This window comes from Hypanus sabinus, chromosome 25, assembly GCF_030144855.1.
Source record: "Hypanus sabinus isolate sHypSab1 chromosome 25, sHypSab1.hap1, whole genome shotgun sequence".
In the NCBI taxonomy this organism is placed as follows: domain Eukaryota; kingdom Metazoa; phylum Chordata; class Chondrichthyes; order Myliobatiformes; family Dasyatidae; genus Hypanus; species Hypanus sabinus.
The window spans coordinates 9,815,655-10,392,370 of NC_082730.1; the positions used below are offsets into that span (position 1 = coordinate 9,815,655).

Consider the following 576,716-nt stretch of genomic DNA (forward strand, 5'->3'; position numbering starts at 1 on the left):
ATTGCACAATAAACACCTTAAACCACTTTTAATAATGTTTACATTGTAAATGCATGCTGTGATTTATGTATTCATGCACATTTTGTTCCATAATCGACATTAACTTCTAACTTATTTTTATATAATTCTTTATTCTTTATCACGTTCCTTGTTGCATGTCACACCAACACACCACAGCAAATTCCTTATACATATAAATGTATATGGCAAATAAAGTTGATCCTCCAGATTTGTTGCTTTGTGGCAGCAGAACTGTTCAAGGCGGAACGTCACCACGAGTCTCCCCGTGACCGCGTGGGTTTACTCCAGGTGCTCTGACAATCCAAAGGTATAAGTTGTGGGCACTCTATGTTGGCACCGGAAGCATAGTGACACGTGTGGGCTTCCCCCAGTACATCCTTAGGTTGTGTTGGTTGTTTATGAAAATGACGCGTTTCACCGTATTTTGCTGCATGTGTGATAAGTAAATTAATCTGAACCTGAGACTGAGGCAGAGAGCGCGTACCGATATCCTGGAGTGGCAAGTAGGAGTGAAGTTAATCCAGACACCAAACCATTCGAAGGTTCATTTTATTATCAAATCATGCATGCAGAATACAACTCAGAGACTTGTCTTCTCCAGGTAGCCATAAAGTACATAAAAATAGTTGAAAAGAGTGCTTCAATCCCCTCCCCCGTGTGAAAAGAAAAAGAATCAAAAGCTCACAAACCCCAAACCCCTCCCTTGCACAAAAACAAACAGGTCACCCAAAACCCCGCCCACCAATGGGCAACAAGAAAGAATGGGTGGGAACATGAAACAAAAATGTCGAACTGAGAGAGGCCAATATGAACTTCAGTCCAATCCATAGACATAGAAACATAGAAAACCTACAGCACAATACAGGCCCTTCGGCCCACTAAGTTGTGCTGAACATGTCCCTACCTTAGAAATTACTAGGCTTACCCATAACCCTCTATTTTTCTAAGCTCCATGTACCTATCTAAGAATCTCTTAAAAGACCCTATCGTATCCGCCTCCACCACCATTGCCAGCAGCCCATTCCATGCACTTACCACTTTCTGAGTAAAAAACTCAGACATCTCCTCTGACACTACTCCCTAGCACCTTAAACCTGCGTCCTCTTGTGGCAACCATTTTAGCTCTGGGAAAAAGCCTCTGGCGATGACCACGATCAATGCCTCTCATCATCTTATACACCTCTATCAGGTCACCTCTCATCCTCCGTCGCTCCAAGGAGAAAAGGCCCAGTTCACTTAATCTATTCTCATAAGGCATGCTCCCCAATCCAGGCAACATCCTTGTAAATCACCTCTGCACCCTTTATATGGCTTCCACATCCTTCCTGTAGTGAGGCAACCAGAACTGAGCACAGTACTCCGAGTAGGTTCTGTCCAGTGTCCTATATAGCTGCAACATTACCTCTCAGCTCTTAAACTCAATCCCACGATTGATGAAGGCCAATACACTATACGCCTTCTTAACCACAGAGTCAACCTGCGCAGCTGCTTTGAGTATCCTATGGACTCAGACCCCAAGATCCCTCTGATCCTCCACACTGCCAAGACTCTTACCGTTAATACTATATTCTGCCATCATATTTGAACCTCAGAGACCTCAGAATTTTGATAACATCTCCGAGAACATCAGCACCCAGTGGCTCCACCAAAGCAAGTGACTCAAACCAGCTGCCCTCTGAGGGGAGCAACGTGAACCAGCTGCCCTCCGAGGGGAAGGAACATGAACCAGCTGCCCTCCGAGGGGAAGAACATGAACCAGCTGCCCCTCTGAGGGGAAGGAACATGAACCAACTGCCCCTCCGAGGGGAGCAACGTGAACCAGCTGCCCCTCCGAGGGGAAGAAACATGAACCAACTGCCCCTCCGAGGGGAGCAACGTGAACCAGCTGCCCCTCCAAGGGGAAGGAACATGAACCAACTGCCCCTCTGAGGGGAAGAACATGAACCAACTGCCTCTCCGAGGGGAAGCAACATGAACCAGTTGCCCCTCCGAGGGGAAGGAACATGAACCAGCTGCCCCTCCGAGGGGAGTGACATGAACCAGCTGCCCCTCCGAGGGGAAGCAACATGAACCAACTGCCCCTCCGAGGGGAAGGAACATGAACTAGTTGCCCCTCCGAGGGAAAGGAACATGAACCAACTGCCCCCCCGAGGGAAAGGAACATGAACAGCTGCCCCTCCGAGGGGAGTGACATGAACCAACTGCCCCTCCGAGGGGAAGGAACATGAACCAACTGCCCCTCCAAGGGGAAGGAACATGAACCAGCTGCCCCTCCGAGGGGAAGCGACATGAACCAGCTGCCCCTCCGAGGGGAAGGAACATGAACCAGCTGCCTCTTTGAAGGCAGCTGTTTCTGGACAACTGGACAACCGGATATGGGTCTTTAACTGTACTTTGCGGAAGAAGAATTGTCTGTGTCAGTATGCTTCGGTGAAGTGCAAAGAGGATGGGAATGGTGATTAGAGAGAAGAATAATAAATGCCGTTTATCTAAATTCAATTTACCTTCAAAAAATAGTCGTTATGAGGATACAAAGAGACTTTGCACTATTACCTGTAATGACCACAGCCATTTTGAAAATTAGGCATCAAATTTTGTTACATAATAAATTCATGAAGCTCCAATTGCAATGTAATGAGTGAGTTGTGACTGAGCATGAATATTTTGTTTCCTGTGAACTTGGAAAATATGAATGCGTTGCCAAGTGTCGGCTGGTATCAAGGAGGAAAGAAGCCTTCAATTATTCATGGCAAGCCTTCACTGTGTATCGATGTGGGTGGCCGTAACCATGTTCAAAATAAAGTCCAGCCCCCTATGCACCACTGGTAAGATTCAAGAATCAAGATTGCTTATCGCCATTCTTCAGGACATAAATGTAAAGGAGAACGAAAGGATTGCTACTGCATATCTGATGCCTGAAAAATCATTCTGAAATATATCAGACAGACCGTACTGGAGCTGCAGTGGAAGTTCTGTTACCGCATGTACAAAGTCACTAGAGAGGCTTGGCTGGTGGGATACTGTTATTTGACAAAATGGGACATGGCAGGCGTCATATGGAGACCCTTTCAGAGGAAGCAGGTCTGCACAACCCAATGCTACACGACACTTTCTGTGCTAAAGATCAAAGGACAATTCCATATTTACAATGCTTCCTTTGAACTAACACAACCTTCACAGCACCCTCTTTGCACCCACACCACACGCACACAGGAATACATTTTAATCGGCATTATCTGGTCCTCCCATCAAATGTGATTCATGGCTCTTAGGAACCCATTGCTCAGAGCTGCATTTTGAATTTAATCTACAGTCTATATTCAGATTCGAAGATGGGTGACTGAGATTAGTTGCTAAAGTTATTTGCTATATGTGCTAACTCCAAAAATGCCTTAACAAGCTCCAGTTGTCAACATCTCAGAGGATCTACCTTGAGCCCAAAATATTGATGCAATCATGAAGTAGGACTGCTGTCAGCTCTGCTTTGTTAGGAGTTTGAGATTTGGTACATCACCAAAGACTCCTGTTAATTTCCATAGATGTATGGTGGAGCGTGGTGTCAAAATGGTTGTTGTGATGCATCCAGTGTGGTAGTGTAATGGGTAGTGCTTGTCGCTCTCACTTTCAGCTTCCACTGCTGGCTAGCAGTCTCACAAAAAGGAGAGCTGAATGTGTAGGTCTGTCCCAGCCAGTACGCAGCCTCTCCAGCAGCAAGCCTCACGTAGTGCCTCCTCAACACACAGAAATTGAATTCCTTTCGGGCTCGGGCTGAACTACGAAGGACAAGGAGGACACCTAGCGCACAGGCCCATCTGCGTGTGGACATGCCCTGTTGCTCGTGAACACAAACCCCAGCTATGGGTAAGTAGCCCCACTGCCTTATGGGCAGCCTCAGGAGAGATGAAGGCTACGGGAGTAAACCCAGACAGCAAATCCGGAGTGGAGCCCCCAAGGCGGCTGGATGGCACTGAACATCCTTCCAGCAGCTCCTGGAGCCAAACCTATTGCTTCACAAGCTTTCCTTTGGACTACACTGTTGAGGCCGAGAGGGGGATCTGGACGACTGGGGGTCTCAGGGAGTCCAGACCTTCCACCCAGGGTTGTGATGATCATCATCACCCATTGCCCTTCGAGACAGACGAATGCCAACCAGGGTGGAGAGCGTTCTGTCTGGGTACATCGTCAGCTGCTACGAAGGCTCCAATGTGCAGGATCGAAAGAAGCTGCGGAGGGTTGTCGACTCTGCCATCCTCACCATGGATGCGACCCACCCCACCACCAAGGATATCTTCAAAGGTGGTGCCTGAAGAAAGCAGCACCCACCACTAAGGATCATCACCAGGCGAGACCTACCCTCTTCTCATTGCTACCATCGGGAGGAGGTACAGGAGCCTGAAGGCCCAAACTCAACATTTCTTGGGAGGAGGTACATCCACACTCAACATTTCTGGAGCAGCTTCTTCCCGTCTGCCATCTGAGGTCTGAATGCTCCATGAGCCCATGTACACTACCTCACCATTTTTTTCTTTTGTTTTTTTGCTCTCTGTTTGCACTAATTTAAGTACGTACAGTACATATTCTTATTGTAATTTGTTGTGTTTTTTATTATTACTATTGCAACTTACTGCAAAACGACACACTTCATGGCATATTAAACCTGATTCTGATTCTGCTTCAGATCAAGTTGGCAAAAATTGTCTGGAGGGGATTGAACACACACACACACACACACACACACACACACACACACACACACACACACACACACACACACACACACACACACACACACACACCACACCCACACACACACACACGCGCGCACACACACAGACACACAGACACACACACCACACACACACAGACACACACACTACACACACAGAACCACACACACACACACACAGACACACACGCACACGCACACACACACCCCACACAGACACACGCACGCACACACACACACACACACAGACACTACACACACAGAGACACACACACCCACACACACAGACACACACGCACACACACACACACACACACAGACACGCACACGCACACAGACACGCGCGCACACACACACATACACACAGACTATACACACACAGACACACACAGACACACACGCACACACACTTGCGTGTGCATGCACACACACACACACGCACACACAGACACACACACCACACACACAGACACACACACGCACACACACAGACACACACACGCACACGCACACGCACACACACACACACTACACACACACACACTACACACACATGCACACACACGCAGACGCGCACACGCACACACACAGACACACATGCACACGCACACACACACACACACACTCACACACACACGCACACACAGACACACGCACACACACCACACACACTACACACACACACCACACACGCACATGCACACATAGTCAGCAACATCAGATTTCTGAATGGTGCATCAACTCAAGAACATTGCCTCGTTATCCTTTTTTGCACTATTGAATTATTTTTGCAATTTGTAGTACTTTTATGTCCTTGCACAACACTGCTGCTGCAAAGTAACAAATTTCACATAATCTGTCAGTGATGATAAATCAGATTTTCATCCTTATTCTGATTCCTCCCAAACTCGGAATGAAGTAGAGCCTCTGGCGTGTTAGCCCCAGGATAGGTCCTAATTGTTATTTATTTGTCTGTTTATTTAATTATTTTATTGAGGTACGGTGCTGAACAGGCCCTTCTGGCACTTCAAGCTGCACCAGCCTAACCCGAGCCTAATCACAGGACAACTTACAATGACCAATTAACCTATCAACTGCTACAACTTTGGACTGTGGGAGGAAACGGGAGCATCTGGGGGAAACCCATGTGGTCACAGTAGGAAAGTACAGTGCTTCCACAATGAGGCCACTGTCAGGTTAGAGAAGCAAAACTTCATATTCTGTCTGGGTAGCCTCCAAGCTGATGGCATGAATCTTGATTCCTTTAACTTCCAGTAGTTTCTTCCCCCCCTTCTCCCTTTGTCCATTCGCCATTCTGGCTCCCTTCACTTTTCCTCACCTCCCTCCGGTGTCCCTCCCTCCTTCCCTTTCTCCCATGGTCCACTCTCCTCCCCTATCGGATTCATCCTTCTTCTTCCCTTCACGTTTTCTACCTCTCACCTCACAGCTTCTCACTTCATCCCCCTCCCATCCACCCACACTTGGTCTCACTCATCATCTGCCAGCTTGTACTCCTTCTCCTCTCCCCCAGCCTCTTGTCCTGGATTCTTCCTCCTTCCTTCCCCATCCTGACGAAGGGTCTCCACCCGAATCATTGACTGTTTATTCCCCTCCACAGATGCTGCCTGACCTGCTGAGTTCCTCTAGCATTTTTAGGGTGTTGTTCTGGATTTCCAGCATCTGCAGAATCCCGTGTGTTTATGGATCATCTAATTCTTTGTGCATCCAAAGCCTCCTTGAGTTCTTTTCCAACGACATCTCTCTCCCCCTTAAAAAAAAGCAGTGATGCATCTTGTCTCTCACATTGAGAATTCCATGTCCCAACAGCATTCTGCATTGAGAAAATTATCTTTTGTTTCTGTCGATTGTCTCGAATGCATGCCCTCTAGTGGAAATCATCCCTTCCTCCGCTCCTTTCAGCAAAATCCCTGACATCACTGACTGGATCACACTGGCTAATTCCGGCGATTCCAAGCCAGAACCGTTGGCATTCAGCCACCAAAGCTATACTACGTCTGGGACTCCCATGCCACACATGATCAGCTGCAGAAGTTTTGCATATTGACAAGATTTCGAAAGGCTGAACTGAAGTGAATCAGTTCTGACACAGAAGCTCGACACCCTGCTAATTTTACGGACTATTCTATGGCTTAGGAGCTTTGAGAAAAGTAAGTAACTTTTCCTTTATTATTTCACTTTAGGTTAATGTGGTTAATTATTTGTTTTATTATTAACTTGACTTTATTATTTTTAAATTTTAGTACTCTTAAAATGAAAGCCACGCCAAGGTAGCATAGGTGTTAGCGCGAGACTATTGCAGTTCAGGGCGTCGGAGTTCGGATTCGATCCTGTAAAGAGCCTCTGTGCGTCCTCCCTGCGGAATGCATGGGTTTTCCCCCAGATGCTTCCACACAGTTTAAAGGCGTGCCGGATGGGTCAGTTGGTCACTGTAAATTGTCCTGTGACTAGGTTGGGGTTAATCGGGGTTGTCGGGGGTTGCTGGGGTGTTGCAGCTCGAAGGCCCAGAAGGGCCTCCCCTGCACTTTATCACTAAATAAATAAAAAGACCTTGTGTGTTTTGATGTTTTGATGTCCATGTGACAAAAAAACTAAAGGTAATATGCTAATTTATTTTTGCTCCAGATTCCAGCATCTGCAGTCTGTTGTGTGTAAACATTAATCCTCTATTATTACTCAGCTCCCTACAGATCACTGATTGCAGAGATGAGAAGGAATTTCTTAACCTGGAGGGTAGTGAATCTGTGGAATTTATTGCCACAAATGGCTGTGGAGACCACGTCATTGGGTATATTTAAGGCAGAGGTTGAGAGGTTCTTCATTAGTCAGGTTGTTAAAGGTTATGGGGAGAAGGCAGGAGAATGGGGTTGAGAGGGATATTAAATCAGCCATAATCGAATGGTGGAGCAGACTCAGTGGGCCGAATTGCTTAATTCTGCTCGCATGTCTTATGGTCTTTGTGGTAAACTATGTGTATACCTGTCTGGACACGCCCCCCCCACCCCCTGCTGACTGCTCCTGTGGCTCCTCCCACAGACCCCCGTATAAAGGCGATTGGAGGCACTGCTCCTCCCTCAGTCTCCAGGATGTCGTGGTCACGTTTGCAGCTAATAAAAGCCTATCTTTTGCCTCCTGTCTCCGAGAGTTATTGATGGTGCATCAGCCTTAAGGTCTAATGTTTTTAAATTATTTTTATTTGCCTTTGTATTGTTTAATATTCAAGTTCAAGTTTATTGTCATGGGCATTCGTACCCAAGGTATAAGTCAATTCGTCCATAAGACCACAAGACATAGAAGCAGAATTAGGCCATTCAGCCCATCAAGTCTGCTCCACCATTCCATCATGGCTGATTCCGGATCTCATTCAATCCCATATATCTGCCTTCTCGCCACATCGTTTGATGCTCCAAGTGATCAGGAAACGATCAACTTCCGCCTTAAATATACACACAACTTGGCCTCCACTACAGTCTGTGACAGACCATTCCACAGATTTACTACCCTCTGGCTAAAAAAAATTCCTCCTTACCTCTGTTCTAAAGGGTCGCCCCTCAATTTTGAGGCTGTGCCCTCTAGTTCTGGATACCCCCGCTGTAGGAAACATCCTCACCACATCCACCCTATCTGGTCCTTTCAACATTCGGTATGTTTCAATGAGATCGCCCCCACCCCAGCATTCTTCTAGTCAAGTTTATTGTCATTTAACTATATACATATATATAGCATATATGACCATATAATGTACATAGAAATGATACAACATTTCTCCGAAGAAGGGTGCAAAGCTCAGTAGTAAGCATAACACACATAACTTATGAAGGTAAGGATAAAATCACAGGTGAATCACACATAAATAACAAACTAAAATGCATTAATATTAGATATTGTAAAATACAGAACAGATTTACCAGTGACACGTCGAATACAATACAGCAGGGAGTTCAGAAGCCTAATGGCCTGGGGAAGAAAACTGTTTCCATCTTGACCGTTCTTGTTTTTATGCATCAGAGTCTGCTGCCTGATGATAAAAAGTCAAAGAGGATGCTGGATGGACGGGTGGGTGGGATCCTCAATAATACTAAGGGTGCTGCATGTGTAGCACTCCTGGTAAATGTCCCTGATGGATGGTAGGGAGACCCCTGTGATCCTTTCAGCTGTTCTCACAGCCCTTTGTAGGGATTTCCAGTCCGATGCCCGGCTGCTCCCACACCAGATGGAGATGCGACTTGTCAGGACGCTCTCAGTGGTGCTCCTGTAAAACGCAGTGAAGATGGGGGTGGGGGGAGCCTCGCTTGCCTCAATCTCCTCAGGAAGTGGAGGCGCTGCTGCGCCTTCTTGTTCAGCGAGGTGATATTAAGGGACAAGGTGAGGTCATCCGTGATGTGAGCTCGCAGGAACATGATGCACTTAACTCTCCCTACGGACGAACCATGTACTCGCAGGTTCATGTACCATTTACGCACATGGTTCATCTGCACCCCCCTGAAGTTTCATAGCATGAAACTTTCATACCACGAAAATTTGCTTTCGCAGCATTAACCACATGACAAATTGAAATTCCATAAATTTAAACTAAAATAAATTCTGCATTATTTTCACAACAGGATAAACAAAAATAAACATAATGATATTAGTGCAAGTTGAGGGAGACATAGGCCAAGGTGTAATTGGGGTTTATCAGGTAGATTCAGGAACGTAATGGCAGTGGAGAAGAAGCTGCTGGTGAACCTTGAAATATGGGTCTTTAGGCTCCCCTATCTCCTGCCTGATGGCAGCATCAAGGAGAAATGTCTCTGAATAGGAAGAGTTATTGAAAAGCCATTAGAAATCACACACAGCTTTTACGTTGAGCAAAACATGGGGCAAAACACTAGCGTAGAAGTTAGCGTAACACTTTACAGCACCAGCGATTGCGATTGCAATCAGGGTTCAATTCCTGCCGCTGCCTGTAGGGAATCTGTACGTTCTCCTCATGACCACTTGGGTTTCCTCCCGGTGCTCCGGTTTCCTCCCACAGTCCAAAGGCGTACAGATGAGGGTGAGTGTGTTGTGGGAACCCTATGTTGACGCCGAAAGCATGGCAACACTTGAGGGCTGCCCCCAGCACATCCTTGGACTGTGTCGGTCTTTGGCGCAAAGGACGCGCTCCACTGTATGCTTCGATGTACGTGTGACAAAAAAAATTAATCAATCCAGACACATTTTTCCAGGGCAGAATTGACTAATATGAGGGGGTATAATTTTAAAGCGATTGGAGAGAAGTGTAGAGGGGGATATCAGAGGTAGGTTTTTTACACAAAGAGTGGAGGATGCGTGGAATGCACTGCCAGGGGTGGTGGCAGAGGCAGGTCCTTTAGGAACATTGAAGACACTCTTAGATAGGCACATGGATGATAGAAAAATGGAAAACTATGTGGGAGGGAAGGGTTGGATTGATTACAGCTGAGTAAACGGCCAGCACAACATCATGGGCCGAAGGGCCTGTATTGTCACATTCTATGTTCCAGATTACAGGCCAGCTTTGTTGTTGACCTTCTCAATTAAGTGATTATTAATTGAACACTACTGCTTTGAAAAGGTTATTTGCATTATCCAATTGGTTACTTGTCTAAATAGAGCAGAGGACCTGAGAAGTGCTGTACTTGACTGGGATTGCACCACATTGTGGGCCGATGGGCCTGAATTGAGCTGCATTATTCTATGTTCTATGTAATTACAATATGAAAGCTTCCTAGTTACATGTATTGATTACTTTTTTTTCCAGTTGCTTTTTGAAAATGAGTTCAATTTGCTTTGGTGGACATGTGAGCAGAGTAGACCTTTACATCATTGTTCTGGTCTAGTGAGTGCAAATTTTTTTCCACTTCAGTTGTTTTGTTTATTTACCTGCCCTCAAAAATAAATAAAATTTTATTTAATATTTAATGACCAGGACTCCCATTTTTTGCCTTGTTTTCCCAAGACCTTAGCTTTGAAGTTGGTCATACCACAAAACTGTGCTCCTAAAGCCATAACCGAGCTGGCCGGTGGTGTAGTGATATCAGCACCGGACAGTGAGGCAGGTGATTCTGGGTTCGAATCCGGCCAGTTCCTTGCACACTTTCTGGCTAGCAACTCGGCCTCGCAATAAAACGGACAAAAAGCTAAAGAAACGGCAAGGCTGCCGCCCGATGCGCCACAAGATGAAGAGGGGAATATCCGTGAACCCATAATCCCCTCCAAGAGGACACAAACTTGTATGGAGGCTTGTGTGCTTCAATGACCCAAAGAGTTATGTTGGCTGGAGTCAGGGCCTTGTGCTTTGGCTTTTGGTACCGTCACCCATGCCAAACAGGTCACAGGGTAGAAGTCAGACTAAGAGTTCAGGGGTTCAGCTCAGGGCTAACAACCCTGACTGGCCAAAAAAAATAATTGTTACTGAAACAGCAATGAACAACCCTTCTATACAAACAGAGATGGAGCACCTTGATTGTTGTCCTGTGGCGACCCATTTCCTAGCGTATCCGAACCGACTCACAATTAGATAGCCTACGGGGGTTTGCGAGCACAGAGCTTTGGAGCCTCTGCGCCATGGGGGGCCGGTTGACAGAGGCTTAAAAGTGAGGCTGAAGTTTTCGAATAAAGTTTTTTCCTTCGACTGCAGTTACCGACTCCGTGTCGTAATTTTAGCGCTGCGTGTAGCACACCGCTACAGTCCTAAACACCAGCGGAGTAACAGGCAGTGAGTAAAGCTATAATCCAGATCATTAACATAGGTAGTGAGAACAATTTCCTTGTTTCCAGAGGAGCAACATTGTTCCCATCAGATCAGTCCTTGAACTTCCCATCTCACTGCTCCCTAAACTACCAATCACTTTAGATTTATCATTATTAATAATGCACTTTATCAAACAACTAAAGGAGCTCTTGGCACAAAAATGTTCAGACAATGGTGTCTTTTTTAGGTGTTAGTAAGTAACACACTGAGTAGTAATATTCTAAAAAATTCTCTCATGTAACTATTTAAATTATGCAATTAATCCCTTTGATTCACTTTCAAACTCCTCCACTTTATTGTCTCTGTTTTTTGTTGTGTATTTAAAATTTCACATATATATTGATGAAGCATGCTTCTTGGTTTAAATAATTCATTATGGGTTATATGTAAAATAGAAGAATCGCCTATGTCAAGATGCTGCCATGTGATACAAGCACGCCTCGCTTGAAGTAAACATGAAGTTACACCCATATTTCAGACTCCCTTGTCTTCCTTTGAATTACTTTAATGCTTTGAAGTCACAAAACATAGCAGTTTTGTCTTTAATAGTGTTTGAATAATTGGAAATGGCCCTGTGGTCTATCACCCGTGATATTTGTGGGTTGTATTTCACTGGCAAAGGACTTCTGCCTATTTTTTTGTTGAGTTTCATTGGTCCTTCTTGTGCTAAATACACTTGGTAAATTGGTGAATTGGTTTATTATTGTCATGTGTACCGAGGTACAGTGAAAAACTTCGCACCCATCCTTGCAAATCATTTCACCACTACAGTGCATTGAGGTAGAACAGGGGGAAACAACAACAGAATGTACAATTAAGTATTACAAAGAACATAGAATATTACAGCACAGTACAAGCCTTTCAATGTTGTGCCAACCTTTTAACCTTCTCTAAGACCAATCAAACCCTTCTCTCCTACGTAGCTCTCCATTTTTCTATCATCCATATGCCTGTGTAAAGAATCTCTTAAATGTCCCATTGCCATCCATACGAGTCATTTCATCACATCGGTACATCGGGGTAGTAAAAGGGACAACAGTGAAAGAATTGTTGGAGAGGGGTGGTGTTGGAGTGGTCTGGCATAGGCTCAGCAGGCTTGGGGAAGAACAGAGTTGGACAAGCGCAGACGCAGGGTCGAAGTAAGTTTCCAGTAAGTTTATTTGGATACTATTGGGGGTTGATGATCTACCAGAAAGAAGTTAGAGCAAGCAGGTCTCCAGCACTGAGTCTGGCTTTATGACTCAGAAGGGAAGGGGGGAGAAGAGGTGAGCCATAGTGATAGCAAGTTCGTTAGTTAGGGGAACAGCTTGTTACCTCCTGGATGCTAGGGTCAGGGACATCTTCAATCGAGTCCACAGCATCCTTAAGTGGGAGGGTGACCAGCACGAGGTCATGGTCCACGTTGGTACCAAAGGCATGGTAGGATGAGTGTTTTAGGTGTTAAGCTAAAGGACAGAATCTGCAGGGTTGCGATCTCAGGTTTGCTACCCGTGCCATGTGCCAGTGAGGCCAGAAATAAGATCATCCAGTTTGACAGGTGGCTAGGGAGATGGTGTAGGCGGGAGGGTTTCAGATTTTTGGATCACTGGGCTCTCTTCCAGGGAAGGTGAGACCTGTACAGAAGAGATGGTTTGCATCTAAACTGGAGGGGGACTGATATCCTAGCAGAAAGGTTTGCTAGCGTTGCACGGGGATTTCAAATTAGAGTTGCAGGAGGATAGGATCAAGTGTGCCAGAACAGATGGTGGAGTGGTTGTGGAGAAAGATGTTGTTGAGCCTACATACAAGGTCAGGAATCAAAAGGTTGAGCATGGTGGGACTAATGGTGCATATATTTCATTGCAAGGAGTACTGAAGGAAAGGTGGATGAGCTTAGGGCATGGATCTATAATGTTGTAGATGGAATTATAAAGTTGTAGCCATTCGTGAATTAGTTGCTGGAGGGGCAGACCTGGTCGAGATACTGAGATTCTGTTGTTTTAGACATGACAAAGTGGGAGGGATTAAAGGAGGAGAGGTGGCATTACTAGTCAGAGAAAATGTCACGGCAGGGCTCAGTCAGGACAGACTGGAGAGCTCGTCTAGTGAGGCTTCATGGGTAGAACTGAGGAATAAGAGAGGTATATAGACCATCCAATAGACCACAGGATTTAGAGGAACAAATTTGCAGAGAGATCGCAGACTGTCACAAGAAACATACTGTTGTGATAGTAGGTGATTTTAACTTCCCATATTTTCACTGGGGCTCCCATGCTTTGAAAGGGTTGGATGGGAAAGTGTTTGTCAAATGTGTACAGGAAAATTCCCTTAAACAGCACACAGTAGTCCCAACTAGAGAGAGTGCAATTCTAGACTTCCTATTGGGGAATGAGACTGGGCAGGTGACAGAAGTTTGTATGGAGGAACACTATACAGCTAGTGATCAGACTGCCATTAGTTTCAAGGCAGTTATGGAAAAGGATAGGTCTGGTTCTCAGGTTGGACCTCTGTTTACACTACCCTGCTATCACGGACACCCTGTGCAATACTACATTCACTTCTTAACTGGATGGTGTGAATGTTCTCCCATTACAGTATAATATTATGGTAATTCTTGCATTACCATTTCATCAGTGTGAACTTGGAAATTGTGTAATCTTTGACTTGTACTTCTTATTTTAAAGTAACTTATTTTTTATTCTTTCTTACTTCTCTTCTAATATTTGTGTAGCTGTGAACTTGTAATGTTACTGTGACACTGTATTGGGATCAATAAAGTATCTATCCATCTAAATTGGAGAAGGGCCAATTTTGATGGAATCTGCAAGAATCTGGTAAGTGTGGATTGGGAACAGGCTGTTTTCTGACAAGGCATACTTGGTAAGTGGGAGGCCTTGAAAAGTGAAATCTTCAGAGTACAGAGTCAAAAAAAAAAGAGATAAGGATAACAGGTTTACAGAACCTTGTTTTTCGAGAGATATTGAGGCCCTGGTTAAGAAAAAGGAGGTGCGTAGCAGGTATAGGCTGGCAGGAACAAATGAGGTACTTGGGGAGTATCAGAAATGAAAGAGGACATCTAAGAAGGAAATCAGGAGGGCTAGAAGGAGACATGAGGTTGCTTTAGTAGAACGTGAAGGAGAATTCTAAGAGATTCCATAGATACATAGATATGTTAAGAGCAAAAGGATAGCAAGGGATAAATTTGGTCCTCTGGAAGATCAGAGTGCTAATTTATGCATGGAGCCAAAAAGATTGGGGGGGGGGGGCAGTTTCTTAAACGGATTTTTTTAAATCTTTATTTACTTGGGAGACAGACACAGAGACTATAGATGTGAGGCAAAGCAGTAGTGAGGTCATAGACCCTATCCTGATTACAGAGGAGGAGGTGCTTGCTGTATTCAGGCAAATTGGAGCGGATAAACCCCCAGGCCCTGACGAGGGTGGGGGGGGGGGGTTCTCATTCCTGTGAAAGGCAAGTGAGGGGTCATAGCTTAGATGTTTAAACTTCTTTAGCCACGGATGAGGTGCTGGAGGATTGAAAGACAGCTAATGTTATTCATTTGTTTAAGAAGGGCTCTGGGAAATTATAGCCCGGTGAGCCTGTCATCAATTGTGGGTAAGTTTTTGGAAATTATTCTAAGAGACTAGATATATAAGTATTTGGACAGGGACTGATTAGGGATAGACAACATGGCTTTGTGTGCGGTAAGTCATGTTTAACCAATCTTGTAGAGTTTTTTGATAAAGTTGCCGAGAAAGTTGATGAAGGCAAGGCAGTGGATGCTGTCTGCATGGAGTTTGGCAAGGCCTTTGACAAGGTCCTGTATGGGAGGTTGGTTGAGACAGTTCAGTCACTTGGCGTTCAAGATGAGGCAGTAAACTGGATTAGACATCGGCCTTGCAGAGAGAGTGGTTGCCTTTCTGCACAGAGGCTGTGAATAGTAATGTGCTGCAGCGATCAGTTCTGGGTCCATTGCTTTTGTCATCTATATCAATGATCTGGATGATATGGTAAACGGGATCGGCAAATTTGCGAATACCAAAATTGGGGGTGTAGTGGTCAGCGAGAAAGACTATAGAAGCTGGCAGTGGGAACTTAAACATGACAGATGGAATTTAATGCAGACAAGTGCAAGGTGCTGCACTTTGGCAGGACCGACCAGTGTAGGTCTTACGCAGCGAATGGTTGGGCTGCAGAAGGATTATGTTATTTTTTTACAATCACTCTAAGTTGATCTGCTGTTTGTTATGCATTTACTTGCATGATGGGATATTGCACTATGAACTGTTGATTAAGTATGTCCTTGTATCCCATCTCAGTCTCAAGTTCTGTTACTCAATAATATACACACATGATGAATGTGTTTACTTCTAATGACCATTTCATGCGTGTCTTTCTTCTCTTAACTGCTTGAGTGGTCTCAGTTGTAAGTGGAACGCTCCCCTGAGAAACACTTGTGGCAGTCGCAGTCTGTGGTGCTGGTGGACTACTTTGCATGCTGGCTGTACCTTTTTTGCATTTCCCAGTGCCTGCCCGCCTATTCACCAGGGCACCACTTGTTATTAGCATTCTTATTTTTTCTCAGCTCAAGCTGGTAAAACCTGAGGCACAGGCATAGCTCAGCCTCAATTTCTCAATTTCTAAGAATTTTCGGACTATTCCAGTGGTATTTAGTAACACAGGTTTATGGAGATGTACAGAAATATTGTTTTGTTAGCCTGATTGTTTAGTGCTATTATGTAGAGACTCTCTTCTTTCTCCTCTTCTCCTTCTCCCTCTTCTTCTTCTTCTTACTTTGTTTTTCTCTCTCTTTTTGCATTTCTTTTGCACATTGGCCATTTGCTTGACTTTGTCATGTGTGGGTTTTCATTGATTCTATCGTGTTTCTTTGTACTTACTATGAACGCCAGCAAGAAAATGAATCTCGTAGTGACATTTATACTTGACAATAAATTTACTTGGAACTTTGAAAACTTTTTTTAGTCTTTATATTTATTGCAATTGTGTATTTTTTCAAATGCATTCCAGTGTTTATCGGTTTATTTATTTCCTCTTTATACCTTTTATCCTCCACTTTATTTTTCTCGGCTACTTCTAAACATGGCAGGGCATTAACTTTAATCTTAAAAGTTTAAGTAGTTCTGCAATGTTTACTCTAAATGTTCTCTCAAAATATTTGTCAAGTATCTTATCTGTCAGCTTCTTTCCAATCTATTAGGCCTTGGCTTGTATTGAGCTCATTGGGATTTCCCTTCTGTTCTGATAATATCGTCAGTTGCTAAGATTGCTATTCCCTCAGTGCTTGCTTACATTGGAAGTAAAGTTCAAAGTACATTTATTGTCAGTGTAAGTTTACCATATACAACCTTGAGATTCATTTCATTTTCAGGAAAATAAAGCAATGCAAAAGAATTCATGAGGACTCATACTCAACAAAGACAGACAAATATCTAATGTGCAAACAGTGTTTAAAAAGTAAGGAATTAGTATTAAGAACATGAGCTGCAGAGTGCCTAAAAGTGAGTCAACAGTCCATGGAGTTAGTTTCACACCGAGGCTCACAACCCAATTCTGGTACAATAAGACAGTCTGCTAAAAGAACTCAGCTGTGGGAGGAGGAAAGTGGGGTGATGGAGCTGATGGAGTTTCAGGATGAAACTCTGCATCAGGACTGAGAGTGTAGAGGGGAAATTGTTCAGTATAAACAGAGAAGGGGGAGTAGTGTGACAGAGGTCAGAGGGGAACTGACGAACTAAGGAGTAGTCAAAGCTGCCCAATGTATCAAGGACACCAGCCTACCTGTCATCAAGGACGTATATACAGAAAAGTGCCAGGAAAAGGCCAGCAATTGATGAAGGATCCCACCCACCTTACTCATGGACTGTTTGTCCCACTCCCATCAGGGAGGAGGCTATGTAGCATCCACACCAGGATCACCAGACTCAAAAACAGTTACTTTCCCCAAGCAGTAAGGCTGATCAACACCTCCACCCACTAACCCACCCCTCCATACCCCAATCATCGCTTCCTGTCAGTCACTTTATGTACAGACTCTCCTGTGCCCAGCGTCACTTTATGGATGCAATCAGTCTATGTAGATAAGCTATCTGAAGTATTTATATTTATTGTGATTTCTTCATTACTGTGTTCTTTATCCTATTGTGTGTGTTCTTTTTTTTATGTTGCATCGGATCCAGAATAACAAATATTTTGTTGTCCTTTACACCTGTGTACTGGGACTGGCTTGAAGGGATCTTGAATTTTGAAGGAGGGGTGAAGAGTTGAAGATCAGGCTGGGTAGCGGAGGAGACAGAAGCTGATCTGCGATGGTTGGAAGTAGGTTAAAAAAAGGTGAGGTGGATCTCCTAGGAGGAGAGGAGGTGGAGAGAGAGAGACAACTTGGGGGTGATAAGCAGGAACACAGAGACTGGCAGTGCTGGATTCTAATAAAAAAAAATTTTTAAAAGCTTTATTTGTCACATTCACATTGAAACATACAGTGAAATGCATCATTTGTGCCAAATCAAATCAGTGAGAATTATGCAGGGCAGCCCACAATGATGCCACGTTTCCAACACCAACTTAGCATGCCCACAGCTTAGTAACTCTAACCTTTAAGTCTTTCGGATTGTGAGAGGAAATCAAAGAACTCCAAGGAAATCCAGGCGGTCATGGAGAAAAGGCACAAACTCCTTACAGATTGGAATCCAATCCCAAATCTAGAGTTGGTGCTGTAGAACATTGCACCAATGGCTACACTACTGCGTCACACATCAGTAAGAAGGGTGACACTGGGGTCATTAGGAGAGAGATGGAAGGCCAATAGAACCAGAACTACATGGGAAAGGGGCTAAAAGTAAATTCTACTCACCCTACATTGGATATTCTAGCCCTGGTCTATGGCACGAGTCAAGAGAGGTTCAGCTTCTTGGACTAGATTATCATACATTGAACTCTCCTCTATCTTCATTGATATAGAAAGAAAAAATAAATTGGAAATATATCTTACAAACATCCCAATGAAACTTCATCTGGCAATGACATTGCTCCTGAATTACTCCTCTTCTTAGCCAGATCCTTTCAATCAAGGAAGATTTCCTTCCACTGCAGTTCTGTGGGTTCCAAGGCCACCCTGGGATCCACAGATGGGTGAAGAGAAATGTGCTTGATGGGGTGGGTGGCAGATGGTGGGCTCCACCATTTTCTTAGGGTTTTTGAAATCAGCAGGACCATCTCAGATCCCAAGGGCAGCGCGGTAGCATAGCAGTTAGTGTATACAGCACCGGCAACCTGAGTTCAGTTCCTGCCGCTGTCTGTAAAGGGTTTGTATGTTCTCCCTGTGACCGTGTGTGTTTTCTCCAGGTGCTCTGACCTCTTCCCACATTCTGAAGACTTACGGGTTGGTACATTTACAGGTCACATGGACCTGTTACCATGCTGTATCTCTAAATAAATTAAGGATGCTTCTCCTCCATCTGATCGCAAGGAGGTCGTGCTGACATCTGTACACTCTATGAAGGTTATGGAGGTTCAGTTTGTCATCAAACTTCTACAAATGTGCTGCTGAAAGTATCCCGATTGATTGCATCATGGTCCAGTATGACAATGTGAATGGACAGGAACATAAGAAGCTGCAGAGAGCCGGACTCTGCCCAGTACGCTCCAGGCACATCCCTCCCCACCATCAGCGGTATCTTCAGGAGGCCCTGTCTCAGGAAGGCAATGCCTATCGCCAAAGATCCCCACCATCCAGGGCCATGCCCGCTTCCCACAGCTACCATCAGACAGGAGGTACAGAAGCCTGAAGTTCCACACCACCATGTTCAGGAACAGTTACTTCCCTTCAACCATTTAGTTCTTGAACAACCCTAATCACGACCTCAGTATGACAACACTACTCGGGCTTATACACCGTACTTTCCAGTCCAAATGAAGGGTCTCATCGCAAATTGTCAGCTGCTTATTCCTCTCCATAGATGAGTTCCTCCAGCATTCTATGTGTGTTGCTCTGATCACTTTGCACTACTATAGCTTTTTAAATTCTAATTATGTTCTTTCTTGTGTGATTTGTGTTTAAGTTATGTTTTACTTGGGAATGCTGTTTATCTGATACTCTGCACCTGTGCTGCTGCTGCAGACAAGTTTTTCATTGTACCTGTGCACACGTGAATTTGTGTCGATGACAATGAAATCAACTTTCTGGTCGCCCACTGCGAACTTGTTTATTATTGTCACTGGTACCAAGATGCAGTGAAAAACTTCTCTTGGTGTGCCATCCAGACAGATCATTTCATCACATCTGTGCAAGGGAAAAGCAAAAACAGAATGTGGGATAACGTGCTGCAGTTACAGGAAGGTGCACAGCAGGCAAACAGTAAGGTGAGAGGCTATAACAAGGTAGATTGTAAGGTGAAGAGTCCACTTCATCATTGTGGTGAACTACATATACCCGTCCGGACATGCTCCCCCACTGCTGAGAGAGTGCGCTACTGCACAGGATGGAAGTGAGCTGCACAGAGTTGTAAACTTAGTCAGCTCCATCATAGGCACCAGCCTCCGTAGTATCCAGGACTTCTTCAAGGAGCTGTCCTCAAAAAGGTGGCATTCAGCATTAAGGACCCCCATCACCCGGGATATGCCCTCCTCTCATTGCTAGCATCAGGAAGGAGGTACAGAAGCCTGAAGGCACACACTCAGCGATTCGGGAACAGCTTCTTCCCCTCTGCCATGAGATTTCTGAATGGACTTTGAACCCATGGACACTACCTCACTACTTTTTTATTTCTATTTTTGCATTACTTATTTAACTATTTAATACATATATACTTACCGTAATTTCACATTTCTTTTCTATTTTCATGTATTGCATTGTACTGCTGCCGCAAAGTTAATAAATTTCACGGTGTATGCCGGTGACATTAAACCTGATTCTGACTGACTTGCTGGGACAGGCATGTCCCTCTCTCACCAGGGTATGAGACGGACTACTCTCAGCCAGGATGAACCCATAGCCTCCACCACACTATTTTCCTCTATTTCTCATTACTTATTTGCGTTATATTTCTTATTGTAACTTATAACAATTTTTATGACTTGCACTACGCTGCTGCCGCAAAACAACACACGATTCTGATTTTGAGAAGTTTGGACAAGTACGTGGATGAGAGAAGCATGGGGGACTATGGTCTGGGTGAGGGTAATGGGATGAAGCTGGCATGGTGTAGATGGACTGAAGGGCGTGTTTCTGCACTGCAGTGCTCTATAACACTATAATGTGTGTATCAGGGAATGGGAGCTTATATAATTAGCTAGTTATCCTGATAACTGATACTTCTGAAAGCAGTATGATTCATCTCCATGGCGTAGGTTAGAATCACATGAGAGGTCACAAGGGTAGAGTGGACAATTTCATCCCTGTGGGTTATTATTGAATGAGTTGAGGTTCTATAAAAACTTCAGCTCTTATGTTATCGATCATTATGATTCAGTTTTGTAACTGGACTTGCTGGAACGTTAATGTTGGCACTTGACAATAAACAGTACAGGCTGTTCCACCCTTTGGTTATTGTTCATCTCTGTACTTTGCGCTGAGGACAGCTGATAAAATGGTGAGATGCTCTGGCTAAGTAATTAGTGGAAGCCTGTTCCTCTTTGTTGAAGGGGTCAAGAGGTATAAAACAATCAATGAGAGAATTAAGAGTGGTGTAAGGACAATCCTCTGTGTGGTGAGTGCAGTGCTCCCTCTAAGATGTGCACGTGTGCATGCGTGCACATCTTTTGCTACCAGCGCACAAAGGAGCTTAAACTGCACACCAAAGGTTGTCACCCTCTACCTCATTGGCATGTTAAGTATATTTCATGATCATACACAATCACATTTCTCCTTTCTGGTTTCTAGATGCGGACGGCATTGACGACGTGGAGTTTACGATGGTTTGTCTGGAGATTTCAGAATTGGCTTACTTATACAGTTTTTATTGAAGAAATTATTCGGTGCGCACATGTTATTGTCATTGGGAAGAGAATCGCACAGCACAAGATACTCGTGCACTCTGGCCATTAGAGGGGACATTGGGTGAGTGGTTGGACTCTGGACCCGCTGTATGGTGTCGGTGTCGGGTGAAGAGGTGGAGGGTAGTGTTGCACAGTTACATCACCAGCAACCCATGACCAGTCCAGCCGCTGTCTATAAGAAGTTTGAATGTTCCTCCTGTGACTGTGTGGCTTTCCTCTGGGAGTTCCAGTATCGGAATCAGGTTTATTATCACTGACATATGTGGTGGGGTGGGGGGGGGGGTACACGGTAGCGTAGTGGTTAGAGTAACACTATTACAGTGCCAGTAACCGGGGTTCAATTCCCATCACTGCTTGTAAGGAGTTTGTACATTCTCCTGGTGACTGTGTGGGTTTCCTCCCACAGTCCAAAGAGGTGTGGGTTAGTGGGTTAGTAGGTCACATGGATGTAATTGGGCAGCCTGGGCTCTTTGGGCCAGAAGGGCCTGGTACAGCGCTGAATCTCTAAATAAATAGTAAAGATGCAGAGGCAGAATCTACTCTGGTCTTCAAGAGGGAATTAGTCAGATTGACAGGTTTACAGGGCTGCCGAGAGAGTGAGAGTCAAGGGATAGAACTATAAAGGAAAAAGAGACTGCAGATGCTGGAAATCTGGAGCGACACACGATGAGAGGTTATATTCTCAGAATATGCAGTACACCACTTAGGACTGAGTTAAGGAGATGTTCATACAGAGGAAGGATATAAAAATTAATTTTATTTGTCACATGTGCATCAATGAATGGAGGGGTGGAGTTACTTCTCTACCAAAGGAGGTGTAAGGTGCTCCTTCCCTCTGGTAGGCTGCAGGTCACCCTGTTTAGCAACCCCCCCCCCCCCCAACCCGATCAGGGTACGGGAAGCCATGGGGGCAGGTGGTGGATGGTCGTTTGAGCAACTGGTGCAGATCACAAGTCCTGGTTATGTGACCACTGACACCAGGCAGACAGTCTCTGAAGAGTATTGATAATGGCTGGGGTCACCCGTCTTGTAAAGACACTGCCCAGAAGAAGGCAAAAGCAAATAGCTTCTGCAGAAAAATTTGCCAAGAACAGTCCTAGACCATTGTCCACCTCCGTCCTGCAACACGGCACATAATGATGATGTCATACGACACGGCACCTGATGATGAAGATGGTGCATGTCTAAACACATAGTGAAATGCTTAATTTGTGTCAAATCAATTCAGCGAGGACGTGCTGGGGGCAGCCGCACAGGTGTTGCCATGCTTCTGGTGCCAACATAGCATGCCCACAACTTATTAACCTTGCCCCCTTCGTCTTCTGGACTGTGGGACCGAAGCACCCGGAGGGAGCCTGCACGTTCACGTGGAGAGAGTACAAACTCCTTACGGTCAGCGGCGGGCGTCGAACCCTGATCTTACTGCTGGGGCTGTGAGGCGATGCGCTAACCACGTTGCTACCAAGCCACCCTTTGGATGGTGGGACGGCTGTGGAGACTCGGTCACTCAGTTCATTCAAAAGGGGATGCGAGGTGGAAGTGCCCGGAAATGGAGCCCAGGAAAAAGACCTGCCACAAATGGAGCAGCATCACAAGATGCACTGTAGGAGTGGATTTAGTCCATTCTTCCCATCGAGTCTGTTCTGCCAATCCACCATGCCTGATTTATTATCCCTCTCAACCTTATTCTTCTTCCTTCTCCCCAAAACCTTTGACACCCTTACTAACCATGAACCTACAAAGCATATCCAATGGCTTGGCTTCCACATCCATCTGTGGCAAAGATTTCCACAGATTCACCAGCATCCAGCTAAAGAAATTCCTCCTCATTTCTGTTCTAAAGGGATGCTCCTGAATTCCTAAAGCTGTGCTCTTCGGTCTTTGACTCACTAATGGAAGCATCTTCTCCACATCCCCTCTAGATGCAGGATTCACGATTCATTTCCAGTATACAGCCATAAAGGAGAACAAAATTATTGCTACTCTGGGTCTGATGCAGTAAAAAAAAACACAACATGTTAAAGACCACCATAACAAAGAAACACGATAAATATAAATAATAAGATAGTTTATATACGTTGGTTGATTGTATGTCTGTAAGGTGACACTAGGTAGAGTAGTGTCTGTACATAACATGACTTCCAGGAGATGATGGTTGGGGGTGTGGAGGGGGGTGAGTTAGTGGGTAGAGGTGTTGATCAGCTTACTGCTTGGGAAAAGTAACTGTTTCTAAGTCTGGTGGTCCTGGCGTGGATGTTACGTAGCCTCCTCCCTGATGGGAGTGGGACAAACCATCCATGGGTGGTAGGGTGGGTGGGATCTTCTGCACTTTCAATATTCAATAGGTTTTAATAAGACCCCCCCAACACCATTCTTCAATTTGCTTAAGTGACCAAATGGCAGGCTCCTGTTGCTTTTCCTTATACACTTCTTTCTTTCCACAGTCCCAGAGTCCAATAACTCAGAGACACATCTTCCTTCCAGTATAATGGTGACAAATTCTTCTATATCTTTCCCATTGTCTCATCCCAAGGAAAGCAGAGCTAGACGCCTCATTCTAAATGTGTTGCAGCCAATATTCTAAACGCATTTAACATCGCCTTCTTGCTTCCGTACTGCACTGCCCAAGCATTGATAAGTACATGAGATTCTGCTGATGCAGGAAACCCAGAGCAACACACATGAAACCGGGGAGGAACTCAGCAGGTCAGGCAGCATCTACATAGGGGAATAAACAGTTGATGTTTCAGACTGAGACCCTTTGTCTGGCATCTCTACTGAGAAACAATTTCAATTGGTACATTTAATGTCAGAGAAATGTATACAATATGCATCCCGAAATTCGTTTTCTTTGCAAACATCCACGAAAACCGATGAGTGCCTCAAAGAATGAATGACAGTTAAATGTTAGAGCCCCAAAGCACCCCCAGCTCCCCACATATAAACAGCTGCAAAGTATTTTTAAAGCAATTTCAGCATTGCTGGGACATTTATAAAGGAATCCTATACTGGATTTACCGGGACTGGAACAAAAGCTGGGAATGTTGAATCCCCTCATGCAACTTCCATGGAAAGAGGATCAGAATGGCTTTTTCCACACTTCTAGTTTCAGGAACAGCTTCCTTCGCCACCTACACAGCAGCAATCCTATTCCAGCAATGGAACACTGCGGTCCACCATTTGCACTACCACAGACCTGACTTGAATTCTGCATTTGCAGCACAGCCGTTACAGCAGTGTAATGGTTAACGCCACGCTATTACAGCTCATAGTGTTTTGGAGTTCAGAGTTAAAATCCCAGCACTGTTCTTGTAAGGAGTCTGTACGTCCTCCCCTTGGAATGCCTGGGCTTTCCCTGGGTCCTCTGGTTTCCTCCCACAGTCCAGAGACGTACCGGGTTGGTTCATTGGTCACTGTAAATTGTCCCGTGATTAGATTAGGGTTAATCGGGTTTGTCGGTGGTTTTTGGGGTGGCGTGGACTGAGGGGGTCTGTACTGCACTGTATTGCTAAATAAATAAATAAATAATAGATGGTGCTTTGTTCAGTCTTGTTCTTCACTCCCTTGTATAATTTATCTACTGTTTATGTATAATTCATGCTCAGTGTGCCATTGGAATCTGTGTGCTTGTGATGCTGCTGCAAGTTGATCTTTTATTGTGCTTACACCTCCGTGCACGGCAAACTCAATGTGAATGCTGCGGACACCTGGTATTATTTCAGCTATTGTGCATCTTAAAAGCTTTTAGTTTTAATTTATTTATTTTAGTATTTATTTTACTTATATGTTTCTGCACTTGCAAAATATCTTACTCCAATTTAATGCTGGGGATACTCAGCAGGACAGGCAGCTTCTATGGAGAGAGGAATAGACAACCTTCCAGGGCAACGACTTTAAATTAAACATTTTCCCATTGAAGGATAGGAATTTAAGATTAATAATTTAATTACTGAATATAAAATGAAATCAGCAGCCCCTTTCCACTCTCCAGCACAAGCCTTCGACCCAAGTGTCTGGATTTGACAAGGTTAAACTTCTCTAACACGAGTCCCAAGATTTTAACTTGTCTTGGTATCGCAAGGCATGCCGGAGACTGTAGTTCGCGGTGCAGCTCTGCGCTATCCAGTTACGCATGAGGACAACGGTAGTAAACTACAAGTTCCAGCCACCCTCACGCAGAGCGCATGCTCAGTCCGCCCTGCGCTTGAACTAATCCTCTTTTCTGCTTCAACCCAACTTGATGCCGGCCCCGGCGGACAGGCTGATCCTATTGGCTGCTTGCGCCAAGAGGCCCACTGTGTTGAGTGCTCATTCGCCAGTCCGCACGTCAATCCACCGCTCCACCCGCTCTCCCACCTTTGGAGTTGTTGGGGGGGGGTGGAGGTGGAAGAGGTAAAATACTGTCACCAAAGGCCGGGAGCGTGCAAATAGCCGGAGCTTTGCAACTGGGAAGGGGAAGCCGGTGCGGGGAAGACGTCGGAGGGGAGGGATAGCGGAGGTAAAGTTGGCCAATGGGGAGGGAAGGGGGCGGGGTAGCAGGGTTGGTTGCACGCGCAGGGCTCCGGCTGCGCTGACTTGCGGCGGTCGGTCGGTCGGTCGGGCGGCGGAGCGAGGGGACGCGGGGCTGACCGGGAGCCTTCGGACACCCGCTGGACACTCGCTCAGACACCCTCCCCACCCCCTCCCGTCCCACCACCAAAACCCCCCGCCCCCCCCAAGCCCTGGTGGGGAAGGAGCCGGGACTCGAACCATCCTTCTGCCACCCCCCCCCCTTAACCCTGGTGGGGAAGGAGCCGGGACTCGAACCATCTATCCGCTACTCCCCTGACCCTGGTGGGGCTCGAACCATCCACACACCCCCACCACCTCTCCTCCGCCTCACCTTCCTCGGACTAATCTGACAGACCGCGGGCTCTCTGCAACCCTGCTTTAATTCCGGATTTCTCCAAGCAAGCTGCCTCCCAGCATTATACCATATTTTTTTATTGCCTGAAAAAATATTGGGGAGGTTTTTTTTCTCCATTTGGTTGGGGATTTTTTTTTAAAAAAGCAATCTTGAGTGCTTTACAACCCCCCCCCCCCTCTCTGTTGCAAGGAATCTCAAGGCATGCGAGTGAAGAGGCAGTCATTATAATACAAAATATCCGTGGCAGAGGAGCCAGAAGTTGTCAGCGAAGGAAAAAATAAATTTTAAAAAGAAGTGGTCGGGGGAGAAAGAGAAGAAGAGGCGACCCGGATCGTTTGGGGGGTAAGTTTGCAACTTGTGTTTTGCTGCATTGACATGTGAAGTAGGTAACTGGCTTGGCTTTGACCGGGTGGGGTTTGTCAGGGTTACTGCTGGTTTGTTTGATTCTCCCCTTGTCGCAGTTGGGGGAAATACCCCCCTCCCCTTGGTTGCAATGCCCTTTTCGAAGGTGGGCTGGCATCCAGAGCGTCGACTTCCCTGATTTTCCTCGAAAAATGGGAACTGACTGCAATTAATTTCTGAAGAGAAACTGAATTTTCTGTGTGTGTGCGTGTTTCGGGAGGAAAATATTTTCAGCAGCTGCGTCTTTTATTTGTAAGAGCAACATTTGGTTAACTGTGTTGCAAAAGTCTCGTCATCTGAATGGAAAAAATGTTCAGCGTAGATCGTTTTTCCCCCCTCTCTCCTTAATGAGGAGCGTGCTTTGTTCAGTAAATTATTTTTTTCTCTTCTTCTGGATTGTTCTTAATGACTGCTGTTTATTATCCTGATCGCTTGCATCTCTGTTTATAGCGGCTCCATTAAGATGCACACCTCTCGACAGGAACGTGTAGGGTTTTTTTTTCCTATCGAGTGTCCTTGACTTTTCTTTCAGGACACTGTGCATTGCAGGATGTCGTGGTCGGTTTGCACACTTAATCTCTGTGTTTGGGAAGGATTAAACATATTGTAGGTGTATCTACACCCAAACCGTAGTGTATTACAGTGCAGGTATATTGAGTGATGGGGAGGGACGTGGGAAGGGGGGGGGGGTTGGGTTCTACATTGCAAAGATGCGTTTTCAAATTGTTCGCCAGAGCTGATAATGAGCGAGTTTCCATCCTCCCTAACTTTTCCGATCACCCCCCCCCCCCCGCATCCAAACAAGGAAATCGTTCAACGCCGGCATTCCCGAATAAATAGAAAGCTTTTTTTCCGAAATGGAGAGAGGGCGACAGAGGAAATAATTGGGATTAATAAACTGGAAGATGGGTTTTCACTTACCTTCCAACCTCACGCTGCAACAGCCCCGGTTCTATCCCGCCACCATACCCTCAAGTTCAGGGAAAAAAGGGGTGAAATCCCCCAAAACCATTCCAGTTATCAGAGATTTTCCTTGATCTCTGTGCAGGAGGCTTGTTTGAGCATTCCTGAGGTGTCACCGCACTCAGAAAGCCCTGTAATCTTCAGCATCCTTCACTGTGGGCAGGACCGTCGGAGGATCTCTAAACACTGATTTTTTGGGGGGCTCTTTAACCCCGTGATGTGGCTGTAAATTCTCTGCACCCTTTTGAGTTTAGGAAGCATTTTTTCCCTGTTGCTCATTGCCATGCTGGAAACGTGACCACTGTAGAGTCGATACTACCCCTTGTACGTGACCAGGATGAAGGAAACTGACGGTGTCTGCAGAGGTGTCCCTACAATCGGTATTAAATGCTGAAATGTGCTTGCTGTATTGGCAACATGGACGGGTAACCTCCACCTCTGGCCGTCTGATGTTGGAAGATTACCCCCATCTTGTGTCCCCCAGGATAAATCTGCAAAGAGGCCAATTCTTAAATTGCTGAATAGGGCATGTTAATGAATTTTTACAATCACAAATAATTTACAATTGTTTGCAATTAGATCCATAATTTCATTGTAGTGTTTCTTTGTATAACCTATTCCAATGTAAAATGCGGAGCTGAATTGAAGTTATTTTGGCTGGATGGACCACTGAATAGTGTTATGTTGCCCACTTCATCTCATGTATGTTCCCTTTAGAACAGAGCTGCGGAGGAATTTCTTTAGCCAGAGGGCAGTGAATCTCTGGAATTCATGGTCACAGACGGCTGTGAAGGCCAAGTCATTGGGTATATTTAAAGTGGGAGTTGATAGGTTCCTGATTAGTAAGGGCGTCGAAGGCTATGTAAAGGCTAAGGCAGGAGAATGGGGTTGAGAGGGATAAGCCAGCCGGGTTCAATTCCCGCCGCTGCCTGTGAGAAGTTTGTACGTTCTCCCAGTTTCATTCGGGTGTCCCAGTTTCCTCCCGCAATCCAGAGACGTACTGGCTGGTAAGTTAATTGGTCATTGTAAATTGTCCCAGGATTAGGCTAGGGTTAAATGAGGGATTGCTCCAAGGGCCAGATGGGCTAATACTGCTCTGTATCTCAATTTTTAAAAATCAGCCACAATGGAATGACTGAGCAGACTCGATGGGCTGAATGGCCAGTTTCTGCTCCTGTGACATATGTTAATGTCAGGATGTGTTCTGTGAAACTGAGCAGAGATGGTGTTCATATAATTGACTTGTATCCAAATATGGTAAATTTAATTTTAAATGTAGGCATAATTAGAAATGCACTATATCAGCCATTTAAAAGCTAGTGTGATAAACAGTGGCATTCCAGCTGCAATTTTCACATTCGTAAAACACTGACCAATTTTAACTGATAGGTTTAAATTTTGTGAGTTGAGAACAAGTCAAAATGGCACGAGGTTCCAAGTTCCAAACATAGCATTGGCTGGCTTCTGTATCAGCGTTACACCTTCATGGGTATTAAATTGTTATAATTTGTGATCCAGCTAAACTTTAGAGTACATTAAAATCTATCTGGAAATTCTTTGTTTCACTTATGGATCAGTTTGGAATCAGTAATTGGACAATGTATTTTTTTTGGGCAATATTTCCTGACATGATCTGCCAGCATAGCCTAATCAATCAATAGTGGGCATCACAGTAGCCCAGTGCTATTACAGCTTGGGAACTCCAGTGTTCGAAGTTGAGTTCTGGCTCCATCTATGAGGAGTTTGTGCATTTTTCATGGGACTTCATGGGTTTCCTCTGGGGGAGTGGGGGAGAGGCATGGTAGCCCAGGTTCAATTCCCACCGCTGTCAATAGACAATAGGTGCAGAAGTAGACCATTCGGCCCCTCGAGTCTGCACTGCCATTCTGAGATCATGGCTGATCATTCACTATCAATACTGCTGTCGTTAAGGCGTTTACACGTTCTCCCCGTTGCAGCATCGGTTTCCTCCCACAGTCCAAAGACCCATTGCTCAGTAGTTTAACTGATCATTGTAACTTGCCCCATGGTTAGGCTAGGGTTAAATTAAGGGTTGCTGGGTGGCGAGGCTCAAAGGACGGTATGGGTCTTCTCTGCGCTGTACTGCCAAGTAAAAAGTGCTTTAATTAGTTGATTTTTAAAATAACGAGGCATGACCTTTGGCTTTTGGAAATGGGAGAATGGAGATTTTAAAGTTAAACTTTTTAAGAGCTTTAATATAACAGCTACCACCTGGGGGACTGCCGTGGATGCCTCTGCCAAATTTGAGATCATAGAGGAAATTTTAGTTTCATTGGAACAGAATGAATCCAGTGTCATTTATATTCATAATGACCAGAAGTATTCAAAATAACCAGTTAATGATCAAAGCACTAAATTATTATAATTGCTTCTTTGCATATGTTACGTGAATGGACAATCAAAAGCAACTTGCTTATCTTAGTAGATCTAAAAACAGAGCTCAATTTAGCAAGGAAACAATTATTCTCTTTTAAAGCAACACATAGGCAAACACCTTGTATTCTGTCTGGGTAGCCTCCAACCTGATGGCACGAACACCGATTTTCAAACTTTTGGTAATTTTTTCCCCCTTTCTCTTTCACCGTTCCCCATTCCTGTTTTTCCCCCTCTCACCTTGTCTCCTCATCTGTCCATCACCTCATTCTGGTACTCCTCCCCCTTTCCTTTCATCCACAGTCTTCTGTCCTCTCCCATCAGCTTTCCCCTTCTCCAGCCCCTTACCTCTTTCAACAACCGACTTCCCAGCTCTTTACCTCACCCCTCCCCACCCTCCCAGTTTCACCTATCACCTACCACCTTTCTCTTTTTCCAGTCTTGACGATGAAGGGTCTAGGCTCAATATCGACTGTTCTTTCTTCTCCATAAGTACTATATGGCCTGCTGTGTTCCTCCAGCATTTAGTATGTGTTGCTTTGGATTCCCAGGATCTGCAGATTTTTTCATGTTTATATTCTCCTTTGGAGCCATTTTTATGGTTTTTCTCCTCCACTTCTCTGTTGCATGCCTTCAGCATCCTTGGTGAAGGTGATCCTCTGTTAGACTTGAGCTTTGTTGGTTAGGCCTACATTAACCTGCTTCCTTAGGTATGTAGTTTTGTCCGGGTTGGGATCCAGCCACCTTTCCCCTGTCTGGGGGATGTGTGCTGACTCCCTGAGGTTCAGCATTAGTGTGAGTGTTCTTCTCCCTGCTTTTGGATTGTTCAAGGATATGGCCATCGCCAATACTTCTTAGCTATCTCGAGTAGTCTCTTCAGCACCTGTGGGTCTGGAGTGACATAAAAACCTCATTGAAACCTACCAAATATTGAAAGGCTTCAGTAGAGTGGACATGGAGAGAATGTCGCCTATAGTGGGGGAGTCTTGGACCAGTGGGCACAGCCTCGGAATAGAGGGGCGTCCCGTTAGAACAGAGATGAGGCATTTCTTAGCCAGAGGGTGGTGAATCTGTGGAATTCGTTTCTTTAAAGTGGAGGTTGATAGAATCCTGGTTTCGTAAGGATGGGAGAAGGCAAGGGAATGTGTTTGAAAGGGATAGTAAATCAGCCATGATCTAATGGGAGAGTAGACTCAATAGGCCGGATGGCCCAATTCTGCTCTAATGTATTTCAGTCTTGTGGGTTGGTGAAGCAGATTTCCTTCTTGGAGGATATTAGTGAACAGGGTTGGTTTTTTTTCGTGAAAATCTGGTAGTTACAATTACTGAGAGGAGCTTTTTAAATTACATTTAATTTATTAAATTTAAATTCCCCAGCTGCCACGGGATGATTGAAGCTTGTCTCTAGGTCAGTGCTTTGGAAGTGGATGTTCAAACATTACAGCGGGACTGTTCCCAGTCTGCATGCATGACACAATGCTCTCACGCTGCAGTACAAGGCTGATGTGTGGCTGAAGTGACTCGCCTGTACATAGTGATCTGTGCTGGTTTGCCTGAGCTATCATGTGCCTTTACCAGTCTTGTCATCCCATTAGTAGGGCTGATTCATTCAGTGAGGAGATCTGACCTAAAATAGAAAAAATTGTGGCATGCGCACAAGCTAAGATGAGCTCTTTAGCTCTATATCATATAATGTATGTTTGTGTATATGTACACACATAAATACATATATGTATGTGTGAATATATGTATACACTTAGTGGCCACTTTATTAGATACACCTGTACACCTTGTTAACGCAACTATCTAATCAGCCAATCATATGGCAGCATAAAAGCATGCAGGCATGGTCAGGAGGCTCAGTTGTTCAGACCCAAACATCAGAACGGGGAAGAAATGTGATCAAAGTGACTTTGACCGTGGAATGATTGTGGGTGAGTGCACTTGCTACTACGAGGAAGAATGTGCTTGGGGAAACTGAAAGGTCTGAAGGTGAATAAGTCACCTGGACCAGATGGATTATGCCCCAGGGTTCTAAAAGAGGTAATTGAAGAAATTGTGGAGGCATTAGTAATGATTGTTCAAGAACCACTAGATTCTGGCATGGTTCCAGAGGACTGGAAAATTGCAAATGTCAGCCCATTCTTTAAGAAGGGAGAGAGGTAGAAGAAAGGATATCACAGGCCAGTTAGCTTCCTCAGTGGCTGAGAAGATATAGGAGGTGATTGTTACTTGGAGATATACGATAAAATAGGCCAAAGCCGGCATGGCTTTTTTAAAAGTAAAATCTTGCCTGATAAATCTGTTGGAATTTTTCTGAGGAAAATACAAGCAGGATAGACAAAGGTGGATGTTTTGTACTTGGATTTTCAGAAGGCCTTTGACAAGGTGCTGCGCATAAGGCTGCTTAACAAGATAAGAGCCCATAGTGTTACTGGTGTTGAATGTCAAGCTGTAGTCGATATAGAGCATCTTGATGACTGCATCTTCACTGTCCAGATGTTCCATGGTTGAGTGAAGAACCAATGAAATGGCACCTTCTGTGCAATTGTTCTGTCGGTAGGCAAATTGGAGAAGAACCCAGTTGCTCCTCGGGCAGGAATTGATGAGTTTATCACCAACCTCTTGAAACACTTCATCCTGTGGATGTAAGTGCTAATGGACGATCATTTTTGAGACCGGTTTCCATGTTCTTTTTGGGTTCCAGTATAATTGAAGCCTACTTGAAGCAGATGGGTACCTCAGATTGCCAAAGTGAGAAGGTAAAATCTTTGAACACTCCAGCCAGTTGATCAGCACGTCTTTAATACTTGCCCAGGTGCCCCAACTTTTCGGGGGGGGGGGGGGGGGTTGCCCTCCTGAAGAATTCTCGCACATTGGCCTCAGGGACTGAAATCACAGGATCATTGGGAACTTTTTTGCAGTTTGTGTTGGTTTCTCCATGTTTTGATAGTCAAAACGAAGGCATCGAGCTCATCCGGAAGTGAAACCCTGTTGTCCCCTGCGTCGCTTAATTTCACTTTGTAAGAGGTAATACGCATTGAAGCCGTGCTGCAACTGGCCTCATTTTGGTCGTGTGTCTTATGGAATGCTTGTGTATTTTGGCTGGTATGGTTGGGGGGGGGGAAGGTGGAGAGAGATGAGGGGGCGAGAACCTGATGTGGAGAGGTGGCTCTTGAATTGATAGTGGAGGTTTGGCAAAAATGATCTGAATGTTTGTGGTGGTTCTGCAGTGGCTGTGGAGCTGTAAGGGTAAGAGGGCCTGAATCATAGTTTCAGAATATTAAATTCTGGGCTCAAACATCTGAAGCGAGGTATTTAACCCACGTTCTTCTGGCTCAGACACAAAGGTGATATGGCTGACACTGGCACCTGGGATTTCCAGGCAGTCTCCCATCCAACTACGAAGCTGCTGACATCAGATGAGATTGGGCATTTTCAGGCTAGTCTGGCCATTAGAATAGAGGTGTCAAAACTCTTTAATGAACAGCACCATTAGGCAAAGATAAAAGATGCCATTATTTTCTTTTGTTTGCAGCTTATACTTGGGTTTTGGGAAATGGCTGTTTAAAATATTTATTCGCGATGCAAAATGTGCCCTAATTTGGTATAAAATGTCGACACAGTGGTCTGGCTTTCTTCTCTTGCACTGTTTAACAAAACATGGCTTAATTATTTAATAAGCTTTACATAAATAATTTGAAAGTATGTTTATTAATATGTCATTGCAAAAGTGTCGGTTTGCGTTGGTATGTCTCTTTAAGAACAGAATAAACTGGCTTTCAACAATGGCCCATTTACAGTGATGGCCACATTTAGGCCCAGTGATGAGTGGTTTATATGAATCTCTGTAACCTTTTGATAGCTCACTCTTGTATTCAGTGTCAAAAAAAAGCGCAGAAACAAAACTCCAGTAAGTTTATCAATAATGAATTATTGTGTTAATTATTTGTCCTTCCTTGTTTGTTACAATGATAAACAGTTGGGATTTATCCTGCTTAGAATTCTGGTTTGGCTTTGCAATGTCAGAGACTTTGTTTTATTTCGGGATACAGCGCGGGACGGGCCCTTCTGCCCCACCAAGCCTTGCCACCCAGCAATCCACTTACTTAATCCAAGCCCAATCACAGGGCAATTTACAATGACCAATTAACCAAGTAAACGATATGCCTTTGGACTGGGAGGAAACCGGAGCACCCGGAGGAAACACGCATGCACACGGGAAGAATGTACAGATTCCTTCTAGACAGCATTGGACTTGAAATCCAATACCCCAAGCTGCAATAGGTTGCACTAACCACTACGCTACGGCAAAGTAAATTTATTATCAAAATACTTGTATGTCACCATCTGTCATCTTGAGATTCGTTTTCTTCCAGGCTTTTACAGGAAAATAAATAATTATAATTTATGAAAACTATACGTAAAAACTGACAAATAACCAAAGTACACCAAAGTATTAACCAAAGTATAACCAAAATAGCCGACAGAACAGTTGCACAGAAGGTGCCATTTCATTGGTTCTTCACTCAACCATGGAACATCTGGACCAAAATAAATAAATAATACTGAGAACATGAGTTGTAGAATCCTTGAAAGTGAGTCCACAGGTTGTGGAATTGGTTCAGCGTTTAGTGGAGCTGTCCTAGGCTTCGAGGGCAACTTCAAAAAGATGTCCTTTTTGTAGATATCTGTGGTGATGCCTCGAAAAGACATAATCTGTCATGAGGTATCTTCACCATTCAGGAATCCCTCTTTTCATTATTAACATCAGGGAAGAGGTCATTATGTGTCGTGTTGTATGAAGTGGTGATCATGGTCTTCCATCTGACTTTAATCTGTGCTTGTAAGGAAGTCCCCCTTCACGCTGTCATTCTTTTTCTTTTCTCTATCCATGTCCATGATTGTTCTTGGCAATTTCTTCTACAGAAGTGGTTTGCCATTGCCTTCTTCTGGGCAGTGTCCTTACAAGATGGGTGACCCCAGCCATTATCAATACTCTTCAGAGATTGTCTGCCTGGTGTCAGTGGTCGCATAACCAGGACTTATGATCTGCACCAGCTGCTCATACGACCGTCCACCACCTGCTTCCATGGCTTCACCTAACCTTGATCAGTTGGGGGTGGGCTAAGCAGGTGCTACACCTCGCCCAAGGGTGACCTGCAGACTAGCAGAGGGAAGGAGTGCCTTACACCTCCTTTGGTAGACACATATCTCCATCCTGTCCAGGAGCCTGCGTATTGAGAAGATGAGTTGCCGAGGCCTTGAAAGTGAACCTGTAGGATATGGAATTAGTTCAGTGTTAAGGTGAGAGAAGATATTCACACTGGTTCAGGCCCCTGATGGTTGTAGGGTATAACCATTCCTCAACTTCATGGTGTGCAACACTGGTCCCTCCTGCCCAGTGGTAGGAGTGAGAAAAGACCATGCTCTTTTTCTCATACCACCATTGTGACCTGCACCAGTGTTAATGGTACTTGCATTGTGCGGGTCGCCGCTGCGCCTTCATTGCTTATTTTATTCCTGTCTTTTTGTGGATATTCTGCCCTATTGAATCTGAAGTCAGAAGACTTGGCAGTTTGAAAAACACTGCAACTGTAATAATCAAAGTTGAGTTTATTGTCATAGGTATCAGTTCATACGTGCATAGATGAACTGAAAACCTTGCTTGCAGCAGTGTCACAGCCTTTTAGGAGTGAACAAGGGAAGCATTCCTTCAGGCAAGGGTTTGGCAGAGATGCAGCAGGTGATGCAAGATTATAGGTTAACTGTGCACTGAGGCCTCCAGTTTCGAAAACTGCATGCATGAATAAAGATTGGTCCATTGAGTTGGATCACCCTTGATCTGGAAGCAGAGGGTACTCGGTGCTTTAATAAAAATTAAAGACTACCTTTGTTTGTCACATGTACGTCACAACATAGAGTGAAATGCATCGTTTGTGTTAATGACCAACATCGTCCGAGGATGGTACTAGGGGCAGCCCATAATTGTTGCCATACTTCTGTTGTCAACATAGCCTGCCCACAGTTTACTAACCCTAGTAAGTTATGTCGTTGGAGCTTGAGAAGAAGCCAGAGCACCCGGAGGAAATCCACATGGTCACAGGGAGAACATAGAAATTCCTTGCAGGCAGGAGCAGGAAATGAGCTCCAGTATTACCGCTGGCGCTGTAGACTGTTGTGTTATTCACTGCGCTACCCTGCTGTCCATAGGATTACTGTATATTGTTCATAATATCCCTAATCAAACAAAGTCAGTGCATTGCATGTTCAAGATCAGGCTTCCAGAAGGAATGAGAGTGGAGATGTGGAAATGTTGTGACCTGTTGCTCCTTCCCGAGGCGTGGCTCTCCTGCTGAAGGGATGGACCAGTTAATTTCAAAGTAAGTTTATCATGAAAGTGCGTATATGCAACCATATACTACCTTGAGATTCTTGTAGGCATTAACAGAAAAATAAAGGATACAATATAATTTATGAGAAACTGTACATAAAGACTGACAAATCAATTGAGATTAGGAGTAGTAGTGTCCTTGAAAGTGAATGTGTAGGTTGTAGAATCAGTTCAAAGTTGAGCTGAGTAAAGTTATCCATGGCTAACATTCAGTGACAATCACTTGTATATCAGCCCTTCTTCCACAGTTAACAAAAGAACTCGAAAGACTGGGCGGACAAAGAATTACTTACAGTCACAAAGTGCTTCCCAGGATCTTGACTCTGTAAGTGCATCTCTTCGAAAATGCTAAATGTCACGGTGCCTGTGCTCCTGGAAGACCTGTGAAAGATGCTGCCGGTGTGTAGGAGTCCCTGAGCTAAGTTCTCACAGCGGGGTCCTGCAACGAGAATGAAAGAATTCTTTAAGATATTGGCCAGAATAATTCTAGAGCCACCTTGCTTTTTGGATTATGGCATGTAGGTCTCTTTCTTCTTTTGCCAGAAACGCCCACATCCTATTATTTATACATTGTTTGTGCTCAGCCTGTTCCATCACAGGGTACTAGCCTCCCAGGCTTTGAGGACAACTTAAAAACAATGTCCCTTTGTAGATATCCTCAGTGATACATCCATCTCGAAGGACCCTCACCATCCAGGACATGCTGTCTTCTCATTGCTGCCATCAGGGAGGGGGTACAGAGGCCTGAAGACCCACACTCAATGGTTTAGGAACAGCTTCTTCCCCTTCACCGTCAGATTTCTGAACAGTCCAAGATTTCATAAAAATATGTCAGTGATAATAAACCTGATTCTGAGATCCAACATTTATTTTCCTTGAATAGTAAAGCTGAGCCATTTTTGGGTCTTGAGTCAGATGGCAGAGGGGACATTCCTTGGAGACAGTATTAAACCAGAAAAGGGTTTCCAGACACTAGGGAGTTTCATCCATTGCACTTTTTTTTTACTCCCGCCATATTGATTTGATTCAACTCATGTGATTAGACTCTAGTTTCTGGCTGTCCAAATGCAGTCCAGTTCAGAATCAGTTTTATTATCAGGGGACCAGCAGAGATGGGTTACAGCCAGTGGGCCTTGTACTCTGGTGAGATAGGGACATGCTCATCGGATTGGGCAGCTGAGATCGGCAGTGAATCCAATGGCCAGGAAGGCAGTTTTGCAACGCTCTGTGGAGATCGAAGGACGTGACTGGGCACAGAAGATGTCAGTTATCCACTGCAACAAAGGACAACCCCAGTTTGTGGTGACTGTTTGTACCACTGGAACCAGACTTCCCAAGGTCAAGAGAGTGGAGCTGCCCCAATGCAATGGCTTTCCCACTTTAAAAACTCCCACATGGGTCTCCAGTCACTGTTGGATATGATGGATAAGTAATTAATTAATTAATGGCTCAGTCTGTCTAAGTAGACAATGGATGCGCCCGGTTCCGGGGCGCAGACCTGGGAGATGAGTATGGAGGTCTTGGGCTGCCCGGACGTCAAGATCCCCCTCTTGGCCTCGCGGATGTGGTCCAAAGGAATGCGAAGCAGTACATTTGGCATCAGCTTGGCTGCAGGAGCTGCTGGGAGGTGATGTGATACGTCATCCAACTACCTTAGGGGCTCCCCTCCGGATTTGTGTAGGGTTTACTCCTTAGCCTTCTCTGGAAGATACCCACAAGGCAGCAGGATCCGTAATGCTGGATAGGGGCCCATAGAGGGTACTGTCTGCCGGAACCAGCTGAGCCCGGGGCTCATGTAAGGCAGGGTCGTCACGCCCTGTAGTAGTGACATTTGGAGCCACCTACAAAAAGATGTAGTGCAGAAAGAGATCAAAAAAAGGTGAAGTAGTATTCGTGGACTGTTCAGAAATCAGATGGCAGAGGGGAGGAAGCTGTTCCTGTATCATTGAGTGTGGGTCTTCAGGCTGTTGTACCTCCTCCCTGATAGCAGAGAAACAAGAACAGGGGTACATGAAGCTTAGAAAAATAGAGGGCCATGTGCTAGGGAAATTCTAGGCAGTTTCTAGAGTAGGTTACATGGTCAGCACAACATTGTGGGCCGAAGGGCTTATAATGTGTTGTAGATTTCTATGTTCTAACAAGGTATGGATGGTAAAGGCCCTTAAAGAATGATGCTGTCACCTTTACGGTGGGGAGGGATGTGGCTACGAGGGAACTGCCTGAGTCTACAACCCTCTGCAGCCTCCAGTGCGGATCCTATGTACTGGGGCTCCCATAGCAGGCTGTGTTGCAGTTAGTCACGATGCTCTTCACCATACACCTGTAGAAATTTGTTACTGTTTGACATATTGAATTTCCTCAAACCCCTAAAGAAATGGCAAATTTCTATAGATGTGCTGTGGAGAGCATGCTAACAGGCTGCAACACTGTCTGGTGTGGGACATTACTGCACAGGGTCGAAATAAACCGTGTAGGGAGTTGTAAGCTCAGTCAGCTCCATCAAGGGCACAGGCCTCTGTGGTATCCAGGACATCTTCAAGGAGCCTTGCCTCAAAAAGGCAGCGTCCATCATTAAGGATCCCCATCACTCAGGATGCGCCCTGTTCTCATTGCTACCATCAGGAAGGAGGTACAGGAGCCTGAAGACTCTTGCTCAATGATTCAGGAACAGCTTCTTACCCTCTGCCATCTGATTTCTGAATGGACATTAAACCCATGAACACCACCTCATAACTTTTTCATTTCTATTTTTGCACTACTTATTTAACTATTTTAAAAATACACACACGCACACTTAATTCAGTTTCCCCCCAATTATTACATATTACATTTTACTGCTGCCGCAAAGACAGAATTTCACAACTTATGCTGGTGACATTAAATCTGTTTATGACTTCTAAAGTAATCAATCTGTGGATGAAATGATCCCACCATGTTATCAATCCTGTGTTAATCTTTAAGTGAGGTTCAGCTGTCCAGCAGATCATTTTTATTTTGGGTTAATCTCACTTACATTCAACCAACCTGACCCTCCATTTCTACCCTTTGAGCCCTGGTGTGAGAATGTAATCTCCCTGAATTAGCAGTGGTCTGCCCATTGACTGTAAAACCTGCATCAGATCTTCCGTTTAAAAGTGAATGCTGTAAATATTGTGCATCAGTGACCCGGTGTTGAAAGATCATCCCCTGAATCATTAGGCAGTTTTTGCCTAATTAGAGCAGTTTTTGCTCTGTACTTCTGGGCGCTGCTGGTTCTGCATCTCATACTTCCTCCATTTGTTCTTTTGGTCTGCCCTCCAGCCCTCGTTCCCCTCCTTGTAGTTACATGCCCTCCAGACAAAGTGGTTGTGGCTGGCAAACATTCTCCACCCTCCTTAAGTAATGTTTGAGTCACTTGCATTCTCTTGCTCCCGTTCTTATCAGGAGAACTCCACCTGCTCTCTCCTTGTCATTTCTTTCTGAGCACAGAGCCACTTCAGCCCACCATGTTCTTTTAACCAACTATAAGATCAACCTAGCCCTTCCCTCCTAACATAGTTCCATTTTTCTATTGTCCACACACCTATCTAAAAGCCTCTTCAATGATTCCAGTGTATCGGCATGGTAGCGTAGTGGGTTAGCTTGACACCATACAGTACTGTCGACTTGGGTTCGATCCCCGCCACTGCCTGTAAAGGGTTTTGAATGTTCTTCCCCGTGACCGCGTGGGTTTCCTTCGAGTAGTCTGGTTTCGTCCCGTGGTCCAAAGACCTAATGGTTGGTAGGTTAATTTGTCATTGTAAATTGTCCCATTGGATTAAATCAGAGGGTGGTTTTGTGGCGTGGCTTGGAAGGCCAGAAGGGCCTAATCAGTGCTGTACCTCAATAAGTAAAACAAAAATTGTGACAACACACACAAAATGCTGGTGGAACACAGCAGGCCAGGCAGCATCTCTAAGGAGAAGCAGTGTTGACATTTCGGGCCGAGACCCTTCATCAGGACAAAAATTGTGTGCTTTTACTGCCACTCCTGGCAGCATGCACCCTGCACTCATCTCTCTGTGTATTTCAGAAATTAACTCTGCCATCCCACCTAAACATTTCCCCAACCAACTTAAAATTACGCCCCTCCTTTCACTGGCTGTCCACCCCATCGGTGCCTTTTATCATCTTGTACACCTCTATCAGATGACTGCTCATTCTCCTTTGCTCCAAAGGGAAAAGCACTAGCTTGCTCAACGTCTTCTCAGAAGACACGTTCTCTAATCCATTTCTCACTTTGTGTTTTTTCTGGTTCCAGTGACACGTTATTGCACTGAAACATTTGACCCTGTTTCTCTCTCTGCAGATGCTGCCTGACCTATTTTTGGCATCTTCAGATTTTGGAAAATTGGTTTATTCTTGTCACATGTACTGAGATGCAGTGAAATGCCTTGTGTACCTTTCTGAACAAGTCAACTCATTACACACTGCACTGAGGTGGTGCGTAGTTAAAACAGTAACATTTTTGAATAAAGTGTGACGTACCACAAAATGCTGGAGGAACTCAGTAGGTCAGGCAGCATCTGTGGCAATAAATAAAAACAGTTGACGTTTTGGGCCGAGACCCTTCTTTAGGACTGAGCCAAATCGAAGGCATTTCGTGCTTAATTAAGCTGATGGTGTTTTATTTTTTTGGCGATGGGAGAGGGTTGGTGAGCAAAGTGGGTTGATGTTGCTTATCTGACGTAACGGGCATTCCCATAAAGTGTGTCAAGATTGAAATCAGTGGAACGATGGATATGCTATTGATAGCAACACTACAGGTTCTGCAGATGCTGGAAATCCAGAGCAACGCGCACAAAATGCAGAGGAACTCAGCAGGTTAGGCAGCATCTGTGGAGAGGTATAAACAGTTGACATTTTAGGTCAAGGCTCTTCATGACTTATCAGAATAAAGTGTGACAGTTACAGAGAAAGTGCAGGCAGACAATAAGGTGCAAGGTCATGACGAGGTAGATTGTGAGGTCAAGAGTCCATCTTTTTGTACTAGGGGACTGTTCAACATTCTTGTATAACAGTGGGATGCAAGCATGGTACGTGCTTTCAGGCTTTTGTATCTTCTGTTTGATGGGAGAGGTGGTGAAGAGAGAATATCTGGGGTGGGTGGGGGTCTTTGATTATGTCAGTTGCTTTATCAAGGCAGAGAGGAGTGTAGACAGACTTTTGAGTGGAGGCTAGGTTTTTGTGATGTGCTATGCTCTGCCTGCAACTCTGCAGTTGTTGTCATGGGCTGATTAGTTCCCATGACCGAGGCATAGCTGGCTTTCCAATGACTGAAGTTTTGTTTGCTTTGAGTTTTCCCAGAGCCTGCTGTCTTCAGTGCATGTCCTTAAGATATAGGAGCAGAATTGGGCCATTTGGCCCATCGAGTCTGCTCGTCATTTCATCATAGCTGATCTATTTGCTTCTCAGCCCCTTCTATCTGTATCCCTTCATGCTCTGACCAATGAAGAATTCATCAAATTCTGCCTTAAATATACCCAATGACTTGACCTCCACAGCTGCCTGTGGCAATGAACTCCATAGATTGACCAGCCTCTGGCTAAAGAAATTCCTCCTCGTCTCTGTTCTAAAAGGATGTCCGTTTATTCTGAGGTTGTGTCCTCTGGTTGTAGATTTCTCCGCTGTAGAAGACCTCTGCTTCAGACCCATTCTATAGCAGTCTTACAACATTTGATAGGTTTCAAAAACTTCACCCCTCATCCTTCCAAATTCCAGTGAGTACAGACCCAGAACCATCAAGTACTCCTTGTATGACAAGCCTTTCAGTCCTGGAATCATTTTTGTGAACCTCCTTTGAACCCACTCCAACTCAATCCTTGCAGAATGCAGGAATGTGATTCTGTATATGGCATGCAATTAAGTTGAAATTTCATCATCTTGAATGTTTTTTTTTCACTGTTTACCTTTAATGTTTTGTGAAGAAAACTGCTGTTTATTTGATATCTGCAGAATGATTCCTTGTTGAGGCAAGCACCGATTTAACTGTCAGTGCTGAACCTTAAACACAGAAGATTCGGCGGATGCTGGAAATCTTGAGCATCATAGAGCTAGGGGAGCTCTGCAGGTCAGGCAGCATCTACGGAGGGGCTAAAACAACTGATATTTCAGTCCAAGACCCTTCATCGGGTCTAGAAAGAATGGGGGGGGGAAGAAGCCAGAATAAGAAGGTGGGGGTGCACAAGCTGGCTGGTGATGGGTGAAACCAGATGGGCGAGGGAGGAGGTGGGAAAGAGAAGCTGGGCGGGAATAGGTGGATTGAGGAAGAAGGAATTTGATAGCAGAGGACAATGGTCCATAGAAGTGTGATTTTAATCTGTGAAAAAGCATGGTTGAGACTGTTGAGGTTACACATTCTAACTCGGTGTACAGCCGAGCTATAAACCAGAGGACACAAGGATTCTGCGGATGCTGGAAACCTTGAGCAACACAGTGCTGGAGGAATGCTAAACCATTCTCGTACACCAGATTCAGTTTCTTAAAGCACTGCTACTTCCACGTCATTAGTCTTGTAATTGTCTATTGATGGGGAACGCAGGAGGGCTGAGGAAGTTTGCATTGCCAGAGGCAATGGATGCTCCAGTGTATATTTGCCAGAAGGGAAATTAAACTATTTTCCTTGGTTTGCAAGTGAAGCCATTACCTTGTGCTTTGCTCTGTGACCATCTCAGTGGTTCTCTGCATTCCAAACTACTTCAAGGTACTGTTAATCCATTAGTATTTTGTTTTTTTTTGAAGCAGTTACAACTCTAGCTGACGTTTTAATCGTCATGGGCAATGTTTGCTGCTGTTAGGAGTGCGGTGTGACAGCACTTTATGCATCTGACGCCTTCATTAATGTTCTTTTTGCTCTCTATTAAGACGCTGTTGGCTGGTATTGCTGGTCTCCAAATTGTGTAAGTTTACCATGAATAACAGCAGCAAAGCCGCAGGCAATAAATACGATAACACATGCAGAGCTTTTGAATTAAGTGAAGGCTTTTGAATTAAGTGAAGGCTTTTGAAATGGTGCTGGGGTCTGTAATGTTGGACACAAAATCTCTGAAATCGTTCTACTTAGAGAGTTGAAGACACAGGGTTTGTGGTAGCAATTTCAGCAAAACTTTCGCAGCAGCTTCACCAAGATGGGCTTGCTTGTGGCTATATTTATTTATTTGCATTTATTTTGTGTGGTTGACCATGGGTACTGCGCCTCTGGTAGTCACTGGGAGTGGCTTCTCCCGGGCGCAAGCCAAGGCAGAGTTGATATGGAGATCCGTCTGTTGCCCATGCAGTGGGATTCCCCCCCCCCCCCCCTTCTCCATGCTGATGACGGGTCCAAAGGAACGACGAAAGTCGGTACCGTTTGGTGCCAGTAGGATTTGCCGTGCCGGTACTGGGTACAGCAGTCATCCGCCTTCGGGACTCCGACTCCGGATTTTTCCTCGGGGATTTACTCCCAAACCCTTTACCGTGAGCGGGTATAGCCGCAAGGCAGCGGAGGTTTGAGATCGGAGTTTTCCCTCTCCTAGATGAGCTGCCAACCATGGTTAGTGAGCCCCATCTGCCCGGAACAACTGGTTTTAAGGCGCCAGTGGCCCGCCTTTACCCCTTCTCTTGTCAGTGAGAACAAATCCTCTGGGCATAAGAACTATGCCACACGAGAAAGCCAGGAGTTGGACTTGGTTGTCAGAGGCTGTTTGAGATGCTCGCATTGGTTTAGCAGTGGGAGCTCGTCCCCGCTACCACCCAGCCTTGCATTTATTTTATTTATTGAGATATAGCATGGAATAGATCCTTCTGGCCCTTCGAATCATGCTGCCTAGCAATCTCCCAATTTAATCCTAGCCTAATCACAGGACAATTTGCAATTCCAATGAACCTACTAAATGGTACGATCAAGCTGACTTTTTTGTTGTCTTTGTGGGTAAATTTCCAATTGGACCCTCCCTACAGATCATCGTAAACCAAACCTCAGGAAAACCTGCAGAGATCGATCTCCCAATCTCTCATCATTTACCTTAAATTTCATTTAGAGATACATCGCAGGACAGCCCATCTGGCCCACCACCCACCAACCCACCTATTTAACCCCAGCCTAGTCAGAGGGCAATTTACAACGACTGCTCAACTACTAACAGGTATATTTAGGACTGTGGGAGGAAACCAGAGCACCTGGAGAAAACCCAAGTGGTCACGGGAAGAACATGCAAACTCCTTACGATCTGTTCTAAGCAGGTGCACTTATTCCAGCCGCTGTCAAGGGCGCCACGGTAGTATAGCGATTAACATGAAGCTACTACAGCTCAGAGCGTCAGAGTTCCGAGTTCAATTCCGGTGCTGTCCGTGAGGAGTTTGCACGTTCTCCCTGTGAACTGTGTGGGTTTCCTCTAGCTACCCCAGTTTCCTCCCACATTCCGATGATGTACCGGTTAGCAGCTTGCTTTATCATTGTAAATTGTCCTGTGATCAGGCTAGGATTAAGTAGGTGGCTCAGCTCGTTGGATTGGAAGGGCCTGTTCTGTGCTGTATATCTAAATTTAAAAATCAACAAAAATACAGTATTCCCTTTAATTTGTTAAAGTCATAGAGGGCAGGAGCAGACCCTTCAGCCCTCATGTCCATGCTGACCATGTATCCACTGACACTCACCTGGGGTCTGAGGACCCCTTGTTTAATGGTATTGGTCAATGGCATAAAAAAGTTTGGAAACCCCTGACTTGCCCTTAACCCATTTTGCCTGTACTAGGGTTTGCTACACCTTTGTGATTCAAGACTCCTTTCAAGACCTGTTCCATAGAGTCGTGGAGCACCACAGCACAGAAACAGGCCAAGCTTACTTCACCCTCCCATCCATGTACCTGCCCAAACTTCCCTTAACTTCCACAACTGAACCCACATCCACCACTTCCACTCTGGCATCCTCTTGAGTAGAGGAATCCCCCCTCCAGTTCCCCATAACTTTTTCACCTTTTATTTTTAACTTCTGACCTCTCTAGCCCTAGTCTTGCTCAACCGCAATGGAAAAGGCTTGCTTGTATTTACCTTATCTATACCCCTCATAATTTTCTGTCAAGTTTCACCTCAAAGTATTTAAGAGTATTTTAACCAAACCTTGTGTCATCTTGTGCCCTGGCATTTTGCATGGAGCCTATGTGTCAGCTTTCATCCAGAAAAGCTCCTTTGCTCCTCTGAGAATGTTTTCTTTTTTGGCTTTTCTTACTGCGAGATTAAATGTTAGCTCCGTTTGCCATATCTTTAATTGTAAGAGATAATTAATAGGTTCCAAGTTTTGCTGTTATCTCTTACTGAGGCACTTCTACACATTTCAAATGGCTGCCTTTCTCTGTACTTCTGGTATCTCTGTGAAATTATGGTGTGACTCTAGGTGTAACGGTTCACGTGGAGGGCAGGCCAGGCAGGAGGTACCTCGTGAAGCAAAAAATAACAGCGGGCTGGAGGCACTCAACAAGTCAAGCAGTATCTGTGGGGGGAGGGAGGAGATAGTTCTTTATTTTATTAATTTTTCCCGTTTGTATTTGCACAGCGTTGTATTCTGGTTGACTGCCCTATTGAGTGTGGTCTTTCACTGATTCTATTATGGTTATTGGATTTTTTCAGTATGCCTGCAAGAAAATGACTCTCTGGGTGTGTACTTTAATAATAAACTTACTTTGAACTTTGAGATGGGGATTGCCGGTGTTTCAGGTTGCGTCTCTGAATCAGGGTGTTGATGCCGAATCGAACCCCAAAGCGCTGACAATCCCTCTTTCTCCCCCCTCCCCCTCACAAATACTGCTTGACTTGCTGAAGTGAGAGAAGGATCACAGCTGTGGGCCTCGTCGGTGCTCAACAGGGAAGATGTGCTCTCCAAAATGATGGCGACCATTAAAATTCTTCACTCAAAAGGGTTATCGATGTATACTGAGAATTGACAGAACATAGACCCCAGAAACAGTCCCTTCAGCCCACCATGTTGTGCGAGCCCTTCAACCTTAGATCAATCTAACTTTGCATAGTAGGGGAATTAAGGGTTATGGGAGGGAAAGGCAGGTAGGTGGAGATGAGTCCATGGCCAGATCAGCTATGATCTTATTGAATGTCAGAGCAGGCTCGACAGGTCAGATGGCGTACTCCAGCTCCTGTTTCTTCAGTTACGTACGTAGCCCTCCATTTTTCTATCCTTGTTCTTAAAGACTAACACCTTGTTCTCAGGCTGCTGCTCTAGAGCCTCCATCCAGGGTTCAGTTTTATATTCAGCGAGTGCATCACTCATCCTTGTAAAAACCCTGAGATTATGGGCAAATGCCATCCAGTCCCTGAGAGAATCCCTTATCCCAGGGGTTCGTCCAGTGAATGTCACTTTGCCTCTTAGGCAACTACATGTATCTATTCAGGGCAGGGAGTTGCTCCAGGACACAAAAAAAAATGTTGGGAAGCCCTGATTTAGAGATACAGCACATCATCAATCCCTTCCAGCCAAACAAACTCATGCCACGCAATTACATCCTCGTTACCAATTAACCTAACCTGTGTGCCTTTGGAATGTGCGAAGAAACCCACTTGGTTACGGGGAGAAGGTACAAACTCCTTACGGACAGCAGTGGAATTGAACGCTGGTCGCTGGTGGTGTAGTAGTGTTATGCTAACTGCATCACCCATATTTCATTTCAATGTACAGTTCGAAACTCGATTGCTACACTACTAGGCAGCCTGTATTTAATTTCAGAATAGAGTTCAATATTTGGTTTGGTCTGTGTAAATCCCTGTGAGGTTTTTATGCGTTATTGCGGAGTGAGTAATACTGTAGGGAAGGGAGCTAATTATTTGAGTGCTTCATTGATTATGGTTTCAAGGTGTCATTGGAAGCAACTTGAGTTTGAATCTCATGACAGGGTACTTTGGAGATATGTCTCTACCAAAGGAGGTGTAAGGCGCTCCTTCCCTCCACTAGCCTGCAGGTCACCCTGGGGCAAGGTGTAGCACCTGCTTAGCCCCCTGTTCAGGGTCACATGAAGCCATGGGAGCAGGTGGTGGACGGTCGTATGAGCAGCCGGTGCAGATCACAAATCCTGGTTATGTGACCACTGACACCAGGCAGACAATCTCTGAAGAGTATTGACAATGGTTGGGGTCACCTGTCTTGTAAAGACACTGCCCAGAAGAAGGCAATGGCAAACCTCTTCTGTAGAAAAATATGCCCTCTTATGTCCTATGACAAAGGACATAATGAGAACATGTTTCAAAGTAAGTAAATAAATTTATTTTCAAAGTCCACATGTCTCCAAGATTAATTGAATGAATGGAAAACTGCACACAAAGACTGACAATTTGTGTGCAAAAGAAGACACAAACTGTGCAAATACAGAAGAAGTGAGTAATTAATACTGAGAATATGAGTTGTAGAGTCCTTGAAAGTAAGTCCAATGGTTACGGAATCAGGTCAGAATTGAGATGAGTGAAGGCATCCACACTGGTTCAGCAGCCTGATGGTTGAAGGGTAACACCTGTTCCTGAACTTGCACCTTCTTCCCAGTGGCAGTACGTATCCAGCAGTGTAATGGTTAATGCAACACTTTACAGTACACACAACACGGCTCCAGCTCCTGCAGCTGCCTGTAAGGAGCTTGCACATTCTCACTGTGATCACATGGGTTTCCTCCAGGTGCTCTGGTTTCCTCCCACACTCTAAAGAGGTACTGGTTGATAGGTTAATTGTTCATTACAAATTGTCCTGTGATTGGGCTAGAGTTAAATCGGGGGGGGGGGGGGGGTTCAAAGGGCCAGAAGGGCCTATTCTGTGCTGCATCTCAATAAATACATAAAACATGAGTTTTAAAGTGCTTAAAAGTGGGAATAAACTGGGGTACAAAGTTACAGGGAGAACATGCAGTCTCACTCATGCGGCACTCTTAAGTCAGCTTCAAACCTGGGTCCCTGAAGCTAAGATTCAGAAGCATTCTCTGCTGCACCATCTTGGCACAAGTGAGTCAGTTTATTATCAAAGAATGTATATGTCACCATATACTACCTTGAGATTTCTTTACTTTCAGACATTTACAGGAAAGTAAAAAAAAATACAGTCGTATTTATCAAAAGCTATGTATAAAGACCAACAAATCATTGCTGTGCAGAAGTCAAATTGTGCAAAGATCCTGAACTCAAGTAATGAAAAGCTACTTTGCTGGTGTATTGACATGTGTACATAGCAGTAACCCAAATAATCCTTCTGTCAGCGGTTTGCATTGACAGTGGAGAAGAGGTGGTCGGTCATCCCTTTGTTGAATGTTCATCTTTCTTTTCTAAGTTGAATTAACAAACTTGAGAGTGAAAGTGACTTGTTCCTGTATTTGCATTTCTCTTCACCGTCACCTGGCACACCGTGTGGGGCAAAATTTGACACTTCTAATGCCTCTACTGCTTGGGTCATTTGGAAAAAGCAAAAGCTGGTTTCAATAACTAGTCACCAGGTTGACGGATTGTTGTATTATTCCAAACTATTCCGTGTAATCTTCACATCAATTCAGCTTTATTGTCATGAGTGCAAGTGCGATGGGGTACAGGTGCAATGAAAACCTTGCAGCAGCATTACAGACATGTAGGTTGAACCAACACACAGAGAATAAATTGTTCTGTACATTTGGGAAGTGGCTACTGTGCAAAAGACAGACCTTGGTGCAAAAACATAATCGCAGACAAATCCATGGTCAACAACCAAATGGGTGAAGTTTCCTGAACCTGGTGGTGTAGAACCTTGGGCTTCTGTACGTCCTGTCCAACGGTAGCTGTGAGAAGGCATGGCCTGGATGGTGGGGATCTTTGAATATTGCTTTCTTGAGGCATCACCCCATGTAGGTGACAAACATGCTTCCCTCTTTCCCAGAAAGGCAGCAAGGAAAAGCCCCAGTAACTATTGACCTTTAAGCCTTGTATCATCCTCACACCAAATGGCATCACATACACCTCATCAGCAACTCAAGTTATTGGTGGCAACTGTTGATAGAAGACACTGGCAAACCTTGAGTCTATTTGGGAGTATGGCAGGCCTGGCACAAATAGCATCATAGGCACTAGCCTTCCCACCAAAAGTGATGTGGCGTCTTTCGTGAAGGGCCCTCAGCACACAGGACATGCCCTCTTCTCATTATTACCATCAGACAGGTCTGAAGACACACTCACACTCACCCCCTCTCCCTTTTAGAAACTGCTTCTAACATCAGATTTCTGAAAGGTCCATGAACAGTACCTCACTATTTTCCTCTCTTTTTGCAATACTAATTTTTGATATATTGTAACTTATTTTTTTTATAATAGATTGCAAAACAACAAATTTCATGCCACAGTATGTGAATGATAATAGACCTGATTCTGATTGCTGCTGTGCCATTTTTACTGGCTGTGTCACCGTCTGGTATGGGGTGGGGAGGGGGGGAACTACTGCACAGGATTGAAGTAAGCTGCAGAGAGTTGTAAGCTTACATCAGTTCCATCATGGGCACCAGCCTCCGTAATATCCAGAATGTCTTCAAGGAGCAATGCCTCAAAAAGGCGGCGTCCACCATTAAGGACCATCACCCAGGTCATGCCCTGTTCTCATTGCTACCTACAGGAGGGAGGTACAGGAGTCTGAAGGCGGACTCTCAGCAATTCAGGAACAGCTTCTTCCCCTCCGATTTCTAAAAGTACATTGAACCCATGAACACTACCTCACTGCTTTTTTATTTCTATCTTTGCCCTAATTTGACTATTTAATATGTATATACACTGAAATTTAGTTTTTTCTCTATTATGTAATGCACTGCTGCAGCAAAGACAAATTTCATGACATATGCCAGTGATATTAAACTCTGATTCTGAATTCTGATTCTAAATATAAGCACAGAACGTTCCAAGCAGGAAAATGAATCTCAGGGTAGTAGATGGCGACATCTATATATTTTGATAAATTTACTTTGAACAATTCTCTACCTGAGCCAGGCAAATTCCACAGAACCTGTCCCCCAAGATAAGTTGCTGCATGAACCAGCAAAGTCTGCATGTTAAAATGGTCTTTTCAGACATCTTGGAACCTACAAGTGGAATGGAAGCAAATGATTCAGCATTGCAAGAACATCTAAGTCAGGAGAGGTGTTTATAACACGTCGTTTACTCAACAGGATGTGATGCTGGTATTGTACAATCACTTCATTGCAGAAATATCCTGGGAACAACTTTCCTAAGTGCAGTGAAGTCTTGTTTAAAAAGAGATGCTGTATCTGAATAATTTACAACTGCAGTTGCCTGGGAAAGTACCATTATTTATAAGATTGTTGTGAGCAAGATTAAGGTTTAATGCTCCTCTCCTGTAATGGGATGTTGGGGGAACATTTTTTGGCATTATATTTTTGTATTAGTAATTTATAGTAATAGGGGTTGTTGTGTTCAGGAATCTGGCAGAGAGGAAGAAACTTTTACTGAATCGTTGAGTGTGGGTCTTCCTACTCCAGTGCCACCTCCCTGTAGTAACGAGAGGAGGGTATGTCCCGGGGTGATTGGAAGGCACCTCCGCTTGAAGATGTCCTTGACGTTGGAGAGGGTTGTGCCCACGATGGAGCTGTCCCTCTGCAGCCTCTTGCGATCCTGTCCATTTGCACCTTTGTACCAGGCGGTGATGCAGCCAGTCGGAATGCTCCGTTTACAGGCATTTGTAGTATAATTGCTGCTGGTAATGGATCTTGACGCTGAATTGCAAGGGACCACTTGTATTCTTGAAAATAAGTTGTGCATTAACTGCAATAAAAGCACCATTATTTAATGGCTAATACGAAGCGGCATGATTTTAAGGTGATTGGAGGAAGGTATACAATTAAGTTTGTTTTTTATACACAGGTAGTCCCCGAGTTACGAACGTCTGACTTACGGACAACTCGTACTTATGAACTGAGGAAGGAAAATGCCATCCACCACTTTAAGTCAGATCGCGACGCCGTCCGCCATTTTAAGTCATTGCCGTTGACACTGTGTTGACTGTTTAACTTTGTATTAGGCTTAAATTTTTCTTAGTAAGGTTCACCCTGATCCCGCCCCAAGTTCCCGAGTTCGATCCAGTGACAGACCGCTCCCGTGCCGGCTTGATGTCGATCCAGTGACCCCTGTACCAACAGTGCCGGGTTGATGTCGAGCTCGCAACTCGACCTCGTAAATAAGGCACTGGCATCTCCGGTTTAAATTCCCACATAGAATATTGTGGAGGATCAAATACCCAAACCCAGCACAGCACCCACTTGTCCCATTTAGCCTGTCTCAGTGCGGTGGTCCTTAAGACCCAGCAGACCTCGGGAGCCGGCACAGCTCGGGACTCGCTGCCCGCAGTGTTTCTGTTCCATTGACGGGAAGCGATCGTGATTGAAAATAAAGTGGAAATAATAAAGCGTTTGGGAAGAGGTGAAACACGTTGTCATTGGAAAAGCGTTCGGCTACAGTCGGTCAACAATCAGAACAATTTTAAAGGGTAACGGATAAAGTGAGAATATTTGAGCATGTGAAAGGCCCTGCCCCGATGGAAGCTACAATTATTACTAAGCAACGCAGTGGTTTAATTATTGAAATACGTACGTTTCTTAAGTGTTTTATATGCATAGAAAGGTAAAATATGTACTATATACTAAGACAAACGTTTGACTAACTGATGCTAAATAATACTGGATGAACTTGTTCTGACTTGCATACAAATCTGACTTAAATACGGACTCAGGAACGGAACTCGTACATAACCTGGGGACTGCCTGTATAGACTGGTGGGTACAAGCTGCCAAGGGTGGTGGTAGAGGCAGATACATTTGGGACATTTATCTTGGATAGGCACACGAATAACAGAAAAATGGGGGTCCATGTGGGAGGGAAGGGTTAGATTGAAAGGTTGGCACAACATGGTGGGCTGAAGGGCCTGTACTGTGCTGTAGGGTTCTGTATGCTATGTTTAAAAAGATTATTAAGCAATTATTTTGTTCTCCTTTACACTTGTGTGCTGGAAATGACATTAAACAATCTTGAATCTCGAGATGTAGTTAGTTTCAGCTGGAGCTTCCACTGCAGACTGGATATTGTGACATGTTCTCCAGCTGAGAGGTAAATTATTAGCTTGGGTAAAGTTTGTCTGATGGAGCCACTCGTGCATTCAACTCTTTACCCCCCCCCCCCCCCCAACCAACACCATCGCATCTTGACTCATTTCACTGCAGATTGTATTCAGATGAGCTTTCATAAACCATTCAAGCAGTTTCACTGCTGGTGCAGGAATGGAGAAGCAATTCTGTGCAGTTTGGGTAACGTGGCTCGAAAGCTGGTGGTTTGTGTGGGGGAGGGAGGGGCAGATTTGGTTCTTAGCAACTTGAATCCGACCCACGTCTGCATCCTCGAGCAGCAGATTCTACATCCTAACTGAAGTTTTATTTCAGAGTTGTATCTTGATGTTGTGTCGTACCCGTACTTAATTTCTCTAAAACATTGCCCCCTCTCGTTTTACCATCGGGAAGGAGGTACAGAAGTTCAGCGATTCAGGAACAGCTTCTGCTCTGCCAACCGATTTCTAAATGGGCATTGAACCCATGAACAGTACCTCACTACTTTTTTAAAATTTGTTTTTTGCACTACTTATCTTAATTTAACTATTTAATGTACATTTATATACTTTAATTCTGTTTTTTCTATATTTATCATGTGTTGTATTACAGAGCTGCTGTAAAGTAAACAAATTTCATGACATATGGTGGTGATATTAAACCTGATTCTGACATTGTGAGTCAAGGCAGTACTGCAGTGTGTTTTAAAGGGGCTGGATTGTCCATACAGACCTGATGTCACACTTCGCAACAGATGCAAGCTAATCCTTTCTGTAAGCTGAGTCAGGGATTTTATCTTGAAGCTTAAAATTTACAAGCAAAAATTAATTTAATTTTAATTTTGTAGTGGCACTGGAGCCGACACCAATCTGATTTGTGCTCTATTTTAACTTGGCCACAATGGTTTCCTCTTCAGAGGTAATGTAGGTTAGATGTATCGATAGATACTTTATTGATCTCAGAGGAAGTTACAGTGTCACAGTAGCATTGCAAGTGCACAGATATACAAATGTTAGAGGTAAGAAATTTTAAAAAAAGTTTCCTCAAATAGTGTTTACAGGAAGGGGTCATCGTTTCCCCAGCTACAGATTGACTCATTATAGAGCCTCATGGCCAAGGGTAAGAATGACCTCATCTAGCACTCTTTGGAGCAGTTTATTACTAAAAGTGCTCCTCTGTTCAGTCAAGGTGGCGTGTAGAGGGTGAGAAACATTGTCCAGGATTTTCTGTAGAATCCTTTGTTTCACCACAGCCTCCAGTGTATCCAGTTTGACTCCTATAATAGAGCCAACCTCTCTAATCAGTTCATTGAGCCTGTTGATTACCCGTGTTGATGCCATTGCCCCACCATATAAAAGATTGTACTGGCAACAACAGACTGGTAGAATGTGTGAAGGAGAGGCCTGCACACTCCAATGAGCCTCTGTCTCCTCAGGAAGTAGAGGCAACTTCGGCCTTCTTGTACACAGCCTCTGTGTTGGTGCTTCACTCAAGTCATCCAGGTGTACCCCCAGGTACTTGTAGGTCCTCCCCACATCCACGTCCTCACCATTAAGTGTAGGAGGGAGCAGTGCAGGCTTAGTCTTTCTGAAGTCCGTCACCATGTCCTTTGTCAAATGGTGCAAGCTGAATCATCTGCAGCTCAACATCAGTAAGACAAAGTCCTCCACCAGGGCCCTCTATTCATCCTCCCATCCTCCCTTTATACACCCAACTATTGCTGAGTCATCAGAGAATTTCTGCACATGACATGACTCAGTGTATACAAGTCTGAAGTATACAGAGTAAATATTGAAGGCTATAATGAAATACAGTGCAACAAGGAAAATCTTTCACGTTTCGTAAACTTTTGCTCACCTGTCATTATTACAAATCCACTGTCAATAAAGGCTTTCTAGATAATTTCACATCCAGATGAAAGGTATGTCTTAATCTTCATTAGATCATCCAGATCAGTGTATTGAGTACAAAAGATGGGATATTATGTTGAAGTAAAATAAGACATTTTTGAGGCCTAATTTGGAGTGCCTACCTGCAGGAAAGATATACACAAGGTTGAAAGATTGCAGAGAAAATTTACAAGTGTGTTGCCAGGTCTGGAGGACCTGAGTGATAAGGAAAGATTGAACAGGTTAGGTCTGTATCCTTTAGAACACAGAAAATTGAGAGGAGATTTGATGGAGGGGTATAGACTGGGTAAATGCAGGCTTTTTCCTATTAAGGTTGGGTGGGATTACAACCTGAGGTTAAGGGTGAAAGGTGAGAAGTTTAAGGGGAACATGAGGGGAAACTTCGTCACTCAGGGTTTTGAGAGTGTGGAATGAGCTACCAGCACGAGTGGTGCATGTAAGCTTGATTTCAACATTTAAGAGAAGTTTGGATAGGTACATAGATAGTAGGGATATGGAGGGCTAAGATCCCGGTGCAAGTCTTTGGGAATAGGCAGCTTAAATGGTTTAGACATGGACTAGATAGGCCAAAGAGCCTGTTTCTATGCTGTACTTCTTTATGACTCCAGGATTCTATAAATGTTCCATTTCCAGTCAAATATGCATTTGATAGAATTCATAAGATTGAATCCACGTTTGCAGTTAGCACTAGAAGCTGGGTTCTAGCTGTGCAGCAACGAAGGCTGTGCACGCATGAGCATTCCAGTTCCTGCGCGGCCGTGCACCGAGCGGCTTAGAGGGAGCAGAGGTGTTCACTGTACATCAATGTGTGGGTGCAATGAGCTATTCAGAATCGGAACCGAGATTGTCTTCGGTGAGCACGTTAGAGCACAAGACATTAAAATTACTATAAATTGCAAAACCAGTGTGAGAGGAGGAAAAATGAGGTGGTGTTCATCTCATTAGTGGGAGAGCAACAAACAAACAATGGGATGTCTGCTGTGAAATGAGGGTCCAGTCATTGAAGACTGAGTTAGTCATGGAGTACTACTACCCAGAAAGTCCCTCTGGCGCTTCCAGTTCATGCTGCAACTATTTCCATAGTCCTATTGACCTGCAGTTGGGTCATAGACCAACATATCTCTCCCCCCCCCCCCCCCCCAAGCCATGCACTTACTCACATTTCCAAGGTGCTTGGAAACTTGAAGAGACCAGTCTATTGGGCAGGGGTTCCTAATCTTTTCTATGCCATTGAAAAATACCATTAAGCAAGGGGTCTGCGGGCCCCAGCTTGGGAAGCCCTGCTGGAGAAATCTGGAGTTAAGCACACAAGACATCAGGACTCATGAAGGGTCTTGACCCAAAAGGTCGACACACACAAAATGCTGCCGGAACTCAGCAGGTCAGGCAGCGTCTGTGGAAATGAACAGACAGTCGACCTTTTGGGCCAAGAGCCTTCATCAGACAGTGTTCCGATGAAGTATCTCAAGCCAAAACATCGACTGTTTATTCGTTTCCATAGATGCTGCCGGACCTGCTGAGGTCCTCCAGCATTTTGTGAGTGTGAGTGGGTGTGTGCGTGCATGCACGTGTGCACTTGTTTGTGTCTTTGTTTCTTTGGATTTCCAGCTGCCTGACCAACTGAGTTCCTTCTACATTTTGTGCAGAAGTTTTTCTTTTTGGAAGGTGATGAATCTCTGGAATACTCTGCCCCTGAGGGCGGTGGAGGTCAGATCATTTAGGTATATTAAAGGTAGGAATAGACCAATGTTCGAGATAAAGAAATTGAAGGCTCTGGGGAACAGGCATGGAAGAGGAGCTCAGCCCGGTGTTGATTGTTTATGATAGGGCAGTTTTGAGTGCGTTATAGCCTGTTCCAGCTGCTGTTTTCTATAAGAGTTTGGGCTGTGTATGGATTCAGAACTGTTGCAAAGTTAACAGGTCTCTGAAGTGAAGTAGCACCCATTCCTTTGTTCAAATTTGATTGTCATTCAGCCATACGTGTATATAGCCAACTGAAACCTCGTTGCTCAGGGGCCAAGGTGCAAAACACAGTACATGCAGTCAGACAGTAAATGTAGTTAGAATAGCACATAGCAATATTAGCACAATTCCCTGCATGGTATGGCCTGTAGATTGATGGTGCATGGGATGTTGTCCTGGAGCCATGTTTCTGCAAGAACAAGCACGCAGCAGTCCCAAATCTCCCGCAGACAAAGGCAATCTAAGCTTGTTTTCCAGTGAGTGAAATTACTCACAAGATCTCCAGTTCAAATACATCTCGCTGCCACTTTTGATCAATTAAAGGTGACTAATAAATGATGGCTTTCTGGTAACACCTACCTCAGATCAGTCGATTTAAAAAATTAAATGAGAACAATGCTTTGTGAGTATGTGTGTACAGTACACAAGTTTTAGGCAATCTATAGCTAGGGTGTGTAAGACCTCTGCACAGTGCTGTATTTGTCATCGTGGAGTGGAGAACGAGTCTGTAAAACTGGTCGGAGCAAAATATGTTGGGAATGGGCTGGCAGAGAAAAGGTGTCAGAGGCGGGGGGGGGGTGGCACAGGTGCCAACATGTCCAGCCCCGACACACCAGGCGAGCTGATTTGATTCCAAACAATTGCTTTATTGATCATTACAGAATGTGTCTCTGATGCTTCCCACTCCCTTCCCCTTTTCCCAATCATGATTTCCCTCTTCCTGACCCCTTCCCACTGTATAAGTCCACAATAGAGACCCATCAGGTTTATCATCACCCACATATGCCATTGAATTTTTTTTTGGAGCAGTAACATAAAGTGACTACAGGACTGTGGAAAAAGCCTTGGGCACCCTAGAGATAGATATAGTTAAAATATGTGCCTAAGACAGTACTGTATATATAAGTTTGGTGCTGAGTACTGTGCCTGTATGAATTGTGTTTTGTAGTGGTTTCTCTATCATTTGGAAAACTGAGTGCTGCCACTTTGTCAATCTCTCATGGTTTACTCTTGGCAACAGCAGACATTTTACCCTTCAGTTTGGACTTGGTGTGGACTCATTGATCAGAAATGGGTTTTGATTTCACTAGTTATGCCATCCATTTTACCAGTCGTGTGCCATCTTGCCTTCAGCGCTGAGGCCCTCCCTGGGAGTTGGAGGCCTGTGAGAGCAAGCAGCAGGGTGGGAAGGGTTTTGTTTTGCTGTTACTGTTGTTGTTGCTTGTGTTGTTCTGAATATCGTGGGAATGCTGTGTTGGTGATGGAGTGTGTGGGGACACTTGCAGACTGCCTCCAGCCCATCCTTAGTCTGTGTGTTAATGCAAATGACTCATTTCACTGTGTTTCAGTGTTCAGTTTGTGATAAATAAATGAATCTGAATTTGAACTCCGTCTGTCTGCAGCTTGATTTATTGCCCCAGTTAATTGAAAGAAAAAATTCCCATGCATTATTTCTAAAAACATTTTTCCTTCCCTTTTTTAAAATAAAAACACACTTAATCGGCTATTTTCCCATGAATAGTTCATCTAAAGAACAGAGCAGGAATGTGATTTAAGTTCAGAGGGATTGTACCATCCGTACCAAAGCAGTCAAAGGGATTGGGACTACATCTAACCCCTTCATCTTTCACTCTACAGTTACACAGTGAGACCTTCTGTACTTTGGGGTTGACGATGGATGTTGTGCCCAGTCTGTGAAATATGCAATCCAGGGCAATGCAATATGGAGAGTAGGCTCTCCCACTCCACACAGCCAATGGGTCCAAAGGACCAATACAGTTTCGCACCAGTGGCATTGTAGGAGTTGCTGGTGTGTGTTGAACTCAATGTAGGACTGCCTGAGAAGATCTAGCTCCAAATTTTTCCTCAAGTTTTACTCCCAAAATCTCACCCATAAGTGGGTATAACCACAAGGCAGTGGAAGTTTGAGATCGGAATTTTCCTTCTAGCTGAGCTGCCAACAACGTCTGACGAGCTCCATCTGCCTAAAGTGCCTGTAGCCCACTCTTGCCCCTTCTGCCAGTAGAAACGGTTCTGCCAGGCTTAGTAGCTGAGCTACATGTGAAGGCAGGTGATGGACTTGGTTGTCAGAGGCTGTTTGAGAAGCGTGTCATTGGGAGCATTTTCTGGGTTGTGGGAAGTCATCCCCTCTACCTCCCCTGGTCACAACAGCCTTAAGGAATCAATTACACGGTGGTTGGAGTATTTATCATCTGCCAAATGTGTTGTAGTTATTTGTCTCGGCTGTCTATTTGCCTAGATCATAGAAAGGATGTGGAGGTATCAGAGAGGGTGCAGAGGAAGTTCACCAGGATGGTGCCTAGATTAGAGAGTACTAGCGATAAAGAGAGTTCAGACAAACTGAGGCTGTTCTGGAGTATTGGAGGCTGATTAAAAACATTTTATAAGAGACTTGGGGTAGACGGTCAGTATCTCCTTAGCATTGTTGAAATACCTCATGCTAGAGGGTATAGGTTTGAGATGAGAGGGGAGATTTTAAAAGGAGATGTGTAGGGCAATTACATTATTCACAGAGTAGTAAATGCCTGGGATGGACTTGATGGTGGTGATTAGGGGCATTTAGATATGCACATAAATGTGGGGAATGGAGAAGTATAGGTCATGTGCGGGGTGACTGTTTAATTTGGTATCACCACTGGCTTGGACACAAGGGCCTGAGCTGTACTATTCAACATGACCTCTCCTATCAAGGAGCTTAAGTAATCCCTACTCGGCTAATCAAATCCTCTTGAACTAAAGAAACTTGGGCCTTGTATCTAAACAAGCATTGGAGAAGGTCCAGAGGAGGATCATGAGAACGATCTTGTGAATGAAAGGGTTAATAGAGCAACATTTTTTGGCTCTGGGCCTGTACTCGGAGGTTAGAAGAGTGAGAGGGCATCTCATTGAGCCCTACTGAATATTGAAAGTCTCAGACAGAGTGGATGTGGCGAGCATATTTCCGATGGTGGGAGAGTGCAAGACCAGAGAGTACAGCCTCCGAATACAACGATGTCCTTATAGAACAGATGAGGGATTTCTTCAGCTGGAAGGTGGTGAATCTGTGGAATTCATTACTACAGGCAACTGGAGGCCATGTCATTGAAATCTATTGAATACTGTAAGACCTAGACAGAGTGGATGTAGGGGGAACATTTCCTACAGTGGGAGAGTCTACACTCAGGGAGCACAGCCTCAGAATATAAGGATATCCCTTAGAACAAAAAAGAGGAGGGATTTTTTAGCCAAAGATTGGTGAATCAGTAGAATTCAGTGCTACAGATGGCTATGGAGGCCAAGTTATTAGGTATATTTAAAATGGAAGTTGATAGGTTCCTGATTAGTAAGGGTGTCAAAAGTTAGGGGGAGAAAGCAGGAGAATGGGGTTGAGAGAGAGAATAAATCAGCCATGATGGAATGGTGGAACAGACTTTATCGTGTCACATTGCCCATTTGTACTCGTATGTCTTAAACCACTCAATGTTTTAGGAACAGCTTCTTCTCTGCCGTCAGCTATCTAGTCCACAAATCCATGAGCACTTAATTTTTTTGCTTGCTTTTTGGACTTTTTATTTCTTATTATAACTTAATGTTTTGCATATTGCACTGTACTGCTGCATCAAAAGAACAGATTGCATGACATACACTCAGTGGCCACTTTATTAAGTACACCTGTACACCTCGCTAATGCAAATATCTAATCAGTGCAGAAAAGCAGAAAGCTTATGGGGTGTTAGCTTTCATAAGTCGAGGGATAGAGTTTGAGTCACAAGGTAATGATGCAGCTCTGTAAAACTCTGGTTAGGCCATACTTGGAGTAGTGTGTCCAGTTCTGGTTGCCTCACTATAGGAAGGATGTGGAAGCATTGGAAAGGGTACAGAAGAGATTTACCAGGATGCTGTCTGGATTAGAGAGTATGCATTATGATCAGAGATTAAGGGAGCTAGGGCTTTATTCTTTGGAAAGAAGGAGGATGAGAGGAGACATGATAGAGGTATATAAGATATTAAGAGGAAGAGATAGAGTGGACAGCCAGCACCTCTTCCCCAGGGCACCACTGCTCAATACAAGAGGACATGGCTTTAAGGTAAGGGGTGGGAAGTTCAAAGGGGATATTAGAGGAAGGTTTTTTACTCAGAGTGGTTGGTGCATGGAATGCACTGCCTGGGTCAGTGGTGGAGGCAGATACACTAGTGAAGTTTAAGAGACTACTAGACAGGTATATGGAGGAATTTAAGGTGGGGGGATATATGAGAGGCAGAGTTTAAGAGTCGGCACAACATTATGGGCCGAAGGGCCCACTATGTTCTATGAATAAAACTGTAACCTATTAAAACTTTTCCGTATAAACTCAGGTCTTCACGTCCCAGAAACATCCTTGTACATTTTCTCTTTACTTTCTCAATCTTATAGATCTCTCTCCCATGGGTGTGATCATTAATCGTCTAGATTTTTATGTGGAGTTGATCAGAATGGCTGTTTCTAGATTAAAAGATGGAGCTTCAACACATTTACCATCTCAAGTGATCTGATTGTTGGGAGATGTGTGTGGCATATATAAAAAAAATCTGGGGAAATTTGCATTCATCTAGTTTTAATGTGAGATGTGGTTGAGATAATCCACCATTAAGCTCAGAAGTGCAGAATGTTCTGTGAGAAGGTTAATTTGTGAATATTCTGTTCTAAGATGTTAGAGCAATTTTTATTTTTATTTTCATGCCACTTCTGAATACAAGTGGTATAAAGTACTTGTCATATTTCTGAGGGGGAAAATATAATCACTATTTTGGATGGCATGTATGCCTGCAGTGTACCTGTTGTTACATGCAGAACTTGGGTGATCAAAGCATGACAAAGTGAACACTGACTTTTTAAAGATAGTCTGAATTTTCTTTTTAATTGGGGTTAGTTATTTTTTAACCAAGACAGCATTTAGTAGTGGGGGCAGTCATGGTTTTTCCCCCTTGTTTGCCTCAGTCTGCATGGGAAAGGTTTTTAATGAGCTGTTGGGTTGGGGTTGGTTTTTGCAATTGACCCGTTAAACATAGGAGTGTAGCGATGTGCTACACGCAGCGCTAAAATTACGACACGGAGTCGGTAACTGCAGTCGAAGGAAAAAACTTTATTCGAAATCCTCAGCCTCACTTTTAAGCCTCCCTCGACCTGCCCCCCTCCCCCCCATGGCGCAGAGGCTCCAAAGCTCTGTGCTCGCAAACCCCCATAGGCTATTTAATTGTGAGCGGGTTCGGATGTGCCAGGAAATGGGTCGCCACAGGGGCATGATTACGTCGTTTCGTCCATTGAGCTAATCATGAGTGATTTATTTTCCCCCTCAAACCCATTCTCCTGCCTTTTCTGTAACCTTTGCCCTTACTAATCAAGAACCCATCAACATCTGCTGTAAATGACTTGGCCATGGCATTGAATTCCATGGATTCGCCACCCTCTGGCTAAAGAAATTCCTCATCTCTGTTCCAAAGGGGCATCCTTCCATTCTGAGGCCGTGCCCTCCGGTGCTTTATACCCCACTATAGGAAGCATCCTCTCTATATCTACTCTACCTAGGCCTTTCAATATTCGGCAGGCTTCAACGAGATTAACACATTTACATCAAAACATGCCGTGAAATTTGTTGTTTGTGTTAACAACCAACACACCTCGGAATGTGCTGAGGGGCAGCCCGGAAGTGTTGCCACGCATTCTGGCAACAGCATAGCACGCCCACAATGCTCGGCAGAACGACACAGAACACAACAAGCAACAAAAACAACAGCAAAACCAGCTCCTTTCCTCCCTCCCACCCTCACTCGCGGGCAGCCCTCCGGCCTCCGGCCATTGGGCTTCAACCTCAGGCTTTCGTTTTCCAGATGAGCTGCGATTTTCAACAGAGCCATGTTATGTTAACCCTTTCATTCTCAGGGTCATTCTCAAAAACCTCTGGACCCTCTCCAATGCCAGCATATCCTTTCCTGTATATGGAGCTAATGAAGGGATGACTGTAACTATTTACTAGTGATGGTGGTGTGTGACTGAGTGAAGCTCACCACGGCAGTGGTGGGGGGGGGTGGGGGGGTGTTCAATATCTTCATTGTTTTGTATCCTCTCAAGATGGGTTACATTCCATAAATCTTAACTATTTTGGCCGTTGAAGCTTAACAGTCCGCTTATCAGTCACACCTGTCTCTTTGATTGCATAGTTGTGTTGTGGTCAGCAGGCAACCTTCATTTCCCAGATGCTAGCTATGTTTATCCTAGGCTGTCTTTTGACTTGTATTTGTAGAAATAACTGTTTGATTCTGTCCACCACTCACACCACTTTGAGTCATGGCACGATGTGAGTGAGTGTTAGCTTCTTCACTTGTTAAAAGACTACAGCATGGTAGAGCTAAACTGCTGGGGTACTCAACCTGGAGTCTACAAATCCCTCGGTTAATGGTATGATTCCATGGCATAGGAAATCCCTGTGCTACATAAACATCAGCCATGGAATGTCAGGGCCTCTGGCAAGGCCAGCTTTTATTGCCTGACTAATTGCCTTGGAAGGAGTGGTTTTAAAGAGTCAACCCTGTTCTGGAATTCCACACCAGCTAGACCAGGGGTCGGCAACCCGCGGCTCCGGAGCCGCATGCGACTCTTTCATCTCTGTGCTGCGGCTCCCCGTGGTTTGTTAGTTTTTGAAATGTAATTCGAAATTTGAAGATTATGGTGATCTTGTACAATCTAAAAACGTTGTGGAGACCCCATTTCCTGGCACATCCGAACCGGCTCACAATTAGCCACCGTTCCGGCTAAGGGAGATAGCCTATGGGGGTTTGTGAGTACGTGTCTTTTGGAGCATCCGCGCCCACGGGGACGGGTTGAGGGAGGCTTTAAAGCAAGGCTGTTTAGTTCGAATAAAGTTACCTTTGACTGCAGTGTCTTTATTTTAGCGCTGCGTGTAGCGCTGCACCGCTACAACGTGTTTTTTATCGCTATTAATATACGTCACCACTGCCAATGCCTGACACCCGCCAGTGCGCGCTTTCTTTTAATTCTTCGATCCAAGGTAGGCTACCTATGGAGTAACCTTCAACCCAACGTCTTTTTTTCGGAGTTCAAAATGTTTTTGTTGCATGCAGAAATGTAATTTTGTTTTCTCTGCAGGAGTTCATCAATTTCATAAATGCAACACATTATAGTTTGTTTATACATAGCATAAAGGCAAAAAAAAACCGTTGTATGCACTGTTATTTCATTTTAAATGTCAAACGGGTTTTGTGGCTCCCAGTATTTTCTTTTCTGTGGGAAATGGGTCCATATTGGCTCTTTCAGTGGTAAACGTTGCCGACCCCTGAGCTAGACCAAATCAGTCTCGATACAGGGACTCACTTTCAAGGACTCTACAACTCATTCTCAGTTTTTTTTATTTAACTTGCAGTTTGTCTTTTGCACATTGGTTGCTTGCCAGTCTTTGTGTATAGTTTTTCATTGATTTCTTTGTTCTACTGTGAATACTTAGACATGAGGTAGTACAGTGTATTCAGGTTAATTGGGCCATTGGTTAATTGGGGGTTGCCACTTATTTGGGACAACTCTTTAACAAAAAAAACTGATCGAGAGTGTAGTTGTGATTCCCTTTGTTTATTTGGGACACCATGCCGCTTGGTTTCTCGCAAGCATCGGTTGCATACACTGCTTAAAGCGAACAGTTTATAAATAGTGTCAGTTGCGTGTGTTTCTGTTCAAAAGCAGTGACTTTTATCACTGTTAGCTGTCGCAAAATAAGTAGTAAGACAATTCAGAACACTTTCCCCATTGCAGTTTCAAACATTCAGGCATGGCATTGAAATGATTTCACTACTTCAAGAAAGAAACTACGAAGAATTTGATGGTATCAACAATCATCGTGAATGTTACTTTGAAAATGAGGATTTGGAGGACACAATCGTTGAAGCATTATATGAAGGCAGTGCATTGCCTGCACATCTCGAGGAGAGCTTCTATCCTGCTGTTATCCAGTGCGATAAGATGGACTCTTGACCTCACAATCTACTTCGTTATGGTATTGCAACTTAATGTCTGCACTGCACTTACTCTAATTATAACGCTTTATTCCGCATTGTTATTGTTTTGCCTTGTACTACCTCATGTAATGAAACAATCTGCATGGATGACATGCAAAACAATTTTTTTTTCCATCCTACTTCAGTACATGTGACAACAATAAACCGATTTCCAATAACACGGTCTGACCAGGTTCAGAGACCAGTGGAGTTAAAACCTGCATGCCACCAAACCCCTCAACACGTGAGGCAGACTACATGTCTGTATGGATTCTTTCTAAGCACTTAACATTTATTAAGTGGCTGAAGAAATAGTGCAAAAAGGGGAATAGTGAGGTTGTGTTCAGGGGTTTGGGTGGCACGGTAGCGTAGTGGTTGGCACAAAGCTTTACAGTACCGGCGACCCGGGTTCAATCCCCACCACTGCCTGTGAGGACTTTGTATATTTTCCCCGTGACGTCATGGGTTTCCTCCCACAGTCCAAAGACCAAATTTAGTAGGTTAATTGATCATTGTAAATTCTCCCATGATTAGGCTGGGCAGCATGTCTCGAGGGACGGGAAGAGCCTACTCCAGGCTATATTTCAATAAATAAACTCCAAATCTGGTTTATTATCACTGAGATTTGCAATTTGGTTGCAGCAGTACAGTGAAATACATAAAATATATACTCTACATTGTATTGAAATTTGATAATTGGTATAGGAATATGAAATTTGGTCAATGTAATGTCAAGTTTATTAGCTTATGCCCAAGTACAGAGAGGCTTATACATTATTATTGTCAAGTCACTTTTATTGTCATTTCGACCATAACTGCTAAGTACAGTACATAGTAAAAATGAGACGTTTTTCAGGACCATGGTGTTACATGACACAGTACAAAAACTAGACTGATCTACGTAAAAAAACAACCACTACACTGGACTAGAGACCTACCTAGGACTGCATAAAGTGCACAATACAGTGCAAGTATTACAATAAATAATAAACTGGACAATAGGGCAAGGTGCCAGTCCAGGCTCTGGGTATTGAGGAGTTTGATGCTTGGGGGAAGAAACTGTTATATAGTCTGGTCGTGAGAGCCCAAATGCTTTGGTGCCTTTTCCCAGATGGCAGGAGGGAGAAGAGTTTGTATGAGGGGTGCGTGAGGTGCTTCATAATGCTCTTTGCTTTGCGGATGCAGCGTATAGTGTAAATGTCTGTGATGGCGGGAAGAGAGACCCCAATGATCTTCTCAGCTCACTATCCGCTGCAGGGTCTTATGATCCGAGATGGTGCAATTTCCGAACCAGGCAGTGATGCAGCTGCTCAGGATACTCTGAATACAACCCCTGTAGAAATGTGATGAGGCTGGGGGGGGTGGTAGATGGACTTTCCTCAGCCTTCGCAGAAAGTAGAGACGCTGCTGGGCTTTCTTTGCTATGGAGCTGGCGTTGAGGGACCAGGTGAGATTCTCCACCAGGTGAACACCAAGAAATTTGGTGCTCTTAACAATCTCTACCGAGGAGCCATCGATGTTCAGCGGGGAGTGGTCGATCTGTGCCTCAAGGTGGAGTGAATGTGCAGTGAAAACTTGTTTTAAAATACCATGCATACAGATCATTTTGTTACAGTGGTGATTTGTGGTAGTACAAGCTGCAGTAGTAACAGAATGCAGAATGAAGTGTTACAGTGCAGAGAATCAGAATCTGGTTTATCAGTGACGTACAGTAGGTCATGAAGTTTTGTGGCAACAGTACAGTGCAATATTTAAAAGCACTATAACTTAGGATAAAATAAAAAAAAATCTAAGTTGTGCAAAATAGTGAGGTAAAGTTCTTGGGTTCATGGGTTGTCTGATGGCGGAGGGGGCGAAGCTGTCCCTAAAATGTTGGGTGGGGGGCCTGTGCCTTCAGGCTCCTGATGGGAGTGTGAAGAGGGCATGTCCTGGATGGTGTGGGTCCTTAATGGTGGGTACCACCTTGAGGCATCATCCTTGAAAGATATCTCTCAGAGGTGGAGAGATTAGTGCCCACGACGGAGCTGGCTCAGCTTTCCTCTCCAGTATTGCACCACGGAAACCTATTCATGTTGGGGGGGGGGGGGGGGGAAGATGCATGAAGAACTCCCCCACCACTGTCTAGAGTGTCGGTTTGCATTTCTGCTCTGCTGGATCATCAGCATAAAGTTGATGCATTTTAATACTTTGATGCTAAAGAGAGAAAAACAGATTCTTCATTGGGGATCTTTCCTCTTCCTGAATTTTACTGGTGCAGTGGGAACTGAAATCATCCGCGATTAAACAGTAATCACTGTTTCCGTAATTATCCTGGTAGATGATCAGCAAAATTGTGTTTGAGTCATTTTGTTATGGAATGTGAAAAAGTAAGTCCTTCCATTGCACAGCTGCTGCTTGGACGGTTTGTAGTAGATTGTTCTGGCAATAGTTTTATTATGGAGGGAGGGATGTTTGTATTTAGGCTTAATGTTAATTTTCGCATCTGGAGATTACTAAGAATACGTCTAAAAGTTTGCCCTTGTCAGACCAAATTTTAGTTTTGAAGTCAGGAAATTAAAATCAGAATTCTTTGTTTGAGTGCCCCTAATGATTCCATGGGAAAGCTGAGTACCAAGTATCTACTTTCTCAGAAGTTGTGCGGATTCAGCATGTCATCTAAAACTTTGAAGATTGCCTATAGGTGCATAGCAGGGAATTATCACGGCATCCTGTGGAAACACCGGTGCCCAAGAAAGGAAAAGTCAACAGAAAGTGGGTGTTGCGCTCCATTCCATCTTGGGCAAAGCTCACCCCGCCATTGTGTGCATCTACACGGAGCGCTGCCGCAAGCAAACAACATCCATCTTCAGCCATCCCCATTGTCCAGGCCATGCTCTCTTCTCACTGTTGCCTTTGGGAAGGAGGCACAGGAACCTTGGGTCCCACACCACCAGGTTCTGGGACAGCTATTGCCCTATAACTTCACTCACCTCAACTCTGAACTGATACCACAATCTATGGAATCACTTCCTAGGACTCTACAACTCACTTTATTTATTTTTGCACATTGGTTGTTTGTTGGTTGTCGTAGTTTTTTATTGATTCTGTTGTTTTTCTCTGTTCTACTGTGAATGCCTGCAAGAAAATGAATCTCAAGGTAGTATATGGTGACATATGCGTACTATAATAAATTTACTTTGAACTTCTAAGCCCTGTTTTCCCTACTCTCTCGCTTCTCTGAAGGCTCTGCCTACTGCAGCGCTGTTCTGCCTTTCGTGTCTTGGTGCTGATGTATCCTGTTGTCCGATGCTTCCATGTTTGTACGCCCTATGCTTTGGGACCTTGGTTCTTGATAATCTAACCAAGAAATTCCTCCGTGTTCATGTACCAAGAAGTGCACTCTCACAGATTTTAGAAGCATGGTGGAGGTCTGAGGCAAGACTGAAGAAGTAATCAGGATGAAACACGTAAATCTCTATAGTTTCAGAACGGGGTTTAACATCACCAGCACATTCTGTGAAATTAATTAACTTTGCAGCAGCAGTACATTGCAATTCATGGTAATGTAGAAGAAAAACCGTAAATTACAGTCAGTGTGTACACGTGTATCAACTAGTTAAGTAATGCAAAAACAGAAATAAAAAGCAGTGAGGTGGTGTTCAAGGGTTCAATGTCTATTCACGAATCAGATGGCAGAGGAGAAGAAGCTGTTCCTGAATCATTGAGTGTGTGTCTTCAGGTTTCTTTACCTCCTCCCTGATGTTAACAGTGAGAACAAGACATGTCCCAGGTGATGGTGGTCCTTAGTGAAGGACGCTGCCTTTTTGAGGCACCACTCCTTGAATATGTCCTGGATACTACAAAGGCTAGTACCCATTATGGAGCTGACTGACTAAACAACTCTCCTTCGATCCTCTGCAGTAGTTGAGATGGCGATGCAGCCAGTCAGAACGCTCTCCATGAAACATCTGTGGAAATTCCAATGAGGGAAGTTTGTAATCAATGGTTGAAGTTAGTTGTTATTCAATATCCCTTCCATTTCTTACCAGATTCCATGATCTTCAGCCCTTTGTCACCTCCCAATTTCTGTCATCAGTTTCCCTCTCCCATCTGGCTGATCTGTCTATCTCTCTACACCTGGAACCACATCACATGCTGGTTCTTGCCCCACACCCACCACGCTTAATTCTTTTTCCTGATTAGCTGGATTGAAAAACTGGAGGTCAGATAAAGGTTCTTAGCCTGAGAAATCCACTTTCCAGTTCAAAGTTCAAAATAAATTCGTTATCAAATATGTTACCATATACTACCTTGAGATTCATTTTCTTGCAGGCTTTCACAGTAGAACAGAAATATAGTAGAGTTGGTGAAAATCTACACACAAAGACTGACAATGTGCAAAAGACAAATTGTGCAAATTAACACTGGGAACGTGAGTTGTAGAGTCCTTGAAAATTAGTTTGGGCAGATTGTGTTATCTATTATTGTGACTTGGATGAAAGTCAGACCCCATTTTATGAGTAATTAATGCAGAAACCAGGTAATTGTAAGGATTCGCAAACTTTTCTTGCAACTGTATGTCACCATATCAAACCCTGAGATTCATTTTCTTGTGGGCATACTCAATAAGTTTTAATAGTATCAATGAGGTAAGTGAAGTTTTCCATGCTGGTTCAGGATGGTTAAAGGGTAATAACTTCCTGTCGGTATAGGACCCAGTGTTCGACAGACACTGCCTGGCCCATTGAGTTCCTCCAACAGGTCATCCTTTGATTCGATCTTGCTTTGACTTCCCTTTTGTTACCGGGACCCTGCTCTGATGCTGATTCTACTCTGGTTGGTGTTCATTATATTCATTCTCAGTACTCGTCTTGAGAAACTTGGTTCTGTAGAATTTCTTGCAAGCTTCAAGTTTTTGATCATGTGTTTGAGCATTGCACTCGTCACCTTGTCTGGTTCGAAAGCACATACCTTACCTTTTTGTGCGCTTGTGGGATGGTGGTTCAGAATCGGATTTAATATCACTGGCATATGTCATGAATTTTGTTATGTGGCAGCAGTACAATGCAATGCATAATAATTTATTTTTTTAATTTATTGACATATAGCGCAAAAGTTGGCCATACCGGCTCCTTGAACCATCCTGCCCAGCAATCCCCCAATTTAATCCTAGCCTAATCATGAGACAATTAGCTTACCAACTGGTAGGTTTTAAAACTCTGGTAGGAAACCAGCGCACCCAGAGGAAAGCCACGTGGTCACAGGGAGAACATACAAACTCTTTACAAGCAGTGGTGGGAATTGAACCCCAGTCACCGGTACTGTGAGGCAATAGACAATGGGTGCAGGAGTAGGCCATTCGGCTCTTCGAGCCAGCACCGCCATTCCATGTGGTCATGGAATGGCGGTGCTAGCTCGAAGCGTTGGAAGCTTTGTGCTAACCACTGTACCACCATATCGCCTCATAAAGCATTGTATGAAAACGGTAAATTACAGTAAGCAGGTAATGTAGATTTTTAAAAAAGTTTAAATAAGTATAAAAATATGGGTTCAATATCCATTCAGAAATATAGTGGCAGAGGGGAAGAAGCTGTTTCTGAATTGTTGAGTGTGTGTCTTCAGGTTCCTGTACCTCAGTGCCAAACTTGAAATGATCTGATTTTCAACAGAAGACTTGAGATAAAGCAGGTGCTACCCAAAAGGTTTATCCAGCATCAAAATCAGATTTATTATGACTGAGGTAAAATTTGTTGTTTTGGGACAGCTGTCCTAAATTGTCAACTGTATATTTCCCTCAATAAATTCTGCTGAACTGCTGAGTTCCTCCCAACATTTTATGTGTTGTCCTGATGTAATTAGAGTTCTCGGAACTCACTTACAAGGCGTCTTCATCTTATGTTCTCTATTTATTTATTATTATTATTATTTTCTATTGTATTTGCAGTTTGTTGTCTTTTGTCATTGGTTGTTGAAAGTGTCCTGTTGGTGACACACAGTGGTCTTTCATAGAATCTATTACATTTCTTGGATTTACTGAGAATACCCACAAATTGTGGCTGTTTGAACTGCTTAGAGGGTGGCACAGTTGTGTAGCGGTTGGCGTATCGCTTTTTACAGCGCCATCAACCTGGCTCAGTTTCGCCGCTGTCTGTAACCGTTCTCCCCGTGACTGCGTGGGCTCCCTCTGGGTGCACCGGTTTCACCCACATTCCAAAGGCGTGCGTGCTAGTGAGGTAATTGGTCACATGGGTGTACTTGAGTGGCGTGGGCTCGTTGGGCCAGAAGGGCTTGCAGGTTTCCCCCGTCATCTGAAGGTAGCGCGTTCCTGTGAAACCATTTGTAAGCCAAAATGTCGTAAAGCGAACAAGCAATTATCATTAATTTATATGTGGAAAATTTTTTGAGCGTTCCCAGACCCGAAAAATAACCTTCCACATCATACCAAATAACACGAACGTATAGTAAAAGGAATTATATAATAAATATACAGCCTATATAAAGTAGATATATTGTATGTACAGTATAATTTCACTTAACAGAATCGGAGAGAGCAAGCCAAAATTGAGTTGGAGAAAAAAATCAGCATGTACACACAACCGCACGTACACGCAACCGCATGTACGCACCTACGGGCGCACACACATGTGCACACAACTGCCCGCACAAGGCTTCACGGTCATGGTAGTCTTTCTCGGGGTAAACACACATATAAAGCGGGCTTCTTTTTATCGTAAAAGCGAAAATCCTCTTTGGTTAGCGAAAACAGGTACCATTGTAGTTCTTTTGTAACAGCGAGCTGTCGTAGAGCAAACGTTCGGAAAAACGGGGGCCACCTGTGTTACCATGGTGATTCTCTATAACTTGTGTACAGCAATCTGTTATTGGTTTATTATTGTCACACGCGCTGAGGTACAGTTAATATAAAACTAACTTTTGCCTGTCATCCATACAGATCATTTCATTACATTGAGATAAAGGGAAAATTAATAGAATGCAAAATAAGGTGCTAGTGCGAGGAAAGTGCAATGCAAGTAGATAATAAGGCCACCACAAGATGGTCTGTGAGGTCAAGAGTCCATCTTGTGGTTCAGTGGGATAGGAGCTATCCTTGTGCCTGGTGGCACATGATATCAGGCTTTCCCTGATGGAAGAGGGGAGGAGAGAATGACGGGTGAGTGCAGTCTTTGATTATGGTGACTGGTTTCTTGAAGCAGCAAGAAGTGTGTGAGGAAGTTGAGTCCTCTGTGACGGCGAGTGCCTAGTCCCTTGTGCGTATGTGGTTCACTGCTTGTCGGAAGCTCGGGAGCCTTAATAGGCCTTTACAGGAATTAAAGCAACTGGCAGATCTGCATCTTGTTTGCAGGGTCATGGGGAAAGTGTGCCCTGGGTTCCAGTGCTGTTTGGATTAAAGGTTGTTTCTGTACAACTTGGAATGCTCTAGTTTGGCATCCTGTCAGTCAGCAGCTCCTGTGTTTTAAACTGTAGTCATGAGGTTCCTGGATCAGCTTCACTCTCCTCGTGGCTGAACTGATTCCGCAGTGTATGGACTCTTTCAGGGATTCCGCACCTCGTGTTCTTTGTATTATTGGTTTACTTATTTTCTGCTCTGTGCTCTGTTTGTCCTTTTTCACATGTTGAACGTTTGCCACTCTTTGTTGTTTATTTTGTGGATTCTATTATTCTTAAATGTATGTCACTATCCTATCTCCTTCCAGCCAGTTCCAGGAGCACACCCTTGTGTGGGCCACTGGGCTCTCTCCCTGCCGCACCTTTCTGTATGTTGGCCACTGGGCCCCTCTGCACCCATTTAAGATTTCTCCCTCTCTCCTTAATTGTATGACTTCTGCTATTAGACATTTCTACCTTGAGAAAAACATTCTGGCTGTATCTATGTGTCTCGTAATTTTACAGCTTTCCTCTCCTTCAAGATCCCTCCTCCAGCCCCTTAGCTTCTCTATCAACTTCCAGCTTCTCACTTCATTCTCTCTCCCGCCCCCCCGCCTCACTCGCCCATCTTCCCCTGCATCTGGTCTCACTTATCACTTGCCATCTTGTACTCCCCCCCCCCCCCCCAACTATCAGATGATGGAGCAGACTTGATGGGGCTGACTGGCCTAATTTTCCTCCTGTATCTCGATGCACATGAGGAGCGTGGTAGCAATATTGTATCTACAACTGCGGCCCATTGACAAGGAAACTTCTGAGTTTAAAAGCCAGTGGTTAGTAACGTGACATTGAATCTACTAGACTTTAGTTCATTAATGCCCTTTGGGAGCAAGCCTTTGGTTTTGGTCCCTTTGACTCCAGAGCCATTAAAATAACCGGCCTGTAAAATAACCAAGCAAGCTGGTCAATTCAAGGGTCATTTAACTTTGTCTGCGCATCCAATTAAAGACAAAACACTCATTCAGATGTGCTGCACACAGGAAAAAACAGATACTCTATTCAATAAGAAGCTTTGTGTCCAATAGTTTTGAATCTATCTTTGTTGGGGAGTGTGAGGCCTCTTGAGGCACTGTTAATGTCTTCACTTAATCTTCCCTTGGAAAATCTATTTCCACATTCGGGCAATGTTCAGAACCTCTTGTCGCATCTGCAGAATCTCTGGTCTTCAAAACACGGTTAGATTAGCACTTAATCCACATCATGGTGATCTGGTTATTGTCACCTTGCTGCTTGTGGACTTTTGTGTTCTGCCATCTCAACAGTCATTGGCTGTTGTCTGCCTTGGTTGGGACTTGGACATTGCAAAGGGATGAGATGTTTCTCCTTTTCTAGTATTGTTGACAAAGTAATTCTGCTGAATTATTGTGGCCGTATTTCCAAAGCTTTCTATGTCTTAATTGCTTTTACCATGTGTCCTCTTCTGCACTTTGTGCTGGTTCCTGACAGTTTGTAATCCAAGAAGTTTAAGATTGAGGCATAATATTTGTTGCTCGTGGTTGTTTTATTGAGTGTTACAAGAACAGAAAGAACAAAGGGAAAAGTGTGGTAAAAGACGGAATGAACTGAGAAAGGAAAGAACAGAGGAAGAGAGACTAAGAAAAGAGCGAACAACCAGACCACTGGCCCGTTGAAGCCAATTAACCAATAAGGTAGCCAGATTCAAATAACACGATAACTGTCACTGAAACCCAAAGGTTTCCAGTTAAAATACAAAGGTAACTACTAAAGAACTTACTGGGAGACACTGTAATCTAGTGGATAGTACAGGTGGCTCAGGTTCAATTCTTGCTGCTGCCCGTGAGGAGTTTGTATGTTCTCCCGGTGGGGCCGTGTTGGTTTCCTCCAGGTTTCTCGGGTTTTCTCCCACAGTACAAAGACATATGGCTTAGTAGATAGATTGGTCATTGTAAGTTGCCCTGTAACTAGGCTAGGGTAAAGTTGGGGTTTGCTGGGCGACGCAGTTCAAAGGGCCTTCAACAAAATTAAAGAAAGTAAAACAATCACACGTATTACCTCACGTGGCAACATGATGTGGACCAGCACAACTCAAACACCTCCACCCACTAACCCACCCCTCCACAACCTCTAACCACCACTACTTATTCTTCCCATGTCATTAGAGACCATCAAAAGATAAATCAACTTCAGCTTCTGTTATTTCAGGTCAGACTCTTGAAATATTTTCTGCCTTTGTTTCTTGTGAGTTTACTTTTGGTCGTAACATTCGCAATACTTTTATCATTCTTCGCCTTTGTAGGCTTCTATGACTCTATGGGTGCTGGTTGACTGGATGGCAGATTAAGAGTTTGGCACAGAGTAGATGGGCTGAAGGGCCTATTTCTGTGCTGTAGTGCTCTGTAACTGTGTTTATCTATCAGGGAGGAGGTGATGTAGTGTCTACACCAGAATCGCAAGACTCAAAAACAGTTACTTTTCCCACAGCAGTAAGGCTGATCAGCACTTTCACCCACTAACCCACCCCACCACCACTACTTTATTTCCTGTCAGTCGCCTGTGTACAGCCTAGCATCAGTTTATGGGTATACAAAAGATGAGTATAAGCTACCTTTATTTAAAGTACCGTGCAGAAGTCTTAGGCACACGTATGTAGCTAAGACTTTTGCACAGTACTGTATTTGTCAAGTGGAGCGGAGAGCGAGTTTGTAAATCTAGTCAGAGCAAAGGATGTTGGGAATGATGAGGTTGGAGTGCCACGGGAAGGGTGTGGGACGGGTGGCAGAGGAGGAGTGCCAGGGACAGGAAGAGGCATGGGTGCAGACACACCCATCACCAGGCAAGGTCGTTTGATTCCAACAATTGGTTTATTGATCATTACGGAATGTCTGTCTGGTGTTTCCCCGCTCCCTCCCCTCTGTCTTCCCCTTTCCTCAGCCATGATTCCCCTCTCCCTGCCTCCATCCCACTCTCAGTCCACAATAGAGACCCCTATCAGAATCAGGCACATCATCACTCAACTAAGATTTTTTTTGTGACAGCAGTATAATACAATACTTAAAATTGCTGCATTGTACAAAGGTCTTGGGCACGCTAGCTATAGTTAGGTAGGTTTCAATGAGATCTCCCCTTATTCTAAACTCCAGTGGGTACATGCCCAGAGTCATCAAACACTCATTTCTGGGATCATTCTTGTAAACCTCCTCTGGAACCTCTACAGTGCCAGCACATCCTTTCTTAGGTAGGGGACCAAAACTGTTCCCAATAATTCAAATCTGACCAATGCCATTTATTGTCGGGTAGTCCCCCCCCCCCGCACATATAAAAAGTACCCACCCAGAGACATAAGATTCTGCCGATGCTTAACCATATCCATCTTGACCCAAGTCAACTACTGAACACCAACGGCGTTCCTGGGTGGAGAATTTCAAAGGTTTTCTCCAGATGAACTCTTGATCTCTCAACCTATCTCATTGTCATTTTGTACTTCATTGCTTGCCAGCACTGCAGTTTGTGTGTAACTGTTTCTGTGTTCTGTTGATGTACTTAGACCCACGTAAAGCAAGCTTTTCACTGTATCCGGGTGCACGTGACAATACTCAATTAGTATCTCAGATTCAATACCTTCTGGGTTATTATCTCAGTCCTGAAATAATGATAAAGATTAGCTTTATTTGTCACATGTGCATCGGATGGTATAGTGAAACGTGTCATTTGCGTCAATGACCAGCGCCGTCTAAGATGAGCTAGGGGTTGCTCTCTCAAGCGCTTCATGCTTCTGACACCAACAGGGCATCTCACTAATCCTAACCCTTATGACCTTGGAATGTGGGGTAAAACCAGATCACCCAGAGTGAAACCCACAGGGTCACAGGGAGATCATACAAACACTCCTTACAGTCCATGGTGGGAATTGAACACCGCTCACTGGCGCTGTGAAATGCTGCGCCAGCTGCTACAGTACCGTGCCACTTCTTGCCAGGAGACCTCTTACTCCTGCGTTCATTCTGTGGCACCTCCCTCCCTTCTGCCTTCCCCTTTCCTCAGATAAAATGCTGTAAATACCCTTTTAACTTCATCCCACCTCTTCCTCCCCACCCACTTACCTGGTTTCACTTAACACCTGCCATCTTTCACTCCTTCCCCTCTCCAACTTATTCTGGCTACTGCCCCCCCCCCCCACCCCCACCAACTTCCTTCCCAGTTATGAGAAAGTCTCGGCCCTAAACATTGGCAGTTTTTTCCCCTCCATAGAAGCTGCCTGACCTGCTAAGCTCAAAGATTCAAAGTACACTTATTATCAAGTATCTATGCAGTAAACAGCCCTAGGCTGCTGCTTCCCACAAACAGACACGAAACACCATGGAACCCTTTCAAAGAAAAGTAATAGACCCTCTCTACCACACGCAAAAAAAAACGTATTGTACAAATGGCAAAAAAAAGCAAGAAACACAGAGTAATAAAACGCAAAATCGAAAGAGTCCAAGAATATTCATTGTCGTTCAATCTAGAGCTGAATGTTTTTTTTACTATCTGCAGGCCACCCTGACCAAAATCGCCCAAAAGAGTAACAAAAAAAAAGGGAACAACCAGAAACCAGGATCCACCATTTTGTGTGTGTTTTACTCTGGACTTCCATCATCTCCTGTGTTTCAGATCAGCCTGCGATGTGATTTAAGTCCAGCTTTTTATATTATTTTTCAGCTGATACGAAGAATAAATGGATTAAATATTACAGGTGGCTGCCTGAGGCGCAGTAACACTTGGGGAATGTGTTCTGTTTTTCCATAAGCAACAGCCTTTGTGATGTATGTGGTTTCCCACAGGAGTTTACAGGGAGTGTTAGAGGAACTGGTGAAATTCAGACACTCAGATTTTTTTCTGTCTCTCATGTGCATCCAGCCTATTTGATATTGAGTGGGATTTGTTTGTCAACAGAATAAAACCTGTATGAATTGGCATGGAAGCCTCTTGTGACATCCTGACATCCTTTGAGCGTGTGTTTTCCAAGTGTTAATGTTCATGTCGTTCCGTGAGGTGACTCACATCGAGCCCTTATGGTGTCATTTCCTGTTTCAAATTACAGATAAAATGCCTAATCTTTTTTTTGTATAAATCTTAAAATTTTGGCTTGCTGGAGGAGTTGTGCCCCTAGTGAGGTTTTTAGCTTGCTTGCCTTTGAGTATACTGAGCTTGTTTCTTCAATAAAAAAAAATAATTTCTGCAAGCCTTGGGAAGAGTGCCGTTTTGCCAAACCAGGTAGAGAACTGATAATCCAGCCACCTGGACTGAAGTCTGTGGGTCCCATATTGATAGTCAGCTGTAGAGTCGTAGTACGGAACCAGGCTGTTTGGCTCAACTGATCCATTTGAAATGAGATTCCCATCTCATCGTCCGGTTTGGCCCATGTAGGCCCCTCCCATCCATGTATTTGTTTTTAATGGTCAATATATCGACCTCATTGGTTGGTCTCTACCAAAGGAGATGTAAGGCGCTCCTTCCCTCGCCACACTACATTCCCCCCCCCCCAAACCCCAAGATTAGGGTCATTTGAAGCCATGGGAGCAGGTGGTGGATGGCCATATGAGCAGCTGGTGCAGATTGCAAGTCCTGGTTATGCTAACACTGACGGAGAGCAGACAATCTCTGAAGTGTATTGATAATGGCCGGGGTCACCCGTCTTGTAAAGACACTGCCCAGAAGAAGGTAATGGCAAACCACTTCCGCAGAAAATCTTGTCAAGAACAATCATGCGACATAGCATGTGATGATAATGACCTGCCTCAGCCACTCCCTCTTGCAGCTTGTTCAATATACCTGGTGGTCAGCAACACCCTCTAAGTATGTGGCACTGAATGTTGAATGTTAATCCTTAGGCTTTATTGAAATGGTGTAGGACAGCTTAAAACATTAAACAGTACAGACCCTTCAGCCATAATGTTCTGACCCTTTAACCTACTTTCAGATCAACCTAACCCTTCCCTCTCACACAGCCCTCTTTTACTTTCATTCCCGTGCCTATCTAAGAGTTTATTAAATGCCTCTATTGTATCTGCCTCTACTAGCACCCTCGGCAGCACATTTCTTGCACCCACCACTCTTGTGTGTAATAAAAACATATCTCAGGAATCCACCCCCCCCCATACTTTGCTCTAAACACTTTAAAAATTATGCCCCCCTCGTAGTAGGCATTGACACCCTCGAGGAAAATACGTCACTGGTTTTCCAGTCTGTCTATGCCTCTGATCATCTCATACACCTCTACCAGGTCTGTTTCGCCCTCCTTCACTCCACAGAGAAAAACCCTCGCTCACTCAACCTATCCTCATAAGACACGCTCTCTAATCCAGGCAGCATCCTGGTCAATCTCCTCAGCACCCTCTCTAAAGCTTCCACATCCTTCCTATAATGAGGCGACCAGAACTGAACACAATATTCCAAGTGTGGCTTACTGAAGGATAATCCTACTCATCCTGCCCCATTGGGGATTCAGTGAGAGCCCTGACCCATTTTTCCTGGCCTTTGAGCTGTATTAACTACTGTCCCTTCTCTCAGCTGCCTGATGTGATGGATTAGTTTCCATGGACAAATTTGACCCACTTGTCTCTGTACTCTTGTGCTGGTCAAAGTAAAATTATTAATACATACAGTACTGTGTAAAAACTTAGGCTCTATATATATATATACACACACACACACACACACACACACACACACACGAGTTTTGCATAGCATGGTAGTAATTTTATGTATTGTATTGCTGCTGCAAAAAAAACAAACTTCATGAACTATGTGAGTGCTGATAAACCTGATTCTGATATGGGCTGTTGGGAATGGGAAGGTGGCAGGGAGAGGGGGAATGGAGAGGAGCTGGAGTGGGAAGCACTAGTGAAGACATTCTGTAATGATGAATAAACCAATTGTTTGGAATCAAGTGACCTTGCCTGGTGTCTCAGGGCTGGGTGTCTGCACCCGTGCCACCCCCTGCTCCAGCACTCCTCCTCTGCCCCCTGTCCCACATCCCCCTTGCAGCCATACACTCGCCATTCCCAACATCTTCCGCCAGATTTACAAACTCACTCTGCGCCATGTTGACAAATACAGTACTGTGCAAAAGTCTCTGGCACTCAAGATATATATTTGTCTTAGACTTTCGCACAGTACTACACAGTCATCAGTCTAACTTTGAGATTCATTTTTTTTCAGATATTTACAGGAAAATAAAGAAATACAATAATTTATTTTCAAAAGATGATATCTACCTGTCAAACAACCAGTGTGCAAAAGATGAATTGTCCAAATGTAAAAATATACAAATAATGCTGAGGGCATGAGTTGTAGTGAATCTGCAGGTGTGGATTGAGTTCAGTATTGAGGTGAGTGAAGTTATCCATGCTGGTGGTAACTGATCCTGTACTTGGGGGTGTGGGACTGTACCTCCTTGCCAGATGGCAGTAGTGAGAAGAGAGCATGGCCAGGGGGTGATGGATGATTTCTGCTTACTCAAAATTTAGTTGTTGTGTAATTCTGGATCACTAATTTTCTTTTAAATTACAACGCGGTTGAATCCTTGATCATTCCACTGTTTGGGACTTGGAGAATTTTCCACTGTATGAAGAGATTATTCTCACTCATGGGATCTGTGTGTCACTGGCTTGGCTGCCACCGTCTGTTCCTGTTGGTCTTGGCAGCAATTCTAGATATTGTGACTATCTGTCACATTGGGTGGGTCTGATCTGGTGGGCTGGCAACTGTCACTGATATTGTCGGAACTTGAGGAGCGCTGGAGAATGAGGGGAGATTTTATTAAGAGTTGGCACAGTGGCATAGCACAATGCTTTATGGTACCAGCAACTGATTCAATTCCCACCACTGACTATAAGAAGTTTACACTTTCTCCCTGTGACCGTGTGGGTTTCGTTTGATTGCTCTGGTTTCCTCCCACAGTCCAAAGGCGTATCATTTGGTGGGTTAATAGGTCATTGTAAATTGTCCCGTGATTAGGCTAGGATTAAATCGGGGGCTTGCTGGTTGGCATGGCTGGAACGGCCTTTTCCACGCTGTATCTCAATAAGTAAATTAATAAAATAAAAATAAATTGCACATCCCTTGAACATTCCTGTTGTATTTAATTTAGAGCTTGCATTTGGTAGCTGTTCAAGATTTGAATGCGGGTGTCTGGATCATGTGTCCCAAGTTCTCCTTTGCCAGTCCTGTAACCACTATGTTTAGGTACCTAGTCACTTTTGTGTTGTGTACCGGTTGAGTTACAGACGTACCAGTTGGTGGATGTGAGGGATGTTTGGTCATCTGCACAACTGTTGTATCCCTCTGCATCTGCCAGTGTTTGTTCTTTGGTTGTCAAGAGTTTAAAGGTTCATTATATTGAGCAGAGTGGGAATATTTACATCTGATATATTAAATTTACAGAAGGCATCATAAAATTACCTTGTGGTTTTTCATTCCTTTTGTCAGCTCAGAAGTGGAATTGGTCCAATTTTTCATATACCGTACTTCCTGCTTGTTACACTGCTGCTGTTTGGAGCAGCAATGAAGGTCCTCCATCTCTGGCGGTGTTCAGGGCTTCCTTCATCATGTCAGTAGCTTCCCCTCGGTTTTCACTACTGTCAGTCGTGCAAGGTCCAAGTGGAGACTCAGGAATACCGTTGCACTCAGATGTAGAAGGATTCTTCATTGTTGTTTCCATAACAGTTTTGTTTGACCAGTCAGGGTGGTTAGTCCTGAGCTGAGCCCCGAACCTGGAGGAGCAATGGACAACTCCTGGTCTGGTCTGGTCTCTACCCTTTGACCTGTTTGGCCTGGGTGACCCTACCAAGAGCCAAAGCATAAAGCCTTGATGTCTGCCAGCCTAGCTGTCCGGGTAATTGAGGCACGCAAGCCTCCAAACCACGACAAGGGTGTGGTCCTCTTGGAGTTTCATCTATTGTGTAAGGAGTCTATTCAGCCCATCGAGCCTATGCTGATTCTCGGAGCAGTTCTATCAGGCCTGCTCCACCATCTATTTTCCTGTAATCTAAGCTTTCTTGCATTCCACCAACTTGTTAATTCATCTGCGGTCGCCTATGCCAGGGCTGACTAGCCTACCCGTGTGTATGGGATGTGGGAGGAAACTGGAATATCCAAAGGGAACCAGTGCATTCGTAGGGAGATCGTGCAGACTCCACACAGACAGTATTGGAGGCCAGAATATAGAACATAGAACAGTACAGCACAGTGTTGGCCCACAATACTGTCCACCCTCTTAACCTACTTCACAATCAATCTAAACCCTTCCCTCCTGAATGTCCCAAACCTCTCCATATCTCTTTCATCCATGACCCTATCTGAGTCTCTTCAATGCCCCTAATGTCTTGGCTTCAACCCTTACCCGGTAGTGCATTCCAGGCACTACAATTTTAAAAAAACACACACAAAACACCTACCTCTAACACAGAGTACACAGTAGATGCTGTGGTCAAATCAACATGTACAAACAAGCTTGATGAACTCAGCAGGTCGGGCAGCATCTGTTGAAATGAGCAGTCAATGAAGAGTCTCAGTCCGAAACGTTGACTACTCATTTCAACGGATGCTGCCCGACCTGCTGAGTTCACCCAGCTTGTTTGTACGTGTTAGCCTACCTCTAACATCTCCCCTAAACTTGTCCCTGGGGTTGTGGATCCCTAAATGTTTGCTTGAGGGGAGTAGTTAGAGGAGGGGGAAGAGTAAACGTCTCCATTTGGGCAAGTTATCCAAAAGTTCTGCTGCAGGGTTTCAGAGTATGTGTATCCTGTATACAACCTTGAGATTGGGTTCCAACCTAAAATGCCCACATTCCTTTTCCTGCCCCCCTTGCCCCTTCCCTCCACAGATGCTGTTCCCCTCATGGTGTTCCTCCAGATTCCAGCATCTGCACTTTTGTGTAACCATGAGTGAATAAAGATAATATTTATAGATCACTTTTCATACAGATGATGTAGTTCAAAGTGCTTTACAATGGGATGAAGTGCAAACATGAAAGACAAAACAATATTAGTTAAAGGCACATTTTTAAATAATTAGGTTTTGAGCTGGCGTTTAAGTGTCGACTGAGTCTGCATCCCTTATGGTTTTAGGCATTGAGTTTCACAGTGTAGGAGCGTAGTTCACAAAGGGAGATTGTTTAAATTTAAGAGACTGATGGGAGAAGACCCAAGAGCTCGAGCAAGACCTTGAAATGGAAGTGATTCTGTGATGTGTTCTGGACCCAGACCAGTAAGAGCTTTAGAAACAAATAAGAGAACTTAATCGATTTTAAAAGATACAGGATGCCAATGTTGAGAAGTTAGGATGGAAGTGATGTGCTCCTTCATCCTGGTTTTAGTTAGAAGCCCAGAAATGGTGTCTCTGAATGAGCTGATCTTTGTCAATAGATTGCTTTAGAAGGCCAGTTTAAAAATAAGTGCATTGTAGCAATCTAGTCTATTTGATGTAAAAGCGTGAATTAGTTTAGAATTAATTAGTGAATTAGTTAAAGTCTAGCAGCAAGTCCTGTAGAATTTTAACCACACTGGACCATGTGTTCATAACAAGAATGTCTTCTCTTCCGGATCGATCAAGATACAATTGCAGATTCAAAATGATTTATTTTACCTGGCTTTTGTATTTCAATCTGCAATATGATTATAAAACTCCTTAACATTAGCAAGTTGGATTTCATAAGCTTGATTTAAATATAACTAATGAATCAGATGGAAACATGCAGTGAAATGCAGTGTTTGCATTAACAATGGAGGATGCGCTGGGGACAGCGTTCAAATGTTGCCATGCATTCCAGTGCCAACATTGAATGCCCACAGAGCTTGGAGTGTTTGCTTGTGGCGTGGCTAGGCATCAGTGAAAGTCATGGCGCAGGCCACCGCGTGGCATGCAAGGGAATTCCTGGAAGTGTGGCTTTCTGCGAACTACATGACGACCATGATCTTACTTGTGAGCCGATGGAGGCAAAATTCCAGACCACACAACCAATCGGCGATGAGAGCTCCTCCCTACATCACCACTGAGTTTCCGTGATGATGACCTATCAGCTGATTAATAAGTATATAAAGGCCAAGCATTCGGAGGGCACACTACAATGAGGTCACCACGTAAGGTGGCAGAACGTTTGTAAATGAACTGCCAAGAACAGAGAACAACCAACCCAACCGTCCATTAGACGTAAGACATGGGAGCAGAATTAGGCCATTCGGCCCATTGAGTCTGCTCTGCCATTCAGTCATAGCTGACCCTTTCTTACACTCCCCAGTCTTCTCCCTGTAACCTTTGGTGCCATGTCCTATCAAGAATCTATCAATCTTTGCCTTAAATACATCCAATGGACCTGGCCTCCATAGCTGCCTGTGATAATAAACTCACCATCCATCTGACTAAAGAAATTTCTCCGCATCTCTGTATTAAATGGACTCCCCTCTGTCCTGAGGCTGTGCTGCCTTGTTCTCGACTTCCCCCACCGTGGGAAACATCCTTTCCACATCTACTCTGTCTGGGCCTTTCAACATTCAAAAGGCTTCATGAGATCCCCCCTCATTCTTCTAAATTCCAGCGAGTAGAGACCCAGAGCTAACAAACGTTCTTTGTATGATGCCCCTTTCATTCCCAGAATCATCCATAACATTCTCTTATGCCTGAGATCCACAATGTCTATAAGACTAGAATTAGGCCATTCATCCCATCGAGTGTACTCTGCCATTCAGTCATCTTTTTTTTCCCTCTAACCCCATCTTCCGACCTTCACTCTGTGCCCCGTAACCCCTTTATCAATCAAGAGCATATTGATCTCTGCCTTAAATACACCAAAGACTTGGCCTCCATTACAACAAATCCCACTGATTCACCACCCTCACACTGAAGTAATAATTCCTTCTTAAACTCCCAGCAAGTACAGGCCCAGAGCCATCAAACGCTCCTCGTATGTTAAAATTCCTTCCCCCACACTCTCCCTGGCAATGCATTCCAGGCACTGATGTTTTGGGCTGAGGTCAGTTCTGTTGCACAGTCGCAATTCAAGACATTGGCCATCCCTCTGCCTCCACAGATGTTGCCAAGTTCCTCCCAACAGTTGGTGGGTTTTTATTTTTTTGCAAAGTTTTCCATGAGTTCAGAGGTTTTTTAAAGTTCTTATGCACGACAGAATTGTATAATCTGCTGTATGGTAACTCTGGCACAGGGAACTGGCTCCCAGTTCTCAGTCGGTTCACTTTTAGCTATCTGATTGCAACCATCAGGCTCCTGTACCAGTGTGGATAATTTCACTCACCACAACTCTGAACTGATTCCACAACCCACAAGCTTGCTTTCAAGGGCTCTATAGCTCAGTATTGATAGAGGGATCAGAATTGGAGAGAGTGAGCTGTTTCAAGTTCCTGGGTGTCAAGATCTCTGAGGACCAAACCTGGTTCCAGCATATTGATGCAGTTATAAAGAACACAGGACAGCGACTGCACTTCATTTGGAGTTTGAAGAGATTTAATGTGTCAAAAAATACATTCAAAAACTTCTGTAGATGTACCATGGAGAGCATTCTGACAGGCTGCATCACCGTCTGGTATGGGGGGGGGGGGGAGGGGGGCTACTGCACAGGACCGAAAGAAGCTGCAGAGGGTTGTAAATTTAGTCAGCTCCCTCTTGGGTACTCAGGACATTTTCCAGGAGCGGTGTCTCAGAAAGGCAGCGTCCATTATTAAGGACCTCCAGCACCCAGGGCATGCCCTTTTCTCACTGTTACCATCAGGTAGGAGGTACAGAAGGCTGAAGGCACACACTCAGCGATTCAGGAACAGCTTCTTCCCCTCTGCCATCCAATTCCTAAATATACATTGAACCCTTGGACATTACCTCACTTTTAATATATATTCTGTTTATACAAGATTTTAAATCTATTCAATAGATTTATACTGTAATGATTTACATATTTTTTTCTTCTATTTTATGTATTATATTGAACTGCTGCTGCTAAGTTTACAAATTCCAGGACACACGCCAGTGATGTTAAACCTGATTCAGATTGCTTATTTGGTGTTGTTCGTCAGTCTTATCCGATAATGACAGAAAACCTGTGCGGGAGAGTTTTTAAAGTGGAAAAGCCACTGCACTGGGTCAGCTTCACTCTCTTGACCTTGGAAGTCCAGTAGTCGTCACAAACTGGTCTTCCTTGGTTAGGGTGAATGACCGAGACTGTTTCTGTGTCTTGTCATGCCCTTCGCTCTGACAGTTGGATCTCACTGTAGATCTCACCTGCCGAAGCTGACTTCACCTGCTAGGACAGGCTTGTCCCCAGCTCACCAGGGTATGGGACCTGCCAGCTACCCTCACCTGGTTTAGCCCGCCTGTCGAAGTGGTGTGGCAACTCTTACATGCACACAGTTACTTGGAGTCACAGGTGAGAGCTGAGTTTGCGGCTGTGACCAAAGGTGAGTGAACTGCCCCAGAATAGACACAACCGGCCCCTTCTCCAGAGGTGCTACACTTTCCTGGACAGTCTCATACACTCCAAAGAAGTGCTGGGGTTGTTGGAGGCTGGATGCAGAGATATTTAAAAGACTCTTAAATAAGGCACATGGGCGTAGGAAAATGGGGGGGGGGGGCTGTGGGATGTGTAGGATGGAAAGGTTACCTATGAATGGAGAGTCACGTTTATTGACAATGAAGCAGAGATTCAGACTCTGGCCTGACCTCTAATTCACCCATACCCCTGTCCCCAAACCCTAACCTGAAATGCAACTCCCCTCTCTTTAGACTCTGGCCTGACCTCTAATTCACCCATTACCCTGTCCCCAAACCCTAACCTGAAATGTAACTCCCTTCTCTATCACCCAAAGCCGTCTTTACAAATCTAAAAGACAATTTAAAAAAAAACACTGGTAAATCTGAGCCATGTCTCAAGAGGCGCCATCTTGGATGTACATGGAAACATACAGTGAAATGTGTTCTTTGCGTTAACGACCAACACAATCTGACGATGTGCTGGGGGGCAAGTGTCACCACACATTCTAGTGCCAACAATGTAGAGCAATGCAACATGTAGCAAGCAACAACAGCAAAATAAATCCTTTTCCCACCCCGTCAGCCATGTATACTTAGACAGGTCTCCAACCCCAGACCAGGCCACTTACAGTCCGCGGCCCCTGACAGACAGATCACAGAGTTAGGTTTAAATGCACTGTGGAGCAGTATTGCACTGTACTGTTCTGCGTTCTTGGAGGGGCTGAAGTTCCTGGGAAACGCTTCTAGAAAAATCCATGTTGTCTGTGGTGCGATATGGACCATTCTGAATGCTGATGGCAAGTTCTCCCACGAGAAGTGCAAGAACAACCAGTTACGTTGTGGTCTCTGTTAAAGCCGTCGGGGTTTGAATGAATGGCTGTCATCCAAATTAAACATACCATTAAATTTTTAGAAAAATCAAAACTTAACGCTTAACTCAAATCCAAAATGCAAATTTGCCTTATTAACTCTTCGCAGCTGTTCTTTTCCATTGAAATGAATGGGCTCTTTGGACGGAGGCCAGCTCTGATCTGGCATGAGTTTGGTAGGCAGATGTTGGCCTAAATTCAAGCTGTGACTTGTATCTAATGCCTCGCTAGTGCCTGCTTCTATCTCTGTAGGTCTTGGCCTGGCTCTGGTAACACATGAGGTTCCAGGCTTCTTGTGACTTACTTACAAGTGACCCTTGGTTGAATCTTCGGGGCTACTGTCCTTGGACAATCTGTCACTTCTTGTTGGAGACGCAACCGTGGGAGCCTGTAACATTGAACTCTGTGACGGCATCGAGCCCCTCGCCCACACCAGGAAGGAGTACGAGCTGGCAGGTGAGAGGTAAACTGTGTTCTATTCAGGAAACAGATACAGAGTCTAAAGAGACGAGGCAAAGCAGGAGTGAGGCCGTGGACTGACTGTATGCAGATTACGGAGGAAGTGGTGTCTTCGGTCTTGAAACAAATTTGTGGATAAATTCCCAGAGCCCTACAGGGTGTTCCCTCAGATCCTGTGAGAGGCAACTGCAGGGGCCCCAGCAAAAATATTTAAAACCTTTAGCCACGGGTAAGGTACCAGAGGATTGGATGAGAGCTTATGTTGTTCTGTTGCTTAAGAAAGGCTCTAAGTATAAACTGGAAAATTATGGGTAACGAGCCTGACATAAGTAGTGGGTAAGCTATTGGAAGTTATTTAAAGCACCGGCTATATAAGTATTTGGATGGCAGGGACTGATGAGGGATAATCAATATGGTTTTATGTTTGTGAAGATCTAAACGATCTTGGAGAGATTTTTGAGGAAGCTACCGGGAAAAGATGATGAAGGCAAGGCAGTGGATGTTATCTACATGGACTTCAGTAAGGCCTTTGACAAGGTCCTGCATGGGAGGTTGGTTAAGAAGATTAATTTATTTCACATTTAAGATGAGGTAGTAAATTGGATTAGACATTGGCTTTGTGGGGGAAACCAGAGACTGGTAGTAGAGGGTTGCCTCTGACTGGAGGCCGGTGACTAGTGGCGTGCTGCAGGGATCGGTGCTGGGTCCATTGTTGTTTGTCACCTGCATCAACAATGATAATGTGGTCAACTGGATCAGCAGATTTGTGGATGACACCAAGATTTGGGAGTGTAGTGGATAGTCAGGAAGACTTCGGAAGGTATGCAGTGGAATCTGGACCAGCTGGATAAAAGGGCTGTAAAATGGCGGATGGAATTTAATGCAGACATATGTGAGGAGTTGCACTTTGGGAAGACAAACCAGGGTAGGTTTTACACAGTGAACGGTGGGGCACAGAGGCATGTGGTAGATCAGAGGGATCTGGGAATACTGATCAGTAATTCCTTGAAAGCGACGTCACAGGTATATAGGGTTATGAAGAAAGCTGTTGGCACAATGGCTTTCAAAAATCAGAGTATTGTGTTGATATTGGTGAGGCCAGAGTTAGAGTATTCTGAGGTGTTGGTGGAAACCCATGCAAGGTATTGATAATAAAGTCCAGCCTTCCACAAAAGCAGTGGCAAACCTTTCAGATTCATTTGGTTATCAGATGTACATTAAAACGTACGGTGAAATGCATCATTTGTGTTATTAACCAAGAGGCTGCATATGTAAGTGTTGCCACACATTCCGCTGGCAACTTGGCATGCCCACCACATTGGTGGAACATGCTAAAGAACAACAATAACAGTTAATCAATCACCTTTCCCCCTTCCCATCCACATACACGCACACAGATAGGTGTCTGTTCCCCAGAACAGGCAGTCTGTCTCTGGTCCTACTGAGGACTACCCAGGCATTGGCCCTTCAACTTCTCCAGTGGACTCGTAAACCCAGAGCTTCAACCATTGGGCCTCGACTTCCGACTGACCTTTGGGCTCTGTTTTTTTTTGGTATAGACCCCAGGACCCGCTGATGATCATGAGTGATGGCCCTGGGTGAGGGCCTGAATGACAGGCCTTGAACTCTGGGCTTGCTAACAGTGGAGTCCTGAACACTACACCTCAATACTGGAACACTAGCTTTGGAACTCAACTTAGGTGCACCTAGTCACTGGGCTCACTACTGAGGTTCGGGTGACTTCAGGTTGAGTGCAGTTTTTTTTGTTGGGATATGGTCATTCCTGAAGGATCAGGAGTGAGACGAGACTGCATGGACCAGGTTACTGTGGGATGGAATGAAGGATGTCCAGCTCAAGAACTAAAACAAAGGTAGTTGAGGTTCAGTGCCCAGGTCATGTCGTCATTTCCTTTCCTTCCCCCCTCAGGTGCTGCTTGACCCGCTGAGTTCCTCTATCAGTGGGGTCCTGATGAAGGGTCTCAGCCCAAAATGTCGTCTGTTTACTCTATTCCGTAGGTGCTGCCTGGCCTGCTGAGTTCCTCCAGCATTTTGTGTGTGCTGTTTGGATTTCCTGTGTCCGGAGATTTTCTCTTGCTTCTGATTGTCCTCCTCCCGAGTTCAGGGTGAGCAACACCTTGCATTTGGTCTGGGTAGCCTCCAGCCTGATGGTGTAAATACCCATTTCTCCTGGTGAACAAAAATTCCCTCCCCATTCCTCTATTCCCCACTCTGACCTCTTAGTACTTCTCACCTACCTGTCCCCTCCTCTTTCCCTTTCTTTTGTCCACTCCTCCCCTATCAGATTCTTCTTCAGCCCTTGACTTCTCCTTCACCTATCACCTTCCAGCTAACCACTTGCCCCCCCCCCCCCTTTAAAGAGGCATCTCACCTCTTCCCCCTCAGTCCGGATGAAGGGTCTCAGCTGGACACTTGGGCTGTTCATTCATTTCCATAGATGCTACCTGACCTGCTGAATTCCTCCAGCATTTTGTGTGTGTGTCTTGTTTTGGATCTCCAGCACCTGCAGATTTTTCTTGTGTCTGCGTTCTCTTGTCTTCATTGGGTGAAGTTTCTTTGGTATGAACTATTTTTTTTAAAAAGCCAAGCTCATTTCCCTCACATAATGTCACACTTCTTAATTATGTGATTGCAGTGATTTCCCAGTGGCAAGTGTGGGACCATAAAGATTGCTGCCTTCTCAAGAGCTCATCACATTGTCTGACTGAGATGTTCCCAATCTTGTGCCTGCTATCTCTGCTTATTGTCGTTCAAAGCTCAGTACCTCAATTGTGCTAACAATGCGAGCAATTGTTTTACATGTTGAGCGGCTTTCAACACTTCTGCTCTTGGAGATAATGGTGTTCAGCATGTGAGAGCTCTCATTTGAGTATGATAGCAGAAGTGAGATTAAGTAAGTGTGGACTGCGAAACGAACTGTCAGGAATAAATCAAATTATAGACCAAAGGGAAAGCAGCGTGTGTGTGTGGACACTTGCATGTTTGCCCAGATGCTCTTGCCCAACAACATCTCCTGGGCATTTCTCTGCTCTGATCTGTCATCCAGGACATGCCCTCTTATTGCTATCATAAGGGAAGAGGGGAAGAGGTAATACAGCCCGAGGGGGATGCACTCACCATTTTAGGAACACTTTCTTCCCCTCTGTAATCAGATTTCTGAAGGCACTGCGGATCAATGAACACTACCTCACTGTTTTATGTCACAATAAGAAATGTATATAAAAATAGTTAAGTTGTAGTAACTTTTGATGTATAACATCTGTACTGATGCTGCAAACCAACAAATTTCACAACATTTCTGTGGAATTTGTTGCCACAGGCAGCTGCGGAGGCCAAGTCATTGGGTCTATTTAAGGCAGAGGTTGATGGTCATTAGTCAGGGCATGAAGAGGTAAGGGGAGAAGGCAGAACATTGAATTTGAGAGGGAGAATGGGTCAGCCATGATGAAATGGTGGAGCAGACTCAAACCAAATTACCGTATTCTGTTCCTATATTTTATGGACTTATCTCTGGCACTGGGACAATAGTGATCTTAAAGTTGGTGCCGAGTACATTCGGGACATTTAAGAGATGGGCACATGGGTGATAGAAAACTGGAGGGCTTTGTGCTAGACTTGATGAGCCAAATAGCTTAATTCTGCTCCTATGGTCTTGTATGTCAATGATAATAAACCTGATTCTGAACCTTGGGGTTGATCCATTTACCTCCGGAGATTTGCATCTTAAAGCCTTTGTTTTCCACGTGACTTAGTTTTGTTCATTTTGACCAGATACCCTTCCTGAATTGAATATCCACCTCATCCGGCCTTTTCTTGCAAATGCCCAAATAGCTGCTGTCTATGTGAAGTTTGCAAGTTTCTCACTCACTGTGACACCCATGTCGGTAAGCTTTGCGGATTGGTGGGCTAATTGTGCACCTTCATGGTAGCGTAATGCTACTGTGGCACCTCCAACTTAGGTCAACTCTGTAAGGAGTTTTTGCGTTCTACCTGGGACTGCATGGGGTTCCTCTGTCCTTCATAAATGGCAGAAAGCTGAAGCAAAGTTAGAATTAGTGACAAACTGGTTAATTGGTCACGTGTGTGTGTGTAATTGGTTGGCAGGGGCTCAGTGGGCTGGAAGGGCCTTTTACCCTGCTACATCCCTAACGAATAAACTACTCCTTGTGCAGGTAAGTGAAAGATGTGGGGAAAATAAATGAGTCGATATAGGGTTAGTCTCGGGGGTGGTTTTTGGGCCAAAGGGCCTTTTTTCCTGTTGTGTCTCTGTGACTCCAACCAATACATCCCTCATCCTAGGAAGCTGATTAAGATGTTTGTCAAGCATATGTTCCCTCGTTTGCACCAAAGTACAGATGTACAAAATAGACAGTGATAAAGTGAACAGCAATCAGATTGTCAGGGGAGAAGATACGAATTCTTTACAAGCAGTGGTGTGAATTGAACTGCAATTGGCGATCGCTGGTACTGTAAAGGATTCCACTAATTATTATGCTACCGCGCTGCTTGTAGCAGGCAGAACATGTGAGAAAGGTTGGCTTGTCTGTCACTGGAGTTGGGGGCTTCAGTAAGAGCTTACTCACCATTGTGGTCTGCAGAGGGATCTCACTGAACTGGAGAATTTCAGGAAAAGTATTTCAAGAGATGAAGGCATCTTGAAGCTTTTGGAGGAAAAGGGCTTTCGCAATGATGTTGCTATTTTTGGAAGGCTAGTAGAACTGGACAGTGCTTGTGGGATAAAAACATGAGAACGAATGTTGCATTCGACATTAAGATGAGGAGCAGAACCTGAAGATATGTACACTCAGTGTCACTCTATTAGGCACACCTGCTGATTAGTACAGATAACTAATCAGCCACTCATGTGGCAGCAACTCAATGCATAAAAGCATGCAGACATGGTCAAGAGGTTCATTTGTTGTTCAGACCAAACATCAGAATGGGGAAGAAACGTGATTAAGTGACTTTGACTGGAATGATTATTGGTGCCAGGTGGGGTGGTTTGTGGATCTTAGAAACTGCTGATCTCTTGGGATTTTCATGGACAGCAGTCTCTAGAGTTTAGAGAGAGTGGTGCGAAAAACAAAAAAAAAATCCACTGTCTCTTGATGAGAACATTTGGAGGAGAATGGCTAGGCTGCTTCAAGCTGAGAGGAAGGTGATAGTAACTCAGATAACTGGTGTGCAGAAGAGAATCTCTGAATGCACAATACATTGAACCTTGATGGGGATGGGTTACAGCAGCAGAAGACCACGGACTTGCACTCAGTGGCCACTTTAGTAGACCCAAGTGGTTCCCAATGAAGAGTAGTTTAGTCATTTTGGTAGGGAGAGTGGAAGAATCTGGAGGTGTGTTTCATGGGCAACATAATTCTGGCCAAGGCCTTTTTCTATCATTGGGACACTAAAAGTAATCCAAGGATATGAGAATTTGATTGGACTAGTGATGTGCATGGGTCTGAAAACGGAGAAGCAGGTCTCCTGGGGAGGAATGACCTTCTCCTGCTTCTATTCCTGTCTTTCGGCAGATTCATAACGTGCTTCTTGTAAGTGGGCTTAGATCATCTGAGCGCAATTTCCCAATTTGCATCCTGTATAAACTTCTTGGGTTTATAGCATTCTAGCCATTACCAAGGCACGTACTCAACAACTCATAGACAGCTTCTTCCCCTCTGCTATCCGATCTCTGAATGGATGTTGAACTCATGAACACTACCTCAATTTTTATTTCTAATTTTACACTACTGATTTAACTATTATTTATATATAATATATACTGTAATTCATTTATTCTTTTATGTATTGCATTTCTCTGCTGCCACCAAGACGACATACTTCACAACATATGCTGGTGATATTAAACGTGATTCTGACACCGCTCAAGTTGTAACGTCTTGCTTAAAGCAAAAATCCATAATCCCATGGGATTGCAACTTTGTGTAGAATTTCAGTATTTTCTTTGGAGAACAGGATAGCTTGTGGATCAAGCTGACTCTTTCTCCTTCTTCCCCGATCTTCTCCCCCCCCACCCCAATTCCAGCATCTTCCCCCTTAACAATCCTGATGAAAGTTCTCAGCCCGAAATGTCAACTGTTTATTAAGTTCCATGGATGCTGCCTGACCTGCATTGTGTATCTGTGTGTGTTGCATCTGCAGAATCTCTTGTTTATATATTTTTATTTGGAGATACAGTGTGGAACAGCCCCTTCCAGCCCACTGAGCTGTACCACCCAACGACCGACTGATTTTATCCTAGCCTAATCACAGGACAGTTCATAGTGACCAATTAACCTACTAACCAAGTACATCTTTGGACTGTGGTAGGAATCAAGGCGAAAACGTACAAACTCCTCACAGACAGTGCAGAATTGACCTTTGAACTGTAATATTGTCACACTAACCTTGACACCCTAACCTTGTCCTAATGCTACTGTGTTTTCTGCCTGATCGTGCTGTAGTACGTAATTGCATCAAGCTGGCCTTTGTGGGTTAACTTCCAGTTGAACCCTGCCGATAGATCATTGTAATCCAAGCCTTAGAAAAATCCAGAGAGGTAATTTAGAAGTTTTAAAGTCAATCCAGTTTTATTAATGTTTCAGGATTCCTGTTGCTTGCTGGAAATGTGCCATCAGCTTGACAGGTTGTAAAGTCTGAAGCTTTGTCCTGTTGTGCAGGAGGTTCTGTTTGCTGTATTGTAGATTCTGGAACAGCTAAGCATTGTAAGATTTAATAACATCATGGGAAAATGCACTGAAGGGTACACAGTGAACGGCAGGGCACTGAGGAATGTGGTCGAACAAAGGGATCTGGCAATGCGGGTACATAATTCATTGAATTATGTCACAGGTAGATAGTCATAAAGAAAGCTTTTGGCACATGTGCCTTCATAAATCAGTGTACTGAGTACAGAAGATGGGACGTTTTGTTGAAGGTGTATAAGATGTTGGTGAGGTCTAATTTGGAGTACTGTATGCAGTTTTGGACACCTACCTACAGGAAAGATGTAAGCAGGGTTGAAAGAGTCCAGGGAAAATTTACAAGGATGTTACCAGGCCTGGAGGACTCTGAAAGATTAGGACAGTATTCTTTAGAATGTGGAAGATTGAGAGGAGATAGAAAAAAAGGATCAGCCCTGATTGAATGGCAGAGCAGACTCAGTGGGCCTAATTCTGCTCCTGTGTCTGATGGCCTTATGGAGATTTGATAGAGCTGTACAAAATTGAGGGGTGTGGATAGGGTAAAAATGAGCAGGCTCTTTCCACTGAAGTTAAATGGAACTACAACCAGAGGTCATGCATTAAGGTGAGGGTTAAGTGGAATATGAGGAGAAACTTCTTCACTCAGAGGGTTGCAAGACTGTGGAATGAGCTGCCAGCACAAGTTGTGCATGCGAGCTTGATTTCAATGTTTAAGAGAAGTTTGGACTGACACATGGACGGTAGGGATATGGAGGGCTATGGTCCCAGTGCAGGTCGATGGGAGTAGGCAGTTTAAATGGTTCAGCATAGATTAGATGGGCTGAAGGGCCTGTTTTTGTGCTGTACTTCTCCATAACTCAAAGGAGGGGGCCTTGGAGATGCTTGTCAGCTGGCTGAGTCTCTGCTGCAGTGGAACAGGTGGTCCCATTCTCTTGGTTCTTCACCCCAAAGTCCAGCAAGTTTGTGCCTGGTCAGTACTTAGTCATGCACCTTTCATCTCAACCCACCTACATTGGCCAAGATACTCAGCTGAACTAGTTCCATTTCCCTGTTTTGCCCATATCCCTCTAAACCAGGGGGTCTATGCCTTGAACCAATACCATTAAGCGAGGGGTCTGTACACCCTGGATGGGATCCCCTGCTCTACACACTCCCATACGTACTCAACAGCTTCACCTCTCCCCTGCCATCAGATTTCTGAACATACAATGAACAAACCCATACTCTTACCTCTCTTTTTCCCTCTCTTTCTGCATTGCTTATTGCAATTTAGAGTTTACTTACCTTATTGCTGTCACAGAACAACAAATTACGTGTCATGTAATATTCCAGATGAGGTCTAAGTTTCACTATAACTTCCTGATGCTTGAACTCAGGGTCTTGACTAATGAGGAAAGCATCCCATACTTTACCACCCTATTGAATTGGATGGCCACTTTTGGGGATGATATTCAGCAGCAAGGAGAAACTCAAAGTTCAAATTAAATTTTATTATTAAAGTACAACCCTGAGATTCATTTTCTTGTGATCATACTCAATAACTATAGAATAATAACCCATAACAGAATCAATGAAAGATTGCTCAACTAGGGCATTCACCCAGAGTGTATAAGATGACAAATTGCAAGTATAAAAAAGTAGTAAAAATAATATGTAAGTAAGCAGTGAAAATTAAGAACATGAGATGAAGAGTACTTGAAAGTGAGTCCATTGATTGTGGGAACTTTTTAATGATGGGGCAAGTGAAGTTATCCCCATTGGTTCATGAGCCTGATGGCTGAGGAGTTGTAACCTGATGGTATGAGTCCTGAGACTCTTGTACCTCCGTTCCTTCCTGATGGCAGCAGTGAGAAGAGAGCATGCCTTGGGTGGTGGGGGGGTCTCTGATGATGGATACAGCCTTCCTGAGCCTGTGTTTCATGTAGATGTGTTTAGTCATGGGGAGGGCTTTACCTGTGATGGACTGGACCTTAAAGCAGGTCAGGCAGCATCTATACAAGGGAATAAGCAGACAACATTTCAGGCTGAAGGCCTTCTTCAGGATATCCTGCCAAAACGTTGACTGTTTATACCCCTGCATTGATGCTGCTTCATTTGCCCAGTTTCTTCATTGTTTTCAGAGTGTTACTCAAGGTTTCTAGCATCTGCAGAATCTCTTGTGTTGACAAGCAAGGGCATGACAGACCAGATGCAGGAAGGTTGCTTTTCTGTTGCTTGAGGAGTCCAAGGCCAGGATAACCAGGCTCAGGGGAAAGTGTAGGCTGCTTAGGTGTGAGATAAGAAGAAATATCTTGTCTCTGGTGGTCACCCCTTGGAATAAGATGTCACAGTACCATTGAGATTGGCACAAACCTATTACAGCTTGGGGTATTCCAAAGTTTGGAGTTCGATTCCAGCGCTATCTCCCCGTGACCGTGTGGGTTTTCTCTGGGTACGCTGGTTTCCTCCCTCAGTCCAAAGGTGAACTGGTTTGTAGGATAATTGGTCATTGTAAATTGTCCTGTGATTGGGCTAGAGTTAAATAAGTGGGTTGGTATTGGCGCGGTTTCATTGGTCCTAAAGGGGCTGTTTTGTGCTGTATCTCTAAACAAAAGTACAATGAAAATAAAATTCGCTACCTACCACCCAGGCCTTTGGCGACTCCAGTGGCGCATTCGTTCTAAACAGTGGTCGGTAGATTTCTGTACATCAACGGCAGGTGGGAACAGAGTTGACAAACTGTGTCAAAGTGGAAGGATAACCATGATTAGCTATGTCACCAAAGATTCGTGCAAATTTCTACAAATATAGAAGTGTACCATGGAGAGTATTCTAACTGGTTGCATCACCATCTGGTACGGAGGGGCCACTGTACAGGATTGGAAAAAGCTGCAGCAAGATGTAGACTCAGCCAGGTCCTCTGTATTGAGGACACCTTCAGAAGGTGATGCCTCAAAAAGGCAGCATCCATTGTGAAGGACTGCCATCACCCAGAGTATACCCTCTTCAAAACTTGTCTTCTTTCATTCCTTTTGTGCTGTGTCATATGACAAAGGTGATAATTGTTGGGACCATGATTGTTCTTGACAAATTTTTCTGCGGAAGTGGTTTGCCATTGTCTTCTTCTGGGCAGTGTCTTTACAAGATGGGTGACCCCAACCATTATCAATACTCTTCAGAGATTGTCTGCCTGGTGTCAGTGGTTGCATAACCAGGACTTGTGATCTGCACCAGCTGCTCCCATGACCCTGATCTGGGGGAGGAGGGGGTGCAGGGGTGGCTAAGCAGGTGCTACATCTTGCCCAAGGGTGGCCTGCCCGCTAGCAGAGGGAAAGGGCATTTTACCCCTCCTTTGGTAGAGACACATTCTCCACCTTGCTACCCAGACTCATAGCTACCACTGCCATTTGGCAGGAGGTACAGGAGCCCGAAGAGAGAGACAGACAGACACACACACACACACCCCCCCCCCCCCACCATTTTAGGGACAGCTTCTTCACCACTGAATGGTCAGTGAACCCATGAACACTTGTTTCACGAGTATTTTGTCCTCTTTTAGCAGTACTTATTTTTAAATATTTTTATTGTGATTTATAATATTTTAAAAGACAACTAATCTCATGATATTTGTCAGTGAGACTGAACCGGATTCTGATTCTGGTCTGTGATGAGGCTGGCTTCAAGTGCCAGATGGTTCTGGGACTGGCTTGGACATGATTAGTTGGGCCAGAGGGCCACTTTGTGTGACCCTGCATAACTCCTCTGAGCTGTGCATCCTTGAACTTCATGCTGGTTTTCTGCCTCACATGTTGTAGCACCTATTGCTTCAGGAAGCCTCCTGAAACGATGAGTATATTTAAAATTTACATATGATGTTATATCCATGGTACCCGTACATAAAGGCTGGTTGCGTAGTGGTTAGCACGATGCTTTACCGTACCAGTGCTTAAATTCCCGCCGCCGTTTGTAAGGAGTTTGTCTGTGCTCCCCATCGGTTTCCTCCTGCAGTCCACAGACGTACCGGTTGGTAGATTAATTGGTCATTGTAAACTGTCCGGTGATTCGGCTGAGGTTAAATTGGGGGTTGCTGAGTGGCATGGCTCGAAGAGCCACAGGAGCTATTCCATGTTGTATCAATAAATAAAAATAAATAAATAAAATAACAATAGTAGAAACTATAAATTATAATAAGAAATAGTTAGAAAAATTGAATTGGATAAGTAATACAAAAAGAGAGAAAAAAATGAGGTAATGATGGCCAATCAGCTGATTGATAAGTAGATAAAGGCCAAGCATTTAGATGACACACCACAATCAACAGTGCACTTGACAATGTTTCCTTGCATAGTGACAAAATGCTTGCAAGTAAATTGCTGAGATCATAGAAGAACTCAACCCAGCCAGAAAAAATAATGAGGTAATGTACATGGATTCATAGTCCATTCAGAGACCTGATGGCAGTCAGGAAGAAGCTGTTTATTCCGATTCTGCCACTGTGATCCTGGAGCATTTGTGTCCGGTAATTCCTCTGATTCTCTGCTCTTCCAAATTTATGTTTCCATAGTTACTCAAGGGTTGCCTTGACTCAGCCTAGTGCAGCTTCCCTGTTTGTTAGCATTCACCTCGGTTCTGTGGCGTTGATTCCTCACTACCTGTTCTGGTCACCTCATTACAGGAAGCATGTGGAGATTTTGGAGAGGGTGCAGAGGAGGTTGACTAGGCTGCTGCCTGGATAGGAGAGCATGTCAAATGAGGATAGGTTGAGCAAGATGGAGCTTTTCTCTTTGGAATGAGGGAGGATATGAGGTGTACAAGATGAGAGCCATTGGTTCTACTAACTGTGGACTCACTTTAAAGGACTCTACAACTCAAATCCTCAATAGTACTTATTTTTCTATCAGTGTATTTTAAAGTTTTTATTTTGCATTTGCACAATTTGATGTATTTTGCACACTGGTTGTTTGTCTTTGTATGTAGTTTCTTGTATTTACTGTGTATGCCTACAAGAAAATGAATCTCAAGGTTGTATATGGTGACATACATGTAGTTCAGTAATAAATTTACTTGAACTGTGAACCTACAGACTCGCTTTCAAGGAACTTCAGCTCAAGTCCCCTATTTATTGTTTATTCAATTATTAAAATCATTTTCTTTTAAATTAGTTTTTGTATTTGCACAGTGTGTTGTCTTTTGCACACTGGCCATTTGACCTGTGCAGTCTTTCATTGATTCTATTGTGTCTCTTTCAACTTGGGATCGAGTGGTCAGCCAAAGACTTGTTTGCCAGGATAGCAGTGACTAATTTTAGGGCATAATTTAAAGGTGATTGGAGGAAAGTATGGGGGGGGGGGGGAATGTCAAAAATAGGTTTTATATAGAGAGTGTGTGGAATGCCCTGCCAGGGGTGATGGTAGAGGCAGATAAAATTAGGGATGTTTTAGATGGGCACGTGGATGATGGAAAAATGGAGGGCTGTGTAGATTGCTCTTAGAGTAGGTTAAAAGGTTGGCGCCACATTGTGGACTGAATGGCCTGTATTGTGTTCTACTTAACCTTTGTTCCCATTTGAAGATTGGGGTTAGCAGTAGGCTGTTGCAGGGAAGAAATGTTCCCTCCATTTCAAAAAAATCCATACACTTCTAGATGGCAGGTGGAGATCTCTACCAAAGGAGGTGTAAGGCTCTCCTCCTCTCCACTAGCCTGCAGATCATCCTTGGGCAAGGTGTAGCACCTGCTTAGCCCCTGATCAGGGTCACTTGAAGCCACGAGAGCAGATGGTCGTTGGTCGTATTGGCAGCTGGTTCAAATCACAAGCCCTGGTTATACGACCACTGACACTGAGCAGACGGTCTCCGAAGAGTATTGATAATGGCTGGGGTCACCCATCTTGTAAAGCGACTGCCCAGAAGAAGTGAATAGCAAACAAGTTCTGTAGAAAAATTTGTCGAGAACAATCGTGGCCGAGACAATGATCACAAGGCAATAGCAAACCCCTTTTGTAGAAAAAAAAATTGCCAAGAATGATCATGGTGTCATGGGACACGGCACATATCAAATGAAACTTCTAGTCCATTCACAAAAAGTTCCATTAGCTGTGCCTCAAACTTGTAATTTTCGCGATCAGATTTATTATCACTAACTTTATGACATGAAATTATTTTGTGGCAGCAGTGCAGTGTGAAGACATAAAGTCACTATAAATGACAGTTTCCCACAAGACATTTCATAAGAGCACAAGTAACAGATGCAGAGTTAGAACACAGAACTGGAGTGACCCTTCAGCTCACATTTCTATGCCAAACACAATGTCAAATTGAACATCTCACTGGGCTCAATCCCAGTGTTTTAAGACTAAATGGTCCCCTAGTATGATGAGATGAACTTTTGATGGAATGTAGAGTGCCAAAAAAACTCTTCACCCCATGCCTGGAAGCTTTCATGTTTTATTGTTTTACACCATTGAATCACAATGGATTTAATTTGGCTTTTTTTTGACACTGATCAACAGAAAAAGACACTTGCATGTCAAAGTGAAAACAAATTTGTCTAAATTTATTACAATTATTAAACACATTAATCGATTGCATAATTACTCACCTCCAAGTCAGTATTTAGTAGATGCGCCTTTGGCAGCAATTACAGCCTTGAGTCTGTGTGGATAGGTCTCTATCAACTTTGTACATCTGGACACTGCAAATTTTCTTCATTTTTCTTTACAGAACTGCTTAAGCTGTGTCACAGACTGCATGGGGATTGTGATTGAACAGGCCTTTGAGTCTAGCCACAAATTCTCAACCGTATTGAGGTCTGAACTCTGACTTGGCCACTCCAGGACATTAACTTTGTTGTTTTTTAAGCCATTCCTATATAGCTTTGGCTTTATGCTTGGGGTCATTGTCTTGCTGAAAACCATATCTCCTCTCGAGTTGCAGTTCTCTTGCAGACTGTGTGAGGTTTTCCTCCAGAATTTCCCCTGTTTTGCTGCATTCATTTTACCTTCTTCCTTCACAAGCCTTCCAGGGCCTGCTGCAGTGAAGTATCCCTGCAGCAAGATGCAGCCACTACCATGCTTCATGGTAGGGATGGTGTGTTTTTGACAAAGTACAGTGTTTGGTTAACGCCAAACACTTTGTTTAGACTGATAGCCAAAAATCTCAATTTTGGTTTCATCAGACCATCGAACCACCTTCCAGCTGACTTCAGAATCTCCCATATGCCTTCAGGCAAACTCTAATCAAGATTTCATGTTTTTTTTCCACAGTGGCTTTCTCTTTGCCACTCTCCCATAAAGCTGTGAAGCACCCGGGCAACTACGGAAGCTTGTAACTCCTCTAGAATTGTCATAGGTCCCTCACTAGTCCCCATCTTGCACAGTCACTCAGTTTTGAGGACGGCCTGCTGTAGGCAGATTTACAGCTGTGTCATATTCTTTCCATTTATTGATGATTGAATTAACTGTACTCCAAGGGATATTCAGTAGCTTGGAAAGGTTCTTGTATCTATCTCCTGACTTGTGCTTTTCAATAACCTTTTGTCTTCATGGCATAGTTTTTGCCCGGATACTGACTCACCAGCAGTTCAGGACCTTCTCGCTACAGGTGCATTTTTACTGCAATCAATGGAAACATGCTGACTGCACACAGGTGATCTCCATTAAACTAATTATGTGACTTCAAAAACCAGTTGGCTGCACCAGTGATGATTTGCTGTGTTATATTAAAGGGGGGGGGGGGTTGAATACGTACACAATCAATTATTTTGTGTTTTATATTTGTAATTAATTTGGCTCACTTTGTAGAAATTTGTTTTCACTTTGACACGAAGGAGACTTTTTCTGTTGATCAATGCCAAAACAAGCCAGATTAAATCCACTATGATTCTGTTGTAAAACAATAAAACATGAAAACTGCCGGGGGGGGGGGGAGAATTTTTAAAAATCTTTTATAGGCACTCTATCTTATCAGGCTCTTGAACTGGGGGGGGGGGGGGATAATGTCACTTGCCCCATCACTGAACTGTTAGCACTCACTTTCAAGGACTCTTCATTTCATGTTCTTGATTTATCATTTATTTATTATTTATTTTAAATTACTTTGAACATTATGGCTTTGCACATTATTGTCTGCCTTCATTGCATTTGACATATTAGGGACATTTAAAAGTCTCATAACTGGGCCCATGGAAGAAAGAAAAATTGAGGACTTTGTGGGAGGGAAGGGTTAGATTGATCTCGGGGTATATTAAAAAGTTGACACTGTTGGGGCCTATTCTGGAGGTGTGATATATAACAAAATTAATTTTAACAGCAGCCAGTCTTCAGATCTGAAGGTGGGTTGTGGATTGAATTTTAAATGCAGCTGTGAACAATGGTCTTCCTGGAGATACATTTTGGAGGTTGATTGACGATCCCTGCTTATGCGTGAATACGACCTAGAGTCGGTGGGAATCAACATTCAATTTGGGTGCAAAGGAGTTATTTGAAAATAATTCGTAATTCAAAGGAAGCATTATAAGTACATTGTAGCTATAGGATTGTCCTGCTGTTACCTTTGATCTTTCGCATATAAAATATCATGTGATATTGGGCCAAACAGGCCTCTTCGAAGAGTGTCTCGTGTTTTTGTTAGTAAACACTGGTATATCCACTAGGTGTGTTTCTGGTGCCTTTGTTCACGCCACAACAAACGCAATATCTTGGGCCAAAAGGCCCGTTGTTATGCTCTGTGTAACATTTTATTCTGAAATCAGGTATTGTTTTGCCTTGTGCTTACTCAGTGCACTGATGTGATGAAATGGTCTGTATGGATAGCATGCAAACAGAAGTTTTCACAATACCTCAGTACATGTGACAAGAATAAACCAGATTACCAACTATTTTCTGCCTGCATCTGATCAATAACCCACCCACTCCCTGTATATTGATGTCAGTTTCTTAGACATTACTGCCATATCTACTCCATCTACCCCACTGTCGCCTCCGCCATTCTGTACGACTATGGCTGTCACATCTCACCATAACTTCCCTGCACTAACACCGGGTCTTTCAGTCTACAAAAGAATCTGCATCTTGAATTTAGCACCCACAGTCCTTCTGGGAAGGAAATTTCTAAGAATCCCTGCCCTTGGCTGAAGAAGTCTCTTCTCAACTCTGACCTGAATGACTGATCCATGGTGCTAGGTGAACCAGCCAAAGGAAACTGTATTAAGTATTTTTTGAATGAAATGAAGGTTCATAATTTGAACTTATGTTTAAGATTGTTAATTCAGATCTGTTGCTGTAGAGAATGTTTCAGGGGATTAAGGAATGTTGTTCACCTGCTTATCTACATTCTAATATTGAATAGAAGATTACAAAAGTTAAGGCCTTGAGGGTTTTCTGTCTGTGTAGATCGGAGATAAATTGGTTGTTTCTGGTAACTGCTTGTGAAATTGTTCGAGGTTAAGTTTTGACAGATGCAATTGGATGTTTGAATTCAGTTGTGCATTTTTGCTAATTACACATGAAATTTATTGTCAAAGTAGATAGATCGAAGTAAACTTATTATCAAAGAGAGGGCACAGTTTTATGGTGCCTGGAAGTAGGTACAGAGGAGATGTCTGGGGTAAGTTTTTTGTGCAGAGAGTGGTGAGTGTGTGGAATGGGCTGCTGGCAATGGTGGTGGAGGTGGATACGATAGGGTCTTTTAAGAGACTCCTCGATAGGTACTTGGAGCTTAGAAAAATAGAGGGCTACGGGTAATCCGAGGTAATTTCTAGGGTAAGTACATGTTTGGCACAGCACTGTGGGCCAAAGGGCCTGTGTTGTGCTTATAAGTTTTCTATGTTTCTATATATATTACCATGTACGACCCTCAGAATAGTTTTCTTGTGGGCATACTCAATAAATCCAATAACCAATGTAAAATCAATGAAAGACTGCACCAAACAGGACAGATGACTTGTGTCACGAAATCTTGAGACTTACTACTTTAAACACTCTCTCTTATAGAAAAACTGCATAAACCCAGGAAATACTCAGCAGGTCAGGCAGCATCTGTGGAGATTTTAAAAAACGGTTTGTTTTATGTCAAGGACCTCTCTTCAGAACTTAATTTTTTTTTCCGTTTGTTGCGGTTTGCCAACTTGGTTTCACTCTCTAGAGTGTTGCCTAACTTGCACTCTCAGTTGTTTCAAGTGCTTCGCCATTTCCCTTGATCTGCAGAGCTGGTCAGGTTAACCAGCCAGTCTGTGGTGTGAAAGGCAGAGGCATGCATTGAGGAAATTACTGTAATGTGATCCATTGAAAGTTTTTTAAAACTGAATATCAGTGTGTATGACTATGTCTGTGTTTGTTATGCTTCTCTCTGTTTCTCTCCCCCCACTCTCCATTACTGTGTATTTTTATCTGTCTCCCTCTCACTGTTTTTGCCTGTGTGTGTGTGTGTCTCTCTCTCTCTCTCTCTCTCTCTCTCTCTCTCCCTCTCTCTCCCTCTCTCCCCCTCTCTCCCCCTCTCTCCCCCTCTCTCCCCCTCTCTCCCCCTCTCTCCCCCTCTCCCCCTCTCTCCCCCTCTCTCCCCCTCTCCCCCCCTCTCTCCCCCTCTCCCCCCCTCTCCCCCCTCTCCCCCCTCTCCCCCCTCTCCCCCCTCTCCCCCCTCTCCCCCCCTCTCCCCCCCTCTCCCCCCCTCTCCCCCCCTCCCCCCCCCTCCCTCCCCCTCTCTCCCCCTCTCTCCCCCTCTCTCCCCCTCTCTCCCCCTCTCTCCCCCTCTCTCCCCCTCTCTCCCCCCCTCTCCCCCCCTCTCCCCCCCTCTCCCCCCCTCTCCCCCCCTCTCCCCCCTCTCCCCCCTCTCCCCCCCTCTCCCCCCCTCTCCCCCCCTCCCCCCCCCTCCCCCCCCCTCCCCCCCTCTCCCCCCCTCTCCCCCCCTCTCCCCCCTCTCTCCCCCTCTCTCCCCCTCTCTCCCCCTCTCTCCCCCTCTCTCCCCCTCTCTCCCCCTCTCTCCCCCCCTCTCCCCCCCTCTCCCCCCCTCTCACCCCCTCTCCCCCATTGTGGCCTAATTGGCTGTGTTCTTGTCTCAGCCTACGAGTCAGGGAGCCCCAGTTCCTGAATTGTCCTCTGGTTGTTACTGCTTTTAGACAAGATGTGGAGACCCTGTCTTCATGCTCAGATGCCCTTGTGTCATTGTTGTGGAGCAGAAACAGACATCTCCCCAGTTTCCCTGACAGAAGATGAGTTTTATTTGTCACAAGTACATAAAACGTACAGTGAAATGTGTTGTATGCACCAACTGCCAGCACAGTCAGAGCATGTGTTGGGGGCAGCCTGCAAGCTTCAGTTCTTCTGGCACCAATGTAGCAGGCCCACAACTTACTAAGCTTGACCTGTATGTCTTTGGATGTGCAGGGAATTCAGAACACCCAGGGTAAACTCACACGGTCACGGGAGAACATACAGAGAGTTATTATCACTGCCTTGAAATTTGTTGTTTTACAGCAGCAGTACACACAAAAAACTAGAAGTTGCAATAGAAATGTAAAAAAGTATAAAAAGAGCAAGATTGTGAGGTACTTTCCATGGGTTCGTGCACCGTTCAGAAATCTGATGACAGAGTGGAAGAGGCTTTTCCTAAAATGGTGAGGGTTTGTCTTCAGGATCCGGTGTCTCCTCTGTGATGGTATTAATGAGAAGAAGGCACGCCCTGGCTGGTGAGGGTCCTCCTTGAGGCATGACCTTTCGACGATGCCACCGATGGATAGAAACTCCTATAGGCAGTGTCAGAAATTGATCCCGGATCGCTGCCTGCCCTAACCTCTGTGGCACCATGTACCGTTGGGAGTTGACTGCTGGCTGCCTTTCCTACATTACTGCGGTGACTGCCTCTTGGTGAAGGGTCCTAGCCCAAAACATCGACTGTTTATTCCTCTCTGGACAATTCCTCCAGCATTTTGTGTCTGTGTGTGTATTGCTCTGGAGTTCCAGCATCTGCAGAATCTCTTCTGATTAGAGCTTTCTGTTGGCTGTAAAGCTCTTTAGGGTGTTCTGTGAAGGAGATGTGACAGTTGCTATGGAAATGCAGGTCTGCCTTAATTACTGGCTGCTCACTAACAGGGGAGGGCAGGAACCATCCTCTCACAGCTGCTTCCTCGCAAACTGTGGCGGGGACTCTTCCGAAATGTTGCCAGAATTCTTAATATTGCTGACAATTTGGAAATCTCTCCCATCTGACTTGATTTACGTCGGAAGGAATGGCAAAATGATGATCAATAAACTGTGGCATCCTGAAAGGCAGTTTATGCATTGCGTCAAATTGAAACTTCCGACGAGTAGTTTGTAGTAACCATGGTGATATGTGAGCAATGCACTGGGTATTTTATCGAATGAATTTGTTTGCATGAGCTCTTGAAAAATGTAGAGCTAACAAACATCGCTTCTGCCTCAAAACTTAGCATCTGTTTGAATCTGAAATATATTTAATTGTTATGTCCCTTGTCACTGCTGCCATTGGACAGGAGGTACAGAAACTTTAGGTCCCACATCACCAGGTGCAGGAACAATTATTACCCTTCAACCATCAGGGTCCTGAACCAGCGTGAATAACTTCACTCAATACTGAACCGATTCTACAACCTACAGACTCACTTTCAAGAACTCTACAACTCATGTTCTCAGTATTAGTTACCTACTTATTATAAGACCGTAAGTTATAGGAACAGAATTAGGCCATTTGGCCCATTGAGTCTGCTCTGCCATTTCATCACATCTGATCCATTTTCCCACTCCGCCCGCCTTCTCTCCATATCCCTTTAAGCCCTGACGAATCAAGAATCTATTATTGTTTTTTAATATATTTCCAGTTTTTTTTGCACACTGGTTGTTTCTCAATCTTTGTGTAGATTTTCATTGATTACTGCTACTGTGAATGTCTGCAAGAAAATTAATCTCAGGGTCATACATGGTGACATCTATTTATTTATCGATGCATTGTGGATCAGACCCTTCTGGCCCTTCGAGCCATGCCGCCCCCAAACCCGATTAACCCTAACCTAACCACGGGAGAGTTTACAATGACCAATTAACCTACCCAGTGTGACTTTGGACTGGGAGGAAACCAGGGGACCTGGGGAAAACTCAGGTGTTCCACAGGGAGGTACAGAGTGCCACCGGAATTGAACTCCAACCTCTGGAATGCACCGAGCTGTAATAGCGTCGCGCTAATCGCTACGCTATGGTGGCGCACACATACGGACTTAGTAACTTTGAGCTTTAAAAGGAATGAGTGCTCGCACACTTGCACATCTGCTTCAGATACGTAGCATAAATCCATCCTGCTTGCCTTTCACCAGTCTGACTGATCTTCCAGTGGAAAAAATGTTCCCCAACGGGCCCCTGTGTCCAAACCTCAGCCTTCCATGTACAGATACACAAGATTCAGTGCCGAGGAAAGGCACACCAGTTGTTCGTTTGAAGAATGAAAATACTACAGCTTGAAAACAACTCTTTGGAGGAAAGAAAAGTTCCTTCACACTGCGGCAGTTCTTGCAGGAAATCCACCCACACCCAGCCACACTGGTACCTCCCAGAATGAGAGAGTTATTCATTAAAGGCCTATTTCAGAGACGTCTGCCACTACTTCTGCTAGGTGTTTTTTTTCCCCTGAACATGTTTAACATTCCATGATGTATCATTCTCAACCCAGTCATCGGCTCTCTGAGCAGTTTTTACTACAACATTGATTGCTGTTGGGCTGAAGTAACCTTAGACTCTTCAGTTGAAGAAAATTGGCCGTGCTTTGTTTTTTAAGCTCAAGTCTCACTTCTGCTTGCGTTGGGATAGTTACATCATAAACTCGGAGCATCACAAGATAGCGGTCCACCTAATCCCAACGGTTAAACTCCTGCCTCGGTTGTTATCCAGTGTAAGTTTTTGCATTTTAAGGTCTCTTTTAAGTAGTAGTTTTTTGATATATATTTGAATGATTAAGGTTACCATATCTGCTAACTTAAGGATACAGGGTGGTCTTTGATCTGTCCCATGCAGCAGAACAAAGCCAAATTTCTGCATTTAATTCAGTTGACAGTCGGTTACATCTCCTTTTAAGTTTCGTGATCAAAAGCTAGTAGACAGCCTTTTCTGTAAAATGTGTATGCGGTGCTGTTCCTATCACAAGACCGTAAGATACAGGAGTACAATTACGCCACTCAGCCCATCGAGTCTGCTCTGCCATTCCGTCACGGCTGATCCTGGATCCCACTCAACCCCATACACCTGCCTTCTCGCCATAACCTTTGATGCCCTGATCAATTTTCACTTTAAATGTACTCACAGACTTGGCCTCCACCACAGTGTGTGGCAGAGCATTCCACAGATTTACTACTCTCTGGCTAAAAAAAAATTTCTCCTAACCTCTGTTCTGAAGGGTCGCCCCTCAATTTTGAGCATCTGCCCTCTAGTTCTGGATATCCCCACCAGAGGAAACATCCTCTCTACATCCACTTTATCTCATCCTTTCAACATTCGGTACATTTCAATGAGATCCCCCCACATTGTTCTAAATTCCAGTGAGTACAGACCCAAAGCTGTGTAATGCTCCTCGAATGTTAACCCCTTCGTTCCCAGAAATCATCCTTGTGAACCTCCTCTGGACTCTCTAATGACAACACATCCTTTCTGAGATACGGGGGCCCAAAACTGCTCTCAATACTCCCAAGTGTCTACTAGTGTCTTGTAAAGGCTCAGCATTATCTCCTTGTTTTTATATTATGTTCCCTTTGAAATGAATGCCAACTTTGCATTTGCCTTCTTTACCACAAATTGACTTGTGAATTAACCTTCTGTGAGGAATCTTAAGCTCTTTTGCACCTCTGATGTCTTGAATTTTCTCCCCATTTAGATAATCTGCACTATTGTTCTTTTAACCAAAATGCATTATCTTACATTTCCCAACACTATTCCGCCTGACACTTTTTTTTGCCCGTTCTTCCATTTTGTGTTAAGTCCTTCTGCAATTACATTGCTTCCTCAGCACCACCTATCTTTGTAAACTTTGTCACAAAGCTATCAATTCCATTATCTAAATCATTGACAATGTGAAAAGTAGTGGTCCCAATACCAGCCCCTGAGGAACACCATTGATCAATGTCAGCCAACCAGAAAAGGCCCCCTTTATTCCTACACGCCGCTTTCTGCCTGCTAACCATTCATCTACCTATGCCAGTATCTTTCCTGTAATGCTATGGGATTTTATCTTGTTAAGCAACCTCGTGTGGCACCTTATCAAATGCCTTCTGAAGATCCAAGTAAGTGACGACCACTGCCTCTCCTTTGTCCACCCTGTTTGTTACTTCCTCGAAGAACTCTAACAGATTTGTCAGGCAAGGTTTCCCTTTACAGAAACCATACTGACTTTGATTTATTTTATCATTAGTCTCCCAAGTAGCCCGAAACATCATCGTTAATAATGGACTCAAACACTTCCCCAACCACTGAGGTTAACTAGCCTTAATTTTCTTTCTTTTGTCTTCCTCCCTTAAGGAGTGGAGTGACATTTGCATTTCTCCAGTCCTCCGGAACCATGCCAGAATCAAGTGATTCTTGAAAGATCACAACCAATGCATCTGCTATCTCTTCAGCAACCTCTTTCCGAACTCTGTGATGTAGTCCATCTGGTCCAGGTGACTTATCCACCTTAAGACCTTTCAGTTTTTGTAATAGCAATGGCTCTCACTCCTGCTCCTTGACACTCACAGACCTCTGGCACACTGCTAGTGTCTTCCACAGGGAAGACTGATCCAACGTACTCATTAAGTTCATCCGCCATTGCTACGTCACCAACATCATTTTCCAGTGGTCTCACTTTCCTTTCACCCTTTATATATAACTGAAAAAACTTTTACTATCCTCCTTTATATTATTGGCCAGTTTGAACTCCTATTTCATCTTTTCCCTTATGGCTATTTTAGTTGCCTTTTGTTGGATTTTAAAAACTAAAAAAAACACTCACTTTTTTCTACATTATATGCCCTTTCTTTGGCCTTTGTGTGGTCCTTTGTCAGCCACAGTTGTCGATCCCTGCCATTTGAGAACAACAGCTTCTGTGGGACATATCTCTAATGCACCTTGTGAACTATTCCCAGAAACTTCAGCCATCTCTGCTCTGTCATCATCCCTGCCAGTATCCTCCTCCAATCCACCTGGGCAAGCTCCTCTCTCATGCCTCTGCAGTTCCTTCTATTCCATTACGATACTGATACACTGACTTGTGCTTCTTCCTCTCAAATGGGTTCAATCATATTATGATCACTGCCTCCTCAGGGTTTTCTGAATTATTACACAACACTCAATGTAAGATAGCCTTTCCCTGGTAGGTTCAATCACAAGCTGCTCTAAAAAGCCATCTCATAGGCATTCAACGAATTCTCTCTCTTGCGATACGACTCCAACTTGATTTTCCAAATCTCCTTGCATGTTGAAGTCCCCCACTACAGTTGTGACCTTACCCTTATTACTTGCCCTTTCCAGCACCCTTTGCAATCTCAGCCCCACATCTTGACTCCTGTTTGAAGGCCTGTATATGATTCCTATAATGGATTTTTTACCCTTGCAGTTTCTTAACTCTACTCACAAAGATATGACCTTCTCTGACCCTGTGTCACCTCTTTCTGAAGGTGTAATTCCATCTCCACACCAGAGCCAGAGCAGAGCAAAGCCACACCACTGTCTGTGCCTTCTTGCCTGTCCTTTTGATGTAAAGCATATCCTTTGATATCCCAACTATGACCTCCTTTCAGCCATGACTCAGTGTTGCCCGCATCATCATACTGACCAGTCTCTAATTGCGCCACCAGTTCACCCACCTTATTCTGAATGTGTGTTTAAACCCAGCACCTTCAGTCCTGCATTCTTCGCCCTTTTGACTCTTTGGTTACTAAATCTAATCCCATAATGTTCTAATCCAGATTTTGTTGACGGTGACTGATATAGCGGCTATTTTTAGGACCAATTACTCTTGCTGTAGCCTCTTAAACTGTGCTGTTCGATGTTGAGTTTTGTGGAGGTATACATCCCTGTTCGGGATCAAGGTAGAAGATTAAGAGAAGGATCATTCGTCTATGTATATGTATATAAGCTAATCTTACAGAGTCATAGAAAAGTACAGCACAGAAACAACTCATTCGGCCCATCTAATCCGTGTCAAACCATTTAAACTGCCTCGTCCCATTGACCACAGCCCTCCAACCACCTCCCATCCATGTCCCTGTCCAAGCTTACCTGAAATGTTGAAATCAAGCTCGCAAGCACCACTTGCTCTGGCAGTTCATTCCACATTCTCTTGTGTATTTATTATGTTTTTAAAATTGTATTATTCATGCTTATTGTGATTTTATGCTGCATTCAAATTTCAAAGTAACTTTATTATCAAAGTACTGTACGTATGTCACCATGTACCCCGAGGTTCATTTTTTGCTGACCTTCTCAGTAGATGCAAAGAAACACAATAAGATCATGAAAAACTATACCCAAAAATAGACAAACAACCGATATGCAATAGAAGACAAACTATTAATACGAGAAAAATCTAACAATAATTAATAAATAATATTAAGAACTTGAGTGTGTGTGTGCGTGCGTGCTGCGTCTGCGAGGCTGAGTCGGGCGGTACTGTGGAAGTCCATAGCGGGGGTACTCCCTTCTGCTGCCGGTGTGGGATAACGAGTCTATCGGGACCCTGAGGACTTGTGGAAACTGTGCGGTGGTTTCTTTCAAAATTATAGTCTTTTAACATCTTTGGACTATTTTTACCATGCCCGTGATGTGTGTGTTTTTTTTAATCAAATTATGTTATTGTTTGCACTGTTATAACTATGTTGTTTTGTGCAGGTCTTGTAGCTTCAGTTTTGGTCTTGTTTTGTCTGGTGGGTTTGGATCTCCTTTCTGGGGAACGTGCTAAGACGGTAGCGCAATATTAATACACAGCAGCCTCTCCAGACTCTGTATTGGGGATTGCCAAACATTATGTGAATTTTCTGGTGTAGTCTATTTTGTCGTGTGCTTTGTTGATATCATTCTGGAGGAACGTTGTCTCATTTTTTAACTGTATTGCATTTGTGGTTTTTAAATGACAGTAAACTGAATCTGAGTTGTTGAGTTCTTGAAACTGAGTCTGTAGTTTGTGGAAGCAGTTCAGAGTTGATGTGAGTGAAGTTATCCACACCAGTTCAGGAACCTGATGGTTGAAGGACAATAAATGTTCCTGAACCTGGTGGTGTGGAACCTAAGGCTCCTCTACTTTCTTCCCGATGGCAGCATCAAGAAGAGAGCCTGGTCTGGATGGTGGGTCCAGTTGTTTTGTTCCCCTTTTACACTTGTCTGTTAATGAATGACAATAAACCATTCTGAATAGTTGAAATCAGTAATGTTTTTGGCAAGCTCTTCTGTTTTATTTTCTAAGTGTTATTGGAGATGAGTTTGGGTCTGGTAGTAGTTAGTGGGTGTAACATTGGCAGTGAGCTACAGCGAGGTTGAACGGTTCTTCCTTCATTATCAGCACACTGGCTCATCACCACTGTGTTGTGTGAACCTCTCCGTGGCCATGGATCATAATGTTTGTCCAGATAATAGCAAGCATTGCCAAATTTGTACAAAAGTTGTTGCTGCTGTTTCACTTATGTCCATAGTTAGGAGTTGAATTATGTTTTGTTGATTTATTTCTTTCTTCAAGATCACTGCTTCTGTTTGATCTGACCATGTAGCATGATACCCTGTACATGGTGCCCAGAGGATAGTTAATTCGTTCCTCATGTGCTGTGTCACATGACATGGGTAGTCATGGTCTTTCCATGACCATGATTGTTCTTGGCAATTTTTTTTTCTACAGGAGAGATTTGCCATTGACTCCTTCTGGGCAGTGTCTTTACAAGACGGGTGACCCCGGCCATTATCAATACTCTCCATAGATTGTCTGCCTGGTGTCAGTGGTTGCATAACCAGGCCTTGTGATGTGCACCAGCTACTCATACAACCATCCACCACCTGCTCCTGTAATTTCACGTGACTCTGATTGGGGGGGTGGGGGTAGCTAAGCAGGTGTCCAGTGGTGACCTGCAGACTCGTGGAGGGAAGGAGCACCTTACACCTCCTTTGGTAGAGACGTGTTGCCACTGTGCCTCTTCAGCACATGTGAGAATAACAAACCGATTTATGGTTGGCTTGCATGCCACGGCCCCGGTTTATAGTTCCAGATTCCCGGGGGGAGTTGGGGGGGGGGCGGCGTTATAAGAATAGCCCTTGCAAGAGACTCGGTCTTTATCCTTTGTCTCCCAGTCTCCGGGGCCTGCTTTAGTCTGGCGTTATGACCAGCACTGAAGGACCACTGGGACAGAGAGTTGTGGACATAGACCGCACCCCCCCTCCCCCAACTTATGAGTTTGGTTAAGTATGCATCTGTAGTATGTTTAATTCTGTAGTTTTACAACTTGGGGAGAATTAATGGATTGCCTTTAAAGTTAGAGGTTGACTGGATATCCAGTATTGTAGTTTTGTGTAGATTTGATGAACACTTGTTTAGCTAGACACCCAGTTTAGAAGTTCACTGTTCATTTATCGATATTTAGTCAATGTGCCCATTGGCAAAATGCATCTTCAGATTCACTTCATGGATCCTCAAATCTGCCTCCACGTTACAGGAGTGTGAAATGACCTTGGTGAGTAGGATTAAGGAGGATCCCATGGCATTTTATACTTGCATTAAAGCCGTGTGGACAGCCAGAGAGAGGGTGGCACCACTCAGTGACTGAGTTCTTCCTGTTGTCTGGGTGTGTGCTTCTCAACATTTCCAGCATGTGCTGAATCTCTTGTTTTGAAGTGAGGAATTTTTGCATGGAGCCAGAGGAGGTCGGGAAAGTCCTAAATGAAGACTAAGCCTTGGTTTTCACCATGGAGATGGTGTCAACATGGGCAATAATGATAACACTGAGGGGTATGTTGAAATTAGAGGGTGTGTGGATATCGAGGAGGAGAAGGTGGTATTGGATCTTCAGAAAAACATCAAAATTAATAGCCTGTAGCTCTCTGAAAGTGGCTGCCCATGTTGATAGGGCGGTAAAGGGGGCATATGGCACCCTTGCCCTTATTATTTGAGCCACTGAGCACTGGAGGTTGAGGGGAGTATATAAAATTGAAACTTCTTTGGGGGGATGTAAATGCAAGCTACCTGGGGCATATTTCAGGTGAGAGATGGAAAGGTTAAAGAGGATGAGAGGTGAATCTTTTTTTTAAGAGTGATAGTTATCCAGAATGCACTGCCAAAGCAGGTGGTTGAAACAAAATTTCAAAGTAAATTTTATTACCAAAGAGCATGCATGTCACCATATACAGCCCTGAGATTCATTTTCTTGTGGGCATACTCAATAAATCTATGGAATAATAACTAACAGAATCAATGAAAGACTCTCCAACTAGGTGTTCAACCAGAGTGGAGAAGATGACAAACTGCGCAAATCCAAATATAAATAAATAGCAACAAATGTCGAGAACATGATATTGAAAGTGAGTCCGTACGCTCTGGGAACAGTGATGGGGCAAGTGAAATTGAGTGAAGTTATCCCTCTGGTTCAAGAGCCTGATGAGGGGTAATAACTGTTCCTGAACCTGGTGATGTGAGTCCTGAGGCTCCTGTATCATCTTCCTGATGGCAACAGCAGGAAGAGAGTATGTCCTGGGTGGTGGGGATCACCGAAGATGGATGCTGCTTTGCCACAACAGCATTTCACGTAGATGTGCTCAGTGGTGGGGAAGAATTTACTGGTGAAGGACTGGGCCAAATCTGCTACTTTTTGCAGGATTTCTGTTCCAGGGCGTTGATGATATGATAGCGGCAAATGAGGCATTTAGATACATGACCTGACAGGGAATAGACTGAGGGATATGGATCATTTACAGGCAGGTGGGGTTGGTTTAATTTAGCATCATGATCCATGCAAACACTGTGGGCCAAATAACCTGTTCCTATGCTGAGTAATTTAGGATTATTATAGTGTTCTTTGAAAGTTATACCAAAGTTTTCTTTTAGAAATTACATCTTTTGGCCAAAAGGGTTCTAATTTTAAAATGGAGTGCTGCTTTAGGTTGAGGTGACATTTTAAGAATAATCTTGAGTTCTGGACACGTCCAAGAGTGATTGTTTTTAAGAATTATTTATTTTCTCGAGAATGTGTCATCGTGTTTAATGCCAACAAGAAGTACACTGCTGGAAGAACCTAGTGGCTCAGTGTTTCGGGATCGGACCCTGCAACCTGCTCGTTCCAAGATGAAGTTTATCTTTGTTTGAGGAGTGTACGCTGAAACATGCGGTGAAATGAATTGTTTGCGCCAGTGACCAATGCAGTCCAGGGTTGTGCTGGGGGGGGCGGGGGCAGCCTGCAAGTGTCACTGTGTGTCCAGCACCAATGTAGCACGTCCACAACTTACTAAACCCTAACCCAGGCGTCTTTGGAATGCGGGAGGAATCCAGAGCTTCCAGAGAAAACCCATTTGGTCATGAGGAGAGAACATGCAGGCATGAGTGGGAATCGAACCTGGGCCACTAGCACTGTAAAAGTGTTATGCTAACTGCTGCTCTACCATGCTGCCCTAAAAAGCCTACAGCGCCCAGTATTCCTGGGTGGTCTCCAATCCAAGTAATAACCGGATTGGAACCTGCTTGGGTACAAAGATCAGATGGGATTAGGTATTTACAGGCTAGTATGGTAACACCAATGATGCCATAGGAGTTCTAAAACGGGTTCTCAACCTGGGATCCATGCATCTCTCGGTTAATAACAGGGATCCTTGGCATAAAAAAGGTTGGGAACCCCTGTTCTAGAAGGATCTTTTTCCTCTACAGTTCATCATCTGCAGGCTCTTGTGTTGCCATTTGTTACCTATCCACCACAGACTTTCAGGAGGTTGAAGGTGAAATACCTATGGGTTAGCATAACTGCCTTGAAACACTGCAGTCCTTTTGGCAAAGATGGTCCCACAGAGAGAGGTGTTTCATGAATTGGACCTATGAAGACAAGGGAATGGTGGTACATCTCCAAGATCTTCATCTCAAGTTCTTGATATTTATTGCTTGCTTGCTTATTTATTTATTTATCATTGTTATTTTTCTCCCCATTTGTGTTTGCACAGTTTGTTGACATTCAGACTGGTTGTTTGTCCGCCCTGTTGGGTGCCGTTTTTCATTGACTCTATTCTGTTACTTTGTGTATGCCTGCAATAAAATGGATCTCAGGGTTGTATATGGTGATAATAAATTTACAATTAAATTTGCAGCAGAGGAGGTTCAGCGAAATCTTGGAAGCTTGGGCAGTGAGTTAGGTTTAGAAATGCAATGATCTGGTATTAGTGGATGAGGCTGATTGGAGTTCTTCACCGCAGTGTTGTTCTGCAGCTTTAGGAAGGCTTTAGTGATCTTGAAAAGTTGAGTTTGCATTTACAGGATCTGTGCCAGCGGTATTATATTAATTTTTGTTCAATGGTTAACACTTCAGTTTAGTTTATATCAGTCTTAATCTGCTTCTCAGTGATTTTTCCCAACACTCTGCTGTCACTATTCCACCCAATATGGTTTTGGTCACCCTGTGTAAACGTATGCAAAATTATTTTCCATGGATATCTGACAAGATAAACCAGTGGGGGTAGAGGGTGGGGAGCAATTATACGAAAATAAGATTTTTTTTTCCATTCTGTGTGCATGACTATTTCTGCAACAACTATTTTAAGCCCTTAAAACCATAAGACTTGGGAGTAGAATTATGCCACTCAGCCCATCAAAACAGGGAATATCCAAACTCTCGTGTACCAGCACGATTTTATTTCTAGGGTGTGGATGTCGTGAACATATTGAATTGCTGTGATTTTCATGCCTATTATTTTCTTCAGTGTCGAATGGTAAGGTAAATGGGGACTATATGGTGGAGTGCGAACATTTTTATTTAACCCCAAACTGCACTGCATGGAAATTGCTTAATTTCTCCTGGAATCCCACAGCACAGAATCAGGCCCTTTGGCCCATCTAGTCCATGCCTACAGCAGTCCATTTGCCCACCGCGAACGCGTTTCTGTGTCAGACAGAATTGATCCTGAGGAAAATTGGGTTTTGTTACAGTCGCAGTCAATTCAGTAATGCGCTCTCAGTTGCAACCTACAATGGCTCTTCCAAATTATGACTGTTCAACACACAAGGGAAATGTATGTACTTTGTTAATAAATTTACTTTGAACCCATGTTGGTCTGATGTTAAAGTAAGGGAACACCTGATAGGATGACTAGCCAGGACACCTCTTGATAATGTGATGAACTTTATATAAGCAAACTGCCTGCAGGTTTTAAAGGGTAAAGGTTAGTCTTACTTGTCACATGTACATTGAAATGTGTTTTTGGTAGCAATGACCAGTGCAGTCCAAGGATGTCCTGGGGCAGCCTGCAGGTGCTGCCATGTTTCCGACACCACACTAGCATAACCCTAATGCGTACACCTTTAGAATGTGGGAGGGAAACCGGAGCACCCAGAGGGAATGCAGGTGGTCACGGGGAGAGCATACAGACTCCTCATAGACAGTGGTGGGAATCGAACCCCGATCCCTGGTGCCGTAAGGCGATTGTGCTCACTGCTGCGGTACTGTACTACAATTTCAGAGATTGTAACTTCTAGAATTCCGTCTGCTCTCCTTTCTGTTTTGCCTGCTCTGCAGGGGGCGTACGCGCCATCTCGCTGCAGCAGGAGGCGATATCTGTCAAGTGCTCTCTTGCTGAGGCTGGTAGAGTCTGTCTCTCTCAGCTCCAGGTTCAACCCTGACCTCTGGTGCTCACTGTGTGGAGTTTGCTTGCTCTCCCTGTGACTGTGTGTGTTTTCCCAGGAGCTGGGAGTTTTCTCCCACCTCCCCAAGACTGTGCTGGGTGGTGGTGTAGTGGCATCTGCACCGGACTTCGAAGTGAATGGTCCCAGGTTCAAATCCAGCCAACTCCTTGCACGCTTCCTGACCATGCTGGGTTGAGCATCAAGCTAGCAACTTGGCCTCGAAAAAGAAACGAAATGCTAACAGAAACATCAAGGTTGCCGCTCGATGCTCGAATACAGAAAGGACCAAAGCACACCAAGGTTGAGAGTGATTTGGTTAATTCAAGTCATAGAGTCATACAGCAAGAAATTGGCCCTGTGGTCTAACTGTTTATTTATTAATAACTATTTTCTATTTTTAATTTATAATAATTTGTATGTATTGTAAGAGATAAGAAATAGGAGCAGGTGTAGGCCAACTGGCCCATCAAGCCTGCTCTGCCATTCGATAAGATCATGGCTGATCTGGTCATGGACTCATCTTCACCTACCTTTCTTTTCTCCATAATCTTTAATTCCTGTATGATGCAAAAATCTGTCCAAGCTTGTCTTAAATATATTTACAGAGGTAGCCTCCACTGCTTTATTGGGCAGAGAATTCCACAAATTCACCACTCCCTGGGAAAAGCAGTTCCTCCTCATCTCCACCCTAAATCTACTCCCCTGAATCTTGAGGCTATGTCCCCGAGTTCTAGTCTCATCTACCAGTGGAAACAACTTTGCTGCCTTTATTGTATCTATCCGTTTCATACTTTTATATGTTTCTATAAGATGATCTCTCATTCTTCTGAATTCCAGCAAGTACAGTCCCAGGTGACTCAATCTCTCCTCATTGTCTCATCTCTGGAATCAACCTTGTGAACCTCCTCTGCATCGCTTCCAAAGCCAGGAAGGAGACCAGAACTGCATGCAGTATTCCAGGTGCGGCTATACCAGTACCCTATACAGTGGCAGCGTAACCTCCCTGGTCTTATATTCAATCCCTCCAGGACTATTAGTCCTAGTCGAACAGTCCTGGTCTTGATGCTCCTAGACCTCCTTCCTGATGGCAGTGGGTTGCGGAATGAGTGGTTGGGATGCTCAGCAATTCTTTGGGCTTTTCACGTACAATGTTCCCAGTAAACCAGTAAATGTCGCAAATGGGGGTGGGATGGGGAGGAAGACCCCCTCCCCCATGATCCTCTCATCGGTTCTTACTATCCTCTGTAGTCCTGCAGTCCCATGCCTTGCAGTTTCTGTACCACACAATATGCAGCCAGACAGTGCACATCCAACGGTGCTGCTGTGTGAAGAGGTGATTGAAATAAAGTGAGAATAAAAATGGGATTGTGTGAGATGGTTACTTGATTGTTGGCAGAGACTGTGGGGGGGGGGAAGGAATAAAGATGTGGACTATTTTCTAAACGGGGAGTAAATTCAGAAATCAGAGGTGCAAAAGGACAGGATTCCCTAAACATTAATTTGCAAGTTGAGTCAGTAGTAGGGAAGGAAAATGCAATGTTAGTACTCATTCCGAGAGGATTCAAATATAAAAACCAAGATGTAATGGTAAGGCTTTATAAGGTATCGGTCAGAGTGCATTTAAAGTATTGCGAGCAGTTTTGGGCTCCTTATCTAAGAAAGGATTTGCTGGCATTGGAGAGAGTCCAGAGGAGGTTTATGAGAATGGTCCCAGGAATGACAGGGTTAACATATCAGGAGCGTTTGATGGTTCTGGCCTGTATTTGTTGGAGTTTAAAAGGATAAGGGGAGAGAATCTCATTGAAACCTATCGATTGTTGAATGGCCTCGATGGAGTGGATATGGAGAGGATGTTTCCTACAGTGGGAGAGTCCAGGACCAGAGGGCACAACCTGAGAAAAGAGTCATCCATTTAGAACAGAGATGAGGAAAAGATTCTTCAGCCAAAGGGTGGTAAATCTGTGGAATTCATTGCCACAGATGGCTGTGGAGGCTAAGTAATTGGGTGTATTTAAAGCAGTAGTTGATAACTTCTTGATTCTTCATGACATCAAAGGTTACAGACAGAAGCAAGTGGATGAGGTTGAGAGGGATAATAAATCAGCCAGAACAGACCTGATGGGCTGAATGGCCTGTTTCTGTGCTGTATGACTCTGACTCTACACCGTACTCCATGGTAGAAATATACTCAGTGTGATCTTGGTGATGAGCCTATCCAATATTCAAAACTTCCCTTGTCCAGAGTTGTATTAATTCCCACACAGGGTGGACGTCACTGGTGTAATGGATTGTGGTGACTCACTACTCTGGTGAAGTGACTCCCACTGTACGATTGAGGAAGGAATTCCTGGGGTTAGACCCAGGTCAGGACAGCTGAAGCCAGAGGCATGTTGCACAAAATGCTGGAGAAACTGAGGCAGCATTCGTGGAGGGGAATAAGTAGCTGATGTTGCAGGCCAAGGCCTTTCCTTCATCAGGGTTAGAGGAAGAATCCAGTACAAGGTGGGCAGAGGGGGGAGGAGTACAAACTGGAAGGTGATGGGTGAGACCAGATGAGGGGGAAGTGGGTAGATGGAAGGGGAGAAAAGTAAACTGGGAGGTGATAGGTGGAAGAGGGAAAGGGCTGAAGAAAGAGGAATCTAATTGGAGAAGAGAGTGGATCACGGGAGAACGGGAAGGAGGAGGGGGATCCCAGAGGGAGGTGAGGGGTGGGGAGGGGAAGAGAAGGGGTGAAAGGGGAGCCAGAATGAAGAAAGGAAATGGAAAGGGGGAAGAGGTGAATTACCGGAAGTTAGAAAATTAAAGTTTATGCCATCAGGTTGGAGGCTACCCAGATGGAATGTGAGATGTTGCTCTTCCAACCTGAGAGTGACCTCATCATGGCAAGTAAGGAGGCCGTGGACCAACATGTCAGAATAGGAAGTTGGACTGAATACTGGGAGTTCCTGCCTTTTGTGTTCATGAGTGGTCCTCAGCCAGCAGCTGATTGTTCTGTGCGTTCTGGGCCCCAGGTTTTAATAAACATAAACTGTTCCCACTAAAGCCAAACTGCACAGGGTGGGAAACACACACGTTCTGGAGCAATCTCGGTGGGTCAGTCAGCATCTACGGGGGGGTCTCGACCCGAAGGATCAACTGTCCATTTCCCTCCCCAGATGCTGCCTGATCTACTGAGTTCCTTCAGCATGCTGCCTGTTCAAAATTTCCAGCATCTGCAGTCTCTTCATGTTCGCATTGAGTGAAGCACTTAATTATAATCTGAAGTTGCAAACACTTGGTTCCACTGGTCGGCGAGCTTTAACATAATTAGTGTCTGGAAAATAAAAAAATTCCCAGCAGAGGAGTTAGAAATTGTTATTTTCTGCAACAAAACATCATTGCATCGAGGCCTTTAGGCACTCTGAACACGAGATTCTGCAGATAGTAGAAATCCAGAGTGACACACACACACAGTGCTGGAGGAACTCAACAGGTCAGGCATACATTGTCAACATTATATGTTGAGACCTTCCGTCAGGACTCCACAGATGAACGGTTCTGACGGAAGGACCTGACCCAAAATGTCGTCCGTTTATTCCTCTCCTTTGATGCTGCCTGACCAGAGTTCCTCCTGCATTTTGAATGTGTAACTTTAGACGCCATAGTTGCTTTGAAGACAAAATTAGTCTTGGATGTTTAAAGCAGAGTGGAGGTAATTGGGGTGGTCATGGGGCATTGGAGGTTGGAAGCTCAGGGATATATTTGGAACAATGACACGATTCTGAACCTTTTGTTATCGATTTTATCTGTCGTTAACATGATGAGAATACATTTTGTTAAGCACAAACAAGACAGAATCTGCACAAATAAAACAAGCAACACACACAAAATGTTGGAGGAACTCAGCAGGCTAGGCAGCATCAACTTACAATTGACCGTTCAGGCCGAGACTCTTCAGCAGATGAGGCACATCTGTGGAGGGAAATGGACAATCAGCGTTTCTGTTTGAGACCCTTCGTTTCTTAACACGCTTTTGTTAAGCATGCCAGTTTATTTTTGCAAACCGCTACTTTATATTCAACGTTTCATCTTTTTTTTAATAGCTGCGCGGACCAAACGTTACCTTGCGCAGGAAATTTTTACGTGGCCTGAAACTTGTGTGGCACTTTAAATAAAATATTATATAGAAGAAAATTCCATGGCAACAAAGGCTATGGATGCGGGGGCATTTCGGCGACTGTGTGGCAGCGCACCCGAGCAGCTTAGAGGGAGCAGTGTTAAAAACGAAGCTAAATCTTTAGTAGAATATGGATTTTTAAATGTGGAAAGCGTGTGTTATTTCTGGGCCTTTTGATGGAATTTGAGCTCTGTTGGGGGTTAATATCAGATGCTTTGTTTGGATCGCGGAGCTTTGCAATCACATTGATTTGGGAGGCAGTTTGTGGAGAGACTCCCATTGCTTCTTGCAATCTGTGTACTGTGATGTGTCAATTTTAATTACAGTGTGTTCCATCTCAGTGCATACAGACATATGCAAATACTAATCTTCAATATAATCAAACTAATTTTTCAGCATCTGGTAAGGGATGCTGACCTTGTCTGCTTTGTGTTAATTTTCCCCTCCCACTGTGACCTCAGTGGCAGTAAATGAGGAGCCCTGTACAGTCTTCAAATAGGCATAAGGTGAAGGAATGCAGACTGCAGTAATCACTTTAAAAAAAAATCTCCATTTGATTTAAAGCTTGCATCATTAACCAGTGTAAATGCAATTTGCATAAAATGTTGAAAGTGTTGCTGTTGGCATTAAAGTGAAATTTGCCAACTCTGTAGTAAGTGTTAAAATGCCACAAGTATTCTTCAGTTCTAAGTAACTTGTTTAGCGTTTAGAGTATTTGTCAAAAAGGGGTTTTTAAAAATTTAATCATTAAACATTGCCAGCAGTTTTTCTTTGTATCCTTGCCCTCCATTGTCATCCAGAAATCAGCATCTGGTTTGGATGAAGGGTCTCCAAAAATGATGTCAACTGTCCGTTTCCCTCCACATGTAAGCCTGATCTGCTGAGCTCTTCCAGTCTGCGTATCCTTGCTCCAGATTCCAACATCTGTGGTCTGTTCTGTCTCCATCTGGTTCAGATGGCAGCTGGTCATACTCAGTCATAAGGCCATAATAAGTGCAGAGAATATAGATACAGAATTAGGCCGTTTGGCCCTCCGAGTCTGCTTCGCCATTTCGTCAGGGCTGCTCCATTATCCCTCTCAGCCCCAGTCTCCTGCCTTCTCCCCATATCCCTTCATGCCCTGACCAATCAAGAATCTATCAATTTCTGCCTTAGATAATACCTGAAGGCTTGGCCTCCATAGCTGCCTGTGGCAACGAATTCCACAGATTCACCACCCTCTGGCGAAAGAAATTCCTCCTCGTCTCCATTCTAAAAGGACACCCCTCTATTCTGAGGTGATGTTCTCTGGTCCTAGATTCTCCCACCTTGGGAAACATCCTCTCCACATCCACTCTATCAAGGCCTTTCAACATTTGATAGGTTTCAATGAGATCACCCCTCATTCTTCTGAATTACAGTGAGAAGAGGCCCAGAGCCATCAAACACTTTTCATTTGACAAGCCTTTCAATCCTGGAATCATTTTCGTGAACCTCCTTTGAACCCTCTCCAGTGTCAATACACCCTTTCTAAGATAAGGAGCCCAAAACTGCTCACAATACTGCAAGTGAGGCCTCAACCGATGCTCTGTAAAGCCCCGACATTATATCCTTGTTTGTATATCATAGAGCACTACAGCACAGAACCAAGCCCTTCCTTCCAACTTTTTAACGCTGACCTGATCTTCTGCCTATTCCCATCGATATGTACCTGGACCACAGCCCTCCATACCCCACCCACAATATACACATTCAAACTCATCTTAGACGTTGCCATTGATCTCACATCCACTGACAGCTCATCCCGTACTCCGTCTGAAAGAAACAGTCCCCTTCAGGTTCCTCTTAGATATTTCACCTTTCACCCCTTAACCCATGACCTCTCATTTTAGTCCTACCCAACCTCAGTGGAAGAACCTGCTTGCACTTGCCATGTCTATACCCCTCATAATGTTGTATACCTCCAACAGATCTCACCTCATTCTCCTGCACTCCGAATAAAGCCCTAATCTATCGAACCTTTCCCTGTAGCTCAGGTCCCTGAGTCCCAGCAAAATCCTTGTAAATTTTCTCTGCATTCTTTCAAGCCTATTGATGATTTTCCTGCAGGTAGGTGAGCGGAACTGCAGACAGTACTCTAGACGCAGCTTCACCAATGCCTTGTACAACTTCAACAAAACATCCCAAGTCCTGTACTCAATACTCTGCTTTATGAAAGTGCTCTTTCATTGATTCCATTATGGGTCTGTTGAATATGCCTGCAAGAAAATGAATCTCAGGGCTGTATATATATGTACTTTGCTAATAAATTTACTTTGAACTGAATGTAAGGCTGACACGTGAGGCAGAGAGGAATGGAGAGATATGGACCATGTGCAGCAGATGTACAGTTAAAATTGGCTTCATGATCATCATGGTCATGTGACCATGATCCACATGGTCATATGACCATGTGGCAACTGGGGCTTCAATATGACCTAAAAGCGTTTGCAGAATACTAGAGTGTTAAAGACAGACTGTGCCACATACATACGGCCACTGATCGAGAACAGAGGATGTATGCACTCAAGCAACACACACAAGATGCTGGAGGAACCCAGCAGGTCTGGCAGCAACAGTGGAAATGAATAAGCAGTCATCCTTTTGGACTGTGAACTCTTATTCAGGGAAGGGAAGGTGGGGGAAGATGCCAGAATAAAAAAAAGGTGGAGAGAGGTGAAGGAGGACCAGTTAGAAGGTGTTAAGTGAAGGCAGGTGAATGGGGAAGGTCAAGGGCTGGAGAGGGAGGAATCTGGCATTAATACTAGGTTAATTGCCTCAACCTAGTATGAATATTTTGGCAGATAATGTAGTCCAGCTGGCCCAGCCCATCCCATTGGTCTTCAGTCAGGTTCTTAACATGAATTTCCATGTGAAAAAGTCTCTCATGAGATTAGTGAGAATTGAAATGGCCTGAAAACCCTCCTATGACGTTTAAAGACTAACAACCCCATTAGGACGGTCATTGCCACAGATGGCTGTGGAGGCCAAGTCACTGGATATATTTAAAGCCGAAGTTGATAGGTTCTTGATTAGTAAGGGCTTCAAAGATTGCTTGGAGAAGTCGAGGGAAGTGGGGTTGAAAGGGATAATCACCCTTGGTCAGAACTGCATAAGCTTGAAAACAATGGTAGTTTTCAACAGGGGAGAAGATAGGGGTGTGGGAGGGGTAGAATAAAGGAAATGTCTCTGTTAGGGTGAGACTGAATGGGTTAAAAGAGCAGTTCGAAGCACACTGATTTTTTTTATTGATTAGATTAACTTGTTTGTCACATTTACATTGAAACATCAAAACATAGTCTTTTGCATCAGCAATTAATACAGCCCATGGATTATACTGGTGGCAGCCCAACAGGTGTCACTTTTTTGTGTAACATGTTGCAAGATAGAACAGCCTCCTTAATATGCAAGATACCTTCAAGGAGCAGTATCTCAGAAAGGCGGCATCCATTATTGAGTACCCCCATCACCCAGGACATGCCCTCTTCTCATTGTTACCATCAGGAAGGGGGCACGCACTCAGTGATTCAGGAGCAGATTCTTCCTCTCTGCCATCATATTTCCGAGTGGACATTGACCCACGAGCACTATCTTTTAAAAAAAATTATTTCTGATGTTTGCATGACTTATTTTAACTTACCTATTTAATGTACATTTGCAATTACTGTAATTCAATTTTTATCTGTATTTATCATGTATTTTACTGCTGCCGCAAAGTTAACAAATTGCACGAAATATGCCAGTGATATGATATTAAATCTGATTCTGATCCCATAGCTTTGCTATTGATCCAAGTTGAGTTTATTGTCATATGTATAAGGCACGGTAAGATATCTGTAGCATCAGAGAGACGCAAATCCACACAACATGTGGAATGTGAACTGTGCACAAGACTATGAAGAAAAACAAGACCTTGGTGCAAAGGAACACAAGTAGGAACAAGACCATGGTACACTTACAGAAACACTACATAAATCTATTTAACCTCCCTCCTTGTTCTACACATCTATGCTACTGAAAAAATCTCAACTTTCCCAGAACCGATGAAGGGCCTTGGATGTGAATCATTAAGAGAAAGAGAAACAATGTCTTGATTTGGAGCACTTCATCAGAATAAGTGCTGATAAAGGATCCCAGACCTGAATCTTATCTGTTTCTGTCTCCACAGATGCTGCCTGATATACTGACTGTTTATAGCATTTTTTGTTTTTGTGTTAAATCTTTTTTGTTATAGTTCCTGCTTGCCCCCTCTGCCCTAGGAGGGTGGTGAATTGTTGACCATTTTCCAATTCTTCCACTCGGCAACTTCATAATGAGGTGCAACATCTGTGCCTGTCACCTAGCAAAGAGAAAAACACGATGGTCCTGTGATCACAAACCAGGCGAGCAGATGGCACGCACAAAGACCTAGCAAAGATCAAACTAGAAGATCTGTATAGGTAAACTTCAGAGTTATAAAACCCACATTTAACACAGTCGAACACGAGCTAAATATGGCTACAATGCATTTGTCTGTTAAGACATCAGTTGACAGATAATAAGACCAGAATATACAGGAGCATATTAAACCCCTCACCAATCAAGGACTTACTCAATGATTTGGCCTCCAGTCTGTGGCAGTGAATACCACCCTCTGGCCTAATAAATTCTTCCTCCTTCTCAATTCTAAAAGGAGTCATCCTTCTGAGGCTGAGCCCTCAGATTCTAGACTCTCCTACCAAGGGAAACATAATTTTTCCTGGCCTTTCAGTATCATAAAAACAAGAGGCTCTGCAGACACTGGAAATCCAAAGTAACACTCACAAATGCTGGAGGAACTCAGCAAGTCAGGCAGCATCTATGAAAAAGAATGAAGAGTCATCAGGACCAGTGGGTTTTAATGAAATCTTCCCCCATCCTTCTGAACTCCGTTGAGTAGACCCAGAGATATCAAACTCTTCTCTTACTTCAAGTCTTTCATCATTCCTGGGACCAATCTTGTGCATCTCCTCTATAAAATTAATGTGTCCATTGGAAAAAAAACATCTTCCATTTACATGGAATGTTTGTGTCTGCTGAGGAGATGTGCGACATACATGTACTCAAGCTACTAAAATGTAAGCCTTCCTGTTGGGAAAAGGGCGCTAATGATGCCAACACATGCTCACTGCACTGGAGGGCCGGAGCAGTGTAGAAAGTGCAGTGGATTCTAACTGTAGGAGGATATCCCATACACAAAAATTAATGAGAAGCAAATAAACATTAATGTGGGATGCAATTTGCTTTAAAGATGATATTTAAGACCATAAGAGATAGGAATAGAATTAGGCCATTCAGCTCATCAAGTTGCTCCACTATTTGTTCATACCTTTTTTATTTTCTCTCTCAAGCTCATTTTCCTGCCTTCTCCCCATAACCTTTGACCTCCTTACTAATCAGGAACCTATCAACCTCCACTTTAAATATAGTTGATGACTTGGCTTCCACAGCTGTCCGTGGCAATGAATTCCACTGATTCACCACCCTCTGGCTAAAGAAATGCCACCTCAAATCTCTCTGCTAACTACTAAAAACATCCTCACAGCCCCAAAAGCGATCTATTCCTTTGTCATTCAGAGCCCACACTGCAAATACTGCATCTCCCCTCCGTCCCAAAACCCCTCTGGCTGACAATCCCAGATTTAAAGTTAACAAGTGTTGTAGAATTAATTGACGTTTGCAGAACAGATTTTACAAAACGTGAATCAACCAGTGCGTAATGTGCATAGAAGTATTTCCTAATTTCACTCCAAATGGCTGACCTTTTTTCATAAGAACAGAAAACACAGGAGCAGAATTAGGTTATTCAACCCATCAGGTCTGCTCTGCCATTCGATTATGGCTAATTTATTTTCCCTCTCAACTTCATTCTCCTGGCTACTTCCCGTAATCTTTGACAGCTGACTAGTCAAGAACCTGTGCTGTAAGTAAACCCACTGACTTTGCCTCCATTGCAGTTTATGGCAATGAGTTTCATAAATTCACCAGCCTCTGGCAAAGGAAATTCCTCCTCATCTCTGTTCTAAAGGGACATACTTCTGTTCTGAGGCTGCACCCTCTGGGTAGAGACAGATAGATTGGGGATGTTTAAGAAACTCTTGGAAAGTCATATAGGTGGTGGGGAAAATGGAGGGACATATAGGAAGGAACAGGTAGATTGACTTTAGAGTGGGTTAAAAGGTCGAGACAAGATCGTGGAATGAAGAGCTTGTACGGTGCTGTAGTGTTCTGTGTTCTAATTGAATGGGTCCACAAGTTAATATGACAAATCACCATGCACTCTTTCCAAGGATAATTCACTCTTGCTAATGTCATGGAACTCCTGTGTTTCTTTAGAGACCGTCACCTCTATCAGCTTGGCATCAATAGCAAGGTTCTCCGTGTTCCTTCTGATAACCGAACAGATGTTGATTTTGGGGTCAGTTTGTCACAGCTTTGTCTACTAATCTACACTCAGTGGCCACTTTATTAGGTGCATTCCTGCAAGAAGCACTGGAATTGGTTTATCATTGTCACATGAACCGAGATACATTGAAAAGCTTGTCTTGCATACTGTTTGCACAGATCAAATCATTATACAGTGCAGTGAGGTAGAAGAAGGGAAAACAATAACAACGTCGAATAAAGCGTGACAGTACCAGGGAAAGTGCAGAATAAGGATCAGGTTTATTAACACCGACATGTGTCATGTAATTTGTTTTGCAGTAGTAACACGTAAATGCAATAAATTGTGCAAGAGGTAGTGGACATGGACTATTCAGAAACCTGAGGATTGAGGGGAAGAAGTTGTTCTCAAAATATTGAGTGGGTGTCTTCAGGCTCTTGTACCTCCTCGCTGATGGTAGTAATGAGGAATAGGCATTTCCTGGATGGCAAGGGTCCTTAATGATGGATGCCTCTCCCTAGAGGTACCACCTGTTGAAGATGTCCTTGATGGTGGGGAGGCGTGCTCATGATGGAGCTGGCTGATGCTACCCCTAAACAATAAGGTGTGAGATCCTATTGATGAAGCAGATAGTGAGATCAAGAGCCCATCTTATCAGACTCGTTCGTTATGTGCTGTGCTGTATGACGTGGGCAATCATGGTCTTTCAATGACCATAGTTGTCCTTGGCAAAGTTTTTTCTGCAGAAGTGGTTTGCCATTGCCTTCTTCTGGGTAGTGTCTTTACAAGACAGATGACTCCAACCATTATAAATCCTCTTCAGAGATTGTCTGCCTGGCGTCAGTGGTCACATAACCAAGACCTGCGATATACACCAGATGCTGATACGACCATCCACTGCCTGCACCAATGGCTTTGCCTTGACCTTGATGGGGGGACTAAGCATTAACCATGTCCAATGGCGAACTGCAGGCTAGAGGAGAGAAGGAGCCTTACGCCTCCTTGGGTAGAGATGTAACTCCATCCCACCAGCCAATCTTATTGTACTATTTAATAGTCTTATAACAGCTGTGCTTGAGCTGGTTTTGCGTGCTTTCAAACTGTTGTATCTTCTGCCCAGTGGATGAGTACACTTGTGTATTTCCATTTTAAATAGCTTATTTATTTTGCAGCCTGTTTACTATTGATCCGATCATTAAAAAAACCATTAGATGTTAATAGTTTTCATGGACCTCTGCTTCAATGACATTCTCCAAGTGTGTTCCCTATCCTTTAGTTTAGTGAAAAAAAATCCTTTACACACCAAATTAAATGCAACCTTTTGTAGTGAGGGCTCATTAAGTAAATATATATTAACCATTGGAGACTGGTACAATTACTTAGGGAATTTTCAACCAAACCTGGGTGGAGCAAATGTACAATAATACATTTTGGAATTAATTTTCTGCATTCCTTGCTGTTTGCTAATTAAGGATCATTTTCTCACTCCATCACTGACTCTGGGTGTAATTGCAGGTCCTATGTTCATCTCCATCCCCAACTGTTTGTTTATTATTATATAGAGATACCATATAGTCCACTGAGTCCACACCACCCTAATACACTCGTGTGACCAACGAGCCTTCTAAACTATCCCTCTTTCCTCTTTTTCCCTTCTCTATCTCTCTCCTCATTCCTCTTTACCCCCCTTTTCCTTTTTTTCTCTATTCGTCCCCCTTTGTTTTTCTCTTCTCTTCCCCTTTTCTCTCTCACCTCCCTTCCCCTCCTCTCTCTCTTCTCTTTCCCTCCCTCTTTCTTTCTCTCTCTCTCTCTCCCTTTTAACCAAGCATTCTGCTGCTATTTAACACATCATATCTTGACCTGATTTCCTTAGCTCTGTACTTCACCCATCTGGGATCCATCTTCTCGGATTCCATGGTCTGCTTTGGAAACATTGAGAATTGGACCCTGCTGGTAATATTCTCTGTGGTGAAGCAAATCTTTAGATCCTTTCACCATCTCATTCACCAGATGAGTTCAACACTTAATTCACAACTCATTTATATTATCCAACTGCGAAAAAATTATCAATAAGATTGAAAGAGTGCAGAGAAAATTTACAATGATGTTACTGGGACTTGAGCCCTTCAGTTATGGGGAAAGTTTGAATGGGTTAAGACTTTATTCCCTGGAGTGAGGAGAATGGAGGGAGGTTTGATTGAGGTGTACAAAATTAAGAGGTATAGACAAGGGTAAATGCAAGCAGACTTTTTCCACTGAGGTTGGATGAGATTAGATCTAGAAATCAAAGGTTAAGAGTGAAAGGTAAGATATTTAAGGGTATCCTGGAGGGGAACTTCAGGAGTGTGTGGAATGTGTCCCTGCAGAAGTAGTGGGTGCAGGTTTGATTGCAATATTTGAAAGAAGTTTGGATAAGTACATGGATGGGGTGGGTATAGGGGGATGGGATGCTTCTGATGCTGAGATTGTCAGTAGTTCCTCTTCTCCCACCATGGATGCTACCCGACCTGCTGAGTTCCTCCAGCAGTTTGTTGGCTACGCCAGAATCAGATGATCTGGGCACACAGGGACAAAATATACATTGCTCTGGCGTTCCGGGAACAGTTCACCAATGAAGGGTCTCATCCTGAAATGCTGCCTCGCCATTGCACAGATGCTGCCTGACCTGCTGAGTTGTTCCAGATTCCAGTATCTCTTGTATCTCTAAAGATGGCTAGATTTCTAGATTTTGTTTAATTTATTGAGATTCAACATGGAACCGACCCTTGCAGCCATCTGAGCCTCAGCGCCCAGCAGTCTCCCCCCCCCCCACCCAATTTAAACCCAGTCTCATCGTGGGACAATTTACAATGACCAATTAACCTACCAACCAGGACGTCTTTGGGAGGAAACCAGAGCATCCAGAGAAAACCCACATGGTTACAGGGAGAACGTACAAGTTCTGTCCAGGCAGTGTTGGGCGTTGAACCCAGGTCGCTGGTACTGTAAAGCATTGTGCTAACCACTGAGCTACCGTGCCACACCATGGAAATCCAAGGACACGGTGACAGCTTAGGACAACAGGTAGAAGAGAGGTTCAAGTTCATGAATGGATAATACACACTTATACATACATCTGTCCATCACTCCCCCCTCTGGAGTTCCCCTTGCTTCACTTTCTCCTATCTTATCAGTATTTCGCTGTCCTCTCCTATCAGAATCTTTCTCCAACCCTTCACCTCCTTCACCGATCACCTGCCAGCTCGTGCTCCTTCCCCGCCTTTTAATTCTGTTGTCACCCCTCTTCCCTTTCTAGTCCCGATGAAGAGTGTCGGCCTGAAACATTGACTGTGTATTCCTCTCTGTAGATCGGGGTCCCATCCTTTCTTATGCCATGGACCCCGGGTTGGGAACCCCTCACAGAGATGCTGCCTGACCTGCTGAGTTCCTACAGCATTTTGTGCAAGTTATTCTGGATTTCCAGCATCTGCAGAATCTCTTGAGTATTTGTATTGGTTCAACCACTCCCTCCTCTCCCTCCCAACATGTGGTTTTAGCTGGCAAGCATTGGGTGTAATTTTGAACAGAATGTTATAGTACTAATGTAAAATTGTACCAAGCTTATTTTGTCAGTCCTTTTGACCAGAATATTCAAGCTTCACTCTGGTTTGAGAATTTTATTTTAAGCCAGCTGTTTTGTTGCCATATTAAAGTTCGAAGTTCCATCCAGGTTTATGAACTTGGATTTTGAATAGTGAGCTTTTTAATTTTAGATTAGACAACTCTAATCTTTAAACGTTCCTTAAAATTAGTCTCTCAAGATTAAGACTGTATAATTGAGTTGAAACCCATTCAGCTGTTTCCAATTTAGGTAATTAAGATCTATGTTTTCGCTTGAAGTTTGCATGAAGAGAAACATGTTAGTGCAGAACTATACTTAGTGATATAATATTGGTATTTTTAACGTAATTGAAGGGCATGCGTAAGATGGTAACGTGCTTATTTTCAAGTCTTTTAATTTGTTTTATTTTAACTAAGCATCATTTTATTCAAAAATAGAATTAGTGTAGGATAAGTTTAAGTGTGGGTTCAGCATGGAGTCAGTGGGCCAAAGGACCTACTTCATTGCTGTATCTCTCTGGCTCAAAGATGCCCAGGTACTAAAGAGGATTTAAGCTCTGGATGCTGGTTCAGTTGTGACTACTAAGAGAAGTTTGAATAGTTTCATGGGTGGGAAGGTTTTGGAGGGACATGGTCCAAGTGTAGGTAAAAAGAACTTGGCAGAAGGTCAGGCCAGAATGGACTGGATGGGCTGAAGGGTCAGTTTCTGTGCCGAAGTCCTCTGACTCTTTGACTTCGATGCTCCGAGCTGTAATCGCGTTGTGCTAATTGCCCACGGTAGCGCTTTGGTCAGAGCGACACTATTACAGCCCGGGACGTTGGAGTTCGGAGTTCAATCCTGGCTTTCTCTGTAAGGAGCTTGTACGTTCCCCTCGTGGAATGCATGTGTTTCATCCGGGTGCTCCGGTTTCCTCTCACAGTCCAAAGATGCACCAGTTAGAGTGATTGGTCGTTGTAGGTTGACCTGTGGTTAGGCTAGGGTTGCTGACAGCACAGCTCGAAGGGCCAGAAGGGCCTGTTCCACATTGTGTCTCCAACTAAACATAGAAATAGCTCTTCGCTGCAAGAAGATGTGAATGAGATTGAAAGAGTACAGAGGGTAAATGCACGCAGGCTTTCCCCACTCAGGCTGGGCAAACTAGAACTAGGGGTCATAGGAAAGGTGAAATACTTGAGGGGAATCAGAGTGAGAGCTTCTTCACACAGGATGCTGTGTGTGTAACAAGCTGCCAGCGGAAGTGATGGATGTGGCTGTTGTGCTCTATGATTCTATGACTCTGGGTCTGGATTCTAGAAAATTAACCACTTCACTTCCGCTCTGACTTGGATCCTAGGTTTACCTAAACTTGCAGGTTCTCATCCCGGTTAGGAACACTGAGCTTATGAACAGCCTGTGCACACGACGGTCTGGGAGACGGTGGCGTGGATTTGTAGGGTGCTGGAGAGCTGGCTATTTGGCCCATCAGATCAATTTTTGGCTGTCAGTAAAGCCTGTCAGTGCCATTCTGCTTACTTCCCTGTAGAGCAGCACAGCAATGTAACACTTAAGATCAAGGTTCGATTCCCATCGCTGCCGTTAAGGACTTTGCACGTTCTTCCCGTGACCACTGCCTTTCCTTGTGGTGCTCCAGTTTCCACTCACATTGTATGCTGTAAGGTTAGTAAGTTCAAAGTAAATGTTTTATCAAAGTATGTACTACCTTGAGATTCATTTTCTTACAAGAATTCAGAGTAGAACAGAAAAAACTTTAGAATTAGTGAAAAACTACTAAGACTGAAAAGCAACCAATGTGCAAAAGAAGACAAACTCACTAGCTTACATAGATGTTTGTCAGAAGTACAAACATAGCATTTTATTCTGCATTCCTGGGTTATTGTTGGAATATTGTGTTTCGCTAGCTGCCTGAATACTGTGAATGACTTAGCATGTTATTGGTTCTGTGACATGTCACAAGCAGCACCCAAAGGGAGTGGCAGCTATGTTTGTTGACATAAGCTGGTGTTCTGTTGACCTGCTGGCTGCGTGCCTCGAGACAGGGGTCAGCAGGATCTGAGGGAAGCCAGTAACAGCTGCAGGTCGCCAGACCTAACTCTCATTGCTGCTGTCTCTATACAAGGCTCAGTCAGTCCTGGCCAGTGAGCTTGTGGCAATTCATTTACTGCAGATGAGTACTGTGTCTCGAGATGGCTCTCTTCATTGTCAATACTTCTCGTTGCCTCTGGAAAATAGCTAACGTAATCTAGACCCTAACCACTCCAGATATTCTTCCTTCTTCACCCCTTTCCGTCGGGCAGAAAAGCCTGAGAAACATAACTCAGAAGATATAAAAAGCTTTGGACTATGTGCCGTCAGGATGGGCTTCTAGCCCACTGTTCAATCGTTCAACAATTATGTTTAATATCAGAGAATGCATATAATATACAACCTGAGATTCTTGTTCTTCACAGACATCCACTAAAGCAGAAGAGTGCCCCAAAGAATGTGTGACAGTAAAAACATTCGAACCCCAAAGCCCCCTCTACTCCCTCCTCCCACGCACAAGGAGCAGCAAAGCATCAAACTTCCCCCCCCTCACTTATTTTAGCAAAAAGCATCAGCACCTTCCACCCCCCCAAGACAGACCATGATCTGCAGTACAACAAAAACTTACCATTCACCCAAGAATTCAATATGCCACAGGCCCTCTCCCCCTCCCTAATGACTGTTATACGAAACTGGGACAAACTCTTACACTAATAATGAACTCTTGGCCTCTCTGTCTACCTCAGCTGACCAGCACTGTACTTGCTCTAAAACTGTAATCTTCCCCATGGGAGACTGGTCCAGAAGGTCTAGTCATTTGGCATTCAGGATGAAGTAGTCAATTGGATTCAACATTCACTGAGAGCAGGGGTTCCCAAACTTTTTGTATGCCGTGGACCCCTACCATTAACCTAGAGGTCCAAAGACCCCTGGCTGAGAGAGGAGAAAGTCAGAGAGTGGTAGTAAGTGCTGTCTCTCTGACTGGAGGCTGTGACTAGTGGTGCACTGGGGATGAATGCAGGCTCTGTTGTTGTTTGTCATCTATATTAATGACTTGGACGATAATTCAGTAAACTGGATCAGCAGACATGAAGATGACACTGAGACTGGGATGCAGTGGACAGCGAGGAAGACCATCAAAGCTTGCAGTGGGATCTGGACCAGCTGGGTTGAAAAGTGGCAGATGGAATTGAATGCAGACAAGTGTGAGGTGTTGCACAGGTGGAAATCCATATATGAGGTTATGCACCTTAGTAGGAAGAATAAAACAATGTATTTTTAAACAGTGATAAACTAATATTAAGAGCGGGAGATGTCTTTGTGTACAGGCTCAGGAGATAAAATGTAAAAGCAAACATAGCCAGCAGTTAGGAAGCTGCATGTCAATTGGTCTTTATAGATCATTGTGGAAAGGATTTTTCCATTAGTAGGGGGAGTCTAGGAGTAGGGGCATAGCCTCAGAATATGGGATGTCCATTTAGAACAGAGATGAAGAGGAGTCCCTTTAGCCAGAGGGTGGTGAATCTGTGGTACTCATTGCCACAGACATCCGTGGAGTCTATGCCATCGGGCATATTAAAGCAGGGGCTGATAGGTTCTTGATTAGTATGAGCACCAAAGGTTACGGGAAGGAGGCAGGAGAATGGTGTTGAGAGGAATAATAAATCAGCCATGATGGAGCAGACACAATGGGCTGAATGGCCTAATTCTGCTTCTTATGGACTTAAGATCTCTATTGCAGTGGGATCAGAGTAAAAAGAGTGAAGAAGTAATTGCTGAAATTTCTGCAGAGCTCTGTCCACATCAGGGAGATTTAGTCTCTGTTGACTTGCCTTGTTTGAATAGATGTTAGGGCTGGGGGTGGGGTGGCTCCAAATGCTGGAAATCTGAAATACAAATGAAGTACACAGCTGGCCAGGCAGCATCTGTGGAGAGAGAAGCAGTTTCTGTTTCAGATTGACAACTAGCAAGCTGCTCTGATTTGCTTTGAAACTTAGATCCGAATAACTTTATTTGTCACGTGTACATCGAAAGGATCAGTGAAGTGCGTCATTTGGATCAGCGACCGACACAGTCCGAGAAGGTGCTGGGGGGCAGCCTGCAGGTTTAGCCCACAACTCACTAACGCTAACGCATGCATCTTTGGAATGTGGGAGGAAACTGGAGCGCCCACAGGAAACCCACGCGGTCACAGGGAGAACATACAAACTCCGGCAGCGTGAATTGAATTTTGATCATTGATCACTACCACTGCACTAGCTTTATTGTAACCACTGCTCTACCATGTCACTCAGAAGAAGTGATTAGCCCTAGTGGATGTCAAACCCACAACCCTGGCATTATTAGTACTGTGCTCTAACTTTAGAACATAAGAAACAAGAGCAGGAATAGGCCATCTGGCCTGTGAGCCTGCTCCTCCACTCAATAAGATCATGGTTCATCTCCGCCTACCTGCCTTTTCCTCATAATCCTTAATTCTCCTACTATGCAAAAAATCTAAGCATCTGTAGCCAGCTACCGACCAATTTAACCAGCCTGCTACCCACTTGGTGTGGATGTCTAGAATGAATTTGACAACTGCTCACCTGGGTCTGGTCATATGTGCATCTGTGAGAAGTTGGTGCAGGGTTCTCAGATAGAAAGGCTGGTGTGAAATATTTGTGTTGCACTAGATAGAAATTGTAGGAAAAAGAATTGACCTTTGTAGAGTTTGTCTGAAATGGCTTAGAAGGAAATGCTTGCATGAAAGCATACCAGAGTGTGGGGGGAGGGATGAATGGGTGACATGCAGAGACTGCTCCCTCCAACGGGAAAGTATAGAACCAAGGGTTGGGGATGGGCTGAATGGTCAGCAACTTTAAATCCCTCGGTCTTCAAGCACTCTTCATCTCATGTTCTCTATATTTATCTATTTTTATTTCTTTCATTTTGTATTTACACAGTTTGTTGCCTCTTGCACCCCGTTTGGGGGTTCAGTCTTTCGCTAATCTTGTTATGGTTGTTATTCTGTGGACTTGTTGAGTATGCCCACAAGGAAATGAGGAAATGAATCTTGAGGTTGGATATGATGACATTTATGTTATTAAAATTTACACTTTGAACTTTATGACTGATGACTAGAAGAATTCCTTCACAGTGCACTGTAAGGCTGAAACAGACTTTGAGCACAAGGAAACTTCAGGTTATTGGGATCGGTTCAGAGTGTAGGCTTGAGGTACAGCCCTAGCCATCAAATTGATGGATGGAGAAGCAGGCTAGACGGGCCAAACAACTTGAGAATGGACCTTCTGCTCTTAATGCTGGGTCAGAATATCTGGAGAAGTCCATTCTGAATTCCTTATTTGGGGGGTGGAGGCAGTATGGTACCATGTCACTGTTACAGTGCCGGCAACCTGAGTTCAGTTCCCGCCTCTGTCAGTACGTTTTGCTCATGACCACGTGGGTTTCCTCTGGGTGCTCCGGTTTCCTCCCACATTCCAAAGGTGTACAGGTTAGTAGTCACCTGGGCAGTGGGGGCTCTCTGGGCTGGAAGGGTTTGTTACTGTATCTCTGAAAATTTATCTGTTCCTCACCCACAGTAGGAGCCAGAGTTGTTTTCTTATAATTATGCTGTCTTAGCAGTTGCCAGTAAATTGTGGGTGTGGTGATTGACTTTTCGTCCCTTTAATTTTTTTTTACAGAATTACTATACTCGCTATATTTAGGTGCCACAGTAGTGTTGTGGTTTACTTATTTCCTGCCAGTTACGCCGTTGGCTGTTTCCCTAACAGTTTTGATTAACCAGTCAAGGTTGTTAGCCCTGAACCTGGAGAACCAGTGGACCACTCTTAGCCTGGCCTCTACCCTTTGACCTGTTTGGCCTGGGTGATCCTATCAAGAGCCAAAGCACAAGGCCCTGACTCCGGCCAACATAGCTGTCCGGGTCATTGAGGCATGCAAGCCTCCAAACCCTACGATAAGGATGAGGTGCTCGTGGAGGAGCGTAGTGGTTGGTACAACACTATCACAGCTCAGGGCGTTCTGGAGTTTGGAGTTCAGAGTTGAATTTTGCGGTCGTTCTGAAAGGGGTCTTTGTACGTCCTCCCTGTGGAATTGAGTTGTCTCCAGGTGCTCCAGTTTCCTCCAATAGTCCAAAGATGTACAGGGTAGGTTGATGGGTGATTGTAAAATTGTCCTGTGATTATGTTAGGGTTAATCAGGGTTGTGGGGTTGCTGGGGTCCGCACTGTATCGTTAAATAAAAATAAATCAAAATTTAGTGCATGTTTAGTGAGTTGTCCTTTTCAGTTTAACTAAATTAAAGATGATGAAATAAAAGTAGCACATTAAGTAGGTGGTTGAGTTCATCTTGAATCAAAATGGAAACTTGGCTCTAACTTTATACCAACCAAAGGAGGGGATAAAATTATAATGGGTGTGTGTGTAAACTTAAAACTAGTCATGAAGTTAAAGCAGTGTTTAGAGAAGAGCATTGAGAACCTGTAATTTTCCTTTCAAGCAGCGTTCCCTCTAATTTTTTTTTACAGCTGTGCAGACCAACAAGTGCTCTGAGCAGGAAATTTTTACGTGGCCTGCCAACTGCGTGGCACTTTATTTACAGGCTATTAATATTTAGAATGAAAATTGAAAAGTCACTTATTTTTTTTAATTTATTAATTGAAGGATATAATAAAATACAGTACAACAATGAAAGTCTTTCAAGTCTTGTGAACTTTTTCTTGCTGCGTCCAATTCCAGCTGCGTGGCAACAAAGGCTATGTGCGCGGGGGCATTTCTGCTACTGCACGGCCGTGCAGCTAAGAGAAAATGTTACATTCAGACTTTACTGTGGTAAAATGGGACAGTTGGCCATTAATCATTATGAGATTTCTTGGCGATTTATATCTCACATCTAAACATACGTGCCTTTGCTGCGTACCGAATTGACTTCCAAAGTGCAAAGTACGCTTGTGAAGTTGAAAGGCAGCAAAGCATAGATTGCTGCTGTCAAGTGACACAAAGTGTGTGGGACAAAACAGATAAGACCATGAGACACAGGACCAAAATCAGGCTATTCGGCCCATCAGATCTGCTCCGCCATTCCATCATGGTTGAACTACTATCCCTCTCAACACCATTCTTCTCCTTTCCCCCGTAACCTTTGACACCCTTACTAATCAAGAACTCATCAACCTCTGCTTTAAATATACCCAATGACTTGGTCTCCATGGCAAAGAATTCCATGGATTCACCACCCTCAGGCTAAAGAAATTCCTCTTCATCTCTGTTCTGCAGGGATGTCCTTGTATTGTGGCCCTAGACTGTCTGTATGGAATTTGTCTGTTCTCCCTGTCACTGTGTGGGTTTCCTCCAAGTGCTCCAGTTTCTTCCCACAGTCCAAGACGTACCGGTTGGTAAGTTAATTGCTCATTGTAAGTTGTCCTGTGATTAGGCTAGGGTTACATCGGGATTGCTGGGTGCATTGGCTTGAAGAGCCTATTCCACAATGCATCTCAATAAATAAATAAATATTAATTAGTAATCCTTAAAGACTGTTTGAATTTAGCATTAAGAGTAGAATATTTGCAAGACCATATCTTGGGAACAGAATTAAGCCATTCTGCCCATCGATTTGCTCTGCTATTCCATCATGGCTGATTTATTATGCCTTTCAACCCCACTCTCCTGCCTTCTCCCTGTAACATTTAATGCCCTGACTAATAAAGAAACTTAACATTATAGATGACACTGCAGAATTGACCATGTTGAGCTTGGAGCTGCATCTAAACCACACTGGGTGAGGGCATCAGATTTCTGTTTCCTGAAAGGGATTAAGTTAACCGGAGAGATTATTTTGCTGTTCATCAGACTAAGGGCATTGTTGATGATTGCTAACTTACTGCTGGTGTCACCGCTAGTGTTTAGAGTAGCAGTGAACGCCCTCCTTCTCTGATATTGTTCAGTACTTCTTTGTCATGTCAGTAGCTTCCCCTTAGTTTTCTCTACTGTCAAGTCCTGGGTAGAGACCCAGGAATACCATCATGTTCAGATGTAAAAAGATTCTTCATTGCTGTTTCTGTAACAATTTAGTTTGACCAGTCAGGGTTGTTAGCCCTGAGCTGAACTCCAGAATCTGGAAGGACAGTGGACAACTCTTCAGTCTGACCTCTACCCATTGACCCGTTTGGCCTGGGTGACCATACCAAGAGCCAAAGCATAAAGCCCTCACTCCGGCCAACATAGCTCTCCGGGTCACTGAGGGATACAAGCCTCCAAATCACGGCAAGGTTGTGGTCCTCTTGGAGGACTGTTGATGAAGCTTGCCTTTTATTCCAGATGCATTTAATTAAATTGACTTAAGTGCTTTTAAATTCATCATACGTAACTTGTGTCTCTTGGTCTTCCAAGTACAGCCTGCAAAGAGTCGACCGTTTCCAAATCCTTTACACTCTTGGCTGCACTAATAAAGCCAACAGGGAGCATTGCCCAGTGGCTAAACATTTTAATTCTGCTTCCCAGTCCCATTCTGACATGTCAGTCCATGGTTTCCTCAACTGCTACGATGAGGCCACACTCAGGTTGAAGGAGCAGCACCTCATATTCCATCCGGGTAGCCTCCAATCTGACAGCATGAACATTGATTTCTCCAACCTCTGGTAATTTCTCCCCGCCCCCTTCCCTCCTTCCCCATTCCTCTTACCCCTTCTCTCCTCAAGACCTCCCTCTGGTGTCCCTCCTCCTTCCCTTTCTTCTGTGGTTCAGACTCCTCTACTGTCAGATTTTGACTTCTGCAGCCCTTTTCCTCTTCCACTTATCAACTCCCAGCTTCACACTTCATCTCCCCTACCCCACCCACAGACCTTCCCCCTCACCTGGTCTCACCTGTCACCTGCCAATTTGTACTTCTTTCCCTCCCTCCCCCCCCCATCTTATTCTGGCTCCTTCACCCCTTCCCTCCCTTTCCGGTCCTGATAAAGGGTCTCAACCCGAAATGTTGAGTGTTTATTCCTCTCCATAGCTGCTGCCTGACCTGCTGAGTTCCTCTAGTGTGTAACTGAGAACTCAAGACTTGTTTCATGATAGTCGCCAGTTTAAAAAGAATGTTCTAGAAATAGAGAAGAATGGACATCTGAGAGCAATTGGCAAGAGGGTAACCTAATCTGCCCGTTCAGATAACTACATCGACTGTAAGAATGAAGGTCAACTAACCGAACACCAAGTTAGCTCCAATTTTGATGCCACCTTCCTGAGGATTTTCTTTTGGGGGGGACATCTTAATGTACCCAATATCTGTCCAGAATTTTTAATACCTTGTAATAACCATGAAGAGTTTCTATATACATTTTAGAGATAGAGTCATAGAAAAGTACAGCACAGAAGCAGGCCTATCGGCCCATCCAGACTGTGCCGAACCATTTAGACTGATAACTCCCGTCGACCTGCACCAGGACCATAGCCCTCCATACCTTTACCATCCAAGTACCTATCCAAACCTCTCTTAAACATAGAAATTGAGCTCTCATGCACCACTTGCGCTGGCAGCTCATTCCACACTCTCACGACCCTCTGAGTGAAGAAGTTTCCCCTCATGTTTCCCTTAAACTTTCCACCTTTCATCTTTAACCCATGACCTCTAGTTGTAGTCCCACCCAAATTCAGTGGGAAAAATCTGCTTGCATTGACCCTATCTGTACCCCTTCATAGTTTTGTGTACCTCTATCAAATCTCCCCTTTTGTGTTGAACATCTTGTGCAGTGCTTGGAATGTAGGTATGGCTGGCTAAACCAGTTTTTATTCTTGACAAATTTAAAACTATGTGATGCAGAATGTCCTCATCAATAATTTTGCAAGAAGCCATGTTATTCCTGTTAATTCAGTGGTTAATTGTTCATTTGCAATCTCACAGCAGAGTTCATGGGGTTGCGGAACACATGTCGGTGGCTGTGTGCGGTGGCGTGAGTTCCCACAGCTCTGTGAACCTTTCCTGCTGGCCTCCATTGCTGCACCTAGTTTCAGTGCCTGACTGTAAAACATATCGATAGCTGTAAGATCAGATTCTATTCCCACTGCTGTCTGTCCGGAGTTTGTCTGTTTTCCCTGGGTTTCCTTGGGATGCTGCCATTTCCTCCCACATTCCAAAGATGTACGGCTTAGAGTTAGTAGCTGGTAGGTTACTAAGCTACTAAATATGCATCTTCAGAAAGGAAGCGAGAAGGATGAGCTTTGTTGTGTGTGCATCGTCACATACGGTGAAATGCCTCAATAGTGTCACGTCAAACTGTCGAAGATGCATACTTAGCAGCTTTGTGAGCAGCCCGCAGAGCATCAGTGTGTATCACCTGCATCTTCTTGAGAAAAAATAATACTGAATCTGCACATAGGAAGTTGAAAATCTGGTTAAGTGGTGCCACAGCAACCACCTCTCACCCAATGTCAGCAAAACCAAACAGCTGAGGAAGAAGCTGGAGGTCCATAAGCCAGTCCTCATTAGGGGACTGGAGGCATAGAGGGTCAGTAGCTTTAAACCCTTTGGTGTTACCATATAGGAAGACCTGTCCAAGGACACTCCAAAGAATAAAGACCTTACTTGTTCAACCTTTCTCTGTAACTTAGGTGCTGAAACCCAGGTAACATTCTTGTAAATCTCCTCTGTACTCTCTCTAATTTGTTGACATCTTTCCTAGAATTCGGTAACCAGAACTGTACACAATACTCCAAATTTGGCCTCTCCAATGCCTTGTACAATTTTAGCATTACATCCCAACTCTTATACTCAATGCTCTGATTTATAAAGGCCAACATACCAAAAACTTTCTTCACCACTCTATCCACATGAGATTCTACCTTCAGGGAACAATGCACCACTATTCCTAGATCACTCTGTTCTTCTGCATTCTTCATTGCCCTACCATTTACCATGTATATCCTATTTTGATTATTCCTACCAAAATGTAGCACCTCACACTTAAGCACATCTTCAAAGAGTGCAGCCACAATAAAGCAGCGTCCATCATCAAGGACCTCCACCATCCAAGTCGTGCTTGCTTCTCTCTCCTGCCATCAGGAAGGAGGTACTGAGGCTTTAGATCCCACACCACCAGGTTCAGGAACAGTTATTACCCTATAAACATCAGGCTCCTGAACCAGCGTGGATAACCTTGCTCACCACAGCACTGAACTAGATAGATAGATAGATAGGAGCTAGATAGATATCTGATGGATAGGGGAATCAAGGGATATGGGAACAAGGCAGGGACTGGGTATTGATAGTGAATGATCAGCCATGATCTCAGAATGGCGGTGCAGACTCGAGGGGCGGAATGGTCTACTTCTGCACCTATTGTCTATCGTCGATTGAACTGATTCCACAACCTACAGACTCATTTTCAAGGATTCTACAACTCATGTTCTTAGTATTATTTATTTACTTTTTTAATTAATTGCACAATTTTTCATCTTTTCATCATTGGCTGTTTATCAGTCTTTAATGTATAGTTCATAAATTCTTTTGTATTTATTTCCCTATAATTGCTTGCATGAAAATGAATCTTAAGATTGCTATGTTAAGATTCGTACTTTGATAATAAATTTACTTCTGAACTTTGAACTTCATTCTTTCATTTTTCCTTCCTGCCCTAACTCATCATTTGGAAAGAAAGATGTTGATTTTTAGTTAGAGTTATTTCAACATCTCCAGGGTCTAAACAATGCCCCAAATTAGTTTCTTGGGCGTTGAAGAACAGCATAATTGTTAATGAAAGCTGACATTTTATATTGGATCCTTCGCTCAAAAGTAGAAGTGGGGATATTGTGTGATAATTAGTACTATTTTAAAAATTGAGCTTCAGGGTATTGCAAGTATGTGATTAAGAGCTTGAAGAATTGTCACAATTTAAGAGAACTCCAGTCGGAAGAATTCAGCGCAGACTTGGTCACTTCTATGTCTTTTGCCAGTCCTTGACCCAGGCAGATATTCCTGTATCTCAGTACATGTGACACTATTTCAATTCCAAGCAACCATTATCCCAATTCCAACAAACATTTTAACCAGAGAAGGAAAAGAAAGACTGTCAGCTGGTATTGACCTCATAAATGATCACGATGTGATTTAGTGGGACAAAAACAAGCTGCCCTCTCATGAGCCAAGTCTGCAGATAAAGATGAAAGACCCAAAACATCAACTTCCCATTTTCCTGCTTAGATGCTTCCCCACTTGCTGAGTTCCTCCAGAATTTAATGGGTGTTGCTCCAAGTCTATGGAGCTTTATTGCATTTGGCTGGGGACGGGAAACGGAGAGAGATTTCAACATACGTTTTTGTGTTAAAATTTGCAGCTCTGCCCTTGGGGGCTTCCAGAAAAGAAGAAAATGCAATCAGTTGTCTTGTTGCTTTTAATATTAAAATTGAGAGTCTGGTTGACTGGAATAATTGACTTTGAGGATTTCATTGTATTCGGGAGACTGAACAAATATTAAATTCAGAATTCAGAATCAGGTTTAATATCACTGGCATCGATCATGATTCTTGCTTTGTGGGAGCAATATAGTGAAATACATAATGAACTATAAATTGCAATAAGAAAATACTGTGTATATTTAAATTAAGTAGTGCAAAAAGAAAAAAAAAATGAAATTGATGCTTTCACTCGTCCTGAAGCATTTCAGCTGTTATGTTAATTCATTTTCTCCTGTTTTATTTCTTCCTATCTTCTGGCAACTGGGCACAGCGATCAAACAGTTAAATTATTATCAGATCAAAGAGAATGAAAGTCTTTAATTCCTTGAGTGGTTGGTCTGTGAGTGTGTTGTCAGTAATGGTAGTGCGATCACTCGAGTTGAGGAGTACGATGTCCTCCCACGGGGTTATCCCCTCAATGGAGAAACACTGGACGTTAATTTGACTAATGTGGTCCTTGACAGCTCAAGATCAGGGACCCATGGTATGGCATCCAGAATGGCTGGGGACCCTTCAATTCTGCAACCTTCCTCCATCTTCACTGCCATTATGATGTGCCATCATCTTCCACCAACTCCACCACTGAGCTCCAGGTTGGATTGGTAGCCCACCCCCACCCCTTTGACCTTACCGTCATGGTTGAACCTACCAAGAGCCAAAGCTCCAGAGAGCCTCTCAGGAAACCACAGGCCTTCCCACCGTGACAAGGTGAACGAACCATCCGTAGACAAGGGTGTTGGTGGCACACTATAATCTATGTTAATAAGTGCTAACATTATCGTAATGTGCTTCCCCGGGAGGACAAAGGTGAATGTTTAGTATGCTTTCAGCGGATGAAAGAAAACAGTGACTGGGTGAGGAAGGTTTGCTAGAATGTGAAGTATTTTTTGAAGGAGTGGCGTGTGCTTAAACTGTACGCGGGGCACTCTTGTTTCGGAGTGGGATTGTTGGGGGTGGTGTGGGGATACTTCGCTGGGTTATCCTGACTGCTCATGTTTCACACAGCATGGCTGACTCATCCTGCTGTGCATTCGTAAACAGACCTCGTTTGGACCTAACGGCAGGCAGACAAAGCCTCTGAGTCTGCGTGAGTGATGGTGCAACTGGAGACGGTGCTATTTAGGGCAAAGTAAATGGCCTTTCCGCCAGTCACGTTATACTAACTCGCGTTGCTCCTAGATGTTCCTGACAGTTAGACGGGGGATTTCTATGTTTTTCATGTTGTAACCTCTGCCGTTTTCAATGGATGAGTGCATTGTGTTAACTTAGGAAAAGTTGTTAAGTGCATTTGTCAAGTTGTAGTGCACACCATTAATTCTTACACTCTCCTGAGTGTGTGTGTGTGTGTGTGTGTGTTTGTCCCGTGACAAACCATGGTACACATGCTGTATCCCTGCCCACATGTAATTGCATTTGTGAATTTTTGTAGTACTATTTAATTTTGGGAACTGTCATGTGGTTTGTTTCGAAGGGGACAAGTTAATTTTCCCCTCTCATTAACCGTTTGTTTGTACACTGAAGGCCATTGGTGTTTGTATGAGGGTTTAAGGTTCAGCAGATTGATATTCAGCGTTAATATCTCGCTGATTTGGAATTTGCTTTTGTGTGTGGGTGTGTGTGTGGTCATAGTACACAGGTTGTGTAGGAACTGTCTCTACGGAAATGAGGCACGGGAGTTTTTTTTAAACTTGCATGGGAGGGTTACTGGAGTTATAATAAGCGGCGAGACAGGTGTCGGCAAAGCTGCAGCGGCAGGCCGGTTCCAGAATCTCCACTGAGTGACTCACCCAGGGTCCCAGTGTGCATTACCATTTGCAGCTACCTTCCCCAGCACTCGTGTGTGAGCTTGCCAATTTGGCCGTGAGGTCCGAGGGGAAAGGAGAGAGCTCCGGCTGGCGTCAGTGGTGCCCATTCCAATACCACCTGTTGGCGAGACTAACCAACTTCTGTTCATGTGTGCCCTTGAAGGATAATTGCAGTTCTGATTACCCAGCAACAGGAAGGATTCAGGATTGTTTATTGCCGTTCTTCAGTGCGCGAGTGTGAAAGAGACAGAAATGATTGTTACTCTGGATTGGGCGCAGCATAAAAATAAGAACCAGAACCAGGTTTAATATCACTGGCATATGTCGCGAAAATTGTTAATTTTGTGGCAGCAGTACAAAACATTACATGATAATGCAGGGACTAGAAACTGTAAATCACAGTAAGCGTATCTGTATGTACGTGTATATACTGTATATAAAATAGCTTATTTAAGTACTTAGTGCAAAAACGGAAATAAAGTAGGGAGGTAGTGTTCATGGGTTCAATGTCCATTCAGAAATCTGATAACAGAGGGGAAGAAGCTGTTCCTGAATCACTGGGTGGTGTGTCTTCAGGCTTCTGTGCCTCCTCCTGGTAATAATGAGAAGAGGGGATGCCCTGGGTGCTGGAGGTCCTTAGTAATGGGCACCACCTTTCTGAGACACTTCCTTGAAGATGTCCTGGATACTATGAACACCAGTGCCATGATGGAGCTGACTGAGTTTACAGCTCTCTGTAGCATTTTTTTTTATCCTCTGCAGTACCCCCCCCCCACACACACACACACACACACACACGCACACACGCGCACGCGCACGCACACGCACACACACACACACGCGCGCGTGCGCGCGCACACGCACACGCACACCCATACGCACACGCACACAGACACACACACACACAGACACACACACACACAGATACACACACACAGACACACACACACAGACACACACACACACAGACACACACACACACACAGACACACACACACACACACACACACACACACACACACACACACACACACACACACACACACACACACACACACACACACACACACACACACACACAGTTTCAGATTTCATGACATGCCGGTGGTATTCAACCTGATTCTGAGAGTGTTCTCCACAGTACATTTGTAGAAATTTTTGAGTCTTTTGATGATGATGATGATTTCCTTCCCAGTCCCAATGAAGGGTCTCGGCCTGACACGTCCTCTCAGTAGACACTGCCTGACCTACTGAGTTCCTCCAGCATTTTGTGTGTGGATCTGGATTTCCAGCACTGGCAGAATCTCTTGTGTTTGTGACTTCTTAAAGGTTTATGAAACCCTGAAGTGCATAGATAAGGTGGACGTTCAGTCTTTTTTGCAGGGTAGGGGATAGGTTTAAGGTGAAAGATTTAAAGGGGTCCTAAAAGACTTCACACAGTGGGTGGAGAGTATGTGTGAGAGAAATTGGAAATCCCGATGTGGGTCCACTGGGGTGGCTGAAGGCCCAATGCCTGCTTGTCCAAGGCTAGAAACAAAAGAAGACACCTTGGGCCTACAGGACTGTGTATGTGTGAGGGTGGGGCTTGTCTTGCTGTTGTTGTTTTGTTGGTGGTTGTGTTCTGTATTGTTCTGTGTTCTTCTGCCGAGTGTTGTGGGCATGGTCACACTTCGGTGTGTTGGTTGTTAACACAAACGGCACATTTCACTGTATGTTTCTATGTGCACGTGATGAATAAACATTAACATTTATAGCATTTAAAAGATGCTCGGACAGGTACATGGATAGGAAAGGTTATGGGGGGGGGGGGGGTCCCAACCTGGGATCCATAGATCCCTCAGTTAATTGTAAGAGTCTGTGGCATAAAAAAGGTTGGGAACCCCAGGTTTAGAAAGATATGGGGTGAACACAAGCTAATGAGTCTGGATTTGGGAGGCTACGGTCAGTATGGATGAGTCAAAGAGCTGATCCCTTGCTCAGTGAATGCCCCATCCTCAATGGATCAGTGTTAATTCTTTGTAGGACATGAATGCTCCAGTTTTTATTTTCAACCCAGTTTGGGATTGAATATAGAATAGTATGGTGCATAATGTTGTATCAACTTTTGTAAATCTACCCCACGATCAAGCCAACACCACTGTCATACATAGCCTGTAGCCCAACATTCATGTCCCTATCCAAGAGTCTTTTAAATGTCCCTAATGTATCTGCCTCTACCACCATCTCTGGCAGTGTGTTCTAGACACTTACCACACTCTATAAAATCAACCTCCCTCGGTCACCTCCTCTAAACTTTCCACCACTCACCTTAAACTAGGGTCTCCCAACATGTTTTTATGCAATGGACCTTTCCCATTAACCAAGGGGTCCTTGGACTCCAAGTCAGGAACCCCTGCCTTAAATAGATGTCCTCTGGTATTAACTACTGCTGCCCTGGGGAGAGAAAAAAACACTGGCTGTCTGCAGTACGTGTCTCTCGTCATCTTGTACACCTCTGTCAAATCGCCTCTTGTCCTCCACTGCTCCAAAGAGAAAAGCCCTTGCTCGCTCAGCCTGTCCTCATGGGACAAAAGACTTGCTTTTAATTTCAGAATCAACTTCATTATCACTGACAATATTATTATTTTGTGGCAGCAGTACATGAAGATCACTATAGGTTACAGTAAGAAAAATGAAACAGTAGTTGATTGGAAAAAGAGAGCAAAAGGTCAGGTAGTGTTCATCAGTTCATGGCCCATTCAGAAATCTAATGACAGAAGGGAGGAATCTGTTTAAATTAGTTAACCTTACTGAGGCCTCTGTTGGTCAGGTTCGACCACTGATGTTGTGTCCTAGCTGTCTACCTGATACACAAGCCAGGGCAGTACAATATGTAAAAATAAATATCGATTTCTCCTTCTGGTAAAAAAAATTCCTTCTCCCTCCCCCTCCCCTCTTCTTCTATTCCCCTCTCTGGCCTCTTTCCTCTTCTTACCTGTCTTTCACCTCCTGTGGATCCCCTTCTTCCTTTTCTCCTATGATCCACTCTCCTCTCCTATCAGATTCCTTCCTCTCCAGCCCTTTACCTTTCCCACCCTCCTGTCTTCACCAGTCACCTTCTGACTACCCTCCTTCCCCTTCCCCCACCTTTTATTCTGGTGTCTTCCCCCTTCCTTTCTGGTCTTGAAGAAGGGTCTTGGCCTGCAAAATTGACTGCTGATTACTTTGCGCGGATGCTGCCTGAACTGCTGAGTTCCTCGGGCATTTTGTGTGTGATCAATATGGAGACCAAACTGTTGCCCGTGTAGCGGCTGATGAATGCAAAGGAACAGGTGATACCGTACACAGTTTGGCACCAGTGGCACCCCAGGAGTTGCCAGTCAGTGTTGAACTCAACGTAGGACTGCCTTAGGGACCCCAGCTCTGGGGCCATGAGTGGGTATAGCTGCAAGACAATGGAGCTGTGAGCTCAGAGATTTCCTTCTCCTGGATAAGCGGCCAGCCACTCCAGGCATCAGGTTTTAAGGCATCAGTAACCAGCCTTTGCCCCTTCTGACAGTAGAAGTGGTTCCACTGGGCTTGGAGGCTAAGCCACATGTGAAGGCTGGACTTGGTTGTCAGAAGCTGTCGGGATGCGTGCAATTAGGAGCATTTAATAGGCAGTGGGAGCTTGTCCTCACTACTCCCCCAATGAAAACAACCTTAATGAATCAGTTAACTTCACTATTCAGCAATTAACCACTAGAATTCCACTGATGAGATTGCTTATTGATCTGTGAGGCTACTTTAAATTCAAAGGTCCAAAGGTCCAATTTAATGTCAGAGAAATGTGTACAATATACATCCTGAAATGCTTTTTCTTTGCAAGACATCCATGTAAACAGAGGAGTGCCCCAAAGAATGGACGACAGTCAAACACAAGAACCCCAAAGTCCACCCCCCCAGCTCCCCTCCTTCCCACGGGTGAGCAGCATCAAGCAACGACCCCGTCTCCAAAATAATATAATAATCATTGTACTTGTACCCGTACCTCGTCATAGTTGTGCGTATGGCGTTAAATGCAATTTCACTAGCTTGGGATATTGTCTTCAGTTTTGGTTGCCTCTTTATAGGAAGAATGTGGAAGCTTTGAAGAGAGCGCAGAGGAGATTTACTAGGATGCTGCCTGTCTTATGAGGAAAGGCTGAGCAAGCTAGGGCTTTTCTCTTTTCTCTTAATAAGAGGTGTACAAGAGGATGAGAGGCATGTCCAGCCAGACATTTTTCCACAGCAGGAAGGGCTAGTACGAGGGGGAAATAATTTGAGGGTGTTTGGAGGAAAGTCAGAGGTAGGTAAGTTCTTTACACAGAGGGTGGTAGGTGTGTTGGAAGATGCTGCAACAGGTGGTGATAGAAGCAAATACATTGGGGACACTTAACAGACTCTTGGACACATGGATGAAAAAAAAATGGAGGTGTATGTGGGAGAAAGTTTAGATTGATCTTAGAGTAGGTTAAAATGTTAGCACAACATCGTGGGCCGAAAGGCCTGTACCGTGCTGTACTCCTCTATGTTCTAACCAGCAGGTTCTTGAACCAAACTTCACAATCCTAACCCTGTTTCAGCAATGGACTACAGCGTCTCCTGCATGACCAAGGATCCCACTCATTTGCACTGATGACTTGGTAGAAGTCCTGGATCTCGGGCAAGGCTCAATCAACGCAGTTTGAGGATTGACTCTGTAGCTCATGTAATGATGTGCTTCTGGTTTCTCGTCGCTCCTCTGGTTGCTATTTTCTGCAGTTTTGTTCGGGGGCAACCTGTAGACAATGTGCCTACCAGGGCAAAGGCAATTCTAGATTTAGTGTTGTGCAATGAACTGGATTTGATCAGGGACCTCGAGGTAAAGGAACCATTAGGAGGTAGTGACCATAACATATATTTTAACCTACAATTTGAGAAGGAGAAGGGAAAATCGGATGTATCAGTATTACAGTTGAACAAAGGGAACTGTGGAGCTATGAGGGAAGAGCTGGCCAAAGTTCAATAGAACAATACCCTAGCAGGGAAGACAGTGGAACAACAATGACAGGTATTTCTGGGAATAATACAGAAGGTGCAGGATCGGTTCATTCCAAAGAGGAAGAAAGATCCTAAGGGGAGTAAGGGGTGGCCGTGGCTGACGAGGGAAGTAAAGGACAGTATAAAAATAAAAGAGAAGAAGTATAACATAGCAAAGATGAGCGGGAAGCCGGAGGACTGGGAAGCTTTTAAAGAGCAACAGAAGATAACAAAAAGGGTAATACGCCAAGAAAAAATGAGGTACGAAGGTAAACTAGCCAAGAATATAAAGGAGGATAGTAAAAGCTTCTTTAGGTATGTGAATAGCAAAAAAATAGTTAAAGACCAAAATTGGGCCATTGAAGACAGAAACAGGTGAATTTATTATGGGGAGCAAGGAAATGGCAGACAAGTTGAACAGGTAATTTGGATCTATCTTCACTAAGGAAGACACAAACAATCTCCCAGATGTAATAGTGGCCAAAGGAACTAGGGTAAAGGATGAACTGAAGGAAATTTATATTAGGCAAGAAACGGTGTTGGATAGACTGTTGAGTCTGAAGGCTGATAAGTCCCCGGGACCTGATGGTCTGCATCCCAGGGTACTTAAAGAGGTGGCCCTAGAAATCATGGACACATTGGTAATCATTTTCCAATGTTCTATAGATTCAGGAACAGTTCCTGCTGATTGGAGGGTGGCTAATGTTGTCCCACTTTTCAAGAAAGGAGGGAGAGAGAAAACAGGGAATTATAGACCGGTTAGCCTGATGTCAGTGGTGGGAAAGATGCTGGAGTCAATTATAAAAGAGGAAATTATGACACATTTGGATAGCAGTAGAAGGATCAGTCCGAGTCAGCATGGATTTATGAAGGGAAAATCATGCTTGACTAATCTTCTGGAGTTTTTTGAGGATGTAACTATGAAAATGGACAAGGGACAGCCAGTGGATGTAGTGTACCTGGACTTCCAGAAAGCTTTTGATAAAGTCCCACATAGGAGATTAGTGGGCAAAATTAGGGCACATGGTATTGGGGGCAGAGTACTGACATGGATTGAAAATTGACTGGCTGACAGGAAACAAAGAGTAGCAATTAACAGGTTCCTTTCGGAATGGCAGGCTGTGACCAGTGGAGTACTGCAAGGTTCGGTGCTGGGACCGCAGCTGTTTACAATATACATTAATGATTTAGATGAAGGGATTAAAAGTAACATTAGCAAATTTGCCGATGACACAAAGCTCGGTGGCAGTGTGAAGTGTCAGGAGGATGTTATGAGAATGCAGGGTGACTTGGACAGGTTGGGTGAGTGGGCAAATGTATGGCAGATGCAGTTGAATGTGGATAAATGTGAGGTTATCCACTTTGGTGGCAAGAACAGGAAGGTAGATTACTATCTAAATGGAGTCAAGTTAGGAAAAGGGGAAGTACAATGAGATCTAGGTGTTCTTGTACATCAGTCAATGAAAGCAAGCATGCAGGTACAGCAGGCAGTGAAGAAAGCTAATGGCATGCTGGCCTTTATAACAAGAGGAATTGAGTGTAGGAGTAAAGAGGTCCTTCTGCAGCTGTACAGGGCCCTGGTGAGACCCCAGCTGGAGTATTGTGTGCAGTTTTGGTCTCCAAATTTGAGGAAGGACATTCTTGCTATTGAGGGAGTGCAGCGTAGGTTCACAAGGTTAATTCCTGGAATGGCGGGACTGTCATATGTTGAAAGTTTGGAGCGACTGGGCTTGTATACACTGGAATTTAGAAGGATGAGAGGGGATCTGATTGAAACATATAAGATTATTAAGGGATTGGACACGCTGGAGGCAGGAAGCATGTTCCTGCTGATGGGTGAGTCCAGAACTAGAGGCCACAGTTTAAGAATAAGGGGTAGGCCATTTAGAACAGAGATGCGGAAAAACTTTTTCACCCAGAGGGTGGTGGATATGTGGAATGCTCTGCCCCAGAAGGCAGTGGAGGCCAAGTCTCTGGATGCATTCAAGAGAGAGTTAGATAGAGCTCTTATAGATAGCAGAGTCAAGGGATATGGGGGGAGGGCAGGAACGGGGTCCTGATTGTGTATGATCAGCCATGATCACAGTGAATGTCGGTGCTGGCTAGAAGGGCTGAATGGCCTACTCCCGCACCTACTGTCTATTGTCTATTGTACCAGATGTGCTAGATTGAACTGAGCTGAGCTGAAATGACTATGCCAGGACTCTCGAGATGACATTTGTGGGTTGATGTTTTACACTCTGTGTTCTCTTGCTTGTTTAGTTTTGTGGGTTGTGGGGGCGAGGGGTGTTTGATGTTTAACTTTGAACAGATTCCGTAGTTTTCATTGTTTTGTGGCTGTCTGTGGGAAGATGAATCTACTGTATACTGTGAGCATACTTTGATGGTAAATGTACTTCGAATATTTGAATTTGCACAATCTTTTTTTCTTAGTCTGCTGTAATTTCAAGAATCATGGAGCACTAGAGAACAGAGACAGGCCCTTCAGCCCATCTAGTCGGATGTGGAATTTGTACCCTTTGCTTTGTTTTTACCCACGTGCCTGTGATGCTGCTGCAAATAAGCTTTACATTGTACCTCCAAGTTAATGTGCCAAACTTGTGCGCCATGTGGTTCTTCCATCCTTCAGTATGATTATGACTAACCTAGTTGTAACCTTCACAACCCTGTGTTTCCCAGTAACTTTTCACCCCCTTATAAAGCATGTGTCTATTCCTGTCTTGAAAGCAGTTGAAGGCTCTGCTTACAGTGCCTCTTTGCAATTGGTCTTTTATTTGTTTGGCAGGGAGATGATGGGTCTTACTGACTTTCTTATTCCAAATACCTATGAAAAGGGAATCAAAGAGTGCAAGAATAATTACAGTACTGTGCAAAAGTCTTAGGTGTTCTCTCACTCTCACACTCTCTCACACACTGTCTCTCTCTCACTCTCACACTCTCTCACTCTCAGTCTTTCACTCTCACTCTCACATACACTCTCTCACTCACACACTCACTCTCACACATACTCTCACTCTCACACACTCTCACTCTCACTCTCACAGACACTCTCACTCTCACACACTCACTCTCACACATTCTCACTCACAGATACTCTCACTCTCACACACTCTCACTCTCACACACTCTCACTCTCACACACTCTCACACTCACTCTCACTCACACTCTCTCACTCTCACACATACTCTCTCACTCACAGATACTCTCACTCTCACACACTCACTCTCACACACTCTCACTCTCACACACTCTCACTCTCACACTCACTCTCACTCACACTCTCTCACTCTCACACATACTCTCTCACTCTCAGACATACTCTCTCACACACTCTCTCACTCACACACACTCTCACACGCTCTCACTCTCACAGACACTCTCTCACTCTCACACATACTCTCTCACACACACTCTTACTCTCACACACTCTCACTCACACGCTCTCACTCTCACTCTCACAGACACTCTCTCACTCACTCTCACACATACTCAATCACACATACTCTCTCACTCACACATACTCTCACTCTCACACACTCTCACTCTCACACACTCTCACTCTCACACACTCTCACTCTCACACACTCTCACTCTCACACACTCACTCACACACTCACTCACTCTCACTCTCACACACTCTCACTCACACACTCACTCTCACTCACACACTCACTCTCACTCACACACTCTCACTCTCTCACACACTCTCTCTCTTTCTGTCTCACTCTCACTCACACAGTCTCTCACTCTCTCTCTCGCTCTCTCTCACTCTCTCTCTCACACACACACACATTCTCAGCTAGGGTGCCTAAGACTTGCACAGTGCTGTATTATTTGTCAACATAGAGTGGACAGCAAGTTTGTAAATCTGGTGGGAGCCTGAGGGTGGTGGAGTGTTGCAGGAGGGATGTGGGACAGGTGGCAGACACGGAGTGCCAGAGGCAGGGGGATGACGCAGATGCAGACACACCTTTCATTACAGTATGTCTCCCTGGTGCTTCCTGCTCCCTCCCCTCTCCATTCCCCTTTTCCCAACCATGATCCCCTTCTCCCTGCCCCCTTCCCACTCTCAGTGCACAGTGGAGACCCATATCAGAATCAGGTTTATCATCACTCTTGAAGAGATTAGTTGTTTTTGCAGCCGCAGTACAGTGCAATGCATAACATTACTACAGTTCTGTGCAGAAGTCTTAGATCCTGAGACCTTTGCACGCCCTCCCCTGTACTTCACTGTAGAAAGCTGCATCTTGCATCAGTGAGTTTTTTTTTTGATGTGCTAGCAGTTTCTAGTTTGCACCTCTGAGGAAATGCTGAAAAAAGGTGAGTTTTGGCAGTGGCAGATTAGTCTTGTCCAGATGGTTCGAGAAGCAGCCGCCTGTGTGCAGGAATAAAGTGGTAAGCAGCGAGCACATCAATTATTTAGCTGCCTGAACTCCTGAGTGTTCAGGTTCAGCGACTCTGTTTTTGTTCTCGTGATGTGCGTATATATAGCTGAATTTTCCGTTCTGGGATTTTGTAGATGTTTCAATCCTGGATTAAAACTCGCTCGGTATGAAGAAAGTGAAACTTGATTTGCTCGCTGCCTGCAGTGGTGGGAAATCAAAGTAAATAATTTGTCATCAAAGTGCCTACTTGTCAACGTATACTACCCAGAGATTCAGCTTCTTGCAGGCATTTATAGGAAAACAAAGAAATATAATAAAAATTTGAAAAATTTCATATCAATGAAAACTAACAAATAACCGCTGTGCAACAGAGGTTGGTTGTTCAAGAAAATTCTAGTCATAGAACATTACAGCACAGAAGTAGGTCCTCCACCTGTCTCGTCCGTGATGAACCATTAATTGACCTCCACCTGGTCTCCATAACCCTCCCATCCATGTGTTTATCCAAATCTGATCGTGGAGGGGAAGGAATTATTGCTAAATTGTGGAGTGAAAGATTTCAAGCTCCTGTATCTTCTCCCTGATGGTAGTAATGAGAAGGTGGTAATGTCCCAATGGTGGGGGTCCTTCATGATGTGACTCGTTTTTTTTAAGTCTGTCGCAAGACACGACAATCACATTCCGAATCAGGTGTAATATCACCAACGTATGTTGTGAGATTTGATGTGCGGTAGCAATAGATTGGCAGAGGCGAAGAAGCTGTTCCTGAAACATTGAGTGTGTGTCTTCAGGTTCACGTGCCTCCTCCCTGTTGGTAGCAATGAGAAGAGGGCAGGTTCTGGGTGATAGGGGTCCTTAATGATGGATGCTGCCTTTTTGAGGCACCACTCAAAAGATGTCCTGGTGCTGTGGAGGCTAGTGCCCATGATGGAGCTGGCAGAGTTTACAACTTACTGCAGCTTACTTCGATACTGTGTAGTGCCTGCCCTGCCCTCCCCCCACTCCCCCCATACCAGACGCTGATGCAGTCAATTACAATGCTTTCTATGGTACATCTGTAGAAACTTACCTGTCTTTGGTGACATACTAAATCTCCTCAAACTCCTAATGAAATATAGCCTCTGCCGTGCTTTCTTTGTAACTGCATCGATATGTTGCACCCAGGTTCGATTCCCAGAGATCTCGACACACTTGAAATTGCGCATTTTTTCCACTTCTGATCCCTCTATGAGGGCTGGTGTGTGTTCCCTCATCTTACCCTTTTTGAAGTTCACAATCAGTTCTTTGGTCTTACTGACGTTGAGTGCAAGGTTGTGGCTGCGAGAGCACTCAACCAGCTGGGTACCTCGCTCCTATACGCCTTCCCGTTGCCATCTGAAATTCTACCAACAATAAATAGTTGTGTCCTCAGCTTAAGCTCTGCCTGGTCTTGAGTGTAGAGGGAGTTGAGCAGTGGGCTTAGCTTGCTTCCTCGAAGTGTGCCAGTGTTGATTGTCAGCAAGGTGACGAAGATTTTTCAGATCCACACAGACTGTGCTCTTCCAGTGCAAAAATGGCAGTAAGTTAGAAAACTAAATAAATAATGCAAAAGAGGAGTGAAGAGATAGTGTTTATAGGTTCATGGACTGTTTAGAAATCAGATTCCTAAATCGTTCAAGTGTGGGTCTTCATGCTCCTGTATCTCCTCCCTGGAGGTAGCAATGAGAAGCGGGGATGTCTCGGATAATGAGTGTCCTTATTGATGGTGGGAAGTATCTGCACACTGCAGTCCTACGTTATTGCAGCCTCTGGTATGAGTAGTAGTGTGGTGGGGCAGTAATACGGCTTTACCAAAGGAGGTGTAACGTGCTCCTTCCCTCCACTAGCCTGCAGGTCAGACTTGGGCAAGGTGTAGCCCCTACTTAGTGCCTACTGCCCCCCTCCACACACTCTGATCAGGGTCATGTGAAGCCATGGGAGGAGGTGGTGGATGGTTGTATGAGCAGCCAGTGCATATCACAAGTCCTGGTTATGTGACCACTGACTCCAGGCAGACAATCTCTGAAGAGTATTGATCATGGCTGGGGTCACCCGTCTGGTAAAGACACTGCCCAGAAGAAGGCAAAGGCAAACCACTCATGTAGAAAAACTTGCCAAGTACAGTCATGGTCATTATCAAATATTTCTTTCTCAGTCTAGAAGTCCTTTTCTAGGTAGTAGCATTACCTCAACTGGCAGCCGCTTGGCAGGTATTAACTTTTTTTCCCAGTGGTAAACCTAGAAAAAAGGGCTTACTTCCCATCCTTGGGAAATGAACCATTTGATGGTCTTCCACAGATACTGTGGCGGCTCATTTCCTAGCGTATGCGAACCGACTCACAATTAGATAGCCTACGGGGGTTTGCGAGCACAGAGCTTTGGAGCCTCTTCGCCATGGGGGCCGGTTGACAGAGGCTTAAAAGTGAGGCTGAAGTTTTCGAATAAAGTTTTTCCTTCGACTGCAGTTACCGACTCCGTGTCGTAATTGTAGCGCAATTGGTGACCCCGACGGTCCAAACGATTTTTGGACCAGAAATGACCGATGCCGCCTCTGTTCATGCGGTTTCGTTGAAACTGCCGGGTTTCTGGACACAGCGCCCGGACCTATGGTTCCAGCAAGCCGAAGCCCAATTCCACGTTCGTGCTGGACGTTGGGGGGAAGGAGGAGGTTTTCACGGTGGACCGCCTCAAGCCGGCCCATGTGGACCTGGCGCAACCGGCCGAGTTTCCGGCGCCTCGGCGCAGAGGCCGACCTCCCAAGCAGGTTCTGGCCCAGGCTGTGGACATTGGGGGGTGTATCGCCGGTTCTGGGGGGGGGTTATGTGGCGGCTCATTTCCTAGCGTATGCGAACCGACTCACAATTAGATAGCCTACGGGGGTTTGCGAGCACAGAGCTTTGGAGCCTCTTCGCCATGGGGGGCCGGTTGACAGAGGCTTAAAAGTGAGGCTGAAGTTTTCGAATAAAGTTTTTCCTTCGACTGCAGTTACCGACTCCGTGTCGTAATTTTAGCGCTGTTTGTAGCACACCGCTACAATACTCTATTTCTGGCTGCCACCACCAACAGGTTACCAGATGCAGTAAACTCAGGTCCTCATTTTAAACTTCTGACTTGGTAATTCCTTGGTCCAGCATCATTTTGTTGCACTTGTGAGTTCGGACAGTCCACACGATCCACATCTACCTAACTGGTCGACAAACTATAATTGTAGTTCATTGAGTTGCTACCATCCAATTAGACTATTTTTCAGCATATTTTTAATTCCCCAGATATTTATTTTCATTAAATTATTGAACTGGTTTTTCCCCTTGGTAGTTAAAAGTTTAGAACAAATTCCTTCTTTCTTGCACCTTAAATATAAAACACCTATTTGTGAAGGAGGGGGAGGGGTTCTGGAACTTGGGGCATATTTTCAGATTTAGGTGTTTCCCATTTAAGGTGCAGGTAAGAAGGAATTTCTTCCAAACTTTAAAAATCTTTGAAAGTCAATTCTCAAGAGAGCTAGAGAGGCGATTAGTGGATATAGTCAACTTTAGGGAACACAGAACACATTGTGTTGACCTTATAGCCTACTCCAAGATCGATCTAGCACTTACCTTCTGCGTACCCTCCATTTTTCTGTCTTCCATGTGCCTATCTTTAAGAGTTTCTTAAGTGTCCCTTACGTATCTGTCTCTACCCCCAACCCTGGCAGGGCATTCCACACATCATCATTCACTGTATAAAGAACTTATCTCTGTATCCCCACTACAATTTCCTCCAGTCACCTTAAAACAGGGGTTCCCAATCTTTTTCATGCTATACACCAAAGCCATAAAGCAAGGGGTTGTGAACCCCAGGTTGGAAACCGCTGCGTTAAAATTATACCCCCTGGTATTAGCCATTTCTGCTCTTAGAAGGAATCTCTGGCTATCCACTTGATCTGTCCTCCTTATCATCTTGTACACCTCCATCAAATCTCCTCTCATCCTTCTCCAATGAGAAAAAGAGGAATCGAGGATTGGGAGAATCGGGCAGGAAAGAAGAGTTGAGGTCAAGGTCAAATTGAAGCCCTGATCTTGGACAGCAGAGCTGGCTCCAAAATTCAAAGTAAATTTATTATCAAAGTACATATATGTCACCATTTATAACCCAGAGACTGTGGACGTAATAAATCTATAGAATAATAACCAGTACAGAATCAAGGAAAGGTCATCTAACTAGGGCATTCAGCCAGTTTGCAGAAGACAACAAACTGTGCAAGTGCAATAAGAAAGAAAGAGTAATAATAAGTACACAAGCAAAAACTATTGAGAACATGAGATGAAGAGCACTTGAAAGTGAGCCCATTGGTTGTGGGAACATTTCAGTGATGAAGTGAGTGACGTTATCAGCTTTGGTTTGAGAGCCTGATGGTTGGGGTATAATAAGTGTTCCTGAACCTGGTGATGTGAGTCCTGAGGCTCCCGTACCACCTTCACGATGACAGCAGTGAGAAGAGAGCATGACCTGGGTGAGGGTCCCTGATGATGGAAGGTGCTTTCCAGTGACAGCATCACACATTCACCCTAGGAATCACGTGTTCAAGTTCTGCTCCTGTTTCAGAATCAGAATCAGGTTTAATATCACTGACATAAACTATGTGGTGAAATTTGTTGTCCTGGGCAATGGGGGTCCTTAATGATGGATGCCTCCTTTTTGAGACATCAACTTTTAAACGTACTCTCGACGCTAGTGCCCGTGACAGAACTTGCTGAAACCACAACTCTCTGCAGCTTTTCTCATGTTTGAAGTACTTAATTCTTGAACCTTATTTTGCCTTTGAACTGTCAGCCTAATTAACATGCCGCCCTCTTCCTCACAGGCGTTCCTCAGAGGCTTCTTGCAGGAGGACATGAAGAACGCGAGACCCGTTGGTCACTGCTAGTCTGCTGCTGCCGTATTATGGACACTCCTACGACATCTGCAGCCGGGGAAGTTGGACTCTGCTGATGTTTCTGTCGCTGCCCAGAAGCCCAAAAGCCGATCCGAAATCTGCAAACGTTGCTTGGAGTGGCTGGTAAGACGGCGGTACCTGGCCTTGGGTATTTCCAATCTTCAGCTTGAGTGAGTTTTAAATTCTGAGAACAAAAATGACTAATAATGCTGCAGGCCACCACCCCGGCAACTCTGTTGCTGAGGGCAACCACGAAGGTGAATTTGGCTGCACGGTTGCAGAACTGCGATCCCTTATGGAACTGCGATCTGGAGAAGCAGTAAATAAAATACATGAAACTTACGGTGATGCCCAGGACATCTGTAGAAGGTTAAAATCTTCTCCAATAGAAGGTAAGAAGAATGTGTCTGTGTCTATGCAACTTTTCTTTCATATACATATCTTTCCTAAATTATTTTCACTTTATCTTTTACCTCAATCAATTTTTTGGCAATTAGTAAACACAAGACATTCTGCATGTTCTGGAAATCCAGAGCAATGCACACACAAAATTCTGGACGAACTCAGTAGGTCAGGCAGCATCTATGGAAATGGTTAAACAACCAATATTTCGGGCTGAGGCACATCGTTAGGAAACTCGACGTTTCAGGGCACAATTCTTCATCACGACCTCCCAGACGAAGGGGCTCGACCCGAAACATAGGTTGTTAATTCATTTCCATAGATGTTGCCTGGCCTGCTGAGTCCCTCCAGTATTTTGTAAATTGCTCAATTTTTTGTCCTTGTGTTTCTGTAACCCAACCAATCCCATATTCCTGGCAATGGAATAAGATACTTCTTTTAATCTCGTTCTATCTTAATTAAGGGATAGATCATATTTTGTGCCAATGTTCCATTTCTCTTTGGGTGGACATTGGAAATATTTCTTTGAATGTTTATTTGATCACAGTATTTTAATGTAATTTTCCCATCTCGTTTGCCGATATCTATATAATTCTCTTGAGTTTAAAGCTATTGGTTTTCACTGAATTACATCTGTCAAACAGCATACATAATTCTGTTGCATTGAATGTGCATATCTTCTGTGGATCCCTTTGTCAGATATCTGTAATTAACCTGCCCTCTTTATGCAAACCAAATCTAAATTATCCTGTTTCCCAGTTGGTTTCACAATATACTGTTACAGGAAGTGATCCAATGTATATTTTGTTAATTCAACCATAAACAATTTTTGCCAATTTGATTTAAATCACAATCAGGTTTATTATCACTGGCAAACATTGTGAAATGAGTTGTTTTGTGGCAGCAGTACATTGCAATACGCAATAATAATAAACTGCAAATTACAATAAGTATGTATGTATATTTATATTTAAGTAGTGCAAAAAGAAAGCAAAAAAAGAAAAGAAATAGTGAGATAGTATATTCATGGCCCATTCTGAAATCTGATGGTGGAGGAGAGTTGGGTGTTAAACTGTTCCTAAAACATTGAATGTGTGTGTCTTCAGGTTCCTGTACCTCATCCTTGATGGCAGCAATGAGAAGGGGGTGTGTCCTGGTTACTGGGGTCCTTAATAATGGATGCCACCTTTCTGAGGCACCCGTTGTTATGATGATTAAAGTCTCCCATGTTAATTGTGCTGCTTTGTTACAACCTTGTCAAACTTCAGTCTGGTCAGTAGGTTGATGGTGAGGGTTACCCTAGAGCTGGTTTGAACAAGCTATTCCCAAAGAATTTGAATGAACAAGGAGGTTCCAACACACGAGACCAATGCTAAACTACAATAACGAATGCCTATCGTTCCATGCCCAGACCACATTTTGGTAAATCTGATCGCTTGCCTGTCCTTCTCCTGCCTCCGTACAGGCAGAGGCTAGGGAGCAAGGCCCCAGAGATAAGGACACAAAGGGGTGGGCACGGGAGGCAGAGAAGTGGCTGTGGAATTGCTTCGAGGTGATGAACTGGGCTGTGTCCAGGGACTCATCTGTGGATCTGAATGAACACACCATAGTTGCCATGGATTTTTCAAAACAGTTGCAGACGACTGTGTCCCAACAAAATCATTCAGAGACTTCCCCAACCAGAAACTCAGGATGAACCCATGAGATCCATAGTCTGTTGAAGACCAGATTAAGTCTGGTGATCAAGAGAGTTACAAGAGGTCCAGGTACGATCTCTGGAAAAACCACATTGCAGGCAAAGTGGCAATTCCGGACTAAACTCGAATCAACGAAGGATGTTCGACAGCTGCGTCGGGGCTTGAATGCCGTCACCTCTTACAAAGCAAAATCAGACAACGCAGGTGACAACTGGGCTTTGGTTCCAGATGAGCTCAATGCCTTCTGTGCTCACTTTGACCATCAGAGCATGGAGGAAAACTCCCACAGCCCCCGATGATCCTGTGATTTCAGTCTCTGAGGACGATGTGCAAGAATTCTTCAGGAGGGTGAAGCTGTGGAGAGCAGAGGGCCCAGATGTAATATCTGCCCAAGCACTAAAGACCTGTGCTGATCAACTGGCTGGAGTGTTCACTGAACTCTTTAACTTCTTGCTTTGGCAGACTGAGGTCCCACCTGCTTCAAGCAGGCTTCAATTATGCTGATGCCTAAGAAGAAAGTGGTGACCTTCCTCAGTGACTAGCCCCCAGTAGCACTTGTATCCACAGTGATGAAATGTTTTGAGAGGTTGATGACGAAACATGTTAACTCCTGCCTGAGAAGTGATTTGAATCCTCTGCAATTTGCAACAGGTTCACAGCAGATGCCATCTCATTGGCTCATCACTCAACCCTGGAATTCTGGACAGCAAAGGTGCACACACCAGGATGCTCTTTATCGACTCCAGCTCAGCATTCAATACCATCATCCCCTCAAAACTAATTAATAAGCTTCATGACCTTGGTTTCAATCCCTCCTTGTACAATCGGATTCTCGGTTTCCTCACTTTCAGGCTCCAGTCAGTTCAGATTGGCAGCAACATCTCCTCCACAATCTCCATCAGCACAGGGGTACCAAATGGCTATGTGTTTGGCCCCCTGCTCTACTTGCTTTACCCCATGAATGTGTGGCTAATCACTGCTCCAACGCCACATTTAAGCTTGCCCAAGTTAACTTTTGTTCAAATTTCAGGAGTTCTTGCCTTATAATGGAATAATTATCCTAAAGGATTAGGTTAATTAGGGGTCATAAGCGGAATTAATTTGGCATAAAATTTTGAGCCAAACAACCTACTCTTGTGCGGTACTGTTCTATGTAATTGTTCAGCTGTCTGGGTAGTTCCGAATCTCGTTTATAATCTCTGTCATATGTTGTGAAATGTGTTGTCTAGTGGCAGCAGTACAGTGCAGCATGTAAAATATACTACAAATTATATTAAGATTTATATAAAAAAGGGAGTAAAATAGTGAGGTATTGTTCATGGGTTCATTGTCCATTCAGAAATCTGATGGCAGAGGGGAAGAAGCTGTTCCTAAAACATTTTGAGTGTGGGTCTTTTGGCTTCTGTAGCTTCTCTCTGATGGTAATAATGAGAAGATGGCATGTCCTGGATGGCGAGGGTATTTAATGATAGATGCCACCTTCCTGAGGGATCACCTATTTAAGATGTCCTTGATGGTGAGGAGGGTTGTGCCCATGATGGAGCTGGCTGATGTTCTAACCCTCTGCAGCCTGTGCCTTGGCCCCTCTGTACCAGATGTTGATGCAACCGGTCAGGATGTTCTCCATGGACATCTGATTATCCCAACATCTCCCACTCTCCTGGTGCCTTCCACCAATAAGTATCATGATCATTTGATCCGTGGCAGCATTGGTTCACAAGGTTAATTCCCAGAATGGCGGGACTGTCATATGTTGAAAGCTTGGAGCGATTGGGCTTGTATACACTGGAATTTAGAAGGATGAGAGGGGATCTGATTGAAACATATAAGATTATTAAGGGATCGGACACACTGGAGGCAGGAAGCATGTTCCCGCTGATGGGTGAGTCCAGAACTAGAGGCCACAGTTTAAGAATAAGGGGTAGGCCATTTAGAACAGAGATGCGGAAAGACTTTTTCACCCAGAGAGTGGTGGATATGTGGAATGCTCTGCCCCAGAAGGCAGTGGAGGCCAAGTCTCTGGATGCATTCAAGAGAGAGTTAGATAGAGCTCTTATAGATAGCGGAGTCAAGGGGTATGGGGAGAGGGCAGGAACGGAGTCCTGATTGTGTATGATCAGCAATGATCACAGTGAATGGCGGTGTTGGCTAGAAGGGCCGAATGGCCTACTCCTGCACCTATTGTCTATTGTCATAGCACCAACCCCTGTGAATTCCCTTCTGACTTGGAAGTGTACAAAGTTCCCAGTAAATTTATTATCAAAGCACATGTATGTCAGCATATACCGTACTACCTTGAGATTCATTTTCTCACAGGCATTCACAGTAGGTAGAAAAAAATACAGTAGAATCAATGGAAAGCTACACACAAATACTGACAAACAGCCAGTGTGCAAAAGAGGACAATGTGCAAATACAAAAATATAGACAGAAAGATAGATAAAAAGATAGCTAGAAAGATAGAACAATAGAAAGAATATGAGTCATAGAGTACTTGAAAGTGAGTCTGTAGGTTATAGAATCAGTTCAGAGTCGAGCTGAGTGGAGTTATCCATGCTGGTTCAGGAACTTGATTACTGAAGGGTAATCACTGTTCCTGAACTTGATGATGTGGGACCTAAGGCTCCTGTACCACCTCGGATCCCTCATCTTCATTGGATCTAAGCCGAGGAGCCCCCTCTCCACCAGCACTGTGGTAGGACCTTCAGGAGGACCATTATCATTCCAGAAGGTTGCTCACCAGCACCTTCGCCAAACAAAGCATTTAGGACAGTAAATGTCAGTGATGTCTGCACTGTGTAAAACAAAAAGTCAATAAATCAAACTGTTATCTTCTCTCAGCCTGAACAGATGTGAACAAGGGCTGTAGGGAGAATAGCAAACTGACCTTGGCAGAGTAAACCACTCAGCTAGCGAGAGTGAAAATGAAAGTACTGTATTATGTGAAGTGTTGAATTGTTATTAATGTAATGAGCAGATATATAATCCTAAATAAAGCAAGGATTGCTTATCGAGGAATTGAGAAAATCAGCTTTAATGCTCATTACATTTTCTGTGATAAAAATTCTGATAATGTGCAACAAATCCGTCAGCATCTGTAGAGAACTGGCAAACATGTTGGTCCTTGAAGAAAAGGTGACATTGGTGGGGAAGAAGATTAGGGTCAGTGAGAAACTGCAAAGAAGGGGTTAAAAGGCCAAGTACTTGTTCTGCTGTTAGTGAGTTGAATTTTCCTGCTTTTGTTAAAAGTTTAATTATTCCTGAAGGGTCAGATGCTAAACTTTAACTTTGAATGAAATCATTCTCAATAGTTTATAGCAGGGTGTCTACAGACTCTTTGCTAAATGGCATTGGTCCATGGCATAAAAAAGGGTTTGGAAGCCCCTGGTTTATGGAGTCATAGAGCTCTACAGCACCAAAGTAGGCTCTTCAGCTTACCTAGAACACACTGAACTGTTATTCTGTGTTATCTCATCAGCAAATCATCCACCACTTGTGCCGATGTCTCGTTCCACACTCACACCACTCTCTGAGTGAAGAAATTCCCCCTGAGGTTCACCTTTCACCCTAAACCTTTGACCTCTACTTCTACCTCGGTGGAAAAAGCCTGTTTGCATTTACTCTGTCGATGCCCCTCGTAATTTTGTATTCCTCTATCAAATCTCCTGTCACTCTCCTACACTCCAGGGAATAAAGTCCTAACCTACTCAACTTTTCCTATAACTCTGATCCTCAAGTTTTGGCTGTTGGTGTATTTGATATTAAAGTAATATTTCAGTAATCTTGTGTATATATATTTGATTAAGCATTCTTCGTTTAAATAATTGTGAGTTACATGTAAGACTATGTTAATTGCATAAATATCATCACGCTAGCTCATGATACGTGCACACCTCGCTTAAAGTAAACACGAAGTAGACTCACATTTCGAACTCCCGTGTCTTCCTTTGAATTAGTTCGATGTTTTGAAGTTACTGAATGTAACACTGGCAACATCCTTATAAATCTTCCCTGCACTCTTTCAGTCTTACTGGAGTCTTTCCTTTGGGCTGATAACATATAGGCTGTGAGTTGATTGGTGTTGAATTTATGGCGTGGTAGCGTTAGATGTTAGCGTAATGCTGTTACAGCACTGGTGATCCGAGTTTATTCCCGCTGCTGTCTGCAAGGAGTTTGCACGTACTTCTAGTGACTGCATGGGTTTCCTCCGGGTGCTCCGATTTCCTTTCACGTTTCAAAGATGCAAAGGTTAATTAGTCACATGGGTGTAATATGGTGGCGTGGGCTCATTGGGCAGGAGGGTGTGTTACATACTGTGTCTCTAAACAAATAAATAAACAAACTCAAGTGGTGATTGAGCCAGTGGAAGGATCCAAAGGTCTGCTTCATGACAGATTACATTCTAACCTATTCAATCTTTCCCTTTAATTTAGTATACTCTGACTTAAGGAGAAGTCGTTCTCCCGTTATTTGAAAAATTCTCAAGAATACTTGACTGTTATATAATTCTCAACATCGTGAAGGATCCCACCCACACTGCTCATGAACTGCTTGCCCCACTCCCATCAGGGAGGAGGCGACAAGCATCCGCACCAGGGGCCTCCAGACTCCAAAACAGTTACTTTCCCCAAGCAGCAAGGCTGATCAACACCTCTGCCCACTAACCTACCCCACCACATCCCCGCCCCTGCCACTACTTTACAGTTTCCTAAGCAACATACACAGAATGCTGGAGGAACTCAGCAGGTCGGGCAGCGTCTGTAGAAATGAATGCACAGTTGATGTTTCGGACCAGGACCTGTCTTCAGGACTGGAAAGGAAAGGGGAAGGTGGCTTTCGTTTCCAGTCAGTCTTCTGGAGAACAGATGCTCTTGTACCTAGTGTCACTTTTATGTACATACAGTCTATGTATATAAGCTATCTTATATTTATTCTGCTTTTTATTATTTTGTTACTCTATCGTATTGTTTTTTTTGTACTGTATTGGATCCAGAGTAACAATTATTTTGCTGTTTGCATTTGTGTACAGGAAATGACATTAAGCGATCTTGAATCTTATTGGGCGCACTCCTTAATGTGTGTGGCAAATTTTCCATCTAAAGTCTTAAACTAACTTTTAAAACACTGCTGTGCTCCAAGCATAAGCCATGTATGCTGTGCTTGGCTAAAGTTGAGATAAGCAGGTCTCTCGGGACCTGCGTTCCAGTGTGTTGTGGTGGTATCTCTGCACTTGCGCCTCGGGCAGAGATACTGCCATTATTTATTTCTCAAAGGTCTTCATTTTTTTGTATTTTTCCACACGGCTTCCTCCCATCTCTCTCTATTATTCACAGCGCTCTGTCTGTCTCTGAAGGATCATAGTTCTGAACAGCATACTTGGGGGGGGGGGGGCGTGCCAGAGGCAGGTTATTTTTACACAGAGAGGTGAGTGCGTGGAAGGCGCTGCAGGGGATGTGCTAGGGGCGGATAGAACATGGAACTGAATCAGAATCAGGTTTATTATCACTGACATGTGTCGTGGCGGCAGCAGCAGCACTGTGCAATGCATAAAATATACTGTAAGTTACAATAAGAAGTAGAGATAATACTTAGTACTGCGAAACAAAACAAAAATATGTTCATGGGTTCATGGACTGTTCAGAAATCTGATTTTTTAAATTGACTTTATTTCTTACATCCTTCACGTACATGAGGAGTAAAAATCTTTATGTTACGTCTCTGTCTAAATGTGCAATGTGCAATCATAGTAATTTATAATAAATAGGACAGTCAATGTAACATAGAGTACACTCAAGTCAGCGTGAATTCATCAGTCTGATGGCCTGGTGGAAGAAGCTGTCCCGGAACCTGTTGGTCCTGGCTTTTATACTGCGGTACCGTTTCCCAGATGGTAGCAGCTGGAATAGATTGTGGTTGGGGGTGACTCGGGTCCCCAATGATCCTCCGGGCCCTGTTTACACACCTGTCCTGAATCTTGGGAAGTTCACAACTACAGATGCGCTGGGCTGTCCGCACCACTCTCTGCAGAGTCCTGTGATTAAGGGAGGTACAGTTCCCATACCCGGCAGTGATGCAGCCAGTCAGGATGCTCTCAATTGTGCCCCTGTAGAAAGTTCTTAGGATTTGGGGGCCCATACCAAACTTCCTCAACCGTCTGAGGTGAAAGAGGTGCTGTTGTGCCTTTTTCACCACAAAGCTGGTGTGAACAGACCAGGTGAGGTCCTCGGTGATGTGGATGCCAAGGAACTTGAAGCTGTTTACCCTCTTAACCTCAGATCCATTGATGACGATAAGGGTTAGCCCGTCTCCATTCCTCCTGTAATCCAAAACCAACTCCTTCTAAACTGGTGAGTTGTGTCTCTAGGCCGTATAGCACAGAACAGGCCCTTAGGCCCATGATGTTGTGCCAGCCCTTTAACCTACTCCAGAGTCAATCCCTCCCTTCTCTCCTACATACCCCTTACAATTTTCTTTCATCCATGTGCCTGTCTAAGAGTCTCTGAAATGTCCCTAATGTGTTTGTCTCTACCACTAAGCTTGGCAGTCCATTCCAAACACCCACCACACTAAAACCCACTTCTGACGCCCCTCTATACTTTCCTCCCAACACCTTATAGCAGGGGTTCCCAACTTTTTCATGCCTTGAACCCCTACCATTAACCGAGGGGTCCATGGACCACAGGTTGGGAACCCCTGCAAGGTATGTCTTCTTTGGGGCATTTAAAAGACTTAGATAGGCATATGGATGAAAGATTGATGCAAGGATATGTGGGAAGGAAGGGTTAGATTGATTTTAGAGTAGGGTAATGGGTCAGCAGAGCTTGGTGGGCTGAATGGCCTGGAGTGTTGTATGTGGTATCTGTACCATTTATGAAATTTAAGTTAATAGTATATACAACATTACAGCCCAATGCAGACTCAATAGTCCACAATGTTGTGCCAATGTTGAATTAATTACATGAGGAACTGGAAGATAATATTAGGAATGTGGCAGTGGAATTGCTTGGTTTTCATTAAACACTCTCTGGTTAACTAAACTAAACCAAATAGGGGTGGGGGGGGGGGGGTGTGCGTGCGTGCACGCACAAAGCTATACAAACTCCTTGTGGCCAGCAGCAGAATTGAACACGGGTTAGGTTAACCGCTAACCGTGCTGCCCAAAGCAGGGGTTGATAGGATCTTGATTAGCAAAGGTGTCAAAGGTTACAGGGAGAAGTCAGGATAATGGGGTTGAGAGGGTTTAAAAAATATCAGACATTATCAGTTGGCGGAACAGACTCTATTGGCCAAATAGCCTAAGTCCTTCTCTGTGTCTTCTGGTCTTTTTGGTCTGGTGCTCGATTGGCCAAGTATTCTAATTTCTACCCCTATGTCTTCTGGTCTCATTGGTCTGGTACTCGATGGGCCAAACAACCTAATTCTTTCCTTATGTCTTCTGATCTTATCGCTTTGGTACTCAATGCGCCAAATAGCCTAATTTGTTTTCCTGTGTCTTCTGGTCTTATCGGTCTGGTTGGTAAATTGGTTGTCATTGTCACATTTAACGCAATACAGTGAAAAACTTCATTTTGCAGGCCATGCAGTCTTTCAGCCCTCTCGGCCTCAGAGCCTAGGCTGCACCACCCCTCCCCTCCTCCTTTCCCGAAGTCGATCTTTGTTTTGATGGCGTTGAGTGTAAGGTGGTTGTTATGGCACAGTGTTACTGTCTCCTTCCTGTCATGGCTGTCAGTCTAGGAGTCTTGGGGTCGTCAGTTCAGTTTCTGTCTTCATGGTAGTGTTCAACATCTCTATGAAATATTGAGCAGGTTGGAGTTAAAACCAGGATAAAGGATAATAAAGATGAGGTGGAATTATCTCATACTTTTAACATTAAAAACCTTTGAATGTATAACACTGAAAATGGCTTTTCTGAGTGTATAATGTGTTTCTAAGTACAAAGCATATGAATACAACAGAGTAGGAGCAAATTTTGATAGTTAATGAGGCATTTTTTAATCACATTTTTCTAATTTACTTCAATCCAAACCCTTAATTTGGGGCATAAAGTGCTGAGTAATTTGCAACAGCTTGCATTTGTGTACAACCTTTTAATGCAGTCAAAGGTCCCAAGGGGCCCAGCTGGTATTATTTAACAGACTTTGACAGCAAATACGTAATGAGGAGCCGTTAGGGCAGATGACTCATGCTTTCGTCGCAAAAGTCAGTGTTAAAGGAGCACCTCTAATGAGGAGCCAGGGAGAGGCAGAGCTTTGGGGCCCAGGAGCAAAGATAGCTTGACATGTTGTATCTCCTGGAGGAGGATGAGGGGGAGAAAGTCAAGTCAGGTCAAGTTTATCGTCATTTAACTATATACAGGTATATGGTAATGGCGAGCTGCTCGTTGGTCTCCCCTCTCACTGTGGGGATGGAGGGCCATGCCATTCTGTCCCTTGTTAGCCAGTTGGAGAGCCTGTACCATGTCGAATAGTTGTCATCGGGCAGGTGCTGGGCTTTCCCATGGCTGGCTTGCTGGGAGGTGGGCGCTGATGATTCCTGCTGGGGTGAGGGGGTGGGGGGAAGGATTGATGCTTTGCTGCTGCTTGCATGTGGAAAGGGGGAGGTAGGTTTTGGGGTTTTAGTGGTTTTTCTTCTATTATTTCTTTGGGCAACACACACACAAAATGCTGGAGGAACTCAGCAAGCCATTCAGCATCGACAGAAAAGAGTACAGTGGACGTATCACAACTGTACTTTTTTTTCCCCCATAGATGCTGCCTGGCCTGCTGAGTTCCTCCAGCATTTTGTGTGTGTGTTGCTCGGATTTCCAGCATCTGCAGGTTTTCTCTTGCTTGTGATTCATTCTTTGGGGTTCGCTTCTGTTTCGTCGATGACTGTGAAGAGTAAGAATTACAGGTTGTATACTGTATACATTCCCTGATATTAAATGGAACCATTGAAGCAGTGAACCATCAAACGAGACGGTGTTTCTTCGAACCAGGGTGTAAAGCACTGTAGTAAGAATGAAATCTACAGATGGATTATGCGCAGATAAACAAGCTAAAGCGCGCAAGTTAAATATTGTAAAGTACAGAACCGATTGTCCAGTCACACTTTAAATGCGATACAGCAGAGAGTTCCGAAGCCTAGTGGCCTGAGGGAAGAAACTGTTTCCCATCCTGACCGTTCTCGTTTTTATGGATTGGTGTCTCGTGCCTGATGGTGGAAAGTCAAAGAGGACGCTGGATGGTTGGGTGGGATCCTTGATAATACTAAGGGCGCTGTGTACACAACGCTCCTGATAAATGTCCCTGATAGATGGTAGGGAAGCCGCTGTGATCCTCTCAGCCATTCTCACAGTCCTTCGTAGGAGCTTCCAGTCCGAGGATCTGCTGCTCCCGCTGCAGATGGAGATACAACTTATCAGGACACTCCCAATGCAGCCGTGGAGGACAGACAGAAAAACAGAACCGCTGAATTGAGGTGCTGACAGATTGCACTAATGGTGTAGGTCAGATCAGTGAGGCGGGGGAGGTGGTGGTGGCACAGTGAAACATAAAATGGACAATATACCACGGTAGCATAGTGGTTAGCATGAAGCAGTTACAACTTGGAGTTCAATTCCGGCACCATCAATAAGGAATTTATTCGTTCTCCCTGTGAAACGTGTGCATTTCCCCCGGGTGCTCTGGGTTCCTCCCAATTCCAAAGACATACTGGTTAATAGGTTAATTGGTCATTGTAAGTTGTCCTGTGCTTAGGCCTGGGTTAAATCGTTGGGTTGCTGGCAGGAAGGGACTGGTCTACACTGTATCTAAGTAAAAAATACAAAACTGTCCTGTCTGCCCATGATGTTGTTCTGACTTTTTCAAAGTTCAAAGTAAATTTATTATCGAGATATGTAAATGTCACCCTATACAATCCTGAGATTTGTTTTCTTGCAGGCATTCACAGTAGAACAAAGAAATACAATAGAATCAATGAAAAACTACACACGAAGACTGGTAAACAGGATTCAAACTGTGCAAATGCAAAATATAATACTAATAAATAATTGAGAACGAGTTGTAGAGGCCTAGATCAGTGCAGCATTCATGGTGGCTGTGCTCGGTAGTAGGGAGGGTTTTTCCTGTGATGGACTGTGATCAGTCTAACCCTTCCCTCCCACATAGCTCTCCATTTTTCTATCATCCATCTACCAAGCTAAGAGTCTCTTAAATGCCCTTGAAGTATCTCTTCCTGTACCCCTCCTGGCAGCACACTCCACACAATTGCCCCTCTCTGTATAAACGAGCCTACCTCTGACATACTTCCCCCCCTCCCCGTACTTTCCTCCTAAAATGATGCCCTCTCATATTGGCCATTTCCACCCTGGGAAAAAGTCTCTACCTGTCCACTCTGTCTTACCATATACACTCTATCAAGTCACTGCTCATCTCCTTCACTCCAAAGAGAAAAATGCCGGCTCACTCAGCCTTTCCCCAATATCCAGACAGCGTCATGGTAAATCTCCTGCGTACCCTCTCTAAAGCTTCCACATTTTATAATGAGGTGAACACAATACTCCAAGTGTGGTCTAATCATAGTTTTATCGAGCTGCAATATTATCTCATGGTTCTTAAACTCAATCTCCTGACTAATAAAGGCCAACACACACCTCCTGCCTTCTAATCACCCTATCAACGTGTATGACAACATTTAGGGATCTATGTACATGGACCCCAAGGTCCCTCTGTACCTCTACACTAAGAACCCTGCCATTGAACCTGTATTCTGCCTTCAAATTTGACCTTATAAGTGATAAACATGAGAAAGTTTGCAGATGATGGAAATCTTGCAACTTGCACAAAATTCTGGAGGAACTCAGCAGGCCAGGCAGCATCTATAGAGAGGAATTGATGTTGCCTGACCTGTTGAGTTCCTTCATCATTTTGTGTGACTGTATAAGTGAACCACTTAACATTCTTCAAGATTGAACTCCATCTGCCACATCTCAGCCCATCTCTCCATCCTGTCACTGTCCTGTTGTAACCTACAACAACCTTCTATGCTCTCCACAACACTACCAAGCTTAAGTCAACTGCAACTTTGCTTACTCATTCAATCATTTATAAAAATTACAAAGAGGAGGGATTTGTGTTTTATATTTGCAATTAATTTAGATTACTTTGTAGAGATTTGTTTTTACTTTAACACAGAAGTGTCTTTTTCTGTTGATCAGAGTCAAAGAAGCCACAAATTAAATCCATTGTGATTCAATGTTGTAAAACAATAAAACATGAAAACTTCCAGTGGGGCTTTTGTAGGCACTGTATATATATTTCTTATTATTATTAATAGTATTTTATGTATTGCACTAACTGCTGCAAAAAATAATTATGACTTAAGTGTTGATAAATCTGATTCTGGTACGAGTCTCTATTCTGGACTGAGAGTGGGAAAGAATGGGGAGACGGGAATGAATCATGGTTGGGAAAAGAGGAAGAGAGGGGAGGGAGCAGGAAGCACCAGAGAGCAGAGAGGCATTCTGTAATGATCGATAAGCCAATTGTTCGGAATCAAATTACCTTGCCTGGTGTCTCAAGCTGGGTGTCTGCACCTGCGCCACCCCCCCCACCCCTGGCACTTCTTCTCTGCCACCTGTCCCACACCCCTCCCGCGGTGCTCCACCCTCGCCATTCCCAACATCCTTTGCTCCTGCCAGATTTACAAACTCGCTCTCTGCTCCGCGTTGACAAATGCTGTACTGAGCAAAAGTCTTAGGCAACCTAGCTATAAATAAGTGCCTGAGGCATTTGCACAGTACTGAAAGTCAGTGTTAATAAGTCCGATTGTATTTGTGTGTAGCTCCATCTTGTGCAGTAGCATTTAATGATTAAGGATTCCTTTATTTTTCAAATGTTTGCCTGGAAACAACTTTTATGTTCAGCAAATTTAATATTTTTAATGTTAAATATTTAATATAGTTAATATTAATTAGTTAATTTTTAAGTATTATCTAATCAGGCTAAATATTTTTAATAATTTTTCTGTGTGCTTTATCGTTCATTATATTTACAAAGAAAATCTTTCTTTTGTTCTCCCTCCCGCCTTTCGCCCATCAGCTATTGCCAATTTTACTTCCTGCTGGAAATGTGATTCCAAGGTAGATGTTTATCGTCGAAGTGACGTTAATTAGATACCGTTCAGTGTCACTTGGGTTCAGTGAAACCAGTGAGACATTAAAGACCGAGCGTTTCTTTTCAGCCGAGAAGAATTAAAGGTTAAAATCAAAAGTTTAGAGTTAGAAGAACTAAAGTTGCAGCTTGCAATTTTAAAGTGATTTAAGCTTAAATTGCTTCTGGTGCTGAGGAGAAAGTAAAGTTCTTATAGCAGATTATTTGCTTATTTATTATGATACATCGCCATGCCGCCCAGCAACCCCCAATTTAACTGTAGCCTATTCATAGGACAATTTACAATGACCAATTAACCTACCAACCGGTACACCTTTGGTCTGTGGGAGGAATCCAGAGGAAGCCCACACGGTCACAGAAAAAATGGATAAACTCCTCACAGACGAGGGTTGGAGTTGAACCTGGCCCACTGGTGCTATGCTTCACCTTTGTCCCTTTGTCAGTATCACAGCAATTAGTCACAGGTCGAAGTCCGACTCTGATCTTGTGTGAAGGAGGAGCCCATGAACTTTCCATTACCAGCGTGGTGCAGCTGGTAGTGTTGCTATCTCGTAGCTTCAGTAAGCCAAGCTCAGACCTGACCTCTGGCACTCTTTGTGCTGTTTGCCAGCTCTCTCTGCAACCTCCATTTCAATCCTGCATCCCAAACATGCTGCACGGTTGCTGTTGTAAATTGTCCTGAAGAAAGGATCTTGACTTGTTTTTTGCCCCTCCGTAGATGCTGCCTGACCTGCTGAGTTCCTCCAGCACATTGTGTGTGTTTTTCTAGATTTCCAGCATCTGCAGTACCCCTTGTGTATTATCCCTAATATATGTAGATGGAAAGTGAATTGAGGGGAATGTGAAGAAGTTACAGGGAAATAAAGTAGGCACATGGGATTGCCCTGAAAACCAGAATTGACTGGATAGACAGAGTGGCCTGCCTTCATGTTGTAAGGAAATGTAAGTCGGAATTTTATTAGGTTGTTTCAAGTGTGTTGGAGGAACAAAGGAATGATTGTAATTTTTGTTCATGTGTATTCATTTCTAAGCAATTACATAGCTGAGTCATAGCTGAAGTGACACCGTAGTGTAGTGGCTATCACACTTTCAGGACAAGCGACCCAGGTTCAGTTCCCACTGTTGCCTGTTTTCCCCACGACTGTGTAGGTTTCTTCCTGGTGCTCCAGTTTCCTCCCGCAGTCCAAAGATGTACCGGTTGGTAGGTTAATTGGTCATTGTAAGTTGCCCTGTGATTAGGCTCAGGTTTTACCAGGAGTTTCTGAGTCTCAGAGGACCTGAAGGGCTTATTCTGTGCCATATCTCAATAAAATAAAATATATTTCATGCCAGGTCAGATTTATTTATCACACGTACATCAAAGCATACAGTGAAATGCATCGTTTGTGTTAACAGCCAACATAACTAAAGGATATGCTGGGCACAGTCTGCAAGTATCGCCACACGTTCCAGCGCTGACATTGTGTGCTCAGAGTGTGCACGGCCTCAGGATAAAGGGACGTCCCGTTAGAGCTGAGAGGAGAAGGAGTTTCTTCAGCCAGAAGATAGTGAATCTGCGGAATTCATTGCCACAGACGGCTGTGGTCATTGGGCGTATTTAAGACAGACATTGTTAGGTTCTTGATTGGTAAAGAGGTTAAAAGTTGCAGGGAGAGGATAGGTGAATGGTGTTGGAAAATGATCACTCATAATTAAATAATGGAACAAAATAGATGGACTGGATGTCCTAATTCTGCTCTTATATCTAAGTGTCCTCTTGGTATTCTCACTCTCACCTAACGCAGATGCCCCCTAACCTCTAGTGGTGGTGGTTAGACATTGTTAACCTGAATGCAGATTTTCCGCAGAGTCCCAGGAATGTCACATGAACCCAGACGCAATTTTTCCTGCTGTAAATAAATTATTAGGTAACATGGTATGGAAGCCTATTTATCCAATGAACACATTTCTGATGAGGCATCTATGAGGAGCAAACTAATACCCTGGCTGATATCTCTGCATCTCTTTACTCTAAAACAAAACCAGTTTGACACATGTTGAAGCCTGCATACTGATTGCCAAACAACTTCACTGTACACCTTGCACGTAATGATGGCTCGTGGTCGTCAATTATTAAGTATTGTTGATTGACTGAGGACTTGGAAGATTAAAACTGGTGTGGAATAGTCATGGGCTTTTTTGTCTAACATATCTCCAAAGGACCTGTTTCAATTTGGATTCTGTCAGATTCCTCTTGTGGGGCAGGGGATGGGGTTTTGTGTCCCATAAAGGCCTTGTCAGCTAATTTCAGAGGTGTACTTCAAGATGTGCAGTGAGATGCATAGTTTGCGTTAGCATGCAACAAAATCTGAGGATTGCCGGGGGCAGCCTGCAGTTGTTGTCACACATTTCAGCGCCAACGTAGCACATCCGCCGTGTTCAGCAGAACGACAGAACAACATCAGGGACGGAAGGGCCTGTACTCTTCTTCTTCTTGTGCCCTCAGCTTCATGGAACATGGGCCTCATCCTCCAAAGAAGATAGGAGTTCATCAATGCTTTTGTAATCCATTGTATCTACTGTACAGCGGATTGGCCCATACAGCTTCACCAGAGAGAACCCTGTTGGCCAGCCTTACCCATTTCCACCTCTCACGACAGGGACGTAGGGTTGGACTTTGAGAGGCAAAGGGCCTGCACTGTTCAGTAATGTTCTATCTCTATATTTTATATACTCAGACATAGAGGTGTACAGCACAGAAACAAACCCTTCGGCCCAATTCACCAACGCCAACCAAGCTAGTCCCCTTTGCCTGCATTTGGTCCTTACCCTTCTGAGCCTCTTCTATCAATTTGCCCATCCAAATGGCAATTATACCCACTTCTACCGCTTCCTCTGGCAGCTCGTTCCATATTTGCTCCACCCTCTGATGCAGATTCAGGCTCAAACTCACATTCATGTATTTAATGATGTGAACATCAAACCATACAGTGAGATGCATCATTTGTGGTAACAACCAACATACCCAAGTGTGTGCTGGGAGCAGCCCGCGAATATCGCCACACATTCTGGCATCAGCATCGCTTGTCCATAATGCCCGGCAGAGCAACTGCGACAAAACAACAGCAGCAAATCCCTTCCCCACCCACCCACAGATTCACAGACAGTCCTCCAAGCCCAGGAGAGACCATCTCCAGGCCTCCACAGAACTAGAATAACAACCAGGCATTCCCAACCCAAAGGTTGTACGTAGATTTATTTGCGCATACTTGCTGAGAATTGGGGCTTTTCCTCATAAAGGGCAATGCTAACTACTCTCCTAAACTTAATTTTCACCTTATACCATTGAAAATTAAAGTTCAAAGTATATTTATTATCAAAGTGCATTCAGCATGCGTCACCAAACAGCACCATGAGATTCATTGTCTTGCGGAAGTGCACAATAAATGCAAGAACCATAATAGAGTCAATGAAAAGCTGCACCCAACAGCATGGACAAACACCCCATGTGTAAAAGACAACAAACCCTGCAAAGACAAAAGAGAAAGAAGAAATAATAATGATAAATCAATAAACAAATATCAAGAACGTGAGACGAAGAGTCCTTGAAAGTGAGCCTCTAGGTTGTGGGAACAGTTCAGTGACGTTATTCCGCTGGTTCAAGAAGCTATTTAACTGTTGCTGAACCTGATGTTGTGAATCCTGAGGCTCCTATACCTCGTTCCTGATGGCAGCAGCAAGAAGAGAGCATGGCCTAGATGGTGGGTGCCCTTGACGATGGGTGCTGCTTTGCTGCAACAGTGTTTCATGTTGATGTGTTCAATAGTGGGAGGACTTTGCCTGTGATGGAGGTCCTTGACCATGGATGCTGCTTTCCTGCGGCAGTGCTCCGTGTAGGTATGCTCAGTGGTGGGGAGGGCTCTTTCTGCGATGGACTGGGCTGTATCCACTACAGTTTAGGTTTCATGAGTTGTGATGAAGATCTTGGCCCAAAATGCTGATTCTTTATTCCTTTCTATGGCTGCTACCTGACCTGATTTCCTCCAGCGTTTTGTGTGTGTTACTCTGGATTCCCAGCATGTGCGGAATCAATTGTAGACTTGATGTTGGTTCTGATTTGGATAGTCCTGTCCGCCAGTGTACTGGTTTGAGTTGTAAGAAGGCACGTGTTCAGCTGACCTCTTGTGACTAACACTCATGGATTACTTATCATGTGTACATCGAAACATGCAGTGAAACGCGTCATTGGCATTAACAATTAACACACCCAAGGATGCCCTGCAGACAGTCTGCGGGTGCCGCTGCGCATTCCAGCGCTCACGCAGTTTGCACACTCTGTCGGCAGCTGGGTTCTGAAGCTGAGCGTGCAGTTTTTCCACTGAGGTTCGGTGAGACTACAACTAGAGGTCATGGGTTAAGGATGAAAGATGAACCGTTTAAGGGGAACATAAGGGCAAACTTTTTCACTCAGAGGGTGAAACAGTGGAATGAGCTGCTGGCGTAAGAGCTCAGTTTTAGTGCGTAAGGGAAGTTTGGATGATGGGCTGAAGGGCCCGTTTCTGTACTGTACTTTTCTATGATTCTATGTCTCTGTCAGCTGGGATACAAAGACCAGCCAGGAATCTCCTCTCCTCTCTGCACTCTGCCCTCCTCTGCAGTATAACTCTGTGTAGTGTTTCCCTGGGCGTAATATTTGGTTGGCCATTCCTATATTGACCTCTGATGGATATTTTCGTGGGAGATGGGGAGGGAATAGTAAAGCACTGCACGGATTGCTGCACAGTGCATGCTGTGACCTGCGAGTTAAGCTTTTAAGATGATTTTCTGAGCTTGACTGGGTTTTTAATCTCAATAATTGATTGAAATCATCTGTGAGCAGGTTAAACTGCCTGTTTCGGGCCAGGGTTCAACCGGGACCTATTGTAATGTGGCAGTTTATAGAATTGCAGTTTGCATTTTCTGTAGAAACTCTTGAGATTAGTTTTATTTGTCTCATACACATCAAAACTTACAGTGAAGCGCTTCTGGTAATAGCATAGCATGGCGACAACCTAACCCGTACCTCTTTGGACTGTGGGGGCAAAGCAGAGCACCCGGAGGAAACCCATGCGGTCATGAGGGGAATGTGCAAACTCCTTACAGAGACCGGTGGGAATTGACCCTGATCGCTGGCGATATAAGAGATTATGCTGACCGCTATGCTGCCATGCCTGCTACTGTCTTCCCAGTATGCTGTCAGTGAAAAAAATATTATTCTTGCCTTTTTTAATTCCCCTCCTGATAGATTGCAATTATCATCACATCTGTGATTGTTCTATTGTCAAATTCAAAAACTGCAAACTGATTTTTGTATTGTCTAGACAGAGTAATGAGTCAGGGCACTGAGTTGGGACGTGATGCCTTAGTTGTACAAGACTACGGTGAGACCGCATTGTGTACAGTTTTGGTCACCCTTTTACAGGAAAGACTTTAAACTGGAAAGAATGCAGAGAAGATTTCAAGATGCTGCCAGGACTTGAGGGCCTGGGCGATTGGCAGAGGTTAGCCAGGCTAGGTTTTATTCTTTCATGTGTAGGATACCGAAGGCTGTTCATGTAGAACAGGGGTTCCCAACCTTTTTTATGCCATGGACCAAAACCATTAAGCAAGGGGTCTGTGGAACCCCTGATATGGAGATGATTGGTAGTCATATACTCTCTCAAGCCTATATTGCCTTCAGATTAAGTCGTGACTATTCCTACAGATAACTAAGATTTGCTTATTTATTGGGATGCAGGGCTTCTGGCCCTTCGAGCTGTGTTGCCCAGCAACCCCCGATTTTAACCCCAGCCTAATCGCGGGAGAAATTACAATCACCAATTAACCTACCAACTGCTATGTCTTTGGACTGTGGGAGGAAACCAGAGCACCCGGAGGAAACCCACGTGATCACGGGGAGAACGTGCCAACTCCTTACAGACAGTGGCAGGAATTGAACCCGGGTCACTGGCACTGTAAAGCCATGTGCTATAACCACAGTGCCACCGTGAGGCCCCAAGCTGTGGGCTTGCCCGCGTTCCTTGCTCCCTTTGTCGGATAGTCAGAAGCGTGTGAACCCAGTCTGCTGATGGTAGCAGCAGGAAGACAAGATTGGAGGGGTCCTTGATGATGGACGCCGCTTTCTTCTGACAGCGGCGCTCCATGTAAATGTACTCCATCATGTGGAGGGCTCTGTCTGTGATGGACTGGGCTGTATCTGTCACTTTCCTTTCTTGGGCGTGGGTATGTCTGGCCTGACTCATAATGCCCACACCCCAGATAATAAGTAGGACTAGCCAGAAGCGATTGGACTCAGGGGTGTGTGGGGAAAATCTAACTAGCAAAATGGAAATACACTTGTGCTAATGGTTCCTGTGGTAATTGCTTCTGCTAATTAAAGGCATTTGTGCTATTGGGTTGCACAGTGGCTGCCAGTTAGTATTTTGCACTGTGCAGCTGTTAGGTCTGGCCTTGCAAGGCATATTGAATTGCAGAGTACATTGTCTTCCTGCAACATGTTTAGCCATATGTATTCCAGGCAGACATGTTGATTACCAGCAATGTACACGCTGTCGGTAGCATTACACTGAAATTAAAGTGGTACTGTCTGTGTACACGGTATGCACGCACTGCATCTGGCCTGAGACCAGGACGCGTGTAGGCTGGAGCTGAAGGTGTTGGAGAAGATGTGGTATCTGTCCATACAGGCTTTACTGAAAGCTTCATCACAAGTTAGAGTAAGCAGCATCCATCACCAAGAGCCCCCACCCCATCATCCAGGGTATGTGTTCTTTAAGATTGAGGATAGTTTATTGTCATCCTTCAGCAAAAGAGAAGGAAGTGATTCCACAATAAGCATAAAGAATGTAATAAGAGACATGTAAATATAAATAAAAATGTATATATAAAAATGTAAAATTAAAAAATTACAATAAAAATGTAAATATAAAGGCAATCCCATAAAACATAATGTACAAGAACCTGTTGTGTACATAGAATTCTTGCTACTACCATTGGACAGGAGGTACAAGGAGCCTTAGGTCCCACACCATCAGGTTCAGGAATAGTTATTGCCCTACAACCATCAGGCTCCTGAGCCGGAGTGGACAACTTCACCCACCTCAACCCTGAACTGATTTCACAACCTGCAGACTCACTTTCAAAGACTCTAAACTCGCGTTCTCGGTATTATTTTTTTATTTATTTATGATGTGCACGATTTGTCTTCTTTCACGCATTGGTTGTTTGTCAGTCTCTGTTATTTATAGTTTTTTTTTTCTGCACCTTCTGCCATCTTCAACGGGATCTTCACCTCCTCCCCGCTTTGCACTTTCCGCAGGGTTCGCTCCCTCTGTGATTCCCTTGTCTATTCGTCCCTCCCCACTAGTTTCCATCCTGGCACTTATCCCTGCAAGTGGAAGAGGTGCTACACCTGCCCATTCACTTCCTCCCTCACCTCCATTCTGGGCCCCAAACAGTCCTTCCAGATGAGGCAACCTGCAAATCTCTTGGGGGTTGTCTACTATATCTGGTGCTCCCAATGTGACCTCCTCCACGTTGGTGAGACCCAATGTAGATTGGGGGACTGTTTGTCGAGCACTTGCACTCCATCTGCAGAAAGTAGGACTTCCTGGTGGCCATCCATTTTAATTCCAACCCCCATTCCCATTCTAACATGTTAGTCCATGGCCTCCTATACTGCCACTGTCAGATTGAAGGAGCAACACCTCACGTTCAATCTGAGTAGCCTCCAACCTGATGGCATGAACATTGATTTCTGCAACTTCTGGTAAATTTTCCCTCTTTGCTTCCTCCTTCAATTCCCTAATCTGCCCTTCCCCCCCCCCCCTTATACTTTCTGTTCTCCTCACCTGCCTATCACCTCCCCCTGGTGCCCCTCTCCTCCCCATTCTCCCATGGTCCACTCTTCTTTCCTATCAGTTTCCTTTTTCTCCAGCTCTTTACCTTTTCAACCTGTAATCTCCCAGCTTTTTATTTCATTCCTTCCCATCCACCTCGTCTTCATGTATCACCAGTCGGTTTGTATTACTTCTTCTCTCCCCCCCCCCCACCTTCTGCCCCCTTCCTATTCAGTTCTGATGAAGGGTCTCAGAACGAAATGTCAACTGTTTATCTCCCCCCCCCCCCCCATAGATGCTGCTAGCTAGTGGCATTAGCGCCAGACTTTGGAGTGTAGGCCAGCCCCCTTGCACGCTTTCCATCCGTGCTGGGTTAAGCATTGAGCTAGAAACTCAGCCTCGTAAAAACAAAGCCTGCTTAAAAAAAAAGCCGTCACAACGCCGTCCCGATGACTCCACTCAGAGTTAAGGGCTTTCTTCTTCCATAGATGCCTCCTGACCTGCTGAATTCCTCCAGCATTTAGTATGGATTTCCAGCATCTGTGGAACCTCTTGTGTTTACAATATTCCAAGTGCTACCTCTCCAGTATCCTGTACAATGTTTGAAATCATCAGTACATTACCCTTGGCTCTGACCTTTTATTGATAAAATAGTGCACACACCCACCACAAATTTAAATACCATTATTAAAGGCTTAAGGAGTGGGTTGTAAAGGGTGAATAGTGCCCTTTAGGTTAAGATTTCTCCTTGCCTATTGACTCAAAGCAAACAGGTCAGATTATTGGCATCCAGTCTGCAAACTGCTTGCTATACTGAATTATTTGAGTAATTAATCAGAACTTTGACTTTTAAATTGGAGATGTGCAAATCTGGCTTGGAGTTAGGCAAATTGAGGTTTGATCTGGAGTAAGTCTACGTCAGCAACATAAAATGGAAGTCATGGTCCTTAAACCAGGGCTTCTGTCGTAAGCTCCATTAAATGTTGCAACTGGTGTGGTCTGAGGCATAAAAAAGGTTGGGTTTATCTAGTCCCAAATGTTTTATCAACAGCCTGCTAGTTTAGAGAGGGTGGTGTTAGCCCAATGGATTGAATTGGGACGGTTGGTGTTGCTGTACCATCAACAGATTTTTATATTGTAGCACTGTATTAATGGGCTGCAAAGTAAATACTGAGTTTGCAATAGGGAGGGCATTATCGTTTTAGTATATTTTACACATTCGTGTCCGTCAGTCTTTATAGCTTTTCATAAATTCTATTTCTTTATTTTCCTGTAAAAACCTGTAAGAAGCTGAATTTCGAGGTAGTATATGGTGACATTTATGAACTTGATAATAAATTGTCTTTGACTATATCAGCAATAATCAAAATTTGAATAAAGGGGAGAAATCAACAATGAAGAAGTGAAATATTGACTATTCAACCAAAGTTTTATAATTCAGATAATCTTAATCGCCCCATCATTGAAATGAGCATAGAGTTGAACAGGTTCAGGAACAATTGCTACCTCTTAGCCATCGGTCTTTGAACCAAAGGGGATAACTTCACTCACCTTCACTTGCCCCATCATTGAAATATTCCCACAACCAATGGACTCACTTTCAAGGACTCTTTATCTCATGTTCTTGATATTTATTACTAATCACTTATTTATGTATTATTATTTCTTCCTTTTAGTATTTGCAGTTTGTTGTCTTTTGCACACTGGCTGAGTGCTCAAGTTAGTGCGACTTTCATTGATTCTATTACGGATTTATTAACTATACCCACAAGAAAATGAATCTCAAGGTTGGATATGGGGCATATATGTAGTTTGATAATAAATTTACTTTGAACTTTGACATTCTGCAAATAAGACCATAAGATATAGGAGCAGATTTAGGCCATTTGGCCCATTGAGTCTGCTCTGCTATTTCATCATGGCTGATCCATTTTCCCTCTTAATTCCAATCTCCTGCCTTCTCCCCGTATCTCTTCATGCCCTGACCAATCAAGAATCTATCAACCACTGTCCTCAATATACATAAAGACTTGGCCTCCAGTCTCTCGGAACCATTCCGGGATCTGGTGATTTATGAAAGATCATTACTAACGCCGCCATTATCTCTTCAGCCACCTGTTTCAGAATAAATACCTTCATACCTTTATGAAGGTATCTACCTTCTGCCTTCAGCGTTCCAAGAACCTTCTCTCTAGTTATGGTAACTTAATGCACTTCATGCCCCCTGACACCTGGAACTTCCACCATACTGCTTGTGTCTTCCACAGTGAAGACTGATTCAAAATATTTATTCAGTTCATCCACTATTTCATTGTCCCCCATTACTACCTCTCCAGTGTCACTTTTCCAGCGGTCCGATATCCACTCTTGCTTCCTCTTTCACACCTTATGTAGCTGAAGAAACTTTTACTTTGTTAATATTATAGGCTAGCTTACTTTTGTATTCCATCTTTACCTTCTTATTGAGTTTTTTTAGTTGCCTTCTGTTGGTGTTTAGAAGCTTCCCAATCCTCGTAACTTCCCGATAATTTTTGCTTTATTATATTCCCTCTCTTTGGCTTTTATGTTGGCTTTGACTTCTCATGTTAATCATGGTTCTGTCATCTTTCCTTTAGAATACTTCTTCCTTTGTGGGATGTATATACCCTGTGCCTTCTGAATTGCTTTTAGAAATTCCAGCTATTGCTGCTTTCTCATCATCCCTGCCACTGTTCTTTTCCAATCAATTCTGGCCAACTCCTCTCTCACGCCTCTGTAATTTCCTTTACTCCACTGTAATACTGATACATCTGACTTCAGCTTCACAAATTTCAGAGTGAAATCGATCATATTGTGATCACTTGCCCTTAAGGGTTCTTTTACCTTGAGCTCTGTGATCAATTCTGGTTCATTACACAGCACTCAATCCAGAATAGCTGATCAACAGATAGTAGCTTAATAACACAAACAATAGAAATTCCTAACTACTGATCTGAGGCAAACAGGATGAGAGATCTTGATCAAGATGTGTGATTGGAGGTGGTCAGCAGGTCGGGCAGCATCTATAGAGAGGAATTAATGTTTCAGGCCAAGATCTTTCATCAGAATCAGCACTATTATCCACCTTTCCTACAACACTCCTTGCATTTAAATGTAGGCCGCTTAGGGCATTAGTTGTACCGTGGTCAACTTTTTGATTCCTGATTTTGTCTGAAGTCTTATCAACATCTGCCTTCACAACCTCTCCACTAACTGTTCTGGCACTCTGCACCCCGCTGCAACTCGAGTTTAAACCCCACCATGCAGCATTAACAAACCTTCCTGCTAGGATATTAGTGTCTCCCCTCCCCCCAAGTTCAGGTGTAAATCGTTTCTTTTGCACTGGTCTCACCTTCCTTGGAAGAGAGCCCAATGATCCAAAAATCTTTTGCCCTCCCTCCTTCACCAATTCCTTAGCCACATATTAAACTGTATAATCTTCCTAATTGTGGTCTCACTAGCACATGACATGGGTATAAATCCTGAGATCATAACCCTGGAGGCCCTACCCTTTAACTTAGTACCTAACTCCTTGAACTCCCTATGCAGAACCTCATTACTCGTCCTACCCATGTCATTGGTACCTACATGGTCCACAACTTCTGGCTGCTCACTCTCTCACCTAAGAATGTTGAGGACTCAATCCGAGATACCCCGGCTGCCAGGAGGCAACATACCATCCAGGAACTTTGTTCTCACCCACAGACTTCCTGTCCGTTCTCATAACTAACAAATCCCTTATCACCACAGCGTGCCTCTTCTCCCCTCCCTTTCCTTTTGAGTCATAGAGGCAGGCTCAGTGCCAGAACCTCAACCACTATGACTTTCCTTTGTTAGGTCATACCCCTGACAGTATCCAAAGTAATAAACTTATTGTTGAGGGAGATGACACAGCGGTTCTCTGCACTGGTTCCCTAACCCCTTTCCCCTTCCTGACTGTCACCCAGTTTGCTGTGCCCTGCACCTTGGGTGTAACTACCTCTCTATCTGTCCCATCTATCACCCCTTCAGCCTCCCGAATGATCCGGAGTTCATCCAGTTCCAGCTCCATCTCCTTAATGCCATTTATTAGAAGCTGCAGCTGGATGCACTTCTCGCAGTTGTAGTGGTCAGCGATACTAGAGGTCTGCGTGCCTTTCCCCATCCGCAAAAGGAGCATTTCACTTTCCTGTCTATCATCCCTACTGTAGATATAAAGAGAAGGGGAGAAAAAAGCGAGCTTTTCTTTGCTTTCTCTGAATGAAGCCTCGAAGAGCTAAAGCCTTAGGATCACCGCTCTGTGTCCACTCGGATGACAGCCTCTGTGCTTGCTCCGACTTATTTTAATTTGCTCTTACTAATCAGTCCCAACCACCCATTGGTCAGTGCCACCCAACGCTCTCTTTTATGCTGCTGTGACCCGCTCCTGCCCTTTATCCTCCGTCAGTAAACCTGATTGAAGTTCCCTCCTCGCCAAACTTGTGATGTTCAGATTGCTCTCATATTCCCCTTAAACTTCTCACCTTTTACCCTCAACCCTTGACCTCTGGTTGTCGACCCACTTAACCTCAGTGGAAAAGCCTGCTCACATTTACCCAGTCTATACCTTTCATAACTTTCTACAGCTCTATCAAATCTCAGATTTTACTGTCATCCATTCTGTTGAGTTGAGCAGCTGTGTACTGGAGTTCAGATTCATTACTCTTAGGATTGTGCCCAAAACGAAAGTAGAGCATTGCTCAGCTCCTGTAGACGGAGAGCTCGTTAAAGCTTGGGGAGAAGGATCATTCATCAAAGCCACTGGAGATAAAGTGCGTTTTAAAATGCGGAATAAAAGAGAGAGAGGCATTGATTCACCAACCTCTTCTGTCTGAGTAATTATTCTATATTTATACTTGCATTACCTTCAGACTACCACTTTCTGTTATTTTCTATGACTACCATCTTTTTAAATGTTTTTAACATTTTATTTAGAGATACAACGCTGAACAGGCCCTTCTGGCCCAACGAACCCAGCAACCCACCAACTTCAAACTAGCCTAATCAAATTCCAAAGTAAATTTCTTATCAAAGTACATATACGAGGGGTGATTGATAAGTTTGTGGCCTCGGGTAGGAGTCGATTTTAGAAAACCTAGCACATTTTTTTTCCGACATAGTCCCCTAGTGTCCACAGCAGGGGTGATTGATAAGTTCATGGCCTAAGGTAGATGAGTTATACAGCTCCAGTTACATGCACATGCAGTTCAACTCTGAGTGATTATGCAGAAAGTTTAAAGTTAATAACTCATCAGGGTGATTGAGAAGTTTGTGGCCTAAAGTAGGAGATGAGTTATTAACTTCAAACTTTCTGCATAATCACTCAAAGAGTTGAACTGTATGTGCATGTAACAAGAGCTGTATAACTCATCTCCTTCCGCCTTGGGCCACGAACTTATCAATCACCCATCTGCAGACACTTTCTGGAGGTCCAAGATCCAAATGCTCCATGACCGCTGTAAATGTAGGAGGGGACTATGTTGGAAAATAAATGTGCTCAGTTTTCTAAAATTGACTCCTTCTACCCCAGGCCACGAACTTATCAATCACCCCTCGTACAGTATGCTACCATATACAACCCTGAGGTTCATGTTCTTGTGGACACACTCTGCAAATCTAGAATAGGAACTATAACAGGACCAATGAAGATCAACCAGAGTGCAGAAGACAACAAACTATGCAAATGAAAATGTAAATAAATAGCAATAAATATCGAGAACATGAAATGAAGAGTCCCTGAAAGTTAGTCCATTGGTTGTGGCAACATTTCAAAGACGGGACAAGTGAAGTTGCGTTTAGTTAACCCCTTTTGTTCACTGATCATGACCTGATGTTGCAAGTCCTGAGGCTTTTGTACTTCCTACCTGATGGCAGCAGTGAGAAGAGAGCATGGCCTGAGTGGTGGGGATCTCTGATGACAGGGTGATTTACAATGGCCAATTAACCTACTAACTGGAACATCTTTGAAATGTGGGAGGAGGTTGGAGCATCCGGAGGAAACCTACACAGTTCACGGGGAGAATGTACAGATACTTTACAGATGGCAGCGGGAATTGAACTCCAAACTCCAGAATGCCCCAAGCTGCAATAATGTTACGCTAACTGCTACACTACCGTAACACATCGGTTACCTTCTATTACATCACCTGCTGTTTACTTTCTACTACTACCACCTTATCTTTTGCTGTACAATCTCATCTGCCTTTCACAATGTTGAGATCTTTGTCTGTATTCCTCACCCTTCTCATTCCCAAATCCTTTCGTCTCTACCTTTCCACAGTTTTGGTGAAAAGTCATTGATCTGAAACTTTCTCACTCTCTCTCACTCACTCACATTCTCTATCTCACTCTCGCTCATACACATTCTCTCTCTCTCTTTCTCTGTCTCCTCCTTTCTCCCTCACTCCCTCCGTTTCTCTCTCTCTCGTTCCCTCCCTCTCCTACCCTCTCCCTCTCTTGCTCCCTCTCTCTCTGTTGTCTCTCCCCCTTCCTCCCTCCCTCTCCCCCACCCACCATCCCCACCTCTCTACCTCCCTCTGCCCCTCTCCTTGTCCCTCCCTCCCTCACTCTTTCTCTTTCCCCTTATACGCTGCCTGACCTCCTGAGAATTTTGAGCATCTGCAATGTTTTGCATTTTTGAGTCCAGCCCATATGCCTTTCGGCTCTCTCAGCTGAATAGAGCATTCCAGTTAAAGATCAGATGAATGTTCAATTACCGTAAGAATGTGGGCATCGTCTGCATTAAATGAATGTGTATTATGCCCTGAATGCCACTTTATTTTATGGCCATCCATGGATATCATTTGAGTTTATTGACTGTTAATCATTTTTGAAATGCCTGCTATAATGTGGAATAGACATATTGGATGAAGTAATTGCAAACAGTGAGCTTTTTACACCATTTCAAGCGTGTAAAATATGCATCATTTGGTTTACCTGCAATTGAACTGCCTCACTTGTATACTCCACACTAATTAGGAGATGGAACTCCTATAATGCATTATTGATCTGTACTTGGGCTGAGAGCTTCAGTCCAATCTGTTGTAGGTGACCCAATAGCAATCTCAGTCCAACATTGGACTGTAATATCAAGTGTGAGATAGAGCAACACGCACAAAATGCTGGAGGAACTCAGCAGGTCAGGGAGCCAATGAACAGTCGACGTTTCAGGCCGAGACTTTTCATCAGGGCTGCAGTCTGTTACTGAGTGTGGAGGGATTCAGTTATCAGGAGAGACTGGACTGGCCAGGGCACTTCCTCCCTGAAATGCAGGAGACTGAGGAGTGATCTGATAGCCATATAAAATGATGAGGGATATAGATAGGATGAATGATCCCAGTCTTTCTCCCAGAGTTTGTTTTGTGCCATGTCGTATGACGTGGAGATCACGGTCTTTCCACGTTCTTGGCAGAAGTGGTTTGCCATTGCCCGTGTCTTTACAAAATGGGCGACGCCTGACCATTATTTATTTATTTATTTATGCAGATACTCAGTGTAGGCCCTCCCAACCCTTCGAGCTGTGCCACCCAACGCTCTCCCAATTTAATCCTACCCTAATCACAGGACAGGTTACAGTGCCCAATTAAGCGACCAGCCGGAGTATCTTTAGGCTGTGGGAGGAAATGGAGCACCCAGAGGAAATCCACACGGTCACGGGGAGAACATACAAACTCCTTACAGGTAGCAGCAGGGATTGAACCCGGGTCACCTGCACTATAAAGACCCGTGCTCACCACTACGTTACCATGCCGCCCTCAGCAGTCTTCAGAGATTGCCTGCCTGGCGTCAGTGGTCGCGTAACAAGCTGCTCATACGACCATCCACCACCTGCTCCCATGGCTTATGTGACCCTGATCGGGGGGAGCTAAGCAGGGGCTACACCTTGCCCCAGGATGGCCTGTAGGCTGGCAGAGGGAAGGAGCACCCTACACCTCCTTTGATAGAGATGTATCTCCACCCTGCCACCCAGAGTAGGGGAGTCTAAAACTAGAGGGCACAGGTTTAAAGTGAGAGTTAAAAGATTGAAATGGGGCCTGAGGGGACAACATTTTCAACACAGAAGGTTGTGGGCATATGGATTAGATCATCTGATCATCAGTTGAGGCAGGAACAGTTACAACATTGTGAGACACAGGTGTACGATTGAGTGAACACACACAGTCTTACAGTTTTTTTCCAAGGGAAGGAGAAATAAAAGCTAGAGGACATAGGTTTAAGGTGAGAGTATTTAAAATGACCTAGGGACAACCTCTTCAGACGGAGAGTGGTGGGCATATGGAGTGAAGTGTAAAGCAGTGGTTGAGGGAGCTACATTTGATATGGTGTAAGGTGGAAGCAGGTTCACGGGTGTGGTGAGTGAGACAGAAGATACTGACTACCAATAAGCATATTAATTGTTTAGTTACAAGCAGTAAAAGATTTGACCAAACATTTAAGTTCCCCCCAAGTTGCACAAACTGTAAAAGTAAATGTTCAACAAACAGATACTCCACTCAGGGTGCGAGTAGGCCTTCTGAGTCCGGAGCACACTTTCCCAATGTTTCTTCAGTACTGGTTGCAGCCTCAGCGTGAACAGCCCCTGGAAGCAAAAGGAAAGAGAGAGAGCCTCCTGCACATGCTATTCTTCTGCCTGAGGTGCTTTAAAGCTGGACACCGGTGCCGCGGCACACAAGATAATCAACGGGAAAGAGCGGCCACGACTTTTAAACTGGCCTATCGGTGACCGACATAGTGGAAGTGCCTTTCAGCCAGCAAGTAAGGCAGCACCCCACATGAAACTTGGATATGAGCGAGAAGGATGTGGGCCAAAGGTGGACAGATGAGGTCTGGCTTGGTGGGGCACCATTGGTGAGTTGGACGGAAGGATCTGTTTCAGTGCTCTATGGCTTTGACTATCTCTGTACGTTACGTTGCAAGACAACAGATGGACTAACGATGTGAGGACGTTTGGGACACTGGCATAAAATCTCAAAGCTTATTATATAAGAGAACATTGCCAAACTGTTTGTAAAATTTCTACCTTGTGACATTTAATGTTGGTACAATAATGACCTTGAGTCATGAAAATTAATGTGTCATTCTGTGCATCACTGACCTAATGCATTCATCTCCATTTCAGATTAAACATGAGCAATCATTTAATAAGAATGGGTCTGATCAGAGTATATTACTCAGACCTTTCTAATCCAACAATTCAGGAAGCATCTGCTGGAGTTTATAACATTTGAAGGGGATTGAATATTGATGACTTGGCTGTAGTCCATTAATCAAATTAACATTGAAGCTATCACAGGAGAGTCCCCAAAATTGAGATAATTCTGAATAAATTATTAAATGATAAATTATAAATAGAAATTGTGCCTGTGACCTCCTTCCATTGAGCAGGTTCGAAGTAAATTTATGATCAAAGTACATATATGTCACCATGTACAACACTGAGATCAGTTTTCTTGTGGGCATACTCAGTACTGCAAATCCAGGAAAGACAATGGAATCAGTGAAAGACCACACCCAAAAGGCTGGATAAATAACCAAACTGCAAGAGACAAAAGAGAAAAAAAATAAACAATATACATCGAAAACATGAGATGAAGAGCTTTTGTAAATGGGTCCATTGGTTGTGGGAACAGTTCAGTGATGGGGTGAGTGAAGTCATCCCCTCTGGTTCAAGAACCTGATGGTTGAGGGTCAGTCAATATCCCTGTACCTGTTGCTGTGAGTCCTGAGGCTCCGGTATCTCCTTCCTGATGGCAGCAGCAGGAAGGAAGCATGTCCTGAGTGGTGGTGGTGGGTGGGTGGGGGGGTCTGAATGGATGTTGCTTTCCTGCGATAATGTTTTGTGTAGATCTGTACATCGGTGGGGAGGGATTTACCTGTGAAGGGCTGGGCCATATCCACTATTTTTGTAGGATTTTCAGATCAAGGGTGTTTCTATTCCAGGCTGTGATACAGCCAGTCACTATACTTTCTACTACACATCCATTGAAGTTCATCAACACTTTAGTTTAGATGTCATGCTGAATCTTCACAAACTCCTAAGGAAGTAGAGGCACTGCTGTGCTTTCTTTATAATTGCACTTGAGTGCTGGGCCCAGGATAGATCCTCTGAAATAATAACACCAAGGAATTTAAAGTTGCTAACCCTCTCCACCTCTGATCTGGCCTTGTGGACCTCTAGTTTCTACCTCCTGAAGTCAATAAGTGTTGCTGAGGTAATTGTGTGACACATGAATATATTTAGTTTTCTAAAACCAGGTAATTTACTGAGCAATGTTATGGCATGGGGCACCATTCAAAAACCCGATGAGCAAAGTAACATTTCCAGGTATTTTACAGTTCACATTCAGATTTATTTATCACATATACATCAAAACGTGCAGTGAAAAGCGTCATTTGCGTTACCAACCAATACATCTCAAAGATGTGCTGGGTGCAGCCCACAAGTGTTGTCACACATTCCACTGCCAGCGTAGCATGTCTGTCATGTCAGCAGAACAACATAGAGTACTTGAACAAAACAGCACACTCAGAAATTCAGTCAGTGGATGAGAAATCTTGAAGCCAATGTCTTCCATCTCAAGCCAAAGCAAAATATGCGTTTGGCTGCAATACCCATTGTGAACTGGACCCAGTTCAGGTGGTTCTTCATCAGCCAGCAAACCAAACATCAGATATGTTTTACGGCTTCCTGTAGTACGCTACATAAATCAGTATCCTGGTGGACACCTTCCTAAGGGCAGACTTGGTCCCCTCCCAGATCTAAAGCTCAGTTCTCTTTTCAGGGAATCCCAAAGAACAGAGACCTTTGCATTGTCCAGCTTGCATCCCTAGAGTCTAACAAGTTCCATAAATCAATTTCAAAAAGTCGGAAGCAGGATCTTTGGTTCGCTGACTTGCCAGTGGATGTCCTGTCTAGACGAGGAAGGAAAGTAATGCTTTGGATTTTTCCCACAGCTTTATGTGTTGACTTGATATATTCCAGGGCTAAGCATGTTACTTCAGCCATCAAATGCCTTGCTCTCGTCACCACTGGGGACAAACACCAACACAGTATTCTGAACTCAGTTCAAAAAATGCACATAATTTTAACATTTTGGAATTAGGATTAATTTATTATTGTCACATACTGAGATACAATGAAAAGTTCTTCATAGGTCAAGAATCCAATTTATCGCAGTAGGGAACTATGTCCTACCCTAGTATAATAGAATTCACCCTGCAGTTTGAGAGGGAGAAGATAAAGTCAGAGGTATCCGTATTACAATGGAGTAAAGGGAATTTCTGAGGCATGAGAGAGGAGCTGGCCAAAGTTGATTGGAAGGGGACACTAGCAGGGATGACAGCAGACCAGCATTGGCCAGAGTTTGTGGGAGCAATTCAGAAGGCACAGGATAGAGACATCCCAAAGAAGAACAAGTATTCTGAAGGGAGGATAAGGCAACCATGACTGACATGAGGAAGTCAAAGACAGCATAAGAGCAAAAGAGAGGGCATACAATAGAGCAAAAATAATTGGGAACAGAGAGGATTGGGAAGCTTTAAAAAAAAACAACAGAAGGCAACTAAAAAAGCCATAAAGAGAAAAAAATGTAATATAAAGGTAAGCTTGCCAAGAAAGTAAAAGAGCATATTAAAAGTTTTTTTTCAGATTTATAAAGAGTGAAAGAGAGATGAGAGTGGATATTAGACTGCTGGCAGATGATGCTGGAGAGGTAGTAATAGGGGATAAAGAAAATGGTGGATGAATTTATTTAGTATTTTGCATCAGTCTTCATGGTGGAAGATACTAGCAGTATGTCAAAAATGTAAGAGTCAGGGTAGAAGTGAGTGTTGTTGCTGTTACTAGGGAGAAAAGTGCTTGGAGAGCTGAAAAGTCTGATTGTAGATAGGTCACCTGGACCAGATGGTCCACGCTCCAGGGTTCTGAAAGAGGTAACTAAAGAGATTGTGGAGGCATTAGTAATGATCTTTAAAGAATCACTATATTCTGTCATGGTTCAGGGGGATTGGAAAATTGCAAATGTCACACCACTCATTAAGAAGGGAGGCCGACAGAAGAAAGGAAATTATAGGCCAGTTAGCCTGACTTCAGTGGTTGGAAAGATGTTAGAGTCTATTATTAAGAATGAGCTTTTGGGGTACTTGGACACACATGACAAAATAGGCCAAAGACAGCATGGTTTCCTTAAGGGGAAATCTTGCCTGACCAATATGTTAGAATTCTTTGAGCAACTAACAGGCAGGATAGACAAAGGAGAGTCAGTGGATGTTGTTTGTTTGGATTTTCAGAAGGTCTTTGGCAAGGTGCCGCACAAGGCTGCTTATCAAGTTAAGAGCCCACGGTATTACAGGAAAGATACTATCATGGTTAGATGATTGGCTAACTGGCAGGAGGCAGAGTGGGAATAAACAGGTTCTATTCTGGTTGGCTACCGGTGATTATTGGTGTTCTGTGGGGGTCGGTGTTGGGACTGCTTCTTTTCACACTACATGTCAATGATTTGGATGATGGAATCGTTGGCTTTCTGGTCAAGTTTGTAGACAGTACACAGATAGGTGGAGAGGCCAGTATTGTTAAGGAAGCAGGGTGTCTGCAGAAGGGCTTAGACAACTAGGGAGGATGGGCCCTGGTCAGACCCCACTTGGAGTACTGTGCTCAGTTCTGGTCGCCTCACTACAGGAAGGATGTGGTAAGGGTGCAGAGGAGATTTACAGCGATGTTGCCTGGATTGGGGAGCATGTCTTATGAGAATAGGCTGAGTGAACTCAGCCTTTTCTCCTTGGAGCAAAGGAGGATGACAGGTGACCTGATAGAGGTACAAGATGATGAGAGGCATTAATCGTGTGGATCGTCAGAGGCTTTTTCCCCAGGGCTGAAATGGTTGCCACAAGAGGACACAGGTTTAAGGTGCTGGAGTGTAGGTACAGAGGAGATGTCAGGGGTAAGTTTTTTTACTCAGAGAGTGGTGAGTGCGTGGAATGGGCTGCCTGCAATGGTGGTGGAGGCGGACACGATAGGGTCTTTTAAGAGGCTTTTAGATAGGTACATGGAACTTAATAAAATAGAGGGCTATAGGTAAGCCTAGTAATTTCTAAGGTGGGTACATGTTCGGCACAGCTTTGTGGGCCAAAGGGCCTGTATTGTGCTGCAGATTTTCTATGTAGAATACAGTGTTGGGAAATGTATGGTCTTGCACTTTGCCAGAGAAAATTTAAAAATCAGTATTGCAAAGGGACTTGGGAGTCCTTGTTCATGATTCCCTAAAGGTTAACTTACATGTTGGACTAGTGGTAAGGAAAGCAAATGCAATGTTAGCATTCATTTCGAGAGGACTGGAATACAAATGCAACGATGTAATACTGATGCTTTATAAGGCATTGGTCACTTGGAGTATTGTGAGCAGCTCATCTAAAAAGATGTGCTGGCATTGGAGAGGGTCCAGAGGAGGTTCACAAGAATGATCCCAAGTAAGAAAGGGTTGACACTTGAGGAACGTTTTGATGATTTTGGGGCTGTACTCGCTGGAGATGAGTAGAATGAGGGGGGAATGCATGAAACATATTGAATACTGATAGGCCTGTGGAGGCCAGGTTATTGGGTGTATTTAAGGTGGAGGTTGATAGGTTCTTGATTAATCAGGGTGTCAAAGGTTACAGGGAGAAAGCAGGAGAATGGGTTGAGAGGAATAATAAATAAGTTATAATGGCATAGCGGAGCACATTCGATGGCTTAATTCTTCTCCTGTGTCTTATGGTCTTGTTTAATAGTGTTATAACAGCAGGGTAGAATCTGTCTTTGAGCCTGATGGTATGCACTTTCAGGCATTTATATCTGATAGAAGAGAGGAGAAGAGAGAATTTTGATGAATAAGTTTGATTTCCATTAAACTTACTGCCTTCGTCATTCATGCTTGTGCCTGAAGAAATTTGTTAATGTTTCAAAGGCTCTGATTTGGAATTACTTAAATTCCCCAGACAATGTGGAATAGCATGACCCTCTGGCCCCGTTACAAGGTGCCCGAGTATGCAATCTTTTTACCGTTGTAATTGAAAAATCTAACTTTAACAACTAATTGCATTACTCAGAAGTTAGCAGGGCAATTAACTCTTCCCAGAACTTGAAAGTTAAGGCTGATTTATATTTGTGCGTACTAGCTACACCGCAGCCTACGCTGTAACCCTGATTTTCACTTATGCGTCGCTCTACGCCGTAGCGAGCACACGTTGGTGTGCACCAAAATGCTAGTTGGCGGTGGGGTTTCTGTGCCACTGTGTTGAGTTTCTTCGTGAGAGACATGGACGAGGAGATGCATTTCAAACATTTCCGCATGTCAGCAGGTAGATTTGACGAATTGGTTCATCTGTTTCACATCGGTGTGCAGACATGGCCGAGAAGAAGCAACCAGAAATGTGTAGGGGGAAATGCGATGCTACCAGGCGGACCAATCACAGTTGTTGCAGTCTGCGTCGCCATGATGCGTGAGTAACTTTTCTGGAGAGGTGCACGTCACCCTATGGCAAAGGGTACGTGGTATCTGTGGCGTCGATGCGATGCCGAAGTATAAATCAGCCTTTACAGCAGCTGCAGTCCTTGCATTTGATGGCAAGGCTTCAGGTGTGCAGTGTTCATTCTTTGGGAAAACTAATACTTGGTCTTCCCGATCTTTACGGAGGAAGATTCTGAAAGGACAGTGATTAAGTTTCATTCACTGAATTTGGAAACAGTTGTTTTTCCATGATCATCAGGCTCCTAAACCAGTGTGGGTAACTTCACTCACCTCAACACTGAACTGATTCCACAACCTACACACTCACTTACAATGGCTTTACAACTTTTGCTCTCAGTTTTTCCTCCCTCCTGCTCCCACGCCGCTCCCTTACTCCCCTTCCCACCCCTCACCCTCCCTCTCTCCACCCCTCATCCTTCCTCTCCCTTCCCTCCTTACCCCTCTTCCCCTCCTTACCTCCCTTCCTATTCCCCTTGCCCCATCTACCCCAAACCCTGTCTCAATCCCCTCTGCCCTCTTGTTCATCCCCTCCCCCTGATCTCATTCCTCCCCCTCGAACCATCCTCCCCTTTCCCCTCTCCTCGCCCCTTAGCCCTCTCTTCCCCCTCCTCCACCTCCCTTTACACCCTCCTCCTCCCCTACCCTCTCCCCTCCTCTCTTTCTCACCCTCTCACCCCTCTCTCCCCTCTCCCCCTCTTTCCCCCTCCCTCTCTCTCCCCTCTCCTCCCTCACCCTCTCTCCATCTCTCTCCCCCCATCCTTCTCTTCCCCCTCGCCCTCCTCCCTTCTCACATCGGTTGTTTGTTAGTCTTTGTGAACAGTCTTCATAAATTCGATTGTATTTCTTTATTTTCTTGTAAATACCATCACAAAATGAATCTCTGGGTAGTACATGGTAATGTATAGTTACCAAGATAATAATTCTGACTTGGGTGTGGGGCGATCTTAATTCTTGTAGCCTTGCTCCTAGTGTTGCTGTTAACGACTGTAATTACAGGTTGCTGTGGTGCTGAACCTCCCACAGCTCAAGTCACTATTTACTGCAAATTCTCATGACATCATCAGTTTGAAGGCTTTGGAATCAGAACTACAGCACAGAAACTTGCCCTTCAACCCATCTAGTTCTTGCCAGCCTGGTCTGGTGCTTAGTCCCATTTGCCTGTAGCTGGACCATAGCCTTCCAAAGCTCTCCCACCCATCTACATATCTGATTTCTTTTCAGTGTTACAACTGAACTCGCACCTACTACTTCTTCTGGCAGCTCATTCCACACTTGCACCACCGTCTCAGTGAAGAGTGAAGTCCTCATATTCCCCTGAAAGAGTTCACCTTTTTTTCTAAATGTGTGGCCTCTAGATCTGGTTTCACCCAATCTTAGTGTAAACGACCAGCAGGAATTCATTCTATCAATGTCCCTCCTAATTTCATATATCCCTATAAGATCTCCCCTCACACTCCTCTGCTCCAGGGAATAAAGTCCTAACTTGTGCAATCTTCCTTTTACTGAAATTCTTGAGCTGGAGTATAGTGGTTGTTTTGATAAGACCAGAACTAGGAGCAGAAATAGGTCATTGAGTCCATCGAGTCTGCTCTGCCATTCCATCGTGGCTGATTTATTATCCCTCTCAACCCCATTCTCCTGCCTTCTCCCATAACCTTTTGAAGACTTGATTAATCAAGAACCCATGAACCTTTTCTTTAATTATACCCAATGACTTGACCACCGCAGCCATCTGTGTCAATGAAGTCCACAGATTCACCTCCCTCTGGCTCGAGAAATTTTTCCTGATTTCTTTTTTAGATGGATGGCCCTCAATTCTGAGGTCTGGAGGGAGTGGATATGGAGAGGATGTCTCCTACAGTAGGAGGTCTAGGAGTAGAGGGCACAACCTCAGGATTGAGGGATGTCCATTTAGAACAGAGATGAGTCTTCAGCCAGAAGCTGGTGAATCTCTGAGGGGGTAGCCTCTGAGTAGAGGGATGACCTTTAGACCAGAATCCATACCCACTCTATCCAAACCTTTCAATATTCAATAGCTGTTAATGAGATCCCTGCACACCTCCCCCCCCCCCCCCATTCTTCTAGACTCCAGCAAGTACAGGCTCTGAGCCATCAAATGCTCCTCATATTTTAACCCTTTCATTCCCAGGATCATTGTCATGAACCTCCTCTGGACTCTCTCTAATGCCAGAGCTTCCTTTCTTAGATAAGGGGGCGCAAAACAGCTCACAATTCTCCAAGTTTGTTATCTTCACAGCGAGCCAAGATCTTAAAATTCTAATTGAAAGTGGATTAAAACATCAGACGATAAGACATAGGGGCAGAATTAGGCCTTTCAGTCCATCGAATCATGGCTGATTTATTATCCTTCAATACCCCATTCTCTTGCCTTCTCCCTGTAACCTTTGACACTTACTAATCAAAAAACTGTCAACCTTAGTTTTGAGTGTACCTGATGACTTGGACTCCACAGCCATCTTTGGCAAGGAATTCCACAGATTCACTACCTCTGGCTAAAGAAATTCCTCCTCATATCTATTCTATATGGACGTCCCTCTACTCTGAGGCTGTGCCCTTTGGTCCTAGGTTCCCTCACTACAGGGAACATTCCCTCCACATCCACTCTGTCTTAGGCTTTTCTATATTCTATAGGTTTCAATAAGATCCCGCCCTCATTCTTCTAAACTTGAACGAGTACAGGTTTATTACATTAGCGAGGTTTCCAGAATTCATTGCCTCAAAAAATTAAGCAGAGCTCAATTAACACGAGAGGTTCTACAGATGCTAGAAATCTAGAGAAAAGTCTTCCTCTTCATCTTCGGTTGTCGCATCGAAATCCGATGACGACGTCCACTCCTTTAACGGTGAGATCTTTGATGACTATGCAGTCCTATCCTGGACCCACAAGCTCTTTTGCAGGTGGGACATGTATATGTGGTAGTGATGGCAACCGTGGCTGCATTTCTTCTGCCTCTCTTCTGTTGTCTTCTGGTTGTACTTTACATCTCCAGAATACGAACCCCGTCCCTGCACAGCTGTCGCCAAGTGATACGGTCAGCGGCAACATCCTCCAGGTCCTCGGGTCTCATCTTGCACTTCCTTAAAGCATTCTTCATCTGATCCTTACAGAGAAATACACACACACAGTGCTGGAGAAGCTCAGCAGGTCAGGCAGCATCTATGGATGTTTCAGGCCAAGACTCTTCACTAAGACTGGAAGGGAAGGGGGAAGAAGGCAGGATAAGAAAGTGAAGTGGGGGAACTTGTGCAAGCTGGCAGTTAATTGGTGAAACCAAGTGGGTGGGGGAGGGGGGATGGTGAGAAGCTGTGAGGGGATAGGTGGAAAAGGCAAAGGGCTGAAGGAGGAGGAATCTGATAGGAGAGGTGAAAGGGGAGGAGGGAGAGGCATCGGAGGATGTTTCTGTGTCTGTCCTATATCGGACAGAAGCAGCAGCCTCTGTGGGAGTGATAGTGCTGTGGTGAGTTCCTTTTTGTTGGCAGCCCCTGGAATCTGACTCCGGACCTGGGCTGTGTAATGAAATGGCATGTTTCTTTGCAGTGACTGTTGCTTTATCCTCCTGTACTGTTTGTTTTTCTGGAAACTCTGGTTTGGAAACCACTGAAATATTTTTTCCATAGCTCTGCAGCAGACCACAGTGAGTTGGAGCTAATAGAATACTGACCCACTCTAAGGTCACTCTAACCCTTCCCTCCTGCACAATCCTCTGTCATTCCATGTGCCTATCTGGCATTTTCTTCAATGCCCCTACAACCACCCCGGAAGGTGTTCCACCCACTTACCGCTCTCTGTATAAAAATATCCATCTCACAACCACCCCAACCCCCCCCCCCCCACAGCTTCCATAAGATATAGGCACATAATTAGGCCATTTGGCCCATCAAGTCTACTCTGCCGTTTCATCATGGCTGATCCATTTTTCCTCTCTCCCCTTCTCCCTGTATCCCTTCATAACCTGACCAATCTCTCAACCTCTGCCTTAAATATACATAAAGATTTGGCCTCCCTAAGTGTCTGTGGCAAAGAATTCCACGGATTCACCACTCTCTGGAAAGAAATTCCTCCTCATATTCCGTTCTAAAAGGATGCCGCTCTATTCTGAGGCTGTGTCCTCTGCTAACAATACTCCAAGTGAGGCCTCACCAATACTTTATAAAGTCTCAACATTACATCCTTGCTTTTATATTCTAGTCCTCTTGAAACGAATGCTAATATTGCATTTGCCTTCCTCACCACAGACTCAACCTGCAAATTTGCCTTTAGGGAATCCTGCACAAGGACTTCCAAGTCCCTTTACACCTCAGTTTTTTTGTATTTTCTCTCCATTTAGAAAATAGTCTTTCATTTTCTCTACCATGCACTTCCCAACACCATATTCCGTTTGCCGTTTCTTTGATCATTCTCCTAATCTGTCCAAGTCCTTCAGAAGCCTCTCTATATTTCCTCAAAAATTCCTAAACCAGGGGTTCCCAACCCAAACCCTTCCGTTAACGGTAGAGGTCCATGGCATAAAAATAGATGGGATCCACTGAGCTAGATGGAGAGGATGTGATAAAATATCAGTGGGCTTGATGGGCCGAATGGCCTAATTCTACTCCTCTGTCTTATGGACTTTGGCTGGAATCTGGGTCATCTGTAGTGATCGTTAGGTCAGTCCTGGTGTTAAGGTGGGAGATTTACGCAGTGTTTTCTCAAGGCCGGCAGAGTAAGGGCGGACTGTGAGATCGCAGTTTAATCCCTGTCGCTGTCTGTAAGTACATTCCCGTTGTGACTGCATTTATTTCCTCCGAGTACTCCGGTTTCCTCCCACATTCCGGAAACGTACAGATTAGGGCTAGTGAATTGTGGGCATGCTGTGTTAGCTCCAGAAGCATGGCAACACTAGAGGGCTACCCTAGCGCATCATCGGACTGTGTTGGCTGTTAACCCAAATGACACATTTCACTGTAAGTTTCAAAGTTTTATGTACATGTGATAAATGAAGCTAATGTTTACAAATCTAGTCTTTAAATGACTCTGCCAAGCATCGGGTTATACATGTAAGGTGTCAAATAAGGATGTGGCCAATAGAAGTATAATCCTTATTGCTCCAGTAAGCACCTAGTGGCCACTTTATTAGGTACACCTGTGCAATCGCTTGTTATTACAAATATCTAGTCAGTCAATCATGCGCCAGCAACTCAGTGCATAAAAACATCCAGACATAGTTAAGAGGTTCAGCTGTGGTTAGAACAAACATCAGAATGGGGAAGAAATATGATCTAAGTGACATTGCCTGTGGAACAATTGTTGGTGCCAGATGGGGTGGTTTGAGTATCTTGGAAACTGCTGATCTCCTGAGATAGTCGCACACAACAGTCTCCAGAGCTTACAGAGAATGGTGCAAGAGAAACAAAAACAAAAATCATCCAGTGAGCGGCAATTCTGGGTGAAAATGCCTTGTCAATGAGAGAGGCCAGAAGAGACTGTCCAGACTGGTTTAAACTGGCAGTAACTCAAATAACCACGTGTTACAACAGCGGTGTGCAAAAGACCATCCCAGTACAGGACAACACGTCTAACCTTGATGTGGATGGGTTACAACTGCAGAAGACCATGAACATACACTCATTGGCAGGTACCTAACAAATTGGCCACTGAATGTTTCTAATTGCCTTGAATGTTTATGTGCAAGCACTAAATTAATTTGATTGAATAATTTGGTTCACTAATGATTCAAGCAGAAACTTTTCAAAATTTTAAATAATTGGTGCCCTTGTGTAGTTCCCCAGAGATTCCATACTTTGCAGATAAAATTGTCAAGAGCATCACGAAGTCTGTGAACGTTTTTGTATCCTTTCTTATTCCTGTGCAGCAACAAGCCATTATAAATTTCTGTTGTCATGGGAATTGAAACCAGGCATTCGAATACTTAATAAAATGTTAAATTGGTAAGTTGTGGAAGCCATCAGTGTTCCTGTACTTAATGAAGAGATATATGGTTTGGGCGGTAAACTGTGTCGAGGGTAATGGGTGGGTCATCACCTTAATGATCACAGGGAGCAGCCAGAAAGGGATGTAGAATCTGCTGTTGGAACTCCTTGCTCACATAATGACTTGTTCTAGATTTGAAAAGATTGGAACTAGTTTATTATTCACAAGCTATGTGTTACAGTGAAATTACTTTGTGTGCCACCCTGACAGATTATTCCATATATAAGTACATCAAGGTACTAAAGAGGAAAACAAAATGCAGAACATAGTGTTATAGTTACAGAGAAAGCACAGTGTAGGTAGGCCATTAATGCCCAAGGGTCATAACGAGATAGATTGTGAGGTCAGGATTACACCTTTTCATTATCCTACCAGGGGAACATTCAATAGTCCAACAGTCTTAAGGTATAGGAGCAGAATTGGGCTCTCCGGCCCATCGAGTCTGCCATTCCATATGGCGTATGTGATACGAGCCTTTCATATGAAGAGCTCTTGATGGCTCTGCGCTTGTATTCACTGGTATTCAGAAGACTGAGGGGTGACCTAATTGAAACGTATTGCATGTTGAAAGGCCTCAAAAGAGTGGATGTGGAGAGGATGTTTCCTATGATGGGGAGTCTAAGATCAGAGAACACAGCCTCAGAATAGAGGAGTGCCCTTTTAGAACAGAGATGAGGAGGAATTTCTATAGACAGAGAGTGGTGGATCTGTGGAATTCGTTGCCACAGGCAGCTGTTGAGGCCAAGTCTTTAGGTATATTTAAGGCTGATAGATTTTTGATTGGTCGTGGCATGAAGGGATATGGGGAGAAGGCAGGAGATTGAGGGTGAGAGGGAAAATGGATCAGCTATGATGAAATGGCGGAGCAGACTCAGTGGGCCAAATGGCCTACTTCTGCTCCTTTAGGTTGTGGAAGCCATCAGTGTTCCTGTACTTAATGAAGAGATATATGGTTTGGGCAGTAAACTGTGTCGAGGGTAATGGGTGGGTCATCACCTTAATGATCGCAGGGAGCAGCCAGAAAGGGATGTAGAACCTGCTGTTGGATCTCCTTGCTCACATGGCTGATTTCCCTCTCAACCTAACTAACGTTTTCTTCGCCCTAACTAATCAGCCTCTGCATTAAATTTACCCAATGACTTGGCCTCCACAGCCACCTGTGATAATGAGTTCCACAGATTCACAACCCTCTACTGAAAGAAATTCCACTTCATCTCTTTTCTCAAGGAACGTCCTATTCTGAGGCTGTGCCCTCTGGTCGTAGACTCGCACAGTGTAGGAAAAATCCTCTCAACATCCACTCTATCTGGGCCTTATAATATTTGATGGGTATAATTCTTCTAAACCCCAGCAAATACAGGCCCAGAGCCATCAAATCTTCCTCATATACCCTTCACATGTGGCTAATCATAGGACAATATTATAATGACTAATTAATCTACTGTTGGACTGTGGGAGGAAACCAGAGCAGCCAGTGGAAACCATGTGGTCACGGGGTAATATAGAAACTCCTTACAGACGGTACTGGAATTGGAACAGTAATCTCCGACGGCTCGAGCTGTAATACTGTCGCACTAACCCCATGTTACCACGGCGCCCTATTACCTAATGAAGTGGCCACTAAGTGTGTGTTCATGGTCTTCTGCTGCTGTAGCCCATCCACTTCAAGGTTTGACATGTTGTGCATTCAGAGATGCTCTTCTGCACACTGCTGTTGTACCGTGTGGCTATTTGAATTACTGTCACCTTTCTGTCAGCTTGAACCAGTCTGGCCATTCTCCTCTGACCTCTCACATTAACAAGCCATTTTCACCTGCAGATTTGCCACTCACTGGATGTTGTTTCTTTGTTTTTCCACCATTCTCTGTAAACTCTAGAGACTGTTGTGTGTGAAAATCCCAGGATCCCAGTTTCTGAGATACTCAAACCACCCTGTCTGGCACCAGCAATCATTCCACGGTCAAAGTCACTTGGATCACATTTCTTCCCCATTCTGATGTTTGGCTCTGAACAACAACTGAACCTATTGACCATGTCTGCATGCTTTTATGCATTGAGTTGCTGCCACTTGATTGGCTGATTAAAAGTTGCATTAGCTAGCAAGTGTAGCAGTGTACCTAATAAAGTGGCCACTGAGTATATTCCATTGTTACTTTGCCTTGTGTTACCTCAATGCACAGTTGTAATGAATTGACCTGCATGAACAGTGAGCAAGACGAGCTTTTCCACTACTTTGGTACATAATAAAGCAATTTACCAATTAGTGGTCACAAACAGACCATCATGTGATCTGAACAATAAAGTGAGCTGATTTCAACTAGTTCAATGTTCAAAGTTGTTTATTATCAAAGTACCTACATGTCATCATATTCTGCCTTGAGACTCAATTTCTTACAGGCATTCACAGGAAAGCAAAATAAAATGCAGTGGAGTTTATGAAAGACTATTTATAAACAAAGGCTGTCAAACAACTAATGTGTAAAAGAAGACAAACTGTGCAAAGTATTTATTGGTGTTCTGTTAAATTCCTAGAGATGGGCTCAAGGATGATAGAAAAATAGTTATCTTTAATCTCAGAGTTGGTTAAAAGGGATGACACAACATCCTGAGTGTGATGTGGGGGAATATTCTATTAATATGTGCAAAACTATACAAAAGCAAAGACCGACAAACGAATGTGCAAAAGAAGACGCATTTTACAAATAAATAATACCAAGAACATGAGTTGTAGAGTCCTTGAAAGTGAGTCCATAGGCTGCGAAGTCGGTTCAGAGTTGCGGTGAGTGAAGTTATCCACGCAGATTCAGGAGCTTGTGCCACTGTTGTAGTCAGGAGCGATTGTAAAATCGCTCGTTTGCTTAGATGTATTAGTGTTTGGCAGCTGACTTTTTTTCCAAATAGGATTTCAGAGGATTAGCCATCTTTAGTCACTGGCTGGCAAGCTCGGATGGTGTCAGAGTTTAGTGAAAGCAGTTTAGGAAATGGGCTAGGAACTGACTGAGGTGTGTTGGCAATCTACATTTAGCGGATGTTTGCTTGGTCTGGTGATTAAAAGCTGTGTTACTATTCTGATCCTTTCAACTGTCTGGTGTATTTATTGTCTATTGAGTTACTGCACCAAATAGGCCTTTCAGGTCCTTCAAGCTGTGCCGCCCAGCGTCCCCCAATTTAATCTTATCCTAATCACGGGACAGGTTACACTGACCAATTAGCCAACTAACTGGTACTTTGCTGGACTGCGGGAGGAAACTGGAGCACCCGGAGGAAACCCATGCGGTCACGGGGAGAACGTACAAACTCCCTACAGGCCGTGGCGGGAATCTTAGATGTATGCAAATTACTCCTGATGAACTCTTAAGTATCAATATTTGGAAAAGAACATTATTGATGTTTTTAATTAATTATATCTGGTAAGTTGGTGGCGCCTTCCGATGCAGAGGCCTCTCTGAGGCCAACCAAAGGTGTTTTTGTCTTTGTTAAACTTTTGTTTACAATCGCAAGACAATGCTGGACATGAAGAGCTTCAGGTAATGCAGGTCTATCCCCAGCTCTAAGCAGTATTGCACCCATTTTGTACTGTCTCAGTAGTTTTATATTTGGGTGCTGTAGCACTTTTTATTCGCAGTTATTTTGTAAATACCACTATTCTTTGCATTTCTGGTTAGAGGCTAACTGCATTTCATTGGCTTGGTATCTGTACTCGGCACAATGACAATAAAGTTGAATCTGATCTAATCAGCGAGTTGCAGAGGAGCTGGAGGAGTTAGATTTGGTGCAGACCGCGTTGCTGTCCGCTACAGGTAAACGTTGGAGTTGATGCTCGTTTCACAGCAAGCGATCAGCTTGAATGTTTTTCTTGGCGATCAGAAGACCCTGTTGCACACCGATAATGTAAAATACTGCAGGTCTGGTCCACTGGTTTATTGGCGAGACCCAAAGCCGCGGGGAGCTACGTGGCCTCTTTTGTTGCGATGACTAGGCCTCATGCCGCAGAGATGTTCAGGAGGGGAGACGCCGTAGGTGGTATTGCGCTGCATCTTGCTGGATTGGGGGCTTGCACCTCCCATCAGTTCTGCCCTCCAGGGTTCGATTGGAAGACGAGCATCGTGTATGTACATTCGTCTGTGGACGGCTGAGAATTTGTTCTTGCTGACAACACCCATACACCACCAGTTTACAGCGCATGTCAGTCAGTGACTCAGGCTGTATTTTTTTGTGTGACTGTATGTTTACTGCTATCTTATTGTCCTGTGCTGGGTATAACTATTGGTGCTGCATTTGGTACCTTGGCCCTGGAGCAACACTGTTTGGTTTGGCTGTATTCATGTGTACTGCCCTGACTTGTATACTGGCTTGTATATCACATAAACAGATAGGACACAATACCCATGGTCAGCGTCGACCAATGGCGGGCCTCCTTCATGTACGGTCGAATGATAATTAAACTTGAACTTGAAAGCAACATCTGTCATCAAGCGCCCCACCCCCCGCCATCCGGGCCAGGAGGTCTAGGAATCTCAGGTCCCACACCACCAGGTTCAGGAAGAGTTAGTATCCTCCATTGACATCAATAGATCGGGGTTGAGAGGGGAAACAGCTTTAAGTTCCTTGGCATTCAACATCACTGAGGGCCTCACATGGTCTGTATACACCAGCTGTGTGATGAAAAAAGCACAACAGCGCCTCTTTTGCCTGAGACAGTTGAGGAGGTTTGGTATGGGCCCCCAAATTCTAGGAACTTTCTACAGGGGCACAATTGAGAGCATCCGGACTGGCTGGTATGGGAACTGTACCTTCCTTAATCGCAGGATTCTGCAGAGTGGTGCAGACAGCCCAGCGCATCTGTGGTTGTGAACTTCCCATGATTCAGGACATTTAGAGAGACAGGTGTGTAAAAAGGGCCCGAAGGATCACTGGGGACCCAGGTCACCCCAACCACAATCTATTCCAGCTGCTACCATCCGGGATACGGTACCGCAGCATAAAAGCCAGGCTTCTTCCACCAGGCCATCAGGCTGACGAACTCACGCTGATTTGAGTGTATTTCTATGTTACATTGACTGTTCTAGTTATTATAAATTACTATAATTGCACATTTTGGCAGAGAGGTAACATAAAGATTTTTACTCCTCATGTATGTGAAGGATGTGAGGGGAATAAAGTCAATTCATTTCAACCATCAGGTGGATAACTTCACTCACCTCAACTCTGAACTGATTTCACACCCTACAGCAGGGGTGCCCAAGCCATTTTTATGCCATGGAGCCTTACCATTAGCCGAGGAGTCCATGGACCCCAGGTTGGGAACTCCTGACCGACAGGCTCACTTTCAACGACTCCATAACTCATGTTCTCGATATCATTTATTTTTATTTGCACCGTCTGTCTTCTTCGCCACAGTTGTTTGTCAGTCTTTGTTCACGTATAGATTTTCATAAGTTCTATTGTATTCCTTTATTTCCCCGTATTTGCCAGCAGGGTAACGTGGGGCTCCACAGTGGCGTAGTGGTCAGCGTGATGCTTGTTACAGCTTTGAGCATCGACGTTGGGAGTTCAGTTCTGTCATTCTCTAACAGAAAGTTTGCACATTCTTCCCGTGTGCGAATGGGTTTACTCTAGGTGCTCCAGTTTCGTCCCACAGTCAAAGATGTGTGGGGTAGTAGGCTAATTGGTCAATATATATTGGCCTCTGATTAGGCTAGGGCAGGGGTCAGCAACCTTTACCACTGAAAGAGCCACTTGGACCCGTTTCCCACAGAAAAGAAAACACTGGGAGCCGCAAAACCCGTTTGACATTTAAAATGAAATAACACTGCATACAACGTTTTGTTTTGCCTTTATGCTATGTATAAACAAACTATAATGTGTTGCATTTATGAAATTGATGAACTCCTGCAGAGAAAACGAAATTACATTTCTGCATGCAACAAAAACATTTTGACCTCCGAAAAAAAGACGTTGGGTTGAAGGTTACTTTTAAGTAAAATACTCGACGTCTATTTGAGTCCTTCTTGTATTTATGAAAAACGCCAAACTTAAATTTGCCGCCAGCAGCAAACCAAAAATAACGTCAGCCAGCTGTCAACCTGAAAAATAAAAGGACTATTTCACTGAACAATGAAAACATATGAATATACGTTAAATAATAGGCAATTAAAATATTTATCATCCTTGTTCAGGTTGACTCACACCTGACAATGCAGTCGTATTCAGTAGGGATGGATCGATGCTTAGGGAAGGATAATGAACTCTCTGAACTCACAGAAGCGTTTCCCAAACGATGTTTGCATTGCGATGATTGCAGAATGTAAATACTCCGAATTTATCATGTCGTGACCTTGTTTGAACTCTCTCAAATTGGGGAAGTGAGACAATGTGCCTTTCTGTAAATCTCTGGCAAGCACTGTCAACTTGCGCTCGAATGCCAAAACATCCTCCAACATGTGCAGGGCTGTACGTCCTTACCCCGTTGAAGAGCTGTGTTCAGCGTGTTCAGGTGCGCTGTCATGTCTACCATGAAGTGTAGCTTTTCCAGCCACTCTGGCTGTTCCAGCTCAGGAAAGGTGAGCCCTTTGCTGCCCAGGAATGTTTTCACTTCTTCCAGACACACGACAAAGCGTTTCAGCACCTCCGCTCTGGACAGCCAGCGATAAAAACACGTTGTAGCGGTGTGCTACAAGCAGTCAGTAAACTGCAGTCAAAGATAGCTTTATTTGAACTAAACAGCCTTGCTTTTAAGCCTCCCTCAACCCGCCCCCCATGGGCGCGGATGCTGCAAAAGACACGTACTCACAAACCCCCGTAGGCTATCTCCCTTAGCCTGAACGCTGGCTAATTGTGAGCCGGTTCGGATGTGTCAGGAAATGGGTCGCCCGCCACAACGTCTTATTTAGATTGTACAAGATCACAATAATCTTCAAATTTAGATTTACATTTCAAAAACTAACAAACTAACATAAAATACATTTTAATTAAATACTGACCATGTAGCGGTGTGCTACACGCAGCGCTAAAATTACGACACGGAGTCGGTAACTGCAGTCGAAGGAAAAAACTTTATTCGAAATCTTCAGCCTCACTTTTAAGCCTCCCTCAACCTGCCTCCCATGGCGCAGAGGCTCCAAAGCTCTGTGCTCGCAAACCCCCGTAGGCTATCTAATTGTGAGTCGGTTCGGATGTGCCAGGAAAAGGGTCGCCACAACCAATTATTTCCCAAAGCAACAGGGAGCCACAGCACAGACGTAAAAGAGCCACATGTGGCTCCGGAGCCGCGGGTTGCCGACCCCCGGGCTAGGGTTAAATAGAAGGGGTGCTGGGTAATCTGGCTCATTGAACTAGAAAGGTTTGTTCCACACTGTATCTAAATCAGGAGTTCCCAACCTGCTCAGTTAATGCTAGGGGACATGGCATAAAAATTATTGGGAACCCCTGCTCTAAATAAATGAATCTGAAGGTCGTATATAGTAACATATACTTACGTGGACAATCAATTTGCCATCACTTTGACTTTGAGAATCCTGCTTGTCAATCCGAGGGACATTGGGATGGGGGACATTGAATTTGCGTTGACTGTTAAGTTCAGAGCATCAATTTTATAGTCAGGATGAATGGCTGCCTTGAGCATCATAGTGCGCAATCATGCCATTGACACAGAATTGAAGCCCCATTTCCCACAGAGAGATGTTTCCACGGCTCGTATTGGTTGGCACAGAGCCAAAAGGTATTGATGTCCGATGGAACCTTGGTAATGCGAAAGCCGGCTGCATTGATTAAATGAGAATAGGCTGCAGTGGAAATGCAACTGGCCAAACAATCAGACTGCAGTGCCTCCTTTATGAGGATCTCTTTACCTGGAGTTCCAAAATAGCCTCTCCGTAGCTGGAGCATAGAATGTAGAAAATTGCAGCCCTGGTGCCAACCTTTTAACCTACTCTGGGATTAATCTAGCCCTTCCCTCCCGTGTGGTTATGTTTCGTAACTAATCGAAAGCCTGGGATACGTGTGTACTTCATTTCTTCAGTGAGGCACACACATAATAATGCAGTTGTATAATGATGTATGCAATTCACATATTTCTACATATAACCCATGATGAATTATGTAAACAACAACAAATGTTCAATCAAACAATGTATTTACAATATTATTCAAATATTAAATACATTACAGTAGACCCTCCATTTTTCTATCATCCATGTGTCTGCCTAAGTGTTTCTTAAATGTCCCTAATGGATCTGCCTTCACTGCCGCCCCTAGCAGTGCATTCCATACACCCTACTACTACCCACTAATCTCTGACGTCTCCCCTGTACTTTCCTCCAATCATCTTAAAATCATGCCTCCTCCTATTAGCCGTTTCCATTCTGGGAGAAATTCATTGGCTGTCCACTCAATCTGTGCCTCGATAACCTCCCAGTTAGCTTCCGGTTTAAAATGGTGCTGGTGGTACACGGTGCTGCCTTACCGATCTGTCAAACAAATCTGCTATTTTCTCTATTAATCACAGTCTTTCTGGACAATGATCACTGCAATCAATAGTCTGCAACTTCCGTTTCAGAGTCGTGCTTTTCAACCGCCTGTATGAACTGGCATTTTTGCGTTGTGAACTGGAGTCTCGAGGTTATGGTGTGGCAGGTACAGGCCAAATCAAGGCAGCAGGGTCTGGGTCCGGGGGTGAAAATCAAGCCAATGTTTGGCTAACTTAAACCCCAGGCCATTTTGAAAAGGTTGAGTACAAGCCACATTCAGGCGGCAGAACCTAGCTCAGAGAGCGAGGAGCGAGCTGATATTTGGCCGATTTAAATGTCAGGCCAGGTTGAAAAGGTTGGGTGCAGGCTGAATTTAGGCAGCAGAGCCCAGGCCCAAGAGTGAGGAGCAAGTCAATGTTGGGTTATTGCTGGAACAGAGGTGGCAACCCCAGTCCAAGAATGAGGAATGAGCCAATGTTTAGCACCAGGCCAGATTGAAAAGGTCAGGGTGTCGGGAAGGGAGACAAGAGATGGGTCGATGTTCAGCTCACTGTGAGGTTTACCTGTCTGTGTGCTGAACTGAGGCTGTGGCCTGCAAACTAACAGGCTCCTGAACCAGCTGCAGTGATGAACTGTGTTTGTGGCTATGGACTCACTTTCGTGAACCTTAGTTCTGAATGTTATTTGTTTATTTTTTTATTGTTTGACATTCTTTTTAATGGTTTCTTTTGTGGTTCTTTGTTTTGTGGCTGCATGAAAGAAGATGAACCTCATGGTTTTATATACTTTGATAATAAATGGACTTTGAACCTCCCAAAGTTTTGAATCTCCTCTACACACTCTCCAAAACATATACATCTTTCCTATAATGAAATGAGCAGAACTGGAAGTTTAACCAATTGGATGGAAAATATTAAAATTCAGACGAGGAAATATTTGGACTGCAGCAGAAACAACAATATTGTTCAAATGCAGTGGGATTTACTGAGAGTTGGATAAAATTCTCCAGATCATTCCACAGAAGTTTTGCACGAATTAAAAACATATGTCAAAAATACTTCTGCTGCTTAGATTCTGACTTTGTAGGTCACAATTTAAAGGATGCTTCCCCCTGTACCATAATATTCAATATATATATTACGGACCCCCATCACCCAGGTCATACCTTGTTCTCACTGCTACCATCAGGAAAGAGGCACACATTCAACAATTCAGAAACATCTTCTTCCCCTCTGCCACCCGATTTCTGAATGGACATTGAACCCGTGAACACTACTTCAGTACCTCTTGTATTTCTATTTTTGCACTACAGGTGTCCTTCCACCTTTACAAAGGTAGAGCATTCCTGCAAAACCTTTCTTAAGCCAAAATGGCGTAAAGAGAAGAACCATTAATTTATATGGGAAAAATTTTCATTAAAGCGAAAATCCCCTTTGTAATGCGAAAACAGGTTAGTAATGTAGGTCTTTCTTAAAAGTGAAGTGGCGTAAAGCAAACATTCGTAAAGCATGGCTTTAAGGTAAGGGGAGGGAAGTTCAAGGGGGATATTAGAGGAAGGTTTTTTACTCAGAGAGTGGTTGGTGTGTGGAATGCACTGCCTGAGTCAGTGGTGGAGGCAGATACACTAGTGAAGTTTAAGAGACTACTAGACAGGTATATGGAGGAATTTAAGGTGGGGGGGTTATATGGGAGGCAGGGTTTGAGGGTCAGAACAACATTGTGGGCCGAAGGGCCTGTAATGTGCTATTGTAAATTGTAAAGCAGGGGACGCCTGTATTTATTTAATGTAAATAAATATTTTGTTGGTTCAGTTATTTAGTCGAGTCCGACTCTTCGTGACCTCATGAATCATTGGGTTTTCGCGGCAGGTTGATTGCAAGGCCTTTCTCCTGCGTGGATTCTGCTGCTGCCCAGGTTGGGTCCCAGCTGGGTTTGAACTCAGGACCATCTGCCTTGAAGTCCAGTGCTGATGCCACTGCACCACAGCTGGCCCATATACTTACTGTAATTCACAGATTTTTTTTCTATTATTATGTATTGCATTGCCCTGTTGACGCAAAGTTAACAAATTTCGTGGCATACACTGGTGATGTTAAAACTGATTCTGATTCTGAATTTAAAACAATGCTAGTAATTTTTATTTTTTTTAAATTGAGGTGCAGCAGGGAATGGGCCCATCCAGCCCTACGAACTGCACTGCCCAGCAAATCCCCGATTTAAACATAGCCTAATCACATGACAGTTTATCACGACCAATTAACCTACCAACCGGTACGCCTTTGGGAGGAAACCCAAGTGGTCACGGGGAGAACATCCAAACTCCTCACAGGCAGCAACAGGAACCAAACCCTGGTCACCTGTACTGCTAACCACTGCGCTACAATACCGCATAATCTATCACCATTGACTTACCCTCTCCAAAATTCTTCCTCTAGTGGGGTGTCCAGAACTGCATGCAACACTTCAGATCTGGCCTAACCAGAGTTTTATAAAGTTGCAATCTAACCTCTTGACTTTTGAGGAACAGCTTCTTCCCCTCTGCCATCCGATTCCTGAATGAGATTTGAAGCTTTGGACACTACCTCTCTTTTTCTAATGTACAGTATTACTGTTTTTGCTCATTTTTTGATAATCTATTCAATGCACATAATTGATTTACTTGTTTATTTATTATTATGTTTTATTTTATTCGTTATTTTTTTCTCTCTCTGCTAGATTATGTATTGCATTGAACTGCTGCTGCTAAGTTAACAAATTTCACATCACACGCCGGTGATAATAAACCTGGTTCTGATTCAGTGCCTTGACTAATAAAAGCAATCATTCCATAAGCCTTCATAACCACCTTACAGACCTGTGTGGTAATTTCTGTGGTGCTATGAACTTGGATCCCAAGATCCCTCTGCTTAGCAACACTTAAGATCAGATCCTCTCCCCAGCCTCAACGTTTTATGTCATTTTGTTTCTGCCAGTGGGGGTGGCACCATGGAGAACATGTGGCGACACTTGTGGGCTGCCCCCTGCGCATCCTTGGCTGTGTTGGTTGTTAATGCAAATGACACATTTTACTGTATGCTTCGATGTACATTTGATGACTAAACCTGCTTCTGACCTTGATCGGCATGGATCTGTTGGGCCGAAGGGCCTCTTTTCTGTGCGCTGTATAACCAAGACTCCAGGAAGTCGTAAATAGGCATCAACTGCAAGTCCCCACCCAGAACATAGAATTCTGATAGCTTCCTGACATCTAACACAAGAGCTCCAGGTTGGGACTTTATTCCCTGGAATGAGGGGGTACTTGACAGAGGTACACAATGTTACGAGGAATACAAATGGGGTAAATGCAAACAGGCTTTCTCCATTGAGGTTGGGTGAGTCCAGAGATCGAGGGTCATGGGTTAAGGGTGAATGGTGAAATATTTAAAAGGAATCTGAGTTCAGGAGGAACGTGCTGCCAGCGGAAATGGTGAATGCGAGTTTGATTGCAACATTTAAGAGAAGTTTGGATAAGTCGATGGGTGAGAAGGTTATGAAACGTGGAAGTCGATGGGACTAGGCAAAATAACAGTTCAGCACAGATTAAATGGGCTGAAGGCCTATGTCTGTGCTGTAGTACTCTGACTTTTCGTCTCAAAGGCTCTCCGATTGAAAATCTGCAGAAAATAGTGACATTTGGTGCAGGAGACAGTACACCATGGCACCCAGTAATTGAAATAGTTGACGGCATCACTCTAAACTCTGCCTCAAGAATATAGGTAACCCTGCACCATCAAAGTCAAAGTAAAATTTATTATCAGAGTATGTATCTTGAGGTCCTGCAGTGCTCTGGGTCAACCATGGCTGATGTGTCCTAGCTGTCAACGTGGCTGCCGTCAGTCGGTATCCAAGCCAGGTCAATATGATATGGAGAGCAAACTGTTACCCATGTAGCAGACTCTCCCTCTCCACGCAGCGGATGAATCTAGAGAACCAGTAGGAACCGATACCGTTCAGAACTAGCAGCGTTGCAGGTGTTGTCTGTCAGTGTTGAGCTCAACGTAGGACTGCCTTAGGGACCCCAGCTCGGGATTTTCCCTTGGGGTTTACTCCCGAAGCCTTCTCCATGAATGGGTATAGCCACAAGGCAGCCGAGCTTTAAAATCAAAGGTTTCCTCCCCCTGGTCACGGCTGACAAGCTCTGTCTGCTGAAAGGCAGCAGTAACCCGCCTTTACCGCTTCTCTTGTCAGTAGAAGCAGTTCCGCCAGGCTTAGTAGCTAAGCCACACGTGAAGACCAGGAGCTGGACTTGGTTGTCAGAGGCTATTTGAGATGCACGTCATTGGGAACATTTAATAGTGGGAGTTTATCCCCACTACCTCCCTTCCCCTTTCAACACCACCCCCCCACCCCCGGCCAGGACAACCTTAAGTTACTATAAACAACCTCGAGAACTTGCTATGGTTGTCTATGACTCTGACTCTGTGTAGGGCAGCAGCCCCCTCAAGCCTGCCCTGCCATTCAAAGTAATCACAAACCTGGTGACTTCCATCAAGTGTTGGTTTAGGGAATTGTTTAATATGGAAGCACCTCTCATTGCTGGGATCCACCACTGGATTCTTCTTGAACATTCTTAATAAAGAAAGGGTAGCGGTTGGCACAATGCTTTACAGTACAGGCAACCGAGGGTTCAATTCCCGCCACTGCCTGTAAGGAGTTTGTACGTTCTTCCCCTGATGACGTGGGCTTCCTCCGGGTGCTCCCAGTTTCCTCCCACAGTCCAGACACGCACCGATTGGTAGGTTAATTGGTCAATGTAAATTGTCCCGTGATTAGCCTGTGGTTAAATCAGGGGATTTGCTGGGCAGCGTGACTCGAACAGCCTATTCTGTGCTGTATCTCAATCAATCAATAAATAAAATCCATACTACATTTTGCCCTTCTCCTTCTGGAATATGAAATAGATGAAAGCGCAGATGAGATCATTTTAAAAATAAAATAACAGGCAGGCAAGACGTGAGCTGTCCTGCTGGTCTGAATGATGTTATTCTTTCTTCCATCATTCATGTTCATCAGCCCAAAATATTCATGGGCTGCGGCTGTAATAATCATGCAGTTGCTGCTCTCCCAGTGAATATCCCTCGTGTGTCTCAGCCTTCTCTTGAGATTTGTGATGCACGCAGTTCCATTTTCCTATATCTATCTGGGCAGCTTAGTTTTGGAAAAAGCATCATGAGATACTGTTATTGAATTAACGCACAGATAAATATGTCACTCAGGCTGGGAATGGCCATTACACTTCAACATTTATTCTTTATATTGGGAATAATTTTTAATTGTAATGCATTAGTTCGAGCTTTTAACTGCAGAGAGTTTGAACATAGGTCAGCTCGTGATGGAAACTGTCCTCCCCTCCAAGGGCTCTGTCTACATTTCCCACTGCTTCGGTAAAGCAACCAGCTAAGTCAAAGACACCCGCCCACCCTGGACGTTCTCTCTCCTCCCCTCCCCCATCATGCAGAAGGTACAAAAGCCTGAAAGCACGTACTAGCAGGCTCAAGGGCAGCTTCTGTCCGTCTTCATGTGTTGCTTTGGATTTCCAGCATCTGCAGACTTCCTCATGTTTATGCCTTTTCAAGGTGTCCTTCATGGTGGGGAAGGGTGTACCTGTGACGTAGCTGGCCAAGTCTACAACCCTCTGCGCCCTTTTTTGATCCTGCACATTGGAGCCCCCCACACCGGGTGGTGGTGCAGCCAGTCAGAATGCTGTCCGCTGTATACCTGTGGAAATTTGTAAAAAAAATAGTTGGTGGCGTAACCAAATCCCTTCAAAGAGATAACGAAGTCGAGCTGCTGGCATGCCTTCTTCCTGATGGAATGGCAGTGTAGCCTTAAAGAATCAGATCAGTGTTCAGTTCCTGCCGCTGTCTGTATGAAGTTTGCACACTCTCCCCAAGACTGTGTGCCTCCAGGTGCTCCACACTCCAAAGATGTACGGCTTAGAGTTAGCAAGTTGTGGGCGTCCCATGTTGGCGTCAACACTCTGCGGGCTGCCCCTAGCACATCCTCAGACTATGTTGGTCATTAAGGAAAATGACACATTTCACTGTGTGTTTTGATCTACAGTACTGTGCAAAAGTCTCAGGTGCGTGAATATACAGTAGGAGGGTGCTTAAGACTTTTGCACAGTACTGTACTGCAGTAATCTTATATTATTGTACTGTACTGCTGCCCCAAAAAAAGACAAATTTCATGACATACGTGAGTGATGATAAACCTGATTCTAATGTGGGTCTCTATTGTGGACTGAGAGTGGGAAGGGGGCAGGGAGAGGGGAAGGGAGAGGTGAGGGAGTGGGAAGCACCAGAGAGACATTCTGTAATAATCAATAAACCAATTATTTGGAATCAAATGACCTGGCCTGGTGTCTTAGGGATGCGTGAGTCTGCACCTGTGCTGCCCCCTACCCTTGAGCTTCCTCCTCTGCCACCTGTCCCACACCCCTCCCACAGCACTCCATCCTCACTATTCCCAACATACTTTGCTCCTACCAGATTTACAAGCTCACTCATCACTCCAAATTAACAAATACAGTACTGTTCCCATCTGTCCATCACCCACACACCCCTCCCACTGGGTCCCCTCCCCCCCCACTGTTCCCATCTGTCCATCACCCACACACCCCTCCCACTGGGTCCCCTCCCCCCACTGTTCCCATCTGTCCATCACCCACACACTCCTCCCACTGGGTCCCCTCCCCCCACTGTTCCCACCTGTCCATCACCCACACACTCCTCCCACTGGGTCCCCTCCCCCCACTGTTACCACCTGTCCATCACCCACACACTCCTCCCACTGGGTCCCCTCCCCCCACTGTTACCACCTGTCCATCACCCACACACTCCTCCCACTGGGTCCCTTCCCCCCACTGTTCCCATCTACATGCCCCACCTCCCTGATTTGATTCCATGCTCTCCAATCAGATCCCAGTATCTGCAGCCCCTTGTCACCTCCACCCATTACCTCCCAGCCTCTGTCACCATTGCCGGTCTCACCTCCTCTATCTGCCTATCAGCACTCCTCACCTGGATCCACCCATCACCTCCCAGCCTCTGTTGCCATTCCTATGCTCCCCTCCTCCATCTGCTTATCAACACTTCATACTGCTTCTCTTGCCCCTGTTTGCCAGAAGCAACATTGACCGTTGATTGGCCATTCATCGACCTTCCGCAGATGCTGCCTGACCCACTGAGTTCCTCCAGCAGTTTCTTTTTGCTTTATATCTGTGCTCTCTGGTTTTAGCTAAACATAGAAGAAGCATAAAAAATTCTTCCTATTTTCCCCATCACTTGCTATACGCCTTCACCTCACTGACTCTCACCCTTGTATCTGTCAGTCCAGGCAAACCATCGCAGCTCGAACCATAGACTCTCCATTTCCTTCCATAGGCATTGCCTGACCTGCTGAGTTCTTCCAGCAATCTGTGTGTATGTCAAAGTAAATTTATTATCAAAATGATTGTGATGCATTTTCTTGCAGGCATTACACATTTCTAACAAGATAAAATCATTACGAAAACTATACATAAAGACTTAATGTGCAAAAGAAGAGAAACAGTGCATGTAAATAATAATACTGAGAGTATGAGTTGCAGAGTCATTGAAAGTGAATTTGTAGCTGGCGATTGACCCTAGTTCAGGAGCCTGATGGTTGAAGGGTAATAATAATTGTCCCTGAACCTGGTGATGTGGGATCTAGCGCTCTCGCACCTCCTGCCCAATGGTGGTAGCAAGAAAAGATCATGGCCTGGATGGTGAGGGTCCTCGATGATGGATGATGCTTTCTTGTTTTCTGGAAAATTAGCTTGTGGCAGCACACCATGTAAATAGGCTCAGGGGGGGCAAGGGTTTTGCTTGTGATGGACACTTGCTGTGGATTTTTGCCTTCCTGGGCATTGGTGTTTCCATACCAGGCTGTAATGCAGCCAGTCAGAGTACTCTCCACTGTGCACCTATCAGAGTCGGTCTAAGTTTTAGGTCAAATGCCAAATCTATGTAAGCTTCTTCTAAGAGGTAGGGGTGCTGTTGTGCCTTTTTTTGTGGTGGCTCTTAGGTGCTGGTCCTGGGACGGATCTTCTGATACGGTAACACCAAAGAATTTAAAGTTACTGACCCTCTGTTGCTTCAGATTCCAGCAGCTGCCTCTGGTTCCAGCTTAGATATATTTATCTTCCCTTTCGGCGAAGAGAGGTGGTGGTGGTTGGGTGGAATAAAAACCTTCCATCAGAACTGATGTCTCCACAACCTCATTTGTTCCTGTCACAAACCGTGCTTCCGTTACCTTTTGTTGCTGAGCTACGGGTTTGATAGGCTCATCAAATCCGCATGTCCTTACCCTTACAAAGTACAGCCAAACCTCCTGGAAAATTAGCTCGATAGGATCTGTTTAATGGATAAACAAGACTATTTTTGGTTCTTAACTGTGTTGAAATGTTAATGTGAAACTGTAGCTTCTTTTATATTTGGTTTCGAGATGCGTCATGACCTCCTGACTGACAGAACCAGTTACCGCACTCAATAGCAACAAACAATCTGCTGAAGGAATTCAGCAGGTCGAACAGCGTTTGTCACTCCAGGTTCCAGAAACCTGCATTCTCCTGTGCCTCCAGTGAATTCAGCAGGGTTCCTCTTGGCTGCTACATTAGAATGGAGTAGGATAGAAACTCAGAGTGTTCAAGCCAGTTGGTTTAGTAGGTAGGCCAGTTGATTACTGGACATTCTCCCTCATGTGACAGAATTTGCGGAGGGTTGATGGAGAAGTGGGGAGTATAAGACCATAAGACATAGGAACTGAATTAGACCATTCAGCCCATCGAGTCTGCTCTGCCCTTCCATCATGGCTGATTTATTATCCTCCTCACCCCTGTTCTCCTGCCTTCTGTCCATAACCTTTGACACCCTTACGAACTGAGAACTATCAACCTCCACTTTAAATATACCCAATGACTTAGCCTCCACTGCCATCTATGGCAGTGAATTCCACAGATTCACCACTCTCTGACTAATGAAATTCCTCCTCATCTCTGTTCTAAAGGGGTGTCTAAGGCGGTGCCCTCTGGTCCTAGCCTCACTCACTATAGGAAGCATCCTCTCCACATCTACTATATCTAAACATTCGATAGGTTTCAATGAGATCTCCCTTGTTCTTCTAAACTACAGTGAGTACAGGCCCAGAGCCATCAAACTCTCCCATAAGTTAACCCTGACACTCCCAGGATCATTCTCATGAACTATACAAGTAGTAGTAGTCTCTCGAAGTCCGAGGAAGACGGATGTGTTGCGCAGTCAATGTCTGTGGGCACGCATATGACTTCTGAGGCCGAAGTCCAAAGCGCAGATATGGTTGCAGATGGGACAAGGAGCACCGCCTGTTGGGGCAGGAGCGGACGCCTTCCTGTGTCCTTCTTGACTCGCCTTGAGGTGCTGCATGTGCCAGTTGGCTTGGAAGCTGTTTGCTGCCTTGGGGCGTAGATTGCGCCACTTGGACCGATCAGCAGCAGTGTGTTCAAGGTCGCGGGGCTGGAGTTTGGCCCACTTGAGGTTGTCTTTGTACCTCTTCCTTGGGCGACCTTGGGCATGGTTGCCCTGCTCCAGTTCTCCATAGAACAACTGAACAAGTAGGATGAGAGTAAATGGGTGCTTCACAGTCAGATACATCATGAGTTCATGGCCCAGAAAGCTCAGAAGGGCCTGTACCTCTCAGGAGGCTAAGGAAATTTGACATGTCTCCTTTGACGCAAAGTCAGATTAAAATTTCTTATCTAAGTATGTATATTATTACTACATACTACCTTGAGATTCATTTTCTTGCAAGCATTTACATGAAAATGGAGAGATGCAATTGAATCTATGAAAAATTCTACATAAAACTGACAAAAAAAGACGAATTGAAGCCCAATATCAAAGATAACACTGAGAATATGAGTTGCAAAGTAAGCCTGCAGGCTTTAGAACCAGTTCAGAGTAGCGGTGAATAAAGTGATCCATGCCAGTTCAGGGGATTTGAGTATAACTGTCCGGAATCTGAAGGTCTGGAAACTAAGGCTCTGTTCCTCCTGCCAGATGGTAGTAGGGAGAAGAGAGCATGGCCTGGATGGTGGTGGTGCTTGATGATGGATACTGCTTTCTAGTGCTTTCTGTGGCTGTATAACCTGCTATAGCTTCCAAGAGCAACACACAAAGCACTGGAGGGACTCATTGGGTCAGGCAGCATTTACGGAGGGAAATGGACATTCAATGTTACGAGTTGAGACCCTTCGTCACTATCCAGGTATTGTCCCAACATAGATGGCAAACTGTGGGATGTCCAGTCTTAAAAACAGAGACATTTAACCAACTACAGTGGAAGTGAGATCTAGCCATTTTGTTGTGTTGATTGTGTGTTAAAATTAATGCTTGAAGTTTATCTCATTGACAATTGAGATCTTTGTTGGTAACATCCAAGTTTTTCCTTTCTTTCCGCAGGTTTATCCGGCAACCCAGCTGATCTCGATAAACGGAAACTAGTATTTGGTCAGAACTTTATACCTCCCAAAAAGGCAAAAACCTTCCTGCAGTTAGTATGGGAAGCATTGCAAGACGTGACATTAATTATCCTAGAAATTGCGGCTATCATCTCGCTGGGCCTCTCCTTTTACCGCCCTCCAGGACAAGACAATTATTGTAAGTATCCGACTCTTCTCTTAATAAGATTCTGTGAAAGCTGAGTGAACAATTAAATTCAATACTGAAACATTCAATTCCTTATCTACAATGTCTTTACAGGAACAGGGAGTTTTAGTTTTGAGGAGATGTCGGCTGGTCTAGAGTTGATTTCCTATGTAGGGCGCTGAGGAAATATTTAATTGAAGTGTACAAAATTGTCAAGGGTTTAAACTTTCCCTTAGGAGAGAAGTTAATAACTTGATGTACATTCCTGGAGATTAGTAAAGGCATTTGACAGAGGTTGAGGACAATTCAAAGTAAATTTACTGTCAAGGTACCTTATGTTACCTTGAGATTCATTTTCTTGCAGGCATTAACAGGAAATAAAGAAATACCATAGAATTTGTGAAAAGCTCTACGTACAACAGACAAAGACTAACAAATAACCATTGTGCAAAAGAAGACGATCTGTGCGAATAAAAGTAACACTGAGAGCATGGGTTGTAGAGAGTCCTTGTAAATGAGTCTGTAGGTTCTGGCGTCCATTCAGATTTGCGGTGAGTGGAATTATCTGCACCTGTTCAGGAGGTAGGCTAGTAACTGTTCCTGAACCTGGTAGCGTGGGACCTAAAGCTCCCGTACCTCCTGCCCAAGTAGCAAAAAGAGAACGTGGTGAAGAAGTTTCCACCGAGTGGGTAGAATGATGCAGAATTATTAACCTACACAAAACAAAATGATTTGATTTAATTAGACCATAAGATGTAGGAGCAGAATTAGGCCATTTGACTGTCAAGTCTGCTCAGTCATTTCATCATGGCTGATCCATTTTCCCTCTCAGCCCCAATCTCCTGCCTTTCTCCAGTATCCTTTCATGCCCTGACTAATAACCTTCAATTTTATATTGGTTTTTCATGGAAAATAAAAACAGCAAATGCTAAAAAGGGTTTGGCCAGTCAGACAAAACCTCTTAGGAGAAAGATAAACAGCCAATGTTTCCAGTCAGGGACCTTTAAAGCTGCGACAAGTAGGAGAGAAACAGGCTTCAGGATGAAAAGGAAATGGAGAGGAGAGATTTAACAGCAGGATCAGGTGTGTGATAAGGTGCAATTCTCTACCACAAATTTGGCAAGCAAAACTTGAGTCAGGTTCAAAGGTTCATTTATCATCAAACTGTGCATGCAATACACAACTCTGAGATTCTTCTTCTCCAGATAGCCAGGAAACAAAGAAAACCCATGGAAGTCAATTCAGAGAGAAACAGCAGACCCATCCCCCACCCCCAGCTCAAAATAAGAACAACAACATAATCACCAAACATTCCCCCAGACCCTGCTCCCCCAGTTCGAAACGCAACAAGAATGTCGGCCCCCAATTCCCCTTTTGCTCACACAGAATGCAGCAAGAACGTTGGCCCCTAAATCCTCCTCCACTTGCACAGAATGCAAGGAAAACACCAGCCCCCCCCCCCACATGAATTGCAACAAGAAAATCAGCCCGATTCCCCCTTCCCCTGCACAAAAAAAGAAAGAATGGGCAAAAACACAATATAAAAACCATAAGACTGAAAAAATCCAGAGAAAGTCTCAATCCAACATTGATCAATTGGACAGGAATCAGATTGTTTTGAGCTAATTCTATTTCTTCTGACTCCTTGATTAAGTTTGTTTGGTTTTCTCCTTAATTTAACAATGAGGGGCTTCTGCTCTGTTAGGTCTATGTTGGACTGGGCTGTAGAATTGTTATTTTTGTTGTAGTTTAATATGCCAATGCTAAAAACTGCGGCAGGGACTCAGCAGGCCAGGGAACATCTATGGAACTGCATAAACAGTTGACGTTGTGTGCCAAGGCCCTTCAGGCTGAGAAGGAAGGGGGAAGATGCCAGAATAAAAAAGGTGGGGGAGGGGAAGGAGGCTAGCTAGATGATTTTAGGTGAGGACAGGTTAGTGGGAAGGGTAAAGGGCTGGAGCAGAAGGAACATTCCTGTGCTTGTTTATATTGTTATATAATTACCTGTATACCCGAGATTGTTCAGTGAGTTTTAAAGTGGTTCAACTTCCCTCTGTATTGTTCTAGAAACTTCTTGGTTTCATTAGTGGGTATTATATTGCTTGAATCTGGCTATTTAATTGGTTACACACACACACACAATGCTGGAGGAACTCAGTAAGTCAGGCAGCATCTACAGAAAGAGTAAACAGTCAACGTTTCAGGTCGAGGCCCTTCAACCGGACTTAACTGCTAGCTCTTGGAATTTCAATGGAATTGGTGATCAGGTATAAGAAGAGCAGACCATCTTAGTTCACTCTTTTATTTTTTACCCTCTTTTCCTGACACGTTTGCTCTTCGCACCTCCTTCTCTTTCTCCTTCCCTCTTTGTCTCTCACCACGCAGCCTTTCCTCTTGTAACACTTAATAAAAGGATCATGATCACAAGTTTATGTCTCTTCCTTGACGTCCAAAGAACCTTTGGATCACAAAGGCATTAGCATCCAACGCCAACGTTTCCCCACTATGTTAACTTCCAAAGAAATTTCAAAAGTTAAAATGAAATTTTCATGATTTTAAGGACAGCTGATTTACTTTCGACTTTACTTCCTCAGTTCACTTGACATGGAATCTCAGAACAGCAGCAGGTAGAATCTAAAAATTTATTATTCCAGTCATCCATGAGTGAAAATAGAAAATACTTCTATGCATAAAGGAAGAAACAGAACTCTTCTCACCGGCCTATCACTTCCCCCAGGTCCCTCCCCTCTTCCCTTTATCCTACGGTCCTTTCTCCTCTCCCATCAGCCCTTTTACCTTTCCCACCCCCCTGACTTCACCTTGTATCTATCCTCCTTCCCTCCTCCCACCTTTTTATTCTGGCTTCTTCCCCCTTCCTTTCCAGTCCTGAAGAAGGGTCTCGGCCCAAAATGTCGACCGTTTATTGATTTCCATTGATGCTGCCTGGCCTGGTGAGTTCCTCCAGCACTTTGTGCGTCTTGCAAAAAATAGAACCTTTATCCAAAATTTATGACTGTTCTGGGTCATTTATGAACTTAAATTGTGAGGGTTATAGTTTGATTAGTCATAAGTATTAAAGGTTGGTCAGATCGAGCTTATTGCCATTTGCACAAGTACACGTGCAATGAAAAACTTACTTGCAGCAACAATGCAGGCACAGAGCATCAGGTAAGCACCATTCACAGGAAAAACATAAATTCTGAACAATTGTTACAAGAAAGAACAAAAAAATGGCCATTTTAGTTTGAAGAGGCAATAGTGTTACTAAATGGTAGTGATCAGGATTTTGCAGATTGATTCAAGAACCAAAAGGTTGAAGAGAAGCATTTGTTCTTGAACCTGGTGGTGTGGTAATTAAAATAAATTGTGCAAGATATAGAAACAATACATTTTTTTATTGTTTTGGTTTCCAGATGAATTAAAATTGGTTCTAAAAAAAAATTCCCATCTTGTTCATTCAGAAGGGGGATATTTCTGTACATTGAAGATAACATGCCGCCCTCACCCCTGTCAGCCACACAGACACGCAATAAAACATAATCATTTTACTAAATGTCTGGATTCACAGTGCGTTAGAGAGGGGCAGGTCCCTTGTGGAACAGTGGTTTCTGTATCTCCTTCCCGATGGTAGCTGCAAGATGCCATGACCTGGATGGTGGGCATCTTTGACGATGGATGTGTCCTTCCTGGGGCAATGCCTCCTGTAGATGCTATCAGTGGTGGGAACGGATGTATCCCTGATGTATTGACGAAATACACTACTCTCTGTCGCTTCTAATGTTCCTGCACATTCGAGTTGCCCGTACTGGACCATTCCAGCAGTACTGGGAAAAAGCTGAGCCATCAGCAGGGTCTGGCTGGTTGGCAAAGCAGACTTAAGGGATTAATGGCTCGAGGTGCAAAGTCTGACAGTCATACACTCAGTAGCCACTTTGCTAGGAGTGGAATCCAGTGGTTGTAACCCATCTACCTCAAGGTTTGACATGTTGTGCATTCAGAGATTCTCTTCTGCACAGCGGTCTTGCGAGGTGTGCTTATTTTTAATCGCTGGTGTTCCTGTCGGCTTGAACCAGCCTGGCTATTCTCCTCTGACCTCTCTCATTAACAAGGCATTTACCTCCACTGGATGTTTTTTTTAAAGTTTTGTGGCCAATCTCTGTAAACTCTAAAGATGGTTGTGTGTGAAAATCCCAGGAGATCAGCAGTTTCTAAGATAAATCACCCCAGCTGGTATCAACAATCATTCTACCATCGAAGTCACTTCGATTACATCTCTTCTCCTTTCTAATGTTTGGTCTGACAACAACTGAACCTATTTTTGTGTGTGTTGCAACTGAACCTCTTGGCCATGTCTGAGTGCTTTTACACAGTGAGTTTTTGTCATATGATTGGCTGATGAGATATTAGCATTAACATGTAGTGTGCTTTTTAAAGAGGCCACTGACTATATGTTAAATAATGCCTTGTAATTTAAGTTAATTTATTCAGTTGACTCTTTCCATCAACTGTATTTCTATTCCCCCCCCCCAGTGTGTGGAGATGCCGCAGGTGGCGAAGATGAAGGGGAGGCAGATGCTGGTTGGATCGAAGGGGCGGCTATCCTCCTCTCGGTCATCTGTGTGGTGCTGGTGACAGCCTTCAACGACTGGAGTAAGGAGAAGCAGTTCCGTGGGCTGCAGAGCCGCATCGAGCAGGAGCAGAAGTTCACCGTGATCCGAAAGGGCCAGGTTATCCAGATCCCGGTGGCTGAGATCGTAGTCGGGGACATTGCCCAGATCAAGTACGGTGAGTGATCAGCAGGGACCAGCGATGCCTTCGACAGGGGAGTCAGAATGACGTTTGTTATCACTGACGCTTGTCATGAATTTGTTGTTTTATGCAAGACAAAAATAGCATTACTACAAGCTACAAAAATAAATGAATGGTGTGAGAGAGAAATAGTGAAATCAGAGTGGTGAATCTGTACAATTTATTGGCACAGGTGGCAATTGAGGTCAAATTATTTAAAGTGAAGGTGATAGGTACTTAGTGAGTAAGGGCGAAAAGGCAGGATAATGGGGTTGTGAGGGATAATAGATTAGCCATGATTGAATAGCAGAGCAGACTCAATGGGCCAAATGGCCTAATTCTGCTCCGGTATCTTACAGCACACGGGGAGTGGTAGCACAACCTCAGAGTAGAAGGGCGTCTCCTTAGAATGGAGATGAGGAGGAATTTCTTTAGCCAGAGGGTGGTGAATCTGTGGAACTCATTACCACAGAAGACTGTGGAGGCCAAGTTATTGGGTATATTTAAAGCAGAGGTTGATAGAGTTCTGATTAGTAAAGTCATCCAAGGGTTACGAGGAGTAGGCAGGAGAAATAGGGTTGAGAGCAATAATAAGTCAGCCATGATGGAAATCTGATGTTGGAGGGGAAGAAGCTGTTCCTAAAACATTGAGTGGGGGATCTTCAGGCTCTTGTACCTCATCTTTAATGGTTGTAATAGGAAGAGAGCCAAAATCAAGCTTATTATCACTGTCATGTGTTGTGAAATCGATTGTTCGGTGGGAGCAGTGCTGTGTACGTTTCTTTTTAAATCCAATAGCTTACAGAAATAGTGCAAAAGCAAAATTGTGAAGATGAAACCATTCAGATGGCAGAAGGGTCAAAGGTCAAGGATCAACTTGTATTTGCGGTACACCTTTACACGCTTTAGGGATTTGCTGCAGTGCATTGGTGCAGACATACAACTAAAATCATTCAATAATTATAAAGGGTAAACAATGATGTAAATAATTTTAGAAGTATAGATATAGAACAAAATATGCATAAATACATAATTCATCCTCATCCTTATCGACTGTGTCATATGAGTGGGCGATCATGGTCTGGACCATGATTGTTCTTGGCAAATTTTTCTACACAGAACTGCTTTGCCATTTCCTTCTTCTGGGCAGTGTCTTTACAAGATGGGTGACCCCAGCCATTATCAATTCTCTTCAGAGATTGTCTGCCTGGCATCAGTGGTCGCATAACCAGGACTTGTGATATGCACCAGCTGTTCACATGACCAACTATCACCTGCTCCCATGGCTTCACATGACCCTGATTGGGGGGCTATGCAGATGCTACACCTTCCCCAAGGGTGACCTGCAGGCTAGTGGAGGGAAGGAGTGACTTGCACCACCTTTGGTAGAGATGCATCTCCACCCTGCCACCCAAAAAGAAACCCATAAACTCCAGCATTTATGGCAACATAAACAACATTATAAATAGTGTTTAAAGTGTTTACAGTGCCATGCAGTGGTGTAATAGATAGTGGAGAGGGTGCTATCTAGAATAGATGATCAGATTAACTGCCTGGGGGAAGAAGCTTTTAAGGTGATGTGTTTTTTCTTTTAATAACCCTATAGTCCACAGAAATAACCTACTACTCTTAAAGTCTACCTCCCCTGTTGCAACACTTGAAGTTACTCTGTTTTAAGCTTGCTGTCTAAATGGGAGATCCCTTTCAAATACGACTTTTTACCTTAAATGATTTTTTTACCTCTACAGGCCTTGACTTTATGTTCTTAACGGAGACCTGGATAAAGCCAAATTAATGTAGCCAGTTATCTGAACTATGCCCCCATGACTATGACGGTGTCAGCGTATCAAGGGCTCTTGACAAGGTGATGGGCTTGCTATTGTGCTCATAAAGCACTTTAGGTTCAATCTGCTGTCTGTCAGCAATTTTTCAAGTTTTGAGGTACATATCTTTAAAATTTGTGATACGGATCCTGTCCTCTGTGTTGTAGTTTATCGCCCTCCTAAATCCACTATTAGAATTCTTGCCCTCTATTATATTGAGCTATGACACGATTCTCGTCTCTGGTGATTTCAATATTCATATTAAGGATCCCTCAAATGCAAACTCTATGGCAGCTGAATTCATAGATCCTACCCAGCATGTCTCTGACCTACCCATCAACTTGGAAATACACTGGACAAAAGGGTTAAATATTATTAATGCCTCTCTGTCTGATACCAGTATCCCCGATCATTTTTGTGTATATTTTGATGCCCTTCTGCCTGGAGCCAAGACTACAAAATGAATTACAGTTTTTAAAAAAAAGTTTCTCGATACAATTTAAGTTCTTTGAGCTGGCTAGTTTATGTAACTTAATCTGCTCAGTAAATTAAATGGTTGGTTCTTTCAACATCTGAGGCCCTCCCTTGGTCGGGTTGACCATGGATGTTGCATCCCAGCTGACTACATGATAGGCAAGCTAAGGCAGTACGATACAGAGAGCAAACTGTTGCCCCCTCCACACAGTTGATGAATCCAAAGGAATGGCGGACCCTGTTACAGTTTGGCACAGCAGCTTCGCAGAAGATGACAGTCAGTGTTGAACTCCACGTAGGACTGCCTGAGGGACCTCAGCTTCGGTTTTTCCCTCGGGGTTTGTTCCAGAAGCCTTCCCCATGAGTGGGTACAGCTGCAAGGCAGCAGAGGTTTGAGATCAGAGTTTACCTTCTGTAGATGAGCTGCCAGCCACAGCTGACGGGCCTCATCTGCACGAAGCGAATGGTTTTAAGGCACCAGTAGCCCACCTTTGCCCTTTCTCCTGTCAGTAGAAACGGTTCTGCTATACTTAGTAGCTGAGCACACATGAAGGCCAGGAGCTAGACTTGGTTTCAACAATAACTTAACAAATATATTAAACACAGTGGCCCCACTTAGAGTTAAAAATAAATCACTTAGTAAAACATCGCCATGGATAACTAATTCTGTCAGCAAACTCAAGTAATCTTGTAGAGTAGCTGAGAGAAAATTGAGGAAAACTGGACTAGAAGTCCTCCATAGTATTTACAAGTCCCCTACTTTTCTCCTTATACATGCTACTCTTAGGAGACATCATTCAAGAGCATAAACTTGATTTCCACAGTTATGCAGATAACACAAAGTTGTATATCTTGGTTGAGCCTAATGATGATAACATGCTGTCTTCTTGGACTTCTGGTATGGCTGCAATAAACAAATGGATGAGCAATAATTTCCTAAAACTGAGTGAAGATAAAGCTGAAATACTTTCAGTTAGATCCAGAGCCAAAAAAAGATAAACTTCTTGATAAACTTGGAAACATGGCTGCCTGTGTAAAATCAGAAGTAACTAGCCTGGGTTTTATCTGTGATTTAGCTTTGAGTTTTAAACCCCACATAAAGAGAGTGACCAGAACAGCAATTCCACACTTAAGAAATATTGCAACGATACATCAGTTTCTGTCACATAGTGATGCTGAAAAACTCATTCTCCTCTTTACATCAAATGGATAGATCACTGCTGTGTACTTTTCACTGGCCTTCCAAAGGAATCTATCAACAAACTTCAGCTCATTCAGAATATTGTTGCTAGACTTTTAACCAAAACCAGGATGAAGGAACATATCACTTCTGTACTAGTTACTCTGCATTGGCTTCCTGTATCATTTAGAATTGATTTTAAAGTTCTCTTACTTGTTTTCAAAGCTCTTAATGGTCTGGGACCGGACTACACAAAGAATCATTTTCTTTTCATAATGATGCGCAAACTCTCAGGCCTTCTCCCACCGTCACTTAAATTTAAACAATTTCCCTCAAAAGATAATTGGCAGGTCAGCTTTTTTGAAGTACGCTCCTAAGTTATTGAATTCAACTCTTAAAACTGTAAGGGATGCAGACTCGGCACTTTCAATTGCCAGCTCAAAACCTATTTATTTAACCTTGCTTTTAACTAAAATATTTTTGCCTTTTATTTTCCTTTTTATTTTTATCTTATTTTCATGTTTGCACTTTATCCCATTGTAAAGCACTTTGAACTATGTCGTCTGTATGAGAAGTGCTCTGTTAATAAAATTATTTATAGGTAGATAGATAGGTAGACTGCAGCGAGGTAGTCACCCATAAGTGGTCAGGGAGAGGGAAAGGAAGTAGGCAGACAGCACAGAGTACCCCTGCGGCCGTTCTTAATAATAAGGGTACTGCTTTAGTTACTATTGAGAGGGACAATCTACAAGGGTCAAAGGAAAGCGACAGGGTCTCTGGTACTGAGTCTGGTGCTGTAGCTCAGAAGGGAAGCAGGAGAAAAGGACTGCAGTAGTGGGAGGGGCTTCCATTGTTAGAGGAGTAGGCACGAGATTTTGTAAATGTGAAGAGACACCCAGATGGTATGCTGCCTCCCATCTGTCAGGGTTAGGGATGTCTCGGATCGGGTCAGTGGCATTCTAAAGGGGAAGGCTGAGCAGCCAGGAGTCTTGGTACACGTTAGCACCAATGACAAAATGTAGGGAAAAAAGAGAAGATAGGGAGCTGAAAAGCAGGACCTCTAGGGAAGTAATCTCTTGATTTCTGCCTGTTCAAGCGCTATCGAGGGTAAGAATAAAATGATTTGGCATATGAATGCGTGGCTGAGGAACTGGTGCAGGAGAGCAGGATTTCAAATTTCTGGATCATTGGGATCTCTTCCTGTGCAAAAGGAACGGGTTACACCTGAACCCGAGGGGGACCGATATCCTTGTGGGCAGGATGGCCAGAGTGATAGGGCTGAGGATGGGACAGTGTACAAGTTGAGCAGAGTGTAGTGAGACCCTGAGGAAGGACAGGCAGATGATAGAGCTAGATTGCATTCAGTGGGACGCGTGGCAGTGTAACAGGGGGACAAAATCGAAAAGGGTGATGAATACAGGACTGAAGGCGTTATATTTGAATACGTGCAGTATACAGAATAAGTAGATGATGTTGTAGCGCCATTAGAGATTGTTAGGTATGATGACGAGGGCATGACTGAGTCATGGCTGGAGGAAGAACATGGTGGGGAGCTTAACGTCCAAGGATACACCTTGTATCAAAAGAACGGCAGCTAAGCTGAGGGGTGTTGTGGCTCTGTTGGTTAAAAAGAAATGAAATCAAATCATTAGAAAGAAGTGACATGGGATCGGAGGAGTTAAGAAACTGCCTCTGAACTGTAGCCAGGACGTGGGCTACAAACTACAATGGAAGATAGACAGGGCAAGTCAAAAGGGCAATGTTATGTCATTGGGGATTTCAGTGTGTAGGTAGATTGGGAAAATCGGGTTAGTGCTGGATCACAATAGAGAGAATCTGTAGGATGCCTACAAGATGACTTTTCAGGACAACTTGTCACTGGGCCCACCAGGGGAAAGTCAATTCTGGATTGGGTGTTGTGTGATGAACTGGATTTGATTAGGGAGCTTGAGGTAAAGGATAAACAAGCAAGAATAACTTGCTTAATAAATACACAGTTGCAAGTAAAGTTTGTGAACCCTTTGCAATTACCTGGTTGTCTACATTTAATTACTCATAAAATGTGGTCTGATCTTCATCTAAGTCACAATAATAATAACCACCATATATTTCCTGTGGCTACTGATCAGACTTGCACAACAACGAGGAGGAATTCTAGACCATTTCTATATACAAAGCAGTTTCAATTTATTAATAATTGTGGGACATCTTGCAGGAACATCCCTCTTCAGCTCATGCCACAGCATCTCTATCGGGTCTGGACTCTGACTTGGCCAAACCAAAACACAAATTTTCTTCTTTTTTAAACCATTCTGTTGTTGATTTACTCTTGTGTTTTGGATCATTGTCTTGTTGTATCATTCAACTTCTATTAAGCTTCAGGTGACAGACCATTCACTACCGTGGCATTCTCCTGTAAAATGTCTTGATACAATTTTGAATTCATAATTCCCTAAATGATTGCAAACTGTCCAGACCCTGAAGCAGCCCCAAAACATGATACTCCTCCCACCATGTTTCACAGTTGGAATAAGGTTTTGGTGTTGGTGTGCAGAGCCCTTTCTTCCTCCAAGCACAACAATGTGCATTTCTGCCAGGAAGTTCAAATTTTGTCTCTTCTATCCACAGAACATTTTCCCAGAAGTGTAGTGAAAAATCCAGCTGGTCTTTTGCAAACTTGAGACTTGCAGCAATTTTTTTTTCGGAGAGTAGTGGTTTCCTCCGTGGTGTCCTTCCACAAACACCTTTCTTGTTCAGTGTTTTTCTTACAGTGGACACATGAACAGAGACTGTAGCAAGCTTGAGAGATTTCTGCAGGTCTTTTGCTGTTTCCTTTGGTTTCTTTCTTATGTCCTTCAGTTTTGCATGTTGTGCCTTGGTGTGATCTTTGCAGGATGCTCACTCCTAGGGAGAGTAGCAGCAGTACTGAGTTTCCTCCATTTGTAGACAATTTCTCTTACTGTGGACTGATGAACACTCAGGTCTTTAGAAACGCTCTTGTAGCTTTTTCCAGTTTCGTGCATCTCTACAACTCTTCTTCAAAGGTTCTCTAAAAGTTGTTTTGATGGAGGCATGGTGCACATAAACAGATCTTTCTTGAGAAGAGCAGGCTCTGTCAGTAACCTGACTGCGTGTGTCTTTTTTATCGGGCAGGGCACCTCTACAACCCACACCTCCAATCTCATCTCATTGATTGAACACCTGACTCCAAATAGCATTACCCCAGAGGTTCACATAGCTTTTTGAACTTGGACTGTGATTGTTTAAATTTTATGCTCAGTATTGATGAGAAGAAGTACAAATTGTTTGTGTGTTATTAGTTTAGGCAGATTGTGTTTGTCTGTTATTGTGACTTAGATGAAGATCGGACCATCAATTATGAGTAATTAACGCAGAAAACTGGGAAATAGCAAAGGGTTCACAAACTTTTTCTTATAACTGTAAATCAATTAAGTAAGTTATTCTTGCTTGTTTATCCTGTAATATTGTATCCTGTCGGTTTTTATGGATTGTCATAATAATGATAATTATTATTATCATAGTGCTTCGAATGGGGATCTTTTAGAAAAAGGCAATTTGTCGGGTGGATGGTGTCCACAAAGGTGTTTCCTGGCCCCTTCTTTGTCCTGGACCCATCAAGACCTGCAGTGATGGTGGACTGCAGCCGGCGACCTTTTCTGCTGTCCTGCCAGTTCACAGTAATCTTTGTATATTAGAGAGGATGCCACACCCCAAGCCCTGAGGCAGCTTTGCCTGATGTGCCGTGAGATTGAAAGCTAAGAGTTTATCCTCGATATGGTTCTTAATGTTATTAATCTCAGATCTCAACAACACAGCCATTTTAGTGTTGTCTATCTCCTAGGTGACTTACATTTGAGAGAGTGATAAAGAGTATATGAAACTCTTATCACGGCACAGAAGTAGGGCCCTTCGGCCCACGATTTTCATGCCAATCACCTCAACCAGTCCCTTTCCCCAGCCCTTGTTTGCTAACAATTAGATAGGCAGCTGAGAGGGAGAGCCTCACAGAGTTACGTGGAAAAAGCCAGAGAATAGGACCAAGGTGGCTTCTCTGACTAACTTCCAGAGAAGGCACGGCACAGCTGCATAACACTATCATTGTACCAGCCATCCAGGTTCAGTCCCTGCTACTGTCTGTAAGGAGTCTGTATGTCTCCCCTTGACCACATATATTTCCAACAGGTACTTTAGTTTCATCCCACGTTCCAAAGATTTATGAGTTAGTAGGTGAATTGATCACATGGGTGTAGTTGGGCGGCACAGGTCCAAAACTGCGCTGTATCCCTAAGTAAAAAAATAAATAAAAATTTGAAAAAAATTATTAATGATGGGCTGAATGGCTTCATTTTGTGTCATAACTATCTTCTGCTTCTCTGGTTACCACATTGGAGGAAAGATGTACTTGCCTGGGTGCGAGTGAAGAGGGAATTTGATGATGTTGTTAGAACTGGAAAATTGGAGCTGTGCCTTGAGTGGATTAGTTACCATTGTTTACTTCAGGACCGCAGAGACTGAGATGATTCAGTGTGTAAAACAGAAGGTCAGGGAGACTGTAGATCGGAAGGGTGGATTTCTTTTCACGCCATGGTCAAAGACCAGGGGGCATAGATTTCAAGATTCAAGGTTGTTCATTGGCATACTTCAGTATTGGAGGAGGTTCACGAAAATGATTCCGGGGTTGAAAGGCTTGTCATATGGGGAGTGTTTGATGGCTCTGGGCCTCTATTCACTGGAGTTCAGAAGAATGGGGGGGGATCTCATTGAAATCTGTCCACCTCGAATGTATAGAGGATATTTCCTATGGTGGGGGAGTCAAAGACCAGAGGGCACAGTCTCAGAATAGAGGGTTGTCCTTTTAGAACAGAGATGAGGAGGAATTTCTTTAGCCAGAGAGTGATGAATCTGTGTAATTCGTTGCCACAGGTGGCTGTGGAGGCCAGATCATTGGATGATTTAAGGTAGAAGTTGATAGATTATTGATTAATCAGGGCATGAAGGGACACAGGGAGAAGGCAGGGGATTGGGGCTGAGAGGGAAATGGATCAGTCATGATGAAGTGGCGCAGCAGACTCAATGGGCCAAATGCTAGAATATCCTCTAGTACACAAGTAAAAAGGGGAATGAACTGATTGTTACTCCAGATCTGATGCAGAATAAAAAAAACACAAGAAGCTTAAAGAACACAGGGGGCAAAATAAAGCAAAATAAATATAAATATAAAAACAATCCTATAAAGCAACGTACGCTGTTACGAACCCCGTAACTGGGTCACTTACCAGCCAAGATAGAGAGGTCCATTGAAGTCTGATGGTACTATTTTTAACAGTATTTATTGATAAAAAATACACAAAAATAATATCAATGCAAACATACAGATAATATACGTCGTCAATACTAAATCTAAAAGCGCGGGTATAATAAGAATCAAGAAGAAATAGCTCTATCGTTATCTAGGGGATAATGTATTGTCCGATGGAAATATAAAAGTCACTTTAGTTCGTTCAAGCTGTAGGATGCAGCCTTTTTGGTTTGAGAGAAAGACGGAGGTTTAACTTGCCCATTCCTTTTATGATGTCAATTCTTCGAGAGTGGTTGGGAGTTGGTTTCCCCGTTGTTAGCTAAAAGCCGTTCTTCCGTGGTAAAAGCCACCGGTTCCGGGGCAAATGGAACCAAACGCACATGGCCTCCTCCCCCACCGGCTTCCGCTATTACGGGATCGCTAGCATTTCTTCTGGTGCGTCTGAGGGGCTGTTCCCACAGACCCTCTTTTATCCTGACTCACAGGATCTCAGATGTCAATCAGGTTGGGGGTAATGCAATCCCTCTCTCAACCAGCCCACTTTGCCTGAGGGCTTCCACGTAGCACAGTATTGCAATAAACAAGTCTGTCTCCAAGTGACAATGGCCGTTTCCCGTAGCTTTATATCGCCGGGGGGATCAAGACATTCCGCACGTCTCTCTCTCATTTCCTGGGTCTCCTGACCCAAATCAATAGTGATCTTGCGATTCTCACAAAGGAGGGGGCTACCCCGCACCCTTCGGCCCCTCAGAGCTGTGGTACATTCATAACAACGCAAGTAACTTATATACAGAGTGTTCGGCTGTACATAAGGTGACACTAGGTGATGTGTATGTAGGTGTGGTGGGGTAGGTTAGTAAGTGGAGGTGTTGATCAGCCTGAGGTAGCTGTTTTGGAGTCTAGTGGTCATGCCGTGGATGCTGTGTAGCCACTTCCCTAATGGGAGAGGCCCCGTCATTGAGGAAAGGTGTGCTAGTTCTGGAGATGGTCCAGAGGAGGGTCACAGGAATGATCCCAGGAATGAAAGGGTTAATGTATGAGGGGCATTTGATGCCTCTGGGCCTATACTCACTGGAGTCCAGGAGGATCGGTGGGAGTGTGGGGAGGGGGGGAGAGTCTCACTGAAACCAAATAGATGCTGAAAGGCCTGGGAGGGTGGACATGGAGAGGATGTTTCCATAAGTAGGATGATATATGAGCTGAGGACATGGGCGTCAGAATAGAAGGACGTCACTTTAGAAATGGGATGAAGATGTATTTCTTCGGCCAAAGGGTGCTGTATCTGTGGAATTCATTGCTATAGAGGGGTTGAAGGCAATGGCCATGAATGTATTTAAGGCAGAGATTCATAGGTTTGTGATTGGTAAGGAGGTTAACAATCGTGTGGAAAATGAGGTTGAAAAGAAACAGCAGTGATTGAAAAGAGCAGAATCGATGGGCCAAATGGCCTAATTCTACTATGTCTTGTGGTCTTAAGCAATCAGCTGGCTTGGGGCAGCTTTGAGCTTTGGAAAGTAGTGTAAATGGAGTCCACTCCATATGGTTTGTACTGCCAGATCGGCATCTCAGTTGACAGACACTGGAGGTGACGGGTGGATCCAGGTGAGGAGGAGCTTTAGGCAGATGGAGGAAATGGGTGCTCAACAACTGAAGTGGTCTCGGTGAGCCAAAGGAGTAGTAACCCTTACTCCGTATCCCAAGGGTTCCGGACTTTTGTTATTCCATGGACCAATGTCATTAAGCAAGGGGTCTTGTGCTGTAATAGCGTTAATGCTGATGTTATTTGCTTTTCCTACATTTAGGCTGCCTGGGGTAGCAAAACGAGTCAAATTTGAGTTTATTCTCATACATATGTGTTCATGTGTGCAATGACAAATGTTTGTTCCCTCCTCTCTTCTCTTGCTCATTATGACAGTGCCGTTTAGGGCAGCAATGAAGGTCCCCCATTTCTGGTGATGTTCCAGGCTTCCTTCATCATATCAGTAGCTTCCAAACTTACTTGCAACAATATCAAATTACAGAGTAAATTTATTAAGTTATGTCACTGTCACCGTGTACTACCATGAGATTCGTCTTCTTGCAGGCATCTACAGGAAGATAAAGAAATACAATAGAACTTGTGAAAAACTGTACGTAAATAAAGCATGACAACCAACACGCTGAGGACATGAGTGGTAGAGTTTTTGAAACTTGAGTTCTTCGGTTGTAGAATCAGTTCAGAGTCGTGAGTGAAGTTGTCCACACTGGTCCAAGAGGCTGATGGTTCTAGGGTAGTAACTGTGTGTGGTGTGGGACCTGAAGCTCCAGTACTTCCTGAATGGTGGTAGTAGCAGGAGGAGGAGAGCATGGCCTGGATGGTTGGTTTCTTGATAATGGATGCTGTCGTCTTGTCATCAGTGGTGGCGAGGGCTTTGCCTGTATCCACCATGTAGCATCAGATAAGTAGCATTCATAGGAAACTCACTGCCCGTGACGCCGCTGGCATTTCGAGCAGCAGTGAAGGTTTTCTATCTCTGGCGGTGTTCAGGGCTTCCTTCATCATGTCAGTAGCTTCCTCTCGGTTTTCACTACTGTCAATCATACAAGTCCCGGGTGGAGACTCAGGAATACCGTCGCACTCAGATGTACAAGGGTTCTTCATCGCTGTTTCTGTAGCAAATTTATTTAACCAGTCAGGGGTGTTAGCCCTGAGCTGAACCCCCAAACCTAAAGGTCTGGGGGGTGGGGGGGGGGACCACTCTTAGTCTGAACTCTACCCTTTGACCTGTTTGGCATAGGTAACCTTACCAAGAGTCAAAGCATAAAGCCCTGACTCCAGCCAGTGTAGCTCTCCGGGTCAATGAGGGATGCAAGCCTCCGATCCACAACAACACCATGGTCCACTTGGAGATTCACAAGAAATGCATTAATTAAATACAGATTTTTATAAGAAAGAAGACAATTAGAACAAAACAAAATGGAGTCCATTTTAGTGCCAAGTGGTCATAGTTGTCAATCTTTCATCATTAGGGTTGTGCCTGTTAGGACAGTAAGGTGGTGTAACAACTTACAGTACCGGCTATAAGATCAGGGTTCAATTCCCTCCGTTGTCTGTAAGGAGTTTACATGTTCTATACGTGAGTTTCCTCTGGGTGCTCCAGTTTCCTCCCACATTTCAAAGACATATGGGTTAGGGCTAGTAAGCTGTGGGCGTGCTACGCTGGTGCCAGAAGCACGGTAACACTTGTGGGCTGCCCCCAGCACATCCTCAGATGCATTTCAGTTTGTGTCAATATTTTGATGTACCTGCAATAAATAAAGCTCACCTTTAAAAATCTTCCTTTTAAGCTTTATAGGGCCCTAGAGCCACGTTATTCGATTGGGGGTGGACTTGCCTTTGGTCCCAGTACCTGTTGAGCTTGTAAACTTTGAATGTTTTCCCATCCCCAGGTGACCTGTTACCAGCCGATGGCGTCCTCATCCAAGGAAATGACTTAAAGATCGATGAAAGTTCTTTAACAGGAGAGTCAGACCATGTGAAGAAATCCCTGGAGAAAGATCCCATGTTACTCTCTGGTAAGTTCAAGAAATGGTTAGAATTGCTCAGAGTGGTCAGAATACATGCTGTTTTTGATAGTTTCTAAGGAGATGTAGACTTCACAGACTGAGCCAGAGTTTAATTGCCCATCCCTCATTTTCCTTGAGTAAGTGGTAGTGAGCTGCCTTTTTGAATCACTGCTGTGAAATAGTTGTTAAAAAGTTTGGGGGCTAATTAAAACTCCCAGTGAATATCCAACAGGCAATTGAGTATAAGAGCTTTGTGACTTGAAACTAGTTAACTTGGAACGTAGTTCTTTTCCTCCTGAGGATCAGAATCCCTGACATACTCTGTGTCATGAAATCTGTTGTTCTGCAACAGCTGTATAGTGCAAATACATAAAAATTACTAGAAGTTACAAAAACAAATCAGTCATTCCTTATGTGATTGTTCTTGGCAATTGTTCCTACAGAAGTGGTTTGCCATTGCCTTCATCTGGACAGTGTCTTTACAAGACGAGTGACCCCAGCCATTAGCAATACCCTTCAGAGATTGTCTGCCTGGGGTCAGTGGTCACATAACCAAGACTTGTGATCTGCACCGGCTGCTCATGCAGTCGTCCACCACCTGCTCCCATGGCTTTACGTGACCCTGATCAGGGGGCTGAGCAGGTGCTTCTTGCCCAAGGGTGATCTATTTGCAGGCTAGCAGAGGGAGGGAGCACCTTACACCACCTTTGATGGAGACTTATCTCCACATCGCCATCCAACAAAAATAAATAATGCAAAAGAGGAACAGTGAGGTGGTGTTCATGGATTCATGGACTACTCAGAAATCTAATGGTGGAGGTGAAAAAGCTTCTTCTAAAATGTTGAGTGTGTGTCTTCAGGCTCATGTACCTCCACTGGTGGTAACAATGAGAAGAGGGCATGTTCTGGATGTCCCAATGTCAAACGAAGGATGTAGACAAGTCGATGACAGACACAAGAGATTCTGTAGATGCTGGGAATTCAGGGTAACACACACACAATGCTGGAGGATCTCAGCAGGTCTGGCAGCATCTTTGGAGAGGAATAAATAGTCAACGTTTCGGGCAGAGAGTGGAAAGGAAGGGAGAAGAAGGTGGGGTGAGAGGGAGGAGCACAAGTTGGCAGCTGATAAATGAGCAGGTGAGAGGAAAGGTAGATGGGTGGGAGAGGAGGGATGAAGTGAGAAGCTGGAAGGTGATGAGGAGAAAAAAAATAAAGAAATAAAGAAGAAATATGATAGAAGAGGACACTGTACCATCTGGTGTCCCCTTTTCCCCATGGTCTACTGCCTTCTCCTTTCAGATTCATGGCAGTGATTGATGAATTATTAGATATTCAGCATTAATGGCAGGATCCTTAGGGGTGGAGGAACAGTGGGATCTTGGGATCGACATCCCTAGATCCCTCAAAGTTGCGGCACAAGTTGATAGGCCGGTTATGGTGTGCTGACCTTCATCAGTCAGGACATTGAGTTCAAGGGGTAATGTTGCAGCTCTATAAAGCTCTGGATAGACTACACTTGGAGCATTGCGTTCATTTCTGGTCACCTTGTTATAGGAAGGACGTGGAAGCTTTAAAGAGAGTGCAGAGGAGATTTGCGGGGGTGCTGCCTGGATTTTCTCATCAGGAGAGGTTGGACGAGCTTTTCTCTTTAGAAAGGAGGATGAAAGGTGACTTGATAGAGTCATGATAAGAAACTTAGAGAGGATAAAGCCTTTTCCCCAGGGTGACACAGGCTACTATGAGAGGACATAATATTAAAGTGGTTGAAAGAAAATATAGGGGGGGAAGTTAGAGGTATGTTTTTTACACAGAGAGTGGTAGGCATGTGGAGTGCACTCCCAGGGGTGGCGGTAGAGGCAGATACTTTGGGGACATTTAAGAGATTCTTAGATACGCTCATGGATGATAGAAACATGGAAGGCTATGTGGGAGGGAAGGGTTAGATTGATTTTGGAGTTGGTTGACTTTGTGAGCCAAAGGTCCTGTACTGTGCTGTACAGTTCTATGAGTCTTAAAAGCAGTGGGGAAGAGTCAGTTCTTGATTTTGAACACCGGGGCTTTCAAATCTCTCTGTCTTCTCCAAGAAGGTAGAAGAGAGTAAAGGGAATGGCCAGGGATCCAGGCATTCTTAAAGAAACTGTTAGCCTTCTTGAAGCAGCACAGCGTGATGATAGACTGAGCAAAGACACTTTGTTCAACAGTGCTAATTAATTTTCAGTCAAAAGTTAATGAATCGTTAAGGTGTTTTCTAAAATAACTGAGTTATTTGGAACCACATCATTACGAAACCTCTGACTGCGTCTCCCTCTATTAAGGTCTAAAGCCCTGAGAGCTAAAAGCCTGTGACTGCTTTGCTAATTTTGACTTTCTACACAATATTTCTATGGAATTGCATCTATTCTTTTGTTTTGTGTAATGAGGAAAAATAAACGTACACCGGGGGAGAGGAAACATCATTGATTCAGCATTGTAAGTTGGCTGCTGACATTACCTTAAGGCCATAAGACATAGGAGCAGAATTAGGCCATTCATTCCATCAAGTCCACTCCTCCATTCCATCGTGGCTGATTTGTTATCCCTCTCAACACCATTGTCCTGCCTTCTCCCCCATAACCTTTGACATCCTTACTAATCAAGAACCTATCAACCTCTGCTTTAAATATACTCAATGACTTGGCCTCCACAGCCGTCTGTGGCAATGAATTCCACAGATTTGCCATTCTTTGGCTAAAGAACTCCCTTCTCATCTCTGCTCTAAAGGGACATACAGTACTTGTATTCTGAAGTTGTGCCTTCTGGTATGGGACACTCCCATTACTAGAAACATCTCAGAAAGCATACAGTGCATTGGCCTTAATCAATTATGGGACTTAGTGTAGGAGCCAAGAGGTAATGTTGCAGCTATATAGGACCCTGGTCAGACCCCACTTGGAGTACTGTGCTCAGTTCTGGTTGCCTCACTACAGGAAGGAGGTGGAAACCATAGTAAGGGTGCAGAGGAGATTTACAAGGATGTTGCCTGGATTGGGGAGCATGCCTTATGAGAATAGGTCGAGTGAACTCGGCCTTTTCTCCTTAGAGCGACGGAGGATGAGAGGTGACCTGACAGAGGTGTATAAGATGATGAGAGGCATTGATCGTGTGGGTAGTCAAAGGCTTTTTCCCAGGGCTGCAATGGCTAACACGAGAGGCTAACACAGTTTTAAGGTGCTTGGAAGTAGGTACAGAGGAGATGTCAGAGGTAAGTTTTTTTTATGCAGAGAATGGTAAGTGCGTGGAATGGGCTGCCAGCGACAGTGGTAGAGGCGGGTACGATAGGGTCTTTTAAGAGACTTCTGGACAGGTGGATGGAGCTTGGAAAAATAGAGGACTATGGGTAGCCCTAGGTAATTGCTAAGGTAAGGACATGTTCAGCACAGCTTTGTGGGCCAAAGGGCCTGTATTGTGCTGTAGGTTTTCTATGTTTCTGTGTTCCTAATGACTTTCATTCCTTTGACTGAGGAATAATAAACCTATCAAAGGGAGGTGGGGAGAGAGAAGAAATGCCAGTGATTCAGCCTTGAAAGCTGTCTACTGCTGTTACCTTAACTAGATGGTGTAACCTTCTAACCTTCTGCCCCTCTCTTCCCAGGTACCCACGTAATGGAAGGGTCCGGTCGGATTGTTGTGACAGCAGTGGGTTTGAACTCCCAAACTGGTATCATTTTCACGCTCTTAGGAGCAGGTATGGATGATGAAGAGAAGAAAAACAAGAAGGGTGAGTAGTGTCCTCCCAACTGCTTAAAATAAAGTTAGAAGTTGGGGAATATTTCCCAAGCCTGTCTTAGACATGTTCTCCACGAATAAATTTAGAAGGTTGCTTAGATATCGCCTTGTCCACATAGATATAATTAACTGTACGAGTGTTGTTCAAAGTAAATTTTATTATCTAAGTAACCCTGAGGTTTGTTTTCTTGCGGGCGTACTTAGTAAACCCAATAACTGTAATAGAATCAATGAAAGACTGCACCAGCAGGGCAGACAACAAGCTCTGCAAATATAAAATGAAGGACAAAAACAAAATAATTAATAAATAAATAAACAAACAAACAATAAATATCAAAAACGTGAGATGAGGAGTCCTTGAAAGTGAGTCCATAGGTTGTGGGAATGGTTCAGTGACGGGGCAAGTGAAGTCTCAGGTTCAAGAGCCTGGTGGGTGAGGGGTAGTAACTGTTCCTGAACCTAGTGATGTGAGTCCTGAGGCTCCTGAATCTTCTTCCTGGTGGCAACAGCAAGAAGAAAATGTGACCTGGGTGGTGGGAGCCCCTGATAATGGATGCTGTTTTCCTTCAATAGTATTTTGTGTAGATGCATTCAGTGGTGGAGAGATCTTTACCTGTGATGGACTGGGCCACATCCACTACTCTTTGCAGGATTTTCAATTCAGAATTCACACAGTTTTTGAGTGCTGTTGCTTTCTGTTGCATTTTTACTGCTTTCCAATGCCACCATTATACATTGTGCAGATCCCCCATATACGGCTACAGTAATCTGAAGTACTTATGGAACAGTATTTGCAGTTTCTAAATGCACTGTTATTCTTTTTGTCAACTATTTGAAGTTCTTAAACTACACTGGCAATGCAGATTTCTTTGTCAAAGGACAGACTATGTAGATAAGTGTAAACTTAGTTTAGAAAAGGATGCTGCGGTGACATAGCAATTAACATGATGTTATTACAGCTCAGGCCATTGGAGTTCAATTCTTCAAGGAGTTCGTACGTTCTCCTCCAGCTGGATTCCTCCAGCTCTTCTGGTTTCCTACCACAGTACAAAGACGTACCAGTTAGTAGGCTGACTGGTCGTTGGAAATCGTCCCGTGATTAGGCTAGGCTTAAACAGGTGCATTCACCCGCCAGTGGTATAGTCTCATTCGCACCGGACTTCGAGGCGAGTGGTCCTGAGTTCAAATCCGGCCAGCACCTTGCATGCTTTCCATCTGTGCTGGGTTGAGCATTGAGCTGGCAACTCAGCCTGGTAAAGCAGACAAACAGTAAAGAAAGGGCAAGGTTGCTGCCCTATGTACCAGTGAGGCACAGGAGCATTTTACCATTATTAAATAGGTGGGTTGCTGGGCAATACTTCCTCATTGGGCCGGAAGGGCCTGTCCCAAGCTGTATCTCTGAATTAAAAAGGCTAAAGCTCTTTTTTTCTGATGACTGAGTATTATGCAGCCTATTTATTCAGTTTTAACTGAAAATTTGAGAGGTAAATTATCCTTTAACATGTCAGATCCATGCCATACAATAATGTTATAAACGTGACAAAATTCATAAGTCTTAAGAGGCTTCTTTGGGCTTCAGTGTACATCTGCTTGAAAATAACATTGCCTGTTTTGGATGATAAGTTATAGCTCTGGGTGACAGTCACATTCTTCCCCTTGTGCAGAACTTATTACATTTTTAATCACATATTCTCCACTAAGCTTTACTATTTATATATTTTTTTGTCAGTGGAGCTGGGTGTTGCTGCCAAGTTGGCCTGTAGTGGTCGTTGGTTCCACCCCGTGTGCAAAACTGACTGAATTTCCCAAGCATTTTGCTAGTTGCATAAGATTCACCTGCACAGGGGTGGAGCAGCCAGTATTCCAGACTGAGAAAGCAAACAAACACCATGTTCCTTGGCTTGGACAGCAAACATCAAGCAGTTTGTTTTTTTTTACAACCATTTCCATTTTTCAGGAGAAAAAAAATCTCCTACCACTTTTTTAAACAGAATTTATTTGAAAGCAGTATACCACAGTGGAATTTCAACTTGTTCTCTGGATTATTAGTTCAAATGGCTCAGTATTTTAAGTTATTAAAGGTTCTTGCATACAGTGGCACATGTAAATTGCTTAGTAAAATGTTTTGGATGTAATCCTTAAGTGCTTCAGCTTTTAATTGGGGCTTAAGCATATTAACTGTTTAAATAATTTGACTTGAGCTGTTATATAATTAGATTCTATATTATGAATCTTTTTTCACTTCTGGTACAATTGAGTCTAGGCATAAGTGAATAACCAGTGTTTATGTAACTAGTTTCCCAACACATATCTCCCTAACTAAGTTCTGTCTTATAGAACTTTATTGTCCAAAGCAATACCCTTTTACAGATCAACCGATTAAAGTCCATCATGAAATATTTGATCATAGCTAACAATAGCTGTAGTTCTGATGAAGGGTCTCGGCCTGAAATATCAGCTGTTGATTCATTCCCATAGAAGATGTCTGTCCTGCTAAGGTGCTTGTGTGTGTGGCTCTGATTCCCAACATCTGCAGAATTTCTTGTGTTTATGATCATAGTTAAAGTCTGCTGAAGTACAAGCTAATAAATTAGTACTTGCCTTTTATTTTCATTGGTGGATACTAAATACCATATATAATTTTTAATTGATAAAGTAATGGGAAGCTAGCAATCTCTGGGTAGTAATTCTCAAAAGATAAATTAATTGAGCATTATATTTGATGATCTGTGACAATGCAGTATTTTGAACATTGGCTTCTGGTAATTCATTGCCAAATTCTTGGAGTACTGTGTTCAGTTCAATCAACAGAGATAATAAATTACACTGACATAATGAGTTGAATGAACTAAACTGATTAACTGAAGCAGAAACGGGTGTAGAAAGAATCAAATTGGGCAAAGGACAACCAAGCCATTCCTCCGAAGTGTAAACAAAGCCAAGAGATTCACCTATGCACAAAAACACCAGGACTGGGGTGCTGAATAATGGCAGCAGGTGCTCTGGACTGACAAATCAAAATTTGAAAGTTTTGGCTACAGCAAGAGGTAGTTTGTCCGTAGATGATCTCGAGAGTGCTACGTGAATGAGTGTCTGCAGCCAACAGTGAAGCATAGCAGAGGTTCCCTGCAGGTTTGGGGCTACATTTCTGCAAATGGAGTTGGTGATGTGGTCTGAATTATTGGAATCCTCAATGCTGAGATGTACAAGGAGATTCTCATCCATCATGTAATAACATCAGAGAGGCATCTTCATTCTGGAGTAGGACAATGACATCAAATAAATGACCAAGGCCATAAGGAACTATCTTCAGTGAAAAGAAGATCAGGGAGTTCTTCAATAGATGGTATCAGAGCCCTGATCTCAACACCACCGAGACTGTCTGGGATTACCTTGTGAGACAGAAGCAAACTAGACAGCCAATGTCTGCAGAAGAACTGCGGCAAGTTCTCTAAGACGTTTGGAACAACCTACCAGCTGATTTTCTTATAAAACTGCATGACAGTGTATCTAAAAGAATTGGTGCAGTTTTCAAGGCGAAGGATGGTCACACTAAATAGTGATTTGATTTACTGCTCTTTATAATTTTTCAACATTTAGAAACTTTTTAAAGCAAACTTGAATCAGCGAGGGAAGCTCAACAGCAGTGGCAGCTTGAATGCTATCACTGCCTTCAAAGTTAAATCGAGTGACACGGGAGACAGCAGGTCCCTGGCTTCCAGGTGAGCTCAGTGCCTTCTATGCTCACTTTTGACCGTCAGAAACGATCTCAAACCCCAACAACCTCCAATGATCCAATGATCTCAGTCTCTGACATGCAGGCCACCTTCAGGAGGGTGAATTCACAGAAGGCATCTAGACCAGACAGAGTACCTGGCTGCGTACTGAAGACCTGTGCTGACCAACTGGCTGGAGTGTTCACTGAGATCTTTAACCCTCTCGCTTTGGCAGTGTGTGGTTCAATTATGCCAGTGCTCAAGAAGAGCGTGGTGACCTGCCTTTGTGACAATCACCCCATTGCACTGATGTACATCCACAGTGGTGAAGTGTTTTGAGAGGTTGGTGATGAAATATATCAGCTCCTGCTTTAAAGGTATCTCGGATCCACTCCAGTTTGCCTACCAGAGAAATAGGTCCACTGCAGATGTCAACTCATTGGCTCTTCACGCAATCCTGGGACACCTGGCCAGCAAAGATACATACATCAGGATGTCCTTTATTGACTACAGCTCAGCATTCAATACGACCACCAAAGCTAAATAACGATCTTTAAGACCTTGGCCTCAATACCACCTTGTGAAATTGGATCTTGGATTTCCACACTTGCAGACCCCAGTCAGTTTGGATTGGTGATATCATCTCTTTTATGATCTCCATTGGCACAGATGCACCGCAGGGCTGTGTGCTTAGTCCCCTGCTCTGCTCACTTTGCACTTATGACTGTGTGGCTAAGCACAGCTCCAATGCCATATTCAAGTTTGCTGATGACACCACTGTTGCAGATTGTGTCAAATGTGGTAATAAATCAGCATACAGGAGGGAGATTGAAAATCTGGCTGAGTGGTGTCATAACGGCAACCTCTTACTCCATGTCAGCAAGACCAAGGAACTGATTGTAGGCTTCAGGAGAGGGATAGCAATCTTAATTTCCTGAGTGTTACTATCTCAGTGGACCTGACCTGGTAAGTGCAATTGTAAAGAAAGCATGGCAACACCTCTACTTCTTTAATAGAGTTGCAGAGATTTGGTATGACGTCTGAAACTTTAACTAACTTCTGTAGATGCGTAGTGGACAGTATATTGCCTGGTTGCATCATTGCCTGGTATGGGAACACCAATGCCCTTGAATGAAAAATCCTAAGAGGTAGTGGATTCAGACCAGTACATCACAGATAAAGCCCTCCCAACCATTGAGCACATCCACATAAAATGCTGTCGTAGGAAAGCAGCATCCATCCTATCAGGGACCACCACCACCCAGGACGTGCTCTCTTCTTGCTGCTGCCATCAGGGAGAAGGTACAAGAGCCTCAGGACTTGCACCACCAGGTTCAAGAACAGTTACCACCCCTCAGCTATCAGGCTCTTGAATAGAAGGGAATAACTATACTCACTTGCCCCATCATTGAGATGTTCCCACAGCCAATAATCTCACTTTAAGGATGCTTTTTTTCATTGTCTCAAGTTCTCGTTATTTATTGCTACTTATTTAAATTACTATTTGCACAGTTTGGTGCCTTCTGCACTCTGGTTGATCTTTCATTGATCCTGTTATAATTACTATTCTGTAGATTTTCTGAGTTATGCCCACAGGTAAATGAATCTCAGGGTTGTATATGGTGACATAAAAGGTCTGCTTTGGTGTGAAGTTCCATCACCCTCCCAACCATTAATTTTGGTCAGCTATTTGGTGCACGCTATATTCCCCATTTCCATTCACAATACCACTTATAGCCTTAGAACTAAATATTTGGGAAATTAGGCAATAAGCATAAAATACTGGATACCCTTCAAAAAAACACTCCATCGAAAGCCAAGAAATGTTGTAATTTCTTTTTCAACAAGAAAAAAACCGTGATTTTCAACTTCCACTTTCAGATCCACAGTGTGAGATTTCCTTGCATGCCCAGTAAGCTAATCCCAATAGGACTGGATTTGGTTATAATAATCACTGCCTGAATTTTATCACTGGAGTAAACATATACAAACACGAATTAAGTTTCTGTTGTTGGCCAAAACAAGATGATCTTTGAAAGGAGAAAAAAAAGCAAAGTTATTGTAAATATTCTGGCCTTTCAAACCTTTTAAGAATGGTGCTGCTTAAATTGGCCGTTGTTTTCTGATCAGTTGAAAATTTACAGCAGTCAGATCTGTGGAGACTCCAATCATATAATGGAGCATTGAGTTACGTTAGTACCTTGGTGGGTTAGTCTGTATAGATATCATGTCCATGGGAGACATTCACTTTGAAACAGATAATAAATCTTGAGCAAAAATGTTCAAAGTCAATTTATTATCAACATATGGATCTGTCACCATAAACTACCTTGAGATTCATTTTCTTGCAGGCATTTACAGGAAATAAAGAAACACAATGTATGAAATGCTATAAACAAAGACTGACAAACAACCAATATGCAAAAGAAGATAAACTGTGCAAATTTTTTTTAATGTAAATAATTAGGATTCTAGAGTAGTAGAGTCCTTCAAAGTGAGGCTGTAGGTTGTGGATTCAATTCAGGTTTGAGTTAAGTGGAGTTACCCGCACCAGTTCAGGAGCCTGATGGTTTAAGGGTAATAATAGTTCCTGAACCTGGAGGTGTGGGACCCAGTGCTCCTGTACCTCCTGCCCGTTGGTAGTAGCGAGAAGACAGCATGCTCACCAGCTTAATGTCCTTGGACACGGATCTGATTTTACAAAGGCTTCACCGGTGGTCTTATGGGCTTTTAGGGTGAAGCTGTTTTCTTCTGTAAAAGGATTTTACAGGCCATATATGTGGTTAGAAATGGGTGTTAGCAACTTCACAAGTATTATTCCCACATCACAGATTGTGCATTGTTGTAAACGTTTTACAGTTGGTTTGTGAAATGGATAAAGTTGAAGTTTTATTTTAATAAGCTGTAAAATCATGAAAGTTCTTCAAATCGATTTTAATGTTTTGTTAATCAAATTTGAAAATGTTGTCAAATCATGTATAAAAAGGATTGAATCTTTATTCTTAATTTCATTTGATACAGAAAACTAATGTTGAGATGTTTTACCAAAATTCTACGCTTTGGCCAATGTAACCCTTCTCTCAAACAGTGAAGCCACTTTTGCATTGGGGGCCAGATGACAAAATGTTATTTTGGTTTGAAATTCCCTGAGCATTTGCATTGTATTTCCATACTCTACCCACTCTCCCAACCCAACCACCGGCGAAATTTGGAAGCCTCCTCAATTGAGAAGGATTGGGAAGATTTTGTCCTGTGAATTGGTAAATTGGTTTACTATTGTCACATGTACCGAAGTAGAGTGGAAAAACTTTGTTTTGCATGCCATCCAAACAGATCGTTTCATCACATCAAGGACTACAAGAGGAAGAAAGTGACAGAGAACAGAAAGAGGAGATACAGATACAGAGAAAGTGCAGTGCAAGTGGATAATATGGTGCAGTGCAAGGTCACTCTGAGATAAATTGAGGTCAAAAGTCCCTCTTATACTAGGGAACCGTTCAATAGTCTTCTGACAGTGGGGTACAATCCTTGAGGCTGGTCCAGCTTTTGTACCTTCTGCCCAGTGGGAGGAGGAGAAGGAAGAATAACAGTGCCATGCTAGTGCAATTATTGCAGCTCAGGATGTCAGAGTTCAATTCCAGCTCTGTTTATACGTTTTCCCCGCGAACCACGTGCGTTCCCTCTGGGTGCTCCACCTCCTTCCCACAGTCTAAAGTCTTACCAGTTGTTAGGTTCAGCGGTCATTGTAATTTGTCCTGTGACTAGGCTGGGATTAAATTGGTGGGTGTTGTGGCTCTTTGGACCAGATGGGCTGTCCTGCGATGTATCCCTAAATTAAATTTAAGGTAAATGATGAGGGATTGGGAGATCGATCTCTGCAGCTTTTCCTGAGGTTTGGTTTACGATGATCTGTAGGGAGGGTCCGATTGTAAACTAACCCACAAAGCCAACAAAAGTCAGCTTGATCGTACCAGTTAGTAGGTTCATTGGTCGTTGTAACCTGCTAGGCTAGGGTTAAATAGGTGAGTTACTGGGTGCCAGTTCTGTGGGCAGGAAGGACCCTTTTCTGCACACTACCTCTAAATAAGTAAATAAACAAACAAACATCTGGGATGGGTGGGTATTGATTATGTTGGCTGCCTTCCTAAGGCAGCGAGATATTTAGGCAGCACAGCGTCATTGACAGGATTTTTCTGCTAATACACAAGGAGTTTTTTTTTAAATGTGGAGAATAGAGTGACGCACAGAGGCTGGTAGCAGAGGAGAATGAGCTCATTTACGGGCTGGTATGGTTCAGATTGCAATGATGCAGTACGCGGCACAGTCACAAAATGAATTACATCATCATTAAATGTGCACTTCAGGGTATTGGTATCGAAATATCGTTGGAAGTGACTCATCCCTGCCAGCACATTCAACATAGTTGTGCCTTGAATTCTAAGAAGATAGTCTTCCACAACTAATTAACCTTTTGCTTGCCTTATTTGGAGCATGATCTCTTAAGATTTGACTGCTCAAACCACTATAACCCCAAGGTTAAGTGAAGCACAAATTCCTTACTAGAGGCAGGCAGCTTCCCCTAACAAGCCAGGTTTTCACTGGAGTTTGGTCACCAGGCTGTGGTAGGGCCTGGAAAATGGGCCCTTCTGCCTGACTCATCCATGCTAACCCAAGGACATAGGAGCTGAATTCGTCCATTTGACCCATTGAGTCTGCTCTGCCAGTCTTGGCTGATGTATTATCCATCTCAACCCCATTCTCCTGCCTTCTCCCTGTTACTGCTGACACCCTGATTAACCAAGGGCCTATCAGACTCTGTTTTAAATAGACCCAATGACTTGGCTCCACAGCCATTTTTGGCATTGAATTCCAGAGATTCACCACCCTCTGGCTAAAGAACTTTCTCCCTCTCGCTGTTCTCAAGGCACATTCTTCTATTCTGAGCCCTAGACTCCCCCACTATAGGAAACATCCACTCTATGTAGACCTTTCAATATTCAGTATATTTCAATGAGATCATCCTTCATTCTTCTAAACTCTATTGAGTATAGGGCTAAAGCCATCAAATGATCCTCGTGTTAACCCTTTCATTCCCAGGATCTTCTGACCAAGATGTCTACCCAAGTGATTCTCATTTGTCTATATTTGGCCCATATCGCAGTAAGCTGTGGCCTTCCTTTCAATCCCTTTGTTTAATAAAATAGAAAAGACTTATAAAGGCGTGGCCAGGACTCGAGGGACTGAGTTATATGGAGAAGTTGTACAGGCTAGTATGACTTTCCTTGGCATGTAGGAGACTGAGGGGTGATCTTATAGAGGTATGTAAAATAAAGAGGGGCATGGAAAGGGTGAATGTCAACAGTTTTTTTCACGGGTTGAGCAGTCAACAATTACAGGGAATCGGTCTGGGGTGAGTGGGAAAAGATTTAAGAGGAACATGACAGGTTACATTTTTTTGCACTCAGCAGGTCAGGCAGCGCCTATGGACAAGAGTAAACAGTCGGCATTTTGGGCCAAGTCCCTTCATCAGCATCTATCTTTCCCATAGACGCTGCCTGGCCTGCTGAGTCCCTCCAACATTTTGTGTGCGTTGCTTTGGATTTCCAGCATCTGCAGATTTTCTCCTGTTTGTAACCCCAGTCTGATTACTTTGAGTTTTAATGGAGGTGGTTACCTTATCTGCCAATTAGCTCAGTCTCTGGAAGTGGGTCTATATCTCGATGAGTTGTGCATACCAAACTCTAGCTTAAATTTAAAATTTATACAAACTAGTTTTGCAGAACCTGGGAGAAGGAAAACAAGAGTAATGCAACATAGCTAAATACTTTAGAACACGGGGAAGTTCTGCCCTCAACCTGCAGCCCACACAAGACCTTTTTCTCCATGGCTCAATGAGAAAATTCTTTCCCTGTGCTTGATCTGTCAGCTCATCCATCATCACCCTCATCCGCCCAGGTGCCTGGCCACAATCTCTGAGATTAAAGTTTAACCTTGCTTGTCATGTGCACGAGTCTTAGCCACATACTGTACATACACAGTACCTATAAAAATCATTTACCCCACTCGGATATTTTAATGTTCTATTGTTTTATGACATTGAATCAAAGTGGATTTTAATTTGGCTGTTTTGACACTGAGAGCGGGAAGGGGGCAGCGAGAGGGGAATTATGGTTGGGAGAAGGGGAAGGGAGATGGGATCACCAGAGAGACAGTTTGTGATGATCGATAAGTCAATTGTTTGTATTCAAATGACTTTGCCTGGTGTCTCAGGGCTTGGTGTGTCTGCACCCATGCCAACCCCCCCCCCCCCCAGCAATCCCCTGTCAGCCCCCTCCCGTGGCACTCCACCCTCACTATCCCCACCATCCTTTGTTCCTGCCAGCCTTAGAAACTCACTCTTCACTCCACATTGACGAATACAGTACTGTGCAAAAGTCTTTGGCACCCTAGTTATATATATATTATATGAGCCTTGAGACTTTTGCACAATACTGTACGTTGAAGCTTCGAATCATGCGGTGAAATGCATCATTTGCATCAATTTAAATCAGCAAGGTTTGTGCTGGGCAAGTGGCATCAGGCTTCCAGCGCCAACATAGAAGGCCCATGACTCACTAACTCTAACCCATACGTCTTTGGAATGTGGAAGGAAACCGGAGCACCCAGGGGAAACTCACACGGTCACAAGGAGAACGTACAAACTCCTTACAGACAGCAGTGGGAATTGAACACTGGTTACTGCCACTGAAATAGTGGTACGCTACCATACCACCCTCCCCTTCCCTCCATTCTGTGGCCGCAGCTAACGTCTGCCCAGCAAGCCAAGAAGCGCCTGGTTACAGTTGGTGGGTACCATAGGGATTTCTCCTCAGTTGCTGCAGATATTGGAAGCCAAGAGTTGGTACAGTGCTAACATGTTAACTATACCAAAAAAATGGATCTGATGCCACTCTATTGCCTCACTTTGTTCCTCTCTACTGCCTAATGAGCATCAAGGCAGTAGTCTTTGTATCACTGCTCAGCTGGGAATTTCAATCTCACAGGTTCTTTTTTTTAACCGGTCTGACATCTACTTGGATACAATTTGGTACCAAGTCATTAGCAATATCTCAAAGGCTAACTACTGAGAGTTTTGGTAACATCAGAGCACCAGTGTCAAAAATCATGGCTGTGAAATGTTAATCAGACCACTCCTGAATTAAATTGGTGTGGACACAGGTTAACTATTGTTCATGTAACGCCATGCCCCTGACAATGTGACCAAAAGTTGCCCATGATGCTGATTGGCATCTCAATGCCCCCCCTCTCTCTCTCTCTGCTGTTAACGATTGGCATGCAAAGCAGAGTTTGTACTGTTGCTCGGCATCCTGGCCAGTTCTATCCTCTACTGGGAAAGGTTAAGGTGGCCAACAGAAGGAATTGTGGAACTGGAATGGTTTTACAGTGACCCTGTGCCATGAACTAACAACTGACATTCCATTTCCAGTCTCCAGCACAGCTAAACATGAGCCTTTTACATTATAGCATTTATGAAGTCATGTGACAAGCATTCCACCCTTTTTTGTTTGAACAGGTAAAAAACAAGGAGTACCAGAAAATCGCAACAAAGGTAACCCTCATAAACATAGGACCACACTAACTGGAAGCATTTCTCCTCCTTTATTTTTCAACCATTATTGTTGTTCTTCAAATTCGCTAACACAGTGGGGCCTTCACCACCACCTTCTGTTTTAATGGGGGTACAACGATTATTGGGGGAAAAAAACCCACGATCAGTTGCAAAGCAGTTACTATTAAATTGGTTCTTGCATAACCTGCTCGTGGTGACTTGTACAGATCTGGCAAAAGTTCCTTCGAGCGACGTGTTGTGGTGAGATTATTTTTCTGAAGGTCTAAGTGAAAGCCACTTATAACCACTGCAACTGGTTTGAAGTCCTGGCCATTTGCTGTCTCTTGTTCCTGCAAGAGATGTGAAGTGAATATTACAAAATTACTTCCGCCCTTCCACATATAACCCTGGCATCTGCTGCCGAGCCCTTTAAATACCTCTGTGAACTGCAAAATGCCAAATTTCCTGTGGCTGTCTCATCCGTACTTCAGAGATTCTATCTGGAAATCTTATCAGAATTCCACCCCCCCCTTTAAGTAACCAGGACTTGCTGGAATCATTCCTCCCAAATTAATATCCATTATTCCAGCCCCTTCTCAACAATGTTAAGACAATGCATGTAAAAGAATTATGCTGGAAGAGAGCATGGTGCAAATATGATGTTTAATCAGTTTCTCTTTTTTTAGAAAAACAGTAATCGTTGAACCCCTACTTTTTTTCCTCCATAGTCTCAGCCTTCACGTTGTGGTTTGACTGTCCCTTCCAGGCTCTGTGGAGGACCTCATAACTTCACCCTCTCTGCAGTTCAGCTTGCCTTCCTTCAGCCTCTCTGACATAGTCTTTGTCGTTTTTTCTTTCTCTCTTTCTTTGTTGCTCCTAGCTCTCTCTCCTCAAATGTAAATTACTCATAGGATAGTGTATGTTCCAAAGTTTTAAAAGATAATGCCCTTGTGAAGCTGGATGCTGTTGTCCAGCTTTGCTATTGATGGTACTTTGGGCCTTTGGTTCTGTTGTATTAATAGTGATTAAGTAATTATAATATTTTTTATACAGAGGCCACAAGCCTTTGACAATTCCTCAATTATATTTCTGACAGATGATGCATTTCAGAACTGTGTGTATAAATATAAATTATCAAACCTCTGGTCCACGTTACCAGAACTTCACACAAGTGACTCAATTGACTAGATTTTGGAAATATTTTATAATTCAACTTTTAGAATGCCGAGGAGTTTCCAGAACTTCAGAAACAGATTTTGTGTTTTAATTAACTCAAAATATAACAAATGAAGTCAAATTTTAAAAAAACTTTCTACAATCTACCAGAAAGTAATTATCTCCCTCCTCAACCGCAGGCATTCACCATGGGTGTAATGGGACCAGACCTCAAAGAAATAAGCTAATCATATCTTGGAAATTAACCCTTTCTGTGCAGCAGCTACAGCTGGTGATGTAACCTTAGCCTTTAACTTCTTTATGTCCACCTGTAGTATGACTCTGAAGAAAGGAAAGTTTAATTCAAAGGAGAGAACAGGGTTTCAATTCAAAACCTTTCCCCCTCACTAAATCATCCTCCCCACTGAGTTTCTTCAGCAGACCATTAAACAGTTTGATTTCACCGACTGTCCTGTCTCCAAATAGCGTTGCCAAGTCGATAAGTGCAAATGGTGAGTGGAAGTCAAGTTCATTGGTATCTGCGCAAGTCCATGTCTGCATGGGCGCAGTGAAAAACTTCCTTGCATCAGCATGACAGACACAAAGCATCAGATGGTCAACATTCACAATCAACCTTCCTCCCTCTAAGTTTTCTTTACACAGTTGAGCACGCCAACCATTGCTCAGAGCGGGAAGTTTTCACAGATTCTGAAAACTGCTCGGCACTTAAGTAACACAATGAAATCCAGCTGTGTCCTGCTATTTGCACGGGAGCATTTCAGTTACTGCGCGGCCGCGCACCCGCACGCTTTCACTAGAAAAACAGAACTGATGCACCCTAATGCATTATTTTCTTCCAAAGACTATAGACTTTGTCATATTGAGTTTCCTTTTCCCCCAAGACTTCAGTAGACCCAAGTCATAGAAATGTACAGAATAGAAACGGTCCCTTTGGCCCATCTTGTCCATGCTGAACTGTTTAAACTGTCTACGCCCATCGGCCTGCACTGGGACCATAGCCTCCATACCCCTACCATCCATGTACCTTTCCAAACTTCTCTTAAACATTGAAATCAAACTTGCATACACCACGTGTGCTGGCAGCCTGTTCCTGATGTAGACCTAGGCACTCCTTGTGTAAACCCAAGCATTCCTTGAATAGACCCAAGCGTTCCTTGCATAGACTAGGAGCGACAGGGACATGACTGGTTATAGCTGCTGTCAGGAGCTGTTCTGATTAACCGTAAAGTACTCCTTCCCTGAACTGGTGTATTTTTTTGCATCCCTATGTTGAATGCCAGGTACTGAGGAGCTGAGAGAGGAAATCCTCTGATAGGTTGTCAGCTATATTGTTTTAGTTACTGTGATTCTTTCTTCTCTTCATAATGAAGTGATAGACATTGTACATTGTACCTTTTTATTTATTGTGTATTACATGCTCCATTTACAGACACAAGCTCTCCATGGTTTGTCTGTTTGCTGTGTTAAGAATGATATTGTAATTGTAACATCATTTGCATCTGTGGTAAACTTGATGGTGAATTTCACTATTTATGTCAGTGTGTTACTTTTTATGGTTTAACCAACAAAGTGATAGTTTGAAAGGTGAAGTTACCGATTTAGAAAATGCCCCACCCCCCACCCCCAGTACCCCCCCCCCCCCCAAACCTGGTAAGCGAATCTTCCTAGGAATGCTGATGCGCTGCAGTTCAGCTGCAACTCAGTGTGACTGATAAATAGTGCTGAGAGACAAAGTCAAATATAATGACACGATTTGATGTTCTGGTGATCACTTAAGAATGCCATACATTGTAACTCAAGGACATTGATGAAATTAGAATGCATTAAAGTGGGCATCTTTATATGAATGATTGCCCCCGATTATTTTCAACAGAATACACATTTGAAGATTTTTTTTTGTTTGATTCATGTCACCATATTAAATACAGACTGGAGAGCCGTACATTAGTGACCTTTGCTAGAGCAACTTAGATCAATACACTTTCTATACTGACAAATCACTTTACAATTGAGACTTTGTGAAGAATGACCAAATGCAACAAAACTTTAAAAAGTACAAAAAAATTCAAAGGTAAATTTATTATTAAAGTAGCTCCATACATGTCTTCATATACCCTGTATTAACATTTTCTTGTTGGCATTCACAATAAGTTCAAAGAAACACAATAGAATCAATGAAAAAACTACACACAAAAACAGCTAAACAATTTGCAAAAGACAACAAATTGTGCAAACACAAATAAGGAAAAAAGCCAAAGTATTAAAAATAAATAATAAACATTGAGAACATGAAAGTCCTTGAAAAAGTTACAGATTGTCTAAACTTCTCTGGAGGAATTACCATGGATTATCCATTACACTTTAAAAAAAGATTTAATTTTTGTATTATAGGGACTGCATCATTATCATTTCATAACTTGTCACTTTGCTGGAAGACCTTTAAAATCTTCTAACAATAAAAGCCAACGTCCCAATACATACATACACACACACACACTTGACTCCCCCACATTTACCTTTGCCCTGACATGTACATGGGCAGTAATAGCTGTGACTGTTTATGCAGTGTTTTGCAAATCTGTTTCAATGTGTTGAAACTAGCTAAAGCTCAGGATGGTGTTGCGTTGGAGATTCAGCCATTGAAGAGCGAAGAAGGTGGGGACCTGGAAGAGAAGGAGAAGAAGAAATCAAACATACCAAAGAAAGAGAAATCTGTCCTGCAGGGCAAGCTCACCAAATTAGCCGTGCAGATCGGAAAAGCAGGTAAAATGGAACTGACCCCAGCAACGAGAGCTGTTGTTTCTATTAAAATATATTGTATCTTATTTCTGTTTCCATCCAGATTTATTTTGTCCCTTTTTCACTTACCCTCTATCTTCATTAGTATTATCAAATGTCATCCTGATTGGTGGGAATTACAGTTTGCAAACTAGATACAGTCAAGTTCCACTGAGGTTGAAGACAATTCTTCTTTCTTGATCTGTAAACAATATAGCATTGAAAGAAATGTTCTTTTCCTTGTCAGGAACCTACTCCAATAATAGTTTTAAAAGGAACATCCATGGGATTCAGCTTGCTATGGTCCTCAAAATCCTTCCCCCTTTTAAAATTCCTTCCTCTCATGTTGAACCCGACTTCTTGTTTTCAATAGCCTTTTAAAATAATAGAATCATAGAAAACTACACCAGAGAAACAGGCCCTTTGGCCCATCTAGTCTGTGCCAAACTCTTATTCTGTCTAGTCCTATTCACCTCCACCTGAACCATAGCCCCCCCCCCCATACCCCTCCCACCCATGCACCTATCCAAATTTCTCTTAAATGCTGAAATCAAATCCACCACTTGCGCTGGCAGCTCATTCCACCCTCACCACTTTCTGAGTGAAGAAATGTTCCCCTTAAATATTTCACCTTTCACCCTTAACCCATGACCTCTAGTTCTAGTCTCAGTCAACCTCAGTGGAAAAAGCCTGCTTGCATTTACCCTCTCTATACCTATCTTAATTTTGCATACCTCCATCAAATCTCCCCTCATTCTATGCTTCAGGAAATGAAGTCCCAACCTATTTTTAGCCTTGGCAACATCTTTGTAATTTTTATCGTGGATTCAGATCAGATTTGCATTTTTTTATCACATGTACATGGAAACTTACAGCGAAGTGCATTGTTTGCATTAACAGCCAACAAACACAAGGTGCTGAGGGCCAGTGACAATGTAGCATGCCCACTGTGCTCGGCAGAGCCACACAAGCAGTAGCCACAACAGCAAAAGCCAGCAAACACGAGCCCCTCTCCCACCCTCCCATCCACTCACCTGCACACTTACAAGCACAGGCTCCAGCCCCAGGACAGGATGGGCCAGCAGTCCTTGGTTCACAGACTCGAAGACATCGGCCTTCCACCCTCCTGTCCCTGGCCCGGACTTTCAGACAGTGGGCCTCTGACCTACCCTATCACAGACATCGGGCCTCTGATCTACCCTATCACAGACATCGGGCCTCTGACCTACCCTATCACAGACATCGGGCCTCTGACCTACCCTATCACAGACATCGGGCCTCTGATCTACCCTATCACAGACATCGGGCCTCTGATCTACCCTATCACAGACATCGGGCCTCTGACCTACCCTATCACAGACATCGGGCCTCTGACCTACCCTATCACAGACATCGGGCCTCTGACCTACCCTATCACAGACATCGGGCCTCTGACCTACCCTATCACAGACATCGGGCCTCTGACCTACCCTATCACAGACATCGGGCCTCTGACCTACCCTATCACAGACATCGGGCCTCTGATCTACCCTATCACAGACATCGGGCCTCTGATCTACCCTATCACAGACATCGGGCCTCTGATCTACCCTATCACAGACATCGGGCCTCTGACCTACCCTATCACAGACATCGGGCCTCTGACCTACCCTATCACAGACATCGGGCCTCTGATCTACCCTATCACAGACATCGGGCCTCTGATCTACCCTATCACAGACATCGGGCCTCTGATCTACCCTATCACAGACATCGGGCCTCTGATCTACCCTATCACAGACATCGGGCCTCTGACCTACCCTATCACAGACATCGGGCCCCTGACCTACCCTATCACAGACATCGGGCCTCTGACCTACCCTATCACAGACATCGGGCCTCTGACCTACCCTATCACAGACATCGGGCCTCTGACCTACCCTATCACAAGACATCGGGCCTCTGACCTACCCTATCACAGACATCGGGCCTCTGACCTACCCTATCACAGACATCGGGCCTCTGACCTACCCTATCACAGACATCGGGCCTCTGACCTACCCTATCACAGACATCGGGCCTCTGACCTACCCTATCACAGACATCGGGCCTCTGACCTACCCTATCACAGACATCGGGCCTCTGACCTACCCTATCACAGACATCGGGCCTCTGACCTACCCTATCACAGACATCGGGCCTCTGACCTACCCTATCACAGACATCGGGCCTCTGACCTACCCTATCACAGACATCGGGCCTCTGACCTACCCTATCACAGACATCGGGCCTCTGACCTACCCTATCACAGACATCGGGCCTCTGACCTACCCTATCACAGACATCGGGCCTCTGACCTACCCTATCACAGACATCGGGCCTCTGACCTACCCTATCACAGACATCGGGCCTCTGACCTACCCTATCACAGACATCGGGCCTCTGACCTACCCTATCACAGACATCGGGCCTCTGATCTACCCTATCACAGACATCGGGCCTCTGACCTACCCTATCACAGACATCGGGCCTCTGACCTACCCTATCACAGACATCGGGCCTCTGATCTACCCTATCACAGACATCGGGCCTCTGACCTACCCTATCACAGACATCGGGCCTCTGACCTACCCTATCACAGACATCGGGCCTCTGACCTACCCTATCACAGACATCGGGCCTCTGACCTACCCTATCACAGACATCGGGCCTCTGATCTACCCTATCACAGACATCGGGCCTCTGATCTACCCTATCACAGACATCGGGCCTCTGATCTACCCTATCACAGACATCAGGCTTCTGATCTACCCTATCACAGACATCGGGCCTCTGATCTACCCTATCACAGACATCAGGCTTCTGATCTACCGAATGTTGAAAGGGTTGGACAGAGTAGATGTGGAAAGGCTGTTTACCTTGGTGGGTGAATCCAGGGCAAGAGGTCAGAGTCTTAGAATTAGAGGGTACCCATTTAAAACAGAGATGAGGAGAAATTTTTTTAGCCAGAGGGCCATGGATTTATGGAATTTGTTGCCACATACAGCTGTGGAGGCCCAATCATTGAGGGATTTTAAGGAGGAGATTGTATCTAATTAGTGTATCAAGGGATATGGGAAAAAAGTTGGAAATTGGAACTAGACGGGAGAATAGTTTAGCTCATGGTGCAGTGGCAGAGCAGACTCGATGGGCCAAATGGCCTACTTCTGCTCCTTTGCCTTGTGATCTATCACAAATGGCGGGCCTCTGATCTACCCTATCGCAGACAATTGGGTTCTTCTCAATGACCTTTGATCCAGGGAAAAGAAACCCAGCCTCTTCCCTATAACTTAAGTCCTCTGATCCAGGAAATATCCTGGTGAATCTCCTCTGCACTCTCTTTGAAAACAACCACATCCTTCCCACAGTGTGGACTTACGGTATCTGAACAATGGAATTTCTATACAGTGTGGCAAAGCAATAATAATTCCTGTCTGACTTGTCCGTTTAGCTTTGTTCTGGCGATTGCATTGGACATTTGTTGTATAACCACAATCTTCTTGCAGAAGCTCAGTTGAGAATGTCTCTTCTTCCAGGTCTGCTCATGTCGGCAATCACAGTCATCATCCTCGTCTTGTATTTTGTCATTGACACTTTTGGGGTTCAAGGCAAACCATGGCTGGCAGAATGTACCCCAATCTACATCCAATACTTTATGAAGTTTTTCATCATTGGAGTCACTGTGTTGGTGGTGGCCGTACCGGAGGGTCTCCCCCTGGCCGTCACCATCTCTTTGGCCTACTCTGTAAAGGTGAGATCTGTTGCATTGACGAATCCAAGAAAAGACGATGTCCAGACTCTGTTTAAGAGAAATGGGAGGCAAACTGCATGAAATATGCAGTAGTAGGTAGTAACTTTGACACTTTTTAAATCGGATAAACTTGTCCGAAAATGCGAGCCTTGCACAGAAAATTTCTGCTGTTGCTTTTGTTTGAGTTTGCACTCAGTGTCCACTTTATTCGGTACGAGAATGGAACCCAGTGTCTTCTTTTGCTGTTGTAGCCCATCCACTTCAATTTCGATGTTTTGTGCATGCAGAGATGCTCTTTTGCATGCCACTGTTTAACGTGTGATTATTTTGAGTTACTGTTGGCTTCCTGTCAGCTTGAACGCATCTTGCCATTCTCCTCTGACCTCTCTCACTAATAAGGCATTTTCATCCAAATATCACTGGATTTTTTTTTGTTTTTCACCCCATTCTCCTCAAACTCTTAGAGAAGATCCCGGGAGATCAGCAGTTTCTGAGATATTCAAACCACCCCGTCAGGCACCAACAATCATTCCACAGTAGAAAGTCACATCGATCACATTTCTCCCCCATTCCAATGTTTGGTCTGAACAACATCTGACGCTCTTGACCATGTCTGCATGCTTTTATGCCTAGAGTTGTCTCCACATGATCAGCTGATTAGATATTTGCATTAACGAGCTGGTGCACCAGTATATCTAATAAAGTGGAATGTGATCGCAAAAAGTGAGAGTCTTGGTTCAGATACGTGAAATATCCCTGTGCCCTGGCTATTAAACATTCGCTTGTTAAAGGGAGATTTATGACAATGTTGTGCTGCTCAGTATAAAGAGCAAGACAACACAAAATGCTGGACGAAACCAGCATGTCAAGCAGCATCTGTGGAGTGGAATTATCAGTCGAAGTTTCAGGCCGACACCCTTCATCGGGACTAAGGGACCTGATGAAGTGTCTCAGCCTGAAACATCGACTGTTCCCCACCTCCAATAGATGCTGCCTAACCTGCTCAGTTCCTGCACCATTTTGTTGTGTTACCCGAAATTTCCAGCATCCACAGAATCTCTGTGTTTATACTTGGTATAAAAGTGGTTTTGGCTTTTACCAGGCTTACTTATTTTTAACTCTTGCTCACTTTTAACTCTTACCTTTTCATGTCTTGACTCTTACCGTGAAAGATTCTTGGTGGTCCCTGCCATGGTGGGGAGTCGGGGGGGGGGGGGGGGGTAAGTGGGAAACATCTTTTTAAAGGCCTGTACTGTGCTACTCAGGTGGTAGGTAGAGATGCATCTCTACCAAAGGAGGTGTAAGGTGCTCCTTCCCTCCGCTAGCCTGCAAGTCACCCTTGGACAAGGTGCAGCACCTGCTTAGCCCCCGATCAGAGTCACATAAAGACAGGGGAGCAGGTTGTGGATGGTCGTTTGAGCAGCTGGTGCATATCACAATTCCTGGTTATGCGACCACTGACACCAGGCAGACAATCTCTGAAGAGTATTGATAACGGCTGGGGTCACCAATCTTGTAAAGACACTGCCCAGAAGAAGGCAATGGCAAACCACTTCTGTTGAAATTTTTGCCAAGGAAAATCACGGACAAAATACCATGATCACCCACGTCATATGACAGGGCACATAATGATGATGGTGACTGCTTTCTATGTTCTATTTATTTATTGTAACTGATCAGTAATTTTTTTTGTGCCTTGCTCTGTCCTGCTACAGCAAAACGGCAGATTTCAGGAGGTGCATTGTGATAATAAACCCGATTTTAATTCTGAATAAATCCACTGATTGTGTGATCCCATTTTTTGACAGAAAATGATGAAAGACAATAATTTGGTCAGACACTTGGATGCCTGTGAAACAATGGGCAACGCCACCGCGATCTGTTCAGATAAGACTGGCACCCTCACCATGAACCGAATGACGGTGGTACAGTCATACATTGGGGAAACTCACTACCGGCAAATCCCTGCCCCGGACGCAATCCTACCGAAGGTTTTAGAGCGGATTGTCAATGGGATTGCTATTAACTCCGCTTACACCACCAAAATACTGGTAAGCTGGTCACTGGGATCATCCTTTATCAGTGGAAGGACTCCTGACATTTTTCAGGAATAGTCAAGTGGTTTGCTTGTTTGAACGGGGTTTGACATTCAGCGTTTCTAAGCTTGCATCCTTGTTTCTTCCCTCCGCCATCAGATTTCTGAATGGACGATGACCCCATGAACACTACGTCACTATTTTTAAAATCTCTTTTACATATATACGTACACAACTGTGCAGAAGTCTTAGGCACCTGTATAGTGGTAGGGTGTCGAAGGCTTTTGCATGGTACTGCAGTAATTTTTTGCAGTGCACTGAACTGCGACCGCAAAAAGAAAACGTATTTCGCAACATCTCTGAATGATGATAAACCTGATTCTGATATGGGTGTCTGTGGAGAGCTGAGAGTGGGAAGGGGGCTGGGAGAGAGGAAACATGGTTGGGAGAAGGGAGGGAGCAAGAAGCGCCAGAGAGACATTCTGTAATGAACCATAAACCAATTGTTTGGAATCAAATGACCTCGCCTGGTGTCTCAGGGCTGCATCCACCCTGGCACTCCTTCACTGCTATCTGTCCCACACACCTCCCATACTGCTCCACCCTCACCATTCCCAAGATTACTTGCTTCCACTGGATTTACAAATTCGACATCTGCTCCACATTGACAAATTACAGTCCTGTGCAAAAGTCTTAGGCACCCTAGCTACATTGCCTATAAAAAGTATTCATGCCTGTTGGAGGTTTTCATGTTTCATTGTTTTATAACATTGAGTAGCAGTAGGTATAATTTGGCTTTATCGACACTGTTTAACAGAAAAGAACTGTTTTGTGTTAAAGTGAAAACAGATCTCTACAAAGTGATATAACTGAATTACAAATATAAAACACAAATTGATTGATTGCATAAGTATTAACCCCCTTTAATATGACATGCCAAATCTTTACTGGTGCATCCAATTGGTTTTAGAAGCCATATAATTAGTTAAATGGAGATCTGTTTTTGGAGACCTGTGTGCAGTCAAGATGTTTCATTGATTGTAGTAAGAATACACCTGTATCTGGAAGGTCCAGCTGCTGGTGAGTCAGTATCCTGGTGAAAACTACACCATGAAGACAAAAGAACAATCCAAGCAACACCACGAAAAAGGTTACTGAAAAGCACAAGTCAGGAGATGGATACAAGAAACCTTCCAAGTCACTGAATATCCCTTGGAGTACAGTTAAGTCAATCATCAAGAAATGGAAAAAAAAATCCATTTGTAAACAGCTGTAAATCTGTCTAGAGCAGACTGTCCTCAAAAACTGAGTGACTGTGCAAGAAGAGGACAAGTTACAGAGCCCACCAAGAGACCTATGACAACTCTGGAGGAGTTACAAGCTTCAGTGTCTGAGATGGAAGAGACTGCACGTACAGCTGTTGCCCGGGAGCTTCACCAGTCGCAGCTTTATGGGAGAGTGGCAAAGAGAAAGCCACTGTTGATAAAAAGCTCTTGTGAAATCTTGGCTAGAGTTTGCCAGAAGGTATGTGGGAGACTGATATCAGCTGGAAGAAGGTTCTGCAGTCCAATGGAACCGAAAATGAGCTTTTTGGTCATCAGACTAAATGCTATGTTGGCATAAGCCAAACACAGCACATCATCAAAACACACCATCCCTACCATGAAGCGTGGTGGTGGCTGCATCATGCTGTGGGGATGCTTCACTGTAGTAGGCCCTGGAAGGATTGTGAAGGTAGAGGGTAAAATGAATGCAGCAAAATACAGGGAAATCCTGGAGGAAAACCTAATGCAGTCTGTAAGAAACTGCAGTTCGGGAGAAGACTTGTTTTTCAGCAAGATAATGACCCCAAGCATAAAGCCAAATCTTCACGGGAATGGCTTAAAAACAACAAATTTAATGTCCTGGAGTAGCCAAGTCAGAGTCCAGAACTCAATCTAATTGAGAATTTGTGGCTGGATTTGAAAAGGGCTATTCACTCACAATTCCCATGCAATCTGACGGAGCTCGAGCAGTTTTGTAAGGAGAAATGGGGGAAAATTGCAGTGTCAGAAGTGCAAGGCTGATAGAGGCCTATCCAAACAGACTCAAAGCTGTAATTGTTGCCAAAGGTGCATCTACTAAATACTGACTTGAAGGAGGTGAGTAATTATGCAGTCAATTATTTTGTGCTTTATATTTGTAATTAATTTATATCACTTTTAGAGATCTGTTTTCACTTTGACACAAAGTAGTATTTTTCCGTTGATCAGTGTCAAAAAAAAAAGCAAAATTAAATCCACTGATTAAATGTTGTGAAACAATAAAACATGAAAACTTCTAAGGGGGGGGGGTGAATATTTTTAAAGGTACTGTATATATGTGAGTAAGACTTTTGCACAGATATATATATATTGCCCTCCATATTGCTCTGACTCATTTAGAGGAACCGAACACTTATGTGAGGGTGTTATTTGTGGACTTCAGTTCTGCATTTAACACAGTCATCCCCCATAAACTGGTCAGCAAACTGAACACTCTTGGCCTTGGCTCCTCCCTGTGCTCATGGGTCATGGACTTCCTCACAGACCGACCACAGCAAGTCAGAGTTGGTAAGCACAACTCCACCACCCTCATCTTAAAAACAGGCAGCCCTATGCTCTACACACTCTTCACACATGACTGCACCCCACCTCCAACTCCATAATTAAACTTGTGGACGATACCACAGTGATTGGCCTGATCTCGGACGAGGATGAAACAGCCTACAGGCTCAAAGTGGATCATCTGACAGAGTGGTGTAAGGACAATGACCTGGTCCTTAACACTTCTAAAACAAATGATCATTGACTTCAGGAGATCAAAGGACAGAGTACACACCCCTCTCCATAAACATGGAGGGGTAGTGGAAAACCTAAAGTTCCTTGGAGTTATGTTGTCAAAATAGCTGACATGGACCACCAACACCTCGCTGACGTGGACCGCCAACACCTCGCTGACGTGGACCGCCAACACCTCGCTGACGTGGACCGCCAACGCCTCGCTGACGTGGGCCACCAACACCTCGCTGCTTGTAGAAAAGGCAAAACAAAGACTCCTCTTCCTCAGAAAGCTGAAACGGGCCAAACTCCCACAAAAGCTGTTGCTTAACTTCTACAGAAGCACAACTGAAACCATCCTGACCAACAGCACCACAGTGTGGTGTGCCAGCTGCACAGCCGCTGAGCGACAAGACCTGCATCACGTGGTGAAGGTGGCCCAGGGAATTGTCAGGATGGAGCTCCCAGGACCGGACACCATCTATTCCAGCAGACTCAGGAGGAAAGCAATCAGCATAACCAGAGACTCCACACACCCCGGCCACTCCCTGTCTGACCCGCTGCCGTCCAGCGAAAGGTTCAGGACACTAAAAGCCAGAATAAATAGACTGAGGAACAGCTTCTACCCCAGAGCTGTGGTCTCCATCACACCACTCCCACAGAACAATGACTGAAACTGTGAGCACACACAAGGACTCAAATACTTGCACTAACGGCACTTTGTGCATCACTGACATTCTGGTGCTGCTGCAACTTATTTTCTGCTACTTATCTATTTAATACTATTTTTCTATTACTGTCTTGTTTTTATCTACTGCTTTATTTAATTGCCTGAGAGGAAGCCAAAGAGAGTTTCATTGTAACTGTGTATAATGACAATAAAGATCATTCAATTCAACACACACACACACACACACACACACCCTCCCCCCCCCACCCCTACACCTGTGTGTATGTTAATATCTTCAAGGTTCGACATATTGTCTGTCTGACTAATAAACTGTATTAACAAGTTCTGTGAACAAAAGCAGTGCCCTTCAGTGTAATTTCTAACTTTTTCACTACTCTGTAAATACTGCAAAATGGGTCCTGACGTCATCCGTCTTGAAATGATAACTTTGTTTGAAGTGGAAGGTAATCAATTATTGTTCTTCCAGTGAATATCCATGGATAAATACAGAATTTGTGTGGCCTTCAGTCGAAGTATTAATGTGGGGAATAACAGCCACTAGTTCAAATGTTGGTGGAGTTTATTTTTATTGATATTTTCTCTCCCGTTTTGCTGGTCTCCACAGTCCCCCGAGAAGGAAGGAGGTCTCCCTCGCCATGTGGGGAACAAGACTGAATGTGCTTTGCTTGGCTTTGTGCTGGACCTGAAACAGGATTATCAAGCCGTACGCAATGAAATTCCAGAAGAAAAGCTCTATAAGGTGTACACCTTCAACTCTGCACGCAAGTCGATGAGCACGGTGCTCAAGAACGCGGATGGAAGTTTCCGCATGTACAGCAAGGGTGCATCCGAGATCATCCTACGCAAGTGAGCACGGTTTTCCTTTTGGGTGGCCGGGTAGATTTTGTTAATGACAATAATGAGTAAAATCTCGCCAGTGAGATGTTCCTTCAGACTCTGCGTGGTCAGTACTCTGGTCCCAAGAACCCAAAGAGGAAAGTCCCGTTTCGATTGTCACAAAGTCAAAGTTATGAGGGGCACGCTGTAAACAGAGCTATTAGTTGTTTTATTGATTTGATTGTGATACAGTGCCCTTTGAGCCATGCTGTTCCACCCCCCCCCCCCCCAATTTAATCTGAGCCTAATCACAGGACAATTAGCAATCAGCAATTGACCCACCAACTGGTAGGTCTTTGGACTGTGGGAGGAAACTGGAGCACCTGAAGGAAACCCATAGACCCTTAAGCCCACAACCATCTCTGGCAAGAAATTTTACAGTTTCACCACCCTCTGGCTAAAGAAATTCCTCCTCATCTCTGTTCTAAATAGATGTCCATCTTTTCCGAGTCCGTGCCCTCTGGTCCTAGACTCCCCCCCCCACCACCACCACCACTATTGGAAGCATCTTTTCCATGTACACTAACTGGCCCTTTTCATTTGGGTTCAGTGAGATCCCCCTCACTCCATTCTTCTAAAGGCAATCAATTTCCCTTTTATTTAAACTCACATGATACAATCACGAAATGCAGTTCACCCACAGTATTGAAAGTAATTCAACTTCCGCAAATCTACAAAACATAGTGTGCATGAGGTTCAGATGTTTCCCAACCTGCCAACCATTTGCTGCACTTTATAACAGGCCGTACCTAATTTTCTGCCCTCCTTTGGTAAAGATAAAAACCTTGAAGACTTAGAGAACATAAAACAGTACTGCAGCATGCTACAGGCCCTTCGGCCCATGATGCTAGTCTGGCCCTCCTCATACATTAACCCTTTTACTCCTGCAAATGTTCTTGTGAGTCTCCTCTGGACCCTCTCCAGGACCACATTCTTCTTCAGATACAAGGCCCAAAACCATCCAGTCTTCTGACCAACGCCTTATAAAACCAGGGAGGTACATTCTTGCTTCTTTATATCTTAATCACCTGACATTTGAACAAAACCCTAGCCACGAGTAATGATGCCTAGAGGGCTATTTTTATTTAATTTTTTTTTATTTAGAGATACAGTGCAGAATAGGTCCTTGCTGTGCCACCCAGCAACTCATCGATTTAACCCTAGGCTAACCACAGAATAATTTACTATGATCAATTAACTGGTCCATCTTGGGACTGTGGGAGCACCCAGAGGAAACCCACATGGTCACAGGGAGAACAGACAAACTCCTTATGGGCAGTGTCGGAATTGAACTCCGAACTCTGGTGCCCTGACCTATAATAGCTCCACACTATTCTACTGTGGCTCCCTATTGAATGGTTGTAGAACACCATTCTGGTTCACAAAGGCTTTTCAGGGTAGGAGAAGTGCCTGCCTTATCAAGTCTGGTCACTGTAACTCCAGACAATGTGATTGAATCTTTAATTCCACTGAGGCAACCTAACAAACCACTCAGAGCTGTACAACACAGAAATGAGCTCCAGACACACCAGAGATTCTGTAGATGCAGGAAATCCAGAGCAACACATACAAAACACTGAAGGAACTCGGCAGGTCAGGCAGCATCTATGAAGCGGAATAAACAGTCAACGTTTCAGGCTGAGACCCTTCATCAGGACTGGAAAGGAAAGCGGGAAGAAGCCCGAATAAGAAAAGGAGGGGGAGGGGAAGGAGTACAAGCTGGCAGGTGAGGGGGAAGTTGTGTGGGTTGGGGAAGGAGAATGAAGTAAGAAGCTGAGAGGTGATAGGTTTAAAAAAAAAGTAAAGGATTGGAGAAGGAGGAATCTGATAGGATGGACTTTGGACCATGGAGAAAAGGAAGGAGATGATGGGCAGGTCAAGAGGACAGGGAGGGGAAGAGAGAAGGAGAAACAAGCCTTTCAGCCCCTCTTGTCTCCACCAACCCTGTCTCCAATCTGAACTAATCCCATCTGTCCCCATTACATTGGTATCTTTCAGTATCTTACCTGTTCCATTCCCTCATAGACACTATGGGAACGTGAAAATGGTGAGAAATGATTTTCTTCTGGATTTTGAACTTTGATGTTGGATTTTACTATGAGTGGCCTGAATCTTTTCTCAATGCAGAAATGATTTGTAGTGCTCAGTTTTGACATCCAATGTTTGGATATATTTCCGTGAAAGGAGATTTTTCCAACTTTTCTCCCAGTGGAGGATTAGTTTCTTCCGGAGATAATGACTTCAGAATTCTTGCATTGACTCATTTTTTGGCTTCATTTGTATGATAAATAAATAAGTTTAATAAAACAACAAAGAAATGTCACAAACATGAGAAGATCTGCAGATGCTGGAAATCCAAAGCAGCACACACAGAACACTGGAGGACTGCAGCAGGTCAGGCAGCGTCTGTGGAAACGAGTACAGTCAACATTTTGGGCCGAAACCCTTCTTCAGGAATGGGAAGGAAGGTGACAAGTCAGAGTAACAAGGAGCGGGAAGGGGAGGAAAAAGTACCAGGCAGCAGGTGGTACTGGGAGAGGAGGAGGGGTGAAGTAAAGAGCTGGGAAGTTGAGTGGTGACAGAGATAAAGGGCTGGAGAAGGGGGGGGGGATATGATAGAAGACAGAAGACCATGGAAGAAAGGGAAGGGGGAGGAGCACCAGGGGGAGGTGATAGGCAGGTAAGGAGATGAGATGAGAGAGGGAAATGGGGATGGGGAATGGTGAAGAGGGGGGCAATTACAAGAAGTATGAAAATCAATGTTCATGCCATCAGGTTGGAGGCTAACCAAATGGAATATAAGGTGTTTTGCTCCTCCAGTCTGAGTGTGGCCTCATTGTGGCAATAGAGGAGGCCATGGACTGGCCTGTCGGAATGGGAGTGGGAAGTAGAATTGAAATAGGTGGCCACTGGGAAATGTATCAGGGAAATGAGGGCTGGCAGAAAATGCTATACTTTCTAATGACAGCCAGACTCCAAAAAAATACTGAATTGTGGTCGTGGGGCTGGGTAGATAGGCAAAGCTGATGGACAGCCAGTATCTTACTTCCCCTCAGGTCAAAATGTCTTAAAGTAGAGCACATGCATTTCAGCTGAAAATGGGTCAGTTCAACAGGGATGTGGGGCGGGATGTTTGTACTAAGACTGGGGGTACCTGGAATGGCTTCCAATGAGACAGATACAACAGAAGACAGAGGTTTAAAGGGAGAGGGGGAAGATATAAAGGGGGTCAAAGGGGCAACTTCTTCCACCCAAAGGATGGTGGGTATATGGAACAAGCTGCCCAGGGATGCTGGTCAAAGTGGTTTAGTAGACATTTGGGCAGGTTCGTGGATTGGGCAGGTTTAGAGGGATATGACAAAATAGCGGAGCAGAAGTAGCTCAGCCATGATGAAATGGCGGAGCAAAGTCGATGGGCCAAATGGCCTAATTCTGTTCCTGTATCTCATGGTCTAAATATCAGGAAATGGAACCAGCTCAGGAAAGCAGCATTGTCATCATGAGTAAGATGGGCCTATTCCCATACTGAGAAGTTGTTTGAATTGTAGAAACCAAAACCAGGTTTCCTGATGTAAGCTGTTCCGTATGCAAACTCTCCACATTCATACCTAATGTCGACTGCTTTTAATTTTAGTTTCAATAATGGAATGATTGTTAAATCCTTTTTATTCAGTTCCCCTTCCCGCCTCACGAGGCTGTGGATGCACCCTTTCACTAACTTGATGACCAGTATTGATGTGTGCAGCACTGGGCTTCCTGTGGATAACAGGAACTTGGGTTTTGTGACCTTGGCAGCACTTGTATTTCATGAAAACATTATTTTTCAGGTGCACTAAATTAATAAATAAGAGTGGGGATGTCGTGGCTTTCAAGGCAAGGGATCGAGATGAAATGGTGAAGAAGGTGATCGAGCCAATGGCTTGTGAAGGCCTACGGACAATCTGCTTGGCCTACAGAGACTTCGTTAAAGAGCCTGACTGGGACAATGAGAATGAGATTCTTTGTGACTTGACATGTATCATGGTCGTTGGAATAGAGGATCCTGTGCGGCCCGAGGTAAATTGCATTTGTTTCTTAATTTACTTTGAGATACAGGCCCTTCCGGCCCAACGAGCCTGCAGCACCCAATCTGTACGTCTTTAGAACATGAGAGGAAACTAGAAACCATCACAGTCGCGGGGAGAGTGTACAAACTCCTTACCGGCAGCAGTGGGAATTGAACCTGGACGCTGGCGCTTTAATAGTGGCGTGCTAACCACTGTGCCGCTCCCTCTAAAGTGAGACGTTTGCTCTTTATGTTCGGGAAGGTTTTGTTGTCCGCACTGAATGCTTGATGCAGAGATATACACCTGTCAAGTTCAGTTTCTGAAGGTCCGTTCCACTGGAGGGTGGAGTACCAAATTTCAGAGGCAGGTTTCAGCTGCATGTCACTGTTCAGTGTGTAAAGTCAAAGCCGAGTTTATTTCTATTACAGGTGTAATTAAAGATTTACTTGCAGCAGCTTCACAGGCACATAGATAAGAAACATTCCTGAGAAAGCAGACTAGATGGGCCAAAGGTCCTCTTTCAGTGCTGTACTTTTCTGTGACTCTGTAAGAACATAAATTATGTATAGCTCATACAAGAAACAAAGTTCAAAAGATGATCAGCTTCCATCATAGTCATATTAGAAGTATTGGTTTATTATTGTCATATTACCAGGATGGGGTGGAGATACCAAAGGAGGTGTACGGTGCTCCTTCTCTCCACTAGTCTGCAGGTCACCCTTGGGCAAGGTGTAGCACCTGCTTAGCCCCCGATCAGGGTCACGTGAAGCCATGGGGGCAGGTGGTGGATGGTCGTATGAGCAGCTGGTGCAGATCACAGGTCCTGATTATGTGACCATTGAGCCAGGCAGACAATCTCTGAAGAGTACTGATAATGGTTGGGGTCACCCATCTTGTGAAGACACCGCCCAGCAGAAGGCCATGGCAAACCACTACTGTGAATTTGCCCAGAGCTGTAAAGGTCCTGGATAAGAGCAAGATAGCCCACGTTATACAACACAGCACATAATAATGATGGTGGTACCAAGATACAGTGAAAACCTTTTGTTTGCATGCCATCCATACAGGTCATTCACTACACAGGTACATCCAGACAGTAAAAAGAAAACAGAATGCACAAAGAGATTCTACAGATGCCGGAAATCTTAAGCAACAATCAAAATGCTGAAGGAACTCAGCCAATCAGACATCATCTATGGAAGGGAATAAACAGTTGATAATTCGGGCCAAGACCCTTCATCTGGGCTGAAAAGAATGGAGGAGGAATCCAGGATAAGATGGTGGAGGGAGGGGAAGGAGCATAATCCAGCAGGGGATATGTGAGACCAGGTGAGGGGGAGCGGAGTTGAAGTAAGAAGCTGGGAGGCGATAGGTGGAAGAGGTAAAGGGTTGAAGAAGGATTTGACAGGAAAGGCGAGTGGGCTGTGGGAGAAAGGGAATGAGGAGGGGCACCTGAAGGAGGTGATGGGTAGGTGAGGAGAAGAGAAGGGCTGAGACGGGAACCAGAATTGGAAATGGAAAAGGGGAGGTGGGGGAGCAGGAAATAATTAGAAGTTAGAGAAATCGATGTTCATGCCATCATGTTGGAGGCTACTCAGACAGAATATGAGGTGTTGCTCCTGTACCCTGGGCAGTACAGAGCAAGACATAAAAAGTTACTGGAAGTTACAATTAAAAATAAATAAATAACATGAAAGAGGGATAATGAGGTAGTGTTCATGGATTCTTGGACCATTTAGAAATCTGATGGCAGAGGGGAAGCAGCTGTTCCTAAATCATTGCATGTGTGTATTCAGGCTCCTGTACCTCCTCCATGGATGGTAATTACGATAAGAGGGCATATCCTGGTTGGTGCAGGTCTGCATTGAGTTCCTGTCCTCGGGCTCCTGTACCTCCTCCCTGATGGTAGTAATGAGAAGGGGGCACGTTCTGCATGGCAGGGGTCCGTAATGATGGAAGCTGTGTTGAGTGTTTATCTTCAGGGTCCAGTTATTCTGTAACAATTAAAATAGTGCAACCTTGCTTCAGTTCTAAGTTGCTCATTTCAGTTTTGTCATGCATTATTTAAATCAGTTGCTTATCTCAGACTGAGCACATACAACAGTGCAACAGGGACGTTTAAGAGACTCTTAGATATGCTTATGGATGAATGAATGAGTGCTTTGTGAGAGGGAGCGTTAGATTGATCTTAGAGTAGATTAAAAGATAGGCACATCCTTGTGGGTCAGAATGCTGGCACGTGACGGAGAATGACCTTGCCAAGCTGTCATCATTCCACACCGTGATCGTCTGTATTTTCTGGCCAAGGGAGATCTCCAACAAAGCGCTACTCCTTCAGTGTCACCAAGAGGGCATGGCCACCATCATCATGAGGAAATATTGGACATTGATTGAGCGCATGATGAGAAGAGAGGCCAATTCCATTATCGAGGCAGCACTTAATTGGGCCCGAGGGGTGGAGGAAACACGGGAGACAAAAGGCGTCTTGGTGCCGTACTGTCGAGGCAGAGTGAGGATCCTGAACCATGATAGAGAAGCTGGCTAAGGACGAACAAAGATGGAGGATCTTCATTGCTGCTCTTAACACCAAAAGAGTAACAGACAGTAACTAACAACCTTGTGTGTCAGAGCTCCTGTACTGTGCTGCAGAGTTCTATGTTCTATATTGACTACAGACACACAAACATATAATGACATATTTGGCACATCAGAGGTCAAATTAATTTTTATGACTTGTGATTTGAAATCCTCTCATTACAGGCAAAGCAGCTAAAGTGGTGAGCACCCAAGCCCATCTCTTCCTCTCAGATGTTACCCTGTTCCAGTGCTTTTCGTCATAGTCAAACAGCTTTTCCTCTCTTCTGCATCCTTGGCTCCAACTGCTTTTATAATCTGAGGTCACTCGGCGTGAGCTGTGCAGGGAGATTGACAGCTTGGCCTGCAGTCAGGAGAGGAGGTGGCTATTCGCAACACTGGAAGAGTGAAGAAGCTCTGGCAGCAGTCATACCAGTTGAAGGGCGAGAGGTAGCAAAGTGTTTTTATCGATATAAGTCAAAACAGAATGCTACTTCTGGTTCTGATGAAGGTTCTTGGTCCTAAAGGCTGACTGCTTATTCCTTGGGAGGAAACCAGAGCACCCAGAGGAAACCTGCGCGGTCATGGGGAGAACTTACAAGTTTCTTATAGACTGTGGTGAAACATCCGTTCTCGTCTTGTATGTGAATGCTAGGATTGTTTCAGATGACCTTGTCTGGGCCACGCTTTCTTGTCCTTGATTGTTCAGCTGATGAAGATTGTGGGAAGAACAGCCCATTTGTAGATAGCTGGGATGGGTGGGGGGTGGAAGAGGGAAGGGATTTGAAATTTGGGGTAGATAGTAAATCACACAGTGTCAAAACAGGCCCTTTGGCCATTTCATCCATGTCAACATGCAGACTCGAGGGACTGAATGGTCTACTTCTGCACCTATTGTCTATTGATCTAGTCCCATTTCCCTGCATTTGACCCATCCATCCAATCCTTTCCATGTATCTGAAGGTGCCTCCATCAGTCGGAGTCACCCATGGACGCTGTGTCCTAGCCGTCTAAATACACAAGTCCGGGCAGTACGATATGGAGAGCAAGCTGTTCCCATGTAGCAAGCTACCTCTCTCCACACATCTGATGAACCCAAAGGAACGGCAGAGCCCATTACAGTTTGTCACCCACAGTATCACGGTCAGTGTTGAACTCAATGTAGGTCTGCCTCAGGTACTACACCCTGTAACCCAACCAGTCCCATAACCCTCTAATAATTCTCCAGTCTATTTCATTTTCGAAGAATAGCGTAGCAGTTAGTGCAACACGTTACAGCCTCACCTACAAACTCAGTTCAATTCCCGCTGCCTCCTGTATGTTCTTCCCGCGACCATGTGGGTTTCCTCCCACAGTCCAAAGACATCCAGGTTAGTGTAAGGTTTGGTAAGCTGTGTTTGCACCAGAAGTGTGGCATTACTTGCATGCTGCCCCACCACAATCCTCATGATTTGATTTGAAGCAAATGTCGCATTTCGCTGTCTATTTTGATGTACATGTGACTAATGAAGCTATTTTTAAAAAAATACTATTTATAAATGGAGTTTAGAACTACCTGCCATATCATTATTAACATATCTTGTGGTAAAAGAAATGCTCTTAGAGTTACATCAGCTACATTATCAAAATGCCTATGTGGTTGTGGAGAGGATGTTTCCAATTGTGTGTGATTCGAGGACCAGAGGGCACAGACTCAATAAAAGCAATTCCCTTTAGAACTAAGATGGGGAGGAATTTCTCTAGCCAGAGTGTGAGAAACTGTGGAATTCGTTGCCACAGATGACTGTGGAGGCCAAGTCACTGGGTTTATTTAAAGCAGAAGTTGACGGGTTCTTGATTAGTCAGTGTCAAAGGATACAGGGAGGAAGCAGGAGAATGGGGTTGAGAGGAAAATAGATCAGCCTTGATAGAATGGCTGAGCATATTTGATGGGCCAAATGGCCTAAGTCTTTTCCTATCACTTATGGTCTCGGTCTCATGAAAGTGTGGCAACAATTGCAGGCTGCCCCCAGCACAGCTTTGCACCGCCTTTGACTCAAGTGACATATTCCGCTGTACATTTTGATGCATGTGTGACAAATTAAACTAATCTTTAATCTACAGTATATCAGCTTCTAAACAGCGCGCAGGCAGTTAAGGATCAGAAGTTGCTGGCGCTGGCGCCCTCATCCTGTTTACAAATAAATAATAATAAAACTTGATCTCCCGCTGAGAGTCCAGGGTCACCGAGATGCCCTTCAAATTGCTAAGTATAAGTTGAAGCAGTCTTGAGCAGATTTTGAAACCTCAAATTAAAAAAAAGGCTGCCACTGATGGTAAGTTAAATAACAGCTTGCCAGCCCCTGCTACTGGGGCAAATCATAGGTTGCTCAGACGCCGTTAAATTTAGAAAGCACGGAGTTGGTAGAAGAGACACATGCTCCTTTTAATAGACTGCAAAGTATACGGTATCAACAGCCAATGACAGAAAGCAGTCTGTAACTTAAATGAGGCAACAGTTTGTCTATTCTGTGATCTTTGATTTGTCACTTTTATTTGTGCTGTAAATTAGATCTAGATCCCTAATTCCTCATGGCAACTCTTTGCATGCAGCTCCGAAGAATATCATCAACTATTCCCGTTTAGAACTCCTGCAGCTGAAATCCGGGCACAGCCACGGGTACTTCAGAAAGCAACATCCTTTTAAGACTTTTTTTAAAAATCTATCAATCCTCAAAATGGGTGGACTCAGCCTATCAACACTACCTCACTGTTCGAGCTTTCTGTTTGCACTGCTTAATTTAATTTAATTTTTATTTATGTTATTGTAATTGATAGTATTTTTTATGTATTGCTGTATACTACTTCTTGGGCCGTTAGCTCCCAGTGGAGCACAGGCCGCTGATGATCTCCCGTTTCCATCATCCACGGAGTCGCTGGTATGGCTGGAGTTCATCAATGTTTCTGAAATCCATCACATCCACTGTACAGGGGATTGGCCAGTATGTCTTCACCAGAGCCCTGCTGGCTGGCCTCTCCCGTTTCCACCCCTCAGTAGGGTTGCACTTTTAAGAGGCGTTTCTCTGTCCTGCTGCCGCAAAGCGACAAATTTCACTGCGTGCATCAGTGATATCAACCCTGATTCTGTTACTGATGACCGCAGCTCACTGAACAATATCCAGAGCTTTGTCAAAATTTCAGTTGCTGGAATTAAAAATAGACAGTGCTGGAAGAGCTCAAAGGGTCAGTCAGCATCTGTGGAGAGAGAAACAAAGTAATGTTTCAAGTCTTTAACTTTTGTGTAGTGGCCGAACACTCCCAGGGGTTCCCAGCCTGGATTCCACGGACCCCTTGCTTAATGGTATTGGTGCATGGCGTAAAAAGGTTGGGATCTCCTGCCCTATACACTCACAGCTGTGGCCAGGTTTTGCTCTAACTTTACCTACAAGTTCGCAGATGACACAACCATAGTGGGCCACATCTCAAATAACGATGATTCAGAGTACAGGAAGGAAATACAGAAGCTAGTGAATGGTGCCATGATGCTAACCTTTCCCTCAATGTCATCACAACAAAGGAGCTGCTTATTGATTTCAGGAAAGGGGGTGGTGTTTATGTTCCTTTCTTATGTCAATGGTGCTGAGGTCGAGAGGGTTACAAGTTTAATGTTCCTAGGAGTGAACATCCCCAGTAGCCTGTCCTGGTCCAATCAAGTAGATGTCATGGCCGAGAAAACTCGCCAGTGCCTGGACTTCCTCAGGAAAATAAACTGCATGTCCCCGTTAACCTTCACCAGTTTTTATTGCTACACAGTAGAAAGCATGGATGCATCACAGCTTGGTATGGCAACAGCTCTGCTCAAGATCGCTAGAAACTGCAGAGAACAGCTCGGCACAACACAGGAACCAGCCTCCCCTCGATGGACTCGGTATCTACATGTCTCGCTGCCTCGGTAAAGCAGACTACATAATCAAATACCTCACCCGCCTAGGGCGTCCTGTCTCCGCCATTTCCCTCTTCCTTTAGGCAGAAGATACAAAAGCCTGAAAGCCCATACCACCAGACTCGAGGACAGCTTCTAACCCACTGTCAGGACTATTGAACGGGGATCTCTAGTGCAGTAAGATGGACTCTTAACCTCACAATCTAAATCATCATAATGACCCTTGCACCTTATTGTCTGCCTGTACTGCACTTTCTCGGTAACCAACACATTATTTTGCATTTTGTTGTTGTTTTCCCTTGTACTACATGTACTGATATGATTTGTATGGATGTCATGCAAAATAAATATTTTCACTGTACCTCGGTACATATGACACTAATAAACCAATCTACCAATTATGCTGCCTGACCTGTGTGTCCCAGCACTTTCTGCTTTAATTTTGTTTGACTGGTTTGTCATTACATCATCCAAGATAAAAGTAGCTTTGAAAATATCCTTCAGTACAATGCAGCAATTATAATTCAAAATGGAGAAATGCGAAGTGTTTTACTTTGGAAGGATGAATTCGAGGGCAGAATGCAGGGTTAACGACAGGATTCTTAGCAGTGTGGAGGAACAGAGGGAGGTTGGGGTCTGCATCTAAAGATTCCTCGAAGTTGCTGCACAAGTTGATAGGGTTGTTAAGAAGGCATATGATGTATTGGCCTTCACTAGTCAGAGAATTGAGTTCAAGGGCAGCGAGGTACTGTTGCAGCTCTGTGAAACTCTGGTTAGACCACACTCGGGAGTATTGTGTTCTGTTCTGCTCGTCCTTCTGGGAAGGATGTGGAAGCTTTAGAGCGGGTGCAGAGATTTACCAGGACGCTGCCTGGATTAGAGAGCATTATTTATGAGGAAAGGTTGAGTGAGCTCAGGCTTCTCTCTTTGGAGAGAAGGAAGATGAGAGCTGACTTGATAGAGGAGTATTAAGATGAGAGGCATAGATCTAATGGAGAGCCAGGCCTTTTCCAAAGTTCAAAGTAAATTTATTATCAAAGTACACACTATATGTCACCATAAACAACATTTTCTTGAGAACATTCACAGAATTAATGAAAAACCAGCCCCAGCAGGAGGGACAGACAATCAATGTGCAAAAGACAACACTACAAATCCAAAAAGAAAAGAAAAAAAATGATAATCATAATAAATAAATGAGCAGTAAATATTGAGAACGTGAGATGAGGAGTCCTTGAAAGTGAGTCCATTGGTTCTGGGAACAGTTCAGAGTTGGGGGTGAGTGAAGTTGAGTGATGTTATCCCTTCTGGTTCAAGAACCTGATGGTTGAGGGGTAATAACTGTTCCTGAACCTGGTGGTCTTGGTCCTGAGGCTCCTGTACCTCCTTCCTGATGGCAGCAGCGAGACAACAGCAAGGCCTGGATGATGGGTGTCCTTGATGATGGATGCTGCTTTCCTGCAACAGTGCTCCGTGTGGATGTGCTCAGTAGTTGGAAGGCCTTTACCTGTGATGGACTGGGCCGTATCCACTACATTTTGTAGGATTTTCTCTTCGGGGCATTGGTGTTTTCATGCCAGGCCATGATGCAACCAATCTCACTTCTACAGAGGTTTGTCAAAGTTTCAGACGACATGCTGAATCTTCACAAACTGAGTAGAGGCGCTGCCATGCTTCCTTCGTAATGGACCCGGGACAAATCCTCTGAAATGATAACACCAAGGAATTTAAATTTGCTGACCTTCTCTGCCTCTGATACCCCGGCTCAAGGACCTCTGGTTTCCTCCTCCTGTAATCAAGAATCATCTCCTCTGAGATGATAACACTGAGAAATTTGCCATTTCTGTGCGGAAATGGCTAATACAAGGGGGCATAATTTAAAGGTGGAAGAAGGTAAAAGACAGGTTTTTTTCTACACAGAGTAGTGGATACTGCCCGGGAGTGGTGGAGGCAAGTACATTAGGAACAATTAAAAAGCTCTTAGATAGGCACGTGGATGACAGGAAAATGGAAGGATATGTAGGAGGGAAAGTTTGGATTGATTTTTGAGTAGGTTACAAGGTTGTGGCAACATCATGGTCAAAGGGCCTGTATTGTGCTGTAGTGTTCTATGTTCTGCAATTGTTTGCTGATCTGTTCCTTGATCAATTAGCACAGTCTTACCCTGTGCAAATATTTCCATCACATCAGTATTTATAATGAGGCGTATTGAAAATCACTGAGTTCTCATTGTTAAGTGATGACTTCACCGTCAGTGACATGCTCCGCTGAAGATCACTCTCCTTGCCCTCTGTGCTGCTTCCTGCCTTTCTGGGCCAAGCTTGGATAACACTGCACGCCCATTCACTCTTGTGGTTAACCTCCTCAAGCCTGCCCCCCAGTTCCTTCTCCTTCGTTAACAAACCAGCTCCAGCTTCGATTGCCTGCTGGTCAACTGGAGGCGGGGGGGGGGGGGGGGGTGTTTGAGACTGAATGATGCATGGATGCTGTCCTTGTCCTCCAGAGTTGACTCCCTGCTTTACTCCTCACTGCCTCATAAAGCAGCTGACATAATCATGTAATCCAAAACCCACCCATTTTGCACGTCCCATCTGGATGCACCAGAGCTTGGTGTGGAAAATGTTCTGCACATGAAACTACACACAACTCTCTGCATCATGGACTATGTCTACACGTCTCGCTGCCTCAGTCGAGCAGCCAGCATAATCAAAGACCCCACCCACCCTGAAATTCTTTCTCCCCCGCACCCCCAATCAAATAGAAGATACAAGATCCTGAAAGCTCATACCCCCAGGCTCAATGGCAGCCTCTATCACACCGTTTAGAAGGCTATTGATCAGTCCATTAGTACAAAGGAAGCTGCAGAGTGTTATGGACACATCTCAGTGCATCACAAAAACCAGAGGCTCCCCTATGGACTCCGTCTAGCCGTCTCGCTGCCTCAGTAAAGCAGCCAGTATAATCAGAGACCCCACCTGCCATGGACATCCCCTCTTCTCCCCTCTCCCAACGGGCAGAGGGTGCAAAAACCTGAAATGCCACCATCTTCAAGGACAGCTTCTAACTCACTGTTGAATGGTCCCTTGATGGACTGTTAACCTCACAGTCTACCTCATTATCATCTTGCACCTTACTGTCTGTTTGCACTGCACTTTCTCTAACCGTAGCACTTTACTCTGCATTCTTTTACTATTTTGCCTTCCACCTCAGTGCACTGATTCAGGTTTCAGGATTGTTTAATGTCAAACACCTCTCCTCCGTCAGCCAAAAGCACAATTTCCCAGTGGCCAACCATTTTAGTTCCTATCCCCATTCCCATTCTGACTTGTCAGCCTTCTTGTGCCACGATGAGGCACACTTAGGGCGAAGGAGCAACATCTCGTATTCCATCTGAGTAGCCTCCAAACAGATCGCAAGAACATCGATTTCGCCTTCCAGTATTTTTCTTGCTCCCCCTCCCCTCTTCTTCTATTCCCCACTCTGTCCTCTTAACTCCTCTCACCTGCCTATCACCTCCCCCTGGTGCCCCTTCCTCTTTTTCTCCCATGGTCTACTTCTTCTCCTATAAGATTCCTTCCTCTCCAGCCCTTTATGTTTCCGACCCACCTGACTTCACCTATTGCCTTCAAGCTCTCCTCCTTACCCCTCTTTATTCTACACCTTCCCCTTCCATTCCAGTCCTGAAGAAGGGTCTTGGCCTGAAACATTGACTGTATGTTCATTGCCCGTGGATGCTGCCTGACCTGAGTTCCTCCAGCATTTTGTCTGTGTTGTTTGATGTCATTTTGAGTGCACAAGTGTAAAGAATGAAGTAATTGTTACGCTGACAGGAAATGGTAAAGTAGCAGTGACTAAGGGTGTGGTGGGGTGGGTTAGCGGGTGGAGGTGTTGATCAGCCCTACTGTTTGGGGAAGGTAACTGTTCTTGAGTCTGGTGGTCCTGCCTGATGGGAGAGGGACAAACAGTCCATGAGCAGGATGGGTGAGATCCTTCGTGGTATTGCTGGCTTTTACCAGCACCTTTCTGTACAATTGATGAGAGGAAATGATCTTTACAGAACTCATAAAAAACAGTGTTTTTCACTGTACCTCAGCATATGTGGCAATGATAAACCAACTTGCCTATTTTAACCCTTCCTTCTCCTACCCTTTTTCAAGAAGCTGCATCTCACCAAAGGAACATAGGTTTGCTACCCTCCAGTTAAGTCATAAAGTCATAGAAAAGTACAGCACAGATACAGGCCATTCAGCCCAACTAGTCTATGATGAACATTGTAAACTGCCTACTCCCACTGACCTGCACCAGGACCGTACTCCTCCATACCTCTGCCATCCATGTATCTATCCAAACTTCTCTTGAACATTGAAATTGAGCTTGCATGCACCACTTGTGCTGGCAGCTCATTCCACACTCTCACGACCCTCTGTGTGAAGAACTTTCCCCTCATGTTCCCCTTAAACATTTCATCTTTCACCCTTAACCCATTACCTCTCGTTGTAGTCCCACCCAACCTCAGTGGAGAAGGCCTGCTTGCATTTATACCCCTCATAATTTTGTATCCCTCTATCAAATCTCCCCTAGCTCTCTTTCGTTCCAAGGAATAAAGTCCTAACCTATTCAATCTTTCCTTATAACCCAGGGCATCCAGTCCGGGCAACAACTTTTAAATTTTCTCTGAGCCCTTTCAACTTATTTACATCCTTCCTGTAGGTCCACTGAAAACTATTAGAGGTTGATCTTTAGCTGGAATAATTCAAGGAATCTTAGAGTAAAATACCTTCCCTAAGCTAAATGGAGGGGCGGGGAAGCACCCAGTTGGGAGTTGGTGTGTGTTTTGATCAGTTTGAGATGAAGGTCTCGTTAAAGGTTCCTATTAAAATTGAGAACAACTATAATTATTAGTCCATTGAATTGATAATTTATGAAAGATGCTTAATCATGCAATCCGGTCTAAATAATATATAACGCCAAGTACCTGATATCTTGCTGCAGTTTGCTCCTAATTTAAATTCTTTTGAAGTCACATGCTGAACTTGTTCACAGTATGAGTAGAAATACTTATTATCTATAAATAAACAGGTCCATTTCTGAACAGACACAGTTCGGTTGATTCCATTATCCTGGTGAAAATAATCACACCTCTGCCAGCTAATTTTATTCCGGTCTGAAAGGCATTTATTATTCCGTGTCAACCTTTGTTCCTGTTTATTCCCCTTAACCCTTTCATAGCCAACTCTGCACCCTGAAAGGGGTGCAATATAAAGGTGGCGCCCATCATTAAGGACCCTCACCCTCACCATTGGTAACTATCATTGAGGAGGTGCAGCAGCCTGAAGACCCACAGGCAACCTTTCAGGAACATCTTCCCCCTCCGCCATCAGATTTCAGAATGGACAATGAACTCGTGTACATTCACTCACTTTTTTTGCTCTCTCTTTGCACTACTTGTTTAATTTAATCTATATGCAGTGGATTCTGGTTAAATAGGACACCTTGGGGCCAGTATATTTTGGCCCAATTTGGCTGCCACAGTTAGCCAAGGTTTCATGGAAATAATTAAAAAGGTATAAAGAAGGCAATCTACTGTCTGAGTAATAATTATGTATTTAAATGAAATACAGAACTAATTAGAGCACTATTATAATACTACAGGACTATAAAACTGTGTAGTAGTTCCTAATAGTTATCGACAGAGGAATTCATCCAGTGTATCTCTATGCTGCCATTTTCTTGTGATTGACTGTAGATAAACAAAATTAGCACAGACACCTAGTATAGATAATGGGCTGCCTTTATACAATGCTATCAATGATTGCATCCTCCGAATCTTTGCCGTCATTGAGACTTTCAAGGTGATTGTCAACACCTTCAAATTCTTCGTAATTCCTAATTAATTTAGTAAAATAGTTTCATTTTCACTCCCAGCCGTTTCTGGCGTCTCCAAGCCTGAATGTTTGAAACTGCAGTGAGCAAAATAGTTCAGAATTGTCTTCCTGCTTATTTCTCACCAACTATCGGTGACAAAGATCATTGCTTTTTGAACAGAAACACACGCAACTGAAGCTATTTAAAAGCTTGTCCCTCTAAGTTCAGTTAAGAGTCCAACAGCCACACAAGTGCATGCTTGTAATGCTCGTTAGAAGCTGTCCACAAACAGTCTCCCGCCCCATATAAGCCGCACAGTGTCCAAAGTAAACGAAGGGAATCTCGGCTATTTTGTCAATTGGTCTTTGTCCTTTTAAGAGTTGTCCCAAATAAGGGGCTGCCCTGATTAACTGATGGTCCAATTAATCAGAATCGACTGTACATATATTTCTTATTGTGATATATTGTGATTTATATGTTTTTAATCATTACGTATTGCAATGTACTGCAGTCACAGAACAACAAATTTAATGCCAATGATATTAAAACTGATTCTGATCATGATTCTCAATGATCCAAATGTCAAAGTCAAGTTTATTATCATGATCTGGTTTACTATCACTGACGTATTCTGTGAAATTTATTGTTTTTTGGTAGCAGTACAGTTCAAGACATAAAAATTACCCTAAGTTTAAAATAAATAAATAGTGAAAAAGAGGAATAGTGGGGTAGTATTCATGGACTGTTCTGAAATCTTGTTTTGCTGTTGTAGTTTTGTTGCTTGTCGTGTTCTGTGTTGTTCTGCCAAGCCTGGTGGGTATGCTAAGTTGGCAACAGAATTTGTGGCGACGCTGGTGAGCTGCCCACAGCACGTCCGCGGGTGTGTTGGTGGTTAACGCAGACAATGCATTTCACTGTACGTTTCGGTATACACGTGATAAGTAAATTTGAATCTTGGAATCTTGACTCTCAACGCAAAAGTGAAAAAGCTGTAGCTAAAACGTTGAGTGTGCTGAGATGGTAGTAATGAACTGGGTCATGAGAGTCCCTAGTGATGGACAGCATCTCTGTAGTGCCTTGTGTTTCCAGCTTCTGACAGAGTGAAATGTATCACATCAGCACTTACTGAGTCTGCATGAAAAATACATCAGTAGTCTATCTTGTTAATGACATAGACTTTAAGTTGTTTGATATTAAATACGTTGGCAGGGAAGGGTCGATCCTTTTACATCTTGTAAAAGTTGCATTTTTCAGTGATTTACAAATGAAGTCTTAGGTGGTCAATAGCAAGTGGTCAGTGGTATTAGGTTACAATTGTCACATGTTCAAAACGCAAAGTAAATTTTATTGTCACCACATCCAACCCTGAGGTTTATTTTCCTGCGAGCATTCTCAGCAAATCTATAGAATGGTAACCGTAAACAGGATTGATGAAAGATCAAGTAGTGAATAGTAGACAACTGTGCTAATGCAAGTATAAATTAATAACAATAAATAAATAATAAGATTAAATAAAAAGAGTCCTTAAAGTGGGATCACTGGTTGAGGGAACATCTCAATAGATGAGTTTAGTTACCCTGTTATGTTCAAGAGCCTGATGGTTGAGGGGTAGTAACTGTTCTTCAACCTAGTGGTGTGGGTCCTGAGGCTCCTGTACCTTCTTCCTGATGGCAGCAGCGAGGGAAGAGCATGGCCTGGGTGGTGAGGATATTTGATGATGGATACTGGGAAGTCACGGTCAAACTGCAAAAAACACTGGCTAGGCCACAGTCATTTCAGGTCACCACACCATAAGATCCATCTGTCGGAGTACTAGTGGGGCCATCCTCGAAGGACTCTCTGCAGTTCTGGTCTCTTTACTTGAGGAAAGATGTGCCGCTTTTGGAGGCGGTACTGAGATTCACCAGGTTGATTCTGGAGATGAGGTGGGGTTAGCCTATGAGAAGAGATTGTGTTGCCTGGGACTATACTCGCTGTAATTCAGAAGAATGAGAAGGAATGTTATAGAAATGTAAAAAAATTAAGAAAGGGACAAATAAGATAAGCAGGCAAAGACCCCTCCCACCCTGGCCATTCTCACTTCTCCCTCCTCCCATCAGGTATTGAATGAACTTCTTGTACAATAAGACCCCACAATCTACTTTGTCACGGTGTTGGACCATATTGTCTATCTGCACTGCACTCTCTCTGTAACTGTGAAGCATCATGTCTGCGTTCTGTTATTAGTTTTCCCTTGTACTGTTATAATGAAATTATCTGTATGGATGGCAGGCAAAAGAAAGTATTTACACTCTACCTCAGTTCAGGTAACTGATAACTGATTGGTAATCAGGTAAACTGATTACCAATTAGATAGAGAAAGTCATTTTGAGTGTCTGAGATAGCAAAGTGATGGTTTATGGATTGTAGTGTTTTGATGGACCCTGAATCAAGGTCTCTTGGGGGGGGGGGGGGGCTTTTGCTATTGCTTGCATGGTGGGGGGTTGCAATCGGTGCTCCTGCAGGCACAAGTGGGGGGAGAGGGAGGTTGAGGGTCAATGTTTCTGCTGCTTGTAGGATGGGAGGAAGAAGAGGGCTTCGGGGTTCTGATGTTTCTACCATTCATTCTATGGGCTTTCTTGTTCCATGGCTGTCTGGGAAGAGTAAGAGTCCCAGGTTGTGTACTGTACACATTTTCTGATATAAAATTGAACCATTGAACTATTTGAAATTAGAACTAGGGGACGTGGGCTCAAGTTTCGGAGCAACTAGATTAGTTTTGGGACGGACATAAGGAGAAAATGCTTTTCCCTGGGAGTAGTGAATCAGGAATTCTCTGCCTCGGGAAGCAGCCGAGGCTAGCTCCTTAAATTTATTTAAGACACAGATACTGCATAGCAGGAGAATTACGGGTTCTAGGGAAGTTTTATTTATTTATTTATTAAGCTACTCGCCACCCAGCAATTCCCTGCTTTAATCCCCCGCCTAATCACAATTTACAATGACCAATTAACTTACCAACCGATATGCCTTTGGACTGTGGGAGGAAACCAGAGCCCCCGGAGGAAACCCACATTGTCACGGGGAAAACGTACAAATTCCTTACAGGCAGCGCAGGAATTGAACCCAGGTTGCTAGTACTGTAAAGCGTTGTGCTAACCACTATGCTGCCCAAGTTTAGAAAATAGTGAGAAGCAGAGATAGGGTAGACAGTCAGAGGCATTTTCCCAGGGTGGAAATGTTCGATATTAGAGGGCATGGCTTTAAGGTGCGGGGGGGGGGGGGATGTTTAAATGAGATGTACAGGGCAAGTTTTATTACACTGAGAGTGGTGGCAGATAGGTGGAGCTGAGCCTATGACTGGATCAGCCATTATCTTACTGGATAAGAGAGCTGGCTCAATGGGCCAGGTGACCGACTCCTGCTCCTAGTTCTAATGTTCTAACCTTGGAGAGGCTGATCATCCTGACCTGGTTGCCATCATAACTCCCATTTGTACGCTGACCTGTCTCTCCCTTGCCTTGCTGACGCCAAGGTAGACTTGCATACCCAGCACCTCAGATTTCCACATGGATAGTCTGTGGTAAGAAGGCTGAATTTTCTATTTTCAGGTAACTCATTCCCCCTGCGTTTCACTCCCACTTCCACCATCAATCTAGGGACGGCTGTGCAGGCCAGGTCACTGGGTGTATTTAAAGTGGCTATTGATAGATCCTCGATTAGTAAGGACTTCAAAGGTTATGGAGAGAAGTCTGAAAAAATAAATCAGCTATAATTGAATGGTGGGACTGATTCGATGGGCTGAATGGCCTGATTCTGCTGCTACTACTGTACTGTGCAGATGTCTTAGGCACATATATATAGCTAGGGTGCCTAAGACATTTGCTCAGGACTGTAATAATTTTATGTATTGCACTGTATTGTTGCCACAAAAAAATCATGACTTATGTGATGATAATAAACCTGATTCTGATCTGGGTCTCTATCGTGGACTGAGAGTGGGAAGGGGACATAGAGAGGGGAATCATGGTTGGGAAAAGGAGAGGGGAGGGAGCAGAAAGCACCAGAGAGACATCCTGTAATGATGAATAAACCAATTGTTTGGAATCAAATGACCTTGCCTGGTGTCCCAGGACTGGGTGTGTCTGCACCTGTGCCAGCCTCTGCCCCTGGTATTCCTTCTCTGCCACCTGTCCCTCACCCATCCCGCGGCGCTCTGCTCTCACCATTCCCAATATCCTTTGCTTCCGCCAGATTTACAAACTTGCTCTCTGCTCCACGTTGACAAAGGCAGTACTGAGCAAAAGTCTTAGGCACCCCAGCTATGCGTATGTGCCTAGGGCTTTTGCACAGTACAGTATGCCCCATGGATTCAGTTTCCTCTCTCACTGTATTTCTCCCCCACCCTCCCTCTCACCTCTCTAAACTGGCCATCTTCACTCTGCGCTCTGAGTCCTGGCTGTCCATTGACCATCCCTCTGCCCGTACAGATGCTGTCAAGGAAAGGATGGGAAAGGTGCCACTCTTTTCAATGTCTTGCAACTTTATCTGATTTAGTGAAATTGATATTTAGCAAATTTTGTGAATTGTGTTGTTTTCATGTTCTTCTTTGTATTATGCAGTATTCTGCGTTAATGACTGCAGTGTGCCTCTACCTAATTTATTCACTGTAAATTGGCTGACTGCCTTTGCAGGTTCCAGATGCCATAACGAAATGTCAGCGAGCTGGGATAACGGTGCGAATGGTGACGGGAGACAACATTAACACTGCTCGTGCCATTGCCACCAAATGCGGCATCATCCACCCGGGAGAGGACTTCCTGTGTCTGGAAGGGAAGGAGTTCAATCGCCTGATTCGCAACGAGAAAGGAGAGGTATGGTGGGACAAAGATAACACTGTGCTGGGCGATTAGAGCCATAGAGCACTACAGCACAGAAACAGACCCTTCAGTCCATCTAGTCCATGCCAAACTTATTCTGCCTAGTTCCATCTGGACCATAGCCCTCCATATACCTCCCATCTATGTACTTGTCCAAACTTCTCCTAAACAGATAGATTATAGATTATAATCTATGATTCTCTTAAATCATAGATTATAGAGCACTACAGCACAGAAACAGGCCCTTTGGCCCATCTAATCCATGCAAAACCCTTATTCTGTCTGGTTCCTTCCATGTACTTTCCAAATGTTGAAATTGAACCCGCATCCACTACTTCTGCTGACAGTTCATTCCACATTTGCACCTTACTCTTGAGTGAAGAAATTCCCTCTTGTGTTCCCATAAGTATTTCACCTTCAACCCCAAACCTACGACCTCTAGCTCTCGTCTCACCCAACCTCAGCGGAAAAAGCCTACTTGCATTTACCCTAATTGTACCCCTCAAAATTTTGTGAGCTTTTGTCAAATCTCCCCCTCATTCTCCTACACTCCAGAGAATAAATTCAGGTTCAAGTTTAATTATCATTGAACCATACATGAATACCCATTAATACAGCCAAACGAAACAAAGTTCCTCCAGTACCAAGATACAAAACACAGTACTAACAGTCATACATAGTACAAGCCACATGTAGCATATATATGATAGCTAAGAAATAATAGTCCCACAAAAAATATATATATAGGCCAAGTATCTGAGTGACATGTCTTGTAAATTGGTGGTGCATGGGTGTTATCGGCAAGAACAAGCAGTTCTCAGCAGCCAGCAGATGAATGCATGCTCACATGTAATCCAGCTTGCCATTCCACTGATCGAACACTGAAGAAACTGCCCAGCATGGACGCTCTGCTACACCACCTCCGGCATCTCCTCTCCTGGACTGCTACACTCACTAGTCAGGCCTATGGCTTGAGGCCTTAGTCCTTGCTACAACCAAGGCGACGCAGCTCCCCTGCTCTCTGTCTCCCCAATAAACAAGGGAAACAGACTTGCAGCACTTTACATTACCAGTGTCCAACAAGGTCTTGCAAGAGTAACGTCCGAGACAATCACTCGTTGGCAGACTACACGCCACCTTTGCGCAGGAAGTCCAATGCCTTCCTGAAGCAGACAGTAACGCAGTCCACACCAAGTCCAGCTTCAACGGCAGCGAACTGCCCACTGATGGGTTAGACTGGCAGAACCTGAAGTTATTAATGTTCGGCATTGTCCTGCAATCGCAAAAAGATGTTTTAAAAAGGCAAAAAACACTTTTGGTTGGCTCCCAAGAGGCTGCTGTGTGCAAACCTGCTGCCATCTTACTTGAAGCCCAAAAGTTGTAACCTATTGAGCCATCCTTGTGCTGATGTGCTTCAACTGGAGAGGTCGATGCCTGGAACTGGCTACCAGGGATGGTGGTGCAAGCAGAAACGTAGTGTTTAGGTTGACACATGAATATGTAGGGAATGGAGCGATCTGGATCAGGTGCAGGTAGATGGAATTTAGTTTCAACTGGCACTATGTTCAGCACAGACATTGTAGGATGAAGCGCCTGTTCCTGTGCTTTACTGTTCTACGTTTCAGTCCTATGTTTGTGAATTAGAAGCAAGAGTAAGCCATTGGACCCATTGAGCCTGCTCCATCATTTGACAACATTTTAGCTTATGCACTCATCATTCACCTTATCAGATACCTCCTGTTCCTAATAAAGTGGCCACCTAGTGTATAGTTCATAGTCTTCTGCAGCTGTAGCCCATCCACTTCAAGGTCTGACACGTTGTGCAATCAGAGATGCTCTTCTGCACACCACTGTTGTAACGCGTGGTTATTTGAGTTACAGTCGCCTTCCTGTCAGCTCGAACCAGTCTGGCCATTCTCCTCTCTCATTAACGAAGTGTTTTTGCCGACAGAACTACTGCTGACTGCGTGTTTTTTTTGTTTATTGTACCATTCTCTGTAAACTCTAGAGAATGTTTTGGGTGAAAATCCCTGGACGTCAGCAGTCTCTGAGATACTCAAATCACCCTGTCTGGCACCAACAATAATCTCACGGTCAAAGTCAATTAGATCGTATTTCTTCCCCATTCTGATGTTTGGTCTGAACAACAACTGAACCTCTTGACCATGTCTGCATGCTTTTATGCACTGAGTTGCTGCCACATGATTGGTTGATTAGGTATTTACATTAACGAGAGATTTACCTAATAAAGTGGCCATTGAGTGTATTTCTTTGTTCTGATTACTTAAATCTTTTGGAGTATGTCTGATAAGTGACATTTAAAAGTAGTTACAAAAGCCTTTAGTAGCAGCAAAGCTCAGGAAGTGATCAGGACTGTGGAGGGTAGGATGTCAGGATTTTCCATTCACAGGCCTCTCCACCTTGTGGGACGGCCTCACCGGACAGGGTTAGGTGAATCAGGCCCACAAACGTCACAGGTAGCTACGGGAAAAACCATGAAGCCACTGTTTGTCACAATGAACCCGATTACCACAGTCACTTGTAAACTTCCAGCAATCCGAAGGTGTCCACAACACAGAAGGGAACAGCACTGGAACAGGCTCCTCAGCCCATGATGTTGTGCCCAGCTAAGAATACAGAACAGTACTGCATCGTACAAGCCTTTCTGTCTACAACGTTGTGTTGAGCTAATAGATCATAGTCTATAGAACAGTACAGTGCAAGAACAGGCCCCTCGGGCTAGGATGTTGTGCCAATCTAATTAATAGAGCAGTACCGCACAATACAGGCCCTTCAGCTCACAATTGTGTACCGACTTTTTAACCTACTTCACGATAAATGTAGCCCTTCCTCCTACTTACCCCATAATCCTCCATTTTTCTTTCATCCATTAATCTAGTACAGGGGTTCCCAGCCTGGGGTCCATGGACCTCTTCGTTAATGGTGGTGACCCTTGGCAAAAAAACGTTGGGAACCCTTGCTCCAGTAAGTAAAGGCCTAAGCATATTAATCCTTTTAGGAATTCCCTACCTGGGGTCCACAGACCCCTCAGTTAACGGTAGAGGTCCATGGCATAAAAAAACGTTCGGGAACCCCTGATTTGCACAATGTCCACATGCCTCCATTCTCTGCAGATTTACTTAAGAGCCTCTCCATCACATCTGCCTCCAGCACCATCTGTGGGTCTGATTTCCCTCACCCTGGCTGAAGCAGCCATCCTGCAAGGTGGAGTGGTTTGAGTATAGCAAATCCTGAAGTCCTGCCCTCATGGTGTTTTTTTCAATTATTCTATTGTGTTTCTTTATATCTGTAAGAAAATGGGTCTCAGGGTAGTATATGGTGACATATGTGAACTTTGATTTTTAAAAAAATTTACTTTGAACTTTTCAGTTACCCAAGATTATTTTCTTTTAAACAAAAATAACTTGTCTCACTCATCTCCTTTTGAAATTGCACACTCTCAGCTAGACCGTGCACCCTCTGGTGTCAGAACTTCCTTCAGTTCTTGCAATAATAGATAGTGTGCTGTGATGTAAATACCTCGCAGGTTCAGGGAAGGATATTGCAAGGTTGTTGGTTTGCATGGGTAGCTCTGTGTTGTAAATATTCTGAAGATGAAACAATGGAACATTTTGAAGTTCCTTCCTAGGTATTCAGTGTTGAGCAGGTCCTGGAGTTATGCAGTACAGACAGAGGCCCCCTGGCCTAACTCATTCAGGCTGTCCATGCTGGTCATGTTTGCCTGCATTTTGCCCACATCCCTTTTGCTGTCCCTGTTAGGGATACAGCACGGTAACAGGCCATTCTGGCCCAACAATCCCTCTCCGCCCAGTTACAGCCAATTAAGCTGCTAATCTGAACATCTTCGGGCTGTGGAAGGAAACCAGAGCACACAACGAAAACCTGCGGAGAGAACCTACAGTGGAAGAAGAAGGAAGGAGAGAACCTACAGTGGAAGAAGGAAGGGGGAGGAGGAAAATTACTGAACGTTAGAGATATGCCATCAAGTTAGAGACTACTTGGATGGAATGTGAGATGTTGCTCCACATACAGAGTGAGGTGCTGGGATCTGATTGGAGAGGAAGGCGGAGCGAGGGATCAAATAAGGGAGTTGGGGAGGGCAGATTGGATCAGTGGGAGAAGAGAGGACCAAATGGGAGGAGTGTGTGGGTGATGGACAGATGGGAACAATGGGGGGAGGGGACCCAGTGGGAGGAGTGTGTGGGTGATGGACAGACAGAAAGTGGGGGGAGGGGACCCAGTGGGAGGAGTGTGTGGGTGATGGACAGATGGGAACAGTGGGGGGAAGGGAACCCAGTGGGTGGGGTGTGTGGGTGATGGACAGATGGGAACAGTGGAGGGAGGGGACCCAGTGGGAGGAGTGTGTGGGTGATGGACAGGTGGTAATAGTGGGGGGAGGGGACCCAGTGGGAGGAGTGAGTGGGTGATGGACAGATGGGAACAGTGGGGGGAAGGGAACCCAGTGGGAGGAGTGTGTGGGTGATGGACAGATGGGAACAGTGGGGGGAGGGGACCCAGTGGGAGGAGTGTGTGGGTGATGGACAGATGGGAACAATGGGGGGAGGGGACCCAGTGGGAGGAGTGTGTGGGTGATGGACAGACAGAAAGTGGGGGGAGGGGACCCAGTGGGAGGAGTGTGTGGGTGATGGACAGATGGGAACAGTGGGGGGGGAGGACCCAGTGGGAGGAGTGTGTGGGTGATGGACAGATATGGAACAAGCAAGGTCTGTACTGCCACACTTCCGATGCCAATGTAGCATACCCATAACTCACTAATCCTGTCCAATATGACTTTTGGAATGTGGGAGGAAGATGGTATTCCTGGAGGAAACCCATGCAAGGTGCATTTTCTTTACAGAAAGCTGCAGGAATCGAATCCCTGAATATAAAGGCCTGGAATGCGTTACGGGTGGCAGTTTGGTGGAGTTTAAGAGGATTTTAGATACATGAATATAAAGGGAACGAGCGGATTTTATACACTGGAAGAACATAAATTAGCATCAAGGTCAGCACAACTTTTTGGGCCGAATGGCCTGCCCAGTGCTTTACTGTCCAATGTTCTGTGTTCAATGCGAAGACAAGTGCATTGGGAGACTGATGATCTAAAACTGGAATGACTGAGTCATGTCTCCTGGTAGCTGCCTGCCACAGTGTTTTCAGTGAGTTAGCAACAGGAATTCCCTCGCAAGTGAAGGGCTCTCAACAGGAAGGATGGAAATTTGTGTCATTACCAGAGCAGCTCGTCATCTAATTTCATTACATCACCTGCCTCTGAATAATTGAAAAATACTGACGTTCTGCTGAAATATTTTTAACTCTAGATTGCTTTGCTTTCAATTCTGTGTGTGCAAGGATGTTTCCAAAGTCAAAGTAAATTTATTATTAAAGTGCATATGTCACCAAATACTATCCTGAGATTGGTTTCCTTGCAGACACTTGCAGGAAACTAAGGAAATACAATAAAATTTATTGTTCTAGAGTAGGTTAAAAGGGACAGTACAACATCGTGGGCCAAAGGCCTGTAATTTGCTGGAATGTTCTATGTTCTATCAACTTATGAAATCAGCATCACCTTTATGTGCAATGTCGTGTAACATAGGTGATCATGGTCTGTCCATGACTATAATTGTTTTTGGCAAGTGTCTCTACAGAAGAGGTTTGTCATTGCCTTCTTCTGGGCAGTGTCTTTACAAGACGGGTGACCCCGGCCATTATGAGTACTCGTCAGAGATTGTCTGCCTGGAGTCAGTGGTCACATAACCAGGACTTGTGATGTGCACCAGCTGCTTAAACGACCATCCACCACCTGCTCCCAAGGCTCCACGTCACCCTGATCGCGGGGCTAAGCAGGTGCTACACCTTGCCCAAGGGTGACCTGCAGGCTAGTGGAGGAAAGGAGTGTCTTACACTACCTTTGGTGGAGAGATATCTCCACCCCGCCACCAAAATTTATGAAAAAATGCACATTAAGACCAACAAACAAGCAAGTGTGCTAAAGAAAAGAAATTGTGCAGATAAATAATACCGAGAACATGAGTTGTTGAGTCCTTGAAAGTGGAATCGGTTCAGAGTTGAGGTGAGTGAAGTTATCCACGCTTGTTGGTTAAAGAGTAGTAACTGTCCTGAACCAAGTAGTGTCACACCCAAGGCTCCTGTACCTGATGGTAGCAGAGAGAAGAGAGCATGGTCTTTATGATCACAAACAAGAGAGAATCTGTAGATGCTGGAAGTCCAAGCCACACACACAAAATGCTGGAGAAACTCAGTAGGCCAAACAGCATCTGTGGAAAAGAGTACAGTGGACATTTCGGGCCGAGACCGTTCAGCAGTCTTGATGCGTTCCTCCAGCATTTTGTATGGTTTGTATGGTGGGGTCTTTTGATGATGGATGCTGCTTTCTTGTGGCAGTGTTCCATGTAGATGTGCTCAGAGGCAGAGTGGGCTTGACCTGTGATGGACAAGGCTTTTTCTGTAGACTTTTCCATTCCTGGGCACTCATTTTTTTTTCCTTTTTCTCAGTTTAGTGATTCTGTACTGAGATCCAGGCTTCTACTGCATTATCGCCATTCTGTGCACCAGCGCATTTTGAGATGCAACCTTGTTGCGGTATCGAGAAGAGGAATTGCATAAAGACATCGTAAACATAAGAGATTCTGCAGATGCTGGAAATTCAGAGTAACACAGAAAGTGCTGGAGGAACTCAGCAGGTCAGGCAGCATCTACGGAGAGGAACAAGCAGTCAATGTTTTGGGCCGAAACCCTTTATCAGGACAGTCAAAACATCTTTATTCCTTTTCATAGATGCTACCTGACCTGTTGAGTTCCTCCAGCCCAGCACTTTGTGTGGTTGACTCGAAATAATGTACAGTACTGCCTTGATATCACATTGCAAGCATTATACCAGCTAGTGAGCAGATCGGTGGCTCGACCTCCGACCTTCGATGACGCATTCCCCATCTCGGAAACAAGTGCTTTGACCTCTCCTTTTACAGGTGAATAACCTGTTCTGCAAGCAGTTCCAGCACTCCAATCACCTGCATTCTTCATCTGCAGAAGCCAAAGTGAAGCCTTTCAAAATTTGCATGAGGTGTAATCCACACTCTGTTGATAAAAATATACCCATTCATATTGGTGCATTCAAGGGAACATTATATCCCTAGGTCTTTAGTGTCTAGCCATGGCCAATCCCTTTCCTTCCTGGAAGTGTCTGATGACCTGTCAATACCTCTCTGAAGCAATTTTGATTAAGTTGTGACTGAGGTGAATGTCAGTCTCTGTCTCTCAATGTCACTTTGTGGAGTTAGCAAGCTGGTGTTGACTGGAAGGAGACTCCTTGTCTTGTTGCTGTGGTAATAAAGACCATATTAATAGGAGCCATCAGCCGATCGAGTCTGCACCGCCATTCCATCACGGCAGACTCACTTTCCCTCTCAACCCCATTCTCCTGCCTTCTCCCTGGAACCTTTGACAACCTACTTATCAAAAGCATATCACCTTCCACTTCAAATATACCCAACGACTTGACCTCCATAACTGTCGAAGTCAGCGAATCCCACAGATTCACTACCCTCTGGCTAAAGAAATTCCTCAAAATCTCTGTTCTAAAGGGACGTCATTGCCTCATGACTCTCCATTTATTGGGAACATCCTCTGCACATCCACTTTTTATAGGCCTTACAACATTCGATAGGTTTCAATGAGATCTCCCCTCATTCTTCTAAATTCTAGCAAGCACAGACCCAGAGCTTCTCATATATTAACCCTGTCATTCCCGAGATCAACCTCCTGTCTCATCCTTTCTTAGGTATGAGGCTCCGAACTGCTGACTAGACTCCAAATCCGTTCTAAGCAATGAAATGTCAGCAGCAGTGAACCCTAGTGGCAGCAGATATACTCGAAGTTGGAACCACACCAGAAACATTGCAATAACTGAGATTTGGGCACAAGCCTGAATTTCTGAGTTTTTTGGGAAGGTTCTTTCATGTAACAGAAACATCCATCTGTAATGTTTAGAATCAGGTTTATTATCCCTGACATAAGATGTGAAATTTGTTGTTTTGTGGCTGCAGTACAGTGAAAGGGGAGTCCAGGGAGGGGTAGCACCTCTGGTGAAGGGGCTTGTCGTGTCCATTCTGGGGCAGCTCACTCACCTTTGGTCCCCCTCGGACACTCGGCTCTCACCTGTTTGCATGTGACAGCGGCCACACTCTGGTAAACTGCTTTGACGGGCTAAGCAGGCAAGGGAAGCCGTCGGCCTCAGACCCCGGTGAGGTTGGGACATGCCTGGCCCAGCGTGTGAAGTCAGCTTCAGCAGACTGGGCGGATAGGATCTACAGTGAGATCCAACAGCCAGGAAGGTGGCTCTGCAACGCTCCTTGGAGAGGGAAGGACATGACAAGGCACAGAAGACGTCATGGTTGTCCACTGCAACCAAGGAAGTCCCCAGTTTGTGACACTTGTCCATACCACTGGACATCTGAAGTCAAGAGAGTGAAACTGTCTCAGTGCAATGGGTTCTCCACTTTAAAAACTCTCCCGCACAGGCCTCTTGTTATCATCTGACATGGCGGACAACCACCACAGTGCAAGACTAAAATGTTACTGTAAGTTGCAAAAGAAAATTAAATGAATAGTTCAAAATAGGCGTGATGCATCCAGAAAGGATCATTCCAATCGCACACCAATAAAAATTGATCAAGGTTAGAGCAGGACAAACTGTTGGTAATGTTTTCACCTTGGAACATGAAGCTCTCTGCGAATTGTCAGGATGGAGCTCCCAGGACTGGACACCATCCATTCCAGCAGACTCAGGAGGAAAGCAATCAGCATAACCAGAGACACCACACACCCCGGCCACTCCCTGTCTGACCTGCTGCCATCCAGCAAAAGGTTCAGGACACTAAAATGAGAACAAATAGACTGAGGAACAGCTTCTACCCCAGAGCTGTGGCCTCCATCACACCACTCCCACAGAACAATGACTGAAACTGTGAGCACACACAAGGACTCAAATACTTGCACTAACGGCACTTTGTGCATTATTGTGACATTCTAGTGCTGCTGTAACTTATTTTCTGCTACTTATCTATTTAATACTGTTTTTCTATTACCTATTACTGTTTTGTTTTTATCTGCCACTTTGTTTGATTGCCTGAGAGGAAGCCAAACAGAGTTTCATTGTACCTATGTATAATGACGATAATAAAGATCATTCATTCATTCAACCATCTTCACCTCTGCGCCATTGTTCATGAACATGTGGGGGCAGATAGTGTTCCCAAGCATTGGTGTATCCACACCAGGCCATGATGCAATTGTTCAGGATACTCTTCACTGTACATCAATAGAAGTTTGTCAGAGTTGACATGGTTGACCTCAACTCTGAACTGACTGCACAACCTACAGATCATATTCTCAGATTATGTATTTATTTTTTATTAACACAGTTTTCCTCTTGCACAATTGGTTTTGTCAGCCTAAAGTGTATGGTTTTACCTGTGGCTTTTCATGAATTCTATTGTATTTCTTTATTTTCCTGTAAATACTTGTAAGGAAATAAATCTCAAGGTAGAATAGGATGACATATATGTATTTTGATAATAAAATTACTTTGACTTTGAAGTGGTCCAAAGAGCTTGTTTCTCTGCTGTATGACTATGAAAACCCATGATCACTTCTCCATTAACCTGACATGAACGTGGAGAAGTGTTGCTTTTAAAAGGGCAATTTCAGAGAGCACAAACTAGTAGGGAAATAAGTATTTGAGTTTGTTTACTAAATCAAACCTATAATCAGCAATGCTTTCAGTAAAAAAAAATCTATCATTAAGGACCCCCATCACCCAAGACATGCTCTCTTCTCATTACTGCGATCAGTTGGGAAGTACAGGGACCTGAAGGAGTACAGTCAACATGTTGGGAACAGCTTCTTCTCCTCCTCCACTATCGGATTTATGAGCTGGCAATTATCCAAACAATTTTAGGAAAAACTTCTTCCCCTCTGCCATCAGGTTTCTGAACGGACAATGAACCCATGAACACTACACGATTTTTGTTCTTTTTTAAAATTACTTGTTTAATCTTTTAGGTATATATTTCTTACTGTAATTTACAGTATATTTTGTTTTGCACTGTACTGCTGCTGCATAACAGCAAATTTCACAACGAATGCCAGTGATATTAAAACTGATTCCGACTGTGTAATTTGCTTAATGAACTTTTCTTTCTCTTAAGGTGGAACAAGAACGCCTCGACAAAGTGTGGCCGAGCCTTCGTGTCCTTGCTCGTTCGTCCCCAACAGATAAACACACGCTAGTCAAAGGTATTCTATAGGAGCGTTGCTCATTAACACCACTGTACTGCTTCCTGTCGAACTGTGAAACCGGATCTGCAGCCCAAAGGTTACAGTCGATGTAGGCTTCTATTTTTGATTGCCATTGGGATTGTGCAGGGCTTGGGGGAATGAGGTAACTTTAGGCCATTTTGGATCCCTGTGCATGATACAGGTGCAAGGCGTAAGATATTAGAACAGAAGGAGAGGATTCTGAAAATGGCAGATGGGAAATTGTACCCAAGCTACTTGCAAAATAACGTTTGATGACTACGAGAGGGCATAATTTTGAGGAGATTGGGGGAAGGTATGAGTGGGGATGTCAAGGGTATGTTTTTCACACTGAGAGGGGGTGAATGTATATGTAACCCCCTGGCTAGCCTCGGGCTCGTGTGGATGCTGTGTGATGTCCCCACCCCGCCAAATAACAGACAGTACACCATATGCGATTAAATGATTACGCTTTATAGAGATTACTAAAACTAAGTGATTAATAATGATACGGTATATATGAAGGAAAAGAAAATAAAGAAAAGGCACAAAAACTTATCAAAGTCCAAACCACTTCGTGTACAACCATTGGAGCTCAATTAACGAAGTCTTCTGGCCACCATTCGATCCCCTCCGAACTCCTCGACTTGCAGCTCAGGACCACCTGAAGTGATCAACCAAGCACCCCCGGCACGTCTGTCTTCGTCTCCTCTCCTCACTGAACCTCCTGGCCTCTGACCCCCGCTCGGGGTCCATTCTGTCACCCAGCTTACAGCATCGCGTCCTCTCTCTCTCACCCCCTTGCGCCAACTCCCCAAAAGCCCACCAACACTAGTTTACAGACCCAGAAGAGAGAGAATAACATTAATCCCAACTGGTTAACAAATGAATGCAATTCTCATTATCAGTAAATTCTAACCTAAACAAACTGCGAGAGAAAGCATTTATCACAAAAAAGAAGCATTCCTACTTTTAACAAAACAAAGAAGCCATTTTGATTAACATATGCAGTAACAAAAGAACCCCCTTACACAAAAAAAACCCACAAAAGAAGAAACCCCCTTACATGTAGAACCTGCAATGCTTGGTGTAATGGTCGATGCAGATGCACTGGAATAATTAAGGGTCTCTTAGATAGGCATATGGATGAAAGAAAAATTGAAGGGCTACATGGGAGGGAAGGGCTAGATTGATTGTAGAGTGTGTTGTTGAGACTGTAGAGTGGGGGTGGCATGGTAGCTCAGCGGTCAGCACAATGCTTTACAGTACCAGCAGCCCCAGGTTCGGTTCCCACCACTGTCTGTAATTCTCCCCGTGACCGTGTGAGTTTCCTCCCACAGTCCAATGACATGCTGGTTGGTAGGTTAATTGGTCGTTGTAATTAAGCTAGAGTTAAATCGGGGGATTGCCGAGCGGCGTGGCTCAAGGGGCCTGAACGGCCTGTTGTGCACTGAATCTCAAAAGTTAATTCATTAATTAAAGTTCAGGCACAACATCATTAGCTGAAGAGCCTATACTGTGTTTTAAAGTCCTATATTCTGTGAAATTTGTTTTTGACTTTGTATATCATAATATATTATACAGACACAGGCGCCAAAGAACATACAGCAGTATTTGACCTTTGGCCCATAATGTTGTGCTGACCTTTTAACCTACTCCAAAATCAATCTAACCTTCCTGTGTCACATTGCCCTTCTTTTTTCTATCCTCCATGTGCCAGGATGTGGCCTGGATTAGTGGGCAAGCGCTATAAGCAGAGACTGGGCAAGCTAAGGTTGTTTTATGTAGAGTGGCTGAGGGGAGAATTGATAGAGGTTTAAAAGATTTGTGGGGGGGTGGGCATAGATGGAGTATACAGATGGGATCTTTTTTTTCCCCCCAGGGGCTAAAATGTCTAATACTAGAGGACCTGAATTTAAGGTGAGAGAAGTAGACTTGAAAGGAGATGTGCAGGACATTTCTTTTTTACATGGAGAGTGGTGGGTGCTTGAAATGTGCAGCCAGCACTAGCCTTACAGGCAGTTACAATCAGGTGTTGGATCCCTGTTGATTTTCTTATCTTTAGGGTTCTTCCGGGTGTCAGGAATGATGAGCAGTCTTAAGTCCAAGCTTTCAGTTTATTTTAGAATAACCATACAAATACTAAGAAAACTAAATAAAGAGCTGGGAAACGATGCTAAGAAGTGTATTGATGGGAAGACAAAGGAATAAAGATGGCTCCTCTGAAAAATCGATTGCTTTTATAATAAGATAAGAAAGATTCCTGAGATAGAAATAAACTAGGTTACATAATTACAACGATCACATCACGTGGATAATGTGCTAATACTTAGCCAATGAAAAATGAGAAAGGTGTTAAACCGTTAATTTTGCTGCTATACAGTTTTCTGCCAGTGAGTGGGAATGATCTACCGCGTACTGTGAAAAATACACGAAGTTGCTAAAAAGTACAAATCTTTTAAAAAGTGTTATTAAAAAGTATTAAAAAGGTTTCCAATAGAGGCATTTAAGAGACTCTTAAATATGTAGATCATTGTGTGAAGAATGGAAGGATTTGGACATGTGGAGACAGAAGAGGACTAGGTGTCATTACCCTTATTAGTTCTGTACAACACAGTGGCTAAAGGTCCACTTCCTGTTCAGAGTTCTAATAGTTAATACCAATTGTTAATGTTGTTGACATAAGAGCAGAATTTAGCCATTTGGGCCATCGAGTCGGCTGCACCATTCTAGCATGGCTAATTCATTATCCCTCTCAACCCCATTCTCCACCCTGCTCCCCATAGCCTTTGATACCCTGACTAATCAAGAACTTATCAACCTCCACTTTAAATATACCCAAAGACCTGGCCTCTACATCTGCCTGTGGTAATGAATTCTACAGATCCACCACCCCTCTGGCTAAAGAAATTCTTCTTCATCTCTGTTCTAAAGGGACATCCTTCTATTCTGAGATAGTGTTCCCTGGTACTGGACTCACCCACTATAGGAAATATCCTCTCCATGTTCACTCTTTCTGAGCCTTCCAATATTCGACAGGACTCACTTCACAAGTGCAGGGTTCTATGTTTGATCCTTGCCCTTGGGTGCAGTCTGCACCGAGTTTGCACACACATTGTGTGAGTGCATGGTTTCCACTGAGGGCTCTTGTTTCCTCCCAGATGCTGTTTGGTTAATAACCTGCTGTACATTACCACCAGTAGTAAGGAACTGGCAAAAAAAAAAGGTTCACAGGGGAGCTGACAAATACCTGAGAGTGGATATTGAGGCAGTACAGGGAATTAAGGGGAAAAATGGATCTGGTGGAATTGTGCCTCTCGGGCTAGTATGTATCCAATGGGCCAAGTAGCCTTTAGTTGCAGAGAAATAAATGGATTACTTCAGAACCGAACAGTCTGAAAGAAGTCTTTCTATTTAATGCTCCTAAAAATGCTTATATGATATAAATTCCACCTCCAATAGAAAAAATCTTCATAATTCCCCCAGCTTTTGCAATAAGATATTATTTCAGACTCCAAGACAGATCTCCTCTAAGATTTCAGTCAGTGCTCTTTTATGAAAATATTTTAAGACTTTCAAACAAATGTCATCGAACATGGTAAAGAACGGAGCCTTTAAAATGCATGACGATGAGGTCAAACTATTTCCAAAGCTGTGTTTAGTCATAGGAGTTTGTGTAGGATAAATCCCAGCCCCTTGTTATGTACAGATATAAATCTTGCTAATTTTGGATTACTTTTCCTTTCTCTCTTCCAAAGGCAATGATGGAAACTTTTATCTTTTCGTGGGAATTTTTATTTTGAACAGTCTTGCAGTGAGATCACTTCTTGAAGCACGGCATGTTGTCAGGATTAGAAAGAATCTTCGGTGCTACACTGGTTATAGTTGGCAGTGGATGTGTGTAAACATTGTGCCAAAGAGAGATTAAATTCTAATGACCCATTCACAAAATGCTTCACTTTTACTGAACACACCAAAATTGAATAGTCAATTAGTTGACCTCCTTGTGGAGTTTTTTATGAAATACTAGGCTTATTTGATGTTAAAGAATCATTGTGGGAGTCCACTTTCCAGAAAATTCTGAAATACTTTTGGAAATTGGAATTAATTTATAAAGTTTTTTGACTAATTTAATGCCCAAATGCAAACATTCTGGGAACAGTCAATGAAGTTTCCTTTAAACTGGCCTTTTGCGTGACTCCTTGTTGGCATGACTTGTCTTGATGCCAAACACCAGTAAATACAATCCCTTTACAAGGTGGTATATGGTAACAATTACATATATGTCATCATCATCATTAAATATGCCTGTTACACCACTGGCCTTTAGGGCAACCTCTGCTGTTTCTTTAACGATTTTTTTTACCACTTGGGGGTGGTAGCCTTGAGCCTGCAGGACCAACTGGTCGACCACTCTAAGTCTGGCCTCTACCCTTTGACCTGTTTAGCATGCGTGACCCTACCAAGAGCCAATGCACAAGGTCCTGATTCCAGCCAACAGAGCCCTCTGGGTCATTGAGGCATGCAAGCCTCCAAATCCTATGACAAGGTTGTGGTCCTCTTGTACTTTGGTGATAAATTTACTTTGAACTTTTCTCAAACTCAACCTCGGGAAAGAAATTGGGGTTAATACCCAGAAATAAAACCATCCCAACTGGAGATCGGTACATTTGGTAATGTGGGGTTTGCTTTGGAATTTCACTCCTACTGTGAGAGGTGCAGCTATAAATGGACCTTTCAAAATGTACTGCAGGATAATAACCTTCCTTGAATTTCTCATTGACAGAATAAATTAGGAGATTATAATTTAGAAAGTACCATCATAGAAATCCACAAGGATGTAGCCAGGACTCAAGAGTTTGAGTTAAAGGAAGGGATTAGGCAGGCTAGGACTTTATTCCTTGTTGTGTAAAACACTGAGAGTTGATCTCACCATCCAGGCATTCAGGGCAGCCCTTTTCTCATTTTAACCATCAGAGAGGAGAAGGCTCAACGATTTAAGACCAGCTTCTTCCCCTCCACCATCAGATTTCTAAACGGCCCATAAATGCTACTTTACTATTTTGCTCTCTTTATGCATTACGATATATTTTATTGTAATTTACAGTAATTTTTAATGTATTTCATTATAATGCTGCTGCAGAACAACAGATTTTAAGATGTGGTTTGGTGATGTTAAATCTGATTCTGATTTGTTGTTACGCAGCAGCAGTGCATTGCAACACCTTTGAATAAAAACTAAATTACAGTAGGATTTATATGTGTTAAGTAATGTAGAAAAAGAAGTAGTGAGGTAAAATTTATGGGTTCATTGTCCACTCAGAGAGGAAGAAGTTATTCCTGTGTTGTTGTGTGCATGCCTTTTGGCTGCTCGGCCTACTCCCTGATGGTGGCAATGAGAAGGTGGCATGTCCTGGATGCCAGTGAGGCTGGTGCCCATGATGGAGCTGGCAGAGTTTACCATATAACCATATAACAATTACAGCACGGAAACAGGCCATCTCGGCCCTCCTAGTCCGTGCCGAACGCTTACTCTCACCTAGTCCCACTGGCCCGCACTCAGCCCATAACCCTCCATTCCTTTCCTGTCCATATACCTATCCAATTTTACTTTAAATGACAATACTGAACCTGCCTCTACCACTTCTACTGGAAGCTCATTCCACACAGCTCCCACTCTCTGAGTGAAGAAATTCCCCCTCGTTACCCTTAAACTTCTGCCCCCTAACTCTCAACTCATGTCCTCTTGTTTGAATCTCCCCTACTATCAATGGAAAAAGCCTATCCACGTCAACTCGATCTGTCCCCCTCATAATTTTAAATACCTCTATCAAGTCCCCCCTCAACCTTCTACACCCCAAAGAATAAAGACCTAACTTGTTCAACCTTTCCCTGTAACTAGGTGCTGAAACCTAGGTAACATTCTAGTAAATGTTCTCTGTACTCTCTTTACTCTGTTGACATCTTTCCTATAATTCGGTGACCAGAACTGTACGCAATACTCCAAATTCGGCCTTACCAATGCCTTGTACAATTTTAACATTACATCCCAGCTCCTATACTCAATGCTCCAATTTATAAAGGCCAGCTTCCTGCAGCTTAATTCGATCCTGTGCAGTGCCCCCCCCCCCTCATACCAGACAGTGATACAGATTGCATCTTTAGAAAGCTTATAGAGATGTATAAAATCAAGAGGGGTATAGATGGGGTGGATGGGCATGTGTTTGTACCTTCCCCCATGCTTCTGTGTGTTCTGATTTCCTCCCACAGTCCAAAGACATACTGTTTAGTAGGTTGATTGATCACTGTAAATTGTCCTGTGATTAGGCTAGGATTAAAAATTGGGGGATTGCTGGGTAGCGTGGCACAATGGGCGTATTCCACAATGTGTCTTAATAAATAAATAAATGGTCTGGGGTGTGTTCTCAGTTGGGTGTCCTTTTTTGAAACAGGTATTATTGACAGCACCATCGGAGAAATGCGGCAGGTGGTGGCTGTAACCGGAGATGGAACGAACGATGGACCAGCGTTGAAGAAAGCTGATGTTGGCTTCGCCATGGTACACTTCCCTTTCCCTCAATGTGTCACATTACCACTGAATTATGTTTGGTGTCATTTGGAAAGGTTCAAAGGGATGCAGGCAAATGGGACTGGCTTTCGTGGGCACCTTGATTGGCTGCGCGGCCTGGACAGGTTGGGCTGACTGCCTTGTTTCAGTGCTGTATTATTCCTTGGTTCTATTGATTCATTTAAGAGGCACTTTGTGTCATCTTTTGCATTCTGGTTATGCTCTCATTTCTAATAAAAACAGTGGGTTTGAATCCCATTCAAGGAATTAGAGCACTTCATGAAGAAAGATCTGGTGCTTTCTGGCGTGTATGTGCTCCTGCCGATTCCTGTGGTCACCCAAGCGGGTACATCTCCTATTCTTGATGTGGGAGAAATCGGCAGTAGCAGAACATTGCATATGCAACAACTACAGGATTGACTTTGAAGGCACAAAACTACAGTGCCGCACCAGTGGGTTTTGGGACCGCCCGGTGAAGGAAGCCATTGAAATAAGAATAAGTATTTCGACAAAGACAAAAAAGCTCTCACTTAAGTAAGAATTGGAATATGATTGTAAGCAAGCAGGAAAATAGCAGAAACCTGATTGGTTGAGATCTAACCAATCGGGAGGGATGGACAACGGGGATATCTACACCACCAGACCAGACGCACCTTTGCATCATCTCTGATGAAGATGGCAGAGTTGGTCATCGAAACATCAGTTATAATGGACACCTGGACCAGCTGGAACCCTGAGAAGAGTTTATTCTTCATCGAGAGGTTGTTGCTGTAATGTAATGTTGAGTCAGCAGTCTTCCACATTGAATAACAAATTGAGGTTATATTGAGTTCAGTCTTAAAGATGGCGCCAGAGGACAATGCAACCAGTGACAACGCCCTGCTGACAGTTCACGAAACTGCTCCTGTTGCTGCTGCTTCTTTCAAATATGATTCTCCTCCTAAGCGGCGTGCAATTGAAATCTGATTTACATTTTGATGACTTATTTTTGGGCCAAATGAGTGATCTGGCGCTTTGCTCCCTCCAAGGGAGTTTGGTGAGGTTTGGCGCAGAGAGTGCTGCCTGGAGTCAAAGCACGACCCGTGATCGGCTCCATCGTTTCTCTCTGATTGAGGTGTCTATCCCATTGTGATCAAACTCCTGAACAGACTTCTTGTACGATAAAGATGACCTCTTCATCTCTCTAGCTTGTTGTGGCCCTTGCACTTGCATTGCACTTTCTCTGAAACAGTAGCACTATATTCTAAATTCTGTTCACTTTTTACATGCCTTGATGTGCTTATAGTCTATGCCTTGTACTTTTTATATTCTGGGTTTTTCAGCCGATCTTTCTCGTTTTTTTTGTGTGCAGAGGAGGGGGGGTTTGGGTGTCAATGTGTCTATTCCATTTCTGTTTGTTTTTTGGTGCGGTGTGGAGGGATTTGGGGGTTGATGATCGTGTTGCCATTCCTTCTTGTTTTCCTGGCTATCTGGAGAAGGAGAATTTCAGAGTTGTATAATTTGATAATAAATTCTTTTGATGTGTGGCCTAATCTCCCTACAATACCTTCCCCTGTATCTAGGTACCAATGGCAGCGTAGTGGTTGTTGCCGTCGTTCCTTTTCTTGCCTTGTGGCGCATCGGGTGACATTTTTGCCAATTCCGTATCATTTGACTGTTTTTTACGAGGCCGAGTTCCTAGCTCAACGCTCAATCCAGCACGGACGGAAAGCATGCAAGGAGCCAGCTGGATTCAATCTCGGGACCACTCGCCTCCAAAGCCCGGTGCTGGTACCAGTATGTCACCGGCCAGCTATTGTAGCGGTCAGCATAACGCTATTACTGCGCTAGCCAACATCGATTGGGGTTCGATTCTCGCTGCTGTCTTTAAGGAGTTTGTACGTTCTCCCCATGTGAGTGCTCCTGTTTCCTCTCACATTCCAAAGCCATACGGATTAGTGCATTAATTGGTCACAGGGTGTAATTGATCTGTGCGGTCAGGAGATCCCTGTTGCCATGCTGTATCTCTAAAGTTAATAAAAACAATAAAACCAATACCTGCACGAGGGGCGTTTGATCAGACTGCTGTGATGACAGAAAGCCAGAAGCTTGTCAAATTTCCCTGTGAGAAAGAAACTATTCCCCAGCAACACATGCACACAAAATGCTGGAGGAACTCAGCAGGCCAGGCAGCATCAATGGAAATGAATAAACAGTTGACGTTTCCAGCCGAGACGCTTCTTCAGGACTGGAAAAGAAGGGGGAAGACACCAGAATAAAAAGGTGGGGGGGAGAGTGGGAAGAAGGATAAGGATAGCTAGAAGGTGGTAGGTGAAACCATAAGCACGAGAGATCCTGCAGATGCTGGAAGTCCAGAGCAACACACTCAGAATGCTGGAGGACCTCAGCAGGTCAGGCAGCATCAATGGAAATGAATAGATAGTCAACGTTTAAGACCAAGGTCCTTCTTCAGGACATTCCCCATGTGTTTCTCAGGCAGAGATAAAAGAACATCAAGCAACAAATTTCTGAGCGACTGGCGATCATTTCTAACAGCCAGAGCAGATGCTAAATCTTCTGCCTAATGTCACCCCGTGATGATGCGTGGAGACTAATTGTTTTTGATGTTCAACTTATTTCTGTGTTAGTGAGAATTGCACTGGCTTTATTTAGCAGTGCAGCTGTATGCCTGGCTTTCTGGCAGCTTGCGAGCTACTTTTGTATTTCACACAGGAGGTCTCGTCTGCCAGTTGGGCATTTTGGAAATTGGACTGCGTGCAAGAAAAGTGAAGTTACTACGTGGCTTCAGTTGGGAAACAGATAGATCTAATGTGGTAATTCACTTAAAAATCAGGCTTACAGACAAATACACTGCGGTCTAATGAGGCTTTGGATTGTTGTGTTGAATATAGCCAAGTGCAGAGCTATTTGTTAGCGCAAGAGATTCTGTGGATGCTGGAAATCTAGAGCAATGCACACAAGACACCGGAGAAACTATTCAGGTTAGCAGAATGCTGTTATAGTTCCCACTACCTGGGTTCGATTCTGCTGCTGTTTGTGTGGTCTCCCCATGACTGCGTGGGTTTTCTCTGCGTGCTCCAGTTTCCTGCTTCATTCCAAAGCCGTAGCAGTTCTTAGGTTAATCGGGTGGCATAAGCTCGTTGAGCCAGAAGCGACTGTGCTGTACTGTACCTCTTGTTTTTTTTAATAAAACAGATTTCACGACATATGTCAATAATAATAAACCTGACTCTGATTCTGGGTCATCCAGTACCTGTGGAGGGAAATGAAGAGATGATGCTTCTGGTCAAGACCCTTCACTGGGACATGAAAGGTCTGATGGACAGTCTCAGCCCATAAAGTTAACTGTTCATTTCCTGCCATAGACGCTGCCTGACCTGCTGAGTTCCTCCACCATTTTGTGTGTGTGTGTGTGTTGATTCACAGAATTCAATCGGTGCATTTAATGCCAGAGAAATGTATACAATATACATCCTGAAATGCTTTCTCTTCACAAACGTCCACAAAAACAGAGGAGTGCCCCAAAGAATGAATGACAGTTAAGTGTTAGAACCCCAAAGCCTCCCCCCACAGCTCCCCCTCCCACGCACAAACAGCAGCAGGGCAACGACCCCCACCAGCAAAAAGCATCAGCACCGCCCCCGCCCCCACCAAGCACTCACGTGTGCAGCAAAGCATCAATAAAGACACAGACTTGCAGTACCCCAAACACTGTGAAGTTTGAGATTTTGACATTAGTGCATAAGGGAAGAGAGTTGTAGTTTGAAGTTAAGGTGGATGTATATACCATTAGTGTGAAATTTGGGTGGTTAATTTTAAAATAAAATAGGTGATCAATAGCTGAGTTTCTTCAGCATTGCAGCATCAGTGTATTGTATGTATTCTTCCACTGGATTATTATTTAATAAAGCACATCAGACTGATAAACAAGAGATTCTACAGATATTGAAAAACCCAGAAGCCACACACACACGCACACACAGTGCTGGAGGAACTCAGCAGGTCATGCAGCATCTAAAACCAGTTGACATTTCAGACCAAGAGTCCTAACAAAGGGTCGGCCCGAAACTTCAATTGTTTGTTCATTTCCATGGACGCCGTCTGACCTGCTGAGTTCCTCCAGCATTGCGTGTGCGTGCTGCTCTGGATTTCCAGCATCTGCGGAATCTCCTGTGTTTGTGATCGATAACTGCTGCAGACCCGGGCAGAAGAGCACAACTCCAGAGTAAGCCTTACAAAAAGAGAGTCGACGATAAAGGCTGAGACGCCTCATCAGGGCTTGTTTTCATGCCGTGTCTCTCCGTAACACTGCATTGCAGTGGTGAAAGGTTCCTTGACAATGAAGAAAGTCAAGCTGAAGGCCCTCAGTAGAGCAGTGACAATTGATTAGATCGCTCGTAGGTTCTCCTTTCTGACTTCAAAGGAACAGGAGTGTCCTCTGGAAATTAATGCACGCTTGTGTTTTGAGCTGATTAGACTACTGTAACACACTCTTCTCAGGACTGCTCCGGAAAGATATAAATCAGCTGCAGCTTGTTCAAAAAATGCAAGAATCCTAACCAAAAAAAAGAAAATCTGAGCACTTTTCACCGGCTTTGGCATCATTACACTGGCTGCCTTGTGTCCTTTAGGATTAATATTAAAATACTCTTAAGGCTCTGAATAATCTCGCTTCTTTGTATGTTTTGGAGTGTCTATTCCCCCTCACATTCCTACTCATAATCTTAGATCCACAAGTACTGGTTTGCTTAGTATTCCTAAAGCCGAGCATATAAGAACTGGTGATGAGGGCTCTTATGCTCCAAAAATCTGGAATACTCTGTCGACTGAGATAGACCAAGAAAAGTGTGGAAAACTACTGTGGAAAGTTTCAAACCACTTCTAAAAGCCTACTTTTAAATTTGGCCTACTTATCGGATTACTTAATGCCTGTTGATGATATATTCAGTTACATTTTATTCAATAGAATGTTTTTACTTACAATTTTTAATTTTGTCTTGTATTTTTATGACTATTTTGATCTACCTTTGCAATTGAGCTATTTCATAAATTATATTATAATATCTTTACAGTTGTGTTGTCTGGTAATGTGGGTGGGAGCTCTACAGGGTGCTGCAAGTGGGTGGAATTCAGCAAACACTTTTCTAGTTGTCAGCCTATTCTGCAAAGTATGGTAGAGAATACTGGACAGAATTCCTGATCTGGTTTGGTTTGGGTTTTAAAGGGCATTGCAGGAACTGATGTCGCAAAGGAGGCGTCGGACATCATCCTGACAGACGATAACTTCACCAGCATCGTTAAGGCCGTGATGTGGGGCCGCAATGTGTACGACAGCATCTCCAAGTTCCTGCAGTTCCAACTGACAGTAAACGTGGTCGCAGTTATCGTCGCCTTTACTGGAGCCTGCATCACCCAGGTAAGTCCTTGTCGTGCTGGGCAATGTTGGCTCATAAGACCATAAGACATAGAAGTAGAATTAGGCAATTTGGCCCATCGAGTCTGCTCCATCATTTCATCATTGTTCTATCCATTTTTCCTTTCAACCCAATCTTCTTCCTTCTCCCTGTATCCCTTCTTTCCCTGACCAATCATGAATCTATCAACCTCTGCCTTAAATATACTCAATGACTTGGCCTCCACAGCTACCTGTGGCAACAAATTCCATAGATTCACCATTCTCTGGCTGAAGAAATTTCTCTTCATCTCTGTTCTAAAAGGACTCCCCTCTATTCTGAGGCTGTGTCTCCTGGTCTTTGATTTCTCCACCATAGGAAACATCCTCTCCACATCCATTCTATCGAGGACTTTTAACATTCAATGGGTCTCAGTGAGGTCACCCATAATTCTTTTAAATTCCAGTGACTAGAGGCGCAGAGCCATCAAATGCTCTTCATATGATAAGCCTTTCAATCCTGGAATCATCTTTGTGATCTTCCTTTGAACCCTCACCCTTCTCAATCCCATTCTCCTGCCTTCTCCCCATAACCTTTGGTGCCCTTACTTATTAAGTACCTGTCAACCTCTGCTTTAAATATACCCAATGACTTGGCCTCCATAGCCGTCTGTGGCAATGAATTCTGCAGATTCACCACCCTCTGGCTAAAAAGACATTCCTCCCTATTTCTGTTCTAAAGGGATGGCCTATTTGGAGACTGTGTCCTTTAGTCCTAGACTTCCCCACTATTGGAAACATCCTCTTCACGTCCACTTTTTTCCAGGCCTTTTATATTCAGTAGGTTTCAATAAAATCCCCCCCACCCTCATTGTTATAAACGCCAGCGAGCACAGGGCCAGAACCACTAAACATCACTTCCTGCCTGGCCCTGTAGCTGTACTCTGTTTAACTCTGTGTTTGTACTCTTAGACTGTCCAGTTCATTACAACAAACAGTACTTAGAGTCAAAGAGTATCACAGCGCACAAACAGGCTCTTCGGCCCATCTTAATCCATGCTGACCTGGTCCCATCTACCTACATCCAGACCATAGTCTTCCTAGCCCTTCACGTCCACGTACCTTTCCGAACTTCTCTTAAGAGATTCTGTGGATGCTGCAAATCCAGAGTAACACGCAGAAAACGATGGAGGGGCTCAACAGGCCAGGCAGCGTCTGCAGAGCGGAATAAACAGTCAACGTTTTGGGCTGAGACCCTTCAAAAGGGCTGGAAAGGAAGGGGGGGAAAGCCAGAACAAGTTCAGGGGGAGGAGGAATACAAGCTGGAAGGTGATAGGTGAAGCCAGGTGAGACGGAGGTGGGGGGCGGTGTGTGAGGGGTGATGAAGTGAGAAACTGGGAGGTGATAGGTGGAAAAGATAGGCTGAAGAAGAAGGAATCTAATAGGAGAGGAGAGTGGGCCTTGGGAGAAAGGGGAGGAGGAGGAGGAGTCATAAAGGGGGTAAAGTTCTACTTGTGCCTATCTACCAGCTTATGAACCTCCACATCCAGCACATCGTCCTCTGCAGCTTCTGCCATCTTCATCAGGATCCTACAACGTATTGCATCTTTCCCTCCCCATCCTCATACTCCGCTTTCCACAGGGATCGCACTCTACGTGACTCCCTTGCAATGTTACCTCTACGGTGTTGTTTTTTTTTTACAGCTGTTTGGACCAATCATTGCTCTGAGCAGGACATCTTTACATGGCCTGAAAGCTTTGCAGCACGCTAAATGTTTATATGTTAAGAAAATTCCAGCTGCGTTGCCACAAAGGCTATGTGCATGGGGGCATTTCAGTTACTGTGCTGTCGTGCATCCCAGCAGCTCAGAGGGAACAGTGCTCCATTGTCCACATCCCTCACCACTGACTGTCCTTCTGGCACTTAACCCTGCAAGCAGGACAAATGTTACACCTGTCAATATGACTCCTCCCTCACTACCATTCAGAGCCCCGAGCTGAGGCAACACTTTACCTACGAGTCCATCCATCAAGTCAGCCTCCCTTCCATTGAATTTGTCTACACTTCCTGCTGCCTCGAGATAATCTAGGGCCCCTCCCACCTCTGTCCTCTCCCATCAGGCAGGAGACACAAAAGCAAATCCCTCCCCACCACTGAGCACATCAATAAGGACATCCCACCATCCAGGCCATGCTTTCTTCTCCCTACTGTGATTGGGAAGGAGGTACAGAAGTCCCAGGCTCCACACCACCAGATTCAACAAACATTATTACCCCCTCAACTATCAGGATCTTGAACCAGTGTAGATAACTTGACTCAACTCAACACTGAACTGATTCCACAACCTACAGACGAACTTTCAAGGATCCTACAACTCATATTGTCAGTATTGCTTTTTTTTCAATTACCTTTTTTTTCCATCTTCTGCCATGCGATTCCTAAATGGACATTGAACCCATGAACATTACATCACATTTTAAAAATATTTATGTATTATTTCTATTTTGCACTATTTTTAATCTAACTATTTAATAGACACATGCAGTGGTGCTGGAAATTTGGTGAGCACTGTAGAATTTTCTCTATTTCTGCATAAAAATGGCCTAAAATGTGATCATATCTTCATGCAAGTCCTAAAGCCAGATAGAAAGAACCCAATTAAATAAATAACACGAAAAACATTGTTCATTTGTTTATTGAGAAGAGTGATCCAATATTACATGTATTTGTTAGAAAAAATATGTGAACCTCTGATGTAATGCCTTCTACAAAATCTATTTGGAATCGGGTGTTCCAGTCAATGAGATAAGATTGGAGGTGTGGGTTGTAGAGGTGCCCTGCCGTATAAAAAAGACACACAAAGTCAGGTTACTGGCAGAGCCTGTTTTTCTCAAGAAAGATCTGTTTATGTGCACCATGCCGTGGACAAAACAACTTTCAGAGGACCTTAGAAGAATTGTAGAGTTGAATGAAACTGGAAAAGGCTACAAAAGCATTTCTGAAGACCTGAGCATTCATCTGTCAGAGAAATTGTCTACAAATGGATGAAACTCAGTACTTTTGCTGCTCTCCCTAGGACTGGGCGTCCTGCAAAGATCACACCAAAAGCACAACGTGCAATACTGAAGGAGGTGAAAAAGAACCCAGGAGTAACAACAGAGATCTCTAGAACTTACTGAAGTCTCTGTTCATGTGCCGACTTTAACAAGAATGGTGTCCATGGAAGGACACGATGGAGGAAACCACTGCTCTCTGAAATAAACATTGTTGCATGTCTCGCTTGTAAAAGACCACCTGGATGTTCTGCAATGTTTCTAGGACAATGTTCTGTGGACAGATGAGACAGAAGTTGAACTTCTTGGCAGAAATGCACATTGCTATGTTTGGGGGGAGAAGGGCATTGCACACCAATAGTAAAACCTCATCCCAGTTGTGAAGCACGGTGGAAGGAGCATCATGGTTTGGAGCTGGACACTTTCAATCTTTGAGGGAACAATGAATTTAAAATTGTTTCAACATTTTACAGGAGAATGTCAGGGTAGCAGTCTGTCACCTGGAGCTTAATAAAAGTTGGATAATGCAACAAAGTAATGATCCAAAATGCAAGAGTAAATGAACAACAGAATGATTTGAGAAGAAGAAAGTTTGTGTTTTGGAATGGCCAAGTCAAAGTCCTGACCTTAATCCTACAGAGATGTTGTGGAATGACTTCCAGCCAGCAGTTCATGCAAGGAAGCCCACCAACATCCCAGAGCTGAAGCAGTTTTGTAAGGAGGAATGGCCTCAAATTCCTCCAAGCCGATGTGCAAGACTGATCAACAGTTACTGGAAATGCTTGCTTGAAGTTATTGCTGTACAGGGGTGGGGGAATTACACCAGTTACTGTAAACAGAGGTTCACGTACTTTTTCCAACAAATGCATGTAATAATGGATAATTTTTCTCTATAAATAAATGAAAAAGTATGTTTTGTGTTATTTATTTAATTTGGTTCTTTTTATCTAGCTTTAAGACTTGATGTGAAGATCTGATCACATCTTAGGTCATATGCAGAAATAGAGAGAATTCTGCAGGGTTCACAAACTTTGTAGCACCACTGTAGGTACTTAATGCAATTAATCTACTTACTTATTTTTTTCTTTCTATATTATTATGTATTGCATTGAACTGCTGCTGCTAAGTTAACAATTTCACAACATGTGCTGGTGATAATAAACCTGATTCTGAATCAATGGAAAACTACACACAAACAAAGGATGCAGAGAAGAAAAATTGCAACTAAATAGGTAGATAGATAGATAAATAAATAAATAAATAGATAGATAGATAGATAAATAAATAATACTGAGAACATGAGCTGTAGAGTCCTTAAAAGTGTGTTCATAGCTTGTGCTCAGGGATCATTTCAGCATAGAGGTTAGTGAAGTTATCCAGCCTGGTTCAGGAGCTTGATGGTCGCAGGGTGGCAGCTGCCCCTGACCCTGGTGCTGTGGGATCTAAGGCTCTTTACAGGAATAAAGGTGGAGCTTAGGGGAATGATCAGGACAGTCTTGATTACTTTGACTGGTGCAATTGGATTGAGGACTGTGTAACTTCCTGCTCTCAAATCCTCTGTCTGCCTTTAAATCCCAAACCAGGATTCTCCGCTGAAGGCTGTTCAGATGCTCTGGGTGAACCTGATCATGGACACATTTGCCTCCCTGGCCTTGGCCACTGAGCCCCCGACAGAGGCCCTGTTGCTTCGCAAGCCCTACGGCAGGAATAAGCCACTGATCTCTCGCACGATGATGAAGAACATCCTGGGCCATGGTGTTTACCAGCTCACCATTATCTTCACACTCCTCTTTGCAGGTCAGTTTTGCCATTGGTGTTTTTGTATCTGTGGTTAATTTGCTCCTTCCTACTTGAACAAAGTAGTGTTTAATGTCATTTCCAATACATAAGTATAAAGGAGAACAAATTAATTGTAACTCTGGATCCAGTGCAGCACAAAAAGAAATACAATAAGATAAAGATAAAAGGGAGGCATGGCCGTGCAGTGGTTAGCACAACACTTTACAGTACTGGTGACCTGGGTTCAATTCCCGCCACTGCCTGGAAGCGTTTGTACGTTCTCCCCGTGACCACGTGGGTTTCCTCCAGGTGCTCTGGTTTCCTCCCACAATCCAAAGACAGACTGACTGGTAGGTTAATTAATAGTAAATTGTCCCGTGATTAAGGCTAGAATTAAATAGGGACAACCGGGTGGCCCAGCTCAAAGAGCCAGAAGGACCCATCCCACACTCTGTCTTAATAATAAATAACACAGTAATTTTTAAAAAGTTAATATAAATGCTTAATGTAGCTTGTATGCATAGATTGACTGTATGTCCTTAAAGTGACACTAGGCACAGGAGATTTTGTACGTACTTAAGGTGACTGTGACAGGAAATGATAAAGTCATGATGGTTGGGAGTACGGAGGGGTGGGTTAATGGGCGGGGGTGTTGATCGGTCTTGCTGCTCGGGGAAGTTCTTTGAGTCTGGCTGTCACTGTGTGGATGCTGCGTGACCTCCTCCCTGCAGGTACTGGGTGGAGGAGATGGGGAAGTATTCCTTTCAATCAAAGTCAAGTTTACTGTCACGTGCACAACTACCTGTGAAGTAAATTACAAACACGAGAAAATATGCAGATGCTGGAAGAACTCAGCAGGCCAGGCAGCATCTGTGGAAAAGAGTAAACAGTCAACTTTCTGATGTCTGGCAGTGGGTGTGGAGCACTCATCAGTTCTACAATGACAATGATTGAACAGTCTACTTGGGATAATTCCCCCTCTCTTATTAACACATCATGAGAACTAGCCTCCCCTCCATGGAATCTGTTTACACTTCTCATTGCCTCAGTTAAGCATCCAGAATGGTCAATGACCCCTCACCCTGGACAGAAGGTACAAAAACCTGAAAGCCAATGTCACCAGACTCAAGGACAGCTTCTACCCCTCTGTAATAAGACTATTAAACAGTGCTGTTGGATTCTGATGTTTTTAATACAAGGTTCTTTCAGAAGTCAGGAAGGAGGCACAAAGTTAGTTGATTCACAACCATTTTATTTAGCATTAATAAAGGAAATGGGAGCAGAAGCTAGTCGCGGAAGGCTTAAGGACAGAGAGACTAGGATACTAAGATTAAGATGCTGTTGCCTTGTGGGCAGTAATTTTTACAATACAGAGATGAGGACAATTCCATTCAAATTTATAGATATGAGTCAACCAATGAGTTATTTCCCATTCAAATAATGGAGAGTTTTTCCAGACTTATATCATTAGGGGTCTATTAAACTTGCATATACATATTAGTACCACTAGGAAGCATTCTAGGCAGTTACTTGTATAGAGGTAATTATATAAAATACAAGCAGACAATCTAAGAATTAAACAGTTGGATCCCACTAGTCAGAATCAGGATTATTATCACCAGCATGTGATGTGAAATTAGCACCCTGGTACAATAAGATGGACCTTTGGCCTCACAATCCATCTAGTTATGGCCTTACACACTTCAGTCTTACTGCACTGTGCTTTCTCTGCAATGCTATTGTTTTACCTTATTCTGCCTCAATGCACTGTGTCATTATTTGATCTGTATGAACGGTATGCAAGGCCAGCTTTTCACTGTACGTGCGACAATAATAAACCAATACCAAGTCCAGTTTTCTGCAGATTGAATCGTAACAATTCTTCTTCACAGGTGAGAAGTTTTTTGACATCGACAGTGGAAGGAATGCTCCACTCCACTCCCCCCCGACTGAACATTACACCATTGTCTTCAACACCTTTGTGATGATGCAGCTCTTCAATGAGATCAACGCTCGCAAGATCCACGGGGAGCGCAACGTGTTTGAAGCAATTTTCCGAAATCCAATCTTTTGCAGCATTGTGGTGGGGACTTTTCTGATTCAGGTACTGTGTTATTCAGTGTGCGTGGTGTTCAAAAATAGATTAATTATCATGTGCATACATGTTACCATATACAACCTTGAGATTCATTTTCTTGCAGGCATTTATAGGAAAATAAAGACAAACAACATAAATTATGAAAAAACTATACATAAAGACTGACAAACTATCTAATACCCAACAGTTGATTTCAATCCTGTTTATCTGGAGTGTGAATCGATAACCATATGATATAAGAGCAGAATTAGGCCATTTGGCACATCGAGTCTGCTTTGCCATTTCATCATGGTCTTTACTTTATTGTCACCAAACAATTGATACTAGAGCGTACAATCATCACAGCGATATTTGATTCTGCACTTCGCGCTCCCTGAAATACAAATCGAATTAAATATAATAAAAATTTAAATTATAAATCATAATCAGAAAATAGAAAAGGGAAAGTAAGGTAGTGCAAGTCAGGTCCGGATATTTGGAAGGTATGGCCCAGATCCGGGTCAGGATCCATTCAGCAGTCTTATCACAGTTGGAAAGAAGCTGTTCCCAAATCTGGCCGTACGAATCTTCTCCTGGAGGGAAGAGGGACAAAAAGTGTGTTGGCTGGGTGGGTCGTGTCCTTGATTGTCCTGGCACCACTGCGCCGACAGTGTGCGGTGTAAAGTGAGTCCAAGGATGGAAGATTGGTTTATGTGATGTGCTGGGCTATGTTCACGATCTTCTGCAGCTTCTTCCGGTCTTGGACAGGACAACTTACGTACCAGGTTGTGATGCACCCTAGAAGAATGCTTTCTATGGTGCATCTATAAAAATTAGTGAGGGTTTTAAGGGACAGGCCAAATTTCATGGGCGATCCATTTTTCCTCTCAGCCTCAATCTCCTGCCTTCTCCCCATATCCCTTGACGCCCTGACCATTCAACCTCTGCCTTAAATATACATAAAGACCTGGTCTCCACAGTCACCTGTAGCATCAAATTCCACTGATTCACCACTCTCTGACTAAAGAAATGCTTCCTCATCTCTTTTCTAAAAGGACATCCCTCTATTCTGAGGCTGTGTCCTCTGGTCTTAGACTCTCCCACCACAGGAAACATCCTCTCCACATCACTCTATCAAGGCCTTTCCACATTTGATAGGTTTCATTAGGTCTCCCCTCATTCTTCTGAATTCCAGTGAGTACAGGCCCAGAGCCATCATATACTCTTCATGTGACAAGCCTTTCAATCCTGGAAATACTTTCATGAGCCTCCTTTGACCCTCTCCAAAGTCGGCACATCCTTTCTTAGTTAAGGGGCCCAAAGCTGCTCACAATCCTTCAAGTGAGGCCTCACCTGTGCTTTATAAGCCTCAACATTAAAGCACTGGTTTATTGGGCCTCATTACTTTTCCACTGTCCTCTGTCAGTGTGGAGAGAACCTGCTTATTGCGCTCATTTCTCTGCATTGGAAGTGAAGCCACAAAGGAACATCTCTTTCCGAATCAAACCAGGTTCTGTCTGGGTCCCGGAGGAGCTCAGCGGGTCAGGCACCGTCTGTGGAGGGAGATGGACAGTTGCTATTTCGGATCGAGACCCTTCATTGGGACTAGCAAGTCCCCTCCTATGTCCCAGAGATGTGCATATCAATAGGTTAATTGCTACTGGGTAGTTGAGCGGTGGGATCTGGAGTTGGTTTCTTGAGAATGTCGTCTTCATTAATCCTTTTCGCTCCTTATGGGGCATAGGGCCCCAGCAAAAGTCCTCCACTTCCTGCAATCTCTAGCAGATGTTTTTGCAGTCTCCCAAGTTTGGCCGGCGGCTTTCAGTTCGTCCAAAAGCCTACGCCCCCAGGTTTGCTTTGGGCGACCTCTTCTTCTCTTCCCTTCTGAATTCCATTCGAGTGATTGTCGAGTGACATTCGACTGGCTCTTCCTCAAGGTGTGGCCGACCCATCTCCACTTCCTCCTCCTTATCTGGAATACAATGGGCTCTTGGTTTGCTCTCTTCCATAGGTCTAGGTTTGACACTCTGTCGTAGCACTTGAGGTGGAGGATCTGCTGGAGGCATTTGTTGAGAAAGGTCTGAATCTTGTTGCAGCTGGTGTTAGTGATTCTCCATGTTTCGGATCCATATAGCAGGATGGCTTTCACATTGGAGCTGAATATACGGAGCTTAGTTTTGACAGAGATGGCCGTAGATCTCCAAACAGGTCACAGGGTTGTGAAGGCATGTTGGGCTTTTCCGATCCTTGCTCTGACGTCCTCCTCTGTACCTCCTGATTTACTGATTTTGCTTCCGAGGTAGGTGAATTTGTCTACATCTTCAACTATTTGTCCTTCAATCCGTAATGGCTCCTGTTGTTTGTTATTAATGCGTAGAACTTTGGTCTTCTCCTGACTGATCTTAAGGCCTACTCGCTGTGAGGTCTCTCCCAAGGAATCTACTTTCTTCTGCATATCTTGAAGCTGGTGTGAGAGAAGAGCGAGATCATCTGCAAATGCCAGGTCTTCCAATTTCCCTGTTAACATCCACTGGATGCCTCTCTTTGAGCCAGCATAGGCTGTTCTTGTAGCCCAGTCGAGTACCACAAGAAAAAGTAGAGGCGACGGCAGGCATCCCTGCCTGACTCCAGTAGTGACTAGGAACTCTTCGGACAGTCTCCCATCGTGGATGACCCTGCATGAGAAGCCATCATAAAGCTGCTTGATGATATTCTCCATCTCTTCCGGTACACCATAGTATCGTAAGATGCTCCACTATGACTTTCTGTCCAGGCTGTCAAATGCCTTCTGAAAATCAATAAAACACACATATAGTGGAGTTTGCCATTCTATTGTCTGCTCCACAATGGCTCTCAGTGTAGCTATCTGGTCAATGCATGATCTCTCTTTCCTGAACCCTGCCTGCTCATCTCTAAGTCTCTGGTCAATGGCGTCTTTCATCCGCTCCAAGATGACCCTGGTGAGAACCTTGCTAGGAATGGACAACAAGGTGATCCTCCTCCACTTGCCACGCAGTGAAAGATCTCCAGATTTTAGCAGCTTCACAAGGAGGCCCTTCTTCCAATCTGATGGGATCTCTCCTGTTCTCCATATCAAATTCAGCAGTATATGCAAATAGTCCACCATAATCTCTCCACCCTCTTTCAATGCTTCTGCAGGAATGTTGTCTTCTCCAGCAGCCTTGCCGTTCTTCAGGCTTTTCAGGGCTTTACGAGTTTCTTGCTTGGTGATTTCACCTATATTGATGTTGAGTGGGTCTCCAGGCTCCAGGTCAGGTGGGTTCTGTGGTGGTGATCTATTCAATACTTCCTGGAAGTGTTCCTTCCATCTCGCCAGCTGATCTTCAACTGAGGTGAGCAGATGGCCTGTCTTGTCCCTGACAGGTCTGTTGAAATTGCTTTTCTTCCCTTTCAAAAGTTTAGTTGTCTTGTAGAGTGCCTTGAGGTCCCCTTTACTGGCCGCTGTTTCTTCACCTCCTTGGCCATCACGCTGTACCTGTTGGCGGTGATTTGTTTCTGTTGCCGGGTTCTGGCCCGATTCAACTCCTGTTTGAGCTTTTTCCTCTCCTCCACCTTCTGCCACGTCTCGTCCCTGATCCAAGGTTTACTGTTGACCGGTGGTCTTCCCAGTACTTCTTCGCAGGCTCTTACAGTGGCCTGCTTGAAGGTAATCCAGACATGTTCCGCTGTTCTCTCATCTTGTTCCTCTATTTGAAGAGCCCCAAAGCGGTTTTGCAAGGCAATGTGGAAATCTTTCTTGTTCTCTTCCATCTGTAGTTTTCTAACATCAAACTTTATTCACGTGTTCTGTTGCTTCTTCTTGGCTGACAGCTTCATCTTCAGCTTTGCAATAACCAAATGGTGGTCAGATCCAATATCTGCTCCTCTTTTGGCTCTCACATCTTGCAATGAACTTCTCCAGTGCTGGCGGACTATGGCGTGATCAATCTGGTTCTCTGTTTGACGGTCAGGCGAGACCCAGGTTATCTTGTGGCAGCGTCGGTGGGGAAACAGGGTACCTCCAATGGTCAGTTCGTTGAAGGCACAAAAGTCGATAAGGAGTTCTCCATTTTCATTCATATTCCCCAAACCATTCTGGCCCATCTTTCTCTCCCTGCCAGTGTTATCGCTGCCTACTTTGGCATTCAGATCTCCCATGACGATCAACATATCTTGCTTAGGTACCTTTCCAACTACTGCTTGAAGCTGGATGTAGAAGAGATCTTTTTCTTCTTCCTCTGCGTTGTTAGTTGAGACGTAGCACAGGATAATGGATACCTTCTGGAGTCTGGACTCAAACCTGGCTGTGATGATACGGTCGGACACTGGTTCCCATTCTATCAAACTTCTGGCTGCTTCTTTGGACAACATCAGGGCTACACCAGCCTCATGCGGGTCTTCCTCTTTCTCTTTGCCGGAATAGAGCAGAGTTTCTCCCGTCTGCAGTTTGGTCTCACCAAAAGTATTCCACCTTGCTTCACACGTGCCCAGGAGTGTGAGGTGGTATCGGTTCATTTCCTTCACTGCCTGTGCGCACCTACCTGTCTCCCAAAGCGATCTCACATTCCATGTTCTGATTAGGATAGATTTCTTCTGTGAGAGCAGCTTTGAAGGAGGGTTGTCAGCCCTGCAGCTTCCTGACGGGTTTGGTTGCAGCACGTCATCTGCCACCTGAATGGGGCCCTGCTTTTCCCGAGATCTGGGTTAGTGGTTGACAATCTGTTGACGGTTTCTGTAACAATTGCTTGTTTTACATGAATGAGTTGTTAGCCCATTGCACAACCTCCAACCTGGAGGACCAGGGGTTTTCTGTTGGAGTCACCTTCCCCTAGGCAATGGCATTTCCATGCTAACAAGCTCCACCTGCCCGGGTTTGAAATCAGAGTTTACCCTCTGCTAGATAGGCTGCCATCCAAGGCTAACGAGTCCTATCTACCCGGGTTTGGAATCAGAGTTCCTTCTCCTAAGCTATGTTAGTTTGCGGCACCTTCTTCCATATTATCCGGTGCACCCCTCACACGAGGGATCCCCCATCCACCACCCAGGAGACGTGCCTCAATACCGTATAGCCCCAGCGCAAGGCTTGAGAACGTAGGATACAATAAAAATCAGATTAATGTAGGGTTTGTGTAATTGGGTGGTTGAACAGTCGATGTAACATAGAAATACACCCAAATTAGCGTGAGTTAATCAGTCTGATGGCCTGGTGGAAGAAGCTGTCCCGGAACCTGTTGTTCCTGGCTTTTATGCTGCGGTTCCGTTTCCCAGATGGTAGCAGCTGGAATAGGTTGTGGTTGGGGTGAGTCGGGTCCCCAATGAACCTTCAGACCCTTTTTGCACACCTGCCTTTGTAAATGTCCTGGAACATGGGGACCCAAGATTTGATATTAATCAATACCAAACCTGTTCTCGTAGTGCAGGGGCTCCAAACCTGGGGTCCCAGGACACTTCTGTTAATGGTAAGGCTTTGTGGCGTTAAGAAGGTTGGGGACCCCTGTCCCAGTGGGTGTACTTTGCAAACTAATGCAATTTTAAAAGATTATAGAAGGTGCTGATCCAGCATGAGGGTGTCTGATTCTAGAATTTTCCTCTGTTGCAGATCGTCATCGTGGAGTTTGGAGGGAAGCCGTTCAGCTGCTCGGGACTGACTCTCGACCAATGGCTTTGGTGCATTTTCATTGGCATCGGAGAGCTGCTGTGGGGGCAGGTATGCAGCTCACCTCACCTCACCTTATGCTGAAGGAACTCAGCAGGTCACACAGCATCTGTGACCAACCCTTCATTGGGACTGAGAAGGAAGGGAGAAGAAGGGGAGAGAGGGGGAAGAGTACACGCTGACAGGGGATAGGTGAGACCAGGTGAAGGGGGTGATGGATGAAATAAGCAGCTGGGTGGTGATAGGTGGAAGAGGTAAAGATTTGAAGATGGAGGGATCTGATAGGAGAGTGGACCATGGGAGGAGGGGCACCAGAGAAGGTGATGGGCAGGTGAGGAGAAAAGAAGCGATAAGAGAAGTAGAATGGGGAATTGTAAAAAGGAGAGAAATCAGTGTTCATGCTGTCGGGTTGGAGGCTATGCATAAATTGAAGTACGGCATTTGTGTGAACAGCCAATATAACCAAGGACGTGCTGGGAGCAGCCCACAAAATTTCACGACATATTCCGTCAACCACACAGCATGCCCATGTTGTTCAACACAACAACAGAACAATAACAACAAGATAAGTCCCTATCCCCTACCCTCCCACATCCTCGTACACTCAAGCCTCCAACCTCGGGGTAGCCTGTCAGCCCTTGGCTCCGGACTCTCAGACACAAGGGGAACAGTTTTGACTGTTGCCATAGGATTCTACATTCATCAGGGGGAGTAGCCAAGGTAACAAGATAACATTCCAAACACTGTTCCACTGACAGTGTGGTACTCTCTTTGTTCCCCTTTATTCATCTGTTGGTCAAACTTGGCTTCTTCTCCCTAAGGTAGGGGGGGAGACCTCATAGTTTAAAACTATGAGAGCTGTACAGTGTCTTCCAAAAGTAATCAAACCCCACAACTATTTTCACATTTTTACTGTCTTATTTTCTAAATTAGAAATACAATTTTTGAGCTAATCATCATGTTACATCATTGTGCATATTTACAGCTATGTAGGACCCTGGTCAGACCCCACTTGGAGTACGGTGCTCAGTTCTGGTCACCTCACTATGGGAAGGTTGTGGAAGCTATAAAAAGGGTATGGAAACTATTGAAAGGGTGCAGAGGAGATTTACAAGGACGAGAGTAGGTTGAGTAAACTCGGTCTTTTCTCCTTGGAGTGACGGAGGATGAGAGGTGACCTGATAGAGATGTATAAGATGATGAGAGGCATTGATCACGTTGATAGTCAGAGATTTTTTCCCAGGGCTGAAATGGCTAACACAAGAGGGCACAATTTTAAGGTGCTTGGAAGCAGGTACAGAGGAGATATCAGGGGTAAGTTTTTTTAATGCAGAGAGTGGTAAGTGTGTGGAATGGGCTGCCGTTGACGGTGGTGGAGGCAGATACAATAGGGTCTTTTAAGAGACTCCTGGACAGGTACATGGAGCTTAGAAAAATATAGAGGGCTATGGGTAGCCCTAGGTAATTTCTAAAGTAAGTACATGTTCGGCACAGCATTGTGGGCTGAAGGGCCTGTATTGTGCTGTAGGTTTTCTATGTTTCTATGTCAATTCAAAAGAAAAATTCCGAATTCCAATTTACTAAAAATTAAAAACCAGAATTGTGAGGCTGAGAAAGTATTCATCTCCTTTGTAATTACTATGCTAACTTTCCTCTGGTGCCATATTACCTTACCAATTCACCCAATTCGTTGATGTAGAAAACTGGAGGATCATCTGTTTTCAATGAATTCATGATAATAAATACCCATTCTATCTGTATGGTCCAACAGTATGGCAGATTTTCAACCGACCAAACCAAAATGAAGACAAAAGAGCATTTGGGACTAGTAAGGAAAGATAATAGAGAAGCACAAATCTGGGGAAGGGTACAAGACCATCTCAAAGGCATCAAACCTACCTTGGAGCTCATGAAAAAGTGGGGAAAAATATGGAACTACAACCGCACTGCTTAGGTGAGGCCACCCCGTCTAAACTTAGTTGCTGGAGAAGAATGGCACTTGTAGGAGAGGCTATTGTGACGCCAGTAGTCACCCTGAGTGAACAGCAGAAGTGAGTGGCTGCGACTGGAGAAGAATTTCGTGGCCCCATAACTTCTTAGGCCTTGCACAAGAAAGGTAGGAAAAGTGGCAAGGAAGAAGCCCCGGCTTTAAAGAGAAAGCATATCCTTGCCCATAAAGACTTTGCAAAGTGTCACTTAAAAAAGGTACCGTTAAGATGTGGAAGAAGGTCTTGTGGTTGGATGAGATTAAAGTGGAATTTTTTTGGCCTCAAATTGAAGCGTTACGTGTGGCATAAATCTAATACTGCGCATCAGCCAGGGAACACCGTCCCGACTGTCAGGTATGATGGATGTAGCATCATGCTATGTGGAGGCTTTACAGCAGCAGGGGCAGAATTGATGAGAAGGTGACTGCTGGTAAATACAGAGAGATTCTGGATTAAAACCTGCTAGCTTCTGCCAGAAAGCTTAATCTGAGGAGGAAATTCATCTTTTAGCAGGACACTGCCTGAGCAACCATGGAGTGGTTTCAAAAGAAGAAAATTTATGTCCTTGAGTGACCCAGTCATAGTCCAGACCTTAACCCAATCGAACGTCTCTGGTGAAGCCTCTAGGTTGCTGTCCACTGCTGCTCCCCAAGTGACCTGGCACAGCTCGAGCAATTTTGCAGAGGAGTGGGAAAATCTCATTCTATTGCATTGTTCAAAGCTAATGGAGACTTATCCAAAAAGACTACTGGCTGTAATAGCTGAGAGAGGTGTTTCAGCTAAATACTGAACAAAGGGATACGAGTACTTCTGAACTGCTGACATTTTGATTTTTGAATTTTTAATTTTCATGTTTTACAATTTCCCCTGATTTTTGGAGGATCTACTGTGAAAAGAAGAGCATGTGATTCTCAAATAAGTAATGTCAGTTAAACTGATCAAAATCCCTGGTTGTAATACTCATTTATAAATGAGAACAAAGGTCTTGGAACTGAATGCTTTTACAAGGCACTGTACATAGGGTAGACAGTATCTTTTCCTCAGGGTAGAGATGTCCAATACCAGAGGACATGCTTTTAAAGATCAGAAGGGGGCGGTTTGAAAGAGATGTGAGGAGAATGGCAGGTGTATGGAATAGATTGCCAGGAGTAGTGGAAGAGCATAAAGTAGCTTCAAGCTCAGCACAACATTGTGGGCCGAATGGTCTGCCCGGTGCTGTACTGTTTGACGTTCTGTGTTCAATGCGGAGACAAGTGCATCGAGCAATGACTGAGTCATGTCTCCTGGTAGCTGCCTGCCGCAGTGTTTTCAGTGAGTTAGCAACAGGAATTCCCTCGCAAGTGAAGGGCTCTCAACAGGAAGGATGGAAATTTGTGTCATAATTTGCGTTCCAGGTATCGCGGGTGGGATGTGAACCCCACTGCCTTTCGAACTTGCAACTCACTGAGCCACATCATTGAAGAAATTCAAAGTAATTGTATTATCGAGGTACATACATGTCGGCATATACCACCCTGCTTGCATTTACTTGCAGGCATTCGCAGTAGAGCAGAGAAATACATGGAATCACTGAAAAACTACACACAAGCAAGCAATCAGACACTGAGTTAGTGCCTTTAGTGTAATAAGGTATCCCTGGGAATATCACAGGAGCGTTAGAACATTGAGCAGTTCAACACAGTACAGACCCTTCAGCCTGCAGTGTTGTGCCAACCTTTTAACCTGTTCTAACTGAACACAATTCTCCCCAGTGTGGTCTAACCAGAGTTTTATGCAGCCTTGACATTACCTCGCATCTCTTGATAGTGAACCGCCGCTCACAGTGTTGGTAGAGAAGGTTTGCCTCAGAATAATCTAGAATGGGTCTCCTCCCCCCCCCCCCCCGCCCCCCACACGGCCACTGAGTCTTCAAAATGATAACCGGCTCAAACTTCTCTGCACAGGTAATCGCCACCATCCCAACCAGCCGTCTGAAGTTCCTGAAGGAGGCGGGCCATGGCACGACGAAGGATGACATCCCTGAAGGAGAACTGATGGAGGACAACGACGAAATCGACCACGCAGAGATGGAACTGCGACGAGGACAGATCCTCTGGTTCAGAGGTCTGAATAGGATCCAAACTCAGGTATGCTGACAACCCCACAGCCCACCACAGCAATGGATCCATGACTGGAAGTTCTCACTCGAAAGGAAGTAGATCACCCACTCCCCCCAAAAGTTGCCAGTTCCCACCCTCTTTACCAATGTCTCTCACTGAACTGATGCTTTGTTTTAAATAAGACAGTATTCATAGAAAAGGTCCCTTCTCTAGGTAATGTCCACCCACACCTGTCTCTAGAAGCCAATTGTACACCAATTCTTGTCTACCTGGCCAAAAAAATAACCTCTCCTCCAGGATTTCTGTTTTTCTGTCTTTTCCCTTCTCTTGACATAGCTCTTAAACATTTTCCATTTTGCTTACGTTCCTTTACTGTTTTAGTCTTATTGTGGGGTGATTGAAATTGTCCAGTGTCACTGCGACTCTGCGTCATTCCTTTGATTTCCAACATTTTCCTTTCCATCCCTTCTCCTTTTCTCCCTCTCTTTTCCTCCATGTTGTTCCACTTTCACTGCGTGGTCCAGTAGTCTCTGTCACGCTCTCATCTTCCCTTCCCTTGTCTCCTCCGCTTTTCCTCTTTCTCCTGGCTTGTCAACCCACCCTTCCCTCTGCTGCCTCCTTCCTCTCTGCATTCCATTGCTGACCCCCCCCCCCCCCACCTTCCTCACTGTCTCCCTTTCGTTCCTGCTCTTTCTGTCAACACGCACCCCCATTCCTTGCTCCTTGCCTTTTCTGTGTCCTCTACGCTCCACAACCCCCAACCCTCTCTGCCTTGGCCCTTGCTGGCTTCACTCTCTCCCTCCCCCCCCCCCCCAATTCTCCAACCCCTCTGGCTCAGCTCTCTGCCCCTTTCTCTCTTCCAGCCCCCGTCTCTGCCCCCTCCTTCCCTCCTCCCTCCCCATGTCTCTAACCACTCCCCCCCCCCCCGGCCTTTTCCCCCCAAAATACCTCTTCTCTCTTTCTATCTTTGCAATATGGAGCAAAGCTGTTTTATTCTCTGATTCTTTGCAGATGGGCGTAGTCAACACCTTCCAGGGTGGACCTTCCTTGCAGGGAGCGTTGAGAAGGCAGCCCTCCATAATCAGCCAGCACCATGATGTAAAAAATCTTTCTACCCCAACACATGTAGTGCTTTCTACTGCCAATACTACACCTGCCGCTTCTGCTACTACCACAGTGGGGCGTGAGTGCTGGTTTCTTACAAACTGCATGTAGTTAATATCATCTCTGTCCATGCACTTAACCTCAACAAGCCTTCTTCCCCCTTTCAGTTTCTGAGTGTTCTCATTTCAAACTTTTTTTTGTTCTGCTTTTTATTTCAAGGGTTGCTGCATCTAAATGTTTTTTCCCCCTTCTACCACAGGAACGAAGTGTTTCAGATAAACGGTGTCACGTTTTCTCTCTCTCTCTCTCTCTCTCTCTCTCTCTCTGAAAAGACGTACAAACTAGGGGTGCAACGACTATTGAATGTTTTTTTTAAAAAAAAGTCCGTCAGATGGACCAGTTCCAAATGGTTTCCTGACTTACTGAGAAGCTGTAACCTTATCCAGTGCATCCAGCTAAAGCAAGGCAAACATGTTAACACCATACTTTTTTTTTCTTTTTCCAGATTGTTTTGTAATAAAGAAATAATAATCACATTTGAGAATCAGAATCAGGTTTAATATCAGTGGCAAATGGCGTGAAATCTGTGGTTTTGCAGCAGCAGTATAATGCAATACATAATAATAAGACTATAAAATACAGTAAATATATATGAAAAAATAAATACGTAATGTAAAAAGAGAGCAAAAAAGGAAAAAAAAGTGACACTGTAGGTTTTCACTTATTGAAACCCAGAACTCATTGAACTCCATAACCCAAACACAAACACGAAAGTGCGCTAAAAATCCTTACGTCATAATGTCATCACATCAGTCCAGTCTCTTAGAGTGAAACCTCAACTCAGTGTCTGGCGTTATGAATTATGTGCATTTCTCCCAATTACATTGCCCTACAAGGTTCTGTGCTTGGGTTCATTGTCCATTCAGAAATCTGATGATGGAGGGGAAGAAGCTGTTCCAGAATCATTGAGTGTGTACCTTCAGGCCCCTGTACCTCCTCTCTGATGGTAGCAATCAGAAGAGGGCAATTAGTTACTTAATAAATTGCATCAGCTTGAATGAACATTCTCCCTACACAATGTCCATATCCTTCCATTTCCCTCACATTCACTATCAAAACATCTCTTAAAAGTTCTTAATGTTTCTACCTCTACTCTACCCTTGGCCACACATTCCAGGTACCCACCACTCTCTGTAAAAAAAAACTTGCTCCTTACATTTCCTTTGAACTTACCCCCTCTTACCTTAAAAACATGCCCTGTGGTGTTAGACATATATTATTTCACACATCTTCCCTTAGTTAAAGCCTCACAAACCTGATTCAGTGGATTGATTTTGAGGAGTTCATTTTGGGCCACAGAAACAGAGATGAAAATTAAATCGGCCACGATCGAACACAGAATGGATTCGACAGGCCAAATGGCCTAATTCCGCTCCTGTGACTGACGGTCGCGGTGTGTTCTATGCACTTTGTAAATCACCTTTAAGTCTGGCCCTCCTGTGTTATCAGGAACAAGACCATTCAGCCATAGAACCATAGAACATTACAGCACAGAAACAGGCCTTTTGACCCTTCTTGGCTGTGCCGAACCATTTTTCTGCCTAGACCCACTGACCTGCACCTGGACCATACCCCTCTCATCCAGGTGCCTGTCCAAGTTATTCTTACATGTTAAAAGTGAGCCCACATTTACCATTTCATCAGGCAGCTCATTCCAGACACTCCCACCATTCTCTGTGTGAAGAAGCCCCCCCCCCATGTTCCCTTTAAACTTTTCCCCCTTCACCCTTAACCCATGTCCTCTGGTTTTTTTCTCCCCCGGCCTCAGTGGAAAAAGCCTGCTTGCATTCACTCTATCTATACCCGTCATAATTTTATACACCTCTATCAAATCACCCCTCATTCTCCTACGCTCCAGGGAATAGTCCTAACCTATTTATTCAACCTTTCTCCGTAACTCAGTTTCTCAAGTCCCAGCAACATCCTTGTAAACCTCTGCACTCTTTCAACATTATTAATATCCTTCCTGTAATTTGGTGACCAAAACTGCACACAATACTCCAAATTCGGCCTCACCAATGCCTTATACAACCTCACCATAAAATTCCAACTCTCATACTCAGTACTTTGATTTATGAAGGCCAATGTACCAAAACCTCTCTTTACTACCGTAGCTACCTGTGACACCACTTTCAGGGAATTGTGTATCTGTATTCCCAGATCATTCTTCTATGGCACTCCTCAGTGCCCTACCATTTACCTTGTATGTTCTACCTTGGTTTTTCCTTCCAAAGTGCAATACCTCACACTTGTCTGTATTAAACTCCATCTGCCATTTTTCAGCCCGTTTTTCCAGCTGGTCAAGATCCCTCTGCAAGCTTTGAACATTGAACCGACCTCCTACCTCCTCACTCGAGAGCAGGGGTTCACAACCTTTTTTATGTCATGGACCCTTACATTAACCCAGGGGTCCGTGGACCCCAGTATGGGAATCCCTGATCTAGGTCATCACCACCTCTCCACTCCCCTGCCTAATTCCCACAACCTTGGATTCTCTCCCTTCTTCCCCATCCCATCAGTGACTTCCAAAACTCATTACTCACTTAATACTCATCTATTTATTTAGAAATAGCATTGCGAAACAGGCCCTTCCAGCCCAGCGTACTGCACAACCGCGCAGCCCACCTATTTAACCCTAGCCTAATCACAGGACAATTTACAGCGACCAATTACCAGTGTGTCTTTGGACCGCGGGAAGAAATTGGAGCACCCATAGGAAACCCACGCAGTCATGGGGAGAACATGCGAACTCCTTACAAGGAATGCTGAAATTAAACTCCGAGCTCCAACGCACCCAGCTTAAGTAGCATCACACTGACCGCTATGCTACCATGTCGAGCCTCCCAACTACATTTGTGTGGCACTTCACTACACCACCACGAGCACAATAATTTGCTGAAACAAGATTTATGCTGCATATTTGATCTCCAATATACTGACCACAGTAAGGACAATGGCAGTATAACCTTTGCACACATAGTTAGAGTTGTTAGCTAGAGTTATGAGAATTGGCCTAGTATCTAGTTAAATCATTTCAGCCACAACGTGTTACTGACATCCCTGAAACAGATCATGGTCACTCAGCGTGGAATACTCTCCAGAACTCAAATAAGTACTATAACTACTTCAGACAGTGTAAGCTCTGCTGAAGGTGATATCCACACAAAGCAATATCCCTGAGTTCAAGTTCACTGTCATTCAACTGTACACATGTATACCATTAAAAGAAACAATTTTCCTCCAGACTGTGCACAGTACAATGCATATAACTCACACACAACACGTAATGTTACCATAAATAAGTAATGAAGTATTTCAGAATCACGCAGTGTGAAATTTGTTGTCTTTGCGACAGAAGTCCACTGCAATGCTTCGGGTTGTCACGGTAGCATCGTGGTTAGCACAATGACCCTGGTTCGATTCCCTCCGCTGCCTGTAAGGAGTTTGTACGTTCTCACTGTCACCGCGTGGATTTCCCCTGGGTGCTTCGGTTTCCTGCCACAGTCCGTTTGGAAGGTTAATTAGTTATTAGAAATTGTCCGGTGATTAGGCCAGGGTTAAATTGGAGGATCGCAGCTCAAGGGGCTAGAAAGGCCTATTCCACATTGTATCTCAATAAATAAATGAATAATGGGGTGTGAATTAGAGTAAATATATATAAAATAGTTAAATAAGTGGTGCAAAGATAGAATTAAGTAGTAAGGTAGTGTTCAGAAATCGAATGGCAGAGGGGAGGAACTGTTCCTGAACATGTTACAGAGTACGAAACAGTAGCACTTTGTGATTATAATGCACGCACCTCATCAAATCTAACTGGATTTAGCATACAGGCTGATAAAGTGCTGGTACTCTGAAGTCAAACTATGTAGTAACTCAGAAAACCTGATGACATAAAGATAACTATAAGTGACAACAATAAGTAAATGGCTGCAGTTTTCTGTTGCCGAGTTAAGGGTTGTCCAAGTTCAACAGCCTGAAACTTGTAGGAAAGGAACTGGTTTTGAACCTCGAGGTCTGCCTTTTTAGTGCAACTCTGTCCTTGTGGAGTTTAGATTTTGGTGGAGATCAGGTCAGGGGACTTTGTCACGTACAGGAATGTCACAACGTACGTTTGCAGACATCTGGTAGATGGTGAATTCTTTGTGTATTCATACATTCTTTTGTAACTCAGCTGTGCCTGATTCTTAAAATCTTGAGCGGAGCAGATTAGATGGGCCGAATGGCCTGATTCTCCTTCTGTGTCTTATGGTCTCATACACAAAATGCTGGAGGAACTCATTAGGACTCATGAGATGTCTTGGCTTAAAACATCCACTGTTTATTCCCCTCATTGATATTGCCTGAGTTCCTCCAGCATCTTGTGTGTGTGTGCGCGCATTGCTCTAAACGTTTCTGAAATAAACAATCAATCAGCGTTTAATCAGAATTGCACTGTTGCGTCACTGTCATATTGCTAGTTCACTGACCCTTGGTGCCAGGGTAAAGGGGAGCTCAATAATCATGTTTTATAAACCCCATTCTGTTGAGAACCCAGAACTGATTGTGACATTCCTGTAATAATGTAGTGGTGAAAGCTGATGAATAAATAGTCAGAATTAAATTCCATTGTGCCTTCTCAAATATTCTTTGCACCTCTGGCAGAAAAGTTTTATTGTCCTTTAATGCAGCTTGAGCTCACAGTGTAAATGTTCGAGTGTATGCCCAAGATTTTTTGAGGTTATAAGTGCACAGGAATTGGCTCCACCAGTAGAAATGGGGAACTCTTTAACACACAGCTTACCAGCGTTTTTCTTGCAGTGGGAAATAAACTACTGATTGGGTTCTTGGCCCTTTTAATCTTTTGGAAGCACCAAGCTGTAAATCGGATTCAAGAGGCTCTGGGTATCATCTGCAACTTGCTGAAGGAACTCGGCAGGTCAGGCTGTATCTGCGGAGGGGAATAAACAGTCTGAGACCCTCAGCCTGAAATGTCAACTGTTTATTCCCCCTCAATAGATGCTGCCTGACCCACTGAGCTCCCCCAGTACTTTTGTGTGTGTGGTGCTCTGGATTTCCAGAATCTCTGACGTTTATCGTTTGCAGTTGGTCCTGTAATGTTTGTCAAATGGTAGACACAGCCAAACGCCTTACTATTAACACCAAATGTCTACCGATCTCCAAGGAGGACTTAAGGGCCAAATTTTCAAGTAAAATTAATTGGTAACTGGGCACTTAAGTGGGGCAGGGAAGTATTTTGGAACTTAAGAATAGAGTCGGCTGCATAGTTGGACACAATTGCAGTTCAGTGCTTGGATTGTGCAGCCTGCTACAAGTCGAAACAAAGGTCATTTCCTGGATTCTGTCCATGTCCAACTGCAAATACAGTCTGCGGTGGATGGGGAATTACTGCCCAGTCTTCCTGAACAGTGGCTCTAGAAAGCTGCCAGCTCCTCTGGGGAGAACTTTTGTTTGCAATCCGTGAACAGCTAATTACTGAAAAACTGACCTTTTTTCAGGGGAAAACTAATCTCTCTATTTCAGGAGGAGACCATGCCTGCAGATTGTGTGTTATTTATGTCCAGTGACTGTGGTGTGTGTTGTTTCTGTGGACACTGCAACTGTTTACTTTCTGTCGTCTTCCATTTGAGCTTCCAGCAGCTTTGCCTCAGGGCTGGCGAACAGTCATGTTGTACGGAATTGTAAGACATTATTGTGTTTCCCTTCCCTACTTGGATCCCTGAATCAGTAGGGCCTCCAGACATGACTTGGGTGCACTTATTTATAAAAATAAGTAAGTTGTGCCGTCAAACATTCTGCTTTGGAGATTAAAGTAAGTTTAATGGGATAGTAAAGTGTGGTACTCTGGCTCTTGTGTGGATTATTCCGACCCAATAGTGTCTGTCCTGACCAGATTATTGCCCAGACAGGGGAATTGACTGCTATTTTAAACTCCACTCCGGAAGTTACAAAATTATGAGGGGTATAAGTAGGGTAAATGCAAGCAGACTTCTTTTCCCCCACTAGATTAGAACTGGAGGCCATAGGCCTAGCAGGAAAGGGGAAATATTTTGAGGGCTAACTTTCCCGCTCAGAGTGTGATTTGAGCCGGCAGTGGAAGTAATGGATACAGGCTTGATTGCAACATTTAGGAGAAGGTAATTGGATGAGCGGGGGTATGGTCCAGGTGCAGGTCAATGGAACTATAACAGTTTGGCATGGACTAGATGGGCCGAAGGGCCTGCTTTTTGCACTGTAGTGCTCTGTGACTCTGAGGTTTTTGTATCACACAGTCCGTCACTTATGGGGCTGCTGCTAAACAATAGAGAAAGAACGAGAGTTGAAATGACTGAGACTAAATTGAACCAGCAAGAAGAGTTCCAATTTTTGCTCACCAGCACAGTCTGGAAACAGATCATCTCGTAAAGAGAAGATCAGAGATTAGCTCTAATTTGTTGCCAGTACATGGAAACACACAGGGAAACGTGTTGTTTGCATTACAGAGCAGTCTGAGGCTGTGCTGTAGCCATGTTTTCTGTGTCAGAGCGGCATGCCCACAACCCACGAACCCTAAGCTGTCCGTCCGTCTCTGAAATGTGGGAGGAAGCCCATGCAGTCATGGCAAGGACATGCGAACTCCTTACGTTCAACAGTGGGCAGTGAACCTGTTAGTGAGGCAACATCACTGCTCAGAGGGGAATCTGGACTGAGAAAGGAATATTTGACAACATAAGGCAGACAATTAAATGACTCTAGTGTTGGCGTGTGACCAAGTGGTTAAGGCGTTGGTCTAGTGATCTAAAGGTCGTGAGTTCAAGCCTCAGCTAAGGCAGCGTGATGTGTCCTTGAGCAAGGCACTTAACCATGCATTGCTCTGCAACAACACCGGTGCCAAGCTGTATGCGTCCTAACGCCCTTCCCTTGGACAATATCGGTGACATGGAGAGGGGAGACTTGCAGCTTGGGCAACTGCCAGTCTCCCATACAACCTTGCCCAGGCCTGTGCCCTGGAAACTTTCCAAGGCACCAATCCGCAGTCTCTCGAGGCATAACGAATGCCTATTAAATGACTGTTTATTTAGAGATACAGCACAGGAGCAGGCCCAGCCAGTTACACACGTGACCAATCTCTGGAACGTGGGAGGAAACCCACGTAGCCATGGGAAGAATGTACAAGCTCCTTAGAGCCAGTGGGAGGAATTGAAGTTGGGACGCAGTAAGCTGTGTGACCATGCTGTACAGGGCCAATCCTGAAATGATACTGAGTGCCTGCTTCTCCGCTTTACAGTTCAGTTGTGCACTTGGGTACCTCAGTGGAAAATGTGACTGCATTTCAGAAACTTTGGTTAGATAAAGGGCACAAAATTTATATTTTCTTAGAAATGTCAGCGGTCACCAGTAAATTAGGGTTTCCCGCCTCCTTGTGACAGTGCCCCATCCCCACAGCTAACGGTTACAGTGAGAGGAATGCCTCAGGTCACCTTCGACAGAGCAGGTGATCTGGGAGGAGCTTGCGAGATAACTAGTCAAAAAGCCTGATGTGCTTGAGGTACGAGCGAATCCCATAGCTGCTGGACCAGAATCAGGTTTGATGTCACTGGCACATGGTGTTTTGTGACAGCAGTGCATGGCAATACACAGTAATTTTTAAAAACTATAAATTACAATAAGAAATAAAAAGAACTAAGTAGTGCAAAAAGAGAGCGGAGAGGAGAAAAAAAACTAGTGAGGTAGTGTATGTAGTTTCATTGTCCATTCTGAAATCTGATGGCAGAGGGGAAGGTTTGTATTTCTCCTGAACCTTTTCTTACTGCATCAAAACCCTTTGGATGGAAAATTAATTAATTGACTTGTTTGCCATAAGGAATTTAATTCCTAAAATCAATTGATTTCCTTCAGTGTAATCATCTTCTGGGTAAATAAATACTTCTGCCAACATGCCTTATCAACTAATCATACTTCTCTTTTTAAAAACAAAATTCCAGTCTATAGGAGTGCCTTAACTCACCTGTCATATCTCCAGCCCTGTCAGTTGAAGCGAGATGGCAGCATTAAAGCGCAGTAATTGTATTAGACCGCCAATCTATTTTGTTCCCATCACCAGTCGACAAATCCGCATCGAAAGAAAGTCATTATGTCTTTGTGTGCATCTCTCCCTACGTCACAGGAGGACAAACAGCTGCCTGGCGTGTTTTGGTGCCTTTTTGTTGGGGGGGTTGCGGACAAAAAGGGGATGAAATTCAGAGCGAATCCCAGGTCTCAAAAAAAAAATTCAAAACCATGTTGCTAATTTAAGATTTTAAGCTGTGCACAGTGTTAAACCGAAGTGAAATCCCGAGGTGAGTTTGTTCCTTAATCTAACAGGAAAGAAAATGCAAAAAAAAATGTCTTTACAGAAGTACTTTTCCCTAAGAATGCAATAACTGGACTGATTGGGCAATCGTTTGCCACTAACAGTCATTCTATCTAGTACACAGGGCAACGATTGCAAATTTGTTTTACTGGTCTGTACTTAGAATACCTGTACCTTGGTTTTATCCTTCCCCCTTCCACTCAGTTACTCTAATGGTACTTAGCTTGCAGAGTGTGTTAGCCTGGTCTGGGTTTTCTATTTTTCCATCTGGACAAGGAATAAAGGAAGAAGGTTTCGGGAAGATGGGCCTGTGGCGATGGGGTGACCGAGCCACAGGTCTGTTGTGGGACGTGGAACCGTCAGGTGAAGCCAGTCCCTTAAGATTTGCTTCGATCTCATCAGTATGCAGCTCTACCCTTTGTGTGTGCGTGCGTGTGTGTGTTGCAGAGTGGAATATTGGGCCTATACTCAAATGTTTACACACGTTACCTTTTTTTGCTCTACTTGCATGTTCGTGCGCTGCTCTTTGTGCACCGTATGTTCAGCTTAACCTGCTGATTTTTTTTTACCGAAGCACCACCATGCCAATATAATGACTCCCAGCATGGTGGCTGTGTAACGTGATGCTGTCGTGTGGTATTCATTGTTGGGATTGTGCTCATTTCTTTTGTCTTTGTTCGTCACTGTTAGTTTACTTTTTCTTTACCTATTGGTGTAGAAGGCAGTGCCCAACAAGACCAGCTTGGTCTATTCTGTTTGTATCTTTACAGTAATCCATCATTTGAAACTGGTTGGAGTTGTCAGTGGACCCCTTTGAAACTTGCAACTCACTCATACCATTTGTACCTCTGTCTGCTCATTGTGGAATCCAGTACCTGAACTGTGTGTCTTGTAGTATTTCATTGTTTTATGATGTCCGATGTTTCTGGGGTTACCTTTCTACCATTCTGTACAAACCCTGTCCCACGTCATGACTAATCCCTGTTGACTACTCTTAAACCAATGGAACACGCGACAGTGCTGACTAATCAAATAAGTACCTCTTTCAGCTGGACCTTGTTACTCCATCGAGTCCACCATAAAAAATGTGGATTTTCCAGAATTCCGTTCTGGATACAGTGCGGAACAGGCCCTTCTGACCCAACAAGCCACGCCACCCATCAACCCTCCGATTTTAAGCCTACCTTAATCAGGGGACAATTTACAACCTACTAACCGGTGCGCCTTTGGACTGTGGGAGGAAACCCACGGGCACGCAAGAAGAACGTGCAAACTTGCTTGCAGAGGGGCGCCAGAATTGAACTCTGAACATTCGCGTCGTGTTAACCGCCATGCCACTGTGGCGCCCATTTCCATCGATTACCTGGTGACTGTTTGACGCCACCGTTTGAAGGGAGTGGTGTGTTCTAATCCACTTTGTATTCTCTGTTGGCACAGACCCTTAGCTCTGTTCACACAGAAATTGGCAATAGTTTTTCAAGAAAGTGCTCACATTTGCTTAGCCAGTATTGCTTTTTCAACAAAATTACTTAACCCTATCTCCTCCCCCACTGGGGCATAAGCCACCAACTGTTGCTTGCCAGAGTCCCTCTGTCCTGGGCCAGTCTTTCAGGTTGTCCCCAGGTGTAGCCCATCTTCAAAGATCCCTCTTCTCCCAGGGATGAGGTGTATGGAGCTGCGGATGGGGTTTCTGTAGCTCTGGGTTTTTTAAGGGATGTGGTAGTTAGCCCCATGCCCAACTCTCCTCATTCGCAGCTGAGCCTGGAACTGTCCATGGCGGAGTTAAACTTATTTATGGAGTTATTGATTTGCTCTCCAGAAGTACATTTTTGAGTCTTGTTGCTTTTTGACCATTCATTCCTGTTCATACAATCTCATTATTCCAAAGACCACTAACTAATTGGACTTCATCATAAGAAATCTCCACTTCCCCTGTTGGTGATACCCATGATGTTCTCGTCTTCCCACCTCTGTCGAGACTTTTCCTTCAAGTATTGTAGTTACCAGAAACGTTATCATCACTTTGCCATAAATAATCAGATTTTGCTTAAAAAAATCAATTTGTCGCCTTTTAAATCAGGCATTCAGTCTCCATATAAGTGCTGTATCTTTATTCGAAATTTTCGGTTGAACAACTAATTTTAATTTTTCTCCATTTGTCATAGTTGCATTTCCAGTGTTGTGTTAATTTTTATTACAGCCTCCACCGCACCCAGTCCTGACCACACAATCTCGACAATGTGTATGATCTCCATTCTCACCGCACGCTGCCAAAAAAAAAAGCAAACCCTGACTCTCCCCTCCGCCGGGCCAGACGCCTCTCTAACTTGTCTGCTTTTGGCTCCTCTGCCCCACAGATCAAAGTGGTGAATGCATTCCGTAGTTCCTTGTACGAGGGGATAGAGAAGCCGGAATCTCGCAGCTCCATCCACAACTTCATGACCCACCCTGAATTCGGAATGGAAGACGACGAGCCTCGGATTCCCCTGATTGATGAGACGGACGTCGAAATTAATGGACTAACCATCTGTGGAGCTCCCAGCTCACCCCGTTCACCCAACAAGAACAACAATGCTGTGGACAGTCGCATCAGCCTCCCCCTCTCAGACGTTAACAAGTTCGCCTCCTCTACTCCGGGAAGCCCTCTACACAGTCTTGAGACATCTGTCTGACCATCCCCTCATCCTTGCTGTGCTCCGACCTTTGCACTTGCCTCTTTCACACTATTTCCACTTATCTTGCAGGAAGTTTAAAACAAAAAAAAATTGTATTTTAGTTTCAAATAGTCTGTGGGGTGGGGGGGAGAGAACCCCCAGATCCTAAAATGTCTCATGCAGGTGGGGTGGGGCGGGGGAGAGGAAATGTTACTGGCCATTGTGCCATTTAATTTCAAAACGCCTTCTGAAGTTGTAAAGCAGACCAGAACGCTAATAGTTAAATCTAATTTGGTGTAATTTATATTAAGGCTTTTACACTTCCTGTCACCAGCAATTTACAAGACTTCAGGTTTTGTTGAAGTTGGGAATGCCACAGATTTCATTGAAAGCGACCCACAATCTCTTGTCCTGGCTCACAATGCAGTTTGCCCGACTCAGTTATCATAATCGGATTGCCATTTTATTGAAGTGTGCAAGAGGCAAAAAGTCTCATTGTTTCAGTTTCCTGTCTATAATGTCACCCTCGCTGTTGGCTCCTGTTGGCCTCTGGCAAGTGTTGGCAGTCAACTTCCAAACAAGCCAGCTGGTCAGATCCAACGTGGCTGAAGAGTTCCTCCAGGCCCTTCCAGAGCGCCAAAGTTAGCAGCATTCCGGGTGGAAAGGAAGGGGCGGTGTTTTAGGTGGGGTTTGCGGAGGGTGTCCATTGGGATCCAGAGGGGTAAAAGACAGCTCCCAGCTGGTGCTGAGCAGTCGTGGCACACGCACGCTGAGCGTTACATTTCCCAGCTCCCAAGTCCAAGAATGGGCACTCTGATCAACAGCTCAGCTGCGATTCTTTACAGACCTGAAACTGCTGGCTCTGATAAAGAGCCACGTCCTGAGAAATCAAGAACAGTCTCACACCAGGTTTCCCTATCTTGCCCAAATTCAATGCAGTTGCATAATTGAGATTAAAACAAATAAATCGTGAGAATTTGGTTTGGATTACATCTTTCCAACACCTTATTTGCCACTTTATTTTCAAAGCTTATTGTAGGCAGTGTAATTAGAAAGCCATTCTCTCCTTGGAGTTTTTCAGGGCTGCTTGTAACTAAATATATACTTGGCTTTATTCAAAAGGAAATCTCATAGCCTAACTCCTCGGAAAGCTTAACACCATTTTAAGTGGCACCACGTGTGAGTATTTTGTGCGCTCGATTGGTCGTAGCAGCATACACCACTTGTTTCCAGATGAGCTTACCCCACATTCATGGTCAGGATTTTTTCCCATGGGTTGGTGGCTTCTGTTGAAGTCAGTGATGCTTGGCCAGGGCTGTAGCATCTCGCTGCCAAGTACAGCACACTGTGCATCAAAAATACAAGGAATTTTCAGGAAGGTGACCTCACAAAACCAGTTATACAGCTGCAAGCTACTTTCATTATGAGTAACTGGTAGCACTAAGCAGTTTACAGGATTGCCCCCCCCCCCCCCCCCCACCAATTCAATGTTCCAGTATTGTCAACAAAACTCTTGAATGTAGGAGTACGGGTTTCTGCTACTTCGTCATGTACTCAGCTTGGCTCAGGGGTTCCCTGAAGTACTTCAAACACATAAAAATCCACAGATGCTGGAAATCCAAAGCAACATGCACAAAATGCTGGTGGAACTCAGCAGGCCAGGCAGCGTCCAAGGAAAAGAGTAAACAGCCCAAAGTTTTAGTCCAATACGGGAGGAGTCCTGAAGCAGAGTCCTGGCCCGAAATGTTGACTGTTTACTCTTTTCCGTTGGCGCTGCCTGGCCTGCTGAGTTCTTCCAGCATTTTGTGTGTGTTGTCCTGAAGTACTTGTCCAACCAGGAATACCATCAACATGAGCTCCAGCTGAGCTTGGGGGTTCTCTGAAGTCCTTGTCCACCATAAATCCCGTCAACATGAGGTCATTTTCACTGTGACATCTGTAAAGGTAAAAGTACCAGTTTCTACAGGAGACGTTGCTGCAACACCTCAAGATTTTTGAGACACAGGTAAACTGAATTACCCCCAAAAAAATGTTAGTGTTGGTTGGCCCAAGCCAGCTTGTAAGCATTAAGCAAACACTTTTGCTTCAAGACTTTCCATGTTTATTTAATTCTAGTTGGTTTTGATGTATTCTGTTTCATAGTACTACATAGGGAAGGTTTAAAGGGATGTTGAGAGCAGGCAGCCTCCTTAAGGCACTTTGTAAAGCTGTTGTAAGTTTTGGAAGATAATTAACAAGGAAAACCTATAGATTTATTACAAAAGGTAATGTTGTAATTTACCTTTGATAAGTTAATAAGCCAATGGAAAATATATACTACAGTTCCACAGTAGAATGTTTAGTTGAAAAATCTTTGCCAGGATTCACTTATTTATGAAGGGTTTCAAAATAATATTTTTAACCTCTATGCATTAAACTGTACAGAAACAAGTATCCCTTATGTGCTTCTCAATGGGAAAAGTTGCTGAATTATTTGTGTTTCACACCTTAGGATAAAGATGTACAGCTGTAAGAAATAGTTCTAGGTCCTTAGGAAGTTTCTAGAGTTCAAATAAGAGTCCGGTTGAGGGATTTTCCTCGGAGTCTGTTCCCCTTCAGTTGTGGTTGCAGAGTCGGTCTGTCCGAACACAAGTTCTGATGCTGAAAAATGTTTGAGCAAGAAAGATTCTGAGGATCGAGCCCTCTTGGAATCAAATCAAAAGCAAAATACCACAAATGAAGGATATCAGAAATAGATACCCAGCTGGTCAGACAGCATTCATAGACAGAAACGGGTTGGATTCCAAGTCAATAATTTTTCTTCCAAGCTGTGGAAAAATTAACAGCATCCAGCTGAAATTTGAACTCTTTTCTGTACAGGCACTGCTGAGTGTTTCCACCCACTTCTGATCTTACCGTGAGGGAGGCAAATAAATTTTGTATCTGGTTGAAACCTTTTGATCTGCTGAACTGGGGACATTTTAATTGCTGAGGATCCAGGGAGCAAAATGGAAGAAGCAAGGAAATGCGAGCTCAAAATTTTTGTCTGGATTTCAAACTTTTTCCATTTTGTGGGAAGAAAGTAGCACGTGCCCTGTTGTAACGCCCTGAAGGGCAAGGGGATATGGGTGACACTGATATGTGTTAAGATGGCACTGGTGAAATTGGGGCTCGCTTCGTGGTCAGCATGGACCCGTTGGGCTGAAGGGCCCATATCTGTGTTGTACTGTTGAATGACTGTGTGAATGAAGTCCGAGTCTATGCAAACTCTCCTCGTGGTGCGTACAGATTCTCCCACAAGAGGAAACATTCTCTCTGCGATAACTCCTCACAATCTTCTAGGTTTCAATCAATTCTCCATCAGAGTATAAGATACAGGAGCAGAATTAGGCAATTTGGCCCATCAAGTCTGCTTCTAGCTGATTGTTAAATTCCATTAGAGTCATGCTACAGCACAGAAACTGGCCATTCAGCCCATCTAGTCGGTACTGAACTACTATTCCTACTTACTTGGGCCCTTCGCTCCTAGGTGGAGCATAGGCCATTGATGATCTCCCGTTTCCATTATCAAAGTCGATGTTATGGTTGGAGTTAATCAACATTTCTGCAATCCACTGTACAGTGGACTTAGGGTTGGATTCTGATTAGTCCCATTGACTGCATCTGGACCAGAGTCCTCTGTGCTCTGCCCATCTACTTATCCAAACTTCTCTTAAATGTTGTATCCTCCTGCCTTCTCACCATAACCCTTAGCACCCCCTCCCTGCCAATCAAGGAAGTATCAATCTCTGCCTTAAGTGCACCCAATGACTTGGCCTCCTCTGCTCTCTCTGAGAATGAATTCTGCAGAGTAACCGCCCCCTAGCCAGAAAAATTCCTTCTCATCTCAGATCTGAAGGGATGGTCCTTTAGGTCGGATCTGGCCACTGTGTAGTAGTAGTGATGCAATCACTTGAGTGGAGTACGATGTTCTCCTAAGGGGTTGACTGTTGGTGGCTGATCCGTGATCTACATAAAATGCAGGATGTTAGGGTGGATTCCTGTAGCAGAGAACGCCTGTGTGTGACTTTGTATAATGCGGGGAGGCTGATGTACAATCATCACACAGTCCTTGACTGATCGGGATCAGGGTCTAGTGGCATGGAGTGACAGGCTTCACTGCCATCGTGATCTTCTGCCAGCTCCACTGCTGAGGTCTTGGTCGGACCGCGCTTTGGCTGGAACCTCCCCCCCTGAGTTTACCGCCACGGGTGACCCTATCAGGAGCTGAGCACCAGATAGCTCAATGTGAGACAGCGTCACTTTCGGGATCTCTGGAGCCACGACAGGGTGACGACCCTTGGAGAGGACTGGCCAATACTGAGCGAATGTTACATTCTGAATGGAAAAGTGTGAAAAACAAACTCAAAGTTATGAGCTCCATGGGGCTTAACGTCTGGAATAATGTGGATGTGCAGTGATTCCAAGAGAATAGAGCTTGGCTGTCCTTCAGACCATGAGGCAGAGGAGCAGAATTAGGCCATTTGGCCCATCGAGCCTATTCCACCATTTCATCACGGCTGATTTATTATCTGTCTCAACCCCATTCTCCTGCCTTCTCCCCGCCCTGACTAATCTATCACCTTCTGCTTTAAATATATCCAACGACTTGACCTCCACAGCTGTCTTTGGCAATGAATTCTACAGATTCACCACTCTCTGGCTAAAGAAATTTCTCCTCATCTCTGTTCTAAAGGGACATCCTTCTATGCTAAGCCTGTGCCCTCCAGTCCTAGAACACCCCCCACTATAGGAAACATCGCTCCACATCCTCTCCCTTCCACTGGTAGCTGCATGCAGTTTTACCGGTGGGGTGGCACTGTTGTCATCGAATCCTTCAACAGAGTAGCCATGGTCACCTGTGGGCTCCAGGAATCAAAGCAGTTTATCAGTAAGTCAGTTTGATTTATTGACAAACTACTACAATACCCAAAAAAGAAATTTAAGAAGTATGATTGCTATTCAAAGTGGAATTTGTATATGAAGTTCCAGTGAACAGTCTGGGGTGTAGAGGGTAGTGGGTGGGTATCTCTAAATGTGTAGAAGAGTTGGTGCTGGTGACAATTAATATTAATAATTATAGGTGGAAATGCTAAATTAGTTTATTTCTCGTCACATCTGCTTAGTGAAAATGTTTGCACTCTGACAGTACCGATCACTCATGTCAATGCATTGAGGCAGTACAGGAGAAAACGGAGTGCGGTGCAAGGTGTCAAAGTTACACAAACAGGTGCAGTGCAGGCAAGCAGAAAGATAAAGAGGCAGATGGTGAGGTCGAGAGTCCATTTTTACCATTTTAGTGGTCTTTGGGGAATGACAGATGCAACCAACAAAGTTGAAACACTTTGCAAGAAAATTAGGGATGAAAGAGTGCACGTATTCAGGAGGTTAGCCCATTGGCCAGAGGTTTCTTTCCAGCTGGTACCTTTCCAGTGCTGGTACCTTTGCTTCTTTCCATGAGCTCCCAGAGGCTGATTGTCATTTGCCCAGTGCTGCCAAGCTGTGTGTTTTGATGTGCCTTTTCTTAACCTTGTGAGTTTGCATCTCTGGTGTAGTTACAAGTGTCAACACTTCAGTTGTTTCTTCGGGCGATCGTGTAGCAAAAACCAAGAACCACCTTCGCTGAGTAGGTCCCATTGAAAGTGAGAAAACTGATGGGCCAAAACCCTTTCTTAGTTACACCTTGGGCAGTCTGGACAGGAAGCTAAGTGGGAAACGGATACAGCTTCCACGTTAACCAAAACACCTTGCAGGCTCAGAACTCACCAGAATGGCACTGGCTCCCTTTCTCATTCAAACAGTCTGCTAAGAGCTTGGATGCTTTCTGGTGAAGCTGTACAGAGCTGATACATAAATGATTGTGATGAATTCCAAGCTCACTTCTTTAATCATTGGTGTGGCTAAGTTTGTTCTAATATAAGCATATGGTACTTCTTCTTCATACATTCTAATTGGACCTGTTGTCTACTTTTTCTTAAAATTACAGTGTCACAAAGGGGTGTTTGAATTTACATCCAGCCTCAACTCTACTTTTTAATTAGTGTCTCGTGTCTTGACATATTTTGATTTTTGTCTCTCTACCTTCCCCCTTCCTTTCCTCCCACAATATCTTTGCCTTGATTATATACAGGCACATTTCTATTAAGTCAGGGTGAACACGTCTGTGCATGTTCTGGTCTGACTTTACAAGCCCCACTGCGGCGAGGAGCTGGGGTACTGAGAGCCAGACCTGCACCCTGTGGCTGTAAAACAACGGCAAAATCCTGCAGAGGCTGGAAACCTGAAATAAAGACACTCAGCAGATCAGTCAGCATCTGTGGAGAGAGAAACAGGACCCCTGTCCTGATGAAGGGTCTCAGCCTGAAACTTCAACGGTGCATTCCCCTCCATGGAAGCTTCCTGACCTGCTGAGTTCTCCAGCATTTTGTGTGTGTGTGTGTGTGTGTGTCTGTGTTCCCGTTTCAAGCCTTTTGTTTCTCTCTCTCCAATCCCAGCTGTATTTCTACCGACTGAAGACATCCCAAACTGTTGCGGTGAGCATTTCACATTGGAATCATGCATAAACAATTTTAAACTACCGTGTACTGTAGTGGTTTCCCAGTGATATTTAACAAAAGTTTGACTAATTAAGGTAGCTCAATTCTTCAACCTTTAATGAGTTCTAATTTTAGAATGTAGGAGGAGTGTCCGACATGTTTCTGGTATTTTGGCTGAAGTGTATCGAAAAGAAGTTGTGCTGGTTTTCAATTCAGTGTAAATCATTAGATGCTCCTGTAAGCATATCCTATCCCAGTTTAAAACCAGGTGTTTATTCGGTTAGCAATTATCTGAATCAGTTATCGTGATGGAAAGTGCATGAACTAATGTAAGTTACACCAACAACTAAATTTTCCTTGTAGATTCTGCAATCAAAGGGTGGGGTTTTAAGAGGGGCCATGAGTGAGGTGCGCCAGATTATGAGGGATATCGGTAGCATACAGTATAGGGAACTTCTGCCCATATCAGATTAGATCAAACTAGAGGACAGGGGTTTGTGGTGAGGGGGTAAATGAACTAGAGCAGTGGTTCCCAACCTGGGGTCCACAGACCCCTTGCTTAATGGTATTAGTTCAATGCATACGAAAAGGTTGTGAAACTGTGAGGGAGTATCTGAGCAGAACCTTCTCCGAGAGAACGGTAAGTCCCTGGTATACCATTCCTGAAAAGGGTTGAAGCTGAGTGACAGAAACCATTCAAAAAGTGTCAAGGTAAGAACCGCGATCATTTAGGGATAGGACCAAGAATGGAAGGTTTGGGCCAAATGGCTTGTTTCCACACTTGAAACCACCTTTGATAATCACCCACTTTTCAGGTACAGAAGCTTCACTTTTGATAGCATCCTAATGTGGCCTGTCTACCCTAAGACCAGTTTATCAGTAATGAGTGATAGCTGTACCTCAACCCACTGAAAGATGGCAAAAAAAAAGGCAGAAGTAACTGGCTCAAAGGGCTAAGTAATATCGCATTATTTTCTTAGTGAGCTGTGCGGTCTGCCTTACAAAAGGTTTGCATTAAAAATTTATAGCACCTACCAATAACTCCCAAGATTAAACAAGTAACTTGGAGAAGTGGGTTTTGATTTCTCCAGGACAGAGGTCCTCAATCTGGGATCCACGGACCCCTCACTTAATTGTATTGGTCTATGACATATAAAAGGTTGGGAACCCCTGTTCTAGAATCTGACTTGGTGTCGTTGCTGTAGAAGGAAATATATTTACACAGGGTTTTTGGGACCACAAGTGTTTTAAACTTTTTCAAAGAAAATTGTGCATAAAAAGCGCCCAAGGGCCCCTTTCATCCTCATTAATACTGGTCAGTGCAGCCGTGTAAGCAGTGCACAATACTTCCCAGTTTCTGAAGAGTACGTCTTCCCCTTACGATGCTTGCTCAGTTTGCTCTGTAATTGTCAGCCGTACAGGGGATCACAGTGGTAATAGGAGGTTGCCAGTTTTCTGATGGCTTTTTCCATTTTCTTATCAACCTTGCTCTGGCCCAGAAGTGTGCTTTCTCTTTTTCACTGTTCCTGTTGTTGTATAACATGTACACTCAGAGGCCACTTTATTGGTAAAGGAGTGCAACTCGGTGCGGCCTAATGCTGCTTTACCCACCAATTCGAGGTTGGACGTGTTGTGCATTCAGAGATGCTGTTGTAGTGCGTGGTGATTTGAAATACTGTCGCCTTCCTGTCAACTTGAACCAGTCTGGCCCTTCTCCTCTGACCTCTCTCATTAACAGAGTGTTTTCTCCCACATAACTGCTGCTCACTGGATGTTTTATCGGTTTTTTTTTTACACCATTTTTTGTAAATTCTAGCGAATGGGACTAAAGTCCCAGGAGACCAGCAGTTTCTGAGATACTCAAACTACCCCATCTGGCACCGACAATCATTCCACAGTCAAAGTCACTTAGATCAGATTTATTCCTCACTCTGATGTTTGGTCTTGACAACAACTGAACCTTTTGACCATGCCTTCACGCTTTTATGAATTGACTTCCTGCCTCATGATTGGCCTATTAGATACCTGCATTAACGAGCAGGTGTAACTAATAAAGTGGCCGCTGGGTGTTCACGTTAATGATGTGTGCATTGGTTAGCGTTCTTCGCAGAGATCTGGCTCTGTGTCTCGGCTACATCTGTTGCTTTGCCAATGACAGGGAAACTTTCAAACCTTAAGGTCAAAAGCCATGCTTACGGTGAAGGATCGATGTTTCAGAAGAAATTCAGCCTTTTGCTTCTAATGGTAGAAAAGAATTTGTACGAGATTCTTTGGTAACCGGAGTAGAAGGTTGGGCAGTTCATTTTGTTAACTTGGACAGTGGAAGTGACTAATTTAATTCACTCCAGCAAGTCCTTGTGGCCAATGATGTTCTAGTTGTTCTTCCTTTTGAAACACCAGTTTTAATTTAGGGAAAGGGATTTATAATTGAGATAACAGGTTATGCAGTGGGATATACGCATGTTTGTTACACATTGCCGTCAGTCACCTTGATATACTGATAATCAGTAGGCATTTTAATTTCCTGTCTACTACCAGTCATTTGGGGCATCTTTGCTCTTATAAAAAAATTGTGCCCATTTTTGAAGTATTTTTATATACATTATGTTGATATTAAATTGGTCTGAGAATTTTGCTTTTGTGTATAATTCTGTTTCTATGTATAATATATTCTATTCTCTTGGGTTAATTTAAAAGTGAGCGACACTAAAAAGTATAAAGAACACACTATGGCTTAAGTTATTGAATAAAAATGTATGGTGCTGTAGCTTAAAGGTATATATTCTGTTTAATAAGCATCAAAAATAGTGCAGCTTTGCTAACTTAAATCTTGAAAGATGAGAAACTTAATAAATCTGAGGTGTGTGTCTTACATGTGTGTGCGTGTTCCTCCATGAAACAAGTCAGTAATGTCCAATAGCCTTGGGAGCAATGTCCAGGCTCATTGCCCTAGTGTTGTATGTTAATCTGCTGCGGCTCTTTACCTTTGACACAGGAACTAAGGGAATGCTTTTTTTTTGTAAATGCACCCGACTCTTAAACTCTGCCACCAAGTTTCTCAGTTTCCATTTAAAAGTTTTAAGATGTTTTTGATGAATATAATATTGATTGTAAAAGGCGGCAAAGTCTCATCAGCTGCGCACTGGTAACGTTTTGTGTTTTCGTCTGCTTGGGGGGGGGGGGCAGTGCAAAGTTTGGAATGTTTAAACTGTGGGAGACCGGGAAAGAGAGCTTCGATGCACAAGTGAATGTATAATACATATTCTTCGGTTTTTGAATAATTCCATCCTTCAATAAACTCACTAGTGAAGCTAAACTATTTCTTTAAATGCAGACAAGAGCAAGACCGAGGTATCCAGTAACTAGTGTAATAAGCACTGGTATTTTTGTAAAAAAAAACTCATGAAAAGCTTAAAAAATTTTCGAAAATGACTGAATAATTATGTGGTATGCATGACGTACTGTGGTGGATCAGAGCAATATGCACCCTAATGTGCTTTGCCACATTAGCGTTCAGCTTGGAGTGCTGATGCTGTATCTTGCATTTTGATATTTTTTTCTCATTACCAGTGATATAACCTCTATGTAAAATGTTTTGCATGTATTTTTATGGTTCTTGTGATGGAATGGAATGAATAGTCAAAACAGCTTCTTCCAGAACACAATATAATCAATGACTACTAAGTTCAGTTTGAGAAGCAAAATCAGATTTAAAAATTGGCGACGAGTTCTTAAACTTCAAAAGTGTGATTCTAGAAACTTCAGAGTATTTTTTTACAAACAGCCTGCATTTGTGAATCATAAAGAAAAAAATGTATCCTGCAATCTTCTTGTATTAAAAAGAATAAATATTTCTCCTTCTGTTTATGGATAACTTTTTTATCCTGTTGTAAATAAATTCATTTCTTTGTTTATTTTGAACTATGCAAATAGCTCTGTGGTTATAACCTTTTCCTTGATATTTTTTTTCTCTTCAGTTAAATGTGCTTTGGTGGAATGTGTTTTGTTTTGGAAGATTGTAGTAAATGAACGTGTGCAGTCTCTTCCTCTCTCTTCTTTCTCTCCTCTCTCCCCATCAAGCTAAGTTCAGACAATGATGTCAATTGATTAAAAACAATAAAGACTCTGGGGGAATGGAAAGTTTGTGTCTCTCTGTTACTGGTGGGATTGAGTCCTGGATCTGGGGGATGTGGAACTTGTACATAATGTGAATGGGAACTGAATATTTCTTATGGATTCTAAATTGGTAAATAATTTATTATTGACACCTATACCAAGGTACAGTGAAAAAGTTGTCTTGCATGCTACACACCAGCTGTTTGGTGAAAAAGGCACTACAGCACCTCTTTCACCTCAGACGGTTGAGGAAGTTTGGTATGGGCCCCCAAATCCTAAGAACTTTCTACAGGGGCACAATTGGGAGCATCCTGACTGGCTGCATCACTGCCTGGTATGGGAACTGTACCTCCCTCAGTCGCAGGACTCTGCAGAGAGTGGTGCGGACAGCCCAGCACATCTGTAGTTGTGAACTTCCCATGATTCAGGATATTTACCAAGGACAGGTGTGTAAAAAGGGCCTGTAGGATCATTGGAGACCCAAGACATCCCAACCACAATCTATTCCAGCTGCTACCATCCGGGAAATGGTACCGCAGCACAAATGCCAGGACCACCAGGCCATCAGACTGATGAACTCACATTGATTTAAGTGTATTCTATATTACATTGACTGTTCTATTTAATATAAGTTACTATGATTGCACATGGCACATTTACATGGAGCATAACAAAGATTTTTGCTCCTCATCCATGTGAAGGATGTAAGAAATAAAGTCAATTCAACATCCAGACATACTCCTAATTTGGAGTATTGTGTACAGTTTTGGTCACCTACCTACAGGAAAGATGTAAATAAGGTTGAAAGAGTAAAGAGAAAATTTACAAGGATGTTGTGAGTGTGGAGAATCTGAGTTATATTTGGAAGATTGAATAGATATTGCTTCAAGCATTGGAGATTGAGGGGACATTTGATAGAAGTATGCAAAATTATGAGGGGGTATAGATAGGGTAAGTACAAGCAGGCTTTTTCCCATTGGGCGGGACTACAGCAAAAAGTCATGAGTTAAAAGGGAAATGTTTAAGAGGAACATGAGATGGAAACTTCTTCACTCAGAGGGTCGTGAGAGTGCAGAACAAGTTGACAGTACAAGTTGTACGTATGAGCTCGATTTCAGCATTTGGATAAGTACTAGGATTGTAGGAGTATGGAGGGCTATGGTCCCGGTGCAGGTCGATGGGAGTAGGCATTTTAAACATTTTGGCACGTAGTAGATGGGCTGAAAGGCCTGTTTCTGTGCTGTTTTTCTATGACTCGTACAGGTCAATTTCATTACAGCAGTGAATTGGCATGGTACAAGGCAGAATAATAACAGAATTTAGAATAAAGTTATGAACACAGGAGATTCTGCAGCTGCTGGAAATCCCGAGCAACACACACAAAATGCTGGAGGAACTCAACAGGCCAGGCAGCATCTGTGGAAAAAGGTAAATGGTTGATGCTTTGAACCAAGACCCTTCGTTAGAATGCAAATTAAAGTGTAACAGTTACAGAGAAAGTGCAGTGCAGGCTGACAATAAGGGGCAAGGGCTTGATGAGGTAGATGGTTAGCTCAATTTCTCCAGTATTTAATTTGAAGTGGTCGTGACTGTGATCTTAACCACTAATTTCCTGTTCTCCATTGAGGCAAAATCAGGGGTTCCCACCTTTTTTTTATGCTATGGACCCCTACCATCAACCTGGACCCCAGGTTGGGATTCTGCTGTAAATTCTGTCTATAAACACAAGATTCTGCAGATGCTGAAAACTAGAGTAACAGACACAAAGTGCTGGGAGAACTCAGTGGGTCAGGCAGCATCTGTGGAAAGGAGCAAGCTAGTGCTTGGTGATTGGAACATTGTGAGTGTGCTATGTTGGCAACATTTGCGGTCTTCCACAGCTCATCCTTGGTTGTTAACGCAAATGACGCATTTCACTGTATGTTTTGATAAATCTGAATCTGGTTAAACATTCAGATTTTCAAGCCAAAACCCTTCATCTCAGCCGGAAACGTCAACTGTTCATTCCCCTCTATAGATGCTCCCTGACCTGCTGAGTTCCTCCAGCACTTTTTGTGTGTTGCCCTACTAACATTTAGTTACGCTGTTCAGTCCGTGGTATTTTGCTCCACCTGACCCTCACCGCTTTGAAACCAGTGGAAATTGTTTCCTGTTTGTCTGCCTGCCTTCTGATCCCTGGAGTTTTACTGTGTGTTGGAACGTGAGATTGCGTGGGGTCTGGTTCAGAGGTTGCAGGTTTGCTTGAGCTGAATTGAAATGGCTTTTAACTAAGAGCAGGAGTTGATCTGACAGTCATTCAATAAGTTTGTGGCTGATATGGCCTTGGTCTCTTCTCAATTCTCTAATGAATGACTGAATGTACGAACTCAGGTTGCACAGTTCTCCAGGACAGACTACCAAAGCTTAACGGCTATGCATCACAAACCCTTTGAGTCATGAAGGGTCTTGACCCAAAACACTGACTGCTTATTCTCCGCCATAGATGCATTGACCTGCTGAGTTTCCAACATTTGCAGAACCTCTTGTGTTTATGATTAGTTATTCATATCCATCTTAAACAGGTGCCTTCTTTAAAGATTAGCTTTACATGTGCATCAAAGCATAGTGGAATGCGGCGTTTGCACCAGCAACCAATGCAGTCCGAGGATGAGCTGTGGGGCAAGCTGCAAGTGTGTCGTTTCTGGCACCAGCGCAGCATGCCCACGACTTACTAATCCATATCTATTTGAAATGTGGAAGGAAACAGGAGAACCCAGAGGATAACTACATGTTCTGGGGAGAAGGTGCAAACGTCTTACAAACAGCAGCGGGAGATGAACCCTGATCACTTGCACTGTACCGTTATGCTAACTGCTATGTGCCATGGCTGCAATTATGCCCCTGGTTTTAGATTCCTCCTTGTGAGAGATTTTTGTTTAGAGACACACTGCGAAATACGCCTTCTGGCCCTTTCAGCTGTACTGCCCAGCAAACCCTGGAAAAACCCCTATTAACCCTAACCTAATCACTGGACCATTTGCAACGACCTACTAACCAATATGTTTTTGGACTGTGGGAGGAAACTGGAGCACGGAGAAAAAACCCATGCAGTCATGGGGAGAATGTACAGAGATTCCTTACAAAGGACACTGGTACAAAACTCCAAACTCCAGCACCCTGAACTAGAAAACCAAACCCGTCAAAAGCTCATGTTTCAGTAAGATCACCTCTCATTCTCCTAAACTCCAGTGAGTTTGTGCTCAAGCAGCAAACTGTGTTGGAAGAGCTCAGTGGGTCGAGCAGCATCTGTGGGGAAAGGAACTGTCCGAGTTTCAGGTCAAAACCCTGTGTCAGGATTGAGAGGGGAGACCTCCTCCTCTGCTCTCAGTCTTGATGAGGAGTCTGGACACAAAACATTTCACAATTCCTTTCACCCCCACAGATCCAAGATAGTTTTGTTACTTCCAGTTCACTTGTGTGCCGTGTCATATGACGCTGACAATCATGGTCTTTCCACGATTATGATTGTTCTTGGCAATTTTTTCTACAGAGCTGATTCTTCTAAGCAGTACCTATACAAGATGGGTGACCCCAGCCATTATCAATACTCTTCAGAGACTGTCTGCCTGTTGAATCAACAAGACCTGTGATGTGCACCAGCTGTTGTGCTCATACGACCATCCACCACCTGCTCCCATGGCTTCACATAACCCTGACCGGGGGGGCTAAGCAGGTGCTACACCTTCCCCAAGGGTGACCTACAGGCTAGCGGTGGGAAGAAGCTCCTTACACTCCCTTTGGTAGAGATGCATCTCCACCTGGCCACCCACAGGTAGGTGTAGGTAAGATCATTTTTTTTTATTTACAGACACAGTACAGTGATAGGCTCTCCTGGCCGAATGAGCCCATGCCACCCAATTACACCCATGTGACCAAGTGACCGATCTTTATGTCTTTGGAATGTGGGAGGAAACCAGAGCACCCGGAGGAAATCCACGCGATCAAAGGGAGAACGTACAGGCTCCTTACAGAAAGCGGTTGAAGTGACTGTGAGCCACTGATGCTTTAACGGCATTACGCTAACCACCACACTATACTGCCACCCCCAAAACTATGGCTACTGTCAATTTCCCCTTGGTAGAAGTTAGTGGCAAATGAATTGAAGGATCTGCGAGAGAGGAAAAGGTAGAGGGGTATGGGAAATGAGGAGGAAAAGGCCTAGGGATATCACTCCTCCTGAGAATGGGCACGGATCTGACGAGTGAATGGTCTTGTGGATGGAGGTCAGGTTGCAGTTATAGAAAGAGGAGCAGAGGTTCTAATTAAGCATTTTTGAACTGTTCATTTCTCTCCACAGATTCTGCCTGACCCACTGAATGTTTCTGGCATTGCTTTAGCATTTTACTGGGTCCAGAGGCGATCATGTTTAACGGATTAGTAAACAGTCTTCCATGAGCTTAGCAGTTGTCATTCCAAATGAGACATTGAAGAGGATCTTGGGCTCAGGAATATAGCAGAGAATGAAGGGATCGTGGACCTTGTGCAGGCAGTATGGTTCCAAAATTCAAAGTACATTTATTATTCAAGTACATGTCCATCACCATTGCACTCTCCACTACACATGTAGTTTGTCAAAGTTTTAGATGTCATGCCGAACCTTCACTAGCTGCTGAAGAAGTAGGGATGTTGCCGTGCTTTCTTCATAAGGGCACTTACACGCTGGGCCCAGGACAGGTCCTCTGAAATGGTAATGTTGGACAATTGAAATCCACCTGTGATGCCCCGATGAGGACTGGCTCCCATCTCCTGAGGTCAAAAATCAGCTCCTTGGTCTTGCTGACTTTAAGTGAGAGGTTGTTGTGGCACCATTAAACCAGATTTTCAATCTCCCTGCCACCTCTGATTCAGCCAATGACTATGCTCTTGTCAACAAACTTAAACATGGCATTGAAGCTGTGTTTAGCCTCACAGTCATTAAGTGTAAAGCAAGTAGAGCAGGGAGCTAAGCACACAGCTTGTGCACCTGTGCTGATGGAGATTGTGCAGGAGATGATGTTGCCAATCCAAACTGACTGGGGTCTGCAAATGAGGAAATCAAGGATCCAATTGCACAAGGAGGTACTGAGGTCCAGCTTATTGATTAGTTTGAGGGGGTGATAGTAGCGAATGCCAAGCTGTGGTCGATAAAGAGCATCCTGATGTTTGCATCTTTGCTCTCCAGATATTTCAGTGAAGAGCCAGTGAGGTTTCTGCTGTGGACCTGTTGTGCCGCTAGGTAAATTGTACCAGATGCAAGTCGCTTCTCTGACGGGAGCTGATATGTTTCATCAGCATCCTCTCAAAACACTTCACCACTGTGGATGTCAGTGCTACTGAAGCAGGTCACCACGTTCTTCTTAGGCTCTGGTATAATTGAAACCTGCTCAAAACACTGCCGTAGTGAGCGGTTTAAGATGTCGGTGAACGCTCCAGCCAGTTGATCCGCACAAGTCTTTAGCACTCGGCCAGGTATCCCATCTGGGCTGGATACTTTCTTTTGGTTCACCTTCCTGAAGGATGCCCACAGGTCAACCTCAGAGACTGAAGTCACAGGGTGGTGGGGGTGGGGGTAGGGTGCTGTGGGAGGTCATGAAGGTTCCTCCATGTTTTGATGGTCAAAGTGAGTGCAGAGGGCATTGTGTTCATCTGGGAGTGAAGCCTTGTTGTTACCTTCGTAGGTGGTAATAGCTCTTCAGCCCTGCCACAGCTGGTGAGCCCTTCAGTGATTCAAGTTTGATCCAGAAATGGTTTAGTTTAAATTCTCCACCAGAACATCAGGGCCTGTCCTTGTTCTACGACTGAAGAGTCAAAATCAGATTTATTATCACTGACATACGTCATGAAATGTTGTGAAGTCCTGATGAAGGGTCTCATCTTGAAACGTTGACTGTTTATTCGTCTCCATAGATGCTGCTTATTTATTTATTATTTAGTTGTTTGTTTAGTGGCACAGAATGAAGTGGGCCCTTCTGGCCCTTCGACCCAAACTGCTCCAGCAACCTCTGACAAGCCTGGCTACTGTTCGTAGAAAAGAAGCATCCATCATCAGGGACCCCCACCACCCAGGCCATGCTCCCTTCTTGCTTCTGCCATCAGGAAGAAGGCACAAGAGCCTCAGGACCCACACCATCAGGTTCAGATACAGCTATTACCCCTCAACATCAGGCTCCTGAACCAGAGGGGATAACTTCTCTCATCTTCATTTGCCCCATCGCTAAAATGTTCTATGGACCTGAAATGTTCTATCATCTTCAAGGACTCTTCATGTCATGTTCTTGTTATTTATTGCTTATTTATTTATTATTATTATTTCTTTCTTTTTGTATTTTCATGGTTTGTTCTCTTTTGCAAACTGTTGAACGCCCAAGTTGGTGCAGTCGTCCATTGATTCCATTATTGTTATTATTCTATTATGGATTTATGAGTATGCCTGCAAGAAAATGGACCTCAGGAGACTTGTATGTACTTTGATAATAGATTTATTTTAAACATTGAACTTTGAAGAGGTAGCCTATGAAATAGATCAAATATGAAATAGGCCTTCAAAGGAGAAATTTTGAGAGTGCAGAGTTTGTATGTTCCTGTCAGGGTTAAAGGCAAAATGAATAAGAATAAGGAACCTTGGTTCTCGAGGGATATTGGAACTCTGATAAAGAAGAAGAGAGAGATGTATAACATGTGTAGGCAATAGGGAGGAAATAAGATGCTTGAGGAGTATAAAAAGAGTAAGAAAATACTTAAGAAAGAAATTGGGAGGGCTAAAAGAAGACATGAGGTTGCTTTGGCAGTCGGGGTGAAGGATAATCCTAAGAGCTTCTACAGGTATGTTAAGAGCAAAAGAATAGTAAGGGATAAAATTGGTCCTCTTGAAGATCAGAATGGTGGGCTGTGTATGGAACCAAAAGAACTGGGGAAGATATTAAATGGGTTTTTTGCATCTGTATTTACTAAGGAAACTGGAATGGAGTCTATGGAAACAAGGCAAACAAGCAGGGAGGTCATGGAACTTATACAGATTAAAGAGGAGGAGGTGCTTGCTGTCTTGAGGCAAATCAGAGCAGATAAATCCCCAGGACCTGACAGGGTATTCCCTTGGACCTTGAAGGAGACTAGTGTTGAATTTGCAGGGGTTCTGGCAGAAATATTTAAAATGTCGATATCCATGAGTCAGGTGCCGGAGGATTGGAGGATAGTTTATGTAGTTCCATCCTTTAAAAAAGGCTCAAAAAGTAAGCCGGGAAATTATAGGCCGGTAAGTTTGTCATCAGTAGTAGGTAAATTATTGGAAGGAATACAAAGAGATAGGATCTACAAGTATTTGGATAGACAGGGACTTATTAGGGAGAATCAACACGGCTTTGTGCGTGGTAGGTCATGTTTATCAAATCTATTAAGAGTTTTTTGAGGAAGTTACTAGGAAAGTGGATGAAGGGAGGGCAGTGGATGTTGCATACATCGACTTCAGTAAGGCCTTTGACAAGGTACAGTATGGGAGGTTAGTTAGGAAGATTCAGTCGCTAGGTATACATGGAGAGGTAGTAAATTGGATTAGACATTGGCTCAATGGAAGAAGCCAGAGAGTGGTAGTGGAGGATTGCTTCTCTGAGTGGAGGCCTGTGACTAGTGGTGTGCCACAGGGATCAGTGCTGGGTCCATTGTTATTTGTCATCTATATCATTGATCTGGATGATAATGTGGCAAATTGGATCAGCAAATTTGCTGATGATACAAAGATTGGAGGTGTAGTGGACAGTGAGGAAGGTTTTCAAAGCTTGCAGAGGGATTTGGACCAGTTGGAGGAATGGACTGAAAAATGGCAGGTAGAGTTTAATGCGGATAAGTGTAAGGTATTGCACTTCGGAAGGTCAAACCAAGGTAGAACAAAATGGTAGGACACTGAGGAGTGCAGTAGAACAGAGGGATCTGGGAGTTACAGATACATAATTCCCTAAAAGTGGCGTTACAGGTGGATAGGGTCGTTAAAGAGAGCTTTTGGCACACTGGCCTTTATAAATCAAAGTATTGAGTATAAGAGTTGGAATATAATTGTGAGGTTGTATAAGACATTGGTGAGACCGAATTTGGAGTATTGTGTGCAGTTTTGGTCACCTAGTTACAGGAAGGATATTAATAAGGTTGAAAGAGAGCAGAGAAGCTTTACAAGGATGATGCCGGAACTTGAGAAACTGAGTTACAGAGAAAGGTCGACTAGGTTAGGACTTTATTCCCTGGAGTGTAGGAGAATAAGGGATGATTTGATAGAGGTGTATAAAATTATGATGGGTATAGATAGAGTGAATACAAGCAGGCTTTTTCCACTGAGGCTAGGGGAGAAAAAAACCAGAGGTCATAGGTGAAGGGGGAAAAGTTTAAAGGGAACTTTGGGGGGGGGGCTTCTTCACGTAGGGAGTGGTTGGCATGTGGAATGAGCTTCCAGATGAAGTGGTAAATGCGGGCTCACTTTTGACATTTAAGAAAAACTTGGGACAGGTACATGGATGAGAGGGGTTTGGAGGGATATGGCCCAGGTGCAGGTCAGTGGGACTAGGCAGAAAATGGTTCGGCACAGCCAAGGAGGGCCAAATAGTCAGATTCAAATGTGGATCACCCGGGGGAAACGCACGCGGTCACAGAGAGAATGTCCAAACTCCACACAGACAACAGTGGTGACTGGGATTGAACTCTGGTCTCTGGTGATGTGAAGGAACAGCTCTACTAACTGTGCCACTCTGCCACTCACACCTTGTGTACAATCTCACCAGGTTGCTGACCATAGGAGAACTTCTGAGTATTTATAAACTATTCTTAGACGACATCAAAATAAGTTGTCAGCAGTGCTGAACAACCCACCTGGCCCCAAAGCTGTCCAATTTAACTCTGGACTGTCATTCACAATATTATCATTTCTTTATATTGATCAGCCTCTAAGTTAAAAACTTTATTTTGCTCCTTATAAGTAGTTAAAATGTTAAAAATTGAGCTTTCTGTTGGGAGTATTCTTCAATGGGACTTGCTGCTAATCTAATGATGTTGTCTCTCCTTCTAGATTTTTTTTACAGCTGCGCAGACATACCAGTGCTCTGCACAGGAAATTTTTACACGGCCTGAAACTGTGCGGCACTTTAAGTGTGTTTTTTTTTTGTAATATGCACATCAACAAACACAAACCACAATTCACAAGTAAACAACGTCAGGCAGTCAGCAGGCTGGTGGTTTAACAATAAGTTACCGGCTTCCATTCTGTGTTTATTGTTACAATTTGTAACAGTGTTGTAACTTGAAACACCGAAAATGCAAATACATTGAAGCTCTAAAATGTTTCAAAGTAAAGGATGTGGTACATTTATTTGGAAAATTTATGGATTATATTCATTAGCACATAATTACAGGGTATTTCACAACCAATTTAACATAGATTTCAAAATTATATTAACCTTATATAAAAGAAAATTCCAACTGTGCAGCAAAGGTTATGTGCATAGGAGTATTTCAAATTGCTGTACACCCTTTCAGCTCAGAGGGAACAGTGCACACCAGGGATGCCTTTAATGCCACTCAGTGAAGAGGAATTACTTCCGCTACTATCAATAGCTCCCTGTGGGCAGCCACCTTCAACGGTGAGTCCAGTTGAGTTGCTACCGAGCTCAAATCCAGCACTTTTTTTTTACAGCAAAGAAATAAACTGCTGGAAGAACACAACAGATCAAGCAGCGCCTGTGGGAGGATAAGGAAATGTCGACGTACTGGGTCAAAAGCTTACATTGGACAATTCGTTTACAGGTGCTGCTCGACGCACTGCAGTTCGCTCAGATTCGGGGTGAGTCAAGTTCTCCAAAACTCATGTTCTCAGTATTATAAACACAAGAGAATCTGCAGATGTTGGAAATCCAGACAAAATGCTGGAGGAACTCAACAGGTCAGGCAGCGTCTATGGAAAGGAATAAACAGTCAACATTTCAACAGAAGAGTCTCTAGATTGCCACACTTCCAGCACCAACATAGCATGCCCACAGTTTGCTAAACCTAACCCATACATCTTTAAAATCTGGGAGGAAACTGGAGCACCCAGAGGAAACCCATGCGGTCACTGGGAGAACATACAAACTTTACCAACAGTGGCGGAATAGACCCAGGATGCTGGCACTGTAACAGCATCACCCTAACTGTTACACTACCGTTCTGCCCAGAAGAGGGCTCTAAGCTGAGTCCTGATGAAGGGTCTCAACCCAATACATTGACTGGTCATTCTTCTCCATAGATGCTGCCTGATCTGCTGAGTTCCTCCAGCAATTTGTGTTGCCCAATCTTATTTATTTTTATTTGCACAGATTGTCCTCTTTTGCACATTAGTTGTCAGTATCTGTGTAAACATTTTCATAAATCCTACTGTATTTCTTTATTTTCCTGTAAATGCCTGCAAGAAAATGAATCTCAAGGTGGTTTATACGTAGTTGATAATAGATTTACTTTGACTTTAACACTAAGCTTCACCAGCAGACTAGGTGTGGCTCCGGTGTCTTATGTCTGCAGGCCATATTTTAGAAATTAGATTAGCTTTATTTATCACATGTGCATCGAAACATACTGTGAAATATTTTGTTTTCAATCAAAGACCAACATAGTTCAGTGATGTGCTGTGGCCAGCCCGCAATTGTTGCCATGTTTGTGCACCAGCACAGCATCCTCACAATTTACTAACCCTAACCTGTATATCGTGGTTACTTGAGAACAAACCCAAGCCACTGAGAGACTAAGTTCGGGGGTCGTTGACACCACTTGATGTGCTTCAAAATAACCGAGTTCCAACTGGGAAAAAAAAGTATGATCAATTCTTTATTACAAAACCAGCAATGACGAAGGATCTTCCAGTGATTTTTTTTAAAAACTAACAAAACTAAATCAGCGAAATAAGAGTAATTAGCAATCAAATTAGCATAATTAAGCATAACTAAGCATAATTAACTGTCAACAAAATAAAATCATTCCCCAGCTCATTCCCTTTCAACAAAACCAACTAACTAGGACAAAGCATAAATATGAAACTATACTCATTTGCTTCTACCGTGCCCCAACCCATGTTCAAACGTTCAAAGTGAAATTTATGATCAGAGTACATGCAAGTCACCACATACAATCCTGATCTTCTTTTTCTGCAGGCATACTTAGCAAATCTATAGAACAGTAACTGTAAACAGGATCAATGAACAACAAACTGTGCAAATGAAGATATAAATAAATAGCAATAAACAACAAGCATGAAATAACAAGATAAAAATCCTTAAATGAGTATAGTTATCCCCTTTTGTTCATGAGCCTGGTAGTTGAGGGGTCGTAACTGTTATTGAACGTGGTGGTGTGAGTCCTGAGGATCTTGTACCTTCCACCCAATGGCAGCAGTGAGAAAAGAGCATGGCCTAGGTGGTGAGGATCTCTGATGATGGATGCTGCTTTCCTGCGATAGTATTTCATGTAGATGTGCACAGTGGTTGGGAAGGTTTTACCTGTGATGTACTGGGCCAACTCCACTGCCTTTTGTAGGATTTTCTGCTCAAAGGCATTGGTGTTCCCATACTAGGCTGTAAGGCAGCCAGTCAGCACGGTTTCCACCACACAGCTACAGAAGTTAGCAAATTTTCAATGAGATGTTGAACCTCCACAGATTCCTGGGGAGTAGAGGCACTATCATGCTTTCTTTTCAATTATATTTACATGATGGGTCCAGGACAGGTCTTCTGAGGTAGTGACACCCAGGAATCTAAAGTTACTGACCCTCCGGTGATTACTGGCTCATGGACCTCTGGTTTCCCTCTCCTGAAATCCACAATCAGTTCCTTGGTCTTAATGACATTGAGTGAGAGGTGGTTGTTGTGACACCACTCAGCCAAATTATCAAACTCCCTCCTGTATGCTGATTCATCACCTCCTTTGATATGGCCCAAAACAGCAATGTTACCAGCAAACTTGTCTATGCTTTTGGAGCTGTACTCAGCCACACAGTCAAAGGTGTAAAGCGAGTAGAGCAGGAGGGCTAAGTCCCTGCAGTACCCGTGCTGACAAATTTCCCATAATTAATATGCAACACAAAATACAATACAAATAGACAGACAGAAATAAAATACAATACAAAACAGAAAACAGATAAATGGATCCTATGCCGTACATCTTTGGTCTGTGAGCGGAAACCCAGGCAGTCACAGGGTGAACGTACAAACTCCTTACAGACAGCAGCAGGAATTGAACCCCATCACTGGCACTGTAAAAAGTGTATGTTAAAGAATACACTGCCTTCAGGTGATCTTGGATCCTTATTAGATTACACTGTAATAGCCTATATGTTTGACTAGCAATCTGAAGGTTGTAAGTTCGAGCCCCAGCTGAGGCAGCGTGTTGTGTCCTTGAGCAAGGCACTTAACCACACACTGCTCCAGTCCACCCAGCTGAAAATGGTACTGGCAAAATGCTGGAGGTTAACCTCGTGATAGACTGGTGTCCTATCCAGGGGTGGGAGTCTCGTACTCTCAGTCGCTTCACCCCATGGAAACTGGCATAAGCACTGACCTGATGAGCCTGTAAGGCTTGGGACAGACTTTAAGTAACTAATATTCTATAGGCCAGCCAGTATTTATTATTCAAAGTGAATACTACAATACTTTTTTTTTGATGATGAGTTTCTATTCAGCTCATGGGTTTGAAGTGCAATGAAAATGAAAGCTTTCCTTTCAAAAGGTGCAGTCATTAGTCCCATCTAGTGGTCTTGAGTGGAATCTCTCAAGCACCTCCCATTCAAGTGTCAATTGCCTGAGGTTTTAGATTTAACGTGTGAGTTCACTGTGCTCTTGCTGCTTTTAGTTTTCTTTGCTCCATTCATAAAGTTCCCTGACTTCATCATCACATGGTCAGCCTGTCAGAAACCTTGAAAGCTGGTGGTCATGGTCGAACTAACCGTGCCTTGGGGTGACTGGATTGAGCGTAGGAAAACTAGATACCAGGAGACAGTGGTGGAGAGCACGATTGGAGCCTAAAGAGATGGGGTGTAGAGGTTTTGCTCGGCTGCTCGCTGCATAGAACCCACTCTCTCCTTGGCATTATGGGGTTTTCAAAGAGCAATCAGGACCATCACAGAAGCTACTGAGTGAACATCCAGATGGCTGTGGATCAAGAGGTGGGACACAAGCCAGGGCCTGATCAATCCTGGCTGGGTCGCCTGGCCGAAGGTGTCTGATGTTGAAAGACACGAAACATCTGATGACTCCAGGTTACATCACTAACGATGTGTCCCAGTGCAGTGGATTTATTATCCCTCTCAACTTCATTCTCCTACCTTCTCTGTAACCTTTGAAGCCCTTACTAATCAAGAACGAATCAGCATCCACTTTAAATATACCCAATGACTTGGCTTCTACAGCCGTCTGTGGCAATGAATTCCAGATACACCAGCCACTGGCCAAGGAAATTCCTCATCTCTAGTTTTTGTTTAGTAACCCTATTGCCCATTTCTCACTCCTCTCATGTCTTTTACCTTTAGCTAATAGATGGTAACTTCACCATTGTTAGTTCAATGCTCAGAAGGGTGGTGGTTATCCATCATGTCTGATGATAATAGGAAACCTGTGCAGGAGAGATTTTAAAGTGGAAAAGCATTACACTGGGGCAGTTCCACTCTCTCTATCTCAGTCATCCAGTGGTACAAATGAGCATCACAAACTGGGGTCTTCCTTGGTTGCAGTGTGTGACCATGACATCTACTGTACCTTGCCATGCCCCTCACTCTCCATGAAGCTTTGCAGTACCACCACTGGATCTCACAGATTTCATCCGCCCAGACTTTGCATGTCCCTCTCTCACCAGAGTATGAGGCTGCTGGCTACCCTCACTTGGTTTAGCCCACCTATCAAAACCATGCACTGGGGTGGTGGCCACTTGCAAAAAGCTACCTGAAGCCAGAGGTGAGAGCTGAGTGTCCAGTGGGGAGGGCAATTTGCATATTGAATATGCTTCTTTCAATGTTAAAATTCTAGCTACAGACAGAAGGGGGAAGTTCAGTTTAAACACCTGTTGTAATAATAATCAGTTAGTTCCAAGGTAACACACACAAAATGCTGGAGGAACTCAAGGTCAGGCAGCATCAATGGAAATAAATAAACAATTGGTGTTTTGGGCCAAGACCCTTCTTCAGGACTCAAGTACTGGTATACCGTGGAAATATATTCAAAACTTTTAGACTTTTTATGTATTTATTCTTGTAAAGTGAACAAATGTAACCCAATAATCCCAGAGTGCTTTACTATAAGCTAAGTCTGTACGTGGCAGGAGGCATGTATGTCCTGATCATTGTATAACTAAGAGGAGATTGACATATTCTGTGGCCTTGAGAATTACATGAACTGACTCCCAGACCAAATAACAGCCAATAGCCTGATAAAAATAACAAACTTTGTAAATCAGATGCTGACTGCCATCCATGAGTGGAAAAATCCTATTAAACAGATTCAGTGTTTTTTTAGTTTTGTTATAAGACCTAGCAAAAAGGTACACCTAGGTGGTAGAATTGGTTCCTAGTACGTATACCAAGATGCTTGTCTTTACATGTGGAAGCAGGTTATCAGCCAGCAGATGACGTGCTGAGTTAACTCTAGGTCTGTAGTGTGTTGCTATCAAGCACTTATCTTGAGTATTCAGCTACTTTTCTCAACTAAAGTCAGAATCAGGTTTAATATCACTGGTATATGCCATGAAATGTTATTTTGCGGCAGCAGTGCAAAGCAATGCAAAAAAACTCTAAATTACAATAAGAAACATATTTATGTTAATCTCTATTCAGAAATCTGTTAGTGGAGGGTAAGAAGCTGTTCCTGAGACATTTTCCTGTACCACCTCCCTAATGGTAGCAATGAAAAGAGGGCATGCCCTGAATGATAGGAGTCCTTAATGATGGATGCCACCTTCTGAAGTTGTGCTCGAAGCTAGGGAGGCTACTGCCCATGATGAAAATGCTTCAGGAACTCAGCGGGTCAGGCAGCATCTATACAGGGAAATAAACAATCAACATTTCAGACCACAGCCTTCATCAGGATTGAAACATTGACTCTTTATTTCCCTCCAAAGATACTGCCTGCCTTCCTGAGTTGCTCTAGCATTTTCTATGATTTGCCTAAGATTTCCAGCAACTGCACAATCTCGTGTATGTTTTCTCATCTGGTCTTCCTTTCTGGCTCAGGCTGGCTTATCCTTGAAATAAGGGAGTTGCAATGATTAGCCAGGCCCAGCAATTGCTAGGACAAGGATGTTGCTGGGACAGAAGGATCTGAGTTATAGAGAAAGGTTGAACAGGATTTTATTCTCTGGAGCATGGGAGATTTGATAAGAGATATACAAAATTATGAGGGGCACAAACAATGTAAATGTAAACCCTTTCCACTAAGACTGGGTGGAACTAGATCTAGAGGTCATGGGTTAAGGGTGAAAGGTGAAATGTTTTTGGGGACCATGAAGGGGAACAACTTCACTCAAGAGGGTGGTGAGAGTGTGGAATGACCTGCCAATGGAACTAGTTGAATTCAGTATTTAAGAGAAATTACTACAGGTACATGTAAGGAAGAGGAATGGTCTGGGTGCAGGTTGATGGGAGCAAGCAGCATAGTTGTTCAGCACAGACAAGATGTGCCCAAGAGCCTGTTTCTGTTGTTATGAATGTACCACAGCTCTGAGGGGCCGAAGGGTGCGGGGTAGCCCCCTCCTTTGTAAGAATCGCAAGATCACTATTAATTTGGGTCAGGAGACCCAGGAAATGAGAGAGAGAGACGTGCGGAAAGTCTTGTTCCCCCTGGCGATATAAAGCTACGGGAAACGGCCATTATCTCTTGGAGACCAACTTGTGTATTACAATACTGTGCTACGTGGAAGCCCTCAGGCAAAGTGGGCTGGTTGAGAGAGGGATTGCATCACCCCCAACCTGACTGACATCTGAGATACTGTGAGTCAGGATAAAAGAGGGTCTGTGGGAACAGCTCCTCAGACGCACCAGAAGAAACGCTAGTGATCCCGTAATAGCAGAAGCTGGTGGGGAGGCCACGTGCGTTCAGTTCCATTTGCCCCGGAACCGGTGCCCTTTACCACGGAAAAATGGCTTTTAGCTAACAACAGGGAAACCAACTCCAACGATTCAAAGGATTGACCTCATAAAAGGACTGGGCAAGTTTTAAACCCGTCTTTCTCTCAAACCAAAACGCTGCAGCTTGAATGAACTAACAGTGACGTTTATATTTCCATCGGACAATACATTATCCCCTAGACAACAATAGAGCTATTTCTTATTATTATTATACCCGCGCATTTAGATTTAGTATTGACGATGTATATTATCTGTATGTTTGCATTGATATTATTTTGTGTATTTTTATCAATAAATACTGTTAAAATAGTACCATCAGACTTCAACGGACCTCTCTATCTTTGCTGGTAAGTGACCCAGTTACGGGGTTCATAACACTGTGCTGTAGTGTTCTATAAGTATAGTCTGAATTGCCCTATCAGAGTTCCAAATACCAGACGGATTAGACACTCTGCCAATGGAAAAACATCAAGAAATAGATGCTTAACATAAATGAATATTTGACTTCCTGAATAGAACTGCTTTGTATCTGCATCCCTTAGGAACGCTGATGGGTGCTAAAATGGCCATTATGAAATAATAATGCCCTTAATGGCAAAGCTACTCGCTGAGAAACATCAAACTTCTGACTGGGTAGCTTTCTGGAAGTAATGGACCATCTGTCAACTGGCTGTATTCAACCTCAGTGCAACACTGCAGACTTGAATCATGCCAGAATCTTAACTTCTAAATGACAAATTCCATACAAACGACAAAAGACAATGGATGCCTAAATAAGAAACAAAGCAGGTTTGATAATAAATAATTGTCATATTTATTAACTTTAATCATAAATTTCTTACTGAGCTTGAACTGTTAATATGTTTTCCAAATGGACGTAACTATTTACTGTAAATACAAAAGCCTTCTCTCATAATTAGAAACAGAAGTGATTAAGTGGTACGAGAATTACATCCGGCTGGGTACCCAAGGCAAACTGACAAACAAGAACTTTATAATTTCTGAGAAAATAATTTATCACAAAGCTCCATTTTAAACTCAAGTTTCAAATCAAAACTGAATCTGTTCAGAACTGACTACACATCTCCTGTAGAGTCAAGGTGGGAAATATTAACTTCAGCTTTAGTACAATTTTTATTTTCCTTTCTGAACGGGAGCTACATTCAGAACAGTAATTATTAACATTGCAACATCAGAGTCAAAACATGGCCTAGTATTGCTAAAGATTGGAAATGCATGAACAACAAACTCAAAACACTGGGCTGCATGTAGCCGTCCATTCTTGTGACTCTCTTTGTAACATCTGTGTAACATAGCTTGCTAGATTAGTGTTCCTTACAATTCAACATTGGCTATGACTTAAGGCATTGGTCCATTAGTGCTCAAAATGGAGCAAAAAACAGTATGAGACAGTTATCTTCCTACATAAGAAAAGAAAATGTGGTGTCCCCAGCATACAAATTCTCCGACTTGCAATGAAACGTAATCCAATAGTGGAAGTATGAATCCAACTCTGGCTAACTTTGTAATTCCAAAATGTGGCAACCAGGTTTTTGACTTCTCAATGTTTTGCTAAGAGCTAGACATTATGCTAAACAAAAAAACTGGTCAACTCCACACTTAATCACTGAAGTTAAATCCCTAAAATACTCTTTCATCTGACATACCGTGCATGATATTTAGTTGTACTGGTAGCCATCAACGGTATTGTTTCAGTAATCATTTCAATTAGTCTCATTATCTCCCAAAGCACCTCACTAATGATGGGATCATGAATCAAAGTTGCAACTGAATAAGTTTAATTTCCCTCTGTGGTGTGTTTTACACCCAACATTTAGCATCTATGGCACGAACCCATGGCAACTCTCTGGAATGATTGAAGTACACCCACTTCTCTGAAGTTACAGATTCTCAGTCATCTTAACCATATCACAACAAAAGTGACCAGAAACTACTGGATGGATCAGAATCTGAGGAGTTATGCTACATGTTCACTTGAATATTGCTTAGTATTTAACTAAGCAAGTTGTTTACCCTATGAAAGTTTTAATTACTGCAGTAATCGGCTGCACGCATACAGGACAAGGCAGTTTACGCTTATATAACATTTTAGCACATGCATAGCATGCTACAAGGTGTCCTGTCTTTCCATGAATGATATTCCCAGTCCTTGGACGCACACCACAGATAAGACAGGGCCCCAAGTGATTTCTTTGAAAATGCAAGGATTCCTTGTGTTGTACTTTTGTTTCTTCACATGTGGATTCAACCTCCTCTTTGCTCCCACATAAGCTGATACTTGAAGTGGATGGTTGTAGAAATCTCTCTCTAGATGCTCGGCCCTGGATATGTTTCCCTTTCTCCTTGCATTTGACAACTTCAGTCTGAAGCAGAGGCTCAGAGATAGACCTCTGACAGTCAGGAACGTCAATACCTTCATCGTCCTCACCTTCTCCAAAGCTGATGGATGGGTCAGAAATGCACGGTACAAACCTGGGACAATTTAGGTGCCAGCCTTTACGAAGTGCCCAACACTGAAGGCAGTATTGCTTTTGAGAGGGATTCAACCTTCCGCATTTAGTACATTTCCAAGAGTCCTAAAACGAAAAGCAGTCATCACATATTCTAGAAAGTACTTGGTAGCAGAAAAGACTTGCCTAAAGACCACAACATTGTCAAATGCTTTATGTGGCCTCCCTAATACGTTAAACATCATAGGCTAACAGTTATCATTTCAGTAATTCAGCAGACTCACTGGCCCGCATGGCATCTCACTGTTAAGAGTCATTATTGAATTGAATAGACTATATTTCTTACATCCTTCACATACATGAGTAAAAAATCTTTACATCTCCATCTAAATGTGCAATCACAGTAACTTTAATAAGTAGAACAGTCACTGTAACATAGAAATACACATCAGTTGCTACTGAATGTGTGTCTCCCCCCGCAGTATGCTTTACAACCTATGTTTAGAATCCATGGCAGGGGTTCCCAACCTTCTTTTTTCCATGGACCAATACCATTAAGCAAGGAATCCATGGACCCCAGGTTGACAACCCCTGATTTATGGCAAGCACTGCTCTGGAATTATCGAAGTATGCTGCTTCTCTAAAAGTACAGATCTCGTTCATTTTATCCATATGTCGCAACAAGGGTGGATCGTGAGGCTGAGGAGTTACATTCAGTTCAAAGTAGCTTAGTAGTATCTAACACTACAACACTGAACAAATTTTAGCATCAGTTTACTGTAAAGTTCCATCACCGACACTAAAGGAATATTTATTTACATGTCTTTATATTCAGAAATAGAGCGCAGAATAAACCCTTTGGCCCCATGAGCCGGACCACTCAGCAAGCCACCTACTTAACCGTAGCCTAGTCACAGGACAATTTACAATGACCAGATAACCTACTAACCAGTATGCCTTCGGACTGTGGGTGGAAACTCACACAGTCACGGAGAGAACATACAAGCTCCTTACAGACGGCACTGGAACTGGCCTCTGTTGCTATGAACTGTAATAGCGTCACACTAAGCACTATGCCACCATGGAGCCCTTGTTTAAAATAAATGTGAAATACATTTTGGACACAGGTGATAAACCAGAATAAATTAAAAATGCAACAAAGAGATATCAGCTGATCAGCCTAGATCTAATTAAATGTTAGACACTGAACTTCAGATTACATTATTTCATTACTTTCCTACAACTATCAGGTTCTTGAACTGACCTGTACAACCCGAATACTACCTCAGTAATGGAGCACTATGATCACCTCTTGCACAGCCGTGGACTTGTCTCTAACTGCGTTTGTTTTACACAGAACTTTCTTTGCTATCTTGCGTAATTTACACATAACATGCCTGTATGTTGTCTGAATCTACACGCCTGTGATGCTGCTACAAGAAAGTTTATCATTATCCCTGAAACCCCTTTTTACCGGGCATGTCTAGAAACATGGCTCGTTGGCCCCTCACTAACAGCCACTGGACTCAAGTAGTGAGAAAACCACCTTTCTTAAACTCTGTACATTTAGGGTCTGTATGACTTGGGTCCCACCAAAACCTGGAAGTTGGGATATCACGACCACCCGAAGCCCGATCTGTGCAAATCATGTGTAATACTGCTCCAACGCAATTAGCCATCAGCAAGAAATAACAGGTCGTACACTGCCTACAATTATAAAGAAAGTATATTTACATATTTCAGCTTTATCAGTTAGTAGGAAGAAGAAAAAAATAAAAAAGGCCCGTTACAGTCCAAATGTGCATGTAGGCTGGAGCTCATCTTGAAGTTGTCTTTAACTTGCGTGCTGGACCCACCTTCCGAATATCGCTCAAAATCCATCTCAAAAGGGCTGCCCCACAAGGGTATTGGTCCTACTCTCCTGAAGCCATTCATCTGCACAAAGCACCTTGTGAACCAGAACAGCATCCTCAGCCAGCTTTCCTCCTGTCTTCTTCCGGCTCCCAACAAAAAAGTCCTCGACCCACCCCAGTGTCTGTCACCAAAACCTCTCTGTCTAGCATTCTCTAGAACCTTCCCAATTCCACCATCCTGACTGGCTGACACAACATTCCCAAGTTGAACAACATAGCCCCTTATCTTTCGCTCAAACCCAAACGTGCTGAACAGAAAAAGACCGCTCTTTTTCTGCTAAGATGAAATACCTACAGCATAGCAGTACAATTCTTAACCAGGGTGTTAAATACCTATACTTGTGCAAACGACAATAAACTTGACTTGAAACCAGAATGTGTAATTCATAAGTTTACAACTGGTCAGAACATCAGATCATACCTTCAAGTCACTGGAATCCTCGGCCAAATGAGATATTTCTGTGTCAGTCTCATCCCCTGAATCCACTGTGTCCTTTTCCGTTTCAAATACTGTAACTTCAATAACCTTTGAAAGGGAGGCAGGGAAATCACAACCAAGGCAATACCAAGATAACTTCTACTAATCGGAAAGTGTAAATCTCTAAATGATGATCAAGTGCATGGTGATTCTTACCTTGACTACTCGGAGGTTAGGATTACCAACTTTTCACTTTCACGGTGAAGAATGATAATGCTATCGGGAGTTATTATTTCTACCCAGTGACAGTATTGAGCACTTCTGAGTCTTATGCCATAGGTTAGATGCAAAGTATAGCTGTCTACACACATCTGGTGACGTACTGACTTCAATGAAGTGCTTCCATACCACACCAGAGCAAAACCTCCCCAAACATTCCATTCTTGAGTGTTCTACGAGCTTGTTGAATTGGAAGCAGTTTATGCTAAATTCAGGGCATTTAACTGAGTCAATTGCCCACAAGCTCATTTTTCTCTTGGGAAATCAAGAGCCTTCGGAGAAGAGACCTTTATGGCATCTATTTGGACTAGTTTCCACTCCAATTCAAGGTTCTTCTCCAGTCAGGAAATGAGCACATTTTTAACCTGAGACAGACAACGACCAAGGTAAAAAATCTTCAACCAGCTGCTGTCATTAGTTCCAATACAATGAAAGTAAGGTTCATTTTTTTTCTTGAAAATACAAGTTTTCAAATAATAAACATTCTTAGTTTGTTATGATGAAATCTAAAGATTCCCAGAAGATGCATTATACCAGAACACTTTGAAATATGAGGTACAAAGCAGTTTAAAATGGCAGACCCCCAAATCAATAGCTCAAGTTTTTGCAAGTTGGGGCGATAAGACCAGGAGACATAGGAGTAGAATTAGGCCATTTGGCCCATTGAGTCTGCTCCACCATTTCCTCATGACAATGGAAAAAGGGTTGCATATAAAGAGATTTGGCCAGAATTAGCTTTTATCTGAAATGATATTCTGCCTACCTCCTTCTGATCTGTGTTGTCTCCTTCCTCCACCAGGCCCTCACAAACATCTTTCGCTTTCAACTCAACAGTGTCCAACTTTATCTCTGTGTTTATTTGGTCAGTAGGAGCTTCATTCAGAAACCACAGATCATCAGTCGAGTCAGAGACAATGGCAGTGTCTATATCCTGCAGAATCAATGAACAACATTACGACTGTAACCTTAAACAACTGAGATATAACTAATCCAGCAGGCAACCCTTCAATGCATCACCAATGTAATCTATACAAGGACTCAGAGGCAAAAATTTGCTATTTGTTGCATCATTTCATTCAATATGATCAATGAATTTCTACATCTCTTAAATTCTTCCATTTTGTTGGTGCCCAAAATCTACTGCTGTCCTGAATGCACTCAGCAACTGAGCACTCCAGGATTGGACTCTCATTTATCACATGTACACCAAAACGTATGGTGAAATGCCACAGTTGCATTAACAACCAACACATGTACCGGGGGCAGTCTGCATGTGTCACCATGCATTCCAATGCCATAATAGGCCCACAATGTTCAGCAGATCAACACAAGCAGCAAATCAAGTCCCTTCCCACCCTCCCACACAGACAAGCCCCCAACCCCAGATTAGGCCACCTCTGAACTTCTGCATGATCGGGAATTTAACCCACTGATATTCAAAATTTGTTCACCCAGATTTAAATAACCAATCTCTTATCCTGAGGCAATTAACACTAGCTTTACGTGTTCCAGGCAAGGGAAACATTTTTCAGCTTCTTCTTGATCAAACACTCAAACAGATCTGTCTTGCTGCTTTAAGGATCTGTGAACACAGAGCTTGAGGTTCCTGCGTTCCACTCCATTCAATATCTTGCCACTTACTGTACACCCAATTGCCTTTGTGCAACTCTCCAAATGATGCACCTCACTACTATTAAATTCCATTTGCAAATTTTTCTTCACAAATGACCATCAATGTCACCATTCAGTTAAACATGGCTGTGTTAATAGGACAGTTCCATACTAATCCTAATTTTCAGCTCTGTCAGTAACTTTTTTAGGTTATGACATATTAAATGTTCTTCCTGGTATTAAACAAAATGAAGTATTTTGTCTCATTTCTACACAGATCCATCTTTGATATAAAGATTAGCATTATTTATTACATGTATATTGTAAAATACAGTGAAATCCATTGTGTCAAAGATGTTGCCATGCTATGCTTTCTGTGCCACAGTATGCCCACAACTTACTAACCCTAGTACATCTTTAGAATGTAGAGCACCCGGAGGAAACCCCTTACAAACTCCTTACCGGCAGGAATTGAGCACTGAGATGAGAGAACATCCACAGCCAATGATCACTTTAATGGTAGCCAAATCTTTCTCCCATGAATCTGTATTCCAAACAATGTATGCAGGCATGATGCCACTCCAAGTGGCCACTTTTGTTTTGTCATACTGGGCTAGTTTGCCTTTCTTAAGGGTATCTTGCATAAGAAAAGTAGTGGCAAGAACCATCGCTTTAGATCAAGGGTTCACAACCTAAGGTCCACGCACCCCTTGCATTATGGTTTCGGTCCATGGCATAAAAAAGGTTGGAAACCCCTATTTTAATGCAAGGACTTAATGCTTTTTAAAAAATTTTATTTACAGAATATGGGAATTACCAATTAGGTCAGCATTTGAAACCCATCCTAAATGTCCATAAAAGATGGGAAAGAACCACCTTCTTACATCGGTAAAGTCATCAGGTCAAGGTACTCGCAGTACGGCTTAGCTGGAAAGAGCACAAAGTGCGCAGATGAGGATGCTGCCAAGACTCAACAGCCTGAGTCAGAGAGAATCTGGACAGGTAGGACCTTATTCTTTGGAGTGCATAAAATGGAGAGGTAACCTTACAGTTAAGTGAACCATCATGAGTACAGATAGGCTAAATACAGTCTTCATTCTGGTCAAACAGAATCAAAAGCTAAAGGGCATAAGTTTAAGGTGAGAGCAGAAAGATTTAAAAAGTACCTTAAGTAATTTTTCTTACACAGATAGTGGTGCATAATGATGAGAGGAAGCTGTTGAGGCAGGAACAATGTACAATTCAACATTTAAAAATAACTGGACAGTTAAATTGATAGAAAAGATTTAGAGGGATATAGGCCAAAAGTGGACAAATGGGGACTAGCTGAGGTCAAAATCTTGAACGACATGGATGAGTTGGGCTAAAGGAACTGCACAGTATTATGTTACGATACTATACAAACCTAGGATTACACCCAGTAATTATAATTTGAGTCAGAGGATGAGGAGAGAGAAAGAATAAATATTGCAGGTGTCCATAGCACCTGTAAGGGACAATAGTCTGAGACATGATATGGAAGCAGCCTTGGTAAATTGTTGCAATGCATTTTGGCTTAGTATCCATCACAACCCAACAGCTGATGAAGTGAACATTATGGCTGCTGGGGTCCTAATCAAGTTCGCTGCTCCAGAATTGCAATGAGCTTTGGGTGTTTCTGGAACTGCACTCATCATAGAAGGGCTCCATCATAATCTTGGCATACTACGTAGGTGGTACCAAAGAATGAGATAATTGCACTATATGCCAGTGCTCTGGAAAGAATGAGATAATTGCACTATATGCCAGTGCTCTGAAAGAAATTGGCTGTCATTAGCATGCTTATATAGAATAGTAACTTCATAATCCTACTTTATATTCCAACCCTCTAGCAAAAGAGCAGTTGCCTGCCACTAGCTTGTTTATATGGAATAGTAATTATTTTGGTCAATTCTGAATGGGAATTAATGACAGACTAGTTAACTGGATCTTTCCAGTTTTGGCCCTCAGGTTGACACTGGTTCAACTTTGCTTCAGTCTCATCAGGGAGGAGTACTTTTGGACACTCCATGATTTGATGTTTAATGTTTTGTATGTTATTTGTTCACTTTTTACTGGTAGTGTAAATGTTTTTTTCACACGTCTAATAGTCTTAATGTATGGGTGTTTTCTTTAAACAAGTTCTAGGATGCTTTTTTTGTGGCTGTCTGCAAGACAACAGATCTCAAGGTTGTATACTGTATACATACTTTGATAATGTTCTTTGAACTTTGATAAATTAGGGGATTTACAGATAGATAAATTACTAAAATACGTAAATGAAAGCAGAAATCAGTTCACCTGGTTACTATGAATATCAGTTGATCCACTCTTCTTGCTTCCATAATTAGAACGCAAGGTTTTTATAAACCACCATGGCAGTCCAGCAGCATCCCAGAGATCAGAAACGTCATCTGCTTTTAATTTTTTGGCTTGATATTCAGTGTGATCATCTGTTAGAGACTCATCTATAAAATTGAACACATGCCTTTTATCCCAAACTTTGCTCCTTGGGCGTAAAGTTTTCCATAAATCTCCCGAAGTTTAGGACTGAAAGTAGATATAGTTCTTAAAAGCACAAAAAGAGGTTATACAATCTTTGACAAGAAATCTTAACTAAGCTTCTAGTTGGCATGAATCCACAGCACACCAGCAATCAATCTCACCAGTTAGCAGGAGAGAACAGTCATGTGGACACGTTAATGAATGTTCACCTCAGAAATAGGGCAAGTTATATTTTTGTCATTTTGGAACAGAATAGTTCCTGTTTGACTGCCTTAGGAGAGCTTGATGCTAACGCTGGGTGCCAGCAAATAGGAAAAGTTCTGTTCCCAATCTTAACCATCATAATCAGTCTCTTTAAGCAATACTCATCAGCGCTGACCAAGTGAGGCTGAAGCAATTTCTGGAAGTTATTTCAAACACTATATTATTATAACTGCTTAACCAGGAATGTGAGATCCTGAGGTCACTTGGATAACTATCTGACCAATACCAGATTTCATGGGGGGGGGGAAGGGGGTGCCTATACTCAGCCACAGACCTTCACATGTAAAGACAGATCACATATTCTTTGTATTCGCATGGTTGCCCATCAATCAATAATGGAAAATAAACCTAATTTTGAATAGTTACAAACAAGAAAGCCCCAGAAAGAGAGTATGTTTCCTACAGTGGGGAGTGTAGGTTCAGAAGGCACAAACTCAGAATAAAAAGATATCCCTTTAAAACAAAGATGAGGAGGAATTTCTTTAGCCAGAGGGTGGTGAATCTGTGGAGTTCATTCTCAAACAGCTGTGGAGGCCAAGTCAGTGGGTATATTTAAAAATGGAGATTAATAGATTCTGAATTAGTAAAGGTGACAAAGGTTATGGGGTGAAGGCAGGAGAATGGGGTTGACAGCGATAATAAATCAGCCATGATGAAATGGTGGAGCCGACTCGATGGGCTGAATAACCTGTGATGGGCTCCTGTGTCTTATGGTCTTATTACAACTATTAGCTGATTAGAGATACAAATGTATTCATCAATTTTATTAAGAGAAAAATTGCTGCTGCTCTTATGCAGCAGAATCACAAATTCAACATCACAGAGGAAGCTACTAATCCAAATAGTTACAGTCCCATGAAGTTCTACAAACATTCAGTCACAGTGCAGTCTATGAGAAAGCATAGTCCTCTATTACAAATCACCTATGTAATATTCAGTGATCTACTAGGTAATGAGATGGTCAGGATTGTGTTATGAAGTGTTGGCAGAAAATGAATGGGCTGAATATCCTCCTATTGCACAATGACAGGACACATTAACAACAGCATGCAGGATTTTGAAACAAGTTGCATTTTCAAGCCTCAAGCCAGAACCTGAGCACATACAGTCTATGCTGACATTTTCAGTGTCCTATAGATGGAAGGCTGCACAATAGAGATACCTGCTCCAATGAATCAGGCAGAATTTAAGTCCTCCAGAAAGACAGGGTGCAAATAGCTAACACAAGAGGGTATAATTTTAAGGTGATTGGAGGAAAGTATGGTGGTGGGGGGGGGGGGGGGGGGGGAATGTCAGAGGCAAGTTCTTTACAGAGAGAGTGGTTGGTGCATGGACCATACTGCTAGGGGTGAGCATTTAAGAAACTGTTAGATAGGCACGTGGATGATAGAAAAATGGAGGGCTATGTAAGCGCGAAGGGTTAAATCAACCATAGAGCAAGTTAAAGTCGGCATTAACACTGTGGGACCAAGGGACTGCACTGTGCTGGAATGTTCTAAGACAAGTATCTCGCTATTCTGATAATTTTTTTATTTCTGAAACACGACTAAAAGCAGACTAAGTGGCCTTCACTGAAAGAACCTTGTATGTAAATTACCTACTATCTTTGGAATTCAACGGTGGCTCAGTACATTTGAAATACTTACCTGATGCATCAGGTACTGTGTCAACGAAAGTATTTTGTTAAGCCTCAAACTGCAAGCTGAAACAGATATACTGACCTGATTCAGAGTTTTTTCGTTTTAAGTGTGAGGTAGCTGTAAGTGCATTGTTCCAGGCAGCTGTTACATCTTCACATTCCCCTGATGCAGGGCACTGTGTGGGAAAGACACAGTAAGAAGCAAACGTTTATATGATTATCTTTGAATGGGAATAGGATGTAGCAGTTCCACTCCGTCACCAACCTTTGTGTATATAAAAAGGCAGAACTCGGGACCAATGTACTAAAATTACAACTTTATCATGACTTGTGAATTTAAATTCAGAAATACAACCGCTACTATTTAATTTGCAATTCAAATTATAATGCAGTGTTCTTTATGTTAAAGAGCCTGTATAAAGAAGTTTTTCCACAGTCACATCAAGATGACTGGGTATTGGGGAGGGTGGGTGTAAATTAGTGAGGAAAAGTGAGTAAGTGCAGTAATTATGTGTTCAAAAAACTCATCTTCATGGTGCATGGTGTAGATCCATGCAAATTAATATTGTGTAGCAATACCTGGGTTCACTTTGCAAACTTCTTGGGTTTCAGTTTGCACAGCCAAATTGAGATTCAAACAAATACACAGTTGCAAGCTGGATTCAAACAAACTAGTCACAATTAATTGCAAATTTTCCACTAATCATTATCTCAAAAACAATAATAATATTATGACAAGTGTACAGACAACAAATGCCATTCCAGCAATAACATCTGAATTTCTTACTAAACGAACTGGTTAAAAGTGAGAACATTTTATATGAAATATTCAAGGGGGTGTTGGGATCACTGACAAGTGCAGCTTTATTGATGGTTAGCTGGTTACCTGACAAAATGGTTAATGATTGATGCTCCCAGAGCACTGAGAGACAGGAGAGAGAACTTAAGTTCAGCAATAAAATAGGATCTTCATACAATTGCAAAGCCAGGATGGTGTGACAATTGAGAAGATCAACTTGCAGGCAATGATGCTCTCAGCAGCAGTGATACACATGGGACCAGATCAAGGGTGAAACTGTAGTGCAGTCTGTAAAGGTTGAATACATCAGCTACAGCACAAGGTGATGGAGAGAGCACACACTTAAGAGTGGTGCAGCAAGCAGTGTGCTTTCTCCTGGATTGTGCTGTCTCTCTCAAGTCTGGTGTGAGCTGCACTTATCAAAGTCATACAGCAGGTCCTATGTTTGAAGAGATCTGGGAAATATTAGGTAAATAACCTCACAAGAGGTGCTCAATATCTAAACTTCTCTTGTGATTCTTGTTGAAAATGACATATTTTCAATTTACGTGATGTATAAATCTGAATCTGTAAAATATAACAAATTGTTGTAAGTGGAAAACAAACTTATTAAATGCAGTTAGGAATCAAAGCTTCGCCCTCCACACCCCTCAAACATTCATAATCACACCTTCAGGTTTACAAGAAGCTTGCAGACTTCTGCCATTTTTCACAAATTAAGGCCAAGTGAAAGGAGAAAGAGATGCTACATCCTACAAAACACAGAGAAGAGAACTCTGAAAACAGAGAAGGAGACTCTGTCCCACCCGCCTGAGCTCAGACGAGAAGTACAGAGACGGGGCCACTCTGTACAGAACAAAGCACGCAGTAGTTTACCTTCGGAAGGTCTTCCCTCATAGGCAGGCATTTCGTATCCTTTACAAGTGTGCGAGTCTGTGCAGCATCTGCATTGCAGGTAAAACAAAGAAAGAAAAACACCTTCCCCAATATTAACCATTCTCACAACAAGCATTAGGAATTCAATGCATATTACCACTCAACCTTGATCACTGATTAAAAACAAGGAAGAAAGATTAGTTTCCCTCATTAATATTCTTCTCTCATTCCATTGCTTAGTCACACACCTTCCTCCCAAGCAGAAGAAATCGAACTGCAGATCTACATTTAATATGGGGATGTAAATGATATTTTTAGTGCACGTACACATTTGAGGGAAGAACAAAAATGACTAATACTTTAGTCACTCCATTTTGCATTTTATATTTGTTATACCAAAGCTTTATAGGGAAAGCTTTCTGCATCAAAACTCAGGGTTTTGATTAGTGCTAAATCCAATTACAACCTCAATTTTGACCATATTGAAAGCAAATGTTGAAATCCTAAATTTTGCTCATCATCTGCTTGATCAGAATTCTTCATCTTTGACCTGCTAGGATGAAGTATTCATGTTTTGCTTCAATGCTTATCTGAGGTTCTTTACGTACACTCTTCAATGCAATACAGTTATGTATCTGGTGGTAGACAACACTCCTTGCAGGGTTTAATTCAAACAGCCATTCTCCCACAAAGCAACACGTGGTACACCTTATTGTACACTCTAAATGCACAGATGAAAACAAATATTATCTTATTTTTGATGTTTCTGTTCTGTGGAGCATCTAGTAGCACTGCAAGTCAAAAGATACCAATGTAGATTAAAAGGAACTTCTGAATTTATAACTATCACACAGGATTCCTTATGTGTCCAAAATCATTTTCCTACCAAAATACTCTGCGCTGAAAGACCTAGTTTTGGGATTATAGATAGGAACTGGTAAATTATGCGCCTGTAGACTGAAAGGGGACTGCAATTCAGTAACAAGCCTCTTAACACACAGTGTAAACCAGGAGAGGTTGGAGTTCAAATTCAGGCATCGACTGACATGCCAACTCACCTGCCCCCACTAGGGGGAGCTTCATCATTTCTTGGCCAGACTGCCAGATGGAGCACTGTGCAGAGGAGTGCTCACTGTTGATTGGGGAGGGTGAATTGGCAGGACCAATCACACCCGGCAGAGTGCAGCTTCTGTCAGCTGATCAGGAAGCAAGACTGAAAGCAGTCACTGGAAGTCTGCAACCAAAAACACGCTGGCTGAAGGAGGAAGCACAGCGGCAGCAGGGACCTACAAGGGCAATAAAAAGAGGCAAGGGGATGGGGTGGGGAGGGGGAATGCACATATAAATGATATTGCATATTATGTTACTTATTAAAACACTCATTTTAAAACTATGTAGTCCAAGAATGAGTATATTATTTCATTTTCTTGAAACACATGAAGTACAAACCAACCACAACAGTTGGTCAGGTTTGGTGCCGATGGTGACTGGCCTACGATCAGCACTTTGATAATTGCTAGGAATATACTTCCCTATCCTGGATTGACTTACTTTTCAAAGCTGTCATCAAGCCCCTTCCCTATCTAAAACTGTAAGAGCCTGCACCGCACAAGGACTTTACTTAAAGTTAGGAGAGGACTGGGGAGGGGAGTTGTGGGTGGGAGGAGGGGAAGCTAATTCTCTCCACAAAACAAATGGAAAAATAATTTTGCCTGCAGGATAAATCATGCATGATCTTAACAAACCATCAAGTCAACACAGAACATATACAGCCAAGTGACCCTTTGGCCTATAATGTTGTGCAATTAAATCAGTAATCAAATGCTGAACTAAACTAATCACTTCTGGATTTAAAATATTTCTGAATGCTCCTGACATTCAGAAGTAACTCAAAACTTCAATGTAATAAAAATCAAAGATGGAATTTTAATTTTTAGAAAAGTAAAATTAAAATTCATTTAAACCAATTGGACAAATGCAATTAGTTAGAACAAAGGTATATATCCTCATACTTATCTGATCCTTTACAGACAAATTGAAGAAATCGCCATGCAGATTCCCCTGCTTTACTGCTGGGGGGACTGCAGCAAATTCACACGCTGCTGCCACAAGGTAACACTGATGACAGTTGGCTAATCCCAGGAAAAGTCAGTCATAGAGCACTACAGCACAGAAACACATCCTTCAGCCAATCCAGTCCATGCCAAACTACTAATCTGCCTAGTCCCATCGACCTGCGCCTGAACCTTAGCCCCTCATATCCCTTCCATCCATGTATCTATCTAAACTTCTCTTAAGCATTGCAATCAAATCTGCATCCACCACTCCCATTGGCTGCTTGGTCCACACTTGCACCACTGTCTGAGTGAAGTTCTCCCTCAAGTTCCCCTTAAACATTCCACCTTTCACCCTTAACTCATGACCTCTAGTTCGAGTCTCACCCGACCTCAGTGCAAAAAGCCTGATTGCAGTTACCCCATCTATACCCCTCATAATTTTGAATACCTCTATCAAATCTCTCCTCATTCTCCTCCGGTCTAGGTAATAGTCCTAAAAGTGGCCAGCAAACTTGGGACTTCCACATTGCTTGGTAATTCTAAGCTTAGTAGCACTTACGATGAGAAATGGCAACAATTCAGTTACAACTGCTGGACCATCCCAACAACATATGCATTACAGCTAGCTGCAATCAACATAATTCAGCTGGATCAGTGTTCCCGTTATCTTAGCTGAATATCCGGTTTGCTTATTTGAGTAATCTGTCATTATATGGTATGATAAGTATAACCCACTCAATAGCTGATGAATTATGCAATGTCAAAACCTGGAATAATAGACACAGGTCTTTTACACAAACAAAATGCATTCGGATGGTTAATTCAAATGATTATAGTGAATAAATTACATGCAGCTAGACAGCAGAGAACAGCGGTTATTCTGTATTAGTTTATCAATGCCAGATCTCAAATGCAAATCAACATAATTAGATTTCTGTATCAGTCTTGACTCCTGATCCAGTTTCTCTCCAAGCCAAACACAACAGCTTTAATTTCTTCTTAATGTAATTATTTGCTTGTCAGAAACTATATCCCATGAATCATTATTTTATAACACATAAACACAAGTTCTATTCAAAAATACACTAATTTGCTGAAATGGAATTATACTGTGTGACGATGAGTTAAAAGTGCTCTTCAAACTCAAAACCAACCACTTTGCCCTCTAAATTGTTGTTAGTAAGAGCACAACAGAAGGATTTGGGAATGTCTGCAATGGTAACATACAGGACGATTAAGAATGAGCAAATTTAATGTCAAACTCATCGCAAAATGAGAAAGTATGAATCAAGAGAATAAAGAGAGACGGAAAGGGAATAATAAAATAATTCTATTGCTCTCATATTTCCAACAATTCCCTGACTAAGCAAATTCTTTGATTTTTACACTAGGAAAGATTGAGTTCTGCAGTAGGTTTAATAGGAATCTGATTAGGCAATGCAGCAAGCATGCGTGGGAGGCTGACTGAGATGCCATATTTCACAAACTAACAGAATGCTGCAACTCGTGGAAGTTTTTAATCCATAGGGTCTTCTACCTCCAAACAAGTTGTTAGCTGACGTGCACATTGATCAGATGCTCTTTCCATCAAACTGCAGCCAACAGACTAAAGTTCAGCCCATGATTTTCAAAAGCAAAGTAACATTATAGACAAAAATGCGCGCATAAATAGTACACCTTCAATACTCATATCCTTTTGAAACTGTTTATTCTCCCTTCTTTTCAAATGGTAACGGTTCTGCAAAACAACTTAATTGGAATAATCTTAATCAATGTACATTGATCAAACCAGTACCTGGATGGGGATGTTTTACCACACATTTCCTCACTACAATTTCCCCCCCCATTAGCTTCTTTCTTTGCCTTGTTCAGACAAGTACAATGGTGTGCTTTGATAGAATGGCAAGATCCAAATCATATACATACCTTGAAAGTTGGCAGCTATCAGGTTCCTTGAAAGCATTTCGTACAATTGGCTGTAAGAAAATAAGACCATAGTTAAATGCAGAAATATACAGTTACCTCATTCATCATGCTGTGGATTAAGAAAATATTAAGTCCTTCCTTCCTATGTCTCTATGACATAAAACCTTAGCAATCATGTTGAAAAAAAAACGCAAGCCGCTGATAACCACTACCAGTAAACAACCATTAGGCACAGGAGTTTGTCAATCCAACAGCGTTGATGTAAATTCAGACATATCACTTTAACTTACCATTTCTTACAAGTGCCTCAGGAGTTGCACCACCAGGTTCAAGGACAGTTATTATCCCTCAACCATCAGGCTCTTAAACAAGAGAGGATAATGACACTATTCTATTTCTGGTGTTCCCACAACTGATGGTCTCACTTTAAGGAGTCTTTATCTTGTTATTTCATGCTCATTATTTATTGCTATTTATTTATATTTGATTTGCGTAGCTTGTTGTTCATTGATCCTGTTTACAGTTACTGTTCAATAGATTTACTAAGTATGCCTGCAGGAAAAGGAATTTCAGGATTGTATGTGGTGACAAGTATGTTCTCTGATAATAAATTTTACTTTGAACTTTCAACATTTCTTTGCTTGACATTATTTCGCCGCACCATTTTAGTTCACATTTCAAATCAATATCTTACCAGACTGTAGCACCATAGGATAGGATCCCAAATGATTTGCAATTCCCCCTTCAACTGTGTTTACAGTTTAAAGGATAAAGTACAAATCTCAAAATGTATTGTGTATATTTCACCCTTTAAAAAAATAAGTTTTCTTCGCCTTGAATTCTCAACGAAGTCACTAAAAGCAAAATTCACACTGAAAATAAAATGTCTGCAATAGTCATACCAAAAATTTAAATTCAGAGTGAAACCTAATTGAGAACAGTAGTCAAAATAGCATACATTTGCCAGACTCCTGTCAACTAAAACAATTAAATTCTGCTTTCAAAAATCAACCAGATAATTGAAAGCCTGAGCCCAGAAGACAAGAACGTAAGAAATAGGAGCAGGAGTAGGTCATCTGGCCCATTGAGCCTGCTCCACCATTCAGTAAGATCACGGCTCATCTGACCATGGACTCATCTTCACCTACCTGCCTTTTCCCCATAACCCTTAATTCCCCTACAATGCAAAAATCTATCCAACTTTATCTTAAATATATTTACTGAGATAGCTTCCACTGCTTCATTGGGAAGAAAATTCCACAAATTCACTACTCTTTGGGAAAAGCAGTTCCTCCTAATCTCCCGCTAAATTTATTCCCCCAAATCTTGAGGCTATATCCCCTAGCTCTAGTCTCACCTACCAGTTGAAACAACTTCCTGTCTCTATCTTATCTATCCATTTCATAACTTTATGCTTCTAAGAGATCTCCTCTCATCCTTCTTAATTCCAGTGAGTACAGTCCCAGGCAACTCAATCTCCTCATAGCCTCATCTCTGGAATCAACCTGGTGAACCCCCTCTGTACCACCTCCAAAGCAAGCATATCCTTCCTCAAGTATGGAGACCAGAAATGAACGCAGTACTACAGATGAGGCCACATCAGTACCCTATACAGTTGCAGCATAACCTCCCTGCTCTTAAATTCAATTCCTCCAACAACGAAGGCCAACATTCCATTTGCCTTGATAGCCTACTGCACCTGCACGCCAACCTTTTGCGATTCATGCACCAGCACACCCAAGTCCTTCTGCACAGCAGCAAGCTGCAATCTTTACCACGTAAGTAATCTGATCTTCTATTTTTCCTTCCAAAGTTGATGACGTTGCATTTACTAACATTGTAATCCATCTTTGCCCACTCACTTAACCTATCTATATCTCTCTACAGACTCTCCATATCCTCTGCATAATTCACTTTTCCGCTCAATTTAGTGACATAAGAAAACTTAGATACACTACACACACAGTCCCCCTTCCAGATCGTTAATGCCTGAACCATTGCGAGCCCAGCACCGACTCCTGCAGCACACTGCTCACCACTGATCGTCAACCAGAGAAATACCCATGTATCCAACTCTATACTTTCTATTGGTTAGCCAACTCTCTATCTATACTAATACATCGCCCCAACTCTTATCATCCTTATCTTATGGATAAGTCTTATCGAATGCTTTCTGGAAATCCAAGCACCTGTAAATAGCACCTACCTTTTCCCCTCCATCCATTGCACTTGTTATATCCTCAAAGAACTCCAGTAAGTTTGTCAAACAGGACCTATCTTTACTGAATCCATTTCTTTCCAGGTGCCCCGCTATTTCTTCTTTAATGATAGCTTCAAGCATTTTCCTAACTGCAGAGGTAAAACTAACTGGTCTATAATTACCCGCCTTTTGCCTACATCCTTTTTTGAACAGTGGTGCGACATTCACCATCTTCCAATGCTCCGAGACCTGCCCAGAGAATTTTGGTAAATTATCACTAAAGCCTCAGCACTAGCTCTTTAGTGATAGCTATTGTATTGAGGTCTTCACCTCCCATCACATTCATATCATCTCTCGTTAGCATGTTAGTTGTGCCCTGCACCATGAAGACTGACACAAAATAGTCATCAAAAGCCTCAATCATTTCCTCATTACCCAATATCAATTGCCCCTTCTCATTCTCCAAGAAACTTACATTCACTTTGGCCACTCTTCCGCTTTATATAATTATAAAAACTCTTACTATCTGTTTTCATATTTTGTACTAGTTTATTTTCATAATCTATTTTCCGTTTCTTTCTTATGGGCATGCTCAATAAATTTATAGAATAATAACCATTAACAGGATCAATGAAAGTCCACGCAACTAGGGTGTTTAGAGCTCAGAAGACAACAAACTGTGCAAGTACAAACTGGAGAAATAATATTAATAAACAATAGAACACTAGATGGAGTCCTTGAATTTCTCAATGTTTATTGTTTATAATATTTTAGGTCTTTTTTCTCTTTGCATTTGCACAGATTTGTCGTCTTTTGCACATTGGTACACCTCTGCCATTGACTGTATTGTGTTTTTTGGTGTTTACTGTGAATGCCTGCATGAAAATGAATCTCAGGGTAGTATATGGTGGCACATATGGATTTTGACAATAAATTTACTTTCAACTTTGAAACCCAATGATACTTCATGATAATCCTATACTTTGCAAAGTACTGAAGCAGTCTATCACATCATTTCATTACCTGTGCCACAATTACTTCAGTGGAAGCACATTAAGAAATATAAGGGAGTCTACATTAACCACCAGCTGTACTGCATTTTAAGTTGAAAAGACAAACTGTGAAAATATACACTGCACCTCTTAACAACTGCAATCAAAACCAAGAGTCACTGCTAAAGGAAGGTCAGAAGGAAGGTGACATAATCGGGTCACCATCATCAACAATGAAAACTGCTTCAGTAAATCTGCCAGGCTGATTTTGTAAAATTAATTAATTAAGTAGCACACAGGTAGGTGGATTTACATAATAATCCAAATAAGCACTGGAATCATTCCAAATTCAGATCCATGAGGATTCAAAAAAGGTCAAATCTCATCAAAGTGAGATCACTAAATGGCAAACTAAATAGTTCAAATATTACAAATATCTGAATGACTATGTTAAATGGAAACCAGTGGAAAGTCTGAACTGTTCTGGAGCCCCATTCAATGCTATGTGCATTAAAAAAAACAGAAAATTTTGGAAATATTCAGTGGATCAGAAAGCTTCTCTGGAAAGGTTAAACAAGGTAGCATTTTAGGTCCAAAATAATTCACTTCATCCTTCTTTCAATACTTGGTGCTGTCCAGGTAACTTTAACAGAATAAATAAGAACCAGAATCCTTACCTTGGATCTTTAACAGAGAAACTCTGGACTCCAAATACTTTTCCAAGTGCATCATTTCCACAATGTACAATATGTTGCTGCTGTTGATCATAGAGTTGCTTTAACATTATATACTGGCCGAGATAATACATTACCTGCAAAAGAAAACACTGCAAGTCAAAACATGTCTGAAAATCCAGTGGGAAATTTTATGAAAAATTATTCAGGATAAGAACAATGCTGGCAATAAAACCATTTATATGTATTGAATTCTGTGAGGAAACCAACTTGACGTTTCAGGTTGATGCCCTTTCATTGAAACTAGTATAGTAGCATCTACAGAGACAAAATAGGTTATACCATGGCAGAGGCTTTCGTTAATTCACAGTTGGACAACAATCTGCAGTTATAGCCAATGATCCTTCTCTTAACAGAGCCGATGAGCAATGGGCAACTTTGCCAGTGTGCTGCTAATCATTGCTTCCACCCCATTCTCCTTAAAACACCTGACCACAGATGCAAGAGATTCTGCAGATGCTGGAAATCCAGAGTAACACACACAAAATGCTGGAGGAACTCAGCAGATCTGGCAACATCCATGGAGAGGAATAAGCAGTTGATAATTCAGGCAGATTCTACCTCTTTTCCCCTCTTGCTGAATAACAACACTAAATTCAAGCAGTCTGTCTCCCTTTCAAATTCACCATCATGAACCCTCTTCAAAGAGCAGATTTTCTTTATCTTCTAACCACTGTCCTAATGATCACATTTCTTTCATAGTTCCTGAATGACTTGTTAACCCTTACCACCCCAACCCTTCCCAATCGTTACAATCTCCCTTGTAAATAGTGTAAAGGATGGAAAATGCATGTGTGCATAGCAGTTCTGTGGATATTTCACACAGTATTAATTAACAAGGGGTAAAAAAGACAGTGAAAAAGAAATAAAAAGTACATCAGCAGAAGCTGCCAATTTCTATACATGGCCAGAAGAATAGTGGGAAATCACTTAATTATAACAATGAATCAAGAGTTGGCCAAAGTACATCAATTGGATAATTTACCTCAAAAACATCTAACAGATTGAGCAGCCACAGATTGTAGTGTTCACACTTGCTAAGTGTGTTGGATGGTTGAATGTTCTGCTGTAGTCTCCACACTCATCCAATGTTAAATCATCTAACAACTAAAAAAGGCTGGCCATTGTGACAATAGCGTAGTTTGGACACTAGAGGTACTCAGCAAGCAATGCAAGTGGCAAACCTACATTTAGTGGCAGGAAACACTTGCAGTTTTCCTTCCAGCATTTGTACGCAGTCCTATATTATATGTATAAAATGATGGAGGAACTCAGCAGGCCAGGATTAGAATCAGGTTTATTATCACCAGCATGTGTCATGACATGTTAACTTAGCAGCAGCAGTTCAAAGCAATACATAATATCAAAGAAGGAAAAATAGTAAAATAATAAGTAAATCAACTACAGTATACATATATTGAATAGATTAAAAAATTGTGCAAAAAAAAAACAATATGTATTAACAAACTGAAGTTGTGTCCAAGGATTCAATGTCCATGGTGACACCCTGTTGCCAAAGAAGCTCATTGCTCCTCTTGTGACACTTATCAGCTTTTGGCTGAACATTGTCCAGCTCCTACTGCACAGAGCCGTGAACTAGTTCACTTAATGAGTAGCTGTAAATAGAATTAAACATTGTGTTAAGATCAGTGACCACCTGTGTCTCCAGCCTTGTGTACCTCCTACCTGATGGCATCAGTGAGAAAAGGGCATGCCCTGAGTGTTGGAGGTCCTCAATAATGGACCCTGCCTTTCTGAGACACCGCTCCTTCAAGATGTCCTAGATACTTTGTAGGCTAGTGCCCAAGATGGAGATGACTAAATTTACAACCCTCTGTAGCTTCTTTTGGTCCTGTGCAGTACCCCCCCCCCCCCTCCACCAGACAGTGATGCAGCCTGTCAGAATGCTCTCCAGGGTACATCTCTAAATTTTTGAGTGTATTTGGTGACATACCAAATCTCTTCAAACTCCTAATGAAGTATAGTCGCAGCCTTCAGGCAGCATTATGAAGGGGAACAAACAGTTGGGCCGAGACCCTTCATCAAGGTCTCCAGACCAGTCCTGTTATTACATTTGCATATTTATTCAAGAATGGGTTTGGCTTCTCAGCTCTGTCTTAAAACCTGCAACAACCTAAAATAATGTTTGCAAATTAGCATGTATAGTCAAATAAGAACCAGTTATTTAATATGATTTCCTGGATCATAAAACCCAAGGAAGGTGAGGTTATACATCCGCTGGACTGTGGCATAAAATTATTATTTTTCTTGTAGTTTAACTTTCTAATGCTTTTTTTAAATTTTTAGACAATCATCTATATACATAGGATTGTACAGAGTTTTCTAGTAGTTACACTGGCCCCTGTATTTTTCTGGAAAATTCTTAGTTTTAGTGGTAGGTGTCACATTATTTAAATTTGGCTATTTCATTGGTTAATGCTATCAATGGAATTTACTGTTATCAGTAGTCTGGTATAAGAAGACCTCTCCACCTTTAACAAACTGTCGACCGACATCTTTTATAAACCTGCTGATTTCCACTGTTATCTTGATTCTACCTCTTCCCACACTATCTCCTGAAAAAATGCTGTTCCCTTTTCTCAGTTCCTTAATCTCTGTCAAATCTGTTCTCAGGATGTGACTTTCCTTTTCAGGGCATCAGAGATGTCCTCCTCCTTTAAAGAACAGGTTTCCTCTTCCTCCACCATTGATGCTGCCCTCACCTGCATCTCCTCAATTTCCCAATCACCCTCATCTTCTCGCCTTTTCAACAGTGTTAAGAGTTCCTCTTACCCTCACCTACCAGCCCACAAGCCTCCGCATCCAACACATCATTCTCTGCAACTTCCAAAGAAATCCTGCCACCAAACACGTCTTTACCTCTTCCCCTTTCTCCCCTTTTTTGCAGAGGTCACTCCAATTCCCTTGTTCATTCATCCCTCCCCACCAATCTCCCTCGCAGCACTTATCCCACAAGTGGCCACAGTGCTATACATGTCCATTCACCTCTGGGTGCAACAGTTTCCTCCTAGAATCCAAAGGCATACCATTTGGTAGGTTAATTGATCATTGTAAATTGTCCCTTAATTAGACTAGGATTAAATTGGGGATGGCTGGGCCGCAGAGTTTGAAGGGCTTATTTGATGCTGTCTCTCAATAAATAAATAAAACAGTTACCTTTCCCAGGCAGAGACACTAAACAACACCTCCACCCACTAACTCACCCCTCCACACCCCCCACTATCATCACCTGTATCACCTTATGTACAGATACTCCTGAAACTATTGCCATCTTATGGACATATAATTAATGTATATAAGTTATTTCACATATTTATAATGTTTTTATTATGTTCTTTATCTTATTGTGTTATTTTGTACTGCATCAGATCTGGAGTAACAATTATTTTGCTCTCCTTTGTGCACCAGAAACGACATTAAACAATCTTGAATCATGGTGAAAAATATCCACTTAATGCTTGGTAGAGCAAGACTGCTTTACTAAGTTGTCTTCTTAGGCAGTACCTCAGAATCAGTGACAACTTGTTTGCTCTTTGTTTCTATGTGGTGAGAAGGCTGATCCCACAGACGAGAGGAATAACGTGAGGAGCGTTTGATGGCTCTGGGCACTTACTTGCTGGAGCTTCGAGAATGAAGGGGGGGATCCAACTGAAACCTATTGAATATTGAAAGGCCAAGATAGAGTGGACTTGGAGAGTATGTTTCCTACAGTGTGGGAGTCTAGAACCAAAGGACACAGCCTCAGACTGTGGAAGATGTTTCATTAGAACAGATGAGGAGAAATTTCTGCAGCCAGAAAATCTGTGGAATTCATTGCCACAAATAGCTGTGGAGACATCATTGGATATATTTAAAGTGGAGAATGATAGGTTTTTGATTAGTAACAATGTCAAAGGTAATGGGGCGAAGTCAGGAGAATGGGTTGATGGAGCAGACCTGATAGCCTAATTCTGCTCCTATATCTTGCAGCTAATGTGTGATCCGTGGTACAGAGTTGGAGGTGTTTGCTGAGGTTTGTACAGGGATCGATTGTAAGGTGGTAAGCTGATTACAATCTGGACTACATTGAGTTTTGATGAAAGGTCTAAACCTGAAAAGTTGATGGTTTATTCCCTTGCATAGATACTGAGTTCCTCCAGCATTCTGTAAGTTGAATCTGCAGAATATTTTGTGCTTAAGGCAAGGTGTTTTATAGTACTTCTCAAGAAACTAACTAGAATGAATCATAATGCATCTGAATCATAATGCATAATGCATCCACCAAATTTTTTTTGTTCATGAACACCTTTTGTTATTGCACACTATTCAAACTTTGTCAAACATTTAAGTCCTGTCAAGACATAGTGGCATAAGTGGAAAAAGGAAATTGGCAGCTAACTATTCTATTTGAGAGGAAGTAAAGCAGAGGTTCCAAACCTGGGGTCCACAGATCCCTCAGTAAATGGTAAGGCTCCGTGGCATTAAAAAAATGGTTGGGAACCCTTGAAGTAGAGGTTTTGATGGGGCTAAGTTAGTCTACAAAGTAAAATAACAAAATTAAATTAAGGGGGAAAATATGTAAGGACTCATTATGAGTTATTAGTTCCAGATCATAGATAACTGACCAGTGATTTCACCTTTGTGCAACAGATCAGAACTTTTATATACCTTTGACGAATTCCTACATAAAATCTATATCCCCTTACCCTTGTAAAATCCTTATGTCAGATCTAAAACTTTACAAAGAGAGGTCCAACACTTAATCAAATATGGTGGCTAGAAAATGCACTAAGCTCTGAAAAAAATTCTTCCACAAATTATTCAATATTGTTTACTGTCATTCTTCAGTAAATGAATGCAAAGGAGAATGAAATAATTGTTAATCAGGATCCAATGCAGCTTAAAATAATACAATAAGCATAAAGAACAATATAAATATAAAAACAATGTACAAGTAACTGAGTCTGGTCATATATACACAAGATTAGTTTATATATGCAGACTGTATGTATATAAAGTGACTCTCAATATAAGAGTATACATTATATGACCGACAGGAAATGGTAAAGTGACATAGTGTCTCTTGACAAGAGGAAGTCTTCTAGGAAGCAGCAGGCCATGTGAAAACATGATATGACAGTGTAGGCATGAGGTACGGAATGTAAGTGCATGCGGGTGGGGTGAAGGATGTTGAGGGGCTGCGGAGAAGAGCGGTTGATATGGAAGTAGTGTGGTTGGTGGCTAATGGGTGGAGTTGTTGATCAGCCTGACAGCTTGAGGGAAAGTAACTGTTCTTCATTCTACTGGTCCTAGCATTGATAGTGTCATGCCTCTTCCCTGAGTAAGCAAGAGATTTAACTCTTACAAATGAATATACACTCAGTGGCCACTATACTAGATATACCTACCCATTAATGCAAATACCTTATCAGTCAATCTAATAAGCAACAAAAACATGCAGACTAGTCAAGAGGTTCAGCTGGTGTTCAGACCATATATCAGAATGGGGAAGAAATGCAATCTAAGTGACTCTGACTGTGGAATGATTATTGGTGCCAGACATGGTGGATCGAGTATCTCAGAAGCTGCTGATCTCCTGGAATTTCCTTGTCTAGAATTTACAGAGACTGGTGCAAAAAAATAAACAAACCCCTAAAAAAAACAGTGAGCGGCACTTCTAGGGGTGAAAACACTTTGTTAATGAGAGGGGTTAGATGAGAATGGCCAGACTGGTTCAAGCTGACAAGTAGGCAAAAATAACTCAGATAACCATGCATTACAATGGTGGTGTACAGAAGAGCATCTCTGAACTCACAACATGTCAAACCTTGAAGTGCATGGACTACAGAAGCGGAAGAGCACACTGGGTTCCACTCCTGTACCCTTAAAAAGTGGCCACTGAGTGTACTCTGCACTTGCTTTGCAGTACTCAAAATTACAACTATCGACAATTTGTCCATGCTCTTCAGAAGCTTTATTCATAACAGTAAAACATTCGTCTGTTGTTTTACCTCCTTCAATGTGAAGGTTTCCCCAGATGCACCTGCTTCCTGTAGAATGTTCAGCAGAGGCACCTTTGGCCTTATCTGAAGAGAAAAACAAATGCACAGCCGATTTAAAATTTACACTTATAGTTCCCCCATCACCCAGAACATATACTCCTCTCAATACTACCATCAGAGAGGTGGTACAGGAGCCTGGACACACACACTCAGTACTTTAGAAACAGCTTCCCCTGCACTATGAGATTTCTGAATGGGCAAAGAACCCATGAACACTACTTAACAATTTTTGCTCTCTTTTTGCACTACTTATTTACCTTAACTTAGTTTTTATATATTACTTCTTATAATTTACAGTAATTTTTATGCTTCGCACTGTACTGGTGCTGCAAAACAAGTTTCCCAACATGTCAGTGACAGTAAGTGCAATTCTGATTCACATTAGCTACCCACACAAGCTTTTATTTTTAGTAAGTAAAAATTCCAACAAAATACTAGGCACATATTTAGTCCTGCGAGCAACATTACTAATCATGCAAAGCATTATGAAAATTCAGATTCAAATTTATTAATAATTCAGAGAAAATATTTGAAATAAGCAGTGTCCATCCACTTCACAACACAGAAACTCCACCATTACAACTGCTGACAAGACCTACAAATTTTAAGCCATGTTTGTAGATAATTTGTAGTTACCTGGCCAACCTTTTCTGCTGAAATACTGCATGGATTACCAGATGATGTATATGATTTAGATGTGGAAGCTGTTGTCATGTTGACAGAGGTTTGCCTGGTGTTGAGGAAAAGAGAGGGTGATATTAGCGAATAAATTATTATTTTTAACACAAAGAGAAAAACTTGGTAAAACTAAGTCACCAAACTGGCATTAAAATGACAATTGATCCTGTTGATTTTCCATTTTTGGTCACTGGCATTTAGTTTTATTAGATGTTTAGTTAGGCCACAGCTTGAGTAAAATTTTAAACAAATTAGCTTTACTTGTCATGTACATCAAAACATAGTCAAATACGGTTCATTGTTTGAACAACCAACGTAGACTGAAATGATAAGATTCCACCGGAACAAATGCAGAGGGGATCTATGAAAATTAATGCCAATGACTAAAACTGTAGCCTCAAAGAAAAATCAGATAAGCTGAATTATTCTGTTCGGAGAAAGGAAGCTGAAGAGAGACTTAATTGATGTAGATTGAAGAGCCTTAAAAAAAAATCCTCAGCGGGGGATTAGAGGAGGAGAGTGTCAGCAACTTGAAAGCATGTCAGTGCCTCTATTTCCTTAGGAGTTTACAAAGATTCAGCATAATATTTATAACTTTGACAGATTTGTGGTGGAGAGTATATTGACTGGCTCCATCACAGACTAGTATGAAAACACCAATGCCCTTGAACAGAAAATCCTTCAAAAGGAACAGATACAGCCCAGTCCATCATGGGTAAAGCCCTCCCCACCATCTACATGGAGTGTTAGATGCCGCTTTCCTGCAACATTATCAGGGACCCCCATCATCCAGGTCACGCTCTCTTCTTGCTACTGCCATCAGGAAGAAGGTACAGGAATCTCAGGGTTCACACTACCAGGTTCAGGAACAGCTATTACCCCTCAACCATCAGGCTCTTGAACCAAAGGGGGTAACTTTGCTCAATTTAACTTGCCCCATCACTGAAATGAACCTATGGACTCACTTTCAAGGACTCTTCATCTCATGTTCTTGATATTTATTGCTAATATATTTAATTTTATTATTTATTTTGTATTTGCAGTTTATTGTCCTTTGTGCACCAAGTTGGTGCTACCTTTCATTGACTGCATGATGGTTATTGGATTCTTAAGTATGCCCACAAGAAAATAATCTCAGGGTTGTTTATGGTGACATATATACACTTTGATAATAGATTAGCTTTGAACTTTAAATAAACATAAGAGAGTCAACACATGATGAGGCTTGATGGAGGGTCTCAGACCAAAATATCAACTGTTTATTCCCCTCCAAAATATTACCTAACCTGTTGAAAGTGTTGCCTTCTGTAACCAGTCCCTACAGTTCCCACCATTTCAACAAGCGGTTATTTCCATGGCTGTCAAGAGCGTCTTTCATGTCTACAAGGAATGTATGAGGGTACAGCCCAAGTATTTGATGAGGGTACTCCTCACACTCTGGCTGTCCTTCAACCTTTTGGAAGTGGGAAGGACTGTTACAGGACTTCCTCACTAATGTACTACTGAGCCTGGCCAAGACAGCCTTGGTAGGTTCAAGTAGCATGTGATAGGGACAGGTCCCCCATGCCAACTGTTTAACCTCTCCTGAAACAATATTCATGCCCTGGTATTCTGAAAGAGGAAGCGCGGTGTCCACTTGCCACTTGAAAGCCTTCAAGTAACCAAGAGGTTGGAATGCATGCATACCTGACCCAGAAAACATTTTACTTGGAGCCAGGACCTGGCCATCTGTGATCAAAGTGCTCAAGTTTGAACAGGGTGCAAATGGCAGACACAACAGTTGGGATGGCATGTGTTTTGTAAACTTTCCAATGAGGTTATTTCTAGTAATCAATCCATTGTTTTAGTATATGGAAAGGATTTCACAGCCATTTCTGTTCTCTTAAAGCAAACAGCAAAGATTAGAGTCATTCAGTGACTCCTGTCATTTGTCTTTTTTCCCCCCAGAAGGTCAATTCTCCAATGGGGTACAAAATGTGCAATGTCAAAGCAGCAGATTTAAGAACGAGGACACTTCAATCTTACTCCCTCATCTGAACACGATCAGCTCATATAAGATGAAGAAAACACCACCTGATTTACACTTAACACATGATCCAATTGTTGAATATTTTAATCAGAAACAGTGCTAACAGTGCACAGCTGCACACAGGAACCTAAAACAATGCATTTCAATTGCCTGACCTTCTTTAGAAATTACCATCAATAAATGTAGAACCAAATTCTTGCCAAAGGATATTCCTCTGTGTAAGGATGCACAAAATGGTTGAAACCTGCCACTTTAATGAAACAACAAATGTGGGTTTAAACAAAAGTGCAAAGCCTACGGGATCATGCTTTGTATTGCCAGGTGCATTCACTTCCTTAAAAATCAACCACAACTTTGGAGACAGTTGGTACAATTTTATAGATTTGCAGGTGTTTAACCATAGAACCATAGAACACTACAGCACAGTACAGGCCCTTCAGCCCTCCATGTTGTGCTGACCCATATAATCCTTAAAAAAACTACTAAACCCACACTACCCCATAACCCTCCATTTTTCTTTCATCCATGTGCCTATCCAAGAGGCTCTTAAATACCCCTAATGTTTTAGCCTCCACCACCATCCCTGGCAAGTCATTCCAGGCGCTCACAACCCTCTGTGTAAAAAACTTACCCCTGATGTCTCCCCTAAACTTACTTCCCTTAATTTTGTACATATGCCCTCTGGTGTTTGCTATTGGTGCCCTGGGAAACTGGTAATGACTATCCACCCTATCTATGCCTCTCATAATCTTGTAGACCTCTATCAAGTTCCCATCATTCTTCTACGCTCCAAAGAGAAAAGTCCCAGCTCTGCTAACCTTGCTTCATATGACTTGTTCTCCAAACCAGGCAATAGCCTGGTAAATCTCCTCCGCACCCTCTCCATAGCTTCCACATCCTTCCTATAATGAGGTGACCAGAATTAAACACAATACTACTAAGTGCGGTCTCACCAGAGATTTGTAGAGTTGCAACATGACCTCTCTACTCTTGAACTCAATCTCCCTGTTAATGAAGCCTAGCATCCCATAGGCCTTCTTAACTACCCTATGCAGCGACCTTGTGCAGCGACCTTGAGGAATGTATGGATTTGAACCCCAAGGTCCCTTTGTTGATCTACACTCTTAAATAACTGACCATTGACCACACTCTTAAGTACCTGTACTCCAAGTCTTCTGGTTTGTCCTTCCAAAACGCATCACCTCACTCTTGTCTGGATTGAACTCCATCTGCCATTTTTCTGCCCAACTCTGCAGCCTGTCTATATCCTCTTGTAACCTTTGACAACCTACAGCTCCATCCAGAACTCCTCCAATCTTTGTGTCATCCGCAAACTTACTCACCCATTCTTCCTCCTCTACATCCATGGCATTTACAAAAATCACAAATAGCAGGGGTCCCAGGACTGATCCTTGCAGCACTCCACTAGTCACCGACCTCCAGGCAGAATACTTTCCTTCCACAACTACCCTCTGCTTTCTTCTTTTAAACCAATTTTTTATCCAAACAGCCAAGGTTTCACTTATCCCATGCCTCATGACTTCTGGATGAGTCTCTCATGAGGGACCTTGTCAAATGCTTTGCTAAAGTCCATGTAGACCATATCCACTGCCCTACCCTCATCAATTTCTTTTGTTACCTCTTCAAAAAACTCAATCAGGCTCGTGAGGCACGATCTTCCCTTCACAAAGCCATGTTGACTAACCATGAGTAGACTGTACTTCTCCAAAGGCTCATAGATCCTATCCTTAAAAATCCTTTCCAGCAGTTTGCAGACCACCAACGTAAGACTCACTGGTCTATAGTTCCCAGGTTTCTCCCCATTACCTGTTTTAAACAAGAGAACTACATTTGCCATTCTCCAGTCCTCTGGCACTTCCCCTGCAGCCAAAGAGGATTCAAAGATCATAGTTAATGCTCCTGTGATCTCTTCTCTCAATGCCCACAACAACCTGGGGTGTATCATATCCAGCCCTGGGGATTTATCAATCTTAATGTTTTTAAGAAGATCCAGCACTACTTCTTCCTTAATCTCCACATTGTCCAGCACACAGGCCCGCTCTACTTCGACCTTATCCTGATCAAGATCCTTTTCACTTGTGAATACTGAAGCAAAGTATTCATTTAGGACCTCCCCAACCTCCTCCACTTCCAGGCACATGTTGCCCTCTTTATCCTTTAGCAGTCCCACCTTCATTCTCATCATCCTCTTATTCTTCACATACGCATAGAATGCCCTGGGGTTCTCCTTAATCCTACATGCCAAGACCTTCTCATGCCCCCTTCGAGCTCTCCTAAGTCCTTTCTTTAGCTCCTTCCTGGCTACCCTATATTTCTCATAAGCCCCTCCTACATCCTGCTTCTTATATCTAACATATGCTTCCTTTTTCCTCTTGACGAGTTGCCTCACATTTCGTCAGCCACGGTTTAAGCTGCTTGAATACATGCAAATGTATCAAACTTCCATTTTTGTGTCCAGAACTCAGTGCACTGGAAAATTTCAGTGGTACTAATTACAACAACAAATCATATCAATGAGCCATTATAGGAATGCTAGATTTATTATCCCTCTCAAACTCATTCTCCTGCCTTCTCCCAATGACCCTAATAATCACATTTTTGACCTGATTCTGAAGCATCTTGGAACACTTTGCCTTTCTGAAGACATGTGTCCAGTGCTCCTGATGTAGCCTCCTCTAGATTGGGCAGACCCATCATAAATTGGGGGAACCACTTCATTGAGAACCTCCGCTCCATCCACTTAAAGCAGAACTTCCTGTTGGCCAAACCATAGTTTCCTTTTGTGCCAAAATGAGACCCCTCAGGGTGAAGCAGTAACACCTTGTATTCTGTCTAGGTAGCCTCCAATGTGATACATGAATATTCATTTCTCCTTCTGGTAAATAAAATTCCCTCTCATCCCCTCTTTTCCTATTCCCTACTCTGGCCTCTTAACTCTTCATACCCGCCTATCACCTCCTCCTTCCTTTCCCCCATCGTCCACTCTCCTATCAGATTCTTTCTTCTCCAGCCCTCTATCTTTCCTGTCCACCTATTACCTTCTGGCTGTTCTCCTTTCCCTCTCCCCCCCCCCCCCACCATTTTATTCTGGCATCTTCCCCCTTCCTTTCCAGTCCTCGACCCAAAACATTGAGTGTCTGTTCATTTCTGTGGACGCTGCCTGACTTGCTGAGTTCCTCCAGCATTTTGTGTATATTGCTTTGGATTTCCAGCACCTGCAGAATTTCTCGAGTTTATAGATAAATGGTTTTAAATACAAATTGTTTTCTTTCATAAAGTTCAAGTATTAATTTAGTGCCATTGATTCTTTATCTTTGTAGAGATGATGGTGAATCACTCTGAAAGATTATTCTCCATTCTTATTTTGAGATCACCCGATTACACCCACATGACCAACTAATCCACTTACCTGTATGTCTTTGAACTGTGAGGAAACCAGGGCACAGGGAGCCTTCCTACAGACAGTGGCAGAATTAAACCTGGGTTGCTTGCATTTAAAAATTTATCTACTGAGATACAGTGCAGTATAGACCATTCTGGCCCTTTGAACCGACCGCCCAGAAATCCCACTACTTAATCCAAGCTTAATCATGAGACAACTTACAATGACCTCCAACCGGTACGTCTTTGGACTATGAGAGGAAACTGGAGTACCCGGAGGAATCCCACACAGTCACAGGGAGAACGTACAAACTCCTTACAGGCAGCAGCAAGATTGAATCCGGGTCACTGGTACTATAAAGCCACTACGCTACAACACAGCAGATTGTTGGGCCATTTCAGAAAGCAGTTTAGAATAAACCATTTTTACCAATTGTTAAAATATGATGAAAGCATGATTTCTCTTTCAGGAACTTCCTATTACACAACAGGAAGCCATTGCCCTGCAACTCATACCATGTGCGGTAATCAACTATACAGTCCTGTAACTTGAGGCAACATCTCTTTTTTGGTCACTTATGATTCATAATTAGTAATGAATGCTCCAACTGGATTTATAGGTCCTCACTATTCCAGGACACTATACTCACTATACCCTCCCAACATCAGCCAACTCAGCACACACAAGGAACTGAACACACTTACCATTTTAATCTTTGCAAGCTACACACAACTTCAAATGCACTTTACTTTAAGGGGTGTAGTGGTTAGCACAATGCTTTACAGCATTTGCTTTAAGACTGGTGTTTAATTATTGCTGCTGTCCATGACGAGTTTGAACATTCTCCCCATGGGTTTGCTCCAGGTGCTCATTTCCTCCCACATTCCAAGATGTAAGAGCTAGTAATTTGCGGCTATGTTACATTGGAGCCAGGTGCATCTGATATCTCAGTCTTTACTACCACCCCAAGTGCATTCCAGGCACCAACCAAGCTCTGTGTATAAAGAACTTCCTCCACTCGCCTTAAAAGGATCTGCTCTGGTACTGGGCATTGCCCAGTCTCTGAACATATCAACTGAATGTTTGTATGGGGGAAATTGTCACACAGTTGGTGCTGATATCTTCTGACAAAATCCATCCACATATGGACATGTATCTCCGAAACAAACAAAAATAGGTGTCAGCCACTCTGCCCTCGATACAATCATCATTCAACCTCAAGACCATATCAATCAATGGCAATCATGCTGACATATTGCCCCAATCCTGCACAGTAACCTCTTACGTGAAACTGCATCAAAGTCCCTCTGAGAAGCTACATTCACTGTACCCTGTTTTTTTCTTACCCATTTTACCAGACATACTTCCAAATAAAAAATCCGTGAAACACTATTTCCTTACTGAAATTCTTAAGATACCTCTTCATGAAAGAGCACTGCAGTGATTCCCAGATGACTGGTCAATATTCAATCACTGGTCAACAATCCCATATCTTGGGGCAGCATGGTAGTGTAGTAGTTACAGTTAACACAACACTTTACAGTAGAGTCGACCCAGGTTCAATTCCTGCTGCTGCCTGTATGGAGCTTATATGTTCTCTCCGTAACCATATGGGTTTCCTCTGGGTGCTCCAGTTTCCTCCCACAGTCCAAAGACATAACAGTTGCTAGGTTAATTGGTCATTGTAAATTGTCCCATGATTAAGCTAAAATTAAATCGGGGCAGCGTGGCTCTAAGGGCCTGAAGGCCATATTCCATGCTGATCTCAATAAATACATGGGTCAGTGACTAATGAGGGCTCCCACTTGTTTGGGGTACATCTAAAAGAACAAAATCTAACACAGAAAATAGTCTGGATTACCTGTACCCAAGCCCCAGAAGAGTTTATTTGGGATTCCCTTTCTTTATTTGGGACACTATGCTGCTCAATTGGAACAGAAGACTGTTGCCGAAGTTTCTAACCAGCTTCAACTGCATGAACTTGTGTGGCTGTTATACACTACACAGTACTTAGATGGTATAGTTTTCAAATAGCATCAGTTTGTGCATTTCTGCTCAAAAAGCATTGTCACTGACAATTGGCAAAAGATAATTTAGACATGCTTTGCACACTGCAATTTCAAGGCTTAGAGATTGCAGAAATGGTCCAGTGTGAAAATGAAACAATTTCACTACTTCAACAAGTTATGAACTACAAAGAATTTGATGGTATTATCAACCATCTTGAAATGTTATAATGAAAATGAAGATTTGGAGGATGCAATTGATGAAAGCAGTGTATAATGGCAGCCTATTAACTGCACAAGGTGTCTGTGTAGGTTTACATTTATGTAGCAGTGTTAGTGTTCTAACTTGTTCTGTATTTCATTTAAATAGATATTTTATTACTCAGTTAAACAGTAGTCTTTTTTATATGTTTTTAACTACTTCCACAAAACTTTGGCTAATTGGGCCAAAATGTACTGGTACTGGTATGTCCCAAGTAACCAAAATAAACTGTTTATTTCTTGTTGGAATTTATATTTTATGTATTGCACTGTACTGCTGCCACAAAACAGTATATTATACAACACATCAGTGATAATAAACATGAAAAAATCTGCAGATGCTGGAAATCCAAGCAACATTCAGAAGAATGCTGGAGGAACTCAGCAAGCCAGGCAGGATCTATGGAAAAGAGTACAGTCAATATTTCAGGTCAAGACCCTTCATCAGGGCCCCTGATTCTCATTCAACTTCTTCTAAATTAAGCGGTTTGCCAGTTAAAAGTTAATCACACTGATGAGTCTGGAGTCAGGTTAATGACAGCAAAAAAGGTGAGTAATTATTTTTCCACTCAAGATTGGTAACAAACCAAAGTTTTACAGTAATTTTTTGATTACATGATTATCACCGTGCTACTAGTTTTTAGTTCCATCCAGATTGATTAAAATAAATTTAAATTCCGGATTCATTTGTCCAGATTAACAGACGAACAATTTAAGTATCAAACTTCCAATGGGTGGTATGGAGTAAAAAAAAAGCATGATTACAGAGTGATCAAGAAGCAGAACTATCAGCCAGATAACAGCTGAAGAGTTTAAATTAAGAATTTTCAAAATAAAGACCTAACGTCAAGAAAAACAAGTTATTAAAATTAGACACCAGTTAACCAACTGCTTTTAAGATAAAAACTGACGCCCCCACCCAAGTGTCTTCGCCTGACTTGCAAGTGGTATACGACCCGCAAAAAAAAAATCAATTTGACTTTTCATCGAATATTCCTGGTTACACCATCAACATAGCTCTACAGGAGTGCTGACACAGAGTATTAGAACAAAATATTAGTGATGCAAGATGCAGTTCGGCCCATCATGCCCTTCCTGGCCTTTGGATCAATCCCACAACCCATTTCTACCTACAGAATTTTCCAGCATTTTTGTCTTTGCCAGGAACGCAACGCAGCCGCAAAACTTTGCATTTAAGGAAATACAGCACGCCGCGTAGAAATAAAAGTCTGCGGGTACGGTTGCACGCTGCCGGCTGGACGGGAGCGGTTGTCTGCGCCCGAGCATTTACATAACATCGAGGCCTCAATTTGCAGCCGCTGGCTCCGAGCCCAAAGGCCGCGCTCCCCTCCTCTCAGAGCAAACTGTCACCTCCCAGCCTCGCGTATTCCAGCGCCATCATCACTCACTTACACTAGCGTTTGTCCATAGCTCTTGGCCTGATCCGACGGTGGCGAGGGTAAGAAAAGGTTGGGGAAATAGTTAGTCAGTTGCAGGTGAACACCACCTCGTCCCCATGATGGCGCCTCCTCGCCTTTGGAGAAGCGGAAACTACCGCCAACTCATTTCCGGTCCTACACTTTGATTGACGTGTAGAGTAACGCCCATCTCCTGCATGATTGACATGAGCAACAACCCACATTTTCGTAGGTCTTCAAACCCCAATTCGCTAATTGTAGGCTTGTTTAAAAATGTGCTTAATTTATGCTTTCCTTGTGATTGCTGCTTATCTGATGCAAAGTACCTTTCATGCCTCAGCGTTTTCATTGCACCAATGCACACGTACTTAACTTTGACAAGTTGTCTGCATGACTTAACATAGTTTATTGACTTTGCAATAAAGTAATTTTTTAAAAGTTCTGCATCTTACACTTTCCCACCTATCACAATACCCCAGTTAAAATTCAAGAAAGAAAGCTTGTTAATAAATGTTCTTTGAACTTTGATACTCTAAGTTTTGTAATAAGAACACAAAATGCTAGATCAGTTAGCAGGACAGGCAGCATCTCCTGGATCAGCTGTGACCAACTTCGTGGCTGTGGATCCATTTTTGTGAATTTAAGCTCTGAATATTACTTGCTTACTCTTCATTCTTTGCACATTTTTCTTTTCTGCATGTTGGGTGTTTGATGGTTGTCATTTTTTTAAATGGGTTCTGTTGGATTTCTTTGTTTTGTGGCTGCCTTTGAGGAGACAAATCTCAAAGTTGTAAATAGTCATGGCGCGAGCAAAGACGCGGCATGCAAGGGAATTCCTAGAAGCATGGCTTTGCGTAAACAAACACGTGTGGGCCTCGATCCTATTTATGAGCCAAAGCAGGCAAAATACCAGACCACAATGCACTAAGTTCACCACACAGCCAATCAGCGACTAGATTTCCTCCACACATCACAACGGAGTGATGACCAGTTAGCTTATTAATAACTATCTAAAGGCATGACACACCACAATTTGCAATATATTGATGTCTCTTCATATGGTACTGAAATGTTTGCAAGTAAATTTGCAAGACCAAAGAACAATTCAACCCAACCACAGTATGAATACTTCGATATTAATGTATTTTGTACTTTGATCTGAAAGTAAGTCAATATTTCATAACTACAACCCTTCATCAGAACCAAACTCAGCTAATAATGAGGTGTAATCTATCTACGTATATCAACAACACACAAAGTGGTTCTTAAAAAACATTTTCATTTATTTGGAACTGCAATAACTTGCATCAAACAGCAGATGAGAAATAATAGGTGATCTTCGACAGATATTGCAATTTTTACTGCACTGGGAAATCAAGTGGACTTTCACACTTCAAAGTGATCTTTACACAAAGATCATGCAAATCCATAAGTTGTTTTGCAAAGTATTTCAAGCAGTTTCTGAATTAACAAGAAAATGCTTTGCATCATCAGGAAGGTGTTGAAATTTTTTGTATGTTAGTTATTCAGGTTCTACACTCCTTAACCAAACTGAAGCTGCCTTAATATATATTTCAGAGCCTCTTTTGGGTCTACATTCCCTTTTTCACAATATATGTATGAGGAAGGCATCTTTCAGTTAAAATATTTGTGCCATTTCATTGCACAGCATTCTACCGAAATGATCTTTTTTTGTTTCCTTGGACTTCACTTCTTCCTCCGGACCTTGGGCTTTTTCACCGGTCGTAGATATGGATTGTCAATCATTGGTTCTTCACTGTTTTTATTGTTTGATAAACCTGAGTTCTGCTGCAACATGGAGTTTTCCTTCTCAGCAGAAATTTCATCCTAGGAAGAAAAGCATGCTTTTTACAAGGCGCTTGAAACATAATGTGCATCACAACAAAGGACTATTTTCGCTATTAAAGCATTTACAACAGTCAGGCATCGTGAGAAGCCTTTCCCTGTCACTGTGCCTTTAGGGCAAACACAAGGAAAATAAGCAGTAGAGCAATTCATTCCCTCAAGCCTGCTCTCCCCAACAACATGATGGTGGGTGCTCTACTGTAGATAAAAATCACCAGAGGTATCAAACATAAGAGATTAAGAGAGATTAGCTGTATTTATCATATGTTGCTGGTTATTCCTCCCTTTATTGCTACTTTGTGTAATTTCGAGCAGGGTGGACTGGCTCTGTGGCCTTCAGTCAACGAATAACACAACACTGAACTGAACTCAACATTTCTAGACATTTTCAATGTCACTGTGGTTTGAAGTTTTATATTGTTTTTTGCTCTTTTTTGCCCTTTATGCAATTTGTTCTTATTTTTTGTGCGTTGAGCATTTGATATTCTCTTTGAACAGGTTCCATGGTGTTTCTTTGTTTCATGGCTGCCTGTGGGAGGATTAATCTCAGGATTGTATACTGCATACATAATTTGATAATAAATGCACCTTGAATCTTTACATTGAAACATGCTATGAAATGGGTCGGTTGCTTCAACAACCAACACAGTCCGAGGACCTGCTGGGGGCAGAATGTTGAGGATTTGTATGCCCTACCTCATCAGGAGGTTAATGCAAACATCAAACAGTCTTGTTATTTACAAACGATTGGAAAACAAAATATTGGAAAGACATTAAATTGGATACATACGGCATTCATGTTGAGAGCAACATTCTCAGTGTCAGTCTGATCATCCTGTTCTGAGGAATCAGTTTCCTCCATCTGCTGAAGTTCAAGTTCGGAAGGTAGCAAAGCGTTTAAATAAGGAATGCTGGTGGTCCGGGCAGCAATCACTTCGAAAGAGTAAATTTAAGAATAGTCAGAGAAACCAAACAGAGCCTTACAATAAGCAATTCACTTTTACTAACTAATTACTGTTCAACAATTCTTCTTCCCCTCTGCCATCTGATTTCTGAATGGACATTCAACCCATGAACACTACCTCACTACTTCTTTTATTTCTACTTTTGAAACAGGATCAAGGTTAATATCACCAGCATATTTCGTGAAATTTGTTGACTTTGTGACAGCAGTATAACGCAATCGATATGCAATAATATATAAAAATAAACGAATTGCAGTAAGTGTATTATAATAGTAAAATTAAAAAGTGCAAAAACAATAATAAGGTGAGGCAGCTGATTCTGAATCACTGTATGTGTGCCTTCAGGCTTCTGTACCTGCTTCCTGATGGCAACAGTGAGAAGAGGGCATGTCCTAGGTGGTTAATGATGGACACCGCCTTTCTGAGACACCACTCCTTAAAGATGTCTTGGATACTATGGAGGCTGGTACCCATGCCTAATTTTACAAATTTCTGTCGGTCTATGCAGTAGCTGCCCCATACCTAATGGTTTGCATCACTTATTTAACTATTATATATAGTGTATATAGTTACTGTAACTCACAGGGTTTTTTCTATCTTATGTATTGCATTGTATTGTTGGCGCAAAGACAACAAATTTCACGACACATGCCGGTGATATTAAACCTGATTCTGGTTCAAGTAATGTACATAATGTATCTAAATCAATAACAGTGAGAGGACATGAATTTTCATAGCTGATAACATCTGTGTGAGTCCGCTGGGGAAGTCAAACCCAGTGTCTGCAAGCCTGAGTCCAATTCCACTGGAGGCTGTAAAGGATGGCCTTAAGGACTGTGTATGTGCTTGGGTGGGAGGAAGGAACAGGGTTCGTCTTCCTGTTGTTGTTGCTGTTTGTGTTGTTCCACTGAGCATGGTGGGCAAGCTGCGCTGGCGCCAGAGTGAATGACAACTCTTGCAGGATACTCCCAGCATATCCTTGGGTGTGTTGGTTGTTAACACAAATGACCAATTTCACTGTGTGTTTTGATATACATGTGATAAATAAACTGGAATCTTGGATCTTCAATCAAGCCTCAAATATGCATTTGAAAAGTTTGTGAATAGAGCAAAGAGGTATTGAACGAAGCAGTGCCATAACACCAAAAACTCTTACCTCTGGAACTTTTTATGATTGCAATGACATCATAAACTCTGCCGTAGACTGTCCCAACCCCAGCTGCGAAAGGAGGAGGGTTGGGCATGGAGCTAGCAACCCCATTCCATAAAAACCCAAATCCAGAGGAACGCCAGCAGAAGCTCCAAAGACCTCATCCCTGGGACAGGAAGGATCTTACATAAAGAAGGGGCTACACCTGGGGACAGCTTGTAAGACTGGCCCACATAGATGACTCCAGTGAGCTGCTGCCAACAGCTTAAGGGAAATGGTAATGGGTAATTACCTAGTATGAGTAACGGGCTTAAGAGGAAATTGACATCATACTTCCCAAGAGTCAAACAGCATGGAAACAAGCTCAGTTAAGAATAACATCCCATTAGACTGGCAAGGAAAGCCTCAACTAACCGACCTCATGAAAGCAGTTAATGTCACCAAGGCCTTTTATTTCCGGATTTTGAACTCAAATTATTAAAATGCCAAAATGGGCTTCAACCTGAGGTTAAAATCTCAAACTCTGAAGAAACACAACTTCTGTATTACAATTTTGCAAAACTGGCCTGCTACAGAAGCTCCAGTTCAGAGGAACGCATGGAGAGTGATAGGCTCAGCCCCTTCCATCACAGGTACCGTTGATGTCGTCTACACAAAGCAATGTCTCAGGAGGCAGCATCCACCTTCGCCGACTCCCAGCAACTGTCCCATGCCCTCTTCTCAATTCTGCCATCAGGCAGTAGCCTGAAGACCCACACCACAACATTCAACAGCTTCTTCCCCAATGCCAATTCTTGAATTGTCTCTTAACTTTCCACCAGTCTCACTATGTTTAATTGGCACATGAAGGTTAGGTATGATTTATGACATTTGTTAACATATTTACCCATATCTTTTATTGCTGCTACATGGAGTTAATTTTCCTAAGCACAGACACTTGGTGGCCACTTTATTAGATACCTTGTGTACCTTGTATACCTAATGAGGATGTCACTAAGTGTAAGTGTGTGCTCCTCTGCCACTGTAATCCATCCCTTCAAGATCTGACCTTTTGCAAATCAGAGATACTCTTCTGCACACCACATGGTTATTTGAGTTACTGTCGATTCCTGTCAGCTCGAACCAGTCTGGCCATTCTCCTCTGCTCTCTGTCATTAACAAGGCATTTTCCTAACACAACTGCCACTCACAGGTTTTGTTTCCTTCCACCATTCTCTGTAAACTCTAGAGACTGCTGTGCATGAAAAATTCCAGGAGATCAGCAGTTTCAGGGATACTCAAACCATCCCGCCGAGTACTAACAATCTTTCTATTTATTATTGAAGTATGCATACAACATTCAACCTTGAGGTTCATCTTCTTGCAGGCAGCCACAAAACACAGAAACACAGTAGAGTCCATGAAAAACCACACACAGCAAAGACAGACAAAGCCAAGCATAAAAATAAAGAACAAATCGGGCAAACAATAAAAAAATTAAACAAATACTACACAGAACATGGATCTCAGAGACCCCCCCCCCCCACCCCAAAGTGAGCCCACAACCATGAAGTCAGCTCAGCGCCAAGGCAAGTGAAGCTGTCCAGGCTGCAGGGCACAACTACTCCCGAACCTGGAGGCATGAGCCCCAAGATTCTTGCACCACCCACCCAATGGTGGCAAAAGAAGAGAGACAAGACAAACCCAGGCAGACAGGGCAGGCTCAGGTGAGATCTTCTCACAGAGAAGTGAGCTGAACACCAGTTCATCATCCACCCGTCTCAATGCTTTTTTAATCTGGCTCAGCCCTTCAATTGGCCAAACATCAGTCCCTTTCTTAATCTGGCCCGATCCAGCTGAGGAATGGCTGCCGTAGCCATTCCTGCATTGTTGAGAGTTCAGTTTGCCAACTCCTTCAGGTCATATTGTTCAGATGATTCAAAAGCACAACTCCCAAAGTAAAGTTACAGGCTGCAGACTGTAGCAAACATAGTCCAGAAAAATCCATCTTGAGAATTCCACCGTCAAAGTCACTTCGATTACATTTCTTCCCCAATCTGACATTTGGGTTGAACAACAAATGAGCCTCTTGAAAATGTACGTCTTCATTCTTTTATGCATTGAGATGATGCCATATGATTGGCTATTAGATATTTGTAATAATCGAATAAAACAGCCATTGATTGTATAAAATGGTATAAATACTATGACATCAATAACTTAAGTGTCAGAAAGCCAGGAAAGAAATGAGACTGAATCCCAAGATATTGTATTCAAATAGCTTCAATGCACAAGTTTTTTATATATTAAATCAGCTGTGTAAACGCATCACAAAGTATAAAATGGGCCACGCTTATGGCTCCAGTATTGTGACTGAGTAAACACAATCTCCAACTTACATGCGTGAGAAAGTAAACCTCTGAGTTCATCAGAGCTTTGAGCTCTGCTGAACTTTTCCACAAACATAAATAGAATATACTTACAAGGGAATGTTGAGACGTCATCTTTAAATAAACTCTCGGTTTCTCCTGTTTTGGCCATAAACCTGGTAAGAGCTCGCTCTACATCTCTTCTCTGGGATGCAGCTTTCTCCCGCAACACTTGGTAATCAGATACTGGTTCTCTGATTGTCTACCACAAGAAGAAGTGCACAAGATGTTTCAAAGTATAGATTCATGATTGTACAATGTTATTTCCAGTATACAAGTTTAAAGGAGAATGAAGTAAATTGTTGCTCCAGATCTGATACAACATATGAAAAACACAGTAAGATACACACAATATAAATACATAAGATAGCTCATATACATAGATAGTCTGTATGTACATAGAGATGCTATTTATATAACTGTACATAAGGTGACTCAGGTGTCTGTACATATTTTGTTTTCCTGAGCCAAAGGCATCTTGTATCTTCACCAAAACTTCTGTGAGATTTTGAAAAGAAAAAATTGGTAGAATCCAATCAAAACTGGGACAACTAAAAGTTGCTGGAAATTGGAAATATTACAGAAAACATTGGAAATGTTCAGCAAATCAGACTGTAGCTATGGAGAGTAAAACAGAATTAAGATTTTGGCTCAGTAAACTTGCATCAGAACATTTTATGCTAAAGGACCTTTCAATAATACGTTTTAGTTGTATTTATCTATCTGGGATTTTTTAAAAATTCCTTACCTTGCACTTGCCAACCTTAAAAAATACTATCTTTTCAAAACAAAACCATCTTAAAGTTTGACAAAATCAGAAGTAGGTTTTTCATTGGGATCAACCTACTAGTTCATAAACCTTGATTTCCAAGATGAATGGAGGAAAGAATAAATCAACGCTAATAATAATTAAGTGGTCTCCATGTTTCTGTTACAAAGTCATTAACTTGAAACATCTACTCAACATCTGTCATCAAGGAAAAGGTGGTAACACTGCTGATGAACTGTTTATTCACTTGCATGGGTGCTGCCTGACCTGTTGAGCTCCTCCAGCATTTTGTATGCTGCAATGATAACTCTCCAATACTTTTGCAGAAATGGTAGCTTGGAATATGGAAGCTTTGGAGAGGATACAGAGGGAATTTACCAGAATGCTGCCTGGATAGAAAGTGTATCTTATGAGGAGAATTTGAGTGAGCCAAGGCATTTCTCTTTGGAATGAAAAGGGATGACAGGTGTCTTGATAAAGATGTACAAGATGATAAAAGGTGTAGATTGAGGGAACAGTCGCAGACTTTTTCCAAGGCAGAAATGGCTAATACAAGAGGACAGAATTATAAGGAGGAAAGTACAGGAGGGATGTCAGAGGTCTTTTTTTAAAAAAATAGAGTGGAGGGTGCCTCCCTACTTTTTATTTATATTTTTGCACTGTAAATTATGTGTACATCATACTGATGTACTGGACTGAATCCACTAACTTTTGTAGGATTTTCCACTCAAAGGCATTGGTGTTCCCATACCAGGCCTAATGCAGCCAGTCAACACACTTTTCTCCACACACAGAAAGAAGTTGCCAAGGTTTTTGATGACATGCCAAATCTTCACAGACTCCTGAGGAAGCAGAGGTGCTGTTGTGCTTTCTTCACAATTATATTTATATGATGGGTCCAGGATAAAACCTCTGAGATAGTGACACCCAGGATTTTAAGTCACTGACGCTCTCCAACTCTGATTCTCCGATGATTACTGGTTCATGGACCTCTGGTTTCCCTCTCCTAAAGTCTATAATCAGTCCCTTGGTCTTATCAACATTGAGTGAGAGGTGGTTGTTAATACACCACTCAGCCAAATTTTTAATCACCCTCCTTTTGCTATGTTAGAATGATTTTTGGGTTTAGCACATTTACATTTAGCAAATGACTTTGGCTACCAGTCTTCACATCTGAATATGTATTGTGGATTTAATTTGGAGTGCAGCTCTGAACAATGGGTTCTTAAAAGCCATGAATCCCAGACCAGATAATGCTGTTAAGATTCATTTGGATGTCTGTGGTATGGGTGCTAATTGGAAGGTGTGAAGTTTGTGTTTGGTTTCAAAGAAAGCATTATTGATACATTGTAAATATGGAATTGTCTTTTGATGTTTAGCATATAAAATACCAATCCCCGTGTTGGGCCAGTCGGACCTTTCGACCAAAAGCATCGCCATATGATGCCTTGTTTAGTCAAAGCTGCTGCTTCATATGTAACAGTACTTTTCTCCAGTGACTTCATTCATGCAACAACATGCTGATTCATCACCACCTTTGAAACAGCCCACAAAATGGTAACATCAGCAAACTTGTATATGGTGTTGGAGCTGTAATTAACCACAGCCACAGGTGTAACACAATTACAGCAAGGGGCGAAGTGAGACTTCATGCAGGGGATGCCAATTTTTATGCCATGAACCCCTACCATTATCCAAGGTTGGGAACTCCTAGACCAAAGATCCCACCCACTCCAGACATTCTCTCTTCTCAATCCTGTCAGGCAGAAGATACAAAAGCCTGAAAGCACATACCACCAGGTTTCTATCCTGCCAAATAAGACCATTGAATGGCTCCCTAGCATGATGTGAAAGACGCTTGACTTCACAATCTAATTGTTGCGACCTTGCATTTTATGGTCTACTTTATTTCTCTGTAACTTACACTTAATTGTTCTTTTTCCTTGTATAACCTTCGAAGTAGGGTGGTGGGATGGAGATATAGTGTTCCTTCCCTTCACTAGCCTGCAGGTCACCTTTGGGCAAGGTGTAGCACCTGCTTAGCCCCCCCCCCCCACCCCCCTCCCCCCATCAGGGTCACAAAAGACAACAGCAATACACTGCCCAGAAAGCGGCAATGGCAAACTACTTCTGTAGAAACACTTAGCAAGAACAATCATGGTCATGGAAAGACCGTGATCACCCACATTATACGACACAGCACATAACAATGATGATGACCTACAATGCAATGTTGCAACAAATTGATCTATATAGAAGGTATACACAAAAAGATTTTCACTATACTTTAGTATATGTGACAATAATAAATTAATATTTCAATTTTAATTAGACACATAAACCTGATCAACATGTTTGATGTGGTGTCAACACACTGGCACCTAAGCAATGTTCACATTTCACAAAGCAGATCACCTCTTTGAAATGGAAATCAAAAGAATTCAGAAACACGAGATTCTGCAGATGCTGGAAATCTTGAGGAACACACATAAAGTACTGGAGAAACTCAGCAGGCCATCAGCTTCTATGTCGGGGAATAAACACTAAGCGTTTTGACCTCAGACCTTTCAAAGGGACTAACTGCCCATCGACCCATCTATTTAATCCTAACCTAATCACAGGACAGTTTACAATGACCAATTAACCAGTACATCTTTGGAAAGTGGGAGCAGACCAGAGCACCCGGAGGAAACCCACAAGCTCAAAGGAAGGACGTACAAACTTCTTACAAAAGTCGTGGAATTTAATTCCAAAGTCTGAAGCACTGAGCTCTAATAGCATTGTGCTAACCACTACACTACCGTGGCTATCCAATGCCGCTTCACTTGCTGAGTTCCTCCAGCATTTTATGTGTGTTGCAAAACAATCCGGCAATCGGAGTTCAGCATCACTTAGTACATTTTAATTCCACGTCTGAAATTAGATACAATACTAAAGAGAAGATTTTACACTTACAGGAGTCTTTATGTAAGTGTGAGGATCAGGGAACTCTGGAAAGTGTCCTGGGATGTATGAAGGATGTATCCTCTTCTGTCCTGTGGAAAGTGCTCTGGGAGTTGCTGGAGTGTTTGTCACAGGAGCTTAAGAGAAACAAAACATAAAACTTGTCATTCGAAATTAGCTAGGGTACCCCAGCAGAGTCAGGGGGGAGACACAAGAGATGGCATACGCTGGAATGAGGATGAGGGGACACACAAGGATTCATTCAGCAGGTCAAGTCTCACCTATGAAAGGAAATGGACGATCAGTGTTTCAGGATGAGACGCTTCATCTCCTCTAAAACAGAAACAATAAATCCATTGCAACTGGACGTATTGCCCTTCTTTGGCTCTGAAGTCCAAATACAGGGTTTTTTAAAAATATTTAGAGATACAGCACGGTATCGGGCCCTCCCGGCCTAATGAGCCTGCACCACCCAATTACACCATGTGATCAATTGCTCTACTACCCCGTAGGTCTCTGAAACGTGGGGGAGACCAGAGCACCTGGCGGAAACCCACGCGGTCAGGGGGAGAACATACAAATTCTTTACAGACAGCGACAGGAATTGAACTTAGGTCACGGGTACCACGAACATAAGAAAATCCTCAGAGGCTGGAAATCAACAGCAACACTCACAAAATGCTGGAGGAACTCAGTTAGCCAGGCGGCACCTATGCAAAAAGAGTGAACAGTCAATGTTTCAAGCCTGATGAAGGGTCTCGGCCCAAAAGGTTAACTGTTCACTCTTTTCCATGGATGCAGTTTGGCCCGCTGAGTTCCAGCAAGTTCTGTGTCACTAGGTCACAGGAGCTCTCATAGCATTACGCTAACCGCCACACGAGCAGGCTGCCCACAACATGATAGTTATCCTATTACATGGTTTCCAAAGAGGAATTGATTATGCCTCAATTGATGGATTAGGAAGCATTATTTATATCTCACGGGCCACATTCCTCCATCGATAACGATTAGGAACTAACACAGTTTTATAGTACTGTGGCAGTATAGGTAGTGTCCTAATTGCTCTGTGTTTCACTTAAATACATAATTTGTTAATTAACCAGCAGTCTGCTTTTTTATATCTTTTTAACTATTTCCATGAAACTTCGGCTAATCGGGATAGTGTTTAATTGGGCCAAAATGGACTGTTCCTGATGTGTCCCAATTAACCAGAATCATACTATATAATTACCACTCTGGTTGAAGAAGTTGCCCTTCAGGGTCCTATTCAATCTCTCCCCTCTAACAATCCAGTAACTTTAAGGCCATAGTTCACAGAAACTTCAAATCCCCAAAGTTCACACCAAAACGGAAGGGCTTGAGTTATGAGAAGCCATTGGATAAGATGGACAAACAAGAGAAAATCTGCAGATGCTGTAACTCCGAGCAATACACACAAAATGCTGGAGGAACCCAGCAGGCCAGGCAGTGTCTAGGGAAAAAAAAGTACAATGTTTCTCCAGCATTTTGTGGATAAGATGGACTGCTTCCTCTGGAGTGAAGGGGACTGAGATATGTAAACTCATGAGAGACAGAGAGATAAAGCGGACAGTCACTTTTTTTTAAACAACACACACAAAATGCTGATGGAACACAGCAGGCCAGGCAGCATCTATAAGGAAAAGCACTGTCGACGTTTCAGGCCGAGACCCTTCGTCAGGACGTCCTGACGAAGGATCTCGGCCCAAAACGTCGACAGTGCTTCTCCTTATAGATTTTCCTGGCCTGCTGTGTTCCACCAGCATTTTATGTGTATTGTTTGAATTTCCAGCATCTGCAGATTTCCTCATGTTTGCTATTTAAAGTCAATTTTTTTTCATGACAGGGTAGGGGATTCTAAAACTAGAGGGTATAGGTTTAAAGTAAGAGGTGAGCGATTTAAAGGGGACTTGAGGAGCAAGATTCTCACAAAAAGGGTGCAGCATATATGGATGGAGCTGCCAGAAATTGTTGATCTGGGTATAACATTTAAAACACATTTAGACTGGAATATAGATTTAGAAAGGGTTAGAGGAATATGGACTAGATGCTGACAAACAAGACTAGCTCAGATATACAACTTGGTCAGCATAGATGATTTTGGCTGAAGGCCCCTCTTCCATGCTGCATAGCTCTAAGAATTAATTTTTTTTTCTTTTCTCTCTCACACACACAAAGATTTTCCTACAACACACACAAAATGCTGGAGGACCTCAGCAATTCAGGCACCATCTACGGAGAGGAATAAACAATCAACATCTCGGCCCAAAATATCAACTGTTTATTTCCCCTCCACAGATGCTGCCCGATCTGCTGAGTTCTTCCAGCATTTTGTGTGTGTTGCTCTGGATTTCCATCTGAGCATCTGCAGAAACTCTTGTGTTTGTGACTTCTCACTTTACTTCTTCCAGACAGCATTTCCCTTTTCTGTGAGCATCTCCATAACCACAACATCCTGAAGCAAAAGGTAGACAGCATTCCATAATTAACATTTAGTGCAGACATACTTACGAGCAGTAATAACCATCCTCTGTGAGCGTTTGGCATAAGCTTGAATATTATCCACGTTAAAACCTAGAGAACAGAACTATTGTAATCAAGTAAATATTTTCCTGATTACTTCCACTCAAATTAATGGTTAATTCAAATCAGCAGCTAGAATATAGGTTGTAAATCTGCTTTCATTAGTAGTTTCATTAAGACTTCTTAAAAGATCTCAGCAAGCTCAAGTTTAAAAACAGGTAATGGAAGCATAAGACCATAAGATAGATGAGCTGAATTAAACCATTTGGCCCACTGAGTATGCTCCGTTATTTCATCCATTTCCCACTCAGCCCCATTATCCTGACTTTTCCCTGACTGCTCAAGAATCTATTAAAGTCTGGCCTTAAGTATACCCAATGACTTGTCCTCCACAGCCACCAGTGGCAAAGAATTCCACAGATTCACCACTCTGTAGCTAAAGCTTCACAATATTGGAGAGGTAATTCTTCACTTGGTTCCTTGAGGTTGTTACAGCCGGAGGTGATAGTGAGGATAAGCTCCCACCACTCCCAGTGGTGCACATCTCAAATAGCCTCAGGTAACCAAGTCCAGCTTTCCTGGCTTGCACATGTGGCTAAGTTACTAAGCCCAGCAGAACCATTTCTACTGACAGGAGAGGGGCACTGGCGGGTTATGGCTTCTTAAAACCAGTCACTTTGGGCAGATGGGGCTTGTCAGCTCATCAAGGAGAAGGAAAACTCTGATCTCAAACCTCCGCTGCCTTGCAGCTATACAGTACCTACACACTTTGGAAGGCTTTGGGAGTAAACCCTGAGGTAAAAATCTTAAAGACTCTTAAAAAGATCTCTCGTGAGCTAAAAGATGAACTCTTGATCTCCCAGTCTGGACATGGTTTAACAATTCAACTTCACAGGTGCCTTGATGGGACAAAAACTAATCTTTTGCTCGATTCTGAGCATTAGCATTACTTTTTCGATTACAATTAAGCTTTCACTGCATTAATAACCTTTGAAGACCAGTTCCAGCATGTTTCAAGATTCACTTAAGAGGCACTGTAATACTTTGGAGACGAGAGATTACAGATGCTAAAACCAAGCTACAAGTGGAACCCAGCTGTTCTGGCAGAGGGTGGGAAATGGAAAGAGGACAAAGCATCCACAGCTTCATTGCTCAGATGGAGAATGAAATATTTTCATTTATTATATTTTCTACTGAGTATTCATACTTTTTAAAGTTCCTGTGTGGGACATGGTTAACACTAGCTTGCAGGCAGTTACTGCCAATCCCAATTGCCCTTGGGAAAGTAGTGGTGAGCTGCCTTTTGATCTTTTAATCAAACGTTGCTCTGACAAATTTATTTGAATTTTAACCCAAGCTACTGTGGAGAACATGATGGATACAATATGGTGCATAAATAAACAGCTGGAGGAGCTCAACGGATCAGGCGGCATCCATGGAAGGAAATGACAGTCAACGTTTCAATTCAAGACCCTATACCTGAACTTTATCTCTACAGATGCTGCCTGAACCTCTGATTCCTCCAGATTCTAGAATCTGCAGTCTCTCAGGTCGCCAAACACAATATGGTGCTGGATGAAATCTCTACCCCCTCTCCACTGTGCTCCCTCCTCCTCTCTCTTTCTCGGAAGCTTCAGATCTCAACATCAACTGGAGCAAGACCAAATATCATAGCAATGGCAACACAATGATGCCAGGGGCAACAGTTCCTCCATACCTATTCTATTTTTAAAAGAAGTAGTAACAGCTGTGGTACATTAGGTCTAATATTGAAAGAGGCTGATTCCACTTTATTAACAAATAGAGCATTACTTTGTTTCCTCATTGCAAATCAAAATCAACCTCAGATGGTGACTGTCACCTTCGGGTCCAGCTGCTGAAACTCTAGCCCCAGATAGTTTCACGTGGTTGCATACAGCAGGGATTAAATTTAACGACACGGCTCAAAACCAAATGTCTACCTACCCATTTCTGCCAGAGTAACCACCACATCTGACAAAGTTGGTTGGGTTCTTGCCGAATGTTCACAGTAAACTTTAGCACTTCGACCAATTTCAGAAAGATCTGTGTGGAAAAAACAGACTGTTGAAAGGATCACACTGTTCTATGTTTCTCCAGTTCTCTGTAATGTAATATTTATAACATATAGAAAACTCAACACAGTACAGGCCCTTTGGCACACAATATTGTACAGCCTTGTAACCCATTTCAAGATTAATCTATCCTTTCCCTTTCACATAGCCCTCTATTTTTCTTTCATCCACGCACCTTTCTAAGAGTCTCGTCACTGTCCCTATTACATCTGCCTCCATAACCATCCCTGGCAGCGTGTTCCACATATCCACCGCTCTCTGAAAACCTGCCTCTGACATCTTCCCTATACCTTTCTCCAATTACCTTGAAATCAGGCCCCCTCATATTAGCCATTTTGCTCTGTGAAAAAGTCTGGCAGGCCACTCAAGTTATAGTTCTTATTATCTTACGTTTCTCTATGAAGTCTCCTCTCATTCTCCTTCACTCCAAAGAGAAAAGCCTTAGCTTGTTCAACCTATCCTAATAAGACATGCTCTCTAACCCAGGCAACATCCTGGAAAATCTCCTCTGCAGCCTTTCCAAAGCTTCCACATCTTTCCTATAATGAGGCAACCAGAACTGAATACAATATTCCAAGTGACGCCTAACCAGGATTTTAGAGCTGCAACCTCACAGCTCTTGAACTCAATAAAGCTCCTGACTAATAAATGACAACGCACTATACACCTCCTTAACCACCCTATCAACCTGCACAGCAACTTTGAGGGATCTATGGACAAGGACCACAATATCGCACTATTCCTCCACACTGCTAAGAATCCTACCATTAGCCTTGATTTCTGCCTTCAAGTTTGACCCTCCAAAGTATATCATTCCATACTTTTTCAGATTTTCATTAGTAAAAATGTACAGAAATAATTACAAAATAGTAACTTTAACTGTAGTTAACTTTCCAATTATTGCTCAGATATGGAAAAGAAAACACTCCCTTCCCATTACCTTTCTTTCAGGAAAAATAATGTTATGTTATAATTATTTGCCATGTTTCGAATAACTACTTTGGTATATTTAGTGTAGTTTTCTCTCATATTCAGATTCGTTCAGATTTTATCACGTGGACTAACTGTTCCTGTGGTCTATCGTCTTTCCCAAAAGTCCCCATCTTCCTTGATTGTCATGCATGGAAACATACAGCAAAATGTGTCGTTTGCATTAATGATCAACACAAGCCAAGGAAGTGCTTGGTGGTGGGGGGGGGGGGCAGCCTGAAAATGTCCCCACATATTCTGGCATCAACACAGCATGCCCACAATGCTTGGCGTAACACAAACAACAAAATGAACCCCTTTCCCAACCATTCACTCACACACATCAACGGGCCTCTCACTCCAATGGAGCACATCAACTCAGGTAGCAATTTAACATCCTGCACTGACAAACAACCCTTAGAACAAGTCTGGGAACTGAGACAAACTAGAAAGAATGAACAACCATTGTCTATTTAAAATAAAGTGAACAATATTAAATGAAACTAAATATTTCTTACAACTCTGCAGCATTTCCGTCAGCGTTTCAACAGCAGCCTTTTCAGCCGCTTCAAAGCCAGCTTCCGTTAGCAGTGAACTGACCACCACCTGCAGTGTCCGTCTTCGGGCCAGGTAATAGTTATCCGAGGCAGACGTCGACACTTTGGAACTCGATGACTTCTGAAAATTAACACACACAGGAACACTTTGTTGTCACTGTGCTCTCCTAAAAATCATACACAATTTACATTCAACTGGTGTTTTTCTTGTGAATGCTGCTGATCTGACGCTCTGTGCCTGTGACGCTGCTGCCAGGAAATTTTTCATTGCACCTGAGCAGATGTGCTTATTTATTCAGAGTCGCAGCACGGAATAGGCCTTTCAAGACACGACATCAAGTGACTCCCGACAACACCCAATTTAATCTTAACCTAATCACGGGACAATAAATAATGACCAATTAACCAAAGATCTAAGACTCTGGGAGGAAACAGGAGCACACGGAGAAAATCCACGTATTCCACGGGAAGGATGTACAGACTCCTTGCAGAGGATGCCTAGATTGAACTCCAAACTTCAACTGCAATAACATAACGTGACTGGGTCACACGTACTAGTGCATCTGATAATAAACTTGAGTTTGACTTCAATCATCATCATTATGTGCCATGTCGTTATGACGTGGCCAGTCATGGACTTATCTATGACCTCGATTGTGACCATGGTTATTCTTGGTAAATTTTTTGACAGAAGAGGTTTGCCATTGTCTTCTGAGCAGTGTCTTTACAAGACGGGTGACCCCAGCCATTATCAATACTCTTCAGAGATTGTCTGCCTGGTGTCAGTGGTCACATAACCAGGACTTGTGATCTGCACCAGCTGCTCATACGATCATCCACCATCTGCTCCCCTGGCTTCACGTGACCCTGAATGTGGACGGCGAAGTAGGTGCTACACCTTGCCCAAGGTGAACTGCAGGCTAGCAGAGGGATGGAGTGCCTTACACCTCCTTTGGTAGAAATATATTTCCACCCCGCCACTCATTTGCATCAACAGGGAGGGAAATTACTACCTAAGGTTAGAAAGCTTTTTAACGAGAAAAGTCACTTCTTTCCCCAAATGGGCTGTGAGTAAAGACACCAAAATCATTTAGGCCCACTGACCACAAGACTAGAAAGAGATTTGACTAACTTTGGAATGTTAAAGCTGTCTTCATTTAGATTGAGCTCTGATGCAGGCTTTTGACCCAAAGTGTCGACTAATTCCTTTTCTCCCAAAGATTCTGTTCAACCTACTGCGTTCCTCCAGCAGAGTACAACCATCAAGGACATTTCAACAGGCAGGGCCTCAAGAAGGTGGTACATCACGAAGGACCCCCGTCACCCAGGATGTGCCCTCTTCTCATGACTACCATCATGGACAAGATACAGGAGCCTGAAGACCCACACGCAATCCCTTAGGAACAGCTTCCTCCCTTCTGCCATCATTTTTCCAAACAGACCATGAACTCTACCCCACTGTTTTGACCTCTTTTTGCACCACTTATTTAGTTTAATTTTTTAACATATATTTCTTATTGTAATTCATATTTTCTTATGTATTACAATTTATTGCTGCCATAAAACAAATTTCACGACATTCACCAGTGATAATAAACCTGATTCATGATATCTGCCTCATTAATTTGCTTTCTTTCTGCATGACATTTTTTTATTTCCTATCATAACTTAGTGATTTTTTCTTAATGTATTGCACTGTGCCCAACATTACCTCAACTTTTTAATAGCTGAACGGACCAACCATTGCTGAGCAGGAAATTTTTATATGGCCTGAAAACTGCATGGGTACTTTAATTTTTTTTTGTAACATGCATCTGACTATTCAGAATGAAAACTGAAATTAAATCACATACAGTACTTCTGATTTTATTATTTGATGGGTATTAATAAAATACATATCACAAAGAAAATCTTTCATGCTTCGTAAACTTTTCCCCACTTGTCTTATAAAAAAAGAAAACTCCAACTCTGTGGGAACAAAGGCCAGGTGCGCAGCGGCATTTCAGTTACTGCATGGCCGTGCACCCATGCATCTTACAGAAAACATTTCTACTGTTATAAATATAGATACAGTGCCGAAGACTTTTACACAGTTCTGTAACTTCAGTTTCCTGCTTGCAATTTACAACTTATATTAAGAACTGAAGACGAGCTCCTGTTTGAATTAACATCTGCTATATTCACATTGATCCAGAATATTCCTGAGCAAGCATAAAAGGCATCAAGCTCATCAGAGAGAACCTCATTGATATTTACAGTACTGTACAAAAGTGTTAGCCACCATACTATATATATACACGTGCCTAAGACTTTTTTTGCATAGTACTGATAATGAACCTGCTTCAGATTGCTTGTTGGTGCTGATACAGTTCCAGTCGCTGCCACCAGATGGGGTACAATCAAGAAGAGGCCTTTACAAAATATTTATGTTTGTTTGTTTGTTTGCAAATAAAGTGTTGAACAGGCCCCTCTGACCCACCAAGCCATACTGCCCTGCAACCCACAGATTTAACCCTAGCTTAATCACGGGACAATTTACAATGACCAATCAACCTACCAACTAGTATGTCTTTGGAGTGTGGGAGGAAAACACACACACAAACACACGTACAAAAAATACCATCAATAATAGATAAAAGATCAATACACTCAGCATTCAACCCACCATCGTTCCCACAGAGTTACATTACCTGCGAAACATTCTCCACTGAGACTCTGCAAGTTGCGTCAGTGGGTGTATATGTATCAGAGACAGTAGCTGTAGTCATTTTGGCAACTGGATGGGTATCTGAAATAAAAAGTTCAAACAGTTAATAACTTCAGATTTGAAAGTATCAGATTCAGATTTATTTATCGCATATACATTGAAATATAGAGTGAAACGTATCGTTTCATCAAGCACAGACACAACCTAAAGGTGAGCAGGGGGCAGCCCACAAGAGTCGCCACAAAGCCCGGCACAGACGTAACATGCCCACGTTGTTCAGCAGAATAACACAAACAACAGCAAAACAAGCCCCCATCCCACTCTCCCGCCCAGTCCTCACAAAAACTGGCTGCTAACCCGCGGACAGGTCACCTCTGGGCTTGCAGCCCCTGGCCTGGACTCACAGGCATTGGACCTCTGCCCTCTGAACAAGCCCACTCAGGGCTTCACCTTGCAGGCCCCTACCTCCACACTCACTGATTTCAGTCTTCATCCTTCGGGCTAGGACATAGTGACTCCAACAGAAGTTTGCTTCAGTAACGGTTGAGGTGCATCCTTCGAAGAGTCCACTTTCTGAAATGGGAGTGTTGACCAGCATTGGCGATCCCGAAGTAGAGGCCTGAAGGTCAAACCTATGACTGCAGAGTCCCTGGGGTCGATGCCCAGAGGTCGCCGAAGTCCGAAGTTGGAGTCCCAATGTCTGCAAGTCTGAGAGTCCGGGGCCAAGGACCGGAGGCCCATAGACAGCCTATCCTGTGATTGGGGGCCTGTCTCTGTTGGTGGGTGAGTGGGAAAGGCCATTAGGCTTCTGAACTCTCAGCCGCATCACATTCGAAGTGTCACTGGTCAATCTGTTACATACCTTACAATATTTAATATTAATGCACTGTAGCTTGTTGCTTATGTGTGATTCAGCTGTAGATTTCATCCTTACTTTCATAACTTATTATGTGTTACTAATGTGCTTTACAATCTGGTTCAGAGAAATGTCTTGTTTCTATATACATTATATACATGTCTGTAATTTAATGACAATAAACTTCACTTGACACGACATTTGACTTGAATGCATAGTGGCTCTTGCAGGTTGTTAACTGGAAAGATGCATTTCACTGAATGTTTCAGTATACATGTAATAAATTATCCTGAATCTGAGAGAAGGCTACACTGCATTGGAAGACCCATTCTGACAGTTATAAATATCGCATGTTACAATCTCAAAGTGACGGGATGGGGACACGGTAATCAATTTAGATATTCACCTTTGATATAAGAAAAATATACAATTCTGTGCAAAAGTCTAAGGCACATATGCATGACTAGGGTGCCCAAGACTTTTCCACAGTACCGTATCTGCAACGTGGAGCGGAGTGTGTAAATCTGGCGGGAGCACAGGGTGTTGGGAATGGTGAGGGTTGAGCGCTGTGGGACAGGTGGCAGAAAAGGAGTACCAGGGGCAGGGGGTGGCGCAGGTGCAGACACACCCTGCCCTGAGACTCCAGGCAGGATCATTTGATTCCAAACAATTGGTTTATTGATCATTACAGTACATCCCTCTGTCCACAATAGAGACCCATATCAGAATCAGGTTTATCATCACTCACATAGGACATGAAATTTTTTGTGTGTGGTAGCAGTACAATGCAATACATGAAATTACTACAGTACTGTGCAAAAGTCTTAGGCATCCTAGATACTTTTTCATAGTACTGTATTTTTGTATTATAGGAAGCCTAGGGTTATGGGGATTTGATCGCAGTTAGCTTAATGCTTTTGTCGTGGCTATCCTTCAAGGTCAAAGATGATGGTCTTTGTTCCATTTCCACAGAGTGAAGACGCCTGTGTGTGTATTTGTTTAACATATACTTGATGTTGCACTCCAAGCAGCACATGATACTTCACAAATCAACCAACTGATTCCAATGGCACGGAAACCATGATGATTGGAGCTAATGGATTTTTTGCAGCCTTCATCCGCCTTCACAGTCGTTGAGTTCGAAGTAACTTCGTCCGCCTGTTTCACCGCTGAGGCTTGGTTAGATTGTTCTTTGTCAGGGACCTCACCCTCGACCTTACTGCCATGGGTGACCCTACCAGGAGCATAGCTCCAGACGGCATCGCTCTCAGGATCTCAGGACCACACAAGCTTCTCCACCACGACAAGGTGACGATCCACTGTGCCAGTGACTGGGTTCAAGTCAACTGCTGTCCGTACGTTCTCCCCGTGACCATGCGCTTTTGCTCTGGGGGCTCCAGTTTCCTCCCACAGTCCAAAGATGTACAGGTTAGGTTTAGGGAGTTTGGGCATGCTGTGCTGGCACCAAAAGCATGGCGGCATGGAAGCCACGGAGAGTATTCTAACTGGCTCCATCACTGTCTGGTACGGAGAGGGAAGCACAAAAACGCCGCGGATCGAAATAAGCCGCAGAGAGTTCTAAACTCCATCTGCTCCTTCATGGGCACCAGCCTCCCCAGCATCCAGAACATCTTCAAGGAATGATGCTTCAAAAAGGCTTCATCCATCACCCAGGGCATACCCTCTTCTCATTGCTACCATCAGGAAGGAGGTACAGGAGCCTGAAGGCACACACTCAATGATTCAGGAACAGCTTCCTTCCCTCTGCCATTCGATTTCCAAACGGACATTGAACCAATGAACACTACCTCACTACTCTTGCTTCTCTTCTTGCACTAATTATTTAACTTTTTTTATATTTACATACTTACTGCAATGTACAGTTTCTATTCTGTATTGCAATGTGCTGCTGCCGCTTAACAACAAACTTCATGGCATATGCCGGTGATATAAAACACGATTCTGACACATGCAAAACTGGCCCCAGCACATCCTCGGACTGTTGGTCGTTGAGGCAAACAATGCATTTCACTGCATACTTTGATGTACACCTGACAAGCAAAGCTAATCTTCAAATCCTTCCATACTCACTCAGGCAGTCCAACAGCACCTCACAAATCCACAAAATCTCAACACTAGGAGGGTAAGGGCAGTAGGAGCAGAGGTATATGAATGCCTGCAGGTTCCCCTCCAAGTCACCCACATTACCCCGAGTTAGAAATACACCACGGCTGGGTCTAATCCTCTTCTCAACAGCATTGTGGAGAACACCTTCCCCAGGTTTTCAGTGCTGAAAGTATCCCAGCACCCTCCCCCACCTTTTCATAGGATAGGTAATAAACAGGGCCTTGCCTGTAAAACCCACAACTTGTAATGCCAATAAACAAAATGCTAAGCAGACTGCATGGGCGATCCCTCGGAGATATATCAGATGGGAGGGGGCAACATCTGGGCAACCGCCTCATTGCTTCTGTGATCTTGCTGTGTACTGCTTGGCTGCAGTGTGCCCCGTTCCCCCACTACCTCCCTCCCTTGTTGCGGCAGTGGCCTCCACAGTTGGGCTTGCTTCCTGCTCCTACCCCGACGCCCTGGGAAGGCCTGGCGGCAGTGGCGAAGGGCGCCACAGAAATGCAGGTCTCTTCTCCCTTCCCGCTCCCCCAGCACCGAGTGCTCCAGGCCGAGCCCGCGGCAAACCGCCCACCCTCCCCCGTTCCCTACACTCACCCTCGCCCGATCCCAGAGCCTCCGGTGCTCCGGAGGGAAGAAACAATTGTGGGGCAACATCAACCAACGCGGCGCCCCACTCACCAACCACTTTCAGTCCGTCCGTCGCCCCGCACTGACCGTCACTTCCGGCCCGTCCGGCAGACACCGCACGCTGTTGCCCCCTAAATCAGCTGATTGGAACTGCAGCCAAACTCCAGGGCGCAGATTCAGAGGGGACTGCACCAACAGTTCTAGTAACTAAAGTGAATTTATTATCAAAGAACGCATGTATCACCATATACCACCATGAGCTTCATTTTCTTGCAGGCATTTAGAGGAAAGTAAGGAAATACAATAGAATTTATGAAACTATATACAAAGAGTGACAAACAACCAATGTACAAAAAAAGCTAATTCTACAAATACAACAAAACAAAATAATATTAAGAACATGAATTGTAGACTTCTTGAAATGGAGTCTGGTTTGTGGAATCAGTTCAGAGTCGAGGTTCAGGAGCTTGATGGTTGACTTCAGGAGGGCATGGAGTGACCACTCCCCGATTAACATTGATGGCTTCTCGGTAGAGATTGTAAACAGCACCAGATTTCTTGGTGTTCACCTGACGGAGAATCTCACCTGGTCCCACAACACCAGCTCCATAGCGAAGAAAGCCCAGCAGCGTCTCTACTTTTTGCAAAGGCTGAGGAAAGTTCATCTCCCACCCCCCATCCTCATCACATTCTACAGGGGTTGTATTGAGAGCATCCTGAGCAGCTGCATCACTGCCTGGTTCGGAAATTGCACCATCTTGGATCGCAAGACCCTACAGCGGATAGTGAGGTCAGTTGAGAAGATCATCGGGGTCTCTCTTCCTGCCATCACAGACACTTACACTACACACTGCATCCGCAAAGCAAACAGCATTATGAAGGACCCCATGCACCCCTCATACAATCTCTTCTCCCTCCTGCCGTCTGGAAAAAGGCTCCAAAGCATTCGGGCTCTCACGGCCAGACTATGTAACAGTTTCTTCCCCCAAGTTATCAGACTCCTCAATACCCGAAGGCTGGTCTGACACCTTGCCCTATTGTCCTGTTTATTATATATTGTAATGCCTGCACTGTTTTTGTGCACTTTATGCAGTCCAGTGTAGGTCTGTGGTCTAGTGTAGCTTTCTGTGTTTTTTTTTATTACATAGTTCAGTCTAGTTTTTTGTACTGTGTCATGTAACACCATGGTCCTGAAAAACATTGTCTCATTTTTACTCTGCACTGTACCAGCAGTTATGGTCGAAATGACAATAAAAGTTGACTTGACTTGAAAGGTAATAACTGTTCGTGGTAATAACCTGGTGGTGTGGGAACTAAAGCCCTTGCCCAATGGCAGTAGTGATAACAGAACATGGCCTGGATGGTGGGGGTATTTGATGATGGATGCTCCTTGTAAATGTGCTCAATGGTGGGGAGGGATTTGCCTGCAATAAGGAGGGCTGTATCCACTACTTTATGTAGATATTTCCATTCCTGGGCATTGATAGTTCCTTACCAGGCCATGACTAGGATAGTCTTCACTGTCAGATCGTTTTTAATGAGGGTGAACCCTTGCAAGGTGTCAGGCCCTGATGGTTTACCTGGCAGTCCTCTGAAAACCTGTGCCAACCAACTAGTGGGAGAGTTCAAGGACATCTTCAATCTCTCACTGCTGTAGTCAGAGGTTTCCACCTGCTTCAAAAGGGCGATAATCAGACCAGAGCCCAAGAAGAGCAGGGTGAGCTGCCTCAATGACTATCACCCAGATGCACTCACATCTGCTGTGATGAGGTGCTCTGAGAGGTTTTTCATGTCCTGCCTAAGCAAAGACTTGGACATAATGCAATTTGCCTGTCGCCACAATAAGTCTACAGTGGGTGCAATCTCATGGCTCTTCACTCATCCTTGGATCACCTGAACAACAGCAGTACCTACATCAAGCTGCTGTTTATTGGTTACAGCTCAGCGTTCAACACCATCGTCCCTCAGTATTAGTCAACAAGCTTCAAAATATGGGCCTCTGTACTTCCCTCTGCAACAAGATCCTTGACTTCTTCACTGGAAGACTACAACCTGTGCAGATCGGAAATAACATCTCCTCCCCACTGACAGTCAACAGCAGGGCACCTCAAGGATGTGTACTTAGCCCACTGTTCTACTCTCTACACCACGACTGTGTAGCTAGGCACAGCTCAAACGGCATCTATAAATTTGCCAGTGACAAAACTATTGCTGGCTGAATTTCAGATGGTGATGAAGAGGTGGATTGGAGTGTGATAGATCAGCTGGTTGAGTGGTGTCAGAACAACAACCTTCCCCTCAATGTCAGAATGACCAAGGAATTGATTGTGGACTTTAGGAAAGGAACATCGTGGGAACGCACAAGGGATCAGAAGTGGAATGGGTAAGCAGTTTCAAGTTCCTGGGTGTCAACATCTCAGAAGATCTATCCTGGACCCAATCTATCCTGATGCAATTGCAAAGAAGGCACAACAGTAGCTATATTTCATTGGAAGTTTGAGGAGACTTGGTATGTCATGAATGACTCTCGCAAATTTCTACAGATGTACCATGGACAGCGTTCTGACTGGCAGCATCACTGTCTGGTATGGAGCAGCCACTGCACAGGATCAGAAAAAGTTGAAGTTGACAAACTCAGCCAACTCCGTGATGGACAGCAGCCTCCCTGGCTCAAGGAAAACTTCGAAAGGCAATGCCTCTGGAAGGCAGCATCCATCATTAACGACCCCCATCACCCAGAACATGTCCTCCATTCTTTGCTACCATCAAGGAGGAGGTACAGGAGCCTGAAGCCAAACACTCAACATTTTAGGAACAGCTTCTTCCCCACCTCCATCAGATTTCTGATTGGACAATGTATCCATGTATACTACCTCACTATATACATATTTCTTATTGTAATTTATAGATTTTTATGTACTCCTCTGGACGGCTGCTGCAAAACAACACATTTCACAACATACGCCAGTGAGATCAAATCTAATCCTGATTCTGATTGCTCATCTAAAGAAGTTTGTCAAAGTTTTAGATGACATGCCTTCTTTGTGATGGAACTTAAGCACTAGACCTGGGACAGATTCTCTGAAATGATAATGCCAAGGTATTTAGGGTTACAATAGAGTTGTCCCTCCCTCTCCTTCCACAGGATAGAACGGTTACCAGCACAGTGTCGACTACAAGAGGAAGAAACCAGAGGTCCATGAGTCAGTCCTCATTCGGGGATCCGAGATGGAGACGGTCACTAGTTTTGAGCTCTTTGGCACTATGCATGTTTCAATGGGCATGCAAGAAACCAGCATCCATCATCAAGGACCTCCTAAAGTCCAAGCTACGCTCCCTTATCGCTGTGGCAGGAGCTGGAGCAGCCTCAAGTCCCGCATCACCAGGTTCAGGAACAGCCATTACCCTCAACATTCAGGCTCCTGAACCAGAGGAGATAACTTCACTCACCTCAACTCTGAACTGATTCCACAACCAGTCCCGATGAAGTGTCTCAGACTGAAACCTCAACTGTATGTTCATTTCCATAGATGCTGCGTGACCTGCTGAGTTCCTCCAGCACTTTGTGTGTGTGTTGCTTTGGATTTCCAGCATCTGTAGATTTTCCTGTGTTTGTGATTCCACAACCCATGAGCTCCCTTTCAATGACTCCACATATCATGTTCTCGATACTTATCATTTTATTTATTTATTTGTTTGTTTTTTATTACTCTATTTTTTTTGTATTTGCACAGTTCATTGTCCATTGCACATCAGTCGATTGTGCATCTTGCTGCGTGCGGTTTATCATTAATTCTATTGCGTTTCTTTGTATTTACTGGGACTTCCCACAAGAACAGGAAATGAATTTCAGGGTTATATATGATGATATATATGTACCTTTATAATAAATTTACTTAGAACTTTGAAGGAAAGCTAAAAATGTTGTGTCAGGAAAGTCATAACCAGAATCTGAATCAGTTTTATTATCACTGGCATGTGTCGTGAAACTTATTAACTTACAAGCAGTAGTTCAATGCAATACATAATATAGAAGAAGAAAAAATAACAATAAATAAGTATATCAATTACAGTATATGTATATTGAATAGATTAAAAATTATGCCAATAACAGAAAAAGCATATATTTAAAAAAGTGAGGTCGTGTCCAAAGATTCAAAGTCCATTTAGGAATCAGATGGCAGAAGGAAAGAAGCTGTTCCTGAATTGCTGAATGTGTGCCTTCAGGCTTCTGTATTTCTTACCTGATGGTAACAGTGAGAAAAGGGCATGCCCTGGGTGCTGGGGTTCCTTAATAATGGATGCTGCCTTTCTGAGACACCACTCCTTGAAGATGTCAAGGGTAATTTGTAAGCTAGTACCCAACATGGAGCTGACTAGATTTACAACCCTCTGCAGCTTCTTTCAGTCCTGTTATAGCCCCCCCATACCAGACAGTGATGCAGCCTGTCAGAATGCTCTCCACGGTACAACTATAGAAGTCTTTGAGTGTATTTGTTGACATACCAAATCTCTTCAAACTCCTAACAAAGTACAGTCACTGTCTTGCCTTCTTTATAACTGCATCAATATGTTGGGACCAGGTCAGATCCTCAGAGATCTTGACACCCAGGAACTTGAAACTTCTCACTCACTCCACTTCTGATCCCTCTATGAGGATTGGTATATGTTCCTTCGATTTATTCTTCCTGAAGTCCATAATCAGCTCATTTGTCTTACTGATGTTGAGTGCAGGTTGTTGCTGTGACACGACTCCACTAGTTGGCATATCTCACTCCTGTACACCATCTGAGATTCTACCAACAATAGTTGTATCATCAGTAAATTTATAGATGGTATTTGAGCTATGTCATGGGTACAGAGAGAGTAGAGCTGTGGGTGAAGCACACGCCCCTGTAGTGCACCAGTGTTGATCATCAGCGAGGAGGAGATGTTATCACCAATCTGCACAGATTATGGTCTTCCAGTTAGGAAGTTGAGGATCCAATTGCAGAGAGAGGTACAGAGGCCCAGGTTCTGTAACTTCTCAATCAGGGTTGTGGGAATGATGGTGTTAAATGCTGAGCTATAGTCGATGATCAGCATCCTGACGTAGGTGTTTGTATTGTCCAGATGGTCTAAGGCCGTGTGAAGAGCCATTGAGATTGCATCTGCCATTGACCTATTGTGGCAATAGGCAAATTGCAATGGGTCTAGGTCCTTGCTGAGGCAGGAGTTCAGTCTAGTCATGATCAACCTCTCAAAGCATTTCTTCACTGTACATGTGAGTGCTACCAGACTGTCTCCAGAAGGTTTGCCACGTGAATAAACACATTTATTCTTTCCACTTACAACTTCTGTGTGACTCAGTTTAGTCCATCACAACACAAGCTAAGTGGTTGGTCATTTAAAGTTTCTCTCAGTCAGCAGTGAGTCTCTAAGACACTCAGTCCTTGAGGGTGGGGGAGGCTGGATCATTAAAAGTAGAGGTGGATAAATGTTTGGTAGATCAAAGAAGAGAGGGAGAAATGGCAGAGAAGAGGAATTCAAGCTCCTCAGAAGGCTGCTGTGTTCAAGTGAACATTCTCCTTGATGCTGTCGGGGGATGCTATTCAAATTCTGCCATTTATGGATTGGAGTTCAAACTAACTGTAGTTTATATTGATCTCCTTCTGCTTTCTGTGTTTTTTTCCCATTCTTTCTTGTTGCTGATTGGCGTGTTGGGGTTGGGGGTTGGAGATTTGATGTCCTGGTTGCTGCTGTTACGAACCCTGTAACTGGGTCACTTACCAGCAAAGATAGAGAGGTCCGTTGAAGTCTGATGGTACTATTTTTAAAAGTATTTATTGAAAAAGGGGCATAAAAGTAAGATTAATGCAAACATACAGATAATATACATCGTCAATACTAAATCTAACAGTGCAGGTATAATAATAATCGATAAGAAATAGCTCTATCGTTGTCTAGGGGCTAATGTATTGTCTGATGGAAATATAAACGTCACTGTTAGTTCGTTCAAGCTGCAGTGTTTTTGGGTTTAAGAGAGAGACGGTTAAACTTGCCCAGGTCTTTTATGATGCCAATCCTTTGAGTCGTGGGGGGAGTTGGTTTCCCCGTTGTTAGCTAAAAGCCATTTTCCGTGGTACAAGCCACCAGTCCCAGGCAAACGGAACTGAACGCACGTGGCCTCCTTCCAATGGCTTCCGCTATTACGGGATCGCTAGCGTTTCTTCTGGTGCGTCTGAGGGGCTGTTCCCACAGACCCTCTTTTATCCTGACTTGCAGGGTCGCAGATGTCAATCAGGTTGGGGTGATGCAATCCCTCCCTCAACCAGCCCACTTTGCCTGAGGGCATCCACGTAGCACAGTATTTTCAATCCACAAGTTCACCTTCCAGAGACAATGGCCATGTCCCGTAGCTTTATATCGCCAGGGGAACGAGACATTCCGCATGTCTCTCTCTCATTTCCTGGGTCTCCTGTCCCAGCTCAATAGTGATCTTGCGATTCTCACAAAGGAGGGGGCTGCAGGCATAAAACTGCTTCCTGTTTTTTTGTGCGAGGGAGAGAGTTTGGGGTTTGATATTCTTGTTGCCATTTTCTGTACGGAGTGAGCTGTTAGTTATTTTGTGCGAGGGAGGGAGGGTGGGGATTTGGGCTTTGCGAGTTTTTGTTTCTTTTACTTGTGTGGGGGGGGGTTGATATCTTTCTTTCAATAATCCATGGTGTTCTTTGTTTCATGGCTACCTGGAGAAGATGAATCTCAGAGTTGTATACTGCATACTGTACATACTTAGATAGTAAATGAACCCTTGAACCTTTGAGGCAATCCGCAATCCATAATCGTGTTGAAGGGCAGGACAGGCTTGAGGAGCCAAGTGGCCGTCTCCTGTTCCTATATTCTTGTCTTCTTGCTATCAATTAATAAACAGAACTTCTTGAGATTGTTTTCCCAAAAGGTGTTCCTCCTTTCAATGAAACCCATGGACAAACTAAACAAGCTATTTCTCAAGTTCGTCTTTGGGCTCCACTGAAAGAGGGAGGCTGAAGGAAGAGGGGGAATTAGATGAGGAATTAAAGACCCTTCTCTTTTGTTCTGTCTTCCCCTTATCATTCTCTTGAAATGTGTTGCAGTGCTCAAAGGTAAAGTTGAAGTTGAGCAGCATATGCACAAATACATTTGTGCAGACACGCAATGAAAAACTTCTTTGTAGCAGCATCACAGGTACATAATGTCAGATAACCATCATTCACAAGAAAACCATAAATTAAACATAACTTTTACCAGAACACACAACCAGATCAAAAAAGTACAATGTCCATTTTAGTGCAAGGTAATGATTTTGTTGCTAATCTGTAGTGATTAGGGTTTTGGCAATTGGTTTAGGAACTGACTGGTTGAAGGGAAGTAGCTATTCTTGAACCTGGTGGTATGGGATTTCAGACTTCTGTACCTTCTGACTGATGGTGGCTGTGAGAAAATGACACGGTGTGGATGGTGGGGATCTTCAAGTCAAGTCAAGTCACTTCTTATTGTCATTTCGACCATAACTGCTGGTACAATACACAGTAAAAAAGAGACAATGTTTTTCAGGACCATGGTGCTACATGAAACAGTACAAAAACTACACTGAACTACGTAAACCAACACAAAAAAAACCCTACATTAGACTACAGACCTACCCAGGACTGCATAAAGTGCACAAAACAGTGCAGGCATTACAATAAATAATAAACAGGACAAAAGGCACAGTAGAGGGCAGTAAGTTGGTGTCAGTCCAGGCTCTGGGTATTGAGGAGTCTGATGGCTTGGGGGAAGAAACTGTTACATAGTCTGGTCATGAGAGCCCGAATGCTTCGGTGCCTTTTCCCAGATGACAGGAGGGAGAAGAGTTTGTATGAGGGGTGTGAAGGGGTCCTTCATAATGCTATCTGCTTTGCGGATGCAGTGTGTGGTGTAAATGTCCGTAATGGTGGGAAGAGAGACCCCAGTGATCTTCTCAGCTGACCTCACTATCTGCTGCAGGGTCTTGCGATCCAAGATGGTGCAATTTCCAAACCAGACAGTGATGCAGCTGCTCAGGATGCTCTCAATACAACCTCTGTAGAACGTGATGAGGATGAGGATCTTCAGCCTTCACAGAAATTAGAGACGCTGCTGGGCTTCCTTTGCTATGGAGCTGGTGTTAAGGGACCAGGTGAGATTCTTCACCAGGTGAACACCAAGAAGTTTGGTGCTCTTAACGATCTCTACCGAGGAGCTTTCGATGTTAAGTGGAGAGAGTCACTCTATGCCCTCCTGAAGTCAACAACCATCTCTTTTGTTTTGTTCACATTCAGAGACAGGTTGTTGGCTCTGCACCAGTCCGTTAGCCGCTGCACCTCCTCTCTGTATGCTGGCTCATCGTTCTTGCTGATGAGACCCACCACGGTCGTGACATTGGTGAACTTGATGATGTGGTTCGAGCTGTGTGTTGCAGCACAGTCGTGGGTCAGCAGAGTGAACAGCAGTGGACTGAGCACGCAACTCTGGGGGACCCCGTGCTTAGTGTGATGGTGTTGGAGACGCTGCTCCCGATCCGGACTGACTGAGATCTCCCAGTCAGGAAGTCTAGGATCCAGTTGCAGAGTGAGGTGTTCAGGTCCAGTAGGCTCAGCTTTCCAATCAGTTTCTGAGGGATGATTGTGTTGAATGCTGAACTGAAGTCTATGAGCAGCATTCGAACGTACGTGTCTTTTTTGTCCAGGTGGGTTAGGGCCAGGTGGAGGGTGATGGCAATGGCGTCGTCTGTTGAGCGGTTGGGACGGTATACAAACTGCAGGGGTCCAGTGAGGGGGGCAGCAGGGTCTTGATATGCCTCATGACGAGCCTCTCGAAACACTTCATGATGATGGATGTGAGTGCAACGGGACGGTGGTCATTGAGGCAGGACACCGAAGACTTCTTTGATGGTGGATATTGCCTTCTTAAAGCAGAACCACCTGTAGATACAGCACACATAAAAATGCTGACTGAAAGAAACTTTAAATGCTGGAGGAGCTCAGCAGGCCAGGCAGCACCCATGGAAAAGAGTAGACAATCCACGTTTCAGGCTGAGACCCTTCATTGGTACTCAACAGGCCCAAAATGCCAACTGTTTACTCTTCTCCATAGATGCTGCCTGACCTGCTGGGTTGCTCCAGCATTTTGCATGTGTTGCTTTGGATTTCCAGTCCTGCAGATTTTCCCATGTTTGTCGCTTAAGGAGATTTGGTATAACACCAAAATCTTAAGTACGTTTCTACTGCTGCACTGTGGAGAGCATTCATCACTATTTGGTATAGAAGGATCAGAAAAAGCTGTAGAATGTTCTAAGCTCAGCCAGCTCCATCATGGGCACTAGCCTCCCCACCATCAAGGAAATCTTCAAAAGGACAGCATCCATCATTAAGGATCCCATCACCCAGGATATGCCCTCTTCACATTGAGCCATCAAGGAAGGAATACAGGGGCCTGAAGACATACACTCAGCTGTTATCTTATTACTTCAAAACATTAAACCAATTCAAAGAAAGAGGCGTTAAGTCTGAAATACGGGCGTAACTTCATCTTTCATTTAAGTGAAACATGCACATAGCACGTGGTAGCGTGATGACGTATGCAATTAACATATTTATGCATATAACTCATAATTAATTATTTAAACAATATATATGCAAATATAACTAAAATATTAAATACACAATACAATGCCCTACTTAACTCCAACTCAATAGAGAATGCATCTCAACTATATACACAGTATATTAGATAATACAAGTACTATATACAGACATCCACAACATTGTAAATTTAAAATTGTCCCATTCAGGTCCAATTTTAATCGCTATGGAGGATTTCTTACTCTTGTGGGATAACGCTTTTCCTGACAAGGGGGATCACTCTGCTTGGCAGGAAGTGGTTCTGATGGATTTGGACATCTTTCTTCGCCTTTTCTCTCTCTGGATCTACTTCAATACCTTTCTTTTTCTTTCTCATATTCCTTCTCTCTTTCATACCTTTTCCTTTCTCGTTCACATACTTTCTCTCCATCTCTTCCCCGCCTTTTACTTCTAGTTTGCGCATCTTGATCTTGGGAAGGTGCATTTAGTTCACTGGAGTATCCTGTTATTAATCCCTCTATTGCTCCCTTTACGACCTGATCTCTCCTCTTGGTTTCCTCATCCACAACATCATCGGATGAATCCTTTTCTTCTGTATCTCCGTTGACTCCTTTCCTATTGGCTGTCCATTCATCCAGCTGGGCTTTGGTCTTTGCATCTATTTTTACAAATTGCTTTATGTCTCCCTCTTGAATTTCATGTAATAACCTTAATGCACACAAAGCAGATTCTGGTTCTTTATACTCACAAAAGCCAAATACTTGCACCTTTCCTGAAATTCCTCGACCTTTCTTGCAGCTTAAAACCAAGCCACATTTTGCAAGTAACTGCCTGATTAAGATATCATAACCTTTCCCAAATAGGCTGCCTACTAAAACTGTTGAAGTCAGGCCACTGTTGTTGTCAAGTTCATGCTTCCTCTTAGCAGCATGGTCCTTCCTTGGTCCAATATGCATTCCAACCAGACACACAGAGAAATCTCTAGTCCTCTGTGGGGTAACAGTTCATGGTGCTCAGCATGAAGACAGTTGTGGCACCATCCAGTACGTTTCCTAATTTGCTTTCAATTGGCTTCATTGCAGGGGATGGATTTCCAATCAAGTTGTAACTGTCTCAGCCAATCACACCCCACAACGCTGGTACTTCTGGTTTGACCACAGGCAAGCCCAATATGGCTTGTCGGTTGTAGTATTTCACAGTTACAGATGTTAATCCCACAGGAGTTACACTTTCTCCAGTATAGGTTTTTAGTTGGATATTTTCAGGCTTCAGTTGAGTATCCTCAAAATGCTTTTCAAATTTATTTTGTGGAATGACTGAAACAGCCGAGCCAGTGTCCAGTTCCATTTTATTTAATTTGCTCTTCACTTCTGGCATAAGCCAGATTGCTTACATTTTGCAAATTTTCATACTGTAAATCTCAAGGCTACACAGTCCTGTGTCAGTCTCCCCTTTATCAGAGTTTTCAGTGACAGCATACAGATTAGAGCCCTTTTTGAAACTGCAATTTGAACTTTTATCTTTTTATTTTCCCTGTGCAGTCCATTTATTTTTGTCTGCCTGACATGCCCTTTGTACGTGTCCTACCTTGTTGCATTTTTCCTGCAAGTTTCACCTTTGAATATGCATTTATTTTGTGTATGTGAGCCCCTGCCACAACAGTAACACAGTTTGTGTGGCCAGGCTGGTCTCTGGATGGTTGCTGTAACTTTATTCACACTCACTTTCATTCATGATTGCACCTCCATTGTGTCTTAGTCTGCTGCTTCCATTGAAACATCAGTTTCAACTGCTTTTTTGAATGTAAGTTATGAATCAATTAGAAGCAATTTTTGCATGTTTTCTTTTATGATTTTAAAACCAAACGATCTCTCAGTGCATCATTAAGCCTGTTTCTGAACTGACAATGCTCAGCTACTCCCTTCGACATACTCTGAAATGGACTCCCTTTCCTTTTGATTCTGTTTATGAAACCTAAAGAATTCTGCAACCAACAATGGCTTTGATTCTAAGCTTTCCTGCATTACCTTGACAATAGTAGCAAAGCTCATTTCTGATAATTTGGTTGGGGCAGTCAAACGTCAAAGCTAACTTTATGCCTTTAAATCCAAGGCACTCAACAAAATTAGCACCCGCTTCTCATTGGCTATTTCATTTGCTTCAAAATACTGTTCCAATAGTTCAATACACAAGAGCCAATTATCCATTGTGTAATCAAATTCATCAATCTTTCCGATGTAGACAGCCATTTCGGATTTTTTTTTTGAAAACTTTTTTTATTGCGTTTTTAAGTGATTACAGAGTAAAGTATGGAAAAAAATGTATATAACCCTTCCCCCCTCCCCTTAACCCCTCCTCCTAACTTCCCTATAGAAAAAAAAGAGAAAGAAAGAAAGAAAAAAAAGAAAGAGTGCCTGGTTGTTGGAAGGTCTCCACATGCTCCATTGAGTTCGTAATAACTTTAGTATATATATATATTTATTTCTTTCCCCAAGTAACCAATTGTTTCATCTTCAGAGCACCTATATATTTAGTCCTGTTTTTTGTAAATAGGGGCACCAAATTTTCAGAAATGTTTCATATTTATCTCTTAAATTATAAGTAATTTTTTCTAATGGAATACAGCCATAAATTTCTTTCTTCCAACAATCTATACTTAAATACGTATCTGATTTCCAATTAACTGCAATAGCCTTTTTGGCTACCGCCAGTGCAATTTTTATGAATTCTTTCTGATATTTATTTAGTTTGAGTTTCGGTTTTATCCCTTCAATATCACCTAGTAAGAGTAATATTGGATTATGAGGAATTGTGTTCCTGTAATTTGTTCCAGTAAAAGTCTTAAATTTGTCCAAAAAGGTTGAATTTTAGAACAAGACCATGTAGAATGTAAAAAAGTACCAGTTTCTTGGTTACATCGGAAACACTGATCAGATAAATTTGGATTTAATTTATTTATTTTTTGTGGTGTAATATATAATTGATGTAGAAAATTATATTGCACTAATCTTAACCGAAAATTTATTGTATTTGTCATACTATCAAGACATAGTTTTGACCAATTTGTTTCTTCAATTTTAATATTCAAATCACTTTCCCATTTTTGTCTTGACTTATGGACTCCTTGTTTAATTGCCTGTTTTTGAATCAAATTATACGTACAAGATATAAATTTTTTAATATTTCCTTTTTGAATTAAAATTTCTATTTCATTAGATTTTGGCAATAACATTGTTTGACCTAATTTTTCTCTTAAATAAGCCCTTAGTTGAAAGTAACAAAATAAAGTGTTATTTGATACTTTATATTTATTCTTTAATTGATCAAATGACATTAATATACCTCCTTCAAAACAATCTCCTATATATCTAATCTTTTTTTGAAACCAATTATATAAAAGTTGATTGTCCATTGTAAAAGGAATAAGTCTATTTTGAACTAAAGATCTCTTTGCTAATAAAGATTTTTTTTGTCTCATCATCAACATTTATCTTATTCCATAAGTCAATCAAATGTTTTAATATAGGAGATTCTTTCTTTTCCCGTATCCATTTAGATTCCCATTTATATATAAAATCTTCTGGTACATTTTCTCCTATTTTATCTAGTTCTATTCTAATCCATGCCGGTTTATCTTTCTCGAAAAAAGATGGATTTCGGATTTTTGAAAAATGATTATTATCACCCGGTACTTGCTTTTTATGAACCCATGAACCCTTCCTTTCTCTTTATGAATTCTAAATTCTCCAGTTTACTGAATTGCTTTGTAACTTGACTTCTCTGCAGGTGCTGGGCTGTTTCTTTTAAACCCAATGCTCCTCACAGTGTTTTTTCTTAATTTGAAAGCCACACTCTGCTTGAACAGGTCTGCAGCCATCTCAGGTTCACTTTAAAAACACCTCATCGCCACTGTTGTATTTTGTACCTTCAAAAAATTAAACTAATTCAAAGAAAGAGGCAGGGAGTCCAAAATACGGGTGTAACTTCGTCTTTACTTTGAGCGAGGCAGGCACATATCACGTGGTAGCATGATGACGTATGCAATTAACATATTTTTACATATAATCTGTAAATAATTATTTTAATGAACAAAAATGCTTAAGCAAGCTGTATCACTCAAATATTAAATACACAACATCAATGCTTCAGGAACAGCTTCTTCCTCTCTGCCATCAGATTGATGAATGTCCACAAACTAATGACTCTGCCCCACTATTTCACCCTCTTTTAGCGTTACTTATTTATTTTAGTATCTGTATTTCTTATTGCAACTTACAATTTTTTTGTTGCATTGCACTGTACTGCTGCTGTAAAACAACAAATTTCACAACAGCACCCGTGGAAACAAACAGTCAACGTTTCGGGCTGAGACCCTTCGTCAGGACCAAAGCGTTGACTGCTCGTTTCCATGGATGCTGCCCGACCTGCTGAGTTCCTCCAGCGTGTTGTGCGTGGTGCTTTGACCCCAGCATCTGCGGAGTATTTTGCATTTATAAATTTCGTAACTTACGTCAGTGGAAAGAAACCTGATCCTGATTCTGCTGGGGAGGGATGTGTGATTCTGGTGGCATATCGTGCAGAGTACCTCTGCAGCTTCTGACGTTCCAGCACATTGGAATTGCTATACCAGATCATAATACATCCAGGGTACTTTCAGCGGCACCTCTGCAGAAGTCGGTGAGAGAAGTTTAATAGAAATGTTGTCTTCAGGCACCACCACTAAACAAGCAACACGGCAATACCCATGCATTGCAATCCACTTCCTTGGTTCTACTTAAACGGGATTGCAGACAGAGAGGACAACACTACTGCATCCCACACACAACACAAAACTCTGAGAATGAAATTCTCCTTTCTATCATCCACTGTTTCCAATCCTGATGAGAAGTCATTAACAAGGTTACTAGTTGACCTGCAGTTTTCATTATTTAGGATTTTCTGTCTTGCTATTTTAATATCTCCCAAACAACATCATTGAAGCTACAATCGCAGATACTATCTATGTGGTCACCCTAAGACAAGACCCAGTACAGGCCATAAATTGAACTGCGCAGCATCAGTACTACTTAATGGTACCATTTGATGTCTTATAGACAATCGAAGCCAAGGCCAATTTATTATCCAAGTATTTTACCACATACTTTCATTGAGATTCATTTTTGCAGGCACTTACAGGGGAAAAAGAAATACAATAGAATTTATGAGAAGAACTACATAAACAAAGGCCGAGAAACAACCAATGTGCAAAAGAAGAAAATTTTTTTGGTCAGGTTGAGTTGTTCTCCAATTTTGGCATTTCGTCACCGCATGAGGAGACATCACCAGTGCGCTGGTAACAACAAAATTGCCAAGATAGTTATTTCCAGGCCAATTTTTATGTATCAAATAATGTTGCTCACTATAAAACTATTTACAGGAATAAACTGCACAATCTGCTTCATTCTTACCTTCAAGGACACAAATTTTTTTTATTGATTTTTTTAAAGCATTTTCTACAACACTACAAACAAAAAAAACCCCCAAAAACAAAATAGGAAATTAGTACAGTGCAAGATAAACATACAATAGTAATATAATACAAAATAAAATAATTGAAAAAGCACCCAAGTTGAAGTCGTGTAAAGTTAGTGTCCACCCCCAACCCCACAAAAAAAAACTCCAGACCAACCAAAACAAAATGTAGAAAATATAAATCAAAACATTCAAACCCCCAAAACTGTAAATACACCTGAAAACAGAAGATAATAATGCCTACTACCAAAAAAAAAGCTGAAAGCAAGGGACTGAAAAAAAAACTTAATTTAAAGGAAAGTTATGAAAATACTCAATAAAAGGTCCCCAGACCTTATGAAACTTTATATCCGAATTAAGAATTGAATAATGAATTTTTTCAAGGTCTAAACAGGACATGATATCGTTAAGCCACTGAGCATGCGTGGGTGGGGAAACATCTCTCCATCTACGAAGAATTAGACGTCTAGCCAGGAGAGAAGCAAAAGATAATATTCAACATTTAGTCGAACTCAAGTGTATATCTGTCTCACCCAAGAAACCAAACAGAGCAATTAAAGGGTTAGGTTCTAAGTGGTGATTCAGAATACAGGATAAAGTTATAAAAACATCTCTCCAAAATTTCTCTAGACTAGGACAGGTCCAATACATATGAATAAGAGAAGCCTCACCACTTTTGCATTTATCACAAAAAGGACTAATATTAGCATAAAATCGAGATAGTTTAGATTTGGACATATGGGCCCTATAAACAATCTTAAACTGTAAAAGACAGTGGCAAGCACAAAGAGAAGTTGAATTAACCGATTTGAGAATCGAGTCCCAAACTTCATCAGATAAAGGGATATTTAAATCATGCTCCCAAGCCATTCTGATTTTATCCACAGGGGCACGCCGTAAGGATACTAATTTATCACGAATAAAAGATATTAAGCCTTTGGATTAATAGGAAGAAATAATGGATTAATAGAAAGAAATAAGTCCATAGCATTTTTCTCGGGCATTTCAGGGAAGTTGGGAAATAAAGGATTGATAAAATGTCTAATTTGGAGATATCTAAAGAAATGGGCATTAGGTAGATTGAACTTAGCAGAGAGCTGTTGAAAGGATGCGAAGCGATTATCGATAAAAAGATCTTCAAAATACCTAATGCCCTTTCTATACCAATCATAAAATGTTGAATCTTACATAGTAGGTAGAAAAAGGTGATTATGTAAAATAGGACTAGAAAGGGAAAAACCATAAAAACCATAAAGTTTCCTAAACTGGGCTCATATTCGCAAAGTATGTCTAACAAGAGGATTAACAATTAGTCTAGACCGGGGGTCGGCAACCTGCGGCTCCCGAGCCATTTGTGGCTCTTTCACCTCTGTGCTGCGGCTCCCTGTGGCTTTGGGAAATAATTGGTCAGTATTTAATTAAAATGTATTTTATGTTAGTTTGTTAGCTTTTGAAATGTAATTCTAAATTTGAAGATTATGGTGATCTTGTACAATCTAAGTGTGGCGACACATTTCCTGCCACATCCGAAACGGCTCACAATTAGCCAGCATTCCGGCTAAGGAAGATAGCCTACGGGGGTTTGTGAGTACGCGTCTTTTGCAGCATCTGCGTCCATGGGGGCTGGGTTGAGGGAGGCTTAAAAGCAAGGCTGTTTAGTTCGAATAAAGCTATCTTTGACTGCAGTTTACTGACACCGCTACAACGTGTTTTTATCGCTGGCTGTCCAGACGGAAGGTGCTGAAACGCTTTGTCGCGTGTCTGGAAGAAGTGAAAACTTTCCTGGGCAGCAAAGGGCTCACCTTTCCTGAGCTGGAACAGCCAGAGTGGCTGGAAAAGCTACACTTCATGGTAGACATGACAGCGCACCTGAACACGCTGAACACAGCTCTTCAGGGGAAAGGACGCACAGCCCTGCACATGTTGGAGGATGTCTTGGCATTTGAGCGCAAGTTGACAGTGCTTGCCAGAGATTTACAGAAAGGCACTTTGTCTCACTTCCCCAATTTGAGAGAGTTCAAACAAGGTCACGACATGATAATTTCGGAGTATTTACATTCTGCAATCATCGCAATGCAAACATCGTTTGGGAAACGCTTCTGTGAGTTCAGAGAGGAAAAAAACACATTATCCTTCCCGGTCACTCCCTTAAGCATCGATCCTTCCCTACTGAATACGACTGCATTGGCAGGTGTGAGTAAACCTGATCTTGAGATGGAACTGGCTGAAATAGCCGACAAAGACATATGGGTGTCCAAGTTTAGACGCTTGACAGCAGACCTTGAAGATGTTGCCCGTCAGAAGGCCGTTCTTGCTCAGAATCACAAATGGAGTGATATTGAAAACCTTCCAAAACCGGACAAACTTGTGTTCGAAACATGGAATGCTATGCCCGACATTTATGTAAACATGAAAAAGTATGCGCTTGGAATCCTGTCGATCTTTGGATCCACATATGTATGTGAGCAGGTGTTCTCCAACATGAACTTTATTAAAAACAAACATCGCGCACGCCTCACAGATGACAGCTTGCGATCCTGTGTAAAGATGAAGGTGACGTCATACAGCCCTGATGTGCAGACGCTGTGCGCTGAGGTCCAGGAGCAGAAATCCCATTAACCAAGTATGATAAATATTTTAATTGCCTATTATTTTATGTATATTCATATTTTTTCATTGTTCAGTGAAATAGTCCTTTTATTTTTCAGGCTGACAGCTGGCTGATGTTATTTTTGGTTTGCTGCTGGCGGAAAATTTAAGTTCGGCGTTTTTCATAAATACAAGAAGGACTCAAATAGACATTGAGTATTTTACTTAAAAGTAACTTTCAACCCAACGTCTTTTTTTCGGAGTTCAAAATGTTTTTGTTGCATGCAGAAATGTAATTTCGTTTTCTCTGCAGGAGTTCATCAATTTCATAAATGCAACACATTATAGTTTGTTTATACATAGCATAAAGGCAAAAAAAACGTTGTATGCAGTGTTATTTCATTTTAAATGTCAAACGGGTTTTGCGGCTCCCAGTGTTTTCTTTTCTGTGGGAAACGGGTCCAAGTGGCTCTTTCAGTGGTAAAGGTTGCTGACCCCTGGTCTAGACAAACCACTAGGGAGTGCAGAAATAGATAGATCTTTAGTGGAATTCAGCTCCATTGCTACCCAATTAGGGCAATCAGACTGGCTATGAAAAAAAGACCAGAAGATAAGACAATGAATGTTAGCTGCCCAGTAGTATAGACAAAAATTAGTTAAGGCTATGCCACCCTCTTTTTTAGATTTTTGAAGATAAACTTTATTAATTCTAGAACGCTTACTCTTCCACAGATAGGACAAAATAAGAGTCGAAGGAATCAAAAAAGGTTTTAGAAATGAAAATTGGAATAGATTGAAATAAATATAAAAATTTAGGGAGAACATACATTTTAATAACATTAATATGACCTACCAAGGACATAGATAGAGGTGACCATTGTGACAAACTCTGTTTTATAGAATACAAAAGACTGGCAAAATTTTCACGAAAAAGATAAATTGCCACCCTCATTTAATGAGGCATGTATTATTCTTTTATTAAAAAAGGGCAAAGATCCGACAGAGTGTTCCTCGTACAGGCAGATTTCTTTGCTTAATGCTGATGTTAAAATTTTGGCCAGTTTTGGCTCATAGATTAGAAACTGCTATACCTTCTATTATTTCTGATGATCAAACTGGTTTTATTAAAAATCATCTTCCTTTTTTAATATATGGTGTTTATTCAATATTTTATATTCACCTTCAACTGAATGCATTATCTCTCTCGATGCGGAGAAAGCGTTTGATCGTATAGAGTGGAACTACCTCGTAGTGGTTTTAGAAAAATTTTACCTCGGTCAAAGTTTTATCTCTTGGATCAAATTGCTATATTTATGTCCTACCGCCTCTGTTTTGACTAATTCTCAGCAATCCCAGTTATCTAACCTTAAATGTGGCACCCGTCAAGGATGCCCCTTAAGTCCCTTTCTTTTTGATTTGGCTGTAGAGCCTCTGGCGATTGCATTTTGAAGCTGTCCTGAATTGACGGGGATCTGAGGGGGTGGGGTGTTGAGCATAAAGTTTCTCTTTATGCTGATGATCTATTACTTTTTCTTTCAAATCCGTCCACATCCTTACCTCCAATGTTTTCACTTCTTGATCAATTTAGCCAGTTCTCTGGCTATAAACTTAACTTACATAAGAGTGAACTTTTCCCAATTAATAAAGAAGCACAAGTATTAGCATTTCGCAACCTCCCCTTTAAAGTATTTGATAATCAATTTATCTACCTTGGTATTACAGTTACAAGGAAGTTTAAAGGACACAAATTTTTTAACCAAAGTAAATTTTATTTGTAATAAAAAAATTTACAAGAATAGTCAATCCATTTTCAATCTTTGCATTCATGGTCAACGTTTTCATTACTATCCTATTACATTCCTACACATCAATATAACAGCTGCCAGCCAATTGCCCCCTGGGGTGGTGCACTACTACAATAATTGAGGGGCGTCCTCAGCCAAACTGGTCCCACCCTGTCCAGTAGTGGAAGAAACCCTACACCGTTGTCCTTCCTCACCGAACCTTGCAAAGTCTACATCAAGCTCCAGTGCGTCCCTCAGCACATTCTCCTGCAGCCTGGAACATGCCAATCAGGAGCATGCCTCCGCGGACATCTCGATGGGCAAATAAAACTGACTAATACTGAGAACATGCGTTGAGGGGCCTTGAAAGTGAGTCTGTGGGCTGTGAAATCAGTTCAGTGTTGAGGTGAGTGGAGCTATCCAGGCTGGGTTGGGAGCCTGGTGGTTGTAGGGTCAAAAGTATTGCCGTTGCAATTTTAACAGTCCGTTAATGTTGATCTAATCCGGCAGTTATAATTAGCCTACTGGTGCTGAAGCAGCTTTCCGTTCTGTGACACTGCAGTGTGATATTGCGGCATTTACCACAGTAACTGGAGGAAATGGGACAGGTTTGGGTAAAGATATGCCGCTCACTTGTTTTGAAAATGCCAGATTATGAAAATGTGAGATAAGACTATTCTCTCTCTCTCTCTCTCTCTCTGCCCATTTTTTTTCTCTGGGCTGTTTTGCTCAGGGTGCTTCAGTGAGGACGGGCTCTGTGGCCCGAGTTGGCCAGCGGTACAGTGGGCGCGCCTGGGCCTCCCGGTTTGATGTTTGATATTCTACGTGCAGTTCTCACGCTTTTTGCCCTTTGCACAATCTGTTCTTTTTTAGTATGTTGGGTGTTTGATGTTTTTCTTGAACGGTTTCCACGGTATTTCTTTGTCTTGTGGCTGCCTGCAGGAGGGGGAACTTCAGAGCTGTATTCTGTGTGTGTACTTTGATAATAAATGTACTTTGAACCTTTGAATTCTTTAGTGAATGGGACAATGACACAGATGATAAAGCCACTGCCTCACAGGACAGCAGACCCATGTTTGATCTCTCCACAAGTCAAAAGTCCAGTTTTTGCCAGATTCTAAGAACTTTCTACAGGGGCACCATTGAGAGCATCCTGACTGGCTGCATCACTGCCTGATGTGGGAACTGTACCTCCCTCAATCGCAGGACTCTGCAGAGAGTGGTGCGGACAGCCCAGCGCAGCTGTGGATGTGAACTTCCCACTATTCAGTACATTTATAAAGACAGGTGTATAAAAAGGGTCCGAAGGATCATTGGGGCCCTGAGTTACCCCAACTACAAACTGTTCCAGCTGCTACCATCTGGGAAAAAAAAGCCAGGATCAACAGGCTCCGGGACAGCTTCTCCCTCCAGGCTATCAGACTGATTAATTCACACTGATACAATTGTATTTCTATTTTATATTGACTATCCTGTTGCAGGTAATAGTTATTATAAATCACTATAATTGCACATTTGAATGGAGACATAGCATAAAGATTTTTACTCCTCATGTATATGAAGGATGTAAGTAATAATGTTAATTCAATTCAAATATACAAGTACACACATGCACATGTGCAATGAAATAGTTATTTCACAATACATCATACAATAGCCTTCATTTGCCTGTATATTCAATGGCATGTTATCGTGTACCTCCTACACCTAAGGAAGTGGCCACTGAGTGTATGTTCACAAACAAGAAAAGATCTGCAGATGCTGGAAATCTGAGCAGCACACACAAAATGCTGGAGGAACTCAGCAGGTCAGGCAGCTTCTATGGAAAAGAATATTGTCAACGTTTCAGGCCGAAACCCTTCGGCGGGACTAGAGAAAAAAGATGAGTAGATTTAAAAGGTGAGGGGAGGGGAGAGAGAAGCACAAGGTGAAAGGTGAAACCTGAAGGGGGAGGGATGAAGTAAAGAGCTTTGAAGTTGATTGGTGGAAGAGACAGAAGGCCATGGAAGAAAGAAAAGGATGGAGGAGCGAGCACCAGAGGGAGGCGATGGGTGAGCAAGAAGATGAGGTGAGAGAGGGAAAAGGGGATGAGAAACTGTGAAGGGGGTGGGAGGTATTATCAGGAGTTCAAGAAATCAATGTTCATGCCATCAGGTTGGAGGCTACCCAAACTGAATGTATCTTCATAGTCTTCTGCTGCTGTAGCCCATCCACTTCAAGGTTCGACATGTTGTGCATTCAAAGATGCCCTTCTGCACACCACTGTTGTAACAGATAGTTATCTGAGTTACTGTCGCCCTCCTGTCAGCTTGAACCAGTCTGCCCATTCTTCTCTGACTTCTCTCATTAACAAGGCCTTCTGGGCTACAGAACTGCTGCTCACTGGATGATTTCTGTTCTTCGCACCATTCTCTATAAACTCTTAAGCAGGGGTTCCCAGTCTGGGATCCATGGACCCCTTGGTTCCTGGTCAAGGTCCGTGGCATAAGAAAGGTTGAGAACCCCTTCTCTAGAGATTGTTGTGCATGAAAATCCCAGGAGATTCACAATCAAAGTCACTGAGATCACATTTATTCTCCCATTCTAATTTCTGGTCTGAACAGCAACTGAACTTCTTTACCACGTCTGCATGCTTTTATGCATTGGGCTGCTGCCATATGATTGGCTCATTTGTTATTTGCATTAATGAATGGATGAGTATTTTGTGTCAGTCTGCACTGTGGAAGACACTAGCAGTATGCCTGATGTTGTAGTATGTGAAGGAAGAGAAGTGGGTGCAGTTACTGTTACAAGACAGAAAGTGCTCAAAAAGCTGAAAGACCAAAAGGTACATAAGTCACCCAGACCAGAGGAATTGCACCCTAGGGTACTGAAAGAGGTAGCATAAAAGAGTGTGGTTGCATTAGAAATGATCTTTCAAAAATCATTGGAGTCTGGCATGATGCCAGAGGACTGGAAAATTGCAAATGTTACTCCACTCTTTAAGAAAGGAGGAAGGCAGCAGAAAGGAAATTATAGACCAGTTAGCCTGACCTCAATGGTTGGGAAGATGTTAGAGTCAATTGAATGAAATACAATGTTGAAAAATGCATGGTCATGCACTTTGGTAGTAGAAATAAATGTGTGGACTATTTTCTAAACGGGTGAAAATCCAGGAATTTGAGATGCAGAGGGACCTGGGAGTCCTTGTGCAGAACAGCCTGAAGGTTAATTTGCAGGTTGGGTTGGTGGTGAGGAAGGCAAATGCCAAAGGTCTAGATTACAAGGAGAGGGATGTGATGCTGAGACTTTATAAGGTACTGGTATTGCAAATAGTTTTGGGCCCCTCATCTTAGAAAAGATGTGCTTGCATTGGAGAGAGTCCAGAGGAGGTTCACGAGAATGAAAGGGTTTTCAAACGAGGAATGTCTGATAGCTCTGGTCTGTACTCGCTGGAATTCAGAAGGATGAGGGGGGATCTCATTGAAACCTTTTGAATATTGAAAAACCTAGACAGAGTAGATATGGAAATGCTGTTTCCCATGGTGGGAGAGTCTGGGACAAGAAGGCACAGCCTTCTTAGGATCGGGGGTGCCCTTTCAAAACAGAGATGCGAAGAAATTTCTTAGCCAAAGGGTGGTGAAGTTGTGGAATTTGTTGCCACATACAGCTGTGGAGGCCAGGTTGTCAGGTGTACTTAAGGCAGAGATTGATAGGTTCTTGATTGGACATGACATCAAAGGTTACGGGGAGAAGGCCGGGAACTGGGGTTGAGGAGGCGATAAAGAAAAAGGATCAGCCATGGTTGAATGGCCAAGATTGAATAGCGGAGCAGGCTCAATGGACCAGGTGGCCTGATTCTGCTCCTATGTCTTATGGTCTTATGTACAGTTGTACCTAATAGAGTGGCCACTGAGAGTATATATTTAAAACTTCTAGTAATTTGCTGTGCTGTATTGCAACAAAAAATGAGATCATTCAACAATTATAAAAAAGTAAAGAATTCTGTAAAAGATAAAGCTAGAAGTTAAAGTACAGAAATGGATAAAATGTGCACAAGTACATGAATATCAACATATATTTACAATCTAAACAGCTTTGTAAATTGTGGCTTAAAAGTGATGTAAGGAGCATTCACAAGGAATGAACATGAATTATTCATCATTTTTGCAGAAAGAACACAGTTAGAACAAAGCCCAATGTAGTTCAAAGTGGCCAGAGTGTTGTTAAACTCTTGTGACTTTGTGCTGATTGGTTGCTAGAACCTGGAACTTCAGGCTCTGTACCTCGTGCCTGATGGTTGCTGCAAAAAGGTGGCATCCCAGATGACAGGGATCTTCGATCTTGAGTCAGTGCCTCCAGTAGATGCTACTGGCAGTTGGGTGGTAAGTGCCCGTGATACATCGGTCTGAGTCCAATATTCTCTGTAGTTTCTTATGATCTTGCACATTTGGATGTGGTAACTATAGAAAGGGTGCAGAGGAGATTTACAAGGATGTTGCCTGGATTGGGGAGCATGCCTTAAGAGAATAGGTTGAGTGAACTCGGCCTTTTCTCCTTGGAGCGGCAGAGGTGACCTGACAGAGGTGTATAAGATGCTGAGAGGCATTGATCATGTGGATAGTCAGAGGCTTTTTCCCAGGGCTGAAATGGCTAACATGAGAGGCTAACACAGTTTTAAGGTGCTTGGAAGGTTGGGGGTAAGTTTTTTACACAGAGAGTGTTTAGTGCGTTGAATGGGCTGCCGACGACAGTGGTGGAGGCAGAAACAATAGGGTCTTTTAAAAGACCCCTGGATAGGTACATGGAGGTTAGAAAAATTGAGGGCTATGGGTGAAGTCTAGGTAATTCTAAGGTAAGGACATGTTAAATCGGGGCACTGTTGTGTGGCACGGCACGAAGGGCTGTATTCATCGCTGAATCTCAATAAATAAATAAAAATTATGCGATTATGATACAACCAGTTGGGAAACTTTCAGCAGAACATCGCTGAAGTTTTTTAGATTGTTTGGTGACAAATACAACCACCTTAACCTTCTAACAAATTTCAATTTTAGTATCGTCTGCCCAGTGGGAGGGTTCGATAGAGAGATTGTCCAGGGTGGGTGGGGCATTGATTATACTGACTGCTGTACCGAGGCAGTGAGAGGTCTAGACAGAGTCAGTGGAAGGGCGACGGGTTTCCGTGACATGCTCAGCTGTGTGCAGTTTCTTGTCATCACGGGCAGAACAATTGTCATACCTAAACATGATGCATCCGGCTAGGATGCTTTCCATGGTGCATCAATAAAATTTGGAGAGAGTAGACGTTCAGAGGGTGTTTCCAATAATGGGAGAGATTTGGACCAGAATAGCAGGAACTGAGATGAGGAGGAATTTCTTCTGCCAGAGGGTGTGCTGTTTGGGCCATGACATGCAACACAAAAAATAAAAACAACATTCGTTAATTGTAAAGAATAAAAGATTATATGAAAAAATAAGTTTAGGGGTTAAAGTACAAATATGGAATAAAATGTGCATTTCATTCATTCATTATGTGCTGTGTCATATGATGTCTTTCCATGACCACGACTGTTCTTGGCAAATCTTTCCACAGAAGTGGTTTGTCATTGCCTTCTTCTGGGCAGTGTCCTTACGAGATGGGTGACCCCAGCCATTATCAATACTCTTCAGAGATTGTCTACCTGGTGTCAGTGGTCACATAACCAGGACTTGTGATCTGCACCGGCTGCTCGTACGACCGTCCACCACCTGCTCCCATGGCTTCACATGACCCTGATTTGGAGGGTGAGGGGTCGTGCCAAAGAAGTGCTACCCTTTGACACCTTGTCCCAGGGTGACCTGCTGGTGAGAGGAAGGAGCGCCTTACACCTCCTTTGGTAGAGACGTACCTCCACCCCACTACCCCAAATTTGCATTATTACCAGCAATGTAAACAGCATTATAAACAGTGGTTTAAAGTGTTTACAGTGTATTGGCAGAGGCAATAGACAGAGGGGAGTGGGAGGCTAACGAGAATGGTTGATCAGATTAACTGCCTGGGGGATTAACTGACGTGGTTTTGTTTTAATAAACCTACCACTTCTGTATTCGGCATGAACCTCCACACATGACATTCATGAGTTATGTCAAGGAGTGGACAGGCAAAAGATCTGTAGAGCTTATTCAAATTTCTCATATTAAAGACAGATGGAGGACCATGATCTTCCATGTCATTTAACACAGCACGCAAGGATAGTGACGATGATGTTAGCACAGGGAGCTTTTGGAAAAGGCACTTTGCTGGGTGGGTGCTGTCTGCAATGATTTGTCCTGTCCACCTTTGTCCAGGACACATCGAGGTCCTGCAGTGACCTTTTCTGCTGAGCTGACTGCCCACTGTAGCTTTTGTATATTGTGAGGCTAAGGCTCCTGTACCTCGTGAATGCTACTTTCTTGTGGCAGCAGTCCTTGCAAATGTGCTCCAGGTTTGGGAGGGCTTTGCCTCTCATAGACTGGGCTGAATACACCACTTTCTACAGGTTTTCTTCTACCCACCGGCTTCCCTTTATTCTATGGTCCACTGTCCTCTCCTATCAGATCCCATCTTCTTCAGCCTTTTGTCACTTCCACCAATCACCTCCCAGCTTCTTACATCATTCTCACTCTTCCCCCCCCACCTGCTTATCTTTTCCCCTCATCTTTTTAAACTGACTATATCCCCTCTTTCTTCCCAGTCCAGATGAAGTGTCTTGACCCAAAGCATTGGCTGTCATTTCGCTTGACAGTTGCTGCCTGCCCTGCTGGTTTCCTCCAGCATCTTGTGTATGTTGCTTCAGCTTTCCAGCATCTGGGTACCAATGCTACCACGGTCAGGGCATCGGAGTTTGTGGTTCAATTCTGACACCACCTGTAAGGACTTTCTGCATGTCATCCTTATAGAATGCATGGGTTCCCTCCGGGTGTTCTGGTTTCCTCCCACAGTCCAAAGATTGTTAGCAGGTTAATCAGTCATTGTAAATTGTCCCGTGATTAGGCCAGGGTTAACTAGGTGAGTGGCTGGGCAGTGAGGCTCATTGGGCCAGGAGGGCCTGTTCCAGGCTCTGCCTCTAAATAAACGACAAATAAATCTGCAGCGTCTCTTGAGTTTCCAGCCTTTTCAGTTATTTTTAATTACCAGGATCTACAGTTACTGTTTGAGTTTCACACCCTGGTCCACCATACAGTCCCAGGATGCCAGGATGACGCGCAATTATTTTTTTTGCTTTGTCTGTCACACCCACATCCTCTGAGCTGAGTAGGGTTGGTTGAATCAGCCTCCTCTGTAAGTGTGTAAGTGCTTAGTAAACAGAACATAGAACAGCACAGTACAGGCTCTTTGCCCCACGATGTTACGCCGGCCATTTATCCACCCTAAGATCAATCTAACCCTTCCCTCCCACGTATCCCTCCATTGTTCTGTCATCCATGTCCTCGTCTCAGAGTCCCTTAATTACTTACGGCCCGTTACGCCGCTGGCAGTGAAGGTCCTCCATCCCTGGCAGTGTTCAGGGCTTCCTGCATCATGTAAACACCTTCCTGTCAGTTTTCACTGCTGTCAGTCATACAAGTCTCAGGCGGAGACTCGGGAATACTGTCGCACTCAGGTGTAGAAGGATTTTTCAATGCTGTTCCCATAACCGTTTTGTTTGACCAGTCGGGGTTGTTAGCCCTGAGCTGAATCCCCAAACCTGGAGGACCAGTGAAGCACTCTCAATCTGGCCTCTACCGTTTGACCTGTTTGGCACGGGTGACCGTACCAAGAGCCAAAGCATAAAGCCCAGGCAAAACATAGCTCTCCCGGTCATGGAGGCACGTAAGTCTCCAAACTCAAAGTTGTGGTCCTCTTGGAGGAAGAGTCTCTTAAATGTCCCTAATGTATCGTCCTTCAACAACCCCCCTTAGCAGCATGTTCCATGCACCCACTGCTCTCTGTGTGTAAAAAAAGCTACCTCCGACATCTCTTCCAACTACCTAAGGTTATTCTTCCACTCCCACCATGCCTTGGTCCTCTAGCAAACACTAAATAAGGGACGAAGGAATTTACAAAATGGTCAGTGGGGACAGGGGTCACTTTTTTTTCTTATGGGAAGCCCCAAAAGACAGCCTGCAACTTATGTGACATTGGTCCGTGTGTAAAATGAATGACTTCCTGTCTCACTGTGCACGCAGGATAACTTGGTAAACAGCTGAACGATGCAGTTAAAACCACCATTCGGTGTCGAAGACGTTTCTGTCAGATTAATTTGCTCTGTTCTGACATAAAACTGCCAAGAGGCGTGAAAGGAAATTCCCCAGTTCCGGGCTCGGCAACTGCAAATGAGAATTGAGGGCCAGAAACAGTAAACAATTACCACGTTGACGTTTAAAGGTTTCGATGCAGATGGCGAGCAGCGTATTAAACTGTTTGATCTTACTCTGCTCGATGAATTTGATTGAGTTATTATAAAACTGCAGGAAGGAATACTTATTTTATTTGAAAGAACCTCATGTTCTGCAATGGCTTTGAGCTCTTCACGTGTGTGTTTCTCTCACACGTCCGAAATGGCTGTGAAGAAGATGACTACGGTTGGAAGTTGCCTGGAAGTCTGTGAAGCTGATGTGTTAGAGAGCAAGGTACTTTTTTTGCTTTTAAAGCTGAATGTGTGGGAAGTGAACTACTAAGAGCAGGTGCAGTGGGTGCAGGCGTACTTTGGATAACTGCTCTGTTATTTCACTTGTGCAAAGACATGGTGAAATGATATAGCACCAAGGAGGATTGTTGAGGAGGGATGTCTTTACCAGAGGGTGCTGAATCTGTGGAATTCATTGCCACAGATGGCTGTGGAGGCCAAGTTATTGAGTATATTTAAGGTGGAGGTTGATAGGCTGTTGATAAGTAAAGATGTTAAAAGTTACAGGGAGGAGGCAGGAGAATGGGGTTAAGGGGGATGATAAATCAGCCATGATGGAATGGAGGAGGACACTCAATGGCCCGAATGGCCTGATCCTGTTCCATGCTCTTGATGCAATACCCTTTGGTGTTCCTCTGAACCCTCACTGCACGAGAGAGGGAGGTGTGGACATACAGAGACATGAAGGAAGGGTGCAAAGAAATGGATTTTATTTTCTGTAGTGCGAAGCATACCTTTCCCAAACCGTTCCACGATAAATAAAAAAATTCACCAGAAATAAAACATTAGACTTACTGAACCATGTGGGGCGTAGATTTTCAACTGTTCCTGAAAGCCATTGCATAGAGGAAGCATGTGCTGGCATGCATGCTGGTTCTGTGTTATTCTGACAACCTCACTGAGATGGTTGTATTTACTTTCTTTGTGCTTACACAATTCCGTTCGCTTCTGGCTGGCACAAAAATGGGTGGAAGGGCTTTCTGTCCAGAATTCATTAGCTCCTCTGACCCTTCCATAAAAACCCAAACCATGGAAAAGTGTGTTGTATTAACTCACAGGAAGTATTGTGATGTTGAGCTATTGATTAATTAATAATTAGTTAAATTATTGCTCGAGTTATTGAACTAATCACCAGGGTACTAGACCACTGGTTTATGTTCAAATCTCACCAGTGTTCCAGACCTCTGATCTGTGTTCAAGTCTCATCAGGGCAGTAAAGAACAATTTATATTTAAATAAATCAATAAAAGAACTGGAATGCAGGGAATGTAAGAGTACTAGTGAGAATAACAATGAAGTTACTGGATTGTGTGTGGATATCTGAAATCTTGCTCTTAACTGTCCTCACTCCAGGGGCATGAAGGAATAGGCAAGAAATGTTGGTGCCTTCATTGTCATCGATATCTTTTTAAAAAACCTACATTAAGTAAGGAGGTCACTTTTGACAAACTCTCAAATCAGCTGTAAGGTGTTCTGTGTGAGGTTACAGGCAAACACTCCGATTTTGCTTTCTCTGCCTGGAGATGTTCCTCTTGTGTTTGGGCTCCCTGCAGTAGTCAGCTTGAGTTAAGTGCTGGCTCCAGTTGAGAGAGAGAGAGAGAGACAACAAGTCCACCCTTGCTGAGGAAGTCCCACGTGGGACAGCAAAGCCCCCTCCCAATGATATCAGAACACTATGCACCCATAAGGCAGGATTAATTTATGTTCGGCATGATTAGCACAATGCTATCGCAACGCCAGAGATCGGTGATCAGGGTTCCGTTCCTGCCGTGGTCTGGAAGGAGTTTGCATATGACCGCGTAGGTTTCGTTCAGCCGCTTTGGCTTCCTACCAACGTTCGAAAGTCATACGTTTAGGATTGGTGAGCCATGGGCACACTATGTTGGTACCTAGAACAGTCCTCGCTGATTTGGTTTGACGCCAGCGTCACATTTCACTGTATGTTTTGATGTAAAACCAAATCAAACGAATCTGATTGGATAAGGTTAAAACCACATTATAGGAAATATGTGGAAGCTTTCGAGAGGGTGCAGAGGAGATTTACCTGCATGCTGTCTGGGTTAGAGAGCATGCCTTATGAGGAAAAATTGAGGGGGCTGGGGCTTTCCTCTTTTGAGCAAAGAAGGATGAGAGATGACTTGACAGAGATGTACAAGAAGACATGAGGCAGAGATCGAGTCAGCGGCCAGAGACTTTGCCCCCATGGAAAAAGGGGGTAATTTTAAGGTGAATGGAGGAAAGTGTAGTGGGGATTATCAGAGGTAGGCTTTTTGCACAGAGACTGGTGGGTGCATGGAACCAGGGGAGGTGGTAGAGGCAGATTCAACAGGAACATTTAAGAGACTCTTAGATAGGCATTGGATGATAGAAAAAAAATCGAAGATCTTTTAAAGATTAGCTTTAATTGTCACATGTACTTTGAAAAATATAGTGAAGTGCATCACTTACGTCAAAAACCAACACAGTCCGAGGATGTGTTGGGGGCAGCCTGCAAGTATCGACATACTTCTGGGGCCAACATAGCATGCTCACAGCTTACTGACCCTTACTAATCCGTACGTCTATGGAACATGGAAGGAAACAAGAGCAACCAGAGGAAATCTACAGGGATGGATTCTAATTTTAATTAAAATTTTAAAAACGATGCGACGTCCAGTACGTTTCTCAAGGCTAAGACTGCATGATGTTAGCATATAGCAACACCATATGAAGAAAGTGATTGCATTGGAGACTGTGTAAAGGGTGACTGCATCAGGATCAAGTTTAATGCGAGTTCAATGTCCAGAAATCTGATGGCAGAGGGGAAGAAGCTGTTTCTGAATCATTGTGTGCGCCTTTGGGCTTTTGTACCCCCTTCCTAATGGTTGCCTGGATTGGATCGTTCCAGTTAGTGGATGGGATTGGATGTTTTGGGTTTGTCTGCCCTGGAGAATTCGTCTGAGAGGTGACCTGACAGAGGTTATACAAAAGATTGAGCTGGAAATTCCTCCACACCAATGAGCGCATCTACAAAAGAGTGCTGCCCCAAGAAAGCAACATCCATCATCAAGAACTGCAACCCCCCCCCCCCCCCCGGTTCTCTTCCCTCTGCTGCCATGGGGAAGGAGGTACAGGAGCCTCAGGTCCCACACCACCAAGTTCAGGAACAGTTATTGCCCTTCAACCAATCAGGCTCCTGAACCAGCGTGGATAACTTCACTTACCTCATCACCGAACTGATTCCACAACCTATGGACTCACTTTAAAAAAAAACTCCACGTCTCTACAACTCATATTCTCAGCATTACTTACTTATTTATTATTTGCATAGTTTGTTCTCTTTTGCACTTCGGTTGTTTGTCCACCTTTTTAATTGATTTTACTGTATTTTTTTTGTTCTATTGTGAATGCCTGCAAGAAAATCAATCTTGGTGTAGTATATCATATATTTTGATAATAAACTTACTTTGAAAAGTCTTGTTCCTGGAGGGATTGTCTGAGGAAAGCGGACTTAGGTTTAAGGCGACAGGTAGAAGGTTGGAGAGGATCTGAGGGGGAATCTTGCATTCGGACCTGTTGCAGGGTTTCAACCTGAGACACTGATAATTCCTTTTTGCCAAGTGTGATAAATAAATGAATCTGAATCTGAGATGCTGCCGGACTTGCTGAGTTCCTCTAGCAGATATACTTATTGATTGATTGATCGATTTATTGAGATACAGCGCGGAAAATGCCCTTCTGGCCCTTTGACCCATGCCACCCAGCAACCTCCTGATTTAACCCGAGCCTAATCACGGGACAATTTACAATGACCAATTAACCCACTGACTGGTACATCTTTGGACCGTGGGAGGAAACCGGAACACCCGGAGGAAACACACATGATCACGGGGAGAATGCACAAACTCCTTACAGGCAGCAGCAGGAATAGAACCCGGGTCGCTGTACTGTAGAGCTTTGTGCTAACCACTACACTACCCTGCCACCCCTTCGCTATCTATCTTCTACACCTGATCTAACATGGTGTCCTGAAGTTATTCTGCCAACCATTAAAACTCCATCTTAAAGCTGACTCAGGGGCCGTTTTGTGAAAAGAGAGTGTAGACCTTGTAGAAGGTGTCATCTGAGTCCACTCCTGACCGAGCTAGCTCTGATTCTGAGTACTTATGCCACTCTTCCGGATTCCCCTGCCAGATGAAAGGGTTCCCTTTTATCTAATCGGTAAAACCTTTTTATCATTTTAGACAACTCGATTAGATTGGGCAGCTGCAGCCTTAGTTCTTAAAGCCAGGTAAGCTGGTACAAGTTGGGGGGGGGGGATATACACGAGTGACTACTGCTCATAGATCTTTCCCCTTTCCAGCGTTATCGTCCATTATCTTGGCTTGGTGTTTTGGCTTTATGCCAGAACGAATAGGTGGCCAATTTATATCTTCTCAGGAAGTGAGATTGCAGAGAGAAGTGAACTGTGATTGACAAATACTCTTCAACACTATTGGTCAAGGTCAAAAACAGCCCTCCTGCCTCACTTCTTCTGCTAGGCCTATTACCGGTCCTACACAGCTAAATCACAAGTTAGATTTTCTTCCCTGGGATTTGTAGGGGCAAGTGGGAACTTCCACACTTCAGTCCCCTCTGTCACTTTCAGAGTGTTTGAATCACCTTCAACGACGTCTTGAAAATGCCTGAAACCAAATGATGGTACTTTGAGTGAGGGCTTTTCTCTTTTTTACTTTTAAATTTAATTTTATTGAGATACAGCACAGAATGGGCACTATTGGCCCCTCGAGCAGCACCACCCAGCAACCTCCGGTTTAATCCTAGTCTAATCACAGGACAATTTACAATGGCCGATTAACCTACCAACTGGTACGTCTTTGGACTGTGGGAAGAAACTGGGTCTCCTGAAGGAAACACACACAATCATGGGGAGAACGTACAGACTCCTTCAGGCAGTGGCAGGAATTGCTGGGACAGTAAGGCAAGGTGAAGGTGAGTGAGAGCTGACATGATAGAGATGATAATGGATATCGGTTGAGTGGACAGCCAGAGACTTTTCCCCAGAGTGGAAATGGCTAACATGAGAGGGCATAATTTTAGGGTGACTGGAGGAATATATGGGGGGGGGGGGGTGATGTCAGAGGTAGTTTTTCACACCGAGAGCGGTGGGTGCTTGGAACACACTGCCAGGAGGAGGTAGAGGCAGATACATCAGGGGAATTTAAGATAGGCAAACGGATGATCATAAGTCGTCCCTCCCCCTTTCCTTCTTCAAAGAGGCTGCTTCCCACTGTAATCACCGATTCTGTGTGCTGTTACTCATGTAAAGCAGTTATGGATACAGATAATTTCATTATGACACTTCTTTGAAGTGGTGCAAGGGAAAACAGCAACAGAATGCTATATAAAGAGTAACAGTTACAGAGGAATTGCAGTGCAGCTTAACAATTAGGTGCGCTATCATAACAGGGTGGATTGTGAGGTCAAGAGACCAATTTATCGTACTCATTCATTCATTATTTGCAACGTCGTATGACGTGGGCGATCATGGTCTTTCCATAACCATGATTATTCTCAACAATTTTTTTCTGCAGAAGTGGTTTGCCGTTGCCTTCTGGACAGTATCTTTACAAGACGGCTGACCCCAGACATGATCAATACTCTTCAGAGATTGTCTGCCTGGCGTCAGTGGTCACGTAACCAGTGGTCGGCTGGTGGCGCAGTGAAATCAGCACCGGGCTCGAGAACGGAGGTTCCCAAGTTTGATCCAGTGACAGACTGCTCCCGAGCGCACTCTCCATCTGTGCCGGGGTGATGTCGAGCTCGCAACTGGACCTTGTTAAAAAAAACCCACTGCCACCTCCAGTTTAAATTCCCACACGGAATATTGTGTAGGGTCAAATACCCAAACGCCAAACCAGGACTTGTGATATGCACCAGCTGCTCATCCACCACCTGTTTTGGTAGAGTTGCACATCCACCCCGCCACCCATTATTGTATTAGAAATCTAATTAACAGTCCCTGGTGGGAAGGTGCTATCAAGGTTTTGTAAGAAGAGAGGAGAAGAGAGAATGTCCAGGGTGTGTGTGGTCTTGGAGCATGTTAGCTGTTTTAAAACAAGATAGACAATGAAGTCAAGAATCAACTTTATCCTTTATCTGATGAGATTTGGGACTCGATTCTCAAATCGGTTAATTCAACCTCTCTTTGTGCTCGCCATTGCCTTTTACAATTTAAGATTGTTCATAGAGCCCATATGTCCAAATCTAAATTATCTCGATTTTACCCTAATATTAGTTCTCTTTGTGATAAATGCAAAAGGGGCGAGGCTTCCCGTATTCATATGTACTGGTCCTGTCCTAGATTAGAGAAATTTTGGAAAGATGTTTTTATAACTTTATCCTGTATTCTGAATCACCACTTAGAACCTAACCCTTTAATTGCTCTGTTTGGTTGAGACAGATATACTAAGTGTCGAATATTATCTTTTGCTTCTCTCCTGGCTAGACGTCTAATCCTCCTTAGATGGAGAGATGTTGCCCCGCCCATGCATGCTCAATGGCTTAATGATATTATGTCCTGTTTAGACCTTGAAAAAATCCATTATTCAATTCTTAATTCGGATATAAAGTTTCGTAAGGTCTGGGGACCTTTTATTGAGTACTTTCATAACTTTCCTCTTAATTAAGTTTTTTTTCAGTCCCTTACTTTCAGCTCTTCTTTTTTTTTTAGGCATTATTATCTTCTGTTTTCAAGTGTATTTACAGTTTTGGGGGTTTGAATGTCCTGATTTATATTCTCTACATTTTGTCGTGGTAGGTCTGGAGTTTTTTTGTTGTTGTGGGGCTTGGGGAGGATACTAACTTCACATGACTTCAATTTGGGTGCTTTCTCAATTATCTTTTTTGTATTATATTATTATTGTATGTTTATTTTGCACTGTATTAATTTTCTATTTTGGTTTGGAGTTTTTTTTTATTTCTAGTATTGTAGATAATGCATTAAAAAATCAATTTAAAAAAAGAATCAACTTTATCATACAAGGGGTCCATTCAAAAGTCTGATAACAGTGAGATAGAAGATGTTGCCTGAGATGGTACATCTTTTGTGTCTTTTGCCTGACGTGGAGCGGGGAGAAGAGAGAAGGTGCAAGGTCCATCTTATTGTTTATTCGGCGTTGAACAAACTTGTTACGACACGATTTAAATACCCTTCCTGTGTACAGCTGAAATGTCAGGCTGACACACACATCCTGTTTTCACAGGTGAAGACAGATGCACTTCATAGCAAACATCTGATACGGTGCGGTTTCCTCTCTTGCAGTAAATCGCAAATGACATTTCACCAGGAAGATGCAACTAGATATGATCAAGGGACTTGCTGAGCTCTTAATCTCTTGTTGACGATGTTTACATTTTGTTTTAATGATTCTTTAACAATCGGTGCTCGATCTTCTTAATGCAAATAAAAACTGAGGGCTTTAAAACAAGTTGTGATGATGTAAAAAACGTGGGAGTTAACAGATCTGGAGCAAAAAATCTAAACAAGATTTACATGGATGTTTTCAGTGGTGGTATCAAACCTGGGTTGCTAGTACGGTAGTAGCATTGCCCTAATTGCTCTGTTAACATGACGCCCATATGGGGCATATCTAATTTACCTTCCATATCCATAATTGTGCAAACTGTCTATTATGCTTTCCAAAACAAATCAAAAGGAAAATACGGGAGCTCGGGGATAATGGGTTCTTAAGTAATTTTTACTTTGTGTGAGGCGCACACATGATGTGATACCGTAACGACGTATGCCATTCATGTACTTTTACATATAACCCATAATAAATTATTCAAACAAGCAAATTATGCTTAATCAAACAATATATTTGCCATATTACTGAAATACTAAATGCACAACTCTCTGCTTAGCTATAAACTCTAACTCTATATAGAATACATCTCATATATACATACATACAGTTTGTTTGTTTGTTCTGTGACGTGTTGTATGATGTTGACAATCACAGTCTTTCCATGACCATGATTGTTCTTGCCAAATTTTTCTACAGTAGTGGTTGGCCATCGCCTTCTTCTGGGCAGTGTCTTTACAAGACAGGTGGCTCCAGCCATTATTAATACTCTTCAGAGATTGTCTATTGTCAGTGGTCACATAACCAGGACTTGTGATCTGCACCAGCTGCTCATACGACCATCCACTGCCTGCTCCCATGGCTTCAAGTGACCCTGATCGGGGGAGCTAAGCAGATGCTACACCTTGCCCAAGGGTGACCTGCAGGCCAGCTGAGGGAAGGAGCACCTTACACCTCTTTTGGTAGAGACGTATCTCCATCCCACCACCCAATACACACACTGTTACAATATACTATATATAATAGATTAGTAAATTAGATATCCATAGATTAGTAAATTTTAAATTGTCCCATACAGACCTAAAAATGTAATTGCTGTGGAGGATTTCTTACTCTTATGGATAACATCTTTCTGAACAGCGGGGTCACTATGCTTGAGAGGTGAGACTTGTGGCTGTGAAACAAGCTCAGATTCTGGGTTCTCATCCGCGGTGGTGTAGGAGTTACCTCTGGGACTGCAGCAAGTGGCTCTGACACCACTGGATACCTTTCTCCTGGACGTGTTTGCATCCTAAGCAGTGCATGGCAAGCTCCTCGAACTGTTGATCTATCCCAGGCCATAGGACAAAGCTTTGAGTCAACACTTTCATTTTGACCGCACCTAGATGACTGTTATCTAGGCTCCTCCAACAGTTTAGCCTCACCTTGAAAGGTACAACAACTCTCAATTCCCACAGAAGGCAACCCCTGTCAAGGGCGAGTTCATCGGATGCTGGTAAAAATGGGTGAACTGGAATTTCTGCTGCACATTCCAGCCATTTTGTGTGGCCATGTAGACCTGAGAAAGTGCGGAGTCCTTTCTCATTTCCCTTTGGTCATCTCTCCTGGGACAATCTATCAACATTTCCATGATAAGCTGCCCTCTTGTAATTGTGTCCTCCAAGAAACCAGGCCCATCTCTGGACTCATGCTACTGCTGTTAGCGGAACACTCTTCTGTGCATTGAAAATGCACTCAGCTGGTTGATGATAAGTACTGGTACCCAGACAGGTACTGGTTGAAAAGTTTTACACCCCAAACCAGACTCAAGGCCTTTCTGCCGATCTGTGCATAATTTTTCTCTGCAGTGGTAAGAGAATGTGATGCAAAGGCTATGGGGCGATCACTTCCATCACTCATAACCTGTGACATGACTGAACCTATACCATAAGCTGACTTTTAATGGACAATGTGGATCATAATTTGTGAGTACAGTGTCTAACATCACCATTTCCTTTTCCTTTTGGAAAGCTACTTTACCTTCTTTGTCAATTGCCATTTCTTCCCAATCTATAGTAATGAGGTCAAGGGGTAGAGCACAGTAGCCAGGATTAGCAGAAATCTGTTATAGTAATTGACAAAGGCTAAAGAGGACCACAACTGTGACATGTCCTTTGGTCCTGGGGCATCTACCACTGCTTGAATTTTCTCAACACATTTGGGTAAATCTTATGCGTCAATGGTGTGACCACAATAAGTGATGCTTGGTTTAAAGAATTTCCACTTGTTGCATTATGCTCTGAGCCCATAATCTCCTAATCTTTTAAACTCTGTCTTGAGATTTTGGAGATGTTCTTTGTTCCTTGGTAACAATGATGTCATCCAGGTGCCTGGGCAACCTTGTAGCACCTGACCCATTGCTTTCTGCCAGAGTGCAGGGGCAGATGCTCTTCCAAATATAAGCCTATTATAGCGATAAAGCCCATTATGAATGTTCATGGTGAGAAACATTTTGGACTCTTCTTCCATCTCCATCTGTAGGTAGGCCTCAGCCAAGTCCACTTTGCTGAAGTGCTTTCCTCCAGAAAGGTTTGCAATGATATCCTCTATCCTGGGCAGAGGGTATTGATCTACTTTCAGTACTTAAAATCACCACAGATCCTTGCAGACCAATTCTTCTTGGCCCATGGTTTCCACTCAACCTTGGAAAGAATTCCTCCAGCCTCCACGTGATCAAATTTAATGGCTACTTTATCACAGGTGGTATAATGTTCTAGACAGGCTTTGTAAAATTGGCTGTGGCATTTTCATTTAATGCTGTTTCGTGCTTTATATATTTGAGTTTTATGTTTATTTTATGAACATAAGAATCTGCAGTTGCTGAAAATCCAGAGCAATATCCTGTAGTGACAAAGGGTCTCAACCCAAAATGCCTACTGTTTATTTCCCTCCATAGATGTTGCCTGACTTGCCGAGTTCCTCCAGCACATTGTGTGTGCTGTAATAATTTATTTCCACCTAGTTGTGTACATATCTGCAATAATGCTGCCACCGACACCCCTCAGAATTGAATGCTCACTTCTCACCCTGACTGATATCCTGATCTCTCAGTGGCTCGGATCCAGAACAAGGACCATGGGACACACTGACCTCCTTCTGTCCTGAGAAATACGGGCAATGAGACGACTTGGCAATCACTCTAAAGCCACTGAATGACATCTTAAAGTGTAGTCATTCCTGGCTTGAGGGAAACATAACACACAGACTATCAATGAGCCAACCTGTTTCATTCCAGAATAAATTGTGTCCTAGACACTGTGGTCCATACTGTTAAATCTTGTAACTTCAAAACATTAACCTAATTCAAAGGAGAAATGGGAGCTCAGGAATGTAGGCTTAAATTCGTCTTTAGACCATAAGACCAGAAGATACAGGAGTAGAATTAGGCCATTCAGTCCATCAAGTCTGCTCTGCCCTTTCCTCATGGCTTATCCAATTTTCCTCTTAGCTCTAATCTCCTGCCTTCTCCCCATATCCCTTCATGCCCTGGCCAATCAAGAGTCCATCAATTTCTGCCTTAAATATGCATGCAGGCTTGGCCTCCACAACTACCTGTAACAAAGAATTCCACAGATTCACCACTCTCTGGCTGAAGAAATCCCTCCTTCTCCCCATTCTAAAAGGATGCCCCTCTATTCTGAGGCTGTGTCCTCTGGTCTTAGACTCTCCCACCGCAGCAAACATCCTCTCCACCACTCTATCAAGGCCTTCCACCATCCGAAAACTTCCAATGAGGTCAGCCCTCATCCTTCTGAGTTCTAGTGAATACAGGCCATCAAATGCTCTTCATATGACAAGTTGTTCAAATCTGGAATCATTTTCATGAACCTGCTTTGAACCTCTCCAGTTTCAGCACATCCTTTCTAATTTAAAGGGTCCACAGCTGCTCACAATACTCCAAGTGAGGCCTCAGCAATAAAGTCTCCACATTACATCCTTGCTTTTATATTCTAGACCTCATGAAATGAGTGCTAACATTGCATTTGCCTTCCTCACCACAGACTCAACCTGCAAACTAACCTTTAGGGAAACCTGCACAAGCACTCCCAAGTCCCTTTGCACCTCAGTTTTTTTTTTGTATTTTCTCTCCTTTTAGAAAATAGTCAACCCTTTCATTTCTTCCACTAAAGTGCAGGACCATACACTTCCCAACACTGTATTCCATCTGCTATTTCTTTGCCCATTCTCCCATAATCTAAGTCCTTCTGTGATCTCTCTCCTTCCACAAAACTACCTGCCCCTTCACCTATCTTCGCATCTGCAAACTTTGCAACAAAGCCATCAATTCCATCATCCAAGTCATCAACGTATAAAGAATTGGTCCCAACACAGATCCCTGTGGAACGCCACTAATCACCAGCAGCCAATCTGAAAAGGCTGCCTTTATTTCCACTCTTTGCCTCCTGCTAGTCAGCCACTGCTTCATCCATCTGCAGCTTTTCTCTTCTCACTGCTTTATCCATGCTAGAATATCTCCTGTAATACCATGGGCTTGTAGCTTGTTAAGCGGCCTCATGTGTGTCACCTTGTCAAAGGCCTTCTGAAAATCCAAGTACACAACTCCAACCAATTTTCCTTTGTCTATCCTGTTTGTTATTTCTTCAAAAAAAAAAATTCCAACAGATTTGGATTTGTCAGGCAAGATTTTCCCTTGAGGAAACCATGCTGTCTATGGCCTATTTTATCATGCTTCTCTTTAAGTGTGACGCACTTGTATCATGTGGTAGCATGATGATGAATGCAATTATCCTACTTCTACATATAACCTGTAACTTATTATTTAAACAAACAAGACTACTTAAAACTATATAAAATTCAAATATTATTGAAATATAAAATACACAACAAATATCTTCAAAAATCTATTTACCTGGGAGACCAGGCTACTGGCTTATTTGTTTATTGTCACGTCTATTGAAATGCAAAGAAAAACTTTAGTTTGCTTGCCATCCAGACAGATCATTCTATACAAACGTACATCAGTATTGAGTTCAAAGTCAATTTTACTTTTGAGTTCCTCCAGCATTGGAAAAGGGACGTTGCAGTAAAAATTACCATCAAATCCACAAGATCAAGGATTGCTTTCTAGAAACCAGAGCAGTGTAAAGATACTTGTTCGACGTCAAGTTTATTGTCATATGCACAAGTGCAATGAAAGGATCAAGAGGTCCTCTTTTAGTGTACAAGAGGTCTATTCATGTCTCATAATAGCAGGATAGAAGCTTTCTTTGTTAGAGTGCATCTTCGGATCACACAGAGAGTCAGAATGGTTAAACAAAGCTAGGGATTTTATTCGCAAGAAGTTCAAAGTAAATACTATTATCAAAATACATTTATGTCAGCATATACTACCTTCAGATTCATTTTCTTGTGGGCATAATCAACAAATCTATAGAACAATGACTATAACAGAATCAATGAAAGACAAGCCAACTAGGGCGTTCAACCAGAGTGAAGAAGACGCCAAGTTATGCAAATGCAAAAAAAGGAAACAGTAATAATAAATAAATAAACAATAACTATCGAGAACATGAGACAAAGAGTCCCTGAAAATTGGTCCATTGGTTGTGGGAACATTTCAATGATGGGGCATGTGAAGTTATCCCCTTTGGTTCAAGAGCATGATGGCTGAGGGGTGGTAACTGTTCCTGAACCTGGTGGTATAAGTCCTGAGGTTCCTGTACCTTCTCCCTGATGGCAGCAGCGAGAAGGGAGCATGAACTGGGTGGTGGGGGTCCCTGATAATGGATGCCTTCTTGAGGCACTCTCTTTTGATGATGTGCTCAGTGATGGAGAGGCTTGTGCCTCTGTTGGAGCAATCTTCATCTGGCAAGCCAGACACCAAACTATCGGCACTTTCGATTAGTTAGATAAAGGTTTACTGGAATTTTACTGTTCAAGAAAATAAAATGACGAATAACATGATTAACTATGCTGGACAACAAAGGGTTTGCTCCTGGAATACCTTTGGGCTGCTGATCATGAAATTTCCCTATCATGCAACATTTTTTGAAATTAACTGTATTTGTGATTTCAATTCATAATTCAAGTGTATCATGGGAACACTTTAAGAATGCGAAGCGGGATCACCACAGTGCCATCTAGTGGAGGGTTCTTTTATAAACCCAAAGTCAAAGTTAAGTTTATTGAAACACTTAGCTGCAGCCACATAACAGGCATAGAGCATCACAGACAGCATTCACAAGAAAAAAATAAACTAAACATGAACTATACACCACTTTTACAAGAAAACACAAATGGAACAGAAAAATAAAATGAAATACAAGATATTCTATAGATGCTGGAAATCCATAGTAACACAGACAAAATGCTGGAAGAACTCAGCAAGTCAAGCAGCATCTATGGAAAGGAATAAAGAGTCAACACTTCGGGCCTAAACCCTTCATCAGGACTCACATTTCAGTGCCAAGTGACCATAGCATTGACAACCGCTGTGGAGGCCAACTCACTGGGTACAATTAAAGTGGAGGTTGATCAGTTCTTGATTAGTTAGGGTGCTGAAGGTTACAGGGAGAAGACAGGAGAATGAGGTTGAGTGGGATAATGAATCAGCTGTGACCTAATGGCAAAGAGATTTTGAAGGGCCAAATGTCCCAATTTTGCTCCTGTGTCTATGGCCTTATGGTGTAAACTGTGGTGATTATGTTTTGCAGGTTGGTTCAAGAACAAATGGTTAAAGGCTGTTTTTGAACCTGGTGGTGTGGGAATTCAGGTTTCTATACCTCCAGTCTGATAGTAGCTGTGAGCCAACAAGAGAAAGTCTGCAGACTCTGGAAATCCAAGCAACACACTCAAAATGCTGGAGGAACTCAGCAGGCCAGGCAGCATCTATGGAAAAGAATACAGTCCACGTATTCAGACCAAGACCCTTCTTCAGGACCCTGCTGAAGGGCCTCGGCCTGAAACGTTGACAGTTCTCTTTTCCATAAATTCTGCCTTTTGTGCGAGTAGCTGTGAGCAGATGGCATGGCCTGGATGGTGAGGATTTTGATGGTCAATATTTCCTTCCTGAGGCAGTACCACATGGAGGTATTACTGATGATAGGGAGGACTTTGCCTCCAATGTATTGGGCTGAGCTCACTACTGTCCGTAGTTTCTTATGTTCCTGCACATTTGAGTTGCTATTCCAGACTCTGATGCAACCTGTTGATAACTTTACACCAGAACCAGCCTGCTCTGATACAAATGGATGTGTTAGATTCCTGATTCACTGTTTAATGCCATTTCCTGTACACGTGTAAAGGGGAATGATACAATTGTTACTCCAGATCTGATGCAGCACAAAAATCATAGTAAGACAATTAATACAATAATAAATAAACACAATAGATATAAATACATAAGATAGCTTATATACATAGATTGTTTGTACATTCATAAAGTGACGCTGGGCACAGGAGTATCTGTACGTAAGGTGACCGACAAGAAGTGATCAAGTGGTGACAGCGGAGTTAGTAGGTGGAGGTGGTGATAAGCCTGCTTGGGGAAAGTAACTGTTTCTGAGCCTGGTGGTCCAGGAGTGGATGCTACCTGGCCTCCTCCCCAATGGGAGTGGGACAAACAGCCCATGAACAAGCTGGGTTGGATCTTTCAGGGTAATCCTGGCCTTTCTGTGGATGAGTCCTCGATGGTGCCAGCCGTGCGTTGGGCAGTTTGGACTTCCCATTGTAGAGCCTTCCAGTCCACCACAGTGCAGTTTCCGTACCAAACAGAGATGCAGCTTGTCAGGACGCTCTCCACTACGCATCTGTACAATGGTGTGAGTACAGATGTGTGGAGTCCAGCTCTCTTCATCCTCCTCTGAAAGTAGAGGAGTTGATGAGTTTCCTGATTGTGTAGGATGTGTGCTGGGACCATGAGGGACTATGTGTGGTGGACGCTCCCAGGAGCGTGGAATTGCTCACAGTTTCCACTGCTGTGCCACTGACGTAAAGAGGGAACCGGGTGGTGTGAGTTCTTCTGAAGTCGATAACCATCTCCTTTGTCTTGTTGACATTAAGGAACATTTCATTTGCCTGGCACCAGGCCTCGAGCTCTTCCACCTCCTCTCTGTAGGCCACCTCATCGATGTTGGTGATGAGTCCCACCACTGTCGTGCCATCAGCAAAATTGATGATGTGATTGCTTGACGGGTGTTTGGCCGAGCGGTCATGACCAAAGTGTACAGCAACGGGCTCAGCACACAGCCCCGGGGGGCAGCCGTGTTGAGGATGATGGGGAGGGAGGAGCCATTTGCATCCTGACTATCTGAGGTCTGTTGGCTGGGAAGTCCAACAACCAGTTTCACAGTGGTGCATTTAAATAGTTTCCATAATAGTAGTAGTAATAGGCCTTCCTTTGATGAGGGTTGTCTGTGGATGTTGTGTCCTAGTCATCTATGTGATTCACAAGCCAGGGCAGTACGATATGGAGAGCAGGCTCCCCCTCTCCACACAGATGATGAATCCAAAAGAACGGCAGAAGCCGACACAGGTTGGCACCAGCGACGTTGCAGGAGTTGCCAGTCAGTATTAAAGTCAACACAGGACTGCCTCAGGGGCTCCAGCTCTGGATTTTTCCTCAGGGTTTACTCTGGAAGCCTTCCCCATGAACGGGTATAGCAGCAAGGCCGCAGAGAATTGAGATCAGAGGTTTTCTTCACCTCGATGTTGCCAACCACCTACTAGCTGCCTTTTCCCATTCTCCTATCAGTAGAAACGGTTTAGCTTAGTAGCTAAGCCACATGTGAAGGCCAGGAGCTGGATTTGGTTGTCAGAGGCTATTTGAGACGCATGCCATTGGGAGCATTTAATAGGTAGTGGGAGCTTAACCCCACTACCACCCCCAGCTCTGACAGCCTTAAGGATCCAAATTTTCAAACGGTGACTAAAACAAGGTATGTAAAGTGTTAACCATCGCTGGATTTCCTCACACAATCTAATGTCTCTGGCACTTAAATGGTTCCCAGGGCTAAATCTGAGAAGGCATGCGATGGCAATAAACCACAGCACACAAAGGAATGCAATAGCTTTGATCTCCACAGGCTGCTGCTTGAGGACCTCAGAGATTACCGGATGGCTTTCGCCCGCCATTGTCTCCACAAGTGTGCGGTGACGATTCTGCTATGCCGAAATTTACATACAGATGCTAAAGAGCTGTTGTTCTGTCTGAGGTCTCAGGTACTCTGCATTATGTGGCGCCTGAATAGGACGACTCAGATGAGATCGCCTGGTCAGATTAGTTTTACAATTCACTCCCCTGAAAGAGAACTTTGGTCCTTGTGTGTAGGCATATTGTCCTGTAAAGATCTTGCAAAAGCCTCCATTCCTGTCTGAATTACCTGGGCAGAGGCAGCTGAGGATATTGGATGGCTGCCTTGTGCTGGTTAAAACCACTGGAATGCAATGGCAGTGGCAGTTAACCCTCTGTTTCCCACGTCCAGGAGCCTCAGGTCCCACACCACCAGGTTCAGGAACAGTTATTACCCCACAACAAATCGGGCTCCCAAACTAGCTCGGAGAACTTCACTCACCTCAATGCCAAGCTATTCCATAACCTAGGGACACTTTCAAAGACTCTACAATTCATGTTCATAATACTATCTACTTTTCTATCTAACTTTATTTATTCATTCATTTTGATACTTATTATCTTGTGTTTTTTTTTGTAAATGCACATTGGTTCTGTGTATGTTTTTCATTGATTCTATGGTATTTCTTTGTATCTACTGTGAGTGCCTGCATGAAAATGAATCTCAGGGTTGTATATGGTGACACATATGTACTTTGATAATAAATTTACTTCCTTAGCTTGACCGCACTCAAACACTGGTTGTGCCACCCTAAAACCAACATATATAAACGTGAATCACAATTTAGAACATAGAGCAGCACAGCTCAGTACCGGCCCTGTGGTGCTGACCTTTTAAACTACTTCATTAGATTGACCTAGTGCTTCCCTCCCATATACACCTCCACTTTCCTATCATCCATATACACCTCCAGTCTCCTAAATGTCCCTGATGCATCTGCCTCCACCAGCACTGCCAGCAGGGCATTCCACGCACCCACCGCTCTCTCTGAAGAAAAAGATGCCTCTGTCATCTCCTCCTTACTTTCCTCCAAACACCTTAAAATTATATTGCCCAGGCAGCTCTAGGGTGAAGTCTCTGGCTGTCCACTCGATCTATGCCTCTTATCGTCCTCTGTACTTCCTCTATACCACGTGTTGGCACGTGGATAAGGCATCGGTCTAATGATCTGAAGGTCACTGGTTCGAGCCTCAGCTGAGGCAGAATGTTGTGTCCTTGAGCAAGGCACTTAACAACACACTGCTCTGCGATGACACTGGTGCCAAGTCCTAGTGCCCTTCCCTCGGACAACATTGGGGCATGGAGAGGGGAAGGCTTGCAGCTTGGGCAACTGCCAGTCTCCCATACAACCCTGCCCAGGCCTACGCCCTGGAAACCTTTCAAGGCATAAGTCTATGGTCTCACGAGACTAATGGATGCCTATATTTCTATCACGTCTCCTTTATGCACTTACAGTCTTTAGAAACAGTTTAAAATTTCCATTGAATAGGCTGATTCACTATGGAGTGTAAAGCAGTTACTCTGACACAGGGAAAATGCCAGACAATTTATGAAGGAAGCTCAGAAGCCTGAAGTCTCACATCACCAGGTTCAGGAACAGATACTTTCCTACAATCCCCATGCTCTCTTCTCGTTGCTGCCTTTGGGAGGGAGGTACAGGAGCCTCAGGACTCACACCACCAGGGTTCAAGAACAGTTACTACCCCTCAACCATCAGGCTCTTGAACCAAGAGATAACTTCACTCAACTTCACTTGCCCCATCACTGAACTGTTCCCACACCCTATGGACTCAATTCTAACGACTCTTCATTTCATGTACTGGTATTTATTGTTTATTTATTTATCTATCTATCCAGTCATCTATTTATTTATTTATTATTTCTTTATTTTTGTATTTGCATAATTTTTTTTGTCTTTTGCACCCTGGTTGTCCCCACTGTAGGTATGGTCTTACATTGATTTCATTACGGTTATTAGATTTACTGAATATGCCCACAAGCATCTCTGGGATGTACTGGTGATAAAAAATGAATTCTGATAATAAATTTACTTCGAACTTTTTGAACTTTGATCCATCAGGTTTTTGAACCTGACCTGCAGAACCCTAACCTACCTCAGCAACAGAACACTACAGAGCACCTCCTGCACTAGCGTGGGCTTGTCTTCATAGAACAGTACATGACAGGAACAGACCCTTTGGTCCACAATGTTGCCCTGAACTAATCAAATGGCTAACTAATCTCTTCTGCCCACACAATGTCCATATCCTTCTATTTTCCTCATATTCATGTGCCTATCTAAACCATAAGACCATAAGAAGATATAGGAGCAGAATTAGGCCATTTGGCCCACCGAGTCTGCTCCACCATTTCATCATGGCTGATCCAATTTTCCTGTTAGCTCCATCTCTTGCCTTCCCCCCGTATCCTTTCATGCTCTGACCAATCAAGAATCTATCAACCTCTGCCTTGAATATACATAAAGATTTGGCCTCCACAGCAGCCTCTGGCAACAAATTCCACAGATTCACCGCTCCCTGGTTAAAGAAATTCCCCCTCAGCTTTGTTCTAAAAGGACGACCTCTATTCTGAGGCTGTGTCCTCTGGTCTTAGACTCCCCCACCATAGGAAACATCCTCTCCACAGCCACTCTATCAAGGCCTTTCAGCATCTGATAGGTTTCAATGAGATCCACCCTCAGCCCCCATTCTTCTGAATTCTAGTGAATACAGGCCCAGAGCCATCAAACATTCTTCATATGACAAGCCATTCAATCTTGGAATCATTTTCATGAACCTCCTTTAAACCTTCTCCTGTTTTAGCACATCCTTTCTAAGCTAAGGGGCCCAGCACTGCACCATAGACTCAACATGCAAATTAATCCTGTACAAGGACTCCCAAGTCTATTTGCACCTAGTTTTTTGTATTTTCTCTCCGTTTAGAAAATAGTTCACCTTTTCATTTCTTCTACCAAAGTGCATGACCGTACACTTTCAGATACTGTATTCCATCTGCCATTTCTTTGCCCATCCTCCCATAATCTCTTTACTTCCACAAAACTACCTGCCCCTCCACCTATCTTCATATCATCTTCAAACTTTGCAAAAAAGCCATCAGTTCCATCATCCAAATCATTGAAATATAACAGAAAAACAATTGATCCAAACACAGACCCCTGTGGAACACCACTAGTCACCAGCAGCCAGACAGAAAAGGCTCCCTTTACTCCCCACTCTTTGCCTCCTGCAATCAGTCAATGCTCTATCCATGTTAGTATCTTTCCAGTAATACCATGGGCTCGTAGCTTGTTAAGCAACCTCTTGTATGGCACCTTGTCAAAGGCTTTCTGAAAATCCAAGTACACAACATCAACCAATTCTCCTTTGTCTGTCCTGCATGTTACTTCAAAGAATTCCAACACATTTGTCCAGCAAGATTTTCCCTTGAGGAAACCATGCTAACTACGGCCTATTTTATCAACACGTACAAACAAGCTGGATGAACTCAGCAGGTCAGGCAGCATCCGTTGAAACGAGCAGTCAATGTTTTGGGCCGAGACCCTCATTTTATCATGTGCCTCCAGGTATGCTGAGACATCATCCTTAATAATTGATTCCAACATCTTCACAACCACTGAGGTCAGACTAACTGGCCTATCGTTTTCTTTCTTCAGCCTCCATCCCTTCTCTTAAAGGTCACTATTGTGTCTGCTTTTACCACCATCCCAGGTGGGGCATTCTAGGTACTCGCCACTCTCACAAACAGCAGAGGTCCCAGTACAGATCCCCAGGTCTCCAGCTAGAATAAGTCCCTTCGACTGCCACCCTATGTCTTCCATGGGCAAGCCAGTTGTGAATCAAACCTGCCAATTCACTATACATCTTCATCTTCTGGATGAGCCTCCCATAAGGGACCTTGTCAAATGCCTTACTAAAATCCATGTGGACAACATCCAGAGCTCTACCTTCACCAGTCACCCTTGTCACCTAGTCAAAAATTCAATCAAGTTTTTAAGACATGACTTGCCCCACAGAGAGCTGGCTCTCACTGGTTAGGCCATGGTTTTCCAAATCCTCATGAATCCTATCCATAAGAATTTTCTCCTGTAATTTCTCTACCAGTGATGTGAGACTCACTTGTCTATAGTTTCCAGGTTTATCCCTGGTTCCCTTCTTGAATAATGGAACAACATTAGCTACTCAGCAGTACTCCGAGACCTCAGCTGCAGCTATAGGGGAAATGAAGATATTGGCCAGGGCCCCAGCAATCTCTTCTCTTGCTTCTCTCAATAATCTGGGGCATCTCCCATCCGGTCCTGGAGACTTATCCACCTTAGTGCTTTTTTAAGAGACCCAACATTACCTCTTCCTTTACCTTGAAATGCCCTAGTCTATCAATACTCTGAGGACTGATCTCCCTATCCTCCACGTCCTTCTCCTTGGTAAATACTGATGTAAAGTACTCATTAAGGACCTCACTCACAGTCAAGCAGATATTCCTCTCTTTATCCTTGAGTGGTCTTACCCTCTCCCTAGTTACCCTCTTGCTCTTGATATGGGTACAGAATGCCTTGGGATTGTCTTTAATTCTACTTGAGTGGTCTTACCCTCTCCCTAGTTACCCTCTTGCTCTTGATATGGGTACAGAATGCCTTGGGATTCTCTTTAATTCTACTTGCCAAGGGCTTTCCTAAGTCCCTTCTTAAGTTATTTTCTGATCTCTTTATAATCCTCAAGAACTCTGTTTGATTCTAGCCTCCTAAGCTTTATACACTTTTCCTTTTGTTCCTTCTTGACTAAATTCATCACCTCTCTCAACATCCAAGGCCCTCAGACCTTGCCATCTTTGTCCTTCCTTCTGACACCTGTCCTGTGCTCTGTGCCATTGGTCTTCAAACACCCCCCCCCCCCACGTATTGGATGTGGGCTTGCCCAAAAACAGCTGGTCCCAATTCACTCTCCCTAGTTCCTGCCTAATGCCCCCATAATTTGCCCTTAAAGCTCATGTTTATCCTTACAATGGAAGTTGTCCATCATGCCCAATGATGGCAGGAGACCTGTGCAGGAGAGTCTTTAAAGCAGAAAATCTGTTGCACTGGGGCAGTTCCACTCTCTCGATGATGGAGTTCCGGCTCCAGTGGTATGAACAAACATCACAAGTGGAATCTTTCTCGGTAGCTGTACATGACCGTGATATCTTCTGTGCCTTGTCATGCCCTTTGGAACATTGGAAAGCCCCCTTCCTGGCCGTCAGAACTCACTGTGGATCTCATCCTCCCAGTTAGCTGGAGCTAACATTACATGCTAGGACAGGTATGTCCCTCCCTCACCGGGTTATGAGGCCACCAGCTACCCTCACCTGGTTTAGGTCGCCTGTCGAAGAGGTGGACAGTGGGGTGGCCGCTGTCACATGCAGACAGCTACTTGGAGCCGCAGGAGAGAGCTGGCTGCCCCAGATGCCCCTTCACCAGAGCTGCTTCCCCTCCCTGCACCCCCCACACACCCCATAGCTATCTTAAAATGAAGGAGTTGTGGTCTCTGTTCCCTAACTGCTCACCCACAGAGAGGTTGGTCACCTGGCCAGACCCATTACCCAACACCAGGTCTAAAATAGCCCCTCCTCTCATTGCACCCTCTCCATACAGATTTAAGAACCCCCCCCCCCCCGCCACCCTGGATCTACCAAACAAATTCTGCCCCATCGAAACCTATCGCATTCAGAATGTCCCAGTTTATATGAGGAAAGTTGAAATCCCCTAAGACAACATCCCTATTGTTTTTACACCTTCCCTTAATCTGCCTGCATACCTGTTCCTCAATGTAGTTTCTTGCCGCTCCTCCACCCAGTCCATCTGCCCCCACCAGCTGAAATCCCAGACCTCCCCTTCATTACCTAAAGAGCAATGAGAATGGAGGCAACGCAGACAAAATGCTGGAGGAACTCAGCAACTCCTGATGAAAGGTCTCGGCCTGAAACATCGACCGTTTATTCCTCTCCATTCCTGACCTGCTGAGTTCCTCCACCATTTTGTGTGTGTGTGTGGCTCAAGATTTCCAGTGTCTGCACAACATCTTGTATTAATGAGAACGAGGAATTTCTTCCCACAGGGAACAGTTGAGGTGAGTGATGAAGAAACACTTGAAGGTGGGAGGGTGGTAAGGTGATGGGAAGTGGGGGTGAAGGAGTTAGAGGGTTACAGAGACAGCTAAAGAAAGGCAAAAGGCTCGAGTAGATCCATATTTACTGGAGTTCCAAAGAGTGAGAAGGCATTGGATTGAAACAAATAAAATCTATGGTCACATACAAGTTGCTGGAAGGACTCAGCAAAGTCAGACAGCATCTATGGAACGGAATAAACTGTTGACATTTTTTGCTGAGACCCTTCATCAGGATTTCCAGCATCAGCAGAATCACTTGTGTTCATACAATCCATGGTTGAGGAGGAAACAGTGCTCCCTCTAGTGGGAGAATCAAGAACTACAGGTCATTGTTATGCATGTAAGAGTGATACTTGCCTCTGAAGGTGGCGTTAACATTTGGAAGCGAGCGCTGGACGATATCAAAACAAAATGAGGGAAGACTCGCAGCTGTACAAATGTAGTTTTTGAGAAGAATGATGAAAATACCATGGAAGGACAGAGTAACAAATGAGGGAGTGGTGTGAAAAGCTGGAATAAGAAGGGAGCTGATATCATCAATCAGATAATGTCAGCTGGAACTTTTGGAACACGTACTGAGGAAAGAGAAGCTCAAACATTTTGCAGTGAAGTGAGAAAACTGATGCAAGTATAAGTCACAGTCGACGTTGCATTGCATTAATCAGTTACATCAAGGGATGGTTAGGCAAATGTTTTGTAGAGTTCATTAGAACTTCTTAGATTAAAGACAGATATGGAAGACCATGATCAGCCACATCATACGACATGTCACGAAACGAGGATGATGATGATGACTACTGAAGGCTGTGAATCTTTGGAATACTTCTCCAAAGGGTAGTGAAAGCTGAATAATAAACTAATTTACTAATTGATTGCAACATTGTAACTTGGGGTAGGCAGGATGCAGTTTCAATGTTGCAATCAATTGGAAAATAGTTTTATTATTGTCACGGATCAAAGTCCAGTGTATAACTTCGTTTTGCATGACATCCAAACAAATCATTCCATTACCATAAGACCCTAATACCACAAAACTGTAGTGTATCTATCTATCCTATTTATCCATCTATCTATGTATTCATCTTTCTATCTGTCTATTTATTTATCTATGTCTCTCTATTTATCTATCTACCTACGTCTGTCTATACTTGTATCTATAAATCTATTTATTTATTAATCTATCTATCTAATTTATTTACCTACTTAAATTATCTATCTTCTTATTTATCTATCTTTCTATCTATCCATCTTTTTATCTTTCTTGTTATCCATCTATTTATCGGTCTCTTTATCTATCGATCTCTCCATCTATCTACCTAGGTTCGGTAATTAGCTTGTGTATTTATTTATTACATAGGAGCAGAATTAGGCCATTTGGCCCATCAAATCTGCTCCACCATGCCTGATTTATTACCCCTCTCAACCCTATTCTCCTGTTTTCTCCCTGTAACCTTTGATGCCCTTACTAATCAAGAATCTATCATCATGTTTTAAATATACTGTACCTAATGTCTTGGCCTCCATAGACGTCTGTGGCAATGAATTCCACAGATTCACCAGCCTCTGGCTAAATAAAAATTTCCTGATCTCTGATCTAAAACTACTGCCTTGTATTCTGAGTCTGTGCCCTCTGGTCCTGGACTCTCAATCTATTAGAAACATCCTTTCTATCTCGACCTTAATAGGTTTCAATGAGATCCCTCCTCATTCTTCTAAGCTCCAGTGAGTACATGCCCAAAGTCATTAAATACCCCTTATACATTAACTCTTTCATTCCTGTAAACCTCCTCTACTCTCTCCAATGCTGGCACATCCTTTCTTAGATATGGGGTAAATAACTTCTCACAGTATTCCAAATTTGATCTTCCCAGTGCCTAATAAACTCCCTACTTTTATTTTTGTGTCCTCCTGAAATTAATGCTAAAACTGCATTTGCCTTCCTCGCTACTGGCTCAACCTGCAAGTTAACCTTTAAGGAATCCTGCTTTATGACTCCCAACTCCCTCTGCGCCTCTGATTTTGGAATTTGCTCCCCATTTAGAAAATAGTCTATGCCTTTATTCCTTCTCCGAGATGAATGACCACTGACCTTTCAATTTCCATCTGTGTTCCATCTGCCACTTCTTTGCCCTTTCTGCTGATCTGCCCAAGTCCCTTTGCAGGCTCGTCACCTATCCTTGCATCACCCACAACCAAAGCACCACAAAGGGAGAACAGTGACAGAATGCAGAATCAAGTGTTACAGTTACAGAGAAAGTGCAGTGTAGGCAGACAATAAGGTGAAAGATCATAATGAGGTAGATTGTGAGATTAAGAATCAATCTTGCCTTACTAGGGGACTGATCAGTAGTTTCCTAACAGTGAGAGAGAAGCTGTCCTTGAGCCTGGTGGTACGTGCTCTCAGGATTTCGTATCTGAGAGTGGGGAGAAAAGAGGAGTATCTGGGGTGGGAGAGGTGTTTGATTATGTCGGCTTTGCTGAGGCGGTGAGAAATCTAGGCGGTGTCTACACTTATCACAATCCAATTGGCGTGACCTGATTAAATGGTGACGAGTGCTGAGCAGTCCGAGTTCTCTACTCTGCTTCTATATTAGGTTGACGGTGAGGCTGGATTGACTCTCTCTGACAACAAAGCGGCAGAGGGTTGTAAACTGAGCCAGCTCCCCACCATCGAGAGTATCTTTGAAATGCAATGCCTCTGAAAAATACATCAGCAAGGACCCTCAACATCCAGGCCTGTCATCGCTACCATCAGGGAGGGGGTACAGGAGCCTGAAGACACACACTCAATGTTATAGGTACAGCTCCTTCCCCTCCACCATCAGATTTCTGAACAGATTTTTGATCAACCCATGGACACCCCTTCATTATTTTGTTGCTCTCTTTTTGTAATACTTATAGTTATTGTAATTTATAGATTTTTTACATAACACAATGTACTGCTGCCGCAAAACAACAAATTTCATGACTTAGGCCAGTGATTTTAAACCTGATTCTGAATTCTGATTCACAGAACATAGAACAGTACAGCACAGTACAGACCCTTCGGCCCATTATGTTGTGCCGACCTTTTAATATACTCTATAATCAATCTAACTCTTCCCTCCCACATAGACCCCCATTCTTCTATCATCCATGTACCCACTAAGGGCTTTTAAAAGCCCCTTTACCACTCATGCTTCACTATCTGAAAGAAACTTTTGACTGAAGTTACTGGAAATAAAAATGAGAAGAGGTTTTAAATGTGCTGATAATTTGTTATCGTTTTGTACAAGCAATCGCACAATGTCACAATTACTCCCACTAAGTCTAAAGATTAATCTGACTCCAAGTTTCCTGTAAGTGCATGTACAGGGAATACACCAGGGCTGGCTCTGCTTGTAGCAACAGATGACTGATTCTTCATACTCTCATATGGTGAAAATAGACCAGATACTAAAAGGACTAGAGGAGATGGACTGGGACAGTCCCTCTCAATGGGGACTTTCCTTCAGTCTGCACGGCCATTGTCGGTACTGTTCACCACTAGGTGGCGAAACCTCCCTGTAAATCAATGAGAGATTACAGAAACTTGCTGCGCTTTCCCTGCATCTGATCAATAAAGCCTTAAGACACTTCTTAACTCCTGGGAAGACTTTTGTCCCAAATGATTAATAATTGCAGAAACACAGATATTTGTAGAGAAGCATTTGATGGTTTTAGTCCTATACTTGCTGGAGTTTAGAAGAATGGGGGACAGTGTTGGGAATCTTATTGAAACGTATCCAATATTGAAAGGCCTAGATAGAGTGGATGTGGAGAGAATGTTTCCTATTTTGGGAGAATCCAGCAACTGAGGGCACAGCCTCAGAATAGAAGGATGTCCCTTTAGAACAGAGGTGAGGAAGAATTTCTTTAGCCAGAGGATGGTGAATCTGTGGAATTAATTGCATAGGTGGCTGAGGAAACCAAGTCACCGGGTATACTTAAAGCGGAGATCTCTAAGCTCTTGATTAGTAAGGGCATTAAAGGTTATGGGGAGAAGGCAGGAGAATGGGGCTGAGAGGATTAATAATCAGCCATGATGGAATGGTGGAGCAGAGCGAATAGCCTAATTCTGCTCCTATGTCTTATGGTGTTGACACCATCCTTGGTCTACATAAGTAAGGAGGCTACTTGGCCCATCATCCTCATGCTGGATGAAGAATGTGACTTTGACTTCACAGACAGAAGAGATTCTACAGATGCTGGAAATCCAGAGCAACACATATAAAATGCTGCAGGAACTCAGCAGGTCAGACAGCATCTATGGAGAGGAATAAACAGTTGAAGTTCCAGCTGGGACCTTTCATCAGGACTGGAAAGGAAGGGGGAAGAAGGAAGAATAAAAAAGGATGGGAAGGAGGACAAGCTGGCAGGAGATAGGTGAAACTAGATGATGGGGAAGGTGGGTGGGTAGGGGAGATGGGTGAAGTAATAAACTAGGAATTGATGGGCAGGTTAGGAGAAGAAAACGGGTAAGAGAGAAGCCAAGATGGCTTCTCCTCTCTTTTTCAATTTCCTGTACTCTACCCCCCCTTACCCTTCTCCTCCTCTTCCTTCCCTTTCTCCCTTGGTCCACACTCCTCTTCCATTAGACTCCTTTCTCTTAAGTCTTTTACTCTTTCCACCTATCAACTTCCAGTTTCTCACTTCATCTCCCACACCTGCCTACCTTCCCCTCACCTAGTCTCACCTATCATCTGTCAGCCTGTGCACCTTCCCCTGCCCTACCACCTTCTTATCCTGGCTTCTCCCCTTCCTTCCCAGTCCTGAAGAAGGGTCTCAGCCCGAAATGTCGACTCTTTATTCCTCTCCATAGATGCTGCCTGACCCGCTGAGTTCCTCCAGCATTTTGTGTGTCTGTTACTCTATTAAAAATTATACCTCCACATTCTTTGATTATCGATTGGCTCTATTCGACTTATTACTTCAAAGAGCCAGTGGAAAGATATATTAAAATCTTTTAACCATACTGTGCAAATGAAGCAAGCAACATCACAAATTTGCAAAAAGGAGTTTCTTAATAAATGTCACAACCTGGTCCCACTCAGTAAGAATCAAGCCCAAGTTACATACAAGACACACAATTGCATAGACACAAATATCTCCCTCATCTCATCAAACCAGTTCCGCGAGTCAAGTACAATCCACCGTAACTTGGAACCTATCCAGACGTTTAATCTCCAGAAGGAAAGTTCTATATAAATCTACTCCTCCCCAAAATTAATGGAACAATTTCATCAGTTCAGGGAGGTGGGTCACAGCCAGCTTGCTAGGCTTAAATCAGAATGGGTATTAAATGTTGGCCCACATCCTGTGAATGAATACGGAGAAAAGGTGAACCTGATTATGTTATATTTATATTGACAGTAAAATTAGAAGCTCTTGGTGGTAAAAAAAAACATTCTCTATTCACAAGAAAATCCAACCAGACTTCCACCTGCTCACCAAAAAGTCACTGCGTAGAAACCACGGACTACACTCAGTGGCCACGTTATTGGGTAGCTCCTGAAACTAACAGAGTGGCCACTGAGTGAATGTCATGATCTTCTCATTCTGTAGCCTGTCCACTTCAAGGTTCAGTGTGGTGCGCATTCATGCCCTTGTTGTACTGCGTGAGTTTCAATTACCTTCCTGTCAGCTTGAACCAGTCTGACCATTCTCCTCTGACCTCTCTCATTAACAAGGTCCTTTTGCTCACAAAACTCTGTGTGTGTGTGAATGTGCCAGGAGGTCAGAAGTTTCTGAGATACTCAAACCACCCCGTCTGGCGGCAACAATCATTTCACGATCAAAGTCACTTAGATCACATTTCTTCCCCATTCTGACGTTTGGTCTGAACAACAACTGAACCTCTTGACCATGTCTGCATGCTTTTATTCATTGAGTTGCTGCCACATGATCGGCTGATTAGATATTTGCATTAACAAGCAGGTGTACAGGTGTTCCTAAAAAAATGGCCACCAAGTACATTTCATACAATGAAACCAAACCTGCTAAAAAATAGTTTTAAGAAACCTACTAAAATAAGTTTTGGCAACCAAGTCCCTGGGGATTCTGTTCATTACGAGCGGGTAGTAGAAGGAAGAACTATGGGATGGTGGGAGGGCGTGGGTATCAGTTTTATTTTGTGCAGAGTGTGAACAGGCAACATGGGAGTGGCACTTACATTCATAGGATTCAGTCATGGGAGGAGAGAGCTGTCCATGAGGAGAAAATGAAGAAGACAAGTGTGAGGTGTTGCACTTTAGAAGGACAAACCAGTGGCAGGGCACTACGTAATGCAGTAGGGAAAAAAAGGAATCTGGGAATACAGATTCATAATTCATTGAAAGTGACGTCAAAGTTAGGTAGGATTGTAAAGAGAAGTTTTGGCACATTGGTCTTAATACATCAAAGTATCGAGGATAGGAGATGGCATGTTATGTTGAAATTGTAAAATACATTGATGAGGCTGAATTTGGAGTATGGTGTGCAGTCCTGTTCACCTACTCTCAGGAAAGATATCAACATGATTGAAAGAATCCAGAGATAATTTACTAGGATGTTACCTGGACTTGAGGACCTAAGGTTAAATAGGTTAAGAGTTTGTTGCCTGGAGTGTAAGAAAATGAGGGGAGATTATACAAGAGGTATACAAAACATGAAGGGTATAGATAGGGTAAATGCAAGTTTTCCACTGAGTTTGGGTGAGACTATGGGGTCATAGGTTAAGGTTGAAAGGCGAAATATTTAAGGGGAACCTGAGGGAGAGCTTCTTTCCTCAGAGGGTGCTCCAAGTGTGGAAGGAGCTGTCAGAAGAAGTGATGGATTGAGGTGTTTCAGATTCAGATCACTAGGTGCCCAGATCCAGGAGAAGAGGTTAGTCACCCAGGACTGAGAAGACAAAAGTATTCTTCACACAGAAACTCATCAAAAATCTTCCACTCCAGGGTCTGTGCAAGTTGAGCCTGAGATTGATAGAGTTTTGGAAACAAAGGGAATGAAGGAATATGGAGAATAAGCAGGACATAGGAGAACCCTGATTTTGTTGGATAGTTTGATGGGTTTTAGGCTAGCCTCTGCTTTAATATGCTATGTTCTTTGAGTTGTAGAATGGAGTTAATTTTGGATCTCTCCTGTTTACCACTCATTGATTCATAGGGCCATGGACAAACACCAGAGATTCTGCAGATGCTGGAAATCCAGAGCAACATGCACAAAATGCTGGAAAAACTGCAGATCAAGCAGCACCTATGGCGGGAAAATAAAGAGATAAGGTTGCAGGCCAAGACCTTTCATTAGGTCCTGATGGAGGGTCCTGGCCCAAAGCACCAACTCTTTATTCCCTGTTTATTCCCCTCCATTGATCTGCCTGACTTACTGAGTTCTTCTGACAGTTTTTGTGTTTTACTCTGAGAGTAATGGACTTCTTTGTACTAATTGCATTATTTTCATGTAAAGATTGTTTCATTTATGTTTATTTCATATTTTTTCCTTGTGAATGCTGCCTGTGATGCTGCTGCAAGGAAATTTTCCGTTGCACCTGTGCACACAAAGACTTGCTCAGGTGACAATCCCCTCATCTTTGACTTTGACTAAAGGAGAATAGAATCAAAGTCTAGAATCTTATCAGGGAAAAAAAATATGCCTGACACATACTCAGCTTGTCCATGGAGGCCCTTATCCCTCTGAACCTTTCCTATCCATGTAGCTGTTCAAATGTGGTAATTGTAGTCACAATACCACTTCCTCTGGCAGCCCAGTCCATGTGAAAACGTTGTCCCTCAGGTCCCTTTTGAATCTTTCCTCTCTCACCCTTGACTCAAAATAACCTTGAGCATGGGGAGCCCCCTGTGGTAAGAAGCTTGACTGTGTGAGGAGGAGGGGAAGTTGATATGCAGAAGTGTTTTTCCTTCCTTCTATATATTCTCATATTCCATCTAGGCAGCCACCAACCTGATGGCATAAATATCAATTTCTCCTTTCTGGTAAAAAAAAAATTCACCTCCCCCCTCCCACTCTTTGGCTATTTCCTACTCTGGTCTCTTAACTCTTCTCACCTGCCTATTCCCTCCTCCGGGTCACCTCCTCCTTCCCTTTCTCCTACTGCCCACTCTCCTCCCCTATCAGTTTCCTTCCACTCCAGTCCTTTACCTTTACCGCCCACCTGGCTTCACCTATCACCTTCCCCCCCACACCTTTTTATTCTGACGTCTTCCCCCTCTCCTTTCCAGCCCTAATGAAGGATCTTGGCCCAAAACGTCGACGGTTTATTCCTCTCCGTAGATGCTGACTGACCCGCTGAGTCCCTCCGGCGTTTTGTGTGTGAACACTTTGATCTGTTCTGTTCTTTTCAACCTCAGTTGCGTCTCACACCATAGGTCTTGGCACTTCTCCCAGATTCCCAACAACAACAAAAAATAATTACTCCAACCCTCTTCATTCAGAGATAGTGTTTCCTTGTGAGCCTTGCAGCTATGAAATACACAGTGGAATCCAATAATCCTTAAGTAATAACCGGAATAAAAGAATCCCAATCCTAACATGTTCCTTCACACACATGAACATTTTGTGTTCACATTGAAATCTGTCCATAAAGTACACGGTGAACATGACGACCAGTTACTCATTATCAGCCGATTATGAATAACTAGACATGACGTTCACCGTATACATTTCGGGACTTGAGAAAAGGGAAGCGCTCCGGAGTTTAGAAGATTCCTGGACATTAATAGTTCAGAATCAGTATCAGATTTATTATCACTACTTATATGAAGTGAAATTCATTTATTTTTGTATTTATTTATTGAGATACCACACAGAACAGGCCCTTTGAGCCACGCCACCCAACAAGCCCCAATTTAATCCTAGCCTAATCACGTTACAATTTACAATGACCAATTAACCTACCAACCGGTACGCCTTTGGACTGTAGGAGGAAACCGGAGCACCCGGAGGAAACACACACAGTCACAGGAAGAACGTACAAACTCCTTACAGGCAGCAGTGGGAATTGAAGTCAGGTCACCGATACTGTAAAGTGTTGTGCTCACCACTACGCTATCACACCACCCAATTTTATTAACTTATATTAAGTTTTCAATAATTTGGTATTTTAAAATTAATGTATAGTAATTTTATGACTCTAAAACAGCATGAAGTGAGTAAATAATGAAAACAAATTAATAATGAAATAATGTTCATAGCTTCAATTATTTTTGTAATTTCTAATAATTTTATATCTTTACAGTAATTTATAGTAATATCGTAAGCAGACAAATCTCAGGGTTGTATAATTCACGCATTCTTTGATAATAAATGTACTTTGAATCTTTATAGTGATTTTATATCTCAGCAAAACAGCAAAGACATAAAATTACTTTAAACTACAAAAATAAACTATTACCAAAAATAAACAAAACTCTTTTCATAATAATAAATCTGATACTGAAGTTGACCCTCTAATAACCAGAAATCTATCAAACTCCCAAAGGCTTCCATTTGGTTATTTATTTACTTATAGTAATTTTATAATAATTTTATGCTTTTTACAGACATTATAGTAATTGTACATCTCTGCAAACAATATAGACATAAATTATAAATTCTAGTAACTTTAAAAAAGTTAATCAAAAATATCCCCTGCCCTATCTCATTCCCTGAGTAAAGATGCATCACCCCACTCTGTCTAGTTAGGACCTCTATAAATTGATTAAGGAAACTTTCCTGAACACATTTGACAAACTCTATCCCAATATAGGAGTCAATGTGGGAAGTTAAAATCACCTACTATCACAACCTTATGTAGCCTGCAACAGCCTGTTAACTCTCTAAAATTTGCTCCTCTAAATCACCCTGATGATTGGGTGGTCAATAATATAATCCCATTAAAGTGGTCATTCAAAGATTCAAAGTACATTTATTATCTAAGTATGTATGCAGTACACAACCCTGAGATTTGTCTTGCCAGAGACAGCCTCAAACAAAGAAAACTATGGAACCCATTCAAAGTAAAACATCATTCCACCCCTCACCTAGGCACAAAATATTGTGCAGATGGCAACAAAAAAAGAGTGAAAAACAGAGAACATAAAACACAAAATTGGAAGAGTCCAGGTATATTCTATTCAGCTCAGTTTGTTTCTTATTCCTCAGTTCAAGTCAAGTCAAGTTTATTGTCATTTAACTATATACATGTATACTGCCAAATGAGACAATTGTTCTCTGGACCAGGGTGTAAAACACAATAGTTCACATAACACACAATAGCTTAGGAAAGTAAGAATACAACCTACAAATTATTTACACATAGATAAACAAAATAAAGTGCACGATCAAGTGCTTCAAGTCCTTCGATTATGTAGTAACACCTCACTAAAAGAATGTCCTGAGCACTGCGTTGACATTTTCCCTGACTAGTAATGCCACTCCTCCCCCTTTATTCTCTGTCTAAAACAACAGAAGCCTGGAATATTGAGCTGCTAGTCCTGCAACCAAGTCTCACTAACGACTACAAAGTCGTAATTCCACATGCTGCTCCAAGCCCTAATCTCGTGCGCCTTCCCTGCAACACTCCTTGCATTGAAATGTACCCAACTCAGAACATCAGTCCTGTCATGCTCGATCTTTGGTCTCCTGTCTTCATATGTATCCTTAACAACATCTTTCCCCACAGCCACTCCGCTCCGGTTCCCATCCAACCTGCAACTCTAGCACAGATTCTGGGTTCAACGCCCCATCTGAAAGAGTGCACCCTTCTCAGTACAGCTCATCCTCCAAGGGTCTAATCTGTACCAGTAACCCTTTCTAAAATTTATTTAGAGTTAGAGCAACGTATCAGCCTTACCGGCCCAACAACACCCAAGCAAGCAATTAACCTACTAACCCGCACGTCTTTGGACTGTGGGAGGAAACGCACATGGTCACAAGGAGACCATACAAACTCCTCACAGACAGCAGTGTGAATTGAACCTGGCTCACCTGAAAAATAGGAAGGGGGGAACTGAACTGAGGACTGATATAGTGAGAGGGAGCTTGTACACTCGCACTTGATGCAAATTCCTTTGAATGTTCTCTGTGTGGGCTGAGAAACCTTTAAATAGAATGTGAATAATACGAGGGATTTTTTTGTTTGTTCGTTTATGGGATGTGGGTGATTCTGACAAAGGTAGAGCTTTTTGCCTATCTCTTCTGAAGGTGGTGATGAGCTAAGTTCTTCATCTGCTTCAAGTCCTTTGATTTTGTAGGGAAGAGTTCCAGAACTTCAGCTACAATAAAGGTGCAATGCAAAATAAAAAATATAAGTCACAATAATATGTGTGTGTATACACACACACACTATTATATATCCTACACATTCTCCAAGAGACCACAACTTATATATGACACTGCAATAAAGAGGGAAAGAGGTAGGTAGTGTACCTGGGTTCATTGTCCATTCAGGAATCTAGGTAGCATATGTGGGCTCGCTGTCCATTAGGAGGAGAAGAAGCTGTCCTTTATTTCTGTAAATCCAAATCTATTACACCAAGGGAGTCTGATTAGCTCTCCTTCAATTACAATGTCATCAAAGGAATGGAGGAATCTCTCCCTTGCAATTAAAATATTTTGGTTGAAATAATACCCAAGCTTCAACTAATGTTCCAACCTGTCTTTTAGAAACTGGCTTTAACATCAAGCTCTATGGTGCATTAATCACCACGGTAATCTATTGTCTTTGGAGCAATTTTTGTGGGAGTTTAGAATAGAAGTGTTGGAACGATGACTCATTCTCTCTATAATCTGTTTTCCCTTATTCTGTGGCATTCTTAAACACTCCTATCACCAGGAAGTTTTCACACAGCCCAGAGAGAAAGACTACATTCCATGAAGGATGCATAATCTTTTCATCTCATGAAGTGACAGATTCATAATTTGTCTCCGGAGACTGAGCAGCCAAATGATGTAGACTATATTCCTTTATCCATCACTAAGGACCCCCATCACCCACGACATGCCCTCTTCTCATTGCTACCATCAAAAAGGAGGTACAGGAGCCTGAAGACACACACTCAATGTTTCAGGAACAGCAACCCTAGCCTAATCACAGGACAATTTACAATGACCAATTCACCTACGAATCGGTACATCTTTGGACTGCGGCAGGAAACCGAAGCACCCGGAGGAAATCCATGCGCACACGAGGAGAACAATGCAAACTTCATTACCGAGGACCCCAGAATTGAACTCTGAACTTCGACCCCCGCCCTCCAACCCGAGCTGTAATAGCATAGTGTTAACTGCTACGCTACTCTGGTGCCCATATGTATTTGTCCTTGAACCATACAGCTTGCCAGAAGTTCCCATGATCCAGGTAAAAAACAACTAGATGAGTCTAGATGAGTGTGAAGTCAAAAGGAGGCTCCAACTAGAGGAATCTAGAATGAAGCAGAACACTGAAAGAACTCAGCAGGTTAAGCAGCATCTGCAGAGCCAGTGTTTCAGGTCAAAACTCAACCATTGCTCTGAGCAGAAGGAAGATTCCTCTGAATGTCAATGAGAACTATACAGAACTAAAGGAAAATAACAAACACTAGGACATCAGGGCCGCTGACTGAAACACTCCAACCAAAACTCCAATGCTGACACTGCCGCTTGGAATCTGCAACTTAATACTAAATTAATACCGCCCCTTTACAGCGACAATCTAGCTTGTAGTCTTTGTTCCTGGAACGTTGGCTAAGGTTAGCAGGGAGCATTGCCACCATCGTGCTTTGGTCAAGACTGAAACAACAGGAAGGCCAGTTAAATACAACTACAAAGAAATCCTACTTGACTGGAGTGTGCATTTTCAGGAGTGTAATTGCAGACCCCTTGCATCTGTCCGCCCGCAAGGGTACCCAGACTCTGCGGCAACGTTCCCTCTAATTTTCTTCATGGCCACATGGACCAGCCATTGTTCTGAGCAGGAATTTTTCACATGGCCTGAAACCTGCATGGCACTTTACATGTTTCTTTCTGTATATGTATACTATGGATATTTAGAATCAGAACTGAGAAATCACATACTTTTGATTTTATTTATTAATGGAAAGGTATAATGAGATACAGTACAACAAAGGAAATCCTTCATGTTTCGTAAGCTTTTTCTCATCTGTCTTCATTCCAGCTGTGTGGCACCAAGGGCTCTGCGCACAGCAGCATTTCAGTTGCTGCACTGCTACGTTCCTGCGCAGCTTAGAGGGAACCGTGGTAATGCAATAGTAGTTGGTAGATGGTGGGCAGATAGTGGAGGGGTTGGTGGGCAGATTGAGTCAGGTTGGGATGGAAGCTGCTAGATGGTTGATGGAATGACTAGTCCCATGTCACATATAGAAGAGGAAGGATGGCTAATTACCTTAGAATTATAGAGTCATATAAACAGGCCCTTCAGCCCATTTAGACTGCACATATCCTAATCCACTCTTGCCAGATCTTTCCTGTATACTGTGTATATTCTCTGATATTAAATTGAATCACTTGAATATAAGATAGTGATAATCAATCTGATTCTGATTACATTGCAATGTGCCGGTGACATTCCTGCAAGTTAGTTTCTCAGTGCACCTTGATATTGACTGTGACTTCTGGGATTAATTTGCAAGACTCTGAGACTCCAGGTTCCAGTGCAGCCCCTCATCTCAGTGGCAATTCCAGGACTGAAAGGTGGTTGATGGCTCTGGGCCTGTACTTCGCAGAATTTAGAAGAATGAGGGGTGACCTCATTGAAACCTGTCGAACATCCAAAGGCCTCAACAGAGTGGACATGGAGATGATATTTCCTATAGTGGGGGAGTCTAGGACCGGAGGGCACAGTCTCAGAACAGAGGGGTGTCTCCTTAGAACAAAAATGAGGAGGAATTTCTTCAGCCAGAGGGTGGTGAATCTGTGGAGTTTGTTGCCACAGGTGGCTGAGGAGGCCAAGTCATTGAGTACAGTATATTTAAGACAAAGATTCAAAGATTCTTGGTTAGTCAGGGCATGAAGGGATATGGGGAGAGGGCATGAGATTGGGGCTGAGAGGGAAATTGGATCAGCCATGATGGAATGGTGGAGCAGGTGTAATGGGCCGAATGCCCTAATCTGCTTTTATATCTTAAGATTCCATGGTCTCTGTTTCTCTGCTTTCTTAAAGGATGATTTCTATCATCAGTCACAGATAATGAACCAAGCCAGAAAGGAAATATATTTACCATTTGACTATTATGGTATCATTGATGTATATTATCATTTTAAAAATTATGTGTAGCAATGAACTGTTGCTGTAAATCAACAACTTTCACAACTTATGCCAGCGATAGTAAACCCAGCTCCGATGCTTTTAAAGTATGAGACATCCCAATCTGGTTACCTATTTCATTATCCCAAAATCTGGAGTTGTTATTATGGATAACTAGCCGGATTTTGAAATGGGAACTGAACGTACTCTGAATGTGGACAATAAGTCATGTTTTGCCTTGGTTCAGGGTTCAGAGTTCAAAGATAGTTTATTTTCAGGGTATGCATACATCACCATATGCAACCCTAAGATTTATTTTCTTGCAGGGATTGACAGTAGAACAAAGAAATACAATAGAGTCAACAAAAAATTACTCACAAAGACCGACAAACAACCAATGTGCAAAAGGCAAACTCTGCAAGTGCAAAAAGAAAAGCAAATGAAAGCAATAATAATAAACATACAAATAATGCTGAGAACATGAGTTGAGGAGTCCTTGAAAGTGAGTCCATTGGTTGTGGAATTAGTTCAGTGCTAAGGTGAGTGGAGTTCCCGTGGCTGCCTGTGAGGAGTTTGTACGTCCTCCCTGTGACCGTGTGGGCTTCCTCTGGGTGTTCTGGTTTCCTCTCACAGTCCAAAGACATAGGGGTTAGTAGGTAAGTTGCCCTTTGATTAGGGTAGGATTAGGGGTTGCTGTGCAGTATAACTCACAGGGCCAGTAGGGCCTGTTCCACACTGTATCTCAAAAAAATAAAGTTACCCACAGTGGTTCAGGAGCCTGATGGCTGAAGGGTATTAACTGTTCCTGAACCTGGTGATGTGGGACCTGCAGCTCCTGTACCTCCTTCCCAATGGTTCCTTGATGATGGATGCTGCTTTCTTGCGACGGTACTCCTGGTTGGTGTGTCAGTAGTAGGGATGGCTTTTCCTGTGATGCACTGAGTTGTATCCATCAATTTTAGTTGGCTTCTCTGTCATTTGACATTGTTGCTTCCGCATCAGGCTGTGGTGCATCCTGTACTCTCTAACTTGTCAACATGAACATCAATTTCTCTAACTTCCAGTAAGCTCTCCTCTCTGTCCCTTCCTTATCACACCAGCCCCCTTCACGCTGTCTCTTTCCCCTCCCCCAGCCACTGTGTCTATCAACAATCAACAATGGTTCCACTCTCTCCACTCTCCCATTGCTCCAAGGTCCACTGCCCTTTCAAAAGCTATTTCCTCTCTTCCAGCTTCCACCTGGCACCTCCCAGCCTCTAACATTACTACCAGTCTGCCCTCCTCCATCTGCCTATCACACCTTTTCACCCGGACCCACCCATCACTCACTAGCTCCTTCCCTACCCCCACCCTTTTCTCTCCTCTTTCTTACCAGCCCTGGTGAAGAGTTTCAACACAATATGTCGACTGTCCACCTCCATCCATTGAGGCTGCCTCACCCACTGAGTTACACCATAAGACCATAAGGGATAGGAGCAGAATTAGGCCATTTAGCCCATCGAGTCCGCTCCGTCATTTCATTATGGCTGATCCATTTTCCCTCTCAGCCTCAATCCACTGCCTTCTCTCCGTATCCCTTTATGCCCTGACCAATCAAGAATCTATCAACCTCTGCCTTAAATATACCCAATGACTTGGCTTCCATGGCTGCCTGTTGCAACAAATTTCACAGACTCACCACTCTCTGGCTAAAGAAATTCCTCCTCATCTCCATTCTAAAAGGACACCCCTCTATTCTGAGGCTGTGCCCTCTGGTCCTAGACTCCCCAACCATAGGAAACATCTTCTCCACATCCACTCTATTCAAGCCTTTCAATACTTGATAAGTTTCAATTAGATTCCCCCAACTTTCTTCCAACTTTTAGGGTGTGGCTGTTCTTATTTTTTATCCCGAGGAAACTATTGTTGGCTTCTGATTTATGTTATTTACTGTGCACGAGACAATTTAACTGTTTTGACAATGAAGAACTAGTACAAGACTATTGAATGGTTTTCTTATACAGCAAGATAGATTCTTGACCTCAAGTCTACCTTGGTGTAATTTTGTAGTCTATTGTTAACCTGTACTACACTTTCACTGTAGGTTTTACACTTTATTCTGCATTCTGCCATTGTTAATCCTGCTCAATGCACTGTGCAATAATTTGATCTGCATAAACAGTATATAAGTCATGAAACACTATCGCAGGAAAGCTGCATCCATCATCAGGGAACCCACCATCCAGGACATGCTCTCTTCTCATGACTGCCATCAGGAAGAAGGTACAGGAGCCTCAGGTCTCACACTGCCAAGCTCAGGAACAGTTATTACCCCTCAACATCTGGCTTTTGAACCAAAATGGATAACTTCACTCAACTTCACTTGCCCCATTATTGAAATATTCCCACTACCTATGGGCTCACTTTCAAGGACTCTTCATCACATGTTCTCAATACTTATTGCTTATTTATTGATTATTATTAGTTCTTTCTTCTTATATTTGCACAGTTTGTCATCTTCTGCATTCTGGTTGAAAGCCCAAGATGGGCAGTCTTTCATTGATTCTATTATGGTTATTATTCTATAGATTTATGGAGCAAATGAATCTCAGGGCTGCTTATGGTGACATATATGTACTTTGATAATAAATGTACTTTGAACTTTGAAGCTTTTCACTGTATCTTGGTATGCGTGACAAGAATAAACCAATTATCAGTACCAAACTCAGCCTTAAAGAAGTTTACAGATTATGAGGGGCAGAGATAAACAGCCGGAGTCTTCCTCACAGGTTTGAAATGTCTATTGCGAGAGGATGTGCTTTGAAGGTGATGGAGCACATTCAAAGGAGATGCACAGGGCAAGCTTTTTTCACACAGAGCGTGGTGTGTGCCAGGGGTGGTAATGGAGACAGGTGTTTAAGAGGCTCTAAGATAGGCATATGAATGTGTAGAGAAAGGACCGATATGGACATTATGTAGGCATAAGGAATTAGTTTAGAAAGGCACTTAAGTACCAGTTTATTACTTCAGCACATGGTCTGAAGGGCTTGTTCTATGTTCTGTGCTCAATGTTCTGCAGCCAATTTCAAAGTTCAAAGTAGATTTTTATTAACGAAGTATGCATACTTTATACAGCTTTGAGATTTGTCTCCTTACAGGCAGCCACGAAACAAAGGAGACAAATCTCAAGGTTGTATAAAGTATACATACCTCATTAATAAAATGTACTTTGAACTTTGAAATTGCAATTTATCTATTGGCTGCTGAAAATTATAATATTATAATAAGTTCCAATTAAATCGATTGAGAAAAGGCAGCAGAGACGCTAGCGTAGTGGTTAGTGTAACGTTATAACAGCACCGGCAACCCAAGTTCAATTCTGCCACTGTCTGTGAAGAGCTTGTACATGTTCCCCATGACTGTGTGGTTTTCCATCAGGTGTCCAGTTTCCTCCCACATTCCAAAGACGAATGGGCTCGCAGATGAATTGGTCATATGGTGTGATTGGGTGGGGTGGGCTTGTTGGGCTGGGTGGGGCCTGTTACTGCACCGTATCTATGCAGAAAATTAAGAGATAATTCCCCTGGTACTCTTCAAACTCAGCAGGTCAGGCAGCTTTCTGATGAAGGGTCTTGGCCTGAAACTTTGTCAGTTTATTCTCCTCCATAGATACTGCCTGAGCAGATGAGTTCAACCAGCTCTTGGATAGGCACTTGAACATGCAGAGAATGGAGGGATATGGACAATATGTAGGCAGAATGAATTGGTTTTTAATAGGCATTTGAGTACCTCTGCATTACAGAACCTGCAGAACTTCTTGTGTTTATGAAGCAAAAGAAACCTCTACCATCAGCATGAAAACAATTGGCCAACTATTCTCCTTACTTGCTTTACATACCTATACCACGACAATTAATTATCACATGGAACTAACAGCAGTCAAAAGTCATCCCAGGAGACAAGAATTTTTTAACTTCCCTGCCTCTTACCACTGGTGTTTAGGGCAGCAATGAAAATCCTTCATCTCTGGCGGTGTTCAGGGCTTCCTTCGTCGCTGTCAGTGGCTTCTTTTCAAGTTTCACTATTGTGAGACATACAAGTTCTGGGTGGAGATGCAGGAATACCATTTGCGCTCAGATGTTACTGTTTCCCTAACAGTTTTGGTTTACCAGTCAGGGCTAACAGCCCTGAACCTGGAGACCACTCTTAGTCTGGCCTCTACCCTCTGTCCTGTTTGACACAAGTGACCCCTACCAAGAGTCAAAGTATAAAGCCCTGACTCCAGCCAACACAGCTCTCTGGGTCATTGAGGCACGCAAGCCTCCAAACCACGACGAAGATGTGGTCCTCTTGGAGATTCTCTATCTCTCATGTGGTTACGCTTGTCTGCTGCCTAGCAAGCTGAGTTCTTCCAGTTTATTGTGTGCGTGTGTTACTCTGGATTTCCAGCATCTGCAGAATCTCTTATTTCTCCGAGAGCATCAGCCTGGATTTCTGTACAAAAGTCATTGGAGAGAAGCTTGAAGCCTCAGTTTCCTGGCTCATACTTGAAAGTACATCACACTGACGTCTGCAGTGATAGCATTCCTTTCTTCAGTTGTTTCAAGTATCTGAGCCATATAGTTTAACCTGCAAATGTTAGTTATTTTTTTGCCCTAGGAGATAAAATGCATAAATTATTGAGCAGTGTTATCTAACCAATGGACAAATAAACTTACCAATAAGCCCTCTTAAGTCCAAGCACTTTTGGTGATTGACTGAGGTCCATGGAGCTGTTAAAACGCTCATCTTTACTGCTGTTCTTCCCCTCAGATTCTATTCCTCCAAAGTCAGAACTGTATTGATCAGTTAATACTGATGAACTGAAACATATGAATGCTGGTGGGAATGAAACTTTAATGATTGTGCAAGCAGATACTCAGCACCTTCTGTGTGGAAAAAACCTAGCCTCAGATCTCCTTCCAGTTTCTCCCCCCCGCCCCAGATCTCCTTCAAGTTCTAGCAAGACTACAACTTTGCACTCTGGTTCTAAACTTCACTGCCCAGGATGAAAGCCAAAGTCAAAATAAAATTTGCTATCAAAGTATTTATACAGTATATCACCATATACTACCTTTAGATTCTATTTTGGATCCAGAATCAGAATCAGTTTTAATATTACTGGCATATGTTCTGAAATTTGTCAACTTTACAGCGGCAGTACAAAGCAATGCACAGTAAGAGAGGGAAAGTATATATATGTATATCAAACACAAAGTATACTGCAGGTGCCGTGGTCAAATCAACATGTACAACAAGCTGGATGAACTCAGCAGGTCGGCCAGCATCCGTTGAAACGAGCAGTCAACGTTTTGTGCCGAGACCCTTCGGCAGGATATGTATATCAAATAGTTAAATTAAATAAGTAGTGCAAAAAAGTATAAATAAAAATGTAGTGAGGTAGTGTTCATGGTTCAATATCCATTCAGAAATCAGATGGCAGAGGGGAAGAAGCTGTTCCTGAATCACTGAGTGTGTGCCTTCAAGTTCCTGTACCTCCTTCCTGATGCTAGCAATAAGATGAGGACATAACCTGGCCAATGGGGGTCCTTATTGATGGATGCTGCCTTTTTGAGGCATTGCTCCTTGAAGATGTCTTGGATACTATGGAGGCTAGTGTCCATGAAGGAGCTGACTAATTTGTGGCAGCTTACATCAATCTTGTGCAGTATCCCCTTCCCACCCTTACCAGACAGTGACACCAAGATGAATCAGAATTAAAATCAGGTTTAATATCTCCAGTATATGTCATGAAATTTGTTAATTTTGCAGCAGCAGTACCAAGCAATACATGATAATAGAGAAAAAACTGTGAATTACAGTATGTATTTTTGAAATAATTAAATTAAATAAGTAGTGCGAAAATAAGAATAAAGAAGTAGTGAGGTAGTGTTCAATGTCCATTCAGAAAAAGGTTGGCAGAGGAGAAGAAGCTGTTCTTGAATCATTTGAGTATGTGACTTCAATAAGGCTGCATCTACCATTAAGGACCATCATTACCCAAGACATACCATCTTCTCATTGCTACTATTAAGGAGGAGGTACAGGAGCCTGAAGACTACTTACTTAATTTATTTTTAATATATACTTATTGTAATATATAGTTTTTATTATTATGCATTGCAACATACTGCTGCTGCAAAGCAACACATTTCATGACATATGTTGGTGCTATTAAACCTAATTCTGATTCTAATTTTCTTACAGACATTTACAGAAATATAAAGAAATACTAATTTATGAAAAATTACTCATAAAGACTGACATAAAACCAATGTTCAAAAGAAGACAAACTGTGCAAATAAAAATAGTATTGAGAATGAATCGCGGAGTTGTTGAAAGTGAGCCTGTAGGTTGTAGACTCAGTTCAGAGTTGTGGTGAGTGAAGTTATCTTTGTTGGTTCAGGATCCTGATGGTTGCTGGGTAATAACTCTTCCTGAACTTTGTGGCATGGGACCTAAGGTTTCTGTACTTCCTGTCTGATGGTAGCGAGAACACAGCATGGCTTGGATGGTGGGTGTCTTTGTCGATGGATGCTACTTTCTTATGCAGCCTTCTTTGTAGATGTGCTGAATAGTGTGGAGAGCTTCGCCTGTGATGGCCTGGGCTGTATCCACAACTTTCTGTCAACTTTTCCATTCCTGGGCATTGGTGTTTCCAGACCAGGCCGTGATGCAACCAGTCAGGATGCTCTCCACTGTTCACTGAAAGAAGTTTAAAATCTATAGATCTCCTGATAAACAGGCATAAGTTTCAGTTCATCTGTCAGGAGAAAAAGTTTTCATCAATGACCTTGCCAAAGGCCATTCATTCCTGTGGAGACTGTTGCTGTGCTTGTGCAGGGTATTGCTGGAGGGAACCAGGCAGGAATTCAGTGTCAGTCCTTAGGAGAATACCAAGTTCAATAAGTGAGGCCAGTGTTGGTGACTCTCCGAATGTGGCTTGGTAGATGTGAGTGGAACCAGGCAAGTTAACCTCACTCCTTTGGAACTTCATCAAGCTTCAGGTTTCCATTGAAGTGGAATTGTGGTTAGTGTACAGTGCCAGAAAATGGCTTCAATTCCTGCCACTGTCTGCAAAGAGCTTTATGCTCTCTCCCATGGCTGTGTGGGTTTCCTCTGGGTGTTCCAGTTTCCTCCCAGGTACAGGTTAGGGTTAGTAAGTTGTGCATACAATGTTGGCATTGGAAGAATGCAGTACATCTTGGGTTGCATTGGGTGTTCATGCAAATAACACATTTTACAAGCAGGATAGACAAAGGAGATGCAGTGGATGTGGTGTACTTGGATTTTCAGAAGGACTTTGACAAGGTACCGCACATGAGGCTGCTGAGCAAGATAAAAGCCCATGAAATTACAGGGAAATTACTATCATGGGTGGAGCATTGGTTGGTCAGCAGAAAACAGAGAGTGGGAATAAAGGGGCCCTATTCTAGCTGACTGCCGATTACCAGTGGAGTTCCACAAGGGTCAGTATTGGGACCGCTGCTTTTTACAATGTACGGAGGGGTGATTGATAAGTTCATGGCCTAAGGTAAAAGGAGTCAATTTTAGAAAACTTAGCACATTTCTTTTTCAACGTAGTCCCCTCCTGAATTTACACACTTAGTCCAGTGGTCATGGAGCACATGGATCTTAGACCTCCAGACAGTGTCCTCAGCAGGGGTGATTGATAAGTTTGTGGCCTAAGGTAGAAGGAGATGAGTTATACAGCTCTCGTTACATGCACGTGCAGTTCAACTCTTTGAGTGATTATGCAGAAAGTTTGAAGTTAATAACTCATCTCCTTCTACCTTAGGCCACAAACTTCTCAATCACCCCTGATTGTCATAAGGGGACAGGAAGCTGGACCCAAGTGCAGGACGCAGGCACTGAAGTACTAGGGGCAGGACAGGAATAACTAAAGGATAGAACCAGATGGGAAGACCAGGGTGTGCGAAAGAGATGGGACATGCTAGGTAATCCTGGGGTTCAGAGAGAGTTCGTGGCTAGGCTGGGTCCCGGAGTCCATGGCAAGGCAGGAGAGCCCCCTGGGCAGCCGCATAACTCCTGGGCAGGGCCACCTCCCAGGCAGGAACATGGAGGCCCAGGCAAGACACGGGACACCTGGGCAGGTGCAGGCACAACCTGTAGGGAGCAAGGGGTAGGAGTGGGGCAGAGACCTCAGGGTGGGCCACATACTCCTGGGCAGGGCCACCTCCCAGGCAGGAACACAGAGGCCTGGGCAAGATGCAGGACACTTGGGCAGGTAGCAGGCACAACCCGTCAGACGTGAGGGGTAGGAAGGGGACAGAGTCCCTCCGCCAGGCAACGACAGTCCAGCCTGCTACTCGACAGAGGCAAGGGATCGGGAGGGAACTTGGTCCGGGGTGACTCCAAGGCTGACTCACAGAACTTGGGGATGAAACCGTGGGCTCTCCAAGCTGGGACAACCAGAACAAACAGAGCCAATCAGACGAAACACCTCAGAACATGGCAAACAGGACCAGGACCACCCCTCAAACAGGGTCAGTCCCAGAGTCCCTTAAATTCACCTGCCAGCTGATAGGCAACAGGTGCACCTTCTTAAGCCAAGATGATCCTATTTGGCTTAAGGGTGACGGGAGGGACAGCTGCAAGACCCAGAATCCGGAGTCTGCTGACCAGATCAAGGCCCAGAATGCGAGATCCGGACCGGACCATAACACTGATGAGTTATTAACTTCAAACTTTCTGCATAATCACTCAAAGAGTTGACCTGTATGTGCACTTAACAAGAGCTGTATAACTCATCTCCTTCCACCATAGGCCATGTACTTATCAATCACCCCTGCCGTGGACACTTTCTGGAGGTCCAAGATCAGTATGCTCCACAAGCGTTGGACTAAATGTGTAAATGTAGGATGGGGACTATGATGAAAAATAAATGTGCTAGGTTTTCTAAAATTGACTCATTCTACCTTAGGCCACAAACTTATCTATCACCCCTCGTCTGTCAATGATTTGGACTGTGGTATTAATGGATTTGTGGCTAAATTTGCTGATGATACAAAGATAGTTGGAGAAGTGGGTAGTGTTGAGGAAACAGAGAGCCTGCAGAGAGACTTAGATAGCTTAGGGGAATGGGCAAAGAAATGGCAAATGAAATAGAATGTTGGAAAGTGTACATCCATGCACTTTGGTGGAAGAAATAAACAGGCAGACTATTACTTAGATGAGGAGAGAATTCAAAAAGCAGAGATGCAAAGGGACTTGGGAGTGCTTGTGCAAGATACCCTAAAGGTTAACCTCCAGGTTGAGTCAATTGTGAAGAAGGTGCATGCAATGTTGGCATTCATTTCTAGAGGTATAGAATATAAGAGCAGGGACATGATTTTGAAGCTCTATAAGGCACTCGTGAAACCACGCTTGCAGTATTGTGTGCAGTTTTGGGCTCCTTATTTCAAAAAGGATATACTGACATTGGAAAGGGTTCAGAAAAGATTCACGAGAATGATTCCAGGATGAAAGGGTATGAGGAATGTCTGGCAGCTCTTGGGCTGTATTCCCCGGAGTTCAGGAGAATAAGAGGGGATTGCATAGAAACATTCCAAATGTTAAAAAGTCTGAACAGATTAGATATGGCAAAGTTATTTCCCATGGTAGGGGATTCTAGGACAAGAGGGCATGACTTCAGGATTGAGAGACGTCCTTTGAGAACTGAGATGCGAAGAAATTACTTTAGTCAGAGGGTGGTAAATCTGTGGAATTTGTTGCCACGAGCGGCTGTGGAGGCCAAGTTATTGGGTGTGTTTAAGGCAGAGATAGATAGGTTCTTGATTAGCCAGGGCATCAAAGGGTATGGGGTGAAGGCAGGGGAGTGGGGATGAACGGAAGAATTGGATCAGCTCATGATTGAATGGCAGAGCAGACTTGATGGGCTGAATAGCCTACTTCTGCTCCTATACCTTATGGTCTTATGGTATAATGTACATGTGAAAAATAGAGCTAATCTTTAAGCTATCCGCCATGTTAGTCCCATGGAGGTTTTCACCTTATAGACATAGATAAGAGATATACAGATTTAAAGATTAGCTTTTATTTGTCATATTAACATCAAAACATTCAGGGGAATGCTTCTTTTTGTGTCAAATCAAATCAGCGAGGATTGTGCTGGGCAGCCTGGAAGTGTCGCCACGCTTGCAGCACCAACATAGCATGCCAACAATTTATTAACCCTAACCCGTACATCTTTGGGATGTGGGAGGAAACCTACGCAGTCATGGGAAGAATGTACAAACTCCTTACGGACAGCGGCGGGAATCGAACCCTGGTCTTACAGTTGGCACTGTAATGCATTGCGCAAACTGCTACACAGCCATGGCACATTTACGTAAGTTGAGAAGAAGGGATGGTTTGTCTTTGTCACCCCAGCATAGGACATTATTGGTATCTTGGACTTTGATACAGTATAGGCAGAGAGCTCATATTGGGAAATGAGTGATGTGCTTTCGCTAAGTCTAAAACAGACGATAAAGGACATTGTTTCTGGATGAGTGTCATACAGTCGTAGAACACTACAGCATCAAAACAGGCTCTTCAGCTCATCTAGTTCCTAAAAGCTGAACTATTAATCTGCCTAGTCCTATTGACCAGCAACTGGACCATAGCCCTCCATACCCCTCCCATCCATGTACCTATCCAAGCTTCTCTTAAACATTGAAATCAAACCCGCATCCACCACTTGCGCTAGCAATTCATCCCACACTCATGACTCTCTGAGAGAAGTTCCCCTTAAACATTTCACCATTCATTCTTAACCCACGACCTCTAGTTCTAGTCTCACCCATCTTCAGTGGGAGAAGCCAGCTTGCGTTTACCCCTGTCTATGCCCCTCAGAATTTTGTAGACCTTTATCAAATCTCCTCTCATTCTCCTGCCCTCCAGGGAGCAAAATCCTAACCTATTCAACCCTTCTCTGTAATCCTCAACCTCTAGCTCTAGAATTCAACAATGGCGTGATTTGTGATTTTAGAAGCCTTTGTTCATCCCCTGAGACCCACAGCTGGTACAGTATGGGTGTGCCTCATTGCTTCTGTTTTGTTAGAGTGCTAACAGTGCCCCAGAAGTTGATTTAAGACGTATAGGCGCTAAGCAAACATATGTTCTACTGATAATGCATGTACAAACCACACATTTCTGCAGAAAGACTAATGGCCCTGCAGTTGCTGACACATTTGATTATGTTTCCTGTTCCTGGTAATATATCTGAACCATTTCTATGAAAGCCAAGAGATAATATCTAAGCCTTCCTCACTGGTGCTGAATATATACCATTATAGGATACCTTTAGAATGAGAGGTTATATTGGTAACCATAAATATATCATTTCATTGGTTCTAATTTAATATAAAATGGATGGCCCTATGTTGGGTGTAAGCAATACAACACATTACACAAACCAGCTTGAGAAACAATGGAGGGGCATTCAGAATTAGAATCAGGTTTAATATCAACTTGCATGTGTCGTGAAATTTGTTAACTTTACGGCAGCAGTACTGATAGAGAAAAAAACCTGTATTATAGTAAATACATATATTTATATTTCGTATGCATTTTATATATATATATATATATATATCATGCATATGAAATTGTTAAATTAAATAAGTAGTGCAAAAAGAGAATAAGAAAGTTATGAGGTGGTGTTCATGGGTTCAATGTCCATTCAGAAATCGGATGGCAGAGGGGAAGAAGCTGTTCCTGAATCGCTGAGTGTGTGCCTTCAGGCTTCTGTACCTTCTTCCTGATGGTAGCAATGAGAAGAGGACATGTCCTGAGTGATGTCCTTTATGATGGACACTGCCTTTTTGAGGCACCACTCCTTGAAGGTGTCTTTCATACTACAGAGGCTGGTACACAAGATGGAGCTGACTAAGCTCACAGCTTCCCGCAGCTTTCTTCAATCCTCTGCAGTAGCACTCCCCCCACCAACCCCCCACCCCCCGCACACCAGAAAGTGATGCAACCTGCCAGAATGTTCTCCATGGTACATCTGCAGAAATTTCTGAGTGTTTTAGGAGACATTCTAAATCCCCTCAAACTCGTAATGAAGTATGGAAGCTGTTTACCCTTCTTTATAGCTGCATCAATATGTTAGGACCAGGTTGGGACTATCAGTACCGAGTGTAGTTCTTCATTTTGGATGGAGATCAGAGAAGTTTATAGTTTGCTGTCATTGTTTTTCAATACTTTATGTTATCTCTCCATAAAGCCATCCGAACTTTTGATGCCTGTTTGTTGTAATTATTCTATTCCTGTGTTGAAGCAGAGCTGACACCGATCTCCAATGTGTTTCCAATCCAGTTTGTCTGGTCTTTCTCACCACTAGGTTATGGATTGGGTTACAGGAAGATCACTGTCACTGGATTATTTAAATGAAATTGATTCCTTGTCATGGTGGAGAGACTTGTGAGCTCCTGAGATCCCGAGAGTGTTACTGCCTGGATCTTAGTTCCTGGTAGGGAGGTCAGGTAAATTTCCAAATAAAGAGTGATCCAACCAAGATCTCAACGGTGGAGCTGGTAGAAGATGATGACACATCACAACAGCAGAGAGGGGCTGCAACAGCGAAGGGTCCCAGTTGCCTTGTATTCCATGCCACTGGACCCTGTCTCCGATCTGTCAAGGACCACGTGGTGTCTGTCTGTTCATCAGCCTCGCCAGTTTAAACAAAGTCACACAAAGGTGTGCTCCATTAAGGGAATAACCCCTTGGAAGGATGTCTTACTTGACCTGGGTGATCACAGAAATAGAAAAATGGTAGGCTAATTTGCCAAGAAACACAAGAGAGCCTGCAGATGGTGGAGCCCAGAGCATCACACACAAAACGCTGGCAGAAGTTAGCAGGTCAGGCAGCATCTATAGAAAGGAATAAACAGTCGAAGATTCAGGCTGAACCCCTTAATCAGGACTGGAAATGGTTATGAAGACGCCAGAGTAATAAGGTGGGGTGAGGGGAATAGGGATAACTAGAAGGTGATAGGTGAAGCCAGGAGGATGGAGGAGGAAGTAAGAAGCTGGGAGGTGATGTGGAAAGGCAAAGGACTAGTGAAGAAGGAATCTGATAGGAGAGGAGACCAGATAGTGGGTAAAAGGGAAGGAGGAGGGGAACTGGGGGATGTGATAGGTAGGAGAGGAGAAGAGGTAAGAGGCCAGGGTTCGGAATAGAAGAAGGGGGAATGGGGAGGGAGGAAAAATTACTGGAAGTTGAAGAAATTGATGTTCATGCCATTAGGTTGGAAGCTACCTGGACAGAGTGTGAGGTGTTGCTCTTCCAGTCTGATAGTTGCCTTAGTGTGGCCGAAGAAGGGGCCATGGACCAACATGTCAGGACAGGAATGGGGACAGGAATTGAAATGATTGGCCACCGGGAATTCCGCTTTTTGCAACTGGAGCTGAGGTGCTCAACAAAAGCAATCCCCCAGTGTATGTCAGTCCTCACCAATGTAAGGGGGGGGGGGCACCAGATATAGTAGATGACCCCAACAGATTCACATACGAAGTGCTGCTTCACCTGGAAGGACGGTTTGCCGCCCTGAAGGGAGGGAAATGGGCAGGTTGCTTGCAGGGTTAAGTGCCCCACCCCACCCACCTGGCTTCACCCATCACCTTCCAGCTTGTCCTGCTCCTCCTCCCCCCCATCTCTTTTATTCTGTCTTCTTCTCCCTTCCTGTCCCGTCCTGAAGAAGGGTCTCAACATGTCAGGCAGCATCTATAGAAATGAATAAACAGTCCAACATGTGCTGTTATTAGCTTGTACAAAATACAGTGTAGGGCTGAAGAAACTTCGTGGATATGTAATCATGTCGTTAGGTAAACATTACCACAATAACTAGCAATATTAATAGAATTATAAAAGTAAATGTCAGAAGGCATGGGCCCTGTAAAGCATCATAATATGCAAGCAAAGGAATAAGCTTTGCTCTCTAACTCAATTCCAGCTCTTTAACTCTCTTATTTTCAAAGTTCAAGATAAACTTATTATCAAAGTGCATACCCGCAAGTCACCGTCTACAACCCTGAGATTCATTTTCTTGCAGGAATACTCAATTAATTTCATAACCATAATAGAATCAATGAAGACTGTGCCAACAGGGCAGACAGCCAGTGTGCAAAAGACAATAAACTGTGTAAATACAGAAAGAAAAAAAGGAAATAATAATAATAATCATAAGTGAAAAACATCAGAAATATGCTGAATTATAAGAGGAAATTGATAGACTATGGAACATGAACAGGGTATACATTGTCCCAATAGTAATATCTACAACTGGTATCATCCCAAAGTCAATACTCAATGGCATTAAACAATTAGGGTGACACAACAATATCTATGTAAATCTTCAAAAAGCCACAATGCTAACCCCACTAGAAAATCTGAAAGTTCATAGCAATTGAGAAATGAGTGTGCTTGGCTCTACCTGTACCTCAGGTTTTACCAGCTTGAGCTGAGATTATATACTTCATAATAAATAAACAAACAAATAAATAAATAACAATAAATATTGAGAACATGAGATGAAGAGACCTTGAAAGTGAGTCATTTGGTTGTAGGAACAGTTCAGTGATGGAGCAAGTGAAGTTTAATGAAGTTATTCCCTTTGGTTCAAGAGCTGGACAGCTGAGGGATAATAACTTTTCCTGAACCAGGTCCTGAGGCTCCTGTACCTTCTTCCCAATGGAAGCAGCAAGAATAGAGCATGTCCTGGGTAGTAGGGGGTTCCTGATGATAAATGCTGCTTTCCTGCAACTTTGAGTGTTGAACAAAATGGATGGACACAAAACGCTGGAGGAACTCAACAGGTCAGGCAGCATCTTTGGAAAAGAATAAACAGTTAATATTTTGGCCTATGATCCTTCTTCTGGACTGAGAAGGAAGGGGGAAGATGCCAGAATAAAAAGGTGGTGGGCGGGGAGATGAAGAATGTTAGCTGGAAGGTGATAAGTGAAGCCAAGTGAGCAGGAAAGGTCAAGAGATGGAGAAGAAAGAATTTGCTTGGACAATAGGAGAAAGGGAAGGAGGAGTGGACCCAGGGGAAAGCGATAGGCAGATACGAAGAGGTAAGAGGTCAGAGTGGAGTGGGGGGGGGGGTGGAAATTTTGTTCATTGGAAGGAGAAATTGATCTTTATGCCAACAGGTTGGAGGATACCCAGATGGAATATAAGGTGTTGCTCCGCTATCCTGAGGGCAACCTCATCTTGGCACTTTGTTCTCGAAGAAGTTCCCCACTCTAATTTTTTTAAAGCCTCCTCTTTAAAATCTCTCTCTTCGACCAAACATTTGTTGTTCTGCGCTCTTGCTTCTCACGAGGTTCTGTGTTATGGGATGCTTTAGTGAATCTAAGTTGCCATATAAATCCAAGTTATTGTTGATGCAATGCCTGTTTCCATCGGACTCATTGACTATATCTTTCAATGTTGCCTTGTGTTGGACATTTCTCACTTTTAATTCAAGGCCAAGTCTCTCTGTATTACAAGTATATACTGCATTGTGACTACAATAATCACAAGCAATACACCTGTCGTAGTCATCTATATAGTACATTATAATCTGAGCCTTCCATTGGTCAGAGTCGACCCTGGATGTTGTGCCCTAGCTGTCTAGATACACAAGCTTAGGCAGTACGATATGGAGGGCAAGCTGTTGCCCTTGTAGCAGGCTTCTTCTCTCCACACATTTAATGAACCCAAAGGAATGGCGGAGACTGATATAGTTTGACACCAGCAGCAACACAAGAGTTGCTGATCAATGTTGAACTCAATGTAGGACTGCCTTAGGGACTCCAGCTCCAGATTTTTCCCTGGGGGTTTACTGCTGAAGCCTTCTCCGTGGGTGCATATAGCCACAAGGCAGAGGAGGTTTGAGATTAGAGTTTTCCTTCTTGTTGGGCTGCCAACCACAGCTAAAGAGCCCCATCTGCCCGTAGTGATTGGTCTTAAGGCACCAGTTACCCTCCTTTGCCCCTTCTCTTGTCAGAAGAAACAATTCTGCTGGGCTCAGTAGCAGAAAGCTACACGTGAAAGCCAGGTGCTGGACTTGGTTGTCAGAGGCTGTTAGTGGGCTATTGGGAGCATTCAATAGGTAGTGGGAGCTTATCCCCACTACCTCCTTAAGGATCCATATTATAATCATGCCATTAATTACAGCTCTGTGCATTAGAGAAGTGCAATATAACTAATGCGAAGGGAGATGTAATAAAATGCAGCACTCACTCACAAGATGCTGAACTCAACAGGTCACGTAGCGGTAGCATCAATGGAGGGGAATAAATAGACGATGTTTCAGATTGAGACCCCTCATCAGGACTGGAAAGAAAGGGGGTAGAAGCCAGAAGAAGAAGGTGGGGAGAGGGGAAGGAGTACAAGCTGGCAGGTGATGAAGTAAGAAGTAGGGAGGTGATAGGTGGAAGAGATAAAGGGCTGAAGAAGAAGGAATCTGATAGGAGAAGAGAGTGGGCCACAGGAGAAAAGAGCATAGAATATTACAGCACAGTACAGGCCCTTCAGCCCATGATGTTGTGCCAACCCTTTAACCAACTCTTAGATCAACCTATCCCTTCCCTCCCACATAGCTTTCCATTTTTTCTATCATCCATGAGCATATCTGAGAGTTTACAAAATATCCCCAGTGTATCTAAAGGGAAGGAGGAGGAGCACCGTAGGGAGGTGAGGAGAAGAGAAGGGCTGAGAGGGGAACCAGAAAGGGGAATAGAAAAGGAGGGAATGGGGAAGGGGGAGATATTGTGAGACGTTAGAGAAATCGATGCTCATGCCATATGCCAAAATGTAATGACAGTCCTCTCCACATTGTGGAAGAGTCTTGCAGGACAGTTGTGTCGGTATCATCACCCTGCATTTAATATATTTTCTCTGCAGTTCCAGCCAAGTATTGCAATATAATCTTCTTGATATTACAGTCATGAATTGAAGTACAACCATCTCTGTGTTTAAAGCTATGCATTGTAATGCAAGCCTCTCTACACCAAAACCCTCTTTGTAGCTCAAACTCTGCATTGTTATATAGCTCTCTGTGTTACCGACAGATCTTACAATGCACCTTCTCTGTATTACAACCACATACAGCCGACCAGTTGCTCTCTTCATCTTAGTCATACCGGGCAGGACTAACCTCTTAGCTGTTTCCCCTGTGCAAATTGGCCCAGCTTGTATCTGGTTCATAACTTGACACTAATAGCGAGATAAACTTTCTTGAAATGCTAGAAAAAAACCAGTTCCACCCACAACCTGTGCTTCCTTGCTGTTCGAGTATCTACGCGTGGCAGCGGAAAGCAGGAATTTTTGGAACTAATTCGGATAACTTACACCGTGGGTGGTCTCGGAGGCTGCATCTTCCTGAACTTCTCTCTTCACCTCAATGTTTCACAAATGCAAAAACAAAGAGCTATCTTTCCTTTGAAGTGCTAAATAAGAGAGGTGGGACAGCTATTGATGATCATCAGATGACATCTTCCCCCCCCCCACCCCACCCACCCCACAGCACCAACACCCAATCCCAATGTGTCCTGAAGAGGGCGCATTTGATCTATCAGTGTCCAGACTAAACAGGGTCAGAATTCTTGACATTTCCATTCTTAAGAACATAATATCCAGTAACTAGTTATTCATGGGACTGCGGCCTGACATGAAATTACAATGGTCTCATCCCCAAGAGTAGCCACACCATGCATTATTTGTCTCTGGTGACAGAGTTCACACTATTTCTCTTATATTCCTTTTTTTATCTTGGTGGCTTTTCGCTTTTAGTCTTCAAAAAGAGGGATAAAAGTTATAAAGATAAACACACACAAAATGCTGGAGGAACTCAGCAGGACAGGCAGCATCTGTGGAGAGGAATAAACAGCTGATGTTTCGGGCTGAGACCTTCCATCAGGACTTGGCCTGAAATGGTGTCTGTTTATCCATTTCCATGGATGCTGCCTGACGTACTGATTTCCTCCAGCATTTTGTGTGTGTTACTCTCAATTTATTATAAGATCATAAGATATAGGAGCAGAATTAGGCCATTTGGCCTGTTGAGTCTGCTCTGCCATTTCATCATGGCTGATCCATTTTTTTCCTCTCAGCCCCAGTCTCCTGGCTTCTCCCTGTATCCCTTCACACCCTGACCAATCAAGAATCTATCACCCTCTGCCTTAAATATACCTAAAGACTTGGCCTCCACAGCCACCTGTGGCAATGAATTCCACAGACTCACCACTCTCTTATGATCTGGAGTTTATGATTATAAAGTTAGCTCAACTTATCACAAGTACACTGAAAGATGCAAGGAATTACTTTCATTGCATCAACGACCAGCACAGTCCAAGGATTTGCTGAGGGCAGCCTGCAAGAGTCACCAATCTTCTGGCACCAACATAGCATGCTCACAATCATTTTTACACAAACATGAGAAATTCTGCAGATGCTGGAAATCCTAAGCGACACAAACAAAATGCTGGAGGAACTCAGCTGATCAGGCGGGATCTATGGAAATGAATTAAGGGTTGACATTTCGGGCTGAAACCCTTTTTCAGGACTGGAAAGGAAGAAGGGAAGATGCCAGAATAAAAAGGTGGGTGGAGGCAGATAGCTAGAGGGTGATAGGTGAAGCCAGGTGGGTGAGAAAGGTAAAGGGTTGGGGAGGAAGGAATCTGATAGGAGAAGAGGGTGGACCAGAGGAGAAAGCGAAGGAGGAGGGGACCAAGGGGGAAATGATAGGCAGGTGAGAAGAGACAAAAGGCCAGAGTGGGGAATAGAGGGAGGGGAGATGGGGAGAGATTTTTTTTTATCTGGAAGGAGAAATCGATATTCATACAATCAAGTTGGAGTCTACACAGACAGAATATAAGACGTTGCTCCTCCACTCTGACCATCTTGTCCACTGTGAATAGGTTAAGTTTACACTAACCTAACCTCAGATACAACCATGTGACCAATTAACCTAGCAACCTGTACGTCTTTGGGAGGAAACTAGAGCACCTAGAGGAAACCCACATAGTCACAGGGAAAATGTACTCCTTATAGATAGTGGTGGGAATTGAACCCCAATTGTTGACACTGTAAAGCATTGTACTAACCACTATGCTACCATGCCACCCAAGAGAAATATGTTAACTGGAGCGAAGCAAATGAAACTTGTCAGCTGAAGACTGGATACAGGAATGGACTTGTGAGTGGCCCAGTGACATTTCTCCATCTCCAACTGCAGGAAGGAAGGCAGAAAATAACCTTTTATTTAATGGGAAATGCAGCCAATTGCATCAGGAAGGAGATACAGGAACCTTAGGCCCCACACCACCAGGTTCGGGAGCAGTTACTACTTTTCAGTCACCTGACTCTTGAATCAGCCTGGATAACTTCACTCACCTCAACACTGAACTTATTCCACAACCTATGGTCTCAGAATCACTTCCAAGGACTCTACAACCCATGTTCTTAATATTAATTATTATTCTTTTTTTGTAATTGCATAGTTTATCTTATGCACACAGTTTGTCAGTCTTTGTGAGTAGTTTTTCATTGACCTTATTGTATTTGCATCTATTGTGAATGCGCGTAAGAAAATGATTCCCATATGGTGACATATATGTACTTTGATAATAAATTTAATTTGAACTTGTTCGTTAGCACAACCCCATTCAAACACTGAACGTATTGTATCACCAATATGCCAAAAATGTGGATCACAATAAAGAACATAGAACATTACAGAAATTTACAGGCCCTTCGGCCCACAATGTTGTGCCAACCTTTTAACTTACTCTACGATCAACCTACACAACAGACTTTCAACATCGTAAATCAGTGAGCTGTCTTGTTCTGTTTCCCATCTCACTGTGAAACAGGGACACCTCTTTTCCCCTTATTATGGAGAAAGAGTGAGCCTGTGGTATGTCGAATTACTAGGTGAACGAGTAGTTTTTGGGTACTGCAAGTCTGTGTCTTTATTGATACTTTGCAGCACGCTTACGTGCTCAGTGGAGGGTGCTGATGCATTTTGCTGGTGGGGTGGGGGGTGCTTTTGTAGCCTTGCTGTTGCTTGTGCACGAGAGGGGGAGTTGGGGTTCTAATGTTTTAACTGTCATTCATTCTTTGGGGCACTCCTCTGTTTTCGTGGCTGTCTGCAAAGAAAAGGAATTTCAGGATGTATATTGTGTACATTTCTCTGACCTTAAATGCACCCATTGAAACACCAGTCTGTGTAAAAAACTTATCTATCTACTTATTTATTTATGTGTTTCTGTATTTATTTATTTGTTTGTTCATAGTATTTGCACAGCTTGTCTTCTTTTGCATATTGGTTGTTTGCCAGGCGTCGTGTTTAGTTCATTCATTTGATTGTGTTTCTTCGTTCTACCCTAAATGCCTTCAAGGAAATGAATCTCAGGGCAGTACATGGTGACATCCAGACATTTCGATAATAAATTTACTTTGAACTTTGAACTTGAATAAGAACTAGGCATGGAAAAGGTCAGAATATCATTCCCATGTTACTTTGGCGCAGTGAGTGACACTCTTGAGAAAGTTCTGAATTTAAGTCCGAGAACAAAAGAAGTTGAGTGAGGGACCTCCAATCTGGAACTCTGGCAGCATGCTGTGAGGCTGTTTCATTAGCGGTGACCTTATTGCAGTGTATAGAATCATGAGGGGTATAGATAGGCTGAATGCATGCAGACTTTTTCCCTAGGGTTGGGGACTGAAGAACTAGAGGGCATCAGAGAGGGGAGAGGCTTAATTGGAACCTGAAGGTCAACTTTTGCCCTTGGAGTTAACTCAGTTTCTGGGATGGAAAGAGCTTTATTTGCAAAATGCACATTGAAACATACAGTAAAATGCATCGCTAGTGTCTACAACTAACAGAGTCCAAACATGCGCTGGGGACGACCCGCAAACATTGCCACGCTTCCAGCATCAACGTAGCATATCTGCAACTTACTAACTCTAACCCCTGGGAGAGGCAAAGGGCAGAAGCCGAAGGAATCTGATAGGAGAGGTGAGTGGACTGCGGGACAAAGGGATGGAGGAGGACCTCCAGAGTGAGTTGCTGGGCAGGTGAGGGGAAGAGAGGAGCACTGTTCCCTCTAAACTGCATGGGGTGCACAGCTGCCCTGGCATGTGCCTTTGCTTGGCAACCATTCACTCTTGGGCACAGCCTAGAGTACATACACTCAGTCACCACTTTATAAAGTGGCCACTGATGTATGTGGGTGGCAAGGTGGAGATATGTCTCTACCAAAGGAGGTGTAAGGTGCTCCTTCCCTCTGCTAGCCTGTAGGTCACCCTTGGGCAAGGTGTAGCACCTGCTTAACCCCTCGATCTGGGTCACGTGAAGCCATGTGAGCAGGTGGATGGTCATATGAGCAGCTGGTGCATATCACAAGTCCTGGTTATGTGACCACTGACACCAGGCAGACAATCTCTGGAGAGTATTGATAATGGCTAGGGTCATCCCGTCTTGGAAAGACAATGTCCAGAAGGCAGCAATGGCAAACCTCTTCTGTCAAAAAATTTACCAAGAATAACCATGGTCATGATCATGATTGGCCATGTCAGACAACACAGCACATGATGACGATGACGACTGAGTGGGTTTTTGTGGCCTCCTGCTGTTGTAGCCCATCCACTTCAAGGTTCGACGTGTTGTGCATTTAGAGATGATCTTCTGCCCACCACTGTTGTCGCCTTCCTGTCAGCTTGAACCAGTCTGGCCATTCTCCTCTGACCTCTCTCATTAATGAGGTACTTTTGTCCACAGAACTGCTGCTCACTGGATGGTTTTTGTATTTAGCACCATTCTCTGTAAACTCTGGAGACTGCAGCGTGTGGAAAATCCCAGGAGATCAGCAGTTTCTGAGGTACCAAAACCACCCCAGTTCAAGGGGTAAAGGAGCACCTGTAGGAAAGATCTGTGTGCATTTCTAGTCATCTAATGACTGGAAAGATATCAATAGGATTGAAAGATTGCTGAGAAACCATACAAGAATTTGCCAGGACTTGAGGACTTGAATAGGTTAGGACTTTATTCCCTGCAGTGTAGGAGAATAAGGGAAGATTTGATAGAGGTATACAAAATAATGAGGAGTGTAGATAGGATTGCGTAGCTAGACAGCTAGGACACAATATCCATGATCAACTCTGTCCAAGGAAGGCCTCAGACAGACTCATAGATAGGGTTAATGTAAGCAGGCTTTTTCCAGAGGCTGGGTGAAGTTAGAACTAGAGGCCATAGATTAGGGGTGAAAGGTGAAATATTTAAGGGGAACCTGAGTGAGAGCTTCTTCACTCAGAGGGTGGTGAGTGTGTGGAACGAGCTGCCAGTGGAAGTCGTGGATAGGGACCAATTTCAACATTTAAGATAAGTTTGGATAAGTACATGGATGGGAGGGGTATGGGGGACTATAGTCTAGGTGTGGGTCAACGGTTGTAGGTAGAATAATGGCTTGGCATGGACTTGATGGACCAAAGAGCCTGTTCTGTGCTGTAGTGCTCTGTGACTCATTGACAGGGGACTGAATTGATCAGCCGTGATCCTGTGGAAGGGTAGAGCAGAGCTAAAGGGATGAATGGCCCCCTCATGCTGTTTTGCATCTTTACTCTGATTCATTGGGGTAATTGAGCATGTGCATGTGTGTATTTTTGGCATACCAGCAGAGTTAAAAGAATAATTCTTTTATTGACAATAAAATTTACTTTTACATTGACTTTGATGTAGAATTTGTATACATAAAGTGTGTTTGATGGTCTAGTGGTACATAGAATATAGGAATCTACAGCTCCTTCAGCCCACAATGTTGTGCCAACCATGTAACCTACGCTAGAAACGACTAAGAATTTCCCTACCGCATAGTCTTCTATTTTACTAAGCTCCATGTACCTGTCTAAGTGTCTCTTAAAAGACCCTATTGTATTCACCCCTACCGTCATCATTGGCAGTGTATTCCACGCACCCACCACTCTCTGTGTTAAAAACTTACCTCCGACATCCCCCTTGTATTTACTTTGTCACCTTAAAACTGTGCCCCTTCATGTTAGCCATTTCAGCCCTGGGAAAAAGCCTCTGGCTATCCACATGATCAATGCCTCTCATCATCTTATACACCTCTATCAGGTCATGTCTCATCCTCCATCACTCCAAGGAGAAAAGGCCAAGTTCACTCTACCTATTCTCAAAAGGCATGTTCTCCATTCCAGGCAACATCCTTGTAAATCTCCCCTGCACCCTCTTTAAAGTATTCACATTCTAGCTTGCGGGGGTAAAGTACATAACATGTGAGAGATCCTGAGTCACTTTGGTAATGCAGTGGTTAGCAAGATGCTGATGCAGCTCGGGCATCAAACCTTGGAGTCGGGTTCTGATATCGTCTATAAAACATCTGTACGTCCTTCTCATACATGTGGGTTTCCTCCGGGTGCTCCGGTTTCCTCCCACAGTCCAAAATGTGCTGGTTAGCCAGTTAATCGGTCATTGCAATTTGCCCTGTGACTAGGCTATGGTTAAAAAGGTGCATTGCTAGGTGTTGTGGCTTGGGCCAGAAGGGCCTATTCTGCTCTGTATCTCTGACTAAAAGATAAATAATTAGCTAATGGTATGGTATGAGCTCGTCAACGCTGTTCATGTATTTTGAAACCTGAAACATTCAGGGTTTCTGAAAAAAACCAACAAAAACACCCCCTCAGAATTGGAAGTGGCCGACTAGACCTTCAAAGGTTCACTTTGCTTATTATGTGAAAACAATTGATAATGTGTACGTGTTAGTCAAAATGGATGAGGGTGAAATGTGTTAGATTCTGTACCACAAATGAATGTACTATTGATGAGGTGATATTCATTTTCTCATCGTTATGCCTTACCAGAAGACGTGGTTGCGGATAATGGTCATCAGCTTTAACCATTTCCATTTGAATGCCTAACGAAACAAACCAGAACACAATCATTTCATCAAACTCACCAGCATCAAATTGTGCAGCAAGAGTTGTTAACAAAGCTCTGAAGGAACCAAGTGCAACTCAGCAGGTCTGGCAGATGGAGAGGAATTAACAAAAAGGGTCTCGGCCCGAAATGTCAAGCAATTGGGACAACACACACCCACAAAGTGCTGGAGGGATTCAGCAGGTCAGGCAGCATCTACGGACAATGTTTTGGGATCCTTCATCAGGACAGGAAAGGAAGGGAGAGGAAACCAGAAGAAGAAGGTGGGGGTGGGGGTGGAGCAAACAGAAATTGTACAAGCTGGCAGACGGTGGAAAAATAAATATCGATTTTGCCTTCTGGTTAAAATGAATATCAACTTCTCCTTCCGGTAAAAAAAAATTCCCTCCACCTCCTCTCTTCTTCTATTCTCCATTTTGGCCTCTTTCCTCTTCTCACCTGACTATCACCTCTCCCTCAGTACCCTCATCCTTCCCTTTCTCCTGTGGTGCACTCTCCTCCTTTTTCAGATTCCTTCCTCTCCAGCACTTTATCCTACTTTCCCATCCCCCACCCTTATATTCTGGCATTGTCCCCCTTCCTTTGCACTCCTAATGAAACTGTCTACTCTTTCCCATAGATGCTGCCAGACTTGCTGAGTTCCTCCAGCATTTTGCATGTATCCCAGGCAATGGATGAGACCAGGTGGGAGGGGATGAATTAAGAAGCTCAGAGCAGATAGATGGAAGAGGTAAAGGGTTGAAAATGGTTTCAGCTTATCATAATATTAGTAATCAGCCCTGACAAAGGGTCCCGGTTCGAAATGTCAACTGTTTATTCCCCTCCATAGATGCAGCCTGATCTGCCGAGTTCCTCCAGTAGTTTGTGTGCATTGCTCTGGATTTCCAACATCTGCAGAATCCCTTGTGCTTTGAAGACGTAAGTATTCCTGGGGCAATGGACATCAAGCAGGAACCATTTTCTGAAGCAACAAAATGACCACCCTCTCTAATGTTCCACTGCTAATATGTAAAAGTCTCAGAACTGAATGAAATTAGTTCAGCTAAAAGTTAAAAGGAGAGGCAGTTGAAAAAAATTCAGAGAGACGTCATAATCCAAGGAGGGACAAGTTTACCAAAACTAGATCTTGCCTGTGGGTGAAGAGTATCCAGGAAATATGGCATTTTCAAATGTGACATTGAACAGTATATATCTATTTGATTGGTACTTACTTACTGCCTGTTACGCCACTAGCGTTTAGGACAGCAATGACGGTCCTCTGTCTCCGGTATTGTGTTCAGGGCCAGTCAGCATCTATGGAGACAGGAATAAACAGTCAAGGTTTCGGGCCAAGATGTTGTCTCTTTCTTTCTCAACAAGCAGATGCTTTGCTATTGGAGCATCACAAACCTCATAAAGTTCAAAGAAACTTCAAAAACCTCTACAGAGTTTACATTGGTAAATGTGTGAATCACTCTTTCTTCTCAGAAAGGGGAAAACAGTCAGTGTTGCTAAATATGTAACCATGGCGTGCACACAGGATCGTTGGAGAGAGGACAGCACAATATCATGGGCTGAAGGACCTGTACTGTGTTCTGTGTTTATGAATAGAATAACCACCAGATTCTCCTGGTTTCGTAATGCTTATTCTGTTCTTGACACTACATACCATGAGAATATATACCCACACATCAGTGCTGAGAGATGTAGTCAGTACATTGCTGGTGCTCTATACAAAGAAAGCAGAGGTATGGACCAAGTGCAGGCAGAACTGATTAGGAGTCATTAGCTTAATTAGTTTGGGACAGTATCGTGGGCTCTCTTGCCCTTGAACTGTTCTATCTCTGTTCACTCTGAGAATTGCTTTCTTTCAGCATTTTCAGAACCAGCTTTACTATCACCAGCACGTCAGGAAATATGTTGACTTTGTGGCAGCAGTACAATGCAACACATGATAATAGATAAAAAAATGGAGAATTACACTAAGTACATATCACCTTTATATATAAAGGTTAAATTAAATAATTGGTGCAAAATTAGAAATAAAAAAAAGTAGTAAGGTAGTGTTCATGGGCTCAATGTCCATTCAGGAATCAGATGGCAGAGGGGAAGAAGCTGTTCTTTAATCACTGAGTGTGTGCCTTCAGGCTCCTGTATCTCCTCCCTGATGGTAGCAACGAGAACAAGGCACGATCCGGGTAAAGGAGGTCCTTAATGATGGGCACCACATTCTTGAGGCGTTGCTCCTTGAAGGTGTCCTGGATACTACGGAGGCTCAAACTCATGACGGGGCTGACTAAGTTTGTAACTCTCTGCAGTTTATTTCAATCCTGTGCAGTAACTAATCCCCCCACCCCTCATACCAGAGAGTGTTGCAGCTAACGAGAATGTTCGCCACGCTGCCTCTGTGGAAATATACGAGGGTATTTGGTGACATACCAAATCTTCTGAAACTTCTAATGAAATATACCCACTGCCATGCCTTCTTTTTAGCTGCACTCATATGTTGGGTCCAGGTTAGATCCTCAGAGATATTGACACCCAGGATTTGAAATTGCTCACTCTTTCCACTTCTGATCTCTCCGTGCAGACTGGTGCATGTTCCCTTGTCTTACCCTTTCTGAAATCTACTATCAGCTCTTTGGTCTCAGTAACTTTGAGTGCAAGGTTGTTGCTACGGCACCACGCAACAAGCCGATATAGCTCAATCTTGTACACCCTCTCAGCACCGTCTGAAATTCTACCAACAGTGGTTGTATTGTCAGCAAATTTATAGGTGGCACTTGATCTGTGCCTAGCCACAAACTCGTGGGTATAGAGAGAGTAGAGCAATTAAAACCAATGAAAACTCTTAATACAGTTAATTAATTCAAAGTTGAAAGTAAGTTTATTATCAAAGTATAATATACTACCCTGAGATTCATTTTCTTGCAGGCATTCACAATAGAACAAAGAAATACAATGGAATCAGTGAGAGACCATACACAAAAACTCATCTTCAGCTGTACTAATGAAAATATAAAGTATCATTGCTTGTAAAAAATACCCTTCAGTCAAAAGGAAGCAAAATAAATTTATAAGTGACTATTTGACTGTGTTTGAAGAGTGCACATTTGAAATTATGCTAATTAATTTCACAAGCGGACCTGTACAATGTCAAATAGTTTCAAAGCTGCCTTAAGTTAAAGTGCCAAATGTATGGTGAAAACTGAATGGTACCTACAGATATGGAAGGAAGACGGGTAAAGAAAGAACGAGCACTCTTCGCAGGCCAGAAATAGATGCTACGAAATAGTCAGATTACTCTGATTTGTTTTCAAGTACATCTTAGTAAACAAGGAAAATCAAAGAGAAAGTAATTGGCTTTTCTTTAGAAATTGACAATGGAAAACAATTGTTATAAAACCACACCAATGGAGAGAGACCGTTAAAGGGCAAAGATCCTGTGAGTTGTTTTGCAAATGAAACACAAACTTTAAGCTTGTGAGTAGGTACCTAATGTTTTCCTTTACATTTTAAGCCACTCGTTGTTTTCAGTACTGTGCACACGTTAAATCATGCTATCAAAAAGGACACATCTTGCAAGCAGACAGAGATGTCAATTAATAGCGCATTCAAAATTATCTTTTTAAATCCATGAGATTCAATTTAGGGAACTCCCAAAGAGGTCCTTGCTTTTGACCTGCTAATTAAGGACTGCAATAATCCTGATCTGCTATATTGATTCACCCCAAAAGTACTTTAAAATATTCTAAGGTTCATCTGTTAGCACAGAAGTTGCAGTTGAACTGAACAATATGGAAAGTCCAGATACTATTGCACAACTGAGGTTATGACAAAAGGTTTCCAATAGATTTCTCTATTCCTGAAACCAAATGCTACTTGTGTGGGGATGGTGCAGCATTTGAAGTCATTTGGACTCTGGCATCCAGGCCAGTGCTTGACCTTTCTGTTGCTAATAGATTACAGGCCTGCCCAGTAACCCTGACCTTTGCAATGCCGCTCTGCTTAACATCTGCAGCACCGACATGAGCTGAAAGTGATCTATGCGGATGGTGTACAGTGTCTGAGTTAAACGAACCCAGGGGAGATGTTGAAGTCCAGTCAGACGGAGATAGGAGAACCTTGATTTCTTTTTTTTTTGGTTCATGAATTGAACAGAATTTACTTAAAAATGCTGTCCTTGAACTCTGAGCAGTTAATTCCCCGTGTCTCTTTTTCAACACAACAAACCGACCCTTAATCAGTTCCAGTGAGAAACAATATTTTCATTCAGTTTTGAGTTGCTAACAAAGTCAGCATTTACCCTCAGTGGCCATTTTATTGGGTACTTCCTGTGCCTGATAAAGTGGTCACAGAATGCATGTTCGTGGTCTTCTCCTGTAGCCCGTCCACTTCAAGGTTCGATGTGTTGTGCATTCAGAGATGCTCTTCTGCGCACCACTGTTGTAACGCATGGTTATTCAAGATACTGTCAGCTTGAACCAGTCTGGTTCACTCACTGGATGTTTTTTTTGGTTTTTGCACCATTCTCTGTAAACTCAATAGACTGTTGTGCATGAAATCAGCAGCTTTTGAGATACTTAAACCACCTCATCTGGCACCAACAGCTATTCCATAGTCAAAGTCACTTTGATCATATTTCTTCCCCATTGTGATGATTGGCCTGAACAACAGATGAACCTCTTGACTATGTCTGCCACATGATAGGCTGATTAAACATTTGCACTAATGAGCAGATGTACTGAATAAAGTAGCTAATGAGCAATTGCCCTGAGAAAATAGGATATCAACTTCTTCAACTGCTGCAATCCTTCTAGTGAAGGTGATTATTGGGGAGGGAGTCCCTACTGATCTCCTTCTTGTCACTTACCTCTGCAAGTGGGGCAAGTGCTATGCTTGCCCCTACACCTCCTCCTTCACCATCACTCAGGGCCCCAGACAGTTTGTACAGGTGAAGCGACACTTCTAGATCGGGAGGATCGCATCATCGAGCATCTTCGCTCTTTCTGCCACAAAAAGCAGGATCTCCTATTTCAATTTGACTCCCATTCCCATTCCAACATGTCAGCCTATGGCTTCCCATGCTGCACGGGTACCCAACCTTTTTTATGCCATGGCCCAATACCATTAAGCAAGGGGTCTGTGGACCACAGGTTTGGGAACCCCTGTTCTACAGCCATAAAGAGGGCAATCTCAGGTTGGAGGAGTTCAAGGTTCAAAATAAATTTATTATCAAAGTATGTTTTTGCCAACATATACTACATTGAGTTTAATTTTGGTTGATTCTTTTCAAGGGTAACCTCCAACCTGATGACATGAACATCGAATTCTCCAAATTCTCCAGCAATTTCTCTGTTCTCCATCCTTCTCTCTTTTTCCAGTTCCCATTCTGGTATCCATCACACCCCTTGTCCTCCCCTCGCCTGACCATCAGCTCCCTCTGGTTCCCCTCCTCCTTCCCTCTCTCCCATGGTCTATTGTACTGGCTCCACTCCCCCTCCCCCTAACTTTTATTCTGACTTCTGCCCCCTTCCTTCCCGGTCCTAATGAAGGGACTCCGCCTGAAGCATCGACTGTTTATTCCCTTCCATAGATGCTGCCAATCTGCTGAGTTCCTCCAGCATTTCTATGTGTTGCATTGCATTATGCCATTCTCTATATTAGTTATAATACACATGTCACTAATGCAGAGAGATGATTACTTTTTAAAAGTACCTCCAGTAATTTCACCCCACTTCCCACTTCTTATCTTTTCTCTTCTCTTCACCTGCCTATTATTTACCCCGGATCCCCCACTTCCCTGTCTCCTGTGATCTACTCTCCTCTCCCATCAGATTCCTTCTTCTCCAATCCGTTACATTTTCCACCTGCTTCTCATTTTGTCCTCATTCCTCTACCCACCTGGCTTCACCTATCTCCTTCTACCTTCCCTTCCACCCAGCTTCTTCTTTTGGCTTCTCTCCCCCCCCCCCCCCATCCTTTCCAGTCCTGATGAGGGAACTTGGCCCGAAACATCAACTACTTATTCCTCTCCATAGATGTTGCCTGACCTGCTGAGTACCTTCAGTATTTTGTGTGTGTGTTGCTCAAGATTTCCCGCATCTGCAGAATCTCTTATCTTGGGTGGGGGGGGGGGGGAGGTGGAATTCATGGATTTAGACCCAACAGCAATGAAGGAATTGCAATTTACTTCCAAGACAGGACATCTGGATTAGAGGGAATGTGTTACTAGGAGAGGTGGGACAAACCTGCATTGTTTCACTGGAGTGTCAGAAGTTGAGGGAGATCTTCACAGAAATATATAAAATTGTGAGAGACAGAGATAGGGTAAATGACGAATCTCCCAGAGTCATCATCATTGTGTGCCACATCGTATGACGTGGGCAATCATGGTCTATGACCATGATTGTTCTTGGTAATTTTTTACTACGGAAGTGGTTTGCCATTGTTACAAGATGGGTGACCCCAGCCATTATCAATACTCTTCAGAGATAGTCTGCCTGGTGTCAGTGGTCACATAACCAGGATCTGTGATGTGCACCACCTGCTCCCATGGCTTCACGTGACCCTGATCATGGGGCTAAGCAGGTGCTACATCTTACCCCAGGGTGACCTGCAGGCTAGCACCTCACACCTTTGTTTGCTCCACCCCACCACCCACTCCCAGAGTAGAGCTTTCAAATACTAGGCAGCATAGGTTTAAGGTGAAAGGAGGAAAATTCAAGGGAAATGTGAGAGAAAGTCCTTTACAGAGAGGTTGGTGCTTGGAACTTACTGGTATGGGTGGCATTGGAAGCAGATAGACAGATGCATGAATATAGACGGAAATGGATCATATACAGGCAGATGGGATTAGCTTCATTCACATGTACATGCACAGAACAGACATGATGGGCTGAAAGGCCTGTTCCTGTACTATTCTGTGTTCTGTACTTCATTGTCAGACTTGGGTAGGGCACTGACACTGGTTCACAACCTTTCAGTAAGGGCCTGTACAGTGCTGTAATACTTTCTGGGGAGGCACAGTGATTAATACAACAATTTCTGGTATCAGTGACACGAGTCCAGTTCCTGCCGCTGCCTGTAAGGAGTTTGTATGTTTTCCCTGTGACTGTGTGGGTTTCCTCCAAGTGCTCCGGTTTCCACTCACAATCCAAAGATGTACCGGTTGATATGTTAATTAGTCATTGTGAATTGCTCCGTTTTTAGTCGAGGGTCAAATCGGGGATTGCTGAGTAGCACGGCACAAATAGCCTACTCTGCGCTGTATCTCAATAATAAATGTTCTATGAAACTAGAATATCAGCAAGATGTGATATTTCCCAGTTCCAGCATCAACGTTCCCTCTAATTGTTTTTTTTTAACAACCACTGCTCTGGGCAGGAAATTTCCAGATGACCTGAAAACTACACAGCACGTTAAATATTTTTCTTTGTGTAATATGCACATCAAACAAACACAAACCACACTCAGAACACAACTAAACAATGTCAGGCAGTTAAAACAACTGACAGGCACAAGGGCAAAAGTAAAATGTTTCGACTAGATGGCGTCAGCATTTAGTGGGCTGGCAGTTTATTAACAATGAACTACTGACTTCCATTCTGTGTTTGCTGTTACAATTTGCAGCAGTGTTGTAACTTGAAACACAGACAATGTAAATATATTAAGCTCTAAAATGTTTCAAAGCAAAGATCATGATATGTTTATTGTTCTGAAAAATTGTTGATCATGTTCCTTAACAGATAATTACTGTATATTAACATAGATTTCAAAATTATATTAACATTACCTAAAAGAAACTTCCAGCTGCATGGCAACCAAGGGCTACGTGCGCGAGGGCATTTCAGGTACTGCGTGGCTATAAACCCACACAGCTTAGAAGGAACAGTGAACAGCATTGTCTGAAAGCCAAACAGGAGTGCAGGGTCTCTCTTCCAATCGGCAGATATTGATAGAGGAAAATAATTCTGTGGTCAGAAACATCTAAACAACATGTGGGCAAGAAGGGTTACATTGATCTTAGAGCAGGTTAAAAAAGTTGGCACAACATCATGGGCCAAAGGACTTGTGCTGTGCTGTTGTGTTCTAAACATTCAGAATCAGAATCATGTTTAGTAGCACTGGCATGTGTCATGAAATTTGTTGTTTTGCTGCAGCGGTACAATGTAATATGTAAAATAAACTAGAAATCATAATAAGAAATATGTATCTTTTAGGTGTAGCACTTGCTCTGCTTGCAGGGGTAAGTGCCAGAAAGGAGATATGAAGATCAGTGGGGACTCCATCCCCAATATCACCTAAAATTGACAGCAGAGAGGAAGCTGCTGCTCCTGAAATGTTGAATGTGGGTCCTCGGGCTCCTGTACCACCTCCTTGATAGTAGCAATGACAAGAGGGCACATCCTGGGTGAAACCAGGAGCCACAGAATGTCCACAGCCAGTGGAGAGCTCCTGCAACGAGGCTCTTGACTTGGGTTGATTGTGTCAATCTGTGGTTGCAGTGATGCTCACAAATTTAGTTCTGCTCATTTCATTGGAACTGAATACGTATGTGAAAATGAGTCTGAACCTCAGAGAATCTCTCCTATTGACATAAGACAATCTTCTCCCCAGCACTTAAGGAACGGGGCAGGTGGGTGGACCTGCTGGATTAAACTGTATAATTGTTAATTTTGCCTTGTAGTTTAACTTTCTTATACTTGTTAATATATTTATATAGTTAACCTCTGCAAATGCAATTGCTCAGTGTGATCCCAGGTGGTTACAGTCCCTCTGTATATCTTTGGAAGCATTACTGGTTCCAGTGTTGGGGGTCATGTTACTTGAATGGAGCTCCCTTATTGGATGGATGTATCTATCCATTTATTTATTTAGAGATACAGTGATACAAACCCATCCAGCCCAACAAGCAGCATCGCCCTGCAACCCAGCCTAATCACAGGACAATTTGCAATGACAAATTAACCTATTAACTAGTACGTCTTTTGGACTGCTGGAGGAAGCTGGAGCACCCGGTGGAAACCCACACGGTCACAGGAAGAACGTACAAACATTCTTAAAGAGGATGCTGGAATTGAACTCCGAACTCCACTGCCCCGAGCTGCAAAGATATCACACTAAAAGCTAGGCTTCCATGGCACCCCATGGTTGATTCAAGCAACAGAATTTGGATTGAATTGATCGCTGCTGGCAAATTGATATGAGAAGACCAGACCCCATCTTTTCGTCTTCACCTTCTCACTACTAGTTTCTGCTTTTTCTATTCTTTGTTCCTAATTCCTTTGATCTTTTAGCGCTTAGTAAAATCATAAGTGACAATTTTATTCCTCATTCTTGACTTTTGAAGAACTTTGGATCAAAAACATCAGTAGCCAAAAGGTCCAATACTGACCCTTATTGAATAGTGGTTCAATTGACGCCACTATCTGTAAGGAGTTTGTATGTTATTCCTCTCAACTACATTCTGCTGCCTTCTCCCCATAATCTTTGGTGCCCTTATTAATCAAGAACCTATCAACCTGCACTGTAAATATACCTAATGGCAATGAATTCCACAGATTCTCTAGCTGAAGAAATTCCTCCTTGCCTCTGTTCTAAAGAGATATCCTTGTATTCTGAAACTGTGCCCCCTGGTCCTAGTCTCACCCACTATAGGAAACATCCTCTCCATGTGCACTCTCTCTGGGTCTTTCAATATTCAATAGGTTTCAATGAGATCCTCCTTCATTCTTCTGGACTCCAATGAGTACAGACCCAGAGCCAGTAAACCCTCCTCATATGTTAACCCTTTCATCCCCAGGATCATTCTCTTGAACATCTCCCTCCAATGCCAGTACATCCTTTCTTAAAGCTGCTCACAATAGTTCAAGTGCAGTCTTACTAATGCCTTGTAGTGCCTTAGCACTACATCCTTTCTTTTATGTTCTAGTCCTCTCGAAATGAATGCGAACATTGCACGACCTCCTCACCACTGACTCAACATGCAAGTTAACTTCAACAAATCCTGCACGAGGACTTTAACTTTAATGCAGCCTAGCTAAGTTGGCTCAAGGGCCATTCTTTGTGTACTACTGGATTTCCATTAGAGCAGCAACGACAGTACTCATCTAACACTGACAGTTGATAGGTTTCCCCTCTGAATGTTCCTCAAATGCTTTTGAGGAAAGAGTGTGCAGTTAGCAAAGAGCTATTTCAGTCAGGATTCAACGTTGCCTGAACCTTGCAGAAACCTAATCCAAACTCTGCAGAAACCCAACCAACATCAACTAGCCAACAGTTTCACAGACATTTCAACAAAGCAAGTTTGCAGAGGTCATCTGTGAGGTTTGGTTTACATTCGAGGAATTGAGTCTTTCCTGACAATAAAAAATACTGGTGCCTCAACCTTAATAATACTTCTTCCTGTGTGGTTCAGCTCCCTTAATTATGTGCACGCTAATTTTAAGTCAGCTTGCACCTTCATATGACTGATAAACCAGGCCAAAATAAAACTGATATGCAGCTTTCCCAAGCAATGGATTCCTGCCATGTTATACTTCCCTTTTGCATAGTAATAATAATAATTTTATTTATAGAGCACTTTTCATACAAACAATGGAGTTCAAAGTGCTTTTCATTGGGATAAAGTACAAACATTATCCCATTGCTCATCCATAGTTTATAGATGGTCTTCTTTTCACACCATTGCTGATAACACAAAAGTGTAACCACTCAGTGTGGCATTCTGAGCTTAACTCTTAAAGATTTTAAAGATTAGCTGAGTTTGTCACATTGAAACATAAAGTGAAATGTGTTGTTTGCACTGAATCAAACGCATGAGGATGGTACTGGGGCAGACTGCAAGTGTTGCCACGCTCCCGATGCCAACATAGCATGCCCACAACTTACCTACCCTAACCCTGTACATCTTTGGAATGTGGGAGGAAATCGGAGCGCCCGGAAGAGACCCATGTGGTCACGAGGCGAGCGTACAAGCTCCTTACAGACAGTAGCGGGAATGGAACCCTGATCGACCAAGGGACCAAGAGAACCAAACTTGCCCACAACTCACTAACCCTAGGTGTCTGGTTACGCTTGATAATGAACTTCACCAGTTGTTGTTGAAACAACAAACAAACACTGTAAATAAGTTGAGGGATTTGAGAAGATGAGCATTACTGCCCTGACTCCAAGTCCAACTGAGTGGTAGATGGTTTAAAACTGCATTCTGTAGTTGGATTACTGCCAGATGATATACCACGAATACCAAACCACAGGAGACTGATATAGGAGGAAAGTTCAACTCTATTTGTCACACATACATCGAAACATATAAACATAGAAAACCTACAGCATAATACAGGCCCTTCGGCCCACAATGCTGTATGAACACATGCTTACTTTAGAAATTACCTAGGGTTACCCGTAGCCCTCTATTTTTCTAAGCTCCATGTACCTGTCCAGGAGTCTCTTAAAAGACCCTATTGTATCCACCTCCACCACCGTTGCCAGCAGCCCATTCCACTTACTCAACATTCTCTGCGTAAGAAACTTACCCTGACATCTCCTCTGTATTTACTTCCAAGCACCTTAAAACTATGTCCTCTTGTGTTACCTATTTCAGCCCTGGGAAAAAAGCCTCTGACTGTCCACATGATCAATGTCTCTCGTCATCTTATACACCTCTGTCAGGTCACCTCTCATCCTCGTAGCCACATATTGTTTACGTCAAGTCAAATCAGCAAGGATTGTGCTGGGCAGCCCACAAGTGTTGCCACGTTTCTGGTGCCAGCTGGACATGCCCACAACTTACTAACCCTAACATGTACATCTTTGGAATAGGAGAGGAAGCTGGACCCCGAGGAAACTCACACGATCACCAGGAGAACTTAAAACTCCTTCCGGATGGCAGCCGGAATGGAACCCCAGTCAATCAAGAGACCAACTCTTGGTCTGAGAGTGCTAGCAGGAAACACTACAGCTGCTTCATGTTTTAAAACAAAGCACGGCAAACTTGATGAGCTAATGGGACTACAGAGTCATTGAACACTACAGCACATGAAACCTACCCTTTGACCCATCTAGTCCATGCTGAACTACTAATCAGCCTTGTCCCTTCAACCTGCACCTGGACCATACCCCTCCCATCCATGTTCCTATCCAAACTTCCCTTAAATGTTGAAATTGAGTCTGCATTCATCACTTCTGTTGGCAGCTCATTCCATACTCTCAGCACCCTCAGAGGGAAGAAGCTTCCCCTTATGTTCCCCTTAAACATTTCACCTTTCACCCTTAACTTGTGACCTCTAGTTCTAGTCTCACCCAACCTCAGTGGAAAAAGCCAACTTGTATTTACCCTATCTATAGCCCTCATAATTTTGTATTCCTCTATTAAATCTCCTCTCAATCTCCTAGGCTCTAGGGAATAAATTCTTAATCAATTCAACCTTTCCCTGTAACTTGGGTCCTCAAGTTATAACAAAATCCTTGTAAATTTTCTTTCTTCTAGGTAGGGGTGACCAGAAATACACAATGCTCCACATTAGGCCTCAACATCATCTTATACAATTTCAACACAACATCTCAACTTCTGTACTCAGTACATTGATGTACAAAGGCTCTCTTTATGACCCTATTAATCTACAGTATATTGCCACTTTCAAGGAATTATGGACCTGTATTCCCAGATCCCTCTGCAATTCCATTACTCATGTCTGTGAACTTCAGTGGCATACTATGTCTGGAAGGTTGCTTCATCAAAGAATGGGGACTTAAACCTGCAACTTCAGTTTCAATTCAAGGATCAAGGATCAACTTTATTCACCCTGAACATTTATATTAGGAATTTTCTGTGGTGTGTTGGTGCAACATGCAACACAAATCAACAGCAATCAGCAATTATGAAGAATAAAGAATTACATGAAGATGAAGATTGAAGATTCATATTGTTTAATGTCATTTCCTGTACACAAGTGTAAGGATAACGACTTAATAGTTATTCTGGATCTGTTGCCACATAAAAAAAACACGAAAGATAAAGAACGCAATAATAATTAAAAATATAGAATAAATATAAATACATACAGTGATTGTATGTCCATAATGTGACACTAGGCTGTACATAAGATGCCTGATGGGAAATAATTAATTAGTGGTGGAGTTAACGGGTGGAGGTGTTGATCAGCCTTACTGCTTTGGGGAGAGTAACTGTTTTTGAGTCTGGAGGTCCTGATGTGGATGCTATGTGCCTCCCCTCCGATGGGAGTGGGACAAGCAGTCTGGGCGTACAATGCGTGGGATCTTTCATTGGTGTCACTGGCCCTTTTCTAGCACATTTCTGTAGGTATATTTTTGATGGTGGGTAAGCTGGTGCCAGTGATGTGTTGAGCAGTTCTAATACCCATTGTAGAGCCTTTCGATCTGCTACAGAACATCTTCCGTACCAAGCAGTGATACAGTTTGTTAGGATGCTCTCTACTGCACATCTGTAGAATGACGTGAGTACGGACGTGTGAAGTCCAGCTTTCTTCAGCCTCCTCTGAAGTGGAGATGTTGGTGAGCTTTCCTGATTGTGTGGAATATATGTTCCAGGACCATGAGAGGTTCTGTGTGATGTGCACTCCCAGGAGTTTTTAACTGCTGGCAGTTTCCACTGTTGAGCCACCAATATAAAGGGTTAAGGGGGTGCGAATGGTGCGAGTTGTCCCGAAGTCTGTTTTGTCTTGTTGACATTGAGGTTATTTGCCTGGCATCAAGCCTCACGCTCTTCCACCTTCTCTCTGTAGGCCATTTCATTGTTGTTGGTGATGAGCTCCACCACTGTTGTACCATCAGCAAACTTGATGATATGATTGCTCAGCTGTTTGGTCGAGCGGTCATGTGTGATCAGAGTGTATAGCAACGGGCTCAGCCCGGGGAGGGGGGCATCCATGTTGAGGATGGTTGGGAGGGCAAAGCAGTTGTGCATCCTGACTATCTGAGGTCTGTTGGTTAAGAAGTCCAACACCCAGTTGCACAGTGGTGCGTTTAGATCAAGGAGTAGGAGTTTGTTCACAAAGGTCTGTGGAACAATAGCATTGAATGTTGAACTAAAATCTAGAAACAGCAATCTGACATAAGTATCCTTGATTTTTAGGTGGGTCAGATCCAGGTGTATGACGAATGCTTTGGCATCTGTAGAAGAGGGATTCTGTCGGTAAGCATACTAGTGAGAGTCTAATCTGGCAGGAATGGAGTTATTGATTTGTGCCATTATCAGCTGTTCCAGGCACTTCATGATGATTGGTATCAGTGCCACAAGGCAGTAGTTGTTTAGTTCTGAAGGTGTAGAGTTTTTTGGTACAGGGATGACGATAGATCATCTGAAACGTGGGGATGCAGCCTGGATGAGTGATGTGTTGTAGAAGTCAGTGAGCTGGTGGGCACACTCTTTGAGTACTTGGCCTGGGGTGATGCCAAGCCTGGCTGCCTTCTCACATCAGACTCGAAGGACAAAGTGGCCCAATTCTGCTCCTACGGCTTATGGTCTTATCGCCCCAACTTGCAAAAAGCTGCTTCTTCAAAGAATGAGGACTTTTAAAGCTGCATCATTGGCTTCAACAGTTTGTGTTAAATTTCCGCAGCTGCTTCAAGAACAAGTTCAAGCTTATAGTCCTTCTACCATACAGCTGAATGAAATAACATGTCTCTGGGACCAAAACACAGAGTGTGTATCACATTCAGCACATAAAATAATACTTACTCAGTAATATTAGCAAATAATGAAAAACAGTATGGCACTGTCATAAATAATGTGTAGCAGAGTGTTAAGGGGTTGCTCAATTTGGGGGGTAGAAGCTGTTACCCAGCCTAACAGTCCTTGTTCTTAAACTGTGGTACCTACTTCCCGACGGTAGGAGATACTTTTTAACCAACTTGGGGAATACCTGTGATACATGGAGAAGGGTAAGCACCACAAGTCTGGCCCACAAGTGACATGACTTCAAGGATGTCTGGCTTATGTCAATAACAGAGGTTTACTCAAAACGCTTCGAGGAAGCTAATCCACACCAAAGTTCCGACAACCAATTCTTGGACTCAGTTTTAGGAGTGTGTTTTTTCACTTCCACTGAAGTATTAGCATCACAATATGAGCTTCTTTTGACTTTTGTTTCTGTGCCATGGAGTGGTGGAGGGAGAGAGTTAAGATTGTTAGCTATCAGGTGTAACGAGCCCTACCAAGTTTCAACATTACTCACTACACAATTTACATTCCTTCTGTATGAAGCACATTCTACGGGGAAAGGGACTTGGGGGGGCAACTTAATTAAAGCCTGGAAGCTACATTCAGTGGCCACTTTATTGGGTATCTCCTGTAACTAATTAAATGGACCCTGAGGGTATGCTCATGGTCTTCTGCTGCTGAGGATCATACACTTCAAGGTTTGACATGCTTTCAGACATGTCCTTCGCACGGTTGTTGTAAAGCATGGTATTTTGAGTTACTGTTGCCTTTCTGTCAGCTCGAACCAGTCTGGCCATTCTCCTTTGACCTCTCTCGTGAGCAGGGCATTTTTATCCACAGAACTGCTGGTCATTAGATTTTTTTTTATTTCTCATACCATTCTCTGTGAACTTGAGAGATTGTTGAACGTGAAAATCCCAGGATGTCTGAGATACTTAAACCACCCAAACTGGTCACCAACAATCATTCAGCAGTCAGTCACTTCGATCACCTTCCTTCCCCATTCCCCAGCCTGAACAACAACTGAGCCTCTTAACCATGCCTGCATGCTTTTATGCACTGAGTTTCTGCCACCTGATTGGCTGATTAGATATTTGCATTAACGTGCAGGTGTATAGATCTCTCTAATAAAGTGTCCACTGAGTGTATAAACAGCAGAGAATAAAATGAAGAGAAAGGTTTAAATAAACTTGATCTCAATAGGAAGGTGTATGGTGTTTTGGCCTTCATTAGTTGCGGGACTGAGTTCAAGATCTGTGAGATAATGTTGCAAAACCATAAAACTTTGGTTAGACCACACTTGGAGTATTGTGTTCAATTCTGGTCACCTCATTATAGAACATAGAACAATACAGCACAGTACAGGCCCTTCGGCCCACAATGTTGTGCCGACCTTCAAACTCTGCCTCCCATATAACCCCCCCCCACCTTAAATTCCTCCATATACCTGTCTAGTAGTCTCTTAAACTTCACTAGTGTATCTGCCTCCACTGACTCAGGCAGTGCATTCCACGCACCAACCACTCTCTGAGTGAAAAACCTTCCTCTAATATCCCCCTTGAACTTCCCTCCCCTTACCTTAAAGCCATGTCCTCTTGTACTGAGCAGCGGTGCCCTGGGGCAGAGGCACTGGCTGTCCACTCTGTCTATTCCTCTTAATATCTTGTACACCTCTATCATGCCTCCTCTCATCCTCCTTCTCTCCAAAGAGTAAATCCTTAGCTCCCTTAATCTCTGATCATAATTCATACTCTCTAAACCAGGCAGCACCCTGGTAAATCTCCTCTGTACCCTCTCCAACGCTTCCACATCCTTCCTATAATGAGGCGACCAGAACTGGACACAGTACTCTAAGTGTGGCCTAACCAGAGTTTTATACAGCTGCATCGTTACATCACAACTCTTAAACTCTATCCCTCAACTTATGAAAACTAACACCCCATAAGCTTTCTTAACTGCCCTATCTACCTGTGAGGCAACTTTCAGGGATCTGTGGAGATGTACCACCAGATCCCTCTGCTCCTCCACACTACTAAGTATCCTGCCATTTACTTTGTACTCTGCCTTGGAGTTTGTCCTTCCAAAGTGTACCACCTCACACTTCTCTGGGTTGAACTCCGTCTGCCACTTCTCAGCCCACTTCTGCATCCTATCAATGTCTCTCTGCAATCTTCGACAATCCTCTACACTATCTACAACACCACCAACCTTTGTGTTGTCTGCAAACTTGCCAACCCACCTTTCTACCCCAACATCCAGGTCATTAATAAAAATCACGAAAAGTAGAGGTCCCAGAACAGATCTTTGTGGGACACCACTAGTCACAACCCTCCAATCTGAATGTACTCCCTCCACCATGACCCTCTGCCTTCTGCAGGCAAGCCAATTCTGAATCCACCTGGCCAAACTTCCCTGGATCCATGCCTTCTGACTTTCTGAATAAGCCTACCATGTGGAACCTTGTCAAATGCCTTACTAAAATCTATGTAAATCACATCCACTGCACTACTCTCATACCCTGGTCACCTCCTCAAAGAACTCTATCAGGCTTGTTAGGCACAATCTACCCTTCACAAAGCCATGCTGACTGTTCTCTAAATGCCCATAGATCCAATTCTAAGAATCTTTTCCAGCAGCTTTCCCACCACAGACATAAGGCTCACTGGTCTATAATTACCTGGACTATCCCTACTACCTATTTTGAACAAGGGGACAACATTCGCCTCCCTCCAATCCTCCGGTACCATTCCCATGGACAACGAGGACATAAAGATCCTAGCCAGAGGCTCAGCAATCTCTTCCCTTGCCTCGTGGAGCAGCCTGGGGAATATTCCGTCAGGCCCCGGGGACTTATTCGTTCTAATGTATTTTAACAACTCCAACATCTCCTCTCCCTTAATATTAACATGCTCCAGAACATCAACCTCACTCATAATGTCCTCACCGTCATCAAGTTTTCTCTCAGTGGTGAATACTAAAGAGAAGTATTCATTGAGGACCTCACTCACTTCCACAGCCTCCAGGCACATCTTCCCACTTTTATCTCTAATCTGTCCTACCTTCACTCCTGTCACCCTTTTGTTCTTCACATAATTGAAGAATGCCTTGGGGTTTTCCTTTACCCTACTCGCCAAGGCCTTCTCATGCCCCTTTCTTGCTCTTCTCAGCCCCTTCTTAAGCTCCTTTCTTGCTACCCTATATTCCTCAATAGACCCATCTGATCCTTGCTTCCTAAACCTCGTGTATGCTGCCTTCTTCCACCTGTCTAGATTTTCCACTTCACTTGTCACCCATGGTTCCTTCACCCTACCATTCTTTATCTTCCTCACTGGGACAAATTTATCCTTAACATCCTGCAAGATCCCTAAACATCGACCACATGTCCATAGTACATTTCCCTGCAAAAACATCATCCCAATTCACACCCACTAGTTCTAGCCTTATAGCCTCATAATTTGCCCTTCCCCAATTAAAAATTTTCACTAGTGTATCTGCCTCCACTACTGACTCAGGAAGTGCATTCCATGCACCAACCACTCTCTGAGTAAAAAACTTTCCTCTAATATCTCCCTTGAACTTTCCACCCCTTACCTTACCTTAAAGCCATGTCCTCTTGTATTGAGCAGTGGTGCCCTGGGGAAGAGGCGCTGGCTGTCCACTCTATCTATTCCTCTTATAGGAAGGATGTGAAAACTTTAGAGAGGGAGCAGAGGCGATTTCAGAGATCTACTCTCTTCTCAAACCCTACCATGAATTCAGAATTAGGAAAGAAGAGCTGAGTCTGAGATCAGGTTTATAATGCACAGAGAAGCAGGCTCCTGAAAGGCTGAATGGCCTCTTTTTTTGTGCCCGCTCCTAATTATGTTCTTATTCAGATGTCATGCTAGTTCATTCACAACAAAGCCCTGGAACTGAAATTCAATACAACATCCACAATGAACTTTTGTGCCTACAGAGGAGCAGGAAAGAGGCAGTGAAGTGAGCAGCACACACACAAAATGCTGGAGAACTCTTCATCAGGACTGGAAAGCTACAGAGCAGAAGCCAGATTGAGAAGTTGGAAGGAGAGCAAGGAGAACAAGCTGGCAGCTGATGGGTGAAGTCAGATGAGGAACAGTATGGGTGAGTGGAGGAAGGGGGAATGGAGTGGAAAAACTGGGAGCTGATTGGTGGAAGAGGTAAATGGGTAAAGAAGAAGGAATCTGATAGGAGTGGGCTTTGGGAGGAAGGGAAGGAGGAGAGGCATCAGAGGGAGGAGATGGACAGGTAAGGAGAAGAAAAGTGGTAGGAGTAGAGCTAGAATGGGGAATAGAAAAGGGAAGAAGGATTTCCAGCATCTGCAGGATGTCTTGTGTTTACCAAGGGCAAGGCTTAACTGAGTGTGAGGGGTGTGGAAGGAAAAGCACCGTGGGTGAACAAAACCACATAAAATGTGAACAGAGAGAGACAGACAGAACACATGACAAACAGGATGGCAGCAAGTGAGAGGGAAAGACCAAGTTATGGAAGACATAAACAGGCTTTACCATAGAAACCTTCAACACAGAAATGGGCCCTTCTCCACGACGACTATGATGCCTATCTACTCTTGTCCTATTTTCCTGCATTTGGGCCATATCCTTCTATGCAATTTTTATCCATGTACCTGCGCAAGTAATATTAGACTTACCTCCTCGGGAAGCATATTCCAAATATTCACCATCAGAACACCCATCCCTCATATTTCCAAATCTTCACCCCTAGTCAGAGCTGGAGGGAATGGGAATGTTGCTTCCCTGAAGGAAAAGCTTCAACACTGTTGACATCTGACCATCAAAATTAAAAGTTCAATGCAAATTTATAATCAAATAACTTTTATGTCACCATAGGCTATCTTGAGATTCATTTCAGACAGGCATTTAAAAGAAAATAAAGAAATACAATAGATTTTATGAAAATATGACAAACAACCGATATTCAAAAGAAGACACATCATGTCAATAATAAATTTAAAAATAATAATGAGAAATTGAGTTGTAGGGACACTGAAAGTCAGTTCAGAGTTGAGGTGAGTGAAGTTACCCACTCTGGTTCAGGAGCCTGATGGTTGTAGAGTAATAACTGTCTCTGAACCTTGTGGTGTAGGACCTAAGGCTTCTGCACCTCCTTTCTGGTGGTAAAAGCATCACCCTCAGTGGGCATACCCTTCCCGTGATGTGCCAGGCTTGCAGTGGTGTCTGGGACCAGCTGTATATCATCCTCAGCGTTATTCTCAGCATCCTGGCCATTCTCTCTTCTCTGCTCTTTCATCAGGCAAGATATAGAAACGCCTGAAAGCATATACCACCGGGTTCAAGGTCAGCTTCTATTCTGCTACTATAAGACTATTAAATTGTTCCCTTTAAAGAGTATTTGTATTGGCATTAGTATTGGTTCATTATTGTCAGATGTATGGAGATACAGTAAAAAGCTTGTCTTGCATATTGTTCATACAGATCAAGTCATTACACAGTACATTGAGATTGTATAAGGTAAGACAATAATAAAGTAGAATAAAATGTAAAAGCTACTGAGGAAGAGCAGCAAATCATAAGCACAAGAGATTCTGCAGATACTGGAATAGAAAGGCAAAATGCTAGAGGAACATTCTGCAGATGCAGGAAATCCAGAGCAAAATGCTGGAGGAACATTCTGCAGATGCAGGAAATCCAGAGCAAAATGCTAGAGGAACATTCTGCAGATGCAGGAAATCCAGAGCAAAATGCTGGAGGAACATTCTGCAGATGCAGGAAATCCAGAGCAAAATGCTGGAGGAACATTCTGCAGATGCAGGAAATCTGGAGCAAAATGCTGGCAGAACATTCTGCAGATGCAGGAAATCTGGAGCAAAATGCTGGCAGAACATTCTGCAGATGCAGGAAATCTGGAGTAAAGTGCTGGAGGAACATTCTGCAGATGCAGGAAATCCAGAGCAAAATGCTGGCGGAACATTCTGCAGATGCAGGAAATCCGAAGCAAAATGCTGCAGGAACTCAGCAGGTCAGGCAGCATCCATGGAGGGGAATAAACAGTCAAAGTTTCGGGCTGAGACCCTTCATGAGAAAAAGTGTAGTGCAGGTAATTGTTTTAATTGATTTACCAAAATTTAAATGCTCTTCAAGTGGAATATACATATTATCCATGCAACATTTCTTCAACTCTTTTCAAAATATAAAGTTCCATTCCACCACCTGTTCACTGTCCCAATATTTACCCCTCCAAAATTGAATATTATTTGTATTACTATTGAACAACAATAAGGCAGTAAAGTGTGGGTATGAAAGCTACAATTGTGACCCACAATAGCAAATGGGTCAACAGCCAATGACTTGCTGGTGTTGGTAAAGGAAATATTGCACTAACTTTGTTGCATATGTTTCCTGATGATAAATCTAAATGTACTTCCAAAGGCAGCAGAAAAATGAATGTATTTGAAAGAAACAGAAAGTAGGGCTGCGAGAGTAGGACAGAGGTTAGCGAGACGCTATTAGTATTGGAGTTTGAAGTTCAATTCTGACGCCGTCTGTAAGAAGTTTGTGCGTTCTCCTCATGAACGTGTGGATTTCCTCTGGGTGCTCCGGTTTCCTCCCAGAGTCCGAGGACATACCAGTTAGTAGGTTAATTAGTCATTGTAAATTGTCCTGTGATTAGGCTAGGGTTCAATAGGTGGGTTGCTGGGTGGTGCAGGTTGTTGGGCCGGGAGGGCTGTATCTCCAAATCATTGTCATCATTATGTGCCATGTCATATGACATCATCATTATGTGCCATGTCGTATGAAGTGGGTGATTATGTTCTGCTGACCATGACTATTCTTGGCAAATTTTTCCACAGAAGTGGTTTGCCTTTGCCTTCTTCTGGCCAGTGTCTTTACAAGATGGGTGACCCCAGCCATTATCAGTACTCTTCAGAGATTGTCTGCCTGGGGTCAGTCACTGGTTGCATAGCCAGGACATGTGATATGCACCAGCTGCTCCTATGATCATCTACCACCTGCTCCCATGGCTTCATGTGATTCTGATCGAGGGGTTAAGCAGGCTTGCAGGCTAGCAGAGGGAAGGAGCACCTTATACCTCCTTTGGTAGAGACGTATCTCCACACTGCCACCCATTATCTCTAAATAAATACATTCATTAATTAAATGTCTTCAACAGCACAGTGGTGTAGTGACTAGCATAACGCTTTACAGTGCCAGTGACAGGGGTTCCATCCCAATGCTATCTTTAAGGATCACAGTTCAATTCCCGCCACTGTTCGTAAGGAGTTTGTACGTTCTCCACATGACTGTGTGGGTTTCCTCTGGGTGCTCCGGTTTCCTCCCACAGTCCAAACACGCACAGGTTAGGGTTAGTAAGTATGGGCATGCCATGTTGGTGACAAAGTTACGGAGAAACTTTCAGGCTGCCCCGAGTACAATCCTTGGACTGTGTTGACACAAACGATGCATTTCACTGTATGTTTTAGTGTTGCGGTGTATGCCTGACATATAAGGCTGATTATCAATCTGTCAGACAGCCATGCAGTGGTCTGTGACAGACCATCTACCTGAGACCTGGTCAGTGCTTACAGTCTGCTTAGCCTCACAGAGTAAGTAGGCCAATAAGGAGTCATGCAGTCAGAATAGGTTAGTGAAGCTGCATTGTCTGGGGTGGTGGGGGGGAGAGAAACAGCCATTTTGTTTGTGAAAGTTAAAACCATTGTTTTAATTCCGGGGAGAAATATTTCTCCCATCCTGAGTTAGATTTTCTCTCTCAGTCGTGTGATGACTGATGGCCAGGAAGAAGATATGAATGTTGCAGGCTTCTTACCTCTGGCGGTGGGATGTGCGAACAGCCAGCTGTCGCCCAGCTTGCTCTTTTCAGGTGCCTTTTCTGTCGGCCCTGTGACACCTGACCTTCTGCTGGTGTCATGACCTTAATGTCAATTCCCCTGGTATGCTACTGCTAGCAGGGGTCACAATTGAAATGATACCCTCTATAGAGAGATTCTGTGTAGGGTCTAAAACCACACACTAATGTATCTGTCAGCAAGCTCTGGCTTTATTGTAAACCAAGGGAGTCTAACCCTAGGGGGGATTGCACAAGTGTTCAGAGTTATGAGGAACCACTATTTCATATAAGGAGGGGACACAGAACATAGGACTGTACAGGCCCTTTGGCCCACAATGCTGTGCTATCCTTTTAACCCTTCCTTCCCACATAGCCCTCCATTTTTCTATCATCCATACCTGTGTTTCATAAATGTCAGTAATGAAACTGCCTCTAGCACCAAAAAAATCTACCTCTGACATCCCCCCTCTACTTTACTCCAATTACCTTAAAATTATGTCCTCTCGTACCATTGCTGCCCTGTGAAAATGGCACCTGCTGTCTGTGCCTCATCATCTTATATAACTCTATCAAGTTACCTCTCAAACCTCCTTCACTCCAAATGAGAAAAGCCCTAGCTCACTTAACCTATCCTCACAAGAAATACTGTCTGATCCAGTCATCATCCCAGTGAGAATCTCCTCTGCACCCACATTCCTCCTGTAAATGAGGACCCAGTGCAAGGAGATGGAATCAAGCATTGGTCAGTCAACACAGACAGGACGGGCCAAACAGACTCTATTTGAAGTTCACTTTCAGTGATTTGATGATTATTGCATTCCTATGAGACCTAACTATTCATAAGGCTGGAGGAAGGGTTTGAGTCAGAGCAAGAACTCAACACAAACTCACCATGAATGGAAATTAAAAACAAGTTTTCTGGAAACACTTAGCAGGTTAACCTGAATCTGTAAGAAGATAAACAAGAGAAAATCTGCAGGTGCTGGAAATCTGAACAACACCCACAAAATGCCGGAGGAGCTCAGCAGGCTAGGCAGAATCGGGCCGTAACGTCTGATTACATTGCGGAATAGGTCCCCTCATCCCTTCGAGCCGTGCCACTCAGCAATCCCCTGATTTAAGCCAAGTCTAATCACACAACAACTTACACTGACCAATGAACCTACTAACTTTAAACTTTAAACTGTGGGAGGAAACAGGAGCACTCGGAGGAATCCCACACAGTCACGGGGAGAACGTACAAAGTCCTTGCAGGCAGCAGCAGGAATTGAACCCAGGTCGCCTGTACTATAAACCGTTGTGCTAATCATTACCGTATTGTGCCACCCCAAAAGTAGGACAACAAAGTATAGGAATAGGTATCTGGCCCATTATGTCTGCTCTGCCATTCCGTCATAGCTGATTACTTTCAGCACCATTCTCCCAGTAAGCATTAACCCCCTTACCAATCTAAAACCATTGGTCTCTGCATTAAATACACCTAACGACTTACCTCCACAGCCATCTATGGCAATAAATTTCTGGCTGAAGAAATTCAACTTCATCATAGTTCTAAAGGAATAACCCTTTATCCTGAGGTGTGCCCTAGGATCCTAGACTCTCCGAACAATGGTAACATTCCCTTCACATCCACTCTTTTGGTATCCGGTAGATTTCAATGAGATCTCCTTCCATGAATGCGTTCTGCTCACTTATCCCTCCTTTCAATGAATGTCAGGAGATCCAGATCTATATAGATATTATAAACACAGAACAAAGAACAAAGGTCACAGAACAGTACAGTACAGACAGGGGACCTTCAGACCACAATGCTGAGCCAAAATATCTAAATTAGTAATCAAATTCCCACTGAACCCAAGGTTCCCAATCATATTATGCCATGGGCTCCTGCCATTAACTGAGGGGTCTGTGGATCCCTGCTTTAACCCCTTCTACCTACACAACATCCATATCCCATACATTCATGTGGGCTTCTCAGTGTCTCTTGAGCAGCTCTGTTGTATTTGGCTCCACCACCAAGCAGGCAGTACATTGCACCACCACCCTCTGTGTAAGAAACTTGCCCCACACATCTCCATAAGATCATAAGACATGGGAGCAGAATTAGGCTATTCAGCCCATCAAGTTTGTTCTGCCAATCCATCATGGCAGAATTATTATCCATCATCTCCATTCTCCTGCCTTCTTCATGTAAAGTTTGACACCCTTATTAATCAAGAACCTACCAACATCTGCTTTAAATATACCAAATTAATTGGTCACCACAGTGCCTGTGGCAATTAATTCCACAGATTCACCACCCCCAAGCTAAAGAAAGTTCTCCACATCTCTGTTCTAAAGGGACATCCTTCTATTCTGAGGCTGTGGCCTCTGGTCCTAGGCTCCCCTACTATAGGAAGCATCTTCTCCACATCCACTCTATCTAAGCCTTTCAATATTCAATGTGTTTCAATGAGATCCCCTTATTCTTTTTTGAAGTTATTTTTAAGTTATCCCCTCCCTCCACAAATAATATTCAATAGCTCAACCTGGGAAAAAGATACTAACAACCTACTCTATTATGCCTCTCATAATGTTATAAACCTTTATCAAATCTCCCTTCAGCCTCCACCACTCCAGAGAAAACAACCCAAGCAGACACAGCAGGCGTCAAAGGGCTCCACATCTGCTGGTTATCACAAGTTATTCCTTGACTCTAGGAATTTTGAAAACCCTTGTAAAGTTTAAATCAGTGGTTCTCAAACTTTCTTGGCTTCCAGACCACATCCCTAGCTTCTCCATGTCCCTTTCCAGCAAATATATAAAAACTATTTAAAAAATTCTGATCCACAATGCACAGTGAAAGAAAATAGGAACTGCATATTCAAAGCAGTGACAAATAATTGCAAAAATTATTCATATCTACTTAAAGCCAATTTTCATCAACAATTTTAAAGTGTACATTAGCAATCCAACTATTCACTACTTCATTGCTTTTTTGCCTTTCAATGAAATGCATGGGCTTGGTACAATGATATCTGCTTCTCAGCATCAAGCTGAATGTCACTCAGAAAGCAAGTCAGCTCCCCAGGTTCAGTAATTTCCAGTCTGTTTCGTTGCTTTGAAACCTGCATCAAAACCGTACTCCACTAAATATGATGTTGGAAAGGCAATCAGGACCATCTTGACCTTTTTCCACAGTTCAGGATAGCATTCAGAGAGCCCTTTCTGCAACCAGAAATCTTGCCATGGTTTTCTGAGCCTCAGCTGCAGCTCAAAGTCATTTTGTAGCCAGATCAGTTCTTCCTCCATCCTTTCTGTTGTTTCCTCATTGGGCAATAAATTCATTCCTGGACACTTGCAATCTGGAACTTGGATCGAGAGACGATCCCTGAAATCTCTCTGACAGGACTTTATGCAGCTCACTCAGGTGGGCACAGTGTACTTGAAGATTGTCATCTGGTATTCTTTCTTTCTTTTCCAACTCAGAGAAGTTTGGAAATTGGAAAAGGCCATGATGGCCACTGTGCATTTAAATAGGGTTAACTTGGACAGAAATGTGGAGACGACTGACTTGACTTTGAAAAGATTCACATCATTTCCTTGCAAGTGAGGATTATTTCATTAAACTTGGTGAATAATTCTGACAAATAAGCAATGTCATGCCTGATATTCTTGAATGTCAATGAAGCATTTGAGTCTTCAAAGAATTTTATCACAGTTTTTAAAAGCATCTCAATTTCCTTTTGAGAGCCATATGAATTCTGTTGACTTATGTGTGTATCAGCAAACAGTCAAACTGTTCATCATTCTTAATACAATGCTTTGGAAATAGTCAAGAATTGAGAGCTTGGGTCTTGATTTTATTTACTGCTGTGATAACAGTACTTAATGATTTGTGCAGCTGATCACTCAGGTTTTTTGTGACAAGATGTCTGTGAATTACACAGTGAATGGTATCTTTATCAGGTACGGCTCTTTTTAAGAAAGTAATAACCCCACGGTGGTCTCATGTCATAGACAGTTCCCCATTTTTTGCACAAGCAAGAAGGTTGGTGAGCAGAATGTCCTTCTCTTTGAAAAATTGCTCAACAAACTGAAATATTAGCTCCCCCTCCCCCCACTACTTTCAAATCTCTTAGTATCTTTCTCTTCAGTTAGTCCTGACGAAGGGTCTCGGCCTGAAACGTCAACAGTGCTTCTCCTTATAGATGCTGCCTGGCCTGCTGTGTTCCACCAGCATTTTGTGTGTGTTGCTCCCCCTCTGTAACTGTTTCTAACTTACTTACTTACTGCTTGTTATGGTTCTGGCGTTTAGGGCAGCAATGAATGTCCTCCGTTTCTGGTGGTGTTCAGGTCTTCCTTCATCTTGTCTTCTTCTTCTTCTTCTTGTCTTACAGCAGATGGCACTCAGCTTAATGGTGCATTACCACCACCCTCAGCTCCAGAATGTGGATCAGACGACAGACTTATGTTCTATATCCCTTCACCCATTCGCACACACACACATACCCGAATCTACACCTTATCCTTCCTTCTTTGGCCATCCTAGTACCCTATTAAATGTACCTTTCATCATGTCAGTAGCTCCCTCTAGGTTTTCACCACTGTTAGCCATGAAAATTTCAGGTGAGACTCAGGAATAACACTGCACTTCTTCATTGCTGTTTCTGTAACAGTTTTGTTTTACCAGTCACAATTGTTAGCCCTGAGCAGAACCCCTGAACGTAGAGGACCAATGGATCAACCTTAACATGGCCTCTACTCTTTGACGTGTTTAGCATGGGTGACCTCACCAAGAGCCAAAACATAAAGCCCCTGTTCCAACCAACATAGCTGTCCAGATCACTGAGGAACGCAAGCCTCCAAAGGACGACAAGGTTATGGTCCTCTTAAAGGATCTATTTCTAGTCCCCTTGCAAATAACAATTCTTGCACCATACATTCGTCTCTTATGAAGTGAACATAACCAGAATGCAAAGTTTTGTTGCCTGGCAAAGTTGACTCATCCAACTGCAGAGCAAATTCTGTTGTCCTAAGTATGTTGCAAAATGTGTCTTCCACATTCTCAGATATTTCAATTACATAATCATCTTTGAACAGAATTGTCACTGAGTGGAATTCCTCTAATTATTCGGTTTGGTGCCTTGTGAAAAAACTGTACTCAGAATCTCCCTTACTGCTGGCAGTATCAGTTCTTCTCCAATCATATGTGGCTTTCCAGATTTAGGAATGAACAATGAAACGTATGAGGCAAGCAAACCATCTGTGTTTTGTTGTGAAGTGCTAGCAAACATGTTTTGAAGTGTTTTCTGTTTCTGAAAGTTTTCACGGTGATTGAAAGTAAACCAAGTTCTTGTTTGCTCTATTAGAGTATATTCTCTTCAAATGTTCTAGGAGCCTGAATGGTTTCATTGCCTCAGTTGAAAAAACTACTTCACACAACAGATGGATGGAATTTAACGTAGACTAGTGCAAGGTGTTGCACTTAGGTAGGACCAACCAGGATAGTCTTAAACAGTGAACAGTAGGGTACTGAGGAGTGTGGTAGATCAAAGGGATCTGGGAATACAGGTCCATAATTCATTGAAAGTGGCATCACAGGTAGAGAGGGTCATAAAGAAAGCTTTTGGTGCATTGGCCTTCTTAAATCAAAGCAATAAGTACAGGAGATAGGATGTATTGTTGAAGCTGTATAAGACGTTGGAGTATTGTGTGCAGTTTTGGTCACCTACCTACAGGAAGGATGTAAACAAGATTGAGAGAGTACAGATAAAATTTACTGGGATGTTGTCAGGACTGGAGGACCTGTGTTATAAGGTAAGATTGAATAGGTTAGGATTTTATTCCTGGGAGCATAGAAACTTGAGGGGATATTTGATAGAGGTATACAAAATTATGAGGGGTATAGATACAGTAACTGCAAGCTGGCTTTTTCCACTGAAGTTTGGTGAGACTACATCTAGAGGTCATGGTCTAAAGGATAAAGGTGAAAATTTTAAGGAGACAAGAGGGGAAACGTCTTCTCTCAGAGGGTCGTGAAAGTGTGGAATGAGCTACCAGCGTGAGTGGTGCATGTGAACTCGATTTCAATATTTAAGAGAAGTTTGGATAGCTGCATGGATGGTAGGGGTATGGAGGGCTAAGGTCCCTATTCAGGTCGATGGAAGTAGGAGGTTTAAATGGCTCGGCACAGACTAGATGAGCTGAAGGGCCTGTTTCTGCTGTACTTTTCTACGACTCCTTGACTCTATGACAATGGCTGCTGTTGGTTGCTTGGTGCTGGTATAAATCCATACTTCAGATACTGAACACTGTATTGTCTATGCTTCTTGCTCATTTGATCTGCATCATTATGGATTAACGACCACGGTCAACCACCTGTTGTTTAAGTCCAACCTCAAGTGGCTGTGATCAATAAAGGGGAAAGTTATCAGACCTTAGGTGAAACCTGACTCTCTGGCTGAAGGTACATAAAGTGAAGGAACGCTATTTCAGTTGAGCCATGGGATAGAAGAATTTGGTCAAGAAGAGATCCTAATTTACAGGAAATGCATCTCGGCCTGATTAGAGTAGGGAATCGTACTAACTAATTACAATGGTGAATGGCAATAATGTGCAGATCGGGCCTGGAAATAGCACAATTTCTTCATCCAGATGTCTCAGGATATACCAAACACAGAAGTGTCAACAACTATAACACACTTCAGGGAAAGTCTAGGAGAATGATGGTTTAGCAAGAGATGAGGTGATTACGTGATCATTGTAATCAGTTATGAAATACTGGGGGTCAAATGTTCATTTCTGAAATTAAGCCTGTAATCCGTCAGCTGCCTTCTTGCTACCACACACTGCCCCCTTTATCCACCCCCAAGGGGGCAATAATCACCCACTCTGGAGGCGAGGGAGAACTTGCTTGGAGTCACATCACATCCAGAGTTAGTTGGAACCAATGATGCTTCAGCTGCAGATGTGGCTTCAATACCAAATGTGGTTTGCTTGGGGTAACTGACTCCTTTACTGGAGTATCGAATGGTACATCAGCAAATACCAGTCACTTAATGAGCAATTTCAATCCGTTTTTCCCCCAGCTGCTGGCACCCAACTGACGGGTAATGTTAAGACACACCTGTGGTTTTTGGTGCTGAATTGCTTAGCAAAGTGTCTGTGCTTCTGCTGGCTGCCACGCAAATTTAACACCTTAATTCGTAAATGTTAATGGGAGACCGCTTCATCGAGCACCGTCACTCCTTCCGCTTCAAAAAGCAGTATTTTCCGGTGGCCTCCTACTTCAGTTCTATTTCCCATTCCCATTCTGATGTGTCAGTGCATGGCCCCCTCTGCTCTTCGTGATGAGACCACGCTCAGGTTTGGAGGAGCAACACTTTATATTCCGTCTGTGTAGCCTCTAGCCATGAACATCGATTTCTCAAACTTCCAATAATTGCCCCCCACCACCTCCTTCACCATTCCCATTTCCCTCTCTCACCTTATCTCCTTACCTGCCCGTCACCTCCCTCTGGTACTCCTCCCCCTTTCCCTTTCTTCCATGGTCTCCTGTCCTGTCCTATCAGTCTCCCCCTTCTCCAGCCCGTTATCTTTTCCACCAATCAACTTCCCAGCTCTATACTCCACCCCTTCCCCTCTCCCACTTTCACCTATCACCATGTACGTCTTCCTCCCACCACCCTCCACTTTCTTAATCTGACGTCTTTCCTCTTCCTTCCCAGACCTGATGAAGGGTCTCAGCCCAAAATGTCAAATGTTTATTCCCATCCATAGATGGTGCCTGACCTGCTGAGCTCCTCCAGTACATTGTGTGTATCTCTCCAGATTTCCAGCATCTGCAGTACCTCCTGTGTCTAAAGTTAATGTTAACTTTATTGTACTGGCGAGCTTCATTTCAGTAAATTCTCTGTGTACTGCAGACCAGCTCGTACAGAGGTCCGCTGAGACTATGATCCATGGAGCCACACCCACCACCAGGAATAAAAGCTGAGATGTTCCTGTTCTTGTGTCAGTGCAGACTCATTTCTCAGGTTTATATACAACGTAGTGGGGAGTGTTTTGGCACGGGTGCCATGGCCATGGGTAGCATTCCCGAGTTCGGAGTTCAATTCCAGCACCGTTCCGTAAGGAGTTTGCACGTCCTCCCTGTAGAGTGTGTAGATTTCCCTTGGCCGCTCCGGTTTAACTCCCACAGTCCAAACATGTACCAGGTAGATTGATTGGTGATTGTGAATTGTCCTGTGATTAGGTTAGGGTTAATCGGGTTTGTCAGAGGGACTCGAAGGGTTGGAGGGGCTGACTCCACACTGTATCGCTAAACTAAAAAAACAAAGTCCATACCTGCTTTCAGTTCCACTCCCCATGTTTCTGCCATCTACTCTGGCCTCCAGCACTGTCCGTGTAGAATCTGCATGTGCTGTCCACTGCCGCGTCAGTTTCAATCTTTCCTTATAACTGATGTTCTCCAGTCCCGGCAACATCCTCTGCACCCTTTCAGCCTTGCTTACATCCTTCCTGGCAGTGCCTGACCTAAAACTACACACAGTAGGCCAAGCAACACACACAAAATGAATGCTGGAGGAACTCAGCAGGCCAGGCAGCGTCTACAGCGAAGAGTACAGTTGACATTTTGGGCTGAGACCCTTCTGCAGGACTCTTTTCCAGAGATGCTACCTGGTTTGCTGAGTTCCTCCAGCATTTTGTGGTGTTGCTCGGATTTCCAGCATCTACAGATTTTCTTGTTTGTCCCAGTACTCCAAATTCGGCCTCAATGATGTCTTATAAAAGTTCAACATAACGTGCCATCTCGTGTACTCAGTGCCTTGATTTATGAAGGCCAACGTACCAAAAGCTTTCTTTGCTGCTCCCTCTACCTGTGACGCCACTTCCATGGAATTATGGATCTGTATTCCCAGATCCCTCTGTTCTACTGCACCTCTCAGTGCCCTACAGTTCACTGTGCAAGACCTACTCTGGATGGCCCTACCAAAGTGCAATAGGAGTTCTCCCTGAGTCATCAGGAGGTCACTATGAGTCACAGGGAGTTCCCCCTGAGACACAGGGAGCTCCCCCAAAACACAGGGAGTTCCTTGGAGGCATGGGAGACCGTCGAGACATGGGGAGTTCCCCATAGGTCACCAGGATGTTCCCTCTGAGTCATGGGGAGATTCCTTCAAGTCACCTGGAGTTCCCCGAGAAGTTCCCCACGATTTGCGAGGAGTTCGCCATGCATCACCAGAAGTTCCCCCTGAGTCACTGGAAGATGCCCCTGAGACACCGTGGGAATTCCCCCGAGATAGGGGTTCCCCCTAAGACACCGGGAGCTCCCCCAGAGACACCGGGCATTCCCCCGAGATACAGGGAGTTCCCTGAGAAACAGGGAGCTCCCCCTAAGACAATGGGAATTCCCCTGAGATACAGGGAATTCCCTAAAAAACAGGGAGCTCCCCCAAGGCACCGCGAGCTCCCCTGGAGACCCCAGGATTTCCCCTGAGATACAGGGAATTCCCTAAAAAACAGGGAGCTCCCCCAAGACACCGTGAGCTCCCCCGGAGACCCCAGGATTTCCCCTGAGATACAGGGAATTCCCTAAAAAACAGGGAGTTCCCCCAAGACACCCCGAGCTCCCCCAGAGACACCGAGATTTCCCCCAAGATACAGGGAGTTCTCTAAAAAACAGAATTGCCCAAGACACAGGGAGTTTCCCTGAGTCACCGGAATTCCTCTTAGAGATAGGGAGATCCCCCTTATTTACAAGGAGTTCCTTCTGAGTCAGGGGGAGTTCCCCCTTTGGCATGGGGAGTTACCTATGAGTAACAATGAGTTCCCCATCAGTTATAGGGAATGGGCAGTTTCCTATGTTACAGGGAGTTACTCCTAAGTCAGGGGGAGCTCCCCCTTTGTCATGGGGAGTTCCCTATGAGTAACAGTGAGATCCCCCTCAGTCATAGGGAATTCCCCCTACGGCACAGGGAGTTCCTTACAAGTTACAGGAAGTTACTCCTGAGTCGGGGGAGTTCTGCTTGAGTCACATAGAGTTCCCACTGGGATACAATTTGTTCCTTCTGGCTCAGGGGATGTTCCGACCCTCACCACCCCCCACCCTCTGCCACATACCACGTGGTGATACAGCCAGTTAGAACGCTCTCCATGGTACATCTGTAGAAATCTCCAAGTGTCTTTGGTGACATACCAAATCTTCTCAAGCTCTCAACGAAATATAGCCGCTGTCATGCCTTCTTAGTAACTGCATTGGTATGCTGGGCCTAAGATAGATCCTCAGAGATGCTGACACCCAGGAACCCAGCATCCACGTCAGGACTGCCAGACTCAAAGATAGCTCCTTTCCCCAAGCAATAAGGCTGATCAATGCCTCCACCGACTACAATATCCCTCTATTCCCCCAATAACCACTACTTAGTCATCTTATGTATAGACGTATGCATGTATATGGAGAGCAAGCTGTTGCCCTTGTAGCAGGCTTCTCCTCTCCAAGCATCCGACTAATTCAAAGCAATGGCAGAAACAGTTTGACACCAGCGGCATCGCAGGAGTTGCCTTGCAGCATTGAACAACATAGGACTGCCTTGGGGATTCCAGTTTCAGATCGCTCCTCACCGCCTACTCCTGCACCCTTCCCCATGAGTGGGTATAGCCCCAAGGCAGCCAGTACCTGATCATGATTTTCCAAAGTTCCCTAGGTTCTGAAGAGGTCCCAGTGGATTATAAGATTGTAAATGCACTTATTTGGGAAAACACGGAAGCTGCAAATTTATCATTAAGACAATGTTGGAACCAAATATTGAAGAAATAGTAACAGAACCTTTATAGATCATTGTGCAATTGAGGTTGCAAATTTATTGAGCAGGATGAATAAGGGGCAGTCGGTGGATGTCGTATTTCTAGGTTTCTGAAATGCATTCAGTAAAGAGATTACTGCACAAAATAAGAGCTCCTGTCATAGGCCTAGATAAAGTGGATGTGGAGAGGATGCTTCTAATACTGGGGAAGTCTAGGACCAGAGGTTACAACCTCAGAATAGAGAGGTGTCCCTTTATAACAGAGATGAGGAGGAATTTCTTTAGCTGGATGGTGGAGAATCTATGGAATTCATTTCCACAGGCAGCTATGGAAGTTAAGTCATTGGGTATATTTAAAGCAGGGATTAATCAGTCCTTATTTACTAAAGGTGACAAAGGTTACAGGGAGAAGGTAGAAAAGTGGGGTTGTTGGATAATAACTTAGCCATGATGGAATGGCGGAGGAGACTCAGTGGGCCGAATGGCCTAATCCTACTCCAATGTCTTGTGGTAATTGTGGATAATAAATCAGGGTGATTAAACAATTGTCTCAGTAGCAAAACCAGGACAAATTAATTATCTTCTGGTTAGTGGGGTTTAGTGCAAGAAGCTCAGGAATTTCAGCGACACAGCTGAAGACCAAGTGCATTGTGACCAAATTCACAAATGTAAGCAGGAAAGTGAGCTGCCAGGAGAATGCAGAGAATGTGTAAAGGGATATGGATAGGTTAAACAAAGGGGCAACATTTAATAGATGGAAATGAGAGATTAACAACTTTGTAGGAAAAGTATAATAAAAAATATATAGTGGATTCTGCTTAATAGGGCCATTAGCTAATGGGGGCAGTGACTTATTTGGGACAACTCTTAAATAACAAAAACTAATCAAGAAAATAACCAGGATTTCCTTTGTTTATTTCGGACTCTATGCCACTTAACTGGGACAGGAGACTGCTGCCAAACAGTTTCTAACTAGAAGCAAGAGAAAATATGCAGATGCTGGAATTACAAGCAACACATACAAAAGGTGGAGGCACTCAGCGTCTATGGAAAAGACCCTTCATCAGGACAGGAGAAAAAAAATGAGGTCAGCGTAGGAAGGTACGGGGAGGGGAGGAGGAAATACAAGGTAATAAATGATAGGCATAACCAGGAGAGGGGGAGGGGTGAAGTAAGGAGCTGGGAAATTGAATGGTGAAAGAGGTAAAGGTTTGGAGAAGGGGGAATCTAATAAGATGGGATAGAAAGGTGATGTAAGAAAGGGAAGGGGGAGGAGCACCGGGGGAGGTGATGGGCAGGTAAGGAGATAAGGTGAGAGAGGGAAATGGGAATGGGGAATGGTGAAAGAGGTGGGGGAGCATTACCAGAAGTTCAAGAAATCGATGTTCATGCCATCAGCTTGGAGGCTACCCAGACCGAATAAAGAAGATGTTGCTCTTCCATCTTCATTGTGGCATTAGAGGAGGCCATGGACTGACATGTTGAAATGTGAATGGGTCTTCAAAGGAACGATGACTCAGAAAGGCAGTTTCCATCATTAAGGACCCCCATCCCCCAGGAGGTGCTCTATTCTCATTGCCACCATCAGGAAGGAGGTACAGAAGCCTGAAGGCACACACTCAATGATTCAGGAACAACTTGTTCTCCTCTGCCATCCGATTTTTGAATAGACATTGAAACCATGAACATTACCATGAGACCATAAAACCATAAGAACAGGAGCAGAATTAGGCCATTCAGCCCATCGAGTCTGCTCTGCCATTCCATCATGGCTGATCCTGGATCCCACTCAACACCATATACCTGCCCATATCTTTTGATGCCCTGACCAATCAGGAAACAATCAACTTCCACCTTAAATATACCCACAGACATGGCCTCCGCCATAGTCTGTGGCAGAGCATTCCACAGATTCACTACTCTCTCGCTAAAAAACTTACTCTTTACCTCTGTTCCAAAGGGTTGCCCCTCAGTTTTGAGGTTGTGTCCTCTAGTTCTGGATAACCCCACCATAGGGAACATCCACCTTATCTAGTCCTTTCAACATTCACTAGGTTTCAGTGAGATCCCCACGCATTCTTCTAAATTCCAGTGAGTGCAGGTCCAAAGCTGCCAAACGCTGCTCCTCATATATTAACCCATTTATTCCCAGAATCATCCTAATGACCCTCTGCTGGACTCTCTCCAATGACAACACATCCTTTCTGATGACAACTGTTGACAATTATCTGTGCAGCCTGACTAGTGTCTTATAAAGGCTCAGCATTACCTCCTTGCTTTTATATTCTATTCCCCTTGAAATAAATGCCAACATTGCATTTGCCTTCCCTACCACAGACTCAACCTGTAAATTAACTTTCTGGGAGCCTTGCACGAGGACTCCTAAGTCCCTCAGCACCTCTGATGTTTGAACCTTCTCCCCATTTAGTTAATAGTCTGTACTGTTGTTCCTTTTACCAAAATACATTATCATACATTTCCGAACACTGCCACTACTCTACACATATGCCACTTTTTTGCCCATTCTTCCAAAATTTCTAAGTCTTGCTGCAATCGCATTGCAATCAGCACTACCTACCCCTCCACCTATCTTCGTATCATCCACAAACTTTGCCACAAAGCCATCAATTCCATCATCCAAATCACTGACAATGTGAAAAGTAGCAGTCCCAATACTGACCCCTGAGAAACACCACTAGTCATCGGTAGCCAACCAGAAAAGGCCCCTTTTATTCCCACTCCCTGCCTCCTGCCTATCAGCTGTTCCTCTATCCACGACAGTATCTTTCCTGTAACACAATAGGATTTTATCTTGTTAGCTAGCCTCATGTGTGGCATTTTATCAGATACCTCTTGAAAATCCAAGTAAATGACATCCACTACCTCTCCTTCGTCCACCCTGCTTGTTGCTTCCTTGAAGAACTCGAACAGATTTGTCAGGCAAGATTCCCCTTTACAGAAACCATGCTGACTTTGACTTACTTTATCATCAGTCTCCAAGTACCTCGAAAACTCATCCTGAATAATAGGCTCCAAGACTCCTTGCTATTCCTCACTACTTTTTTTAAATTTCTATTTTTAACTACTTATTTAACTGTTTATATATATATATATTTACTGTAATTCACGATTCTTTTCTATTGTTATGTATTACATTGTATTGCTGCCATGAGTACAACAAATTTCACATGTGGTGACAATATTAAACCTGGTTCTGGTCCATTTGACAAGTAGTCATATTAGAGACCCTTCACGTTCAGCAATGAATACACCAAGTCCTGCCTTCCCCGTCAGTGACTGAAGTGGCCGGTTCTGATGGACGGTCATCATCCTGCAACATTATCTGCAGTCTGCACCCGCCTTAAACGTTTACATCGTCCGATAGTTTGTGACAGCCATTTGCTGAAAAAGTAATATATTCTCATAAATAACCTGCTTTCATAACAGGGCGAGGTCCCTTGCCTGAGTTCCAAGAGGTTTCAGTATTACGTCAAGCTTTATCTGTCAAGTTATCAACATTTGCCTTCCTGAATCTCGCATTACACAACCCAAATGTTTCTCTCTACTTTGCCTATCAACTCTCCTTGTTTTTAGTATTCAGCTTGCTTCATTGATCGGGAATTACTCAATCAGCTTTTGGAATGCCATGGATACTGGCCCTACAATAAGATACAAACTTATAACAGCTCCAAGGATTACTTAAAGTTCAAAGTACATACAATGCCTATAACATGTGTTCACACCCCTCCGGCCCGCCCCCTTGGAAGTTTTCACATTTTATTGTTTGACAACATTGAATCACAGTGGATTTAATTTGGCTTTTTTTTTGATATTGATCAACAGAAAAAGATTCTTTCATATCAACACAAAAACAAATCTCTACAAAGTGACCTAAACTAATTACAAATATAAAACACAAAATAATTGATTGCATTAGTATTCAAGTCAGTATTTAGTAAATGCACCTTTGGCAGCAATTACAGCCTTCAGTCTGTGTGGATAGGTCTCTATCAGCTTTGCACATCGGAACATTGCAATTTTCCCCTATTCTTCTTTACAAAACTGCTCAGGCTTTGTCAGATTGCATGGGGATTGTGAGTGAACAGCCCTTTTCAAGCCCAGCCACAAATTCTCAATTGGATTGAGGTCTGGATTCAATTCTCAATTGGATTGAGGCCATTCCAGGACATTAATTTTGTTGTTTTTAAACCATTCCTGTGTAGCTTTAGCTTTATGCTTGGGGGTCATTATCTTGCTGAAAACAAATCTTCTGCCAAGTCAACTACAATCAATTAAAACACCTTGACTATTCCAAAAACAGATCTCCATTTAACTAATTATATGACTTCCAAAACAAATTAGCTTCAGCAGTGATGATTTGTTGTGACATATTAAAGAGGGAGTGAATATTTATGTAATAAATGTTTTGTGTTTTATATTTGTAATTAATTTAGATCACTTTGTCGCGAAATAATCTTTTTCTGTTGATCTACGTCAAAAAAGCCAAATTAAGTCTACTGGGATCAATGTTGTAGAACAATAAAACATTAAATTTTCAAGGGGGGAGGGCTGAATGTTTTTAATAGGCACTGTATATGTCACCATATACAACCCTGATATTCATTTTCTTGTGGGCATACTCAATAAATCTATAGAATAATAACCATAACAGAATCAATGAAAGACCACACCAACTAGGGTGATCAACCAGAGTCCAGAAGACAACAAACTGTGCAAATACAGTATTGTGCAAAGATCCTTCGAAATGATAACACCGAGGAATTTAAAGTTGCTGACCCTCTCCACCTCTGATCCTCCGATGAAGACTGCCTCATGGCTTAAGATGCTAGAAGGACTTTATTCAACTTTGCCCTGTGTTTGCTGTACTCTGTCAGACAGATTTGAGCAGCTTTGTAGTGTAGCAGTTAGGATAACACTACCAAAGTGCCGGGGTCCTGGTTCACTCCCCGCCATTTCCCGTAAGGAGTTTCTACTTTCTCCCTGTGACCATGGGTAATTTTGAAGTAATGGAGCTACAGGGAAGAAAATTATTATTATTGTCACTTTACTGAGGTACAATGAAAGCTTGTCTTGCATACTTTTCGTACAGATCAGATTATTACAAGGCAAAACACTAACAATGCAGAATAAAGGGTAACAGTTACAGAGAAAGTGCAAAGTAGGTAGACAATAAAGTTCAAAGGAGGTTCACAAAAATGATACCAGGATTGAACGGATTGTCATATGAAGAGAGTTTGGTGGCTCTGAGCCTGTATTCACTAGAACTCAGAAGAATGAGGGATGGCCTAATTGAAACCTATTGAATGTTGAAAGATCTTGATAGAGTGTATGTGGAGAGAATGTTTCCTATGGTGGGAGAGTCTAGGGCCAGAGGACACAGCCTCAGAAAATTCGGGTGTCCATTTAGAACGGAGATGAAGAGGAATTTCTTTAGGCAGTGAGTGGTGAATCTGTGTAATTTGTTGCCACAAGCAGGTATGGAGGCCAAGTCTTTATGAATATAAGGCAGATGTTGATAGATTCTTGATTGGTCAGGGCATGAAGAGATATGGGGAGAGTGGTGGGGGAAGGCAGATTGGGGGCTGAGAGGAATAATGGATCAGCCATAATGAAATGTTGGAGCAGACTCAATGGACCAAATGTCCTAATTCTGCTCCTATACCTTACGGTCTTATAAGGTGAAGCATTCTACCCACAGAAGGGTCTCCAGCACTCAATGACCACAGAAAACTATTCTTTGCAAACTAAAGTATACAACTGGTGGGGGCGGGGGGGGGGGTGCAAGGGATAAATCCTATCATGATTTGTGGCAAGATGACTAAATGATTCATTGAATCACAAGAGCTATACAACTGTAGGTGATGTTCACATCAAAACTTCACTGACAGTTGCCAAAGTTGGGCAATTGCCGCCTTAGCATCATGACGCACAACATTCATTTCTGATCTATCAGAATCAGGCTTAATATCTCTGACATATGTTGTGAAATGCGTTGGTTTGCGGAAGCAGTACAGTGAAATACATTTAAAAAAACTATAAATTACAAAAAGAAATATATATAAAAATTATATTAATGAAATAAAACAAAAAGCTAGCAAACTGGTGAGGTAGTGTTCGTGGTTTGGGCCATTGTCCATTTTGAAATCTGATAGTGGACTGGAAGAGCTGCTCTTAAAACTTTGAGTGTGTGCCTTCAGGCTCTTGTACCTTCCACTTGATGTTAGTAATAAGAAGAGGGCATGTCCTGGGTGATGGGAGTCGTTAATGATGGATGACACCTTTTTGAGGCATCACCTTTTGAAGATGTCTTCTATGTTGGGGAGGCTAGTACCCATCATGGAGCTGGCTGAGTTTACAACTTTCTGCAACTTTATCCGATCCTGTTCAGTAGCTCCAGAGTACCAGATGGTGATGCAACCAATTAGAATGCTCTCCTTGGAACACCTGGTTACACTCCAAGCAACCATTTCTACTCATCTACCTAGAAAAAGAAGATTCTGCAGATGTTTGAAATCCAGAGTAAAAGTATTGAAGGAACTCAGCAGGTCAGGCAGCATTTATGGAGAGGAAAACAGTCAGCAATTCTGGCAGAGAGCCTTCACCAGGATGGGAAAGGAATCTGGCCCGATGCGTCAAATTCTTTCATTTCCATAGATGCTGCCTGAGCTGCTGAGTTCCTCCACTCTTCTGCACTCGCTACAGTGAAAGTGGAGCAAATTCTTACTGTCTCACTAAGGCATAGAGTCGTACCAGATTTTAAAAAAATACTTTATACAGAAGGGCTTTGGGTGGAGTAATAGCAGTTTGAAATCTGTTTGCAAGTTCAGTAACTGGAGCTGGGCGGGGAGGGGTGGGGTGTGTGGGATTGACAGGATGGGGTCGGGGCAATGAAGTTACTCAGACTTGTTTATACTTACTATTCCTTTCGGGCTTTCCCATGGCGGCTCACAGATAACCACAATGAAATATTAGCGAGAGGTGAAACAGCTCTTTGAGACAGTATCACTTGCTTTTTTACCTAGTTAGAGTTCTCTTGCATGTTGCGCTGTTTAACAATGGCTGCATTTCTTTGCCTGAGCCTAGTCTCATACTCTTTCTGGTCTTGGATAAAGGGTCTCAACCTAAAACGTTGACTGCTTATTCTTCTCCATGGATGTTGCCTGACCTGCTGAGTTCCTTCAGCATTTTACGTGTGTTACTGTGGGTTTCCAACATCTGCAGAATCTCTTGTGTCTGTGATCCTTTTCTATGCCATGCTGAATTTGGTATAATCCTCCAAAGCACGTTATAATGAAGATGACTATCAAATTACCAGGATCAAGGACTGCTTCCTAGGAACCAGATCCTCACTGTTCACTCACATACTTAGTCAATGTCAAGTGTATTGTCATATGCACAGGTGAAGGTGCACTGAAAGGTTCAAAGTTCAAAGCAAATTTATTATTGAAGTACATACATGTCACCATGTACAACCCTGAGATTCATTTTCTTGTGACCATACTCAATAAATCTATAAAATAATAACCATAACAGAATCAATGAAAGACCACACCAACTAGGGTGTGGTTCAACCAGTGTGCAAAAGACAACAAACGGTGCAAATGCCAGAAGAAAGAAATAGTAAAGATAAATAAATAAGCAATAAATATCAAGAACATGAGATTAAGTGTCTTTGAAGTGAGTCCATTGGTTGTGGGAACTGTTCAGTGATGGGGCAAGTGAAGTTGAGTGAAGTTATCACCTCTGGTTCAAGAGCCTGATGGTTGAGGGGTAGTAACTATTCATGAACTTGGTAGTGTGAGTCCTGAAGCTCCTGTACTTTCTTCCAAATGGCAGCACAGAGAAGCATTGCCTGGATAGTGGGAATCACTGATGATACATGTTGCTTTCCTGCAATAGTGTTTTGTGTAGATGTGCTCAATGGTGGGGAGCACTTTACCCATGATGGACTGGGCCATATCCATTACTTGTTGAACGAAAAGCTTCCTTGTAGTAGCATTACAGACATGGAGCAGAGTTCTGCCACATTTGGCAAGGGCTGAGTGACAGAAAAGGAGGTAGATAGGAACAGAGTGAACACAGCATTTTAAGAAGAAATTCTTCCCCTCTGCCATCAGAATCTGAACAATCCATGAGCACTGCCTCACTGTTCCTACTTTGCACCATTAATCTGACTTTAGCCAACCTTAGAATGGAGGTGGGGAGGAATTTCTGTAGCCAGAGGGCAATGAATCTGTGGAATCCATTGGCACAGACAGCTGTGGAGGCCAAGTGATTGAGCGGAGGTTGTTAAGTTCTTGATTAGTACGGACCTCAAAATTTATGGAAAGAATGCAGGAGTATGAGTTTAAGAGGGAAAATAAATTGGACATGATGGAATGACAGGGCAGATGCAACGGGCTGAATAGCCTGATTCTGCTCCTATGTCTTGGGATCTTATGGTCTTAATCAATTATTTAATAACTGCTTTAACTTTTTTTATGTATTGCACTATACTGCTACCACAAAAGGACAAATTTCATGACATATGTCAGTGATAATAAACCTGATTCTAATGCCAGAGCTATATCCAACTTGTAGCACCTTATAGAGGTAGGGAGGAGAAGGCAAGGCCATGAAATGATTTGAATTCAAGGGCATGAATGTTAAAGTTGCCTAAAGAAGAGGCAATGTCGGTAAAGGTGTAAGGATGGGATCAAGTCAGGTTACAATTAGCTCCGAATGCAGTTTTTCATCTGTGCAGATCGTCTAACTATATTTCTTGCACTGAGTTGCCATCGAACCTCCCTCCCTCCAACAAAGCCCTCCCTTTTTCTTTCATCCACCCGCCTGTCTAAGTCTCTTAAGTGTGCCTGATGCATCTGCCTCTACCACTACCTCTGGCCATGCACCCACCACTCTCTGTAAAACACTTGCCTCTGACATCCCCCCTATACTTTCTTCTAAATGCCTTAAAATTATGCTGCCTGGCATTAGCCATTTCCACCCAAGGAAAGAGGTCTCTGGCTGCCCATGCCATCTACGTCTAATATCATGCTGTGATATCTAATGAATGAATGTGTGGCCAACAAGTTGGTACAGCAGGGAGGTTTTTGGATCATTCAGATCTCCTTTGGGGTAGGAGTGACCTTTACAAGGAGGACAGGTTGCATGTGAACAAGAGGAGAACCAATATCCTTGCAGGGAAGGTTTTATGCAGGAGGCTTTAAACCAGAGAGACAGTGGGCTGGTACCCAGACTGACAGGTGGGGAGGCTGACTCATATAGTGAAAACTGAACAGGACGAGCCTAGTGAAAGGAGCAGCCAAAGGCAGGAGCGAAAGAACGAGAGGGTCAGTAGGCATAACTGTGTTTACTTAAACACAAGGAATCTGACAGGTAAGCTCAGAGTGTGGATCAGCAGGTGCAATTATGAGATTGTTGCAATCATGGTCACCGAGACAAGGCTGACAGAAGTGGGGGTGGGGGTGAGATTTGTCAGCTCAGTGTTCCAGGCAATAGATGTTACGAGCTTGACAAGGGGAGAGTATGTCTCACTTCTGATTAGTGAGGGAGGATATAGTCAGAGAATGATGCTGGGAATTAAAGGGTTAGCATGTGAGACGCATTTGATGGATCTGGGCCTGTACTCACTGAGGGGGATCTCATTGCAACCTACCAAATATTGAAAGACTGAGATGGAGTGGATGTGGAGAGGATGCTTCCTATAGTGGGGGAAATCTAGTATCAGAGGGCATAGCCTCAGAATAGAAGGATATTGCTTTAGAACGAAGATGAGGAGGAATTTCTTTAGCCAGCGAGTGGTGGATGTGTGGAATTCATTGCCACAGACGGCTGTGGAGGGAAGTCATTGGGTATACTTCAAGCAGAGGTTGACGGGTTCTTGATTAGTAAGGGTGCCAAAGGTTATGAGTGAAGGCAGGAGAACGGAGTTGAGAGGGAAAATAAATGGATGCTTGCAAACCAGATGGGTAATAACATCTAGCACATCAACAACTGATCTATTTATTAGTTGTGTTTTATGCATTCAGAGAAGTTAGCTTTATAGCATTAATTATGCAAATGTGTGTTACCATATACTACTCTGAGATTCATATCCTTCCAGGAATTTACAGGAAAACAAAGAAAGACAATAGAAACTACAAATAAAAACTATACATAAGAGTGGCAAACGACCGATGTGAAAAAGAAAACGCATGGTGCAAATAAAACAATAAATACTGAAGACTTGATAGAGTGAGTCTGTCAGTTGTAGAATACATTCAAAGTTGAGGTGAGTGAAGTTACCCACACTGGTTCAGGAGCCTGATGGTTGTAGGGTAATAACTGTTCCTGAACCTGGTGGCCTGGGACCTTGGGCTTCTGTACCTCCTGCCCATTGGTGGCAGCAGTGAGAAGAGAGCATGGCATGGATGGTGGAGATCCTTAATGAGGGATGCTGCTTTCTTCGTGGCTGCACTGTGGGGAGGGCATTGCCTGTGGCAGACAGGGTTGTATCCACCACTTCCCATATACCTTTCCATTCCTGGGCATCGGTGTTTTCATACCAAGATACACCATTCCTTAGTATGTCTGATATGAGCCTCCTAAGGAGGTGGTGAAGGCAGATACAATCCCAACGTTTAAAAGGCATTTGGGCAGACACTTAGATGGGAGAGAGGTAGAGAGATACGGACCTAGTTTTGGCCAAAGGGATTGGCATGTATTGGTGCCATAGTTGGCATGGATGATGTCTATTTCTGTGCTGTGTAATCCATCATGATCCTACATCTATACAAAAGCAACATTACACCCAAATATCTTCATTACCTAGTGGAGACAAAGTTGAGGGAGGACAAGACACTGACAAAGGCCAAATGTTTCCAAGTATTTAAAAAAAAAAGTGATTATTTCTCTTTGCTTTTGGGATTTGGATGTGGGCTTTGCAGAGAATTATCAACTCATTCCCAACTAGCCCTGGTGAAGGTGACTAAAACCATGAAATCACTGGGAACAGTAGAAACTCTGAGGAGAAAATCCAGAGTGACACACAAAATGCTGAAGGAACTCAACGGACCAGGCAGCATCAATGGAGAGATATAAAGAGCCAACGTTTCAGGCCAAGATTCTTCATCAGGGCTGGAAAGGAAGGGGGGGGGGGAACCAAGAATAAGGAGGTGGGGGGAGGGAGGGGAAGTGTACAGGGAGGGAGAGGAAGAGAGAGAGATGAAATAAGAAGCTGTGAGGTTATAGGTGGAAAAATTAAAGGGCTGAAGAAGAAGAAATCTGATAGGAGAGGAGTATGGACCATGGGAGAAAGGGAAGGAAGAGGGGTACCGGGGGAGGAGAACAGAAGAGGTAAGAGGGGACCAGCGTGGGGAACGGAAGACAGCAGGGAGAGGTGGAAAAATTGCCAGAAGCCAGAGAAGTCGACGTTCATGCCATCAGGTTAGAGGCTACCCAAACACAATACGGAAACAAAAGAGAGAATGATATCTTTCGGAGCCAAAACAATGCACGTTCACAAAGATGAAAAGCGGTAAAAATAACAGTTTCTCAAGGGGTCGGGAGCAGGTGGGTAACAGAGTGTGACAATAATACACTAGCTGCTCTCTCTTCAGAAACTGTGGTTAAGATTTACTATCAGAGTAGTGCAATGGCACCTGCATTATACGCACGTCTGTTGTAAAGTCGGGGCATCCACCGTGTGACAAATGGAAATTAAAGTTCTGCTCGAGAAAACGGTGAGAGGTAAAAGCCATGAGCATGAAAAGATGTTTCCATCCCTCACTCCCCCACAGACAATCTCTGTATCACTGACCCCCATGAGACCGCTAACGACACCGGCAGCTCCTGGAATTTATCCAGAGATCAACACGGCACCGTTGTTGCGTGTGCGCGGAGCAGGGGCGGCAATGTTAGTAGCTTGATTAAATGTTTTACCGACTCACGGCAGCAACGCCGTACACGCCTGGCAACCGAGAGACGAGAGACGGGCCACGCTGCGCCGGAAAGCCCGCGCCCAGAGCAGGGCAGCCTAATCGATCCACGGCACCACCGATCGCACACATGCGCACTTGCCCCGGGCCTGCAATCGACCCTATATGGTTCCTACGTGGCCCTGAAAGGAGAGACCCATATTCCCCAGGGCACTTTCCACTATATCAGAATTTTTTTTCTCTCTGGTCTGGGGAATAATTCTTGAAATCTTGAGGCTTTTACGGTGTAAGAAATATCAGCCTATCTATAGTTCCTGCAGAATGCTGGAGCATTTGAGGATCCTTTTATGGTTCTGAGTCTCTACCCACTGGAATGCAGAAGAAAGGGGGTTGGTGACCTCATTGAAACCTATTGAGTGGACGTGGAGAGGAGTCTTCCTAGGAGTAGAGGGCACAATCTCAGAATAGAGGGATGCCCTTTTAGAATGGAGGTAAGCAGGATTTTCTTTAACCAGAGGGTGCTGAATCTGTGGAATTTATTGCTACAGGCGGCTGTGGAGGCCAGGTCACTTGGGTGCATTTAAGGCAGAGTTTGATAGATGCTTGATTAGTCAGGGCATGAAGGAATATGTGGAGAAGGCAGGAGAACAGGGCTGAGAGGGAGATGGATCAGCCATGATAAAATGGACTCATATTAGTAATGGTACACATTAGGCAACTTAGTGTGGGCACCTGGACTGTATAGGATTTAGTGTGGGAATAGCCCAGCATGTACCATTACTAACAGATAGGCCAAATGACCTAATTCTGCTCCTATATCTTATGCTGCTCGACCCGCTAGGTTCATAAGTCCATAGGATGTACAAGCAGAATTTAGGCTACTCATCCCATTGAGTCTGCACTGCCATTCCATCATGTCTGATGTATTATCTCCCTCAACCCCATTCTCCTGCCTTCTCACAGTAACTTTTGATGCCCTTAGTAATCCATCACCAATCAACCTCCACTTTAAATATACTCAATGGCTTGGCCTCCAATTCCTGCTGCTGTTTGTACAGGAACTGTAACACTTCAGTCTGCATTCCGTTATTGTTTCTCCTTGTACCACCTCAAAGTCCTGGTATGATGAAATGATCTGTAATGATGGCATGTAAGCAAAGATTTTCACTGCACCTTGGTGACATGTGACATAAAAAAGCAACTTACCAATTTTTGCTCAGGATTCCAGCGCCTGCAATGTCTAGTGTCATCCCTTTCTCCCTGTATTTGCTGCCTGACCTGTTGAGTTCCTCCTGCAGCTTGCCTTCAGCTTCCACAGAGAGCCTGGCGTTAATGAGTAGAACACCAGTCGTAGAGTTGCTGAGATTGGGATAACATTAACCACAGTTGCAGGGAAAGCTCCCTTGATCTTCAGATCTGCTGCCTGGGCCCTTTTCCAACCCCTTGAAAGGGCAGATGGGGCCTCATTCTAAACTAAAAGACAGAGCTTGCTCCTTCATAACTGCACCGGGGCGCAGGGATGGGTGATTTTGCTCCAATCTCTTCGGCCGTCCGGCGTGGCAGAGCGGGGAAGGCAAGTCTGCTCACTGGATTGAAAAGAAGAGATTCTGAGTTGGAACTGATCCCTGGCTGTCATTTTTTGTTACTTAAAAACACTAAACTAATACAAAGGAAGACATGGGGAGTCCAAAAATGTGGGTGTAACTTTGTCCTTAAGCAAGGAGCACACTTAGTGTGATGATGTAAGCAGTTAATTTATACACATAGCTCACAATTGATTATTTAAATGAACAAGAATGCTTAATCAAACTATATGTATTTACAAGATTACACAATTACTATTGAAGTATTAAATACACAGCACTGGCCATGGAGAGCAAACCACAGAGTGTAGAGCATGTCAGTCAGTCTCTGAGGGGAGAATCAGATTTATTGTCTGGTTGAGGTCAATTTATTGTGTGTGTGTATATATATATATATATATACACATATACACATACACACACACACACACACACACACACACACACACACACACACACACACACACACACACACACACACACACACACAACTTCTGCATGGTACTGTATTGTGCTGTGCTTGTATAAGGAATTATCTGCTTAGATGGCAAAAACCAAACAGCTTTTCATGGGTTTGATATGTATGAAAATTATAAACCAATACTCACGTACAAATTAAAGAACAACAGTGTAATCATATAGGAACATACGAAATATGAATAGGCCGTTTGCTGATGTGGTGGGCTAAGGTGGCTGTTTCAGTGTTGCCCTGTGTTCTATGCTTTACAGAAGGAAGGACGTTGAGGCTTTCGAGGGGGTGCAGAAGAGGTTCACTGGGATGCTGCCTGGTTTAGAGGGCGTGAGCTATCATGAGAAGTTAGACAAACTTAGGTTGTTTTCTTTGGAGTGGCGAAGGCTGAGGGGAGATCTGATTGAGGTTTATGAGATGAAGAGAGGCATAGAGAGAGTGGACAGAGAGTATCTGTTTTCTAGGGTTGAAATGTCTAATACCAAAGGGGAAGGTGAGAGGGGATGTTCAAAGGGGATATGAGGGAGTGGTGGATGCCTGGAAATCGCTGCCTGGTACAGTGGTAGAGGCAAATACATTAGAGGTTTCTAAGACACATTTGGATAGATACATGAATATGAGGAAGACGGACGCTGTGTAGGTTGGAGGGATTAGTGTTTGGGTGTTCTTGGTTTGCTTTTGAGCTGGTTTGGCACAGCATTGTGGGCTGAATGGCCTGTTCCTGTGCTGTACTCTTCAGTGCAGTATGTGTCTCTACCACCTTCTCAGGAAGCACATTCAAAATGTAATCACTCCTTCATTGATTTATCACAAAAACCCTCCTCAAGATCCCTTTTTCTCAGACACAAGAGATTCTGCAGATGCCAGAAATCTTGAGACACACCCCCCCCCCCCCCCCAACTAGGGTGCCTAGGACTTTTGCATGGTACTATAGTAATTTTATGCATTGTACTCTATTGTTGTTGCTTCAAAAAAAAAACAAATTTCATGACATATGTGAGAAATGATAAACCTGATTTTGATATGGACTGAGAGTGGAAAGGGGGCAGGGAGAGGGGAATCATGGTTTAGAAAAGGGGAAAGGAGAGGGGAGGTAGTAGGAAGTACCAGAGAGACATTCTATAATGATCAATAAACAAATAGTTTGGAATCAGATGAACTTGCCTGGAGTCTCAGGGCTGGGCACGTCTGTACCCGTGCCACCATTCCCCCTCCTGCCCTGGCACTCCTTCTGTGCCACCTCCCATGCTGCTCCACCCTCACCATTCCCAACATCCTTTGCTCCCACTAGATTTACAAACTCGCTCTTCACTCCACATTGACAAATACAATACTGTGCAAAAGTCTTAGGCACCATGGCTATACGTATATGTGAGGCCTCTGTCAGTCAGGGTGAGCATTGATGTTGCATCCTTACCGTCTAGATACACAAGCCAGGGCAGTACAATGTGGAGAGCAAGCTGTTGCCCATGTCATCTGCTCCACACAGCCTATCAACCCAAATGAATGTCAGTTCAGCACCAGTAGCTTCACGGGAGTTGCCCATCAATGTTGAGCTCAACGTGGGGACTGCCTTAGATTTTTCCAGGTTTTTCCCTCGGGGTTTTACTCCTGAGGCCTTCCCCATGAGTGAGTACAGCCGCAAGGCAGCAGAGGTTTGAGATCAGAGTTTCCCTTCTCCTTGATGAGCTGCCAACCATGGCTGACCAGCCCCACCTGCCTGAAGTGACTGGTTTTAAGGCACCAGTAACCCGTCTTTGCCCCTTCTCCTGTCTGGAGAAATGGTTCCGCCGGGCTTAGTAACTTAGTAACACGTGAAAGCCAGGAGCTGGACTTGCTTGTTGGAGGCACATGCCATTGGGAGCATTTAATAGGTAGTGGGAACTTATCTTCAACACCACCCTGGCTATAACAACCTTAAGGAACTATAGCTATAAATATATGTATATAGATATGTGTGTGTGTGTGCCTAAGATTTTTACACAGTACTGTAGTTCTGAAAGTCTTCATCAAGACCTTTTTTTGGCTTGAAACATCAAGTTTATTCCTTTCCATAGATGCTGCCTGACCTGCTGATTCCTCCAGCATTTTGTGCATGCCTCCCCGCACATGTCATTAATAAATTGCAAGGGCACAACGAGGGAGATTGGGAGATCGAGTTCACCTTTAGCGTGTAAGAGGTCTTTTCAGGAGTCTGATAACACTGGGATAGCAGCTGTCCTTGAGCCTGGTGGTACCTATTCTCAAGCTTCTGCCAGTGGGAGGGGACAGAAGAGAGAATGATGAGGATGGTGGGGTAGGGGTCTTTCGACTACATCGGCTGCTTTCCCAAGGCAACAGGAACCACGGCCAGCATATGTGGAGGGCAGGCTGGTTTTTGTGATGGACAGGGCTGCATTTACATCTCTGTGGTTTCTTACAGTCCTGGGCAGAGCAATTGTTGTACCAAGCTGTGACATGTCAGGACAATTATTGGATATCCGATAATCTGAATGTCAGGCAAATGCTAAACTTCACTGAATATGATTGGTTCACATATTATTATCTCACTGTCCAGTGATGTGAATTTATTTGGCTCTGCAGAAAAACTGTGCAAAACAAAATCCTTAAAAATATAGCTCACTATAAATAACATGCCAAAAATTTTTTGCCTTTCATAGAAACTTATAGCCCACACTTCCTGACACCAATCTGGACTAATTCATCAGAAAATACATATTGTACAGTCGTATTTTTTATGTAAAAGTCCCTTAAGAGGAATCAGTCGTGTTTTATAGTTTAAAAAGTTACTGAATTTGTAACCGGTAAATAAAAACACCCACCTCCATCCTTTCCATTCGAATACCCACAATAGGCACAGAAAGTACCTCAACACCTTTGACAGAAGTTTGAACATATGGAGTTTCATAGAGAGAGAACTCCTCTTCACAGATGTGGGGCAATGCAAAACACAAAGAAGTATCTTTCAGCAGAGTTGGTCTGAAAAACTGTTGAGCTGAAAACTTCAGTGACAAGAACCCAGTCGTGGTTTTCAGACAGAAAACTCCAAGTTGTGGAAAGATGTGCGTGTGTATGTGTGTGTGGGGGATTAGAAGGGGAATAAACAAGTGCAGCTTCAAAGAGCAGCTGTAGTGGATGGAATTTCTGAGGAGGTGGCCATAAGTTAGTCACAAAGTAGGGATTTTACTTACTTACGCCGCTGGCATTTAAGGGAGCAATTAATGTCCTCCATCTCACACGGATATTGAAGGATTCTTCTTTGCTGTCTCTCTAACAATTTTTTTTTGACTGTTCGGGGTTGTTAGCCTTGAGCTTACCCCAAACCTGGAGGACTGGTGGACCACTCTTAGTCTGGCCTCTACCCTATCACCTTTTCAGCATGGGTGACCCTACCAAGAGCCAAAGCACAAGGCCCTGACTCTAGACAGCATAGCTCTCCAGTTTAGTGAGGTATGCAAGCCTCCAAACCCTACAACAAGATCGTGGTCTACTTGGAGGAAAGTAGGGATTTTACAAGATTTTTAATGCTTATCGTTTTGGGAGAGAGTACCAGGAAGGATTGAATTTGTTAAAGGTGCACTGATGTTGGATTGAATGAGAGAGGGGACCCCTCGATTAATGGTAAGGCTCCAAGGCATAAAAAAAGGTTGGGAACCCCTGGAGAGAAGAAATGCACATGAATTGCCACATAGAGCGGTGAGCCGCGCACACACCCAGTGTTGGTGCGCCAGTGTTGATCGTCAGCGAGGAGGAAATATTACTAAACAATCTGCACAGATCGTGGTCTTCTAGTTAGGAAGTCGAGGATCCAGTTGCAGAGGGAGGTACAGAGGTCCAGGTTCCGTAGCTTATTGAACAGGACTGTGGGAGTGATGGTGGTAAACACTGAGCTATAGTCAACCAACAGCACCCTGGCCTAGCTGTTTGCATTGTCCACGAATTCAAGGCCATATGAAGAGCCGTCGAGATTGCGATGATGACTTTGTGTTTTATATTCTATGTTTTTCACTTTTTTTTTGCAGTTTGTGTAAATTGGTTTTTTTGAATGGGTTCGATGGTTTTCTTTGTTTCATGGCTGTCTGTGAGCAGATGAATCTCAGGGTTATATACTGTACACATGATTTAATAGTAAATGTACTCTGAATCTTGAATATATGTTACCATATATTACCTTGAGATTAATTTTCTTGCAGGCATTTCCAAAAATAGTTAAAAATACAATAGAATTTACAAAAAAAAACTATATAAAGACTGATAAACAACCAATATTCAAAAGGTTACACCTCTCACACACTACACTGGACAACAAATTTTTTCAAAAGTGTTGCTTCCTCAAAAATTTTTTTTTGTTTTTGATAGACTGCTTGAAGCTGAACACAAATATAATTTCAGAATACTTATATCATGTAGGAATTTGGAGAAACAGCAAATTAACTTTTATTGAATATAATGTGTTTAATTGCATAATGGTGCTGATGCTTTGCAATAGTTCAACAAAGTTAAAAATACTTTGTTAATGATTTTAATTTGTACTCAGTGTCTGAGGCTTCTCGCTTAAGTGTCCAACAATAATTTGCCAGCATTGATGGATTCCAGTTGCCCTGGTATCTTTTCTCAATGCCCACAATGTTCTGATGAAACCTTTCACCATGCTCGTCATTAACAGCACCAAGATTTGCAAAGAAGAAGTCTAAATGGGAATGCAGGAAATGAATCTTTAGTGACATGTTGCATTTCATGGTTTTATATGCTTGAAACATGCTTTCAACCAGCTGCATGTCGTTTGGTGCTCTGCAGTTGCCAAGAAGATTTTCAATAACATCCTTGAATGCTTTCCATGAGATTTTCTCTGGTCCCACTAAAGGTTCTTTGAGTTGCCTGTTGTTGATGGCCTGTTTGATTTGTGGACCAACAAAAATGCCTTCCTTAATCTTGGTACCAGTTATTCTGACTTGAATTATGAATTGAAGTAATAAACATAGGCAACTTTTTTAAAAAATGGCACATGATAAGAAAATTTCATGGTGATTTTCATGATCTGCAGCCTAAAATCCGTAAGATACACCCAGAAGTATTCAGGAAGCAAAATCTTTGCTGTCCAGTGCAATAAGATGAACTCTTAACCTCTTGATTTCTCAAACTTATCTCATCGTGGCCGTTGGTATTGGTTTATCATTGTCATATGTATTGAGATACAGTGAAAAGCTGGTCTTGTACGCTGTTCATATGATAAAACCATTAGCCAGTACATTGAGGTGGAACAAGGTAAAACAATAACAATGAAGAATAAAGTGTAACAGCTACAGAGAAAGTGCAGTGCAAGTAACAGTGAAGTGCAAGATGCTAACAAGTAGATTGTGAGGTCAAGAGTCAATCTTATCATACTAGAGAACTATGCCATAGTTTTATAACAGTGGGGTAGAAGTTGTCCTTGAGCCTGGTGTTACATGCTTTCAGGCTTTTGTATCTTCTGACTGGTGGATGAGGGGAAAGTAGAAAATGTATTTAGTGTTTAGTTGTTGAACAAACTTTTCTTAAAAATATTGGAGGTGGGGAAAAGAATGGGGTGTAACCGAGGCAGCAAGTATAGACAGAGTCCATAAGACATAGGAGCAGAATTAGACCATTCGACTGTAGAGGGGAGGCTAGAAGGATATGATGCACAGATTTGTGGCGAGATTTATAGGGTCTCATAGCAATAGGGTGGAAGCTGTCCTCGAGGCTGGTGGTACATGCTTTCAGGTTTTTGTATCTTCTGCCTGGTGGATGAGGGGAAAGTAGAAAATATCCAGGGTGGGTGGGATCTGTGATCATGCTGGCTCATCACTGAACTTTCTCTGTAACTGCCATGGTACGCTCAGCGTTCTGTTTTTCTTTTTGCCACTGCAGTGCACTTATGTATGACTTGATCTGTATGGATGGCATGCAAAACAAAAGATTTTCACCATATCTCGGTACGTGTGACATTACTCAATCAGTACCAATAGACAAACCAAAGTAGGTCAGTGAGACAAGGAGGGCTGGTCAGTCAAGATTCAGAGCTGAAGATAATGAGGGTAAATAAGATTCCTTGTAGACTCAACATTGTGAGGACAATACGTATGTTGAACGATACAAAGCGAAAGTCTTCATGAAAAGGGCGATTTTCCTTTTCGATCCATTGGGGCCCTCCAGGAAGGTTTGGATTTTAGAAGCTGTGATTGTGTAGGCGAGAGTAGAGCCAGGAGTCATCAGGACTGAAGAGGCACTGCCTCAGAACAGGAAGATGGCCCTTTAATACAGAGATGAGGAGGAATTTCTTAAGCCAGGAGGTGGTGAATCTGTGGAATTCATCGCCACAGACAGCTGTGGAGGTGAAGTCATTGGATATATTTAATGTGGAGGTTGATAGGTTCTTGATTAGTAAGGGCATCAAAGATTATGTGGAGAAGGCAAAGAAATAGGGTCGAGAGGCAGAATGAATCAGAATCAGGTTTAATATCATAGGCATATGCCGTGAAGTTTGTTAATTTTGTGGCAGCAGTCCAATGCAAACATAATAATAAAGAGAAAAACTATGTGAATTACAGTAAATGTGTGTGTGTGTGTATATATATATATATATATAAAATAGTTAAATAAGTAGTGTGAAAAATAGGAAATAAAAATAGGCAGTGTTCATGGGTTCAGTGTCCATTCAGAAACCAGATAGCAGAAGGGAAGAAGCCGTTCCTGAATCGTTGAGTGTGCCCCTTCCAGCTTGTGTACCTCCTCCTTGATGGCAACAATAAGAAAAGGGGATGTCTTGGGTGGTGGAGGTTCTTAATGATGGACGTTTCTTTTCTGAGGGACCGCTCTTTGAAGGTATCTTGGATACTACGGAGGCTAGTGCTCATGATGGAGCTGACTAATCTTACAACTTTGCAGCTTATTTCAATCCTGTACAGTAACCTCCGGCCCCATACCAGACAGAGATGCAGCTACTTAGAATGTTCTCCAAGATACAACTGCAGAAATTTGCGAGTGCTTTTGGTGACGTTCAAATCTCCTCAAACTCCAAATGAAATACAGCCATTATGCTTTCTTTGTAGCTGCATCGATATATTGTGTCCAGGTTAGATACTCAGAGATATTGACACCCAGGAACTTGAAATTACTCATTCTTTCCACTTCTGATCCCTGTATGAGGACTGGTATGTGTTCCCTCATTTTATATTTTCTGAAGTCCACAATCAGATCTTTGGTCTTACTGATGTTGAGTAAATGTGACACCACTCAACTAGGTGGTATATCTCACTCCTGTACGCCCTTTTGTCACCATCTAAGAGTCTACCAACAATGGATGTATTGTCAGCAAATTTATAGATGGCATTTGAGCTGTGCCTAGCCACACATTCATGTGTGTAGAGAGCGTAGGGCAGTGAGCTAAGCACACATCCCTGAGTTGCAGCAGTGTTGATTGTCAGCGAGGTGGAGATGTTATTTCTAATCCGTACAGATCGTGGTCTTCTGGTTAGGAAGTCGAGGATCTAGTTGCAGAGGAGGGTACAGACGCCCAGGTGCTATAGCTTTTCAATCAGCCATGATCAAAGGACAGAGCAGATTCAATGGTCCAAATGTCCTAATTCTGCTCCCCTGTCTTATGATCTTATTGAACCATTTGGTTACGAGGAGAGACAACATCTGTTTACCCTGGAGCAGAGGAGGTGAAGAGGAGATATGATTGAGGTATATGAAATTACGAGGGGTGTCACCCATCTTGTAAAGACACTGTCCAGAAGAAGGCAATGGCAAACCACTTCTGTAGAAAAATTGCCAAGAACAATCATGGTCATAGAAAGACCAGGATTGCCCATGTTATACAACATGGCAGATAATGAACGACGAGCACTTGAATCACCCAGGCATGGAAGTCCAGGGGCCAAGTGCTGGAAGATGGGAAAAATGTGAGAGGATGCACACCAGTCAGTGTGGGCAAAGGGGCAGATGGCATGTTTGCATGCAGTGGCTATCCTTCATAAGGAGCTTGAGGTGATTTGGTATGGCACCAAAGGCTCTGGCAAATCTCTACGATGTAATGTTGACAGCATTCTGATTGGGTGCATCACCATTCGGTATGGAGACGCCAATGCACAGGATTGGAAAAGGCTGCAGGAAGTTGTAAACTTAGCTAGCTCCATCGCAGGAACAATGAGGACCTCCCCAGCATTGAGGACATCTTCAAAAAGCAATGCCTCAGCAAGAAGGCATCCATCATGAAGGACCCTCACCATCCAGGGTGTTCTCTCTTATTTCTGCCAGAGATGATCTACAGGAACCTGAAGACACATATTCAATGCTTTAGGAACAGTTTTTCCCCTAGCGCCATCTGACTTCTGAACAGTCCATGAACCCATGACCACCACCTCACTATGTAGCTCTCTTTTTGCAGTAACTACTTATTGTTTTATGTTTTTGCAAATTATGGTCTATTTTGTGTATTGCATTGTACTGCTACCATAAAACAACAAATTTAATGACATAATGTCAGGGGAATGCTATAGAGACCAGGTTACTGGCATTAAGCATGGGCCCATGGTGCAGAAGGTAAAGAGGGATAAGAGGGGAGAGAAAGTAATAGGGGACTCAATAGTCAGAGTAACAGACAGGAAATTCTGTGGACATGAGCAGGACACCCAGATGGTATGTTGCCTCCCAGGTGCCAGGGTCAGGGATGTCTCAGATCACGTCCACAGCATTTTAGAGAGCGAGGGAGAGCAGCCAGGTGCCTTGGTACATATTGGTACCAATGGCATAGGAAGGAAAAGCAATGAAGTCCTGAAGAGAAAATTTGGAGCACTATGCAGAAAGCTGAGAAGTAGGACCTCCAGGATCGTAATTTCTGGATTGCTACCTGTGCCACATATAAGTGAGGGTAGAAACAAGATGTTTTGGCAGATAAATTCATGGCTGAGAAGCTGGTGCAGGGGGCAGGGGTTCAGGTTCTTGGATCATTGTGTTATCTTCTGTCTTCAGAGGGAGATATGACGTACAAAAGGGATATCAATCACTCTCTATGTAAAAAAAAACTCAAATCTTTTATAAGACTCCTTCCTCTCACCTTAAAACTATGTCCATCTGCTTTTCATACCTCTACCATGGAAAATAGATTCTATTTCTGCCTTTTAGTTTGATATGCCTCCATCATGTCACCTTCACCCCAGAGAAAACCAAGCCAGCCTATTTAATCTCTCTCTATTGCTGAAGACTTCCAACCCAGGTAATATCCTGATAAATCTCTTCTGCACTCTCTCCAGTGCAACCACATCCTTCCTATAGTGTGGTGACCAGAACTGCACGTAATACTCCAAGTGTGGTCTAACCAAGTAGTTTCTAAAGTATGCCATGAATGTTCTTCATCTTTCTAGCACGCTCTATCTCAATAGTTTGTTCTTCTTCTGCAGAACTTATTTATATTTTATATTCATATTACTTATAAGAGTAATAAGAAATGTTATATTTCTTATTCTAACATAGTGATTTTAAGTGTATTGCAATGTAATGCTGCCCCAAAATGACAAATTTCATGATGTATGTCATTGATAATAACCCTGATTCCAATTTCTTTTGATCTCGGTTGTCACTTACAGGGAACTATGGACTTTAGCTTAAAGTCCCTCTGTTTATACATTTCCTTTCACCCTACACTCTATTGTATACATTCTACTGGACTCTGTGCTCCCTTGGAGCATAGAGCTGTGGAGGAAATATAAATAGATAGATATATTTAATGTCAGAGAAATGTATACAGTATACATCCTGAAAATCTTTTTCTTCGCAAACATCCATGAAAGCAGAATGAATGACAGTTAAAACACCCCCCAGCTCCTCCTCCCACGCACAAGCAGCAGCAAGATAACGACCACCCCGGCCCCACCAGCAAAAAAGCATCATCACCCTCCACTGATATTTGGAGTGGATCATTTTGGAGGCAGAGACCACAATTCCCTATATTTTACAGTGGTATTAAAATAGGTGGTACTGAACCAGTGGTAAGATCGTAAAACATAGGAGCATTTGGCCCATTGAGTTTGCTCCACCGTTCCATCACATGGCTGATTTATTATCCCCCTCAACCCCATTCTCCTCCCCATAACCTTTGACATCGTGACTAATCAAGAACCTATCAAAATCCACTTTAAATATACCCTATGATTGGTCTCTGCAGTGGTGCAACATGCTCTTTGCCTAAAGAAATTCCTCCTCAGCTCTGTTCTAGAGGGATGCCCTTCCATTCGGAGGCTGTTCCCACTGGTTCTACACTCCCCCACTTTAGAAAACATCCTCTCCACGTTCACTCTATATTCAATAGATTTTAATGAGGTTCAACCCCTCCCCCTCCCCGTTCATCTACACCAGGCGTTCACAGACCCGCTCAGTTAATTGTAGGCATGGCATGTTCTAAACCCAAGCAAGTACAGGCCCAGAGCTACTAAATTCTCCCAAGGACCTTGAAATGAAGGAAAGCCAATCTCACTAGCATTAGGTGGGCCTGGGAAAGAGGGATTGGGAGCATCTAGTTACAATTAATGTTCTGATTTGTATTTGCATCTAGGTCTACACAGTGAAAGGCATTTAAAACAGTAATGACAGATCTTCAATACATTGAGAAAAGCACGCACAGAATATTGGAGGAACAAAGCAGGTTGGGCAGCATCTATGGAAAGGTGACAAATAAAGCTAATAGTTAACTTTCTCTCTTTCAATATCCCTTGAGAAACAGGGTTCCATACATTGGTTACCTTTGGCTTTTACCCTTATAGGAACTTGTCTGCCGTGAACTCCCTCTACTCTCAATAAAGGCAAGAGATTCTGCAGATGCTGGAATTCCAGAGCAACACACACAAAATGTTGGAGGAACTCGGCAGAGTGATGAAAGATCTCAGCCTGATAGATTTACTGTTTATTCCATTCCAACGATTCTGCCTGACCTACTGACTTCCATGTACTTATCAAATTTCTCTTAAATGTTGAAATCTAACCTGAATCCATAGTTTCTACTGACAGCTTGTTCAACTGAGTGAAATAGTCCTTTTCAGGGTCCCTTTAAATATTCTACCTTTCACACATATACAATGAGTTCCATTTCTTATTTCACCCAACCTCAGTGGAAAAAGTCTTCTTGCATTCACCTTATAACTCACCTTATACCATGCATTCACCCGCATAATTTAGAACACCTCTATCAAACCTCCCCTTATTCTCCTTTGCTCTAGGGAATAAAGTCCTATTCAACCTTTCCCTACAACAGGTCCTCCAATCCTGGCAAATTCCTTATAAATTTCCATATTCTTCCTGTGCTTGTTAAGATGTCCAAAATTCTAAGCCCCCTTCTTGGCATCTGAGAGCACATTTACCCAAACGTTGCCAAGGAATCGGTTTGCTAGGGAGAATGAACCTTGAACCTTTGAGAAAAATGTGCTTCCTAGCAATAGTTATAACCCTATTGTAATAAATCAGCAACAAGTATTTTCAATATTCAGCACCTTTAGCAAGATTGATATCTTTGACCTATATAACCACAGCTCTGAGCATGTTCGTCATAAGGAAGGCAATAGCACCCTATTCTAAATAGAGACATAGTCCATGATGTGGCAGCACAGTGGCATGGCAGATTGTGCAATAGTTTTACAGTGCCAGCTCTAAGGCTGGGGGTCGATTCCCACTGCTGCCTATAAGGACTTTGTACAATCCCCCGGTACTCCAGTTTCCACCCACATTCCAAACACGTACAGGTTAGGGTTGTCCCATACAGCAATACTTATTGATTTGATATGATGCAAAATGACGTATGCAGCTGTATGTTTCAATGTACATGTGACAAATAAAGCTAATCGTTTAGAAACATACAAAACCTACAAAATAATACAGGCCCTTCGGCCCACAATGCTGTGCCAAACATGTACTTACTTTGGAAATTACCTATGGTTACCCATAACCCTCCATCATTCTAAGCTCCATGTACCTATCCAGAAGCCTCTTAGAAGACCCTATTGTATTTCCTGTATCTATCTCGGGTGGTTGATATTCACAGTATATCCAACCAATGGCAGTAACCCAACTACAGACTACAGTCTTAAACCACCTAGCACTCAGTTGGACTTGGAGTAGGGGTAGGAAGTCATAATTTTTTGAATCCTGCCTCTTACTTACAGTGTATGTTTGCTGTTTTATCTAGTGCTTGACCAAGAGCTGGTGCAGTTCATTATCAAAGATAACCGCCAACTTGAGTCAACAGGCAATAGAGATCCCAGAAATGAAAGGGTTAATGCATGAGGAGTGCTTGATTGCTCTGGGCCTGTACTCAGTGGAATTTGGAAGAATGATGGGTGGATTTTATTGAAGCCTACCAAATATTGAAAGGCCTCAAAAGAGTGGACATACAGATGATGTTTTCAATAGTGGGGAAGACTAGGACGAGAGCACACAGCCTCAGAACAGGACATCCCTTTAGAAGAGAGTTGATGATGAATTTCCTTAACCAGAGTGGAATTCATTGCCACAGATGGCTCTGGAGGCCAAGTCATTGAATATATTTAATTTTGGGGGGGTTGATATGTTCTTGATTAGTAAGAGCATCGATAGTTATGGAGAAAATGCAGGAGAATGGGGCTGTAAGGGAAAATAAATCAGCAATGTTTGAACAGCAGAGCAGACTTGATGGGACCAACGGCCTAATTCTGTTTCTATGTCTTATGGTAATCTTCAAACACAAGACAGCTTACTTACTTGAAGGACAGGCTTGGAATGTCAATAGTGAGTAAGTCAGGGGAAAATATGATCACATGTCAACTGACCACATTTACAGCTTATCCCTGTAGCAACCCTGCTTCACCCTGTCAGAGCCAATCCCTTAGTTCTATCCATTCCCTCCACCAGTCCCTACTTCCACAAGTACCTTCTCAGCAACTTAAAACCACTTGTTTTCCCTTTTTCTCCCTACTAATTGAAGATCTTCAATGTGAAACATTAGCTACTGTTTTTCTCTCTCCAGAGATGTTGCCTGACCTGCTGTACATTCCCATTCCTATTTTTCATTTCAGATTTCCAGCATCTGCAAGTTTTCACTTCATTTCTAGGTTCTGAAGTCAATTTTGTCGAAGGTAACTGGTGCATCTCTGTTGTTGAGGCTAATTTGTCTAACTACACTCCAATAAACAGTTTGATGTAACAATCATCCAAAGTGTTTTCAAATATGTATCTTTATGAAAAATATAATTGCATGCTGGTGTTCCCCTGCTGCTGTTTGCCACAGGATCGTTTCTCCCCCAGTGTTGATCTGACCACACCTAAAATAATGAATGCTTTCCTGAAGAATAAAACTGTTTCCCCTCTCCCCCCACCTGAGATAAGCTCCATTCGGAACTGTAGGGATGGAACAATGAGCTAGGAATAAGCTTAGATGAGGTACCATATAGGAGAACCAATAGGAGCCAGAGTAAATGAGAAGAGAACTAATAAATGCAATAATTTTTATTTATTGAGCTGTAGCGCAGAATAGGCCCTTCATGCACTTTGGGCCTCATTGCCCAGCAATCTCTCAATTTGGTGAATTTACAATGACCAATTAATCTGACCTACCAGTATGTCTTTAGACTGTGGGAGAAAACCAGAGCACCCAGAGGAAACCCATGCAGTCACGGAAAGAACGCACAAACTCCTTACAGGCAGTGGCGGGAGTTGAACCCAGGTCACTGGTACTGTAAAGCGCTGTGCTAACCACTATGTTACTGTGCCACCCAACTTCTCTCACTTCAACTCTGAACTAACTCTGCAACCTATGGACTCATCCTCAAGAACTATACAACATTTTGGTTTTCTTAGTGCTTGATTGATTGTATTTGCACCAGTTGTCTTCTTTTTCTCTAGTTTTATTTCAATGGCTTCCTTCACCAGGTGGTCCCAATAGCGTTTAGTTTATCCAGAGAAATCAGCAGTAGCAGAACATTGCATTCGCAATGGCCGTAGGATTGATTTTGAAGGCACAAAACTACTATGCCACGCCAATGGCTTTTGGGATCGCCTGGTGAAGGAAGTCATTGAAATAAAACTAGAGAAAAAGAATTTTAACAAAGACAAAGGTGTCACTCTAAGTAAGAA

General features: G+C 43.4%; 3 protein-coding genes across 18 annotated transcripts; 1 reads left to right on the forward strand and 2 right to left on the reverse strand.

The window, feature by feature from the left end:
* The first annotated feature begins 6,768 nt into the window (after window positions 1–6,768).
* On the forward strand, window positions 6,769–351,307 carry LOC132380994 (plasma membrane calcium-transporting ATPase 1-like). 9 transcript variants are annotated; one of them, XM_059950036.1, is made up of 23 exons: window positions 6,769–6,915; window positions 21,401–21,577; window positions 26,612–26,764; window positions 160,032–160,495; window positions 221,713–221,910; window positions 226,429–226,683; window positions 238,913–239,038; window positions 242,664–242,789; window positions 254,087–254,122; window positions 257,900–258,061; window positions 261,631–261,845; window positions 263,654–263,896; window positions 267,975–268,216; window positions 272,074–272,302; window positions 289,327–289,506; window positions 299,766–299,853; window positions 306,306–306,412; window positions 311,646–311,837; window positions 316,451–316,664; window positions 318,539–318,750; window positions 324,323–324,430; window positions 328,311–328,493; window positions 340,317–351,307. In XM_059950036.1, the coding sequence occupies exons 4-23, from the start codon at window positions 160,300–160,302 to the stop codon at window positions 340,629–340,631; spliced, it is 3,627 nt and encodes a 1,208-aa protein (XP_059806019.1). In that variant the 5' UTR covers window positions 6,769–6,915; window positions 21,401–21,577; window positions 26,612–26,764; window positions 160,032–160,299; the 3' UTR covers window positions 340,632–351,307. The 9 variants fall into 9 exon arrangements, with proteins under 9 accessions (XP_059806019.1, XP_059806022.1, XP_059806024.1 ...); XM_059950039.1 differs by lacking the exon at window positions 26,612–26,764; XM_059950037.1 differs by lacking the exons at window positions 6,769–6,915; window positions 21,401–21,577 and adding an exon at window positions 25,956–26,014.
* A 9,785-nt stretch (window positions 351,308–361,092) lies between these two features.
* mdm4 (MDM4 regulator of p53) lies at window positions 361,093–404,122 on the reverse strand. 8 transcript variants are annotated; one of them, XM_059950048.1, is made up of 12 exons: window positions 403,967–404,112; window positions 394,813–394,906; window positions 394,126–394,200; window positions 388,058–388,191; window positions 384,189–384,238; window positions 380,206–380,273; window positions 378,613–378,706; window positions 376,424–376,590; window positions 373,257–373,424; window positions 372,218–372,322; window positions 369,906–370,009; window positions 361,093–361,229 (listed from the first exon to the last, which is right to left on the reverse strand). In XM_059950048.1, the coding sequence occupies exons 2-12, from the start codon at window positions 394,888–394,890 to the stop codon at window positions 361,211–361,213; spliced, it is 1,062 nt and encodes a 353-aa protein (XP_059806031.1). In that variant the 5' UTR covers window positions 394,891–394,906; window positions 403,967–404,112; the 3' UTR covers window positions 361,093–361,210. The 8 variants fall into 8 exon arrangements, 6 of the variants coding, with proteins under 6 accessions (XP_059806031.1, XP_059806032.1, XP_059806029.1 ...); XM_059950049.1 differs by lacking the exon at window positions 361,093–361,229 and adding an exon at window positions 366,200–366,323 and having other exon boundaries at window positions 403,967–404,122; XM_059950046.1 differs by lacking the exon at window positions 361,093–361,229 and having other exon boundaries at window positions 368,203–370,009; window positions 403,967–404,121.
* A 1,111-nt stretch (window positions 404,123–405,233) lies between these two features.
* On the reverse strand, window positions 405,234–426,649 carry taf8 (TAF8 RNA polymerase II, TATA box binding protein (TBP)-associated factor). The gene is made up of 9 exons (XM_059950053.1): window positions 426,520–426,649; window positions 422,923–423,020; window positions 420,194–420,353; window positions 418,579–418,677; window positions 416,602–416,664; window positions 414,085–414,209; window positions 410,415–410,562; window positions 406,628–406,770; window positions 405,234–405,819 (listed from the first exon to the last, which is right to left on the reverse strand). The coding sequence occupies exons 2-9, from the start codon at window positions 422,998–423,000 to the stop codon at window positions 405,679–405,681; spliced, it is 957 nt and encodes a 318-aa protein (XP_059806036.1). The 5' UTR covers window positions 423,001–423,020; window positions 426,520–426,649; the 3' UTR covers window positions 405,234–405,678.
* Window positions 426,650–576,716: the final 150,067 nt, after the last annotated feature.

Excerpts from the sequence above, each read along its gene's own strand:
- LOC132380994 (XM_059950045.1), top strand. The coding sequence starts at position 160,300 with ATGACTAATAATGCTGCAGGCCACCACCCCGGCAACTCTGTTGCTGAG. Across the intron at positions 299,854-306,305 it reads TAAACACACGCTAGTCAAAG|GTATTATTGACAGCACCATC; the intron begins GTATTCTATAGG and ends TTTTTGAAACAG. Across the intron at positions 329,565-340,316 it reads TAATCAGCCAGCACCATGAT|ATCAAAGTGGTGAATGCATT; the intron begins GTAAAAAATCTT and ends TCTGCCCCACAG.
- mdm4 (XM_059950046.1), bottom strand. The coding sequence starts at position 394,890 with ATGACAACAGCTTCCACATCTAAATCATATACATCATCTGGTAATCCA. Across the intron at positions 376,591-378,612 it reads ACGAAAAAACTCTGAATCAG|ATGAGTCTCTAACAGATGAT; the intron begins GTCAGTATATCT and ends TCAATTTTATAG. Across the intron at positions 372,323-373,256 it reads ACAACACAGATCAGAAGGAG|GTTATTGAAGTTACAGTATT; the intron begins GTAGGCAGAATA and ends TCCCTTTCAAAG.
- taf8 (XM_059950053.1), bottom strand. The coding sequence starts at position 423,000 with ATGACTACAGCTACTGTCTCTGATACATATACACCCACTGACGCAACT. Across the intron at positions 410,563-414,084 it reads ACACTTACATAAAGACTCCT|ACAATCAGAGAACCAGTATC; the intron begins GTAAGTGTAAAA and ends TTCTTGTGGTAG. Across the intron at positions 405,820-406,627 it reads TTGCTCTCAACATGAATGCC|GATGAAATTTCTGCTGAGAA; the intron begins GTATGTATCCAA and ends TTTTCTTCCTAG.